Source organism: Pelodiscus sinensis, chromosome 6 (genome assembly GCF_049634645.1).
Source record: "Pelodiscus sinensis isolate JC-2024 chromosome 6, ASM4963464v1, whole genome shotgun sequence".
Classification (NCBI taxonomy): Eukaryota; Metazoa; Chordata; order Testudines; family Trionychidae; genus Pelodiscus; species Pelodiscus sinensis.
In genome coordinates, this window is record NC_134716.1 from 79095554 (window position 1) to 79672269 (window position 576716).

Below are 576716 nucleotides of genomic sequence, written 5' to 3' on the forward strand. Positions count from 1 at the left end.
TGGGCCAGACCCACTTCCTCAGATCAAATAGTGGAAGAAAATTGGCATAACCATATATACAAAAGGATACAATAATAAAAAAAAAAGACTAACACGGCTACATTTCTATCACTCATTTCAGTTGGATATTTAAGAAATCCAGTGTCAAGGTAGGCCACAATTCTGAAGTATTTGCCACTTCAGGGTTATGGCTACAGATTTGGGGTTTTAGAGTCTTTGATTGCTGGTAGAGTTTTAAAGTCTGTGTGATGCTATTGTGTGTAATAACAGATGGTATGTATTTAAAAGCAACTTGTCCCTGTGTTTAAATTATTTTTGTATATTGTGTCATAAGAAAAGGGTTACTTTTACTGAGCATCCCCATTGCCCATTAAAATTAATGGGGGGGATGTCTGTTTGAAAAAAGAGACCAGGAAATGTCTAGTTTTTCAACCCTTTAACCTAGTACAGTTTGTAACAGTTGTCACAGAAGTTTGGATATGTATGTTGATAGTAACAATGGGTTTGAAGACTTGAAAAGGCAAAGAAATTCATGCACATGGTTACACTTGGTCCAGTTTAAACCAACAGAAATCAAAACAATCAGAGTTAGTACTAAAACCCTTTATCTTCATTTCGCCTGGCTTATGGCTAAATACTGCAGCCTTATAGACTACCCTTATGACAGACAGTCCTTCCCTATACTGGGGCTGCATCAGCTGTAATGCTTCAGCACAATGTAGTGATTAAAGGAAAACCTTTCACCTTTCACTTTGAATTCCCTTGCTTATGTTGGTTTAAAGCCCTACTCCCCTACATCTCCCTCCCTCCCCCGTCTTGGGATCCTTGCCTGTAGATCAAACACTTCCATTGACATATGGGTAGAATATTTGCCAAGAGAAACCTGGTTCTCACGATGGGAATTTACTGTTCCTTTCAATTTGTTTCAGATTCATTAGTTCACAAGACGCCAGCAACGCTCACCTCCCTTTTCTGCAGCACCTTCAGCGGCTGAGGATGAATTAAACTATTTTCCTCTTGCCCCTTAAGGTCTTGCTAAGCTTTTTATTCACGTGTGCAATAGGAGAATCACGTTCCACTAGGAAGAACGAGGACAAGAGGGAAGTAGTTGAATGGTATTCATTTTCTTTACTGGTCTGTTCGCAGCCACTCACCGCGGGCTATTCAAATATTAATCATGACACGAAATTGGATAAGGGATGGGATATTATCGAGGTCAGACACCTCTTTATAGCCTAGGCCTTTTCTCACCTGCCTATTTTGGTCAGATATTAAACTGCTGTCTAGCTTTGCTATCCTTTTCTTGCCTGTCCCTAGGAAGTAGCGCTGGGTCGTGGGGAATCATGTCTGTCTTTTCACCCTCTCTCAGTCCTGCCAATTGAAGATTAAATAATTGCTCTTGGCTGTCAAAGCATCCAAAAGGAAGGAACACGGGAGAACTCCTGCTTTTCTTTCACTCCCAGCCAGATCTGCCCTTCCCAACTGTCCAAGAGCGAGCCAGAGGGGAGTTTGAAGAATTACCAGCCTGAAGCCTTTGGCTACGTTTACAGCAAGGGGACACACAAAGGGGATGGGGGGGACTACAGTGATCAGGCAGGGTCACCCACTGCAGCGCTCTTTCGGCTTCCCCGCCCATCGCTAGCTGGGACTGGTGCGCAGCTGGGAACTGGCTTTTTCACTCTTCTCTTTGGTTTCTCTAATCTTTCAAATCAGCGTGTGGCTTGCTCAAAGCCCGGCCAGTCCCCTGCATTCAAACTCCCTTGCTGTCAGGGCCTGATCCTCTGCAGCGCACCATTGAGCGTGGGCTCAGGAACTCTGCAAAGCGGGCTGCAGTCCGAGCTCACTCGGTCAGCCCCAAAGGCCGGCGTCATCCAGCTGCAACCAGCCTCCCGCTGGGTCCGCGCACTCTGCTGGGACGTCTCGCGAGGAGGGGGGCACAGGGGGCGGGGCTCTCAGCGAACTGCGGCGCCGATTGGAAGAGCGAGAGCTTCATTCAGGGGAAACCACGATGCGAGGCGCCGCCCCCTCTCCCTGGCCGCGGGAGTTCACTGGCCGGGGCGGGCCTCCAGTGCCACCTCGCTGGGGGAAAGAGGTGGCGGGAGGCGAAGGGGCTTCCGCAGCTGGCTCGGTCCCTGCACATAGCGCTAGATCCCCTGCCTGAATGGGGAGCAGGGCTCCTAAGGCCCAGTCCGCCCCTTTCCCCCGCACCCACAATGCAGGAGCAGGGGGGACTCGGACTCCAGGGTCCCTCCTCCCGGGAGAGCGGCCAGAGAAGCCCTTCTAACCCCGCTCCATTCCCGGGAGACCCTACTGTAAACACAGGCTCCTTGGGGTCCTCCCCCGTCACAGCGGGGGGCGCTAAATGGGCTCAGCGGGGAGAGGCGCTGGATTCAGCCCTTACACCAAGGGGCCCGACGGGCTCGGGGAGAGCCGGTCCGGAGGTTTCCGGAGTAGCGATGTTTGCCAGGCAACTCGACCAGTCAGAGACAAGGGTCTTTCTCTCCTTTCCCCTTTGTCCTAAGGCAGCAGGGCCAGGCGACGCGCCTGCGTCCTCCCCTCCCCAGCCACAGAGACGCGTCCCCCTTGCTCGGCTGGCCCGGCTGCTAAAGCAGAGCGGCCCCACAGAGTCGGAGCTGGGCTCTCCGAGCTGAAGTTTCCCTCTGAACACAAGGAAGCAGCAGAGATCTTAAAACTGAGCTCTTCAAGGACACGTCAGAGGGGAAGAGGAATGAGGTTGCTCTAGCGGGCTTTTGCTATTCATTTAATTAAGACACAATAGGACTGTGGGAGAGTCCCTAACACAAGGGAATGGGGGCTCTGACTTGCTGCAAGGGGAAGGAGGAATTGCAATTCAGTACAAATCATATGCACAAGACACACACCCAGAGCCTAATTTGTCCAAGGAACAGTGTAAACGCAATAATAGCTCCAAGTTTTCATCCTCGTACCAACAGGACTCACATTGCGATAGTAAATACTGATGTCAAGCCGCTTCAGAATCTAGGAATATGAGTCAAAATACAGGACTATGGCTGATTTTAAAAGTAAAATTCACTAGCAAGAGGGTTTCGTGCGCTTTAACAACGCCATCAGCGTTAATTCTATTATTTTAACTGCTAATAATAGAATATCTAGATTGTGACAGAGCATTCTATACATAGTATGGCCCCTGATTTTAAAAGCCCCAGATAGTATAAAGAGTTTTTGTTTTCTGACTGGCTGCTGCTCTCTTTTCAGCAAGGGAGAAACTGGTTATAGAGAAATAGTGAAACTGACTACCCAGAGACAGCTATTGAATGTACAAAGTAAAAAATATATATATATATCTATCAAGTGTCTCAACATTCAGCTTAGAAATTGTAAGTATTATTTAAAACTACACTAGATAGCACATTTTAAAACCCAAATGAAATTTTGGAACCGACGTGCTCCTTTAAATTTAACGCATACACTCTGGGACAAAGGGGCTCAGAAGAGTAATATAGGTAAGTACCATAGGTTACTCCTGTTTCTTGTTTGCACAGTATACTTCAATCATTCGGTGAAGGTTGGGGGGTGGGGGAGGAAGTGATCCACAATTTCGTCAGTCCAAGACGAAAAGAAAACAGAAGAAGGAAACTGATTTACTCTAGAGACCCTCAGGGTTTCTGAGACTGCCGAGCAGTAATGGGAAAGGTGAGGAGTTAGTCTGGATAGAAAAACAAACCTCCTCTACAACCTTTTGGTATTTTAATCCTGCTTTTATTTAGCAAACTCTTCCCCCCCCCCAACCCCCTTTTGGGGCTTAGTTTTCTGCAACCGAATCAAAAGTCAGCTGAAGAAGGCAACATTGCCCTCTCTATAAAACCCTTCATTAAACATTCTCTATGAATTGGAGGTTGGATGTTTTATATCTTAACTTCTGATTCATTCTGAGCATCAATTATTTTGTTCTTCCTTCTTGCTGTAAATACTCTAAGAAGGTTATAAGTGGTGCTAATGAAAGCTACAGTTAGGCTACTAAATGTTTCCAATTAAAAATCACTTTTCAGATGTTCACATAATCTTTGAGATCACTATTTTCAGATGTTCACATTCATTTGAGAAAAATTCTGTTAGCAATTTTTCAATTATGGGACGGTCAATTTTTTTTCTTAAGACTTTAATCACAAATTTATAAAATGTATTAAAATGATAGCCATTTGAACAGTAAGCCATCTATAAATGGTCCTTTCTGAACAAGATTTATTCCAGAATATTTGAAATTGGCTTTGATTGAACAAAGTTATGACTATGTGAAAATACCAAACTGAGCATGTGTAGGGAAAATATAACTCTGTTTAACAGCACATTAGTAACATGAAATATAATCAACTAAAGGAAAAATATTAAAAGTAGTTTACTATACTATATGTTATCCCTTGCAATTTCTATGGTTTTCCAACCACATTTTTCCATTTACATTTTTTCCCCTTCTATATTGTGTGTGAAAGACACACAAATCAGGGAAAAGTGACAGTACAAATGATGATGTAGAAAGCACTGTCAAATGCACAACCCATAATGAAAACTCTACTGAGGTCAACAGACATCTTTCCTTAGACTGAGGCCAAGTCTACACTGACAAGTTACTGTGCAGTAAATCATGGAGTCCACACTGGCTCTTTAGTTAGTGCACGCTAGGTAAACTACCTCAGTGAGAAGCATAGAGCTTTCTGAGCTCTGGATAGTGCACTCGGTGCCAGTATGGACACTGTATTGTTGTACTGCTTCCTGAATAGCCTCTGGCAACCCTCAAGCCAGTTCTTGCCTCTCTGATCATCTCTTTCAACTCTACTGCCCTGCTCAGGTGACTAACCAGGTTACCAAGATTAGCCCCTGCATTCTTTTTGAAATTTGAAAGTCCCTTTCCTGTTTGCTTGGTGACGTGTGGTGTGTTCTCTGCACATCTCTCCAGCTGGCCATGCCTGCTCCATGCATCAGGAGATCTTGGGCTTGGGACTATGCCAAGGTGCTAGAAGTCATCTGCATTTGGGGAGAGGAAGCAGTCCAGTCCCGACAGCACTCCTAGTGTGGGAATTACAATTAGAGATGTAAGCGACTAGTTGACTAGTCGACTATCCAATAAATATAAGTTTATTGGATAGTCGACTAGTCCTTTGACTAGTTGCTTCTCCTCTCCCTCCTCCCGCTGCTGCCTCTATCAGTAGCAGCGGGGAAGGATGAGCAGGAGCCAGTGCAGGGGAGAGCCACCTTTTGTCAACAAAACTATACCTGCGTCCACACTACTGCCAAGTTCTGTCGACGTAACATCGACAGAACTCGGCAGTTTTGTCGACAGTGGTAAACCTCATTCTACGAGGAATAATGCCTTTTATTGACAGAGTTCTGTTAACAGAAGGCATTATTGCATCTACACTGTCCTTTGCATCTACACTCTCATGTCGAGAAAGTGGCTTGCTTTGTCGACAGAACTGGATGTAGTTTAGACGCTCTTTGTCGACAGAAGCTTTGTCAACAGTATCTGTTGATAACGCCTCTGTCGACAAAAGCCTGTAGTCTAGACATTACCCTATAGGTTTGGCTTCTGAAGCAAAACTCTTGCTTACCCTACACACAAGCCCTAATATTCCCCCTGATAAAGCAAACAGAATTTAGCCCATAAATTAAAGCAGACTGCTTAGCTACAACCTGAAGGGATATTTTCCTTGAAAAGTTTCTAGGTAATACTCTCAGTAATTCATGTATTACTTGAGCAGATAAACATGCATTTTTAGGGTTAAACTCAAACACTGCTGAAGTATTATACTTCAGACCTTAATTAGAAGTAGCTACTGCTTAGAAGACCTGAAAGAAAAACAATAAGAAACTGCTTATCTCTTTGTTATATGCATCATTTTCTGGCTGCATAATTAGTGCAGAGTCATTGGCACTATGGAAATGAGTTAGACTTGCACAGTTAGGTATATATTGCTCGTGGGGGGTCAGAATTTCACAAAGACACAAATTCCAAATGTAAATACACCAACACTGACATTACACATTTATCTCATATTCATACATCCTATAGTTGCAATAATGTAGGGATACTACTACTACTACTTAGGTCTAGCATCGCACCTTTCATCAGTAGTTCTCAAAGCACTTTACAAAGAAGGGTAGTATCATTATCCTCATTTTACAGATGTGGAAAACAAAGGCTCAGAAAGGTGAATTGACTCGCCCATGCACAACCAAGAGGTGGAGTCAGGAATACAACTTGGACCCATCAATACAAAACCAGTATTTGCATCCTTATGTATATGCCCACCTTGTATATTATGTTTGCATTACGATGTCATCTTTCATTACATGATCATATATTGCTTTCTCCACAGGACCATGCCTCAGTGTGCAGGCTGGATAGCAAATGAGGCATTGTTGTGAAGCGAGTAAGGATGCAGGCTTGTTGATACTCAGAGGCAAGATAATACACCCTGCTCATGCAAAGTAGCAGGCCCACTCATTAGACCAGAACAGGGCTGTGAGCGTGCATACTTCCCACTATCTGTGGTTAGCCATATATCCACAGGGGCACACCAAGGGAGCAGTCCCTGTATATGCTCCTTGCATGCACAGTCCCTTTGGGAACTAAAGTTCAATTCAGAGAGTGTATCAGGAATTACCAAATTCAGTTCAAGCAAATCAGGGTTGCCTGTCAGGCCATTCAACTAGGCCTCCTGGAACTATGGCCCACAATCCAGAGGGCAGCCCTCCCCCACCATGGTACCTTCTACAAACTCCTTTTCAGTGTCAGCTGTGGCAAGGTCATTCCTTAGTAAAAGGAGAAATGAGCCAATTGGGTTCTCCTCCCAGTTATAGTACTGGTTTAGTAGTATAGTATTGACCTTGCCAGAGTTACTTTTGATTTATTCAATGCAGGAGCAAGAGAAATCAGTTCTCCACAATCAGAGTCACTGAAAACAGTATAAGCTTTCAAGACACTAAAACTTTGTAAGAACACGAAGAATACAAAATGGATGTGACAGTACGGTGAGTTGAGGACACTCGCTGTCTGATTTAATTTGTTTTCCAGTTTTGTGTTTTAGTTACTAAGTCTTCCTCATTGACAGTGTCTACTAAACTCTGGCTCAGAACAAAGTTTTTACAGCCAAATAAGAAACTCTTGAAAATCTTCAGGCTTAATAATAGTAGTGCTTATTATTGCCATGAGAAAAGGCATGGTTTGTGTTAATGTTCATGTTTCTTGCATGGAAAAATTATTCTTCACCTGTCTATTTTTACTTTGCATTTATTTGTTGGAGCAAAGAGTACTAACTTATAATTAGCTATGAATGGCTTCTTTCATCTGGTAGAAAGAACAAACCACAACTGATGGTTCACTTTTTACTGCTGTATTACATTTAGTAATGCAGACTCCAAATTATCTGAACAAAGATAGTAGGTTTCCAGGATAGAGTTTATCAGAAGGAAGTCTGGGACACTCAGCATTTACACAGCAATTGACTATGGCTCAGAGCCCTTCAAAAGTGATAACTTCCTCAATTGCATGCTGGGGCAGAGTAGAGGTTGGTTTGTTTTTTGGTACTGAGTTCTGTGCCAGTTTTCCTGCTTGGAAGACTAAAGACCAGATTATGATACAATTCATCATGAGAAAAAAAGTCTTTACTCTGTGAGTATTCTCACTGAAATCCATGGGACTCACAGAGTAAGGTCCTACTCAGCATGAGCAAGACTATCAGCTTCTGGCCCTGAATTATAAAGTTACATGCTCTCCCAGATCAGAGTTTTTAAAGAATAGTCACATTGTAGTTTATAGGGGGGAAACCCTTAGAGAAGTTGAATAGGTCACTGCTCAGTTTCTTCTCCATTCTGATCTGAATGAGAACAGAACACAGCACCCAAACAAGGAAGGGAGAGAACCTTGTCAGTATCAAGCAGCCTCAGCCACAGTCAAGTGCTGTGTTAATCCACACTGTCTCAGACTTCCTCTGATAAACTCCATCCTGGACACACTTTATTTTTGTTTTGATAAGTCAGCGTCTGCATCATAAGATTTGATGCAGAAATAATACTGACTGATCAATTGTGGTTTTGTTCACTTGCTTTTATCACATGAAATAGCCTTTCATGGCTTTTTTGTACGATATGAAGGTACTATAACTGTGGAAGGAATAAACTGTCCAGCGCTGGTTCTACACTGATGGGACCAGCTCTTGAAATGAACTAAAAGAGATTTTCTCAGTACTCTTTTTCCTTGAGCCTCTAGCAGTCTCTTACTGTTTGCCAAAGTCACAACAAATGTGCCAGATTCCCATTGACTTCAGTGAGCTTTGGATCAGCCCCGTGAATTGTTCACTACTGTGGCCAACCCCAGACATTAAAAATCATGAGCACAGTCCACCAAAATCATAAAACAGGCTTTCAAATGAGCTTTAAAAATTAATAAATGTGCATTTTTCCCTTTTGCCTCCTGGCGTTCATGCCTTTCAGGTGCACTCATGTCACATTTTCAATCTGTTCTCTGCAACAATGAAGACTAGCAAGTTTTTGCTTGTTTGTTTTAAATTAAAGCTGAGATCCTCATACCAAACCATGATTCTGGTTGATAGGCTTTAAAGAAAACCAACCGGAAATCACAAGGCATGCAGTAAAATCAGAATAGTTGGCAGCACTGCAACTCATTGGGCAGGGGAATCAAGAGTGACCTGAGCATGAGAAGAGGGTGTTTGGCTGGGAAGGCTTTTGTGCTCACACAGCCTTCTGGTGTCACTGGAGCATCACACAGGGGGCAGAAGCAGTACCTGATCAATTCCAGCTTCTGGGAATAAAGCCTCTCTTAAGTGCTTCCGTTCCCACTCATGATCGCGCCGTTTTGGAGCCCTCCCAAGCTATGAGTAGATCAGGCGCATAAAGGACTCCCCTTTTGTCCCCCATATATATAAAGCAGGGAAGCTCTGCTGACCCAAGCAGAAGGGAATAGATAGTTCCAAGGGCTACAACCCCATGTCAGTCTCAGGGAGAGAGGCTTTTCCCTCACCATATATGGAGACAGGGCTGCTCAAAGGGGGGAATGTGCCTCAACACATATACACAGGACACTGTTCATCTCCACGAATGGAGGATCAGTAAAGCAGAGCTACTACTGGGGGACTGGAGGTACAGAATTCAGCTGGCAGATACGAGTCACAGGAAGGAGGGAACAGCCAGCCAGGGGTACAAGAGGAGAGCGGGGGACAGGACTCTGGCTATACACACACGATATGTTTGAGGCAGCAAGGCAGAGGTGCAATGAGCTAGTTGAGGTCAAGAAGAGCACGGAGAATACAAAATGGAGGTGGCAGCACAGGAAAGTTGAGCTGTGATGTCAGAAATTAAACTGTCAAAGTGATATCCGATTTGTAACTGACAAAGAACAATAAAAGACAGAAAATGTTTTGTTTACTTACCCTCCCCACCACCTTACTAAAATGGGAGGTGTATCAGGCATTTGTAAAAAGAGGGTTTGCTGCTGACCAGTGACTGTGATGTGGTATGGGTACCTTGCTGGTTGCTAGGCTTGGGTTGTGAGTGACCTCCACTGGCTGCTGGCTGCAGCACGGCCCAGCAGGGCAGAGGATGAGTCATTATGCAAGGGGGCTTCAAACCTGTCTGACGAGTTATCTCCAAGGGAGCGGAACAATGGGAAGAAGGGGAGTGGAGCCCTGGCTGGGGGCAGGGCTGGAAGTGAGTGAGTTAGTTTCTGTCTGGGAGCATGGAGGAGACAGCCTAGGGAAAGGGGCTGGGATTTAGGGGTCCAGTCTCCCCCATCTCAAGGGGGGCTGAGGCAGTTTTTGAGTGAGCCCTTCCTGGCACCGGGGCCGCCGCTGCCGTGTGTGATGTGGTTCTCTACCCCTTCCCCTTTTCCGTCAGCGTTTGAGTTCTGAACTGCGGAGCCATCACACTTTGCCCTTGCCACCACTTATGCTTGAAATTCCTCATCCAGCAATTTACTTTCTTCTCTTTAGTCAGATCCCTCATTAGCCCATTTCTTTGTTAAGTTTTCCTATAGTTACCCATCATGAGCAATCCAAACAGAATTAAATGAAAGCACCATAACTAATGATATCCATCGTCTGTGTCTGAACAGCATGGTCTGATTTAGGCTGATTTCCACAGCAGTTTGCTTCTCTGTTCCATGACCACTGCTGGCATTCAGTAAACTAGTAATAATATATTAGTCTAGAACCTGGGCCATAAAACTTTACTTGCTTATTATCAGATAAAAGAGTCCCCTGAAAAAGAAAATTGAACTTCAGATACATCAAACTCAAGTACAAACTTCTTCTCTCTAGGTGGAGCTTGGATTTATCTGTCACATATTGTATGGTTATTGCACTGTAGTTGTGTGGTGTTAATGATTACTGCCTTGTTATTTAGGTAGATTAACAAGAAAAGGTCGACACACATTCTATATCTTAGTTTCCTTATTCAGCTTTGGTTTAGCTTTTCAAATCTTAGGATCGAATTGTGAATTCTTGACATCATTACTTTGTTGAAACTAACCTGTCTCCTACATTTATATGAGGTTTGGCCATTGCTTTTAGAAAAAAAAAGCAGAATATGCAGACAAATTTCACTTTGTTTTAGGAAGAACTCAAATCTTCCTTATTTGGTGTTTTAGTACCAGAATCCACCAAACATCATAGCAAGGAAAGATGGCAATTTAATAGCACGCTCAGTTTAGGTCCTGCCATCAGCTCTTACCCACTTGCTCTATTTGGAATTTATCCCGAGTGAAGATTACAGGGTTTTGGTCTAGAAGGTTCCTATATTCTCATGATAAGAGACTACCAAAATGATTAAAAATATTTTACCATGGTCTACATAATCACTGAGATTTAGGTTTTCACAGAGCCCAGTTTCAACACTGAGATCAAACTGCTGAGTTGCACTTGATTTCAGGATCAAACTAGGCTAAACTCAGAGTTTTATATTTTCAGGTGAGAGACACATGAATCAGCCAGTAGGTTCACTTGAGATTTGTTCAATACTTAGGCTCAAAGCAGTGAGTCTGACTTGAATTTAAGGTTTGTAAAAAAACAAAAACACGCACACTCTCAGCAAAGCACAAAAATGGGAGGGAGCAGGGAAAAGGATAAGTGAAGTCTGTCTTGTTCTTAATACAAATGATAGGATCCACTCCTAAATTTTGACAGGCAATGACAGAGAACTCTCAAAATTTAGCAGACAATATTCTAAGTAGTTTAGTGCAACTATATTAGATGCAAATGGGACAGAGATTAGGAAAGATTTAGAAGGATTTTTTTAAAGTGTGTGTGAATGCACTCATATTATACAATATATAATGCAGCTAGGAGCATATATAACCAGCCTAGATAACTACTTGCACTTATTATTTGTACCTTCAAGTTCCATTCCCTATTTTCCCTTCATCCAACATTCTTTGTTTATTACTTTCTTCTGTGGCAACATCCTGCAAATATTTATATAATATGAATAATTTTATGCATACGAATAGTCCCCATTGAATTGAAAGGGATTACTCTTTGCAAGACCAGAGGCCTAAGATCATAAACTCCTCAGGGCAGGAGCCATGCATATGTGAAGTACCTACCACGTTGTAAAATAAATAAATAAATATTCATATTAATAACTTTCCACAAGGAAATCCCATTTTGAAACAAGGGCTAATACATCAGGTATAAGCAATCAAAAAACGGTATGAACAAATTAGTTTTCCTCAGAAGTTTTCATCTCAACATTTATTAAAAAATGAACAGAAAAATCAGATTTTTCTTATAATTTGTGTTTCTGAAGGGGTGGAAGGAAGTTAAAAGACTCTAAGCAAATTCTGTTTCTGAAATACTTAATGTAAGTTCCCACTGATCTTCTTCCACTCTTATTTCCCCTTGGATCCATTCAGAACTTCAGACTGTGACTTTTCACTAGCCTTCTGGATTCATTTGTTTTCATTTACTAAAATCCTCCCCTCCCTGCTTGTCTGCAATTTTCAGCATAATGCAGAATGCCTGCCACTCACCTTTCTGTGCAACATGATCAATTCCATACTCAGAAACACCAATTACTTGCTCTCAGTATGCACAAGGATGCTTTTCTTGTATGCCACCCATCTGTGTAAGATAAAATGATGGCTGGATTAAAGGTGAAGATTGCCCCATCCCTTCCACACACATTGTAGGTGTCAAAGCTCCATCAGGACGAATAAATGTGTGAATTCAGGGTCAAATTTGGCCTATAAATGTGCTAGCATAAATATAAATGGCTCAAAAGAAAGTTTCAGTGGCGTATATTAGGGGAAAATGTGTTCCCTAACACCTGAGACTACGCACTGTCATGATACTTGTCACTGTGACTGGAGAAATCTTTTCATTGGGTTTGCATCTTCTTGAAAAATTTACCTAGGCTGCTGAAAACACAGCAGGGCTTACCGTATTTTCCGGCGTATAAGATGACTTTTGATGCTAAAAAACATTCCCCAAAAATCGGGGGTCATCTTATACGCCGGGTATACAGGCGGCGGGGCAGCCCAGGCACACCTTGGATGCCCCGCCGCCGGCTTCCCCCGAGGCTTTGCAAAGCCGCGGAGGGGCTCCGGCGCCGGGGCAGCCCAGGCGCGCCTGGGATGCCCCACCACCGGCTTCCCCTGAGGCTTTGCAAAGCTGCGGAGGGGCTACGGCGGCGGGGCAGCCCAGGCATGCCGGGGCTGTCCCGCTGCCGGGGCGTCCTCAGAGGCTTTGCTCCCGGTGTCCCTGGTCTGCTGGAGATGGTCCCCAGCAGACTAGAGGCACCAGGAGCAAAGCCGAAGCGGCGGCGGGGTGCCGCGGTTCCGAGGCTTTGCTCTGGCAAAGCCTCAGAGGCGCGGGACCCCGCCGCTGCTGCGGCTTTGCTCCCAGTGCCTCTGGTCTGCTGGGGACCGTCTCCAGCAGACCAGGGACACCGGGAGCAAAGCCGGGGAGGCGGAGGGGCGCTGGGGTATAAGACGAAAACCTATCTTTTAACTAAAAAATTAGGGGGTCGTCTTATACGCCCAGTAGCCTTTTACGCCGGAAAATACGGTAACTTGAAATAAGCTATGCAAATTGAGCTACCTCAATTGTGCAGCTTATTTCGAAATACTGTAGCTTATTTTGAAATTCGGAGCATCTACACGGCACTTGTGTAGAAACAGAGCACTCTTCCCTTATTGCTCATAAAATGAGGGTTATAGGAGTCAGGGCAAGAAGTCCTCCAGCTTGACAGTATTTGGAAATTATTTTGAAATAACTCTAATTATTTCAAAATAACGTTGCTGTGTAGATGTGCTCATATTGTCTAATGTACATACGTAATTCTTAAAAACATGGAGTATCTATCTTCTTTCCTGGCCTTCTCCTTTCCTTGTACAAACACTTTTTTTAAAAAAATTGTATTGTAGAACCCCCAGAAAAGCCTAATTTTTCATTTCTGTTTCATTTCTCACACATCAGTGCGTATAGTATCCCAGGGCTCTCCTGGAGAACAGGATCTAATTGCATGGCAATATCTTTTTTCCACAGGATCCCTCTTCAGAGTTGAAGTGCTAGTGAGTAACTGGTTGTGTGTTTTGACTTTCTGCCTCACCAGTTCTATTTCTGGAATCATAATCCATGTAATGGTACGGCACCTTGGGGAAAACGTGTCAGAGTCAGGAGTGATTGAACTGCAAGTGCTGGTGGCTCCATTACTAATACCCTCTTTAATTGCTTGGTGTTATTGGGAAATCCCTGGCCATCACAAAAAGAAAAAAAAGAAAAAAGAAACTCCACTGATGTGAGAAGAAGAAAAAAACCCAGTGAGTACAAGTATGAAACAAAACAGAGGAGGGAGTTATTTGGGGTAACTGGAGAAAGGAGAATTTATTCATTGCCCTGGGGCAATTTTTTTCTGACACTTCCTCTGAGATGGGACTGGAACTGATTCTATGACAAAGAAAGCAGTTGAGCACGGCAAGTTCTCATTTTAAAGAGCAGGGGACTTGGGGGGGGGGGGGGGAGGGGAGTCCATGGGGAAATCTGAAAGCATACATTATGTTTTAAATTTTGTTTTCCTCCTGCATTGGAACAAGAAAAAAAACCTGAGAACATTTAAATTTTTCATGTGGCAGGAGGTGGGGGGGGAGGGGGAGGAAGACCTCAGAATACCCAACAACCTAATGAACCAGGCAGAGCAGGAGCTAGACTGTAGGCCTCCCACATCCCAGGTGAGTGCTCTGACTATCAGTAGATATAGTCATTATCTCTCTGGCCCAACTTTTTAAAATTATTTATACAAAGTAGAACAAGCTCCTACGGGGAGACTGAGATTCAAGTCCCTGCACCAAAAATCAGGCAAAGCATAAACTTGAACACAGGTTCCACTCTTCCGAGACAAGTGTCCAAACCACTGTGCACAGAAAATCTAACCAAAACCAATATGTACTTTATCACAAAAAAGTAATGCTGAAGAATTCCCAACAAGCTCTATTTAACAGACTTCAGGGAGCCGTGACAAACTTAGCTCAGAACGTCCTGACTTCCAAGGATTTAAGCCAGTTCCTTAATGCTGACTGTATATTTTTATTTGAGTCTATATCTCTATCTATATACAGAATATCGGTTACTTTTATTATGTTATATGGAATGAATAAATAAATATTTCAAAAACACCATAAGCCCAATTTTCAAATAACAAGGTCTTATCAGGGTATCAAAATCTCACACAGGAGTATTCACTAAAGTGTCCTTTTAGGGCCTGATGCAAAACTTCCATTGTCTGCAATAGGCTTAAAGCACCTAATAGAAGATTTAAAATTGTAGAATACTAGGACTGGAAGGGACCTCAAGAGGTCATTGAGTCCAGTTCCCCTGTCCTCATGTCAGGACCAAATACCATCCCTGACAGATTTGCCCCAGATCCCTAAATAGCCCTCTCAAAGACTGAACTCAGAACCCTGGGTTTAGCAGGCCAATGCTCAAACCACTAAGCTAATATAATTGAAGACCCACATGTGGAAACCAGGCCAGATGGATGTGTCTGTTTATTTATACAATTGAATGCATTCAAATCATAAAATGTTATTTTCAGAAATACAGACCTTTGAAAGGCAGGCACTTAAACCTTCCTAGAAGACTGAAGTTGGCACCTCACACAATAAATTAATTATTTTAATATAGCAGATATAGTGAGGGGAGTGTGCTCCCATGCACACCTGCTATTACCTACTAGGGAAATGAATGGCAGACTCTAGGCCTCATTACTCTGTGTATTATTATAGAAAAAAATACATTAGCTTCTGTTGGCAGAGCTTAGCTCTTAGCTCTCAACTCTCAATTTGAGAGTGGAAAACTGAGCCCTGTGTTAACACAGAGAAACTTTGACGAATGGCAAGATAAGCCAGCATTAATTTAAGGGAGCTAGCTGCTCCTTTCACTTGAGTGTGGAAAACTCCCATGGGAAGCTGGAGACCACCTGGGTTTCCATCCTATCTACTCAAGGAATCAATGTGTATACAGCTGCCTGTCAGAAAAGGGGAGAGATGTCTTCAACTGCTGTGTTTGTAATTTGGTTTGAAATCGCACAGAACTTTGTTACTTGTCTGAGCTGATCACTAGGACGGCAACCAAAGTCTGTTTTAAACTTTAAAAAAAGAGAGAACAACAAAAGTTCTTACCAGTGCTCCTGGTAAATACACACAAATGCAAAGTGGTTTTGTGTGGTGGGGGTCTGTACTTCAAGTGCAGGTTCAATCATTTTAAAATGTAATCACCACTGAAGTCAGATGTAGAAAAATACACATTGGGGGAGATTTCCAAAGCACCCTAGAGCGTTAAGACACATGTACAAATAACTGCAATGGAAGAAGTGTGACTAAGATCCCTTCATGGACTGACATGATGTTCAGCCATTGCCCATGTGTAAGAACTGGGTCTGGTAAACGTATGGCAGGAATTCAGAAGATATGGGCTTAAATCAGCCAGGACTGATTCTTATTTGCACTAAGGTCCCTTTATATTACCTGAGTGGAATAGAGAAACTTTAGTGAAAATAAGCATCAGGCCCACCAGGCATCAGACCTGTCCACTCTCAGAACTCTTGGGCCCAGTTCCACAAAGATAGTTCAGATCCTAACCACAGACTTAAGCATCTAGGTCTCAGTTTTAAGCTCCACTATGATCTGCAAAGCTCCTGCTCAGCTGCCACCAAATCCTGTAGGCACTTAAACTCACTCCATGCCCAAGTTGTTTCAGGGGTGTCTTAGCTTCTGCCTCTGAGCATGCACCCAGCTGCTTCCCCCAAGGCATCTAGCCATGTATCTCCTGTATAACAGACTGGGACACTGCTTCCCACAGCTCCCATTGATGGGGAACCATGATCTGTGGCCAATGGCAGCTGCAAGCAGCTGTACCTGCGGACGGACAGGTAAATAAAGTGATGGCAGCCTGCAAGGAGGTAACCCTAATGAACTACCTCCAGCTTACTGCCTACCCCAATATAAGGCCAGCTAGTTAGCTAAGTAATTGCTCAGTTTCATAGTATTTTGTATTTTATACTAACAAAAGTAACCAAGAATTAAAATATATCTAATCAAACTAATTGACTCCAGTGTAAAGAAAGCAAAGGCTCTCAGTTTTTCTTTTATTGTCTCTCAGAGATATAAGGGTTGATTTTAAATAGTATTATGATCTTAATTTATCATTTTGTTATAAGAAAATATCCTTTTGGGCACGTCTACACAGCAGAGCTAAAGCTGAAATAAATTATGCAACTTGAGCTATGTCAATTGTGCAGCTGAAGTAGAAATAGCTCATTTTGGCTTTTGGCAATGTTTATACAGCAGGAAGTCCGAGGTAGAGCACTCTTCTTCCAACTTCCCTTACTCCTCATAAAATGAGGGTTACAGGAGTCGGATTAAGAAGTCCTCCAGCTCGACATTATTTTGACATTATGTAGAAATAACTGCTTGCTGTGTATATGCAGACTATTGTTATTTTGGAATAACAGTTATTCTGAAATAACTCTACTGTGTAGACATAGTCTTTTAGGTCGAGGGCTGGAGAAGAGAAATGTTAAGATATCTTGGAACGTAGTCACATCATAGAAATTGTATTAGGATAGTACAGGCAGTCCCCGGGTTACGTACAAGATAGGGACTGTAGGTTTGTTCTTAAGTTGAATCTGTATGTAAGTCAGAACTGGCGTCCAGATTCAGCCGCTGCTGAAACTGACCGCCAGTTCTGACTTACATACAGATTCAACTTAAGAACCCCAAGCTTCCCCAAGTCAGCTGCTGCTGAAACTGATCAACGTTGATTCCAGGAAGCCTGGGGCAGAGCAACTCTGCCTCGGGCTTCCTGTAGTCAGCGCTGGTCAGTTTCAGCAGCAGCTGACTTGGGGACGCCTGGGGCAGAGCAGCTGGGGTGCTGCTGGGTTGCTCCAGTAGCACCGCTCCTCGGCGCTACTGGACCAACCCAGCAGCACCCCAGCTGCTCTGCCCCAGGCGTCCTGATTCAGCCACTGCTGAAACTGACCAGCAGCGGCTGAATCAGGACCTGGAGCAGAGCAGCTGGGGTGCTGCCGGGTTGGTCCAGTAGTGCCCAGAGCGGCGGTGCAGGACCAATCGGCAGCGCCCCAGCTGCTCTGCTCCAGGGTCAAAAACAAAAGCCTGGTCTGCTGGGGGGGGGGGGGGCACACTAGCCGCGCCCCTCCCCCCCCCCAGCAGACCAGGGACACGGGGAGCAGAGCCGCAGTGGGAGCGGGGTGCCGCGCCTCTGAGGCTTTGCTCTGGCAAAGTCTCAGAGGCGCGGGACCCCCCCACGGCTGCGGCTTCAGTCCCGGTGCCTGTGGTCTGCTGGGGATGGTCCCCAGCAGACCACAGGCACCGGGACTGAAGTGGCAGCAGCGGCGGTTCCCGCACTTCTGAGGCTTTGCTCTGGCAAAGCCTCAGAAGCGCGGGAACCCGCCCGCTGCTGCCGCTTCAGTCCGGGTGCCTGTGGTCTGCTGGGGACGGTCCTGCCAGAGCAAAGCCTCAGAAGCGCAGGGAACCGCCGCTGCTGCCGCTTCAGTCCCGGTGCCTGAGGTCTGCTGGGGACCGTCCCCAGCAGACCACAGGCACCCGGACTGAAGCGGCAGCAGCGGTGGGTTCCCGCGCTTCTGAGGCTTTGCTCTGGCAAAGCCTCAGAAGCGCGGGAACCCGCCCGGTGCCCCTGGTCTGCTGGAGACGGTCTCCAGCAGACCAGGGGCACCAGAGCAGCTTATGAACGGGGCTTTCTCGCCCCGGAGCTCGCAGGTAGCAATCCGCTACCTCGACCTCCGGGGCGAGAAAGCCCCGTTCGTAAGTGCGGATCCGACGTAAGTAGGATCCGCGTAAGTTGGGGACTGCCTGTAATATGTTACTCATTTCTCACTAATAATCTAAATCACTTACAACTTTCCGGACGAGCTCCAGTTTAAAAAGAAGACTACTATAACAAAAAAAGTCTTTACTCTTCGAGTGCTGAATGATTCCTGATTGTATCTTTGGAAAGCAAAACAGACATGCCTGCTAAATCCCAGGAAAAATGCATTGTCAGTGCTGTATTTTTGTATGTGAATGTGTGTGCTTGATGACTTAGGGTGCGTCTACTCAACAGGGCTTAACTTGAAATAAAGTATGCAAATTGAGGTACCTCAGTTGCGTAGCTTATTTCGAAATAGCTTATTTCAAAATTGGGAACGTCTACACAGTACTTATTTCAAAATAGAGCACTCTTCCTCCAACTTCCTTACTTCTCTTACAATGAGGGTTACAGGAGTCAGAGTAAGAAGTCCTCCAGCTTGACAGTATATTGACATTATTTCAAAATAACTGCCTGCTGTGTAGACGCAGAGTAAATTATTTTGAAATAACACTAGTCATTTTGAAATAATGTTGCTTTGTAGACGAACCCTTAGAGAATATGGAGACTTTCCTCTTTTGATAGTGGGACATATCCAGCTCACATCATCTGTAACTATGTCCCTGACTGTTCACTTGCCAATGCAAAATAAACTACTGACTTAAGCCAGATCACAAAAAGCTCCAGCATAAATGGCACTAAATGAACCCTTCTAGGGAACTGCATTCAGATACATTAGTGATGGGACTTTAACAGGGTTCAAAAAAGAACTAGAAAAATTCATGGAAGATAGATCCATCAATGCTTATTAGCTAGGATGGGTAGAAATGGTGTCCCTAGACTCTGCTTGCCAGAGGCTGGGAATGAGTGACAGGGAGGGATCACTTGATGATTACCTGTTCTGTTCATTTCCTCTGGGGCACTTGGAATAGACACATTTGGAAGACAGGAGACTGGGCTAGATGGACCTTTGGTCTGACCCAGTATGGCCATTCTTATGTTGTTCCTCTGGCAGTACTTTCTGTTATTAAACTGACTTGGGGAAGGGAGTGAAAAATGTCAGACTAACATATCTAGACACTGTTATTTTAGAAAGAAAGAAAGAAAGAAAGAAAGAAAGAAAGAAAGAAAGAAAGAAAGAAAGAAAGAAAGAAAGAAAGAAAGAAAGAAAGAAAGAAAGAAAGAAAGAAAGAAAGAAAGAAAGAAAGAAAGAAAGAAAGAAAGAAAGAAAGAAAGAAAGAAAGAAAGAAAGAAAGAAAGAAAAGTCTTTTTATAAGGCTATACAGGGAAAAACATAAGCTTAGCAACTATAAACTTTGTTATCTGTATGTGTTCATTGGAAACAGTGTTCTAACTACACTAGCCAATTGCTATTCAGTAATGCTTTTTTGGACACTGAGTTACAATGAAATTGTGTAATCATTTCACTTATAAATTATAAACTAGCTACTTCCATTGGAAGATTTTTATTTTATTTTATTTTCTCACATGAAAATGTGTACAGCTTCTAATTAACAATCACCTCAACTCACCAAGTATTCTATCTTTTCAATAAAACAAAGGATAGTTTTATTAGCCTGTGTTTCTCAACTCACATTTGTCTGTCTTCCACAGTAAACAAATTTGAGAACGTAATTGTTGGCCAATGTTTCTGGAGTACATTTTTTCAGATTTTGAAAGGAACGGTAGCATTTGTCAGACAGCTTTGCTTGTATGTTCTGCATGATAAAAAAAACTTTAACAAGATAATAATGTCTCTGGATAATAGGGCAGCTTTAAAAATAGCATGATCATGACAGCATAATTCTCTGATTCCTTCTCTGTTGAGAAGAAAAAGTTTGTTTAAGTGCCAGCCTCAGCCTTTTAGTGTTGCTCACAATTTCTAAAAAATCCAACTGATGTGCAAGTAAAATAGTTATATAAATGACATTAACTGCACCCAGGATTGTACTGTAACTGTTGGATTGCTTGTCCTTATTGTGTATTCTGGCACAATTCACCTCATATTATATGTATAGACATTTTGTTATTTTTAAACACTTTGCAGTCTCACTTTAGAATGTTTTTATGTAACAACCAACTAAAAAACAATGTGAAATTTCTTGTTAATAGAGACGAAGAAAGAGGTCAAAATTAAGGCAACTATTTTAAGAATGAGCACACCTGTGAGGCAAATGTTGTTCTTTCCCCACCTTCAACCTTCCCTTGTGCATGTAGAGACTTCCACAGGCAGAATGGGGACAATACAGAAAGCTGACACTTGCCACTGCTTCCCTCAGAGAAAAGCTCAACATATCTCATCATGACAGAGACTGTAATAAACTAAAGCCAACATTTGGAAGTCCAGACAATTTGGCAATAGAGTAAATAAGATTTGATGGCTGGAAGTAGGAGCTAGGCAAATTCAGAGTAGAAGTAAAACCTACATTTTCACGAGTGAGAGTAATTAACCACTGGAACATCTTGACCAAAGGTTGTGTTTGATTCTCCATCACTGAGAATTTTTAAGTAAAGGTAGGATGTTTATCTACTTGCTCTAGTTCAAACAGAAGTGACTTCAGGAAATTCTATGATGGCTTATGTTATACATGAGGACAGACTAAATTATCACAATTTGGCCTTGTACATTACATAAATCTGCTTGTTTTTATTTTCAGTTACAATTGTAATGAAAGATAAACTTCCTAAGTTGAAAACAATTAAAGAACAACAATGGGTTTAAGTTTTTTTAGTTACAGACTAACACAGCTACCTCTCTGAGACTTCCTAAGTTGACACATTATTTTTTTCCTTTTTCCAGGTGCGTGCTGTTACCATCTCTGCTATTTTCAGTTCCATTTACTTTATTGTCATGGTAACTATGCAAATATAACCGAAGTTAATAGAGTAGGTGGATAGCAAAAGGTTTAGGATGGGATTTTCAAAAGCACACTGCAATGGCTTAACTCTGCTCCCATAAAGTCAATGGGAATTTTCTCATTGATTTTCCTGAGCACAATTAAGCTAATGCTTTAGAAAGTCAACCTTTTATGTTGATACATTTTATAGATTGCTCCAGATTTTCTAACTGAAAGAATTTCAGAGTCACTCGTGGAATACTGATGCAAATGCACACCAAAAATGCACATTGTAACTGGAACTCAGATGCGTTTTACATATTTGAAGTGTAAATCAGGTGAGAATCTAAGGGTATATATACACTGGGAAAAAAACAAACAACTGAAAGCCTCAGAGTCCTAGTCAACTGATTCAGGCTTGTGCTATGGGGCTAAAAATAGCACTGTAGGGGCATGTCTACATTAAGAAATAATTTCAAAATAAGTGAAATAAAAATAATCACTCCTGAAATAGTGTGTTCACACTACAAGGCCACATCAAAATATCTTAGGATTATTTGAAATAGCGCATCCACAGGCCCACCAAAGTTACACTGGCAGCAGCTACAGACAAAATACAGAGGTACCATTGCTAGTATAATCACAGCCTAAACTTAAGATTGAGTTCCATTCTCTTGCTCCCTCCAAATTTTACACTATTGTATAGGGATGCGACTGGTTAACCCATAAGCATCAACTTTACCAGGTGATGGTTTCTGTATTCTGGTATTAGCTGCTTTATTAAAATAATCAAATAGCACTAATTTAAATTTTACAGAATGTTTAAAGGGTTATGATGTCCTGAGTTTTAGTCTTACTTCATAGGTACTTATCTGAATAGCTCACTCATCCTGATGACTGCATAATCGCTTCCATCAGGGTGGAAGACCTCCTTACAGAAACTTTCACAGACCCTGTTGTATGTATCCATGATATTGCTTATCTCCCATTTCAGACGGCTTGCATTATGTTTTGTGATTGCCTCTACCTGTGTGACAAGGAGAAAATCTGTGAAATGCTCAACCAGCTTTCCTTCAGACTTGGTTGCTGGCTTTACCACAAATAGGCTGACTTGGCAGTAGATCAAAGACCCCCTTTACACTAAAAAAATTACTAGATTAAGGTGCCCACTGCTCATTTAATTCAGATATTGCTGGTCTGTAGCATAGTTTGGTAAGAAAGTTAAAACATGGCTTGCTCCCATCTATATAGCATAACTAAAGTCATGTGTTAAGTCTATGAGGGTATTAGTCTGGGTATAATTTATATAGGGAGTGTAGATTGGACCAAAAGGTGTTCAGAACTGGGAAAGTGGTTCCTTATCAGGCAAATATTTACATGTTTACATTTCCAACAGTAAGCACAGATGGTAATGTGACAAATTCACTTTGCTAAAGACTTTATTATTGTGCTTTGTGGCAGCCTCCCTTGGAATTAAACTAAATAAATATATATATCTAGGAAGCCATTGTCTTCTTTGGCTTGGAATCACCTGTTCCAGTACAATATTTTTTTCTGCCATGCTTGCAATATTCTCCCTATGCCTATATGCCAAGTGCTCCCTCTCTTCATTCAAATCTTTCCTGAAACTCCACTTCTTTCACAAGTGTTCATAATTTTAACCCATGGACTGAAAGCAGCCTATGTCCTACCAAGTTCAGGGGTTTCCAATCTATTGTGTCTGAGTTTTATGTTCCTTTCAGACTGCCAGCCCCTTGATGCGAGATTATGCAGCACCTGTCTGCATACATAAATAAACAAACAAAAGCATTCTGCATAAGAAATCAGCTACAGAATTAGGTCCAGGCATTATCAGTGTTAGAAGCAAGACCCTGAGCCACACATTAGTTTAATAATAGAAATGTTGTGGCCAAAAATGTCAATACAATGGAGAAACATGGGGACATTATCAGACACAAATTATATAATGGGGGACACAAGCTTCTCATTTATACTCTTCTCAATTGATGCCCTCGGTGTAATTCTTGGCCTATAATTCACTTACCTGATCATCATTTTATTTTATTCAAAAATAAATAGTTTGCCATTCTAATTAAAGAAGCAAACCTATCATCCTGCAGCAACAACAGTACATCTTAGGGAAGCAGCCCTGTCCCACATGGTTTGAATGGGATCCAGGAAGGAGATCAGAACAAGATTATGTCCTCACAGTTTGCAAGGCCAGGAAAATAAGACCACAAGGAAAATAAACCTGCCTTCAGAATTTGCTGATCATCATTTGTTCCTCCATCCTTTGTAGCTTAACACCAAGTTTGTCACCTCCTGTGGTCTCTGGGGCAAATCCAGGGTACAGGGAGGCCAATGGCAAGAACACCCTATTGATGCCAGTGGGACCAGGATACGATCTTTTAGATGTCAGAGATGGAAAAAACAATAAATGATGGAGTAGATACAGAGTGAAAAGTGCACAAGAGTCAGAGCCAGGGAGGAACACCACAATTAAATGGTTTTGCTGCAAGTCATTATTATAAACAACTTATTTATATAGTACCTTTCATCCATACCAATCCTAACCAGAGAACATACAGAGGGATCGCTTCACCTCCAGTGAAAACCAGCCATCTATCATCTGCAAGCAATCCACCTGATACCTGCGGACTTCATTAAAATTTATGAAGAGAGTGAAGAATTACTTATACAGATGAAGATATCATTTCTTTCTCCCACCTCCACTTTGCAAAAAGTGCTATAGAAACTTTCTTGAAAAGAAGTGTTCAAGAACTTTCATTTACATCGCAACAGCACACTTAGGCTGTGTCTAGACTGCAGGGTTTTTTTTGAAAAAAGTAGCCTTTTTTCGAAAAAACTTCACCTGCATCTAGACTACAGCCGCGTTCTTTTGAAATTAAATTGAAAGAATGTGGCTTTTCTTTCGACGGCGGTACTCCTCATTTCATGAGGAAGAACGCCTTTTTTCGAAAGTGCTCTTTCGAAAAAAGGCATTCTTGAATGCAAACAGGGGTTTTTCGAAAGAGAGCATCCAGACTGCCGGGGTGCTCTCTTTCGAAAAAGCAAGCTGCTTTTTCGAAAGTACTGCTTGCAGTCTAGACGCTCTTTTTCGAAAGAGGCTTTTTCGAAAGTATCTTTCAAAAAAGCCTCTTTCGAAAGAGGCTTGCAGTCTAGACATAGCCTTACTGTTGATTCATAAATGAAATAGCAAAAGCATCACTTAAGCCCTGATCCTACAAACCCTTGAGTATTTGCATAACTTTATTCTTGTTAGCAGTCCCAGTGAAATCAGTGGACATACAAATTGCCACCCAAACCATTTAACTCTCACTGTAGAACAAAAGTCAATTAATTTTAAAAACATCACCATTTAAAATTAGTTATCTTTTACTTTGCCTTCAGTTTTTGCGCTCTCTCTCTCCACAACTATGAGAGCAAAAGTACAACATCAGGTATAGCAAAGGGCCAAAGAAAACAACATATGATCTGATGGGGGCTGGACTTGATGACCTTCTGAGGTCTCTTCCAGTTCTATGGTTCTGATTCTATGATAACAAGCTGCAGACTTAGGAGTGAAATATCAGCTAAAATCACCTCTGCCTGTGGAAAATGGTGCTCATATTCAATACCAGCTCCCTATATTCATAGCTTTATGTAACTGAACAATTCCCTCCTCATTTCCCTCACCTCTGGTAGGCCATACTCACCGGCTATGTCTAGATTGCACCCCTTTTCCGTAAAAGGGATGCAAATTAGACACAGCGCAATTGCAAATGAAGCGGGGATTTAAATCTTCTCCGCTTCATTTGCATAAACATGGCTGCCGCTTTTTTCCGGCTCGGGGCTTTGCCAGCAAAAAGCGCCAGTCTAGACGGGGATCTTTTGGAAAATAAAGCCTTTTCCGAAAGATCCCTTATTCCTCTTAAAATCAGGAATAAGGGATCTTTCGGAAAAGGCTTTATTTTCCGAAAGATCCTCGTCTAGACTGGCGCTTTTTGCCGATAAAGCCCCGAGCCAGAAAAAAGTGGCAGCCATGTTTATGCAAATGAAGAGGGGAAGATTTAAATCCCTGCTTTATTTGCAATTGTGCTGTGTCTAATTTGCATCCCTTTTACGGAAAAGGGGTGCAATCTAGACACAGCCTCCATGGCTGGCACTATGAGTGACACCACAAAAAAAATAGGATGTAAATTCCATTAAACCAGTTAACTGCTTAAATGTTATGGTTAACTGCTTAAACAGGGGCAGGTGGCAAGCTGCCCCGGCCAGGCCAGAGCACCCCCTACCCACTGCATGCTTCTCCAACAAGGAATGTAAGGCTACGTCTACATTGGCCCCTTTTCCGGAAGGGGCATGGTAATTTTTGAAATCGCAATAGGGAAATGCGCGGGGGATTTAAATATCCCCCGCGGCATTTAAATAAAAATGTCCGCTGCTTTTTTCCGGCTTTTAGAAAAGCCGGAAAAGAGCGTCTACACTGGCCCCGATCCTCCGGAAAAAAAGCCCTTTTCCGGAGGATCTTATTCCTACTTTGAATAAGTTAAGCCTAATAGTTTAACTGTTTATACAGTTATCTGATAAGTATGAGCTTGTTGCTTACTGTAACAGTTAGATGCTGGCTCTTGGCCTCACCCCCTGGTATGCAACAGGAGCTGGCTTAAAAACAGGCTCGTAGCACACACTGGCTCCCGGAGAGCTGGCTGTCACCCTGCACTGTGGGCTCTCCAGTATGAAGCTTATAATGAAGAGCCTGAAGTGAAGCTGCATCCCTGGGAGTAGAGCTGGCAGCCAGTCCTGCTCCTGGGGAGCCGGCTCCACAGTATAAGGTTTATACTGCAGAGCCCGCAGCATGTAACTGTGTAGCCACTAAAATTTACAATGGTTACCCAATTAACCACTTTTTATCCTCCCTAGCTCCAACCAGGCTCTTCTGCGTCCCGCAGAGAGAGAACTTTTATCCCAACCCACTGGGGGGAGTTCTGGGAGAGGTGTATGTGAGTGGCAGAGGCCGCTTGATGGAGAGAGTGCTATTGGGTTCCACTTCTCTTCCTCCTCCTGGCAGGTCCCCAAGCAGGAAATCGGTCTCCGCTGCATTACAGCACTTGACCGAGTATGCATGATGATGTGTGTGACACTGCTATGTGTTTTTATGAACCCAGCCTCCTTAGTGGTGGCTTGTCATGGGAAGGTGTCCCACCACGGAGTCCGGGGTAAGGTAGACCTCTCTTGTGAGAAGGATCGAGGAGTTCTTGTGTGAGACCATCATGAAGCTGAGTGTTTCCGACTGGCATTCCATATGCACCCACATGCACAGACTATTGTGCAACTCTTCGGGCAAGTAGGCCAAGCGAGGACTGTGTAGCCCCTTGCAGCCTACCCCCATGCGTGTATAGGGAAAGCTATAGAACTCACCTGTAGTGCCTTCACTGGGATCATCCGAAGCCAGGGAGACATCCTGGGGGAAGGGGAGACTGGCTCCAGGGTGAGGAGCAGCTCCTGGCTAGCGGGCATGGTGGCCTGTTCCTCCTCTTCCTCCACAACTCCACCCTCATGGAGGCTGAATCTGTGCATGTCCTGGCAGGACTTGACAATGAGTAAGGGGAGGTGACCAGCTGCCCTTCCAGGATGGCATTGAGCTGCTTGTAATAGCAGCAGGTGTAAGAAGCCGCCCAAAAGCATCCACTTTGCTCACAAGTGCAGCTGTGAGAGGCCTCTGGAGGCCAAATATTTTGAAATAGCAGTGTCCACACTCATGGACTATTTTGAAATAACAATTTCAAAATAAGTGTTATTCCTCATGGAAAGGAGTTAATTATTCAAAATAACCAGCCCGTTATTTCGAATTAACGGGCTTGGTAGTGTGGACACTCTGCCTGTTATTTCAAAATAAGGAGAGTTATTTTGAAATAACTCCCTACTGTAGACCAGGGCTAGATGAGCATATTATGGCTGAAGCCTGGCTCGGAGACTCACCACTCTTGTCTGGTGTCACAATCTCAGCTGCAGGCTGAGCGGGAATGCCTACACTGCTATTTTTAGCATAGTGTGAATCTGAGTCAATTGACCCAGGCTTTGAGACTCACTTTGAAGAGTTTTATTTTGCAGTATAGATCTATCCAGTGTGGCTATTTGCACTAGCAGATTATTGGTACATAGAACTGTAATAACTGTGCACACATATTTTGGTCTATAATTCTAGTCATTGGTCTGTTTGAAAGCCTGGACAAGTGTCTCCATCTTTTATTATTTCAAATTCAATGGCACACATCGTGAGGGTGTTTCTGCAGCTACTTTCCTTCCTGCCCAAATTATTCCATGCATCTTCCTCGCTTTTTAATGAGAAATCCTTTATTGTTTCAGAGCTTGTTGCAGTATTTGAATTTTCCTTTGAATTTTCACAAAGGCTTTATGTGGGTTTGTGATCACTGTTGAAGTGGCAATTTGGTGAAGGTGAAGCTTTTCTGTAGCTATCAGTAGAAAAACAGAATGTATTTGTATTTCCTACTGACTTTTTAAGTTTTATTTTTAATAGGTTTGCTTGTATCCTAGGGCTAGGTGTTAATATGGTTGAAATCTGAGAGGGATGCTAAATGGAAGTAAAATATGTTTTGCCAGTAATAAATAGAGATCAGAACTATGTTTGGATTAGAAAGAGATTTAGATTTTGGGTGCAAAGTAAGTATCAGGGCTAGTATTCAGGTTTGGATCTTCATTCACCAGCACCACATTCTTACAAGATTTTTGCCTTAAATGGAGCAGTCTTGTAAGATCATTTGAACATTTTCACCATTTCTGGCTGAAATCTCATAAGTATAAATGTTTTTCTGAAATTTGAGCTGTCTGAGATGACCCCAAGAAAATAGGCTCAGTCTGTTTTGGATCTCAGCTAGAACCCCAGACTATCATTTATTAGTCAGGCTTGGGATTCACAAACCAGAAGTAGAAGATGCTAGGATCTGAACTCCATTTTATTTGGACAACTGCCATTTTGTCAGTGGTTTTATCTTCTGCCCATCTCTTGTCTTTTGTTCTTATCAAATTTGATTCTAGCATTCCAGTCTTAGTGATTGAAGGAAAGAATGTTACTTTTCTTAGGATGGTAGCACACTTTGTTGACATCAATACATAATGATTCCTAATGAGCCCAGAAGAGCATTGCATTTTCCATTCCACATATCTTACCTCTAAAATAACTGACAGAGTCGTCAAGGAAGCTGTATTGCAGCATCAAAATATTTTGTTTTATTTGTCTGGTTTGCATTTAGTTTGTGGAAAACTTTACATTGTCAGGTCAATGGGAATTCTTTTTACAGCTGCCTCCTCCTGTTTATCTTTATCTGTCAGTAAAGTAAACTGTCCTGTGGTTGTTTGGAAACCGTTGTATTTTATACTGTCCTCTCATGGGTTACACTCAGTTTATATTGCTACTTAGAGAGCTCAAATTCCACGAGTAGGTAATATTACTGTTGACTTCAATGGGAAAACATATTGAGCCAAATTCAGAGTTTGTGGTAGGTGGGATGGGTAAAACTCCTTTCACTTGTTTGGATTATCTTAAACCTGCCTAAAAGGTACAAGTTAAACTAGGGTGGAGGCAATTTAATTTACCCCTTCTTGCACTTGCCTGCTCTTTGCTTTTCTTGCTACACTGGTGGTCCTTCAGTCACTGGTGGTCCATTGACTCTTACATTCAGTTGGATTCAGCTGACCGAAAGCAGAGGCAATGTGTAAGGGAGAAGAGAACTGTGTGGGGGTAAATAAGAGGGAACCTACACAGATCTCAAGGCCGAGTTCCACATCCTTTGCTCACTGAGGGTGGTGCTTGTTCAGGTGTGTAATCCCAGAGAATGTGCATAGTTTCATATCTTCTACTCACGCAAAACTCCCTCTAACAATGGGCCATAGAGGTGAGCCTAAGATGATACTACTCAGTGTGAGAAGGGCTAGAGTCAGACCCTCACACAAGGAAGTCTAGGGACATGTTTATATGACAGGGTACAGCAGAGGCACTGCAGCTGTGTTGCTCTATCCCTGTAGTATAGATGCACACTACAGTGATGCAAGGATTTCCTCTATCGCCGTAGTAACTTTTACCTCCCCAAACAATAGTAGGTCAACAAAAGAATGCTTCTGTCAACCTAGCCACATCTACACTGGGGGTTGGCTTGGCTTAACTGCACTTCCTGAGACTTGTAATTATCTAAATTTCAGTTTACTTGAGAACCAGGCCTTCATGCATCTAAATCTAAGGTAGTCCAAAGTGAATCTTGAAAGTGTAATTCACCTCTGAATCTGACAGACTAAACGGAGAAGTTTTTCCTCAGGAGGAACTGTTGGATCTTGACCAGAGTCTATCCAATTAGAGAGCTTCCTCGTCGTGTGTATAAATCTCCATGGTGACAGCTACAGAATGGAAACCATATAAATTGTCACAGTTCCACTTAATGTGCCATTTGGAGTTTGCTTTTTTAAAATGTGTATGTAACCATCTTCAGGTGTATTTCAGCCTGGGACCTCTGGAGCTTAATGTTGGAGCTTCTACAGCGTGATCTATAAAACCAGCTGGTGCTCAGCTTAGACTGTAGAGTTCACTCATTCTTTTCTCTCACTGTAACTGGTCTAAGTGCCACTCAATGGGACAGTGAACCACACACACTAGGATGTGGGTTACACATACACACTGTAAAATTTGGTCTTGTCTTTTGAATGAGTATGAAATTGTCTAACAGTTCTTTCTTAAAATAGAGATACCCAGAAATGGGGTTTTATATAAATATTATCTTGATGGTAATTTGATACATTTATCAGTCCAAAAATGTTTCTCCAACTGTTAGTGCAACAGGGACAACTGGGTATGTGAACACTGAAGCTGTATTTTCTTCAAACAATACATCCTCCTCAATAAGTGCCAAAAATATCCTCCAATCAGAACTCATCTGGCAATTTTGTTTAAGATTCGTTAGGAAAAAGAGACATCAGCTGATTCTTCTGTATATATTGGCTTTATAATGCTGAAAGTATGGGAAGGGGAGTCTTCTTTTCAGTGGTAAGTAGAATAAACACAGAGGGCCAGATTGTGATGCTGCAATTAAAACCTTGTTCTTATAAGCTCACTGAGGGTATGCCTAGACTGCATCCCTCCGTCTGCAGAGGGATGCAGATTAGGCAGATCGACATTTTTTGACAGATCCTGTAAACCTCCTTGCAGAAGGCATAAGAGATCTGTCGAGAAAGGCTTTCTTTCTGGACAGATCCCCCTCTAGACTGCCACTTTTTGCCGACAAAGTGTTGAGTTAGCAAAATGTAGTGGCCATTTTTATGCAAATTAGGCACGGGATATTTAAACCCCTGCTTCATTTGCAATGTCGACCTGCCTAATCTGCCTCCCTCTGCCGACAGAGGGAAGCAGTCTAGACATACCCTGAGTGAAACTATTCATAAAATAAGGTACTATCTGGTGTGAGAAAAGGTCTGAGCTCTAGGAAGAACAGAGGTACAGTTAGCACATGACAAAGTCCATGCTATTTCTTATGTATTTTTGTTTCTTGATTTTGTGCTCCAAAACACGATATACAATAGGTTCAAACTTGTATCTCCAATGAAGTTTATAATTTATTACCTTTCATTGAAACACATCATTTGCTACACTACAGGCTTATGTAGTTAAAAGTAAACAAAAACAGCATCTAGCAATGTAGCTATGAGGCAACCAGCTTTACCTCTCACAAGGGCCAGATTTTTACCTTCTGCCCCCACCTACAGCTGACCTTTGTGTTGCTCACAGTTGTAGAGCGGGAAGGCGTCCCTAAAACAACAGGGTCCATAGCAATGTGTTTCCTGTGCAGAATTGGAAATCCGGCCCTGCCTCGCATGTGCAATGGGAAATAGCACTTCTGAAGAGCTGTAGTCCTCCTCCTTTTATCTGTCTGTGTGCTCCCAGTATGTGTTATATGACATTCCTTGTCTAACTTTAGATTGTCAACCTTTGCAGGCAGAGAGATAATTGTTTAATATTTTCCTGCAAGCACTATGCACCCTATGGAATAAAATTAATGTCATTTTTTCTTGGCTATACATACAATTTAAAGAAGGGGTAGACATCTTTAAAAAGAAAAACAAACTGATTCAGAGTAGAGCATTCAAATCTGAATTATTTTCTGGTAGAACTAAGTGCAGGTGCTAAAACATCTGTTCTCCCTTTGGGCTTGAAGAATCCACTGTTGGCTAGTACTTAGAAACTCTCTCCTCTTCCACAATACATTTTTCACACAAGGTTAAACACTTAATTGTTAGAATCCCTCCAGCACCTTTACTTCAAGATGGAGAATCTTTTTTCTCAAATTACGAAGTTATTATGAAATATTTATGAAATAATTATGAAATGATTTGCCAGACTTCCTGTAGTGACAAAGCAATGATAATGCCATGGTTAAAATGTTTTAATATTATTTCATGGTCTTTCACTTTTGTCTAATGAATTAAAATATTGTCCTCTTTTCATAGGAGTACCTCCTGTATTTGTAATATATAATTACCACTATCATTACACCCACCAATGTCAGCATTGCAATATATGGACAGAAAAGCCCAAGTGGAGTCTGAACTATATGAGGCCCACTGAATATTGAAATCAATGTAACTTACTCATATCCTGTGGGGAAAAACTAGGTCCCCAGGATTCCAGCAATGAATGGTCTTTGATTTCCCCCTACCCCTGCACTGATATAATCTGTGATTGTGACTCCATGTAGAACTACTGCCATAAAGACATATTCCAGAAACCTCTTACACCAGAGCACTGTGGAAGCAACACTGTAAGTGTCAGCTTCTGGCACCAGAAAAGCAACTACTCCTCTTGTTCCTCAAAAAAAGTTCCCTAAAATACATGAAGCTCACCCTGGGAGAATAATTCTCCTTACATGTATCAAAGAAGAGATTTGTTTAACAAAAAGGTATTTGATTTAAAGTCAGCTCTCTGGAGTGTTTTGGCATCTGAGCTCAGAACAGTATCACAGTCATGATGCACACGCGGCCTACACTATGTACATGTACATGAAAGTAAGAAGTTTTTGGAAGACAGACACGTTTTGCCAAATCCTGAAGCTATAACTCACTTTCTTACTCACTGGCTGCAATGATGACTTTACTAAGGCAATGTTTTCAGGTTTTGGCCTTGCTCCTGCACTTTTGGGAATAGAGTTTATATCACAAGATTTCTCAAAATCCTGACAAAGTCTTTACAGTCTCAAGCTGAGGCCTTCTAGTCCAAAATCAGCAGATATAGACAGCCACCATCTGAGCATGACTAAGCTACTTTTACGCTGGATTAGCTCAAGCAATATTTAATTTTTCATTACACAACATGCTCATATTTTAGTATGCTAGTGTGAGATGCAGACAGAAAATTATCCATTGTGGCACCTCTCTCCTCCAATTGCTAGGTTTGGTGGTATGCTAATGGACACAGCTAACTATGCTCATGTACTGAGCAATCTTACGAACAATCTCCTGAGCCAAAGCCTATTATACGTCTGTGATGAAATAAAACCATAAGAATGACAGCCTCAAAATACAGTCATTGCATTCCAAAGCACTTTACTAATAAAGTAATAATAATCTGCTCAGGTCATCAGTGAAATGCAGCTTGTCCTGAGGTAGAACATAACTGTTTAACAGCATGTAACAACACATACGTGTGAAATAGGAAGTTAAGATGAAAGCTAATCAAGCTATGGAGGAAATTCAGGTAGAGAGAACACAAATTAGAATCTAGCAAAACCTCCTGAACTTGGGAACAAGTATAATAAAATCTATAGTGTCTACTTTTAAAAGAAACAAGCTTAAGTCTGTGCATAATTTGTTACTCAATGTTTGCAAAAGCAGCTAGCACAATAGGAAAACTGGCTAGATAAGCACTTAACTAGTACTCTACATGTACAAGTTTAGAGACTGAGCTCACACAATGCATATCACACTCTCATCTTTAAATAGTTGGTTCTAAATGACCAAAAGCAGTCAGAAGCAAAGATCTGAAGACACCTGAAACACAGTACAGGCAGTGCCCGGGTTACATGGATCCGACTTACATCGGATCCCTACTTACAAACGGGGTGAGGCAACCCCACACTAGCTGCTTCCCCCCAGCAGACCAGGGAGATGCGAAGCTAGCACCCCCCCCCCCCCGAGCAGACCAGGGAGACGCGGAGCGGCTTTTCTCAGCAGACACCTCAGCTTGAGAATAAAGGACTGAGGGAAGTGAGGTGTGGGAGAATAAAACTGAGTTCTGGAGAAATGTTTGGCTAGAGTTTCCCCTACAATATGTACCAGTTCCGACTTACATACAAATTCAACTTAAGAACAAACCTATAGTCCCTATCTTGTACGTAACCCGGGGACTGCCTGTACCTCCAGAAGCACAGTGTCCTCTTAACACCATCATGGAGTAGTGGTTTGGTACAGACTCAGCAGACAGTGATTCTGGGAGATGGAACTTTAGCAGCAATATCTCTACACCTGTTTGTCAATGGAAATTTCCTATTTGCTCTTCCAGCGCTCCTCCTTTTGTGTGTTTGAGAAGATTACACAAAAGTATGGCTTTTGGAAACAATCAATCAATGGATAAAATGCACTCACAAAGCAACAGACTTTGAAGAGGGCTATAAGCTGACACAGCAAACATCAATCTGTACCAGTTAGGTTGCCTCTGTGGACCTGACAACACTAACTTCAGTGGAGGCTGGATTGGGCCTCAACATTTCCGTCCTGAGCTTTGAAAAACCAAAGAAGAGACTGCTACCAGAGAACCCTTCATGGGGGTCTTACCCTAAACCCAGTGCATGCTGGGACAGGGTTTTGGAGGGCTGTATGGCTATTCACGCAAGGCAGACATGTTTGATGAAATTCTCAGTTATGTGCTTGACTGAGTGCTTTGACTTTGGGAGCTCAGTAATTGTGCACAGAGCACATCTTATGCAGGTTTCTTAAGTGAACAACTTCATATGTACAAATATCACTGTAAAAACTGCTGTCAAAATTGGTTTATGCGAAGTTTGGAACGAATGCAGTATAGTCAAAACATTCACTACATCTGCCATAATCATCTCCGAGCTCCCTCTGCACACTGCACCTGGAGCCTGTTGTCTCTCTGCTTAGCAGTGGACACTCCCAATTTCAAATCTATATGCTCCTAAGAACTTTTAAAAATTCTTGGGTGAAATCCCAGCCCCCTTGAAGCCAATGAAAATTTTGTGATTGACTTCAATAGGGTCAGCATTATACCCATAGTTTCTCTAGTATCAGGCAATACAGTAATTAAGTTGTACAATACAAACCAATTCATTATAAACAAACAGGCAAAGAAATGCAGCCAGATAATTTAAAAATGTACTGCTAGCAATATTATTTCTTGAGATTTTATATGAGTACGTTTGGATCGTTCAAAGTGCTTTTATTTTAATGGTTGAATAGCAATTTTCAACTCTAGTTGTAATTGGTGAAGTACTGGGTGTGGAATAATTTGTATTTGGCAGCTAGCTCTTGGTGGGAGAAGGGTAAGTTTGCTATGATTAAATCACACGTAATAAAAGAATAGAAACCTCCAGCCAGCCTAAATGAGATATGAACTGTCAATTGCTCAAGTCCTTTCCCTGGAGCAGGGACTCAAACTCATAACATCAGACAGCTGATGGAGGGAGAGATCTCAGATGTGCCTTACTAACTTTAAGTTGGCATGTCTTTTTGTGCATCCAAAATTTGTTTGTAAATTAGGAAAGGGGAAAAAAAGTATTGTGAAATCCACAGTAAAAATGTAGCTTTGTTTTCCTGGCCTCTGCTCCTTGTTTTACTTCCATTTCTTTTAACTGTGTATGCTGTGTGCTGAAAGTCAAACATCCTACACCTTCATTCAGTTTTGAAGTTTCTAGGGGCTGCCACACAGCATGGTTTGGTGTTGGTGGCATCATTTTTGGACTCCACAGTGAGGCCCAAGTCTTTCCCCATCCCAAGTAAATTGGCTTTGTAACAGGAAAATTCATGAGTTCCAAGATGGAACTTTTCCTTTAAAGTTGAATTTCACATGTATATTCTGCCCCAACATACATATCCCATGGGTCATTTCCTCCTCAATCCACATGCAGCGGTGCTAAAGAAAGCCTATCTACTTTGTGGCTGGGAATACAGTCTGTTTACACTGTGTCTGACAACAATTAATATTAGATGCATTAGGGGAAGGTACATAACCCCCATATTATGGATTGAGCTGGTTCTCTAAGTCACATTAGATCTTCCTGTCACCTTCGAATCTTTCTCCTTATTGACCTCAGGCAGCCCTTCTATTCACCTGCAAGTCTGGAATTTAGTCATATGCTCCCATTACAACTCATGGGCTGGGAGATGAACTAGTTACAGGCAACCATGAACCTATGGCACCCTCAAAGGACTAGCTCACCTGGTGAAAGCCCAAAACAGATACTTACGGAATAACCAGTTATTCTTACATGGAATATACACTAATACAGGAGGATTTATGGAGAGTTTCATTCTATCTGGATAAATGACAAATAAGACTCTAGGTCTGTTTTGATTCTGACCCCTTCTTTGGAAACTGCAGGTGAGGTTAGTGGGGATTGGTGTTTTAGTGGGGGAGCTGCTCTCTGATAGCAAATGCAACATGGGAGTTCCTATATCAGTTCCACATGCTGCAGTTATTAAAGCAAAACTTGAAAATATGCTTGCTTGCTACCCTGCACGTTAAATCAAAAGCAAAGTCACCCTTTAAAAAAACAACAGCTAATAGTGGGCTTACTGCAGCTTATTACTGAGGAGTTACTATAAATCATAATCATTTCGGGCAGCTCTCTCCTCGCCTGATTGCTGCCCTAAGTCCAGTTAGACTAAACAAAACACGCATATGATTTGTTAGTAGGAGAAGTGCCACATCTTCCCAAAGTCTAGCTAAGAAGACGAGAGAGCACCCCTCTAAAAGAGCTGAAAGGAGGAAAGAGGGTATTTTGCTTCTTTCACACTCTTGTGGCACAAGTCTGATTGCCCTAACGCAGCCTAGATTTGTTTATCATATATGTTTAGGTTAAATGTCTCCATTACTCTTGAGAATCCTGTCTTATTTTTCTACATATTTATTTGTACAACTTGGAGACAGCTGATTTCATTTCCCATTTCTTTTTTGCTGGCTGTGGTGTGGGAAATGCTGTGTCATAAAACTGAAAGGCATAGACTCAAGAAGCAAGGATTGTCCAAGCCTTTTCCCCACCTCACACTTAGATGCTGAACTGTCTGGACAGCCAAGGGCTGGGTTTCGGGTGTTCCTTTCCTACAGATGTTCTGCACTTAATGGTAGAAATGAAGTCAAACAAACAAAGTCTTTGGGCATGTTCACTGAGTTATAAGTGCCCTAACACACATTGTAATTTGGGATGTTTTTCTTTTTTCTGAGCCTATGGTATATATTGGAAACAACAGCATATATGATTCTGTGCCACTCTAGTGTGTTACCATCCTTTTGCTGATTACAATGTCACATAGTCCATGTCTCCTGTCTCTTACATTAGGTCACTGCATCTTACACACTGCTCCCTAGTGTGTAAATGAGGTGGAAAATGCCTTGTCATTAGAGCTGGGGACTGGTGTCCAGAGTCCTGGACTCTCTTCTCTGTTCTGTGGTGCTCTTGAATAAGACATTGGATTGCCTCAGGTTACCCTGTGCGATACTTACTTCTCAGAGGTGTTGTGAAGATTAATATAACCAATATTTATAAAGAGTTTTTAAATCCTCATCTGGAAGGTGCTGTCGATGTGTCAATTTTTATTTCAATTTGAAACTTGGGTGCCTAAAATCAGGCCCCTAAATACCTGATTAGGCTTCTATCTTTAGATTCCCCAGTATTACAGTGTTTCTCAACCTTTTTTTTTTATATAAAGTACCTCTTTTTAAAAAAATCACAAGTAACCCCAGTTTTCAGAGACACATTTTTTTTTTACCATTGCAACACATTTGTTTAAACAACTTAATCGTAGCTGGGCAAGGGATGAAATTTTTGGGTGTAAAAAGTACAAAAATAATAAAGTGCTGTAAAACTTAAAACAAAAATTCAGTTTTCTCCAAATTTCAGTTGTGTTGACGTACCCCCCCAGACTTCTCTAGAGTACCCGTAAGAATACTCATTCCACTGATTGAGAAACACTGTAGTATAACACTTGTGCTTGGCTTCTGTAGAAACTGTTGAAAAGAGGGTGGAGTGAACTTGTCTGCTAACAGTTCCCCGCAGTTCCCCACAGACAACATCTAATATTTTGTAAGGCTTCGATTTTCCAATATAAACTTATAGCAGCTAATAGAAATACAAAATAAACTCCATTCAGACACCTCTCCCACAGAAATTAACCTCCCAACCAATAGGCCAAATCCTGTTTGGCTTACTCTACATGTAGTTCTGGGGGTTACAGTGAGGATTATATACATCTGAGAGGTGAGCAAAGACAAGCCATATTAGATTTCACAGGGATATATACAGCTGAACTACTAGATACTACATTTGATGTGTCCAACACACCTCAATGGTGGACATTCAGGGTGTGTCTAGACTACAGGGTTTTTTTGAAAAAAGTGGCCTTTTTTCGAAAAAAGTTCCCCTACGTCTAACTGCCACCGTGTTCTTTCAAAATTAAATTGAAAGAACGCGGTAGTTTTGTTGACCACGGTAAACCTCATTTTACAAGGAATAATGCCTTTTTTCGAAAGTGCTCTTACGAAAAAAAGGCGTTCTTGAATGCAAACAGGGCTTTTTCAAAAGAGAGCATCCAGACTGCTCGCTTTTTTTTAAAGAAGTGGTTGCAGTCTAGACGCTCTGTTTCAAAAGAGGCTTTTTAGAAAGATTCTGTCAAAAAAGCCTCTTTCGAAAGGTTTGTAGTCTAAACGTAACCTCAGGCACAAAACAAATCATAGTGTTTGCTGCAAAAGAGGCTGAGTTAGCAGAACTCTAATCAATGCATTCCCATGATTGCCGAAACACCTTCCAGTAACCATAGAGGAAAGGGAGCGTGGTCTTTTCCCAGCATAGTTAGGGAGAAAGAAATGCTGTGGTGAAGCCACTCTCTGAAAATCAGGCCTTTTACCTGTGACTCCAAATGTCAATTTAAAAATGGAGATCTTTGAAACCACAAATCTTGGCCTAAGGCTTCTCTGGACCATTGTGAATCAGCTTTCTGCTGATTCATGGTCCATGAAGCTGGACTCTTCTGTCTTATTATTAACCATTTTGATAAAATCTGCCTGCTTTATGGTTGGATTTATAAGTCTGGCTATTAGAGAGTCAAAACTGATCAGTGTCTGATGACAAGCAGCAGTAGGTTTCTGCATAGTCTCCAGATCCTTAATCGTGGCCAGAAAAATATCATTATATGTCTTGCCTGTTGCGGTCCTCATCTTTTGAGAACATGAGCAGTTCGTTACATATATATTGCATAATAAACACAATCAGCACTACACTATCCATGTGTGATACAGGAGAACAGTCTTTCAGTCATTCCACATATAGGCCTTGGCTGTTAACAAGCTTTATGTTAAAGCAAAACATCAAACATACATTTTAATCTGGAGAAATGAAATCCATTCTCTCAATGCTTCCTCATAAAAGTGTCTGTCCTGATTAATTTTTCTCTCACTTAAGTGGCTTTTCCTGGACAATGAAATAAGTGTTTTTCTATTTGATGCATAGTACAGGTATGTATATCCCACTTAATTAGCACAAGTTGTTTGTTTTTTCTTTACTTGTTGCCTGTGGCATTATGAGCAAACAGCCTTCATAGCTTTGTTAACAAATCATGGACAAGGTGTCCTGGGCAGCCTTATCTTGCGAATGACTATGTTGGGTACCTGTACCATTCATGAAGACCTGCAGAACAGAGGGCAGGAAATTCACTTTATATTAATAGAAAGGGCCTGATATTTTTCCTGAGTACAACATGCGATGAGTATTCTTGAAGGAGGGCACAATCTCATTAGTTTCTTTAAGCTAGATGGTGACTGGTCTTGGGTATGGCTACCCTGTGGGGGGGTTTTCAGAAGAGGTATGCAAATAGCGTTCACATTTGCATACCTTCTTCGGGGTTTTTTTTTGGAAGAGGCTATTCCACCATTTGGCCACATATACACGGGACCAAATGTCAGAAAAAACCCCTCTTTTGAAAGCCCCCTTCTTCCTCATAAAATGAGGTTTACAGAGGCTTTCAAAAGAGGGTTTTTTTCCCAACATTTGGCCCCATGTAAATGGGGTCAAATGGTGGAAGAGCCTCTTCCAGGAAAAAAAATAGAAGAAGGTATGCAAATGCAAGCGCTATTTGCATACCTCTTCTGAAAAATACCCCCATGATGTAGCCAGACCCCTTGTGTGATTATATCAGGATTAGGCACACAAAGCCTTTTCCTCTTTCACATCCCTCTGTTCAGAGGTTTTGTGCTCTCCTAATAGAAACAACTGTAATGACCTACAAACTGAGACCACTACCCATTGCAAAAGAGGGTTGGAGGAGGCAGTGCACAGCTGGCCAGGCATGGAGGGGAGTGCATACTTCACTCCGAAGAGGTGGCATAGCAACCGCACTCCCAAAGAGCTCTGGGAGGCATTATTCTTCTTGAGGCACATGGCCACACACAGCTCCACACCTTATTGGTACAATCTGGCCCTTTGTCTCATGTTCTACTCAAGCCAGTTCTCCACACAGCATTGGCAAGAAGAGGTATGAGATGACCTAATAGTGCAGGTCTTTTCCATCTCCAATTTTTATGATGCATATGACACCAGTTTTCCCTTGCTCCTTTAAAACACTAACAATATCCAAAAATTCTGAGAAAATCTTAGTCAAAGCTGTGGTTTTTCTCTGTTACAAGCAGTGGGAGTTATACTGAAATTAATTAATTTAGATAGATATTTCAGTTGCTCTCTGGTTTAGGCTGTCCATACTGTCTGTATGCCCAAGGGTACATCTACACTGCATGCTTATTTCAAAATCAGCTATTCTGGAATAGTTATTTTGAAATAGCACGTCTACACTGCAGGGAAGCCTCAAAATTAATCTGAGGTAGGCTTCCCTAATGTAGAGGTGCTCTCTCGACTTAGAGCCCCAGGAGGCACTGGGGAGGAATAACTTAGAATGGCCCTGGTGGGGGCTATTTCAAAATAGCAGCAGTGGAGCATCAACACATGCCTTATTTCAAAATAGCTTTTTCAGAATAGGCATTATTCCTTGCAGAATGAGATTTACAGATTTTGGAATAAGCTGTCCATTATTTAGAAATTATTTCAAAATAATGGAATAGCTGTATAGACACATTGTTATTTTGAAGTAACGCTAGTTATCTCAAAATAATGGTGCAGTGTAAATGCACTCTAATACAGTAAGGGAAATATAAATGCCTTCAGATCTCAGTGTGTACCATGCCTGAAAGCACAAATGTCTCTGGAAAACTGGCTTCAGTAGAGAGAAATCCCTCACCTTCTTGCATGGTCCTGAAATAATGCATCAACTGAAATAAACACAACTGTTTGTGTCCATCTTCCCCTTTTCAGCTTGGAAGTCCAACTCTCAGTGAAAATAAAATTGATCTTTAAAGCTACACTTCAATCACCTTATTAAATGAAAGAGGACTTTATACTGGCTCAGAAGGGAAAATGGAAAGTTAAGGGCTATAGGAGAAAATGAGGGTGAATGCTTTGATCAAATCCAGGGTTCGTTTTTCAACAGATGTAATCATAACCATGTGCTGAAAATGGGAAACAGGATTTTCAGCTGTTTTTTAATTAACTAGAATAAAAATGATGACTTGACTTCACTTTTTACCCAGCGGCACTTTCCATAGTTCTTAATTTACATGCTTTAATACTATGGTAAAAGAGCACTATAGAAATGGTCATTACATAAAAACAAAACAAAGTAAAAATACTCAAGTGCTACAAATACTGCTGGAGTTGACCTGCAATGCCTGGATTAAATTCTTCTTTTGGAAACTCATATACAATTCTGAGCGAAGCAGACATGAGATTTGCATGCATACGTGAAGATAGACTTTGGCCCTTTGTAATATTATGGTGACACAAATGTCTATATGACAAAACTTTAGAGACAGTGGAGTTTTAATATGAAATGTTAAAACAATCAATTTAATCTTTAATTTATTCCCTAAAAGTACATCTACACTGCATGGCTATTTCGGGATACCCGGGGTATCCTGAAATAGCTACCCCGTGTCTTAACAAGCTGCCCATTATTTCAAAATATGTTTTGAAATAACGGGCATGCTATTTCATCATTCCTGTAATCTTCGTTCCACAAGGGTTAAGGGATGTCTCAAAATAGTGCATTATTTCGAAATTTAATGCTGTGTAGATGTGCCAAATTTCAAAATAATCTCTTTTGAAATAGAATCGAAATAAAATACTCAATTTGCATAGCACAATTTTAGGGTGCTGTGTAGACACCCTAACTGACTCAGAGGACTCTTTGGCAAAGGTCCTCAAATTGTAACCAATGTTCCTTCTAATTTTTTCCATCGATGGGTGGAATAAATGTTATGTGCACAGAGGCATGTGCAGATGTGCACCATCAATGGAATAAAATGTCACCAACTGTGGGTGCTCAGCTAATCAGTTGGGCAGCACCTGAATCTCTGGGTGGCTGCCTACACACTCAACTTAAAGGAATGATTAAAGGTCTAGAGAACATGACCATGAAGGAAGGCTGAAAGAATTGGGTTTGTTTAGTTTAGAAAAGAGAAGACTGAGGGGGGAGATGATAGCCATTTTCAGGTATCTAAAGGGGTGTCATAAGGAGGAGGGAGAAAACTTGTTCAACTTGGCCTCTGAGGATAGAACAAGAAGCAATGGGCTTAAGCTGCAGCAAGGGAGGTTTAGGTTGGACATTAGGAAAAAGTTCCTAACTCTCAGGGTAGTTAAACACTGGAATAAATTGCCCAGGGAGGTTGTGGAATCCCCATCTCTGGAGATATTTAAGAGTAGGTTAGATAACTGTCTATCAGGGATGGTCTAGACAGTATTTGGTCCTGCCGTGGGGACAGGAGACTGGACTTGATGACCTTTCGAGGTCCCTTCCAGTCCTAGTATTCTATGATTCTATGAACTCACAGAGAGCACTGGCTGTAACTCTCACCTATAGAAGGCTTGATCCCACAGAGATTTACACATCTGCTTAACTTTACACACTGTGAGCAAATCCCATTGACTTGGGACTGCTCACAGTGCACTAAGTGAAGCATATAAATAGATCTTTGCAGCACCATGATGTAAATAATCCTTATTAATTCAGGTTCCATGTAGTCAGTGAGACCACTTTCAGAAGGAAGGGCATTGAAGCACCAAGCTATGACTCAGTTAGGTTAAACCACCAGTAGTGGGAGAAAAATGGATTTACATATTCTAAATTCCTGATTGTTTTAAAGCCTTTTGGAAGATGTGTATGAATTTTATTCTGTGATCAAGTTAATAAAATCATCTTAAATATGATAAGTTATTCTAATGTATATTTTAATGAAAGCAACACAGAAATTATTTATAATATCAAATGCAATTCCACAGCAAAAATAGAACAGAAATAATGGAAAAAAATGGAAATGTATCTGTCCTTTACTGTCTCAGTTTACATCTACACTACAGGGTTTTTGCGCAAAAATGACCATTTTTGCACAAAAACCCATGAAGCATTCACACCTCAAGTGCATTTTTGCGCAAGTAAATTTACAGTAAATCAAAAGAACAGAGGGGGTTTTGCAGTGTAGGTATGCCTCTTTCTATGAGGAATAACTCCTTTTTGCACAAGTGTTCTTGCGCAAAAAGGTCTGGGTGGACAGGCAACATGTTTTTTTTGTACAAAAAGAGCCAATCGAAAAAAGCACAGGTGCTTTGGTGGCTATTCTGTGAAAAGCAATCAGAGCTTTCTTTCGAAAGACTGTCCATGCAGTCTGGACGCTCTCTTGCACAAAAGTGCATCGCTTTTGAGATGCACTTTTGCACAAGAAGTTTTTGCAGAAGATCTCTTCCGCAAAAAGCTTCTTGCACAAGAAGTCTACAGTGTAGATGTAGCCTCAGAAAGGGGATAACAGGTTGTCCTTCATCTTTTTTCCTGTGTATTAGTAAACTACTAGCCCAGATATTACCATACCCATACTGTTCAGGCAACTTGCAGAGTACAAGGCAGTCATGATAGAATCTGGGGAAACTGATGTGACCTGGGGGACAACCCTATTTGGAAATGCCAAGCTCAGGGCAGGCTGCAAAAGGGAGATCAGCTACTCCCACGACTGGTTGGTAACATTGAAGTTAAACCTCCCAGCCAGTCACAAACTGCACTTCTGATCCCCCACACTGGTTATCAAGAAGCAAGAAATAATCGCAACAGCCACATTTACTGCATTCCAATCAGCATCTAGGTCTAGAATAGTGAGAAGTTATTTAAAAAAACTCTGCTCACTATACAAAATATTCTTCTGACTCCAAAGGGCCAACCACTTTACCAGGTCAATATAAGTTTGGATCTTACCCAAAATACCATGCTGCTTGCCAATCCTTTAGTGTCTAAAACTAAAAGGTTATAATAAAAAGGAAAGCATGAAAAGAGAGATGCTAACTGGTAAAGCAGTCACATACATACAAAGACTTCAAAGTTCTTCAAGTTCCTAGCAGTACTGGTGAGTTTGCTGGATTGAAAGTCCCTCTGAAACACATCCACAGCTTGGATGGATCAGTCAGTCCTTTTTTCAGAACTTTCTTTGTAGAAAGTTTACTCAAGAGATAAGAAGCAGGAATAAAGACAGGATGGAGAAGATGCAGCAGCCTTTTATATTCCTTTTGCCATGTGGCTTCTACTGCCTTTGTCCCAATGCACGGGCTGCCTGGCACATAGCCTGGAAGCCTTAGAGTTCTGCCAATAGACATGCATCTACATGCCTTCTCTCACTGGGTCAATTGAATAGCCGATGGTCCTTGATGGGCCATCAAGTAGGCTAGGCAGAGTATTACCAAACTGTCTGTGCGTGCACCCAGAAGCATCACACAAGTTCTGTAATACAGACATACATACATATCCATAACCTAAATGCAAAGGTGATATAAACATATAAATAAGATTATGATATTTGGCAGATCTAACAATTTAGCAGACATCTTACATGACATATATGGCATGACTTATTGCTATTCTATAATACTGATATTCATAATGTCCTAAAGCAGGGCGACTCAACTTTGGAAGCCCTGGGGGCCACAGTGATACTCACAGCACATGCCAAGGGCCGCAACTTAAGTGTGGCTGCATATACATGCAAATACATATGCAAATATATGCAAATTACTTCTTTCCCACTGACGGACATGAGTACAAAGATTAAGGCAAGACTACACATTTAAGTCAGTTCTCCTGATATTAATAAAATGCAATATTTACCTGATTTTCACCCATATGCCAGCACTTTTCATGAGCAATGACAGTCCAGGAATTTAACTACTAAAACGCTTATCAAGAGAAAACCATTATATTGACTCACCGTTGTGAAGCGTGTTCCCAGTGGAGGCCATGTGCAAAGGATCCCACTCACGGGCCATGTACTGAGCCCTACATAAACCCAGACCGCATCATGGGCCGCAAACAAGACATGGGCCGCATGCGGCCCACAGACTGCATATTGAGTAGCCCTAACCTAAAGTGTCCTCCACATTCCATACAGCATCACAAACATGGTTACAAACATAACACACACCTGGAAAAAGCATGCTTTCTTTTTCTATAGGCATACATTGGGTAGAAAGCCCCATATGCTGCACCTAGAATTAAGGAAAGTAAACAATCTTTCTGAACTCCTGTACAGTATTATTTCATTTTTTTTTGGTGTGTGTGTATGGTTTCTCTCAAATAAATGAGTTTCCAGGTGTTGGTCTTGAATGGGAGAGCGGTCATTTGGGAAATAAAGAAGAGGGAGAGAGTTCCAGATGTTGGCAAGCATTGCATGGAAAAAGGCTTGATGAAGACCGTGATGGAAAGATGCCAGACAGCTATTTAGGAGAAAGGTTTGGTAGAAGCATAGGCAGTGGGAAGGGAAGATGAGAGAATGAAAGCAGAAATGCAGTTGTTGGTGAGTAGTGCAGATCAACAGACTTGAGAACAAAAAGGCTGAACGGGAAGGATGTAGAAGGTGACTAGAAGTGGAGGGAGGATTCTAACTGAAAAGATGGTCCTAGGTTTATGTAATGTTTATTTTATTGAGGACAGTCATTTCCTGGCCTTTCGTTTTTAAACTCAGTTTTGCTCAGAGAAACACATATAAACTGTCAGGCTCTTTGAGTGTGCACGTGTGTTTTTTAACCATTTTTTTCCCTACCACTTTCATTTTATTTGTCCTCATTTTTCCCCTAGAGTAAGTCTGGCAACCCCTTTAAAAGGCAATTTTGCTAAAAATTTGCAGCAATATCAGAATTACTCTGTGTCAAGACTTTTGAATTTTAGATCATGGGACTTTCCCCCACCCCAACAGACTAATAGGCTGCTAGGAAGGAAGTAATACACAACTGTCTTCGTCAACTAGCATTTCAAAGAGAGTCATGGATGTATTTGGTAATTTATATGTTATAAGGTACAAAGCAAGAAATAATATGTTGGATATCTAGTGTATACATTGGTTTGTATATATTAGAATAAGTGATAGCTTTTGAGAACAATAATGGGAAGGGCCAAAACATTATCTCAAAATCAAGGTAAGCTTTCTTTCTCAAAGGCATATTTCATGCAGCAATCACTGAAGAAAACAGTAACTATTTAGTTTATTACACTTCTTTCTCTCTCTCTAAAAAATGCTGTAAATCTTTCAGACCTTAAAGATTTGTTGAACAAATCCAGACTTCAAATGATGAATTGTTATGCATAAAAATATAATCTGAGTAATTATTTTAAAGCATAAAACATTGGAGAAATCCAAAAATTAATGAAAGACAGGATGTTCCCCCCCCGTAAAAGTGTTACACATTTTACCCTTCCTTAATGTATATTTATAAAATACTGTTTAAACTGAAGAAAACACTTAACTGGGGAATGAAGGATGGTGTTTAAGATTTAATCTGAGTTTCTTAATTTAGGTGGTCTTCTTGGAAATGTTCTGTTTTTTTTTTAAATTAGTTTTTAAAATAGTCATTTAATCATAGTCTGGTCCTATTTTTTTTGCGTAATCCCATACTGCTGTAGAATTTAAACTTTCAATTAAAAATGAATACCTATGCAACTCTCTATCTCTGATTAAACTGGAACACCATTTGTTGAGCTTAAACTACGAGACACTGGATGTACTGGGCCAGATTTACTCTTGTATATATAGTAGTGGTGGAAGAGGTATGAAGATAAATTGGACCTCGTAGCCTTTAAGGCCAGAAGGGCCAATCATGATCACCTAGTTTTGATCTCCTGCATATTGGAGGCTACAGAATCTTACCCACCTACTTCTGTAACAGACCGATAACCTTTGGCTGAGTTACTGAAGTGCTCAAATAATGCTTTAAAGACTTTAAGCTCCAGAAAATGCTCCTTTTACTCCAGTTTAAACTAGCAAGTGACCTGGCTCCATTCTTCAGAGGAAGGTGGAAAACCTCCAGAGTCTCTGCCAATCTGATCCAGGGAAAAATTCCTTCCCAATTGCAAATATGATGGTTAGTTAGACCCTGAATATTTTGGCAACTCATCAGCTGTCTGTTGCTTAGGCTAAACAAGCCAAGCTCTTTGAGTCTCAACTCATAAGGAGAAACAAAAAACAGGATTATGTAGCACTTTAAAGATTAACAAGATGGTTTATTAGGTGATGAGCTTTCGTGGGCCAGACCCACTTCCTCAGATCAAATAGTGGAAGAAAATTGTCACAACCATATGTACCAAAGGATACAATTAAAAAAATGAACACATATGAAAAGGACAAATCAAACTTCGGAACAGAAGGGAGATGCGGGGGGGGGGGGGGAGGTAAATGTCTGTGAGCTAATGATATTAGAGGTGATAATTGGGGAAGCTATCTTTGTAATGGGTAAGATAATTAGTCTTTATTCAAACTTACGTGTAAAGTGTCGAATTTAAGCATGAATGACAGTTCAGAGGATTCTCTTTCAAGTGTAGTCTTAAAAGGCCTTTTTACACCTAAGTTTGAATAAAGACTCTAATTATCTTACCCATTACAAAGATAGCTTCCCCAATTATCACCTCTAATATCATTAGCTCACAGACATTTACCTCCCCCCCATCCCTCTTCTGTTCTGAACTTTGATTTGTCCTTTTCATATGTGTTAATTTTTTTAAATTGTATCCTTTGGTATATATGGTTGTGACAATTTTCTTCCACTATTTGATCTGAGGAAGTGGGTCTGGCCCACGAAAGCTCATCACCTAATAAACCATCTTGTTAGTCTTTGAAGTGCTACATAATCCTGTTTTTTGTTTCAGTTGCACCAGACTAACATGGCTACATTTCTATCACTCATAAGGTAGGTTTTCCTCAGATCCTTCTAGTAGCCCTTCCCTGAACCTGTTCCAGTCTGAATTAATCTTTCTTAAACATGGGAGATCAGAATTGCACATGCTATTACCTATGAGGGCTCACCGGTGCCTTCTATAACAGTCTCTACTGGAAATACCTCGCCTGTTACATCCTAGGAATGAATTAGCCTTTTTCATCCATGGAGGAACCTGCACAAAAGAGGGACTGCTTTGTTCCCAGGAAGCAGTATCCCCAGTGCCCTTGTACAGAGGTTTCACCAGTGAAGGACAGCTTTATATTCTGGCATTACATTTGGTAGACTTTCTAATTCTAAGTTTCATAGAAACCTTACCAGTGGTGGCTGGCCAGGAAAGTCACTATTTAATTCACATCCCTCAAGGAGAGAGCGTCTTTCATGCATCTTCATATGGGCCCTCTGTGGAGACAGATACATAAAAAGTGGACTATGGGCAGGGCATCATTAGTGAATAGACCTAGAGTCTCAGAAACCAGCAGAAAGATGCAGCTATTCCATCCTGAAAAACAATAGGGCTACGTCTACACTGGCCCCTTTTCCGGAAGGGGCATGTTAATTTCAGCTATCGTAGTAGGGAAATCCGCGGGGGATTTAAATATCCCCCGTGGCATTTAAATAAAAATGTCCGCCGCTTTTTTCCGGCTTTAAGAAAAGCCGGAAAAGAGCGTCTACACTGGCCCCGATCCTCCGGAAAAAGCGTCCTACTTCAAAGTAGGAATAAGAGCCTCCGGAAAAGGGCGCTTTTTCCGGAGGATCGGGGCCAGTCTAGACGCTCTTTTCCGGCTTTTCTAAAAGCCGGAAAAAAGCGGCGGACATTTTTATTTAAATGCCGCAGGGGATATTTAAATCCCCTGTGGATTTCCCTACTACGATAGCTGAAATTAACATGCCCCTTCCGGAAAAGGGGCCAGTGTAGACGAGCCCTAGGTGTTCATACAGCAAAAGACCTGTTCATTGTTGCATGTTTTTCTGTCCAAATTTCAGCGTGATTTGTAAAACTTTTAAAAAAGTAGACATTGTCTAGGGATTTATACATTTGTCAGTTGACACAGTTGCTATTTAGACACTTTATTAATAAAAACTAACAGCTTCTTGAGAGTGGAATTTGAAGGGCATTCAGCTTAGTTTAGCTACTTTTTTTCCCCTTCAGGCAGAATTAATTCAAGCTTTCATATTCCAGGTTAAGTCATGGAACATTTTAATGTTAAAGTTGAGTCTATATACAAACGTTTGCTAAAGGCATTGTCAGATCAGCAGTGAAAGATTTTAAATCAGGCAATGTCTATGAATTGATGCATGAATGAGCCTTTTGTGGTTCTGTCACTTCTCAGGCACAAAACCTTTGCAGCAAGCAGAATATGTTAACCATTTATGTTTTTACTTTGTGATTTATAACATTGTTCTAAAGCCTTTTGTGAGTTTCAGATGTTGTGGCTATGTTTTTTTCAAAAATGGGTGCCTTAAGTCAGACTCTTAAATCCTCATTTAGGCTCCTAAATCAGGCCCCAATGCTGCAAACACTTACACAGATGGTTAACTGTAAGCACATGAGCAGTTACTCATGTGCTTATAGTTGAGCACCCGCATGAGTATTTTCAGGATCAGGCCTTCAGTTTTTAAAAAATGCTTACCCCACAACAGTTCCCACTGAAAGCTGATGTAGTGCATAGGCCTCAAAGCAAAGCAGTGGGTCCTTAACTTTAATCATGTGAGTAGCTCTACTGATTTCAATGAGACTATGCACATTCTTAAATACTGTGATGGATCAGAACTTTTGGGGACAAATGATCAGGTCACTATTAACTTGAATAGGAACTAGAGCTGGCCCTGCCTTTGCCAGGCCCAGATCCTGCAAAAAACTGCAGCTCATACTTAACTTTACACAAATGTGTTGGCCCATAAGCCAGGTCTTAAATCTGTAATGCAAATGAACTTGGCTCTCTCAGACAGAAAAAGATTAATCGTTTAACTATGCCAACTAACCCTTACATTTACGGCTCCCCAACCTGAAAAATAAAAGCAAGCAAACCAAAAAAATCTGGAAAAGGTGTATTTACTCTTTTTAGAAATCATCCAGAGAAAAATCAGCAAAGCATTACACAAATGATTATTTTTAAAACAATAGGTCAATGTCTCACCAGAAAGAACAAATATTTTGACAATATTCAATGTTATAAAAATGAACAATATCAATTTACAACCATTTTACTCCCAAAGCCAAAAATACATCTCAGAGTGCATACTGAAGTTATGTTCCTGCTACAAAGGTGGACTTTGAGAGCTTTATGGAACAGCCAGAAATTAAACTTTTACAGGTGTTTTCCGTCACAAGGCACAATTTCTAAACTCATTCTTTTAAAATAAACACCTCAATACTGTGGGGGAATAGTCCAATTCCTGGACTGTGCTTTGTGCATCTTGGGAAAGGGGGTAATGGTGGAGTGGGAAGGCAAAGTACAAGGTGGCTTTAAGCCACCACCTGATCCCCAGAGTAACCAAAGATTGCTGGGAGTGTAAAGATCTCCTGGCCTGGCACTCTTTCCCCAGAAACACCCCCGACACAAGAGATGGTGGCACAGGAGCCTCGGGCTTCAAGGCCTCACCAGAGTGACACACATCAATCTAAAGATCAGTTCCAAGGACTGAATGTCTGGAGTGAAAGATTTTGACAACTGATGTGATTATACAGATGAGCTAGAATATCTCTCTATATACAATGGTTTCAGCTCAATGTGTAATTAAACTGAATGGTTTAACACCCAGTGTTGAACAGGAATGTTGTTCTAGTGGTTTCCTCAGCAAAAACAGAATAAAAAGCCTAGTTAGATGTCATCAAAGAGGTCCTCCGGCTCAGCTGTATTTTTCTGAGTTTCTAGTGATGACATCTCTGACGGGCGCTTGCCTGAGGTCATTGATGGGGCAGGATCAAGTCTGGAAATGTAAAGAAAAGAAATTCATTTGAGAAATTTAGCTACATAATTAAAAAATCAGATGCAAACACATGAAGGGAAGTTAATCCTTTAATAGTTATTCTAAGACTTTTTGTTAAGACACTGCTTAGGAAGAATATGTCCTTTGAATGTATCCTTTGTAAGACATACTAGTTACTTGCTGAAATGTCAAAACAGGGAGATGAAATATAATCTTATAATTATTTAATCTCTAATTGCTTTTCTATTTAATTTGTCATGTCTTTAAAGACATTGAAAATTACAAACCTTGCCTCCCCCCAACCTGCAGAGCCAACATGAAGAATTCGATAGAGTCAAGAAAGGACAAAAATGTAGAGGCAGTGCAGTATTCATCTCATTTCCATGATAGCAGGAATGGCTAGCCATAGATCTCTCTCACAGAATGATTTAGAATTAATTGCTGCCTTCTCATTCTCCTGATGTTTGAATTGTGCCTGTGTCCAAAATGTTGGCATTTCGGCATAACTTCCAAGTCGCTGGCTTCTACTTGTGTGCATTCCATATTTCAAGTTTTATGTCAGTATATATACTCTTACATTATTCTAGTCTACATAGTTTCTTATACTGCCTTCATCATCATAGTACGTGAGCAGCTTTGCAGTTCATTCTCTGTCAACCTCTCCCAGGCTATGTCTACACTACAGATAAGATGGAAGCAGCTGCAGTCAATCTTCTGGGGTTCAAATTAACTGGGCTAGTGAAGACACACTAATTTGAACTGAGAGGGTGCCCCCATTAATGCCAGTAGTCCTGCTTCTATGAGGAGTAAGGGAAGTCGAAGGGAGAGTGTATTCCCTTTGACTTCCTGCAGTGCAGATGGCACCAAAATCTGAGTTAAAATACTTCGACTTAAGCTATGCAATTAACGTAGCTGAAGTTGTGTATCTTAATTCGAACTTATCCCCTAGTGTAGCCCAGGGGCTAGAGAAACAACTGTGTGTACAGAATGGTGTTTTGTTTGAACTATTGTTTTCTTTGGTTATTTTTAAATGTACACACTGCTATACATGTATGGTAGAGGAGACAAGCTCAAAGAATTTCACTTTGCATTTGCAATGGAAGGTGGTTAGGTTTGTGAAGGTCTTTACTTGTTGTGGGAGTTTATTTCTGGCCTGAGACTAGTTCCCTGTGGAAATTCTTCCACACAGATGAATTTTATCCTTAAAGTAGAAAGTTTCATTGTACATAAGGAGCAGAATTACTGACCACAGCCTTCATTCCAGGATTTCAGGAAAATGTTTAGATAACCTCGGCCTACATTATTGAGTGCCTTGAAGATAAGGACCAAAATCTTCAACTGCACTTGATAGTCCACAGGAAATCAGCATAGAGATGGAGGACAGCCTTGATGTGCTTGTGCTAACTGATGTTGCTGAGGAGACATGCTGCAGAGATCTGTATGTGGAGTTTCCTAAATGCTGTTGGCTTCATGCCCCAATATATTTTATTGCTGTAGTAAAGCCAGGAGGTGACAAATGTGTAAGTAACTGAGGCCAAATCATCATCTGCCAAGATTGTGAGAAAGTCTTCTAGCCAACTAAAGATGGCATAAAGCATTAAATGCTGTTATGTGGAAGCTTAATGTCAGCAAATACTCCAATCACTCCTAAATTACAGCCTAATTTGACCAATTGTGGGTAGCCAAAGGAGATTAAACCATGGCTCTAAGCTCTTCAAAATACAACTTAAACCAGATATTCTTCATCCATGAGCTGACCTCATCCAGGCATTAGGGCATTTTGATGGTAGAAGTCTGGTTGTATGTAGTGAAGGATAAGCAGAGCTGTGTGTCAACAGAAGTCTACTAACTGTAGAATAAGGGCACCAAAATCTGGCCCTTAGCTCATAATCTCTGGCCAGCAGGATCAATATCAATTTATTATGTCAGATTTATTCAGATACCAAATGTTCAATAGCAGTCATCCAATGAGTCCTTATTTTTCTTTATGTACATTGAAATATTCAAGTTTTGTTGTTGAAAATTCACTGTCCCTTCAACACTGGGTTAGTTTATACTGTTATAGCACTAAGTCTAGAATAGGCTTGCATACATATCGCATATGAATCCCTACCATCAACTATCTACACCTACTTTAAAAATTAATTTAAAAACTACAAGCTTGAAAATAGGCCTTCAATGTTAACAAATGCAACAGTCATTTTATGCTCCATATGTAAACTAATCGTTTTAGACATTAAACAAACTCGGACTTATAAATCCCTTCTAGAAATCTACAGTCTACAGCAAAGAAAAGTGGTAGGAATTAGATAAAACAAGAGATTGTAGGATGAAGAGCCTAGTTACTGATTAACTTTAACTTAATGGTGTGACTGACGCCTCTATGTTTTGTAACCGTTAAACTGATGAAATCATAATACCAGGTCTGTGAAGCTAAATTTGTAAACTGAAAGCATTAGACATACAGAGGAAATATACTTCTTATAAGTGTGTTGCATATGCACAACAGAAATTTTGGCTTTAAAACTCTGATATTCATATATGCAGTCAGATGATGCTGTGCAGATGAGGACTGGCCATGCCGCAATACACAATCTAAGGTGTATACTTAAAAAATCTGAGCAATAATATGGATTGGTTTCTTCTAAATTCAAGCATGGAGAGATTCTAACAAACAGTAGCTCATCCAATGCACTAAATGCCCCAGTAATAACCATGGGGGTGAAATGAGACAATCATTACACTCTCGAATAAACTGACACAGAACACGAATAAAAGACAAAAACACCTTATCGTCTTCAGGTGAACATTTTTTCACAAAGTGATCATTCTATATCTGACCTTGTCCTACAAGGAAACCTGCACAAGACCTTCAAAAGGCAAGCCTGGGAGCCTAAATTCAGAACTTTGCTAGACACTGAAAATCAAAGACTTAGAGACACTAGATTTATGGATTATTATAACAATCTAAAACCCACTGTCTTCTCCTCCACCATTGTTCTCCCTATGATTGGGTAGACATTAACTAGCCACTTCACCTCTAATGATCACTTGAAATATATGTAACTACTGATGCTAAACATCTGTTTCATATTGTATTTAGCTGTGACACTCTGCGTATGTTTCTCGCAACTGAAGAAGAGCTCTGTGTAGCTGGAAGGCTTGTCTCTCTCATGAACAAAAGTTGGTCCAGTGAAAGACAGAACCTTATCCACCTTGACTCTCTAATATTCTGGGACCAACACAACTAGGATAACATTGCAAAGAGTAACTAAGTCAAATTTCAGTATATAGGTGTGGATTTATTTAGGGATTAGGCACTATATTTACAACCTTAGATAATGTGGGACCTTTCTGTCCACATGAAGTCCTGCTGAAGTCATTGGGGTCCTGAACTAGGCACAGTAGTCCTCAAGTGGGGTGCAGACTGCAGGTTTCATAGAGACTGGGCACCTGTTGGAGGTCTTTTTGAAGACTTGTCTTTTGAGAAGCTTAAACGCCATTAACAAAGCTAGAAAACTGCTGACTCAGTAAGATGATTTCATATTTCCTGACATTAAATTCAAACAGGAGGCCAGATTTACAGCAGGCATAAATCAGCAGAACTCTGAACAACACTGAAGCTCTATTGATTTACACGAGCTGAAGTCTGGGCCCACAATTAGGAAAAAAGTAGTTTGAATTACTGGATTTTTTTTCACACAGCTGAGGATGAACCACAAGAAAGAGAAGACACAGATGCTCTACAGCACTTGACACAGTGGTATAGCACTGCACAGAAGTATGGTACAATTACATTGTATAATCTATTGAAAAGAGCATTTCCTTCTAAATAATGGGATTCAATAAATACCATTTATTGCAAGTGACTTAACTATTCCTTTGTTCACACAGACCCCCGGAGGAGATCCCTGCAACACAATTCCTACAGGAACACTCAGCCAGTTTTGTAAGCTCTCTGAAGAAAGCTGAAACAGAAAAACATTTTTTGTGTGATTGCTGCAAATGCCATTATGAAGATGAACTTCCAGTGGCAAGGGATTAAATATTTTTACTTGCATGGGAATAGAATCAGACCAAAGGCTGCCAAACTGGTACAACAGCCAATCTTAACATATCATTTGCATATGCTGGGAACATGCAAAGTACTTGCACTTAGCCATGTTGGTTTATCCACCCACCAGGCTATGTTGATACTTCTCCTGATGGTTTTGCTCTGGCTGCCAACATGGGTTTTGAACCAATAAATACTGTATATGTTAATATTTTTAAATGTTTTCCCTAGAAAATGTAATCAGTTTTGGGGATATATGTGTGTTCTTGAATCCTTATGTTATGTTTTCAACTTTTACTTAGGTTATTGTCTTCACTACTTAATGTCAAGAGGTGCATTTGCTGGGAGATTTTTTTCCCTTTCCTCAACATGTGGGGTTGTCTCTCAGACTGGGGCTGAAATCTTCAATTTCAAAGGTTTGGGCATGCCTTTTCTTTTGTGTGTGTATTGATGCATAACACTTTTGCATAACATTTTGTTTTTATAGCCTATTAACAACATAAGAAAATAATAATATTAGAGGAATATCTGATTTAATATATACTTTATTTGGAGTCATTATAAAAAGTAGGTGGCAGTAGTAGCCCACAAACAGAAAATCAGTATTCATTTTAATATTAAAGTTTAAACAAAGGTATGACATCTCAAACAGTAAAAAAAAAAAAAAAAAAAAAAAAAAAAAATAGCCACATTGCATCTAACAGAAGTTTGGAGCAGAATTTGTGTTACAGAGGCAACATTTAAGAGGCAAACTAATTCACTGATTTATCAACAGTCCGATATCTTATTGGTATTAATGGGTGCTTCATAGATGGTCCCACATGGAAAAAATTGTCATTAATAAGGAAGGAAGATTAGGAAGGGAGCTTAGAGTAAAAGCATAGGTAAAAGCTTCCCAGCCCTTATGATTATATCTAAGATCCTCAGCGTATAATGATAGTCTTCCCTTAGTGTAAGCTCTTAGTGAAAGAAAACAGAGGCATCATATTAACTGCCTGGGGTTATTTCAAAAAGAGAGAAATTCAAAAGTGACAAGGAAACAAAGGCAATGTGATGAGGGGAGGGGAAAACCTCTTAAATAAATAAATGCATCAAGAGTGCTATTCATAGCAGTTTTTTTCACAGCTGAATTTAAAAAGTATAAAGTAGATAAAATGGAGTTTCCATCTGATTTAATATGATCAGCTGTTCTCCTGGGTATGGGTTCCAAGGGTTATAAGGCGTAAGTCAAGTGGTGTGTTTTTAAGAAAAACCTCTCAAGAACATGGTTTAGGTTTTGGAGCACTAATGATTTCAGCACACTTCCAAGCAGTCATTTTCCAGATTTTGTCTGTTCTGGTATTTGTTCCTGGAAGGAGAGTGAAAGCTAAGCAATAAATTTCCAATTGACCATATAAAGTGAAAACCTCTCCTAGAGTCCTGAGAAGCTTACTGGCTGAAACCAACAGCCCCAGAAATTACCGTTGATGAGCTTCCCCCTCAACATGTGTCAGAAAAAAAACTGAACATTAATTCTGTGGAGTTCTGTAGACTTGGATGTAATTTCATCAGTTCAGGGAAAGGATGAAGGAACAAAGTTGGAAAAAAGCCCCTTTGTGGAAATTGTAGAATGATTAATGCATTAGTTAAGGCATATGACATTTAAGTTTTAAATAAGATGTTGAAAGCCAAATAATTGATCTCTGATTAACTTTTATCATGAAAAAGATGTAAAAAAAGTGTACTTGGGTATAGAAAACATACCAAGCTGTTTTATTTAAACATGGATAATCTCTAATTCAATGCAACTTTAAAATGACATTTTAAATGCTTGATATAGCTTTCTTTTCATTCTCTCCAGTGTAAATCAGGAGTACCGCCATTGAGACACATTAGTCTAAAACTAATGTGAGAGGAGAATAGTCCCTATATCTAGCTACCTTAGTATCTGTAACACATCCATGATTGTAACATTGAGGGGACAGTCACTCTTAGTAGTGACAAATCACTGGCAAATTTAATTTAAACTGCGGAGGGATGGGGGTACACCCATTATAAGCAGGTTTTTCAGTGGACAATTCAAATAGTGTTGTGGGTTCACTGAACACCAGCATTCAGATTGTGTCCAGGTTGAATACAGCTACCCAGGTAAGAGGTTCTACTCCCCAGGACCTAGCCAGCAGAGCTGTGATAGCACGGGAAAGGGGAGAAGAGTATGCTATGCTCAAGAAAGGGCTATAGCAAAATACTCGCACCCCAAGGAATTATCTATCCATCTACCTCTTGGAGCACTTCCTGGAAAGAGCGCATCTGCACATCACCCCATACTTAGTGCACTAAGATAATACTCCATGTACTCCCAGCTAGGGTTAGCAGAACAGATTATGATGAACTTGTTGAGATACATGGTTAATGAACAATATATTCAAGGCAGAAACCACAAATCTAATGTTCAAGGAGGGACTCAATGTCTCTTAATCAACCTCAGCCTTTGGCTACAAGCCAGATTGCATCTGCATTCATCATAACCACTATGGAAAGCATGACAGACATGGACAAGTTTCCCAACAAATAAAACCTAAGTCAAGCCCTTGCATGAGCCACTGTTAGTTGCATGGAATGGGGAACTATCAGTGCAGGAGCTACCTTTCAATTATGCACATAGAATGAACTTTCTATAACTATCCTTGTAAAAAGGGGCAGGATGATTTGAAAATTACTTCAAAATAATAAAAACTGACCTGCTGGTTGCTGCTGCAACTAACTGGTGTATCCATTACACTAAAAGGACACAGAAATACCTTAGTTTGGGTCAAGATTGGCTCATATAACATTAATAAGAAGCTATTTCATACTTTACTCTAAAAACATTATAAATGTGTTAAGAACTCTAGGCGGAAGCATTATTAATTGCAGCTTAGACAACTTCACCTAGATGAACGCTGGTGCTTAATAAAAAGACTGGATCTTGCTTAATGGCAAGATTCCCAAGGACTTCATTGGTCCTTACTCAACATAAACTACAAATTAATAAATATCACAGGGGGGAAAGAAATATGTTCATGGATCTGACCAAACACACTTATAGATTACTTACTGATAAAGGCTTGCTTTAAAAATTAAGCACTAGCTATAACAAATAAAAAGTGGACCTTTTATAAAACGAGTGAATTATAAATTAATCAGACTAAACTTTAAAAGCCATTTTATTTGATTGGCCCCTACTTGATTTCTTATCAGATCTGCGTTGATAAACTAATAATAAAGGCCAAATTCTAGTCTAAAATTCCGCCATGATGTAGAGAAGGAGCAGTACAGCCTGGGCAGACATGGCACCTGGAAACCCTGAGACAGGGCAGACACAATCCCCTGGAGCAACTGTGCAGCTTCTGTGCTGCTGCCCAACAATTTGCTGTGCTTGGCAGAATGTATGACCCTGCCTCACTGGGCACTGAGAGGTGGTGCCAGAGAGACTATGAATAGATACAGTACTGGTGGCTAGATTTCCACCTGGCCAATTCAAAAATCAGCCATGGAGACACTAAAAGGAAGCACAGTTTGGAGTGCTATTGAATTGTGCAGCAGTGGGAAGCCACCTAAGCTATGCTACTGAATATCTGGATTTGGTGCTGATGCAGCCTTTACTGTAGACATTTAATGCCTTATTATCACAGCTCATCTACTTACTGGCACAGATAACGTTAGATTGAAATTAACTATTTAAGAGAGAGATCATGGAGTCATTGTGGATGGTTCTCTGAAAACATCTACTCAATGTGCAGTAGCAGTCAAAAAAGCAAACAGAATGTTAAGAATCATTAAAAAAAGGATAGGGAATAAGACAGAGAATATCTTATTGCCTCTATATATACCATGGTATGCCCACATCTGGAATACTGTGTACAGATGTGGTCGCCTCATCTCAAAAAAGATATACAGGCAGTCCCCGAGTTACGCGGATCCGACTTATGCTTTTCTCACCCCGGAGGACGGGAGTAGCGGTACGCCCAGATGCGCCGCAGTCCGCTGCCCCCGTCCTCCGGGGCGAGAAAAGCTGCTCCCCATCTCCCTGGTCTGCAGGGAGATGGGGAGCAAAGCCTTGGAGCACGGCCGCAGCGGGACAGCCCGGGCGCGCTTGAGCGGTCCCCCTGCGGGCGTGCTCCAAGGCTTTGCTCCCCGTCTCCCAAACAGCAGACCAGGGAGATGGGGAGCAAAGCCTCAGAGCACGCCCGCAGTGGGACAGCCCAAGCGCGCCTGGGCTGTCCCGCTGCGGGCGTGCTCCAAGACTTTGCTCCCCATCTCCCTGCAGACCGGGGAGACGGGGAGCAAAGCCGCGGAGCACGACCGCAGCGGGACAGCCCAAGCACGCCTCGGCTGTCCCGCTGCGGGCACGCTCCAAGGCTTTGCTCCCCGTCTCCCTGGTCTGCTGGTCGGGAGACGGGGAGCAAAGCCTTGGAGCACGCCCACAGGTGGACAGCTCAAGCACGCCCGGGCGTGCTCCGCGGCTTTGCTCCCCGTCTCCCTTGTCTGCAGGGAGACGGGGAGCAAAGGCTTGGAGCACGCCAGCAGTGGGACAGCCACGGCGCGCCTGGACTGTCCCGCTGCCTGCGTGCTCTGCGGCTTTGCTCCGTGTCTCCCAGGTCAGCAGACCAGGGAGACGGAGCAAAGCCGTGGAGGACTTGGGCGGTCCCGTCACCCCCGTCTCCCTGGTCTGCTGGGGGGGGTGCAGCTAGTGCCCCCCCCAGCAGACCAGGCTTTTCTTGCCTACCCCTGGGGTAGAGCATCTGGGGGCTGCCGGGTTGCTCCAGTAGCGCCGAGGAGCCGCACTACTGGAGCAACCCAGCAGCACCCCAGCTGCTCTGCCCCAGGCATCCCCAAGTCAGCCGCTGCTGAAACTGACCAGCGGCTGACTACAGGAAGCCCGAGGCAGAGTTGTTCTGCCCCAGGCTTCCTGGAATCAGCCGCTGATCAGTTTCAGCAGCAGCTGACTTGGAGACGCCTGGGTTTCTTAAGTTGAATCTGTATGTAAGTCAGAACTGGCGTCCAGATTCAGCCGCGGTTGAAACTGATCAGTTTCAGCAGCGGCTGATGCCAGTTCCGACTTACATACAGATTCAACTTAAGAACAAACCTACATTCCCTATCTTGTACGTAACCCGGGGACTGCCTGTATTGGCATTGGAAAAAGTTCAGAAAAGGGCAACAAAATGATTAGGGGTTTGGAACAGGTCCCATATGAAGACAGAATCATTAATGATTTAGATAATGACAGAGAGAGTAAAGTGATAACATTTGCAAATGATACTGAGCTGGGAGAGATTGTAAGTGGTTTGGTGGATAAGATTATAGTGAAAAATGACCTGGACAAACTAGAGAAATGGTCTGAGGTAAAAAGTATGACATTCAATAAGGATAAATGCAAAGTACTCCACTTAAGAAAGGCACAATCAGTTTTATGCATACAAAATGGGAAATGACTATCTAGGAAGGAGTACTGCAGAAAGAGATTCAAGGGTCATAGTGGAGCACAAGCTAAATATGAGTCAACAGTGTGACACTATTGCAAAAAAAAGCAAAAAAAGAATTGATCCTTCAGATTCTTTAATTCCTTGGCGATCAGCAACTATAGTTACTTACCGCCCAACATGGACTGACTTTTTTTTTTGCAAGCTTCAGCATGGTGTTCTAAAAGACGTTTTGTCTGGACAAGCACGTTAAGGAAGAAGGCAGCAGCACACATCTATGCAACTGGGACTTTATTAGGAGACTGCAGATGTCAATCAAAGTAGAATAATCAGAGTGCACATGTGAACCAGATGCTGCCTATGTAAAATAATCCAGGGTGTTATACAGATGAATCATTGAAAACGTAATTACACATCAGTCTTAGGTTATTAGTATCAAGGCCACTTATTTGAAACCCATCTGGTTTCATCCACTCTGCAGTACTAAGAAACAGGAAGAGAGGAACTGACATTTTTCAAGTACAAGCTCCTCATTTCATGCCTTCACTTTCTTTCTCTGAAGGACAAATAAGTAACAATTGTATGTTCACAATCCTCCTTCTCAGAGGTAGTCCCCGTCTGCTGTCTTTCATTAGTTAAGATTGTGTCAATGTTTATATTATGAACCCTGTTTTTGCAGAAATCTATATCGTTACAGAAAAAGAAGTATTCCAAGCTAAACATGACACTCAAGGTCTTGACCCTGGGATGAACTTTGATGCAGAAAAAAACCACAAAGCTCAGGTCAGATATATATTAACACAGGTACCTAACAGAATTACTATTTCAGAAGCTTTTTTTTTTCTTAAAGTACTACTATAAATAAGAATGGGTATTGAAAAAATAAATTTGGAACAGCTTTTTGTACAGCATGATTAGGCTGGGAAAATACAGAATGGGATTTGTAAAAAGCAGTTCTTGGTTGACCTCTCTATTGTCAATGAATCAACCTATTTAGGAGAGCAAAGTTAAGCCAGTGCTTATGCATTTCAGAAAAAAAAAAAATCACACCTAGAGTTAGATTTCAGTGGTGGTTCTTGCGCATCAGCATTGAGGACTCAGCCCCAGATCTTCAAAAGGTATTCAGGAACCTAACTTCCATTGAAACCCATGTCAGTTGGACCCCCCCTAAATACCGTAGAGGATTTGAGCCTCTGCCCAGTGAGGGGCTTAGAGTTCCCATCTCCTAGTTATTTTCCTGGCAGCTAATGGTGCTTAGCAGCTCCTTCAGTGCTCCTTCAGTTTTGAAAACCCCTACGGTTTTTTCAAAAAAAAGGTTTTACTACTATTAACTATTTGAGGCTTAAACATTTAAATAAACAAGCAGTTACAACTTACATATTTCCTGCCTACTGGTTAAATACTATAGATCTTAGAAGTTGCATTTGGGCCTCATCCAATGTGCTTTGAAGTCAGTGGGAGACTTTTTCATTGACTTCATTAGGCTTTCGATGCTAAGTACATGAGACCCTCTCAAAGCTCAGGAGGTTGTTGGTGGAGTCATAGATGCTGGAAATAGGGCTGGTGGGGGTGCAGCAAAAAAACCTCCAGATTTGAAGTGGTTTCCATCATACAGAGGGTTTACGGTTTTTCAGTGGCTTTCAGCAACCTCACTAATAAAAATTGTTCTAGAATCAATGAGAGAAGTGTATTTTTTATCTATGCTTACAGAACACACTTTGTTTTTTGAAATGACTGCAAATATTGACAAGAGAGTGCTGTGAAACTGCTCAAAAAGCAACTGTCATATACATCAGGGAGATTTTTATCTTTTTAATTGACTGTTAAAAATCAATCAATCAAACCAACTTTTTCTTGCACTGTTAAGGCTGTGACATAAACCAGAAGCAAGGAAATTCAGAGTTAAACCCAGGACACTGTATTTAACTCACCCTATCTGGTGAAATTTAAGGGTGATATTTTAGTGTTTATTTGAGTGTACTTGCTTCTGCTTTACTATGTTAGAAACAATAACTATATGCATATGAACATACCAAACCAGTCAACATAAAAAGTAATAAAATACACTGATGTGTACCAAGGAGGGAGAATATAATCTCCACAACTTCGAAGGTTGTAGTCTTTGTCTGGTTCAGTGAGAAAAAGGGTAATAACTCCTTTAAGGATCTGCCCTTCCCAGGGCCAGCTGGAAAAGGTGGAAGGCATCACCTGGTTTGGAGGTAGGCCAGTGAGGTTCAGATAAGCCATTGGTCCTGTTCTCTGTGGATGGTATATAAACTCTGAACCCTCCTTTCATGCCCGGTTTAGAAATCAAAAAATAATTGGGTATCAATAAGTAAAACTTCAAATCGCAAAATTGAGACACAAGGTCCAAATTTAGTGTAAAACCCCAAATTGGGAAATCTTGAGATTATTTAATAAGCGACAAGAGCTTTAATACTAATTTACAATCTAGATCTGCACTTCACACTGTAAGAAAAATTCTAATTTTAATAGTATATACTGGTAATTGTAATAAGATATTCAGGTAAAAACAGTAACAGTTCTTCTGAAATCTGGTGGGAACTGATGAAAGCAATTAAGGAGGGGGCTTGGAACTGTCAAGTGTCAAGCTTATTGTAATTCTTTTGAGTTTACATTTTTTCACACACACTGAAGAGAGAGAGTTCAGGCCATTTTCTGAAGAGAATGCTTCTGAGTATGACCAAGAGAAATTTAATTGTGCAATCCAGAAACACCATATAATGCACCAATAAAATTATACTCCAGTCCTTCAGGAAAAAAAAAAACATACTGTGAATATCTTTGATGGGAAATATATGAGACTGGTTAATTATACTGATCCAAAAGATATTTTTACAGCAAGAGCATGAAAATTAATTCTTCAGTCTGATGAACCCCACTTTAAAAAAAAAAATTGTTTGTTTTTCTAAGCTGAAGGAATGTTCCATTTTCAAAGAAACAATGAAATAAAAACATTAAAAAAGAGTCATTGGGTTCTGCCTAAATACTGTCATTTATGTACAGAATAGATTTTAGCTCAAGGAAACTTTACAGCTGAATTGCCACGTTAGAACTGAGCAGTACTATAAAGCACACAAGATGTCTCAAGATCCTTTGGAACATGAGCCAAATGACCAACTAGCAGCCCAACAATTACCAAAGCCAGAAATTCATCAGTTATATGCTGATACGACATTGAGAGTATATCAAATATGAACAAACCTGTATTTATGATTTACTATTTTGCTGCAACATTGAATAGAAATTTTAAAATATTTTAATTATTTTTTTATTTGTACAGATTACACCAAGTCAATCTTTGTTTTCTTTATTCAATTAATGCATTTATTTTTAAAGTACGGTGAAGTATATGGTCATGAAAAGTGCCAAACTGTAAGGATGGGAGACCTAGTCTAATTCCTTTATTTATCATCAACAGAACAGGTACAACATGGGCAGCAGTTGTGACACTGGTCACCTGTCAAAGTACCTGATCCAAAGCCCACCGAAGTCAGTGGTAGTTTTTCTACTGATTAAGTATTATGGAGATGATCCAATGTATGCTACATAGGGACCAAACCTGTTTGATCTCTGTTCAGTCTACAGTCTCTCAACAGAGGCTGCCCACAAGGATGCTAATTAATACAGTGTTTTCTGAGATGTAGATAACTATCTAGCAGGATCTAAAATGATATAACTTATTTCACATATGCCACCAAACAGATATCAGACAGCAAATACTTTCTGGCACTGATGAGCTGGGCTGGATTTGAAAGGGTGGCCTAGAGGCGAAAGGCTCCATATCCCAATACCTTTATTTTTCTCTTCTACCTGTTGAATTGCGATAGGAAAGGGGAAACTGCATGAACTTTGAAGAAAGCAGCAATAAACAGAATAGAACTAGGACACCAAAGTACTTTCCAAAGTCCTGAATGTTCAAGAAATATAAGATTTTACTTGTATTGGATCTGATACACACCAGGCCATTTATTCCCAAACTATGGTCCATAGATCACTTGCAAGTGGTCTGTCATAGGCAGGCCAATGACGTACATGCTCCTTGTTCTTTCCTAAAACTTCTAGGCTACATTGAAGGAAACTAGAATACATTAAATACTTTCCTAATATTTTTCCAGGTAGAGTTGTTCTTACCACAGGGATATTTGCTACAGTTGCAGACAAAGAAGAGAAGGGGTCAATCAGTCTAGTAAAAATAGTACACTCTATGGAGAAGTTTGCAAATCTTTGCAACAAGTTCTTTTTGCTCTTTAGAGAGTGCAGAATGGTCTTGTTATTAAGGTAGAGAACTGGGACTCAGTAAAGCCGGGTTCTTTCCCCAGTTCTGCCACAGAATTCCCATGTGGCCTTAGGCAAGTCACCTTAATGTTCCCGTGCCTCGTTTCCACATTGGTAAAACAACCATGATACCAGTTCATTATTTAATTGGACGACAGCCCTATGAACACAGTAGTGTTTAGGAAAATGTAGATTTATAGTGATGGGGCTATATAAGTACCTAGACAGCTACAGAGATGGCATAGATATGATAACAGTATTAGTAATGGCAGCAGGAAATAATATCTCAAGCATTTAAAGAGTGTTAATGTGCCTTCTAAACTGTTTATGTCACAACTGTTTGACTGGGACAAAGAAGACGTGTACAAATTATAAATAAATTAGCACAGTAGATCAAGCACAAATGCGACTTTCATAAAACTCACATTAATGGCTTTGGCTGGTGAAGCTGGCAGTATTTCTTTTCTTTTTTTAAACTTTCCCTGTTAGCCAAAATGGTGACAAAAAGAGTAAAGTGCTGATCTGCAGCCTCAGAGACAAGATGTTTAAGGGAATGAATTGAAATGAGGTTGCCAGACAGACTGAAGACACTAAATGCACTAAATAAATAAATAAATAAAAATCTGAGGGGTGCAGTCAGATCTTGATGCACGTGGATGTGATGCCTAAACCTACAGCAAAGGATGTTACTTATGGACTCTTTGTAATACAGACATTTCTTACTGTTTTAGAAGAAGTTATATTAGTAACCCCTTTTCCTACCATTAGTCAGTAAATTCAGTAGAAAGCAGAAGGAAATGGGTGAGCTGGGAGCCTGCAAAACACAGAGTAAAACTATTTAGTTTGGTCAGTAAAGTATGTTCTGATATTAAGGTGGGTAGAATACTTGTACTTCCAGACTAAATATGGTATTAAAATATTATCTTGCTTCTTTCAGGAAATGCAGGCCATTAGTCCAATGTTATGATTATTGAGTAGAAACAACCTGAAAAGACTTAGGATATGTCTATACTATGAGATAAGAACTGAAGTTGCGAATCTGCATTTGACATGTTAATTGCATACCTCAAGTTGAAGTACTTCAGCTCGACTTTTGGTGCTGTCCACACTACAAGAAGTTGAAGGGAGAACATTTTCCCTTTGACTTCCCATATTCCTCATGGAAGCAGGACTACCAGCATCAACTGGCATGCCCCCCTCTGTTCGAATCAGCGTGTCTTCATTAGAATTTGAACCCTGGAAGATTGACAGTGGAAGTTTCGATCTTCTCTATGGTGTGGACATACCTCTTAGAGTATGTCTAGACTACAGGCTTTTGTCGACAGAAGTTTTGTCGACAGATACTGTCGACAAAGCTTCTGTCAACAAAGAGCATCTAGACTATATTCAGTTCGGTCGACAAAGCAAGCTGCTTTGTCGACATGGCAGGGTAGACGCAAAGGACAGTTTAGATGCAATAACGCCTTCTGTCGACAGAACTCTGTCGACAAAAGGGGTTATTCCTCGTAAAATGAGGTTTACCAGCATCGACAAAACTGCTGAGTTCTGTCGACGTTATGTCGACAGAACTCAGCGGTAGTGTAGATGCAGGTTTAGTTTTGTCGACAAAAGTCCACTTTTGTCGACAAAACCCTGTAGTCTAGACACACCCTTAGAGTCTGGATTGGGTGTTTATCAGAATCTCTCAAGCCCCCCAAAACTGGCAGAAAATCTAGCATGAGGAGATCTTCCTGTGAGATTTCCAGCCTTTAGAAGGAAGTGGCACTTTGATCTAAAACTGCATTTTGGAGTTTGATCTAAAGATGAACGGAGAAGAAGGGGAGTTCTCCACCTCTAATACTTATATGCCTATTTATTAAGGGTACAGCTACACAGCAATTAAACACCTGTGCCTCGCCAAGGGCACCAGAGTCAGGCTCGAGAAGCTCAGGCTGCAGGGCTATGGAACTCAATGTCAACATTCCTGCTCAGGCTGGAGTATGAGCTCTAGGACTCCATGAGGTAGGCTTTGACCTGAGTCTGAATGTCTACAAAGCAATTTTTAGCTCTGCAAGCACGAGTCAGCTGACCCAGGTCATTCACAGCTATGCTGTGGGCCTTTTATTCCAGTGCAGATGTACCCTAAGTGTCAACCACCAGATTTAAGCCTAAGGAAGAGTGATAGAACTTGGTTTATGGCGAAAGGAAGCAAGTTGCAAGCGACTGTTCCTGGGAATTACTCTTTAGAGAAAATATATAATTAAGTGGTTTGTTATGTGTCTTGTTGCTATTACAGGGCATGCATGTGTGTTTTTAATTATTGGTTAAAAAGAAGAAAACTGTAGTGAAAATGTCTCTGGTGAACAGCTGAGATCAATATATGGCTAAGGGCATGAATTAAAATCAGTAAAAGGATTAATGAAGTTTAAGAATCTTTAAATCAAGGACACAGGTGGCTCAAACTCACTGGAAAATACTGTCCTGCTTCACTGGTGCGAGTTCACTGATCTCGCCAAGCCTGAAATTTAACTTCTCCTTGACTCTCTATTGGCCACAGAGCAATGTAGAGTCTAATCTGATCCTGTGTTGCATGGTTGTGCTAATAGATGGGAAAAGACCAGTAGGACAAGATTTCAAGCTAGTATTTGAAATACATGGATGGAGGAGAGTGTGATGCCTCAGACTTTATCCCACAGCCTCAAGGATATTCATGGTGTGCCAGCTAGGGGACTGACCCATGTGGCAGATTCTTGTCCTAATGGATCATTAAAATAGACCTCACAATGTTTTCCCTAAAAGCACAGTGCCAACCCCCACTCCACGGAAAGAGACCTTCACTAAAAATAATCAAAATGTATGGAACTCCACCCCAGAGGACCATCTGAGGCAAAGAAGACACAAACAAATTTACATTTATGGAGTAGGTGGCAAATTGAGGGTTGACAACAGACATGGACAGATGTGACACTAAGGTGTGATATAAAGATGTTATTGAAATGTGCTTGGGACAGCCATATTGCACATGTGTTTGAGCCATGATTTACATGGCTTATCCCAATTAAACAGCAATAATACCTTAACCACTATGTCTCATTATGTATTTTGTTTTTTGTTTCTACCCCCGACCTCCAGCAATACAAATGAGACTCTGTTGACTTACACTGCCCAAAAATGGTAAGTACGTCAGGGCTAGAAGATGGCTGGCATTGATTCAGGGTGGATCCAAGCCAGTAAAGGCCAGTGACAGACAAGATACAGAATAGACAACCTTTGGTATCAGAAACCATAAGCATACACCAACAGAACCTTCAAGATGTGTTGCCACCCACCTCCTCCAACTGTGGACTCCCCTTTTCATAGAAATGTAGGTCTGGAAGGTACTTCAAGAGGTCATTTAGTCCAGCTTCCTGTTCTGAGATAGGAGCATTTATACCTACACTATCCCTGGTAATGTTCATCTAACCTATTTTTTAAAAACCTCCAATGATAGGGACTCTGCAACTTCCTTTGAAAGCCTATTCCAGGACTTAGGGTTCTACTTATAGTTAGAAAATTTTCCCTAATTCCCAACTTAAAGCTTCCTTGCTGCAGATTAGGCAAATTATTTCTTGCCCTACCTATAGTGGACATGGAGAACTATCGATCATTGTCCTCTTTATAACAGGCCTTAACTCGTCCTTGGTTTACTAAAGTTTGAGAACTGTTGTGTTTTCTTTTTTCAGTTATGCCCAGGTTTATTAATCTATTCTCACAGGTCAGATTTTCCAAAACTTTAGTAAATTTCACCAGAGCCACAGAAGGGATTGTTGCTGAGTTAATACGTCATGCTTTCTTTCTATTTTGTTTTGTCTAGTTGATCAAGTGTCAAGAGTGTCTCCTTGAAGATGCTGAAATGAATTAAACAAAAATAGTAAAACACAGAATTCCCAAAACGCATCTGTTGAAAAGATGGAGGAGTGTTCAGCATTCTGGGGAGTAAAATAACATAGATAAAAGTGTATAAAAGAATATACATTTAACAAAAATGAAAATGACAAGTGCTGTGTTAGGTCAAATTCTGTCCCCTGCCATGCAAACTCAGAGTAAAGTAGCCTTAAACTGATGATAAGAAAATAGAACGTTTCCACACTTTTTTTGCCTGGTTTCTAAGTAACTATACAGTTGTTCTCTGGTTGCTCTTGAAGTCCCTGGGCTGTAGTAGTGACTGCCTTCTGATATATACCAGCTGCACTTGTAGTCCAGTCAGGGTATACTTGTGGTACGTGGACCCGCTGTGCATGTCTCCTGTGCATTGCTTTAGTGAGAACTAGAGAGACAGCTGTGAAGCATGAAAGGTATACTCTAAAGCCCAACAATCGCTACTCTCCAAAATTGTCATCTATTGAAAATGTTGCAGAAGGATGAGTTCTCGCCAACCACTTCTGGAAAAATCAACTCTCAAATTACTTAGATGTGTAACCAGTAGGGAGCTGCCTAGATACAGATTTTACAAATATGTCAGCCAAATCAGAGATGCATAATATTCATTGCTTGGGACAGTAGCACACATATATCATACACATCATATTAATAAATATCCCCTCTTTTATTCCATGACCCAATACGTATGTCCTAGTGGGCTCTAATTTTGAAGTCTGCACACAAAAAAGCAAGAGCAACTAGACCCCTAACGTGAATACACAGTAATGGCAGTAATTGTACATGAAACTAAGCTATCATTTACACCTGTGTTTTTGAAAATATCCTCCCTTTTGCAAAATCAGGTCCATTGTGTCGAAACAGATACAACAATCAGCAGATAGATGATGTATCTGTGTGCAATAGGGAGTATGTGACATGTGGAAGATGGATGCTAGTATGTTTTCCAAATGCAAAAAATATAAGTGACAAATACCAAACCACAACTTTTAGGTAGATTCTCATGAGAGCAAGCCATTCTGTCTATAGCTTTGCAGATAGCCTTATTACTCTGCTATTTCCATTTCTGTCATACAGTTTAACCCATTAGAGCAGTATGAGGCATGTACATTTGATATGCTCTGGAGAGCTAATAATAAACTAGCAATTGACAGGTGGAGAATGTAAAGTTTTTCTGAAACATTTTCAGATTCAGAGCTAATGGTTTCAATACATCAATCCCACAATGTTAAAGGCTTCTGAAAACATCTTTTGGAGAAAGTACATAAATGAACAAGTTTGACTATTAAAAAAAACTAGTAGGATTGAAGGATCAAATGTCTCTCTCACTTTCTCTCCAAAGCTAATATTTAAACAAGGACTTTGATTCATACAGTAATGGTTTAACAGTTAAATCGCACTTTTTGAGCAATTAACAGTATCTCAATAATGTAAATGTTAAAATACTACTGAATATTTTTATTATAAAAATTCATTGAAGTATTATCTCAGGACTTAAATAGCTAGTTTTACAAAAGCCAAAGTACAGTATCTCAAGTTAGCTGTAAATATTACCCAGACTTAGCTTTACCACCATCTGATCTCATCCAACCTGAACTATAAACTATTTCTTGGTTTACTAGCCCTATGTAATATGACTTTAGCATGGTTGTGAGAGATATCCCATGTAAAAGAGCATATTGAAGGCATGCCTATTTCCTTAAGACTACAAACAGCCTCTCCTTGTACTGATGCCATTGTGAGAAAAGGAAGACCTTTGAGTAAAAGATTACCACTTTGATTGCTTTAAGAAAAAAAAAACACATTTTGGACCTCTCTACATGCCTATATTGAGTTAGGTATATATTATTCAAGATTAAGACTGAGGTAGATATTTTGCTCCTACATACTGAATATATACATTCCATAGCACAGGAAACCCTTAGTTTGAGTTAAGTCCTTAGTTTGAGTTAACGTTTGACTGCCATGTGTAGCTGCGGGCAGTTAGTTCGGACTAAGGGGATTTAAAAATGGCGCCCGGATGGGAAGATGCAAATAAAGCCCGGGATATTTAAATACGGGGCTTCATTTGCAACTTCGAATGCCTACATTAGCCTCCCTAGTTCGAAGTAGGGGGCTAGTGTAGACATACCCTCAGAAATGTAATCTCCACCTTCATGGTATCTGGAATTCAAAATCCTGAGCCCCTCCCCCCCCCTTTTTTTTAAACAGCCATGCTCTCCTCACATCCAAACACCATCACATGATTCACCAACATTAATTTATCAGCAAATAACAGAAAATGATTGATATTATGCAGATATCTACAAATTTTCCAGCCATCCTTCCTTCCTGCTTTTGATCCATACTCCTCTCTTCCTACTTCTCTTTATTCTGTCTTTCCCTTTCCACTTCTGTTACTTTCTTTTTCCTTTGCTATAGCCCCTTACTGTTGATGCAGAAACAGCTGAGCTAGGATTTCACGTTTTTCCTACTTAGTAACCTGCCAAAGCTTGTGAAAGCCCAGCATGAAGAAGCAGTTCAGTGGTCTAAAGTTCCTATTGCCTAATCAGTCCTTTCACCCTGGCCAGGAGGCAGCCGTGTCTCTGCTGTGGTTTTGTAAACAACATGAATTATATGGGTACAGTGTAATATCAATTACAGACGCAACTTTCAGTGCTGTGAATCAAATCCCAAAGAATACAAAGGATCAAAGGAGGATTGCATGTTGAAAATTCAATTGCTGTATTTTTGCTGGAACACAGTTTATTCCTCCTAAAATCTTTCCCATTAACACAATACTTATACAGTCTGAAGTCATTTAAACAAAACCCCACTTTGCAAATCAACATTTTAAAGGAAATCAGCCAAGTAATTAGACAAAGCATTTTCTCAGAGCATTCAAAAAGTTTTGTAAATATACTGTAACTTTTGACTCTGGAGCCTGAAGCTAAAACACTTTATAGACCAACAATATACTATATCGTTGGTTCTTGGTATTAAAGACTTTTGCAAGCGATTTTAGACTTAAATGAATGAAACAACTATGGAATCTGTTAGGAATTATAAAAGCATTGCAAATAATTTACTCATATGTAAATCTTACCCTTTAATTTCTTGTGTATTTGGCCATTGCCATTTAAAAATAAATAACATTTTTAAATAAACAAACCCCACCAACCAGGAAGATATAGGATTTAATTTAACCTGCAGAGTGAAATTTGAATTTAATAAGCCAGTTTAAGAATTGTATATAGCTTTCAGCCCCTCCATTTTGATTCTTATATTTTTCACTCAATGTCTTGTTGATTGAAAATCTGAATGTGCATTGTAAATATCACTGGAAGTAGATGAAGTACAAACTTGCCACGCTGTTGGAGCTAAGACTTAAACAGATGAATTTGCTGAGCTCTCTATTTTATTGAGCTACTTTCCTAGTTTTCACACAAACACAAAGGTTCAAAATTAAGACTAGAAATGAAAGCTTATTGGGTTTGCATTCCAATGAGGTTAACTCTCCAGGTCAGATTAAGGCAACTGGGGGTCCTATATGTACCATGAGATACATGAGTGTGAGTGTACACACACACCTGCATGCACACACGACCTGTGGCTCTGTGCATAAGCCATCTTCCCATCTTACAATGGTGGTAACAGAGGGTTCCTTTTTTGGAGGGGCAGGAGCAGTGGGGTCCCCCCCCACACACACATACACAGAGTCAGAGTGGATTTGCTTAGGTGGAAAGGCAGCTGCACTCTTCTCTTGTCATACACTGTTCTGCAGGACGGGAGTTGATGGGTCTCCCGGAGCAGTTGGTCTTAGGGATAACACCATATTTAAAGCATTCCCTTTTTCTGAGCTATTATTTCAGGCTCAGATGTGGGTCCCCATTTCAAGCTTTTCTCTGCAACCAGGAGGACAAGAAACTTACATTTTGTTTTTGTAAGTGAAAGCTGCATCTCTAATATAATTACCTAGCACCAGGAATTGGGATTTTGGGCATGTGCTGGGAGGGTGGGTGCTGCCCTCCACTCACAACAGAGTGGGGGAATTAAAGAGGCTAAGTGCCTATTCCCCCAAAACACAGCAGCTGGCAAGAAGGTGAGGCAGAGTGCCCCTCCCCCATACACACACAACCACATACACTTGCAGGGATAAGAAGTGTTCCTCACTGGCCCACAGAACAACCAGGGAGAATAGGAGAGACTGAACTAACCCTGACTCTGACCTCTATTATCAGAACATGCTGGGAGACTCCCCTTTTCAAAAAAGGGGGTTTTATATTGAAAAATAGATACATATACTAATAGCAGAGCTTCCTACAATCAGAGAACAGTGAGAAGAATCTTCAGGTCTACTGTAGGCTTTGCTGTATACATCTAATTTGCCTGCCTTGCTGGTGATGGGCAATATAGTAAACTGATAGATAAAAAAAGTCACAGAGGTCTCCTATAAGTCCTAAGGATGTTAAGAGGCAGTTAACTGACTAATCATTTAGTTGATATAACTTGTATCAACTACATTAGTCAATAAGGGAAGGCACTGTGTACTGGCTCCCACTGGTCCAGGAGCTATCCTTGCTGCTGCTCTACAGTTTAAATGTGGTAAGAGCTGGGTGCGTAGGCAGCCCAGCTCCTACTACATTTAAACTGCAGAGCCCGGCAGGGGTAGCTCCCGGGCCGGTGCAAGCCAAAACAGAGTGGGACCGCTGCAGCTCTGTATTTAAATGTAGTAAGAGCCACCCGACTCTTACTACATTTAAAATGCAGAGCTGCAGAGGTCCCGCCCCAGCACAAGATGGGACTGCTCAGTCCCTTCTCATGCCGGGTCCAGCAGCCCCTATTCACGGTGGCCAGGGCTGGCTGCAGACTGGGGCTGCTGCTAGAGCACCCTCTACATGCAGTGAGATTTCTTTTTTCTAATACCAACCCATCACTTCCTAGCTATGTCCTTTTTATTATGCTAAACCTTCTCCCTTCTTGGCGTTTATGCTGTTCAAATATTTCTAGACTATTATCAGGTTTCTCTTTTGTTGTCATTTAGCCAGGTTCTACATATTTAACTCTCTTAATCATTCCTTGTAAATCAGTCACTCCAACCTGTTAATCATTTTTGGTGCTCCTCTGTGAACTCATCAAAGTCCTGCTAATGAGATTCCATATGATGCCAAAGCCTCGGCTTATTCAGCCTACAGATGAATCAGTGTTTTTGCTATCACATCACATTCAAACTCATTTTTAATTTGCTGTGAGCTGCTGCCTCTAAGTCTCTTTTGGCATTACTGCTTTCCAATGTTTCTTCCACTCATGGAATATCCTATGAGGGAAGACTGAGAGAATTGGGTTTGTTTAGTTTGGGAAAGAGAAGACTAGAGGCAAGTACCTTTCAAGTACCTAAAAGGATGTTATAAGGAGGAGGGAGAAAAAATATTCTCCTTAACGTCTCACAATAGGACAAGAAGCAATGGGTTTAGATTGCAGCAAGAGAGGTTTAGGTTAGACATAAGGAAAAACTACCTGTCAGGTGATTAAGCACTGGAATAAACTGTCCTGGGAGGTTGTGGAATCTCTATCACTGAAAATATTTAAGAGCAGGTTTGATAAACATTTATCAAAGATCATATATATGGTGCTTGGTCCTGCTGTGAGTGCAGGGGACTGGACTTGATGATCTCTCAAGGTTCCTTCCAGTTCTATGATTCTATGATCTGAAGCTCAGATTACAGTATTTCCTCCCAATATATTTCAATGTAATTAATGTTTCTACAATGCTTCCAAGATAGAAAATACTATATAAATATTTAATATTATTCTTTGTAATATGAAGGATGTTCCACTAACCTAATCACATGAGTCTAACCTATAAAGACCTTGACTACGGAAGTTGATTGCCTACATACATTTTGAACTGGACAATTTGATAGGAAATGTTTATTTGTAGAGTATCTGTACACAAGGACTGGAGTATGCATTGCATTTATTTTGCAAACAAAATAAAAATGGAAATGATTCCATCATTGACTATATATGTATTTACCAAGAAGAGAAAGTTTTGATGGTTGTGCAGTAATTGAGAAAGAGCACAAAGAAATGTACGACACTTTTACTATATAAGTGTGTGCAAATGTGTGTGCCAAAAATCTAATTATCTGACTTCCAATGACTGGTAAAGGGTATTTTTCAATATTTAGTGAAATAACATCTTGTACACGCGTGTGTGGTATTAATAACTAGTCCAGTAAATGACATGGCAAAGTCTCAGCAACCAAAACCTTCCTTTCAACCCCCACCATTTTACTGATGTTCATTTAAATGCATTTGTTATTTAAATGCATGTTCTTCTAAGTGATTTATTCCACAAAGACACTCAAGGTAACTAATTACCTTGAATCTGAAAAGTACATAAGGAAATTTCAGACTCAATACTCTATTCTGAAAGGTTCAAAGTGGTATCAGCTTTCATTAAAGGGAGCTGCTGTCACTCCCTACCTAACAGGATCAGGTCTTCATGTCTGAGAACCAAGAACATGCATGCCTGAAAGACATGGAGAAATAGACAAGGCAACAGTTGAAGGTAGGATAAAAGAGGCCCCATAATCGATGTGTGTTTTATGGACAGATATGGAAAGAGGAGAGCAAACTTGTGAATTCATCCTATGAGTTTTTGAAAGCCCTCAACACACATTGAGAAAAACAGCCCCAAATAAATAGTAAATTAAAATTAAAACCAGTATGAGTCAGGTTCATAGGGCTCAGTCTCTTTGGCTCTGCTCTGGCAAGGTGCTTAAGAGTATCTGTAAGGGAGCAGAGAAAGGAGGGTCTGGCATGCCAGAGGTTAAAAGAAAACCTCAGGACCCAGCTAGCTCCACCCTGCAGACAATGCCAGACCTGGAGGTGGGAAGGGAGGGAAGAGGGTGTGGAGAAAAGGAAGGAGCGTGGCTCAGTATGGGACTGACTAGCGAGGAGGCAGGAGCTTGGTCCAGCAGCCTGAGGGATGAACCAGGGCCTGCCTGCTCAGCAGCCATAGGAGCAAGTAAGCCCCACCCCTCTGGGAAAAAGGGGAGGAACCTATTGGGAAACCCTAACCAAGGGGAATCTAGACTCTTGCGGGCACACCTCAAATTAAAGGACTAAAACAGGGAGTGGCTCAGAGTTCTTGGGCCAGGAACACAGGGGGACAAAGGGCCAGCTCTCCTCTTTTCTGCCTGCCTACTCAAGTTACCTTGCCACTAGCCTACTCAGCCTTCAGAGACGCAGCCATAGCGTCCTTTAAGCACACAAAGCAATCACTGAAATCAATGGTATTATTCAGATTATTAAAGATAAGTATGTATTTTGCTGGGTCAGGACTGGAGCATTCAGCTCCTTGCATAATAGGCATTCTGGCTAAGTCTTTTGGACTTTGCCAGCTTTCAACAAGCAATTTTGTTTTTACTTTTGTTAATTTTTCTGCAAGCCTTTCTTCCAAATCAGGCATATGGGCAATGGGTCATCTCTTTCCACCTATATTTCCTTCAACAAACCAAACAAGGCTGGACAATTCAGAGAAAATCTAGCTCTCCAGTCATGTTTTAAGTTTTCAGTTCTTATTGCAACACTTTAGAGCAGTAGCATGGTATAGAATATTCTTGCACATTGCCTCTTTTTTTTATGGTACAGGGTCCATCTCAAGCTTCCAAGCCCAGGGAACAAACGGTAATATTTATTGTTTTTCTAGAGCTTGTGAAAGCAAGTCTTGTAAAATCTTGAAAATCCATGTATCTGTCCCTTTTGCAGAATGTTGCAATATGTAGCATCACTCTCATTGTGTCTAGATACTGAATAATGTGCACATTGCAATTTATAAATTTCCATTTTTTTCTATGGCTAGCGGTCAATATGTCTACATCATGTTTTCAAAACTGAATTGCAACACATTCAGGTGAACTCAGCCAGCAGACTGCTTATTTTGGACATTATTTAGGCAGACTATCATGCAGCCAATGCATGTGTCATGTTGCCATAGGATCAAAAAGAGGTGTGTTTGCATACCTTATAAAAATGCAAAACAAGGCTCGAAAGTCATATAAAATGTCTAGACTCTATATAAATAGCAACCAAAGCCACTGTGGCTGCTAGTTACTGAATTATTGTGAGGAGAAAGTGTTGTTGTATTTTGATAATTAATATAATTTATAAAGCACTGTCTATTTACATGACACAGTGTTAAGACATATTCTTAGCCCTCAAGGACTCTCAGTTTAAAGCCCAAACATGCAATTATATACATGTAGGAAGGACCTTGAATCCCACTGATTTCAGTGGAACTATGCAGGGATCAGTTGGATTGTACCCTATTTCTGGACCTTGGAGAGAGATGTCAAAAGGCAACAGTTTGGAGTAAGATAAAAAAGGCACCCCAACAGAAGTGTGTTTTACAAATAGCTCTGGAAAGAGGAGAGCAAACTTGTGGCTTCATCCTATGAGTTTATGAAAGCCCTTAAATCACATTGAGTGTAATGGAAGCTGTGAGTGTTGTACACCTTGCTGGATCAGACCTCTTGGTAAACAGGAAGGTCTGTTCCTGGCACAACGTGAGGTAAGAAGGAAAGAAAGAAAGTGAGAACAGGACGAGACTGATAGAGCAGTAAGGGGAGAGGAATGGACATGAGAAGGGTCCAATGCTCTCTTGTTTCCAGTCCAGCCCTTTGCTTCTTTTTCTTTCTGTCCCTCTTCTCCAACAGCCTTATAGTTTGGATCATCTGTGTTTTGCTCTGACAAATTTTCCTCATTCCTCTGACCAGTTCAGTGATTTCTCTTACTGCTCTCCCTTTCTTCTTCTTCTCATAAAAGAAAACAATTACATCTTTTTTTTTAAATTGTATCCTTTGGTATATATGGTTGTGACTATTTTCTTTCACTATTTGATCTGAGGAAGTGGGTCTGGCCCACGAAAGCTCATCATCTAATAAACCATCTTGTTAGTCTTTAAAGTGCTACATAGTCCTGTATTTTGTTTCAGCTACACCAGACTAACACGGCTACATTTCTATCATCTTTATTCTTCAGGAGCCTTGCCTTCTCATCTCCCAGGGTGTGTCTAGACAACAGGATTTTGTCGACAAAAGTGGACTTTTGTTGACAAAACTAAACCTGCACCTACACTACCGCTGAGTTCTGTCGACATAACGTCGACAGAACTCAGCAGTTTTGTTGACGCTGGTAAACCTCATTTTACGAGGAATAATGCCTTTTGTCGACATAGTTCTGTCGACAGAAGGCGTTATTGCATCTAAACTGTTCTTTGCGTCTACACTGCCATGTCGACAAAGTGGCTTGCTTTGTCGACAGAACTGAATGTAGTCTCGACGCTCTTTGTCGACAGAAGCTTTGTCGACAGTATCTGTCAACAAAACTTCTGTCGACAAAAGCCTGTAGTCTAGACGTACCCCCAGTGTGCACACAAGTGAATGCACTCCACTGTGCGTATACAGCACCTGTATCTGCAGCTTTTCTAACTATCTTTAACATAAATCACTTCAATAATTGACAAAAACTAGGTCACTGAGAGAAAACACCCTCCCTTTATTGACATAACTGTTGTGTGTTAATGTAGAGTCTAACATGGCATTAAATTCAGGCATTTTGTCAAATAATGACTTCAGCATTTGTTTATAGGCAGAACATAGATACTAGAATCTGGCTTTGAAAATAGCTACATTCTTCTGGGTAGCCAAACAAAAACATAGACTGTTCTCAGCAAAACCATAATTCATAGCCAAATATAATGACACTTAGGATAAGCCATCATCACAGTTTATCTGTACTGGATTTCTATAAACTAGACACTACAGAAGATGGTTATAACCAGGGCACATTTTCTAATAAACTCTCAGCCACTGCAACAAAGCAGTAATATATGCAAGAGAAACAAACATTTGAATTGATTTTATTTTGTGAAACCAGAGTATGATCTGAAGAAGCCGCTTGCTTTTATTTCCACCTCAAATCATGGAGAATGAAATGCACAAAACTGACAAATTTTTAGAGACAAGGTCAGAGTAATTCCAAATGAACAGGCAAATAAATCACCTATGTGTTTTCAATGTGCCATCACCTTTAATTGATAACTAAGATGGAGATGTAATAATAATTAGCTGGTGAGCAGATCTCTTTTTTTGTGCTCTCCTTGTGAAGGAGGAAAGACTAAAAAGATTCCAAAGGCAGTTGCATCACTAGATGCCAAAATACCCAGCTGACATATAGAAAAAAAAATAAAGTTCACTGAGCTTTGCCTGTTGCAAGAAACAGAAGTAGAGGCAGCATTATCGTTAAGTCTGCAAAGGAATAAATGCTTTGCTCCTCAACAGCAATGCTTGCAAATGATTCTTTGTTCATTTAAAAAGAAGAGGCTACATAGGATACAAGAGCAAGCTGTCAAAAGCCAGTTTTTGATGGGACAAATGCCAGTGATCAGCTAATGACAGGCATTGCAAAAGTTTGGAAGCCCCTGAAAAACAGTTAGCCACTGTTTGGCTTCTGTAGATTACATCATCTTGTGGTGTAGTAGTAAAAGCAGTTGAAATCTGCCAAAAAGAGAACTGTCATTTGTTAGTACTTGCCAAGAGACCTTGGCTGGGTCTAGACTGGCAGCTGCTTTTGCGGAAAAACTTTCCAGCTGTCTACACCGGCCACTTGAATTTCCGCAAGAACACTGATGATCTCATAAGAAATCAGTGCTTCTTGCGGAAATACTATGCTGCTCCCATTCGGGCAAAAGTCCTTTTGCGCAAAAGGTTTTGCGCAAAAGGGCCAGTGTAGACAGCTCAGATTTGTTTTGTGCCAAAAACCCCTGATCGCGAAAATGGCGATCGGGGCTTTTTTGCGCAAAAGCACGTCTAGATTGGCACGGACGCTTTTCCGCAAAAAGTGCTTTTGTGGAAAAGCGTCTGTGCCAATCTAGATGCTCTTTTCACAAATGCTTTGAACGGAAAACTTTTCCGTTAAAAGCATTTGCGGAAAATCATGCCAGTCTAGATGTAGCCCTTATGTATATATACGCAGAAAAGGTATATATTGTCTAATACTATTATACCAAGGAACCACATACTATGCTGTACATTTATCGTATGTTACCATGAAGTATCAGCACATTTAGAACATGTAGCTTACTGTTTTTGACTAATTCTGCTATTTTTTTCCATATCTATTAATAGCTCTCTTATAAAAAGATATATTAATAGGGTAAGGTACAATTTAAAAAATGTGGGGCTTGACTGAGAAAGGGGTCTCAACTTGAATTTCTTTAAGAGCTTCTAAAATGACACCCGGGTATCAAATAGTTGGAATCTGAATGACATACTCACACCCATACATTCTCATAAGGCTGTAAATTACAGGCACAAAAAAAAGAAAGAGATGGGTTTTAAAAATCAGGCTCTGAAAGGTCAATTTTCCTAAGTTTAATGTAGGATATCTGAAGTCACAAAACCTGCATTTGTGAGCACAGATATTTCAATAAGCATAACAGGCAAAGGAGGCCATTTATATGCGTAAAAGCAAGCAACTGCACACACTTACTTAGAATATAATCTGTAGGCCCTATGAAATATTGATTTTAAACACTAATGAGATTTTCAAAAGCACCTAAGAGACTAAGAAACACATATCCCACTGACCAACACTGAAACTTCTGCTCCTAAATCTCCTAGATTTTTTTTTTAATTTCTGCCCAAGTGCTCTGTTGTGAAAAAGGAAAAAAAAAACCCATCAGTTTTTAATGCTACCTGCTCATAGTCAGAATAGCTGAAATTCATCCACAGACTTTAGGATGTTAAAGTCAAATTAAATTACAATTCTTGTCACTGATATAACTTAAAAAAAGAAGTTGAAAGTCAGAGAAACTAGCCCATCTTGATATTTAAAGAGAAAGCAAAACAAAAAACCAAAATGATGCCTGCTCCTGTCAATAATGCTAAGGATGAAAGTGGTAACTGAATTCATCTTTAGCTTTTAAAGAGACCCTGCTCAGACTATTTATACATCTTTAGGAGATGGCAAAATGAAGATGCAGCAGATATCCTGAAGACAAAAGACTGGTACTACTTCAGTGAGCAGCAGCCTAACGGGGGATTAAGGGAAGATAAGAGAGAGAACACACAAGTTTTCATCTAAGAAGTCTCCAAACCCTTCAAGACAGACAGTGTGGTGGGAACACGTTCACCTCATCAAAAGATCTGTGGGATCATCTGTGTTTCTAACTCTTGTTTTTTTTCTAGCCGTTACTCATGTGAGCAATTCTATTGATTTGTTTTTAAAAGGGCCAAGATTAGCTATTTACTCACTTCAACACCAACTTTATAAAAAAAACCAACAACTAGGAGCCAGGTAGTTTTTATTTTAGGTATACTAGTGCAATCCTTAGGAGATAAGTACAGTCAACTGAAAATAATAGACCAAATATTCTGGTGATGTTATTAAGGTAATGAGGACAGAGATCTGGCTTTTTTCTTACTTTTGTGAACTTGGTACTCATGAATGTGAAGGACTAATAGATATATAATAGATATGACCATAGCAACTTCTCATACACATCTACTAATCAATTCCTACTTCCCCCACACATAATAGATCAGTGCCATCCACTGCAAATGGCAATGTTAGAGCTAGCTCCTCACTTGAAATGACCATGCTAAAGGCTATAAAGCTGCAAGATGGGGTTTTGTAATGTGGCTGAATGATCACAAGGAATCTGACATCAGATGCATTTTCAATTGGGACTGAAACAAGAATCTGAACTCAGATTACAGCTGTGAGAGTCTAGCAGAGAAATCCACTAGTTCACTTAACCCAGCTGATACTTTTGAGTTTACCAGAAGCATAATGAAGCATATACAACAGTAAAATTACTTTATTTGCATTGCACTGCAATTCATTATAAATGATCAATTTCTCCCCCACCATCATTTTAAATAACAATTTGCTCCTGGTCAAAAGTTGTATGCCAAATTTTGGCAGAGAATGACATTTTTATAGCCAACTTATATATACTAGCATACCCTTAACTATTCCAATGGTAGCAGGTGTCACCATAACAAATGATGTAAAGTTCAGGTTAAACATCACAGAACATGCTGAAATACTTTATAAATTGCCACAGCTCACTAACATTTTATATGAAAGAAAAAATAAAGATCCCCGACAAACTCCCCTCCCTTAGATTTAATTTTTTTCCCCACAAGGCAAAGTAAGGAAAACACAGACACAAATTCTTTGTAATTAACGGGACTGTGATTTTATAGCCAGACAAGAGCCAAAAAGTGAAAAGTTAACAAATCATTATACAACCTACAATGCACTCTATGAGAACTGAAAAAATCTGCAAAATAGCTTAGGATACATGAACATGAGGTCAACTATTTTCAGTAGATAATTGCATTTATAAGCATCTTTACCTCATGGATAAGGCATGAAACATAAGACAGGGACATTCTGACAGTTTCAAAATAACTATGTTTGTCTTCAATGTTGTTTTAACAAATATAGAAAGTAAAACCACTAATCATATTTATAGTCTAAGCAACCTTGAATAAAACCCCTCAGCTTGCCATTTATTCTCTCTTTTCCTATGACTTCCACTTTTTTGCAAGTCATCATAGTTTCCAAAACAGCAATGCTGTTTATAGCATATGGACTGGGGGAAAAATAAGATGTTTTCTACCACTAAAATTGGGTGTTGTTTCTTTTTCAAATCTACAAGGGCCCTGATTCAGCAAAGCATTTCAGAAACTCCTTAATGTTAAAATTGTGAGTAGTCTCATGGAAGTCTCAGAGATTAGGTGCTTTGCTGAATCAGGACTCAAAACTTGAAGGGGAAAGAGGAGAGAATAATAATTTATGCACACAGAATCATAGGGTTAGACAAGACCTCAGGAGGCCATTGAGTCCAACTCCAGCCCAATGCAGGACCAACCCTAACTAAATCATCCCAAAAACTTAAAAAACAACAAATAGTCTAGTAACACTTTAAAGACTAACAAAACATGGAAGTGGTATCAAGAGCTTTCATGGGCGCAACCCACTTCTTCAAACGACTGGAGTATTAGAAGTCCAGATCCAAGAATAAATAAGGGGGGGAAGGGAAGCAGGAAAAAAAATAAAGAAAAAAGGAGGGGAAAAAAGAGACAGACAGTGAGTAGATTGTAACTACTTGAACAACAGGATAATAAGAACAATTAGGATAATAAGAACAATTAGCACCTCCATTGTTTGTTTGTTTGGTTGGTTAAATCATTAGGATGTGGAAGGTAGTGTGTGAGCTAGCCGATATCCCTGTTAATGCCATATGCATAAGAATTAAACTTATAAATGAAGTTACATTTCAATCCTTCCCTGTGTATTTGGCTTATGGAATTGGACTGAAACAACATGGTAACTTGGAGATCCATTAGTGAGTGTCCAGGAAGATTACAGTGTTCTCCAACAGGTTTCTGTGTATTGCTTTTTCGGATTTCTGATTTGTGTCCATTAATTCTTTCCTGTAGACTGTCCAGTTTGGCCAATATACTTGGCAGTGGGACATTGTTGGCATTTGATGGCATAGATCACATTAGTGGATGTACAGTTAAAAGAGCCTCTGATTTGGTGGCTAATGAGGATTGGCCTTTCCCCCAAGGTCTCCAAGGATCATTTTCCAGGATAGGTTGTAGATTGTTGATAATAGGTTGGAGGGGGTTAAGTTGTGGACTGGGTGATCACAAGTGGAATTCTGTTGTTTTCTCTTTTGGGCTTGTCTTGAAGTAGTTCATGTCTGAGTACACTTTTGGCTCTGTCAATCTGTTTTTTCACTTCTCCAGGTGGGTATTTCAGTTTTAAAAATGCTCTATATAATCTTATAGATGTTTAATCATAGAATCATAGAGCTGGAAGAGACCTCAGGAGGTCATCAAGTCCAGCCCCCACCCCAAGGCAGGACCAATCCCAACTAAATTAACCCAGCCAGGGCTTTGTCAAACCGAGACTTAAAAACCTCTTAAAATGTTTGTCTCTGTCTGTGAGATTGGAGCAAATCTGGTTGTATCTCAGGGCTTGGCTGTATACAATAGATTGAGAAATGTGTCTGGGATGGAAGCTGGAGGAATGAAGCTAAGTGTAGCAGTCGGTGGGTTTCCAGTATAGGGTGGTGAAAATTTTTCCATTATTTAATTGTACTGTAGTGTCCAGGAAGTGGATTTCTTATGTGGGCTGGTCCAGGCTGAGGGCTGGAAGTTGTTGAAATCCCTATGAAATTCTTCAAGGGTCTCTTTCCCGTCGGTCCATATGATGAAGCTGTCATCAATGTACCGTAAGGATACTAGGGGGCTAGAGCTGAGGAAACATTCAAGGTCAGCCATAAAGATGTTGGCATATTGTGGTGCCATGCGCGTGCCCATGGCTGTGCTGCTGAATTGAAGATGCAAATTGTCTCCGAATCGGAAGTAGTTGTGGATGAGGACAAAGTCACAAAGTTCTGTAACCTGGTGTACAGTGCTGTCATCGGGGATGGTGTTCCTGATAGCCTGTAATCCACCTTCATGTGGAATGTTGGTGTAAAGAGCTTCTATGTCCATGGTGGTCAGGATGGTATTTTCAGGAAGATTACTGATGTTTTTTATGGTTTCCTCAGGAAGTCGGTGGTGTCTCAAAGGTAGCTAGGAGTGCTGGTAACATAGGGTCTGAGGAGAGAGTCCGTATAGCCAGATACTCCTTTTTGTGCTAATGCTTGAGATGATGGGGCGTCTGGGATTCCTAGGTGTGTGTATCTTGGGTAGTAGATAGAAAACTCTTGGTCAGGGATTAGGGAGGGTGTAATTAGTGTAAAATTGCTCCTGAGAAGCATCAGGGAGCTTCATGAGCAGTTGTTTCAGGGTTTTTTTGGTATTCTTTAGTGGGATCACGTGACAAAGGCTTGTAGAATCTGGTGTTGGTGAGTTGTCTGGTCACCTCCTGTTCATAATCTGTTCTGTTCACGATGACTACAGCGCCCTCTTTGTCAGCCTCTATGATTATGATATTAGAATTGTTTTTGAGGCTGGGTATAACATTGCGTTCTTCATGACCGAGGTTATGCTATATGACGTTTGCTGACAATGTCAGCTCAAACACGTTTGCGGAAGCAGTCGATGTAGAAGTCAAGACTCTCGTTACGACTGTTAGTAGTGGTCAACATAGAAGTCTTCCTCTTGTGGAATGGATGGGGTTGGGGGTGTGCAGCAGCAAGGTCAGTGTGTTGTACATTGGTGTGTTAGAAATATTCCTTTAGGCAAAGGAGGCAAAAATAGGCTTCCAGATCTCCACAGAACTGAACCATATTTGTAAGGGTGGTGGAGCAGAAGGAGAGTCCTCAAGATACGACAGATTCCTCTAATGGGGTAAGAGAGTGGTTGGATAGGTTGACAATGTTGCTAGGTGAGTTGAAAGTATTGGGAATGAGCGATCCTGAGGAATGTAGGAGTACTTTTCCTTCTGAAGGGAGATGAAATGGTCCTTGTAGGTGGTTTGTTGAATTTTAATAAAGTCTGGAAAAGTGGAAGTATGTGTGGTTTTTTATGATGGTTTCTAATGTTGAGATCTCCTCCTTGATTTTCTTCTGTTTGTTGTATAGAATGCTGATAAGGTGGTTCCTGAGTTTCTTTGCAAGAGTGTAACAATCTCTGGTTGTAGTCTGTGGGATATGTAGATTGCAGTGGGTTTTTCACCCTCAGTCCCTTAGGTATGATATTCATCTGTTTGCACTTGGAAAGGAAGATCATCCCAGCCAGGGCTTTGTCAAGCCAGAACTTAAAAACATCTACGGATGGATCTTCCATCACCTCCCTAGATAACCCAGTCCAGGGCTTCACCACCCTCTTAGTGAAATAGCTTTTCCTAATATCCAACGTAGATCATTCCGACTGCAACTTGAGACCATAGCTCTTCATTCTGTCATCCATCATTATTGAGAACAGCCTCTCTCCATCCTCTTTGGAATCCCAGTCTTTCTGGTAGTTAAAGGCTGCTATCAAATCCCCCCTCACTCTTCTGGTCTGTAGACTAAATAAGAATAGTCTCAATTTAGTAGAATAGTTTTCCAATTAAGTTTCTTAGGAGGACAACTGCACTTAGAACATTTTATCTAATTTCCACACTAGAAAAGTCTTCCCAATATCAATCTAGTGTAATGAACTGAGTTTGGTTTTATTAATGTCAAGTCATGAACAAAAGTTTCACATTGCATTTCAGTACAATCAGAAGTTCAGCGGCATTGTTCTCAATCAGCATGATCCAGCACCATTTGGCATACTCTTACTGAGTTCAATAAGAGCTCCGATCAGACAAAGCAGTTTCATATATAGACTCTGTGAGGTAATCAGCTCAATAGTAAGATCCTAAAATGCCCAGCTTTCTAACATGTGCAGTGACAAACCGACTTAGATGAAAACTAAAACTCTGTTGTTATGGCAGGTTATTCTGTCCTAAAAACATATTGGGAAGGGACCTTTTTAAATTTTATTTTTATAAACATAACTGGTCAGTGATTGAAATGATGTACCTCTAATAAACTATTCAAGCGTTCATAATGATCACAGTATCGCAGAACTCCTATGTATCCCAAAGACTTGCATTGTGTGAGATCTATTCATGATTACTGACCACATTTGTCATATATTTTACAGTAACTCAGTAATAAACACACAAAAGGCCAACACCTGGCAATATGCCCAATGGCCAACACAGCTGCACGTAACTGGATACCAAAGTGAGATAAGGCTAGTGCAAGAGAATTTCTGCTGCTATAGTGCAGAGTGCCAGTCATTGTGGTGGCTAAATACAGTTAAAAAAAAACACATAATGGAGTGTATCTTTCTATAGAAACTATGTACTCACATCTACAAATTTTCACTTTGCAGTTGCCATGGATGGCCGCTTACAATTCACTTCCATTTGCATAAACTGTCCCCCTTTTTCCTTAAACCATATGTATTAGTCATGATGCACATTCCATCAGTTACTGGGGTTATTTACTAGCACACACATGCCTCCAACGACGTGGACACTCACATCATGCACCACCTTGTGTTAAGATGTATGGTTGCTTACACCTGTAATTATCACACACTTCCCATCTGTGCCTTCATATTTTGCCCTGTGATCAAACAGCATCTCTCACTGAGTTTTAGCCAGTGTCGCCCACTGAGGATATAAAGTGTCTTTGAGAGTTTGGGATTAAGACCTACAATTTTGATCCATGATTCAGCTGACTGCCAAAAAACTAATAAAGCTACATTAGGTCCATTACAATTAAAATAGCCAATACCACCTTGAGGGAACAAGTTGCCAGCACCTCTTAAACTAGTAATTGTGAGGCACCTAGCCATCTCTTGATATGGACATTATGATAGAACTGTACCATCTGCTAGACAACTCTTCAGTTCATTTCCTGCTTCACGTTAAAGACTTAGAGCCTCCTCCAACAAAGCTCTTAAGCACGAGCTTAACTTTAAGCACACAAACAGTTCTATTGAAAAAAATGTTTCAATTAAGCTTAAGATTGAGACATGTGCTTCAGTATTTTGTTAGATTTGGGTTTATATTGCAGAAAATTTCTATTCACGCCATGCTATATAAACATTAATATACGAGCAAGTTAATGTATTTGGTTTAAAAACATTTATGAGAGTCAACCTTCAAAGAAGCTTTAAACCAGAGTACAATGATTTCCTTCTTTTAAAAGAAACTACCTTTACCTATCAAATCACAAATGAAGAGTGGAAATCTACCGTAAAGAATGAGTGGTAATTTTTCTGCCAATCATAGCTGCTGTAAAGAAACCAAGAATCCCTCTTCAGTTTCTATAAATTAGATGATACTTTTTTGAAATAACACTATACTGAGATGAGATATTTTTAGCTTGTCCTTCAGTCATATTTTTCCCCATGCACAGTAACTCATGACATCAGAATGTGTCACACCACAAGAACATCAATGACATACATATCTTACATCAACTGTGTTTGGCAGATTAACATTAGATTTGTATTACTGTCTTCACTGATGCATCTATAAGAAGAAACTGAAACTTTATTCTGTTACTTGTTTTAAAAACTATTCCAAATAAACATTTTGAAGGGCAAACAGAATAACTTGATGACATATTCTGTATTTTAGAGACTGTGGACCTCAAGTCAATGAGGTTATCCAATGTAAATTCAGAATAAGAGGAAATCAGACCTAATCTGTATGAAAATATTGTATTGTTTCACTGTAATAGCTATTAGGGAGAAACCGACCTTTCTGTTTTATACTCTGATTTCTGAAAATGGGCAGTACCTGGAAGTTTCAAAGACATATAAAAAGCCTGCAAAAAGCAGTAACCAATTATGTAATATTGTGTTCCTGGGGGAAAATGAATTCCTTACCCTCCTCAAGAGATCTGCTTATCCCTCAAAGCATGAGATTTAATTATCCATATAATTACCTTGCATAGTTAAAAACATTGCATTCTTCTATTTTCGCAGAGTGTTTATTTAATTTTCAGTGTAAATTTATTAGGCCTGATTTGTAAAGCAAAAAATATGTATGACATTTGTGATTTTATATTGCACAGGCCTACTTTCTTTGCAACAATGGATGTAATTAAAAACAGTATTTATGTCACCAAGGTATTTATAAAAGTATTTGCAATATTTTTACATGGATAATAGAAAATAATTATAAGAGTAAAGCAAAGTGACAGGTTATTTTTTAAATCACCCTGAACTTTAACTTCTTCTGGCAATTATCATTTAAATTATTATTTATTGAACAATGAATAATGGGGTTTTCCCTCCCCCTCACAAGACTCAACTAAAACAGAATAAGGAAATATGGAGAAGAAAATCACTTAATCACCCATTAAATTATTTTAATAATTAAAGCTCTAGTTTCTAATTTGGGAATATATGAGAAATTAAATTGATAATACATTGGCTCTTAAGCAACATTTGACTTTTATGTCTTAAAATGGAATGTTGTATTGAAATCAGTGGAAGTTCCACATACTGAAATTATGCAGAATCAGACTATAGCATCTTCAGTGTATCAGGATACTTTAAGATGCTTTATTTAGAAAAGAAAGGGAGATACCTAGTGAAATTAATAATAATTTAATAATTTTTTTTTAATCCAGCAGGATTAAAAAACATAAGGAAGTATTTCTTCACACAATGCACAGTGAACCTGTGGAACTGATTGCCAGACTATGTTGAATAGGCCAAAAGTATAACTGGGCTACAAAAGGAATTAGCTAAATTGATGGAGAAGAGATCCATGAATAGATATTGGCCAAGCTTGTTAAGACACAACCCCATGCTCTGGGTGCTCCTAGCCTCTGACTGAAAGAAAACTGGACAACAGGAGATGTATTACTCAGAATTGCCCTATTCTGATCATTCAGTCTGAACCACCTGACACTGACCACTGTCATGATACAGGGACAGATGGACCTTTGGATTGACCTAGTATGGCCATTGTTACATACTCATATAGTGAAGTAATCTCAGTTAGGGATATATAATATATATATGCTATGTTCCTATCATTACATACCAAGACCTCATCTATTATGAAGTGATTCCAATGATGTTTTCTTCCCAAGGATTATCCACAAATCCTTCCTTGTTATAAGTGCTACTTTCAATCCAGCACTTACACAACTATGCCTGTTTTATTTTGTTTGGATTTACAGCTGATGTTTTAAAAGACTGTGATATCTACAGCCAGAGCAACACAGATGCCACTAAAGGGAAGTGAAAGAGTACTGCTGCGCAGTACTATAACATTTTTATTTTCAATTGTAAGTGCCAAATCATGGTGAAGCCCAACTGCATGCTCTGTTGATAGACTAAAACCATTCCCAGTCCCTCTCCAAAATCCACAGCTCTCCAGTGTGGCAAGTGAACCAGTAGCAAATGATCATATAACAGTGAACAAAATATTCCCAGAGATAGGATAATGAAAGAAAAAAAATTACTCCACTTTTACTTAACATACATGTGTTGTATCACCAGATAGTACATGCCAGATGCGTTGGCATCAACACAGACTCTGCATACATTCCTCAGCAGGCCAAAATGAGAGTTGTTCCTCAGGGTCAGCAAGCAATAATGAGAGACGAGATCCTGTTATTTTCTGTGTGTTTGCAGACAAAACAAAAACTAGTGAAAACTAGGAATACAGGATAGTATTTGCAGAATGTTTTTACAGACATAGTATAGGCCTGATATCTAGCAGTAGTTATATAGGCTTTGTTTTATAGCTTTGTTTTATATAGTTATATAGACTTTGTTTCATAAGCTTTGTTTTATAGCCAGGGTTAGGTATTAAAATATATTTTGTATTCGGTATTATACGTTAGTAAGAAATTGTTTAATTTTTTTTAAACTTTGTAAGTCTGTAAGAAATCCTGCCTGTTCCTTTGTAAGAGAAATTGCTTTTTCTGAAATGAACTATTCTTTGTGTAAATGAGGAATGTGTGAATGTGTAAAGACAAGAGACAGAAGAGGCCAGCGCCAGATGTTCAGAATGGTTAACAAGGAGGTGTGAACTCAGGAGTCAGTCAAATTCAGCATGGCCAAAGAGGGGCAGAATTGACTACTCTAAAGCAAAGGCATCCACCTGTGAATGAGGTCTGTAAATGAGATGAACCAGCTGCAGTCACTCCCAGGATACTCATCAAAGTACCGATGGAGCATGACAATGAAAACAGCTTCAAGGTAAAACAATTAGATGACTCTTGCATGACACTGCAAAACCCACAGTCTAAAGTTGGGACTTAACAACCATAAAAGTGGGGTGTAGCCATAGGGCTTTGGGTTAGTCCTGTGAAGACAACTTCAGAACATTAGACCACAGCGGACAGAATCCAGCTCCTTCCTCTTGCCATAACCTAATTGGTCACTAGGCTGACACAAGCACCAATAAAACTGGTAACTATGACACCAACTGCAGGACGTGTGTGTGTGAATGCATATGCTGATTTCTATGCTGTATTTGAAATAAACATTAGGAACACAAATGATTAGATGCACCTGCCTGAGCTATAAATGGGTAAAAGTGCATTGTCATGGCGATGGCACTGGATGTTGCTTTCAATGACTGCAGCAAAACCCAGTAGTCTGGAATAAGAGAAAGGCCATTAGCTCTTTTTCACCACACAGTTCAGAATGCAGAGATACTTAACTTAGCGAGGGGAGACAGAGACTAGGCATCTACCAGTCACTCTCTCGTAGTGCATTCATACTATGACTTGTATTTTGCTCTTTTACAAATGTATAAGACTAACGGGCACATGATTGGCTGACAATAGCTCCCTAAATTTCTTTCAAATCACTTAATCAAACATCAACTTCATTTCGCATTCTTCTGCCACTGTAAGAAACTTTAGTAAATATGCATCTGGGAGCTTGAACAAAACTAGGTTTAATGATGACCAGCTGACAATTTGTTTGGGGATTCACTGATTGCAAAGTCACGATCCGCATAATATCTGTTAATTCTTCACTATAGCATTCAAATGTGGTACCACTTTGTGGCACAGTTCCACTCTGAGAACAAGAGTGATAACAGAGTTGTGCCAGTTCTCAGAATGGGAAATTCAGCACACAACTGCAATGAGCTATAAGAGAAGTTGTGCCATAGCGTGTTCCTTGTTGAAAAATTATTTCAATACATGACTTAACTGCCATAATACAGAAGATGTTTCAGCCTTCTACCCTTCACTCCACAGTCTCACATTAATCAGGTTTGAAAGAAAGTTTCCAATCGTCATTTTATTATCTCATTTGATGAAAAAAATCTCCAGTTCTCACTAAAACTAGATCATATTAATTCATGCAAAAAACTCTGGGTGAACATTCTGTTCAGTCAGTCTCAAGGGTGATTTCAAGTTGGGTAAAATAATATAGCTTTAAATAACTGTGTGAAACAACTTGCAACTTCCAGTTCAATAAGACATATGCACATGTATGAAGTTGATAAGCAGCCTAATTAACAGAATATAAATAAATAAATAACCAACAGTGTGGCCAATAGTTGCAACAGATCTTTCCCAAACAACTTCACACATGAAACTTCCCTACTTCACACTTTTTTCCATTGACTGTACTTGGATCAAAGTTAAGCATCATGGATTCAAAAAAATGAGTGGATTAAATTTACAGCCCTTCTCATAACCTCATAGTTAATTATTTGATAATAATGAACTGAATCTTTCATGCTTACCCACATCTGTGCTAATATATATGATTGTGAAAAAGGGGATATTATTGAACAAGGAGAGATTGATTAATACGAGCTTATGTTGTGGCAGAGTCTTCATTCATTGCATAAATTTAATTTGCCATGGATTCTGAATTACACTAGCTCAGCTGCATACACCACACCAATGAAAACTCTTTGCAGAATTGCCATTAATTTTGTTGGTGATTTACACTGACAGTGAAAGGCTCTTATGGTTTTTTATACTTTTATTAAATAAGTCTAACATTTATTTTTCATGGGTACAATTCAAATTGTTTTTATATTTCTTCAATGGCATCAAATTTTTATTGTATTAGGCAATGGCATCTTACACGGACAATTTTTATAGTGGGGAAATGGAAACCATGTATTGGTTTGTTATTATTACTTCAAGCCAGGGGGTGCTGCTGTAGCACCAGCACCCCTATTTCCAGAATTTCTAGGTTAAGCCCCCTGCTCTGACATTTCTTCCAGTTTCCCCTTCGTAGTATTAATTCTTTAATTCATCACTGTGGTCAAATACTTCAGCTGCATCATTCAGTTCATTCAAACATTCTCAGTCACATAGGGAAGTCTAGGTAAGAGTTTTGAACTGGTACCCATCATTGTAAAATCTGAGAATTTTCCACATTAACCAGATTGGTATGGTGATATCCCTAATAGACTGCAGATAGTTTAGTTCTTCTGCCATTAGCTCTTCATAAAGTAGGAATGACTTTGCTTGCTTGCATTTTTATGGTGCTCAGGGAATTGGGAGTAATCAAGAGTCTTCCCAGTTATCATGCAAAAGTTTAAGTAAATGAGAAGTATCCAAACATGTAACTTAACTAAATACTCTCACTATATCACTTATAATTCCTAGTCTATGAATCATTATAATCCATGGAGCAGGAGTGGGCAATAAATGGTCCATGGGCCAGCATGGCTCACCAGGGTTAGCTCCTGGAAGGCTGCCAGGTGCTATATTTAATTGTGTGTCCGCAGGTATGGCCATTTGCAGCTCCCGTTGGGCATGGTTTGCTGTTCCTACTTAATAGGAGTTGTGGGAAATGGTGTCTCAGTCCACGAACCGCTTATTGCCCATCCCTGCCATAGAGAATAAGTAAGTGAACAATGCTTCTCTTTACTTATTAGTTTGTAAGAAAACTAAGCAAACAGATCACATAGGAAAAACTATAAGGAAATATAAAGAAAAGGGAACAATTACCCATTAGACAATTACGAAAAAGGACCTTTCTGTTGAAAGATTTTTTTTACTTTGTTTTACACAGTTTATCATTTAAAATAACAAATGGAATGTGATTTTTTGTTGGAAATCGAAATCAAAACCAAGATGCACTGTGATGTTTTATTCAATATCATCCGTGGGGGGCAGGGGAAAAGGGGGAGACTTAAGGACACTGAGACCATACATTTAAGATACTCTTCTTACAGCACAAAACCATTCTTTACCTAATCTCACAAACGTACCTGTCACATGCCTTTCATTTCATGAGCTGCCCATTTTACATGAAAAGTTACCTAAATTAAACACAAATTTAGTAACCCTGTACTTATATCACTGAAAATTATTAATGAGAGCAATGCAGATTCATGAAGCAGAAGTTATGGAGAGTTACAATACAAATAAAAAACAAAAAACCCAACAACTCACAGCATAAATGCAAGAATAGCATTTTTGTGCCCAAAATTTTGAGACTGTCACACATTGCATCTAATATTTAGCCTTGGCAGGCTAAAAAATACTCAAACAGCTGTGCAGCATCAGCCTGAATAATTTCTTAAGGCAATGCAGCTAATGTACTATTTTGGGCCATTCCTTATAATGTTGAATGCTTCCCCATTCCTTCATATTCAGATTTTTTTATGATAACATGTAGACGTATATATTAGTATTCAGGATTAAAGACTGGCCTTTAACCGTTTCCACAACCTATTCTACCCCCAAGTTGGACTCACGGAGGCACTTCCCCTTCAAATTAAATATGGAATTATCCACAAATTTCACACAGTCCCCTCAAATCTAGTGTTTATGTATGAACAGCTTTGTTGGGAATAAGACAGCATCTTAAGAGGCCATGTGAAATCAGATATCAACTCAGACTTTTCAGTGGATTCACATGCAATATTAATAATAATCTGTAGGGCAATGATCAAAGAGATACAGTAGTACAGGAGAAAGAGAAAGAGAACAAAGAGCAATATCTGCTCTATTAACGAACTCCCAATGCATAAAGTTAATTTATCAAATATGTACCATTATGAAGATATTTTGTCTTTTTATCTGCTTGTATATTGCCATGAATATTTCTGGACCTCTATTAAAATAAATAAGTAAACAAACAAACAAATAAAACAACATGGTGAAAGTATGAAAAACACCAGTCTTGCTAGTACTTCTTATCTAATCTCCCAATCAGTCTCCAATACTTCAAATTATCTTTAAGAAGATAAATAACCTAATGTGCCAGAGGTTACATCACTTAGCATGAACTGATGTATTTCTGTTGACTTCACTGATGCTACAGTGATTAACACTAGCTAAGAACCAGGCCAAATCAGTATGTATGTACTAAATAAAGTCAGATGTCTTCTATTTCCATTCAGAAAAAAACGTTTTGTGTTATCAAAATGGCATTGATAAAATGATGGGACGTTAACTGCTACACAGATGATTGACTACTGCACAATGCCACTTACATGCCTTCTTTCAGAGCATCTCGTATCATGTTACATGACAGTTTTCTTTGACAGGATAACAAGCCTTGTGGATAAGGGGGAAGCTGTAGTTATGGTGTATCTAGACTTTAGCAGGGCATTTGATACAGTCTCACATGACCGCCTCATTAAAAATTAGGGAAAAATAACCTAAATGGAACTACTATAAGGTGCAAGGCTATCCCTACCAATACGCAAACTATGTAGCTGCATGGAGCCCCAGGGAATTTGAGGGTACCACTCCCTATGGTGAAGTGCAGCATTGTGGGGACAGGGAACTTGCAGGGCTACAGCTGATCCTCCTGTTTCATTCAGTGAGTAGGGAATAGGAGGATAGTGGGAGGCAGTGAGAGGGGAGCAAGAAGGGAAGATGGGAATAAGAGGGCAATGGGGAGGTTGCGAGGTGACAGAGGAATGGAGACGCTGAGGTGTGACAGAGAAACAGGAGGACAATGTGGGGAGGAGATGGCTCTGCACAGAGGGTTTGCTGCTGATTTTGGCACTCTGCACTGCAAGAGGTGGATTTTGGAGTTCCATGGCTTTCCACCTATCTCCTCTCCTGCAGCTGCTGGACTAGCTGGCAGGGGGAGAGCCAAGCATGAAAGCAATTTATAGTGTTGCCACTGATCAGCATTGAGCATGAATATATTGTTAACAATAGAACATTTTCATCAGGTCAGAGCTATTTTTTTTATTACGAATTATTTTCTCTTTACATTTTTTCAATTTACTCAGGGTTCAAAATGCACTAATTTTCCTTTTTCTCAATCTCTCTCTCTCTCTCTCTCTCTCTCTCTCTCTCTCTTTTTTTTGCCCAGAGTCTTGGGTGACATTTTAAATGAAAATCATGTGAGATTGTCATTTGAACACTTTGTTTGACAAAAATACTTGCTAACAATCCTGAGCTCAATTTCAATTTTTAGCCAAAAATAAAAAATTAAGGAGACAGTTATTCGTGACAAGTTTTATTTGGGGGAGGAAGTTAGAGTTTTCATCAGAGAAACAAAACATGTTAACATGCTTTCCTATAACCTTAGAGCACTCATAACAACTTTACAGTTGCTTATCTCCTTACTAGTGCATAGAGTGATCATATGCCGCACTAAGATCCTCTTGATTTTCAGTGAGTTAGTATAGTTTTTACAAGCACAGAGGTTGAGCAACCAATGGTTTATATTTTCACAATTTTTTGTCCAACTTTCATTAAGTAAATACATGACTACTATTAGTTAACTGGATAATGCCATTGATCTATTTACAGTATAAGGTTGACTGAGTTGTAACACACTAATGCCCACTATACAAAAACAATTAATACTCTAGCAGTACCTTAAAGACTAACAAAACATGTAGATGGTATCATGCTTTTGTGAGTACAAAAGATGAAGTGGGCTGTGCCCAAAAAAGCTCATGATACTGTCTACATGGTTAGTTAGTCTTTAAGGTGCTGCTAGACTATTTGTTGTTAAGTTTTTCCAGTTACAGATTAACTTGGCTACCCCTCTGAAACCTACTACTATACAAGAGCAGCTAATGACAAATTGCAAGAACCTAGAAAGCCTCCTGAAGAACAGTGACAGTTTTGATTTAAATGGGCTGGAACTTCATGAGGAATTGATTACATTGTCATCAGTGTTGCCATGTGCAAAGATGGTGATGAACGTTGTACAGGTTATTAATGCCAGCAAACTTGTTGGAATATTCTCATAAGTGAATTGCCACTCATCTTGTACTGACAATTTCACTATGGTAGCATCAGGAGAACTGAGTTTCTCAAAACTAAAGCTCATTAAAACCTATCTCCACTCTACAATGTGTCAAGAATGCTTGACTGGTCTTGCTATTCTTGCACTCCCAACAAGACATGACTTCATCTTTGTCATATGATGACATTATTATTGATTTTGCAGCCAAAAAGCCAGAAATATTGCTTTTAAATAAATATAGTAACTTCCAATAAAATGTTATGTTGATATTTAAAATATTATATTATTTGCATCAATCTGTCAGTACATCAGAATTTTTCTATAGCCTTTTTTCTTTATTGCAGCCTCAGTCTATCAGCATTATAGTATGCTTAATTTGTTCAAACTGTTTTTAATAAAGTGCATGTAGCAAGTTTACCAATACTGTAAGCTTATGTTTGTTTTGCTAAGTGTAAGTCGGGCATAGGGGCACCGGTTTAATAGTTCTGTGTAGGGCACCAAAAATCCTATGGATGGCCCTGATAAGGTAGGTGCATAACTAATTGGACAGCCATTCCCAGCTAATAGATATCAATGATTCAGAGTCATGCAGGGGATAACGAGGGGAGCTCTGCAGGGACCCGTTTTCAGTCTGATTCTGTTCAATACCTTCATCAATTATTTAAATAATGGCATAGAGAGTACACTGAAAGTTTGCAGATGATATAAGGTTGGAAGGGGTTGCAAGGGCTTTGGAAGACAGGATTAAAATTCAAAATGGTCTGGACAAACTGGAGAAATGGTTTGAGGTAAATAGGATGAAATTCAATAAAAACAAATGCAAAGTGCTCCACTTAGAAAGGAATAATCAGTCGCACACATACAAAATCAGTCGCACACATACAAAATCAGTCGCACACATACAAAATGGGAAATGACTACCTAGGAAGGAGTACTGCAGAAAGGGATCTATAGGTCATAGTGAACCACAAGCTAAATATGAGTAAAAAAGGTGACACTGTTGCGAAAAAAGCAAATAAAATTCTGGAATGTGTTAACAGGATTGTTGTAAGCAAGGCATGAGAAGAAATTCTTCAACTCTACTCAGTACTAACTAGGCTTCAACTGGAGTAGTGTGTTCAATCCTGGGCACCACATTTCAGGAAAAATGTGGACAAACTGGATAAAGTCCTGAGAAGAGCAACAAAAATGATTAAAGGTCTAGAACTGGGGTGGGCAAGAGAGCCTGTGCAAGCTGGATCTGGCCCACCAAGCAGGTTGATATGGCCCATGGATGCCCTGCCATTCCCCCGCCCCCAGGACAATCAGGGCCTGAGGGCAGAGGAAGTGTGCGAAGTCTCCTCCCACCCTGCCCTGCCATGAAGTCTTTGCCCCTATCTTCCCTAAAGAGAACCACCAGCTGTTCTCAACAGAGGGAGGTTCACTCTAAGTGCTGAGTGCCCCTTGCAGGGTGGGTGCAGGGAGTGATAGACTTCACGCGCTCCCCCTCCTCTAGGCTCAGATTGACTGGGGGGAACACGTAAAGTCTCCCACCACTGTCAGTGGTGCGGGTGCCTAGAAGGAACTACCAGCTGTTCAGAACAGCTGGCGGTTCTCTCTAGGGAGGATGGAAGCAAAGACTTCATGTACTCCCTCACCCTCAGGTCCATCAGGGTCTGTGGGCGGGGGAGCATGGAAGTATCCCCTTTCTTCTGAGGTCCTGCCATTCTGGGGCCACTTCAAAAATGTATCAAGTGGCCCCTCTTTTAAAATTATTGCCCACCCCAGTCTAGAACACATGACCTATGAGGGAAGACTGAAAAAAACCATTGTTTAATCTGGAAAAGAGGAAACTGAGATGGAATACGATAACAGCCCCTGGAGCAGGGGATCTGACTCAGTAGTATTTTCATCACTGTCAAGTGACAGTCTCATGGGATCTCTGTGACAACCTGTAACAGGGAGGTAAGATAAGGAAAAAAGCTAATGTGACACCAATATTTAAAAAGAGTTCTAGAGGTGATCCTGGCAATTACAGACTAGCAAGTGTAATGTCAGTACCTGGCAAATTAGTTCAAACTATAGTAAAGAATCAAATTGTAAAACAAATAGATTAACATAATTTGTTGGATAAAAATCAACATGGTTTCTGTAAAGGGAAATCATGCCTTACTAGAGTTCTAGTAGGTAAATCTAGTAGGGAAATCTAGTAGGTATAGTGTACTTAGATTTTCAGAAAGCCTTTCACAAGGTCCCTCACCAAAAGCTCTTAAGTAAAATAAGTTACCATGGGATAAGAATGAAGGTCCTCTCATGCACTGAAAGCTGGTTGAAACAAAGGGTAGGAATAAATGGCCAGTTTTCAGAATGGAGAGAGGTAACTCGTGGTGGTCCCCGAGGGTCTATACTGGGACCAATCCTATTTAAGCTATTTAATAATGATCTGGAGAAAGGGGTAAACAGAGAGGTGATAAATTTGCAGATGATACTAAGCTGCTTAAGACAGTTAAGACCGAAGCATACTGTGAAGAGCTTCAAAAATATCTCACAAAATTAAGTGATTGGGCAACAAAATGACAAATGAAATTTAATGCTGATAAATGAAAATAATGTACACTGGAAAAAATAATCCCAACTCTACATACAGTATGATGGGGATGAATTTAGCTACAACTACTCAAGACAGAGATTTTGGAGTCATTGTACATAGTTCTCTGAAAACATCCACTCAGCAGCAGCAGTCAAAAAAAGCAAACAGAATGTTAGGAATAATTTAAAAAGGGATGGAAAATAAGACACAGAATATCTTATTGCCTCTATATAAAACCATGGTACGCCCACATCTTGAATACTGCATACAGATGTGGTCGCCTCATCTCAAAAAAAGATATATTGGCATTGGAAAAGTTTCAGAAAAGGACAACAAAAATGATTAGGGGTTGGAACGGGTGCCATATGAAGAGAGAGTAAAAAGACTTGGACTTTTCAGCTTAGAAGAGAGGAGACTAATGGGGGATATCATAGAGCTCTATAAAATCATGACTGGTGTGGAAAAAGTGAATAAGAAAAATTTATTTACTTTTCCCATAACATACGAACTAAGGGTCACCAAATGAAATTAATAGGTATCAGGTTTAAAACAAAAGGAAGTTTTCCTTCACACACACAGCACACATTTGGCCTGTGAAACTCCTTGCCAGAGGAGGTTGTGAAGACCAGAATTTTAACAGGATTTAAGAAAGAAATAGATAAATTAATGGAAGTTAGGTCCATCAATGGCTACTAGCCAGGAGACGGAGGAATGGAGTCCCTGGGTTAGATGGACCTTTGGTCTGACCCAGTATGGTTGTTCTTATTGGCTAGTCATTAGGAAAAACTTCTCAATTGTCAGGGTAGTGAAGCATTGGAATAAAGAGCCTAAGGAGGCTGTGGAATTTCCATAACTGGAGATTTTTAAGAGCAGGTTAGACTAACACCTGCTGGAGACTGTCTAAATCAGTAGTGGGCAATAAGCATCCTAGATGCAGTTCACCAGGGTTTATTGCTGACAGGCCGTCAGACACTTTGTTTACCTGTGTTCCTCAAATATGGTTGTTTGCATCTCTGATTACACACAGTTCACTGTTTCCAGCCAGTGGGAGCTGTAGGCAGTGGTGACAGCTGTAGGCAGCAACGGTGAACGGCTGTAACTGCAAATTTGCAGGTAAACAAAGAGTCTGCTGATTTGCCAGCAGCAAATCCTGGTAAACCGTGTCCGGCCAGAGGGCTGCTCATTGCCTACTCCTGGTCTAGATGGTGCTTGGTACTTCCATGAGTGCAGGGGACTGAACTTGATGATCTCTCGAGGTTCCTCCCACTTCTACCTTTCTATGACTTTTCATATGCTATATGTACATAAGTAGCTCTCATTAATAATAACAATTTTAGTGTTAATGGTTTATTACTCAAAGCTTTTCTTAGGGTAATGCAGAACTATTTTCAATTAAATAATTAATAAATGAAAAGCCAGTTAATTCTGCTAAGAGAAAGAATCTCTTCAGATTCTCCAACCAGTATGACCACAATCCAACACCATGAGAAAATTTACAGATCAGAATAGGCAATAAAGGCTCCAATGATCCCACATGCACTCATATAGCTCAGTGGGACTGTTCATGTATATAATGTTGTACATAGTTTGGAGAGCCAGGGCCATAAAAAAACCACTTCCTACCATGAAGAATGGAACTGAATAGATAACTTCTAATTCACTGAAGTAAAACATATGTTTTCGTGTCCTCTCAAGCAAATAATAAAAGGTACTGGTCTAAGATTAAACAGGTTTTACACATACAAGCAGCTCTGCAATTAGTGTCTCAATCCTTCTCAGCTGGTTAGAAAATTAAACTTACTACTTTTTGATTGTTTGGTGGCCTATATGAAATGAGTTGATTGCCTCAGTCCCAGACCAGTTGGGCAGATGATCACAAAATAAAACTCACCATCATAACTACACTGCCCAGCACACTTCTCGACAGCCTCAACAGGCAGGAATCTTAAGACTGAATATATCTATACACAGAGGGACAGAGTAGATAAGATTGCAGTGCTACTGCTCACGCTCTTCCTGTTCTATGAAAACAAAAAATCTCAGTCTCTAGGCCTGTCCAGATGGACCCTTCTCTCATTTTCTGGGACAATGACTGCCTCCAAGTTCCTGGACAAAGTAAAAGTGGTTTTCAACAGAAATGATCAGGGGACTATGCATCAGATTAATTATTGCCCTGCATCTGCTGAAGTCCTCAATAGCAACGACAAGTGAATGCAAAGAGATCAATTCTGATTTGGCAGTGTTTTACCCCAATTTGTACTAGTGTAAATGACTGTAAAAACATAAGGCAGCAGTGAATTAGGACTTAGGGGTGTGTCTAGCCTACAGGGTTTTTCCGAAAAAAAGTGGCCTTTTTCCAAAAAATTTCCCCTGCATCTAGACTGCTGCCACGTTCTTTCGACCATGGAAATCCTCATTTTACAAAGAATAACGCTTTTTTCAAAAGTGCTCTTTTGAAAAAAGGCGCTATGTAATGCAAACTGTGCTTTTTCAAAAGAGAGCATTCAGACTGCCTGTGTGCTCTCTTTCGAAAAAGTGGCTCACTTTTTTGAAAGTACTGACTGTAGTCTAGATGCTCTCTTTCAAAAGAGGCATGTAGTCTAGACGTACCCTAGATGTTTTAACAAAATCCATAAGCAATGGGAACATCTTTGGAAATGTTTTCATCTTATCCCAGTGCATAGTTTTAGCCTGGTCTCTGTTGCCTCACTTCACTGGAACTTATTTCATTTTTGTTAAAATCTGTTCTACATATTTAGAAGAAGTTTGCTAATGACCTTTATTTTAAATGTGGATTCATGTAGTAGGCTAGCAATAGTTCAGATTTTAGTTCACATACCCTGGTGTATACAATGAATATTAATAGAGTGCATCTCTTAAGAAATAGAGGATTGGAACTTAAGTTAATACCTGTCCATGTTCTGAAGATTTACACCACGAAAGGCTTAGTGATACTTCCATATGTGCATTTAATCTCTTTTTGTTCATCGGTTCCTATCCATTTCCTCCCCATCAATCCTGCTAGCAGGGGTCCAAGTGTTATTGGAAAAAGTGATTAAATATAGCAAAATGAAATGTCAGAAATATGAACAAATGCTCCTTTTTACTGCATTAATTTTGTAAGTTTCTCAATTAAATTTACGCTGATATACATTTTATCTTCAGCCACAAATCTTTAACCAGGTTTTAGGTAATATAAATCTTATTTTCAGACACAAAGACTTCACCTGCTCTGACTTCAATCTTATTTCCTTGGCACAGAAACAAAACAGAACAAAAAGTATTAGATTTGACTGCAGCTCTCCTTCTGATGCTGCTATGGAATAAGAAGACAAGTTTTTCCCTAGGTGGGCCTACATCTGCATTTCGAACGTGACTCAGAGGATGAACTCAGATATGATTTAAGACAACAGTAACTTATACCCTTGGGGAAAACTTATCTAGACTCACTGATAGTACCATGGAGAACGAAACACTTAGAATAAACAAACTGCTTGTCCGTGCATGTCTGTTAAGAGATGTCTTGTCTCATGCTACTATCTTTGTATCATGATATCCTCAACTAGCTAAACTGACAAATTATTGTACTTTTGTTTTAAACTTTGCATTTGCTGAAAATTATCAAGTAGAGTAATTCACTTTCAAGGTGTGATAATATGCTGAAAATTACTAAAATGGTACTGTAGAACTGAGATGAGAGAGAATTTTTTAGGATATTGGTTTCATATGAGTAAAACTGTCCTAATCAGAGGGCTCCTTTTTATGTGTGATTACTAGTTAAGAGAAATAAAGGAAGCTCTAATGAGATGAGATTGTCCGGTCTCTTGTAAGCCTGTTTTTCCCCCCAGTGGTGACCCACAACATGACTCAGAGATATTTCATGACAACGTCTGGGGAGCTGAAGGCCCCTCATTCTTATTCTTCTCATTGGGTGTTTGATCCGGTTGCTAGTCTTAGATGGTTTTCGATATGGAAGAGGAACATGGAAAACAACGATCCAGATGTTCTACAGGGATAAAGCGAGCAAGCGTTTGTACTGAAGCTACAGGAGAAGGCATATCATAGGCAGTTCTCTATAGATACATTGGCTGGAATGACTGAGACCTAAGAACGGCTGACAGGAATCATATCTAGACAATTCTAGTATGGCGATAGTCTAGAACAGCGGTTCCCAAACTTTTCCAGATAGGCACCCATTTTGACAATTCAGAAAGACTTGGTGACCCAAGGCAATTCAAAAACGGGGGGAGGAGGGAGGGCAGAGCCACCTGGGGAGACACTTGGCGACTTTTGAACTGTAATTGCAACCCATATTTGGGTCCCGACCCATAGGTTGGGAAACCCTGGTCTAAAACTTCACCCTGTGTAAACATTATATTATTCACCAGGAGTTAAGAGCTGGATCCTGATGCTAGTCTCTACAGAAGCATGTTAGGTGTTGGGAATAATCATTCATCTCAGTACTCTAATCATTCTAACAATAAAATTGCTTGTGGCAAGCAATGTTTCCCATTTTAATGAATCAATAGCAGTGTGCCAGGAAAACAGAGAGAGGGCAGAATGGATTGTAAAATGCCTCTACCTGTGAGCCGATCTCAAAAGAATGAAGCCCAAAGGAATTATGAGAAGGGCCATAAAAACATACATTTAATCAAAGAACACTATGTTTTTCTACGTAAAGGTTTGTTTTTAAATCTCCTAGACTATCATTCCTGCTCCAAATGGAGACTGTAAAAAAATAAGACTAGAGAAACTAAAAACTTTTACCAAATAGACCACTACTACTCATAGGACTTGCTCTGCAATAATTATTTTTCAGATTTTGGTAAGACATAGGTGAGGGTTTAAGTTGCTCCTACCAACAGATATCTACTTCTCTGCTGCCCCTCAATTCTATCCTTTACAAAATCCACACTCAACATCTGTAAGTGATGCATTTCTAAATACAGCATGTATCCAAAATTTAGTTACTGATTTACAAAGGCCTCTTTCCAGAAAAGTATCAAGAAAATAAGGAACTAAATATTAAAATGTTAGTTCTATAATGTTACTATAAAGAGACAATACTTTGAGTCCAAGTTCCTAAAATAAGCATCAATCAAACATGCAATCTTAAGTTGTAAGGCATTAAGAAATAAACATTTTTTTTGTCAGTGATACAGTTTTCAGCACACACCATTCTAGCTTCCATTTGATACATTGTAAATGTAGACGGAAACTACCACAAACATTATATAAGGTAACAAAACCTAGAAAAAGCCATCTAAGTGTATCAATAAGATAGGACTATAACTAAATATAAACTACATATTAAACTTTTTATGAATTAAATTCAGTTTTGTATTACTATAATTATTGGTTTTTAATACTCTTATTAATTGTATCATTAGTAATTAAACTACATTGTGCCCTAATTTTACAGCATGCTACTAAATTAAAAACAGCCCACTGTGCAGACATGAAATGAAACTACGGATTTGCCAAAGCGTTTTAACTCGTAGAAGTAAATCCAGCTGTACTTTTCAAAATCCAGTTAAGACTTTGGAGACTATAACCATCCAAGCTTTTCTGCCACTTAGAAACTTTGACTAAAGCAAAATAAAATTTGTTGTTGTACAAGGTAAAATGATATAATTTTCCATCCAGTGCCTACAGGATGCTTAGGTCAATACTAATAGCTGGAATGGAAAAGAAAATGGTTTGGGAGAAATTCAAGAATTGCTATCCTTTGTCTCACCAACAGATACAAACTATTCACCTGAAAGAAAGAAGCAAACAAAAAAGTGTCAAGATTTCTACAAACCATGTGAGCATGTCTAAAGAGCAGAAGGAAAGAAAAGGTAATGTACATGCCGGAAGAAAGGAAATTGTGTGTTATCAACAGACTGTTAATTGCTCCCAAAGAGCAAATTATGATCTTTTTCCTTTATTTACTCAGCGTTTCAGCTATACAAGGAAACACTGTGTTGGCTATGTTAAAATCTGTGGCTTTTGTTTCAGTTATGACCATCAAGAACTTATGGGCTTTCAAGTTGATTAATTTTATAGCTTACTACTGTAGAAACAAGGAGGATAGAAGACAGGTCCCTGAGGCAGCTCACATGCTTAGTGAAAATGAACAAAGTTACAAAGCACCACCCACAGCTCAGTGAGATTTAATTGGCAAGTTACTTGGCTGACCCCCCATGCAAGAATGAAATTTGGCTTGATGGCAACTCCACTGTACTTTGAAATCTGACTTCCAATTTATAATTATTTTTAACTTTTAGTGATAAGACAAAAATATTGTCTTTTTAAAAACAGAAGGCCCTGTATTTCCTCCTATAAAGATTAAGGAAGTGGTCACCAAATTGGGATCTACTGGTAGATTTTGGAGCCTCTGACAGGTGATCCTGACTGGTTTGGCCAAGAGGCTATCAAGCGCAGCACTTCAGTTGTCCCCCGCTCACCACCACCACCACTGCTGCTGTACACCTCCTGCTCTTTGGCTTGGAGCGGCCTACTCCCACCCTGGGGAGCCTCCTGCTTATGGTACAGATCAGGGAAGGGAGAGGAGGGAGCACTGATGTCAGGGTGCCCCTCTCTCATCCTATATTCTGTCTCCACAGAATGGAGGTGGGGGGCACAACAGGGTTTGGGATGGAGGGAGCTTGCTGGCTGCTTTTGGGAGTGGTACAGGGCTAGGGCAGGGGTGAGCTTGCCTTAGCCCTACTGCACCACCACTGGTAAGCAGTGTCCAACTGGAACCAGCACTGAACCCCTGCTCCAGTCTTGAACCCCCTCCTGTGCCCCCTGCCCCAGCCCTGTGCCCTCTGAACCCAAACTTCCTCCCAAAGGCTGCACCCTGAACCCATCCTGCATCCGACTCCCTGCCCCAGGCTCAGCTCAGGGCCTCTCTCACATTCCAAATCCCTTAGCCCAGGACCAGAGCCTGAGTCCCAACCCTCCGCCCCTGCCTGGTGAAAGAGAGGGAAGATGGGGAAGGGAGGGAGGACGGACGAAGTAAACAGGGCAGGGCCTCAGAGAAGGGACATAAAGGAGACAGGTCAAAGGTATTTGGGTTTGAGGTAAATCTTACATTGCACTTCAATTCAAGAAGTCATCTTGTGCTTTAAAAAGTTGGAGACCAGTTGGCTAGGGCCTTTATAGCACAGAGAGCATGGCCACGTCTACACTGGCCCCTTTTTCGGAAGGGGCATGCTAATTTTGAAAGTGGGAATAGGGAAATCCGCGGGGGATATTTAAATATCCCCCGCGGATTTAAATAAACATGTCCGCTGCTTTTTTTCCGGCTTGGGGAAAAGCCGGAAAAAAAGCGTCTAGACTGGCCCGATCCTCCGGAATAAAGCCCTATGAAGTACTTTGAAGTAGGAATAAGAGATCCTCCGGAATAGGGCTTTATTCCAGAGGATCGGGCCAGTCTAGACGCTTTTTTTCCGGCTTTTCCCCAAGCCGGAAAAAAAGCGGCAGACATGTTTATTTAAATCCGCGGGGGATATTTAAATATCCCCCGCGGATTTCCCTATTCCCACTTTCAAAATTAGCATGCCCCTTCCAAAAAAGGGGCCAGTGTAGATGTAGCCCATATGTTTCAGTGCCAGGTGTGCGCATCAGGATGCACAGTTTCTGGACTTGGCAGAATGACTTGACTAGAACTTTGCTTCCAGTGTTCCTTCTGCAGTCAGCAGCTGACTAGGAACACTTCAAGCAGGTTTCCGTTACAAAGAGGGCAGATAGGAGGCCTAAGGTGAATTTAATTTCTGTTCTCCTCTCCAATGGATACAAGAGGGAGAGAAGATGGAAAACTGCACATCTACCTTCTCCCTTTGCCTGCTCAGTACTGGCCTTCCATCATGAGGATTTCCACGTGCACAGACAGAGTGTCCTCCACTGTCCTGATGGACTGGGGAGAAGAAGGAAGAAGGGAATGAAACCTGCTACAAAGATTCCCCTATTCCACAAAGGGAGGTTTCCCACAAGAAGAGATGCCTTTGAATGAAGAACAGGGAGCATGGTGAGGGTCAAAGGTTCTTTAATGTTTTTGGCACCAAAAATAATACTTGAAATGGCGAAGTCCTTCTTGATAAAAAGTTTTATCCCTCCTTTGCAGATAGAAAAGATGTTCAAAATGCCAAGCAAATAGCGCTCCATTATTAACATTCACAAAGTCTTCATTTATGTGTTTTATGCTGTATTCCTAAGCCTTGTCTAGCTTGAGAAAATTTCCTGTTTCTAACAATGAGTGCCAGGAAAGAGCACAGCTGATTTGCACTGAAAAAACAAGAGCATTTCCTAACAGACAAGACTTTCTATTTACTTTTTTCTCTTTTATTATAAGGACGACAAATATGAGTGACATTTGGGAGCAATAGGATGATGTTTGTATCAAGATAATTTTTTCTCCAGATATTGCATGTGTAATGCAGACTCAAATGGCATAATTTAGGCTTTGGGGGTCTTTTTTCTGTATCTTTAGGGACTGATACTAACAGGTTTACATGCCTGCAGCAAATGTGCTAATTGTAGTACCCATGTTGCAACTATCCCATGCAGCATGAACCACTAAAAGATACGTGATCATATTAATTCAGTCTCTTTTAAAAAGTAGACAAGCCTTGAAATTACTGCTAGAGGAACAAACATCTGTATTTGATTATGATGATGATAAAATACTTAATTCATGTATTTTAAGATTTTTTTTGTTAAAATCAGGAGAAAGAGAAAAGAGTGGATTGACAAGAGGATGGATGAGTGAATTCTGTTGTGCCTAATTAGGTTTAAGAACTAATAACAGCATTTGTATAGCATATATTTACAACTAATTTTCTTTTGTGAGTTAAAATGATCTACCCGCATATATAGACACCCTTTGAAAACAAAGGATCCTCTGCAAAGTTCCTCAAATGTTCACATGGGAGCTTCATCTTCTATTTTTTTAAAATAAACATTTAAGGAAATCAGCAATAAACAGTTCTGTGAAGAATTCTATTGACCTAACTTAACTTTGCTCATCTACTTCATTATCTGATTTTGGGGAACTCAGTGAAGAGTTTTACCTGGAGGCAGATGGTGGTCATAGTGTTATCATCTGCTGCTGCAAAGAGCAGGCTCGTTAGCCATTCTAAAAACATTTTGAATTTTAACCCTTGTCAGTTTGTAATCCATCGTTTTTACATTATGTATTTCACAAAATCACGAAGTTGAACCACCCCGAACTTTAGAAAAATGTGTATCTAAGCCAAGGGATGCCCAGTATTTACACCCATTGAGATATTGGGGTTATACAATATAGTTTCAAGAAATTGCTGAGTAAGTTTTTTTTTAAATGGATTTACACCTTTTAGGAAAAATAGTCACCTAAAAATATAAAGACAGATAAATGTAGTCCCGCATGCAAATACGCTATCAACTGAAGAGATGGTTAATTTAGCCTTTGGGGTGAGAAGCACATGACTTTGTAACTGATTAGCTTTTTAAATGTTGCTCTCTCTTAGCTAAAAGAGTTTAAATGAGGTCAGAGAACTATGAGGAGGAGAAAAGTTGATACACTCCTTTGATTGCAGGGGGTTGAAGGCTGAGAGCCTCTATACTAATTTAGGGTTCAATCCTGCAAGGTGCTGAATATTGTGGCCCTGAACCAACAAAGTACTTCTGCATGCGTTTAATTTTAAGTACAGTACAGAAATAGTTCCATTGATTTCAAAAGGACAGACGTGACAAGGTATTTAGGTGCCTAAAGATCCAGAAAGATGTCTAATGGAAGTTAGCTATTTAGGCACATTTACAAATTCCACTAGGCACCTACCTCCATCTTTAGGCTCCTACACACCTTTACAAACCTTCCCCAAAGTGCTTGAAGTTAAGCACATGCTTAAGCAGTGTAGTACATCAGGGCCAGAGTTCTTAGCACCTCAGAGGACTGAACCCTAAACAGGGAAAGATGAACAACTGCCAGGGCAGCTTTTGCAGAACAGCTCCATAATAGGTTCACCAGTTTCTGTTATTTTACAGCCAACCCCTTGCCGCCCTAAGGGATGGCTGGTGAGATGAAAGGAGAGCAATTAAGTGCTATAAAAGCCTGACCCATCAGTAAGGGAGGGAGGCCTTCTGGCTGTAGCTGTAATGGGAAGCAACTCCTAGAGCCAGACGCATCCACTTTGTGTTTCAAACCTGTTCTGACAAAGGCCACCTCATTATACTATATCCTTTCTTATAGTTATTTTAGTTTATGTGTTTAATAAACTGGTAATTTTAGTTACCACAGTTAGCTCTGCTGAGGATTTTCCCCACTCCCAAAGCAGCTGTAAAATCATGCACGTAATTCACAGTTTCCTAGGGTTCAGATAAGTGCTGTTCCACACAAAACCCTTCACAATGATTTAGGTGGTTTTAAGATCATTTCTCCAACTTTGTTATATTAAGTGTCATGTTAAGTAGTCATACAAATATTATCCTGAAGCATTAACTTCCCCTGGCTGAAGCTACAAGCACGGAGTGTCAGGCAATGGAAATATTAAATGATACAGATAATATATTTAGTAGAATGCCAAATAAAGGATCAACCATAAAAGAAGCACTGCAGTGCACAAAATGTTGCCAAGAATTAATGAAACAGCTCCTGTGATGTTTTTTGTCTGTTTCTATGCTTAGGTTATTTTGGGGGTGGGTGGAGACAATTACTACACTTATATATGCTTACTTTTCAGGTAATATATGCATTAAATGGAAAACTGGACCAATTTCATCCTGTATTGAAATGAAGCAAATTACAAGAGGGTTGAATTTGTCTCACGTAGTTCAGAATTAAGGTACTCAAATAGAAGTCTCAAATTCATTGTCTTTAAATGATACCCTTCTTCTAAGCCAACCCATACAAAAGATCTCCATCTCTCACCAATGAAAAAGTTAAACTCAGCATAGGACCTGACCTCTGACTCAGTAAGAAAGGGAAACATTTTCAAAGGGGTTGGAACACAAAGTAGGGTCTGGAATAAAGAGGCCTGCTAAGCCGTCTACTCTCAGACAGCAGAAAAACTTGCAAAACCAAAGAGAAAACATGGAACATACCTGTAAATGCTGGTCAAGATTTTCAGAAATACATATACAGAAGTAGGGGCTTACCATCATATCTAGACACCCAGAGAAATCTGAGCACCCACTAGCTCTCACTAACTTCAAAGGTACTCTTGAAAATCAATTCTCTTATTTAAGTGCCTATTATGAGTATATGGGAGGAAGGTTTCAAAAGCTCAAACAGCAGGTCGGCATCTATCTCCTAGTGAATGTAAGTCAATTGGAATTAGGGCCCTAATAGGTATTTGTGCCCTTAAAAATTTCCTTCCATCCGAGCTAAACCTTGGGCAGCCCTTTTAAAATATTTGTGACTATGAATAATTATGTATTCACATTTTCACAGAGGTGCACTGATGAACTTCAACTGCTACATTAAAAAGTGTGATCAGCTCTAAACAGGATGAAATACTTGTTAAAAGACAGATGGTAATCTCTATGTAGCTAATGTACTATCTCTCTGCTTGTGCCTAGCCTCACATGTAATATCTAGGCACTGCCTCTGGCACACTGTTACATTCAAAACATGATGATAAGTTCCTTCTCCTATTAATTGGGCAATTTTGCAGCACATTACCTCTGGTCAATTAAGCAGGTGAATGGCCTCAGTGCTAACTTACTGAATTCATTAAGGTCCTGCTCCAACTCATGTTAATGACAATGAGAAAGCTCCTATTGATTTCAGTGGGAGTCATCTCAGGCTCTGATGGAGCAGAAAGCCGAAGAGGAAATTTTTGAGCTCAGTACTTTTTCACAGCAGTACAAAGTATTCATTTGTTTGTACTGAGCCCTCCTAAAGCACCTATCATAGGGTTTGTCTAAACTACACCCCTCTACCGACAGAGAGATGTAGATTAGGCACATCGCTATTGCAAATGAAACGGCGATTTAAATATCTCACACTTCATTTCAATAGAAATGGCCGCCGCTTTTTGCTGCCGTGACACTTTGCTGGAAAAAAGTGGCAGTCTAGATGGGGATTGGTCGACAAGAAAAGCCTTTACTGACCGATCCCTTATGCCTCGTGCAACGAGGTTTACAGAATCAGTCAGAAAAGGCTTTCCTTTTCGACTGATCCCCATCTAGATTGCTGCTTTTTGCTGGCAAAGTGCCGCGTCGGCAAAAAGTGGCGGCCATTTCTATTCAAATGAAGAGTGGGATATTTAAATCCCCGCTTTATTTGCAGTAGCGATGTGCCTAATCTACATCGCTCTGTCATCAGAGAGGTGTAGTTTAGACACACCCATAGTTTGTAATTAACTGATCCTGTAAACTAAAGCAGTGCTTGTGAGCCTCATGACTGTGCAATGTCCCATTCAAGCCGAGGGAACTTCACATGAGTGTGAAGGTCTTCACCAGTGAGCCAGCTCATAGGACCCTGTCCTATTCACTGTTCCTGAATCACGCCATTGGCTGTTTATTATTAAATAATACTTTACTGAGGCAATTCACACCAGCAGAGAAATTGGCCCATGTTTTAATAGCATAAGAACTTCTTGGATAAAAGGTCCATTCTCCCCCCATCCCCCAAAATGGCAAATGTTTCCTATAGAACCTGAGGATTGTTAGAATAGTATACTCCAGAGATTCTGTGAAGTTCTGCTGAGAAATGACACAAAAGAGCTAATGTTTTCATTTTCTATTGTGGCTAGATTCTGGCAATTTCTCAGTGAGTCATAGGTATTTCAAGGCTTTTTGTTTTCCTTTTGCTATCATTCTATTTGAATGGACTTTATAGGTTTTGAACATTAAATTAGATTGCTAGCCAGGGTTATTCTGATTGGGTTAAACCTGCTTCTTTTATGAAATACATCTTCATAAAAGCCCTAATGGTCCACATGACAGCAGAGCCTAAAATGATTAACTATATTTCCACTTGTTCATTTATATTAGAGACAAAAATGTATTTATTATTTCCAATGAACAGTTTTCAGATTGTATAAAGTTAGGAAACTCTGCCAAAATAGGAAGAAGATATGTTAGAGATTTCTTTTCAAAAAGCATAAATATTCTTTTAGAACTGATAGCTTTCTGGAACCAATCCTGATGTCCTTAACTCAAAAATCTGCCACTGAAATCAATGCCTAACAAGTGTAAGATCAGAATCTGGTAATGGTTTGACCACATGGACAATATTCTACTCATTTAATCTGATCCAGTATGGTTATGTTATGTGCCCATCAAAGCCATTAAAATTAACAATGCATCCTGATAAAACAGAGAATTAGGTCCCGTAAATTTATACTTTTGTATACACTCTATTTTTATATATATTAAGCTTCAATATTTAGAACTGATATCTGTTCCAGAGTTTTGATATACTCTGACATTGTGGATATCGTCTTCTGCTTATTAAACTAAAAGCGTTTTCATAATTTACTGTATTAACAATGAGCTAAGCTACTTTCCAGTTTTTCCTTACTTGAACTTCACCAAAAATAAAATAAATCAGCATCTATGAAAAAAATGAAATTAGTTTCCCAATTAATTACATGGAAATCAGGGCAAATAGCGTGTATCAGAAGTGCTGAAAGCAGACATATGTTTCTGAACTAATCTTTTTACAAGACAATAGTATACTGATGCAGTATGATTTTTTAAAAAAGAAGCCCGAGCAAAGCTTTCTGGGAACTCTGCTTATTACAGAAGTTGTGCATGTAGTGTGATGTATGTGCAAACATATTTGCACGTGCAAAATAAGTGCCCACATTTGAACATTTTTTATTACCTACACGACTCTGGAAGTCAACACAGTGGTTCTACACATGAAAGTAAAATATTTATTTCAAGTATAATAGAGAGCTGTATCTGTCTATTAAATCACATTACAGCAACTATCTATTTGTTATGGATTTTTTTACTTGAGCCAGTTTGATTTCTTGCTTATTGGCCCATCTTTTTTAACTTTCTAGCTTTTCTGTCTCCCTATTCATTCTTTCCTTTTAGGCTGGCATTTCTATGTAGTTTAGGTTGGCATTTGCGTGTAATTTTTCCACTCTAGATGAGAATATGGAGTGATTTAAAACGCAATCCAGAACAAACTAGTTTTAAATCCTACTCACTGGTTCAACTAGACTCAGTGACATGAGCACAGTCACTTACATGATAATTTTTCAGCCTAAGAAGCAAAAATCCATAATTTAAAACCTCAAATGGTTTTCCATTTGATAGTTTAATAAAACATATAGAACCTCAGACTCATCTGGAATCTATAGGAAGTTTAAAGAGAACTAATTCTGTTTTCATTATTTTCTGAATGCAAAAAAAGAATGATAGGTTGCAAACAGCCAGTCTTCGGTGTTGATTAATAGCTCCAGGGACCAGATGTCATGCATACAATATTTATACGTTGTCCTTTAGTTTTAGAGGCAGGTATATAAAATACCTGAAACAATATAGTAATTGTCAGACTGGCCTTTGGTGATTTATGTAAAAGACGACTCTATTGATGGAAATGGTAATATAAATAAAAACCACATGATAGTTTTCATTGATCTAACCCACTGAAAATATATAACTCATCAGGGCATTTGAGAAAATCTGGATGCCTTGTTTCAACAGCAATCCATGTCTGTCAGCAATTTGAATTTTAAATTCATGTACTCAAGAAATAGCAGTGGAAGTACTTAGAAGCCTAGAATATGTGGATGAAAAGATAAGAAATCTTTATAAAAATCACCTCACCCAAGACTGGCTATTACAGTGTATTTATTCTGAATTAAGGGAGATATATCACTGAAAAGAGAAAATGCACAAATATTCCAATCATGATATTTTATCTCCTCTGGTTTAGAAATATATTAAACCTGCACTCAGGATTAAAAACATTTGTTAGAATTGCTTTAAATCACCTGATTTTTTTTCATTTTGCACAGTATTTTATTGGGGATTCAGAACATCGTTTATTTAAGGATAAAGCTATAGATCTCCTTGGCAGAAGCCATAATAATTTTGCTGTGGACAGTTGCCACACAGAATTAATAAATCATTTTTGCAGTGTATAGATCATAAAGTTTATTCTGGATTAGGTGCAAGGTTGCATTAACCAAAACATGAAATAACTCAGGTGAGAGGGTCACAGCGTACTGCAGGCAGATAAACTCTATGGGCTACACATGTCCATTAGACACTGACATTGCATTGCCTCGGTGAGAGTTCCAGGAAACAGTGTCCCTTGGATGCACAATGGCCTCTGGAGTTCTTATCTATATAGTAATCATGTGCTTACTGCACAACCACTTATGATGGAGCAGCCTGCAGTCCCTTCCATAGCAGCTCTGCTTACTGGTGCAGTAGTGCCTCTTGAGGTAACCATTTGCCTTACACTGTCTTGTGCTGTAGTTGTGCACACCACTCTACTAGCAAAACATCCATGATGATCTGTACTGATGGTTCTAGTTGAAGGAAGGGAACCCCCCAAGAATAAGTTGTGGGTGGATGCCTGCCATTTGATGGAGTCCAGTACCTGCTTGGGAACTACTGGTTTGTGCAGTGGATGTCACAATGGAATATAGACTGACGCCAGCCAATGCTACAAGGCATGGAAGTGTAAGTGTGCATCGTGGACCATATACATGGTGCCTGCCATATGGTCTATGAGCTGGAGGCAAGTATCACAGTCGTAGTGAGGTTCACGAGAAGGGCAGCAACTAGATTGCGTAGTGTATCAAATCTTTGGCGCAGCAGATATACTCTGGCTGATATGGAGTTGAGTTATGCCCCTATGAACTCCAAGTGTTAGACCGGGTTGAAATTTGACTTCTGCTCATTTATGAGAAGCCCTAAGAGGTTGAAAAGTTGTTTGGTCTTAGCTATCATGTCTTCTGTTTCCATTCTGGAGCGGCCTTTTATTAGACAGTTGCCTAGGTATGGGAAGATCACGACCATTGCGGCTGCATGATTCTCAAAACCACGTGGTTGGGAGATGTGGTGCCATGGGTGGGAGAGGGAGAATTGATGGCAGAAAGGGGCGGGACTTGAGAGGCCCATAACCGACAAGTTCTGGGACAGACTGTGCAATTGCTTTGGCCGGAAATTTGCTATGGGTTTGCAGTTTGAGATCTGAGCTAGTTCTTTTTGAACCCTATTATAGTCTTGGCCTTCACAACATCCTCTGGCAAAGAGTTCCACAGGTTGACTATGTATTGTGTGAAGAAATACTTCTTTTTATTTGTTTCAAAACAGATGCCTATTAATTTCATTTGGACCCTATAGTTCTTGTCTTATGAGAAGGAATACATAGCATGACCTTATCTACTTTCTCTACACCAATTACAATTTTATAGATCTCAGTCATATCCTCCCTTCATCATCTCTTCTTCCAAGATGAAAAGTCCCTGTGTTATTAATCTCTCCTCATCTGGCAGCCATTCCATACCCGTAATAATTTTTGTTGCTCTTTTCTGAACCTTTTCCATTTCTAATATATATATTTTTTGAGATGGGTGACCAGAGCTGCATGCAGCATTCAAGATGTGAGCATACCATAAATTTACACAGAAGCAAGATGCTATTTCAGTTTTATTATCTATCATAGAATAATATAGGGAATAAGTGACGTATAAATCTTATAAGTAGGAAGATACTTTCCTAGGTAGATTATGAGTTACGTGTTGTAAAACTCTCTAGATGGTGCAGTGCTTAACAGATATCTTCTTTTCAATATATATTGTGTGATTTTTCTCTCTTCATTTGCAGTTGCCTGATATTGGATATCTCTCTTGCTTTGATTAATAATATTATTTCACTACAACCTACAACTCACTTCTCTAGAAATGAGAACTTGTTTAACAAGTAGGACCAATTCCGTAGCCACATGATATGGGCACTCTGATCTAGATTTCAAAAACACAGCAACCACAGAAATCCTACTATATCTTTTAGTTTTCACTGACACCACTCATAAAATTCAACTTTTCAGCTACTGTGGTCTTTATTACCATTTATGTGTCAGCCTGGTTACTGGCAATAGAACTTATTATGAAGAACATGAAGAAAAGTGGGAATAAAAGCATAAATTTTACACTGAAAAAATACATCTCTCTTTCTCTCTCTCTCTCTCTCTCTCTATATATATATATAAATAAAATGAGAGATAATATAGAATACCTAGCTCTGACATCACACTTTTCTTCAGTAGCTCTCAAAGCGCTTTACAAAGAAGATCAATTATCAGCAGCCCATGTTACACATGGGGAAGCTGAGGCATAGAGATGGGAGGTGGCTTGTCCATGGTCACCCAGCAGGCCACTCTGGTCCCCTGACTCTCAGTTTAATCATCTATCCACTAGAGAATGCTGCAACAGCATATATTCAGCTACATTTAGGTAGGTGATGAAAATCTGGGTACCCATTACAGGTACTCCAGCAGGCAGGCACAGGCTCACTCAAAACTAAGGGGCCAGCCCCTCGACCGAGGGGAATGAAAATCTGGATAGAAGTCTCAATCAAACTTTCTCAATAAAACTTTAATTTGTCAATTATGTCTTACTCCAGGCATTTCCTGACTCTCTGTCCAGATTCCCTCTCTAATTTACTAAAATGCATTTTGGGTGGTGTACAAAGGAAGGACTTTGCAAGAAGATCTTTATTTTCTCTTTTAACTAGGATATAAATTTTCAGCCATGCCTGCAGATTTATGAGATGGATAGTGAAGTAAGTATTTTAATATCAAACGGTAAAGCTTAAAATAAAAGGCTTGATTATAATTCCACATACTGCAGTGTATGTGAGAGAAAAATCAGGCTTTAGCTTGTATTTAAAGGATAGTGTATTTTTTTATTTTTTTACTACTCACCTTGAACATTTATGCCTTTTCTTTCTGAAGTGATTTATCAAACTGTAATGTCAGGTTGTCATGGTGATTCAACATACTACATAGATAATCTGTCAGTTCTAGCACAGAGCTCTAGCTCATGTTTTTAATTCCTAAAGCTAACTCAAACCACTAATGGCATAGTTATAAGGTGGGCCAAGAAAAATCTGTAGACGTGGTTTTTCTGATGTTCCCTCTTTTGTATTTCAGAGCATTTGTTAGTGGACTTCACCCCTTCTTGCACTTCTCATTTCTGTGTTAAAACACATGGCTTAATATAGCAAGGTAATTCGTTACCAAATACATTAGACACTAATATCAGAGATTTTTCCCTCTCTCCCATTTTCTGCATTTACAGTAACCTATGGAGTCACATTTTTCTTGAGCACACAGTAAAGACTACTAAAGCGTACAGTGTACTTTTGTAGGATTATACAATGAAAAAACAATATCTGAAGATGTCAGATGATGGTGAGTCAATTTACATGCAGGTGCACTTTTATGTAGATAATAATGTTGACCCATTCAACCTGACATAATTCAAAAGACAAATGACATTCATCTTACTCAGCCCCACAATAGGAAAATTCAGAAGATAAGTAGCACTTGTCAGCGTGACTCAATAAAGGCCTGTTTTTAAAAATTAAGACCCTAACTACTTTTGATATGACTGAACCTTCTGGTAGATGCTATCTCATCAAGATGTGACAGTGACTATGACATTGCCAGTATGGGAGTCCTACCTAAAACTGGATAAGTTCTACATGGTTTTAATAATGGTAAAAGCTTAGGCTGTGTCCAGACTCAGGGGTTTTTTCGGGAAAAGTAGCCTTTTTCCGAAAAAACTTCCCCTGCGTCCAGACTCAAGCCGCGTTCTTTCGAAATTAAATCGAAAGAACGCGGCTTTTCTTTCGATGGCGGTAAACCTCATTTCACGAGGAAGAACGCCTTCTTTCGAAAGTTCCTCTTTCGAAAGAAGGCGTTCTTCAATGTAAATAGGGCTTCTTCGAAAGAGAGCATCCAGACTCACTGGATGCTTTCTTTCGAAAAAGCAAGCCGCTTTTTCGAAATTTCAACGTGCAGTCTAGACGCTCTCTTTCGAAAGAGGCTTGCAGTCTAGACATAGCCTTAATGTTTTAAAAATTAAATATTGCATAATGCAATTTTTTTCTATTATTGGGTTTAAATAAAAAAATTAGGAAGCTGGATTAGACTGAGAAAAGGTTTGCCTTAAGTCCTAAATCCATATGAAATCAGGCAAAATGTAGGGTTATATTTTATCAGTTACAAAAGTTTGACAGACTGTTGCTGATGTACTCATATACGTCAATCAGCCATTCGGACCCCTCAGATTCCTTTTACAGTAGGAGACTGTGACGGGGCAGCCAGGCCCCGCGCTGAAGCTAAAAGGTCTCACCTGGCCCCAGGGGCGGGGCAGACACTGTCCCTACAGCCTTGCTTGGCCTGCACCCAATTGAGGCCGGGGATAAAAGGCAGGGGAAGCAGACCGGCAGGGGAGGTAGCTGAGGGGGCAGTAGTGCAGGGAAAAGATCCTGAGCTGGCGCAGCTGTCCCCAGAGCCCGACCGGCCGTCATCACCAACGCTGGAGCAAGGCCAGTGGATACAGACGCTTGAGAGCCGCAAGCTTAATGACAGACCCCAGGACATCGCCACAGACGGGGAAGAGGTGGGAAGTAGCCCAGGGCGGAGGGAGGAGCTCCGGGCGGGCGGTGTGTTCTGGCAGACTTCCCCGCCGACCGGGCAGTGTTTACTGACATTGCCAATAGGGCCCTGGTCTGGGACTCGGTGGAGCGGGAGGGCCCGGGTCCCACCTCCCCAAAAACCCCCGTAAGCCAGCCTGCAGGAGTGTGAACAAGGCTCGGCTTTGTAGACTAGGCCAGACGGCCATATTTACCCTGATAAAGGGGCGCTGAACTATACAGAGTGGCCAGAGGGCGGTATTTCCCCTGGAAGAGGGACCCTAGACTGGGAGGGTCATGCTAAAGTGCTTATGTATTCCCCGAGCCAAGTTAGATTCGCGCCAGGACCGGGGCCTGCCCCTTCACAGAGATACTGGCATTTAGTTGATAAGCTATGAAGGCTAAACATGTTAAGTGAGAACTTTGGAATTGGGGTGGGGGTTCTGATATGAAGGGAGAAAAAAGATGATTTTGAAATGGTTTAAAGTGTAATTTAAGAACCAAATGATTCTCACAGAAACTGGGGAAGGACATCATCAGAATATCTTTGAAATGGATGGGGAGTCACTAACAATTCTTCCTTTTATGAAAGAATATTTTTGATCCCGGTGATTGTAATGAAACACACTTAATATCTTTGCATGGAAACACTGTCTCAATAAGTACTTGGAAGTCCTTTCTTTGGATCATTTTTTAAGAAAAATTCACAAAATTGCTTTAATTCTTTCTTCGGACAGCTTTTTTCCCCCCAAACAATCCTTTAAGACATTTTCCCATCAGATTTCCAGAGAAATGCAAGCTTGGATATGTCAGTTGCTTTATATAAACAAAAGATCCTTTATCCTAATGCAGAATTCTCCTTTTCAAGTGTGTATAAATGGCATATAAAATATGGAGGAAATATATATATTGTCTTGAACAATTGTATTTTTTTAAGGAAAACAATTCAATTAGAGGAATCACCTATTTCTACTGTCAGAATTGTGTCAGTCGTATGAAACAAGAGTAATGATGGCTGCATGTGTGTTTTGGTAAGTTTATTATTACTGTGGCTCTAAAAGATATTGGGTGAAATCCTGGTCCCACTGAAGTGAATGGCAAAACTCTCATTGGGTTTGAGGTTTTTCCAGTGTCTTTTGAACCTATATATTTATTTTGAACAACAGCCTATTCATGCTCTGCTCAGCTTTTATTTTAATATGTAATAGCTATGGCTTATCTTCTTTCCTACCCTTTGAAAACTTAGATTGAAAATATATATATTTGTTTTAAGTTTGCCTCAAGTTTTTAGCATTTTCATTTCACTTAGGACACCAGATCATCCTGAGGTTTTTAAAAATCTAAAAAAACTAATACATGTACTTCATTCAAATTTTATTTTATTTATTTTTGCTTTCTAATTTACTGATTTTATGTTGATGCCTGAATGATATGTAGGTATGAATATTTTTGTGAATATGATTGTTGAACAAAATAAAGAAGGATTTCTTTGTTGTTAAATAAAGAGATTTCTCTACCAATATTTCATGTTCACAAGAACTATGTACAAATAAATCTGTTATTTTGCAGGTTTTAATAAGCCATTGTTTGCCCTCAAGGAAGGGAGATTAAAATTATGAATATTATTGTAATAAGTTATAAGAATGAACATAATAGCATCATTTCTCTGTGTTTTGTCATATTTTATATTTTTCTTTAGAGAGAGATGCAACAAATGGAATACATACTGATCTATGGATGGTAGACCATAGCAAGGAAGAAACTGAATACCATCAGCATGAATCTCGATACCAGTTGACAGAAACAGATGAGTCTTCCCAAAGGACCATGAAAGTGCATTTGTTCACATTGTATGGATTAGTCATGCTACAAAAGTTTATGAATATTTATCCATATGAACCAGATCTGGGGATTTTCTGAATATTATTGATGACAATAAAATTATATGTTTAATTTATTGTATTCTGGCTCCATATATGAGAATAATACAAAGGCAAAACCACAATCCAGTCCTTCATACCACCCTTGTTACCATCTGCTATCTATACAGTTTCTGTTCTTTTTCTATGACGCTTTTTCTGTAAGGAATGACTTCTCAGTCTGAAAGTCCCCCTTTGCTTCTCCTTCATGTCCCTTTAAAATAACCACTTATTTTATGAGATTCAGACACAAGAAAGAGAAGAAAAAGAATCATTTAAAAAAATTCCCTAAACTAAAGTTGTCGTCTTCATCTCCCAGTAGATCTGGCTGGTCATTGTATGTTTGTGTTCTAAACTGTAAGCTCTCTGAAATAGGAACTGCCTTAATATTTGTATTTCTTATGGTTTTAAGCACACCATTGGTATTTAAGGACAAAAATAATAAATAATGATTTTAGGTTAATCACTTTTCCAACACATTGCACATCTATTTCTACAAGCTGTTGGCCTCCTAACAGAGTTTTATTTTGATATTTGTAAGTAGTTAAGTAAAAAAGTGCCATTAGAGAGATGGAGGAATTTACAGGGGAAAGTGAAGCATTAGATACACTTCATTAATTTAAAGTATCAGAGGGGTAGCCGTGTTAGTCTGAATCTGCAAAAGCAGCGAGGAGTCCTGTGGCACCTACAAGATACCTTGTAGGTGCCACAGGACTCCTCGCCGCTTTCATTAATTTAAAGTTATCTACAATTTGATCAAAGATTACTAAATGAAAAAATGACATTGAAATGTAATAGCTCTCTGATGTTCAGTGTGTCACGTCATATTTAACAAATATGACATGAAAAGCTTTCATATAAATAGTGATGAAATCCATAGCAATATTATAACGGAATCTACTCGATAGTGTACATTAGAGATAAGGACTCAACACAGTACTAGAAGCCATGAAAGAATCAATATCTAAAGATACATTATACAGTCTCAATTCTGTTTTGCGCTGTAGATAGTCACTTTACACTACTGTAAAGAGGGCATGAAATGCTAATAATTTAGAATGGCAGCATTTTACTCCCTAGGGTTGCCAGGTGTCCGTTATTGCACCGGACAGTCCGGTATTTGCGTGCTCTGTCCGGTAAAAAAAAATCAGAAAATACCGGACATGTGCAATGTCTAGTATTTTCTGATTTTCCCAGCTGCGCACCGGATGGAAGCCTGACAGGGGCAGGAGGAGCGGCTGGGAGTCCCGGCTGGGAGGCGGGGCCGCAATTGCGGCCGGGAGCCCTCAGTTGGTTGAGTGTGAGGAGGAGGGGAAGCCTCCTCCTCGCTCGTGAGTCGTTGGGAGCCTGTGCAGGACAGGCAGCAAGTGCCCAGAGCAGTCCCGCTCCCTGCCGGCCAATTTGCCCCCCCCCCTTCTTCCCAGCTGGTTCTCCCCCACTTCTCCTTCTGATCTTCCCTGGCCAGCCCCCCTGCATCCCTCCCCCAGCTCTGCTTCCCACCGGCCCGTTCTTCTTCCTTGTCTCACCTGGCCAGTGCCACTGTACCTCTCCCTGCCCTCCCCCCCACTGCTGCACCTTCCCCAACAGCTCTGCTTCCTGCTCCCCCTTCCTCCCAGCCAGTGCCGCTGCACCGGCCCACCCCCCACCAGCTCTGCTTCCCGCCCCCCCTTACTCCCGGCCAGCCCTACCCCCTTCCGGCTGGTTTCCCCTTCCCCCGATATTCCACGGCCAACCCTGTTCCACCCGCCCTCCCCCCCACGAGCTGCCCTGCTTCCCATTGCCCCCCCCATTTCCCCCAGCCAGCCCTGTTGCTGCCCCCCGCGTTAGCTGTTTTCAGACCCCCCCCCCTTCTCGGCCAGCACCACTCCCTTCCTGGCCGGCCCCCTGCCTCGCCCCCCGCAATGAAGCGTGTTCTTTTTTTTTTTTTTTTCCTTTTTTTAAATGATTACCTAGTAACCGCTAGCAGTGATCCAGGTTTTCGGAGGTTGTGTATGTGTGTCTGTGTGTGTTTTTTTGCTCAGCAGCTTTTCCCCTCCCCCCTTTTTTTTTCCTTCAACAAAATTTTTCCCCAGTGTTTTTTTTCTTGGGGGGTGGGGAGTGTTCGGTATTTTTCTTTCAGCCATCTGGCATCCCTACACACATTACACAAATGTAAATGACTACATAAGGTGCAGGGCAATACGTGTGTACATCTAAATCCCTCTGTACACACATGTACATATGCAACGTAGCTGGTACTATTGTTCTCTATTTTTTTTTTCAAACCAGAAGATCCCATGCTGCAAGATGCCAGTAACATAACACCTACTTACATGGGGCTCCCACCAGCAGAAGCCAATCAAAACCTACTCTCTGCCCAGAGGCCTTTTAGCCAGGAAGCGCAGACCAGAAAATGAGCCGATCTAGCTGGGGAGAGGGACAGACAAAGGCACCTGGCATGTCTAATGATTTATCACACCTGCCAGGCTGTCCCTACTGGGAAGCTTCCTACCAAGATTCTTGGCAGAAACCTAAAGCTCACTATCTCTGGTGGAACCCTCCACGGGGAGGATATAAGATAAATTTTCACGTGTGTTATCCAAGGGAGTTACTCTTCCTTGGGCACAGCTATTCCCTAGGATGCAGAGAGATGCACACAGTAACATTACAGAGGAATCACTGAGTAATTTCGTAATATATGCAGACAATCTTATAGTAATACTGCTTAGTATACATCTTCCCACTCTGTTTTATGATAAAATTATTACACTTCTATTGCATCTTACTGAAGTGACAGACATTAAATAAATAAATAAAAAGATAAAATAATCTTACCCAGGGTAAACATTGAATGCTTGAGAATGATTACAACTATAACACCCTGATTTTTAAGTCCATTAATGTGTCTTCCTTCCCACTCCCAACATACTATCTATATCTTTATTGACATGGGTTCCTCAATGAGCTCTCACCTTAGACTCTGATCAGCTATTATTTATTCTTTAATGAAAAACAATAAAAAACGACTTGCTTTGATAACAGAAAAGGAATCTCAGCAGATAATTGGGCCAGTCGTGTTTCACTTGCATAGTATTACACTATAATGCAAGTCACTCCTAACTGAGTCTCCTTTATCACACCCATTTAAATGACTAACCCTTTTTTAATGTCCTGGATGTCTAGATACTGCATCTTTAGATGACCAATATTTTCCTTTACTAGCCAGGATTTTTCCCATGTGAAATATGTTGGTTCTGATACACTTGGTGCCAGTAAAAACTAGACATTTCCCAGATGGAGTGATTAAAGCCTCGTTGTTCAAGAATAGTGCATCATTTTCCAACGTGAATTTAGTTGTTAGGGGACTTACAACATTGTTTGCATAGGAGTTTTTGATGGTTATTGAAAACCACAGAAATAAATACATCATCAATGCAGATATGACTGAAAAGGTAAATACTTTGGTGCAATAGCCTTAGTACAGCATCATAGGAACTGACCAGGTGAAAAAGCCAAACAGAAACATTTTTAGCTATCTGTAAGCTAACCATTTTTAAAAATTCTACAGTTCAAAGTATTTTTCCTGCAACACTTTCCATGAGATAAGAGGTTTGTTCCAAAACACTCTCAGAAGTCTATATAAAATTGGTAATTTTTAGGTTAGAATGACAGTAAAATAATTGGACTTCACTAAAGCTGGATTAAACTTTACACATAGACTGATCAATCAAAACCTATTTTTAAAGCAGTTTGAACATCTCCATCTCATTAATATATCAAAGCTTTAGTATCAAATTCCTGCATTCTGCCTATCTTCAGTATCAGGGCTGAGCCACTGGAGCATGGTAGTATAGGCTTTCTGTCAACCTACGCTAATCTCCTGCCAAAGTACATAATGAAAATCATAGGCACCTACATTGCCTGTTTCATCCTATTAAGAGCAATGTGAAAAGAATTCTGCTTGAGTAGCTGTTTTAGAAAATGTAGGTTTAATTGACGGCTGTTGTCAAGAGCATTTTATAGAAACCTTTATTTAAAAAAAGCACACACTTCCTACTATATACAAGTGTTAGGATGTACAGAAGATTATTAATATGGGCTTGTTTGTTTTTAATAAGAATTCATTCATACACACTCTTTGTCCCCAAATAAGACTGAAAATATTGCCATTTTTTCTCTATACTGTAGCACAGGTTAGTTCAATTGTACAAGGTATTTCCTCTTTCTTACTTTAATTTATCCTTAAGGGCAGTCCTTCCACCTGCCACATTAAAATAAACCTGCAGGGATGACCGTGTCCTGAAGAAATTAACACATAGTGCTATGATTTAAATCTCACACACACACACATGCTCCGCTCCCTGCTTACTGGAGAGCTAGAATACAAATACACACTTTATAGCAATATGTAAATCCTGTTGCAAAGACAAGGAAATTACACAAATTTCCTAAAGCAGAGGGCAGAAGGAAATACTGTAAAGAATTTTTCTTACTACTATACAACAGCTACCAACCCCCAGTGAAATCCACCACGAATTAACCTTTTCGGATACATAGCTTACCAGATCTGTTATAATTATAATCCCAATATCTATACTATACACATTCCATCAAAAAAAGTTATAAACACAACTTTGTCCATCTTACTCACATTGCATTACCAGCCATCTGAAGGGCCACAGAATTGGGTATGATGTGCAGCAAAAACACAGCACATAGAGCCTTTGCTCAGGAATCAATATAGCCTGAAAGGTGAGGGAGATGTTGCATATTCTCTCCAAAATATGTCCCCGGCCCTTCAACTTCCCTTGCTTGTGGATCCCTGAGACTAGGGCAACAGAGGACAAATGGTGCTGTAGAGAAGTCCATCATCTTTACACCTTTTGTGTAAGGGATCCTGGCCATACAGTGCCCCATTGCTCATGGATTCCAGAGTGACAATCCCCTCTTAATTGTCTATAAAGTGATGCAGCAGTCTGTCATTGGCGAGGTAAGAGACTACAGCTAAGTGGAAAGCCAATGTGCCAAAATGGGCCAAGTCCTCTGAGTTATCCCATAACTCTATTTCTGCTCAACTCACTGCAGTTATGTGCAAGGCCACTTTAGATTTTGTACAAGTATGAGGGCTGGGATGACACCAGGCAGCTAAAACATGATCTGCTATTTTTTCTTATGACCCTGCTTCTTCTTTGTTCACCTATAAGTGAAACAACATGTGGATGAGTACACCTGCCATTTTTCATTAGCTTGCATTCAACTGCAAAGAAATGCACAAGCCAGGTTCAGAAGACGCATGCTATTTAACCACATTCCCATTGGGTCATAAAAGGGTTATGCTAAAACTTTTAATGTTTGGCTTTCAAAACAGCATTCACACTATGGAATTAGAAATGTCTGGTTCCTGGCAAAAGTTGCTGGATAGTTAGTATTTTTTCAATTCTGCTTTCCTTAAAATTAGCAGGAAACATTTTATTAAGTGACCAATATAGACGAAACTCAGAAGGGTCAGAGGAGAGGCAATACATGGGTGGGGGAGATGTGTGGTCATGTCCTCTCCCCCCCCCATTTGCTGCTTGGCTAGTACTGAGCATGCCCAATAGCAGTACTGAAGCTGGCAGCCCTCCCTCCACTATCAGCAGGTACAGGTCATCTCTGGTTCTATGGGTTAAGTTTTGAACAAACAGTTGGGTTGAGTCTTATGTTATATGAATCTCCTTGACCACCTCTGGAAATTTTCTAACCTGCTGATGTTCAACTCTAAATCAATTAATTTTCAACAGCTTTCTAAAAACTCCATTTTATAGGTTTAATTGGTAGGTATCATTTTATCACTCTGATTTACAGATGTTACAGTGAGAACCTTGTGTGAGAAACCAGTAACTGTAGCTCTTTGTCACTATATACAGAACTGTACAAGTTCTTTTTCTAATTGTATTAAATAAATACATTTAAAGTATTAAAAACTGACATATTAACATGTACTTTCAAAAGAAAATAATATTTTTTTAAAGAGTGACTGTGATATAAACTTTATATTCTCATTGGGTCACAATAGGTTATGGTATCGTTTAGACAAGAATCTAATTTCACGTGGCCACACTTTTATTGGAAAGTATTGCTTCATATGAGAGACAGTAATACTGATGTCTGCATGCCCTCTGAGAAAGTTGAATTCCAAGATAAATCTGTGCTTTTGCTACTATAATCACTGGTGCTGGCAAACCACATTTTAAATAAACCTTGTGTTAGAACTTTAAAAATGTGAGCCACAAGCTATAAATTAAATAAATGAAGAGAGACAGTCCCAAGAGGATTCCTAAAACACCACAGGCTCTCAGTGTTTTAAAGGAGCAATGTAATATCAGAAAGGCTGTCTAGCCACTGAGAATATTTTAAGCAACCTTTTAAACAAACGTAGAACACAAAATGATACTTGCATAGTCAAGATTTAAAACTCTTTTGAAAGATACATGAAAATATGGTGTGAAAGGCCAGTTTTTAATTACCATGAAAAAAAACCCCATATGCCTGACATCACAAACAATTACTTGCATGACTAGCTTTAATCAGGAAAGTACTGCCAATGAATCAGAAATGGGCTCCATGTTTGCAAATCAGGCTTCTTATAAAATCAAAGGCCTGAAAGGGTCCTGGAGAAGTCACGTAGTCCCATCCCCTGCACTCATGGCAGAACCAATCACCATCTAAACCCCTGACACTTGTTTGGATAGCCAGCTTTTTAACAATTTCCAACGATGGAGATTCCACCGCCTTCCTAGGCAATTTATTCCATGGTTTAACTACCTGACACTTAGGAAATTTTTCCTAATGTGCAACCTAACCCCACCTTTCTACACTTTAAATCTATTGCTTCTTGTTCTATCATCAGAGGTTAAGGAGAATAATTTTTCTCCCTCCTTCTTATAACAACCTTTTACGTACTTGAAAATTGTTATGTCCCTTCTCTGAGTCATCTCTTTTCCAAACTAAACAAACCCAAACTTTCCTCATAGATCATATTTTCTAGACCTTTTATCATTTTTGTTGCTCTTCAAACTTTTTCCAATTTTTCCACATCTTTCCTGAAATGTGGCACCCAGAATCGGACACAATACTCCAGTTGAGGCCTAATCAACAGGGAAGAGCTGAAGAATTGCTTCTATTTTTTAAAATTTACAACACTTTTGTTAAAGGATCCCAGAAAGATGTTTACTTTTTTGCAATAGTGTTACACTATTGGCTTATATTTAGCTTGTGGCACACTATGACCCCTAGATCTCTTTCTGTATTACTCCTTCCTAGACAGTCACTTCCCATTTTGTGTGTGTGAAACTGATTGTTCCTTTCTATGTGGAGTACTTTGCATCCTTACTTCATCCTGTTTTCCTCAGATCATTTCTCCAGTTTGTTCAGATCATTTTAAATTATAATCCTATCCTCCAAAGCAGCAGTTTTAAAACTTTTGATTGCAATGTGTAAGGATAAGTTACTAGCTGGCCCCACAAGACATTTTGTTTATCTGTTCATTCCCAGGCGCAGCCACTCATAGCTCCCAGTGGCTGTGGTATGCCTTTCCTGGTCAATGGGAACTGCAGGAAGTGGTGTGGGTTGGGCTACCACTTCCTGCAGCTCCCATTGGCCATGAATGGTAAACCACAACCACTGAGATCTGCAAATGGCCATGCTTGCAGATGCTCAGGAAAACAAAGCATCTCGCTGCCAGCTAGCAGCTTACCAAGCCACAACCCAAATTTTGAAAACCCCTGCTCCAAAGCACTTGCAACTCCTCCCAGCTTGGTATCATTCACAGACTTTGTAAGTGTACTCTCTCTGACATTATCTAAATCATCGAAGAAAATATTTAACAGAACTAGACCTAGAGCTAATCTCTGTAGAACCCCGCATTTTATTTTTATGACAACATTCCTTGACATTTTCTTTTGGATCAGATTGTTACAGTACAGATTATATAAAATATCATATTCCACTTTATGATGCTTTCAAAAACACAGTTAACATTTAATCAAGAAACAGGATTCCTGTACTTGACTGACTCATTCTGTGATAAAGTAAGTAAGTTTCTTTGGATTAGATTCAGAAAAAGGACTCAGGCACTGTAACACTGACTGTTGGAAGACCTATTTTTAAGGAGCCCAGAAAAGAGTGGGAATACACTGCAATTAACAAAGCCTGAGTTAGGTGCCTAGGCTGTGAAGATAAGTGTGGTGATCTGGTGATTTCTTGTTTATAATTGTTGGTAGGGTTCCACTCTGTTGAATCTGGCACAAAGAGTGTTCTAGAGAAATTCTGAAGGATGGTTGGCAGTTCTTGAAATTGTGGTGGAAATCTATGATAGCTAACCATGGAAGTCTTACTAGAGGAATATCAGGACTCAGAGAATCCATCCTCAAACCATTCTCCACACAAAGAACCGGTTTTGTCCAGGACACAATTGATTTCCTCCAGAAATTCTGCAAGGTTAACCTCCCTCACAGCACCATGCTTTCCACCATGGATGTCACCTCGTTTTACATCAACATCTGACATGATGGCATTACTACTTGCAATATAAGGTATTATCAAACATTTATAACCCATATTTAATGGAGATCACACGCTGAAGGAAATCTTTCCTGAATCTCCTCTTTGGGCCCCCAACAATCCCCCAATCTTGCCATGCTCTTCATCAGAAGCAAGTACCCCACAGGTCAGACCCACCAACGCAAGATGGCAACAGGCACTACAAGAATAACAAGCAAAACCTGTAGATGTATCTCCATTGCTACACCGAACAATGCCCCCATCAAAACATCTTTCAAAATCCAATATTCAAGCTAACGCTCAAGCAATGTAGCTTCACAGGGTGCCCTGTGAGCAATTGCTTGGTTTGCCACATCCTAATGCCAGTCCTGAGAGTAGGAACAGACTCAGGGTATGACTACACAATCTTTTTCAGGATAACTTATACCACTCGGAAGGAGAAGAGGGATACATGAAAAAGTCATCCCTTCAAGCAACATAGCTATTGCCACTTGTAGGAGACAGTTTAATTATATGAAAGGGAGAGCTTTCTTCTATTGGTATAGATTGACTATACACGGTATCTTACAGCAGTGTAGCTGCTTAGGTACAGCTATGCCGTAGTAACCTCTCTAGTGTAGACATGGACTGAATGTGGAGAAAAATTGTTGCTATCACTTCACTTGCCTCCCAGAATGACTAGGCTCACAAGTGAAAAAACAGGTTCAAATATCACAATGAAATGTAAGTACAATACTTATTTAAGTTAAAGAACTAATGCAGCACATTATATTGAATATTTATGTGAATCTTGTGCCACAAAATTCATCTCAACTGTTGCAGATTCCATTTCCATACCCAGCACTATTTTCTTGCAGTTTAATGACGTTTATAACACACTTTCAGTTTTCCTTAATAGCGTAACTTAATTGCTTGGCTAAACTGTACATTAACCATCTACACTTTTCGTTAGTCTCTAAGGGTGTATCTAAACTACATGGCTCCATCGATGGAGCCATGTAGATTAGGCTGATCGGCAGAGGGAAATGAAGCCGCGATTTAAATAATCACGGATTCATTTAAATTTAAATGGCTGCTGCGCTGAGCCGACAAACTCGCTGAGCAGACAAACAGCTGATTTGTCTGCTCAGCGAGCTAGTCTGGACACTCCTGCACCGATCTGAAAGTCCTTTATCGACCTCCCCATTATGCCTCGTAGGATGAGGTTTACCGGGGAGGTTGATAAATGGCTTTCATGTCGACAGGGGAGCGTCCAGACTGCCCTGATCTGCCGACAAACAGCTGATCGGCAGAGCGGGGCAGCCATTTAAATTTAAATGAAGCTGCGATTATTTAAATCGTGGCTTCATTTCCCTTTGCCGAACAAATAAATCTACATGGCTCCGTCGACGGAGCCATGTAGTCTAGATGTACCCTAGGGGTATGTCTACACTTGCACCTTAGTTCCAACTACGGATGCAAATGCAGGCATTCGAAATAGTCAGTGAAGTGGGGATTTAAATATCCCGTGCTTCATTAGAATGCTCTAACCCATGCACTAGTTTGAATCACAGCGGATTTGAACCAGGAAGTGCGCGCTGGGACGTGTCAGTTCAAACCAAACCTCATTTTTTGAGAAGTAACATTAGTTTGAACCAAGGGATTTGGTTCGAACTAATATGTCCCAGTGCACACTTCCTGGTTCTAATCAGCTGTGATTTGAACTAGCACACCGGTGAGATCATGCTAATGAAGCACAGGATATTTAAATCCCCACCTCATTGACTATTTCGAATGCCTGCATTTTCATCCCTAGTTTGAACTAGGGTGCAAGTGTAGACATACCCCAAGGCAGGGCTACTCAACATGCGACCCGTTTGTTTGCAGCCCGCGATGCAGTTTGGGTTTACACAGGGCTCAACTCGCGGTTTGCAGGGGTCAATTCCTCTAGTAATGTAAATTGTTTGGTGACTGGAGAAATTTCCTTATATTTAATAAAATTTCAAAATTTTCTTAGGAGTTTCCATGAAGACCAAATAAGACATTCTTATCAAACATATTAAAATTCACTTAAATTTATTATTGTGCAACCAAATATTTCTTTACAAAAAGAATTAAGATAAAGTCTTAGTATAGGTTCATAAAAACTGAGATGAAAAATACCATGCTATGTTTCCAAAGTTTTAATTCAGAAAATATTTTTAAATTTCTGCATCCATTTAACACAATATCGAAGGCCTATTTCATTGCTCAGTCTGAAGTCACTGTAATAAAAAGGTTTTGATATGAATAAAGAAGATCCAAAATCAACTCTTTTTATCTGTTTTTATTTGCTTCTTAATATGTAAAGAAAGAAAAATGATGGATTGAGCAGAGGAGCTGGAATGAAAAATCCCCCTGCCTTTCTGATTAATAATATATGTAGAATCACAAATATCCTTTTATCTTTTCACTTACTCAGTTACTCAACATGTGTTTTTTATTTTTATTTGGGATCTTTCCTGGACCAAATGGCCTATATTAGGAATATTAAAAGGCAATACAAAGTACGTACTGTGGCATGAATCTACTCATTAATAGACTGAAGAACACAAAACATGCATTGATACAATCATCAAAACTTGCAAATGGAAGAGATCACTAAATATGTTTTAGTTTACTAGGAACGCTGAGGGGCTGGGATGGATGGGAAAACAAGTTAAAACATTTACCTATGTAACACAGTTCCAAAATCTTTCTGGTTTGTGAAATTAGGAGTAACTCACACATTTGAGGATGACATCACAGTCTCTATGCCAAACATTTGCTCTCCTACTGTTATGTTATCCTCCCCAAACCTGAACATCTTCCATGTTTATAATGGTATATCTCCAAAAGATGATGAAACCTGGAGGCAGTTATTTTTTAAACCATGTTTTATGGACGAAATAAAACATTCTTATGGCAGAGTCTGAAATAAAGATTTGATGCCAAGAATCATGAGCTCAAAATGAAGCCTCAAAAGGTGCTTATCACCATTCATGATCAAAGCAGTTGGGAGTACAAATTACAAATGGATGCAGAAAGTTAACAACAATGGATAAAAGATCAAACATAATGAATTATATTGAGAAACCGGATGATATCAAATGTAGGCTTTCACATTTACAATTGACACACACAGAAGAGAAATACAATTAATACCCAAGCAAACTCTCTGAACTTTCAGTCAGCAACCTTATGAAGACGCAAAATGAAGTTCAAAGAAATCAGAACTAATCAGCAGTGATAGCAAGACAAAATTTCTCAACTGACTGGAAATTATATTATCACAATTTTGTTATTGTATCTCATTAAATATAAAGGCAACGTAGAAACATACTTACCGGGCTACATGATTTTAAAACAACAACTGCTCATTTTCCGTTCCAATGCATAATCTAGCACAAAAGGCGATCACCAAGGGTTTGTGATACTCACTTTGGGTTAAAAATAAAGCACATGGAAATATTATCATCATGTATAGCTATCATGCTAATGGCAGGCATGTCACACATAAAAAAAAAAAGTAGAGTTTGATTTTTCCAAGACAATGGGAGGTGCCTGGAATGGGATTGTTTTTCATAAAATCATATAGAAAGGAGACAGAATCACCAGGCAGGTAAAAGGGGCTAGCTTGAGGTGTACCCTCCCCCGATCTGGGACTATCCCAGCCCCGAGCCTCCCACTCCCAGGCGCTGAAGCTCAACCACCACCACCCTGATTCGTATGGGAACATTGCTGGCTGTTCCCCATCATCAGGGTATGCGGGGGGAGGGAAAGTGCACCATTTGCTGCATTCCTCACTCTGGGTGGGGAGCACAAGGAGTAGATGGACCCAGACTTGCCCTAGCCGGGGAACATGCACTCCTTTCCTGGCTATGCCCACTGGACCTGCAGCAGACATGGAGAGGGGCTCTGAACCCTGTCCAAACCGACTGCAGTGAACGAGGACTGGGGCTGTACTCTCTCCTCAGAATAGCCTAAGTACTGAAGATTATTAGTATACTAGAAGATTTACTTGATGTTGCTGGGGTACTTAATTTAAATTTTGTTTTTCTTCATTTAAATCAGCACTCTGGGGTGGGGCTGGGGATGGGGGGATCAGTATGCAGGCTGCCCCAGGGAGAGAGGACAACCCCGGCCTTCTCTCACCACAGCCACTTGTGGCCAGGTGAGAAGCACCTCTCCATGGTTGCTGAAGCTGCAGCGGGCAGACAGACAAACTTTCTGAAATATAGAGGTCATATCTGTCATTATTCTGTCCCCCTGCAATCCCAATGGGGTTATAGCTGTCCCGGTCCCCATCTTTGGCCACATGCTCCCCCCTGTAGTCATTCTGCAGTATACTTCTCCCTCTTACCAGCCCCTCCCTTTCCATTTTATGAAAAACAATCAAATTCCAGGCACATCCTATTGTCCTAGCACAATCCTTTACCATGTTTTAAGTTAGGATAAAAGGAAGCTGCATACCTACTGTGGTGGTTCTAACCAAGCCAAGTCTTATCTACAGACAGCCCCCAAACTGAAACAAATACTTAGCAGAAGCCACACATCATACCTCAGATACACTAACCCAGGAACCTACCCCTGCAACAAACCCCATTGCCAACTCTGTCTACACATAAATACAAGCTGGACAGTCTCAGGAATAAAGGATAAATGGACCCAAATCAGAAATCGTAATGCACATAAACCTGTATGGAAACATTTTAACTTGCCTGGCCAGTCAATCATGGATTTAGAAGTAGCCATTCTTCTTCCAAGGAATTTCACCAGCCAATTACAAAGAAAAAGTGCAGAATTGACATTCATCTACAAATTTCACACTGTTTTCCTAGTTTGAACAAAGACATTAACTGGATGTTGCATTATAAAGCCAGCCTTACCTGGCTTTATAACACCTCAGTTTTACATCAAAAGCTAAGTATGGGACATCTCCCACTTAATTGGTCTCATTAGCACTGGTCTTATAATTGACAGGTACCTTTTTTCTGTTATAAAATTCTGGGTTTCTGTTATTCCTCTTCAGCTCATCTGATGAAGTGGACTTTGCCCACAAAAGTTCATGATACTATAAATATTTTTATTAGTCTTAAAGTGCCAGTAGACTACTCATTTTTAAAGTCACAAACTAACTTAGCTATCCCACTGAGGATACGTCTACACTTGCTTCCTAGTTCAAGCTAGGGATGCAAATGTAGCCAACCGAAATTGATAATGAAGTGGGGATTTAAATATCCCGTGCTTCATTAGCATAATCTCGCCCACGCGTTATTCCGCTCAACAGCTGATTTGAACCAGGAAGTGCACTCCGGGATGCGTTAGTTCGAATCAAACCCCTTGATTCGAACTAAAGTTACTCCTCGACATGCAGGTACTGGGTGTCCAATATTCCTGAGCTACATACAACTGTGATTGTAAGAAACAATAAAGAACTGACAGGCAGGTGCTGGTAAGGTATGAACTGGAACATTACTCATCACACAATAGCCAAGCAAACTACTCGCACAGATTCATGGAAATCAAAGACCAGATGTGTAGCACAATATGAACATTCCAAATTCTTCCCTGTCAGACATTTGTATTTATTAAACAAAGAAAATACAAATAAACAACATACCAATCATCACAAACCTTCTCCACAGGCTTGGCTTTCCTAGTGTTCTTCCCCTCAGGACTATTCAGCCCAAAACCTAGATATTCTCTTCCTCAGACCACTACTTTTCAAGACTGCATAATGCTTCATGAAAGTGGCATTGGCCGACCATGTGGCTGCACGGCGTATATCTTGAAGCAGGACCCCCGTAAGGAAAGCTGTGCTGGCAGAGGCTTGTTGCGGATAAAGTAACACATCATAATACAGGTTATGATGAGTTTGGCAACACATTGGGAGAAAAGCTGTTCACCCTTAGTGCAGTCTGTTATAGAGAACAATAAACAGTTTGTTTTCCTCCTGTCTTTGGTCCTTTCTATGTAAAAGGTGAGCGCACGCCAAATATCCAACATATATAACCTGGCCTCCCGTGGCAAAACACGGGGAACTGGGTAGAATGAAGAGAGCATAACTGTCTCATTGAGGTGGAATGCTGAACATACTTTCGGAATAAAGGCTGGGTGAGGCCTAAGTATCACCTGTTCTTTGGTTAAAAGAGTGTAAGGTGGTGTTGACATCAGTGTCGCTAGCTCACTTACTCTGCAGGCTGAAGTTATAGCCAGGAGAAAAACCACTTTAAATGTCAGTAACTTAAGAAATGTGGTGACCAAGGGCTCAAAGGGAGGTTGGGTAAGGGTATCGAGGACTAAGTCTAAGTTCCACACTGGTGGTGGAGGTCTACGCAACAGGTTCAAGTTCATAAGACCCTTGATGAATCTTTTCATTGCTGGGTGCACAAAAACCGACGTGCCCTCTACTGAGTGATGGAAAGCGTACCTTGAAGGATGGAATAGAAAGGCCATCACGGCTAAGGTGCAGAATGTAGTCGTCTATTCAGTGCATACGTGACATCTCGGGGATGACCCCGTTAGAAGAACATCATGATGCGAACCTGCGAAACTTGAACAGATAGGTCCTGCAAGTAGTGTCTCTCATGCTATGTAGGAGGACGTCTTTACCTGGTCTGAGCATGCATGCTCCGATTGGTTGAACCAGTCAGGAACCAGGTGGCGAGGTATAGGGTGTGTGGCTACGGATGAAGGAGACGTCCCTGATCCTGCACTAACAAGTCCAGCAGGTTGGGCAAGACATATTGCGTCCTCAGGGACATCCTGTGTAGGAATGGGAACCACAATTGCCTTGCCCAGGTGGGGGCTATAACAATCACTGTGGCTTCGTCCATCTTGATTTTTGTCAAGACCCTAGATATGAGGATGATGTGAGGGAAAGCGTAAAGAAGCGGGTCTCCCCAGTGCAGGAGGAAGGCGTCCTCCAGAGACCCCTGCCCTATACCCGCTCTGGAGCAGTAGCGGTTGCACTTCACATTTTGGTGCGTGGCAAAGAGATCTATGCAGGGAAAGCCCCAACAGCAGAATAGATGATGTAGTACATCTGTGCAGATCTCCCATTCATTGTTAGGTGCAAAATGCCTGCTCAGAGAGTCTGCCATGAGGTTGTTGGTGTCAGATAAGAACGATGATATTTGTAGTGGGGTGGAGTGGCCACTCACTGACCCAGATGCAGAGGAACCCCTTCGGGAGCCATTTTGGGCACAGCATAGCCCCTCCCCATCACCTGACCAAAAGTCAGGGGTCGGGGCTCAGACTATAAGTAGCCAGGCTGAGAGCTCAGTCTGGGCCCAGCCTCTGGAGAAACCAGAGACCTACATAGAGCTCCCTGACTGGGAGGCCGAGACCTGGCTCTGGCCTCCAACTCCCTCTAATAGGTCCTTGGAGTCCTTTTTTTGCTCAGCAACTTTGGTCTCTCCCCGCCCCCTTTTTTTTCCCCTTCAACAGAATATTTTCCCAGTTTTTTTTTTTTTTTTTTTTTTACTTGATGGCCCACCCTGAACCAGGGTCAGGGCCCTCCTAATTAATGGTTTATGGCCCCTGCCTGAGACAGGTCCCGGGCGTACTTAACTTGTGGTTGTTTGTTTGTTGCCCCGTCCATTAAACTGCTAAACTGCGTATTTGTTGCCCCACCCTGACTGAGGGCCAGGGCCTCCTGAGCTGACTCTGTTTTCTGCCTGCCCTGCCCAGGGCCGGGGCTTTGTAACTGTTAAAACTGAGGTGGACTATTTGCCTCTCGCCCCGACCTGAAGAAAGGCTGGGTCGTGGAACTATTTACTTGGGGATTATTTTAAGTGGCTGTGCAGTGAAGCGGAGTTGCTGCCCTCTGACCCGGAGGCAGTGGAACCCCTCCGGGAGGCCTACCTGGCTTACACTAATAAGGTGATATCGTTTCGAATACACCAATTCCAGAGCTGGACTGCTTCTGTACAAAGGGACAGAGAATGTGTTCCACCCTGGCGATTGACATAATACACAGTGGCGATGTTGTCGGTAAGAATACCTATAGTCTTGCCCTGGATATGTTTCTGGAAATGTCTGCAGGTATTGAAAAGGCATTCTTTATATCCAATCACCTGCCTTATGGAGTGGCTAGAACTACTTCAACCATTCCTAGTAGGATCAATGCCAGCAAGGCAGGATGTTTCAGGCAAACAACCAGTTACAATGTCACACCAACTTTGACTACCATATCTACATACCATCAAAATTATCAACCTGTGTGCTCAGAACTTCAAAAGAGAAGAACAGCAGAATTTGGCTTTGGTCAATATGGCCGTTGAAAATTATATTTTTCTCTAATTAAACATGATTCTAAAATTAAACAAACTTGTTGGCATCATTCTGCAGCTCTCTACAGCAAGGCTGTATATTTTCTGGGGGATTTAAATGTAACAGGAAATGTCTTTGTAATATATTTGTTTCCATATCTGTTTAGACAGTTAAGAAAGATCACTATGAGTTATAAACTATTTTTGGTTATTACAATTATATTAATTTTAATTTTGCATTGCTTCAGAATCACTACTAGTTACCTCAATTTCTTGCTATCAATAGAGAAGACCTGTGAACCTTGCCTGTTTATTATATGAGACAGAGCTGAAAGTGAGAAGCACCAGTGATGACTCTTGCAAAAATCTGCCAATTACATGGTAAAAATAGGCAGGAAATGCCTACATCATGCCAAGACATTTTCCTAATAGGAGCCTATGGGGGGAGAGGGGAGAGAGAACGAATCCACACACGTAAACAAACAATGGCTTTAAAAATATTTGAAAAATGTTGAATCATTTGAAAAAATGCTGTAGTTACTGCTGGTTCTTGTCTCATCTAGTGCATCCATCCCTCCTAAACATATGATACTATAAATACAGATTAACGCTACTGATTCCTGTGGTATCAGTCTGCCACCTTAATTCGTCATGCCCCCCGCCTTAATTCAATGCTTATTGCTAATACTTTTTTTTGCTCTGATGGAAATATGGTAATTCATAGATTAAGTAGTAGGCTTATACTGTTTGCTTAACCAAGTGAATGCCTTTCTTTCTTGCTCTCTGCAAGTCTGACTCTGAATATTAAAATGAATGAATAAGTCCTGGAGATTGATTCTCAACCGCCTTATTCCTTGTCTCATTTCCCCTTGTGCGATGTGGGTATAAAAAAAATACCAAATCAGACTGGCAGTAATTTTACACACATTTTTCATAGGTGCAAATGTCTGCACAAAGTGCAAGACAACAGAAATCAGGCATTTGTGGTCTTACAATGCTGTGCAAAAATGCAAGTAGGAAATGGAAACTATCACTCAGAGTGAGAGACAGACACAGAGAGATGTTATGTCATTAGTTATGACTTACTTTTCCTTTGCTGGAAGCTGGGTCTCATATGTAGCTAGCTTAGGTTCCACCCCAGTAGGTTTTTGTATTCTTTGTCTCCGTTTTCTACTTGGTGCAACATCAGTAACATCTGGACTGCTGAGAAAGGAATCCTTCCTTGAGCTAACTGTCAAAGTGAAAAGAAAAAAGAGCCAAGGTTGAGAAAATGCCCCAGAAAGCAATGTGATAAAATAATTTTCCAGTTCTACATTTTTCTGTGACTCTTCCATTGCTGGCGGCATGTGCTTAGTTCCAGTGTTAATGGGAGCCATACAATAACTTACACGGCAGATTATACAAATGCCAGTTACTTACCAAGATGTTAGCAAAGGACTGGAGGTACGTCTACACTGCAGGTATTTGTTGGCAGAGTATGCTAATGAAGCGCTCATTAGCATTTGTTGTGCTGTCATTTGCGTATCTCTGCCGATGCTTTTTGCACAAGAGGTTTTTGCGCAAAAACAAGCAGTGTAGACAGGTCTGTTTTGTGCAAAAACCCCACTTTTGTTCAAAAATACCCCTTTTGCCTCAAAAAAGGAGGTATACAGGATCTTCATTAGCTCTTCATTAGCATACTCTCTGCCAACAAATACCTGCAGTGTAGCCGTAGCCTAGGAGACAAGTTTCATGCATTCTAACCCTAGCTTTACCATTTTCTTGCTGTGTGGCATCAGGCAAGATATTTAACTTACCTGTGTCTCAGTAACCCCATCCATAAAATGGGATAATACACATCTAGCTCACAGGGGGATGCTGAAGATTAGTTAGCTCCTAGGCTAAACTTTTGAGAGCAGCTCCTTTCCTGACCATGGTCAAGAAGGAACTGACTGGAATTTTCAGACACCAGCACTTCTACTCCACAGAGTATGATGTGCAATGACCAGTACTGAGTATGGGTTACATGCCATCCATCTCCAAAGGTGAAGAATTAGGGAGCTGCAAATACTACAGCAAGGCACTATGAGAAACATGCATAATAGTGTCTTTTAAAGAAACAGGTATTTGTCATGTGGTTCAGTTTTTAGATACGAGAGGAGCCAGTAAAAACACCTCAGATGAACTCTTGTTAACTTTATTGTACACAGAAAAGTAAAGGAAAGCAGTGCAAAGTTACACAGATCTATTTCAATACATGGGATAGTTAGCACAGACAGTATAACACTACCTTTCCCTAGGACAATACACAAGCTACTCACTTATAAGAATATGAATATACATATACTTATTCCTCTCTCACTCTCACACAGTTCCAATTCTGTTACCCTTACGATTGTCAGACGGGAGGTCATGGCCTCTTTCTTTCCCCATGCGCAGAGGCATCCACAATGCATCGGGCAGTAGGAACTGGTTCACCTTCTTGTTGCAATGAGTAAGGTAGTGGGGACACCTTACTCAATCCCTCCCACTGATTAGATCTTCTACCCCTATATTTATAGCAAAGCGAGACTTGGTTGATCTACTAATCAACTACATTTTGTGTAAAATATCTATTATGCCAATACCTAAGATACATTTTGCAATGCCAAAATATTGCAAAAGCGCTTCATTAATAGTTTTTCTGGCTGTCTCTAGAATTTTTCTCTTATCAAAAAATGGGATGTATTAGTACCTGGTTGTTTCTGCTCTCTTTGGCCTAGTCTCACTGTCCTGTACAAGTTCTGCATAATTGGGCAAGCACTCCTGACTTTCCCCACCCTTTCTGGCCTGGCCTGCATGCGTGCATACGTGTGTGCCCAGGCTCAAGTCAGACCTAAGGTGGCTTGTTAGACATCCATACTTTGGTGAAGGCCGGAACAAGGCCTAGCACTGCAGACTTTGTTCTGGTCAAGGGAGGGCTGTCCAGGCTCCCCTACAGTATTACAACCTCAACAGCACAATCATACACATACCACCAATTCCTCACCCATGTATCATTGCAGAGAGGAGCCATCAGTAGCTCAATGGTACTGCTGGGATTTTCATGAAGACTCATCACTCTAAAGTGTAGATATAGCCTTTATGCAGCAACCTAACCCCACTCTCTCCCAGAGTCAGAGTTTGAGACCCATCCTTGACTGACAACATCAGGGGAGGCAAGGAAGGCCCCTTAAATGTGCTAGTGCAGGCAAAGAAAACCGACAGCTAGGGAGAGTTGGGATACACAGCCCCAAGACAGTATCTCTTGCTGATAGCTTCAAAACAGACCTACTTGTCAATTCATTGATGCAAAGAATTGCATCCTATTCAAGCCACCAAGAGAGTAAGAGTGAATGTCAATCTTCTGTCTGCTCAACTTAACACAGAGGCTCCTGAAAAAGCTCCTTTTCATTCCCCCAGAATGGCCTCTCTCAAGATGCAGGAACTCCATTGGCTGCAGTTTGAGACAGTCATGTAAAATTGCTAAAGAACAGAAAGCTACCGAATTCATTTGCAGCTTTTTTTCATATGATGCACTGTTTTCTAATACTGAAGCATAAACCAGGGCATCAGATTTGGCCTAGAATTTATATTAGAAAACACCTAAAATTCCAAAAGGAGTCAAAGTTTAAGGCCCAACAAACTATAACATTATAGAATCTGACCTCCACAAACAGGCTATAGACTGTCAGCTAGTTATTGAACCAAAAAAATTGGATTTGACCTATGCATAACTTGTTTGGTGAAAGCATATTCTCCAGAATAGGATTCAGTCTTGATTTGAAGACACCAAGAGTGGAGCTCTACCACTTACCCTGTTAGATGGTCCCAATGATTAATCACTGTTACAAATGTGTACTTCGTTTCTAATTTGAATTTATCTGGCTTCAGCTGCCAGCCATTGGTTCTTCTTATGCCTTTCCCATCTAGGATAAAGAGCCCTTTCATATATAGGATTTTCTCCCCATAAAAGTGTTCATGAAAAGTAATCAAATTGCCTGAGTCCTTTTTTTGACAAGCTAAAGAGTTTGAGCTCTTTAGGTCTCTCACTGACTGGAACATATTTTCTCCAGCATTCCAATAATTTTTGTGCCTCTGCCTTTTCTGAGTTTTTACCCATTTTTAACATCCTTTTAAAATGTGGACACCAGAACCAGATGCAGTATTCCATTATCAGTCTCATCAATACCCTACACAGAGTAAAATTGCTTCTCTATTCCTTATGTATGTCAGGGCTGCATTAGCCCTGCCCTCCGAATCACACTGAGCTCATTTCAACATTTTTGGGAAAAAATTGGAACAAAATAAAATATTTTATTTTGTTTTGGCTGTATTTAATATTTGTCCATTCATTCTAGGTCAACTACAAAAGATAATTCCTCCCTCAACTCCAGCAGCTGATTGTTTAAAGTATTCAAAGATTCACCTCACGGGTTTTATTATATATACGCACCTCACATGCCCACATTTTTCTGTAAGTCTTCATCAGTCTGCAGCACACTTTTATTTAACATGCATATTTTTAAATCTAAAGACTTGAATCCTCTTTCATTTTTAAGATAATGCTATCCAGAACGGCATACCTTTCAACTGAAATGCAACAAATAACAAGGTGGTGACGGAGAAGAGTGATGTTAAGGTAACTTCCCCCGGCTGTACCCTTCTGTTCATTTTCCGAATTCATTTGTGTATGGATGAAAGATGCGATTGAGAATGAGCACTGGAGATTTTTTACATGAAACGATACAATTAATTTAACATTTTTATGCCTCTCAAAAGTGCTATCCTTTCTTTACAAAAACAACACACAAATGAAGAAAACCTGAATATGGTTTTCACTCCCTTTGCTAATTTAATCTTGCAACTGAAATAAGTACAATTTTTTGTCATTATTTCTCTCAAAACTGTGGTTCTGATTCAGCAGAGCACTTAAGTACGTACTTACAATCAATAAATGAATAGTCTTATTTATTACCAAAAGGATTATTTACATGATTAAAATTAAACGCTGAATGCTGAAGTGTCTTTTATGAATTAGGAACTATAAGCTGAAAACAATGGACATTTTATTTAATTAAAAGAGAGTCACAGGCCCCTGTCTGGGCATGAATCTGGCATACAAACACATTTCAAAGTCCAGTATTGACAATGAACACTGTATTTAAACACATTTGACTTAAAAAAATCTATGCTCCGCCATGCCTCCATGCTTTAATTTGAGTAGTTTTGTATAAACTAGGCACACAATGCCTTTAATATGTACTAGACTTTGAAAACGTGCTAACTAGGATATGTTTGCTAACACATGACATCACACCTTAAATCTTCGTTATGATAAGGCTATAGAAGTTAATCCTAATAGTAAAATGGCAATAAAGCAACAGCAGCATCGCTACTATTTACTGATAGTGTATACAGAAAAATATATTCAACACCATAGTAATCCCATCAGTTACTCCCAATCTCCTTTATTTACCAATTTGTACAAATTAATAAAACAGCACACCAGTGAGGCCTGCATATATAGTAAATTGGAATCAGGACAAGCATATTACCGTATCATTTACATTCCATCCTCTGCTATTCCCCTATCACACTGTTTACAATCACACTTTTAGTCATATCCATTATTGCATCATGATGGGTACCATAGCTTTGTGTATGGATTCTGCAATAAACTTTGGACACCGTGCACCTCTGTGTTTATTACATCTGTGTAATGCATAACAGTGAACAGTAAACATGAATCCATGCTAAATGTTGCTGAATATTTACAAGCAAATCCTGCTTAACCTTACACAACAGTCTTGCTGAATCTTATGTGAGTAAAATGAACAGAAAATGGCACCCATTGCATTCGATTACAAGTACTACAGTCTACTGTCAATCTGAAATTAAGTGCAGATGCAATAATCTGTTAGCAATCGGCTCAGACATTTAATCTGATCTCATTAAAAGAAAATTTGATTTGAATGACATGTTAAAGCCAAGAGGAGGAAATTTTCACCTAATCAATTAATCTGAACATCATACAAAGAGCAGAAATTCTTCTGAGAAGATTCAATTTCATGACACAAGGAAAAATGTTTCCAATACAGATGGCATAGAAATATCTCATAATAAGCAAAAATATGCTTCCTTATATCTGATATTACACTGTTATGTTTTAAGCCAGAATTTGAACAGCTTCAGGTTCAAACCACTAACTGAAAAGCTGGAGTATGTTTTGAAGCTCAAAGAATCAACAACCACACGTCTTCATCGTGCATGCTACAGCTGCTCAGAAATTAATTACATTTAGGTATATGAAATCATGTTTTTTTGGCTATGGGCCAAGCAAAGTGCAAGCAGATTCATATCTGTTTGTCCTTGAGAAAAGTTTGTGGCACAGCTGGACTTGGTCTAGTTTTCTGCAGATTTCTCAAACTCAGAAGTTTCCCTCTAGTATTCAGTGCAATGCAATTAATCGGTTGTTTGAGCATTTTAGTCTTAAACATTTTTTTATTGCATTTTGCTAAGAGATATATTTTTAAGTATACAAAGGATTAATATTAATGAAGGAAATTGCCCAGTTCACCCAGAAGAACAGCTTGTAGAAGCTTCCAAAAGAAAGAAAAAAAGGGGGTGGGAAGAAAAGAAACAAGAAAAAAAAATGGCATTCCCGATATGCAAGTTGTAACTGACATGTCAGTTGCTGCAAGTGACACAATGGATTAGAGACCAGAAAAATATAGATCAAGCGTTATAAAATCTTATCAAATATTAACCCTTGCACTCTTATTTTATCCCTTTGTCAGAGAGCTATTATTGTGCTGTTTTTGTAGTCAAGGCTGACAGTTCACAGATAAAAAAGGACACTGTAGAACAGAATTTAAGGTGAAATCCTGCAGAACTCTCTCTGGTTTGAGAGACAAAATGAAAGGAAACCACTGCCATTCTATTGTGTGAGTGGGCTAGGAAGCACAAAGGCTGCACAGCAAGGATTTGGCAAGTTCTCTGTGACATGGATTCAAATACCACAAGAGAGTGGGGCATGATGTGTGGGCCAGAGAAAGGCAAAGGCCTAATCAATAGTTCTATGAACTACATGGGTGCAATGGTCACAAAATCTAAGAGCAGAAGGCTCAATAAAAAATCAGTCAGCTGGAATGAATACATGTGATATTGCAAGGAAGTACAAGATGGTCAGTAACGTCAAGATAAAAAAAAGTTGAAAACATGTAGCATATTTAAATTAACAAACATTAATTAGATGATTTACCCAGCAATCATGAATGACAGCCCATCTGGTTCTGTTATCAATACAGTATAGGCAGTGGTTAAAGCACACTGAAAAGGGCAGAGAGCTCTCACCTTTATTGTGGAAGGAGTGGAAGCTAGCAGGGAGAGTTAGCAGGGAGAGTTCTCCCTATGTGTTTTGTAAGTGAAAAGGAGCTGAATTCCTCCTTACATTAATGCCTGACTATAGTATACTACTATTTAAATAGCTATAGGACAGATACTGGTTTGTAGTCTCCGTTCAGTCCCTAATGGACTACTATAGTTGATAATCACTGACACCTTTGTTGACATTCTCAGTGGGGAGGCTATTCAATGAAAGCATATGGAAATCTCTGTCTCACTGTTATAGGTAGTTCCTTTGAATTAGGACTATGGGGGTTTTAGCAAGGCAATTTAGGAAAGTCTACTATAGCTGTTCTGCAAATATAAGCACTTCAGCCAGCAATGCCATCAGTCTAATACTTCTCATGACCAATAAATCCATTAAAATCATTCAGTGGTCTCAAAATAAAACATATATTTATGGCTCATGGAAATTCCCCAGTGAAAGTAGCAGAAAGAAATTACTATTTTAATTTTAGGAAAATAGTAAGAACCACACTCTATTCCTCTTGCACATGCTCTGACATTTTAGTCTTTGTATAAACATGGATGTACATTATTGTAATCCCTGGGGTCTAAACGAGGTTTGAAACCACTGTGTTATAAATTCTGTGTCAGTTCATTATTAACATTTATTTTTGTAAGTAATATCTCCATAGAAATAGTTTACTAAGACACACGTTAAAATAGCTGTAGCAAAAAGTTTAGATTCCATCTGTACAAAACTATAAATTGTACCCAGTTTGGTAAGGAAGTTTACATTTACACAGTAGTAGACTATATAACCATGGTATCATTACTAATGTGTGCTGAGACACAATTAGTAACCTCTTAAGCTTGCATAGGCAAAGTCTTTTTCTGAGTTCACCTTTCTTAAACAACTCCTTTTAGAGATGTACAAACATTTTATTATAATTAAAACAGCCCAGCAGGCCACTGCCTTCAACTGAAGGGGAGGGAAATAACCTCAGGGTAAGATAGAAATTTTGTTAAAATGTGTTCATATAATTTTTCCTCCGTGTTTATTTATATAGCTATCATTCAGGTGTACATCTGCCTCCATTGGGTGCTTAAAATTATCTGGCATTCTTGCCAGATAAACTGAGCTATGTGACTTTGTCCTCACCCACAGCTGTTTCCAATTGGGGATAACTGATACCTTCAACTCAGCAGCACTGCATGGCCCCACAATATTCCAACATTTTTATGGCTGACCTAGAACGTTTCCCCAGCTCCTGTCCCCTAATACCTTTCTTCTACTTACACCACATTGATGACATCATCATATGGACCCACGGGAAGGAGTCCCTTGAAGAATTCCACAGAGATTTCAACAATTTTCATCCCACTATCAATCTCAGCCTTGACCAGTCCACACAAGAGATCCACTTCTTTGACACTACAGTACAAACAAATGATGGTCACAACCGTACACCAGACCCCTTTTGTTCACTATTCTTACCTACATGACTCTAGCTTCCATCCAGGACATATTACACGATCCCCTGTCTATGGCCAAGCCCTAAGGTATAACCAGATTTGCTCCAATCCCACAGAGACAAACGCCGACGAGATTTTATCAAATCCTTGAAACTTAAATACCTACCTGGGGAAATGAGGCAACAGATTGACAGAGACAGATAAATGCTCAGAAGTAAACTACTAGACAGGCCTAACAAGGAAAATAACAGAACACCGCTGGTCATCACCTACAGCCCCCAGCTTAAACCTCTCCAGCACACCATTGACAATCTACAATCTATCCTGGAAAATGATCCCTCACTCTTAGGGTATGTCTACACTACCACCCTAGTTCGAACTAGGGTGGTAATGTAGGCAACCGGAGCTGCAAATGAAGCCCTGTCAGCGGACGGTTAGGGCAGTGTGTGTGTGTATGCTTCCAAGAAAAGGTTTAACATCCGTGTCTTTACTGCTAGGACCGGGGTCCCATCGCAGAGGGTGGCCAGCAGGCCAACAGACGCCCCGTTATATAGGAAGAGCTTATTACACCTTAGATTTTAGCTGCTAGAACACAAAGTTCCTTCGCAGCGGGCAGCCTAGGAAAGGCTGAAAAGGTGCCCCAACGAATCTTGTCACCTGGGAGTGACACAGATCCAAACGCCCAAGCTCTCCCTATGTCTGTCCCTTTACGACCGGCTGAAGTTCTTTTAAATTGTGCTTGGTTCTATTACAGCAACTGAAGGAGTCAGGTTAAAGCTTAAACAGTTACAGGTTTATTAAAGAAGCTTATAAATCATATGGTTACAATGGCTATTGTTCTATTTCTTAAATGCTAGCAAAGATAGATAGATAGATAGATAGATAGATAGATAGATAGATAGATAGATAGATAGATAGATAGATAGATAGATAGATAGATAGATAGATAGATAGATAGATAGATAGATAGATAGATAGATAGATAGATAGATAGATAGATAGATAGATATAGGTCTTAAAAATGATCACAGGAAAAAGGTAAAGATAGAAAATAGAAATAATGGTACCAAGTGACAGCTTAATCTTTAAAGAGCTCTAACACTATGTATATATATACTTAAGCAAAGGACTACATCCAGGTACAATTTTTACCCCTTTCTGTGCCTCTTGACTCCAGCGTGTCAAGCCAGGGCCGGTCTCTCAATTCCTAGGAAAGACGAATACGAGGTGGGCGTCCCCTCTGGAACCTCGGGAGATCAAACACCTAACCCGACCAGCAGATAGATGGTAGATTGACACTCAGAGAAAATGCGCTGCTGGACCCATCTTTATACCCCTGGGGGCCCGTATCCTCTTTCTTATCTAAGATGAAGGAATTGTCCTGGTCCGTTTTGTGGCACCAGTTCTTACAAGCAAGTTTCAAGTTAATTTACGCTTGCAAGAGAGATAACTAAATTGTGAGTACTAGACATTTTTTACTGGGCGAGAGATTCCTCCCCCCGCGGATGGATGTGTGTTCGTATCAATATGGGTTTCAGTCAAGGGCACTCCTTGGCAGCCTCTTGGTCAGCAATTGGCGTATCTCTGTTTACAGCCATTCACGGTCACACAGCCTGGGCCTTCTGCTCTGTGTGCCCTGGATGCTCCAGGCAAGCAAAAATGGATGTTACAAGGGGGGGTTCCTGTCTGGCTACAAGCCCGGGATTTGAATTTCCCGGGCTTCATTTGCATCTCGCCGGGCGCCGCCATTTTTAAATGTCCGCTAGTGCGGACTCCGTGCTGCGTGTAGCCACGCGACACGGAGTCCGCACTAGCGGACATTTAAAAATGGCGGCGCCCAGCTATATGCAAATGAAGCCCGGGAAATTCAAATCCCGGGCTTCATTTGCAACTCCGGTTGCCTACATTACCACCCTAGTTCGAACTAGGGTGGTAGTGTAGACATACCCTTACAGACTTTAAGAGACAGGCCAATCCTAACCCTCAATGTGAAGCAAATACTGGTTGGATCTCCCTGGTTCAGAACATTAGGGACCTGACTGGTCCTGGATGAGGGATTTTTCTAGGAGAGCTCATTTCTGGCTCCATTGCTGGCCCCCTTTACCCTGACCCTCCCCCAGGATTCCTGACTGCCCCCACACCTGCAGCCTAGTTCAGGGCTACTCAACATGTGGCCCATTTACTTGCTGCCCACGGGATGGTTTGGGTTTACACGGGACTCAATACACTGCCCACAGCTGGGATTCTTTGAACATGGCCTCCACTGGGAACATGCTCCACAATGGCGAGGTGTCTCTCAGGCACAGTGAGCACTGAAAGATGCAAGCAGATGGGATGGCTGCAACAGACACGTACAGGGGGTCGGCATTTCTAGCCCCCAGGGAGGAAGTGCCAGGAGCACCAGGGCATTGTGGGAACTGCTTTATATTCATGCCTGTCAGTGTGAAAGAAGCTATTTGCATATATATTTGCATGTAAATGCAACCACACTTAAGTTGTGGCCCTCTACATGTGCTTTGAGTATCATTGTGGCCCCCAGGGCTTCCAAAGTTGAGTAGCCTGGCCTAATTGATGCAAACACTGGCTCTCATTCTCCTATCCCACCGTGTCAGAACAATATGATCCTGGAGCATCCGTGGCCTTTCCAGACCACAGATGTTGCTGGACAAGAGAGTTACAGTTTATAGAGCTGCAATGTATACTTACCAGCAGCCACACACTGTACCTCAGACACATTCAGCCAGGAACCAGCCCCTGCGACAAACCTCACTGCCAACTCTGTCTACACATCTACACAAGCAACACCATCACAGGTCCTAACCACATAAGCCACAATATCAAGGGTTCATACAACTGCACATCCCCTAATGTGATATATGCCATCAAATGCCAGCTATGCTCCTCTGCCATGTATATTTGCCAAACCTGACAGTCTCTACAAGAAAGGATAAATGGACACAAATCAGGCATGAGGAATGGTAAAAAACACAAACCTGCGTGGACAGTCAATAATGGCTTTAAAATTATCCATTCTTCTACAAAGGAATTTCTCTGCCCAATTAAAGAGAGACTGCTGAATTGGAATTCATTATAAATTTGACATTGACTTTTTAGTGCAATCACCACTAAAAAGCCTTGGGTAACAATGTCCCGTCTTTGCCATTCGTATTTTCACATCAAAAGCTATGAATGGGACACATCTAGCCCACTTAATTAGCTTCATTAATACAGGCCCCACGATTGACAAGTAATTGCTTTTTCTCTGTTATATATTTCTTGGTTTCTGTTATTTCCACTCCAACTCATCGGATAAGCTTTCATGGGTAAAACCCACTTTATGATCCTATATATTTTTGTTGGTCTAAAGGTGCTACTGGTCTACTCATTTTGGGTGAATGGAAAAGAGGTCTTTTCAGATATCAGTGGAGCTTCAGGAAGAAAATAAATGTCTTAAGAAATAGTAGCAAAGACTCTTGAAACCTTGCTTACATATTTATATATAAACACAAACTGCCCAAGCAGTTCAACACTTGAATCATGGTACCCATGATTTGAAATCCCTGCACTGTTACAGGATCTCCTAGATACCCCTCTTAAAAACAATGCACTGATAATGGGACATTTTCAGTGTCAACACTGCATGCTTCATTCTTTGAAATATTCACTTTCTATAATCCATAAGGATCATTGCTGAGATTTTTTATTTTACTAATGCCATAATCCCAACAAAACACACCTATTTTTAACATCTCCATAAACTGTGATTTAGAAGTGTCTTAAAAGTAACCTTAACATTCCTTCTTGTATGGCACACAAAGAAATGTCACAAAGTCCCTAGAAGTTAGTGCCTGCTTTACAATACAACAATGGAAGCTTTATATTGCATTCAAAATCCTTCATGACATGGATCACAAGTAGAGGATCCATTATGAAGACGGTGAAAGCTTAAACAAAAAAGTAATTTTTGTTATTTGAAACCTATTAGCCATTAAAGCTGCTTTCCCTGGTTTATTATTTATAGCTGCTTGACAGAACGGTTGGTAATATTGGTGGTTCTAATATTCTTGTTTTGTTTCTTGACTAGCCAGCCAAAAGCAGTTCAATGAACAGTCAGACTGTTCAGCAGCAACATGCTCTGGATTTTCAATGGTCTATTGAAAGTCAGATTTATTACCTGCAACCTTTTCCATGTTATTTGTGAATAATTTCAATAATTTGCAATAATGCCAGTCTGGCAGCGTTAGTTCAGTTCATTGTGCTGTCATCCCAGCACATCAGCATATCCATACGCAGTAATGTGAGGCTTAGATGAGCTCATTGCTTTGGGTGTGACTACTGGCTGCATCTTTATCTGAAATCTGTTGCTATCTTATCTGGATTCTCCATACCTACCAGGCTGAAGGTAAGAGGGTTTATTAGCGGTCTCCTTAGGAGAAATTAAAGGGATTAATATGTATGACAAATAATCAAAAGAAAATTAGAGCTATTCGAAAATGAGAATGACAATCATGTCAATAAAGGAAATGAACCTTAAAAAAAGCTTTGGGAAATTTTCTAGGTTGTGATCATTCAATTTCGTTTCATTTTGGGGAGACTTAGTTTAAGTTTCTGCAGGTAATATAAAAACCGGCAAATATTTATGTTTAGAACTCATGCTTATTGTCACCATGCAATTTTTACCCTTTGAATTCTTCTGCTAACTGCAGTTTATCTTTCCCAGCCCACCCCATTGACCCTCCCCCTGACACTGTGAGTGTTGGATTTCCAAAGATCACCTCAGGGTTACCCCATATGTCAGGTAGTATTTCTCATTATGTCTAACCTCCAGCTGTGTGGAGTCTGACTTCTGAAAAAAAGTTCTAAAGAAGGCCTAGCACACTGGTAACATATTAATTATTTACAGATTGAAGACCACTAATAGGTTAGTGTGTAAGATGATCATCACTATTGCTGCTTTGAAACCACATTTCTGGATTAATATAAAAGAAAAATTCCTAGGATAAATTATTATCCTCAGGTATTATTAAACTAGAGATGGAGTATTAATTCTAACCCAGAATAATGCATTTAGAAAACCGGAAGTAGGGGGTGAGTAACTCCTCCTGTATCAGCTTCTTCACCTAAAGTCATTGTAACCCTGACAGTAAGATACTGTCACAGAAACAGAAAAGATTTGTAAACAGTAAAGCTTTTGATGGCTTTAATGGAATAAGTTTGAATCTCCTGATACTCTAGGGCTGTGTCTACACTGGCATGAATTTCCGGAAATGCTTAAAACAGAATAGTTTTCGTTATAAGTATTTCCGGAAAAAGAGCGTCTACATTGGCAGGCTGCTTTTCCGGAAAAGCCCTTTTTCCGGAAAAGCATCTGTGGCCAATGTAGACGCACTTTTCCGGAAAAGAGCCCCGATCGTCATTTTCGCGATCGGGGCTTTTTTCCGGAAAAGACTACTGGGCTGTGTTCCAGAGTAAGGACTTATGCCTGAGCGGGAGCAGAATAGTTTTTCCGGAATAGTGGTTGATTTTGTACAGTACAGCATCGTTGCTTTTCCGGAAAGTCAAGGGCCAGTGTAGACAGCTAGCAGCTTATTCCGGAAAATCGGCTGATTTTCCGGAATAAGTGGCCCAGTGTAGACACAGCCTAGTAGTTTTATTTTGTAACCTAGTTCATTATTAATTTTAGGACAGCCCTGGAAAGCTGCTAATTAATTTTTTTGGTATATTATATTTCTCACCAGGCTGTGGGTAGGTCACAAAGCTTGAGTAAGCAAGTGTCAATTCAGGAATTGTTTCTTATCCCCACTTCTAGAAGTTGGAAGCATGGTGCTGAGCACCCTTGTAGCTAGTGCATAAATGCTCTTACCATGACAATCTAGTAGCAGCCATGGCCTATGAAAGTCAGTGGATTTACACTCACATAAAATCAACGTGAGATGAGCATCACAGAGTTTCCACCAGATGGATCCATGTTGTCCACAGATTCACTCATGGAGCCCTGGCCTGCCCACCCACTGAACTCCTCTCTGAAATCCCATGAAATTAGCCACCACAGAGCTTGACTCCATGGTGTGCAGGTTATTGAGAAGTCTACCTGTGTGGTCTCTCAGGATTCTGGAGTGGACGCAAAGTATGGGGGGGGGGGGGGGAGGGAGAGGCAGAGAGAGGATGGGGAATGCAATACAGATTGGACTTCACTAGTCCAGCATCCTCAGGACCTGACTGGTCCCAAATAAGGGGATTTGCCGGACCAAGGAAGGTCCCTCTCCTCCTGGTCTGTGCTGCCACTGGGATAAGACTCCAGCCTATCCCTGCTGCTACCCCTGGGGCTCTCTAGATGCTGCAGAGTGCCACGGCTGGAGCTCTGCAGCCAGGGCAGAGCTCCGCAGCCACCTGGTTCCACGTCTGGAACAGGAGCTAAGGAGCCACCTGACTCCATAGCCAGGGCTGGAGCTGCACAGCCAGGGCTGAGGCAGAGGCCCAGGGCCAGAGCTCCATAGCTAGGGACAGAGCTCCCTAGCCACTGCTGGGGCTGTAGCTCCATGGCCACTGTTGGGGCCAGAACTCCACACTGTGCCACCTGTTTCCCCTCACTCCCCCCCCCCCACACACACATTGTGTTGCCAGTGCCCCCTAATGTGCTTCTGATCCACTGCCAGGCCTCCCTTTTCCTGGGGTCCGTGGTCCATGCCAGACCAGGGATATTGTTGGACCATGGAGTCCCGGTTACGGGAGGTACAACCTGTACTTTGTTAAACATAAACTACTAAAAAATAAACAAGTGGCATTTTTCATTAAGTCAAAGTTCAATTGTGAATTTTTGAGAGCACAACCATAACATTTTGTTCAGAGTTATTAAAACCTCCATTTCCGAGTTTCTAAGGCTAAGATTCTTTTGTAAGACCACTGCACTTTGGGACAGCTGGAGATTGGATATTTTTTAAAGTTTTAATGTAATCTGTAAAAACAGAATGCATTTAGGTTAAAAAAAAGTCATAGAAACCTGTCCAGGAACACCACATATGCAGATGAGAACAAGCATATGTTACGCTTGGTTGGGATCTGGCAAAAACATGGATTTTGTCAGACAGTTCTGATGTCAGAGCACAGGTTGAAGTAAATTTGGCAAGCATATGGAGTCATGATCAAGACATTTTAAAATGGATAAAGTACTGAGCCACACTTATAACAACATGAGCCACACTTATAACAACAATGTGTACTATGTATAAGCAACCCTCACAATTTTTAAATTACATAAATACCAGGTCTTCACTATGTCATCTTCTGGACTTTTAAGTATTTTGAGCCAGTGTCCTTTTCGAGTGCTACAATGATACTTATATTGGAGGTACAGTACAACTACAGTAAAACTATGAATGGTTTTGTCATGCTGACAAAAATATAAAGTGATGTGATTGAAAGCTATTTTAATCATTTATCATTTTTAATGTGTATCCCCATTTATTTCTAACACAGGGCAAAGGATTTTTTTCTAAATCAAGTTTCAAAAAGTGATTTATAATAAAAGGTAATAAAAGCAAAAAAAAAAAAAAATTGAGAAAGCTACAAAGGAATGAGAAGAGAATAGAAGGGGTCTTTCAGCCTATGTAGTAGTTATATGTGTCTAACAGCGAAAGGAAGATAATGACAATAAATATTTAATCATGATGCCCTGTGCTGTATTTTAAGAGTCAAATGCAGCATAGTAGAATGGACAGTGTATTGAACTAGAAGTCAAAAGACATGGATTTATTTCTGGCTCTACCAATGACTTACTGTGTGACCTTGAGGCAACTATTTCCCTTTTTTGTGCCTCACTTTTCTCATTTGTAAAATAGAGCTAACAATATTTATCTTCGTAAAGTGCCTTGAGATTTAAGGAGAGACATTATGTTAAAGTAACTGGGAGACCCCCCCACTAGCTGAATCAAGAGCTAGGTATTCTTATTGTAGGCAATGTTATCATAATTACATGGTGAGGTCAATTTGTGGAAAATCAGTGAAAGGGCATAAATCATGATAGTAACTTATGACAATGAATGTTGATGGAAAGCATATGAAAAGAAACAGACTCAATTCATACAAAGAAAACAGAAGCTTATTGATAGCACCCACAGTGTTAAGGTTGTGATTTAAAAACAAGATGAAAGCAGAAATTAACGGACCAAAATTGGCAGATCAGAAATTAGCCTAACTGGCCTACAAAGTGAGAGTATAGCCTATTCAGCTACCAACTCTCCCTTTTTGGATCTTTAAAAGGGCTACACTGAGGGTAAAATAGGCCTACCAAACTTCAGGGGGATTCCGTTGGGAAAAAGCTGACAGGCCTTTTCTTTCCCCTGAAGCTCAGCAATGAAGGACAAAATCTCCAGCATTGTTATGATAACCAGGCCTCAGTGCACAGTGAAGATGAGTGACCATCACCACTAGACCAGCGAAGATCCCAGAGTGATGCATGCAAGATCTAGCTCTGTTCTCTCTTGCCTTGTGTGTTCCTTTGCATCTCTCATCTTCTTCCTTCTTTTCTCCCCACCCACTTTTTGACCTAATCCTGAAACCAGCTTCATCATGCTACCCTAGCAGGATGAGATAAAATGGCCCAATCAACTCTGCTCAGCCTTAGGACTGTTGAGAGGGACCTTCCCATGCCTGTCAAATGAAGTATCAGACTGGTTAAATCAGCCAGGATCTAGAGCAACAACTGTTGTCAAACCAGAGCATGACTGACCATTTTATATGCTGAACATGTACAAAAGAAGCTGAATTTCACTAATTTTTTACTATCCTTCCTTTTCTCCCTGTGTCTGTCCATATAATTAAAAGCAGGAAAAGTAACCACCAAACTCACAGGGTCAGTTCAAAGTTGAACAGCCAAATTGGCCCTTTGTTTCACAGTATAAAGGATAGTTTGACTGATATTCTCTCTGATAAAAAGTTTTCATTAGGTTTGCATTGCATAACTACTCACTTTTCAATTGTTTTTATTTTTTCTTTTTCTCTCGTGTATCCGAATCAATTCATGTCCAAACTTTGGCATGAATTTCCTATTGTGTTTGCTGTGAGACAAAGCAAGCAATCTTGAAACTTGTAACTCTGAACCACATTTCATGGCTTAGTGTTGCACTATAATAGAATCACTGACTCTCTGACCCCACTTATTCCATCAAAATTAACACAACAGCACTGCTAAACCAACTGTATACTTAAATACATTATAAAAATTGCTATCAGCTACCTACTCTTTTCTGATGAGCAGTGATTTCCAAAAGGCTTTTTATACTGTGAATTTAAAGACCGCATTTAAAATGTCATTATGGAATATCTGAAAAATATATTGCTGCCATTAAGTCTTAATAATGGATTCAAGAGTGATGTACACTGAAGATGCACATGTCTTGATCAGACATATGACATTAACATTAATGTTTTTATGGGAGAAGTACTGGCACAATTTCAATCAACATTACAAGAGAAATTTTATAGGGAAAAAAATTACAGGTAACTGTATTCAGCCTAAAAGTGTTTTTTCCCCTGAGAATGTAGGTATTTAAAGGAAATTTACATATGTACAGAGGTCAACAATCCTGGATCAAGATGAAAAATCAGGGTTATAGAAGAAGAGAAAACAGTGCAGATGCCAAAAGAAGTGAACAGATCAGATTAGGAACACTTCACCTGCATCATGGAATTACCTCTGAAATGTATTGTCACTGACAGTGGAAAGATCGACAGGAGTACAAAAGGATTACATCCTGACTGCACATTAGTCATATAATAACTGAGCAGTGCTGTTAGGGAGAAGGGGGAGGCCAAAGTCAGAGCAGGTATAAAGAACTTCCACATATACAACTCTGGGATTATACTAGATTTGGAGCAGCCTATCCAAATGGTAAAAACTCAATGCTCAATAGAACAAAGTAGGATAATCTCTGCTCCAGCCTGTATGCATGTTCCAAGAATCCCTCCTCCACCCAATGTCCTGAGAATCACCAAGGCCAGAAACAATATGTAAAATCTTGAACAAAATAGGAATAGCAATATTTGAGTCCCCAAAATCAATTAAGGCCCACATGACATATCACAAAACAAAAAGATGAGCTACTTATCAAATTAGGCACACCATCTTCTTTGGTTAAAGAAACTCTCACTGGCATAACGGACTGTACCCTGACCATCCTCCTGCAAAACTGTCACAAAATTGGGACATTTTCACAGTAACATTTTCATGGAAATTCAACAAACACATGACAAGAACTAAAAACTCTTCATATATTTTCAGTTTAGACATTTTATTACAATAGTGCTGCTGAGTTCCCATGTGTCTTTAGAACAGAAAATATGTTACTATTAAGGCTCTATATGAAGGCTTTGACACTTGCATACTCCTCCATAGCAACATGGCTCTACTGGTAGCTCTCTCTCTCTGGCATCCCTCAAATTGATAGACAGATTTCCCCTTGAATGCCTATAAATGATGAAGCAAAATGCAGGACAATGTAGCACTTTAAAGACTAACAAGATGGTTTATTAGATGATGAGCTTTCGTGGGCCAGACCCACTTCCTCAGATCAAATAGTGGAAGAAAGTAGTCACAACCATATATACCAAGGATACAATTAAAAAAATGAACAAATATGAAAAGGACAAATCACATTGCAGAACAGAAGGGGGATGCGGGGGGGTGGGAAGGGGGAGGAAGGAAGGTAAGTGTCTGTGAATTGCTGATATTAAAGGTAGGGAGAGTGGGATGTTTGTGAGTTAATGGTATTACAGGTGATAATTGGGGAAACTGTCTTGGTAATGGGTGAGAAAGTTCAAATTCTTGTTAAGTCCTTGTTGGCAAGTGTCGAATTTTAACATGAATGACAGTTCAGAGGATTCCCTTTCAAGTGCAGATGTAAAAGGTCTTTGTAGCAGAATGCAGGTGGCTAAGTCATTTAGAGAGTGTCCTTTCTGGTTAAAGTGGCAAGAAACTGTTTTCTCTTTGTGATCTTGTCTGATATCTGTTTTGTGGGCATTAATCCTTTGGCGAAGTGTCTGAGATGTTTGTCCAATGTACATAGCAGACGGACACTTTCGGCACATGATAGCATAGATTATATTTCTGGATGCTCAGGAATATGTGTTCTTGATCTTATAACTCACTTGGTTAGGTCCAATAATGGTATCAGCAGAATGAATATGTGGACAAAGCTGGCAACGGGGTTTGTTGCAAGGGAAGGTACCAGGGTTGGTATTAGTGTGGTATGTCCTGTGGTGGTTGGTAAGAATCATCTTGAGGTTAGGTGGTTGTCTATAGGAGACTATGGGTCTGTCTCCCAGAGCCTCTTTGAGTATGGTATCCTGTTCCAATATAGGCTGTAGTTTATTGATAATGTGTTGGACAGGTTTAAGAGCAGTGGAGGAGAGCAGAAATCGTGCTGTGGAAGCAACCGAGCCTCCTTTCTACACAAAGTGGCTCAGCGGGAATGGGGAGAGATGATCTCAGCCCTCAGATTAGTTTCTATTTTACAGAGGTTAATTTACTCTAAATAGCTGTGAAATCCAAAGGGAAAACAACGATTTGGTGCAGTGTCCATCTCAGAACAGCCCTGCTGAAGCTGTGTATTCAATACATAGTGATTTAAGAGCTTCTTTTTAACTAATGACTCCAATAACTGTTGCTACATTTGTAAGAAAAGAGGAATAAACTATTTATAATTTGTTTAAGAGTAAGAATAAATCAGAGGATTAGAACCAGCAAAAATAATTAAACACAATACACTACAATGATAGGAAGGGAGGAGTTTCCATGATATAAAGCAAATATTAATTTTAGTGAAAGAGTATTATAAAAACTTAATATTCCTAGTGAAAGGATGTAGTAGGCTCATTCAGTGACATGGCCTACCAGAGAACAAAGACAGTAAGCATCCCACTTACTGAAGACCAAGAAGGAAAATGTATATGTTACAAACTACACTGAAAAATATGATAAAGTTCATGAAAAGGAAAATTGGAATAGACTGCCAAAACTTACTGAGCCATATTATGGTTTTGATCACAGTACATGCACTTAGAAACCACTGATTTCATTGGGTGTTGATTTAAAGCCAGAACATGATCCTGTGTAAACTATGTGCCCAGAAAAAATATTGTACTCTTTGATTTTAGCCTTTCCCAAGAAAGGAGAAACCTGTATGACAACTGCATGGCTTAGTGAGTTGTCACCCTCCTGCCCCTTCTTGGACTGAAAGTTGTGGGGATCAAGTCCCACATGGTATTTCAGCTAACACCCAGATCTGATATCACCAAAAGGCACTACCAAGGTCTTGTAACATTAGAACTTTTTTCCTTTAGACAACGTTAAACCAATATTCTATCTATCTTTGATGACTGTTCAAGATCCCATAGCTATCACCTGACCATATTCTAATAACCCTATCATGTTGAGCAGTACCTTATTTCATGAGCTGACCCCATTGATTTACTCATGGAATAAGGTACTATTCGATATCAGTATGGGTATCAGAATCAGGTCCAAACTGAGAAGGGATAGCTCTGGATGTCATATTCACTATATAGTCATATAAATGCACTGTCCACTGAATTAAAAAAAAAAAAAAGCACTACAGTGTCCCAAGGCTGAGTGTGAGCCATTGCTGTGTGAAAAAGCATTTAAGGGCCAGATATTAAGATGCTATAAGTCAGAGTAGTCCCTCTGAAGTTAGTTGAGCTGATTTACACCAGTTAAGGATCTGGCCCATTGTGTCAGAATACCCCAACAATAAAATGCACAATACAAAAATGTCTAAGAACAGGTTGGATAAACAGCTGACTGGGATGAACTGGGTATATTTTGTCCTAATCTCAGCATACAGGACTGGATGAGATGAACTTCTGAGATCCCTTCCAACCCTACATTTCTTTGATTCTATAAACACTAATTTTGTTTTATAGATTAACAAAGATATTTAAATTGTATTCCTATTTCCTAAACAAGTAACTGAACAATATAATTACTGTCTAGATCATGAAAAAATGTTTTTCCCCCCCTCTAGAAAACATCATAAACGTTAAGGACATGTATACTAGTGTGATCATAGTTGATTTCTTTTTTTTTTTCTTCAACAGCCTATGAAGTCATAGATAGGAAGAAAACATTTCTTTGAATACTATCTCAAACATTCCATCTGAATTTGTTAATCTGTAGTAATAAATTCTACCCATCCCTGAATCTTGTCTATGTAAAGTAAGGAAGATTATGGTGAATCCAAATGGCCAGTAAACATACATTTACAGTTACTCCATTTCAGGCTATAAATCTTTTTGGGGCTTGAAAAACATCAAACTGAGTTGTTTGACCAAAGGTTAAAGATCAGTCTTAAGAGGAGATTCCCTACTGCTACTAAGGGCTTCCAGTTCTTGTAGCTGGTATCTGTTTTTCTGCAAGCCAACATGGTTGCACGTGAAGAGAGTAATTTTAGAATCTCTTATTTCAGTCATACAAGAAAAGAAAATACAGCATATCCCAATGATTTACTTTCTCAATGACTCTTTACTATTAAAACACCTGTTATTTTCTCCTGAACTATTTTGACTAATAACAGAACTGTGTTGATCTTGTTACCCAAGGATATCAAAAGATAATAAAACAAACTCTAACAGGCACCATGTTCAGAGTCTCTTGATATAAATCAGCAGCTAAAGTAAGTAGTCTAGCATGCTGCTTTCCCTCAAATTATGATTTTAAAATTGTTCAGGTTAATATTTAAAATAGGGTTTGATTTACAAATGAATTTTTTTACACTTTTTAATAACAATAATGGTATGAAATCAGCCTAAGCAGTAAAGACAAGCATATACAAGTCTACTCTATCACACAAGAGTGCTGGTAAGAGGCTGCTTTTTATATTTCCTGGCCCTGGTTACATGACATGGGTCAGGGATTACAAAAGGCTATGCCCAATCATATGGCATGAGTCAGTATTCATTGACTGCAGTGGATACTGTTAACAAGCTAGATTTATTTTTTTATATAACTTCACATTTTAGCAGGAGAAAACCACGTGGGGATGTAGGGAGAGAAATACTTCCTAGTCACATTAAAACACTATGTACATATTTTGTCATTATATACAGTATTATGCTTTGTTTAAACAAAGTGGAACAAGAACATGTGATTTTTTTTCTCCTCTCTCATTCTTTCAACTCCTTGTTTATAATCCACTTCTTCCACAAAACTCTGACAGTAATCTTGCAAACAATAATTGTGTTTCTCTTAGTATCTCATGCATCATATTTGCCTATATTATGTTATAAACATCTTAGGAGAAGGGGCCTTACATGCCTATTGCCTTGATTGTCTATGACAGCAAAGCTACAACCCAATGGAGTACAGAATGGGTGGGCATGCATGAGGCGTGAGTGGCAGAGGAGGTGAACAGGGAACCAACTACAGCTCTCTAATTCAAAGATACCTAGCTGTGTTGGAAGAGACTCCATCAGGGCACCCCTTGAACCCACTGGAATATTCTTCTTCAAGGACCTTGTGTCAGTGGAGGATTGAACATAGCAGAGTTGCATTCTGCTAAGCCCTCTTCTTTTCTATTCCACTCACTCCACTCGCCTTTCCACAGCTTCTACCCTTTGACGACAACCTCAAGGGCCACTGGACTTCCGGGATCTCTTTACTCACCTTCTCAATAGTCAGCAGCAGGGGAGAACAGAACAAATGCCATACTGAGTCAGATCAATGTTCCATTTAGCCCAGTATCCTGTCTTCCAACAATGGCCAATGTCAGACACCCCAGAGAGAATGAACAGATGAACAAATAATCTTCAAGTGATTCACCCCCTCTCCTATTCCCTACTTCTGGAAAACATAGGCTAGAGATACTCAGAGCATGGAGTTGACTCTCTGACCATCTTTGCTAACAGCCACTGATGGACCTATCCTCCGTGAAATTATCTAGTCCTTTTTAAAGCCATGTTATATTTCAAGCTTGGCATCCTTCCAGTAAAGGTAACTGGTTTTCCCTTTCCTGAAGATATAATGGGAGATATGACTGCTCCTTTTCCACAAAAGGACGTATGAATTATTTATCAATTGTGCTGATGAATCATGATCAATATGTATTGACATCTCAAAGCTGAGCAGAAAGTCCTTAGCTATTTTAAACAACTGTATTACACTTCTGTGATTAGGTTCATGGTTTTCTTTGACCTAGACGATCACACAAATTTTCCACTTATACCTTGAACCTTATTGACACTTATGAAGACCACGGACATCAATCTTATGGTCTACATACTCTAAGGTATCAGAGGGGTAGCCGTGTTAGTCTGAATCTGCAAAAGCGGCGAGGAGTCCTGTGGCACCTTATAGACTAACTGAAGTGTAGGAGCATAAGCTTTCGTGGGCAAAGACCCACTTCATCAGATGCATGTAGTGGAAATTTCCAGAGGCAGGTATAAATATGCAGGCCAGAATCAGGCTGGAGATGACGAGGTGGATCCAATCAAGGAGGATGAGGCCCACTTCTAGTAGCTGATCTGGAGGTGTGAATTCCAAGAGACCAGAAGCTGCTTTTGTAGTTAGCAAGCCATTCACAGTCTTTGTTTAATCCAGAGTTGATTGTGTCAAACTTGAAGATGAACTGTAATTCAGCAGTTTCTCTTTGAAGTCTGGTCCTGAAGTTTTTTTGCTGCAGGATGGCTACCTTTAGATCTGCAATTGTGTGTCAAGGAAGATTGAAGTGTTCCCCTACAGGTTTTTGTATGCTGCCATTCCTAATATCAGATTTGTGTCCATTGATTCTTTTACGTAGGGACTGTCCAGTTTGGCCAATGTATGTATCAGTGGGGCATTGTTGAAACATGATGGCATATATTACGTTAGTAGATATGCAGGAGAATGTACCAGTGACAGTATGGCTGATCTGGTTAGGTCCTGTGATGGTGTTGCTGGTGTATATATGTGGGCAGAGTTGGCACCGGGTTTGTTGCAAGGATTGGTTCCTGAGTTTGAGTTATTATGGTGTGGTGTATAGTTGCTGGTGAGAATATGCTTCAGGTTGGCGGGTTGTCTGTGGGCAAGGACTGGCCTATCTCCCAAGGCCTGTGAAAGCGAGGGATCATTGTCCAGGATGGGTTGAAGATCACTAATGATGCATTGGAGAGGTTTTAGCTGAGGACTGTAGGTGATGGCCAGTGGTGTTCTGTTGGTTTCTTTCTTGGGCTTGTCCCGTAGCAGAAGGCTTCTGGGTACACGTCTGGCTCTGTCAATCTGCCTCCTCACTTCCTCGTGTGGGTATCGTAGTTTACAGAATGCTTGTGGAAGATCTTGTAGGTGTAGGTCTCTGTCTGAGGGGTTAGAGCATATGCGGTTGTACCTCAGTGCTTGGCTGTAAACAATGGATCATGTGGTGTGTCCGGGATGGAAACTGGAGGCATGCAGGTAAGCATAGAGGTCAGTAGGCTTTCGGTATAGGGTGGTATTGATGTGACCGTCACTTATTTGCACCGTGGTGTCCAGGAAATGGATCTCCCATGTAGACTGGTCCATGCTGAGGTTGATGGTGGGGTGGAAGCTGTTGAAATCATGGTGAAATTCTTCCAGTCACGTTCCCATGGGTCCAGATGATGAAGATGTCATCTATGTAGCGTAGGTAGAGAAGGGGCGTAAGTGAAGGGGTGTAAGTGGATGAGAGCTGAGGAAGCGTTGTTCCAGATCAGCCATAAAAATGTTGGCGTATTGTGGGGCCATGCGGGTGCCCATAGCAGTGCCACTGGTCTGGAGGTATATGTTGTCACCAAATCTGAAATAGTTGTGTGTGAAGATACATTCACAGAGTTCAGCCACCAGCTGTGCTGTGGCATCATCAGGGATACTGTTCCTGACAGCTTGTACTCCATCTGCATGTGGTATGTTTGTGTAGAGAGCCTCTACATCCATGGTGGCTAGGATGGTGTTTTCTGGAAGATCACCTATGCATTGTAGTTTTCTCAGGAAATCCGTAGTGTCACGGAAATAACTGGGAGTGCTGGTGGTATAGGGTCTGAGTAGAGAGTCCACATAGCCAGACTCTATGGAATGCTTGAAAAACTCTTTCTGTCCTTGAGAAATCTCACTGATAATCCTCCAATATTTATCATGCGTCATAGGATGACAGAATCTTTTCTTGACTGCACAAATTTACTTTCACCTTTTGGTCTGACGACACAAATATGTCGTTGATTTGCAATAGCTGGACTGACTGTCTGGTTAATGATTAGCTATGTTGTGAGGTCTTTCATGATAAGCATTTCTTCCATGAAAATTGGATTTCTGAGGCAAGCAACTAAAATCAGTCTCCAGCTTATCCACTTTCAAATCATCTTTATCTCAGTCCACAGAGGAGAAGTAAATGTATCTCCTTCATCATCATTAAACATCTTCACCACCATCTGAGTCCCTGGAATAAATTACATACTGCTTTGGGTGTCAAAAGTCCTAAGTGTTTCTTGCACATGTAAACTTTAAGGGCATAAAGAGTTCTCAAATTCCTCTGTTGATGAACAAGGGGAAAGTACTGCCAAAGAGATTCATTTGCATAGACTATCCATCCACAGTTCCTACAGTGACATTTAAGGAGTCATAACTATACATGAACTCAGATTGTACAGGGTAATAGAAAGGGGAGATTGGAGAGGGAAAAAGCTTTTGATTTATGACAAAGAGTTCATTTTCCAAACAGCTAGGACTCTACTTAAGGATGTTAAGTGCTCTTGGCTCTTCCCTCCAAGAGACAATGTAGAATGAGGACTTTGTTTCAAGACTTGTCACAAAAGACAACAGAGCTGAGTTGACTTCAGTGAGGTACTGCCTACCCAGCACCTTAATAAAAATGAATTATTGAGTTTAGGTGGAGTTTAGGTGCCTCTAGGTAGGACTAGACAAGCAGCTTTCTTGGGATGAGACACAGACCTGCAAAGATACACTTGAACTAATGTTACTCACTGATTCAAACTGTTCATGGAGTTTCATGGATCAGCATGGTCTGGCCAACAGACTATTTTCACTAGTGTGTGGGAAGGGAGTTAGAAGGACTCCTGTCAAAGTTACTGGACATAGTGCGGGATATTTTACTTTTCCTCCGTTAAGTTTATGACTGTGTTCCTTTTACACTAATGATTTTCTTTTTTACGTGCCACATCAGAGAGCTTGGCTATCAAACAATGCATTTGACATAAGTAGCACCACAGATCCAACATACCCATTCATCCCATGTAGTAGTAGTACCAATAACAAAGGCGTCAAAAGGTGAACCCTCACCTGGAGTGCCCTCCTGTGAAGGGCCATGTCATGCTTGTGTGTCTGCCTCAGTTTCCCTTCCAATGGTTCCCAGAAATAGCTTCCACAGTCTTTGACTTTAAATAGCTTTTGTGGGGTTACTTTACTATAAAAGAAACCCCTGTATGTATATACTATACAAAGGAAGTCCCCAGCAGTCCATCAATGAATAGTCCATGAGTCTCTGACCATTCTTAGTATTTCTGCAGCTCCAACTTTTCTCATCAGGTCTCATCCAAACCTTGAGCTTTCTCTGGCCTTCTGGTTTCATTTGTAAGGCTCAGAGAACCAGCAAGCATCTCTCTCTGTTGCTCTTCAGAGCCTTGAGCCCTCTCCAGCCCTGGCTCTCTGGAACAAGAAGGTATATCCCTCTACTGGATTCATGACAATTCCTCCATCTTTCCAAGGAGGCGGTGTAGGGCTTTCTGCAGGTCTCTCTCCCAAACAACTCTCTGTTGTTCATTCTGTTTCCCTGTAGAGCTCAGGTGCCCTGTTTTAAGCCTAATAGGGGATGTAAGCTCACCAGTCACAAGTGCACTGGCCTCTTCCCTCTTAAAGGGCCCCAAGCACCCTGTGGCAGTAACCACACTTACTGAGAATCTGAAATGAATACCTGGCCTAACATAAAGCCTAATTCAGTAAATTGAAGTCAATAACTCAGGTTATCAGTCCCAAGGTCCTTTTCTTCTGCTTATGGGCACGTCTATGATAGCTCCTTTTTACCATAGCTAAGTTTCCAACAGTTGTTCAGAATGAGCCAATTGCCACCTTGTTTTCTGAGTAGCTAAAATTTTTCTTTGAAGTTCCACTATCTATCTTGTTGACTTCTCTAGATGTTGGGGGATCAGCTCTTCAGCTGGTATAAATCAGTATCACATCACTGTCCAAATTATACCAGCTGAGCATCTGGCCTCAATAATCCTGCCAGGTTCTTAGCTTTCATAATACTGTTGAGTGCTGTAACAATATGATTATAATTAAACATTTAATTATGTAATTTTTGGGGTGGAGGGCTAATTTAGATTAATAAGTATGTTTTATTCAAGACAGTGGTAGAAGGCAGAGACTGAAGAGGCATCATATAGATTTAAGGAGCTTTTTGCTGCATATGACCATGAATAGAAATTCGAAGGATTTAGTAAATAGCTTCAAGGGGGAGGTGGGGCAACATTTTAAATCTTCTATAAAATGGGTCATTTCTGCTGAACTACCATGCAAATAAAGCAGTGTTGTTTTGCAAGGAGTTAAAGTAAGCACACCTTGTTACACATTATAAAATTAGTTAGCACTGGGAATTGTGACTCAGATTTGCTGTTGTAAAATGAAGGAACTGGGGCTTGCAGGCAGCCTACAATTAATCATATTTAATGTAATCAGTGAGTAAGTGGCAGATTTTAGCCAAGAAACAAGTAATGAATAGAGTGCTTTTAATACTAATTTGGACCATAGAGCAATGTTTAAATAAGTGTTATGATGCAGGCTGATGCACAACAAGCAATATAAAGTACACTTTATAGTTCAGAGATAAGCAGGTGATTTTACCAAATGAGAACCATAAACTGCTGAGCTTTGTTTAACAAATAAAAAATAAACAGTTATACATTGTTACTATGTTATGGCAATGAAAGCAGAGTCAAGTAATAATTACAAACGTGAGACTTATAAAATAGTATGCTTTACTTTTTCGAACACACTGGCAAGTACAATGATTGATATTCCTAGTTTGCATTATACTCCTAATTTGCTTCAAATAGACTGAAGCCATATGCCAAGTATTAAATTGTCTTATCGACATTTTTAGGCTCAAGAACTAATACAATATGAATCTCCTAAATAAAATGGTAAGAAGTGTTTTCTGTTTCTTTGCGCCCTGTGGAAAAGCACCTTCGTTGAGAAAACGAACAGGCTATCTATGAGTATTTGATGGTGCAATAAAATTGTTTTCCTCTACTTTCGAACAGTAGAATTTGAATGAGGTAAATGAGACTCTCATTAGTAGAGCTCTATATTATGAGCTGCTTGTAGGATTCCTCCCTTTCCTCTCCCTGATAATAGTGCAAATTGGAATTGTTGATATTATGTACATACTCCTTCAAATGGCAACTAGTTGCTTCATTTACATTTTTTTTAGGCAGTAATGTATGCTGATTAGTGATGCACAAAACCCAATCTCAGTTCTCATGAAGGTGTTCCAGGTCTTTCCCTTTCTGTTGGCAGTGAGACATTTCTTTTAAGACACCTTTTGGGAAATGACTTGGTGTTTTTATTATATGATTCCTAAAAAAAAAGAAAAACTTCAAAGGTATTTCTTATCAGATTTATGAAATTCTCCTTTAAGTCACAGAGCAACACTTTTACATATTGAAATAAATGGGAGTGGTAAAGTTTCAAGTGAATTGTCTAGTTAATGATACACATTTTACAAAAAACTATGTAAAATAACTGAAGATTATATATATATATATATATATATATATATATATATATATATATATATATATATATATATATATATATATATATATATAAAATGTAATATTTGATTAGCTGTATTGGGAATTCAACTGTTTTTAATTGTCAATTTTTATTTATTCATATTTTGAATCTAAGCACGTCTTGCTTTGGTTTTTATGCTTAAAAGCCTTAATCAGTTAAGCTTCTTTCTTGATATGTGAAAGCCATTAGACACATAAAGATACAACATTTTAATGTATCCCATTTTATGAAATTATGCCGTGTAGTTTTGAATGCAGTTGACAGACACTTTCTTTCCAGAAATGGTTTGTCCTGCATTCTTTGCAAACCCAGAACTCCCATGCAATTTTTTTTTAAATGGTTACCATATTTAAACAGCTAAATAAGTGACTAGATTTTCAGAAGTTTGGCTATCCAGCAGCTCACTTAGTGCCTAACTCTCTACATATCTGTTTGTTTTTTTTAAAAAACATTGTCCCAAAGATGTGCTAGTGGGAGTTATGAGCAATACAGAACTAACATCAATGATTTTAGCATGCTGGTTAATCCCAGGTGAGCTAAATCAATCTAATAACTGCCATCTGCAAAACTAGAAAAAATATCATTTTATAATTATGAATTGGGTTAGGAAAGTGCAGAAAGATTAATCCACCTGCCTGCAATCATAGGTTGCCTTACACCCATCATTCTTCAGGTACTGCTAAATTCTCAATTTCTGAAGCAGCAGAAGCTGTAGTTAGCAATGTTCAGGATGTACAGACCTATATTATCATTGTCATACACCTGTAAAGCAGAGACTTAATTTATGCTTAGTGAAAGATATCCAATGTCTACAATATTTATTATCAAACATCAGAGAATGTTTTGTGATAAATCCAAACTACCTTTCTCCAGTATCACATACATTGGATTCTTCTTCTCTGTGAAGTTGATTATGCTCTTTTTTTGACTTTGTGTCTCTTTTTCCTTTTAACAGTAAGTTACAGTGCTAATATGAATAAAATTGCAGCTGACAACTTCAGTTTTGAAAAGTGCTTGCTTTTTGTAAGGTTGCACATAAGTAGATGTCTTTCAAAAGATTTGTTATACAGAAATATAATGTGTGATTGTCTTGCACAAGGGGTTTTGAAGAAACAGTTTCTCTCTGGAGCACTTCTGTATATTAGTCAGAAATACACACACTAAATATATTTCATATTTATCTTTAGAAACAAATATGAAATAGCTAGAAAACCGTATAATAGAAATTAGAACATGAATTTTAAATGAATTTTCAGAGCAGTAATTTTTGTTTGTTGCTGCTGCTGTCTTACTTTAAAACCCTTTTTCCATGCTCACTATATTTCACAAAGCTTTGACACCCAACTTCAAGTGTGCATATTTCATGTTATGCAAATCTGGGGAAAGTGCCCTATGGAGATCTTTTCATCATGAAGACGAAGAGAGCTTTCTAAGCTTTTCCAGCATGAAGCTCACTGTACCTGTTTTTCAAAGATAGAAGTAGTCGGGTAGTGGCACTTACCAGTGCATTCTGGCATCATGCCAAGTCATTCCTGTGGATTTTTCTTCATTGCTGAGGACTGATGATAATTAAAGCTTCTTTAAAAAAAAATAATTTATCTACTTCTGTACTTCGTTGTCAACATCTTTCATATTGATATATATGCTGCTTCTTTGAACTAATAATCCATAGGACAAAAAGGGAACTTGTTTTATGAGAGAACCTATCATCATAGATGTGAACTCAAATTCAAAAATAGTAAAATGAGCTATACAGTAAAAAGTTGAAGCACCCTAATAGATTTTAGTCTAATCCAAACCAAAGTGAAGATAAGGCAGACTTTCCATTAATTTTTTAATACAGATTGAATCTCTCTAGTGCAGCACCCTTCGTACTTGACCGGTGCTGAACCAGAGAATTTGATGAACCATGGGAGATCAACATTGTCTAGCAGCATTGTCAACACTTCCACTGCTTACTGGGCTCTTAAAAAACATTTAGAGGTAAATTAGAGCTAAACAGGAACACAGAACACTGTGACCCATGACTGGTGGCAAAAAACAAATTTTATGGGAGTGCAGGAAACCTAGCCACACCCATAATAAGAGGACATCCAGCTAACTAAAATCATGCTGGACCAAGGATTTTGCCGGACCAGAGAGTGCCGGACTAGAGAGATTCAATCTGTATTATTCTTTTAAGAGTTATGTGCCTTTTGAGTTCATATACATTTGAAAAGTTTTATCTATGTCACCGACTGTGCATTACAAAACCAACATTCTTCTTTATTATGTTTCTATTATTCTCACTTTTAAAAGGTTTCTGTAGCAAATGAACTATATGAATAGTGCTAGTTCAGTTATCGAGTTAAACAGGTATTTTGGAGCTATCTGAATAAATCACCCTTTTCCAGGTTTCCTAGTAATTCACTGCATTGTGGAAGATCATAAGATAATCTGAAAATTCAAAAATTCCCATTAATTCTTTGCTGCTCAAAAATTTACAATTATGCTTTGCAATTATTGCAGTATGGTAGAAAAAGGTAACAAATCCCTTTGCTTTCTTTGCCATTTCTGTAATCAAACACTCAGTTGCCAAAATCTATGCACAAAGAGGCATACACATTCTACCCTAGTACAATCTGAACTAAAAATTAGGACTATGCTACATTTTCTCCCCTCAGCTTCTTTCAGCTAGCAAGCAGTGAGATACCTATTCCTCTTTTCTATTTTAAGCACTGATCAAAACTCATTAGAAAAAAAATCTCTAAATCGTTTTTTATAGCCTTACCTCAGCAGGAATGCTTGACATTTACACAGTGTTTCACATATCCAAAACACTGTATGGATATTAACTAATAAACCCTCACAATATCCCTGTCAGGTAGATGCATAAGTATTATTTCTTTTTACAAATCAGGAAACACGTGGAAAAGTTGAGTGACTTGTCCAAGGCCAGTACTGTATAGTAAGAGTATTGGAACTCAGGAGTTCCTGACTTCTAACTCCATACTGTTCTCTCAGGCCACATTACCTGATTCTTTTTAAAAATCTATTAACCTCAATGTACAATCATTTCAAAAATGACAAAAGGGCTTGACTGAAGATAACCTTAGAGATCAGTTCAAGAGGGTGTTCTATGCATAAAAGATGTTGTATAAAGAAGCACAAAGGTAACTGATAAGCAGGAAAACTGGTATCAAGAATCAGAGGGAGTATGGGTATTTTTGTCTGGAAGAATGACTGGCTTGAACGTGTTTTTCTTTGTGAGGATAAATCAAGGTAAAAGCAAGTGGAAAACATGGATTTTCACAGTTCTCTATGGGTACATCTACACAGCAACATTATTTTGAAATAATTACTATTATTTCAAAATAACAGTCCACGTCTACACAGCAGGCAGTTACTTCAAAATAACGCTGAAATACTGTCAAGCTAGAGGACTTCTTATACTGATTCCTGTAACCCTCATTGTATGAGGAGTCAGGGAAGTTGGAGGAAGGGTGCTCTATTTCAAAATAAGTGCTGTGTAGAAGCTCCCAATTTTGAAATAAGTTTTTTTGAAATAAGCTACACAATTTGTGTAGCTCAATTTGTGAGGCTTATTTCAAGTTAAGCTCTGCTTTATTGATCGAGACTCTGTGAAAAAGGCTATACCACCAGGGCCATAATAGAGCACATGCAAAGAATTAAACCTGAAATCTAAAGAGACACTATATCAAGGATTCATTTTAAAAAGAAAATTGTTGTTTTTAACATTGCAATCAGTTGCAGGCATTATGTTCTTCTACCAAATTATAGCTGAGTATGCTGATATTTTAAAGATCCCAGAAAACAGGATTCTCTAGTCCATGGACTTTAGTCTGGCTTTGTTAATTGCACCTAATGCACAACCTTCTTCAAAGACTGAAAACAAAGGCTTTACCCAGTTGTACAGGATTATAGATCCTTCTCAACCACTCTAACTCAAGAATGGATTCTTTCCATTGATTAAAGGATACCTTTGCAAGTGCTAATTCTATTTAAAAAAGGATTCCTTGCTTGGAACATGAATCCTGTTCAAGAGTTTAGGACTGTTCCGACTCAAGGTTTTGTTTCAGAACCATGTCTACTGTAAAACAACCCACTTGAATCAGCACTAGCACTGTATATTTTTAGTTTTGTGAAGTATGACTTACAGCGAGGTCTTTCTGGTTTCATTTTTCCAGGTCACTATCAAATAGAGTCAGCTTGCGTTTAGAAGAGTATTAGTACTATTGTACACATCTGAAATACTAAAGGAAAAGGAATGCTACTCATACAATTTTTTCTTCTTCACTCCAACAAAAAAGCTATATTGCTTCTTTATTTGAACTACTTTTTTGTTTTAATATTGTCTTAAAATAGACAAAATAAAATATATTCATGGAAGTGCATCAAGGTTGGACCTCAGAATTTGATGAGTTCATGGTCTTTTTCCAAATACCACTATAAGTAGATATACAAATACAGGTACCAAAGTAGAATCTTGGCAAGTAGTGAATTAGTAACACACCCATTGCCATGATTTGCATACCAAAAAGCAATGGCTTCTCCCTAATTTTCTAAAATGTATCAGGGCAGTGCTATAATGAGATGCTGGGCCATCACTACAACATACTAAGATTTATAAAATACACTGCAGAACATTTGCTAGTATGCTATGAACCAATGCAGTCACAACTAAACAAAAATGGTCTAGTACATCAAATGACAAGATTTTGTCACAAATGAGGAGCTTTGGAACAGAGCAGGACAAGAACCACTTGACATTCAAATCAAGAGAAGAAAGTGGGGATGGCTAGACAACACTCTCAGAAAACCATCACATCGCCGAGCATAGTCCATCAAGCTCTCACACGGAACCCACAAGGAAAACACAAAAGTGGAAGACTGTGTACAACCTGGAGACGATCTTCTGAGACTGAAGGACAACAACAGGGGTACTCTTGGAGTAAGCTAGAAGTTTTGTCTCAAGACACAATGAAGTGGAGAAGACTTGGGCTATGTCTAGATTACATTTTTTTCCCCCCCAAAAAGTGGCCTTTTTTAAAAAAAACTTCACTTGCATCAAGACTGTCGCCACATTCTTTTGAAATTTAATTGAAAAAACGCAGCAGGTTTTTCGACAGCGGTAAACCTCATTTTACAAGGAAAAGGCCACAAACAGGGCTTTTTTGAAAGAGAGCGTCCAAATTGCCTGGGTGCTCTCTTTCGAAAAAGCAGTCTGCTTTTTTGAAAAAGTTGTGGCTGTTGAGACGATCTCTTTCAAAAGAAGCTTTTTCGAAAGATTCTTTTGAAAAAGCTTCTTTTGAAAGAAATGTATACTCTAGACGTACCTTTGTAGATGGCCTATGCTCCACTAGGAGTACAAGGGTTTAAGAAGAAAACGTATGTTGTGATTAACTACTTTGCTTATTTGCTTACTCATAAAATTTAGTAATGTGAAAGGTTCTTTCAGTAATCACAGAAAATTATTGACATTCTAGTAGTTTTATTCAATAAACTGTAACAACTCATTCAGAGATTAGGACTTGCAAGTGTACCACAATGTTAATATCAACATAATAAGGAATGTTCAATAGAAGAGGCAGGTGTATGCAGAGCAGGCTGTTTTCAAATGTTAATATAGCTATGTTCTCTTAACCCTTCCCCTTAATGAACATTGAAACAATAGGACTGTGAAAGGAAAATATACAGTTTGTAAAAGCAGCAGTATGTCTGCATTTTGAATCACAGACCTGGTATTTTATGCAAATGGGAAGCAGTTTTACAAATGCAAATCCAACGTGCCTGCAAAATGTCTGGTTACATTAGAAAGTAGATTTTCACTACAACTTAAGGAAAATGCATCTCAAATCATAAAAGAAAAAATTGATTCAATTCATTTTTAAAAAGAAAATAAAAAAGAAGAGGACAAATCAATTTCAATCATACTGGAGAGGGGGAAGGGAGATCACTTCAGCTTGAAGTGAATTAAAATGCCCAAATTCCAAACTCCTTAAACAGGCTTTAAGAGAGAAGCCCTGACAGACGGCATTTTAACCGCAGCAGCACAGTTGGGTGCTGTTATAACAGACATTTCTTTAATAACTTGGATCAAAGCTTAATAACCAGCAGCATCTAGCCATTGGTGGTTTGGACTACACAAGAAAACTAATTAAATGGAAAGGGCCATAACCTCCTGAAGGCACAACATATAATCCTCACAATGAGAACCTGAGTGAGAAGGCTGAAAACATTTGCACTTTACAGCACTGGAAAATGGCAAGATGCTCACTATTATTTATTTTGGACATTAGCCTGTGTTTATTGGAACACTTCTAAAGACATGCTCATAAGCTAATGCTATAGAAATTTACAGGTGTATTTGGGGCTTTGTCTTCTAAAGGGTCTATCACTCCTGAATTTTCACACTTGCTCTTTGGTCACCCTAATACAGATATATTTCAGTATAGTACAAGATAAGATGGTTTGATACAATAATGAATAGGGATGTTTTACTGGAGATATCAGGAACAAGTTACAAGGGAAAGTAAGAAATACCATGAAACCTATAAGGTGCTACATAAGTCATTTATCTCAGTTTTTTGTCTTAGTCTATACATGTTAGGATACCTTGCCTTAATCTTTTGTGTAGCTAAACCACTCACCTCCTCTTCAGGGTACGTTCAGTCCCTACGTATACCCCGGCATACATTTCTAAACAGTCTTAAAGGCCTGAAGTAGGTCACTTGGAAAAGAAGCCAATACTGTAGAGACAGTACACTTTTTTTCTTGTGGGAAGGGAAAACCATGTATGGAGGAAACTTGTCTCTAGAACCAGGAAGCATTATCTGTTCAGAGTTTAGTGTCACAGAGTTAACATTGCGATGAAAAACTTTTAAAATGCATTACTCTGAAACAGTTTTAAGTTTGTAACCTGAACATCACATTCGTGTTCCTTTCTCTGTGTAGTGACAGAAAGCAATTCTGAACATATCTGACTCAGAGGCAATGGCGTGAGCATGCTTCATGACTCAAAAGGTTATGCACATGCTAGTCTCCCTACAACACAAGGCATTAAATTCAGTTTCCCATGATAGGCAGATAAAGGAAATGGTGCCCTGATATCTGTCATACAAATTCTATCTAGCAAAATAGTTATTACTGGATCTAGAAAAAAGTTGATATCTGAAGACCTTTCCCTTCTCTGTGCCATTTTACCAAATGAAGTATTTTTCAAGACATTATCTATGCCACTGATGAAATAGTGATTCAAAAAAAAAAAAAAAAAAAAAAAAGATTTATCAACTAAAGAGTTACTTTACATGCCAGCTTTTCAACAGAAATGTATTTCTGTGGTTAGTGTCTGCACTTCACATTGTTTCTTCACTTTAAATGTAGACTATTGGCTATTTTCTAAATCTATTACCTACGTCAATTGTATTAGATGGTTTTCAACAAATCGATACACCCATACTACAGAGGGGAAGACTAATCACATTATTAGTGAGGTGACTGAAAACCTTAGTGCACATAGAACACAACAACCATGTGCACTATGTTATCTGCTGATATCTTTCTTTGATTAGCTTATCCTATAGTAGAGATAAATGGCTGGGGTGACAGAAACCATACAAACCCAACAATCTTGAAGGGAAATCATTAAGTATATGGTAGCTGTCAATGTAAGGCAGTTTATCTGCCCCAACAGCATTGCCTCTAAAAAGAGTTGCGCACAGAGTATTTGGTACACCAAACTGAGAATTCATTTGTGCAACGCTTTATACAGTGTACTGTGAAATGGATAATTCTTGTGTACTATGTACTCACACTTCTCCAGTCTTAGGCAGATTAATCCAATTAATTTTCACATTTAACAACCTGAGGCTAAGAGCATCCCCCTGTAAGTTTCAATGAATTCTGCTGCATGTTATAAAAATAGTTTAGCTCCTGTTGTGAAATCCAATAATCGAGCAAAAAACTCTCCTGAATGCAGTTAAAACCTTTTTTTTTTTTTTTTAAACAGACTATGAAATATCAGCAATTAATTGCATTTTAAATTCCAGAAATCCTCATGTGTACATAATGATTCCTGGAATTTAAAATGTAGTTTTTGACTATTCACATCATAAAAATGTTCAGTTACTGTTAGATGTCTATTAGTTATGCAAAATACGTAATCTGTCATTTTATAAACAAGACATCTCCTTCATTTTTTTTCCACATGCCTTTTAAATCTTCCTTTCTTTAATTTGAAATGCCTGCATTATACTCTGGTTCATCAGAGGTCTTTTTTTTTTTTAATGTTTGTAAATTGGCATATCACAAAGCAATGTGTCAGATAGTGTTTTGTCTCCATTATAGTTTATTCATGTAAAGTAATTGGCCAATTTGCAATACTCTAATAAACACAACATATTCTGTCTTACCTGATTCTAATGTAGAGGGCTGATTTAAATTTTCACTTTCCTCATCAGTGCTGCCACCATAATCTCGCTCTCTTTCAATAGCAGTTTGGACTGTAGCCATGCTATCCCTAGAAAAACAGTAAGGTAATTTTCCATCTGCTATTTTTGCAACATAGCTGCTATATCTACAGTGCTTTACCGAGGTCAATGCAAGGTCCCTATCCTGAAGAGTTCACAACTTACATAAACAACTAGATAGATAATGGAAGTGGGGCCAGAACTAAAAGGAAGTGGGGCCAGAATGGATTAAAACAATGCCCTTGATTTAATGCATATCTCTTGGCAGTTCTGTGATTTTATTTTTGTTTGGATTTTTTTTCCTAAGTAAATGTTATTTGCTTCTTAAGTAAATATTTCCAATCATCTCACTAATAACACTTTTCTAAGGAGGAAGGAAATGAGGTTTTAAGAGATACTTAAAGTGAGATTTTAAGAGGCAGGTTGAAGTGGGTATGATAATCTATTGTATACTGACACAAAACACTATCCCTTTTCACCTCTGCCCTCCTAAGAAATAATTGTACATATTTTAGGAAACCTGTATGTTCATTTTTAATTAAACACCTTGAAGCTAGGCCATTTTTTTGGCTGTCTCACAACTCACAAACTTAGCTCAGAAATGAGGGAAATGTCCCCTTGCATATTTATTGTATGTTATTTATACCACTTGAAATCCTTGAGAAGGAAAATACACTATATAAAAGTGATTTATTAATTATGATTACATTGAAACAACAATTAGGCTACTATCTATTAAAGCTTAGGAAATATAAATTAAACCTACATATGTGTCAGACACAACACCAAATATTTTAGGCAAATTAACAAATACCTTATATGTGCTGTATCCTCTGCAGGTTCCTGAGCTTCTTTTAACAACTTTTGCAAATTTCTTATCTTTGCTTTCTTTTCATTGAGCACAAGAATAAACCTTTTATAAAGATCTGCTTCCAGTTCTTCTTTAGCTTCCACACATTTTTCCAGCCTAAAATGTAATAAGTTAGAAGCTTCATATTTTACTAACTTTTTTTAAAAAAAAACCTCTATGGGCTTTCTCTACACTACAAGGTTTTTGCCACAGAGGATATGCTAATGACAGACTCATTAGCGTGAGTCACAATGTCATTAGCATATTTTCTGAGGAGGCTTTTTACGCAAGGGGTTTTTGTGCAACAAGAAGCATTGTAGCCGCTTCTGTTTTGCGCAAAAAAACCCTTTTGCTCAAGATCCTTGTAGGGTAGACATAGGCTATGTGTTTGTTAAGACAATGTTCTGTAATGGTTAAGATGAGAGATACATAGTAAATGCCATTATGGATCATATCAACTTTCAACCTAGTTTATCATTTTGTTCCCAAAATTGGCCAATACAAGCTGCTTCAGAAGAACACAAAAGACCACCTACAGGCAGTAGTTATGCACTAATCTGCCCACACAGAAAATCTCTCCCTAATCCCTATTTATTAGAGATTAGTTTATGTTCATACTTTATAGACAGCTACCTACTAATATCAGAGTTATTTAGGTTCAGGTGGTGAATTCCACAGAGTGTATATAATTTAGAAAGATACATTAATTGAGATTATAAATAGATATGGCCAAGCTTCTTGGGCTCAAGAGTTGAGCCTACTCACTCTGCTTTGCACTTTTAATGTATACTTATAGAAAAGAAAAAAAGCACGCCCCTCCAAATATGTTTAAACTATTTTAAAATTCTAGCTGATGTTCTCAGGACTACCACTAATTGAAAATTTATTAGGATCTATATGTTATATCAACATTTGCCCACTCATTGTCCCTTTGCTCCTCTGAAGACTTTGATGCTTTGTACTGCAGGACACTGAAATTGATTCTTGGCAATCAGCAGAACTACTGAAGCAGGATTTGTGGCAATTTCAGTTCCCTATGGGCATTCAAACAACTACAATGCTAGCAAACACTATGTTGTGTTTGTTTTATTTGGGTTGTACAGCTAGAGAGCTGAGATTTTAAGATACCAACAGCCCTTGTTTTGAAGAGTGAATATCTTTTTTTCACGTCTAATGTAAATTACTTTTAAAGAGATACTTAATGCTATATGTGAAAATCAAAAAATTCTGCTGAATGAGGTCTTTGGAATAGGTCATCCTCAAATATTTATAATAGGTAAATATAAATTAATTTTGGTTTTTTAAGAAATTAATTGAACTTAAATTTCAATCAAGAAGATAAAAATAACAATAAATAGTATATAAAAAATGTATGTGTCCAGTAAATAAGAGATGGAGCCATAATATGGATAACAAAGTCCTACGTATTGAATAAAGTAGAGGTTCTGTGAAAAATGTGATAATCTAACAAGCAACTTAATATTGGTATTTCCTAGCATTTTAGTTCTTGACTTTGCAACCTTAATTGTTTTTAACACTGATTTGTGTGTAATATAAAAATAAACTCACTTGCTAATAATGTTCTTACTGTTCATTTCAGACTTCAGAATATAGTACAGCAAATGATGATAAAATACAACAAACTTATGGACAATATCAGAACAATGTCAGAGATGATCCAGGTGTATTTAAGCCTGCTTGATGGGAGACAACTAGATGGGACTCTTCAGGTGTCTTCCAGGCCTATATTTCTATTATTCTATCTTCCATTGGATTTAATATATAAGAAGTTGTGATGAAAAGCCTGATTCCGGAAAAGGTACCATTTTTCACAGTTAGAATATTCCCAAGCATTATTCTAAAATGTGTGGGTTTTTAATTCAACAGCTATTGAAAAATTAAATTATAAAAACAAAAAAGGGGTCAATATTGTAGTAGCATTACATTTTTCAATGTGTATTTAAAACATATTATTTATGTCATTAATTTACAGGAAATATATATATAAAATGAAAAGGCAATAGAAAGGGATCTTATGAAATATTAACTTAGTCTGCTGTGATATGCATTTGGGATACATTTGATAGTTGATAAATAATTCATCTAATTTAAATGCAAATGGCTGAACACCATTACCATATAGATCAATTCAATAATTCTTTAAAGAAGATCATATGTACTAATCAACTACCAGAAGACTTTCCATCTATACATGGGAACTTTAGCTGTTTAATGGAAAGATATACACTAAAGCACAGTATGAAGAGTCAAAAGCATTAGCAGTGATGTCTTTATTCAGTTCATGAGGTGGAGGGGGATTGCCTAAACCCACTTCCTGATTAAATATTCAGCATAAAAGCAAGATGGTTTTAAAATACCAAGTTAAATTAATCTTTAGTGAAATTTCATTGACTGCAACAGATTGAAATTAACTGTTATTTCCAGTTATATATTTAAACCTTATATGCAAGTGGAAAATATGACTTTTTTCAAATCCTTCAGTGAGGAAAAAGACAATTCCTCCCCCTGCAATGTGAATGGTAACCAAATTAGAGGGGAAACAAAACAACACTAGTCAACAACAACTAGGCTACGTCTACACTGGCCCCTTTTCCGGAAAAGGGGCATGTTAATTTCACCTATCGAAGTAGGAATAAGAGCCTCCGGAAAAGGGCGCTTTTTCCGGAGGATCGGGGCCAGTCTAGACGCTCTTTTCCGGCTTTTTTAAAAGCCGGAAAAAAGCGGCGGACATTTTTATTTAAATGCCGCGGGGGATATTTAAATCCCCCGCGGATTTCCCTACTACAATAGGTGAAATTAACATGCCCCTTCCGGAAAAGGGGCCAGTGTAGACGAGCCCCTAATGTTGTTTGGTACCACAGCAATTGAGTTCATTTTGAGTTATTCAAGTGACTAATAGCAGTTTCCTGATTCAGTCAAGGAGGGCTTCATGCAATTCAGTTTCAATGAAGGACACTTGACTCTAGAAATCACTTTCCGAGTTGGTATGACAAAAGCACATGGCCACCAATCTTGCAAAACATTTGCCTAGTGCAAATCCTTACACCTATGTAGAGCCACATGGCCTTGAAGAACTAAATGATTGCCTTTCTCCTAGAACTGGAAGGGACTTTAAAAGGTCATTGAGTCCTGTCTGCTGCCTTTACAGCAGGACGAAGTACCATCCCTGATAGATTTTTGCCCCAAATGGCCTCCTCAAGGATTGAACTCACAATGCTGCATTTAACAGACCAATGCTCAAACCACTGAGCTACCCTTTGCCCCCTCTATACTAGATAATAGATAATCCCACAGAAGTACAGGATTCAAGTCTTAACCTTCGAAGCGTGCTGCAAGACCTATATGTTCTCTCCGGACTAGGGAGAATGGACATGGGATGAAAAGTATTCTGGATTATACATTTATTGTGACATAGAAGGACCCTGGGAAAGGCAAATTGGTACTATGATACTAGTTAATTTTCTATGCATTTTTAGGTTTTAAATCTCATAGGACAAAAGGGTAGCAACTTGTCTGGCTGTTTTTTGGGGTTTTTTTAGAAGTCCAAATAAATATAAAAATGGTTACATTCTTTGGTAGATCTATGACCTATTAAATTATTGTATTTAGGAATTTTTTATTTTATTAATGTAACATTTGCAAATTATAGCAATGTTAAAAAGATATACACGGAACAAGTAAATACATGTAAACAGATATCTTTCAAAGCCGTTATGTGTTACTGTTTAGGAACATAAGTCATAAATCACATAGTAAGCTGCAAAGTGGGATAATTTTTTATATATATCTCTGCATATGCTCAAAAAGGCATTTTTTATTTAAAATTCACTCTAGTATGCATTACCTATATTATGTGAGAATTAAGCAAAGTTGGCTAGGATTACATTTCAGTATTGCACCAGCTAAAAACATAAAACTTCACTGAAATTTGTCATACACTGGTGCCTGCATGCAATTTGCTTCATAGAAGTCACATCTCCATAGGCCATGTACATAAGCTACTCATCTCAAACAAAGCTCTCAAATGTAATGAAAAAGTAAAATCACAAATGAGTAAACTTAATGGACATATACATTTCTGTTAGTCTTATTTGCACATACTTTCCAAGTTCTATGATTGCAGCCATCTTACAATTTAGAGAAGCATGACGCTTTTTAGAATCAAGTTGGGATGATAGTCTGAGGTGCTACTTGCCACCTTGAAATAAGAAGCCGCCTCTACGCCTGTGAAGCCTACAAGCTGTTAGAACCCAAAACACTATCAACAGAAAATAAATGAGTGCATTTCATTTTGCAGAGATCTTAAATAGTTTCCATCATAAGAACATAAGAATGGCAGTACTGGGTCAGACCAAAGGTCCATCTAGCCCAGTAGCCTGTCTGCCGACAGTGGCCAGCACCAGGTGCCCCAGAGAGGGTGGACCGAAGACAATGATCAAGCGATTTGTCTCCTGACATCCATCTCCAGCCTCTGACAAACAGAGGCCAGGGACACCATTTCTATCCCCTGCCTAATAGCCTTTTATGGACCTAACCTCCATGAAATTATCTAGATTCTCTTTAAACTTTGTTATAGTCCTAGCCTTCACAGCCTCCTCTGGCAAGGAGTTCCACAGGTTGACTACGTGCTGTGTGAAGAAGAACTTTCTTGTATTAGTTTTAAACCTGCTACCCATTAACTTCATTTGGTGTCCTCTAGTTCTTCTATTATGGGAACTAATAAATAACTTTTCTTTATTCCATCAGTATAACCTACACTTTGTTGCATAGGTAAACTGTGCACACATATATAAAGAATATCCTATTGATATATTTTTCAACCTACTGTCCTTGCACGTCATTCCAATCACTTAAAAGCCTTTCATTTTCCTTTTGCAAGTGCTCCTTTTTGGCATGTAGTTCTGCTATGCAGTCTAGGCAGTGGCAAATCAGCTCTTTAATGATTTCAGTTGGACTTGAGACTTTTTGTAACTTCAGTGATCCAAGTCTAAACTGGGACAAAAGGAAAAACTTAGTTACTTTGTTGGAACTAAAAAAGTCAAAAAACCTAGTTTCAATCAAAATTCAGACACGATCTTAATAGGCAGCAGCATACTGTACAATTCAATCCTTGAATACTTTCCTGTTGAAAATTATAATGTAATGGGAAGAAAATGAAGCCTGTTGAGTAAATATATGGAAAGGGTAATAAAGCACTATTTGCTTATGTACCTAACATATCTACATTTTTATTCAGTCTTTGGTACATATAGGATATACATCACCGCATTATCTGCATACTGATGATATTCACTTCCGTCAGTATAAAAAGAGAATATGCTACACTAACAAGCTTCTCCCTATTAACTGCGGGAAGAAGCAACAAGACGTTCAGGTGCCAAGCAAAAAGCAGTTTTATTGTAGTTCAGACCTATTAGAAAAGGTTATAAATGCTGTCAGGAATTTATAACATTGTTCTTCTTATGCTACCTGATGAAATACCTAAAAAGTAATTTGCCACCTACTGCAGTAACCAGAACAGCCATATAATATAAATATGAACAAGTCAAATGACATTATATAAATTAATAATAAGACTTTTGGGTTTAAAATAGCACCGCAGATTTCTTTGGTACCTTACAGATGTATCAGAAAAGAGCAAGTCCATCTCATGAACTTTCCCTTTCGAGATCCTATCCAACAAACCCTTAATAATGCAAGCAGTCCTTTAATCATACAGATAGTCCAAATTACTTCCAATGGAATGACTCGCGTAAGTAAAGATTTATAGGACTGGGCATTTTAGCAGCTGTTGAAGATGCTATGGAAAAATGTAGAAATCGAGTTGCAGAATGGCTGAAAATCAGAACAATTGTTACTAATTTCTATGTTCCAATATAGAACAAGATGAGAAAATACAAGATTCTTTGATGCACAAATTATTTAGTTTTACATTAAAGTAAGCTATTTTATTTTATATTTGGACTCTTCTTTGGGACCTCTTCTGAGAGTACAAGAAGAGGAAGTGATAGATAAGGCCATACAAGTGGACACAACAAATGCCACTGCAGCACATAAAATTGTGGAGCAAGATTTAAAAAACTTTCTGTGGTGAATTTTCAATCTTTTGTTCCACATAACCCTCTGGAGGCCCTGCTCCAACTACTGAGGTCAAGATTTTTTCAATATGACTATTTTTGGCAAAGAGGAAGAAAAATAAATATGGGGGCATATACCTTGATCAAATTTTACACAGATCCACATAGCCTTGCTGGTAGACTTTTTCTTTCAGTTTGGGCCATGCAGAGTTGACAGTCTACACCACAGATTCTTGTATGGGAAGGGTGAAATGGCACCTCCTACATTTCATCTTGCCAAGGGGTTGGTAATGGGAACTATGGGCTCTTTCTGCTATGTTGAGGGAGAAATGGATCAGTTCTGCCAAAATTTCCATATCCTCACTAAAATGGTAATTTGAGTCATCTTACTCTTAGGGCCAGAGCATAAAGAGTCTGCTGTTGTAACCCTAAAAATGGCTCAGAAATGTAAAGGAATCGTTTGAAACAACCAACAACAGCACTGTTAACTCTTCAGTCTAGGTTCAATTTTTAACTTAATTAGTAAATTCAGTTGAGCAACTTAACTTTAAACAAGCAATAAAGCAATCATAAAATGAATGTCTTCAGTAAATAATCATTAGAAAATAAATTGAAAAATAAAGATTTAGTGCAGCACTGAGCAGATGAACCTGATGTAAATAAATTGAGTCCAGTGGCACCTTAAAGACTAACAAATTTATTTGGGCACAAGCTTTAAGATGCATCTGACAAAGTGGTTTTTAACCATGAAAGCTTGTGCCCAAATGAATGTTAGTCTTTAAAGGTGCCACAGGACTCACTTTTTTTTTTAAGATACAGACTTACACGGTTACTCCTCTGACCCCTGTTCTAAATGTAGATGTATAATTCACAATACACAGTTTCCTTTATGTTGTACAAAACTGCTATTTAAGGTTAAATGGAACAGATGACAAGATGAGTTTTATATTTAGAAGGTAGATTACATTATCAGTAACCCACCAAGTGCAGTTGTATTCCCTGGATATCACACTTTCCCGATAGCATTAACAAAGAAGGACTTGTATCAAGGAAACTCTTTTTCATCACTTGCAAGCCACACCAAGCCAAATGGATAAAGAATTCATGCCACACTGATACTAGACAAAGAGGTAAAAATACAGTAGCACAGTTAAATGGAAATGAAACCTTTCTGCCATCTTAACTTTGATTAGTGAGAAAAGTTCTAGTAGGTTTAAAGCCTTTTGCCATGTAAATTACTTGGAATATAATGTATTCAGATGAAATATATTAAAAATATTTTTCAGAATAAAGAAATGTGGTGCACCTTACAATTTACTTTCCATTGTCATGTGTTATGTAATAAATTCTCATTACAAGAAAGACTAACAGGAACTGAAATTTATTTCTACATAAAGTTAATGCCACAGGAACATCAGTAATGAATATTTTATTTGTAAGATTTCAAGATGGCAAATATGCTGCGATTACACTGGTGTAGCACTGCTGTCACCCACATTTTCCAGGAACTATGTAATCCCACCTTTACTAGTGCAGTGAGGTGGAACTGAGATACAGGTAGGTGCCTCCTTTGCTAGGTATTTTATTTCCGGGGGTGGGGTCACAATGCAGAAAACAGTGAAGACACAGCATTCAACCTGATTAGCTAATCTGCTAGAATAGGGTGCTAGACATATCTCTTGAACTGCATATTGCAGCTCCTTGAAGACAAAGTACATTAGCAAGAGCACTAGTTGTCTTGACTCTTTTAAAGTATTCTTTTGAATGCTAGCAGAGATTCTTCCCCATTCTTTGAATCAGGGTGTGAGAAGTGAAAAAAACTCCCTACCTCCTCTAAACCAGTACAGTACAGGATAGGACCTAGCTGCATCATTTTAAGGGGCAGGTCAATACTACTGTCTTTTAGAGCAAATATACCCCGCACACGAGAATAACCCGCACCCAAATATACCCCACGGTTTTTGCAGTTTGAGTAAAAAAACCTTGTATATACCACGCACAAGTATAACCCTCAGGGTATACAAGACTTGTTTTCAAACTGTGTGGGGGAGAGGGGGCTTCTACAGGTGTGTGTATGAGGGGGGGAATTAGCCACCCTCTGGACGGGGGAGCACTCACCCCGCCTGGTTTCCGTGCAGCTGCACAACCTCCAGGCAGCGGAATGAGAGCGCTCCCCCGCCCCTTCCCCTGCTGCACAGCTGCCAGCCTCTGGGCGGGGGAGTGCTCATCTCCCGGTTCCTGCACAGCCGAAGGAAAGGGCAGGGGGAGTGCTCCTTCTCAGGAACCGGGAGATAAGCGCTCCCCCGCTCAGAGGCTGGCGGCTGTGCAGTGGGGGAAGGGGCGGGGGAGCGCTCACCACCAGCTGAGTAAAAACATTTTTGTATACCCCGCACCCGAGTATACCTCGCAGAGGGGTACAGGGTTTGTAAAAATGAATATAACCCATTGGTTATATTTGCTAAAATATGGTAAAGCCAGAAAGTCGGCTTAAGTAAATAATGTAACTGGAGTCCATGTACCTAAATCTGAGTTTCAGCGCCGTCCCCGCAGTGGGAGGTCAACGGGAGAAACGAGGCCATTGTCAATGGGGGGGGGGCACCATTAGCAATTGATTTAGCAGGTCTTTTACTAGACCCTCTAAATTGAATTGAAAAGATGGACAGCTGTGAAGACAAGCTCTTATATTAACTGGCCATCATGATAAAAGCAATAGATATTCTGTATCTTATATAAATCAATCTTAAAACAGAATAAACTATAACAAATAAAAATACATCGTAAAAACTAGATACCAACAACCAATAAAACATAGGGCCTTTCCTGGAGCGTTTGCAATCTAAATAGAGAAATACAGAAAAAGGGAAAAGGAAACAAAGGCACACAGGCTGTCTAGACTGCATCCCCTTTCCGTAAAATAAGGACATAAGGAATAAAGGATTTTTTGGAAAAGGGTTTATTTTCCGAAAGATCAGCGTCTAGACTGGCGCTTTTTTCCGGCAAAGCTCCGAGCTGGAAAAAAGCGCCAGCCATGTTTATGCAAATGAAGCAGGGGGGATTTAAATCGGAAAAGGGATTTCTTTTTTTTATAATGGAGATTGCCTATCTCCTAGAACTGGAAGGGAACTTGCAAGGTTGTTGAGTCCAGTCCGTTGCCTTCACAGCAGGACCAAGTACCACCCCTGATGAATTTTTGCCCCAAATCCCTAAATGGCCTCCGCAAGGATTGAACTCACAACCCTGGGCCAATGTTCAAACCACTGAGCTATCCCTCCCCCTCTAGTCTAGATGCAGTCTAGACACAGCCACACTGATTAAGGGATTTGTCAAAGATGCAAAACTGGGAATAGAACACAGGAAAGTTGGAGGTTTTGTGTTTGACTTCAATGGAGCCAGGTTTTCACTCAAGACATCTTCACTTCCAGTCCAGTGCCCGAGTCCTGTTGCTTTCTTGCTGAATCCCAAAAAGAAATAGAAAGAAATGAATTCTATTTTGGGACCTTGCAAAACTAACAAATGATTAAAAAACAGGAATGCAAATATACTGAAAATTTCCAGAAGCATCCTTTTACAAAGAAAAAGGAGGCATCAGTATCTCTGCATTTAACTACAGCGAGACCACACTGGAGTACATAGTTTCACCTTTTGTTCTTCGTAGCCAGAAAGACTGAGAAGCTGGAGAGAGTTCTGGGAAGATTAACAGAAGTGATTAAAGGGCAAGAAAGTGCATTCAAATGTGGAAGATGGGTGAAGGTCTCATTATAAATCAAGTCCTGAAGTTCCTGATTAGTGTGTGATTGAAAGCTCAAATTTAACCCTGTATTAATTGCATATAACATTGTAGCCAGACACAAAAACCCCATCTTGTTTTTCCACGAGCCCCATCTTGTTTCTCCCCCACACCCCCAGAGAGCAAGAGAAAGGCAGTCAGCCTTTAATGCCCTGGGAACACAGGTTTGCTGCCTGTCCCTGACTCTACCATAAACAGAAACCAGACAGTAAATGGGCTAGCTGACGACCCGGGGCCTCCCGTCGCCCTGATGGCTAGTACCAGTAATTGACACGCCTGCACTGTCCCAGAGAGGAATCTTCGCCCATCACATACCAGAGGTGCCCATTGTCTGCATTTTCCCAGGTGTGAATTATGCTTTGCACCCTTCGTGGGAAACTTGGCATTCAAAGCCATTTTTCCTAATTGGCCACTTGAAACCAGGAAGAAGCCTACATGACCCAAGGGGTATAAAAGAGGTTCAGCAGCCCACCCCATTTGAGCTCCAATCATCTATACCTGCTGGCAGGTATTGATTGTCTCCCGAGGTCTGTGGGACGCCCAACCTCGCCCTACTTCTTCCCGAGGGATTGAGAGAAAGACGCTGGCCACGCCAAGTCTGGAACGCAGGGGTAAGAATATATACCTGCTATGTGTCTATTTTGCATGCATTTAATAAGAGCTCAGAGAACCAAAGGGTTTCATGGTACCTGTAAGTGACTTATTAGTGTAATTTCTGTCCTGTCCTTTGTAGTGTCTGTGTTATCTGTAACACAGTAGTAGCATTTAACAACTAAGTTTACCCTGTAACAATAAATAGTAACTGTTTAAGCTTTAACCTAACTCCTTCAGTTGCTGTAACAGAACCAAGCACAATTTAAAAGAACTTCAGCCGGTCATAAGGGACTCACTGCCCTGACCGTCGGCTGACAAACATATTTATGACTTTGATCACTTTACCCATAAGAGTATTAGGTTTTGTTTTTCCATGTTGAATCTCATTTTGCATCCTAGACCAGTATCTTCTAGTCTACTAAAAATTTAGAGTGATGCTGTTGTGTCTTTCAAACTTCCCCCACAACCCAAATCTCTTTTCTGATTTTTTTAATAACGGAAGTTTTGCTATTAGCAATCTGGAAGGGTGTGATAAGGATACGGTCTCTCCTTACAAGTAAAGCAGATAATTTATAAATATCATTTCATCAAGCTCTCTTTTAAGTAAATTCTTCCTATGTTATTTCATAGTCAAGGGACTAAATTTATTTCAGGCAACAACTCACATGTCAGTTAAATATGATGCAATGTATCCTTGAATGACAAATTTGCAAAAATTGTACTTAATACAAAAAACTGTAGAATCCTAGGATTCTCTGTGATGGGATTAATTCTTATGTAAAATTTTAAAAGATGCCTAATTAATATATTAGGATGAAATTTGCCATTGTTGGAAATGAACCTTTAACAAATAAGGTGGCTACAGCAATCCATGTATGCATTATCTTTAGCCCCAACCAGATTCTATCAAAGGCAGCAGGAACGGACATCTGTTAATTCCCATTGCTGTGGCTGCCATCATTAGGCACCTCTGCTTCAGTGCTTGGACTATTAATTACTTAGATCATTATAAACAAAATACTGCACCTCTCTATCTGGTATTGACTAGAAATTTATTGGAGGTGCTACAACCAGTACACAACGCAGACGCATATCTCTTGAGTAGAAGGGTCTGTGCTCGACAGCCTGCACTAGTTCCCCATGCACTGCTACACCCAAAACAAGAGGCAGAATCTTCTCAACAGAAAGCCCAAGAATGGGGAAAAGCCCTTCAAAGGAGAAACCATACCCTTGTCATCTTCAGAACTCATTGTAAGAAAGATGACCTTATCAGGGCACTCTTCATACAACTCGAATAGAATACCTGATTTTACTTTTGAATATGCTAAGGCTGATTAACCAAGAATAGTCTCAGAGGAGTAGCTGTATTAGTTTGTAACTTTAAAAACACAACAACATGAGCTTTCCTGGGCAATTTGCCCATGAAAGATCATGATATTGTATATGTATATATTTGTTAGTCTCTAAGGGAACATCTACACAGCAACATTATTTTGAAATAACAGCCCGCATCTACATAGCAGGCAGATATTTTGAAATAATGTCGAAATACCATCAAGCTGGAGGATTTCTTTCTCTGACTCCTGTAACCCTCGTTGTATGAGGAGTAAGGGAAGTCAGAGGAAGAGTGCTCTATTTCAAAATAAGTGCTGTGTAGACACTCCCAATTTCTAAATAAGGTATTTTGAAATAAGCTATGTAATTGATGTAACTCAATTGTGTAGATTATTTTGAGTTAAGCCCTGCTGTTTAGACATACCCTAAGGTGATACAGAACTACTTGTTTTTTTAACCAAGAATAGGTCAGAGCAGTAAGAGACCTGCTTACAACCAGAGTAAACATAACACACACTGCCACACAAGCTCTCACGAGGCTATTCTCTTCTGATTTTATTTCATGGAAGCCAGTGGCATTAAAACACCAGAGAATTTGGCCAAATATGATTTCCAATGTTTGTACAGAACTTAAATGCTGTAGAGACAAGCACTCACAAATTTTGACAACTGAACAGACAAATGGACAAGAATATTAGAGAGATTATTGTTCTTGATGAAGAATTATGTTAATATATATTTTTCAAGTGCTGCTGTAGATGAATTGGTACCAAAATGTATATGGTGAGTAAGGCAGTATCCTTTACCAGACAAACTTCTGTTGGGGTGTGTCTAAACTACATCCCTTTTCTTGAAAAAGGGATGTAAATTAGACACTTCAAAATTGCAAATGAAGCCAGGATTTAAATTTCCTGCTCTTCATTTGCATAATGAAGTCCATGGTTTTTTTCGAAACGGGGTTTTTCAAAAGAAAAATGGCCATTTAGACAGGGATCGATCGAAAATAAACCCCTTTTTCGAAAGATCCTGTATTTTAGACATAGCCTTGGTGAAAAAGACAAGTTTTACTGCTCGGCAGAGTTCTTTATTCAGGTCTGAAGAATAACTTTACGGAGATCAGGAACTTGTCTCACTCATTACTATATTTATTAGCTCAATCACTTGTGCCAAGATATTTTCTATACATTATCTCCCATTAGGAAGAGTTAAATGTAGGATCCTTTAGTTGGGTCTGAATTTTTGGCTATGATTTTCTTCACATTGCTCAAGCATCTGACAATCTTTTTTAGCAGTATTTGTTACCAAAAATCTGTTTAGAAAGCTAAAATTTCCCATGAGCACAATATCATTTGATCTTTGATACTTGGTTCAGAAACATAGTTTGTGCTCAGTACTGGTGGTCTGCAACAGCTGCATACTGTAGTTTCTCTTGTGTATATTGTTGTAATCTTAAAACTTGACCCACATTAATTTGTTGTTGATGCTGTCTCCATTTTGAAAACACATCTGGATGCACAGGTGCTGGAAATAAGGTTGTGGGGGCTTGAAGTGGTTTCCTTTATAAGCAGGGTTTATAGTTTGGGTCAATGTCTCTCAGGATCCCTATAGAACTATAGAAATTGTTCTAGCACTCTTGCTGCTTGCTTTTGTAAATCATTCTCGCATAGATTTCTCCACCTCTCTTATAAGATTTTATTAATCAATATTAATATTCCAGTCATGAGTATGATTCATGCTCAAGTTTCAATTACATGAGTGTAGCTGTATTTCTCTGTGATGCAGAATTGCCACAAGCTCACCTTGCCTGTTTCCTCTCTTCTTTCTTGCATCTGGAAATGAGTGCTTTCTTTTATCACATCCCTTTTCTTATAGTTTCTCTTGAGTTTGAGCTTGCTGAGATCCCTACTTTCTTCTTTATGTCTTAAAAAGCCTAGTATTTCTAAACAGCTAACAATTACCTGTGTTAGCATCATTCATAATTTTAGCATACTGAGGGACAAATGTTGCCTATCTCCATATAACATCTGAATAAATATCCTTTTCCCAAGGAAATATCAGAGGAGATGTGAACGATGCAATATACTCCAACCTACCCACGTCACATGCAGCAACTGTACTACTTTTCCACTATCTGTTATTGCATCTCATGGTCTGTAACTGCAGGTGTGGCCCCTACACTTGTGTGTGCACCGGTCATGCAGAGGGCTCACATGTGACTTTGGGATGACTTTATTAGATTGACATATGGCAAATGTATGCTCTTACATGACAATCTCACCTTTAAGCTCTAATAACTTTGTTCTATTTGAATGACTCTTTATCTCAAACAGGTATAATGTATCATTCAGAAATCCATACAGATTTTAAATTTGTGATGTCAAAAAGACTAAGATCCCAGAGCTCTCGATTTTGATACTTATAATATTTCAATCATTACAACTTACATCACATAACAACATAATTGCCCTGGGCTACTCCACTTCTCTGCCTCAGAACAATCATTCTATGAAATGAGGGTAATTATGACTAATGAAGCTGATAATACATTAATTAAATTAATATTGATCTAGGAGATGAATGATGAGGATTATTGCCTGTGTTTGTGCTGTTTAAACCACACAAACTCCTGTGTAAATACTAAATCATTGTAATAGGTTATCTGACATTCATTCTTACATGGAAATAATCATATGCCAAAAAGTAGAGCTGCAGTAAAACAGAGCATGTGTTCATGTCTGATTTCTCAGCCAAGAAGTTGGTTTTGGGGGAAACCTAACTACAAAACAAACCAAAAAAAAAGACTTCTTATGGGAAAGAGCACTTTACATCATTCTCAGATTTCCCTCCGTCACCAGCACATACTCAGTGACGCTAACTGGAAGGTTCATTTTGGCAGGATGAGGAGGCATTGTAGTTTTTAAAGTTAGAGATTAACACAGCTACCCCTCTGTGACTTTTATACAACTGATAGAAGATAAAACCATAACTTGCTCATCCTGCTTATTATCATTGTTTAATAAAATCTAACAATGTACTCTATATTCCATATACAGCAGACTTCCGATAATCCAGAACCTATGGGACCTAGGTGGTGCCGGATTATCAGATATGACGGACTATCAGGAGGTACTATAAACTGGTTATATATATATACTATATACATTATATACTGTATATAAAGTTTTCTTAATCCTTTTTATTGTACATACTGCATACAGTATACTGTAATGTTTTAGTTTTTTTAAGACTTTTTTTACCCTTTTTGCTCAGTTCAGCTGCTGCCGCTGTTACCTTGTGACTCATTTTTTCCGAAGCTCACTCACTAGGCTCTTGCCATTTTGATGCCAGACTATCAGGAGTACCGGACTATTGGAGTTTTACTGTAGTGCAAATATAGACAGTCACTCCCTAATATAGGAAAATTAGACTTTAATCAAGTAAAGATTTTCACATTAAAGATTCAAAGGGATTAAAAGGCCTTAAAAGCTGAAAATGTTAATAAAAAGGTATCTCCTCTGTTTAAGAACATGAACCTATGAATGAATGATGCTGACGTTTAGCTCCTTATAAAGAAAGTATTGTTCTTGCAAATTTGGGTCTGGAAAGCATTATACCATTTTATTTCCTAAATCCATCAGCTAGTGGTCTTGATTTTTTAAAGCCATGCCATCGCTATCTCCAGGGAAATTATTCAACAGTAACCATGACATATGTAGGTGGGGTAAAGAACCAGTAATAGCCAAAAACTAAGCTGCTTACATCACTCAATATAAAAACCATGACTGAGAGTACATTTTCTAAGAGACAATTTATGTTTTTCTCTCTTTTTTTTTTTTTTTTGGAGGGGGGGAAAGGGACATTTGTTAGATGTCCTTGGTAGAGAAGCACTGTATTATCTTCCGGTTTGATGGAAAGTACTTTCCCAATTGATAAAAGCATACTGCACATTTATCCTGCAGAATTTCAACCATTCTGCTGACACAAATTACTACCCTATTTAAGATTTGCTAGAAGTTACAGCAGCTTTCAGCATAAATTGCACCACATTTGTTGCACATCAATTTAGTTGGTGAAGTCCCATCTGGTTTCATTATACTGTATTGCATTATTATACCCTCAAACACTGCTCTTCTGTTGAGCTTGGGAAAGTGTTTGTGATACCCTGAGCTTTATTCTCATCTTAGAGGTGAAGAATCAAGTATCATTTCCTTTATTAAAGAAAAAACAAACACCAGTATGACTTGGAGGATTTCCAGTCAATACCTTCCTTTACTTGAAAAATTTGTCCAGATACAGTGGATACCCTTAAAAACTGTATTTCAGTTTTAGACATCAAATTGGTTTTAGCAATATTCCCTGTTTTAATAATAAGGAATAGTGCTGGAATTGATAATATTTCTCAAACTGAAATGAACTATTTAAGTGTGACCATTAGTATGTAGAAAGCATAAGTACCATGCATGACTTGACATAGGAAAGCTTACCTTTGAATGGGCATTTAAAATATTTTTTTAAATGTGAACTCAATACTGGAAGCAGCTACACATTTGGACTTTGTTATAAATCTGGTCACAGATCCTGCCAGCTGCCCTTCATGGGAAAATTCTGTGCCTGCATGGAATCCCATTGACATAAAGGAGGTTCCCATGTGTGCATAGGGGCCTGCAACTTGAAAAACTGAGTCTTGTCTTTTGAGGGGCTCATGAAAGGGTCTGAAGCAGTGGCAAGCAATCTGTGGCAGGGGGTCCACTTGCGCCCCACTCATGCAACCCACCTACTATTCCTAGTTCCCCAATCCTGGCCTGAAGTGACATCCCTGAAGGCTGAAGCTCAAGATAAGTAGGAAACATGCAAAAGAAATGCAGGTTTCTTCATCATTGCTCTGGCGCAGTGTTTCTCAAAGTGATCCATGGACCCACTCTAAGCAAGCTGCTAAATGGCCGCTCCCATTTGTTTACTTACTGGCTCCACAACCTTGGAGCCTTGCGGCTCCCAATGCTCCAGTTTACTGTTTGCAGCCAAGGGATGCCACAGGAAGCGGCAGCCCAGACCACACCATTTCCCGTGGCTCCGCTTGGCTGTAAACAGTGAACCGCAGCCCATAGTATTCATGAAGCTCCGTGGCTGTGGAGCTGGTAAATAAACAAATGGGAATGGCCAGTTAGCAGTTTTCTCAGAGGGGATCCACAGACCACTTTAAGAAACACCGCTCTGGAGGTATCACTTCTAGTTCTTTGCCCTGGCTGGCATTCTGAAACAGATGCCAATTAGCTTCACAAGACTAAGACCACAATTCATCTTGCACAGACCACAAAAATGCTATCACATGGTAGTAACTGTTAGACACTAACTGCCTGGGCTCAATTTATTCATTTAAATTCATTAACTTTACCTATACCACACACTAAGCAAACTACTTACTTAGATCTTACTGTATTACACTCTAATCACCAGAGCTCTGCAGGGGAGAGCTCCCTCCTGGAATCACGTACCCCAATAACCTCTGTAGTAATGTGGGATCAGGAAAGAGAAACTCTCAGCAAAGGGCTAGCCAACGTGACTCAAGGAGATGCAGCTAGTTGGAGAAGCAGCTTCACCTCCATTGGGGATGCTGATGTGGTTCAGAGCATTCCTTTCTTCAGTTTCAATTGGAGACATTCTTTCCCCCTAGGTTGCCTGGCTGGTCACTGCAATGTCCTTATGTCTACTAACAAGTCACTTTTCTTCTGCCCTCCATGCCTTTCTTCTTCCCTCTGCTTTCCTCTCCTATCCCATTTCCCTCCGTCCTCTTAGGGTATGTCTAAACTACACCCCTCTGTCAACAGAGGGATGTAGATTACGCACATCGCTACTGCATATGAAGCGGGGATTTAAAAATCCCATGCTTCATTTGAATAAAAATGGCTGCTGCTTTTTGCCGATGCAGCACTTTGCCAACAAGAAAGCGGCAGTCTAGACAGGGATCGGTAGACAAGGAAAGCCCTTTCCAAACAATCCCTTATGCCTCGTGCAACGACGTTTACAGGATCCGTCAGAAAAGGCTTTCCTTGTTGTCCAATCCCCATCTAGACTGCCGCTTTTTGCTGGCAAAGTGCCGCGACAGCAAAAAGCAGCGGCCATTTCTATTCAAATGAAGTGTGGGCTATTTTAATCCCCGCTTCATTTGCAATTGCGATGTGCCTAATCTACATCCCTCTGTCAGCAGAGGGATGTAGTTTAGACACACTCCTAATATCCCCTTTACCGTCTTTTGTCTTTCATTTTAGGGAAATAGATGCAAGTAGTAGGGGTTTAAGAGGGTGCTGCTGCATTCCCTGCCTCCCAGCCCCATGCCCAGAGACCCGGTTACCATCCTGCACGCCAGCGGCTCTAGGCCTGGAGTCCCAGCTGCTGGTCTCACATATCTGGGCCTTGCTCCTGGCATCAGTTGGGGGTAAAGGGCGGAGTTAGAGGAGGACAGTAAAATAAGCAAAAATCCACAGGGAAAAATCATGCAACTAAAGTGACATTTACAAATCATAGAATCATAGAATAATAGGACTGGAAGGGACCTCAAGAGGTCATCGAGTCCAGCCCCCCGCCCTCAAGGCAGGACCAAGCTCCGTCTACACCATCCCTGACAGATGTCTATCTAACCTGTTCTTAAATATCTCCAGAGAGGGAGATTCCACCACCTCCCTTGGCAATTTATTCCAATATTTGACCACCCTGACAGTTAGGAATTTTGGTATCATCTGCAAACTTAATAAGCGTACTCTCTATCCCAATATCTACATCATTGATGAAGATATTGAACAGTACGGGTCCCAAAACAGACCCTTGCGGAACTCCACTTGTTATCCCTTTCCAGCAGGATTTAGCACCATTAACAACTCTCTGACTACGGTTATCCAGCCAATTATGCACCCACCTTATCGTGGCCCTATCTAAGTTATATTTGCCTAGTTTATCAATAAGAATATCATGCGAGACCGTATCAAATGCCTTACTAAAGTCTAGGTGTATGACATCCACCGCTTCTCCCTTATCCACAAGGCTCGTTATCCTATCAAAGAAAGCTATCAGATTAGTTTGGCATGACTTGTTCTTCACAAACCCATGCTGGCTATTCCCTATCACTTTATTACCTTCCAAGTGTTTGCATATGATTTCCTTAATTACCTGCTCCATTATCTTCCCTGGGACAGACGTTAAACTGACCGGTCTGTAGTTTCCTGGGTTGTTCTTATTCCCCTTTTTATAGATGGGCACAATATTTGCCCTTATCCAGTCTTCTGGAATCTCCTGTCTGTCATGATTTTTCAAAAATCATAGCTAAAGGCTCAGATACCTCCTCTATCAGCTCCTTGAGTATCCTGGGATGCATTTCATCAGGACCTGGTGACTTGCTGACATCTAACTTTCCTAAGTGATTTTTAACTTGTTCTTTGTGTATCCTATCTTCAAAACTTACCCTCTCTCTGCTTGTATTCACTACGTTAGGCACACCTCCAGACTTCTCGGTGAAGACCGAAACAAAGAAGTCATTGAGCATCTCTGCCATTTCCAAGTTTCCTGTTACTGCTTCTCCCTCCTCACTAAGCAGTGGGCCTACCCAGTCCTTGGTCTTCCTCTTGCTTTTAATGTATTTATAAAAGGTCTTCTTGTTTCCCTTTATGCCTGTAGCTAGTTTGATCTCATTTTGTGCCTTTGCCTTTCTAATCTTGCCCCTGCATTCCCATGTTGCTTGCCTATATTCATCCTTTGTTAGTTGTCCTAGTTTCCATTTTTTATATGACTCCTTTTTTATTCTGAGATCATGCAAGATCTCCTTGTTAAGCCAAGCTGGTCTTTTGCCATATTTTCTATCTGTCCTACACAGCGGAATTGTTTGCTTTTGGGCCCTTAACAACGTTCCTTTGAAATACTTCCAACTCTCCTCAGTTGTTTTTCCCTTCAGTCTTGCTTCCCATGGGACCTTACCTACAAGTTCTCTGAGCTTATCAAAATCTGCCTTCCTTTGAAATCCATTACCTCAATTGTGCTGGTCTCCCTTCTACCTTTCCTTAAGATCATGAACTCTATTATTTCATGATCACTGTCCCCTATACTGTCTTCCACTTTCAAGTTCTCAACTAGTTCCTCCCTATTTGTTAAAACCAAATCCAGAACAGCTTCTCCTCTGGTAGCTTTTTAAACCTTCTGAAACAGAAAGTTGTCTCCAATGCAGTCCAGAAACTTATTGGATAGCCTGTGCCCCGCTGTGTTAGTTTCCCAACATATGTCTGGATAGTTGAAGTCCCCCATCACCACCAAATCTTGGGCTTTGGATAGTTTTGTTAATTGTTTAAAAAAGGCCTCATCCACCTCTTCCACCTGGCTAGGTGGCCTGTAGTAGACTCCTAGCGTGATATCACCCTCGTTTTTTACCCCTTTTAGCTTAACCCAGAGACTCTCTACACAGCTCTCTCCTACGTTCATCTCCACTTCAGTCCAAGCGTGTACATTTTTAATATACAAGGCAACCCCTCCTCCCTTTTTTCCCTGTCTGTCCTTCCTGAGCAAGCCGTACCCTTCCATACCAACATTCCAATCATGCGTCCCATCCCACCAGGTTTCTGTAATACCAATGATATCATAGTTGTATTTATTGGTTAGCAATTCCAGTTCTTCCTGCTTATTACCCATACTTCTTGCATTTGTATATAGGCATCTAAGATACTGATTTGATCTTGCATCCCTGTTGTGCCCTGACCCTCCTTTCTCCTTGCCATTATAGGCCATAGTCCCCCCCATTTCCAACCCATCTCCCAGTCCCGCACATGCAGCACTTACCTGTGGGCTTTGCTCACCTGTCCCCGTCGAACCTAGTTTAAAGCCCTCCTCACAAGGGTAGCCAGTCTGTGTCCAAACAAGGCCTTCCCGCTCCTGGAAAGGTGAACTCCATCTCCGCCAAGCAGTCCTTCCTGGAAGAGCACCCCGTGATCAAGGAAACCGAATCCCTCCTGGCAACACCATCTTCGCAGCCAGGCATTCACCTCCAGGATGCACCTCTCTCTGCCCGGGCCCCTACCTTTGACAGGAAGGATTGAAGAGAATACCACCTGCGCTCCAAACTCCTTCACCTGTACTCCCAAAGCCCTGTAGTCACGCTTGATCCGCTCAGTGTCACACCTGGCAGTATCATTTGTGCCCACGTGGATGAGTAGCATGGGGTAGTAGTCAGAGGGCCGGATAATCCTCGACAATGCCTCCGTAACATCTCGGATACGGGCCCCTGGCAGACAGCATACCTCTCGAGATGAACTGTCAGGGCGACAGATGGGTGCCTCCGTTCCCCTCACTGCTTGCTCTTCATGTTATCTCACTGTCTTCCACCTTTTCTTTGATTGGTCTCCTTGATCAGCAATGGGCAACCTAGGCTAATGAGTGGTCTGCAGGGGTGGTCTTTCTTCATCTCACTGGGCCACAAGATTGTAACCAAGACAGTCTCCCAAGATAGGCTAGGTGCTCTTGTGTACCTAGAATTTGCAGGATGTGCCAACTGAACCATAGCAGTGCTCTGAATGTGAGGGAGTGCATGGCTCTCACAGCCAATGCTGTGTAGAGTCAGCACGCACCTCCCTTCATGTGCCCTTGTTTTAAGAGTGTCACTTTAGCAATACTAGTAGGAAAAAAAGCTACCTGGATAGAAACCAGCAATATCATGGGCAACAGTAAATGAATAGCTTGTGAACCACATGCAGAACCCCGCTGGGCTCCATGTGACCTTTAGGCCATAGGTTGCCCATCACTGACTTGGACTATGAGATCTTAGAGAAGGGACCACTTTGGTGCTTAGCACAACGTGGCCCTGTTCTAAATTGAGTTGTTTAGCTGTATTTGTTTACTTGTTTGGCTAGTGAATAATAATTACAGTATTACCTGAAATACATCATTGATGTATAGAACAAAATTGAGCAACCAAATGAGGTAATACAACTAGTTCCATGTGTCAGCTAAAATGCTTGTCTGTCAGTGAATTATTTGTAGTTGAATCCAAATGCTGCTGAAGTGACTACATTTTGACTACTGTATGATAGTTTGGTCAAGCTCTAGCCAGGCCATGATTCATTATATTAAAATGGTCTATAATCATTTTGCTAGAATTATACTAAAACTGTGTTTAAGAGAACATATTTTTTTCATCTACAGCAAAATAAACTGGTTTCCTATGAGAGATTACATGATTATAATATAATCTTGAAATATATCTCTAACTTGGCATCCTTGTACTGCAAAGAAAGACTATAGCCTAACTTATGGCTTTACTTTGAAACTAGATCTATCTCTAATTTGAAATCCACTGAGCATAGCTATGAAATAATTATGGTAAATCAGAGTTTGCTTTTTGTAAATATACAAAATATATTTCTACTTCTCAAACCATTTTTATTCTCATCATCAATCTAGTAAACTGCAAAATATATTTCCACTACTTCTCAAACCACTTTTTAGCCTCATCATCAATTTGAATATTTTCCAGTTAAAATCATTATGTACCCAAATGTTCTAACAAAAGCAAGATTCTGTATTTTTAACATTAACATTAAACATTTATTAAAATCTGCAGTATTTTCCAGTGAACATTATACAGAATATTCTGCTAACTAAACCATTAAGAATTTGACAACTGCTTGGCTGATGATGAGTTGAGACCACTGCTTAATATGCTGACCAATATTGTCACATCATTTCCTGGTATTCCATCTATCTGTATCCATCTGCTGTCTCTTGTCTCATACTTAGATTGTACATTGCTTGGGACAGGGACTGTCTTTTTGTTCTGAACTTAGCACAACAGAGTCCTGGTTGTAAGTAGGCAGGTAGACAGGCAGAAAGAAGTTAATTGCAGCAAAAGGGATAAAAGACAAAGCTAAAAGAATAGGAAGAAATGACTTTTCAAATGGTTAAAGGTTAACACTTCCATTAATACCTTTCTTAAACAAAAGAACTTAGAGTAAAATGTTCAAAAGTCATATAAGTGAGTTAGCAGTTTAAGCAAAATGCAGGACAATGTAGCACTTTAAAGACTAACAAGATGGTTTATTAGATGAGCTTTCGTGGGCCAGACCCACTTCCTCAGATCAAATAGTGGAAGAAAGTAGTCACAACCATATATACCAAAGGATACAATTAAAAAAATGAACAAATATGAAAAGGACAAATCACATTGCAGAACAGGAGGGGAATGCGGGGGGGGGGGGGGGGGGGGGAGGGGAGGAAGGAAGGTAAGTGTCTGTGAATTGATGATATTAGAGATAGGGAGAGTGGGATGTTTAACTCTATTTTCAAAAGTCCCCTAACTTCAATAAACTAAGCAACTTTGAAAATGGGACTCAGGCACATCTGAAAATTTTATCCTCATCATTTATTTTTCTACCCTTCTGGTATACATTAAATATTGAGTTTTGGTTTCTAGCATTAGTGTCATAGAAATGCACTTAAAATATTGGTTTAGTTAGAAGATGAAAAGCAATACTAGTTTCACTCCTCTCCTACTTTTGCTTCTAGTCAAAGTAAGATTTTTTTTTTATGAAAGTTCAATTATGTTAGTTGACATTAACTGAATGATAAATACAAAATAAATAAGGAACTTCAAAATACTGTATATGGTTATGATTCCACAAATACTAAATTGTATCAACATAAACCCTAAGTTCATAGCCATGAGAATAATAGTGTGTGTGTGTGTGTGTGTGTGTGTGTGTGTGTGTGTGTGTGTGTGTGTGTGTGTGTGTGTGTGTGTGTGTGTTTCATGCAGTTGCCAGAATTTGAGTGGAAGTTACGACCCCATCACTGCAAATGTGGCTGATTTATATTTTATTCATGCACCCAATATATTTATACTTTTCCTCTCTATTCCTTCATGAAGCCACCACCACAGCTGCTGCTTTTGAAGTATCATCAAAATGGCCAAAGTGTCTCTGGAATAACTTTAAAAGGCTGCTGAAGTAGCTTAGCCCCAGAGCATATTTCTCTCATTGGCTGAACAACTGTATGAATTCTCATTGGCTGAACAACCGTATGAATACTCAGGTATGTTTCAACATCATTTCATAAAACCCGTAAATTCTGCATATTTTAAAATGCCCCTGGATTAATTAACTAACTTTAAAATCTACTAGATTTTTTTCCTACTTAACTCTCTATAGTAGTTGACTCACTGTAAACACTACATACAGGATTCAGCCATAATCTTCAGGTCTGGATTTCATACTCCTGAAATATAAAAGTGTTCAGATCTTAGGTTTTGATTTGCCTTGTCAGAAGTAGATACCAAGGAACTTGGATTTGGGTTCAGAATTTGAACTCGTAGTTTATTTTAGCCTGAACAATTCAAGCGAAAGATTTTCCTAAAATCAGTAAAAGATATCTCTGTGATCGAGAATACTAACCTGCACGCATGAGCACACACACAAATATATACAAAGGGAAAAAAAGTTTGAAACCCTTTTGCTGACCTCTAGAAGATTTCAGCAATGGTTATTAATTGTTGCAGATCCAGATAAATGTGCTTTTAGCCTAGATCCCCAAAATAAAAGCAAGGCCTACCAGAGTGCTGGTGATATTACTGTCAGTATAAGTTACAAGTTAGCAAAGTATGAATGATTAATACTTTCAGCTTTTAAAAAAAACACCATCATATTATGGGCTAGCTGCTACATAATGGGAGCATTTTAAAACTACCTCTCAATTGATCATATTCATACAAGTGAAACCCAGACAGAGATTTTTTAACCTTAATAAAACATAACTGAAATGTCTACAGTAATAAATGTCAGATATGAAGAGAACTTGTCTTGGGAGCTACTTCCCTTCAAGTGTTGACCTTTAAGTTTGGGAAGTAATGGAAACTATAAAGTGCTTCTTGGAATTAACATGCCAAGAATGTGCAGTAATTTAAGCCCGACTCCCCTTGAACACGCAGTACTCTGAGGGTTAAAGTCTCGATGATTGTGCTTTAGATTTTCTAGCTTGGAAAGTAAGTGTATACCCACGTGAATAAGCATGAGATAATGCCTAGACTGAGGCAAAATATAAAAGTGTTCCCAAACTAAGCACTACAAACAATTTTCCAGTATGAGTAATAACACTGGATTCGTTTAGAACAACCATAGACTGTTTTCTCTTTGTTTACAACATCCTTTTAGAGCCTCAACACTACTTTGCTAAAACCTCTTTAAGATCTAAATAACTTACCAATAATAAAACTTCACAAGATGTACATTTATATATAAACAAGTTATTTTAGCCCACTTTAGTAAATTAGAAACATGCAATGACAGGTTTTCCCCTGCTTTTGAGCTAAACTCACCTCCCTGAGCTGCACTAACAGCAGTAACAATTATTTTATTCTCCTTACCTTCATGGTACCCCTTTTTGCATCCTATAAATGGAACTAAGCCATAACAAATTCCTTTGGCAAGTGAACTCATGCTAACTATGTGGGAAGAAGCAGAAATTGAACCGACAGAACGGAAAACACTAGCTGATGCATTCTTGAACCTACTTCATTGAACGGTGAACTTTAATATACCTTCAATATATGTTCATTTACTTACGTGTATGTAGTTCATTTACTTACAATGTGTATCTGCCTCATTTATTTATTACTGCAGAGAACTTTGCTTTAAATTGGTATTTTAGAGATGAAAATAATAATAAAACCCTAGACAGATAAAACTGTACTTTTATTCTTCTCTACCCATCTTTTTCTCCTGTTTAATCTGAATTTGAATGCGGAATTGAATGCGGAAATGAATATCACCACAGTTATTTCCAAGATACTTGAATATGTCATAATCAACAGACTATTATGTACAAGGTAACAAGAGGTAGCTGGGGAGAGGTGTGTATATATAGCAATGCCTTCTACTGGATAGTATGTATGATCTGCTCAATACAATCATGTAACTCACTGGTGGCTACTCACCAGGTTATTAGCCCAAAAGCTACTAGACATCATAGTGATTCTGATTTTAGCTCATTCAGGCAAAAGACTGCCTTACATTTTATTCCTTCTAAAAATGAACACATGTTTCTGACATGGTGTTTAGATAACCAACCAAACTCTATTCCATTACATTGGGGAAGGTAGTACAAGGAGATCCAGCAATCATTGAAGATCTTGCAGACCCAGCTACAGATTGCCTTCTGTTAGCCTGCAGCCAGGAGGAAGTGGGGAACATATTCTTCAGCCAGAGAGGAAGTTTTACTATGCAATGATGTTTTACTCCTGGGCTATGTCTACACTCACGGCTTCTTGCGCGAGTAGTATGCAAATAAGGCTAAGCGATATTCCACGCTTAGCCTCATTTGCATATTACTCGCACAAGAAGCTGCGAGTGTAGATATAGCCCTGGGGTGTGTCTAAACCAATCCTGTAAACCTCATTGCACGAGGCATAAGGGATCGGTTGGAAAAGGCTTTCCTTGTTGACCGATACCCATCTAGACTGCCGCTAAAAGCGTTGGCCATTTTTATTCAAATGAATTACGGGCTATTTAAATCTCCGCTTCATTTGCAATAGCGACATGCCTAATCTGCATCCCTCTGTCAGCAGAGGGCTGTAGATTGGACACACCTCTGTACGTTGCAGGAACTAGTCCACTCTAACATGTTAGGGTACAGTTATTCATGCTTGTCTATAAAGGCCAATATGTTAAGAATTTTGGTATTTTTATCACTTAGCTAGCTATAGAGGCATAAAAACATACAATCACAGTCTATCCGTATATAGTCTGAGGATTTGTTCTTAAGCTAAGGTCTTTGGCTAAGCAGCCAGGGCAGCCATAAGCTAGGAAATGTATGGTGAAATCCTTATACATCCCAAACAGTCTAATTGAAATCAGGCAATTTTGGGCTGTCAGAAAGGCTATCCAATCAGCTGCTTCCACATAAAGGGAAGAGCCTAAAAGGATTAAAGAAGACTTAGGTTGATAGCTTTCTGTCTGGCAAGGACCCACTTATCAATAGATGTGGTTGTGAAATCCTCACTTCTTTATTGTTTTGTCATTATGATCCTCCCTTCTCTATTGTTTATCTATATGGTCTCTAGTCCTTTGATTGTTTCTGCCTGTTAATTAATTTTGCACGGTGGTGGGATATAACGAGTTAGAAAATCATCTTACAATATGTTAAGATTGGTTACTTAAATTTTAGTAGAATGATTGGTTAAGATATAACTGAGAATATTACTGTGCACATTGAAGGCCAACAGGAAGTAAGTTGGAAAAAAGACAAAAAAGGGAAAACGGAAACTGGATTCATGCTTGTTGGCCAATAAACACTGAATATCCAGACTTTGGGTATTGCTGCTTTCTCTTCATATGAGAAGGGCCAGAAATGTGGGAGGGTGAAGGGATAAGCCTTCTAACATAACAGTGAGTTACATCAAATATCAAATAATCATCAAATAATAATCAAATAATAAATCTGATGATCAAATAATCATCAAATAATCATGTAAATAAATCCTTCCAGGTCCCTTCAGGTACATCTATACAGTACAATTATTTTTTTCCAAAATAGCTTATTTCGAAATAGCATGTCTACACCACAGGGACGCCTCAAAATTAGTCCAAGGCTTGCTTCCTTAATGTGGATGTGCTACTTCGAATTAGAGCTCCAGGAGATATTGGGGAATAATTACTTTGAATGGCCCTGAGGAGGAGCTATTTCGAAATAACAGCAGTGGAGCATCCACACTACTGCTTTTCCAAAATAGCTATTTCGGAATAAACATTATTCCTTGTGGAATAAGGTTTACAGATTTTGAAATAAGCCGTCCGTTATTTTGAAATTATCTCAAAATAATGCAATTGCTGTGTAGACATTCACATTATTATTTTAAAACAATGTCGATTATTTCTAATAACTGTGCTGTGTAGATGCATCCTTCCTGTCCATTTCTATGGTGTCTTCCTTAAAAAAAAAAAAAAAAAAAAAAATGTTCTAGCTCACTAAAAGTTAGAGGACTGATGCTAGAACGACTAGATAACATTTATGACCTGTGATATCCAGGAGGTTAAATTACATGACTCCAGTGGATTTTGGGCCTTTTAAAAAAAAAAAAAAAAAATCTATGAATTCATTAGCTATTCATTCACCTCAGAAATTATCCTTCCAAGTCAGAACTGAGGCACATTGGAAAGGTGGCATATTGCTAGTGTCTTTACCACACTATTCTACGAATGAGCAGAGAATTTCAGTTTCCAATGACTATCAAGGGGATCTAAATTTAGAGGGTTTGGGATCTGAATTTTTATATTATCTATATAAAAGAATCTGCTTAGAATTTTCATGTCTAGAAGCTATTGTTAAAAATCAAAATTTTACATCCACCAGGGTAAGAAAAATTTAGAAAATAATTCTATTAATTAAAGAGGGTCTAAAATTATTTCCACTTATTTAAATACATCCACTTAATAGAGAATTCTGCAAAATTTTCCAATTCATTCTAAATGTCTGTAGGTACTTTGCTAAATTGGGGAATTAGAGATGAGGACCAAACTTTCAAAAACAGGAATCAAGATCTCTGGGAGATGTGGGGTTCACTTTTGAAAATCTGACAGGTGCCTAAATATAGAATTATTAGTCTATGTTTAGGCCCCTGTGTTTGAAAATCGTTACCTAAAAAGAATTCAGTCCGAATACTTAAGAACTATTAATATTTTAACATGTAAGCAATTCATGTAAAATAAACATTTTAAAGAAGGTATCCAACTGTGAAGACTTTATTTTACAAAGTTTTAAATTCTTAAACCATTTGTATTATACTTTGAGATTATTCTCTACCAGTGTTAAGTGTGTTATTTGGAACTCTGCCTTTTAAGTGATTGCATGCACTACACAGTAAATGAGATACCACACACCATAATGTAACATTTAGGAAACTTTCCATTTTCACATGTCATATTGAGTCTGGACAGCACATGCCATCTCTTTTGATCCAAAATACATAAGTATATATAAAATTGTACCAGGGCGCACAGTCTTCAAAACATTCTAGACTCCTCCTTTAACAGTAAAACAAATGGACTTTTGAATAAAATGTGTCCAATTACTTAACTAGTTATTCCCAAAAAAACCTTCCTTATCAGTCTCTACAGCTACGGTCTCTGGAGCACCTGCTTTTGACCTTAGGATAGCTGACCGCTTACATGGTGCTTGGGTCTCTTGTATCGTTATCCTAAATCATTTTTAAAAGCTAAAAACATGCTGCACAGTTTACAAATATTTTTCCATTCACGCAAATGTGTGCAAGTAACAAGAAAGATGTTTTGCCATTATGAATGAAAGGGGAGATGTCCAACACAATCATGGAGGACAAGAGAGGAAGTTCCTGAAAAATCTCAAGATGAAATTCAAACTATGATAAAAGAGCCATCTCAAGTTAAGCTTGTGGGTCTAAAATTCTGATAAGAGAGAGTCTGAGGAATTTTGTGGATGAATGTTATCTTTCAGGTTGTCAAATGTGCATAATAGGGTGAAACTCACCATTTTCCTTATTAAAATGTGCATGTTTGCCTGCAGTTTGCAAATATCTAAACTCAAAAGTGAAGCTCAGGGAATGCAAATTCCAGTGAGTCAAACTCAATGATATTGATGGGCAAGTACTCTGCACAGAATATGTGTATGCCTCTAACCACCATCTCTTTCCATTATATTAAAATAGCACAAGGAATAAATTCAGTATTTGACATATATCTATAATGTACCTTCTGTTTCCACCGACAGTTTCCGCCCGCCCTTTTGGCTATATACATGGGTTTCTGAACATTCAAATTTAAATGCAGAGTTCCTTTACATCTTGAAAGATCATATTGTACCAAATTATATAAACTTTATTTAGAAAAAGTGAATTGATTTAATCAGAAAAACTGGAGGAAAAAAAACCCCAAAGTACAGTAACAATATGCATCTTATTGAAAAGGAAGTTTCTACTAAGGCATTCAAAAGTGGATTGGATTTATTTAATTGAAAACACTTTCCCTGCTGTTTTATATGATCCCATCTGCAAAAGAAATATGGTTAGCAGATAAGGAATTTTAGACTAAAACCTGGTTGCTAGCAACACAAACAAAACATTTTTTCCATGTAACTTTATTTTCAGAAGTGGCTATAAGACTATTTAATGAATCATGATTTTGGAAGGTCTCAGCAAGACAATCAAGAGAGGTGGGATTTTTTTTTCTTCTCATTAGAAGTCTATAAAAGTATGAATGATTCTTTACAGAGATTGTGTTTTAATGTACATTACTGGCCTGTTTGCTGACACTAGAGTTTGAATTCACTAAAATCTGTGTCTAGACTAGCCTTGCAAAAATTTTACTCTCATGCCTAGAAAATGCAATTTTTATTTTTGAGCAATGTTTTCCATTATAATCAAGGCAAAGAGAAGGTTAACAGGTTTTGTTAACAGGTTTTGTGTTGGCGCTGTTTCACGGTACTTAAAAGACAGAAACCATTATAAAAATATGTATTTTTTTGTGAATGAAAGCACAATCAGATTGACTTATTGAAGTCCCAACCCATCTTACTACGGTTCGAAGATTACAAAAAAATAGGTGGTTATACTACTCTAGAAGTTAATTAGATCATTTTCAGCATAACATCATAAATCAATAATACGCTCTCAAGTGGAGTACTGGGTTCAATCCTGGTCACCCTATTTCAAAAGAAATAGCAGAAGTAGAAGGAACTCAGGAAAGTTCAGCAAAATTATTAAGAGACATCAAAAGATGTCCATAGGACAAGAGACTGTAAAATGTAGGATTATAGTTTAGGTCCAAAAGAGACATAAATGGAGGTGCAGATTGAACCTGGTCCAGGACTCTCTGGTCCAGCAACATCCAAAGTCTGACACAGATGCTACAGAACCAGAGAGCCCCTGAATCACAGTGTCCCAGAAGCTGAGACTCTGGTGGCCAGGGGCAGATCAGTTGCTTGGCTGCCAGCCTGAGCTAGAAGCAGAGCCTGGAACCTGGCAGCTGGGGTTGGTAGTGGAGCTGGGTCAGGGGCCAAGGGATAGGCATCCCAGTGGCTGGGATGAAGGAGCCCAGAGGTGGAGCCTTTCACTGGCTGGGGCCGGCAGTGAAGCTGGGACGGCAGCCAGAGCTGACAGTGGAGTGCACCCAGGGGTGAGGAGTCTGTCCAGGGCAGTTTCCCTGGTATAGGACTGAAGAATGAAATTGCCCTTTTAATGAATTATATCTACCAATATAATGTATGTAACCTCATGACCTGTAGACCAATTTTTTTATTAATGGAAATTTATATGTGAAATAGTGTTAATCACTTTGAGTTAACACTTAGTTACTAACCTGGTAAGAAAACCTTTGAAGAATCTGCCATTGTAACTTTTATATATATTACACACACACACACACCACACACACCCACACCCACACCCACACACAGAGAGAGACTAAAACCCCATTTTAAACTGTTAATACATTTTGTATTCCATATTGTGACTGAAATCTAATTTTAAACTTTGTATTGCCTTAGCTCTGTCGGTTAAGTGTATGTCTATATGAATGTGGGTCTGTGCACAATGGGATCAGTCCCAGATGCCAGCCTCTCTCAGGGTATGTCTAGATTAAATGCCTCTGCCGACAGAGGCATGTAAAATAGGCTAAGCTGATCGTCGGCACGATGCGCAAGTCAAGACGCGGATTGGTTGACAGTGGAAGCCTTTGTTGACCGCTCCTGTAAAGCTCGTTCCACGAGGCATATCGGAGCGGTCGACAAAGGCTTCCCCTGGAGACCGATCCACGTCTTGACTGTGCCGACAATCAGCTGAGCTGGCACAGCGTGGCGGCCATTTTTATTTTAATGAAGCCAGGGATATTTAAATCCCGGCTTCATTGACTATGTTGGGTAGCCTATTTTACATGCCTCTGTCAGCAGAGGCATGTAATCTAGACATACTCTCAGTGACCAGCTACCAGCACCACCTTGAGGGAAGAAGAACAACGTGGACGAGCCCTGCGAAAGAACCTACCCAAGAAAGAGAGACACAAAAGCCCCATCAAGAAAAGAATAACCAAACTGCATCTGCCAGTAACTGATGACTCATGGTCATGCAGTGTCCTGGGACAGTGGGACAGAACAGGCTCTACAGACTAAGATACATGAAAAGATGGGTGCAAAACAATACGATTTGGTCTGTTGATCCTATGATTATCCTCCAGAAGCATCAGTGCACATGACATGACCCAGCTCCCTTCCTCACATCTAGACCAGCTGGCCAGTGAAACAGCATGAGCAACTGAGCCTGGTAATCATATCCCATCCGTAAAACTGTGTGTGAGTGTTTGTATATGTTGTAGATAATTTTAGTAGTCAGGGACAGTAAATTAATTCTGACTTTACAATGAACGCAGCATATTGCCCTTATCCCCCAATACGATTCTGATAGTTCTATTTCTCCAATGGAGCTGAGCCAGCTAGCAGTGGAGCACAACAACTAGGAGCACGGAGTCCAGCTGGTGGCTGTGGTCATTAGCAGACCCCAGCTGGGGGGGCAGGGAGCGTGGCAATATGGAGTCCAGCCAGGCAAAACAGATTCCAGCAGCCAGAGGCATGGAGTCTGGCTGAGGGGCCGGGAGCCCGGCAGATGGGGCTGGTGGCCCAAAGCCAACAGTGGAGCCTGGCTGGGTCTGCTGAAGGACCCCGGGAGAGCCTGGAGTCAGTCAGTTAAGTGGCCAGAATGGACCTCCCCTGATCTGGTGAACTCCCTCATTCAAGACCAGTCAAGTCCCAAAGGTACCAGACCAGGGCAGTCCAACCTGTATACCAAATAATGTATGGTAAAGGAAAAATAAATGGAGAGTTCCTACTTTGCCTCTTGTAATACAAAGGTATCCTATTAAACTGAAAAACAATGCATTTAAAACTGATAAAAAGTAATACCGTTTTACAGAGTGCTTTAACCACCCATAGAACTTTGTGCCACAAAATATCTTTAAATAAAAGGTTTGGCAGAACTAAAGAGAAGATTAAACTTTTACGTGATAACTACAGCAGCTACAGCAACAGTAGATTGAGAAAAGACATAAAACTGTTCAAATCTCAGTGAAATAGGAGTCATCTTTCAATTATTAACTTGTATCAGGTCATAACAAAGCTCTTGGACAACTTGTTTAAATATATGTAAAATACAATAAATATTTATTTATTTATTTATTTAAGGCAGGTGTGGTACAGCAGTGGGGATTTGAGTACTAGAATTAATACCAAAGTGAAATAGTCTGAATTGTTGAACAGGGAGTGTTAGGACACTGAATCAGCCCACACAAAAGGCACTTAAAATGCTGCATCAATGCATCTATGCCACTCTAGCACTTAAAAATGCTCCTACAATGACAGGAGAGAACTCCTCAGTTGGCATAATTAATAAACCTCACTGAGAGGCAGTAGCCATATCAAAAAAACAAACGAAACACAACAACATTCCGATCAACACTGTGCTGTCTACACAGGAGATTAAGGTCAGTATAAGTACACTACTCAGGGGTATATATTAAACTGACATAGGTCTGAAGTGTAGACCCGACCAAATAATAATTAAGGATAAACCATTTAACACGGTAAATTAACATGGTTTTCAACAGCTGCCCAACCCAAGAGAGCAAAAATTCACAACTGAAAGCAAAATGAACCCATATAATTCATATGCAATTTGAACTTCACATCAGACACAGTCTCCATTCATGATCCCAAATCCCGAGAATATGCTTCAAAACACTGCAGGAGATAAAGATAATGAATCTTACAGAAAAATACCCAAGACAGAGAAAGTCAATGTTGTGCTCTCTATTTGCATTGGTGTAGCGAGGAGGTGCAGGACCACGCTGGGGGTGTGTGTGCCAATTTAGTCCCTCTTTGCTCCCCCTATCATCTCTCAGCTCGCTTGCTCCTCCTCCGCCCACCACTGCCGGCTGGAGCCTTCTCCCTGCCCCCCAGCCTGAACCTCCTCCATCTCCGCCAGCGGGTTAGTGCGTGCAGGGACCTGGCCCCAAACTGGAGGGGGAATGGGAAGACGCGGTACAAGCTCCCTCCCCTCCTCCTAGGGTCGGGCTCAGCTTTGTGCCAGGTCTGGGGCCCCACCATGCTGGGGGGGGGGGGGGGGGGGGACAGGGGCAAATTTTGCATTTGCTCTGGGCGCACAACACCCTCGCTATGCCACTGTCTATTTGCCAATTAGGGAATATTATGTTATAGTGTTCAGTGTGGTAGGGTTCAGAACTAGATAATTTCATCAAAGACAGGTCCATCACTGGGCAGGATGGTGCCCCTAGCCTCAGTTTGCCAGAAGCTGGGAATTGATCACTTTTGTCAAAATCCTCCAGAGAAAAAATAGACAATATTTCATTTCAAATGCAGAAGAAACCCTAGTTACTATGTAAACAAATACAGTTTCCCAAACTGTCTCAAACCCCACTGGGGTTTGCTTGTTGTGCAAGAGGTCAGAAAAGTTATTGTTTGCTTATTGTGACTTAAAAGTCTTGACCAGAGAGCAAAGGGTTGTTTATAACAATGAGATCACAACTCTCCCTCCACCCTTTTTCTTTGTAACAGTTCAAAAGACTAGTTATAAAGTCTGTTTTAACTTCAATTGGTTCTTTCAAAAAATAGAAAAAGCAATGACTAAGCAATGAAATCCAAGCAGCAACAAAATCGGTCTGATTTTTTTCTTTGAAGGATTAGAAGCAGCACATTTAGCTAGTCAAAGTTTAAGAAGAGGAAGAAATTAGTGAAATAATTAAATTTAGTAATCCAAACTTACGGAAAGAAAACATTTTCTGATAAACATTAGAGGCCTGGTTAGGCAAGGTAGTGCAGGAATATAGCAAGGCAGAAAAACATCCTTCAGAAATCAGCTCCATCTCATATCATAACTATCTCTATCATGCATAGATAGCACTGTGGAGAGAACTAGGCTCCAGGTAACTGCTACATCCCATCCTTAAAGAGGTGCACTAGAGGAAATAGCCTGAAAACTAGGTGGAGCCTCAGTAACAACATGACACACCTAGGACAGGGCTCTAGCCATCATAAAATTGCGACCCTTGAACCAGAGAGAAAGCAACCACAACACAATGCAGTTTCTCTATTAACCTGAGCCCAGTATTTGTGTAAGGCCCTGATGTGGCAAGTTGTGGGTGGGCCCTTGTGCCTTTGTGGAGCCCAAATGACTTCAGTAGCTTTTCATACAGATGCAGGGATTGAACCAGATGGCACACCTGGCAGCATTGATTTAAGTGAAAAGAGATGAATAGCTGAGTAAGAAAAACATAACATAGGAAGCTGGGTTAGGGATTTGGAGAAGGAAATTTAGGAGAAGATATATACTTGGGGAAAGAAAACTGACTGCTGTCATATCCATCCCAACTTCTTTAAAATTAATAGGCTATGTACATGTGAGATATAGAAAACCACATAACAGATAAGAAAAAAAATATTATTAGCTGACTTCAAGTAATAGTTTTAGACTACAATCTATAGCAGGATCACGCTGGTACTCACAGCATATGCAGAGGGCCACAACTTAAGTGTGATTGCATATACATGCAAATATATATGCAAATAGTGTCGCTCACACGGATGGGCATGAATACAAAGATTAAGGCAAGAATACAACACGCAGGCCCCATTTAAGTCAGTTCTGCTGATACTAATAAAATGCAACATTTATCCGATTTCCACCCATATGACAGCACTTTTAATGAGCAATGACAGGCCAGAAATTTAACTACGAAAACACATTTCAACAGAAGACCATTATACTGACTACTTTTTTGTTTTGGCTCCCACTCATGGGCCACGTGTTGAGCCCCATGTAAATTCAAACTGCATCACGGGCCACAAACAAACAGGCCGTGGGCAGCATGTGGCCCATGGGCCGCATGCTGAGTAGCTCTGATCTATAGGCAAAATTCATTAACAGAAATACCAATTTCTTACGTCTAAGCGTCCTATTCTGTAGTTATTCTATTCTGTAACTCTTACACAAAACTGGAAATCAAGATAATATGGTATTGCCTAAATCTTACCATAGGCTTCTGTTTTCTTATTTGATTAACAACAACATGAAAAAAATCCTATTGATTTCTGTGGGCTTTGAATCAGGCCCATAATACATTATCAAAGAGAAAGTTTTCCAATTCCACAAGTTCTGAAGTATTGGTTTTAAATCTTGTAATTAATAAGCATTACTTACATGTCTCAACTGATAACATATATTTGCAGATAAAGCCTATTTGGTTTCCCTAAAATGAGTTTCCTAAAATCTGAAGATTACAATCAGCTAGTCAAATTTTGGGGAAAAATTTGCTTGGAGAAGGTGGTTTGTGAAAAGAGGTGGTACTGCCCCTCACCACTGGTAGGTAGTTGAGCTGGGAGAGTGGAGTGGGCTGGGGCCAGGTTGCTCCACTTCCTCCCACCACCAGTAAGTGTGAGGACAGTGACCCTTGATGCCTGTGCCAGGCCTCCTTTAATCCCTCAGGCCATGTCACTTAGTGTAGAGGTCTGGGGAGAAGAAGAGGAATGGGGGTCAAGATGAGGGAGGAGTACAAGAGGGGCAGAGCAGAGGTGAAGGCTTGGGCAAAGGGGTAGAGTGGGGGTGGGGTGAAAAAAGGCAGGTCCTCCCCAGGCTAGGGCTGATGTGGAGAGATAACATGTGGGGGGGCAGCCATATGTCTAGGGTTCCCCTTGTGTCTCTTCCCAGCAGTCACCACTGCAAAAACCTGTTCGGGATAGTTCACCCTGACTCATCATCATGGGAAGATAGACTGACTGGTCTAGAATCCAGACCTATATTTCTATTATATTTTTCTACAGATTTATTTAAGACATTTTGTCACCATTGTTTCAAAAAGGTCCCTACATACTGACTTATGCGGTATTTGTTATAAACATGTAAATAACTTTTGTCACTTACAGAGTACCTGGTTGTTAAACAAACACAACCTCCCCACTATCCACGCCCCACAAAAGACTCATTCAAATTGTGTACAGTATCAATCACTGCCACAGAACACACTGTAAAGAATTCCACCTATGATAACTTCAACTAGTTTATGGTTCTCATAGAGTCATTCCTGTTTCAGAAAGCTTGTATGTTTACAGCGCCTTACAATAATACACCAGCCACAGAATAGTTTCTGATGTCAAGGGTTCCATTATATTTTTTGGGTGCAAGTTCAATGACAACAGCTGTTCTAAATTTAATAAAGGTGATGCTCAAGGGACAGACGTTTCCTTGATTTATTTATGGGAGCTTATAGAAAATGTTCAATATGTACCAAAATATACATTGTTCAGAAACATTCATGCCTAACAGTGAAACTCCCAAGGTTTGATTCATAATGACTATTTCATGAGGACTTACAGGAAATAGAAGTGTTTGTTTTAACTGCATATAGCAAAAGGTTAGAACAGAAAGATTTATGTTCCCCCAACTACAGTGAATGTTTTGGATTGGATGGTCATGGTTACCATGTTCATAGCATAAACACAGGAATATTATTTCTACAACTTTACTTAGATTTTCAGGTACCATAAGAAGATCTATAATCAAGTATACAGGGTCTGGGGTATTTTTAATTTTCATATAATGTGTCAACATTTATGTATATCCCATGTCACAGTTTAGTTAGAAACATTTTTGTTTGTTTTGTTTTTTTATTATAGTTTTCCACTAAGAAGACAGAAGAACAAACAATAAGGATACAAGGATTAGTTTTTAAGTGGTTTCTAGCTGGACCTCTAAATTGAAGCAATGAAAATACTCAGGATAGGTATACTTTTATTAATTTTTATGTCTATGTCCATCTATTTTAATTGTTATAAAGTGTTCTCAGAAAACAGCTAAGTAATTAAATCATAAGTAATAACTATTTACTTTATTTACTATGCATTGTATTTTCTCATCTAAAACATACATTAAATTCTTCTTAATTAATGTCTGTACATTGTTTTAAGATATGTTGATGAAATACAGAAGTACAAAACATTCACAACATAAGTAAAATCTATGCACATGAACAAAGAGAATACACAATATTATTTTAAAATATCTTAGGGTGTGTCCAGCGGATCCAGTGGATGTAGTATACTTAGATTCCCAGAAAGCCTTTGACAAGGTCCCTCATCAAAGGTTCTTAAGTAAAGTAAGTTGTCATGGGATAAGAGGGAAGGTCCTTTCATGGCTTGATAACTGATTAAAAGACAGGAAACAAAGGGTAGGAATTAATGGTAAGTTTTCTGAGTGGAGACAGGTAGCTAGTGGGGTCCCCAAAAGATCTGTCCTGAGACCCATCCTATTCAATTTGTTTATAAATGATCTTGAGAAAGGGGTAAACTATGAAGTGGCGAAATTTGCAGATGATACCAATCTGCTCAAGATAGTTAAGATCAAAGCAGACTGTAAAGAGCTTCAAAAAAATCTCACCAAACTCAGTGATTGGGCAACAAAATGGTAAATGAAATTTAATGCTGATAAATGTGAAGTAATGTACAATGGAAAAAATAATCCCAACTATATATACATGTAAGCAGGGGCTGAACTGCTGCTTGTTATCAGCCTGCTAAAAGGAGAGAGCTGCCCTGGGGTGGGTGTGCCCACTACAATTGTTCAGCTCTGCAAGATAATTAACTGTTAACTGTTGATATGTAAATCCAATTCAGCCAGAGCTGATACAACTACTCAAAAGAAAGATTTTGGAGTCATTGTGGATAGTTCTCTGAAAACATCCACTCAGTGTGCAGCCGCAGTCAGAAAAACAAATAGGATGTTAGGAGTAATTGAAAAAGGGATAGAGAATAAGACAGAAAAAATATCTTATTGCCTCTATATAAAACCATGGTGCGCCCACATCTTGAATACTGCATACAGATGTGGTCGCCTCATCTCAAAAAAGATATATTGGCACTGGAAAAGATTCAGAAAAGGGCAACAAAAATGATTTGGGGTTTGGAACGGGTCCCATATGAAGAGAGATTAAAAAGAATGACTTTTCAACTTAAAAAAGAGGAGACTAAAGGGCGATATGATAGAGGTCTTTAAAATCATGACTGGTATGGAAAAAGTGAACAAGGAAAAGTTATTTACTTAATCCCACAATAAAAGAACCAGGTGTCACCAAATGAAATTAATAGGCAGCCAGTTTAAAACAAACAAAGGAAGTTTTTCTTCACTCAGCACAAAGTCAACCCGTGGAACTTCTTGCCAGAGGACACAAGGAAGGCTAGAACTTTAATAGAGTTCAAAAAAGAGCTAGATTGATTCATGGAGGTTAGGTCCATCAACAGCTATTAGCCAAGATAGGTAGGAATGGTGTCCCTAGCCTCTGTTTCTCTGGAGGGGATTACGTGAGGATTATCTGTTGTGTTCCTCCCTCTGAGGAATCTGGTCACTATTGGCAGACAGGATACCGGCTAGATGGACCTTTGGTCTGACCCAGTATGGCCGTTCTTATGTCTGTAAGGCGTGTATGTATGCGTGTAGGAGAGCTACTCTAAAGCTTTTTGATTTGCATCAACTAATTCACAGTATGCAGTTCACACCAACAGCATGCATCTTTTCCATTTTCAATTTGTATTGTCTGAACACACAGCAGTGGTTTGCTGTGAATTGACAGTGTATCATTTATAAGGGGTCGTCTATGGTCCTTTGCTCTGTTGCTAAATAACGTGCATCCTAAGATTGCAAAAGCGGCGAGGAGTCCTGTGGCACCGTATAGACTAACCAAAGTATTGGAGCATAAGCTATAAAAGCATAAGTTTATGCTCCAACAGTTTGGTTAGTCTATAAGGTGCCACAGGACTCCTCGCTGCTTTTGCAGATTTCAGACTAATACGGCTATCCCTCTGATACTTGACATCCTGAGATTGATAATCCATGGCAGAAACAATCAGGTTGAAGGTTTTTTTTTAAATCCCATATTTCTGATTTGTGTGTCAGACTTCTTTTCTGGAATTGCTTGGACCATTTTCAAATTGCTACTTGTGAACATGGACCCAGAAATGTACTGTACCACCATGGTGGCAAGGGAAAATACATACATGTTGCTTGGACTGATTAAGAGCAGTCTAAGCTGGACATTTTTGGCATTGGATTTTTGTCACTGCACTATGCAGGAGAAGATGTGGGTACAGGAGAACATCCTACAGCATCAGTACCTCCTTCTGAAGAAGCTAGACCGTTCGTAGCAGTAGCAGAAGGGCACACAGAAAAGGCAGGATCATGCCAAACTGAACAAGAGGACTGGTTCCTGGATTACCTACATGGCATTTAGGGAACATCTAGACTATGCTAGACTTTTGAAAGAGGATATGTAAATTCAATGTAAATTTGCATATCTTCTTTTGTGCTCACTTTCGAAAGTGAAAGTAATCTATACGCGGTTTTGTCGGCGAACCATTCTGTTTGTCAACAAGCCACTTCTCCTTCAAAAATGAGGTTTACATGGATTGTCAACAAATTGGGGGGTTCACCGACAAAACCGCATCTAGATTACTTTCACTTTCGAAAGTGCCACTTTCAAAAGTGAGCTCGAAAGAAGATACTCAAATTCCCGCAGAATTTTCATATCCTCTTTCAAAAGTGTACTGTAGTCTAGACATAGCCTTAGTGCTATTTCTGTGCCTAGGAAACAAGTGGATCGGTGGGAGAAGAACATTCTGAAGACCTGTGGTGCAAGAAGTAGAGGACGGGGAGGACTACTTTTTTTTAGGTCTGTGCAGAACTGACCCTGGACTTTCACCAATAGCATACCAACATGCAGTGTACCACACCTGGGAAGAAACATGTCTCCCTTGCCATCCGGAAGCTGCTTACCTCAGAACATTATCAGTCTGTAGCACTCCGGTTCAGTTGGGGGAAATCAATAGCTGGGGCCATTTTCATATAAGCCTTTTATGACACTGTTAAGGTGCTGTCTAACAGAGTCATAAAGCTGGACAATGCTCAGGAATCTGATGGCAGCTTTGGTTGCATGGGGTTAATAAAGATTTAACTAGAAATGAAAGAAAGTGATGGAAACCGTAGGTTACCCCATAAAGTTCAATGCATTGCAGAGCTGGCTAGCTTCAAAGCACCAGGATCCAAACATTCATGAAATTACCACAGTTTTTAAGGGATTTCATTAGTGAATGGATATAAAGTGTTATATTCAGAGTTATATTCAAAACAGCCTTTAGTTTCTGTTTACATATAAGGTGAACCCCTTTTTCACTTCTAAGTGGTTTTGAATGTGATCCCTGTCCTAGAGTTTTCCAATAATAGTCCTAAGAGGTCAAAAGGCTACACAACCGAGTCCCATTACCCACTAGCTAAAGAGGAAGGAGAGACCACTGCTTCTTGCCTGAATGGGTCATCACCAAGATATGTTACCACTGGTGACCAATTTTTATTCCAAATCTATAAACATACTTTCAATATAAATACTTCCAATTCCTTAAATACTATCTTAATTATTATGAATCTTAACAAGTTATAAGTTACCTATGGATACTTTTCATATTACTGATTATAGATAAAGATCCTGTAGGATATGTTTCAGGTGTGAGGTGAGAGAGTTGTTTGCAAGGAATAGGAGACCCTTAGTGAAGGAGTCTTAATGTAGCACTCTATCACTGATCCAACTTATTAGAGATGTATTCTGTCTAACATAATACAGAAGTCACTCTTCATATTCTAAACTGCCATCTACTTTTAACAAAAAGAACTATAGATTTTCCCATCAAGGCAAAATACAATTGCTAAAACCATTCCATGAAGCATAATTTTAAACAAATTTAAATTATGTATTAGTAATAAACATTTATCATCATACTGTAAGTTTTAATTTTAAATCTGCTTATTGATGACCAGGAAACTACTAGCTAAACTATTCAAGATATTTGTTTCCTGTGCTTATTTGGTACACCCCTAAGTAATATGCTTATGGACAATGGCCTCTGTCTATCATTAGAGGTTGCACCAGCCAATGCAGTGACTCAGGGCATTAGCTAGTACCAGTGAGTCACTTGATTTGTACTGGAACTTTTATGGTGTGTCTGATATTTTGTTCAAGTTTTTCTACCACTCCCTGTGTGTCACTCCTGCCTGACATAGCAAAACACTGCTGCTCCATCAGAAGGGCCCACAGCCACTCCTCAGAAGCACCCTCCTGCAAATAAAATAGGACAAAGCACTGTCTTAACTCATTTAAATTCAGGTGCTTTACCTGCCAATAGGTGTCCTTATTGTAGATTTACAACGTTCCCCTCTCCAATCCCTTTGCTCTTTAAGGGCTTGTATTCACTGCAAAGTTAACTCGAGTTTTAAGTCAAATGCAGACCCTAACAAGTTCCATCTACATATAAAACATCTAACAAGTGCTTTTACTGCAAGTTGGCTGGTCTATTGTGGTAAATACTGATGGTCCTGTTAGTAAAACAAATCAACTGCAGTGCAGATATAAGCTAGCTTTGTGCAAGTGCCACTGAACCTCCAATGCCTTCCCACAATTCCCTGGCGTGCCCACAAAGACCTGACAAGTTCTTCCAAAATTCACTAGAAAAATAATTCAGAGTGGCTTCTCTTACTGCTGTGCAAAGAACGATAAGTCAGTCCCCAAAAGCTTTAGCAATGTGTGCAAGGCCAGTACAGACACAGAAGCTCAAGTGTTGTTTTGCAGCATGGCAAGTCAAGCTTGAGCTAAGTTAACTCAAGAGAATTATGTCCAGTGTAGATAACTTTGTTAACTCTGCAAAGACAACATATCCTTAATCTGAAAGGAGAGAGCTCTTATTGAAGCATATTCTCTATATCAGTGAAGTTCTTTATGCTATTTATACTGGTATTTCTTCATGTAAAATCTACTGTATTTAAGAATGTGCTTTTTCACTAATGATATAAATACACAATTTATGGATGGAAAAATTAAGAGAGTTGTGGTTTAAAGTGGATCTTTTACTTTTTGAGAAATAGTTACATAGTATATTGTGACTATGTGGATGCTTAGAGACAGACCATAGTATTCTCTCTCTGTTCCTTAAGTCTGAGAGCCACGAAAGAAAATTTCTTTATATGGAATCATGATTCCCTTGGTCACAAGTTAAATGAAACCTCTTTTGATGATGTAATAGCTTTTAATTAAGACTTCTCTCTCCAGAAACAAGAACAACAAATAGCCTGATTGTGATAAACATAATTAAAAAGAACAAAAATTAATGCAAACAAAATGTAGACCACAATCAAAATATTTAAAAAAAATCATAACAATAATCAGAAAACCCTAAACAGCCAGATTTCATGGTGCAATGCCTGCAAGCAATGCCTGGGTTCTCATTTCTCAGCCTAGGGGCAAAAAGCAACTGCTGCCAGATAAGACCATCACCCCAATATACAAGTGTCCAACTTCTCCTAACACAACTGACATATTAGGTAATAAAGTGCTCTAGAATCATAGAATAATAGGACTGGAAGGGACCTCGAGAGGTCGAGTCCAGCCCTCCGCCCTCAAGGCAGGACCAAGCTCCGTCTACACCATCCCTGACAGATGTCTATCTAACCTGTTCTTAAATATCTCCAGAGAGGGAGATTCCACCACCTCCCTTGGCAATTTATTCCAATATTTGACCACCCTGACAGTTAGGAATTTTTTCCTAATGTCCAATCTAAACCTCCCCTGCTGCACTTTAAGCCCATTACTCCTTGTCCTGTCCTCAGTAACCAAGAGGAACAAATTTTCTCCTTCCTCCTTGTGACACCCTTTTAGATATTTGAAAACCTCTATCATGTCCCCCCTTAATCTTCTTTTTTCCAAACTAAACAAGCACAGTTCATGAAGCCTGGCTTCATAGGTCATGTTCTCTAAACCTTTAATCATTCTTGTCGCTCTTCTCTGTACCCTTTCCAATTTCTCCACATCTTTCTTGAAATGTGGCGCCCAGAACTGGACACAGTACTCCAGCTGAGGCCTAACTAGTGCAGAGTAGAGCGGCAGAATGACTTCACGAGTTTTGCTTACAACACACCTGTTGATACAACCTAGAATCATATTTGCTTTTTTTTGCAACAGCATCACACTGTTGACTCATATTCAACTTGTGGTCCACTATGACTCCTAGATCCCTTTCCGCCATGCTCCTTCCTAGACAGTCGCTTCCCATCTTGTATGTATGGAACTGATTGTTCCTTCCTAAGTGGAGCACTTTGCATTTCTCTTTATTACACCTCATCCTGTTTACCTCTTACCATTTCTCTAACTTGCTAAGGTCATTTTGAATGATGTCCCTATCCTCCAAAGAAGTTGCAACCCCACCCAGTTTGGAATCATCTGCAAACTTAATAAGCGTACTCTCTATACCAATATCTACATCATTGATGAAGATATTGAACAGTATGGGTCCCAAAACAGACCTTTGCGGAACTCCACTTGTTATCCCTTTCCAGCAGGATTTAGCACCATTAACAACTCTCTGACTACGGTTATCCAGCCAATTATGCACCCACCTTATCGTGGCCCTATCTAAGTTATATTTGCCTAGTTTATCAATAAGAATATCATGCGAGACCGTATCAAATGCCTTACTAAAGTCTAGGTATATGACATCCACCGCTTCTCCCTTATCCACAAGGCTCGTTATCCTATCAAAGAAAGCTATCAGATTAGTTTGGCATGACTTGTTCTTCACAAACCCATGCTATTCCCTATCACTTTATTACCTTCCAAGTGTTTACATATGATTTCCTTAATTACCTGCTCCATTATCTTCCCTGGGACAGACGTTAAACTGACCGGTCTGTAGTTTCCTGGGTTGTTCTTATTCCCCTTTTTATAGATGGGCACAATATTTGCCCTTTTCCAGTCTTCTGGAATCTCGCTGTCTGCCATGATATTTCAAAGATCATAGCTAAAGGCTCAGATACCTCCTCTATCAGCTCCTTGAGTATCCTGGGATGCATTTCATCAGGACCCGGTGACTTGCTGACATCTAACTTTCCTAAGTGATTTTTAACTTGTTCTTTGTGTATCCTATCTTCAAAACTTACCCTCTCTCTGCTTGTATTTACTACGTTAGGCACACCTCCAGACTTCTCGGTGAAGACTGAAACAAAGAAGTCATTGAGCATCTCTGCCATTTCCAAGTTTCCTGTTACTGCTTCTCCCTCCTCACTAAGCAGTGGGCCTACCCTAGAAATGGCCATGAGAGTTTCTCCCCACCTGACTGACTTATTTCATTCAATTGGACTATGTATAAAGAAATAAACAATGAAAATGGATGTAACTGCCACAGAGATCATCACAGTTTGTGTCCAAGTTTTGGTCCTCAGAGCCAAACTAAGCAGAGACTGGGAGGTTTGTGTTGCTCTGTAGCTAGTCTCTAAGGCCATTCTAGACATGGCATCTACCCTTCTAGACATGTATCTGCCCCTTTTAGTCAGAAAAAGAGATTGGTTGATGCAGCACCATGAATGGGAGAACAGGAGGAACTGAAGAAAAACTTCCTTTCCCAAAAAAACTGGAAAAAATATATATAAAACCATAAATAGATGAGTAAAGACAAATTATAATAATTTTATTTTAGCAAATTAAGTTTAAAAAAGACTAAGAAAAAGAAATAATAATATCTAATAGAATGAAAATATGTTTTGTGGCCTTATGACTGAACTATCACCAGAAGTACGAAAAGAAGTCCTTCATAATTCAAGAGACAGCAATGATGCAAGCTTTTTCCATTGTTACTGTCCAGTCAGGGAGTGACCTAGAGGAACCACCCTGTCTTGGATTAAGCAAAAGCTTCCATGCCAGCTAAATCACAGGGTTCTTTTTAGCAGTAACTATCAATGGCAGATGCAACATGTTTAAGGTAGATACAAGTTTAGTACAAACTGAGTTCACAAACTTGTGGTAAAATGAAAAGCCATCATTTTTTTCTAGCAGGGACTCTAAAACGGCAATTGCATAAGTAAATAATCAGGGTGGCAATTATACTAGTTTTCAGTTTCATATTATAATCCAATAAGCATTGTACTACTTTACCACTGAAAGACAAAATTCAGAAATATTAGAGAAGAGAGCCATTTTATACATATTTAAGGATGCTGTAATTAGTGTAAAACAATCATCATACTTTGCAGAAGATAATCCTCTTAAATGAACCAACTACTCATGAGAGAGATTTTAAGAACGATCTTTTTTTCCAATTGTGTTTACTGTCTGGTTTCCATAGCAATTCACAGCCTGTTTGTTAAATATTACCGGCTGAATACGTTCATAAAAGACACATTTTTCCTCAGCTTTATATTGTACATCCACTAATTGTTCCAAGCCAAAATGAAATACAAGAGGTTGAATGCGTCAAAAACTAATATGATCCAAAATGAACTCTAGCCAATCCCCAGCACAGAAATGTCAAAACTACAGCTGTTGTGGCTTAATGCAAGGCTGTAAAGCCGATTTCAGCCCAGCATCTCTCTGCGTTTCCCTAGAGCAGAAAGACCTAATATGTCAGTGTTGCTCCTTAATATGTATATACTACATCTTTTCCTTACCCAACAAAATGCAAAATAGTCCTCTTGAGAACAAGCATCTCACACACTTCTCCAAAGACTTTGAAGAACTGTTCACTAATTAATTTATTATATAGTAAATAACATTCTAGAAAATTGACATTCTTTGTAAACAAATTGAGCAGCATATGGAAAAATGTGTATTAGTTTGTCTATTTGTCATCTATCTTAAATTAACATAATTTTTTGCCATTGTTCAAAAAATAATATTACATAGTTTTAAAAGAATAGTCGAAGTGCAAATGAATAATGACCATAATAATGGCCATTGTTTATATTGCAACTGGTTTTAAAGTAACTTGTAAATGTAATTTTCTATAAAGAAAGTTGAATCACACAAGTAGACTGAGAATGACTGAAGCAACAAGCTTTGTAAATGCGATTTTTTAAATGTCTGATAATCTTTCAGTATTGCTCTGCTTATGTAATACAAACATGTGATGCACAATGTTAGTATTGATTCCAAGAATCTTGAAAAGATTTCTGGTTTTGACATTTTAATTTGTCCTCCCAGATTCAGTGCAAACACAACATTATTTGAGTCTCCCTCACAATGTTTACCATCCTGTAGGAATTTGGTGCACCGCCCCTGCAGAACTAGAAACCTAGTATGACAAAGATTTTAAGGCTACATTTAAATGAGTCTCAACATGGCTTCTTTCAGTGCACTCAAAGATTTGCTAAGTTGCTGAAATGTATTTCTCCTTACAAGGTATGTTAACTTGTTCAAAAGGTCTAAATTGTCAAGACAAAGTATTTTTCTCTTCCACTTATGAGCTTTTAACTTAAATAAAACTCTATTTGAGCATTTATCTGAAAATTCCATTTTTACATTTTCTCTCAACTTCAGAAAATTAGACTTACTTTCTTAATACAACAGAACATGCCACTCATATATCTAAAATTTTAAACTTGGAGGAAGTAAACTGTGAGTCTATCTTTGCAAAACAGCATATAGAATACCCCAGCACGCATATCACACACAGTAAAGAGCATGGACCTCAAATGTACTTACTATAATCATTATACAAACCACCGCTAACCATACAACTCTTAATAAAACTACACACAGTCCTTAGAAAATGTACTCTTCTGTATCCGCTCATTCAAATATAAAGGAAGAGTTCAGCATTAGATGCGGCTAGTTGTGGAAAGCCAAGAATGACGGTTCAAAAAAGTTAGATATATTCTAATTGCCAATTCTTCATTATTATGACTTAAAATACTGGTGGAGAAAACGTACATGGTTTCAGAGATTTAAGTCTTCAAAAGTATTACCAAAAAAAAGTTAAGAACAAGCTCACACACTACCTGAAATATACTTTGGAGACATGAAATTTTGCCATTTGATAAAGTGATTAGGTACTGGATGCTTTTTGAAGGCTTTATTTTCAAACTGTAGATGGGAGTAGCAACCTTGCAAAATTCAACTGCTTGCCTGGTTTTTGGGAAGATATGGGAATGACATACCCCTCCCAAAACCAGGACAAAGCACAGATGACTTCAAAACTGAACAAACGAGCCATACTCTAGGATCCTTAGGCTATTAGATCAGAACCAGTTTAGGGACCTGTCTGCATCTCTTATGACTATGCTCAAAACAAGACAGTGATTTCTCCTCTCGTAGAACCTCTTCACTACTTCCCCCTCCTGTTCCTGTCCGTATCCAAGAAGTCACATTTGTGGGACACTACATTTCTAGTTGGCAGGATAAGCAACTTCTCTGGTGCAGGACAATCACTTTAACAGGTTCTCTTGGAAGTCAATTCACACTCTCCCTGCTATGGGGTGAGGTAAGTACACACCATCACAACTAGATCACCACTTGTACCATGCCAGCTACAAGAATAAGCCACCTAGTGACGGTTCATTCTGAAACAAAATAAAACTCGGTGGTTTTGAATAATGTAGAATCCTTGCGTTGTTCACATAGCTGCAAACAAGTGAATGCTTACCAACCCCATTCTCATTCTGATTTGCCATGTCTTGTCTCAAATTAGATCACAAACTATTCTAGAGGGGAACTGTTTCTTCCTAGGTGTTTCAACAGTGCTCAACCCAATGGAGTTTTTATTGGAATACTTGGGAGATGCCACAATATAAACACCAACAATGCTGTTGAACTAAATCAGTACTTAGATGAACACTCTCCAGGGAACATAGGATGCTACAGGAAAGCATTCTTTGCTCATTCAATACTAAATCAGTGCAAGGGGAGACTATACAGAAGTTGCTGTCTTTCAGATGAGACATAAAACTGAGGTTTTGAACACTTGACAAGGTCCTGACCTCTTATAGTTAAGGATTCCATAACACTTTATAAAAAAAAAGAGTACAGATATTAGTCCCAGCACCCATGTCAAATTTCAATTTCCATGATTCCATTTTATCTATTGTTTGATTTTCCCCAGAAAAATTGTTTTAATTTTCTGACCAAAAAAAAGCTCAAGAATTTGTCCTGTTAAATATTTGACATATTTCACCCAGTTACTGGCAACACTTGTAAAGTGGATTATGTGATCTCTGTGTATAGTTTTGTTTATTTGAATCCTTCTGCAAACATTTTGGGAGCTTAGGCATAAAAAAATCATATAGGAATGATTAAGCTGCTGCAAATAAAAAAAAAGTAAGTATGGGGTTATTAGGATTCCTATTACATTTGACTGCACAAATGGTTGCAAATTGCTAATTTGCCCTTTACAATCCTCTTTGCCTCTTTTTAAAATGTTCAATTTTAGGTATTTTGCATAATGCATAAATAGGATTGTTTAGACACATTTATTGCACCAAGTTTTAAATATTGCTCAGCTATTTAAGTGATCAAATAATGTAATCTGCTTTCATATAAAGTAAATGACTGACCAGTTTTCTCATGATAACCCACTGCCCTCTCCAACATTCACAAAGTACACTTATGCACCTCTTAACCTTGTATGTCAACGCAAGTGATTCTGCATTACTTCACTTTGTAGCTGATAAACAAACCTTGCAAGGACATATGAATGTAGAATCAAGTCATTTCTCAAAGCATTGAAATGTGTGGTTTCAAGTGTATTGCATTTCACATGTCTTCCATTACTTCATCTCCTTACAAAGCAAAAACTTTTATAGCTTGTCCTTCATGGAAAAATAATAGTCACTTTGCAAATGTTGCATGTAAGAAACTACACATTTACAGTATTTACAGTAGTGCAGGCTGAAATCCTGCAAAAACGATGGCTAAAAACATAGCCAGCTATTTGTATGATACCTAGCTCTACAGTAAGGCTCAATAGCAAAATGGGATACAGAAAAACTACTAAACCAGTTAAATACCATCTGTATGACTAGTACAATGGAAATGCAGTAGATCTAATTTACCTGGATTTCAGTAAAATGTTTGATACAGCTCCACAAGGGAAATTATTAGTTAAATTGGAAAAGCTGGGAATTAAGGTAAGAATCAAAAGATGTGTAAGGAACTGGTTAAGAGAAGACAGCAACAGGTCATGCAGAAAGGTGAAATGTCAGGCTGGAGGGAAGATATACATGGACCTTGTCAAGGACTGGTCTTGGGGTAAGTCTCATTTAACATTTCCATTAATGATGTTGGCACAAAAAGTGGAAGTGCACTAATAAAATCCATAGACCATGCAAAATTAGGGAGCATTGCCAATATGGAGGAAAACTGGAATATCTTAGAGAATTTTAATGACCTTGAAAATGGAGTAATAGAAATGAGATGAAATTTAATAGTGAAAAATGCAAGGTCATGTAGGGTAAATAACAAGAATGACTATTCTAAGATTGGGATGTAGCAGTTGGAAAAGAGGGGGCAAATACCGGCCTGCAGGCTGTATCCAGTATGCCAGGTTTAGTCCCTAGAAGTCCGCTGCTGCCTGTGCAGGTACAACTGATCGCAGATCCCCTTGGCTATGGATCACTGTTCATGGCCAATGATAGCTGCAGGAAGTTGTGTCCCGGTCCACCCCATTGCTCACATTTGCCAGGAACAGCAATCTATGTCCAATGGGAGATGCAATCGCCGGTACCTATGGAGGTGCAGGTGAATATAGCTTTTCTGCTCAGGATCTAACCTGTTACCGTATTTGTCATCAGAAAGGATTTTTACTCCAGCTCAGATTGGCAGAGACTCTAGGCAGATTTCACCTTTCTCTGCAGTGCTGTTCTTAAATCAAGCTTTGTGGACTTCAGGGACTTGGCCACATGCTATGGGCCTATTACAGGAGAGGGCAGGTGATGTTGTGTGACCCACAATGAGCAGGCCTTCCTCATTGTGAGGTACTAAAAACTTGAGAGTGAGGATGCTATGTATTATTGGTCTCTGAATAGCTCCTGATAAATCAGGAACAGGGAATAAAATGCATGTCTGTGAGTGAAAAAGAGCTAGGAACAAAGGAGAACTTTTGCACAAAATTCACAGATGATCATTAGATCACCTAGTCTAACCCTCCATATGTCACAGGATGAATTTTAATGGCCATGTACCCTCTACTGAGCCCAATCACTTGTGGTTTTAACCTACATTGCACCAATCCCACAGACCGAGACAAACACCTACAGGAACTATATAGAGCATTCTTAAAACTGAATACTCACCTGGAAAAGTAGAAAAACAGATTGATAAAGCCAAAAAAAGTAACCAAACTACTTCAAGACAGGCCCAAAAGAGAAAACAACGGAATTCTACTTGTCGTCATCACCTATAGTCCATAACTTAAACTTCATCCAGCAGATATCAACAATCTATAACCTATCCTGGAAAATGACTCCTCGCTCTCAGAGGCCTTGGGGGAAAAAAACAATTCTCGCTCACAGACAATCCCCTAACCTGAAACACATTCTTTCCAATAACCACGCAGCACACCTCCATCATAATCATCCAGGAACCCACCCCTGCAGTCAGCCCCAGTGCCAACTCTGCACACACATCTATACCAGTGATTGCACCACTGGACCCAACCACATCAGCCACCAAATCAGAGGCTCATTTAACTGCACATCCACTAATGTGATCTATGCCATCAAATGCCAGCAATGCCCTACTGCAATGTATATTGGCCAAACTGGACAGTCTCTACGGGAAAGAATTAATTGACACAAATCAGATATCCAAAAAGGCAATACACAAAAACCTGTTGGAGAACACTTTAATCTTTCTGGACACTTATTAATGGATCTCCAGTCCCTGTTTTGTTTCAGACCAATTCCACAAGCCACATACACAGAGAAGGGCTGGAACTTAACTTCATTCACAAGTTTAATTCTTATGCAAATAGTATGAATTGGGATATCAGATGGCATGCACATTATCAACCAACCAAACAATGAAGTTACTAATGGTTCTTGATATCTTTGTAGAATCTGGTGTTGGTCATCTTCCTTTCCAAGTGCAAACTAATCATTCTTATCAGCCTCCTGTAACTATTTAGTCTAAGTTTTTCTGTTACAGACAAGTCAGCTATTCCTCTGAAGCTTATCTACTCACTTTCTCCCCCACACACTTTCTCTTATTTATTCTTGGATCTGGATATCCAACACTCCTGTCATCTGAAGAACTGGGTTGTGCCCATGAAAGCTCATGAAACCACCTATGTTTTGTTAGTCTTTCAGGTGCTACTAGTCTTGGTCATTTTTTAAGATCTTCTAGAAAGACATTCAGTCTTATCTTGAAGACCTCAAGAGATGGAGAAGATGCCACTTCTTTGGCAGTTTGTTCTAGTGATTAATCACCCTCATTGTTAAAAAATTGTGCCTAACTTTTAATTTTATTTACGTATCTTAAGCTTCCATTAGTTTTTGTTATGCCTTTCTTCACTACACTGAAGAGCCTTTTAGTACCAATAGTACCTATAATCAAGTTATCTTTCTTTTTTTTAAAACCCCTACACTAAACAGACCAAGTTCTAACTCTCTCACTGCATTTTCTCCAGCACAAAAAATAGTTTTTGTGGCTCTTTTCTGCATCCTCTCCAATTTTTCAACCTCCTTTTTAAAACGTGGTCACCAGAATAGTATGCAATATACCACTATTTCTCTCACCAATGCTATATATAGAGGGAAAATCACCCCAATCTCCTACTCACTAGTAACTACCCTTTTTATACTAACAAGAATCACATTAGCCATTTTAGATACTGCATCACAATAAGGATTACCGTATTTTCCGGTGTATAAGGCTACTGGGCGTATAAAACGACCCCCTAATTTTTTAGTTGAAAGATAGGTTTTCGTCTTATACCCCAGCGTCCCTCCGCTTCCCCGGCTTTGCTCCCGGTGTCCCTGGTCTGCTGGAGACGGTCCCCAGCAGACCAGAGGCACCGGGAGCAAAGCGCAGCAGCGGCGGGGTCCCGCGCTTCTGAGGCTTTGCCAGAGCAAAGCCTCAGAAGCGCGGCACCCCGCTACCGCTTCGGCTTTGCTCCCGGTGCCTCTCGTCTGCTGGGGACCGTCTCCAGCAGACCAGGGACACCGGGAGCAAAGCCTCTGAGGACGCCCCGGCAGCGGGACAGCCCCGGAGCGCCTGGGCTGCCCCGCCGCCGGAGCCCCTCCATGGCTTTGCAAAGCCTCGGGGGAAGCCGGCGGCGGTGCATCCCAGGCACGCCTGGGCTGCCCCGCCGCCTGTATACCCGGCGTATAAGATGACCCCCGATTTTTGGGGGATGTTTTTTAGCATCAAAAGTCGTCTTATATGCCGGAAAATACGGTAGGTGAAGTTGTCTGTTCACTATGATCATTAAATCTTTTTCTGAATCACTGCTTTCCAAGATACCGTCACCCATTCTACTTTCTTTCCTAGATTTGTGACCTTGCATTTGGCTGTACAGTAATGCCTTTTGTTTGAATGAACCCAGTTTTCCAAGTGATCTTGTTGCTTTCTCTATCTTGTCCTCATCATTAGTTACTTTTCCATCAGTCTTTCTCTTTATATGCAAATGCTGTCAGCAATTATTTTATGTTTATTTCTAGTGCACTGATAAAGTTGTCAAACCAGAACCCCCATTAGAAACACCCCAATTGAGTGATTATGTCTAGGACCTGCCAATTTCACAGCTGCAAAAAACATCTAACAGAACATGAAATAAACCTTCCCCTCACACCCAAAATCTGATTTCCTCCTGTGCTACTTGTATATTCCCTGAATGACCACTCTTGGGGGGAGATCAGATCCACCTCCATGAACTTCCTATGGCAGTGCTGCCAGAGCTCAACTCTGAAGGCAACACAAGAAGTGAGGGGTGGCAATCCCGCTATCACCTACAATAGGCTTGTGAGCCGCCCCCAGCTCCATTTTCCATCACAACATTCATGGTTACAACACTGTGAAATAGCAGATGTAAATAGCTGAATACATGAAATTGACTAGTTTTCTAATTCTTTGTCTATGAAATTGACCAGAATGGAACATGAATTTGACAGGACCCTAACTATGTCCCATGGACAAATAATACATTGAGGTCTGCCAGTTAGCCAGTCCTTAATCCATTTAATATATCCTTTATTGATTTTGTGTAGTGCTGATTTTTTTAAACAAGTCAAACATCTTGCAATAGTCCAGGAATACTACACAGTATGTCTGCCTTTAATAGCTAGACTTGAAATCTATTTTAAAGATTAAGATCAGATTTGTTTGAGGAGATCTATTTTCCTCCATGTTGATAGACAATATTCCCATTCTTTAATTCTTTAAAAGTTAAATCCTATAACAGCTTTCCTATTATTTTGCCTGTGACTGATTCCAGACTAACTGACCTACAATTGCCAGGGTTAGCCCTTTGCCCTTTTTTAATATTGGCATATCATTAGCACTCTTCCAACCTTCTGCAATTTTTCTGGTATTCCAAGTTTTGTTAAATATTAATATCATCTAGCCAGAGATATCCTTAGCCAAATCATAAGAACCTCAGGAACAAGTTTTCTAAGTCTGATGATTTAAAAATCTTTATATCTAGTAGCTGCTGTCTACAGTCCCTTAGTAACTAAGGAGTAACTCACAAACATCCCACTCTCCCTACCTTTAATATCAGCAATTCACAGACACTTACCTTCCTTCCTCCCCCTTCCCACCCCCCCGCATCCCTTAGTAACTAAGGAGTAACTCACAAACATCCCACTCTCCCTACCTTTAATATCAGCAATTCACAGACACTTACCTTCCTTCCTCCCCCTTCCCACCCCCCCGCATCCCCCTTCTGTTCTGCAATGTGATTTGTCCTTTTCATATTTGTTCATTTTTTTTAAATTGTATCCTTTGGAATATATGGTTGTGACTACTTTCTTCCACTATTTGATCTGAGGAAGTGGGTCTGGCCCACGAAAGCTCATCATCTAATAAACCATCTTGTTAGTCTTTAAAGTGCTACATTGTCCTGCATTTTGCTTCAACTACCCCAGACTAACACGGCTACATTTCTATCACTAACTAAGGAGTAGAGAGAGTTACTCACGTTTGCAATAACGTCTGTTCTTCGAGATGTGTGTCCCTGTGGGTGCTCCACTCAAGGATACCGAAAACATCTGCATAGTTTATTATATCAACCGACAAGGCAGCACATGCTCACGTACTCTCTGTGCAGAGGCCATATGATTATGGAACTGGGCCATTCATCATAGGATCACCCTTACTACATCATACCTTCCAGGCAAGGATAACATACCCTCAGCAGGCAATTCCTTCCTCAGCACAAATGGGAGTTGCACAACATTACCCACAATCTTTTTCCAATGCTAGGGGTTCCCCAGTACAGATCTCTTCACCACTCACCGCAACAGAAAATGCCTTCATTATTGCTCATGAGCGCGTATAGGCGCAGCTTCCTTAGGGGACGCCTTCCTGCTCGACTGGGGTCGTCATCAATTGTTCTACGCCTTTCCCCGTTTCCCACTCATCCTGAAGGTACTAGAAAAAATAGCAGTGGATGGAAGCAACGATGATTGTGATAGCTCCCTTTTGGCCCCGACAGACGTGTCTAACGCAGGTGTCGCAGATGTCGGTGGCCCAGCCATGTACAACTTACTATCTCATCAACACGGTAAGATAATTCACCCACACATCAATTGCATGTACCTCACTGCATGGCTCCTAGTTGGCTCCAAGCTCCGGAAATGAACTGTTCTCAGGCTGCCAAGCATGTGCTTTTAAACAGCAGACGTCACACTACTAGGAAAACTTATCTCCATAAATGGTTCCGGTTCCAGTCTTGGTGTTCAGCGAGAGCTCTCAACCCTCTTTCCTTGCCTATGCAACAAGTACTTGATTACATCCTGCACCTGAAGACGACGGGTTTGGCGACTTCTTCCCTCAGGGTCCACCTCATGGCAATTTCAGCCTTCCGTCTTCCCATCGACGATCATTCGGTATTTGCACACCCACTAACCAAGAGGTTTTTGAAAGGGCTCAAGAATCTGTATCCAGCCCATAGGATTCCACGAGAGCCGTGGGACCTAGCTATGGTCTTAGACACCTTGACTCGCTGCCCACCCGCCCCCAGTGACATGTGACCTCCGCATTCTTACGATAAAGGCTTGCCATAACTTTGGCATGGCGAGTGAGCGAATTAGCGGCTCCCTCTGCCGATCCGCTGTGCACAGGCGGTAGTGCTTCGTGTTCATCCCCCCCTTTTTACCAAAAGCAAATTCCATTTTTCATATAAACAAACCCATAAGTTTGCCCATATTCTACCCAACGCCTCATTCCAACGTGGAAGAATCATGTTTGCATACGCTGGACATCAGAAGGGCGCTGACCTTTTACCTTGACAGAACAGGTGAGTTCAGGAAGTCTTGGCGCCTTTTCTTAACTACAGCTGAGCGTTCAAAAGGCCAACACCTCCCCACACAGCGCATTTCCAACTTGATTGTCACTTGCAAACACATTGTTACGCCTTGCCGCAACAACCTCACGCCCACTCCACTAGAGGCATGGCTACATCCACAGCTTACCTTAAGGGTGTATCATTACAGGACATATGCCGTGCAGCAACCTGGTCATCTACTCTTACCTTTGCCAGGCATTATGCCCTTGAGCGATTCTGCAGTGCCCCAGGCAGTTCTGTCTACAGCACAGAAACCATAAGTCCAAAGCACACATATAGCACTGGACCACTGCTACTTGCTCACCTTGAGTGGAGCATCCACAGGGACCACTCGATGAAGAAGAGAGTTACTCACCTTGTGCAGTAACATCTGTTCTTCGAGATGTGTGTCCCCATGGGGTCCTCCCTGCTTCGGAGCTATTCTTTTTGTCTTTTCAGATGCTTCCAGTTGGGAGGAAACTGACGGGACCGGACCGCACTCAGAACAAAGGCACTAATGACACGAAACGGCGGGCACACATGCGCAGTCCGGCTGGGCTACTGCTGATGAAGATTCTCCAGATTGCGGCACTGGGATGAGCCCGACACCCTGAGTGGAGCACCCACGGGGACCACTCAATGAAGAATGTTAAAATACTGCATCATCCTCATATTACCTAAGTATATCATCCTGCTTCTTTTCAAATACAGAACAGAATATATATTTTTGGCATCATCATTAACAATTTTACCATTTCCAAATAATGAACCTATACTATTCTTAGGGTTTCCCTTGTTCCTAATATACTTAAACAACTCCTTATTGTCTTGAGTTCTGCAAACTATGGGTTTTTCTTTGAAGTCTCTATCTTCCCTTATCAATCTTTTCCACTCCATCTGTTTCCCCTTTTCTCCCCATTTTAAACAACCCCATTTAAATTTTTCTCACAAAAATATCTTAACCTTTTTGAGTTTCTGCAGATTTTCCAAATCTATTTCAGGAAAAGAGTGTCTCTCAGAAAGTGTGCGATTAATTTGGGAAATCTCAGAGTTGTATATTGAGGAGAAATATAACACCCTCCTCTAGTATAAAACTTGATCATGAGGGGTACAATGAAACTTCTTCGGACACAATATAATCATGTAGTTTTAAGATGCAATGTGCGTCTGGTCTATATATTTTTAGGGTCTTTTTGAGTCGTGACTTCAGAGATATCTAAAACAAAGAATATCTACTAGAAAAATAGGGGAATAAAAAACTGTTGGTGACAACAAACATAAGAATGGTGAAAATTATACATAGTTTAAGGGAAATATTACAAGGTTTTTCTGATTTCATTCAGCTTGAAATTACACTTTTGTTTTAATGATGGAATTTTATACTTTGTCATTAAATCCATAAAGTTGTTGTAACATTAGCAAGGACGGGAAGAGATGACCTGTTCTCAATTACTCCAGTTGAAATTAAGAATACCTCCAAAGACTTCCAGTTTTATACCAGATGAATTTCTCTCCTCTTTTTATTACTACTTGAGTGGATGTCATGTTTATAGAATGTACTGGAAACTAGCTTCCATGACACTGCTTAATTTCATGTGGCTAGTTCAACAGGAGATAGAAATTCATTCAGCTTAAGTCATTGTGAAGGATGGAGGTGTTGAATCCTTATGGTGGACATGCAGCGCTATACTGAAACACAGACTCATCTTAAATCCTGATCCTTTCAATTTCAACAACAAAATAGTTTAACAACATTTTGAACCTTAGATTCACAGTAAATATCTCAATTCCAATACCATATCAGAATTCAGAAAATTCATCAGAAAAGGATTGAGGTAGAATTGCATTTGATGGCATACAGCTAACACCAAAAACCCTATTAATTTTTTTTTAATAAAAATGCAATACTTCCTAATTGAACTCCAACATTATTATGTCTTCAAGTAAACAGCTAGGGGATCCAGGTTAGTCCATACTACCATTTCAACTTTGGTAACTCACAGTTCACGGATACTCACTTAGTTCAGAGCTGACAAATTTAACATCTGCAAATATATAGACAAATGTCAAAAGAACAAAACCACCAAGTAGTAGGATTCAGATTTTCAAAGCAGACTATGGGATTCAATTACACCATTTGCAATGAAATTAAAGGGAGTTGTGTGGCTGAACCATTAGTGGTCAGCATTAAAAATCTCAAAGTAGGAGATTATTATAAACAGATCCATTGAACTAGAAATGGGATTTATACCCTTCTAATGTCAAAAGAGATTTAACTCTTAACTGCAAATTCAAACAGATCTGCCTGTAAATAACAACACCATTGTACAACAATGTGGTAAATGCCTCAGTATTTCAGACAATGAATACTGCCATTGCTGGCAATTACCTCTATGCATGAAGTAGAATGAAATTAGATTATTCTGACAAATAAGTGAAAACGTCCTAAAACAGCAACACACACTTAAGGGAATTTGTTTTCTAGCAAATGTTCTAAAATTATTTTCCTTATTATTTTTCCGTGGGTGTCAAATTGATAATGAAAGGAAATTTTAAACACATAATGTGCAACCAACTATTCGCAAAATACAAGTGCTAAAAAAAACCCAGATCTTTTCTCTCAAGCAAACCTCCTTGATCCATGACAATCACTGCTGGTTTACTTCACTGCAAATAGCACTTCTTCAGAACTACGACTGACAAAATAATGTTTATTATAGAAGATCAGTTTAAAGACCTGATTTGATAGGTATAAAGAGGTCATACATCTTGAGCAGCACATGAGAAGAAAATGGAAACTGCAGTATAGGGGTATAAACCTGACCTTGTCTCATTTACATTAGCTAAAACATCCTTCAAAACTATTTAAACATGTCAGGATCCTAAAACACAAAGTGGATATTAAAGGAAAGAATGGCTGCAACATAAAACGGATGTATACAATTGCTGGCAACATTATGATAGAAAATTAAATAATAATTTTAAAACCTTTTAAAGATGTTTTAACATATCTATACAGACATAATCAAATGCAATGGAAAAGCATGGATTTAACAAATACGTAGTATGCAATATCAATAGATAAATATTCCTGATGGTTACAAGATAAATATTTCCCTAACAACCCCTGGAAAGGAGAGAAACATGAGAAGCCTACTCTACCTGGAGTCAGTTCGTAATGCTGCCATGAAAGACGAAGTATCTCCGATAGCTGTATCTTGTGCCTTCGTAGATAAATGTCAGCTTTTCCATGCAGGAAGTGTTAATTAGCTCAGTTAAACAATTTAGTACAGGGACGGGGAGAAATAGCATATTTTCGTTTTTGTGAAATGACTCTTTTTACCATTTTAAACTAATCTATCTCTTGGCATTGCTTAAACTGAACAGATCTTCTAAAATGCCCAAAACACAGAGGCGTCAGAGAGGTAGCCAAGTTAGTCTGCACTGGAAAAACTTAAAAAAACAACTAATAGTCTAGTAGCACCTTAAAAACTAACAAAACATGTAGATAGTATCATGAGCTTTCGTGGATACAACCCACAGAGGATTGGCATAAGGCAGTGGTCACCAACCAGTAGATTGGAATCTACTGGTAGGTCTTGGAGCCTCTGAGAGGTGATCCTGACTGGTTTGGCCAAGAGGCTATCTAGTGCCCACATTTCAGCTGCCTCTCCCTGCACTGCTGCACAGCTCCTGCCCTCTGCTTGCAGCTGTCTCCTCAGGAGTCTCCTGCTTGCTGGGCAGGGGAGGGAAAGGAGGGTGCTGATGTCAGGGTGCCCCCCTTCCCACTATGTATCACATCTCCACAGAGTAGACGGGACACAACAGGGCTTGGGATGGAGGGAGTTTGCTGGCTGCTTTTGGGAGTAGTTCAGGGCCAGGGCAGGGATGAGCCTGCCTTAGCCCCACTGCACAACCACCTAGGAGCCACCTGAGGTCAGCAGGGCTCAGCCAGAGCCCACATCCCGAAACCCTACCCCAGTAATGAACCCCCTCCAGCACCCAAAGCCCCTGCCTTAGCTCTGAGCACCTCTGCATCCCAACACCTTCCCAGAGCTTGTGCCCTAGAATCTCTCCTGCCCTGCAACTGTCTGCCCCAAGCTCAGTTCAGAGCCCCTCTCATACTCCAGATCCCTTAATCCAAGACCAGAGTCTGCACCCCAACCAACAGCCCCAACCTTGTGAAAGTGGGAGAGAGAAGGAGGATGGAGAGAGCAGGAGTGGGGCCTCAGAAAAGGGGCACAAAGGAGGCGGGGCAAGGGTTTTTGGGTGTGAGGTAGATCTTTGACTGCACTTAAATTCAAAAAGTGATCTCATGCTTAAAAAGGTTGGAGACCACTGGCATAAGGGAATTCCCTAAACTGGTCATCTTATAAAGGGCACAACAAGCTTGCTTCCAAAGCATGCCTCATATAGACTTTGTCAAAAGATATCCAATTGGCACTGGAGATGACACATCTCCAAGATTTACTATGCAGGGCGAGTCCAACTTTATGCAATTGCTCAAGAATCTAATAATATCCATTTAGAATTTTGTTCTGAAAGAAGTACATAAAGCATAAAACTGCATATTGTACGTATTGTGCTAAACAGTATCTTATCCGTCAGAGTAAATGAGGATTGTAAGCTCCTTTACCATTTTTCTTTTATAGTATAATCAGTAGGCTAAATCAAGGAAGTCAAATGTTTTTATGCTGTTACTCACAAAATTTTTTTTTACTAACATACTTATTAAGGTGCACATCTGAGGAGTATTATTCCCCATTTCCTTCATAACTTAGAGTCAAAGCTTATTGCAGAAAGGACATTGATCTATAAGCAGTTAGTATTCATGATGAAGATGAGTGAGGTAGCAAAATTTGCAGTGATACTAAACTGGTCAAGATAGTTAACTCTAAATCAAACTGTGAAGAGCTAAAATAAGAATCTCACATAACTGGAAGATTGGGAAACAAAACGACAAATGAAATTCAATGCTGATTAATGTAAAGGAATACATATTGGAAAACATAATCCCAACTATACATATAATATGATGGAGACTAAATTAGCTATTACCACTCAAGAGAGAGATCTTGGAGTCATTGTGGATAGTTCTCTGAAAACATCCACTCAATGTGTAGCAGAAGTCAAAAAAGCAAACAAAATGTTAGGAATAATTAAGAAAGGGATAGCGAATAAGAGAGAATATCTTAATACCTCTATATAAATCCATGGTACACCTATGTGCAGTTGTGGCTGCCTCATCTAAAAAAAAAAATAATCTTGGAATTGGAAGAGATTCCGAAAAGGGCAACAAAAATGATTAAGAGTATGGAATAGCTGCCATACGAGGAGAGATTAATAAGACGGAGACTTTTCAACTTGCAAAATAGATGACAAAGAAGGGATATGATAGAGGTCTATAAAATCATGACTGGTGGGGAAAAAGTGAATAAAGAAGAGTTATTTACTCCTTCCCATAATACAAGAACTAGGGATCACCAAATGAAGTTAATAGGTAGCAGGTTTAAAACAAAAAGTACTTCACACAATGCACAGTCAACCTGTGGCACTCCTTGCCAGAAGATGCTGTGAAAGTCAAGAAATTAACAGAGTTCAAAAAAGAGCTAGAGTATAGATCCATCAATGGCTATTAGCCAGGGTGGGCAGGAACAGTATCACTTATGTTCTAAAGTTGTCCATTCAATAATACCTTTTATTATAGTTTATTTTAATAGTTTTTACTATAAGCCCTTCGTAGGGCAAGCACATTTGAGTCTTGAGATATTAGCAAATTTAAATAGGGAATTATTCCAGATTATCAAGAAAAGAGAGTTGGTGAGGTTAGGCGTGGTGATGAATTTGATTTTCTGAAGATCACTCCAAGAGGATGCAAATATTGTATTTTTCCTTCAGGTGCAGGTACTTGTTTTAAAAATGAAAATGTAGAGAGAGAAACAAAGGGATTAACTAATTTTTCTTCCATCTCATGCCATTGATGCCTGTGAAAGTTGAAGAAGGAAGTTTAAGTGTAACTAAGCTAAACTTACACATTAATCATGGTTCTACATTCATTTTAATAGCTTCTACCTTTCCAATACAGTTATTGGTGATGAATGCCATTTCTCCGTGTCTTATGTCCCTTTTCAGAGTATGACGTATGTGTTTGCAGAAAATAGCTCCGATAAATCTTGATTCCTGGATAGGTTATATTGTTGCATGAAAGAAAGATAGAATCAGTCTCCTGAGATGAATTTGGGTCTACGAGAAATATCCAGTCACCTGAGACTTGTTCTGGATTCCAAAATCATGATACCTCAACACAGGCAATTCACTGCAGATAGTGGTAGTAAAATTGAAGAGAGGATTTCTAACTATGAGTAAAATATCATCCATGGATAGACTAATCTTGTATTCCTTATCCTGCATGGTCATTTCCTCCAAAAAGGCTGTTTGTTCTGATGTATGCTGCTACAGGCTCCATGGTTATGTCAAATAGTAGGAGTAACAGAGAGCACTTCCAACACATTCTTCCATTTAATGTCATTTGTAAGAACAAAGGCAAGGAGTAATTTGTAATTAGTATTAATCCAGATCAGAAATTTAGATCCAAATCCTAATTTTCTCAGTGTCACTTGTTAACAGACTGAAGGCCTTTTCAGCATCTCATGGTAAGATAGCAGGTAAAGCATCAGTTGTTCCTGCATAGCAGATTAAGTGGAATAACTTTTGAGTACTGCCCACCTCTGTTTAACTCTATTAAGCATGACCTGAATCTGGGTGGACACACATTCATTTTATTTTATTTTGAGGCAATGACTGAAAAGTTCTTTATTCTGAGAGTTATGATGTTTTTCCCCAAACTTAGCAACTTTATTTGCCAATGTGTTAAGAAATCTATTCCTTTCTTTCCAGATGAGAAATGTATGCATTCTCTCCTTAATGTAGCCTTTAAAGCAGAGGTGGGCAATCTGTGGCCTGCAAGCTGCACGTGGCTTATCAGCGTAAATTGCTAGAGAATTGCTCCATACCTGTAATTCACAGTACAGGTATGGAGCAATTCTCTAGAGCCAGACAAATGTCTTTATTTTATAAACATCTGGTTTGTTCTACTTCCACAAAAATCCTACTTATTAAATAGAAAAGATATTTAGGGAGGATGTGAAAAGAATGGGATTCTAACATTGCTCAAATGCAGCCAGACCCAATTAGTTTTTGGCCAAGAGATTTTTTGCTTCTTCATTTGTGATTGCCTGTCACAGGCTGATGGCAACATAATATCTAGGAACTGACCTGTCTGTCTATCCAAGTTCTGTGACCAATACTGAGAGGGGATCCATGTTCTAAAGGGCTTTTCACCCCTCTGGACCACTCTTTAGAAATTATAGGGTCTCTGTTTTCCAGACAGGTCATACATCAGGGATCCTTGCAAAACCAAGATTTATTGAACACAAATGCAATTAAAAGAAACAAGTTGCTTAACATACCTAAATTTACTCTTTGCATCTTTTAACTGATGGTGTTAGTTTAAAGAGATTTTCTTAAGGTGGTGCAACTTTGTATGGATACTTTTAGAACTGGCTTAAACATGGTTTACATCAATTGAGGTACGCAAAATAAACTAATATATGCCGGGTTTTGAGTGATAAAGACATCCATGCATCATTATGTAGCATTTTGACTAAATTATGTTCTAATCCTACTTCAATTTCTGAGCAAAAATAAGCCCTCAGCTGTGTTCCTAGCCCCCAAACAAGCCCCCAAAAGAAGCATGTGTTTACTTCAATCCATACCCAAAGCACAGATCAAGATTGAGAACAATGTAGACAAAGGAAAAGGATGACAATAGCACAACACACAACAATTTTCTGGGTCTGAGCTGCCCCTTTCCTCTTCTTCCCTGCAGAACTGACAAAACCCAGATACGCAAAACTCCAGAGAAGACAAAAGGTGCCATGTCCACGTACCCATGAATACTGCCCTTCAAACCTGCCATTTTTATCATCATGCTTTCTCTGCACAGAATATGCACTCGCTGAGCACGGTTATCCAGTTGTATTTGCCTAGTACATTGATAAGACTATCATGTGGGACCGTATAAAATGTCTTACTAAAGTCTAGGTAGACCATGTCTACCGCTTCTGCCTTATCCACAAGATTTGTTATCCTATCAAAGAAAGCTATCAGATTGGTTTGACGTGATTTGTTCTTTACAAATCCATGCTGGCTGTTACCAATCACCTTATTTTCTTCCAAATATTTGCAGATGAATTCCTTAATCACTTGCTCCATTATCTTTCCTGGCACAGAAGTTAAACCAACTGGTCTATAGTTTCCTGGGTTGTTCTTATTTCCCATTTAATAGATGGGCACTATAGCAGTGAAGAATAGAGAACATATAAAAGATATATCTACTACAAGTTGAACCTCTTTAATCCCGCACCCCTGGGACCAGACCAGTTCTGAACAAAATAATTTTCCAGGCGAGGGGAGGTCAATATTTTCTAGCAGCATTACCAACACTTCCACTGCTTAGTAGGCTGTTAGAGGACATTTAGGGGTAAATTAGAGGTAAATAACAGCACAGAACACAGAGCTAGGACTGGTGGCTCTAAATAAACTTTATGGGACCATGGGAAACTTGGCCACAACCCATGAAAAGTGGACATCCAGCTAACTAAAGTCATTCCAGACAATGAATGTTTCTGGACAAGAGTTATGGTCTAGAGAGGTTCAACCTGTAGACTGATTATATCTAAAATATGTATTTGAATATTTTAAATTTCACAAAATTTGGGTACAGACAAATGCAAATAAATAAAAGGAAGTCAAAACAACATCAACTCTGACCAACGTTAGTGGGAACAGAAGAGATTTATCACACAGCTTGCTAGCTTTATGGGATTTTTTTTTTTTAGCTATTTCACCACTGATTACTTAATAGTTTAAACTAGTTGCTATTAAGTCACTTGTGCATTTCAGAGAGGAGCCAGCCAAAACTTGAGAGATCAGGATCCTTCACTTTCCAGACCACTAACCTTCTCTTCCTGAGCAATCAACAATGCCAAGTTAAGAAATGTTTCACAATAGGACAGACTCTCAATATCCAAAGGCACTCATGAGTCACAAATTGGATATCACCTATGGTTGTGAAAATCTATGCAATCATGGAATTTATTTACTGTAGCTTAACTAATATCACCAAAATAGAGCTTTTAACTAGAGCTTGCCTTTATCTTTTATAATATAAACTTGACAAGATTTGCATTTCACTATTACCTTTCTTTAGAAAGTATGTGGCAGAAAGGTTTAAGTTTCAGCTGAAACCTTTCCTGATTCAGGCAGGCAACTTCATTTCTGCTATAAATCTTTTGGGTGTGTATTTCAATGCCTCAAAAATGTATCGACCACTGAAGTACAAGAAAAGGAACACTTTAAAAAGATAAAAATTCTCTACTTCATAATACATTATCTTTTACAAAAAATACTGACCACTGAAGAGCAGTTAGTTCAGGGGAAAGTCATTGACCAGTTTTTATTACATTTAAAATGCATAGTCTCAGTGGTCCCGGGCCGATGCAAGCCAGAACCTTGAGCTACCGCTGCTGTGGCTCTGCATTTTAAATGTAGTAAGAGCTGGGCAGTCTGTGCAACCAGCTCCTTCTACATTTAAACTGCAGAGCCATAGCAGGGGTAACTCCTGGACTGGTGCAAGCCAGGATAGAGCACCTTCCCTTATTGACTAATCATGTAGTCAATACAAATTGTATCAACTACACAATTAGTCAATTACTCTGTGGACCATCCTTTTGTAATAAGTGTGCTTAACCTTGAACTAACCATTAAGTTTGAATAGCTTTTGTGACACCACCTAAAAGTTGCTTGGCTTACCCTTGAAGAGGAGATAAATGCAAGGCATAAGATGAAACTCCTTTCTAAGATAAGTAGCATGCATCCAACATTTACTTTGATTTTTGCAACAATATTTTCTTTAGGAAGGATCTCTCAGCAGTAAAAGAGGAACATGTGTCTTTTATTCAGAGGGCAAGACTTTGTTCTGTCCCCAAATGAAGCCAAATCCTGTTCCCCTTACTCAAACCACTAGTCCCACTGGAGTTGATAGGACAATTCACCTGATTTAGGCAAACATTTTGACCAATTATGAACCATTTTCTCCCTTGCACTCCTCACCAGCTAGAACAGGAAGTGTTGTGGGGACTGGGGATGCTGCTTCACCATCTGCCTGGAAGTAGTAATACCAACCCACATATATGGCTCCCATCTTTAGCACTCCTGCTATAAAAACTGTTCCAGCACCACTGCTCACCACCCTCCATAGACCATAGAAAACTTAGTGAACTGTGCTTTAGACTTGGACTACAATACTTTACAAATCAAAAACTAAATTGTGGAACTGGAATAATAGATATTAATTAAGTGGAAAACTCAATTCCAAACATTATCTATATGAGTGCTGCCTCTATAAAGACTTGTATTGCAAGTCAAGAAGAATATAATTATTCACAGTGTATTTTACTAAAAAATGCAGGCAGAAGGATCCATTAATTCAGTACAGTTTTGTCAGCTGCTAACTGAAACTAGCAATATATAATTTTTCTTCCTGAGACCAAGCTATATTTCATGAACATTGAAATCTCCTCGAAATCAGAGACTTAAATAAAATTTGATTCTTTTTAGAATTATTTCATGTACAAAGAGTTTGTATTGCTCTGTCTCACAAAAATAAAGAAATAGATACATGTGCTGAAGCGAACTAGCTCTTCACCAGCCTTTTTCCCTTATTACATGCCCTGAAAACAGTTTGACACAGAAGTGACACTGTTTGCTGCCAGCCAGACCACTTATGAATTACGTTTATCCTTCAGTTACAATGAAATCTGTATGAATTTAAGCACTTTACAAATATTAGTAAAATGTTTACCACATGGAAATGAATTTCCTTCCAATCTTGCACTCCTAATTAAATTAAAGTTTTAGTTCGCTGGAAAATGCCTGCATATAGTGAACATCACATGTGAAGGAGTGTAACCTGAAATCTAGATTTTAACAAATGTAGCTCGCTATTGTTAAATTAAAAACATTATCTTTCCTGACCAAATGCTCAGCACAGTATGAATACCACTTCTATTCATGTGTGTCACAGTTTTGTTATCTTACAAAAAGAAATATGATGGATGCAATAGTGACTGCTATATTTTATGGAATATTTTTTCAGGGTAAAAAGATGCTGGAAGTTCCAAACACTAAATTGCCTAGCAGAACAATGCCTGTCACTGTTTAGAGACCACCACAGAGAAAACCACAGAGAATGGGAAACTGCTTTTAACAAACTTAGAAAGAACTTGGTCATATTAAGGACTTCATTGTGGATTGAAGCCACAGACTGTGCTAAAGGGGAGCACAGAGAGGCCATTCTACATTTGGGGTATATGCTTCAAGGGCAATTCCACAATACTGAGAGAAAATATTTTTTTAAAAAATCATTAAAGCTGCCTTGCCTCTGCTTTTAAAGAAGCTGACAACTGCACCCAATATCACACTATGGCTGATATCTGTATAAAAGCGTCCTTGCAGCTTCTCCTCCCTTATATGCATGTATAGAACCAGCCACCATCTGCCTATATACTTTCTGAAAAGTACATGTTTTGCTAAATTCATACACTGGAGAACTGACATTAATATTTGGAAACACCTGAGTGATAAAAGGTTTGAAAATATCACATTTTGGACAAGTTCTGGGATACATATTAAACTAATGAAAAAAACAGCTTTTGTGAGAATAACAAGCAATCGTTAATAATTTTGTCAAATTCTACATTTACAGGACAGCCAAGAAAAGAACATCCAATCAATGTAACAAAGTAAGACTGTGAAATCCTCAGGCCTATCCCTGAAAGGAAGAAAAATGTATAAAGGTGTATGTGCTTAGATCCCTGCATAGATGCTTAGCAAACTATCCTGCTCAGCTATGCCACTGTGACAAATTGGCTCATAGGAGCCCTCCTGAGTCTGCCACTTGGCATGATGATCATGCCACTGAGCCTGCCAAACTGCCCCACAACTCTTTCCTTCAGGGCCAGAAGCTCTGGCCTCCCTCAACCAAATCTCACAATTAGGGTGATTACCTTCCCCACTCCCCAGAGCAACACACATCCTGAACCAGCTCAGATCTGGGAGGGCCCAGATACAGAACTATTGATGGCACCCAGAAACACAACCTCCAAAAGGGACTAAAACCCCAAATACATCCATCTTAATCTCTATAAACGTTTTACACAGAAACAACGCATGAGGTTAGCTCTCTTTATCAATGAAATAGGGATATGCACAGTGGTTATTTCCCGCACATAACAATTACTGAGTACACATCAATTGTGAATCAATTTTATGGATGCTGCTTTTGAATCACTGAGATATTTTTCTATGAAGTTTCAATAAAACTTTATATTCAGAGCAATGCAAAACCCGGGTATCACATCAAATTCTCCTACACAGCTCATTCAAAAGTAATACAATTTTTCAGTGAGGACTATGGGCCCTTTTAACTTTTGGGGCTGACCAAAATATACAGGAAGTTAAAGTTAGCATTAGGAAGGACTGGATCTAAAATAGACCTACCAGTACCTATGAAACCAATTAGGGTTAGGAAAATATATGCATAATTCTAAGTCTAATATCCTACCAATTTTGCATACCGATCTTTCTAGCCTTTCCATAATAGTGGTCTTGATTAAAGTCCATTGTTCATGAAGGGAAATGCAGGCATTTCCAGATGACATAAATGTGCTGCAATGGCTAAATGTTTTATGAACACAAGCAGGTCTGGCAATATACCAGAAACAAGCCATTGTGTTATATAAATACTGTCTGGGAAATCTGAGATAGATTTACATTCATATGCCTGTAGATATCCCCAAGTATGGCCCATTCTCACACCAACATTTAAACTACAAAAATGGATCGGCACTAAGTGTCGGAGAATAGTAACAGATTCTCCTAAAAGAGGAGGACAAATTATTCAAGACATCATTTGAACTTTTCCAAGAAAAATCTTCATGGCTCGAGAGAAAATAAGCCTGAATACTGATGCCTGTTTGTGATCAAGCATTTTAAAATTAGTTTATAACAAGGCAACGTGTTGCCTGCTTTATGTTTTCTGGATGCTGTTTTAGCTTTCCATCACAAAAAATGTGGGAAGTTGTTCTAAAACAAATTTCTCCTAAAGTGAATTTTGCAGCTTGCTCCCCCTCCAGTCAAAAGATCTGATTTATCATGTAGGTATATTGGCCAGTAACTGCAATAACACAAAGAAATCTAGTATTTTTGTGGTAAAGGTAGTTTGCTATCTGCTGTGATTTTCTTCCATAACCAAAACTTTTGCTCAGTGAGTGGAAAGTCTTTATTTTAACCTGTGATGAGTCCTACACAATCTAGTACTTTCCTACTCTTCTTTGAAGCAAATGGAAGTGCCAAGACCTTTGTGAGAAAAAACAGACATAAGAATTTAGTAGAAAAAAATCCAAATTAGTGTTGTCAGTACTAAACATGTTTGTAATATAGGTCACAGGACACCAACATAGTCTAAAATCTGATTTCGTGAGTAAGGAGCTTGTGGAAGTCACTATCAAGCATTCACCTAACCTGGCATTTTCTTATAGTTAAATCCATGGATCTCCCATTTCTCATATATCTTGCATGTATTTTAGAACACTTTACCAAGACAGGCACACTCAAAACAACATCTTAGCACCATAGACCTGACAGGTCTCACTTGCTCTTATAAATCTCCAATGATGGAGATTCCACAATCTTCCTAGGCAATTTATTTCAGTTCTTAACTGCTGTGACAGTTAGAAACCTCCCTTGCTGCAATTTAAGCCAATTGCTTCTTGTCCTGTCATCAGAGGTTAAGGAGATATTTGAAAACTGTTACCAAGTCTTTTCTCACTCTTCTCTTTTCAAACTAAACAAACCCAATTCTTTAAATCTTCCCTCATGTTTTCTAGACCTTAATTCATTTTTGTTGCTCTTTTCTGGAATACCAAGATATTCAAAGAATGCCTTCAGAGAAACATCATTTGGTGGGAATAATTTAGCATAAATTAAGGACAACTCTAGCTGGAATGCATTTGCACTGTTTATCACACACAGCTGGTAAGTACTGTTTAGCTGAATGTGTATGTTTCACATCTATCCAGCTAAATCAGAATTCCAGATGCAAAAATCTACGATTTAGGAACATTATCTGAATTTGTGACATTTCCTAGAGGACTTTTTGGTCCACACACCAAAGAATGGATTATATCAAGACAACTATAAACCCCAGAGATGCAAAGCAATTGTTTGGGGTTGTCTAAAGAGTGTAACTAAAAGTAAATGATTAAACTGATCAAACAAAACAACTGTGAGAACTGTTCAACTGTGGAATAACATCCCCATTGCTGAAAGCACCTGAAACGGAACTGGACAAAGTAATCAAGAATATACTTATATAACCCATTTTTGAACAGTCAGGAATGTGACTTAATTGATACCAATTTAGGTATGTGTGTTACATTTAATGCAAATAAAAGGCATGTAACCTTCCCTTCTTCAAGAGAGAGGTCCACTGTAGATGCTCCAGTCTTGGTGTCTAGAGAGCAGTTTCCTTCATGGCAGTAGGGGCTTTGGAGTGTGCTGAAAGGCGGAAGAGAGTACAGCTCTGCCTAACTAAGTATCAGCTCCTGGACCATATGCAAGGGCACAATGGTTAGCAAACATATGTTGGGATGTCCTTATGGTGGCTTTCCAATTCTCTGACTACATCTACACTACATGCTTTGCCAGAACAGGCAATGCAAATGAAGCATAGATTAGCATTTTCTCATGCTTCATTTGCATACTCTCTTCTGATCCGTTTTTGCGCAAAAACAAGCAGTGTGGACATTTCTGCGCAAAAACCCCTTGGGCAAAAACAGGTCAGACGAGAATATGCAAATGAAGCACCAGAAAATGCAAATCCACATTCCATTTGCATTGCCTCTTCCGGCAAATCTTGCAGTGCAGATGTAGCCTAAGAGTGGGATGTTGTGGAGGTATGCTGTTGAGATAGCCCATTCTATGAAATCCATCTCTATCAGGGAGCAGAGGGGTTGCGATCCCCTAAGTTTGTAATCCATTTGGAGCATCTTTGTTTAGTAATTGGAGCCCCTTTAGAGTGGTCTGCTATGGCTACAAAAAGACGTAGAGTCTATATATAAAGCACCTGTCTGATATCTAAAGTATGCATATGGCTTTGGGGAGTAGAAGAGGTTCATTAATGTGAAATGATGAAGGAATCTTCGGTAAAAATTTGGGGAGGTTGTGCAGAGTAACTTTATTTTTAAAAGATATCGTGTATAGAGGGGCAGCCATGAATGCTACAATGTCCCCTGCACAACGGGTCGAAGTGATGGCCATAAGAAAGGACACCTTCATGGAAAGATGTAGCAAGAAGCATGAGGCGAGTGGTTCAAAAGGTGATATCATAAGAGTGTCTACAACAAGATTTAGGTCCCATAGAGTAAAAGGTGGTTTTACGTCAGGGCAAATAATTTGGAGGTCCTTTAGAAATTGCTTCGTAATGGGACGGGCAAAAATGGAAACATTCCTTCTCTACCAGCTGGGAGAGACTCTCTGCTCTGTCCTTAGCAGGGAGCTTCTGCTGTAGCTGATGGAGAAGTGCCCCTCCCTCAGCCAGGCAGCTCAGTGTGCATGGCCCTGAGACCCTGGCTGGGCAGAGCTCATTAAGCAGTTGTGGAACTGTACTGCTGTGAAGCTTAGAGGGAACTTTGTTTGAGACCCTCGACCAAGTCTTCAAATTTGCTAATTAAGTGGTGAGGAATGATCCAGATTGTTGTCACAGAATCATAGGACTGGAAGGGACCTCAAGAGGTCATCGAGTCCAGCCCCCCGCACTCAAGGCAGGACCAAGCTCTGTCTAATAGAAATATCAGCATAAGAGTCTTCAGCATAAGAGTCTTTGCCATGTTGGTTTGATTGGTCATATGGTCTCTGCTGGGTGTATGGAGGACTGGGGACATTGGTAGGACTGATACTGATATTGCCTCCTTCTGGTTGCCAGTGAGCGGATTTTGAGGGAGCAGAGTGTGACACATCAATACTTTATCGCATGTAAGACCTTGCTGGTCTTTCCTGAGAACAATTTTTCCCCATCAAAGGGAAGATCCTCCACTGAGGTTTGTATTTCTCTCTGGAATATAATTGATGTAAACCAAGAGACTGTCCACATGACTACCACAGATACAGTGAATTGTGCTATGTCGTCAGCCATATCGTGCTGCCTCTAAGGCTGTGTGGGCGATAGTTTAGCCCTCTGAGACTATGGCCTTTAATGTGGTCTTTTGGTATCAGGTATATCCTCCATCAGGTATATCCTCCATGAAGTTCCTATGGCCATATTTGGGCAGCAGCGCAGAATAATTAGAAATCCTGAACTGTAAGGTGGAGGAGGCATAAACTTTTCACCCAAAGAGATCTAACCCCTTACTATCTCTATCAATAGGAGTTGATCAGAGCGTTGTTGCCTGCCGCTCTTATGTGCCACTTCCACCACTAAGGAGTTTGGAGTAGGGTGTGTGAATAAGAATTCAGAACCCTTAAATATGTATCAGAGGGGTAGCCATGTTAGTCTGAATCTGCAAAAGTGATGATGAGGCATATGGCACCTTATAGACTAACAGATTTATTGGAGCATAAGCTTTCATGGGCAAAGACTCACTTCATTAGATGATATGTAATACTTTCTATTCGTTATCTTACAACTAGAAGGCATGGAAGCTGGGGTGTGCCATACTGTCTTGGTGATAGCAGGATAGCAGGATTGATAGTAAATGCTATCTTGGAAGAGGATGAGGCTTGCAGAATGTCTGTAAGTCCATGTTGTGTTTCAGACATCTCCTCTAGGGCTATTTTAAGTTTTGCTGTGACCCTTTTGATAAGGTCCTAGAAATGGGAGAAGTTGTCTGCTGCTGTTAGGAGTGGAGACATTATGACCTCATGCAGTGAGGAGGAGGAATTGTTTGGTGGCGATGCATCGTGGGCTAGTTTCTCCATGACCTGTGCCTTCAATTTCCCTATGTCCTCCTGCTGCCAGGTAGGCACCTGTAAGGGTGATGCAGTACACTCTATGGGCTCGTCTAGACTACTGGGAAGATTTGAAAGAGAATATGAATTGTCTGCCTACCCCTGTTTACCATGAATTTCAGGCTATATTTGCAAATAAGTGATGCAATATGGTAGGGTGCCTTTACAAATGAAGAGGGTTGTATCAGAGTTGTGTGTGTGTGTGTGTGTGTGTGTGTGTGTGTTATGTATAAAAAGTTAGGTTGATATCCTGGCCATCCAGTAAACTCAGTGGGAGTTCTGCCATTTATTTTGATGGAAGCTATATTTTACTTTCTGAAATGACTGTCAGACTATTATTTTTAAACTTGCTTCCATATATAACGTTGCCATTATTCACTCTCACGCTCTCTCTCCTCTTATTTAAACTTTCCCACTCTTAAGATACCATTTTCTACCAGATATTTCACTCATAATTTCTAGGCCTGATTCACAACATTACTCAAGTTTAACACTGAAGTCAATGGAGCACCACCAATATAAAAAAAGAGCAACACAGCAATGAATGCCTTTATGTTTCAATGACAAATCTTTCAAACGGGTGTTAAGGTAACACAGTTGCTACTCTTTATGTGAGTCTGGGAAAGGGAGAGATGAAAACAATTCACTTCTCTAATTGCTAAGTAGGAAAACCTTTTAAAAGAATCAGATGTCTATGGGTAATTAAAAAAGTAAACATTCAAAAATATTTTCTTATGATGCAAGATTATCCAAAGATTCAGACTGGGCCATAGAATATTTTTATTTTTATTTCAAATGTTAGTTTAATATTTTTATCTGGCTTAAATATTTTCAGTTCTGAGCAGTAGAATAATATTTATATTTTCAAAAGGCCATATTAGCTCATGGATTTTTCCCCCCCAAATATAGGTTGAAAGACTTCAGTAAAAGTCTACGAACTATTTAAGGGTTAGATTCTAAAATCTTGTCTAGACTATAGTTTTTGGTACTGTTATAAACAGAGTCAACTGAACACTAATTCAATCAGCTACGCTAAGATTATAAATGTTAAACTAGATATCCACAATCCTGACCATGATTCTGGCTCGCCTACAGAAGGACACCTAGGAATATCAAGGCAAATTAGTTAAAGCTTTGGCATTAAAAAAAACAAATTAATCTTCCTGCCCTCCCCCCATGTGGATCTTTTCATTCAAGGATAAAGCAGCTAAGAATTGCCTATGCAGCCCCACAGTTCAAACCGTAGGACATTAAGTTGATTTTCCAATGTCTTCTAAATTGTATAACCATTTGATGCACAGAAAGTGGGTGTAAAATGCTCCCATTTCCTCAACTACAGTCTTGCCATCCTCAAATTTTGAAAAAAAAAAAAATCAAAAAGACTATTTTAAGGGGAGTGTTTAAAACTATAAATTCTTAAAAATAATATATTTAGGGTTATTTTAAATTTGTGCTATAGTTACATTTTCTAACTTTGCCCTGCAACATTGAGTGTAGAATTTTTTTTTTTTTTTTCACAAATGGAAGCAGGCTCCTGGAATTGGGCTTAAAAAAATTAATCATACATAGTATTTTATTCCCAATTTGATGGTAAGCACCCTTCTAAAAACACACGGGCATGAGAACCAAAGCAGTTCTTAATATGTGTTACACTGCAGCATAAAGAGTGGCTAAAGAAATCCAAATTTCAAGCACCAGTCCTTGCCACAGAGCGTGCAGGCATATGTTTCAGAGCCAGATGATGAATACCCGTACAGCAAATCAAATTTAAGGGACCTGATTTTTCCACTGCCTCACCACTTGTGCCATCATGTAAATGGAAAAGTCAGGTCCCTTAAATTTGATTATACTTTAAAACAATTTACTTTTTTCAAATTTTCAAACTTTAGTAAACTTAAATTCCAAAGAAACTCCTTTTCTGACTGCTCTGCCCAGGAACACTGTATGAGCATTTTCAAGCTCATAAAGCATAAAAAATAGTTACTCTCTCCTGCAGCTCAATTCTCCTTTTGTGCATTTTAGAGAGTCCCACTTGGACACATTCGCAAACTATGTTGCTGGTGAAAACCCAAAGTACTTTCCAAAGCTTATGAGCTCTGAGTCAAAGACGGCTGACCAGATGTATTATCAGGAAGTTCTGTTGATGCTGGTACGTCCGAGCTTTTAAAATGTATATTTGCTGTTTGAGAGTTTTTTCAAGCCAGCAAATTTCTAAATCTTAGATAGTGAAGCTATTTTTTTCCTTGTACCCCCATACTCTCTCTTTTTAAGAACTAGAAACTTAAACACAGAGGCTACGTCTACACTGAAATGAATTTCCGAAAATGCTTTTAACGGAAAAGTTTGCAAAACACTTTTTGCGGAAAAGCGTCCGTGGCCAATCTAGATGCAGTTTTCAGCAAAAAAGCCCCGATCACCTTTTTCACTATCGGGGCTTTTTTGCGGAAAACAGTACTATGCTGTCTACACTGGCCCTTTTGCGCAAAAGCCTTTCGGAAAAAGACTTTTGCCCAAACAGGAGCAGCATAGTTTTTCCGGAAAAGCACTGATGATTTTACATGAGATCGTCAGTGCTTTTCCGGAAATTCAAGCGGCCAGTGTAGACAGCTGGTAAGTTTTTCTGGAAAAGCAGATGATTTTCCGGAAAAACTTGCCAGTCTAGACACAGCCAGAGATTGTAGAAACTGGTTTTTTTAAACAGTACTATAGTGAAGAAGTTAAAACAATTTTTATACTAATATAAAATTAAGGATCTATGGTTAAACCTCTCAAGTCAGAAAACATTCAAATATATATTAATTACATCCATGTCCTTAAGCATGCATGTTGTGCATATATGAGATACAACTTTTACATGAAAGTATATATTAAAAGCATTAATATTGCAAAGTCAAACACTCACCATAGTGGTCCAGAGCAGAATTTTCAGGGGAAGTCCTGCTAAGCCCCAGCAGCCTCAGAATGGTTGATTGCCTTCAGCCCTGATTAAGTCAACCTAAGTTACACAATTCCAGATACATGAATAATGCCACTTAACCTAAGCTACACCAACTAAGCTGACTTATTGAGTGTCTACATCAGACTGGGTCAATGGGAGAAACTTTCCCATCCATTTACTGGAAAGAGTAGTGTTAGGTAAGAACTATTTGTGGTTTATTTAGCAGGTTTTCACTGGATCAACTGCAACAGCATCAATCTCTTGATAGTGGAGATAAGCCCTCACTCTCTGGAGACAGGGCATACATTTAGACAAGGCTATTCTGTATAAGAACTGCGTCGAGTTGGTGTATGCTCAGTGCAGATGGAATCTTCAAAGAATGAAATAGCAAGACTACCAAGTCTACCAAAAATGTATGAATTGAGATTTTTTTTCACGAAGATTTATAATATGGCAAAAACTGGGTAATGTCTTTCATCAGAAAAAGAAAAGGTACATTGTTACTGCCGATTTCAAGCCCCTACTCCAACACAAAGTCACCAAAACTTTTAGATAGTCATACCATTATTAAAATTGGGAAAAACAAACAACTTAATTTTACCATAATCTCATTCTTGGAAATGAATGAAACTTTTCTGCAGAAACATTAGAAATACATAAATAAAATTAGCCTAGAGCAGACTCCCATGATTGAAAATTCTAGCCTGAATTATAAAAGTTAAGTAAAGTAATAATCAACTGAAAACTAGGCCTTATAAAATGGGAATAACTACGCAACCTTTACTACACACATCACTATCTGTGCCACCTATAACAATCATATAATATTTATTAACTTTCATAATATTGTATTAAAACAATTTTTACAAAGTTTGGGCCTGCTCTCAGTGATATCACAGTTTTTCTTATGACATAAATGGAAGTAGAACTGAACCTACAAACACAAGTTAACATTTTTTAATATTGTGTGCTACTGTGCAAGTGACAGGCAGAGTAACTATGAGTGATATTTTCTGATATATACAGGCCACCTAAAGCTGCCAATCTTATGCAGACTTATGCACCTGTTTAGTTTTACATTGTGAATAATTCTGTTGACTTCAATGCATGAAGTCAATACAGAAGAGGCACATACATAAGTTTTTGCAAGACAGCGGACTTCATGATTATAAACTATTTGAAACAGAGACTTTTTTTTCCATTGTATGAGAGGGGGAGGAGAGGAGTACACATAGTACTTAGCATAGTGTGGCACTAATCCCCAGATGGGGCTTCTCATTACTACTCCAATGCAAATAGTAAACAAAACAATGAGAATCAACTGCAAAGCTGTTTCATTCCCTTTATAGCAACTAATGAAGACTGTTTCCTGATATAGTATAGGTATAAGTTCTAACATTTGTCTGAGCATTTAATTTACAGTTATTTAGAATTTCTAACAACCACAGGAGTGAAGTTCTAATATAGCCTTCCAAGGGAAGCAGTAAGGGACAATATACCTAACTGGTTTCAAGACTGAACTTGATAAATTTAAGGAAGGGGGGAGATAGTATGATGAGACTGCCTACAATGGCATGTTATCCATCAGTTACTGACAACAGCACAAGCCTCCAACGGCCAGAGACAAGACACTAAGGGTGTGTCTAAACTCCACACCTCTGTCAGCTAAGGGATGTAAATGAAGCACTTTGAAAGCACAAATGAAGCGGGGATTTAAATATCCCACGCTTCAGTCGCATAATCACATCATGGTGCTGTTTCGAACAAGTGCCATTTTCTAAACTGAAAGTGCAGTTTAGACGCAGTTTTTCCGACTATGGGGCGATTTTTTGAAAGATCGCCCCGTTATCAGAAAAACTGCGACCAAACCATGCTGTCAGTTTAGAAATGGGACTTGTTCGAAACAGCGCCATGATGCAATTATGCAAATGACGCACAGGATATTTAAATCTCCACTTCATTTGCGCTTTCGAAGTGCTTCATTTACATTCCTTTGCCAACAGAGGGGTGTAGTTTAGACATAGCCTAGAAGGGAAGGGCTTAGGAGTGTTCTGTGCTGTATAGACACAGAACAAAACAACAATCCTCATCCTAAAGTGTTTATGATCTAAATATAAGAGAAAAATAACAGAGGATTAGAGTCGAAGGAAACAACTTTTAAAGATAGTGTCACAAAGCTACTTACCATCAGAGACCTGTTACTATATTCTAATGAACAGTTCAACCCCTAGTTTGAGTAAGATGTGGAACGACTTCATTTACAGAAACTTTCTGCAGAAAACCACAAGGAGCTACATAGAAAACATGGCAAGACTGTCTACCCCAGAGTAATTTTATTCAGTGATACAAAAAGCTAGAAAATGTAGGAGAAAGAAAGAGCCTGAAGCATGGGCCTGGTGCTTGAACCAAAGTAAGCAAGAGTTATACTATGAGTAATAGACAGGCTGTGTCAAAGGCAATTGTTTGCCTGCAAGTCAGTGTCTCTCAGCACTAGAACTGCTAGCACTGATAAAAGCACATGAAGTATATAAATACTGTACATTCCATCAGGACAGTACAGGGACACGCAGCTGAGTACGTGATAAAATAGTTTGAAACAACAATAGTGAAAACATAACAATGGGCAGTGAATGCGTTGGAGGAAAGTACAAGGAGAGGTACCAAACATGTCATTAATGCGTAAGATGATACATGAAGTGTGCATCTTAGATCGTTCATTTCTATCTATAAATATGGGGGTACCTCTACTTAGTTCTTTGGCCAGCCTAGGGAGTGATAGTGAAATCCATACTATCGATTGAGCTGTGTCCATTGTTCCAGAAGTTTGTTTTCCCCACCAGGAGGTGATGTTCCCTGTCCTTAGGACAGTTGCCACTTTTTCAGACTTTTCTCAGTACTCTAGACATAGCCGGAAATTCCACAACCCCCCTCATAGAATCATAGAACTGCAAGAGACCTCAGAAGGTCATCAAGTCCAGCCCCCTGCTCGAGGCAGGACCAATTCCAACTAAATCAACCCAGCCAGGGCTTTGTCAAGCCGAGACTTAAACACCTCTAGGGATGGAGACTCCACTACTTCCCTAGGTAACCCATTCCAGTGCTTCACCACCGTCCTAGTGAAGTAGTTTTTCCTAATATCCAACCTGGACCTCTCCCATCACAACTTGAGACCATTGCTCCTTGTTCTGCAATCTGTCACTACTGAGAACAGCCTCTCTCCATCCTCTTTGGAACCTCCCTTCAGGAAGTTGAAGGCTGCTATCAAATCCCCCTCACTCTTCGTTTCTGCAGACTAAACAGACCCAAGTCCCTCAGCCTCTCCTCATAAGTCATATGCTCCAGCCCCCTAATCATTTTGGTTGCCCTCCGCTGGACCCTCTCCAATGCGTCCACATCCTTTTTGTAGTGGGGGCCCCAGAACTGGACACAATACTCCAGATGCGGCCTCACCAAAGCCGAATAAAGGGGAATAATGACATCTCTGGATGTGCTGGCAATGCTCCTCTTAATGCAACCTAATATGCCATTAGCCTTCTTGGCTACAAGGGCACACTGTTGACTCATATCCAGCTTCTCATCCACTGTAACCCCCAGGTCCTTTTCTGCAGAACTACTACTTAGCTGGTTGGTCCCCAGCCTGTAACAATCCTTGGGATTCTTCCGTCCCAAGTGCAGGACTCTACACTTGTCCTTGTTGAACCTCATCAGATTTCTAGTGGTCCAATCCTCCAATTTGTCTAAGTCACTCTGGACCTTATCTCTGCCCTTAAGCGTATCTACCTCTTCCCCCCAGCTTAGTGTCATCTGCAAACTTGCTGAGGGTGCAATCCATCCCCTCATCCAGGTCATTAATAAAGATATTGAACAAAACCGGTCCTAGAACCGAACCTTGGGGCAATCTGCTAGAAGCCAACCGCCATCCTGACATCAAACCGTTGATCACTACCCAGTGGGCCCAGCCTTCTAGCCATCTTTCTATCCATCTTACCGTCCATTTATCCAATTCACATTCCCTTAACTTGCTGGCAAGAATATTGTGGGAGACCGTATCAAAAGCCTTGCTAAAGGGTGGAAGAGAATTCATTAATGCAGCCTTTTTTTTCTTCTTCTTCTTCTTCTTTTTCTGTACAGCCTCCTCACTTTTCAAAATCTTATTTTATTGGTATTTAAAATTTCCTTCTTTAAAAGAAAAGCAAAATATATTACATGACAACAGTTAAAAAAAGAAAATGCCTCCCTCTGCAACATAATACATTTTGTGTTGTTTGTGTGCCTTAAAATACAGCAAAAAAGGGAAACTTAAAACTTCATAACCAACTAAAAATAAAGCTTTTGTGATTCAGGTCTGGAAAAACAATTTGCCTGTAAATTCATATCATATGGGAATACGTTAACCTTCATAAAGTAAGTGTTGGGGAACACAGGAGAAGAACCCTGTACTGCAAAGTCTTGCAGCATACAAGCAACATCAATGTTTGTCGTAGGCACAGTACTGTACAGTAGTTAAATATTCCTAAAATAGCTGTCTTAGAAAAATTCATCCAATACATGCTATTACACTCATAAGTATGTAGTTAAGAGTAATATACTACAAATAACCTTTACACTGATTTACCAGTTAATCATCTTGTCTTTGTGCAAGGTATCTTCTTTTCCCTGTCCATTTTTAATTGAATAATTAGTTAAATTGCCTGGGAAACTATCTGAACTCGGAGTGACCTTTCTTACCCAAACAATGCATCTTCAGCCATTAGAGCTCAGCACCTATTCAAACCTTGGACCAGCCCAACATTTAGGAAACATTCAGAACCATACCAATTCTGATTAATTCACTCAACACATTATGATATGTACATGAAATATAACTTATGTCAAGGAAGATATAATGAAATTACAATGATCTCAGATTCTCATATTTTAGAACGACTGTAGAAATGTTGCCATAGAAATCAAGAGAAACAAATAATAGCAGTTCTTTCATCAGCCCAATTAGTAATGGAGTTTTGTACCTAGTGGTGGAACTTCTTAGGCTAACATATTGCCCATTTACCAATTTTCCTAACAAGCAAGAATAAGTTTAATACCAGCCACATTAATGTGAAAAAATTGCTAGTCCTCCAATACTATTTATGAAAAGGCTATTTAATCAATTAACTTGCCAGTTTCAAAAAGAAAATGTTGCAGGAATTCCATTATTTATAATATATGGAGTTACTAGCTAAAATACTTGGAAAGATTTACTTGCAAGTGGTCACCTACTTAGATCAAGCGCTAAATCACTGACTCTGTGATGATGTTTGTTTAGGTGGCAGCAGTTTAACTGGCCAAATCTCAATGGCTGCTTACTGAGCTCTGTGTGTGTGGCCCATTTTGTATTGCAGCTGGCTTGATACACAAGTCCCACTGTATACCAAATCTATTGTTATTTTAATGTGACTTTTAACAGTCTCCTTTGCCCTTACCACCCTAAAAACAACTCCTAAGGGCAGGCAGTGTGTTCAATACCCTGTGACAAGGCCACTTGTCATAAAGAAAATAAATTGTATAATTTAAATCAACTGGCACAATTATCAGGCTAAAATGCAGCTAAGACAAATATTTCAAATATTTTGATACAAATACATCTTCTTTGATCGCTCTTTCAAAAGGCTAACAGCAAAGAATACAGTAATAGTTCTGTATGACAGTTCTTTTTACAGTTTTTCCATATGGCTAATAACTTCTATTCCTTTTTTAAAAAACTGCTTTCAATCATAATGCTATTATGAAATTGTAATATGTCTATATTGAAGTATTTTCTAAGAGTCAGAAATAAAATTTTGCAACAACTGGAAACCTTTCCCCTGAATAAAAACAATAGAGACTATAAGTGGCACAGTCCTTGTTAGGGAAACCTTCCTACCTTATAATGAAGAGGCTGGGCCAAGGTGAACCATTGCCCCAATCCTCCACATTGTGTGCAGTAGGAGACTGACATACCTCTGAAGTGGATGTCACATTGCATTTACTATTTATATCTTGGAGCAAAACACTTTCCTGCACTTCTCCTGGGTTGATTTGGCTTCCTCACAGTCTTCAAGGTAGAGGTAGGCAAGATACGGCCTGTCGCATCCAGCCTGCAAAGCCTTTCAATCCATCACATCCCTTTGGGTCCCCCAGATACAGAGCAACCCCAGACTGCTCAAAGCGGCTGGCTGCTTCATGTGCTGGAACAAGGCGAGGGAAGCTTTGCGTGCTGTCCCCACTCCCAGCACAATCTTGCAGATCTCATTGAACAGAAAATGGCCAATGATAGCTGAGAGACTGTGCTGGTGGTGGGGGGAGGAGGCAACACAGGATGCCGCCTCCTCCACCCATTTGGTGCAGAGAGCCACATGGAACAGCCATTCATTTTGAGTGGTCTGGTGCTTCTCCTGGGCTACTGGTGAAGAGCTGCCTAAGTATGTGCCTCCCGGCCAAAGCCTGCCTCTGGCACCCCATCCCTCCCACATTCAAACTCCCTGCCCCAGGTCACCACCTTCTCCTGCTCTAGGTCACTACCCAAACTCTCTGCACTTTCCTCCCTGCCCTAGGTCACAACTCTCTGCACTCCTCCCCCAGGTCAGAATCCTCTCTTGCACCCATACCTCCTCTCAGACTCTGTATCCCAATCCCCTACCCTAGGTCATAACCCCCACCTTCAGCCAAACTCTCTCTCAAACCCTCTCCTGTACCCCAATCCCTTACCCCAAGCACCCATCCTGCGCGCCAGAGTCTGCATTCGCTCCATAGAAAAGTCAGTACCTTGACCACTTACCAAAATCTTAGGGTATGTCTAGACTATATGGCTCTGTCAATGGAGCCGTGTAGTCTAGACATACCCTTAGAGTGCCTCCCCATCAAAAATTACTCCTTCAAGGGATGGTTGTACCTAAACGATGTAGTTGGTGAACCTTAGTAATTTGGTATAAAAAGATAAAATACAGGTTGAAAGTGTAACATTTTTAATGATTTTCTGACAAAAATAGTTTTAAAAATTAATCTCCGTCTAGAAATGAATTAGTTAAATTTTACTCCCATAAACAAACCAAGGATGGGCTGGGATTATTCTTCCCTATCAGTTAAAGAACACAAACCAAGCTGATGTAAAACAGCTTGTTTTTAACTTCCCCTTGGCCAGATGATGTTTACAATTCTGACTTTTTTTTTTGGTAGAAGTGGAGACTCATCTGTCAGATTTATCCCTGTTAAACATTCCATCTAGTCACCAAAAGGCAGCAAAAGCCCTGAACAAACAACCTATGGCATCTAAAAGGGAAGGGCAATTGTATTTTCATGCATTGACTTGCAAAACCTATACTCTGCTTTCTTCTACTTTCCAGACTTCTACGTGGGGCTTCAGGGAGTGGATATTAATTTCCTATAAAAGTTTAGGATTATCAGTGCACTGCTCTCCGGAGGACTTTGTGTCAAATATATTCTGTATAATCAACCAGAGAATCATAGACTTTTGAGATAGAAAACACCTATTAGGTCAGCTAATGCAGTGATTCTTAGCCAGGAGCCTGGGGCACACACAGGTTTTAAGTGGGCCACCAAGCAGGGTCAATATTAGATTTGCAAGGGCCCAGGTTAGAAAGCTGAAGACCCACTAGCACAGGGCTGATTGGGTCTTGAGGCAATTACCCAGCTGGCTACCCTCTAATGCCAGTCTTGGCTTTTATATGCAGAAAAACAGTTGTGGTGACACAGATGGGCTGTGAAGTTTTTATAGCATTTAGAAGGGAAGGGGTGGGGGGCTCAGCAACAAAAAGGTTGAGAACCCCTGAGCTGGCATACCCCAGTGCCAATTCAAGATTATTCCCTACAGTTTTGTCCAATTGTTTTGTCCAATCCAGTTTTAAATGACTCAGGGAATGTTACCACCATTTCCCTCGGCAAAATTCACACTTACTCAAACAAAAGTCACTGTTAGAAAACATTTCCTAATAATGAGCCTAAATTTTCTTTAAGTTCATCCCATTATTTCTGCATGTATTTTATGGATCATTCTACATCAGCCATACTTTGTCATAAGATACATTTTAGTTAATTATATTAACTAGGGTTCCCTTAGCAAAGTTCAAAATGGTAAATATTGCCTTTAAAATATTCCAGAACACACTCTTAGGATTCTGAATTTTCCTTGTGGCTGTATAAGCCACATGCTTTCTAGTTTAGTTTTTATTAAATCACTGCTCTTAACTACCACTCCAAATAGTAAATAAGAAAGCATTCTTTCTGCTTTAGTGGCATTATGCAACTCTCAAAGTCGTCAATAACAAAACTCACATAGATGTCACGGGGACCAGGACAGGGTACGAAATGTACAAACTTTAATTCTTGAAAACAAATGATAGCATTTTATGGTTTTTAAACCTTTTTTTTAAACATATGAATACTCTCATACGGAAACCACCCCAACTAGAAATTAGTGGTATTGGTAATAAAGCTGACATTCAATTTACACTAAAAGCAGTCAGAATATGTTCAACAATTTTCAAAAATACACATGCATCATTTTAACTCTTAAAGCCACTCTTCAGTTCTTTTGCCACTGAAATCTGTGCTTGCCCTGTTCCTTACTTTGGGGTCAGAGGTGAAAAAGACCTGCAATGAATGGCTCATATTACTTATGTTAAGACAGTTCATCAAGGTCTCATTCTGCATGCAAAGAGACATCGCAGGTACATCATGTTAGTTAAATTCATAAATGTTTACAGAACTGGAGCTTAGGAGCTTGTTGATTTTTGGGACAGTCTTTTTTTCTATGGTGGTACAACATCTAGAACAGTGGGGTCCATGACTAGGGCTCTTAGGTGCTACAATAATACAAATAAACAACAATACATGCAAAAACAGGTCAATAAGATATGTCAAAAAGTCACTTTAATTCTATACAAAGGTGTCCACGGGGGTAGTTGTACGGACATAGCTATCGCAGTACCATTTTACCTCTAAAGTTCTGGTGGCCAATTTCCTTGTGAGGGCAAGCCCATAGGTCAATAAAGCAAAATAACAGCAATTAAAAAGCAATCAGAGTACTATAATTTACTGTTAATTCAAAAATGTCATTCTATTTCTGAAGAAAGTCAATGGAGACACTTAATCTGAAATATACACAAAAATTTAAAAGCACAGATTTTTTTTTCTAAACAGGGAGAGAAGGAACGTTTAACTAAAAGAGGAATAATGAGAATTCTAAAAAATCCTTCTTGCAAAAGCACTCCATTCTAATGACTCCCATCCATGACTCTATTGCTTACTACATAAACAAAGTCATTTTTCCTTGGATTCAAGCAAGATACAGCATGTAAGAATCGAAGCAGAAACAATAAAGCACGGTGTAAAAATATTATTAGTGTCTTAATTAACTGCTGTTTTAGTCAAGTTGGCACTCTTCCTCTTTGTACCCACAGTTGCTTTCACTTGGGCTATACCAATGTTAAAAAGGCATATTCAAGCTCTGAGCAAGTTTTCATGAAAGTGGTAAAAGCACCTGGGCCCCATCTGTAACTATTTCCAGCAAGGGTGCACCTTCAATGTAGATAGAACAGATACTAATTTTCCTAGTGCAGGCAAGGTGGTAGTCGTTTAAGCATGACCAAAACTTGTCTTTTTGGGAACCCTTTTTATAGCTCTTAAAGACTGTATTCTGTCTGGTAACTCACATTCTACATAAGACATACAAGTGAGATGACTAACATAGTTGTTAATTTGTGGTAAAGTAATATTCTATAGGTAATAAAGGGGGAAAAAACATTTCTTGCCTGTATTTTGAAGCTGTTGGATTTAGCTGAAATTTGCCTTTCACCATTTTCAATTTAACGAAAATTCTCTGAGTAATCTTGCCCCTATTTAATGCTTTAGGATGGGGCTTTCAAAACACTCAGAATTGGCTTAATTCTAGTTCCCTAGAAGTCAATGGGAGTTAGGCCAAGAAAATTCCACCATAATTTATAGCGAAAAAAAGATGCAAGTACCAACTCCTTTTTTCAAGTTTGCGTAACAAAGCAATCATTACCACACTTCTCTAGGAAAATAAAGCAAATAATTTGACATTCAAGCACCAAAGAAAAAACATCTTAATGTTTAGGCATGTTCCCATAATGATTTTGCAACTCATCAAATCGTAAAGCTGTACTGAATTAATAAAAGTAATCCTATAATTGTTTTTAGTAATTTAGTGGATTTTTCTTAAAGGGTGATGATTGATTACATAATGGGGAGTGGGGACTTTAAAAGTAGTGGATTTATACAAAGCATACAATGTAGCATTGTAATTACTAGAACTCATTGCTTCCTTTAATTGAACCTATATTTTAAAATAAGAATAGCCATGCCAAAACTCTTCTCTTTTGGTGAAAGGCGTACATTTAATGAAAGACCTATGGAAGACTTATTACATATTTCTCATAAATTGCTAAACAACTAATCTCCCCAAAAGTGAAAACAATGAAAGATTTCAATATATATATTAGAATCTTAAAGTTACAAACACCTTGGGATGGAGATTGTTCGTAGATCTGAAATGTTTGTAATTCTGAACAAAATTTGATTGCTGTTCTTTCAAAAATCTGCAACTAAACACTGACTTAATACAGCTTTGAAACTATACTACCCAGAAAAATGCTGATTTCCCCCTTTACTTCTTAGTAGTTTACATTTAACATAGCGCTATACTTTATTTGCCTTCTCCCTGCCCCAACTGCATATGTCTGGTTGCAAATAAAGCATACGGCTGATGGGTCACTTCCTAACTCTGGTGTTCGTAACTTGGGATTCTTCCGTCCCAAGGGCAGGACTCTACGCTTGTCCTTGTTGAACCTCATCAGATTTCTTTTGGACCAATCCTCTAATCTATCTAGGTCACTCTGGACTCTATCCCTGACCTCCAGTATATCTATCACTCCCCTTAGCTTAGTGTCATCTGCAAACTTGCTGAGCGTGCAATCCATCCCCTCATCCAGGTCATTAATAAAGATGTTGAACAAAACCGGTCCTAGAACTGATCCTTGGGGCACTCCGCTAGAAACCAACCGCCAATCTGACATCAAGCCGTTGATCACTACCCATTGGGCCCGACAGTCTAGCCAGCTTTCTATCCATTTTACAATCCATTTATCCAATCCATACTCCCTTAACTTGCTGGCAAGAATATTTTAGAGACCTTATCAAAAGCTTTGCTAAAGTCAAGGTATATCATATCCACTGACTTTCCCATATTCACAGAGCCAGTAACCTCATCATAGAAGCTAATTAGATTGGTCAGGCATGACTTGCCCTTTGTGAATCCATGTTGACTATTCCTGATCACTTTCCCCTCTTCCAAGTGCTTCAAAATGGATTCCTTGAGGATCCCCTCCATGATTTTTCCGGGGACTGGTACGGCTGACTGGTTTGTAGTTCCCTGGAATGTCCTTCTCTTTTTTAAAGATGAGCACTACATTTCCCTTTTTCCAATCATCCGGGATCTCTCCCAATCTCCATGAGTTTTCAAAGAGAATGGCCAAAGGCTCTGCAAAGACATTTGCCAACTCCCTCAGTACCCTTGGATACATTAAATCTGGACCCATGGATTTCTGTATGTTTCGCTTTTCTAAATAGTTCCTAACCTGTTCTTTCTCCACCAAGGGCTGTCCACCTCCTTCCCAAACTGCGTTGCCTAGTGCATTAGTCTGGGAGCTGACCTTGTCTGAAAAGACAAAGGCAAAGAAAGCATTGAGCTTTTCCCTACATCATTTGTCACTGGGTTACCTCCCTCATCCGTAAGGGACCCACACTCTCTCTGATCACCATCTTATTGCTAACATGCCTGTAGAAACCTTTCTTGTTACCCTTCACATCCCTTGCTAGCTGCAATTCCAATTGCACTTTCGCCTTCCTGATAACTCCCCTGCATTCTCAAGCAATATATTCATACTTCTCCCTAGTCATCTGCCCAAGTTTCCACTTCTTGTAAGCTTCCTTTTTGTGTTTAAGCTCACCAAGGATTTCCCCGGTAGGCCAATATGGTCGCCTACCATATTTGCTTTTCTTACTGTGCATCAGGATTTTTTTTTCCTGTGCCTTTAATAGGGCTTCTTTAAAGTTCTGCCAACTCTCCTGGACTCCTTTCCCCTTCACATAAGCATCCCAGGGAATCCTGCCCATCAGTTCTCTGAGGGAGTCAAAGTCTGCTCTTCTGAAGTCCAGGGTGTGTATTTTGCTACTCTCCTTTCTTCCTTTGGTCAGGATCCTGAAATCTACCATCTCATGATCACTGCTCCCCAGGTTGTCACCCACCTCTACTTCCCCTACTAGTTCCTCCCTGTTTGTGAAAAGCAGGTCAAGCTGCGCATGGCCCCCGATCGGTTCCTTCAGCACTTGTACCAAGAAGTTATTCGCAACATTCTCCAAAAACTTCATGAATTGTCTATGTTTTCTTCTGGCCAAATTACATATCAGACATAGACCATGGGACGGGTACCATAGAAAAAGGAATGTAACTCCCAACTCTAAAGCGTGTATATTATTTTAGTACAATACCAGACTATAACACCAATTTGAACCTATCCTATCCTTATGGAAAACATAAATACTAAACTTTTTAGAAGAAGTTATTAGAGGAACACAGACAAAGGAAACAGCAATCAAATTGACAAAATAGGGCTTTGATACTACAGCTGTTGCACACTCAAAACTTAAACAGCAGCCAATGGGATGTCCAATAAAGGAGAGGCCACCACATTGGTCTCAATTATTTTTCAAAAGGAATTTTACAAGGCCCTGGAAATATTTCTTGTTTGTAGGTTTTGTAAAAGCTATTTTTTCAATGTTTTGGGCCATACTGACAATATTTATTTAATTCAAGATTTTTCTTCCAACTTATCAAAGACCATTTTTAAAGAGAATTTTATTAAATTGAGGAATGCTCTCAACAAGAGATCCCTTTTCATAAGTATTTAATTAGATACATTTTTAACCACACTTGTACAGAAATACTTACAGAAACATCTTTCAGATTCTTTTCATATGAGAAATCACAGCATTCCACATTTTCTCCATCTTTACAAACATCGAAATTGTACATGTTGGCTGGGCCAGCTCCCAAAACCAGGGCTTTCCTCAGTTCTTCAACATACTTCTCTCGTTCCATTTCCATGTCATCAGCCTCCTTAGAAATCTCAGCTTCAGACACTAGGGAGGGAGGAGGAAATTGGTGAAGTCTAAAAAATATACACTTTAAAATAGGAAACATACATTAAAGGAAGGATATTATTTTAAAAACAGTTTAAAATGTAAATCTAAATTATTTATAATTAAAACTAACATCTGTATATGTGTCTTACTACCAATTTATCCCAGCCCTTGTGCTTAGCTAGAGCAATGATAGATTAACTTTTCAACAGCAAAAGAGAGCTCTGAATAACATCAGAATCCTATACCTTACAATTTTCCTTTGGAGGAAGGTTCTTCCAGTATCTTATGAGTTAGTGGCTTATTTTTTACTTAGTTTACTACACTTATTTTTGACCCTCACATATTCCTTATCACCTTCTCCAAGTTTAAACTTTGCAGCAATCACCAATCTAATGTTTCTCAATTCAAAATAAAGGGGTCAAATCCAAAACCAGCTGCATCAAATGGCAGATTTTCCATTGACTTAAATGTGTTTTGGATCAGGCCTTTTACGAAAAATACTTTTCACTCTTTCTGAAACACTTAGGGCCGACAAAGATTCAATGAAGGAGGAATACTCCTCACAGGACCTTAGCCAGCACCACCTGTCCTGTTCAGTCTAGACATGAGTTTCCATGTAGGGATGTTAAATTTTGATTAATAACTAATTGAGTAGTCGATGGAATTTTCATTGACTAGTCAATTAGTTAATAAGAGGGAGGATGGGACTATGCTGTGCCTCTGCCTGTTAAAAGTAGTAAGAACTCACCAGGGTTCTTGTTACATTTCAAAAGTCAGAAGCACTTCAATTCCCCGCTGTGCCTGTGCCTTTGAAATGTTGCAAGAGTCCCACCGGTCCCGACATTTCAAAGGCAGAGGCACAGTGGGGAACTGCAGCACTTCCGCTTTTGAAATGTAGCAAGAGCCCCATGGGCTCCCCACTCTTCCTGGGTTCCCCACTGTGCTTCTGCCTCCCCTGCCCACAACCCCTCCCCTCCCCCCCGAGACAGTGCTGGGAGGAACCAACTTTTAAGACAGCTCCATCCAGCACCGGCTCCTGCTCTCCCACCTTGCTGCCTCTGATTCCGACGCAGCAAGGGGAGGGGGGGGAACAACTAGTGGAGTATTGACTCGACTACCCAATAAGCCTATGCAGAGAAGGAATATATGCAGATTTCTGCTCCAATTATCATGAAGTTATTAGGGATGTTCAGAAGTTTTCTTGAAACAAAAATCTATGTATGTGTCTGTTTAACAACAATATAGCTTTCCTTAAAATTATTTCTGTCATAAAATATGCATCTGTTTCTCTGAGTTTTCCATTTCTCACTTGTCAGTATCTATCTTCAGCATCATTAATAGTGGGAGTCAAGCCTCTTTGCAGCTCATATGAAAATAATTCAGATTTAATTATTCTCTTCAAAAACTGTTTTACAGACTAATTCAAATTGTAATAGTCTGATTTGAGTTCTATTAATCTAGTTTTTGTTGAAGTTCAAGATCTATAGTAGAGCAAGATTTTATTGTAGTCCATGACTACTCAACACACGGCCCATTTGCTTGCAGCCTGCGGTACGGTTTGGGCTTATGCGGTGTTCAACACACAACCCACAGGTGGGATCTTTTGAACATGGCCTCCACTGAGATTACACTGCACAATGGCGAGACGTCTCCCAGGAAGGGTTAACACTGAAGGACACAAGCAGACAGGCTGGCTGGAACAGATGGGTATAGTGTGTTGGCGTTTCTAGCCTCCAGGGAGAAGGTGCATGGAGTGCGGGGACATTGCGGGAAGTGCATTGTATTCATGCCTGTCAGTGTGAAATAAGCCATTTGCATATATATTTGCATTTATATACAACCACACTTAAGTTGCAGCCCTCGTCATGTGCTGCGAGTATCACTGTGGCCCCCAGAGCTTCCAAAGTTGAGTAGCCCTACTGTAGTCTATTGGATAAGGACCCAAACAGAAGAGAATACTTTTTTTAAAAAAAATTTCCACCTGGGTCAAATCAAGCCTTATTCTATAGTCTATCAATGTTCTAGGCTCTTTATTGGTTTCACAAATGTTTCATTTTCCAGTTATAACCAATCTTCTGGAGAACATGATAGTCATTTTTCTCCATTTAGGATTTGACATCTAATGTTTCCCTGAACGACTACCCAACATTTGAGACAGTTGGGGCAAGAGAGGGAAAGAAAAGACATTAACTTGTGTCAAACTGAAATAAGTTCTTAATACTGACGTGAACCCTCAACTGAAAAATATTTCATGTAGTACTTTAGTTAGCTATAATTCCTTCTACAAATCTCATTTTGATGACTGTTTCACATGAAAGGGATACACTTGCATACATACACTGAACATGTAGATGAAAACAGAAGAGTTTTCCAAGCGGGGAAACAATGTTTAAATTGCCTCATTCTTCTTCTATTTATATTATTGACACCAAAGGTAATCTGGTATTGCAATGGATGTGCTACTCGTCAAATAATCAGTTATCCAAATACAGGCAGTCCCCGGGTTACGTACAAGATAGGGACTGTAGGTTTGTTCTTAAGTTGAATCTGTATGTAAGTCGGAACTGGCGTCCAGATTCAGCCGCTGCTGAAACTGATCAGTTTCAACAGTGGCTGAATCTGGACGCCAGTTCTGACTTACATACAGATTCAACTTAAGAACCCCAGGCATCCCCAAGTCAGCTGCTGCTGAAACTGATCAGCGGCTGATTCCAGGAAGCCCGGGGCAGGGGCTTCCTGTAGTCAGCCACTGGTCATTTTCAGCAGCTGCTGACTAGGGGACACCTGGGGCAGAGCAGCTGGGGTGCTGCTGGGTTGGTCCAGTGGCACCCAGAGCGGCGCTACGGGACCAACCGGCAGCGCCCCAGCTGCTGTACCACAGGCGTCCGGAGCAAAGCCGCGGAGCACGGGGGCAGCGGGACAGCCCAGACGCGCCATGGCTATCCTGCTGCCCTCGGGCTCCGCGGCTTTGCTCTGCTCTGCTCCCCGTCCCCCAGGTCTGCAGACCAGGGGGAGGGGGAGCAGAGTAGAGCAGAGCGGCGGAACGCGCGGCCAGCTGACAGCCCAGAAGCGTCTGGGCTGTCAGCTGGCCGCGTGCTCCGCTCTGCTTCCCTCCCCCCCCATGGTTTGCAGACCAGGGGGAGGGGAAGCAGAGCGGAGCAGAGCAGAGCGGCAGAACGCGCGGCCAGCTGACAGCCCAGACGCATCTGGGCTGTCAGCTGGCCGCGTGCTCCGCTCTGCTCCCCCCCCCCTGCAGATCAGGGGGAGGGGGAGCAGAGCGGAGCACAGCAGAGCGGCGGAACGCGCGGCCAGCTGACAGCCCAGACGCTTCTGGGCTGTCAGCTGGCCGCGCGTTCCGCCGCCGCTTTGCTTCCTCTCCCTGGTCTGCTCGAGACCAGGGAGAGGAAGTGCCCCGTTCGTAACTGCGGATCCGACATAAGTCGGATCCGCGTAACTCGGGGACTGCCTGTATGTAATAGTGAAGTGCGTGGGCAATTGTTTGTTACACCTAGTGGCAGACTTCTCCCACAATTATTTTTAAGCAGTTCTGCATGTTTTTTAAATTAGCATTGATAAAAAACCATGAGATCACGTCCTTCACAGCTAGTTTTAGTATGATCATTTTTTTAAGTGTGCACGCGCGCACACACACACACACACACACACACACACACACACACACACACACACACGTACGTAAAGATGGTAACTATACTCATGTTTGGAAAATATGTAGATGCAACTACAAGCCTACTGGATGTGGTTCACCTAATGGCACTTAGACCACTTACAGAGAGAAACAATGAGTGTGCTCTACAGCCTTAACTGAGAGCCAGCGGACTTTTGCCTTAAGCTGTAAAGACTCATGCACTAAGCTCCAGAGGTCCCAAGTTTGGTTCTGCCTGTCAGTCTTACATAGACACAATACATTTTTTTTTAAATTGTCACACAATGGACCAGGTTTTCAAACAGAAAGACGTAATCTATTTGCATAGCTAGGCATGCACTAATTGGGGATTTGCACACAAAAAAGTTAGGCACCTTTTTGTCAGATGTGCAAATCAGTCATTTTTGCATGCATGTACATTTGTTCATAAATATTTGCATGAATAAAGAATTCCTGACTGAAAATCTGGTCCAAACTATTTGCAAATCTTCAAAGAAGTACAGGTTAAACTTCTCTATTCCAGCATCCTCGGGACCTGATCAGTGCCCATACAGAGAATTTGCCGGACCACGGGAAGTTAATATTGTTTAGGAGCATTACCAACACCTCCTCTGCTTATTGGGCTCTTAGAAGACATTTGGGGTAAATTAGAGCTAAATAATAGCACAGAACACAGAAACAGGACTGGTGGATGTAAACAAATTTTATGGAGAGTGGGAAACTTGGCCACACTCATAAGTGGACATTCAGCTAACTGAAATCATGCCCAGCTATAGATATTGCTGGACCAGAGTGCCAGATCAGAGAAATGCAACCTGCATTAGGAAAACTAAAGATGATCAATAATAATGTGTTTCTTTCTTTGGAATTGTAATAGATTAACCCTACAAAAGCCACTATTTGTTTAAATGGAGTAAAGTTGTAAATTCCACCTGGAGACTGGAAAAAGACATTAAAACAAATCAAAGTAAGTAGTTCAGAGACAGCAGAGAAAGAGGGACTGCCGAGGTTCTGCTTTGCTCAGTGTGACATGTGAACTAAACGTAACTGAGAAAAAACACGAAATTTTAAACTTTTAGCAAGGTCAAAGGATAAACAGAAGGACCTTTCACAACCAAGCATATAAAAAAGAACCTCACTGGGATGTTCATGTGGGCATGGGGAATAGTTGACCTCAAGGTAGTCTCCATAAGGTATAATATGATCACCATTTTAGAAAAGGATCTAATTTAAGTCTATCACAGTATGTTATGCTCATCAAATCTGCCATAAAAGCCAAAATTTAAGGTGTAATCTGAAGGACACAAAAAAGTAGAGAAGGGACTGGAAACCAGGACTGAGAATACATCAGTGTTAGAGCTGCATTGAGTGAGTCATATAAGTAGTGGGGAGCACATCGCCTAACTCTTTTTACCAGCTGAAGTCTCCTTCACAAGGAAAAAGCTATCAATTCTGCAGTCAGATTGACCTCACAGGTATACAGCTGCTCAAACATCACCATCAAGCTAGCCAGGCTCACATTAAATATCCTTTAGTATCAGGGGTTTTCTAAAAGATTTTAAATATGTTATGCCCCACTGCGATCTGACAGCAAGGGGCTGCAGAGACACTGGCTTCTCTTTGGTTCATAAAATAAAATAGTTGCTAAATAAACAAACAGTCTGAAGTAATACAAATAAGGTAGCCAAACAATGCTTGTGTAGGCATTGAAAGAGCTCTGTATAGGTCTTTTAGCATCATATTGCTCACTTGAGCACGAAAGCACCTCGCCCCTCTCTTATACTGGAAACAAGACTCAAAACTGAGGATCCTTAAGCGATAGAATCTAAGAATTCCATACAGAGATCCTGTACACCATGTTCACTTACAACAAAGGACAATGACACACTAGCATTTTATAAGCATTTAAGTGCTAGTGGAAACACAATCAGCTAGTACAGTGATGAGGCATATTATAGGTATGTCTATGAATAAGCAAAGCAATACTGTGAAGCATTTCTTGCAAAAGAATTGGGAGTAAAATAAAATAAAAGTTCAACATTTTAATTCTGCTTTGGTGAATTGGAAAAGAAAGACAAGCTCAGATTTTCTAGATATGAAGGAAAGCAAAGAGGAAGGAAAACAGAATGAAACAGGATAGAACTCAATATCCCTGTGGATTTTAACTCACAGTAAAAGAAATTTGATTAAATCAGTAATTGCTGTGATGGATATTGTGTTCTGTTGACTATTGAAGCACAATTAATAACCAATAAGACACAATAAAGCTGGAAATGTTTTTCATTTAACCTCTTAGCCGAGCTAAATTAAAATAAAATGTTCTGCTATAAAAAAAAGTGACAAGACCTGTATATGTAGCTCAGCATACAAGATCTTATAGGAACAAATTTTTTATTTGTTTTACTTGATCTATTTTTTTACAGCAACAACAAAACTAATCTTTTTTGTTTGTTTACAACCTATTGATAGAGACCTTAATGTACAGAAAAATCCAAATCAGGGAGCCATGTAATAAATTTAAAAAAAGAGAGAGAGAGAGAGAGAGAGAGACACACACCTTTGTGTGCCAGGGTATATTTTAGAAAGAGAAAGAGAAAGAGAAGAGAGGCTTTCAAAAAGAAGGGGGACAAAATCCTTCTCCCAATTCAGGGTCAGGTAGCAGTCACAATATGATAGGCACCATACAAAGTACATTATGGTACTAAATTGTGTCAAGGAAACTAATGAGGACACAGAGAAGTCACCAAAAAAACAGCCAAAGCATGTTTACACTTGAAGCTCCCTCTCTTGACTGATTGTGTCCACATCTTTAGCTCCTCATTGACAATGGAAGCAATGCATTGTGGGTATATAGCTCAGTGCCTAGTGACACCACCTGTGGCTAGGGGTTGTGGAACCTGGGAACAGAGCATGGGACTTCTTGGGACTATGCAAAATATCTCAGCAGGCTTTGTTCAGGGTCTTCTGGAGTCCTTTCACATCTTCCCGCCTCCCCCCCTCCCCCCCATCTGCCTTTCTCTGCTGTGTACTCTGGAATCTTCAGCAAGAAAGAATGGATCCCATGCTCCTTTTGCATGCTCTGTTAACTGTCATTAGGATCTCATGAATGGCTGCGAAGATCATCTTGAAGTTACTGACAGATGACAAAGACTCAGAGGAGCTTGACATTGTGCATGATATGGAGAGCACAACCTGTGACTGCATTTGGCACTCAGAGCAGCTGTACATGTAGACCATCACTTTGGGGCTAAGGAAACCAGCACTGAGTGGTGGGATACATTGTCATGCAGGTTTGGGATGAAGACCAGTGGCTATAGAATTGTAGGATGTATAAAGCCACCTTCTTAGAGCTGTTTTATTGAGCTGGCCCTCGAACTGTGGCACAAGGACACTAGAATGCGAGTTGCCCTTTGGTAGAGAAGTGCATGGCAACTGATGCATGGAAACTGGTGACTCCCGATTGCTACTGGTCAGTTGCAAATCAGTTTGGAGTGTGTAAGTGTGCAGGGCAATACATTGTATTCTGTTATGGAGGGCTGTGGCAACTCTGGGAAATGTGCATTACATAGTGGCTGGCTTTATGGACATGGGATTTCCTAACTCTGAGTGGGAGGGGCAATAAATGGTATAAATATTCTGATTTTAGCGCCAGCCCACCTTGCCACTGAGTACATCAATAGGAAGGCATATTTCTTGATGATCTGCAGGTGCTTGTGGATCACCATTGACATTTCACAGCTATAAACGTGGGGTGGTCTGGAAAGGTGCACGATGCACCCATCTTCAGCAACAATGGCCTGTACAGAAAGCTGCAGAGACTTTATTTCCAGACCACAAGATTACAAGTGGGGATGTGAAAATGCCCCTTGTGATTCCTGAGGACTCAGCTTATCCTTTACAGCCCTGGCTCATGAAACAGTACACGGGGCACTTGGACAGCAATAAGGAGCATTTTAACAAGCTGAGCAGGTGCCACACAGTGGTCAAATGTGCTTTTGGAAAAACTGAAGGTGAGATGGAGGTGTCTCTAACAGGCTAGACCTCACTGAGGACAATATTACCATAGTTATAGCAGTTTGCTGTACTTTACATAATTTCTGTGAAAGTAAGGGGGAATTGGTTGCTCAGGGATAGAGCGCTGAGGCACAGTGCTTGGATACAGAGTTTGAGCAGCCAGACACTACAGCAGGGATGGGGAATCTTTTTGGGGTTGAGGGCCACTGAACCAAACAAAAGTCAGTTAGGGGCCGCACAAGTGAAAAGTGATAAATAAAGAAATAAAACCCTCACTGGGGTGACCCCCAACTGAGAAGAAGAAAGACACTCCTCACATTCACCTCGCACACCAGAGCCTGGGGAGGTGGGGGAAGTCTAATAGATTGTGTGCTCCAGTCCCATGGTTGAGCAGTGGGGGGACTGGCATGCCAGGGAAGGCTCCCCAATGCTGGGGAATGGGGCTGAGCCTTGGGGGCCGGATCCAAGCAAGCTGGAGGCTGAGGTTCCCCATACCTGCACTAGAGCTTTCAGAGAAACTCGGAAGGCTACTGCCAACAGAGAGGCTTTGAAAATGAGGGGCATTAAAATAAACTTCTTTTACGGTTGCTTCCATGTGCTCCCACCCGCAACCATCCAAGGCAACACATACTTGGCAACATGTCTTTAATTTCTGCAGCTGGGATCACAGTGACTGTTCTGTAACATTGTAAAACAGTAAACAGAAGTGCAGAATCATTCTGAAAGGTCCCTTTATTAATCAGTAAGCACTGAACTGAAATATAATAAAGCACCCCGCAAGCTGGTAAGGGAGGTACTGGGAAAGGGTTCCAACTCACTGATACGTGTAGACCTAGGCATCATAATCACATTTGGGAGAGAGGGTGGAGTGCATGGGAAAATTTGGACTCTGAGGAAAGAAAAAGAAAGCAAAGGCACAGAGAAAGCATTGCTGGATACAGAATTCTGAACCTGCTGCACGGGAGGCCAACCCACGTTGACTCATTGTGCTGCTTTACCAAGCAATTTAGGATCTCGGTGTGTTCCTCCATGACCAGGATCATGCATTCTGTGGCCTGTCTGGCAAAGGCCTGGTTGTCCTTGAGGTTCCTCAGCTCCTTTTCCTGTGCTGTTCCTGACATCTCCACTCACTCAATGACTTATTTAGCACTCTGTGAACCAAATCTTCCCTATTTTTCTGAGCTGCCTGCCCCCACCCCGCACTGCTGCCTCCGATAAAGAGGAAGCAGGAGGGGAAAGCAGGTCAGGCAGGAACCCCACTTTTAAGCCAGCTCCCTGTGAATACCAGTTCCCATGGAGCTGCCTGACTCTTCCCCCCACGCAGCTGCCTCTGACACACCTGTGTGTGTAAACGTGTGACTCCCTACACATAAATGTGTAACTACTGAAAATCCTTGATACATCCCTCATGTGTAAACATGTAACCGCCAACGTTTTCAGCAGTTACACATTTACAAAAAGCATTTTAACATCCCTAGTTGCATTGTGCGACTGACCAAACACACTTTTCCTCTACAAAACTAGACAAGACCAAAGGCAAAAGCCTACAGTGACTAACTTTGCACATGGGGGAAGTGAATGGATCTACTCATACATTACATTAAGCACAGGTGTAAGTTTCTGTAGGATCAGGGATATGCAGCAAGACAGACTCAAACCCCATAAAGCTTATAATCAAATAAAAATGACAAACAAAGGATGGGGACGGTAGAGGAAAGGGATAACTTACAATCCAAAAAATGTTTTTGTTTAGTTTTAGATTGTACCAAACAGCTCCCAGCTTAGCCAGTATTAGCTGGCTGCTTGGAACTGGGTTTTGATGAGGAATTTAAAAGAGGAGACTGTAGCAACCTCACGTCTGCTCAAGATAGACAAGGGACCATATGGAAGGTCTGGAAATGTTTGTGGGTAAAGAGAAACAGAGGCCAATTGCCTGTCATCATTGGCAGAGTATGCAGGGATAGTTATGCCACAAGAGACAAGTGGGATAAACAGAGAGGAACAAAAAAACAAAACCAAAAAAAAGCAGGTAAAGAAATGTTAATATTCACCTTCAAAGTGGTTATTTAAAATAGGATTTGAAGACTGAGGAAACATGTTATCACCAAGCAGAGCAGTCATCACCAAGATCATAAAATCATTATTTGTGGACTATAATAGAGGGATCAAGGTGATACTCTTTTGTAAATGGTCATGTATGTTAAACACGCTAGGTCTGCATACCAGAGATGTAAAAGCAATAGGAAATCTTGGGTTTCTTTCAGAGAAATGTAAGTTATACATGGAAAGCCTCAATAGATCAGTGGTACTTGACTGTTTGCACCCCCCTCCACTCCCCACCTTTCCCCACCCTTTTGTGTCTGTAATCACTTATCCCCAGCCCCCACCCCCTCACCTAAATACATATACCACTGTTCAGCTTTGCAGGCAGAGAATAGAGCAGCAGCTGCTAGCAGACATCCATTTCTGAAGCTGCACCATGCCAGGCATCAGCTCAGAAGTAAGGATGGCAATGTGAAATATTTATCAGTATCACTTTTCACAGCAAATTTAATGCCCCATTGCCACTCTTACTTCTGTGCTCCTGCTGCCAACCTAGCACTAGCAGCTGAAGACTCTCAACTGCCTCCCAGTAAGAGACTGGCTTGCCAACCCTCCTATTTTTTTTATGAGTCTCCCAGAATCAGGCTTACTCTCCTGGAGGCTACTGCAGCCCATCTGGGAGATTTTAAAATGCTATGTCTGATGGCACAGCAGGGCTATGGCAGGGTCGCTCCCTGCCTACTTTGGCTCCGTGACACTCCCAGAAGCAACCTGCACATCCAGCAAACCTCACCCTGGGGGTCAGTGGAGGTCACCACATACTGTCCCTCCTCCAGCCCTGATGCTGCAGTTACCATTGGCTAGGAGCTGCAGCCAATAAGAGCTGCAGGGGCAGTGCCTGCCAGCAGAGGCACACATGGAGCTTGCCTGCCCCCTCCCCCCTTCTGTCCCCACAGGAGCCACATGATGTCCTGGCTTCTTCCAGGGGTGGCCTGGATCCAGGGCAGGCAGGGACCCTGCATTATTCCATCTGCACGGCTGACCAGGAGCCACCGGAGGCAAGTGCTGCTCAGACGGACCCTGCATCCCTCACCTCCTCCTGCAGCCAAATACCTTGCCCCAAACCTCAGCCCCCGTCCATAGCCCATACCCTGCACCAAACTCCCTCGTAGCGCCTGCATGGCCCTCCTGCACCAGGCTCAACCCAGAGCCCTTTCCCACACACCAAACCCCTCAGCCCTAGCTCAGAGCCTACATCTCAGCCCCCTACTCCATCCTAGCGAAAGCGAGTGAGGGTGAGGGAAAGCAAATGAAGGAATGGGGGGGGGGGGGGAAGACAGCAAGCAGGGTTGGGACCTGGGAGAAGATGCAGGAAAGGGACACATCCTTGTAGCAGAGGAATGGCAAGGATAAGAGAGTCGGCAATCCTAGTGAGGGATTGTGGGGGTGAGGGATGTAAAGTCTGGGCAACAGGGCTCCAGCTGTCAGCCCCAGGGGTGTGTGGCTCTGGCTCTCCCTTCTATCCCATCACCACCCCTCCTGGGCTTGCTAGCTTTTATGTATGAGCCCCAGCAACCCAATGCTGACAACCAGAACTCTTGGGTGTTAAAGCACAGTTTGTGGCTTCCTTGGGAGGCCCATCCTATAGTTTGAGAACCACTGCTACAGATCATTTAGCCCACCCTCATCCATATTGGGCTACATAGTACACTTTGTAGGGCTTTTGTCAAGATTTTCTATGGTTTTACATTTCTTAAACAGTGAGGCTTCCACCACTTTTCATCATCACACTAGATTCATAAGAACTATAAAAGACCAATCCTTCAGCAACTCTTACTTGTTTCCTGACATGGCTTGCCAAGCATAATATCCCACAACATAAGAAACTGAAGGGATATCCCACTGTTTTTTTTTAAATTCTCACCACTGCTTTTTCCCTTCAAGCAAATAGCTCCAAAAAAGCTGAAATTTGAAACTTCAAAGTTGAGATGTGGAGAGTATTTAATGTGCTTCATTCAGTTTGAAAAATGGTCTTAAAACAGTTATGAATTTGTGGAAATGCTGGACTAAGCACATACAGTAGAAAAATCTAATTATGCTATTAGCTGTGCACTTAAAGCAAGATGTAGTCCACATGCAGTTAATTTGTGCTGCTATTAAGGGAATTTTCAAGCTCAGCTGCTGAAGCAGAAGAACACTCATCTTGAGATTTTTAACAATCTGGAAAAGAAAGAAAGAATGCTGATGCTTGTTTCTGCTGCCAACAGCTTATGTCTGGAATAAGGATAATATAGCCACATTCATAGCTACACAAGTCAACTCATTCTAGAGCGAAGGGATGATAAGCATAACTAGTATAAGCAAAGGATGAACAAATTTCTCTTACTGTCCACTTGTTTTCTTAAAACTAATTGCAAAAAGCTAGTATCAGTGCAAACAGGTTGTAGAACTAGGTTGCTGCTGGCACAAAAGTAGTTTCCACCTAGTCCCACCCAATTGACAAAACAGCAGAAGGAGCTCAATCCAGCTCCCTTGACTCAGTGGAAACACTAAAAGGGTATGGCTACACTGGGGAGAAGGCAAGTATCAACACTACCAAGCCTATTATTTTGAAATAATGGACTTCTTATTTCAAAATAACTCTTGCTTATGAAGATGAATAAGCTTATTTTGAAGTAGTCATCTCGAGAGTTATTATTTTGAAATAACATATTTTCAAATAACCTGGTAGTGTAGACATAGCCAAAAAAGATTAAATCAGCCGTAGGAGAGGAGATCAAAGCCCACTCTCCTTGAGGGGTTTTTTTGGTTCTGGATCTACCCCATCCCTTCCCCAAAACCCCACCCCTTCCTTGAGGCCCCGTCCTCTCTGTTCTCCTTCTCTCCATCACTCCCTTATACACTCTCAGGATATGGCTAAACTGCTGCTTTTTTTTTTAATCCTTCTGTTGGAAGAAATTTTTCCGACATTTAGCCCAGCTAGACTGGGCCAAATGTCAGAAAACCCCCTTCTTTTGAAAGTGCCCTCATTCCTTGTGGAACGAGGAATACAGGGGCTGCCAAAAGAGCATGTTTGCCAGAAAAACTCCTGCAGTCTAGCCATACCCTCACTGGGTTGAGACAGGAGGTGCGGGCTCTGGGGTGTGAATGAGGGATTCAGGTGTGGGAAAGGGGAGAGGTGCAAGCTCTGGCAGGGAATTTGGTTGCAGGAGAATGTGGAGAAGGGGATGCTGGCTCAGGGAGGGGGCTCCAGGCTGGGGACTGTTGGGCTCAGGTGGAGAGTTGGGGTACTGAGCAAGCCACAGGCTTATGGATGAGAGGGAGCAGGAGTTTGGGTTGGGGTGTGGGAGGGACTCAGGGCAAGGAGGTTGGGAGTACGATGGGCTCAGGACACAGATTTGCAGTGTGTGAATGGTGAAAGAGTGTTGTGGCAAAAACTGAGGATGTGGGGGTACAGGAGTTTGGGGATGTGAGAGGCTTGGGACAGGGGGTTCTAGTGTATGATAGGCTCAGATTTGGAGTCAGGGTGGAGGGTTTTATGATGCTGTGGCCAGATGAGGACTTGGCCCCAATTGGGGGCTTGTTGGCCAGGCTTCATTTTTAAATAAAATACTATGTCAAACACAAAAGGTTTCAGCATTGTCTTTATTTATGACCGGGGGGGGGGGGGGAGGGGGGAGACCTGTTTTGAGTCAGGGGTCACTGACCCACAGAAAAGTCAGTTGGGGCCAAACAAGTGAGATACAAAACACAACCCCTTCAAACCCCTCAAACCTCACTAATGGGGTCACAACTGTGCTGGTGGGAGCAGGGGACATGGTGCTGGGACAGGGAACAGGGTGCCAAATGGGTGCTGGGGCAGGGGACAGGGCGCTTGTAGGTGCTGGGGCAGGGTACTTGTGGGGGTGTAGGTGGGGGGCGGAGGGGACAGGGACCGGTACCTGGGGATCCTGCAGATGCATGCCAAGGCCCAGGAAATGTGCAGGCTGCTCCCCCGTCCCCCAAACAGCAGCACGGTACCTGAAATGCTGGTCTGTTGCACACCTGATGCCTTCCTGCATGGAGGGAGGGGGAGCCCTGGACCGTGCCAGCCCCGACCGCTCAGACAGCACGCACCTTGCTCCTCTGCGTCCCACGGCAGCCTGTGCAGCCAGACCCCTACTCCCTCCCCACATGCAGGAATGCAGCAGGGAAACAAAGTCCCCAGCGCATGACGAACCGGCTTTTTAGGTACCGCATCAGCTGTTGGAGGAGGGCAGAGAGCAGCCCACGCACTCCTGAGACCTGGCACGCAGCTGCAGAACTCCCCTGACCCGCAGAAAGCTTGTTCTACCTCTGTGGTCCCTGGAGGTAGCATCAGCGTGGCATGCACCTTGGGAGTGGGGAGCGGCAAGGGGGGGAGGGAGAACGCTCAAAGCCTCGCAATCGACTGGTCGTGCCTCCAGGATCGACCAGTCAATCATGATCAACGGGTTGGTGACCACACCTCTAGGAAGTACCTCTATGATGTCAGATGCAGAAAGTTAAATTAAAAACAAATGGCTAGAAATGTTCTCCTATATTCTTTTTCTGTTGTAGGGATATTAAGTTTTACTTAAACAACAGTAGGCAAACACAAATAAAAAGTGTGACTTCAGTTTGGCATTATCCCTTAACATAAAACATAAGACTTCAGGCAAAAATATTGGAACAATCACCAAATGCCTAATTAACAACAACAAAACAAAGCAACAAGACATTGACATTTTTAAAATATATCGTGGCCACCCATGCAGGAAAGTTTTTGCACATAATCAGTGTGCATAGCCAGGCCACGATGTTAGCAAACATTTCCTTTTCGATCTGTGCAACAACTGCTAATTATGTTTAAAATATACAATTTCAACAGGAGATTTAATTAAATGCAGATAAACAATCTGGTTTCATATGTCTGGAGTATAATCATTTAGTTTGAAAAGAAAATAGATACAGCAAAGAGTCAGAAAATAATATTAAAGAGAAGAGTTAATAAGTATACTTAATTACTTTCTCATCATGGAAGAGCCAAATGGGCACACAATGGAATTAAAAAGGCCAAATAAGAACAAACAGATCTAAGGAAGATCTAAATGGAACGCACATAAAAACTGTCCAAAACTCACTGCCACCGTATTACACTGCCACCGTTCATTTCCTTCTCCTTCCTTCACTTACACATATACTGTGGCTACTCCAATTCAACTAAATTTAATAACTAATAGCTTTAATAAATCATCTAAGAGGACTTACACAGATAGTCATGATCTTAATAATTTACAAATGAAATCAGTTTGTCACATTTGTTCAAACAGATTGAGAAGTTGCAGTGGACCAGAATTATATCACAGAAAATTATATTACTGGAGAAAATGTAAACTATTATACATACACACATTTGTGAAATTAATTAGTATTTGTTTTGACAGGTGAGTCTTTGCATAAATTTCAAAGACTGATTTGCACAAGTTCCATAATCATCCTTCCTTCTTGCCTAGATGGGCAATCTGGAAGCTAACTTCCCATGTAAAAAGGAGTCACAGAAAAGGTAAAAAACACTGCTCAAAAGCCAATGGGAAAAGGGTGTATACTTTTTTAAAAAATCTTTTCATCTTTTGTTTTCAATATTACCTGTCCCAGCCCATGCTGACTGAGCATCGCTAAGCGTTATCATAAAGCCAGTTCCTAGGTCTTTTTCCCAAGTGACTTGCAGAAAATATATTGTGCCTGGCTCAGAAACTGGATAAATTCTGCTCACTTTCTTCTCCATTCTTTAGTCCACCTGTTTTGGAAACAAAAGAAAGTAATCTTGTATTTACTCCCTCTCACAACAGATGAATTCTCATTTAGTGCAGCTTAAAGACCTTGTGCCACCAGAATAGCCCACACGAGATTCCAGACAAGCATTTGCTTTGGATTTGAGTCTGCGCTACCAAGGAAGACTTGCACATGGAGAATAGCATTCTGGAATTAGTAAAATGGTGGCAGTGTACCAAAGGACAAGCAAAGTAAAAAAGAGACAAGATTAAAAAGTGTCTCCATTCATAGGCCTCAGATTCCATTTTTCCTTGATCCAGGTTATTCCCAGTAAAATGAAATCACAAAACTCTAGACCAACCCCAAGTTCAGGTTGGCACTTCACTACGAGGGGTTCTTTGGATCCAGACGTCTTCCCTTAGGCCCTTCAGGTCTACCAGCAGCAGGTCCCCTATTCCCAGAGGTGGGAAAATACCAGTCCATGTGATCTGATGGATCCTTGATGGTTCCCAACCAATATATTTACTTGAGGCACATGTGATCACAGTCCCCATTACACGTGGATCACTGTTCTGAATTAATGGGAACTGTAGAAAGCAGTGTCCCAGTCTACAGCCAATGGAAGCAAAGGAGGCAGGGGCCTGAGGCTAGCAGGCATGGAGTCAGGTAAGCATCTCACATTGCCCTCATGACCAAACCCTGCACCCTCATCTCCCTCACACACCCACCATCCTGCCAAGACCCTGCACTCTCACCCCATCCCTGCACCTTACCAAGCCCCCCCCCCCTCCCCGGCCCATCAGCCTGCTCCTGCTCCCTACCTCCCAAGCCAGACCTTCTACCCCTATCCCTCCTGCACTCATTTTGTCATCATAGGTGGATGGGCTGGTGGTTTGCAGAAAGGTCTGCGTTGATCAGGGCTGTAGGACAAAAAGTTCGAGAACCATTATGCTAGAGAAATCTGCCAAAGACAGCCAAGAATTCTTGTTCACTTATACTTTAAGACCAAAGTTTTGTAACCATAGATGCTGAACATTACTCAATGCCTTATTTTCAGATGAACTCAGAATCCATAAATCCCACTGAAGTCAATAGGAGCTACAGTTACTCAGTACTAGGGTTTCCAGGTATCCAGTATTGAACTGGACAGTTCGGTATTTTTGTCTCCTGTCCAGTAAAAAAATTCAGAAAATACTGGACACCTAAAATGTCCGGTACTTTCTGATTTTTTCCCGGACAGGAGGTGAAAATTATGGGCTGTCCCGCTCAATATGGAGGCAGCCTGTCAACCCTAGTGCTTACTGGGTTCTGCAGGGGAGCTGTCCAGCACCATGCAGGGAGGTAAGATGGCAGGCGGCCTCCGGCAGCCTGTTAGGGCCAAAAAGCCTCACCACACTTTTTTTGACTAAGGAGCCATGGTTTTTTTTGTTGTTGTTGGGGCTTTTTTTTTGCTTAACAACTCTTGGAGTCTTTTTTTGGGGGGGAGGGGGTATTTTTTCTGAAACCATCTGGCAACCCTGCTAGTGATCAGGCCAAATATTATGGTGCCTATCTTTAGGCATGTAGTTTAGAAAACATTGGCTTGCTTACATGTTGAAATTACTAGGTGCTTTTCACCATAATCAATCTTAAGCAGCTAGCCAATAAAGATTTTTTTTTTATTTTAGCTTTCAGGGCCTTTCATATTTAAAACCTAAGAAATTTCCACAGAGAAAACTTGTTTAAAATAATTGAAGTTGAGAGGATGTTAAGATTTACTACAACCAATGTACAACCAAAACATTTAAATATTTCTACCATAAAAAGAAAAAGAACTCTTATCAAGGGTCAAAAAGTCTGGAGACGCACAGTTAAGAAATATAGGCAATTCTCCACTGCCATATTACAACAGAACATTCAGTATCAACCCAAATGTTGATCACCAATAGGATCACCAATGAGCCAGTGTTCTTTGGGATGGAATGTCGCCATTTAAAAGATGCTATCAAATTCCACTGCCAAACAGAAGTTATAGTTGATACCAGCAACAGCAAAGGAAATTTCAAAATGAAACTGGAGTCTGAAGCTGCAGATGCAAGGGACTGACGTATGATATTGTGGTGGATTTTGCAGCTCAAAATCAAAACAACTGAACCGTAGTCTATACTTTACTTGAGACCTTTTAAAATGTGCATTTGTTTATATATTGTTGCAATACAGGTCTTTATTATTTGACTGTTGCCTAGTAGATTAAGTACATAATTTAGTCTTGCTGAACATACTTTCATAAAGCTGATGAAAGTTTCCTGCTGAAGAGACCAGACTCAGACCTTACTGATTTTGTGATTATATAGAATAGTGATAGAAATGTAGCCGTGTTAGTCTGGTGTAGCTGAAACAAAAAACAGGACTATGTAGCACTTTAAAGACTAATAAGATGGTTTATTAGGTGATGAGCTTTCGTGGGCCAGACCCACTTCCTCAGATCAAATAGTGGAAGAAAATTGTCACAACCATATATACCAAAGGATACAATTAAAAAAATGAACACATATGAAAAACTGTACGCCTAAGTTTGAATAAAGACTCTAATTATCTTACCCATTACAAAGATAGCTTCCCCAATTATCACCTCTAATATCATTAATTCACAGACATTTACCTCCCCCCCATCCTCCTTCTGTTCTGAAATTTGATTTGTCCTTTTCATGGCCCACGAAAGCTCATCACCTAATAAACCATCTTGTTAGTCTTTAAAGTGCTACATAGTCCTGTTTTTTGTGATTATATAGACATTAATTAACAATGCAAAAGCCATAGAGTCATGTGACAACAATCAGTAACACTACCTCTAGGCTATCCCACAACACAAATTATGCCTGCAGGTAATGGGAGTAGACTGCTACATCAGGCATTTTGTATGTGCTAAATTGCCCTATCAAGCCTTCAGTTTTAGGTGATACACAAAGGTAGTATGGTTGATTTCAGCTTAGACCCCAAGGGGACTGTATTCTACATTAGAAACCCAACAAAAAACATGAGATAGTCTTTGATCATAGGTACAGACCTAAGTTTGAGATGAGATTTAATCACTGCTGTGACTCTGCAGGATGGCCTGACAGGAAGTAGGAGGTAGTTTTAACTCCAGTTGCCTGCACTGTATCTGACCTTTGTTCAAATATGTGTCTTAAAGATATTAGAGATGCCATTCCCTTGTCCTAACAAGTATTCATAGAAAAATGCAATGCAGGAATCTTAGATTCACTTCTGGTGCATAAAAAAGTATTACAATCTAGAAAACAACCCTTTAGCCAGTAACCTACTTTTCCACACCTGCTAAAACTCAATGGTTGATCTTCAGAGTTCTTAACTCATTACTTTCAATACCAAATAAGTACTAACAGCTAATCATACTATGTTACATACACAGATACTTAGCTAAATTAATTAAATATAAAATTTTGGTATTTATATTTTCTCTACACAGAAATAAGATAAGGCACTATGAAAATGCTTTGTGCAGCACCTGCTATGAATCCATTGTTGAATTTTGGTCAAAAGTCTATAATTGTTTATAATTTCTGACACTTTTGATAATCAGGCAAGTTGCAAACACCAACCACACAATAAACTGAGTTTATTTGTCCTTAGTAAGATACAGAGGTATTTCTCTGCTTTAGAAACCAGAATAAAGACAGAAATCCAAAAACAGACTGTATAAATAGCCTAGAACTGTGACTAGGTTGAGAGGAAATAAGCAATTTATATACACTAGATGCCATAAATTCTCTTCTTCTTCAACAAACAGTGATGAGATCATTACTGTCTTCAGCTATAAACTACCACTATTTGTATTGAGATAAATGGCTGCATTGTGAAAGGTATACAAAAGCCAGAGGTTCAATTCACAATGAAAGAATACTTAAAGAAGAGAGGTTACTTAAAAATGATAGTACATAGCACAGCTGAATTAATCAATCTGGAATAGATTCTTTTATATTTCATTCCAGATTTTAAAAGATCAATATTTCACTCCTGAAAGTGAAAACCTATAATACACTCTACTATGCTCACAGACCAAGCAATAGGGTATAAAAGGCTGAAGAAAGTCACTTGAAATTACTGGTTTATTGGGGAAATTCTTGTTTTAAATATTTGTGATCCAACATCTGCCAAATAAGGAGCCATAAAAACCATGTGACAGGAAATACAAGTCAATGTGTGGGGTGTATATGAACAAATGAGACTCTTCCTCCTGTCTGCCCCTCTTCCCTCCCCTCCCCACGCTTTTGTTTTTTTTTTGTTTGTCCTAGAGCAATCCAGAAACGTGCAAATCTTACCCAGTGACAGGAAGCATTCTTGATAAAAGAGAGATTTTAAAAAGGCACTGTAGCTGTGAGAGGACTTTTAAATTTAGGAGCTCTTTAGTTTCTCTGATTATGAAAGAACAATTAAACGGTGATTATTAAAACCTAGAGAGTAGTTGTACAACATATAGAGGTATGCATTAAAAAGTTATCTTTTGTTTGCATTTTTTATTGTTGCCACATAAGCAAACATGCAGGTCAGTGAAAAGTATCAACACTGCATTCCTTCCTTTCAATTTGGAGTTTCTTAGGCTATGTCTATGCAACATCTTATGTCAGCACAATTTATGTGAACAAACCATCCCCAAGTGACATAAATTACACTGACATACAGGCTAGTGTGGACAGTGCTATGCTGGCAGGAGAGCTTTTCCTGCAATATAGTTTCTGCCTCTTGCAGAGGTGATTTTATTATGATGGGAGAGCTTGCTGCTGTCATCATAGAATGTCTTCACCAGGCATGCTGTATATGTAGATATGCCTTTATAAGAGAAGCATAGCTAGAGACTGGCTAGGTCCACACCACAGATTTCTGCTGTCATAGCTATGTTGGTCAGCAGCATGAAGAGGAGTAACCCCATGCTAATATAATAATGTCTACAGAAATCTCTGTGCTCTAATCAGTACAGGTTGTTTAGTTAAGAAGAGATGGCTGTACTATACCAGCATAGCTGTGTCCTCACAATGATCATTTGCCAGGATAGTATATTGGTATTTCTTTACCAGTGAAACACTTCTAGTATAGACATACCTGGGGCTTTTTATATGAAAAGATAGTTAAAACTCTGATCTTAAGTTCTTTGGCCCTCTGGAAAACATAGCTGAATAACTGTATGGGCACTTTAATATGATTAATTACAAAACAAAAACCTTAAAACAATATAATGTTACTAAGAAAATCCTTGTAATAAATAGTAGTGATGAATTACCTAATCTGTGTAGTGGTCAGGTCAGTAAAATGTAGTTGGTACTGACTGGAGAAAAGGAGTGTGGGTTGAAAATGTGCCCTCAAATAAACCTCTGTCCTGCCCTAGAAGCTCAGCCATCATTTACTTTTCCTTTTATATCCCCCCCCCTTTCTTCCAGTGTGCCACAGAAATCAGCACAATAGAAATAAAATATGGAACACAATAGAAATAAAATCAACTCTCATTAATTTAAATGACCTAGGTTAAACTCACTGACTGCCCTACCAGCTGAGGTTGAGCATTGTACTCAGCAGTTATTCCAAGTTTTCAAAATTCAAGCTGATGGGCAGACTGTATGCCTTTCTTCCAGGGGCATGCCCCAGAATAGACCTTAAAAAGATGTCCCTTCAGAATCCTCCTTGACATTACTAGTTTCTAGAGGCTAGGAAGTAGCATTAGGGGATGGATTACTTGGTAACCGCCTGTTCTGTTCATTTCCTCTGAAGTACCTGACATATTGTCAGAAGACAGAATACTAGGCTAGATGGACCTTTGGTCTGACCCAGTAGAGCCATTCTTATGTTCTTACACCAGATTGTTACTTACAGTATCATTTACATCATTGTTTAATTTGGCCTAGAGATTTCCATATGCTGGTAAAAGTTACCAGCTGGTAAAAAAAGTTACATATGCTGGTAAAAAAATCTTAATTTCATCCATTTTTATCTGTTTGATTCAGTATAAGCAAAAGGGGTCAGATTTGTCACCAGTACAATTCCACTGATTGTACCCATTCATGGCTCTGACTAACTTACGGTACACATACTGCATATTTAAATTCAAGATTGTTACTTGGGGAATATGGGGAAATAAAGTTTCTTGATAGCTTAAATGGCTGCTTCTTGGAGCAGTTGGCTCTGGAACCCACAAGGGGAGACGCAATTCTTGATTTAGTCCTAAATGAAGCATAGGATTTGGTCCAAGAGGTAAATATAACTGGACCACTTGGAAATAGTGACCATAATGTAATAAAATTTAATATCTCTGTGGGGGGAAAAACACCTCATCAGCCCAATACTATGGCATTTAATTTCAGAAAGGGGATCAACACAAAAATGAGGAGGTTAATTTAACAGAAATTAAAAGATAGAATGTCAAAAGTTAAATCACTGCAAGCTGCATAGAGACTTTTCAAAGATATCACAATGGAGGCCCAACTTAAATATTTACTCCAAATTAAAAAACACAGTAAGAGGGGGAAAAAGTGTCACCGTTGCTTAAGAACCAAGTAAAAGAAGCAGTGAGAGATAAAAAGGCATTGTTTAAAAAGTGGAAGTTAAATCCCAGTGAGGAAAGTCAAAAGGAGAATAAACTCAGTCAAATTAAGTGTAAAAATATAGTAAGGAAAGCCAAAATGGAGATTGAAGAACAGTTAGCCAAAAACTGAAAAAAAATTAGCAAAATATTTCAAGTAGATCAGAAGCAAGAAGCCTTCTAAACAACCAGTGGGGCCACTGGACAATTGGGATGCAAAAGGAGCACTCAAAGATGAGTCATTGTGGAGAAATTAAATGAATTCTTTGCTTCGGCATTCAGGGCTCAGGATGTTAGGTAGATTCCCAAATCTGAGCCATTCTTTTTAGCTGACAAATCTGAAGAACTGTTCCAGATTGAGGAGTCATTAGAAGAGGTTCTGGAACAAATTGATAAACTAAACAGTAACAAGTCACTGGGACCAAATGGCATTCACCCAAGAGTTCCAAAGGAACTCAAATGGGAAATTGCAGAACTATTAACTGTAGTTTGTATCCTATCCTTTAAATCGGCTTCCAAACCTAATGACTGGAAGATAGCTAATGTGACACCCATATTTAAAAAGGGCACTAGAGGTTATCCTGGCAATTATAGACCCGTAAGTCTATCATCAGTACAGGGCAAATTAGTTTAAACTATAGTAAAGAATACAGGCAGTCCCCGGGTTACGTGGATCCGACTTACATCGGATCCCTACATACGAACAGGGCTTTTCTCGCCGTGGAGGACGCCGGCAGTGGGACCGCCCAGATGCGCCACGGTCCCGCTGCCCGTGTCCTCCGCGGCGAGAAAAGCTGCTCCGCGTCTCCCTGGTCTGCTGGGAGGGGGGGAGAGGTGAGCAGCTAGTGCATCCCCCCCTCCCAGCAGACCAGGCTTTTCTCACCGCGGAGGACGTGGGCGGTCCTGCCACCCGTATCCTCTGCGGCGAGAAAAGCCGCTCCGTGTCTCCCTGGTCTGCTGGGGGGGGCAGCAGACCAGGGAGACGCGGAGCAAAGACGCGGAGGACGCGGGCGGCGGGACTGCGGCGCGTCTCGGTGGTCCCGCTGCCCGCGTCTGCCTGGTCTGCTGGGGGGGGGGGACGCATCAAGGGGGGGGACACAGCTGGGGGGGAGCACCCGCGTCCTGTGCGGCGAGAAAAGTGCTCCACGTCTCACTGGTCTGCTGGGGGGGGGCGCACCTAGTGCGCCCGCCCCCAGCAGACCAGGCTTTTCTCGCCAATGCCTGGGGTAGAGCAGCTGGGGCGCTGTCGGGTTGGTCCAGTAGCGCTGAGGTGTGGCGCGCTGCGGGGACCTACCCGGCAGTGCCCCAGCTGCTCTGTCCCAGGCGTCCAGATTCAGCCGCTGTTGAAACTGATCAGCGGCTGATTCCAGGAAGCCCGGGGCAGCTCTGCCTCGGGCTTCCTGTAGTCAGCCGCTGGTCAGTTTCAACAGTGGCTGAATCTGGACGCCAGTTCCGATTTACATACAAATTCAACTTAAGAACAAACCTACACTCCCTATCTTGTATGTAACCCGGGGACTGGCTGTAGAATTGTCAGACACATAATTTGTTGGGGAAAAGACAACAAGATTTCTGTAAAGGGAAATTATGCCTTACTAAACTACTCAAGTTCTTTGAGGGGGTCAACAAGGATGTGATCAGAGGAAACCAGTGGTTATAATGTACTTAGATTTCCAAAAAGCCTTTTTGACAAGGTTCCTCACCAAAGGCTCTTAAGTAAAGTTAGTTGTCATGGGATAAGAGGGAAGGCCCTCCCATGAATTGATAACTGGGTAAAGGACAGGAAACAAAGGGTAGTAAATGGTAAATTTTCAGATTGGAGAGAGGTAACTAGTGGTGTCCCCCATGGATCTGTACTGGGACCAATCCTATTTAAGCTATTCAATAATGATCTGGAGAAAGGGGTAAACAGTGAGGTGGCAAAATTTAAAGATTATACTATACTGCTTAAGTTAGTAAAGACCAAAGCAGACTGTGAAGAGCTTCAAAAGGATCTCACAAAACTAGGTGATTGGGCAACAAAATGGCAAATGACATTTAATGTTGATAAATGCAAAGTAATGCACATTGGAAAAAAATAATTCCAACTACATATACAAAATGATGAGGACTAATTTAGCTCAAGAGAGATCTTGGAGTCATTGTGGATAGTTCTCTGACAATATCCACTCGCTGCAGCAGTCAAAAAAGCAAACAGAATGTTAGGAATCATTCAAAAAGGGATAGAGAATAAGACAGATAACTTCTTATTGCCTCTATATAAATCCATGGTACACCCACATCTTGGATACTGCATACAGATGTGGTCGCCTCATCTCCAAAAAGATATATTGGCATTGGAAAAGGTTCAGAAAAGGGCAACAAAAGTGATTAAGGGTTTGAATGGGTGTCATAGGAAGAGAGATTAAAAAGACTGGGACTTTTTGGCTTAGAAAAGAAAAGATTAAGTAGGGATATGATAGAGGTCTACAAAATCATGAGTGGTGTGGAAAAAGTGAACAAAAAAAAGTTATTTACTTTTCCCATAACATAAGAACTGGGGATCACCAACTGAAATTAATAAGTAACAGGTTTAAAACAAACAAAAGGAAGTATTTCTTCACATAGTGCACGGTTGGCCTGTGGAACTCCTTGCCAGAGAAGGTTGTGAAGATCGGGACTTTAACAGGGTTCAAGAAAGAACTTGATAAATTCATAGAGGTTAGGTCCATCAATACTTATTAGCCAATATAGGTAGGAATGGTATCCTTAGCTGCTGTTTTTCAGGAGCTGGAAATGGATGACAAGAGAGGGATCACTTGATGATTACCTGTTTCTGTTCACTCCCTCTGGGGCATCTGGCATTGGCCACTGTTGGAAGACAGGATACTGGGCTAGACAGACCTTTGATATGACTCAGTATGGACTTTGTACTTATGGTTGAGCATGACTCTCAAGGAGGACATCTGTGTATGCAAGAGGAGTGCTGGGACTAGAAACTATTCTGTTGTCCCATGCTGCTTGTGACGGCGCATTGGGGTTTTCCCATCTTCTGCACCCCCCTAATGGCACAGACAGACTCCACCAGCCAGTAGAATACAGAGTGTTTATTGCTTCTCCAGGATACAGCACAGCACAGATTTAATCTGGTTACAGGACAGGCCTAGGATGCCTCAGTCCCCCTTGAGATGGCGGAGACTGAGCCCCTAAATTCCAGCCCCTTTCCTTAGGCTGTCTCCTCCATGCTCCCAGACAGAAACTAACTCACTCACTTCCAGTCCTGCCCCCAGCCAGGGCTCCACTCCCCTTCTTCCCATTGTTCCGCTCCCTCCGAGATAACTCGTCAGACAGGTTTGAAGCCCCCTTGCATGACGACTCATCCCCTGCCCTGCTGGGCCGTGCTGCAGACTGCAGCCAGGTTACTCACAACCCAAGCCTTGCAAGTAGCAAGGTACCCACACTACGTCACACTGCCTCACTAAATGATACTGATGGTGCTGGGGATCTGGGAGAATAGATTGAATGTACTAATAATGTCAGGTGAATGCAGCACTGACCATACGTCTATCTTGGTTTGTTCAGTTGGTGCCGGGTTGTGCCTCGGTGCACTTTTGTGTGGTGCTGTTCCAATAGGTGCTGGTGACAACATTAGTGTTGGTGCCCTCAGCGCCAGCATATCGGCATAGGGAGTCTTTGGCACCATCTTCAGTGCCAGTTTCAGTGCCATCTTCAGTGCCATGTAGGCAACAGCACCATCAGTGATGATGCCGAGGACTTGTGCCTTGGTTCAGAATGCGCACATTCGTGTGATGTGCTATTTTTTGCCGGCACAGTGCCAGGCTTATCAGCACTGCTAGCTCTAGAGAAGCTTGGTGTTGGAGGCAAGGATCTGGCCAGGCATGTCCTGGCCTTTCCCTATATCCTGTCTGAAGACAAGGAGGAATGCTTCTTCTCCAAAGCTGAAGTTTCTTCCCTTTCTTGGGTCTTCACTGAAGAAGGAGAGTCCTCTCAGACTAGTTGAAGAGTCCTTTCATAGAAGAATGTCTTCAGCCAGTTTGCTCGATCGCATCTTGCCTGTTCTATAAGACTGGAACAATGCAGGCACTTCTGGAAAAGATAGCTTTCTTCCAGGCATTTATACAGACGTCACTGCGAAAGGCAGGTATGGCATCTCTGCAAAAGTCACACTTTGTAAATCCTGAGGAACCAGGCATAATTGAACTTGGGGAAAATGGCAGAAACAAACTTTTTGGTTTTACTTTAAAAAAGAAAAAGAAAAAACAAGGCAGAAGGGTACAAAAAACTTTGAAAAAGGTGAAAATTGAAGAAATTTTCAAATTGTTTTGTTCTTTTAGGCCAAATGGGGGTGACTGTAAGGAGCTCAGTCTGTAACTGAGGTTTGTAGAGAAGGAACTGAGGCACCGCACTGCATATGTAATCAACAGACACTAACGGCATGAGGAGACCCTGCCACACATGCACGGCATGGCAGGGCACTGCTAGAAAAGATCTCCAATCACTGGCAGGAGGCCGCACCAGCACCTAAAGTGGAGCACCCATGGGGACAGCATTCGAAGAATAGTTGTTACAATAAATTGCATTCAAAAATAACTGATAAGGTTTACAATTAACCTTGCATATTTTTAGCCATGAGATTTCCACAAAGATCACAGTGGAAAAAAAAAACCCAGTGGGCAGACAAAAGTCACTGATGGATGAAAGAATAGTGAGTTTTGGTATTTATGTTATACAGTGATCAAAAGACTCTGTTACCACAGTAAGAACTAAGAGACACTTGCAAAACAGTGAGGCAGCTACCACAATGTTTATCTACCCTCTGCCAAAATATTACCACCAAAAAAAAAAAAACCCCCAAAAAAACAAACAACAGAAAAGTGTTCAATTTGGAAGACTGGTAGTTTTGGAGAGGAGGGAAAGTCTAGTGGTCAGTTCATTAACCACACTGGGATTTAGGAGATCCAGAAACAACTTCTGATTCTGCCACAAATTACATTGGATGACTCTGAGCAAATCACTTAGGCCTGATCTATACTAGGCCAGGCAGGTCAGCTTAGGATATGCAACTCCAGCTATGCAAAATGCATAGCAGGAGCTGGCTTATCTTAAGCCAAACCATGGCAGCATCCACACACAACAGGAGGCCAATGGGAGCGCAGGAGTAGTAGTACTGGATACGAGTGGGGGCTGCCCTCAGCATTTAATTTAGGAATCTATACTAGACCCACTAAATCAAATGTTAGAAGATCAACCTCCGGAGCGTCAATCTTCAAGTGTAGACATGCGCTTACTGGTATTTGCCTGAGTTCTCTATCTGTAATAAAATCCTTTTCCTTGACCATTCTTGATTATGGCTGAGGCCTCTAGGCCAGTGGTGGGCAACCTGAGGCCCGAGGACTACATGTGACCCATTGGGGTTCCACGCGTCACCCATGAAACATTTTGTTTACCATTGCCCATGCCAGATTCTGCTGGGTTTCGTCCATATAGTTTTTTTCCTATCGGTATGACGTGAATCTGATGAAGTGGGTCTTGCCCCCGAAAGCTTATGCTCCAATAAATCTGTTCATCTATAAGGTGCCACAGGACTTCTCATTGTTTATGCAGATTCAGATTAACACGGCTACCCCTCAGATATCTTGGTTATGACAATTTTGCAGCCCACTGAGATGAGAGAAGGCCACTCATGTGGCCCATTCACTAGCCTAGCTTGCCCACTGTTGGTATAAGCAGACTGGGATACTTGGGTGGGCCCCAATTTAGAGTGGGCGGGCAGGGCAGGAGCCAGTAAGGCCACCTCTCCCCCTCCCCAGCCCCTTGGCAGGCAACAGACACTCTGGCCAGTAACCCTGCAAAAATGCAGGGGTGCGGATGGAGAGGAGAGTGTGTGAAGAAAAGTGCATCCTCACTTCCTTGATATGCCCAGCACTCCGGCTATGGAGGGGGATCAGAGCGGGCGGGGGGAGGGGGGGAAGGGAGCGGGTTGCTCAGCTGCAGCAGAGAAGGTGGGGTGTGGTTGCTAGGGCTTGCCCTGCTCCACTGGCCCAGCTCTCCTGCTGGGTAGTAGGATCAGGGCATGAGGGTTTGCCCATCTCTAGCAGGGGAGAAAGGGTCAGGCTGTGAGGGCTTGCTTTGCCCATTCAGCACTCCTGCCCAGGAGAAGGGTCAGGACACAGGGGCTTGCCACACTCTGCTGCTCCAGGTAGGGAGTGGGGTTGGGCACCTGTCAGCCTCCATGACCAATCCCACTCCCCAGCAAGAGCACTGAATGGGAAGAGCAGGACAAGTCCCCAACCCAGCTCCACAGCTAGAGACTGAACGAGCATAGTGTAGCAAGCCTCATGCCTCAGCCCCCAGGGCCCAAGCCCCTCTTCCCAGCTGGAGCACTGCAGCTAAGCAGGCCCCCGCGCTGCAACCCTGCTCCCCGGTGAGGGCAAGAGTGCTGGATGAGCTGAGCAAGGCAAGCACTAAGGCAGGAGCAGAGCTGGGATGGTGGTTGGCATGAATGATAAGTAGGTGGGCAATGGCCCACTCAAGCCCACCTGAAGCTATACCACTGCTTCAGTGGGGCTGAGTGGCTGCAACAGCTTAGAAGCTCTGTGACTTCCATGGAACTAGTCACATGAGCAAATTTAAGCAAACCCTTCTGTAAGAACAATGCCTTTCCTATTCATTTATCAAATATTTTAACAACATGTGTCACCTGTACTTACATGTGCAAATAAGGACTTTTGGGAAAATGATTTAAACATTTTTAAGAGGCAGTGCAGTGAGAACGGGACTATCCAAACCAGTTTCACTTTTCAGTTCTTCATATGTACAGAAACATCAGGGCCAGTTCGAGCCCTTTTGGCGCCCTGGGTCCGGGGACGCTGCGCCGCCCCCGAGTGCAGGGCACATGCATGGGCCCACCCCCCCAGAGTGCGCGGGCCCGCCCCCCCGGGGCGCATGGTGCATGCGTGCGCCAGCCATGGCTGCTGGCGTGCAGCCCGGAGCCCGCCCCTGGGGCGCTCGGCGCTTGCGCGGGCCAGTCACAGCCGCTGGCACGCAGCCTGGGGCTCGCCCCCGGGGCGTACAGCACATGCGCTGCCCAGCTCGGCCTGGCCAGCGCTGCTGGCATGCACGCCAGGCCATTCAGGGACCCACAGCCATGGGAGGAAGGGCGCTGCTGTCTGGCGCAGTAGGGCCGGCTCTGCGGGAGCCGGGCGCGCAGCTCCTGATGGCAGCTGTAAGGGACGCAGCGCGCCCCTTACAGCTGCCATCAGGCGCCCCTCATCGGATGGCACCCTGGGCAGCTGCCTGGCTCGCCCATGCCTCTGTCCAGCCTTGAGAAACATAATAATGCTGTTTCAAACACTTAATATTCCTGACACACAGGTCAACTCAATAGTGAGATTCTGTACCTTCACAGCTTGATATTACAATTCCTGAGAATCTTCAAGGGCTATTACTTGATGAACATATACTGTTTTACAGTGGACCGGCTGAAAGTTAAGGAAATCAGCCCTTTGCTGTGCAGTATAATAAACATGTAAGAGGCAATTACAGCCACAATGAAGTACCATGGAATGCCTTTAAAGATTCAGTAACATTGGCTCTGCAGTCTCTCTGAATTCACTATCTTGGTAAGATGAGAACAGTCAGTCTTCTTTTTCTTCCTCCTCCCTCCCCTCCCATTACTATAAAGAAAAGCTTCAGAAGAACTGATTGATTAGGGATAGAAGAAAGCCAGTGTTTTGTTCCTACGGGCACAGTAGGTTGCACTACATCTCAGCACCTGACCATGTAATAACCAAGGAGCTAAGACAAGCCTGCAGGTGGGAACCACTGAGTCCCACCCCAAATCTGTAAATCAGTAGCTTTAATTCAGGCAAGAACAGCTGAGAATTGAACTGTTTATCTTTAGCACTTAGTGCCTTTGGTGTTTGGCTTCTATGATCTATATTAGGCAATGTTTCTGTCTAAGGAAAAATCAACCATTGGCTGGTCTTTATTTGATTGGGGTCTACTTTCTGAACAAACACTGTACACAGTTGCTTCTGAATAAACAAGACACTTTTTAAATTAGTTTACAAAGAATTGTGTATGATGTTTTGGATAGCAGTAAGGCAGGGAGCAGAAGCCAGCTCTCTTAAGTCTGTTCCAGCTATTCATAACAGTGTCACTGATAACATTGTGAACTTTGAGCTTTTAATTTATACAGAGCCATGGCTACTCCCACCACCCCAACTTGCTTTTGCTCAGGTCTTTCAAACTGCAGCAGCGATGAATGGAAGACTACCTGCATATTAGAAAGAGCTACTGTACATGTCTAATGGAACAATTAATTTAAGTGCTTTCTTGTGAAGACAAATGGGCCAGTATCAGAAATGATTTCAGAATAAAAGATTAACACATATAACTATTGAAATCAGTTTGATCACTGGTGTCACAGTTAAATTTGACCATGATAAAAAAAAAAAAAAAAAAAGGAGAGAGCTTGGCTCTCAGATGGGAAGGTGATACTGAGCGGTTTACGAAGAGAGGAAAAGAAGCCACAATAAAGGAATATATTGCGCATTTGTAAATACACTCTTTGGCATTTAAACCAGGAGAGAAAAGCATGCAGGTTGCTTTCAGGTAGGCTACGTCTAGACTGGCATGATTTTGCGGAAATACTTTTAACAAAAGTTTTTCCATTAAAAGTGTTTCCGCAAAAGAGCGTCTAGATTGGCAAGGATGCTTTTAGGCAAAAAGTGCTTTTGCGCAAAAGCATCCGTGCCAATATAGACGTGCTTTTGCACAAGAAAGCTCCGATGGCCATTTTAGACATCGGGCTTTCTTGCACAAAAAATTAAGGTCTACATTGGCCCTCTTGCGCAAGTATTCTTGCGCAAGAGGGCTTATCCCTGAGCGGGAGCGTGAAAGTATTTGCACAAGAAGCACTGATTTTGTATATTACAAAGTCAGTGCTCTTGCGCAAATTCAAGTGGCCAGTGTAGACAGCTGGCAAGCTTTTGCGCAAACGCAGTCACTTTTGTGCAAAACCTTGCCTGCCTAGACACACCCTAACTGTTGTATCATAAGTGGTCTTCTGACAGAAAGAAGAGTTATGATTTTGCAGCACAAGTATTTCTACGGCTTTTAATCAAAGCATTTTTTCCCCCAGGTTAAACTAAAGGTGATGACTAGAATTAAGGTTTTACATGGAGAAATGGAACAAAGGTATAACAAAAAAAACTACATTATCTCAATTGATTTACAAAACTTCCCCTAGTCATTAGCAAATATTTTAAGCTATTATCTGCCTACAGCAAGAGGAAATTCTTACTTCATGTAAAAGTGGCTGGGCCCATAAGTGTCAATAAAAGCAGAGCATTCTTTAAACATCATCTCTTACAAAACAAGCCCGCCAGATATTGGCTCTGTCTGAAACTCCTATCCGCTCTAGTTACAGAGAATTCAAACATTCTTTTCACAGCCAAAGAAAAGAGATTTTAAATGCCAGTATTATTCATTCTTCAGATGAAAAGAGTTAGGGAGGACTTAATTGATAGATTTCAAATTATACTGAGCACATTCAAAACTGAACAGTCATTTTTATACTGTTCCATATTAAAAGAGCAAATAATTTTAAATGCCCCTGCAAATAAAAGTAGTAAGAGTTAAATGGTACAGAGAGAGAAGAAAAGCTGTCTGGATGATTTAATAACCTAACTGAAGATTTGATTGCTACCATGTAAGGCAAGATAGTCTTTATCAATCGAATGACTTTAATGATGTTCTGTGCAAGCCCAAGTTTGCCCACCTGGATGCAACTGCAGGATTAAAGCCTTTGACAGCTGTGGATCAGGGATTTGTTACAGAGGCCTGGTTCATTGCAAGTGGGGGGGCCTCTCCACTACAATCAGCCTTCAGGTTGCGCCTCCCCTTTCCTCCACACTCCTTTCAGGGATATGGGGCTGGAATGAGGAGGATTCCTTGCCCTTCCACCCCCAACTCCCACCCCCAGTACTCCTAGTGGAGAGCAGGATTGGGACACAGGGGCTCCCCATGCCCCAGCAGAAGTGCTAGGTGAAGTTGGTCAGGGTGCAGGGAGCCCATTTTTCTGGGGCCCCAGGCACAGGCCCCATTGGTCCAGTGGCTATCCACCACTGGCCTTAGACAATACCAGCTGTTGTCAGAGGGGTCAAAAACACACAGTTTTGCACAACTGTCCAAATAAAGTATTTGGGCTGTTTTGTCTTTCCCTGAAATATGAAGCATGAGCTAAAACCAGAATATCAGATTACAAATCTGATATAGGAAATTTTGCATATCTATTCTAAACAGCAATTTCCCCTAAATAAGGAGTCAGTAATCCTGATGGAGATTGTATTGTCTCTGCAGTTGTTTGTTTCCCCTGCCCCTCTGTTTAGAGTAGTGAGACATGCATGTGTGGGAGGTATAGGATTGATCATGGGTTTAAAAGCCAGATAAGGTTTATTACAAAACAGAAAACTTCTTGAAACTATGGAGTACTTATAGGATAATCTTTGTACAAGTGTTTCTGTAATGTTGGCCCTCACTCTGTAAAACAAGGGAGAGTTAATTAGGGATGTGAACTACTGGTCGATCATCTAATAAGCAAATGCTTATTGGATAGTCAACACACTAGTCGACTAGTTACTCCTTCCCCTCCCCTGCCTCAACAGAAAGAGGCAGGAGGGGGGAGAAGGCGGGGGTGCTTCAAAGTGGCAGTGCCGTGTGGATCCCAGGGCCAGACCCCGGGCTCCATGTGATGCTGCCATTTTGAAATGCTGCGTACAACCTGGGGCCAGGTGAGAGTCCCCAGCTTGCCTGGGCTGCATGTAGTGTTTCAAAGCAGTAGTGCCGCATGGATCCCAGGGTCAGTGACTCCAGCTGACCTCGGGCTCCATGCGGCACTGCCACTTTGAAATGCCACATGAAGCCTAACGTTGAGCTCCCCTCATAGTTTCAAAGCCTGCATGGAGCCTGGGATCAGCTGTGGACTCAGAGTTCCCATCTGACCCCAGGCTCCATGCGACTCTGATGCTTTTAAATGCTGTGGGAACAACAGGGCCAGTGGGGGACTGCTTGAATCCCCATGTTGGCCCTATACTCCCTGCAGAGCTTTTGCCTCAAAGGCAGAGGTGCCTATCGACTAACTGAATAGTCGATGCAAATTGCATCGACTATTTGATTAGCCAATTAATCAAAATTTTACATCCCTAGAGTCAATATCAGTTGCAGCCCAAAATGGGCCCATTTAAAACAAAAATTGCCAGAGCTGTTGATGCCCCAAATGAGCTCCTCAGCCCTGATCTGCACTACAAACATATGTCAGTGTAACTGTGTCACCCAGGTGTGTGGAAAATCTACCCCCTAACATGCTACGGACATGAAAGAGCTTCTCCCAATGACACAGTAGCATCTCGGGGAGGTGGAGTACATTACTGACAGAAGAATCTTGCCTGTCAGCATTTGTAGTCTCTTCCCTAAATGCTACAGCGGCATAGCTGCACCACTGTGCAGTGTAGACAAGCCATCAGGTGTGGGCGGGGGAAGATTGCAGAAGCTAACTCAGCTATGGAATATGAATCTCTTAAGCTGCAACAGGGAAAGTGGAGCAGGACCTATCTCCCCCACCCCGCACAGCCAGCAAAGATCAAGCCACACTATTTTTTGTATTAATGCAGGGGCTTAAGGAAGGATCAGTGTTTTCCAAACATGAGATAGATAGCATACAACCATTTTGTTTCCCATTCTCATTCTGAGAAAGACTGTTGATACTGTGAAAAACTAAAGCAACTTTCTCTCCTCAGAAACAGAAGGCTGCAGTCATCAGGGAAGATAAAACAAGGGGAAGCAGTGAAAATCACAGCCAACACTCCTGCCAATGGGAACTTTACCACCCAGGCTTTGATCATCCCTGTAGCCTGGAGGCAAGGTCACCCTGCTGCTTTTCTCTTAGCTTTGAAGCACCAGGTCCATCCCACTCAGATACTAGTAGAGAGACAGGTGGGAGTCAAACAATTGGCTGAATCTGCCCAATTTCCTCTTAGGACTTGTCTAATGTGTACATAAAGAAGTTATACAAACATAAGACGGTGTGAATTTAAAGAACTATATAGAGACTTCATTAACTCTTCTTGTGGACACTTCTTCCAGTATATGTATGTGAGATTTCTTTTATTTATTTACTTTAGTTGTTTTGGAAGCAGCTTAAGCTAAAGAAAAAAAAAGCCTTTCTTATTGCAAAAAAGGGTCCACATGGTGAAATTACATCAATATAACTACAGTAGTTTAATTCTGAGAGCATTAAGCCACGTCTCCACCTGCCAGAGGATGGATGATCTGGTGACAGATCCTCTTGGGCAGTGTTTCTCAACCTTTTTTTTTTTTTAAATAAAGTACCCCGTTTTCAAAAAAAAAAAATTATAAGTACCCCCAGTACCTACAGTTTTCAGACATACACAAAAATTTTCTACCATTGCACCACATTTGTTTAAACAACTTAATCATAGCCGGGCGGGTGATGACATTTTTGGGTGTAAAAAGTACAAAAACAATAAAGTGCTGTAAAACTTAAAACAAAAATTCAGTTTTCTCCAAATTTCAGTTGTGTTGACATACCCCCCCAGACTTCTCTCAAGTACCTGTAAGAATACTTATACCACTGGTTGAGAAACACTGTTCTAGTGCTTGATTTTGTGGGTTTAATAACTAACGAACACTGAAGGTGCCCCCATCGGCACTGGTACTCCTCTTTGTTGCGAGAAGTAAGGGAAGTCAACAGGAGCGTTTCTCCTGTCGACTTCCTGCTCTAGGGCCATCCCAGAAAAATCAATGTTGACTCCAGCTACACAATTTATGTACCTTGCATCAATTTTCTCCGCTAGTGTAGACCTGGCCTTCCCCAAAAAAACCTTCCATATACACAAGCACTTTTTCCCCACACTCCCAGAAAGATAAGTCCTTTAAAGTATCCTTTCCAGATTGCATTCTTCAGCAGGAAAGCCAGATCTGCCAGGAAGGCACTACAGGAACAAAAGCACAATAGTAGATCAGAGCCCAGCCAGCTGGTCCCCAGCATCAGCTAAATGGTCATGGTTCTTCCCTGATGACTGAGTAACAGGGAATATGAATACAAGGCATTTTAAGAGCAGCTATATCCTAAATTAGCCCAAACTTATGTATAAGTATAAGAACATGTCCAGCAGTGAAAGTAATAAACTTTTACAGGTACTCTTCTGTTGCAACCTAGATCCCTGTCAGCTCTTAAGTTCCCTGTTGGCTATGTTCTGGCAACCGTGTAGCCCTCCTGTATTCCCGCCTTTAGAATCTGACGTTTAGAGTCCGACAAATGTTCTAATAGAGAGACTAGTTTGGAATAGTTGTCGAAATCATGATTCAGAGCTGAAGTGGCGGAAGAATGCACTTTCCTGCCTAAAATGTCAAGACGCTTAGCCTCCTTGTCATTCAAGGTGTTTTTGGCCTGTGTCATTTTCGCCCTCTGTTGTGCAGCGTCCATAACGAGGGAGTTGGGCTGGAGGTAGGTAAACTAGAACTCCATACCCTTCTGGCTTATGGAATATTTCTTATCCGACCGTTTGTTGGTTGGTAACGACATAGCTAGAGTCTGCCAGATGTCATTGGCAACCTCCAAGATGGCCTCAAAGTGAAACGCCAGCTTTGATTTCTGGGAAGGTTGCAAATTCATCAGCAAACGGTGTTGTTTCTGTTGCACAACCGTCATTAGAATCTCCTGGGATTGAGCAACTCTCTTGAAGAGCTCCTGAAACTGCTTATGATCTTCCATGGGAGACAAATCACCGGGAACTATTGCGTCGTTTGGCAATGAAGAAGAGTGATTGGCAGGAGAATCAGGGCTCTGTTGGTCTTGGCGTCGAGTGTTGTTGCCCTGCTGTTCCTCATGGGTGGATTGAGGCAGTGTCCTCCGCAGGAGCTGGTGGAGCTGCGGAAGGGGGGGATTCTAACAGTGCACAACGTGGAGACACTGGTCGACTGGAATGCATCTCGACTGGGAGAACACCTTCTTAGTGTTTCGTATCGACGTGAATATCCTGAGGGTCTTGAAGACCTTCGTGAAAGAGATCTCATGCAGTAGCGGGAGGGAGATCAAGAATAGTACGCTCGATAATACCGTTGTGACAGTGAGTGACGAGGTGACCTGTAGTAATGCTCTCTGGTCAAGGTATAATGAGAAGCGCGGTTATGGCTTCCAGAGTAGGAAGAGGTCGGTGACAAAGGTCCAGGAGAAAACACAGAACAGTCTGGGGTGAGAGATGGTGTTCAGACTTGTCCTGACTTGCGCTGTGCCTTGGTCAGCATGGAGCGGTTGAGAGGGGAAGATGGTGCCGTCTGCAATGGGCTGGCTGGAAATGAAGCAATCTCCATAGACTGGCTGTAGTTCAGCTAAAGCACCAGTGCTGCTGGAGTAGCGAGTTGCAGGACCAGAGGAGGCAATGCTGGTGCGGAGAGCTGTGGAGTGACGGTGCCTGCCTGTGGCACCGATGCTGGTGCAGGTGCCTCCGGCACCGAGGAGAGTGGAGGTGAAGTCACTGGCACTGCTGCTGTGGGTGCTGGCACAGCTGCACTTGTCCATGCATGCGCCGGGTAAACCGGTGCCAAGGAGGCCATTGCCGGCTTCAAAACGGCTGTTGGAGCCATTGCCGGTGCAGACTCAGCCCGCGGCCTTTGCCAGGTGCCATTATCAGGTCTTTGGTGCGGGCAAAACTTGGGGCTGAAGAGCTGCGGCCCTTGCCCGTCTTCTCAATGGGATGCCTCGGCAGGATGCCAGAGGTGCCCAGTCTGTCTCCCACACACCCTCTCGGCTTAAAGATCCTGTGAGGAGGCTCCTGTGGGGGAGTGGAGGGGGCTCCTGAGCCGGTGGACGAGCCTCATGCATCCCTGCGACAGCAGAGCACGGCTCAGTCATTCAGGGGTTTGAAGGGCTTTACTGAACAAAAGCACCCTCAGCCTCAACTCCTGGTCACGCGGTTAATTTAGTGCAGTGAGTGCACTTCAGTGGGACATGTCTGTCTCCAAGGCATTTAATGCACCGTGAGTGCCCATCCGATGCCAGCATGGCATCCTGGCACTGGGTGCATTTCTTAAAGCCAGGTGATCCTGGCATAATCTTCTATCCTGTTTTACTTTGGCTACTGACAACTTAAAACTTAAAACTAGGACGAGAAAAAATATTTTTTTAATTGACTAGAACTGTAACTATTAATATAATAATTAATATAATTTTCTTAACAGGAAAAATAAATGGGAGCTCTATCTTAAAGATCTATTAAGCTGTATACAGTATAGATTGAGAAAGTCAAGGTCTAAAACCAAAAATTCTGACAATCCCCGTATGGCACTGCAACAGTCCTCATCTTCCCATGCCCAAAGTGGTGTAATAAAAATTAAAAAGCTGATCAGACTTTGGAAAATTAAAAAGGACTAATTATATTTAAATAGTATGCCAGGTTTGCTTCTCTATTTATCTGCTTTCCCAAATGCACCTTTAAACTGGATGAAATGTTATTGTCAGACCTGTTCACCTGGAGTATGTGTAGACTTGGTAACTTTTTTTTTATATTTTCATTATATATAACATTCCTTTTCCATACTGCCATATATATATATATATATATATACCAAGCCTATACACATAATGAGGTCTGACAATAACAGTTCATCCACTTAGAGGTTGCTTTATTGCTTCCACCACAGTGAGTCACTTTCCTACACCACTCGAGCATTAATTCTACTGGCATCATTGCAGCACACTGCACTTCAGCATAAAGACCAGACAGATCTGTGCCCAGACACTTGCAGCATCTGCTCCCCTACCACCTCTGTTGCTCTCATTAGAGTAAGATCACATAGGGTCACCTAAAGGGAGACGGAAGTTTTCAATGCTAGCCCTTACGTCGCAAACAATTCAACGAGTAATCCACTGTACACTTTGTGTTCTGTGTTGTAACTGAAATCAATATATTTGGAAATGTAGAAAAACCATCCAAAAGTATTTATTAGACATTTAAATTGCTATTCTATTATTAACTGTGTGATTAAAACAAATTAATTGCAATTAATTTTTGTAATCAAATTAATTTGTTTTAAGTTAATTGCTTGTATTAACTGATACACTGACAGCCCTCAGAATAAACTAAGCCCAAATTTTAGATTTTTTTAATCTTACTAAAAGGAATTTACTTTGAAAAGCATACCTGCATTATTCTATCTCTCAGCTTAATGCTAGCTTTTATTATAGTTTTTTTCATTTAACCTATTGTGACTTTGAAGAGACTGTGTCTGATTTTTTCGAAGAAAAAGTATTTTACTTACTGTTTTAAACACTAATTTTGCTTTATACAGCCTACACAGAATTTTTGTATGGAATTTTACTTTAGCTATGATATATTCAAGTGCTCTGCAAAATGGCAACAAGCATGACAAAATAATTTAAGAGAAAATGAAATTAAGAATATTTATACTCGCAAAAGTTTGTCTAGCTTATCACCTAAAACATTACAGAAACCATGTTAATCTTGCTGATTAAAGGGAAATCATGCCTTACTCAACTACAGGCAGTCCCCGGCAGTTACGAACGGGGCTGCCCTGGAGTACACAGACTGCGGGACCTCGCGGTCCTGCTGCCCGGGTACTCTGGGGCTTTCTCTGCGTCTCCCTGGTCTGCAGACCAGGAAGACGCAGAGCAAAGCCGCGGAGGGGCTTGGGCAGCGGGGCAGCCCAGGCGCACCTGGGCTGCCCCATTGCCCGAGCCGCCCCCCCCACCCGCGGCTTTGCAAAGCCGCGGGGAAGCCGGCAGAGGGGCAGCCCAGGCGCGCCGGGGGGGGCTCGGGCAGCGAGGCAGCCCAGGCGCGCCTGGGCTACTCCGCTGCCGGCTTCCCCGAGGCTTTGCAAAGCCGCGGGGGGGGGCTCGGGTAGCGGGGCACCCCAGGCGCGCCTGGGCTGCTCCGCTGCCGGCTTCCCCGAGGCTTTGCAAAGCCGTGGGGGAAGCCGGCAGCGGGACAGCCCAGACGGCCCGTGGCTGTCCCGCTGCCGGCGTCCTCAGAGGCTTTGCTCCCCGTCTCCCTAGTCTGCTGGTTTCCAGCAGACCAGGGAGATGGGGAGCAAAGCCGCGGAGGACCCAGGCGGCGGGACCGCGGTGCGTCTCGGTCCGCCGCCCGTGTCTTCCTGGTCTGCTGGGGTGGGGGGGGCGCACTTAGTACGCCCCCCCCCACAGCAGACTAGGCTTTTCTCCGGACGCCTGTGGCAGAGCAGCTGGGGTGCTGCCGGTTGGTCCCGCAGCGCCGCTCTGGGCGCTACTGGACCAACCCAGCAGCACCCCAGCTGCTCTGGTCCTGATTCAGCCGCTGCTGGTTTGTTTCAGCAGGGGCTGAATCAGGACGCCTGGGGCAGAGCAGATGGGGTGCTGCTGGGTTGGTCCAGTAGTGCCAAGGAGTGGCGCTACTGGAGCAACCCAGCAGCACCCCAGCTGCTCTGCCCCAGGCGTCCTGATTTAGCCGCTGCTGAAACTGACCAGTGCTGACTACAGGAAGCCCGAGGCAGAGTTGCTCTGCCCCAGGCTTCCTGGAATCAGCTGCTGATCAGTTTCAGCAGCAGCTGACTTGGGGACGCTTGGGGTTCTTAAGTTGATTCTGTATAGAAGTCAGAACTGGCAGTCAGTTTCAGCAGCCGCTGAATCTGGACGCCAGTTCCGACTTACATACAGATTCAACTTAAGAACAAACCTACAGTCCCTATCTTGTACGTAACCCGGGGACTGCCTGTACTAGAGTTCTTACAGGGGGGGTTCTCAAACAAGTGGACAAAGGGGATACAGTAGATATAGTGTACTTAGATTTCCAGAAAGCCTTTGACAAGGTTCCTCACCAAGGGCTCTTAAGAAAAGTAAGTTATTATGGGATAAGAGGGAATGTTCTCTCATGGACTGATAGCTAGTTAAAAGACAGGAAACAAACGGTAGGAATAAATTATCAGTTTTCAGAATGGAGAGAGGTAACTAGTGGGGTCCCCCAAGGGACCGTACTGGGACCAATCCTACTTAACCTATTTATCAACGATCTGGTGAAAGAGATAAACTGTGAGGTGACAAAATTTGCAGATGATACTAAAATACTCAAGATAGTTAAAACCAAAGCAGACTGTGAAGAGTTTCAGAAAGAGCTCATAAAACTAAATGATTAGAAAACAAAATGGCAAATGAAATATAAAGTTGATAAATGAAAAGTAATGCACATTGGAAAAAATAATTCCAACCATTTATACAATATGATGGGGATGAAATTAGCTACAACTACTCAAGAGAGAAATCTTGGAGTCATTGTGGATAGTTCTCTGAATATATGCACACAATGTGCAGTGGCAGTGAAAAAAGCAAACAGAATGTTAGGAATCATTAAAAAAGGGATAGAGAATAAGACAGAGAACACCTTATTGCCTCTATACAAATCCATGGTATGCCCATACCTTCAATACTACATACAGATGTGGTTGTGTCATCTCCAAAAAGATATACTGGCATCGGAAAAGGTTCAGAAAAGGGCAACAAAAGTGATTATGGGTCTGGAACAGGTCCCAATAAAGAGAGATTAAAAAGACTTTTCATGAAAGAGGTCTATAAAATCATGACTGGAGCGGAAAAAGTGAATAAGGAAAGGTTACTTACTTGTTCCCATAACATAAGAACTAGGGGTCACTAAATGAAATTAATAGGTAGCAGGTTTAAAGGAAACAAAAGGAAATTTTTCTTCACATAGCGCATAGTCAGCCTGTGGAACTCCTTGCCAGAGGTTGTGAAAACCAGGACTTTAATAGGGTTCAAGAACTAAATTAATGGAGATTAGATCCATCAATACTTATTAGCCAGGATGGGTAGGAATGGTGTCCCTAGCCCAGTGGTCCCCAACCTTTTGAGGTTGTCAGGCACCAGGGGGCGTGGCCGTTCGCCCGCCGGGCGCCAGGGGGCGGGGACACTTGAGCGCCCGGGGGCGGCCCCCCCCATAGCCGCGCGACTGGGGGCGGCCCCCCTCCATAGCCGCATACCCGGGGGCGGCCCCCCCCATAGCCACGTGCCCGGGGCCGGTGCCCCCTCCAAGGGCTGCGCGCCCAGGGCTGGCGCCCCCCCAAGCGCCGCGCGCCCGGCGCCCCCCCGCCAAGCGCCACGCGCCCACGGCCGGCACTCACCGTGCGCCACGTGCCCGGGGCCAGGCCAGCCCCGAGCACCTGGCGGGCGCATGCAAATGCCCCCGCGGGCGCCATGACGCCTGCGGGCACCGTGTTGGGGACCACGGCCCTAGCCTCTATCAGAGGCTGGGAACGGGTGACAGGAGATGGATTACTTGAGAATTCCCTGTTCTGTTCATTCCCTGTTGAGCATTGGCCATTGTTGGTAGACAGGAAACTGGGCTTGATGGAGTTTTGGTCTGATCTAGAATGGCCATTCTTATGTAAGGTTTGGCTCCAGTAGATGCCCCAGTTCTACAATGAACACTGATTTCAGTGACACTATGTACTACAAGGGCCTGCCCTTCTGGTACACAGTGCAGCAACGGGGCCTTATACCAGATTATCTTTCACTTCAATGGGTACTGGATAAAGCCCCTATAGTATCGACTATAACAGCTGAAGGGAACGCTCTTTTCCTTTGCCATACTCCTCATACTTTAGATCTGGTCAATTTGATACCTACTTATCTGTGTGCAAAGGCAGGGAGGGACAATAAAGTGGGAAAGAGGGTCTTCAGAAAAAATAAGGCATTTTTATAATTTTTATAAATTTTCAGTCTTTGTTTAAAGTCTGCATGCAACTCACGTTTTTCAGTAAGTGTCAGCTTACGGTTTTGTTTTTCTGGCATTTGCAAAACTTTTTTTTATCATCATATTCAGAAACTTAATCTGAGAAAAACAATCTCCTCAGACACTGGATACTAAGCATGGGTATTATTTAAGGAAGTTGGCTCTTCAATATTAGTTTTTCTTCCCAAGCATTAAGGAATGTTGGATTACACAGCAGTGCAAAGAAAGTTGCAGTCCAATAATTGTATCAAAGACACAGCAGGGGCATATCAAAGGAAAATAGCTATTTTGCTTGAAGAAAGAGGGTAGGTAGGTACTAGTCATTAAGAAAATATAGCACAAGATTTCTCCAATTTTCTATCAGCTATGAGTTATAATACAATTTATCCTTTACAATCTCTAAACAAGACATTTATAGTGAGCATTGGCATCTAGTTGTGAAAGTGTTTTAGAGACAAGGTCACTCTTTTAATGTATATTATTCACCAGTTAAAGATGATAGCGCAGAAGAAGAGGAGAAAATTGGGAGGGATTACTGTCAGTTTGCATGCCTATGAGCTATATGCAAGGTAGCAGAGTTCAAAATAGTGAGAAAAGCCATCATAGGCAGCATTGTGGGATATCAGGGGAGGCCTGTCCAGGTGATATAACAAACAGCCCCATCTACACTGACCCTTTGTTGCTTTACTTTGCCACAAAAAGTGTTATGCCTCTCGGCAAGTTGATTCATTTTGCCAACACAAGTAGCATTGCAGTGTGTACATGTCCACAGTTTTGTCAGCAAAAGCTGCCTGTTGCCAACAAAACTATATGGTTTTGCTATGGCCTGACAAGCCAATAAAGCTGACAACAGGCTGGCTGCATGCCTATGTATCTAAAAGGTACAGTTTCAACAGGCCAGGTGCTATGCCCAGCCTACCCCCTCCCATACAAGCAAAACCTTCTGATTATACCCATTTTAGATAAGACTTTATATGCAGTGTAGGGCCAGCTTTTGATCAGGTACAAATGGAGTCAGACTCTGGGTTGCCCTGCAAGTTATGAGCCTGCAAGCAGTTCAACTACATCATCACCATGTACAGACAGTGACCCAACCTGTACCTGGTACTGTGAAATGATTTTGATTATTGCATGATTATAAACCATACACAGTAGATAAGAAGGTAAACAACTGATTGATGCAGTCAACTGCATTTATTGAGGCAGGATTGGTTTCTAAAATAATTGCACAATCAACCATACACATTTCTGCTATATCTACCCATAGGACTTATCTACATAGCAACACTAGGAGAGTTAATACAAAATAACTAAAGCTGTGAAATTAAAACATAAATAAAAGCATAAACCCTGCCTAAATGTTCTTTCAGAAGTAAGAGTATGTCTACACTGCATTCCCTCTTTCAAGAGAGGGATGCAAAATGCAGAGGAACGAAATTGCAAATGAAGCACGGATTTGAATTTCCCACAGGCTTGTGGATGTGAGGTTGCAGGAATTTTGGTTGGGGTATGTGAGGTGCTCAGGGCAGGGTGATGCAGTGTATGATAGGCTCAGATCTAGAGTTTGGGGGATGGGGAGGTGTTCAGGAGTGTTATGATGCTGCAGCCAGATGGGGGCTTGGCCCCAATTGGGAGTTTGTTGGCCAGGCTTCATTTTTAAATTAAATACTATATCAAACACAAAAAGTTTCGGCATTTATGAGAAGGGCAGGGAACCTGTTTTGAGTCAGGGGTCACTGTCCCACAGAAAAGTCAGTTGGGGGCCACATAAGTGAGATGCAAAAAAATAACTCCTCCAAAACCCCCCTAAGCCTCACTAATGTGGCCCCAACTGTGCTGGTGGGAGCAGGCAACATGGTACTGGGGGAAGGGCGCTAGTAGGTGCTGGGGCAGGGGGCAGGGTGCCAGGGGAGGACAGAGGAACAGGGGACAGGGTTCTGCAGCAGGGGACAGGGTGTTGCTGGGGGCAGAGCCCCCGCACCCGCCTCCTCCCCGCAGAGGAGGGAAGCCCCGGCGCGCGCCTCCTCTGGAGACTCTCCCCAACCCCCTCCCACGCTACAGACCTGGGGGAGGGGAGTAGTCAGCACACTTCCGGAACCCCTGGAAGTGGCGTGCAGCTTCAGGACTTCTGTCCACCCCACAGGAAGCCAACACTACCTCCACTGTCGCTGGAGGTAGGTAGTGGGGCTTCTTGGGGGTGGGAGGAAATGGAGGGCGCCCCCTAAATGCCTCGTGATTGACCAGTCAATCGCGATCGACGGGTTGGTGACCACAGCCTTATAAAATGAGGTTTAAGGGTAATTTTGAAAGAAGGGTTTTCTTTTGAAATAACCGCGTCTAGACAGCATTTCTTTTTTTGAAATACAGTATTTAGAGGGGGTCACAAGACAGTCCGGTTTCTTGGGTTTTTGGGACAGTCCGGTAAAAAAAATGAGAAAATACCAGACATGTGCAATGTCCGATATTTTCTAGTTTTCCAGCTGGGCGCCCTACGGAAGACTGGTGAGGGGACTGGCTGGGAGGTGGGGCGTGATAAGCACGGAAAGCCTCTGGTTGCATGTGATACCTTGGGGAGGAGAGGAAGCCCTGTACGTGCTCCTGAGCGTGGGTCAAGCGCGTAGTTGTAGCTGGCCAGAGCCACTCCTAAACTAACATGTACAAAGTTCTTCCGCAATTGACCGTGGTGGAGTCGCAGCTGAACTCACTCGCGCTTCGCCAGGACAGTACATGGGATGGGCAGCGCCCTGGGATCTGCACGTGCCCGGGTCAGGCCCGCTCCCTGCCGGCTGATTCGCGCTCCCCCTGGCCTCTTCTCGGCCGGCCAGTTCTCCCCCCGATCTTCCCCGGCCACCCCCGCTACCCCCGCAAGCCCTGCTTCCGACGGCCAGTTCTCCCCTCCTCCTCCCCACGTTCCCTAGCCAGCCCGGCTGCACCCAATCCCCTGTCCCTCCCCCCGCCAGCACTGCTTCCCGCCAGCTGGTTTCCGCACCCGATCTCCTTCGGCCAGCCCCACTGCCCCCAACTGCCCCTTTACTCATGGAGAAATGAGGATTGGGGTTCACACAAATTCATTTAGAATTTTAGGGGGTTGCGGTATTACAAAGTTTGAGAACCCCTGGGCTAGAGGGAGATGAGACAAATGCTTATAGATAAATCTATACAATAAAACCAAAGTGTGATTGTAGCGTGGAGAGGTATACACATGCTACCTTTAATCTAGCAAATTACTTCAGCACAAGCTAGCAATCCAAATTCATACCAAGAGTCCCTGGCAAGCTTGTACTGGAAATACTAGGCTGTGCAAATCCCTTTGCTGCCACCTTTTCAATATTCATTACCAATGCTATCTAGATTTAAGGCAGCACAGTAAGCCTTTCTGTTTACAGAGATACCCTGAGAATTTGTGGGAGAAAGAAGAGTTGAGGGGAGAGTAAGAAAGCAAGACAAGCGAAAAACAAAATAAAAATGTAATATTATGATCAAACAACAGTGAAGGATGTGTTTGTTTTTTTAAATTCTTTGACTGAAGTTTATTTACTCAGACTGCAGTAGATTTAAATGGTCCTAGCTAGACTTTAAATAGCATGAACTAGACTTTAATACCTAATTGAACTGAACAGGTGATCTACTTAACCCTTGAGACTTTTCCTGCTATTAGACTTTTTAATGGAAAGACTCTTTTCCATTACATTATATTAACCTAGCATAAATCTTATGTGCAAAAGACTCTTTGCACAACAAATAGTTATTAGGAATGAGTATTTTAAAAAAAGGGAAAAAAGCTTGGATTGAGTGAAAGATAAAACTGAAGAAAATCAATGTAGTCTATTGTTCTAGTGCTCTACTTAATGATACTCTTGAAGGAAGGGAAAACGTCGATACTGATTTTGTTTTGCATTTGAGTTACAAATCAGTAAGAAACTAACCTGGCTATGGCTATCACTCAATATTCTTCAGCTGTGTTTCTGATCTTAAGGTAATTGTTAACTGCCTTGTTTAGCAGAGAGGTCAAGTATACATCAGTTATTCAAAGACTGACGTCTATCCTGAAAGTGCAAAACAATTAAGTACTAATCCTTTGATTATTAACTGATTTAAGAGTCCAGTTTGGTAAGTCAATGTGTTACAAGGACATTCTGAAAACGCTCAACAGCAACATAAAGATATCTGAAAAAGGCAAGACTGAGTCATTTAAGATGTGTTAAACCAAAACAAGATGGTTAGTACTTTGGTCTGGGATTTAAACATTTGGCTCCTGAACACTTTCCCAGTTACCTAAGGAGAGGGAAAGGTTGGAGAGTTCTTGGGAAATTATTAACAAGAAAAAAAGCATTTTAATTAAAAAATAGCAGTTCTACACCTACTCCCCAGTTCACAGCCATGCGCTGCAGGCTGGAAAAAAAATAGATTATCCTATGTAATTTGAGACTTGAACATAAGAGGTTATTTTAGGCCCTGATCCTGCAAATCTTATGCATGTGCTTAAGCTTATACACAGTGAATAGCCCTATTGTTTTCAACTGAACTTCTCATACAGAATGCAGCTAAACATCTGCAGAACTGAAGCCTTGCATGGCAAACTCTTTCGGGCAGGGAACATAACTATCTGTAGATCTGTAAAAAGTCTATGCAGCACAGCTCTGAACCTGATCAGGTCTTGTGGACATTTTATCAAGAAATAAAATAATTCAAAGTAGTGATCAGCCATGGAATGTTTTAAACTAAACCAATCTGAAATCTGAACCACATATATGCTACTACCTACATTGCTTTATTCTCAGAAATCTTCAGTTGAACAGTATTAGGACCCATTCTTGAGCAACTAGGGCCATTCTCTTCAATGGGAACATTCATGGTAATGACCATGTAATGCCCCATCTAGGCTAGGATTTAAGGTGTGATATTATTGGGTTAGTTAACTAACATACTAACATCACACCTTAAATCATAGCCTAGACAAGGCCTCAGTGTTTTCAAAGCTGGGTCCTTAATTTTCAGCATATCCTTCACTTAAATGTTAAATATACCATAAACAGAAAAAAAAAAATCAGTCTACGCAATCAATTCCTGTTTATTTTGCAGTTACTACCCTACAATGAAGTTTCAAATATTAATATGATATAGGTTTCTAGTGTTATGCATCACCAACTGCATTTTAAGCATATTCACACACAGCTAAAATCAAATTTTATTTGGTTTCCTTCGAGCAGACAAAATCATGATAAAGTTCCAATTAAAAATAATGGATGTTGTAATCCATGGTGAGATCACAGACCAGTATTGCCAGCTGTCAAGACTGTATCACTAGTTCCATGGTATTTAAAGAAGCAGCTCCAGGACTTCTCTGATTATATAGCAGCTCAATTTGCAATAATCACCACCACCACCCCCCCCACACACACACACACCCCCACACCCACACACAAAAAAAGGAAGTTTCTCACCATCATGTTTGCAGACGAAAGGGCTTGAAGATATGACCCAAGTGTAACATAAAGGGTCAAATATCAATGATGATTTGAATCAAATGGAATCAAATGATTCAATCAAATGATTTTGGAGGTCTGAGTCATGCATGCTCTTGTATATACTAAGGATTTCAGTATCACCAACCCCAAGTGTTACAAGATTTAATAAACACATTTCCTAAATTAAAAATATATATTTTTACATTTTTTTTTCATAAACAGGTATTTCCTTGACTAAAAGATAAGGGAAAACAAGATATCTTGTTCTCTCTAAGGTGCATTCAAGAAGCTGCCTAAACTGAAGCTCATAACTTGAGAATTCCCTTTGCCATCTATCCTAGAGGTCTTCAGTGGAAAGAGGTGGAGGGAAGGAGGAGAGAAAAAAAACAGCCATTGATATCAGGGGGGAAAGGGCCAGGGACAAGTTTTGTTCTCTGATGTGCATGAATGGCTTTCATTGAAATTAATGCTTCATCCTAAACAGTCCCCATTGCATCCAAAGGCATTTAAAGTTATATTCCTTGAATTATTTTTATTCCAAGATTAAATTTAATGTTGTGAAATTTAATATAAAGCCACATGCTACATTTTGCTTCTAGCCACTTTTTAAGCTGTTCTAGTTTGTTCAAAACAAAAACCTTAGGAAAGATTTGTAGAAAAACTTCCCTAAACTGAACACAGCTGACTGCATATAGAAAGGCCTGTATTCCCTCTTTCCTGTCCAGCTACTGTGTTGAAAACAGTGGCCTGTAAGATCCTTTTGTAGACTTATAAACAAACAATCCCTTTCATAAACATTTGCCTTATTTGTAAAAACAAATGTGGCTTATAAAATAGACAATCTCACTTTGCTCTTGCATTAATTTTTAATTCTGATACAAATGATTTGGCTAAACTCTTGTCCTGATGCAGACAAGTTCTCATTCCCTTTGTGATTGTTGAATGAACCAATTACAGCTAAAGCTGTGGAGGTTTTGGGGGGAGGGGAGTCAATCTCTGATCTATCCATCTGGTCTGTTTGAGGATACCCATTTACAAAATGCTAGACTGAAAACTCATCTACAAGTCTGTGTAGCAGATGTAGGATTGTTTGTATTATTCCAATGAGATAATTCCCAAAACTTTCAATCCCTCAGTACCTTTTATTAAACAATCTTTTGTTAAGGTTACTAAGATGTGTCTGAAGGGAGTAACTGTGGTGGTCTCTACTTATTCATTTGATAAAAATATGTTATTGTGTAAGTCAGAAGTTCTCTCTTCATATTGAGTTAATGTTCACCAGAACCTACTGTGTTATATTAGCAAATTACAGTAACTTTTTAATAATTCTCTTTTGAATGTCACATCAGTTTGCTGTCAAATAATCCAGTAAGTGTATCACAACAAAAGGCAAAAAGGAAATAATAATAGCTTTAATATTTAATTCTAGTAATCTTTGCACTCACAGAGTCTTTCTTCCAAGGAAACCAAAGTACTCCACAAACCTACTCTCTCACTGGCAGAGTGTACGTATGTGGCAGCGAGAGGGGAAGATAAGCACAAAGAGACTAAATGACTTATTTAAGGTCACACAAGTCAGTGTTAGAGTCAGAAACAGAACTTTTAGGGTAAAATGTTCTACCTTTTAGGATAATATTAACCTTTTTCCTACAAGGCAAAAACAAATTGCCGTGAGAAATAACAGAATATTTGGAGTTTTCAAAAAATGTCTTTCTGCTAAGTTGCTTTATTTTCTTTCTTCTAGAATGCTGCTATGTGGGATGGTCTAATACTGGCTTCAAAGAGCATGTTGAAGCTGTTTAAATACATAGCTTGTGATACCATTATTGTCTGTTTTAGAAATAAACTCTCACACATAGTGTAGTGGGACACAGTTCAGGGCATAATTAATACTTATTAATGTACATTATTTTATTCCTTTACCTTTTCCCGGTAACTAAAACCACCATGATCCATTCTTTGCCAAATGTGCCACTGAGGAAGTCAATTGAACTTCCATGTTTACAGAGATATTCATACTAACTCAAGATAGAATTTGGGCATAAACTTGGCTGATGTTACCTACCTTTCCAGAAGGATGTACCTGAATCTGGCTAAAGCTTGTTCCCTTTGCTCATGCAGAACTTTCATTGGCCAATAGCAAGTTCTGGCATCTGTTTCCCACATGCCAGGAAAATTCCACAAGGAATTTAAACTGAAATGCCTTTACTAGTTTGACAGATTAGGCTTATAAAATCCAATACCCAAAAATACAGATTGTTTTAGTTAATGTCTTTCCTAGAATTTGTCAGACAGAAGAGACATAAATACAATCATGAAGAGTTGGTCATATTAAAATGACACAGAAAGCAAATGTTTGATACGAGTCAGCATCCAGACAGAGTGAGGGTCACATCATGGATACAGAGATATAGTGCAATAGAGGATACAATTGAATAAAATAATGTGTAGTGGCCAAGGTTGTTCATTTAAGATGTAAGTCATCACTCTTGTACAATCCTCTGTTAAACGACGTCCATCAATCTCGGTGCTTTGTTTAAATTATGGAGTCTGAAGCCATATGACAACTTCAGGGCAGATTTGTCAAGGTGTTTAAACATCTAAAGATAGCACAGGTACCTGTGACATTTGTAGAATCTCACTGGGTACCTATCTTTATCTTTAGTCACCCTTTGAGACTTTATGCTTGGTACCAACAAATTACAATAAGAGTGCACAGGAAGCATGTATACTGTATAACATATCTCTTTGGAAATTGTACAAACTGATGAATTGCATATCCAACCCAAGGAGCATTATTGGTTACAACCTATGTGCAAATGCACTAGAAAGTATAGGCATATGTGAATAGCATTTTCTATTTGGAAAAGGCTTAAGTAGAGGTGTAAGGAATATGACACCTGTTGCTCCAAACAGCAACGTTCATATAGCCACTACACATCATCGTAACAATGTCTGATAGTTCTGTGCCCCTACAGATGCTTACCTATAGTATTATGCCCATGAGTCAAGAATGCAATATACATTACTGCATTGCTGTTACAATGCATAGTTACTGTCTGCATCTCTCTCTGATGGTAGACCAATGTACTTGTCATATGTTATTGCACATTTTTGTTCTTCTAACTGCCTCGAGTTCAAAATTTGTTGACAGAGGTAGAAAACACCAAGTTTTGTTTTTGCAGTAAAACCTATAATAATGTTCTTCACTGTTGTGACCTCACTATTAAATTCTCACAAAGGAATGGTGTCATGTGTACCCACTTGCCTACCATGGACAGTCACTAGCACATCCATCCATGATAGTCTCATCAAATCCCCTATCTGAGAAAGTTACACCAGGTATTTATGTCACTCAGAATACCATGCTACCAATAGCGGGTGCTGATTTGTGTCATGGGCCACATGATCTGTCATTTGACAAAATAGGCCACTTCACCTTGAATGGTCTCTTCAAACATGTTAACTACTTACACTAAACAATCTGTTCCACATTGTACAGGCAGTCCCCAACTTACACGGATCCGACTTATGTCGGATCCGCACTTACGAACGGGGCTTCTCTCGCCCTGGAGCTCACAGGCGGCGAGTTGCCACCCATGTCCTCCGGGGCGAGAAAAGCTTCTCCTGGTCTCCCTGGTCTGCTGGGGGGGTCGAGCAAAGCCGCTGGACCCCCCCAGCAGACCAGGGACACCCGAGCAAAGCCGCCCAGGCAGCAGGACTCCCGCCGCCTGGGCAGCTTTGCTCCTGTCCCCCTGATCTGCTGGGAGGGGTCCAGCAAAGCCGCTAGACCCCCCCAGCAGACCAGGGACACCCGAGCAAAGCCGCCGCCTGGGCGGCTTTGCTCCCGGGCAAATGAGCAAAGCCGCCCAGGCTTTGCTCTGGTGTTCCTGGTCTACTGCGGTGGTCCAGCGGCTTTGCTGGACTCCCCCCCCCCCCCAGCAGACCAGGGGGACAGGAGCAAAGCTGCGAATCATGCCCGCAGCGGGACAGCCCGGGTGCGCTCAGGCTGTCCCGCTGCGGGCGTGCTCCGCGGCTTTGCTCCTGTCCCCCTGGTCTGCTGGGGGGGGGGGGGGTGCAGCTAGTGCCCCCCCCCCAGCAGACCAGGCTTTTCTTGCCTACCCCTGGGGTAGAGCAGCTGGGGGCTGCCGGGTTGGTCCCGCAGCGCCGCTCCAGACCAACCCGGCAGCACCCCAGCTGCTCTGCCCCAGGCGTCCTGATTCAGCCGCTGCTGGTCAGTTTCAGCAGCGGCTGAATCAGGACGCCTGGGGCTGAGCAGCTGGGGTGCTGCTGGGTTGCTCCAGTAGTGCCGAGGAGCCACGCTACTGGTGCAACCCAGCAGCACCCCAGCTGCTCTGCCCCAGGCGTCCCCAAGTCAGCCGCTGCTGAAACTGACCAGCGGCTGACTACAGGAAGCCCGAGGCAGAGTTGCTCTGCCCCAGACTTGCTGGAATCAGCTGCTGATCAGTTTCAGCAGCAGCTGACTTGGGGACGCCTGGGTTTCTTAAATTGAATCTGTATGTAAGTCAGAACTGGCATCCAGATTCAGCCCCGGTTGAAACTGATCAGTTTCAGCAGCGGCTGACGCCAGTTCCGACTTACATACAAATTCAACTTAAGAACAAACCTACAGTCCCTATCTTGTCCATAACCCGGGGACTGCCTGTATTTAGCTGTGTCACCCTAATTTCCAAGACTTGAAGAGGAGCTGCGTAATCTTGAAAACCTGTCTCTTTCACTAACAGAAGTTGGTCCAATACAATATGATAAACCTTGTCATTTTACAAAATAAGCAGTTTCAGTCACCAAAAAAAAATAAATAAAATAAAATAAAATAAAATAAAATAAAATAAAATAAAATAAACCAATGTTACACACATGGCACCTGGTCATTAATCTGAGTGACAGTCTGGAGTAAGCAGTACTAATCAAGTGTATAGTCACACTGCTAGGCTTATAGTCCTCATGAGTCTTCCTGTAGCATGTTTTTCCTGGCTCAGAATAAATGTTGTGTCCTATACTCTATTCAATGATTTATAATTATAATTTGAAATTGCAGCAAATTACATGAAAAAATGCTTTTTATGCATTTCATGACTTATTTTAAGGCAATAAAGACTAGTAATGGATACGGTCTAAAAAAAAGGACCAATTTACATAAATCACACCCTTATTCTCAGCTTTATAGACATGCTCATGTAAAACTTGCATCAACTGAGTTTCACACCATCTCTCAGGATGCACTACTTTCCCCAATATGCAAATGATTGTTCTGCCCTTTTATATATATGCAATTGTTTTCTAGAGTATATGCACAAGTATGTGTCATGTCAAAAGCCCATGTATTTTTCACTTGAGTCTCATTTTAATTACTATTAATCTGAAACAACTCTTCTCCGTCTCAAGATCCTGTTAATTCTTTATATTCCAAGAGCCAAAAAGCTACTTGGTTACCCAGTAAGTATTAGCTGCTAGGACCACAGCTGCCTGCAGTACCCTGGCTGCAGCACATGGTGGGGGGGGGGGCTGTTTGGTAGGCAGCCCAGATCTCAAACACATGACTAACCAATTAAACTATTACAATTCTATTGTTTTACCAGTTAACTTTAATTGATATTTATACCCTATGTACAACTTAACACATTACTTAGGATTCTGTGTGTATTTTACAGCAACCTAAAGCCTTATTCTCTATAGACACTTTACAGCAAATTCTTATATGCTCTATCGCTTAAACAATTCAAATGGAGCACTGAACAACCCCTTCCCTTTCAGCTGGTTTTGACAATACAGCTAACAGAAAAGTTTCTGTTGCTTATTTATTATGAAATAGAAGACAAACACTACTTATTAAAACTGATTTATGTCACACTTAAAAAAAAAAGGAAACTAGTTTCTTTTATGCCTGCATTTGGATCAAAGACTGCAATCTCAACAGATGTCTCCACCATAACCCTAGATACAATCACTATTTGGATAGGAAAAGTTTGACGAAAACTGCTGAAGGATGTGGTGTTGGTAGTTCATAAGTGGCACTTTTCAAACTGGCATTGAATCTATATTATAGCATCAACCTAAGGGGCACTGTGCTGTTCAAGATACCAGTTTTCAAATTAGATATTGAAATCCTCAGCAACTAGGATAATTAATGATCTCGTAGCACTATTTTCTACAAGAGCAGAAAGGTAAAGTCCAATATGCTTGTCAAATTCCAGTTTAGGTAATTACAACCTACATTTCCTCTGCAATTTTCAATTACAACTGAAGACAGTATTTTACTTTGCCTATACAGGCAGTCCCCGGGTTACGTGGATCCTACTTATGTCAGATCCCTACTTACGAACGGGGTGACTCATCCTGCACTAGCTGCGCCCCCCCCCCCCCCACCAGCAGACCGCCGAGACACGCCGCGGCGGTCCCACCGCCCGCATCCTCCACAGCGAGAAAAGCCGCTCCACGGCTCCCTGGACTGCTGGGGGGGTGGGGGGGGCCAGCAGACCAGGGAGACGCGGAGCAAAGACACGGAGGACACGGGCGGCAGGACCGCGGCGCGTCTCAGCGGTCCCACCGCTCGCGTCTCCCTGGTCTGCTGGGGGGGGGGGGGGCCGCTGCTAGTGTGCCCCCCCCAGCAGACCAGGCTTTTCTCACCGCGGAGGACGCGGGCAGCAGGACCGCCGAGACGTGCTGCGGTCCCGCCAGCCCCATCCTCCGCAGCAAAAAAAGCCTGGTCTTCTGGGGGGAGGTTGGACGCAGCTAGTGCGCTCTCCCCCCGCCCCCCCAGCAGACCAGGCTTTTCTTGCCGCTGGTCAGTTTCAGCAGCAGATGAATCAGGACACCTGGGGTAGAGCAGCTGCCGGGTTGGTCCCACAGCGCCAAGGTGCGGTACTACTGGACCAACCCAGCAGCACTGCCCCAGGCGTCCCCAAGTCAGCGGCTGCTGAAACTGACCAGCAGCTGACTACAGGAAGCCCAAGGCAGAGCTGCTCTGCCCCGGGCTTCCTAGAATCAGCCGCTGATCAGTTTCAGCAGCAGCTGACTTGGGGACACCTGGGGTAGAGCAGCTGGGGTGCTGCCGGGTTGGTCAGTGCTACCAGACCAACCCAGCAGCACTCCAGCTGCTCTGCCCCAGGTGTGTCCGATTCAGCCGCTGCTGGTCAGTTTCAACAGCGGTTGAATCTGGACGCCTGGGACAGAGCAGCTGGGGAGCTGCCGGGTTGGTCCCCGCAGCGCTGCACCTCGGCGCTGCGGGGACCAACCTGGCAGCACCCCAGCTGCTCTACCCCAGGTGTCCCCAAGTCAGCTGCTACTGAAACTGATCAGCAGCTGATTCCAGGAAGTCCGGGGCAAAGCAGCTCTACCTCGGGCTTCCTGTAGTCAGCCGCTGGTCAGTTTCAGCAGCGGCTGAATCGGAGACACCTGGGGTACAATATGTACCAGTTCCGACTTACATTCAAATTCAACTTAAGAACAAACCTACAGTCCCTATCTTGTCCGTAGCCCGGGGACTGCCTGTAGAACCTAAGTTACATACCACACAGTTACTTAAAAGTGAAATTGTGTGTTTATGGAGGATGAAAAGTTTCCAAAGCACTTCAATGCATTGCAACACTGGTTATAGTGAATTGCCACTAAAAGCTAAGTTGTTCTCTGGAAAAAAAAATTACACTTGTAAGGGCAACATAGATGTTTAAATGTAAAAGCTGCTCAATGTGTTTGTTTCACTGGCCCAAAAATATTTGATATAAACAGAAGACTGACCAGATTTGCTACAGAAGTAAGTTTTTATAAGTGTATCCTTTATTGTAGTGTTATTTCCTGACTTCATCATGCAACATTCATAGGAAATCAACTGATATCCCTTTGTCTCTTCCAGGCAAGGTGGAATTATTCTCCCTCTTTTTCCAGTGATAGAAGTAGTATCCATCACAAAATTCTGCAATGCATATAGACTTCTGTCCTCTTTACAATGGCCCCACCAATAAGTCCAACACTTGACGTATGAACCTTAAAAAGAGAGTCCCCAAATCAAATCTATTGCTCTTGAACTGGTACCTTTAAAGTTAAACACCATCAAACTTGGAAATGGGAAAATGACATTCAGCTATTCAGTAACCTTTCAGAAAACAGATCAGTGGTGACAGTCCTTAGCAGGGATGTTAAATTTAGATTAATTAACTAAACTGAACAATTGATGGGATTTCCACTGACTATTCAATTAGTCTATAAGGGTGCCTTTGCACTGAAGCAAGAGCCCTATCAGGCTCTTGCTACAGTTCAAAAGCAGAAGCCCCATGCTCTCTGCGGGGCTTCTGCTTTTGAAATTTCAAAAGTAGAATAGCAGCAGAAGTGCGGCAAGCAGAGACTGCTTCAGTCCCCGCTCGTGGCATTTCCTGTTGTGCCGCTATCTCCCCTGCCCACCACAGAGACGGTGCTAGGGGGAACCAGCTTTTAAGCCGGCTCTCCCTAGCACCAGCTCCTGCTCCTCTCCCTCTTGCTGCCTCTATCTGATAGAGGCAGCGAGGGGGGAGGAGGGGGAGAAGCGACTAGTCGCATGACTAGTCAACTATCCGCTAAGCTTCTGATTATTGGATAGTTGACTAATCTCTTACATCTCTAGTCCTTAGCACAAAAATAATAGTCACACTCTTCCACTGAAATTTTACATTCTCACATATAGTGTTGTCTTACTGAAATTTCTCAGAAGATCAAAGCTAACTGCTCACAAAATAACAAGGCTACATCTATTTCACCACAGTGATCCCACAAATTAAATCCTATCTACTGCAAAGACTATGGAGGTAGAGATATAGACCTCCTTCAAAATCAGCTGTCAGATGAAAGCATCACTATGGATTTCATAGCTCTAACAGGCCCCCTGATGCATGTAATGACTTCAGTGAGCCAATAACCTAAATCACCACACTGGACAATTAAAAAACTACAAAGGTTTCAATTAATTTGTGCCTTTTAGTAGCTAAGTATGAGAAAAGGGGTTATAGCTCTGACACATAAGTATTACCTTTATTCAAGCATTTCCAACTTAGCCACACCAAGTCTGTCACATAAATTTAAAGCTCCCACCAAGGTAGCATTTCCATAAAGGAAAGGAGGATAATGAAGTGAATTAGCACACAGGAGCTGCAATAAAATCTAAGCTGAGGAGACTGATAGATGAATCTGCTTCTTTTTAAGTCTACTCTGTTGTCTTATATGCTTCCAGGAGTAAACAGTGAGGATCATTCTGAATTTACCTGCAAAACCAAACCAATTGTTAAGATGTTCTTTTTTTGAAATGGGGTGCTTCATTTAAAACAATGTTTTTTTTATTTGATTCATCATACTTCACTAAATAAGATATTACCGCATCACTGCAGTTCCACATTTCTAATAGATGCTTAGAATGAAATGATTAAACTTTACGCACTTTACACAACAAGGAGTAACCAAACACTGGAAAATGTTTTAAGTATCATGGCATGGTGCCAAAATGGGATAAACTAACTCTTTAAAGATTACCTTGACTGCTATAGGATAACAAGCCGTTCTATCATGAGTTACAGAACAAGTCAAGGGAAAAATCAGATGTGCCCTTTAAAACAGAAATGCTCACAAAAATGTATTAGAGCTACCACTGTCATTTCAACTAGACAGGTGGGGTTTTAATCACAATATCCAATTACAGTTTTTATATTTCATATCCATAGTTTGGTCACTTAGAAGGGAAGTGACAAGATGAGCAATGATAGGCCCTTACATGTAAGACAAAAATATATTTATTAAGTGAATGGGAGGTGGTGAGATATTTCTACAGATGACAAATATTCCATAAAAAGGGTAGTTTACAGAAGTTAAATGAAATGGAATACTGTTTGCCAGTAAAGACCTGCATCTATCTGTACAGATGAATCTGATACCATCTAAATGTTTTGTTAGTCTTTAAAGTGCTACCAGACTATTTGTTGTTTACATTTTTCCTCTTACAGACTAACACAGCTACCCCTCTGAAGCATATGAATCTTTGTTTGCCAACTTTAAAAACAACATGCCCAGAAATCAACAGCAAGAATTCTTCATTTACAGGTACTCAGTGACAATCAAAAGGGGAGATTCATTTTTCATCCAGCACTTTTTATCCTAAGAGGGCAAAAGGAGGCCAAGTTTCATTCATATATACAAAGCGTACTCATAGGGTCAATGTAAAAGTAGGCATATGACCCAATGAAGTAAGCAAGACTACCAACCAACTAGCTATGCCCTGTTGGGGGGGAGGGGGGGAGTGCAGGGTGGAGAGCTAACACAGAATTTAGAAACCTAATACAGCAGCTTCTAAAAATTGCATTGCCTTTATAGTCGTAGTTTCAGTCTATGTAGACATTATTTATGTTGACAGTTCTCCCATTGCTGTAGTAGTAAAGCCACCTTCCAGACTGGCAAAGTAATTATTTCATCAACCTCGCACTGTGTACACCACGGATCAGGTTGGCCTGGCAACGTTATTGAAGGATGTGGATATTTCACAGCACTGAAGGATGCCCATGCAAGTTCCCAGTATAGACAAGTCCAGAAGGGCTTGAAAAATTACACAGGCGCCTGCTAGAGGTCAGTGTACGGAGGAAGGGGAGGCGGGGAAGGGAAGCAGAGAGACCCAGCCGCTGCCCCGCGACCCAAGCACTGCTTCTGGGATTGCCCCCATGCTACTGCTCCTATACCCGCGGAGACGGGGCGAGAAGGGCGAGGCCTCGGACGTTCCCCTCCGTTTCTGCTCCCACCAACGGAAATTTCCCCGCCCCTATCTCTGGTGGAGGGGAAGGAGGCCACCGCCCCACCCGACAGCCCTTGGCAGGCTCCTGCCCCTTTCCCGCCTCAGTTACACGACCCCGCCCGCCCCAGCAAGGCGGCAGCGCGGACGCAGGGAGTCTGCTGCCAGGGCACAGGCAAGAGGAGGCCCGCGCCTTGTGGGAGCGCCCGACAGCCCCCCTGTACCTCGCTCCCACTGTGCGATCCCGTTTCCGCCTTCCCGCGGTGGGGGCGGGGGAGTGTGAGTTGCTGCAGCCAATCAAAGCCGCCAGCTGCCGCGCGCCGGTACAGTTATGCACCCCCCCAGCCCTCTGGCCGCCGCCCCCAATCAGCACTCGCAGAGGCTCCGCTGACGCCTGTCAGTCACGAGCCGGCACTTCCCCGACCAACCAGAAGAAAATTAGGTAACGCCTCTTCCGGTTCTGCCCCCCTCGTTCCCGGAAGTGTGATGTGTCTAGAAGCGGGGAGCTATGGTAAGCGCGAAGGTGCCGGTTGTGCGGCGCTGAGCCCCTTCCCCTTCCCCCTCCTTTTCCCTGATCTGTGAGGGGCTCCGACCCCAGGAGCTCGCGGCTGGTTTGTGGCGCTTGCTCAGAGGCCCCCGCGCTCCTGGCCCCCCTGTTCCAGTAACCACGCTGGAGACTCAGTCTCGTGGTTGCCCTCCCCCCCCCCCCCATTATGCTTCATTTCGGTCACCAATGCCTGGCTTGCTGAGTGACGCCATCGCGCCTGTGACGTCATTCAGCGACCCAAATAGGTGAAGGGCGGGAGAACTCTCGCGAGCACGTGATGTGTAGCTGAGTATTCGGTTATACTCGCTAGTCTGCAGCAGGTAGATCTTGCCGCCCTTTCTTTTTTAAAGGGATAAATGTGCTTAAACGATATTTTCTGTTAGATTCTTGATAACACACGAGTAGTTGCTTTTTCTTGAAAATAATGTGGGTTTTAAGAGAACAATGCATAATATATATTCCTTAAAAGGCGGTTTAATGGTAATTTCGAAAGAAGGGTTTCCTTTTGAAATAATCACATCTAGACACCTTATTTTAAAAAAAAGCTATTTCAAAAAAGCAGCCTGATGCGATTATGCAAATGAAGCATGGGAAATTCAAATCCATGCTTCATTTGCAATTTTGCTCAGCTGCATTTGCATTCCTCTCTGGACAGAGGAATGCAGTGTAAACATACCCTAAGAGCCCAGTAAGCAGTGGAAGTGTTGGTAATGCTGCTACACAATATTTACCTCCTGTGGCTCTGCAAATTCTCTGGTTTGGCTCTAGTTAGGTTGCGGGCTGCCAGAATAGAGAGGTTCAGTCTATAGTTGCTTGTGTAAGCATTCTTTGCAAGATCTTTATGATGGCTGTGCCTTGTAGGCACAGGGTGTGTCAGACCAAAGCAGTTGTTGCCTGACTTGTTGAATGGTCTCTGAAAATACACTGACACTTTGGAGGATGAGCATAAGTGAAGTTTTCCCTTTTCAGCAGCAGCCTGGGAGAGCTATAGCTCTTTTGTACCTTTCTGACTTTTCTAATGTTGCTTTAATGGATTTGAGAATGTAGGATAATAGAAGGGGAAAAAATTGAAAACTCTGCCCTAAAATATAACTAACCATGTTGATCAAAGGGTCATTTAATTTATTAAATTTGGCTCTTAAGTGCAAAATGAGAGAGAAAACTGGAATCTAGAGATGATTATTTTTTCTGTAAAAGCAGAAGTCCAAGTAAGAACATGTTCTGCATAGAGCAAAGAAGGGATGCAACTGACTAGTCAACTAGTTGCTCCCTACCTCCCCCTGCTGCCTTTTTCAGAAAGAGGCAGCAAGGGTGGGAAGCAGGAGCCAGTGCTGAGGGGAACCAGTGAAGTACCATCTCCTGGGTGCAGCCTGCCTCTGCTGCCTCTCTCTGAGGCAGCAGGGGGTTAAGGGATGCTGCTGTGAAGTGCTGGACTCCTTCCTCCCCCCCCCCCCCCCCGACAGGGGCTGTTGCCGCCAAGCAACCCCTGTTCATGGCGGCCAGGGCTAGCAGCGGGCAGGGTCTGCTCAAGCAGCATCCCCCGTCCACAGCCAGCTGGTGCCAGAGCAGTCTCTGTCCTCAGTGGCCTGAGGTGGGCCATATTTAACATTAGTGTGACAAGCATTGTCTCCCAAATGTTGGGAGTATTTCACTGTTGCAGTAAAAGATTTCCAAATCGTGAAGGTCCTGGAGCTTTTGCCCTGTGCAGCCTTTCCCTACTGCTTATGTGTGTAGAGAGCTGTATATGATATATACATTAAGGGTTCAGGAGTGTATTTACTTGCCGAAGCCCCCTAGCTCCTATTGTCTTTTAAGTTGCAGAGCCAAAGTTAGGTTTGGTCCTTCACCCAGTGCGAGCTGGGATTGAGCTGGGCTGCCTATCGCCTAATTGAGTAGTAAGTAAAAATTATATTTGCTCTTCGATTAAATACCTGCCTCTCATCATTCCGAGTCACAATCACTTAAATTGTACAATTCTATCAAATTTTGCTGCAAAACTGTACAGCTAGAAACTAAGCTGTCAGTAACAGCCAGTAATTAAGTTTTTAACTTTTCTGATTGTGAGAGGCAAAAACATTCCAGATATGATTTGAGGGTAAACTTAATTGTTGTCTTACTGAAACTGCAGATAGCTTAAAACAGCAGTTGTGTGAATTATGAACTCTCCTATCCATCTCAATATGATAATATGACTTTACAGTCAAATAATTGCCTTTTAAATGCCAATCTTAATTATTTAATGTTTTAACTGAAGCAGCCAGTTAATGTGATTGATCGTGGTTATTGACTGCAGTGGTGAATGTAGGCATGGATAGTCTGTTGACTTAGGTTGCTGTTGTGGGAATCTTGGGCCTCAAACTAAGGATGTGAAAGATTAACTGGTAACCGTCACTCTTAACAGGAAAGGCTTCAGTTAACTGGTAATTGGTGGGGGCTGGAGTATTTTACCCACCTGGTACTTCTATGTTGCAACCATATATTGTTAATAATAAAAACCTTGTGAACTGGAAACCTCTACATTTGGATATAGTGTAATCAGTGAGATATCAGAATAACATCAGGCTTCAGTTTCCCAGCTATGGCAGACTGATCCTTGGTGCTTTTGGGATCAGGGTAATGCAAATACTTTGAGCCACCTTTGTGTTCCCCTGATCCCCAGGGCTGCTAGTTGCCCTTCTGGCCCTCAGCCTGTTTTAGAGGATCCTCGAGCCTGCTTTAAATTACACATGGTGCTTACACAGGGCTAGTCCAAGAATTATCAAAGTACAGCGCAGTCTGGCCAGATCCCCAGCTGTGTATAGGTGTTCCCTTATTGGAGGGAACTCCCTAACCAGCTGTTGAATCTGTTTTGTGATAGGGATATAAGTGAGTAGTCAAGTTGGGTAGTTGACTACTCGCTTCCCTCCGCCCTTGCTGTCTCACCTTGCTGCCTCTGTATAAGAGGCAGCAAGGCTGGGGGAAATGGGGGCTGTGGGGAGCTAGTTCCCCCCAGAACTGTCTCTGCAGTGTCGCCTGCCCCTGCCTCTATCAGAGGCAGGGTGGTGGAGGGGGCAATAGGGGAGGCTACCACGAAGTAGCCTCTGCCCACAGTGGCCCCGGCTGCTCTGGCAGCAGCTCCTGTCCATGGCCAGTCTGGACTACCGCAAACGGGCTGCTGGACCCCGTGCAAGCTGAGACCAAGCAGTCCTAGCTTGCACCAGTTTGGGACTACTGTGCCTCTGCACTTTAAATGTAGTAAGAGCTGCTGGACTCTTACTACATTTAAAATGCAGAGGTGCAGCAGTCCCAGAGCCAGCGCGAGCTGGGACTGCTCAGTTCCAGCTTGCACTGGGTCTGGGAGCCACCCACGTTGCAGCTCTGCAAAGTGGCTCCCCTTCTTGATTAAACGTGTACAGGCAGTCCCCGGGTTACGTACAAGATAGGGACTGTAGGTTTGTTCTTAAGTTGAATCTGTATGTAAGTCGGAACTGGCATCCAGATTCAGCCGCTGAATCTGGACACCAGTTCTGACTTACATACAGATTCAACTTAAGAACCCCAGGCGTCCCCAAGTCAGCTGCTGCTGAAACTGATCAGCAGCTGATTCCAGGAAGCCCGGGGCGGAGCAATTCTGCCTCGGGCTTCCTGTAGTCAGCCGCTGGTCAGTTTCAGCAGCGGCTAATTTGGGGACGCCTGGGGCAGAGCAGCTCAGGTGCTGCTGGGTTGGTCCAGTAGTGCGGCTGCTCCTTGGCGCTACTGGAGCAACCCAGCAGCACCCCAGCTGCTCTGCCCCAGGTGTCCTGATTCAGCCACTGCTGAAACTGATCAGCAGCGGCTGAATCAGGACTCCTGGGGCAGAGTAGCTGGGGTGCTGCCAGGTTGGTCCAGTAGCGCCAAGGAGCGGTGCTGTGGGACCAACCGGCAGCGCCCCACCTGCTCTACCACAGGCCCCGGGCTTTGCTCCACATCTCCCTGGTCTGCTGAGGGGGGCACTAGCTGCGTCCACCCCAGCAGACCAGGGAGACGCTGAGCAAAGCGGCGGAGGACCCGGGGCCGGACCCGCGGCCGCTTCCAGATCAGCTGGAAGCGCCGTGGGTCCGGCCGGGTCCTGCGCGGCTTTGCTCAGCGTCTCCCTGGTCTGCAGACCAGAGAGACGCTGAGCAAAGCGGCGCAGGACCCGGGGCCAGACCCGCGGCGCTTCCAGATCAGCTGGAAGCGCCGGGGTCCGGCTCCGGGTCCTGCGCGGCTTTGTTCAGCGTCTCCCTGGTCTGCAGACCAGAGAGACGCTGAGCAAAGCGGCGCAGGACCCGGGCCGGACCCGCGTCGCTTCCAGCTGATCTGGAAGCGGCCGCGGGTCCGGCCCCGGGTCCTGCGCCGCTTTGGTCCCCGTCTCCCTGGTCTGCTGGCTCCCGCAGCAGACCAGGGAGACGGGGAGCAGCTTTTCTCGCCCCGGAGGAGGCGGGCGGCTCCAGTCCTCCGGGGCGAGAAGATCCCCGTTTGTATCTGCGGATCCGACATAAGTCGGATCCGCGTAACTCGGGGACTGCCTGTAGTTGATACAAATTATATTGACCACACGATAAGCAAATAACTGCTCTAACATCCTTATTTTGTGATGATGGTGCCATGCAAATCAGATGGGGATACAGGCAGGATCAAGTCCAAGGAATTGTGTACACCTTGTTTTCATAGAAATACTGAACTTACTCATTTTCAATATTCAGTAAATCTCACATTTTAAACATTTACATTGAGCTGCTGCAAAATGTCTACTTTACCACAGAATTCTTCACCACAAGTTTGGTTTAAAAATCAAGGAGTTTTACACAAGGTATGTGAGACTTTGATTGTGAGTCTTGGTGCATTCTGTAGACTTAGAGACTAACAAGTATATATACTACATACACTATATATAGTATAATGAGCTTTCATGGGTAAAACCCACTTGTATTCTAGGGCAACTTAATTCTGTCACATTCATGAAATTTCTGTAACACATTTTGAGAGGAGAAACTTCAAGCTATATGACTTGCAAAATTGTGTAGCTCAAAATACAAAAAATCTACCCTATATTATTGAGGGACATGGATCCAAGAATCTGTCCCTTTTTAAACAACAGTAATACAAAGAAATAACAACTTGAATCACCCGATTGAGCTGCAAGAGAAAGCGAAGACAAGATTATTCATCATGGAGTAATACTTCTTTCTTTTCCCAAGAAGAATTTCTTTCTGCTCATATTCCAACATAACAGTTTCATTTTATGAGATTCCCCAGACAGATACAGTTATGGAATTTCACATCAAGATTTGTGTGTATCGGAAGAGCTATATGGCAAAAACTGAATAGCACCTGCTCTAATGACTGTATCCAATCAATGCTATTAGTCCATTATTACTCAGAACATCATATTCAATTCCAACCTCTTCAAGTCATGGGAATAATTCACATTTTCGGAGAACAAATTATGGAAACATTAGAATAAATTGTATTTGCTATACAGTAATGCAGAGTAGTACCAAAGATGTATCTTTTTTATTATGATGATGATGTCTAGTATCAGAATATTAGATTGATTGAATGTAGACGTGAAAAAAAGTGCTTTTTAACAACTTAGTGAGGTGTTAAGCTTTATTTACTGATTTTTTTAACTATTTACAAATGTTATATCATATCTACTAACTCTTGGTACTAGAAGAAAGATACATGGAAGTGTCCAGTATTGACGTGTGAGTAAATAAACATGATGGTAAAGATTTGAATTGAAGCATAGTATTCCTGATTTTAAGAATCTCATTAATCACCTATATTTTTAGTCCAATCTGAAGTATTTTACAACCAAATACAAGTTTTTATATTGATTCTTATTGATTTAAAATAATAGAGTTATGATTGCAATAGAGATTTCCTCTTAGTTGGCCAGTAAGCATATGAGTTGTCCCCATGCTTGCTATCTATATTAGAGAATTTGTGCATCTGTTGGTCTGTCCATCAGTCCATCTGCAAGTCCATTTGTTCAAGAACTCTTCCTAAACAGTAAGAGCTAGGGTGACCAAATTAGGTATGAAGCTTTCTCTTATGCTCACTTAAAGCAAAGTCCAGGTCTGGTTTTGACAGGAAAATGGGATATACCTAGGATGGGATTGTTTTCCATAATATGAAAAGGGAGGGGGCTAATAGGAGGGATAGTTGTACTGCAAAATGACCACTGGGGGGGCTCCTTGCACATACTGGCTCCACAGAACCACCTGCCACCCTTCTCCCCTATCCTGCTGCCTCTGATAGATGCCTTTCTCTTATCAGAGGCATCCAGGGGGAGGAGGCAGCAAGTACCAGCTCCTGCCTGCCTTCCTCCTGCAGTTACACGTTTTCACAAACACCTGATATTTAACATCCCTATAATATATGTTGGGTCCATAATCCTGCTAGGAACTCTGTTGCACAGCTGTAACATGACCTCTAACAATACATTAGTATGTGAAAGTGGACCTGGCTCATGAAGTTGAAATCAGTTAAATTGAATTTCCCTTATATTATTAATATTTGAGTAATTTAGTGCCCACAAATGTGTGTATGTACATATAAAATTTGCTATTTATCTTTGTGAAATAGCTGCTATATATGAAAGGAGAAAGAAGCTCCTTCAACATTTCAGAATAAATTAGAGAAATGTAGAATTCTGTGCACATTTATTCATTATTTCTAGCAGTGATTTTAATAGTTTTTTTTATTCTCGTCATGGGAATAGTTTCTGTATATTCATTTCCTATTAGAGTTTTAGGAGTAACACATTTCAAAATTAGTGTTATTTTTAAATCTAACTACTTTTATTTTCCCTGCCCAAAGGACAGCTCTGAATAATGTCTATTCTTTTTAGCCATTTAACAAAAGTACTGTTTGTTAAAAAATTATGTGGGTTGATTTCACCTTTGTATATGTTTGGGACTTTGAATTGTACTTCTGAGTCATACACATTTTAATGTGGATTTTTAGGATCATGTGGGTACATTTTAACAGCTGTTGTTGTTTGATTAGCTATCTAACATGAACCAGGAAAAAAATCCAGTATAAGGTGTAATTCCTCAACCAGAAATTGGGATTTATCTGTTTTGTTCAAATGATCACTATCATCCTTTCCCTCTATTTTTTCTAACGGTAAAATATAATGTAAAAACTGATATACAAGCGATCCAACATGTACAAGTTTCCCTGTATACCCGTTGTCATTTAAATCCAAGTTTTAACTTTTAATGTCTTTTTATTACAAAAATGCTGTCTTATGAGATTTCTATGCAACAGTCCATTCTGTAGTTATGTCTTGTTAACAAATCATTGGTAATTTGGAAAATCATAATTTTTTTGACAAATTTGCTTGATGGCACTGTAATGGCCTCTCTTTGACACAAGACCTACCTGGGAGACTGACCCCTTAACTCATAGGGTAAAAGCCTGACTCCATTAAAGTCAATTACACACAACTTCCATTAACACCAGTGGGGCCAGATTTCACTTCTACTTCTGAAGAGTGGACATTGCACTTTTTGTTGAAATAATATATTTATTGTACCCACTAGGGTGCTGCTTACGATGGTAAAGCATTCACAACAAGTAAAGCAAAAGAATTTGTCTTATCATTAAGGCCTTGGTCTTCTGTATTAACCTAGTGTGAATATAAATTCTGCAATAAGATCCTTGGATTCTAAGCATTTTCTATTGCATTTTCCATTAACTTCCTAAAAATTAGATTTTCATTAAATATTAAATTGTGTAACTCCATCTATAAAGTTCCCCCTGTGTTATGTATTTTGCTAGTCTAAAAACCTGAACTTAGTATCTCCATCATAGTTTTCAGCTTTTTATATGCCACAGAATTTTGTATTGATAATGCATAACTACATTATAAAAGTAAGGAAAATTAGACTTTTGTATCTGGTGAGATCTAGGAGACAATTGTTTCAGCTTCACCAGAGGTACAATAATAAGCAAATTAGAGAAGATAGTGTTATCTGTTGGGAACCATATCCTCTGAGTTGATGTACACCCTTCCTTAGGCTATGTCTACATTGGCAGTTGAAAGACAAAACTGGTTGCTCAAAGGTGGTAAAATACTCCTCTTGAAAGACAAAAAAGTATTGCCTACAAGAAGTGCTAGTATTAATGCCACTTTGTCTGCAGAGGTGCTCTCCTGGCCACAAAGCTAGCACCACTGTTTGGGAGTGGAAATATTCGGCGAAAGAGCCAACAAATAGCTGCAAAATGTTGATTCAGTACTCATGAAAATGTGGGACTAATGTACTTGATGATAGTCAGATTGGCAAATGCTGTGCATACTTTTTGACCCGTTGGAATTCACTTTTTCAATTTTGTGTGAAAGTTTTCACTAGAAACCAAAGCCTCTTGATTTAAATATATTAAATTATTAAATGGATGGGAAGAACAATTCTTCCCCATTGGCTGTTTTCCCACAACTTTCTTCCTCCAGTCACAAGCCCTGTATTTCTAAAAATGGTGATAGGACGGTTTGTAACACATTTTCTGTGTTGTAGTAAGTCTGCTTTTTCTAGTTCAGATGAGGCAGATGATGCTTTGGGCCTTTGATATGCCCCAGTATCCCTCAGGGCTAGTTGTGGTGTTTAGATAAAGACAGCAATATGAACGCAGCGGCATTTAGACGGGCAGCGCCGCAGAGCCTGACGTCAGCTGGGAAGTTCACAGCTGACCCCAGGCTCCATGCGGCTCTGCTGTTTCACTAAGCCCGGGATCAGCTGGAAATAACCAATACTTAACATCCTTATTCTACTCCCCCACCCCTGGGGTTCAGAGATGGCCTGCACTTAGCCAGCCAGCTCCTTTCAGGAGCAGTATGGGGCCAAGCAGAGGCAACCTAATTATGCATTATGACGGACTGGCAGAAGCTCCAGGATCTACCATTCAGTTATGAATGATGGATTGGTAACTGTTGTCATAGAGCATCAACTTAACCACTCTGCTGATATAGCTCTCTCATTCATCCTGTTCCTTGTATCTGTTCCCTAAATATGATTAATACATAGCTGAGGATGCACCTAGCTTGGTCTATAAAACTGTGGAGAATCACAAGTAACCTCACGTGATTCTGTTCACAGGAGTGCAAACTCTCAGCCTTGGCTTTCAGATTTTTTGCTTTCTGCTGAACCCAGGTCCTGGTGCTCTTGCAAATTCTGGATTAGCCTTGGTGTACATTTGTGGTAGCTTTATGAGTAACAGTCTGTTGTAAGACTAAAAGTTTATCATGATTGTGAGGAAATGTTGAATTGCAAAAATGTTAAGTGTCAGAATTTAATAAAAAAAATTATCAGGAAAGATTTCTTCTACTCTACATTTTTAAGATGTTTATCCTCATTTTCAGTCTGGACTTCCAATTCATGTTTTAGCCCTCATTGTGAGTGTTACAGTTTTTCCTTTTGTACACATAGATCCTTTCAAATACCTGAAATATTATTGGTAGATAGGCATCAACAAACTATTATAGATTATTGATTACATTTTGAATCATTTCATTACAATAAAATGCCCCTTCCTTGCTCTCTAGCTAAGTCACTACTATGCGTTATGAACAGTTTTGTTCGTTACTTCTGAAGGGTTTGATTCTTGATCTTTCTTACTTAGCCTGGTGGAGATGAGACTTGAGCTGCAGTAGAGAATGTGTCTGTATACGCCTGGGTGAATTTTGCACACACACAGTTCACATCCCCCATAGTTTTTTCTTTCCTGCAGAAGAATATATTCTGTTGAGAATGAACTATGTTTACAACTTTTGCCCATCAGGGATTGCTCTGGCATCCCAGAGGGCCACTAGCTTGGGGCAGGAGCAGCCAGCCATGCAGAAAGAGGGGAAGAAGCTGTCACCTTTACAGCACCTTGCCTGTGTGACCAGGGGAGGAAGCATGGGATATGGGGGAGGGGCAGACAGAATAGGGCACGAGGAGTTGCTGGGAGTCACTTAGACTGGTATTCGGATGGACTAGTGGGCGGAAGATGGGGACTGAATGGAAGTAGGGATGCAAGGATACATGGGGACAGAGCATATGTACCGGACTCAATTGGGAGAGGCTGCAGTCAGCAAGAGTCTATATTGGGAGGCTTCCTAACTCCTTAACAATCCCTCCACTGCCAAAGAAATTGTTCCATATTTCTGCCATCCATACCCAGCAACCCTCCAGGTTCACTCCTCGGCTCCTGCCCAGTAATTAATTCATTCTCCCTCAACTCCTCCTTTACCCCCAAATTCCCCAAGCCTTTGCACTGATGAGCAGGGCAGGAAATACATTTCTGTATTGTAATTTAAGTGAATTATTTACTCAGTTCTGTTGTTGATATGCCTAGCAAGGAATCTATTTTCAAAAATCATTTCCTGAAACTTTGTTTATATTCTTGATAATTATTTTGAAAAAAAAAATCCAAAGTACGGTAAAACTCCCAATTGTCCGGCATCCAGTGGTCCAGCACTCCCGATTGTCAGTTTCAGCAGTGGCAGACTTGGGGAAGCAGCTGAAACTGACGAGTTGCGGACAAGCAGCGGAGCAGAGCAGTTTGTCAGTTTCAGCAGTGACAGCAGCAGACTTGGGGAAGCTGTGGGGTGGAGCAAAGCAGCTGGGGTGCTGCCGGGTGCTGAGCAGGGGAGTGTTGGGTGGCGCTGCTGGACCAACCCGGCAGCAGCCCAGCTGCTCTGCTCCTCAGTTTCAGCAGCGGCGCACTTGAGGAAGTGGCTGAAACTGACAAACGACGGACAAGCCACAGAGCAAAGCAGCTGGGGTGCTGCCGGGTGCTGAGCAGGGGAGTGTTGGGTGGCGCTGCTGGATCAACCCGGCAGCAGCCCAGCTGCTCTGCTCCACCGCTCCTCAGTTTCAGCAGCGGCGCACTTGAGGAAGTGGCTGAAACTGACAAACGACGGACAAGCCACAGAGCAGAGCAGCTGGGGTGCTGCCGGGTTGGTCCTGTAGTGCCGCCCCTCACCACCCTGTTCAGCGATAACTACCGCAGTCTGGGGCGTGAGGAGCCCACTCCCCTTCTGGAAACTCTCGGCGGCGACGCAGGGCCTCCCCCACCTTCCTGCAAAACAGCGGAGGGTTCGCTCCTCGCTGTGCCATTCCTGCCCACCCCCTGGATGCAGTGAGGGTCCTAGCAGAACCGTCACAGCCCCCCGTTAGAGTACCTCCTGATACTTTGGCATATCCGATAATCCGGCACCACCTAGGTCCCAAAGGTGCCGGATTATCGGAAGCCTACTGTAATTGAAAGCCATGTTGTGTAATTTTATTATTTTGATAAATAGGAGATGCAAAATGTTGCAGAATTTTAAGTTATTATGAACAGTTTTTGACACAGAATTACCCAGGGTGCTTGTGGAAGTGGAAATAAAGTGCCCTGACAGTTAAATAGTTACCCATCTGATCATTTAAATAGTAGCCTTCATGAGATCTTAATGAATCCCATTTCGTTCACTGCTAGAAGATGGATTCCGCAACATGAAGGTATACTATACGTGTTGGGTACTTACAGATACAGTATTAACTAGTCTTTTATAATGAAGTGTTGTTAGTGCAACAGGAGTAAAAACAAGTATTCGGACAGCAATTTTTCAGGAACCGGGAATCCCAGAAAGCAAGGAAAAACTTAATTCCTCTACTTGTTTTGCCCTTTCGTGGGCTGAGAATAAATAAGAACTGAGAGCAGAGGAATTAGCAGTAAGTTGTCTGAAGATAATTGTGAGTAGCGTAACTATTGAATTAATCCACATACTAGTGGAGCAGTATTAGGAAGCAATAAAACTAGAGTCTCAAATAGCTGAAATATTTCCACATTGTAATAAGTTAAATAATTTTAATCTAATCTATGAATCACATCAAGAGGTTAGCAAATGCCTTTTTAGAAAATGTAACTTCCTATGAGCCCATTAAAAGAAAAAAATACAATATAGAGGTTGCTAGTGACTTATTAATTCAAACATAGTGGCTTGGCACTTACAGTAAATTACCATCAGTATAGAAAATGTCCTGGCTTATGGAAATATAGTTAGCTCGCCCTCCATATCATCTGCAGTTTCATATTTCTTATGCCAGCAATGGTACAATAATCAGTCTGATTTGCGAATAGATAATGTCCAGACAATATACTGAAAAATTAAGTGCACAAAATGAATTTGCAGTATTTTATCAATGTAAGACAGACTAACAAGATTAGTAATTTTATATTTCTTTTTTTTTAAATCTATAGTAAATGTTTAATATTTGTCACAGACAACAGATTCCAAAGAATCATTCCAAGTTGTTGTGCCCTATAGGCAGTTAATAAAAAAGTGGACCAACTGTCAGATATTTACATCCCGGTATTTTAATTATTAAAATACTATGCCTTATTTCTGCAATATTTACTATACAACTAGCAGCTTAAGAAATGTTATGAACGCTGTTGAGTTTGAGAGAAAAAGATGATTTATAATGGCTTGTAATGAAAAAGTGTCATTGTTTTTCTAACTTTCTTTTTTAGTCTGCAATCTTCAACTTTCAGAGTCTACTGACAGTAATCTTGCTGCTCATATGTACCTGTGCTTATATCCGATCCTTGGCTCCCAGCTTACTGGACAAAAATAAAACTGGGTATGTTTGTATCTAACTGCTTTTTTAAAAAACGATAGGTTGCTTATTCTGTAACTAGCCATGTATATGGTTTGTATTTTCACACAAGTGGTTTAAGATAAATTGGGATTTTGATCATCTTTACTTACTTCAGAACATGTCAATAGTGATGTAGTTTGCTCTTCCTTACAGAATTTCTCATTTTAAAATTAAAACTGCTGCTGACATAAAGGACATCTCATAAAATGAAGAGGATGAGATGGCATTTACAAGATTTTTTTTATATATATATATACAGCCACTCCCCGAGTTACGACCACCACCACTTACAACCCTCCGTTTTATAACTCTCTGCCTGAACTTGTACTTATTAATTTCAACTCCCAGAAAATAGATATAGAACACGTCGTACTTGGTCATGTACCAATTTTTCTACTTTGAGTTATTTCATAGATGTGTATGTACTATATCTGTATGGCTTTTAAGATGGAGATGGAAAGAAAGAGGTGAGGATTATATTTCTATTGAGTCTTTTAGAATACAAATGTGAAGGAAAATTCCAGAGATTATCAATAGTCAGGGCCGGAGTAAGGGGTGGGCGAGCCGGGCAGCTGCCTGGGGCGCCAACCGATGAGGGGCGCCTGATGGAAGCTGTAAGAAGCGCGTGGCGTCCCTTATAGCTGCCATCAGGCGCTACACACCTGGCTCCCGCAGTGCCGGTCCCTCCCATCTCCACGGTGCCGGCCAGCAGCACCCTTCCACCCACGGACGTGGGGCCCTGCACGGCCAGGCGTGGCCTGCCCCGGGCTGCGTGCCAGCAGTGGGGGCCGGGCCAGACTGAGCAGCGCATGTGCCGTGCGCCCTGGGGGCAGGCCTGTCCTCCCTAGGAGAGCGGGCCTGCGCATGCACCATGCACCTGGGTTCGGGGCACTAAAATGGCTCGGACCGGGCCTGTTAATAGTCTATACATATAATTAAACATTTAACTAGGAATTTTCAAATAATTTTCAATATCAAAACAAAGATTCTATCACTATAGCAGTTTCTCATCATGCTGTTTAAATTTTTTCTAAATTAAGGAATTTGGTGTTCCTACATGCAACTGGATTTTGCTATTGTTGTCCCGCTATGGCGTTATCCACTTTACTTCGTAAAGTTTGGTTCTGTCTGGAAAATGACAGTTTGAAAAGGGCACTAAGCAAATTCAACAAGTTTTCTCTGTGTACCCTATATCAAATCAATATTTATATTAGTATTTATTAATACTGCTGGGCTGACTTTTGGGGGAAAGTGAGCTGGGTTCTGTTCCTGGTTGCTTCTCAATGCAATGGAAGATGAGGTACCAATTGTTGGGCCAAATTCTGCCCTCATTTATACAATCAATTTTGTTTGTGCCAGCAAAAGAAGAGCCTGACATTCAGATCCATTTTTGAGTTTGCAGGGCTTTTATTTAAAATAATCATCTTTTTGCTTGAAAATACCTCCGATTTGATCAGGAAGCCATTGAGAACAATAATTATCTATTATCCTGCTGTTTCTACATACATTTTTCAGAACATGCTGATTTTTTATAATTCTTTACTATACTTAAAGGATTGTATTTGTAAAATCCTTAAGAATGATTTACTCTGTAATGAAGTGTTGGGGCTAGAATAGTTATTACATTTTTTTTTAAATGTGTACTTAAATGTCTATATAAGATGACACCTGAGCCTTTTCCATTTGGAAAACTAGTATGAAAACATTTATCTGTCCTTACACAAGAAAATCATATCATTATCATTGACATATCAGGCATTTTTCTTGACATTAATAAAGATGGGAAGATATGAAGATCTACTGAAATTTTATTTTTTATATCAATTTTTGTTAATGGTGGATAAGACAGTAGTCAATGAGGTGTACACAGTAAGACTGTATATTTATTTTACTGATTAAAATTCTAGTGCTATTTTGGCACATAATACTTCCTTTCATCTGGACCTATCATGTTTACTCTTGAAGCATATGTCTCTCAGTACAATAGAACTGTCTTTATACACCAGAAATGTTTTCAAAGGGTACTATCATGGTGGACAACTTAAGCTCTTGATCTGTAGGTTTGTTTTTACATAGGAAGTGCCATTTTATTTTTGTTGAATACTTTGTATTAGAAAATGAAATTTCATTGCTTCTAAGCCAACACATAGTTTCCTGAAGGTAAGATTACCTACAAAGAGGTCACATATTATATAACCCCTGTCCCTTTGTGCTAGGATATTCCATGCTTAATTGGAAATATCTAGACATATTGAGTAAAATTAATTCTAGTGATATTAGTAGTAAAGTAATAAATAAAGTAAATAAGTAAATTGTACCTAGCTGTCACAGCAGAATGAACCTTTGAAAATCTTTTCTTACTTAAAAGTATCTTGAGTGCTCCCGTCTTGCTATATCCTTCCTATATAGTGGTCTTTCTGATATTTTGAGATGACGTGAAGAAAAAAAACTACATTTATCACCAGCTTCAGGAGATTGAAGTCTTTAAAAATGATGCAACTTGTTTTCTTCTGTAAACTGTCTAATACCAAACCAACTAGCATTTCAACTGACTACAGTATGTTCTTCCTATCAAATCATGAGTTTCAAGGTGCCAAAGCTTTTACGTTGTGTGTTGCCCATAGTCTGTCACTCTTCCGAACGTGCCTCTGGCCATATTGTTAAATCACCGTTTGGTAAAGAAAAAGCCTGAAAAAGGTTTAAGTTAAAGGAACCCTGTCAAGGTAAAATTTGGCTTATTTCTAGATTTTTCAAGTAAGTTTTTGGAAACTTTGGAATAGTAATGCTTCCATGAGCAATTAAGTTCCAATGAAAACTGATTTGTTTAAATGTAAACCGTACTCTCTTGTATTTGCAACACAGAAATTGTAGCATTGTTGCCTCAGAAAAATACTTTATTTACTTTTATTGCCTGAGCTGAGGTGAAAATGAAGAGTAAAAGAACATAAATAGTGAAAAAGATAGATATAAAGTAAGTTCAGAGATTGGCATCTGTGAAATACTGTGCAAGTTTTATCCAAGAGGTTGCCAGAGCACCACTTCTGCCCTGGTACTTTCTTGGCAATGACTGCCATTTGTGTTTTGTTTTTGGAGGGCAAGAAAAGAATGAGTTCAAATGTTTAATTTGATCAGAAGTGCAAAGGTTGAATAGTAAATCATGAACCAAAAGTCATTTAAATTATTTTTAAATTATATTAAATGTAGGACTTTAACAACTTTTTATGTATCTATACAGATTATTGGGCATATTCTGGAAGTGTGCCAGGATTGGTAAGTGTTTTTTTTTTCCTCTTTGGCAATGAAACTAGCCACAGGGCCTCCTGTGAACAGGCGCTGTATCAGAGGCAATAGCACGGGGTAGCAGGCGGCTCCACTGCATTCTCTTCGTTTAAAACTCAGACCATCCGGCTGGAACTGAGCCAGCCTGCCAGTATGAGTTTAAATGCAGAGCACGTATAGGGAGGGAGAATTGTTGCAATTAACCAGGACCAATAACGATCTGATGGGTTAAATGGTTATCTCACTAGCCACTAACATCCCTAGTTACAGCATGCCCTGGGGATGGTTTCAGTTAGAGCCTGCCCGGCATTCACCCCACCGTCAATTTTCCGGGCTGAGCACCAGTAAGTTTTGGTCCCATCCCCTGACTGAACCAAATTTGTCAAAGTGGAGTTGTGACCTGGCTTACAGGATTGTAGTGCCACTCGCTCAAATTTGGGCTACCCAAACTCCTGGCATCATGACAACTGGGCCAAATCTGAGTGGCTCTGGAAGACAAGAGGTAGAAGGGGAGTGAGCCAAGCCAGACTTGGGGGGGACAAGATCAGCCACATGATCCTTTGACACATTTTGATGACCCAGTTTGCGGTCCCAACTGGGGATGTGAACAGGTAATCATCAGTTAACTGGCACCAGCTTGTCACAGACTGTGCTACAGCAGTCCCTTTCCTGGATCCCACTTAATAGGTTAACTGTTGACTGATTAAATGGGACTTTTACATCCCTAATCTTGAGGGATAATGAGAGGGAGCACGGCCAAAGACTGCTGAGCCACATCTCAATTGATATAGAGCAGGTTGGGAGCTGCTTTAATCTAAATTGTGCTGGGATAGAGCTAGGCAGAGGTTTTAGAAACTGTAAATGGCTTTATCATGCTCTCCTCTTTATTTTGCCAGTGGACCTTGAATTCAACAGCCAATCTGCCTCTCTCTTTCACTTTTAATTTTCTCCTCCTTCATCCTTTCTTGTACTTTTTCTCAAATATCCTGAAATAGCTGCATTCACATTCTTGCAGTACTTTCAACAGTAACTATTGAATATAATCTTCTATTTTTCCACACAGAATTATAATTAATATACATTATATATCAATATATTATAGTAAGCTAGATATAATGTCTGCCTGCTCTCTTAGGGATAGCTGGTCAGTAATTCGCTTTAATTCTTTCCACCAGGCGAACGGAAGAGTCCATACGTAGCTGTGTGCTGTATAGTGATGGCCTTCAGCATTCTGTTTGCACAGTAGCAATTGAAGAATGTCAAGAATCTCTTGCTATCAAGCTAATGGCTTGACAGACTTTGGACAGCAAAAAGATAAACATTCTAAACCCTTCTCTTTCTTTGTTGCGTGTATAGGAGAGGCCATACTTTTGGCAACTGTTTCCTTTTTTTCCTGTTAGTGGACCATGGTGTACAGTTTAACAAAATGCCATTTAGGAACTGAAGACCTGTATTTTGATTTCATAATGTTAATTTAGTAGTACTGACACTGATATTATAAATTCTGCAAAGGTCATTCATATGCATTTTACATTGGATTTCAAAGTGGTTATTTTTAAGCCATCCAATTGAAAACAAACTTAATAAATACATCAGTTTGAGAAGTCTTTTTCTGTGTGTTTACAAAGACATTCTTAGAACAGGAAGACCAAATCTGATTGATTAAAAAAAAACCCTACATGATTATTGGTTACCGAAATTCATTTAGTTCGCTATTAATTCATTTAATGAATTCCTGTATTGGCCACGAAATACACATTTACGTATACTACTATTACTACTAATATCTCTGGTTTAAATTGTCCTAATTTTTTAAAAATCTTTTACAGATATTACAATAATCATCAATGCAGGTCTTATGAAATTTAAAAAAAAACCTATTTCTACTGTTAAGAGTCATCCTCATTGAAAGTCATGTAGTTTTGTATCTAACTGATTAGAATACACAAATTTGGGTGTTGCGAGCTCAAACTAGTATGTATACAAACCGTACATGTACATTTTAGAAGATGACGTGTTCAAGTATTTTCAGTACTGTGCCACAAAGGAATTCTAACGGCAATACTGATGAGTATTTATTAATGAACTGTTTAGTACAATAACCTTTTCTAAAGTGAAGATTTTATGCAATCTGGCCATTCAATTTAGCTCTTTTAGCAGCCTTGCAAGTACCAATGTTCTAAACGGTAAAAGCTACTGTAGTGAAATTAACTGCTGCATATTAATGCTTGCATTTTGAGTTTATTACATATTTCTGCAAGCTTTACTCTTTAAAAGACTGTCTAGTAACTTACAGTGGTAACGTTCTTGAAAGGCATATTTATATTGAGTAACCCAAACATTTTTGCTGCATCTGAGAGTTGTTACCATCTCTATTGTCATTTTGAAAAGCTAAGCTGTGTAATTAGAATGAGCAAGGTGGAAATAAAACAAACTAGAAGATATACAAAAATCACTGAGTTCTTGTTAGAAAAATGCCCATCAGTTACTACATCTGCCTAAGTTACATTGAATTCAGGTTGCTCTACAACTCAGAGGAAGTGACTATTTGACATCCTTGAACTGTTATACAAGCTGGCCATAGATATTGCTAAGATGATGCCATCATGTAGTTCAGAACTCTATTCATTTTTCTGTTTCCAAAATACAGATATATAAAAGATTGAGCAGTGAAGAATGGGTCACAGTTTAGCTGCCATTGGCTCTAACATGCTTAGCAATTAGTCTCATATGCAGCAACCCAATATCAGAAGATTACAGAGGTGAACTTTGTGACCCATTTCTCATGCATGTACTCATATGCCCAGACCTGTGCTTCTGTGTTTTGTCTGGTCCTAACATCTGGTCCTATCTTTGATTTTGAATATTGCACCAAAAAGTTTCAAAGTTAGTGATTACAGGTTTTCTTTTCCAGAAGATTTTTAGAAACAAAGATAAACAAACCTGTCTATTGTGTCTGTCACATGTAAATTATGTATCCCAAACAATGAAAAAATTATTTGATAAAGCAACTATCGCATGTCATCTTCTGAAAAGAGATTTACTTTTTCTTGTATTTACAGAAATCCAAATTTTTTTTTAAAAAAAAAGAGATGTTTGATGAAACAATGCTATTCATGTATAACCCCAACTATGGAAACTACCCATTTACATATAATAGTTCTTAGTATGGCTTGGAATAGAACGGAATACTTTTAATTATATAGTGAAGCAAGACACCAAGCAACTTTTCATGCTTGAGTACCCAGAAACATAGCAAAATAATATTTCAAACAGCTCACTGGAAAAGTGTCTTTATTTTTCCTTTTCAAAACAGTTAATGTTATTGGTCAACAAATGAAGGAATAAAACAACGTCCTTGGACTATTCATTGTATTGTGTTATTTTAAAATGTTTGGTAGTTACTTAGATTTGTATACATGAAGTGGCAACCTTGTTATGCAAAATACCTGTGTATATGTCTATATCCATCTGTACCCAAACTTCAGATACATCTGTGAATTCTTTATATTTTCTTCTGTTTTATATGAAGCACAACTGAAATCAGTTATTTATGGGACATTTCTCCTCCGCTAGCTTCCTGTTGGCAGTGCAGTTCTGCTTTTGCAACAAAACCAGAGAAATAGAATTAATGTCTAGCCAGTTACTGAAAATGTACATATTAATAATCAGAATGGTATCTACATAGCAGGATCTGTTGTGCTATGCAATTGACAATGCCACGGTCACAGAAAAATGGGAGTCACTGAGCTCTGTACCCCCATCTGCAGCCAAATGGGACTCTCATCCAGCAAGTAGAACAGAAGGTTTATTTGTTCACAAGGATATAGCATAGCACTGACTTGTTGTTAGCACAGGATCAGCCAGTACACTCCATCTTGGGGAGCAGGGTGCCCCGAGTCAGGGCCCTGGGCCTCCTCCCTGCATCCTAAGCCAGCTGAGACTCCCTCATATGCTCAGCAACTAGTCCCAGCCCTGTAGGCAGCTCCGCCTCCTCTCCTTTGTTCCCATTCCTGGGCAAGTAGTATGATCTGGTTGCACCCCTGAGACTCAGGTTACAAGAGAGCCTGAACCATTGTTTATGTGATGGGCGGGGCAGTCTGGGATAGCCTCCCCTCAGTGAGAGTCACACCCAAAACTCCCATCCCCAGCCAGGCACAAGTGCAGTGCCCTGGGAAACTGAGGCACGCACACAACTAGAACAGTACAAGACAGAAATCACATGCAACATAAAGCAAACAGTAAATACAATCCCCATTTTGTCACAGCCACCTATTTTTAAGGTTGCCTATATTTTCCACATTGTAAGACCTTGTTTCCAATTGCTTTTATCTTTGCTAGACTTTAATCATTGAGGTTGAAATTTACTGTAGCAGGTTGCATTTCTGGGGAAAATTTTAGCCAAAACAGTTCAGCTCTCTCAGAGAACAAGAGTAGCAGAAAACATCATTTTGCATGGGGGTTAAATAGCCATATTGTTGAGAATCTTCAGTGCTGTCTGTTGTGCTCACATTAAAGCCCCATCCTTTCTCCCACTAGGAAAAGCACGAGGAAGGATCAACTGAAAGGGAAAGAATAGATTTGGGCATGGAAGTGGGGGAAGGGAGACACAAAATTGGCAAGACAGGCACACCGCAACTGAGAGCTAGAAAAGGGAAGGACAGGGAATTAGAAGAAAAATGAGCAGGTGGCAGGAAACAGATCTGACAAGGTGGATTTGGGGGGCAAAACAAGCACCAGTTGGGCAAAGACACTGATCCACTGATTAAGAGAAAAATCTGAAAAGCTGGAGTGTATGGTGAGCAATGGACCAAAGAGACTGGAACTGATGAGGTTGTGGTAGCAGAGTGAAATTTGATAAGGAGCCAAGAGTAAGGCAGGGCAAATTGGGACTGTCTGGGCAGGGAAGGGGGAGAGTGCACAAGGAACTGAGGAAGGGAATTGAGTCGGAATTTGTATGAGGAGCCTAGAGAATCCAACAAAGTGGAGTGAGTGAGCGTGTGAATGTGCGAAGGAGAGACAAACTTGAATGAGGAGACTTGGATAGGGTTGGTAGGAGACAGGGATGAGACACCTGAAGAGTGGAGACTGGAACAGGAGGGGATGGCGCAGAAGGGATCAGACTTGAGATGAGTAGACTGCTCCATGACCACTGGAACATACTTCCCTCCAGGGCCTGGAATGGAACCCAAGATTGCCAAGTCTCCCTATTCCACTGCTCTCAGTAAAATATTTGAAACCCACTAGGGAAGTATGTCTCATTTCCCCTCCCTCCTCACCCAGTGCCACATGGAGAATAATTGTCTACTGCTGTCAGTTGCTCTCTCGGCTCAAGTGGCAGAAAGCTGCGAGGAGAATATAAAGGTTTCAGAGGCTATTTAATATGATTTTGACTTTTTTCAGTTTGCATTTTTAAAAGATAGCAAATAACACAAATTGCAGTTTAAAAACAAGTAGGATATTTAAAAAGTAGGACATGCCAGAATTAAGGTGGTCTGTGAACATTACGATGGACCTCTTGTGCATGGGTATTGTGCTACAGTCTTAAATTACATGATCACATATTTGGGTTTTTTCCCCCTGTAAGACCTCTGCTTCATTCAGTGCATAGGATTTGACCTGCTCTTTTTACAAATACTTTTGATGGAAGAGGCTGATTTTGCTCAAGCAATAACAAAATTGTTTACAAGCAACATGAGCATTTCTGAAAAAGCCCCATATTAATGGGCCTGGAACATGAACCCTAAAGAGACTGAGGGTCTCTATCAGTAGGTCAGATGACACACTGGAAATTGACTACGTGTCAATTGACTATGTGTATGCCCTGCCAATACATTCAGCTTTAAACTGGACTACCTACTTTCATGGTGGTAAAAGTGTTTTCTTTAAGCTCATGTCATTTTTGGTCAAGCTCTCTGAGTCTGTTATGAGAGCATTTATGTCAATATATGTAAAATGGGGACGTGACTACTGGGAAAAGGATTAAAGCCACCAAGTAAGTTTCACATAGGCCACCCAAATACTCCTTCATAGTAACTACTGTTCATTACTGAGCTAAATTGAATTAGTAGTACCTCTTAAGGGTGAAAGGCTATCCCATTGCCAATCATCAGTATATTTTTTTCTTTTAGACAAAATCTTTATTTGATGATAAAGGCTCTCATTCCTGAGCCTTTTCTTTGATTCTCTGTCCAACTATGGAATGTGGATATGAATATTTTCTCCTTATTTTGGAACACCAAAGGGGAGAAATAGTGTAAGTTAGGATGCACCAGAGATTCAAGAAACTGTTTTGCTACAGATTTCAACATTTGGAGTTAGCGTAAAATTCCTTCATTACACTGATAAGTTTCATCGGAGTCCCATACAGCCTAACAATTTTCCACGTTGTATCCTTATTTACACGATCAAATGCTTTTCGAAAGTCTATGAAATTAATACCAAGGTTTTCTTTATATTCATTCATGTTTTCAATAACCCTTCTTAAGGTGAAAATTGCATCTGTGCATGAATGACCTTGACTAAAACCATATTGTTTCTCACAAAGAAATGAGGTAGTTTTTAATTACATGAATTCTGATAAGGTCATTTGTGATGAAATACACATTAATACATATTTAAATTGGGATTTAAAAAGAGCAATATTGTAGTAAGGAAATTTATTTCCTTCATGGTAAATCTTAATCTGTAGTTTGAGCTTGGCTAAGGATACAAAGCCAAACAGATTCTGCTGACAATCTGGGCTGATCTACACTGAAGGTTACATTGTCTTAAACTCATCTCTCAATATCATGGATTATTCACTCCCCTGAGAGAAATGGCTAAGACAATGTAACCCACACGTAGATCAGCCCAAATTGTCAGCATGCCTACAGGGATAGGTCCTGCATAAAACACAGATGGAGGTGGATGACAGATACATGTGTTCCAGCGTATCCAATAGTCCAGTGGTTCAGGCACTCTTAAGATTTGGGAGACCTGAGTTTGGAGACTGTTCTCCATCTGGAGCAGGGGCTTGAGGTCAGGTCTCCCACGTCCAAGCAAGCATCCTAGCCCCTGGGTGGATATTCTGAGGTGAGTCTCTGCTTTTTCCACAATGAAAGGCTCATCTGGTTTCAGTACCAAACTCCATGAGCAGGTTCATGGCTTCTAAGAATCTCTTTCTTAGATGCCTACCTCTCCCCATGCAATGACTGGTGAGCCTTGACACTTAATTTAGGGATGAGAATTCCATTAGCCACAGTGCCCCTGGTGGTTGGCACTACAACCTTTGTGAATCTTGTCAGATTCCTAAGCTCCAATGACTGTCATTAGGAAAAGTCAATGAGATGTGGTAACATAAGTATCTTAGGTGCTTAACAATTTTATGCTATGAATAATGCAGTTGCAGAGTTAGTTTCTCTCATACGATGTGGGGCTTTTTTTAATAGCAGCATTGTATAGGAAGAAGTAGGTTGTGCCCATGAAAGCTCATGATACCATCTTCATTTTTTGTAAGTCTCTAAGGTGCTGCAGGACTATTCATTGCCTAGGACGAGAGTTTGAAATGAAGGGTCAAGTAGGCAGAGAAATATAGGTCAATTCTTCCAGACTCGCAATTCATACTGCAAAGGATATGGTTCCTCACCACCTGTCACAAACCTACACACAGTGGAAAAGAGGATACAAATGCTACATGAGCAGATGGATCAAGGTAGGAAATGTGATTTTGTGTCAGACACTAGACAAAGACTCAGATCTGGGTTCAAATCACTAGCTCTGCCATAGACCCCCTTCTGTGATTCTAGGCATTTTGTTCATGGCAAAACGGAGGCACAGACAGATAAGTAATTCAACCAGTGTCAGAGAGGAATTGGAAAGGAGATTGAAATCCAGCTTTGCTCTTTTGCAAGCCCACCACTGTTCTCCACAAAATTTACATAGGTGAATATGTCACAAATTTGGAAGCAAGACTAAATCATTGTAATGCAGTTTCCATATTTCAGTTTAAACTCATAGGGCAATACACTTGTGTATCATGCAAAGATTTAATCTCATATATAAAATCCTGACAGATGACGTAGTTTTTTGGATAAGCAAAAGACTTTGTGTCCTTCCCCAAATCCAAAGCATATGAATATTGACTTTTATGCAAAGCTACATTTCAAATTCAAAGTATTGATTTATGAAGGTTGCGAAAGAGGAAATTGCAATAGGCATGAATAGGGCATGAGTAAAGCATGAATAAGAATTTTGTCAGACTAGGGTCAAGGTAATGATTCAGTCTGACAATATTTTGGAGAGACTGATAAGCAAATATGCAGACAAAGTAAATGTAGGAAGAAAATGTGAAGTTTAGGACCAAGAATGATACAAAAAATCTGGCCTTAGAACAAATTTAATTTTGCAAATGCACTTTCTACATTATGAACTAAAACAAGTGTGAGCAAATGGAGTTGTTGTAGCCAAGAAGTGTAATTACAGTATAATTGAAATGATTATTCTATTGTTAGTGCTGAAAAGTATTTATTTTTCCTAATAGATCTAAAACTGAGTGAATCCAGGGAGACTGAAGTTCTGTGAAATATAGTACTGTACTTCATTCTAATTACTATTGTAGAGCACATTAGAGTCAGACATGGTCTCTTAAATTATGAAAATGGAGATCTTTCATCTTCAGAAATGAAGTTTGAAATTAATTTAGGACTGAGTAGCAAAACTTGCCAAAAGACTTGATTTGTCCATTAGGCTGGCTTTTCAAGCAGAAGGCTACTAACTGAGAAATCTTCTGTGGACATTACATACTCAGTGTCAATCTGCTGCTACTTCAAGATGTTGTCCTGGCTCAAAGTGTCCTGGCCTGATTGTTTCCGCTGCACAGAAGCAACTTGCAGTACTCCCTGTAAAACAGTGGTCACCAACCAATAGATCGAAATCTAATGATAGATCTTGGAGCCTCTGACAGGCGATCCTGACTGGTTTGACCAAGAGGCTATCAAGCACAGCACGTCAGCTGCCACTCCCACCTGATGCTGCACATCTCCTGCCCTTTGCCTTGGAGCTGCCTTTCCCCTTTCCCCCTCCAGCCTCCTGCTTGCTGTGCAGTGCAGGGAAAGGAGAGATGTGGGTGCTGATGTCAGGGTGCCCCCTCCCACCCTGTAGTCTATCACCACAGAACGGATGGGGGACACAACAGGGCTTGAGATGGAGGGAGTTTGCTGGCTGCTTTTGAGAGTGGTGCAGGGCTGGGGCAGGAGTGAGCCTGCCTTAACCCCACTGCACCACCACCCAGGAGCTACCTGTGATAAGCAGTGCCCACAAAGAGCCAGTTCCAGACTCCTGCCCCAGTAATGTAACCCCCCGTACACCCCAAACGCTTGTTCTAGCCCTGAGCCCCCTGGATCCAAACTCCCTTACAGAGCCTGTACCCTGATCCCCCTCCTGCACCCCAGCTCCCTTCTCCAGTCCCTGCTCAGAGCCCCTCTCACACTTCAAATCCCTTAGCCCAAGACCAGGACCTGTGCCCCAAACCTCTTCCCCTGCCTGGTGGAAGGGAGGGAGGATGGAGTGAACAGAGGTGGGGTCTTGGAGAAGAGGCAGTATGGAGATGGAACAAAGGTATTTGGATTTGAGGTAGATCCTGGATTGCATTTAAATTCAAAAAGTGATTTTGTGTTTAAAAAGTTTGGAGACCACTGCTATAAAACAAATTACCAAAAAAAACCTGGAAACTCCATTAGTGTTATGCTTCTGTTGGAGTTTCTGTTCAGAATCTTTTTTTCTAACATTTCAAAACTCAGTTGTTAAAAATGTGCTGTAGGCTAAATTCTGATGACTATTTTCCCCTAATCTCCTTTGCAATTAAAATCCTATTTAAAATTTGGCAAGGACTTCTATGGTTATTTTTTCAGTGTGATGATCAGTGTTTCCCCCCACAGCTTCCATTAACAATAAAAATAAGGCTACCCTACTTGAGTGCACTTCAGTGCCTGAGCAGTATGGAATTCTGACAACCAGGCTCTGTTCCGCTCATGTTAATGAGAGCTTGCCACTGTAGGATGTGACCCTAAATAGGCATGAAATGACATGAAAGAAAATGGTCACTTTCTTTTAATTTGTGCTTTAACTTTTTTGGAAGTAGAAAGGTAATGGATATTCCTTATAATATTTTAAAATATTATGGTTGTGAAAAAACACACGAAAGCCAGCAACCTAACCTATACCTGCAGTACCGTCCTTTGTGTTACCGGTCAAAACATTTCAAGTTAAGGAAGGTGTTTCATCCTTAGATCTTATTGTCCTGGTTTTTGTCTAGTTAAGGGGAAAATTTGCATTTTAATTGAATATGGTCAGTTATTCAGTTCATGGACTTTGTGATAGAGTGCAGGGAACTAACAGATGAGCCAGCACTCTGGTCACTTAGGCACCAATTAATAACCCTCAGGATGGACCTGACATGGCCTGATGAGTGGATTAGAATGGGCTGGGGGATGAATGCCAAGCAAATTGGCACATTAACACACAGGCTACATCTACACTGGCATGATTTTCCAAAAATGCTTTTAACGGAAAAGTTTTCCATTAAAAGCATTTTCGGAAAAGCACGTCTAGATTGGCAGGATGCTTTTCTGCAAAAGCACTTTTTGCGGAAAAGCGTCCATGGCCAATCTAGGCGTGGTTTTCCGCAAAAAAAAAAAAAGCCCCGATCGCCATTTTCGCGATCGGGGCTTTTTTGCGGAAAACAGTACTGTGTTGTTTACACTGGCCCTCTTGCGCAAATGATTTGCGCAAGAGGGCTTTTGTCCAAACTGGAGCAGCACAATATTTCCGCAAGAACACTGACGATCTTACATGAGATCGTCAGTGTTCTTGCAGAAATTCAAACGGCCAGTGTAGACAGCTGATTTTGCAGGAAAATCTTGCCAGTCTAGACACAGCCACAAAGTATAAGGCAGCCCAGGAACTGAGGGAAAACTGAAAACTCTAAATAATTATGGTATATGACTCAGGAAGGTGGTGAGAGGAGCAAATGTAAATACATTGCACTGTGGTATTTAACAGGTGAAAGTTTCTGACGTGGTGTCATCAGGGCAGAAGAAAGGAGCAGGACTTCACCCTCTCAAAAACCTACACACACTGGCTGTGTCTACACTGGCATCCCTTCCGGAAAAGGGATGCTAATGTAGCACTTTGGAATAGGCAATCCGCGGGGGATTTAAATATCCCCCGCGGTATTTGCATTAACATGGCTGCCGCTTTTTTCCGGCTTGGAGATAAGCCGGAGAAAAGCGCCAGTTTAGAAGTGATTCTCCGGAAAATAAAGCCTTTTCCGGAGGATCTCTTACTCCTACTTGAAAGGACTTCTACTTGAAAGTAGGAATAAGAGATCCTCCGGAAAAGGCTTTATTTTCCGGAGAATCACGTCTAGACTGGCGCTTTTCTCCGGCTTATCTCCAAGCCGGAAAAAAGCGGCAGCCATGTTAATGCAAATACCACGGGGGATATTTAAATCCCCCGCGGATTTGCCTATTCCAAAGTGCTACATTAGCATCCCTTTTCCAGAAGGGATGCCAGTGTAGACACAGCCACTATGTTTTACGCTGGTCTGATGATGTGTGACAATTCAGTATTATTTGTAATGAGTGTGCTTTATGAAATGAGAAAAAGCACTTTCTGTTGTGCTTTTGTAGAAATTTAGATACTGATCATAGACACGGTAGGAACACCTAGACAACAGAACTGACATTAAAAACATAGCCTGTTACAGTTGACTGTTCTGAGAATAATTTCCGAGTCAATTTTATAATAGGTTCTTAAATTTGGCTAACATAAGAATGTAATCTTCAAGAAGCAATATATTGCTTTAATCGCCTCTTAACATTCCAATAGACTGCTGCATTCTATGTTGTTTGTCATTTAGACATGGGCAAACTGGTTCAGATAAAATATGAATTAAATTGAATGATCACCCATCTCTCAGAGGCTTAAAAAAATTACCATCCATGAATTACCAGTAGTTTTTTTATGAAAGCTATTAAGTTTAATTTGATAGACTTTTCCCTGAAATGGATTAAATGTTTTTATATCACAACTCTGTCAACTTTGGGGCAAGAAACCATGAAAGATAATATTTAATGGAGTCCCTTATTCAATGCAAAACTCTGTGGGTGCATCTTACATATTATCTGACAGAGCTGTGTAGATAATGAATATTTTATCATAAGAGAATAAGTAAAATCTCTGCAAAGTGCATGGAAACTTTTCCAAGACACCATAAGAGGCCCAACTTCAATGTTATACACCAAATTAAAAAAACACTGTAAGAGAACCAAAGAAGTGCCACCGTGGCTTTGTAGCCTTGTAATTTTGTAGGTAATAACTAAGTTATTTATAATGAATGTATGCAATAGCATAAGGTTTGGATTAAACTTAAACACAAGGGCTGTGTCTACATTGGCATCCATTTCCGGAAAAGGGATGCTAATGAGACACTTCGGAATTGCAAATCCGCGGGGGATTAAAACATTCCCCGCGGCATTTGCATTTACATGGCTGCCGCTTTTTTCCGGCTCGGGGTTTTTGCCCGAGAAAAGCGCCAGTGTAGACGCGATTCTCCAGAAAATAAGCCCTTTTCCGCAAGATCCCTTATTCCTACTTGAAAGTAGGAATAAGGGATCTTGCGGAAAAGGGCTTATTTTCCGCAAGATCCCATCTAGACTGGCGCTTTTCTCTGGCAAAGCCCCGAGCCAGAAAAAAGCGGCAGCCATGTTTATACAAATGAAGCGGGGGATATTTAAGTCCCCTGCTTCATTTGCAATTCCGACTTGTCTAATCTGCATCCCTTTTCTGGAAAAGGGGTGCACTGTAGACACAGCCAAGATGTAGGCCTCAGACAGGCCAGGCAGCTTTGTTAACTTAGCTCCAGCTCTGTTTGATGTTAGCATGTTCTTATGTTAAAGGGAAGTGATGGAATATTGTAGTACATAGTGATGTTACTATTAGGTAAGGCCTTGTAATAAATAGATAGAAAGAAGTTTAATGTTGAAAGACTCTGTAACTTTGTTAAAGTAACTAGAAATACCTTTTGATCTGTGCTGCAATTGTGTAAATATATTGTTTGTATGAATGAGAAAGAATGTTTTAGGAGAGAGAAGTGTGAAGGCCACTGAATACCCAAATTGTCAGAGGAGACTGAGAAGCACCAAATAATTATCAACTAAACTAAGGCACACTGAAGACGCAAACTGGACTAAGGGAGACTAATGAACCCTGAAGTTAGTGGCAAGAACCCCTTGATAGAGAATCAATAACAACTTTGGCCAGAAGTCAACACCCCCAAAGGGTCGTCAGCACACTGATATCAGATGACTGCAAGAACCACCTCCAGATTAACATTTGTTGCAGAAAGACTGATTGTGATGCTGAATGACTGACTAAGGCCTGACAAGGCAAAATGCACAGACTTGCATGGAAAGAAAATCCTGTAAAGGATGGGGTGCCTTGTATTCTTTGGATTCTGTCCTGCTACAACCGTGGAACATGAGTGAGGACTGACAAGAACCTGGCTCCTTCCTCACACGCAACCTATCTAGCTAATAGGTTAGAGCAACAGACTGGAAACTATACATCAGCAGGATGTGTGTGTTGTGTAAGTGTAAATGCATATGCTACTTTGTTATATTATCAATAAATATGGTGTGTTGCCTTATCCCCCTGAAAAAGGTCCCATGTACTTCTTTCAAGCATAACAGCTTAACAACCAAGTAAAAGAAGCAGTGACAGATAAAAAGACCGGGAAATTGCAGAACTATTAACTGTGGTTTGTAACCTAATCTTTAAATCAGCTTCCGTACCTAATGACTGGAAGATAGCTAACAGGATGCCAATATTCAAAAAGGGCTCTAGAGGTTATCCTGGCAATTATAGACTGGTAAATCTAACATCAGTACTGAGGAAATTAGTTGAAACTACAGTAAAGAATAAAATTGTTAGACACATAGATGAACATCATTTGTTGGTAGAAACAAATGATGTTCTACCAAAGTCAACATCGTTTCTGTAAAGGGAAATCAGGCCTTACTAATCTGCTAGAGTTCTTTGAGGGGGGGGTCAACAAACATGTGGAGAATGGAGATCCATTGGATATAGTATACTTAGTTTTCCAGAAAGCCTTTGACAAGGTCCCTCATCAAAGGCTCTTAAGTAAAGTAAATTATCATGGGATAAGAGAGAAGGTCCTTTCATGGATTGATAACTGGTTAAAGGACAGGAAACAAAGGAATAAATGGTAAGTTTTTAGAGTGGAGAGAGAGGTAACTAGTGGGGTTACCCAAGGGTCTGTCCTAGGACAAATCCTATTCAAGTTATTTATTAATGATCTAGAAAAAGGGGTAAACAGTGAGGTGGCAAAATTTGCAGCTGATACCAAACTGCTCAGGATAATTAAGACCAAAGCAGACCATGAAGACCTTCAAAAACTAAGTGATTGGGCAACAAAATGGCAAATGAAATTTAATGTTGATAAATGTAAAGTAATGCATATTGGAAAAAATAATCCCAACTATACGTACAATATGACAGGGACTAATTTTGCTACAACTACCCAAGAGAGAGATCTTGGAGTCATTGTGGATAGTTCTCTGAAAACATCCACTCAGTGTGCAGTGGCAGTCAAAAAAGCAAACAAAATGTTAGGAATCGTTAAAAAAGGGATAGAGAATAAGACAGAGAACATGTTATTGACTCTACAGAAATCCATGGTACGACCACATCTTGAATACTGCATACAGATGTGGTTGCTTCATCTCAAAAAAGATATATTGTCATTGGAAAAGGTTCTGAAAAGGGCAACAAAAATGATTAGGGGTTTGGAATGGGTCTCATATGAAGAGATTAAAAAGACTTGGACTTTTCAGCTTAGAAAAGAGGAGACTAAAGGGGGATAAGATAGAGGTCTATAAAATCATGAGTGGTGTGGAAAAAGTGAATAAGGAAAAGATATTTATTTGTTCCCACAATATAAGAACTAGTGGTCACCAGATGAAATTAATACGTAGCAGGTTTAAAACAAAAGGAAGTGTTTCTTCACTCAGCGCATAGTTAACCTCTGGAACGCCTTGTCAGAGGATGCAGTGAAGACTATGACTTTAACAGGGTTCAAAAAAAAAAGCTAGATAGATTCCTGGAGGTTAGGACCATCTATGGCTATTAGCCAGAATGGGTAGAAATGGTGTCCTTAGCCTCTGTTTCTCTGGACATAGGTGCCAGGAAGGGATCAGGTGAGGATTACCTGTTGTGTTCCCTCTCTCTGGGGCATGTGGTCTTGGCCACTGATGGCAGACAGGATACTGGGCTGGATGTACCATTGGTCTGACCCATTATGTCCGTTCTATGTTCTTATTTTGCTGTCAATTACAAAACCTGGATTTTTTTGTTTTAGGTCAAACCAAAGTTTTTCCAAGTTTTCACCAAATCAAAATATTTTAAATATGTTTAATTAGAACCACCACCACCCCTAAAAAAAGTCATTTAGAAAGTGTCTCAAACAATTTTTCCATTAAAAAAATAAATGGGAAAAACTGAAATCCATTAAATGTTTGGATGTCACAGAATTTTCTATATTCAAAACAATTTTGTCCAAAGTTTTTTGCCTATCTCTAATTTGATACTTGCATGGGGAGTTTTAGAGGCCAGAGGAAGTAGTTCTACCAAGTGACTAGCAAGGGAACTTCCTCTCCCACATGTCCAGTTGGGTCAGTTGGAGCTCTGCAATTCTTTCAGATAAAAGTCACTACGTAGTCCTTATACCTATAGACACTGCAGCAAATTCCACCATACCTGGGTAGCTCATAGTTTGGGACTTAATTTAGATCCAGAACAGATCCGTTAGCTTCTAGCTTGATCTAGCAACTAATTCAAAATTGGAACTTTGTGCACCTGATTTTTCCATTATTCACTTACACCACTGCACAATAAGTGATAAATAAGCTTGCCAATGGGGGGCGAGAGGGGTGTAATTGTCCCTAAGCCCAGAGATTCAAAGGGGGTTGGAGCTTGCGGCTGCCATCACTGCTAATGGCTACATTGCGACTGGAGAATCACTCCCCATTGCTCCAAAAGCTGGAGGGGATTTGCACTGCAGGCTGACTACCCTGAACCCCACCCCTTCTACCTGAGACCCACTCCTTCCAGGGGGCGTGGAGCCAATCCCCACACACACCTTGCCCCAGCTCTCAATGCTGTTCACCCCGCTGTTGGTAAATATTATCAAATCAGCATAGTATTGATTGTATTACTGCAACACGCGAAATGCCTATATTTGCTGATTAGCATACATAGTTACTATAGTATATTATGCTTTCCTAAAAGAATACTTGAAGAGTTAAACAGAGTTAATATGATTTTAATGGCCAAATATCCTATTGCATATTTTAAAAAAATACAAAACCAAAAAACAGAGCCCTTCTCTTTCTAAAAAATAAAGGATTTTTTAAACACAAAAATCACAGCTTGACTTTCCCACATATAAAGACATTAACAATCTTCCAGTGGTGCATCAGGCTGAAGAAATGTCCAGTAAAATGATAAATGTGTTTGTAGACCACAAACATCACCCACAGTGGAGTTATAAGGAAATAGTCATTTAAAGGCATTGGCAAGATGCTCTTCTAAATAAGTAGTACTACCAGCATATTTTAAATATGTATCACTGCCCTTAATAAGTCAGGCTAGACGGGTATTAACAAATCAGATTCTCCAAATATTTTACTTCCTCTCAAGATCAGATGCTGTTTGTACTCCCCAGCACGCTTTTAATTAGTAAAGTGGACCAAGGGAATATTCTGATCTCAGCTCTGCAGGAAGTCTCATCCATTTACTCAGAGCAGTGGGATTTTTGGGAGCAGGAAAACATACACTATATAATCAATGTACCATTTTTGGTGTACAGCTATGCAAGACAGTCTTTGCAATGCAAGAGCTTCCAATCCTAGCAAAGGTTTACAAATACTGAACACTGTCCTTCTGCCTCCTGCTGTGCTTCACCCATTTCCATGAAACTCTCTCTCTCACAGAACTCAAATAAATTTGTGGCGGACAGGTCTTTTAGCCAAGATGGTCAGGGATGCAACATCGTGTTCCCGATGTCCCTAAACTGCTGATTGCGAGAAAGCTGGAACTGAAAGATCACTCAAAATTATCCTATTCTGGTCATTCCTTCTGAAGCATCTGGGACTGGCTACTGATGAAAGACAAGATACTGAGCTAGAGGGACCATGTTCATTATTATTTTCATTTTTGTACTGCTTTTCTCCTCCATTTCATTCTCATGACTTGTCTATTTTAAGACACTTCTAAATGGTGGAGTAACATGCTGTATGGATGTGTGATTTCTAAAGCAATCTGTGCATTCATTGCTTTGTAAATACCCTGTTGGTGTGCTCTAATGTAGCACTGTTTGAAACAGTAATACATTAAAGCATATCAGGGACTCTTTAGTGCTCACCAGCATGATCTGAATGCGGAAATGAATGTGTATCATTTTAGTGTTGTAGAAATCACACCTTCATAGAGCAGGTTATCCCATAGGTATAAACTATCCCATGGTTCTTATTGAATGTTGTACTCAGTTCTGTGGCTAGAAGCTGCTTAAGGACAAACGTGCTTGAGACTCTCCTCACAAGCCTAACAACATAGTTTGGGGACTTCTTCAGCCTTTTTTTTCCATTACGGAAGTGCAGTTTAGTGAGAGCTCAAGCTGAAAGCTACTAAGGAGAAATGCATTGTGAAGCCAGCAAGCCACCTGGCAGCTAACCTCTATCCTCAAGGGCTAGGATAGTTATTACATCACATGCAGCAATTTCTCAATTACATATAGTGCTACATGCTGCCAATACCTGAGCTGACCATCTGCCCAGCCTTGTAGGGAGCAGTATGCACTAGCACAGTGTTTCTCAACCTTTTTTAAATAAAGAACTCCCTTTAAAAAAATGTATAAGTACCCCCAGTCTAACCCAATGCCCCTCACCTCCCCCAGAGCCAGGCAGCCCCAGATTCTTTTTTTTTATTTATTTTTTTTTATTAACACCCTGGGTTTCATTGGAACTACGCATTTCTCCCTCCAGGTGCTGGGGCACGTGTGCAGAGAGGCCATGAACTGTCCAGGTGCACGGCTCCAAAAGGCAGTTGAATGTTCCCTTGAAGGCGGGTGCCACTGCCCACTCCCTGAATCCTAGATATTTTTTGTGTTTTAAAAAAGCCATCCAGACAGCAATTTAACTTGGGAAAACAAGGACATGTCTGAGAAAAACCGGATGTATGGTAACCTACCTTTGAAGTGCCGGCTCCTGCTGCCCTGCCCTGCCTTGCCTCAGCAGCTTGTCTGCAGGGAGCAAGTGGCCTGCCAGTGCTGGGCTCCCCGCATGGGGCTGTGCGCTTCCACCCCAGCCTGGCACCTCCCTAGCATGGCACCTGGGGGCAGCTGCTCCCCCAACTTCCCCTCGCTATGCCACTAGCCAAATCCACTCCCCAACTTGAAACTGCCCTGGGTCTCACCAGAGCCGCCACTGCCACAGCCACATGCTTTTCCCACCAGGTGCTGGGGCGCATGCGCAGAGTGGTGTTAATGTCCAGGCGCACAGCTCTGAACTTGACAGGCCCGCCCCGATCCCCTTTGCAGGGCAAAATCCCGGATATTTTTTGCCAATATTACTTGTGTTGGCGTACCCCCAGATTTCTCTCATGTACCCCTAAAGGCATGCGTACCACTGTTTGAGAAACACTGCACTAGCAGAAGATGGCAAGAAAGCATAGCGTTAAATGAGGATGATGAAATGAAAGTTTAGGTCCTTAGGTTTTTTCTTCCCTCTCCTACTTTCTTTTCTGTGTCTCCTTACTTGTTTGGTTCCAAGACTGCCACACTTATACAACTGCTTCATGCCCACTGAAAATAAGGCTTGTCTTATAGGACTGATTAATGAAATCACCTTTTTAAATGAATTCTGTCTATCAATGTGACAATGTAACCTCATGAATTATGGCCCAATTTTTATGAATAGGATTTGAATTAATTTGTTAGTAAATTGTTAAAAATTGCCTTTGAAGAATCTGTTGTTGTAACTTTTTTGTAACTGAAACACCATTTTAAACTGCTATTACATTGTAACTCAAACCCCTATCTCAAACTTTGTACTGCCTTAACTCTGTTTAAAGTTAGAGTGAGTCTGTAATCTCATTTAAAAGTGGGAATGTGGGTATGCCTGTGAAGGGATCAATCCCTGAAGCCACCCTGTCTGGGTTACCAGCTGCCAGCACCACCTTGATGGCCAAAGAACAATGCAGGTGAACCGTGCAAAAGAACACTCCCAAAAAAAGATGATAAAAGCCCACTCAAGAAAATAAGATCAAAGTTCCATCTGCCCTTAATTGATGACTGATAGTTATACAGTGCCCTGGGGCAGTGGGTCATGACAGGATCTATGGACTAAAACATACAGAAAGATGGTTGCAAAACTATAGGATTGGGTCTCTCGGTTCTACAGTCATTCTCCAGGAGCATCGATGCACCCTGACAGGAACTGGCTCCCCTGATCACATCTAGACCATCTAGCCAGCGGAATAGCATGAGTAACTAAGGGTATGTCTACACTAGCCCCCTAGTTCGAACTAGGGTAGCTAATATAGGCATTCAAACTTGCAAATGAAGCCCGGGATTTAAATATCCCGGGCTTCATTTGCATGTTCCCGGGCGGGCGCCATTTTTAAATCCCATTAGTTCGAACTGACTGCCCGTGGCTACACGTAGCAGTCAGAAGTTAATCTGAACTAAGTCCTTAGTTCGGATTAACTGTTACTCCTCCTGCAATGAGGTGTAACAGTTAATCCGAACTAAAGACTTAGTTCGGATTAACTTCTGACTGTCACGTGTAGCCGCGGACAGTCAGTTCGAACTAAGGGGATTTAAAAATGGTGCCTGCCCAGGAACATGCAAATGGAGCCCAGGATATTTAAATCCTGGGCTTCATTTGCAAGTTCGAATGCCAACATTAGCCACCCTAGTTCGAACTAGGAGGCTAGTGTAGACATACCCTAAGGTTGGTAACTATATCTTATCCACCACACATATACACAGTACTACAGATAACTTTAGTAGCTAGGGAATTAATTCTGCCCTCATGATAAATGTGGCACATTGACTTACCCTCCCACTCCACCCCCAATAAGATTCTGCTAGTTCTATTTCTACAAGTGTAACATTTTCCATGTTTATTCCCCTTCATATGATGGAGTGATGACCTGGCTGGTTTGCAAATCTTGCAACTTGGTAGAATGATTAAATACATGCCCCCAGAAATCTTAGCAGAAAAGACTGTTCCTTGACCTCAATCTACTCACCTCACATTTGGGATGTATATTTGAAAAAGGAAAACAGATCACACACCATAAAAGTGCTGCCTATGACAAGTTTGTAATATTTATTAAGTATGCCATGGTGAGGCTCTTCTTGGATTGTATACCAACAGACCTCATCTCCTCCTGTCATAATAATGTACAGTGTAGTATATGCCTAGTGTTCCAATGCTGTGACCTATGTACTAGGAATAGAAGAATGGTATTCCCTGATTCCATTATCGAGTAATTCACTATTCTTGGAGGATCATTCATCAACTCCTTGCTGAGCTAGCAGCCTGTGTCTTAACAAGCCCAACAGCAGCACCTGCCCTTTATTAGTCTCTAGGTTCAGACTCCAGATGGAGCAGCAGGAATACAAAGAGCCTTTTAAGCTTAGTTTTAACCCTATCAACTAGTAACTTCTGAATGTATAGCATATAGTACATGTCCACTGCTGTCCTTGTCTCACAAAAATTGACCTTGTTGTTTGTTTGATTAAGCTAAAGACTTCCCTAACGTTTAGCTTCTCTTCTCTCTCTCTCTCTCTCTCTCTCTCTCTCGTGTCAGTATCCCTGCAGAAACAAAAAAAAACACACAGGCCCGCAGGCTGAGTTTGAGACCCTTGCTCAAAACCACCACGTGAAGTAGGAGAGATTATCCCACTTTTACACATGGGAAAGGCGAGGAACAGAATGATTAAAGACCAGATTTTCAAAAGAATGCGGATACCTACAAATGCAGATATAATCCTAGGCTCTTACCTCCAATTCTCCCACTAGGGCCCAAGTAATTGGTTTTTTCACTCGACATAAGCATTTAAATGATTGATTATTGTTGGAAGAGAGCAACACAATTATTTGATTTTCAATCTTTTAGGAATTTATTGAATCAAAACAGGTTAACTAAATTGATCATTTATACCAAAGGTGGGGAACTTCAGGCCCAGGGGGCAGATGTGGCCCTCAGCTCACCTGGATCTGGACCCCGAGGCTCAGTTCCCCCCAGACATTGGGGAGCTTGTGCTGGTGTTCCAGTTCCCCTGCTGCTCCCCCCATGGAGCTGGAACACACAAAATCTATTAGGCTGGGAGCCCCAGTCTAGTGTGCAAGGGAAATGTGTGGAGTGTCTTTCTCCTTCTCAGTCAGAGGCCATGTCAGTGAGGGTCTTTTATGGGGGATGGCTTCTCACTTGTGTGTGGTCCACAACTTATTTTTCTGTGGCTCAGCAGCCCCTGGCTCAAAAAAGGTTCCCCACCCCTGATTTATACCTTTTGATTGAGGGCAATGTTGTGTATATCCTTTTGAGGACATGACCCTGAATGCAGTATCTTTGGGACTATTGAATTTATACATCACTTGCATTGGTCTCTGGTAGACGGAATCAGCAGAATTATTGCTTTAATAAGAATATTCTTTCCACACAATCTCTGAAAGGCATGGGTGGGGGGGATAACTATTTTCATTGTCAGTAGCCTTAAGGATTGATTTTCTTGCAAAAATTTATGAACTTAAAAATTGCCTCTCACAAATGCATCCTATGTTACCACAGAATACACATAAGTGCAATAAAAGAATACCAAACTGTATACCGTTTTCCAAAGGTGCTAACTAATCTTAACTGTTCTTGTGATTTACAGTTTTAATGGCGGTTTATTGCTTTGTGCATGACGGAGACAGTTCATAGCTCCACACAGGAACTTATATATGCATTGAATCTATAATAACATGGAACTTGCACTAGGAAAAAACACAATTTTATCTGCCAAGAACCTTGCCTGGGACATTTTGTATGCAAATGTAAGACACATAATTAGAACTAGATTCCCGAATTCTCTGGAGTTTTTATTTTTGTTTTTGTTTGCATTTTAAGATTTTCTAACTATCTGATGGAGAGTGTATGCGGTATGTTCTCTTCTTGGAGACTAGAGTTAGCAGCAACTTTTGATATCTGAAGTTTTATCACTGGTTATAATTCATCATTCTGTACAAGACCCAAGTAATTTTGCTTTGAATCACATCTGTTTGGCCAGATCTTATGCTGCTGTAAATTGCTCCACTGAAGTCCAAGATAGGCAGATTTACACCCTTGTTTTATTTGATCTGTGCAAATGGTTTCACTGCTAAACACCCCCTCCCATTATTTCTAATTTTTGAGGGGGAGGAGGAGACCCATTTCTTCACCCTCACTTCCATTTTCTTGTCTGGCATTTCTTTGTTCTGAGATGTTAGACTATAGCACATGTGCATTCACAGAACTTTGTCCCCTTCATAAAGGGTAATCATGTATCATAGGCTGGCTTAGATCCAGCTGTCCATGGTGTTTTTACTCAACTTGCAAACCTACCAAAAGTTTTTGACCACAGTTTTCCTCTTATTTTAATCTCAAACACCAAAGAGCATTTCAGCCTAATATGGAAACAATGATCCTGTCCGTAAGAACAATGAGGACAGGGCCAAAATTTAGCAAGTTTTCTCATGTCAAGAGCTGGATGCAGGAGCCTAAAAGCACAACTGCCAGGATATGGTGTCATTTCTTCCATATAATTTAGAAAAGGCGTTAAAACAAAAAGGGACACATGATGTTTAGATGGACTATATCTAGGCTATTATTTTGCTTGAATGTATTACTGATGCTTTGCCCCACCTCCCAGGGTGGCTGGGCCACATATAGTTGATGAGCCTACCACAGGCTTGGCCTACATACCTGGATCTTTTACTCAAATGGTAGAAGATTGTGCTTTTTGATCCCTGCTGCTACCAACCCTCCAGGAGCAGAGCGTAGCATGTGGTAGCCTGAATTTGAATGGGTGGGATGAAACTCAGAGGGTATGTCTACACTACCCCGCTAGTTCGAACTAGCGGGGTAATGTAGGCATACCGCACTTGCAAATGAAGCCCGGGATTTGAATTTCCCGGGCTTCATTTGCATAAGTGGGGCGCCGCCATTTTTAAATCCCCGCTCGTTCGAACCCTGTGCCGCGCGGCTACACGCGGCACGAACTAGGTAGTTCGAACTAGGCTTCCTAGTTCGAACTACCGTTACTCGTGGAATGAGGAGTAATGGTAGTTCGAACTAGGAAGCCTAGTTCGAACTACCTAGTTCGTGTCGCATGTAACCGCGTGGCACAGGGTTCGAACGAGCGGGGATTTAAAAATGGCGGCGCCCTGCTTAGACAAATGAAGCCCGGGAAATTCAAATCCTGGGCTTCATTTGCAAGTGCGGTATGCCTACATTACCCTCCTAGTTCGAACTAGGAGGGTAGTGTAGACATACCCAGAAGGATTTAGGCAGCCAAAGTGACCGTGTGATCTAGACCCATGCATCTTAACTCTCTGACACCTGGTAATCCCTTCTCCCTGGGTGGGTCATGAATACAAGGCTCTAAACTGCAACTTCTGGATCTTAAGATAGGGCCCTCTGTTGCTCAAGCTGAGAGAGGAGACTTAGACCTATGTTCACTTGAGCAAGACAACAAGGCCAAGGTTTTTAAACATAGGTGGTTAAACTTAGGCACCTATATCCATAGACAAAAAAATAAGTGGCCTCATTTTGTGATGATCTGAAGCTACATGACTCCCATGAAAGAAGTCACTAATATAAAACAATGCTGTGTTACCAGTGCTAATTGCTTGCAGCAAAGACATTGGTCTCAGTTTCCAAGGATGTACTTTTGTTTGTCTGACTCCTTTTTTTCCTATATCGTGGGCCCCTTTCTACGAACAGCCTTCAAGAAGGATTCCATGAAAACTGTGAGGCCATTAGGGAAATAAATGGCATAATTACAAACACAGTAAATGAAAGCAGTTCCTTCCTCCAGTCCTTTACATTCCTAATGACTCAGATGAGTGAAGTGCCAGGATTCATTAAATTCAACAGTAATGAATTCTTTAGAGGTTAACTAGTTCTGTGTTTGCACAGGCTGCAACATAAGAAACCTCCACCAGCTAATAAGGGGACATTATTCCCCTCCCCATTACAGCTGGTAGAAAGTCTCGTATTGACTTCTAAGCAGGCGTGAAATGGGAGATGAAAGAGGAAAATCTTTCCTGTTGAAGAATGAAACTTTTGTTTATACTTAGGGATGGGAAAAATCCCAACAAGAAAGTGGCTGCCAAGACTCTCAAATATCTTTGCTACTTGGTGAAGCAAGTGAAAGGAGAAATATTTGGCTGCCCATTTCTTCTGCCATGAAGGCAGGGGACTGGACTCGATGGCCACTCAAGGTCCCTTCCAATTCTAGTATTCTATGATTCCTGATCAGATGCTGCTTGCAGAGGAAAGCAAGACACAACATGATGACAGACAGTTCACCAGCTATGCCAAGGATTAAAAGATCAGTTTCTCCTGAGTTTATGGACCTTATCTCTCTACTTCCCATCTCACAGAGGAAAGAGTCTAAAGCAGGGGTTCTTAACCTTTTTACCTTCACATCTCCCCTGAAAGTGAACTTCATGTTCACACCCCCCGGGAGCCATTTTGTGCACAGCCTAGCTTTGCCCCCTCACCTGACAGGAAGCTAAGGGGCATAGCTAGGACTATAAGAACTCTGCCAGGGAGTTCAGGTGGGGCCCAGCCTCTGAGAGAGACAGAGGCCTGCCCAGAGCTCCTGGCTGATGAGGCTGAGACCTGGTCCGGACCTCCCACAGCCGCCTTCCCTCAAGCCAGCGAAGGTTTCCCTGCCTAGGCTGCCAAGGCCTGGCTAAGCCAGCCAGCAGGGCTACCCTCTGACCTAGAGGAACCCAAGGCTCTACTGGTGCCTGGCGATTCGGAGGATTGGCCTGAGCTGAAGGCCTGGCTTGAACCCTGAGGCCTGCCTGAATCCTGGGATCTGGCGAACCAGCTGGATGCTGGATGCAGCCATCTGAGCTAATTCCCAAGTCTGACGGCTGGTGGCACTGTGGGGTGAGTGAACTCCATTACAATGCCTAAATGAATAATATGAGCTTTTTGCTTTTTGAACCTTTTCCTAACAAATTTATATAATATTTGAAGATGAAAGTCGGCAATGCTCGCGTACTGTTATTGTAGTGTGTTGTCACATAGGCCTGATTGATTCGCACTGCTATTGTAGTGTGCTGATCTCTAGAAGTTAATAAGAAATTAATGTTTATAATTTTAATTCATAATATTAATTATGAAGAAATCTAAACTTTAGAATTTTATCCAGTGAGAAGGCAATTGTGATAAATTTTCTGGGAGGCACCTCACACCTCTCCTGGGGAGGCTCACCTCACTGGTTAAGAACCGCTGATCTAAAGAATCCCTCCCCCATTTCCTTCTCCCATTATAAAAGACCAGGAGGTGAGATGCAAACCAAAATTCCTAATTCCCATCTAAATTTAATTGATGTTACTCCTAGGACTGAGGAGACAGCCACAAGGCCCATACCCCTTGTCCTCCAGTGTCTTTAAGGAATGCCTTTCCTTTTTCCCTGACACTTCACAGGGTAGCAAGTTCACTGCCTGTACCTCCAAGTGTATTATTAGGAGCAGAAATGCAGACCAGCCATTCATCCATATTTACTTGAAAGTATCTTGGCTTGTTCCCTCCCTGTCCTGCAACAGCAAGAATAGAAGCTATCTTATCTTCATTGCCTCAACTTATACTCATATAGTGTGAAACCCCTCTCTGCTAGACTGAGGATATCAGTATTAAACAATAATTAATATTAGTTCCCTCTATAAATACTTTATGTTGGTTAAGTTAAATGAATTGAGATCTTTGATTAAAAAATTAGAAAACATGCCTTATGATAATAGGCTCAATCATTCTCATTTCTCTGTAAATCCCACCCATTTATCAACACCCTTCCCGAATTATGGGTACCAGAATTGGACATGGTACTTGAGCAATAATTGTGTCACCGCCAAATAAAGATGTAATACAACCACTATTCCTGCTTGGTATTCCCCTATTTATATACCCCAGGATCTCATTCAGCTGATTACGCATCATGACCTTCCAAATCTTATTCAGAGTCACTACTTTCTATGATAAAGTCCCCCATTCTGTAAGTATGGCCTATATCAGTGGTTCTCAAACTTTTTGGCTCACAGTCCACACTGCTCAATGGAAAACTTTCCTTGGACCACCGTCAACCACCCATGATGACAAAATCATGGTCTGTCCAGAAAATAGGGTGCAGGAGCAGACTGGGGTGAGGGTCTGACTGGGAGGTAGGATGCAGGAGCAAGAGGTCTGGGAAGGAGTGGCTGGAGCAAGGTGGGGGTGTATGGTCTGAGCATGAGGATCTCCATGTCTTGCACCACCCCCCATTGCTCTCATTGGCCATGCTCCAATCTTGCATAGAGCTGGCATGCCTGTGAAGGCTCCCCACTGCAAGGGAGAGCAATTCTTGAGCCTGTGGGCCACCTGTAAGGCAGTTGCAGAGCCCTAGTGGTTCACAAACCACGCTTTTAGGAACAATGGATGTAGGGAAGTGGTTCTCAATGTAAACATTTAGCCATATTAAAATGCATAGTGTTTACTTGAACCCAATGTACTGAGTGATCTCAATCACTCTGTTTGCCTCCTCCCTAATTTTGCTGGGGAGTGTTTCCCTCCCACCCTCCCCCAAGTCATTGATACTAATGTTAAACAGAATAGGACCAAAACCAGTCCTTCCAGGCAGGTTCACCAATGGGAGGCCCCCGCAAAGGCAGCAGCTGCTCCTGGCCATGGTGATTTAAAAGGGATCAGAGCTCCCAGCCCCTGACACTGCTACAGTAGCAATGTCAGGACCTGGGACCTTTAAATTGCTGCTGGAGCCCTTAGGTGATGCTAGCGCCAAGGCGCTTGCCCTCCTGGGGTTCCAGAGCCACTCCCCCAACTTTCCCAGAGCCCAGCAAAGTCTGTAAGCTGGCCTGCTTGCAGGACTCCACTGGAAACCCAGTCACTGATGATTCCCCATATATGATCACATTTTGAGCTCAATTACCCAGTTTTTAATCCATTTAGTGTGTCCCATGTTCATTTCAAATCCATTTTCATGTTCTTAAAAAAATCATAATATCATGCAGTACCAAGTTCCCTTCTGAATCGTCTTTGCTCTTTGCAATATCTTTGGTAACTCTGGCTTTTCATATAAAACCCAAATGGGCTTCATGTTTTTGTAATTTGTCTCGAGACTTTCTGAAAAATTTTGCTTCCATTTTATATGTTTGTGCTTTAAACATCCCTTGAGAATTGCAGGAAGTTTCTGTCATTTATAAACTTTCATCACTTCCAGTGGAATAACAGAATCCCATTTAACATTGTCAATCACCAGCACATCTTCAGGGAAAAAAAAGTCAAGACAATCTTTTCAACTGTCTCACATTAAAACACATGTAAATATCACTACAATACATAGCTATATACATGTGAGCCGTGGGAAAGTTTTAGCCAATGTAGAAACAATGCTCCCTCCAACAGAACCAGACCCAAGCATTGGTTTAAAATTCCATGTCATCATAAAGAAGCTGACAGTTTGAATAATGCCTAGTCAAATGTTTATACTTTAATTTTGTCAGAGACTGATGATATGTGTGCTTAATCATTGTTGTGCCTTTAACTGCAAGTTGACAGCACATACCATTATATTTCATTTTATTTCTTCATTTTGATTTACTTTAAAACACACCCACCTGAAAATCTGGGCACTGGTACAAAAACAGAGCATACAATAGGTCTGAGGTACACTGGGCCTAAACCATCAAGAGATTTATAGGTTAAAACCAATATCTCTATTTGCTTCTAGAAATAGAAACCAATATTGATCATGGAACATATCTGTAAATTTGCACTTGTGGAAACTTCCTAGCAGAGAAGGTCAGGAATATGCCAGTTTCTCAAAGCTGAAATGAAGATATGCAAAAGCACTGGAGCCTTGTTCGAATTAGAATTGAAGTCATGGCCCTGCTGAAGACAATGGTAGAATTCCTCCTTCAACAAGGTCAGAATTTCACCTCAAATGTCAAAGGTTGAGTCTGATTTCACATTAGTTTTATACTGGTGTAACTCCTCACAGTAGCATACCTGACAATAGAATCAGACCCTGCGAGCTTAGAGCCTTAATGAAAATAAAGAGGGCTCATTGTCAGTTCTAGCTTTTGGGTGTAATAATTAAAGTTGAAGAGAGCTCAAGCCAAGAGAAGTACTCCACCAAAGCTACACTACTCTACACACTAGGGTGGAAAAATACCCATTGCTGACAAATGGTGTCAGTAACAGGTGTGTTGAGCACTTTAACTTCAAGCATTGATGAGAAATAATTGCTTTCAGCACCACTTGACACACCATAATTAAAGTCTCCTAAGCTCCATTTATGCTTTATGGAATGTTAGGAAACATCCCCACGCGAGCTACTTTGGGTTCAGCTGAACTGGTACTAATAGTGGTAGCCCTAATGTAGATGAGGTTCCTGTGGCCAAAGCCACTCCTACCGCCATGCCAATTAAACCTGCTACTTGACAGATAAGTGACACTTTTTAAATGTCAGAAGTTGCTACAGATTGAATCTCTCTAGTCCAGCATTCTCTGGTCTGACAGCATTCGTGGTCCAGCATGATCTTAGTTAGCTGGATGTCCACTTATCATGGAGGTGCCAAGTTTCCCTCTGTCCTATAAAGTTTGTTTACAGCCACCAATCCTGGCCGCCATGTTCTGTGCTGCTATTTAGCTCTAATTTATCCCTAAATGTGTTCTAAGAGCCCATTAAACAGTGGAAGTGATGGTAATGCAGCTAAACAATATTGACCTCCTACAGTTCGGCAAATTCTCTCGTTTGGCATCGATCAGGTCCCAAGTGTGCCAGACTAGAGAGGTTCAACCTATAGAATTGTGTGAATTAAGCTTTTCATCGTGTTACCCCCCAGTAAATGACAGCATCAGAGAGAATTCTTTTTAAAAATTCCCTAGTATAGATGTAACTCAATGGCAGTGTGTGGTACAGACACAGCTAGAGTAGTTTTGTAATTTTTAGCTTAAGTTGTAACTACTCATGATTTTGGCTCTGGAGGTCCCTGGTTCATTTTGTCCCTGCTATGGTGGGTATCCCACAGAGCCAAAGTATATGCTAGTACTGTAGGCTAGTAGTGGGATTTGCAAGAGCACCTATGAGTTACAGATTTGCATTTCAGTCTGTGTAACCCAGATGCCTATTGGGTGTTCGCTGTCCCATGTAGTGGCACTTAGATCCCCTAAAGAGAGGAAGAATGAGTGTGCTTTATGACCTTAGCTGAGAGCCAGCTGGTTTTTAGCTCAAGCAGTAGATGCTCATGCACAAAGCTCCAGAAGTCCCAGATTTGGTTTTGCTTGTCAGCATTATATCTGCACATATTCTTTTCATAGATTTATACATTTTAAGAGTAGAAGAGAGAACTTAGCATGATGTTCAATAGAGGCTACATAATTTCACTCAGTTCTGTATTGAACCCAACTGTATTACTTCAGTTTCTCTTGGACTGTCTCCTCTGCCATTCAGGACCCTCACTGTCCTCTCCACTCTGTGCATAAGGATATTTGTCAAATTTAATTGCTCCAAGGCCTTATATAAACCTTGGGTATCCAAAGCAGATTTCCAGGTGTAGATCAATTTCAGTTGTACTAGACACTTTTAAGACCATAAACAGCAGAAATAGTTTGAGCTGACAGTTATCAGGGAGGCTGGCCATGGACTGACAGGATACAGATGCTGATTAAAGCTATAAGGGAATTGGAATGTTTGTTCCATGAAAAATTGTGCATTTCCAAAATAGTTTTGTCTTTAATTGGAAAACGTGAGAAATATAAAATTTTCCGTGGGATGGAATTTTTTTTGTTTAAAAAAAAAAAAAAAAAGGGGAGTGCGAGCTGCCTGGCAAGTCAGAGAACCAGGCAGCCTGCCCACCTGTCTACCAGTAGGACACCCTAGGGAATCCTACCACCAGGCTGTTGAAACTTTTGACGAAATTGACACATTCCTGCAGAATGTGTCAATTCCACTGACTCAGCATTTTCCAAACAGAAAACTGTTCGACTGGAAAATTTATGATCAGCTCTAGTTATGATGAAGCAGCTAAGCTAAGCACAACTGTTGCCTTCTGGTGAGTTTTGAAAAGGGAACACGCCCCAGGTTACATTTCTCTATAACTTGTGCCTGATTCACATTTACATAAAGCCATCTACTCCCTGCTTGGGGAGTACAACTGGGCTCAGTGTGGGTGGGAATGGAGTTTATTTCCACTTTATGGTCCCTTTACACTTCACCTTACAGAGTAGGCAAAAAAAGTCAGAAATTACATATTTATCTGCTCCCTTTGAAGTCAATGGCAAAACTCCAACTGACTTCAGTGAAGAATTAGGCACTTGGCCTTAGATTCACAGAGGATCTTAGGTGTGCCAACACCAAGCATTGCAAGGCCCCAGTTTTAGACACCTACAAAGCCATTTGAACAAGAGTGAGATCGACAAAGTCTGAATTAGGTCCTTAGACTCCCGCTATGATGAATGGGAAAAGGTGTGTGCCTTAGAACGTCATCCACTAAAGCTCTCCTGCCTAATGCACTACCAAATGGGAGATGCTGAGGAAAGCAGTGTGTCCTAAGACCCACCTATCTCACAGATATAGGAAGCTAAATACAGGCAGCAGGCATACACCCATCTTTGCTTGTGATGCACAACTAGGAACCCCCTCTTGAAGTCAGATGGCTCAGGCACCTAAGTCTTTTCTTGTGAGAGTGTTAAGCACCCACCCCATGCCATGCAAAATGACAGGAGGAGGAGACCATGCTCACTTTATAACTTTTAGCACGTCCATTAGAGTGCTTGCCTGGAAAGTGGAAAACCCAAGTTCAGTTTCCCTCTCTCCCCTATTCAAAGCCTCTCCTCTCCCCAACATTAGGCAAGAGCTCTTCTACCATAGATGGAAATGAGAAAGTGGACAGTGCCACTACCACCATCACCACCTCCTCCTAGATTTTGAATCAGACTCAATCTGGTAGGCATGCTAGATGAAGCACTGGAATGGGTTACTCAGGGAGGTGGTAGAATCTCCATCCCTAGAAGTTTTTAAGTCCCAGCTTGAAAAAAAAAAAACTCTGGCTGGGATGATTTAATTGGGATTGGTCCTGCTTTTAGCAGGAGGTTGGACTCAATGACCTCCTGAGGTCTCTTCCAACCCTATGATCCATCTCTGCAAGGAAAAGTAAATGACCACCTATCTTCTCTTGGTGGACCTCACTGGGACTTAGGCGGGAGACAGGTATGGAAACCCAGAGTAAGACAGTATGCATGTCCAGATGCAGAAAATAAGGTACTTAGGCAACTTTTACAATGGAATTTTAGGCACTGAGTGAGTTTAGGATTTAGGTGGCTATAGGTAGCAGACAAGTTGTTGTTTGATGGAACATAGTGGTGCCTAAAACTAGGAGGCTTTAAGTACTTTTTTGGACCCAGGCTGTAGTGACTAAAATTTTACTGTGAATTCACAATATACAAAGTAGAAAATGCTTCTAAAATTAAAACCAGTTTTTTCAACCCAGTCATCAACAGAGAATGTTCAAAGATTATGTTTCAACTTTCAAACATTAGCAGGGCTCTGTCAAAAAACAGCTAAATATACAGGGATTAGGTATGATAAAACACAAATATTTCCTACTTTCTCATAACTCAAAATCATTGAAGGAATTTTGCCCAAAAACATTCCAAAAAGAGCTTTCCCTTGGAAAAAGACTGACCAAGGACAGGAAATCTCAACCACAGTGGTTAACATTTAGCATTATGAACATGTTAAAAAGGATTTTAATGGAAAGTATTTGCAATCTTAACTGGTGTAGTCACCACCAGCTTGACCACTGTAATTAATCCTTTGTCTCTTTTTTATTTGATTAAAAACCATGGAAAGAATATATAGTGACCAACAGGTGTTACAAGAGAGGATCCAAGTGTTGAGTGTGAAGAAAATGTGACATCTGGTACTGAAGCCTAGAACACTATTGAGTTTTTTCCCCCTAAGATGTGTGGGTTTTTTAACTATATTTGGCAATATAAGTACTGATATTTTAAAAATTATTTCACCACTATACTTGTAATAGCCTGAGAAGATCCCTTTTCTAGCCCTGTACAGAATTTGAGAGCAAGGAAGGAAGATCCCACACTCAACTTAAAGTTGTCTTAACAATAGGCTCAGCATACTTGACCACCACTGTGGAGTTGATCGGGAATAGACCCCTGTACACCTTATTGGCCTGACAAAATTGCTAGTTACATTATAAGTACTTACTGTTATTTATAAAACTGGGCTGGTGGATTCAGTCATACAACAGCTATTGATTTCAGGGGAAGCTGTACCTTCACTCCCCTTGTAGGTTTTGAATATTTGAATCGCAGTGGATTTTTTGGAACCCAGTCTGGCAAAGCACCAAGTATGTACCATTTCCATCGATCCAAACACCAGCTAAAGAAACCAATTCAGGCCATTTACATATAAGGAGCTCACACAAATCTGTTATGCCATTACATTTTTTTCACAGATTCAAATATCTGAAGTCAACCAATAGGGACCTTTGGAGAAATTATGGACTGATCTTTGATCCCTGTCAAAGTTCATAGAACTAGATCATTTTCCCCCTAAGGAACATAATGGAGAAAAAAAATCAAAATAACTGCCAGATACTACATCCTCAGGTGATATAAATCAGCATCGGTCCATTGTGGAGCAATGCACTGAGGACTGTCCCTTCTGATTAGTAGAGTTTGCACAAAAGACTCTTCCTTAAAAAAATGAATCCCAATTCCTACCCAAATTGAAATGGGAAACTGGTAGAAAATTCCAACTACTGAATTGGTTGAAATCAATAGAGCTCCTGAACTGAAAGCTGCAATTCAGAATAAGGTTTAAATAAGTACAGCTATACTGGGTCAGACCAAAAGTCCAGTTAGCCCAGTATTCGGTCTTACAAAAGGAATGAGCAGAACAGTGATCAATAGCCATGGAGTGATCCATCCCCTGTCACCCATTCCCAGCCCTGACCAACAAAGTCTAGGGACACCATTTCTGCCTGTGACGTAGTGGGGATTTTGTCCACCCTTCTGGTCCACTGCATTCACTCTGGTTTTGCATTATTTGCTTTGTTGTGCTGTATGCGATTCCTACTGTCCTGGGTTGCTCTGCAGACACGGTCACACTCTCACACACTGTGTGTGTGTGTGTGTGTTTCCCTAGGCACTGCAGGGAACATACTGGGGAAGTATGTTCAGTCTTTCACATTCTGAGGACCAGGTGACAGCAAATAACACCTTGGGCCTGAAAACAGGACAAAGGGGGAGGTGTGGCAGCCTGGGGGGCTGGGTGACCAGTTGTTGTGAGTGTCCCTTAGTTTTTTGACTGGCTGGGGGTAAAGGGGACTAGCTGGCTTGAGGCTCTGGGCCCCCCTATCCCCAAGATGGATTGTACTGGCTGCTCCTGGTTCCTGTAACAAGAAGTCTGAGCTATGCTGTGTCCCTGTGAACCAATAAACCTTCTGCTCTACTTGCTGGCTGAGAGTCACATCTAGCTGCAGATGGGGGTTCAGGGTCGGAGACTCCCTGACACTCCGTGACACTGCCCCTCCTGGCTAATAGTCATTGATGGACCTATCCTCCAGGAACTCTTTTTTGAACCTTGTTATAGTCCTGACCTTCACAACGTCATCTGGCAAGGAGCTTCACAGGTTGACTGTGCATTGTGCAAATAAGTACTTTTTCTTTTCTTTTTTTTAAACCTGCTACCTATTAATTGCACTTGGTGACCCATAGTTCATGTATTATGGGAAGGAGTAAATAACTCCTTTATTCACTTTCTTCACATTAGTCATGATTTTATAGACCTCTATCTTATTCCACCTTAGTTGTCTCTTTTCCTAGCTGAAAGGTCCCAGTATTATTAAATTCTCCTCATATGGCAGCTATTCCATACCCCTACAATTTTTGTTATCCTTTTCTGAACTTTTTCCAGCGCCAATGTATCTTTTTTGTGATGAGTCCACATCTGCATACAGTATTCAAGATGTGGGTGTATCTGGACTTACAGAGGCAATAAGATATTTTCTGTTTTATTATGAAACCCTTTCTTAATGCTACCCAAAATTTCATTTGCTTTTATGATTGCTGCTGCACATTGAGTGGATGTTTTCAGAGAACTATTCACAATGACTCTCTTAAGTGGTAACTGCTAATTTAGGGCCCCTCATTTTATAAGTATAATTGGGTTTATGTTTTCCAAGATGTTACTTTACATTTCACCTGCCATTTTGTTGCCTACTCATCTGGTTTTGTGAGATTCTTTTGAAGCTCTTCACAGTCTACTTTGGACTTAATTATCTTGAGCAGTTTAGTACCATCTGCAAATTTTACCCCTTTTTCCAGATAATTTATGAATGTATTGAACAGGATTAGTTCCAGTACACTATCCCTCTGGGACACCACTAGTTACCTCTCTCCAGTCTGAAAACTGACCATTTATTCCTATCATTTGTTTCCAAACTTTTAACCAGCTACCAATTCATGAGAGGACCTTCCCTCTTATCCCATGACAGTATACATTACTTAAGAATCTTTGGTGAAGGACCTTGTCAAAGGCTTTCTGGAAATCTAAGTACAATCTGTTCACTGTATCCCCCTTGTCCCCATGCTTGTTGAGCCCCTCAAGGAATTCTAGGAGATTGGTTAGGCATGATCTTCCTTTACAAAAACATATTGATTATAATTTGGTGGGGAACAAATATATCTGACAGTTGTCATCTTTACTATAGTTTAAATCTATTTGCCCAGTACTGAAGCTAGACTTACTGGCCTGTAATTGCCAGAATCACCTCTAGAGTCCTTTTAAAAAAAATTGTCGTCATGTTAGCTGATTTAAAGGATCGGTTACAAACCACATTTAGTACTTCTGCAATTTCATTTGGTCTTGGTGATATATTACTGTTTAGCTTATCAATTTGCTCCAAAACCTTTTCTAATAACCCCTCAGTTTTGAACAGTTCCTCAGATTTATCGCCTAAACAACGTGACAAAGTTTGTGAATCTCTTACGTCCACAGCTGTGAAGACCAATGAAAAGAATTCATTTAGTTTCTCTGCAATGACCTTATATTTGAGAGCTCCTTCAGCATCTTGATCATCCAGTGGTTTCACTACTTGTTTTGCAGGCTTCTTGTTTCTGATTTACTTTTAAAAAATTGCTATTACCTTTTGAGTTTTTGACCTGCTGTTCTTCACATTCTTTTTTGGCCTTCCTAATTATATTTTTACACTTCATTTGCCAGGATTTATGCTCTTTTCTATTTTCTCACTAGTAATTTAAACAATACTCTTATTTCTCACTGCTTCTTTTACTTGGGTGGTAAGCATTGGGGGCACTTTTTTAGTTCTTACTATTTGTTTTTTAATTTGGGGTATACATTTAAATTGAGCCTCTATTATTGTGTCTTTGAAAAGTTTCCATGCAGCTGTCAGGGATTTTACTTTTGGCACTGTACCTTTTATTGTCTGTTTTACCTCACTTTTGAGCAGTTCTCCTTTCTGAAATTAAAATGCCACAGTGTTGGGTTGCTGTGGTGGTTTTTCCACCACAGGGATGTTAAATTTAATTATACTATGGTTACTATTTCTAAGTGGTCTAGCTATATTCACCTCTTGGACCAGATCCTGCACTCCACATATGTCTAAATCAAGAATTGCCTCTCCTCTTGTGGGTTCCAGAACCAACTGCTCCAAGCAGTCTTCAAGGTGTGAAGAAACTTTACTTCCGCATCTTGTCCTCAGGTGACAAGAACCAGGGCTGGATTAAGACCTTTAGAGGCCCTAAGCACTGAAAAGATTATGGTGCCCCCCCCCCCCATATGTAATTCAAAATAAAAACAATACTATACTGTAAAATCTCTTCTTTTGTGTGTGTGTGTGTGTGTGTGTGTGCGCGCGCTTGCCCCTGCTTTGCTGGTGCCCTAAGCACATGCTTAGTCTGCCTATTGGGTAATCCAGCCCTGTCAGTGTGGGAATAGTTGAAATTCTCCTTTAGTACTAAGTATTTTTTTATTTATAGTCTCTCTAATCTTCCTTAGAATTTCACAGTCACCACCATCCTGATCAAGTGCCTGATAATATATCCCTACTTCTATATTCTTGGTGTTAGAGCATGGAATTATTATCCATAAAAGATTCTATAGAACAGTTTGGTTCATTTAAGATTTTTACTTCATTTGATTCTACTCTCTCACACATATATTGCTACTCTCCTACCAGCACGACCTGTTCCCTCCTGTATATTTTGAAACCTAGTATTCCTGTGCCCCTTTAATTATCCTCATTCCACCAAGTTTCTGTGGTGTCTATTATATCAATAACCTTATTTAATGAGGGACACTAGTTCACCCATCTTATATAGACTTCTAGCATTTGTATACAAGCAAACACTTGTCACTATTTAGCTGTAATGACTGACATGATGTGATTGAACAAGACTTTTTCATTTGCCTGTTTCTCATCAGAGCTTACTCATATTTTATCAGTTTTAATCTTCTTCTCCTCTTTTACTATGTCATAGTGAATCTCTATTAGTAGAGCCTCCCTTAAGGGATGTCTTTCTGATCCATGTGCTCCTCTGCACCTGTAAACTTTCTCCCATCCCTTACTTTAAAAACTGCTCTATGGCCTTTTTATTTTTACATGATGCAATAGTTGTAAGTTAAGTACAGAAAGCAACTGAGGTCTAAATGCACCTCAGGTCTGACTCCAGTCTCAAGCATGCTGATTGTACAGAAGCAAAACTCCAGTGAGTCACTCCTGACTTAGAAGAAAGCATAAGAGGTATCAGTTTACCATATCACCCTTCCTGAAAAAGATTTATTAGTTTGGTATGAAGTCTGATGTTTACAATAAGACTAAGAACCAAAAACAGGACAAATGTTGAAGTCATTTGAGACATGGAGCATAAAGGATCAAATAAACATCTGCAACATAAGCCTGACTGTTGCAAACGTTTCATATTTAGGATAATTTAAGCTTTCAAGGTCCCTGTTCTAAAAATGATGATATGCGCACACACGAGGCCATCATTATTCACAGAATCACTATTTGCAGTTCTACAAATGCTCAAGTGTCTCCTGTCTCCTGTCCTGGTCTGGGTTGGGAGTGAGGGATAGTTGGGAGTAAGGGATAGCAGGGGCTGGAAGTCACAGGGAACTCACTCTCTCACTCTCTGTAATTGTTTAGTGAAATTCGTGTGTTTTAAATTCATGATTGAATGAAGAGGCAGGTGTCTGATGTCTGATTTGTGCTAGTTTATCTTTTGTCATAGAGTCTGTCCAATCTGGACAATATATATGGCAGTGGGGCATTGCTGGCATATCACATTAGAGGTTGTGCAGTTGTTTGAGCTCCTGATGTTGTGACTTCTGTGGTTAGGTCCTGTGATGGTGTCGCTTGTATAGGTATGTGGACAGACAAAGCTATATATGGGACACAGCCAGTCCACTAAATTAGCCTCATTAATATGGATCCTACAATTAACAGGTACTGCTGCTGTTTTATATATCTTGGTTTCTGCAATTTTCACTCCAGTTCATCTGATGAAGTGGGTTTTACCGAACAAAGCTCATGATTCTATGTGTTTTGGTTAGCCTCTAAGATGCCATAAAGTTACAGCCTAACACAGCTACAACTCTGAGATTACTTATCTTCATGGTTATATCTTTGATGAGCCAGTTATGGCATGGGAAACTCTTTATTATGAACAGAAACTACATATGAGGTAACAAAGCTTCCTGCCACACTGCAGCTGTGGCCTTTGACTGCTTTGTCCTTGATATCTTCCTTTCTTCTCCCTGGTTGGAAGCATCACAGGAAATAAGAAACTGCATCTAGAATGCACAAGAAGTGTGGTATTCCCACACTTCCTGAGGGACTTGTTTTAAAGCACGTTATCCCTGTCTAGTTTCCTGACTAAACTAAAAATCACTGCTAACTATAGTATAACAAATATAATAACTGACTTAATCCTGTAGGTTGCTTTAGCACAACTTTAAAGCGTCTCAATCAGTCTTAACATTTCAGTAATCCCCACTCTGCTGAATTGCAAACCTTCTTTAGGCAAGTTCTTGTTTGCAACAGATGATTCAGTATGGAACTCATTTTCAACTTGTATGTCTGTGCTTAAGAACTTGGCTGAGACAAGTTATGAGATAGGATTCCTTTGTAAGATTTTTGCCTTTATCCATGATCACTGAAGAAGGTAACTTTTTGATCACTGTAGTTGGGGCTGGCAAATGTCCATCTTGCTAAATTCTCACTAATGTTTAACCAGGGAAGAGCTCTTGCTCTCTTATTGTACTTTTGTCTGAATCATACTTTTCCAGTCTTTTCTTCACTATTATTGGTTCCTTAGTAGGCACGTAAATAACCATTTAAAAGTTAACTGGTTAAATGATGTGTTTAACCAGTTTTCAGTGGTGAGCTGGGGTCCCATGGGAAGGCGGGGGGGAAATGGTGTTGGGCTGCTTTGGCTGGCTGGCCCCACCTTACCATGGTGGGAGGGGCTGCTTCAGTTAACCTTTTGTACCCCTACCTCTTAGTTATCCTTTGTTTGTTCCAGATCTGGTAATTGAGTATTTATACTTCTGTTGTAGAAGTAACTTTCCACTTAACTCTACAGCTGGGTCATGCTAAATAGGGATCATCTCTTACATCCATTGTTTTTTTAAGAGTATTTATTTACCATACATACTATACATTCAGCTATTCCATTGACATGATATCTGGAACTAGATATCTATGATGAAAGGTATACATTTTAGTAGGGTCCTGAAATTTCCTTAAACAACAATGGTCCCTTAGGGTATGTCTACACTACCACCCTAGTTCAAACTAGGGTGGTAATGTAGGCAACCGGAGTTGCAAATGAAACCCGGGATTTGAATTTCCCGGGCTTCATTTGCATCTTGCCGGGCGTCGCCATTTTTAAATGTCCGCTAGTGCGGACTCCGTGCCGTGCAGCTACACGCGGCATGGACTAGGTAGTTCGGACTAGGCTTCCTAGTCCGAACTACCGTTACTCCTTGTGAAATGAGGAGTAACGGTAGTTCAGAATAGGAAGCCTAGTCCGTGCCGCGTGTAGCCGCGCTAGCGGACATTTAAAAATGGCGGCGCCCGGCGAGATGCAAATGAAGCCCAGGAAATTCAAATCCTGGGCTTCATTTGCAACTCCAGTTGCCTACATTACCACCCTAGTTCGAACTAGGGTGGTAGTGTAGACATACCCTTTGAGATTATTAAATACATTTAAATAATATCATGAGCTTTTGTAGGCACAACTCACGTCTTCAGGTGACAAATTCCCTGTTCTCGAACTGCAGGCCCTGGTCACTTACTACTACTCATGGAGCTTTAAGGCACAACTATTACTAATACGATATCTTCAAGTACGATACCAGCTTCCCAGAAGTAGTTAATTATAAACCAGATAATTTGTCATCCCAGACTGAACATATTTCCAACTTTCTCACATGGAATTGCCAGTTCTTTAAGTATCAATGGTTCTTTCTTCAGGGATTCATGGAACACACGGGCTGGAAGGTACCTCAAGATGTCACCTATTGCACTCCCTGCATGGAGGCAGTACCAAATGTACTCATACCATGAGTGTGCAACCTGTTTTTGCGACAAGGAGTCCTGAAGTACCTTATAGACTAACAGATGTATTGGGGCATAAGCTTTCATGGGCAAAGACCCACTTCGTCAGATGCATGTAGTGGAAATTTCCAGAGGCAGCTATAAATATGCAGGCAAGAATCAGGCTAGTGATAACTCTGGTGATCTCTAGCCTGATTCTTGCCTGCATATTTATACCGGCCTCTGGAAATTTCCACTACATGCATCTGACGAAGTGGGTCTTTGCCCATGAAAGCTTATGCCCCAATACATCTGTTAGTCTATAAGGTGCTACAGGACTCCTTGTCACTTTTGCAGATCCAGACTAACACAGCTTCCTCTCTGATACTTGACAACCTGTTTTTAAAACTTCTAATGACAGGGATTCCACTATCTTCCATAGAAATCTATTTTATCCTTCTTAGTGAAAACATTCCAAAAATAATTTTTGCAGATTATTACTTGTCCTTCTTTCAGTGTTTTGAGAAGTTGATCACTATACTCTTCATATAGTCATAGTACTGGAAGAAACCTCAAAAGGCCATCTAGTCCAGTCTCCAGCACTCATGATGGTAGGACTAAGTATTATTTAGATCATTCCTGACAGGCATTTGTCTAATCTGCTCTTAAAAACCCTGATGTCCAACCTAAACCTCCCTTACTGCTATTTAAGCTCATTGCTTCTCCTCTTATTCTCAGAGTTAAGAATAATTTCTCTTCCTCCTCTTTGTAAGACTCTTTTATTGGACTACTTGAAAACTTATGCCTTCTTTTTCTTTTCTCCAGACTAAACCATGACTCCCTCCCCCAAACCTCCCTCAAGTCATGTTTTCTAGACCTTTAACCATTTTTATTGCTCCTCTGTACTTTCAGGAAAGACAGACAAATTAGGGAATGATGGTGTCCAGCACTGGACACAGTACTCCAACTGAGGCCTCACTGGACCAGAGTAGAGTAGAACTAGTATTTCTACATACAATACTTCTTAGTACAACACAGAATATTATTAGTCTTTTTGCAACCATACCACATGTGAGCCACAATACTCTCCCCATCGCTTGTACTACTGCCTAAACAGTTTATTCCCTGTTTTGCATTTGAGTTTATCTTCCTAGGCATTGTACTGTGCATGTGTCTATTGCATTTCATAATGCTGATTTCATACATTCAGCAATTGATCAAGGCAATTTTGAATTCTAATTCTGTCCTCTGAAGTGCTTGCAACTGCTCCCAGTTCTTTGTACTTTGACAGTCTACACCTGCTCACCACTTTTTTTAAATGTCAAATTTATGGTGTCCAGAATACAGTTTGTCTAGATCTTGTTGATCACTCCCAGATGCCTTTTATGGACCTGTTCCAATGTTTTCCTTCCCTTACCAAGATCAATGTTCCCTGCAAGAACACTCCTGGAAAAAAAAAAACACTTTGAAAGCTAATTTTTTCCTAGTGGGAACACGAAGATAGAGAGTGCTGATTTTTCTCTCTTGTATTACTGATTTCAGCATTTCATCTTTCAATATGTGAGAAACAGCTAGACATATGGGATGAATTGAAGACATCATCATGTTCACAGGTATAGTTTGTTTGTTCCAGATCACATTGTGTATAGACAGATGGTGCATGTGCTCTTGAGGGTCACATCATACTTCTGTATTCTGAAAAATCATCACTTTGTCCTTCCTGGTGATTCTGCAAATCCCTATTTAGGAGCAGTGCTTTGGAATCTGTTTCTGCTTTAAAGTTTCAGCCATTGAGGAAAAAAAAATAGGTCATAAGCATCCAGGTGTCTTTTTCAATTTATAACTGTTATCTGTGGCTGTCATAGCTCTAAAGGCATATAAGGCTGGATACCATTCAGTTCATGGTGCTCTCAGTGATAGTCCCACCCCTCCCTTGAGGCATCTGTATAGTGTGCATCATGTGTCAGTAGGTCAAAATATTGTAGCACTAGAGCAAAATTTAACAATATGCTTCAAACCATTGACCTCTTTCATACTCTGGCATCCGTGTCCATTCAGTGTACTTATGGAGATATTTTAGGGGAATTGTGTGAGTGGTACAGTCATGTTGTGTGAGGTTAGTAAATTCATATCTGCCTAGCAGCCTTTTAATTCCCTTTTTATCTTCAGGTCTTAGTATATTCAGTATTCTCTGAATCCCTGGTTCATTGGGAAAGATTCCTTTGGCAATCAAGTCTCTGATAGCTATATTATTTCCATTGTTTGAAATTTACATTAGCTCTTGAAGTTTCCAAAACTCTTCTCAGGCTATGTCTAGACTGCATCCCTCTGTCAGAGGGATGCAAATCAAGCACGTTGAAATTGCTAATGAAACAGGGATTTAAATATCCTGTGCTTCATTAGCATAAACATGGCTGCTGCTTTTTTCCAAAACAGAGCTTTTTCGAAAAAAATGGCAGTCTAGATACAGATCTGTTGAAAAATAAACCCTTTTTTGACACATCCTGAAAACCTCATTTTTTGAGGTTTACAGGATCTGTCGAAAAAGGGTTTAGTTTTAAATCCCTGCTTCATTAGCAATTTTGATGTGCCTAATCTACATCTCTCTGTCAACAGAGAGGTGTAGTCTAGACACAGACTCAGTCATTCCTGATGTTCAGTGATAGTGTTGCCTAAGTTGTCAATGTATACTTTTCACACTTTCTAGACCCTCTATCATCTGGCTCATTGCACAGGGAAATACTTCTGGAGTCAAACATTCTACAAGACAGTATTATAAAGCAGTATCTGCTAAATGGCATGTTGAAAGTACAAATCTTGGAGCCTTTAGTGCCCAAGAGGATCTGCCAAAATCTAGTTCCGGCATCTAGTTTGCTGAAAAAATGTGGCTCATGCTGTCTCAGATGACAGTTCACCGCTTGTGGGCAAATGGAAGTGTTATTTTTGGTTATTACTAAGGTTTGAATCCAATCTTTGTCCTTCTATTGTCCAGGTATTGCCATTGAGGTCATATTTTACAGCTCTTCTTCTAGCTTGTTTAAGGCTTATGAAACTTTTTGTGTACCACAGGTTCTGCATCTCTTGTCTGTTATTAGGAAGCACCTGTGAATATATCTTCATAGGATTCTGTTAGTATTTGGGTCAATGTTGTTTGTCTCTCTATGGCATACATCTTAACAAGGCCAACCACCTCACAGCCACGTAGTCCCAACACTGGTTGCTTTCTTCTGACTATTTCAAACTCTTGTTCTATCATTTTCCCTTTGTACTTAAGTCTCAGTGCATATTATCCCAAATATGTAATTGTTCATGCATTATAGTTACATCTGCATGGCATGCATCTTCTGGTTGTATGCTGAGTACACACACAGAGACCCTCCTCTACTCCCACCCAGCTCAGGTGTAAATAGTGTAGCAGAGGCATTGCTTAGGCAAGTAAAGTTTTTACCTGTGGTCTCTTACCTTTCAGTGTCATTTGCTGCCACTTGCAGCTACTAACCCCAGTTCAGACAACACTAGCTCTTCACTGCAGTGCGTAACTACAAGTACCTTAACAGGTCACCACCACTTCTGTGTAGCACAGACACTTAACTTGTCCTCCTTTAAATGCTCCTTACATTTCAGTTTGCTACTGTATTTACCTGTGGCCCAATGTCTAAAATGTACACAAATGGCACTTTTGTAACATACACAACAGTTTGCCAATCATGCATTTTCAGGCTCCTTCATTATCATGCTTAAAATAGCTCTTCATTGGAAGAGTCCTTTTTGTGCTTATAATATGAACTTTCTTCCTGTTTTCTGGGCAGAGTTCCTCATAATAGGTAAGTTTGTTATAGGTCAGCTTCTCCTTAATTGCCTGAATGCTGAACATTTTGTGTACTCATATTGGTTGCCTCATGGCTGATGGCGTTTCCTGTGTTCCATTTTTGACAGAGGCACATTTCAGACTCAGGAGTAGCAAAAGGTATGGTGACCTGGGAGAACTTTAATCATGATTGCAGGGGCTACTAGGCACCTGAAAACTATATATTTGCAAATAACTTCAAAATTAGCCATCAGGAACACTATATCTAATTCTTACATAAAGAGGGAAAATTAAATATTAGACTCACTCAACTCTAATATATGGTTATAAGATTGCGACAAGTCACTTAAATACTGGTTAGGTTTAAAATGTTAGTGTATATGTTTTAACTTGAATACAACAAAAATAGATTTTTTTTTCAGTTTACCAACCTTGGAATGGATCATTTAACTATTTGGAAACATATAACTAGGGCAAGGCTCCTCCAGGTGCAGTAAGACTATAAGCAGCAGGTGAACACCCCCATCTTTGGCCCTGCCCCTTCTACTCAAATGCTCCCTATTGCCAGAGGAGCCTTGTTTGGCTGACCTGAGCTCCAGGCTGCTGGCTGGAGCTGAGCCTCAGTCAGCTTCAGGGCATAGGGGAAACAAAAGTAGGGCCACCATCTGAGTTAAGAGAGAATTAGCCTCTTGTAGACTTTGCTACCTGCTGATGCTGACTCAGGGTGTTACCCTACTATACCCTACTAGCTGACTTTAAACCACGAGTCGACATGACACTTAAGTCACTTGCACAGTATTGCCAACCCCAAAGGATCAAAAATGGGGCTCACCAAAAGTCATGAGATCTAAAAATAGAGCTGGTGTTTGCCTTCTGCTGCTTTAGCTATTAGGGTGTATTGGTCACATTTCAAAGCTTTCACCAGAGCCATGAGAGCTAGAAACTTCATTTTCACTTAAGAATGAAAGCTGAAGTAATACTTCTGCTTGACTCCAGGAGCTGGGGTTTTAAGTGAACTGTCATAGAGGCTCATCTCAGTCAGGAGTAGGAACACTGCTTTCAACTTCTATTTTAAAGGTTTTCCCGAAAGCTCTTGCACACAACACTACAGTGACTGACATGCAGTTGTTTCAGGACAATATTTAAAACCAAGCACCAAGAAAATTCCCTATTTCAAAGTTCAAAGGAAAAAAAAACTTAAGGTACCTCAGAGCCATTGCAGGCAGAAAGATCAAAGAAAATTGAAGGGTCCACTCATCTAGTCCCCAATCAGGTAAAACTTCTATTGCCTTCACTCATTCATACTTAGATATTAAATCTTCTTATCCAGGTATACACATCTTACATGGAGAAATAAGGGGTTTGGAACCCATATGAAGAGAGATTAAAAAGACAGGGACTTTTCAGCTTAGAAAAGAGGAGACTAAGGAAGGAAATGATAGAGGTCTATAAAATAATGACTGGTATGGAAAAAAGTGAATAAGGAAAAGTTACTTATTCCCACAATAGAAGATCTAGGGGTCACCAGATGAAATTAATAGGCAGCAGGTTTAACACAAAGTTTTTCTTCACTCAGTGCACAGTCAACCTGTGGAACTCCTTGCCAGAAGATGTGGTGAAGGCTAGGACTTTAACAGGGTTCAAAACAGAGCTAGATAGATTCCTGGAGGTTAGGTCTACCAATGACTATAAGCAAGGATGGGTAGGAATGGTGTCCCTAGCTTCTGTTTCTCTGGAGGTGGGTGATAGGGGAGAGATCACGTGAGGATTACCTATTGTGATCCCTCCCTCTGGGGCATCTGGTATTGGCCACTGTTAGAATACTGGGCTAGATGGACCTTTGGTCTGACCCAGTATGGCCGTTCTTACATTATGTAGAGCCCCACAAATCTGCAGATATCCACGGCTCATTTTTGTGTATACAAGTGCAAGTCACATACAGATTTTGTATCCTCACTGGGCTCTACATACACAGTGACTCAGGGACTACGTTTTCTGAATAGTGCTAAGCATAGATGATGCCTAATGAATACTACAAATAAGGACAATAATTGTTAACTTTATGGACTCTGTGAATGTAATTTCTGTTTTGTTCTGGAATAGGCCTGGATACAGCTGAAACCGTAAGAACATTTGGCTAAGTCCACACTCATAACTGAGGGACAAATTTGTCATTCAGAGGTGCTAATCCCCCTCTGAAAGAGAAGTTGTGCCACAAACAGTGCTGCTGTGAACAGTGCTTTGCATGCAGGAGCACCCTCCTATCAATGAAGGAAGAGCCACTCATGGGGGATTTTGTTGGCAGAAGACCTGACAAACAGTGGCTATGCTGCTGGACTTAGTGGCAGGGCTGTGGTGACAAGGCCCCGTTGCTAAGCTGCATAGTGTCAACATAGTTTCATGCTATGTTGCATTTAAGAGCTCCACATAGGAGCATACCACCTGTGTTTTATGCCTCTCTAGACTTTGTTTAATGGGCACATAAGCATTACCTTTCTAGTGTGCACTCTCTACCTTAGTAACCGTTTCCAAGATCTTACTGTCAGCCATTAATGACAGAGGGTCTTAGCAAGTCTGTTTTCTGACTACAGAATATTAAGTCTGATAGACCCCTCTATTGTTTCTCCTTCATTCGGATCTTAAACATACCTTTCAAAAGTGATCCTCAAACACACATTTTTATTTCTGCAAAGTTTTCCTACCTCTCTTCTCTCCCTCCACGCCCACTTGTATGTCAAGCATTGTAGACAGTTAGGGCTTTTCTGCCTGCTAATGGCAAGAGCAGAATCATTTGTCATCTTTCAGTCTGTTTGCCCCTAGGGCTTTCATACACAGTTCACTTTACTGTTTGAAACCTTTCCAGACACTTTCAGCATTTTCCTATGATTGTCAGTGTGTGTTGTGAGAGTGTCAGGGGAGGAGGGGTGAAGTTAGCCTGTGCAGCTGCACTCTGTAGCAGTCATTGCAATATTATCTTTCACAGGATTTTCTACCATGTTGTGCCCCACTGCTGGTACCTTATATCATCTTAGTCATGAGCACACCATGACAAGATAATTCCTGTTCATAGCAAAAGGGTTTATATACAGAGCAAAGTAACAAAGCTTTCTATTATTTTCTTCAGGCCGTGACTTCCATGTTCTGGGCTGCTTTGTTTTTGAGGTACTGGGACTTGTGTCATAGGAAACTAAAGACTGACTCTAGAATGTATAGGAAGTGAGGACTTCTATGGCATAGTTAACTTAGGCTTAGAAAATGGACCGTGTTTATAGACACTTTCTGCACATACCTCACCTCCCTTATTCATCCACCTCTAAGTATAAATTCAAGCCCCACAGTGAAATTTGAGCATAAAAACAAGCTTATGGGAAACAGACAAAAATGCTATTCCTGGACCATGGGTGGTGAGTGAATCACAGGCTCTGGAAAGCTAGTTGCAGCCCCCTCTAGCTTCATCTCCCCCACCCCATAGAAGGCTATAGGCAGGGCGAGGGGCAACTGTCAACACCTCTACCCAACCCCAAACTGCCTGAGTACCTCTAGCCCCACTCCCTGTCCTGGAGTACTGGGTGGCATGTGCCCCAGTCATCCCAAGTCCAAGCCACCATAACCCCAACTGGCTTCCAGGAAAAGAAGCCACATGCTTGGGCTGGGGCTACACAGGGCTGTTTGAAGGAAGCACAGCTGTCTCCTGCCTATGCTTCCATAACACACACAAAACATGCTCCAGATATTTTAGTCTTTCAAATGAAGAGAGATCCTTACGCATCATTTCTATCTTTTTGGCACTTGTCCTTTAGAATAAAGAAGCCTTTGTATTTGTACTCTTTTCGAACATTGAAAGTTGCTTCTATAAACCATTGATATTGTGGAGACATGCTGTATCTATAAACTGGTTGAGTACTCCTAAGGGCTACATTAAAAAACAAAAATCAAGTGCAGACATGTTTATAGTCTGCTCCCTATTTTGCTTAGAAAAATCTTAAGAATATTTTTCTAAGAATACAAAACCGCCCTCATCTTGTAAGAGAAAAATCTGAAAGCACAATCAGGCAAATATTATCTGCATAATAATTTCAAATTCATATGAGCTTATTCTTTATGCCCTAACCTTGATTCAGTCAATATTTTTCCTTCTTAATATAGTCTTAGAAGACCTAGGTGTGCAGCGGTTCTCTGTTCAGATGGCTATGAATGCTAAGCATGACAGGACATGAGTAAGGGTATGTCTACACTACAGCGCTAGTTCGAACTAACTTAGTTCGAATTAGTTAATGCGAACTAACGCATTTAGAATTAGTTAATGCGAACTAACGCATTTAGAACTAAAAACTAGTTCGAATTAGCGTTTTGCTAATTCAAACTAGCATGTCCACATTAAGTGGACCCTGAACCGGGGTTAAGGATGGCCGGAAGCAGTGCCGGCAGGGCATCAGATGAGGACTTAGAGCATGGAGCTGCTGTCTCAGGCTAGCCGAGGGCTGTGCTTAAAGGGACACCACCCCTACCCCAGACAGACAGTTCTCAGGGGTGCCCCGCTTGCAAAGCAGTCCTGGCTTGGATTGCCCGGAGTACCCACACTGGGCACATCACAGCACTCAGCCATCAGACCGGCTGCACTTGCCGCAGGCTGCCGTCTGGGGAGAGGGGGCAATTGGGGGGCTGCAGGAGAGCTTCCACCCCCAGAAGCCCGCAGAGCCAGCCCAGTCCTCCCCATTGGGGGCGTGTACCCCATTCCTCCCTCACCTCCTTCCACTTACCTTTCCCTAGCCCCCCTTCCTGATGTACAAACTAAAGACGACGTGTGGTCAAAAATAGAATCTCTCTTTATTGAACAAAACTGGGGGAGACTGGGAAAAGGAGGTGGGAGAGGGGAAGAGAAAGGCTGGGAGAGGGGAGGGCAACTACAGTGATAAGAGGTTTGGAACAGGTCCCATATGAAGAGAGGCTAAAGAGACTGGGACTTTTCAGTTTAGAAAAGAGGAGACGGAGGGGGGATAGGATAGAGGCCTATAAAAGCATGTGTGGGGTGGAGAGGGTTCATCAAGAAAAGTTCTTCATTAGTTCCCATAATAGAAGGACTAGAGTATCAGAGGGGTAGCCGTGTTAGTCTGAATCTGCAAAAGCGACGAGGCACCTTATAGACTAACTGAAGTGTAGGAGCATAAGCTTTCGTGGGCAAAGACCCACTTCATCAGATGCATGTAGTGGAAATTTCCAGAGGCAGGAATAAATATGCAGGCCAGGATCAGGCTGGAGATGACCAGGTGGATCCAATCAAGGAGGATGAGGCCCACTTCTAGCAGCTGATCTGGAGGTGTGAATTCCAAGAGAACAGAAGCTGCTTTTGTAGTTAGCAAGCCATTCACAGTCTTTGTTTAATCCAGAGTTGATTGTGTCAAACTTAAAGATGAACTGTAGCTCAGCAGTTTCTCCTTGAAGTCTGGTCCTGAAGTTTTTTTGCTGCATGATGGCTACTTTTAGATCTGCAATTGTGTGTTTTGTATGTATACAAAAACCTGTAAGGGAACACTTCAATCTTCCTGGACACACCTGGTCATCTCCAGCCTGATCCTGGCCTGCATATTTATTCCTGCCTCTGGAAATTTCCACTACATGCATCTGACGAAGTGGGTCTTTGCCCACGAAAGCTTATGCTCCTACACTTCAGTTAGTCTATAAGGTGCCACAGGACTCCTCGTCGCTTTTGCAGAAGGACTAGAGGACACCAAAGGAAAGGAATGGGTAGCAGGCTTCAAACTAGTAACAGAAAGTTGTTCTTCACAAAGCAAAGAGTCAGCCTGTGGAACTCCTTGCTGCAGGAGGCTGTGAAGGCTACAACTGGAACAGAGTTTAAAGAGAAGTGAGATAAAGTGATGGAGGTTGGGTCCATGGAGTGGTATTAGCCGGGGGTAGGAGTGGTGTCCCTGCCCAAAGTTTGTGGAAGGCTGGAGAGGGATGGTACGAGACAAATGGCTTGGTCACTGTCGTCGGTCCATCCCCTCCAGGGTCCCTAGTGTTGGCCACTGTCGGTAGACAGGCTCGTGGGCTAGATGGACCTTTGGTCTGACCCAGTATGGCCATTGTAAGCTCAGGGCTCAGGGTCGGGGGTCTCAGTGGACCACCTTGATTTTCATGCACACCTGCTCCTGGGTGGCCAGGCTGACAGCTTTCCTGCCCTAGACGGCCACTTTCCTGTGCCTAGTGCGGCGGTCGTGGACGAGGTCCACGATGTCCGCACTAGACCAGGTGGGCGTCCGCCTCTTGCGGTCCCGGGAAAGCTCGCGGGAGCCGCCAGCTTGGTCCCGGGAAGAGGGGGAGGGCTCGGGAGCGTCGGGTGGCTGGCTCTAGCTGTGCCAGGTGCAGGGTCTGCTAGCTGGGTGCTGGCAGGCTTGCACCTGGCACGGGCATTGTAGCCAGCCCGTACCCCTTTAAGAGGTTTGGGGCTGGGAGGGGGGCAGTAGAGTTTCCCTGGTGTTGGCCAGAGTGGCCACCAGGGAAAGCTGGGGAGGGCTAGCCTCCCACTAGTTCAAATTAAGGGGCTACACACCCCTTAATTCGAACTAGGCTTAGTCCTCATAGAATGAGGTTTATCTAGTTTGAACTAAGCGCTCCGCTAGTTCGAATTAAGTTCGAACTAGCGGAGCGCTAGTGTAGCGCCTATCAAAGTTAATTCGAACTAACGTCTGTTAGTTCGAATTAACTTTGTAGTGTAGACATACCCTAATATACTCCAATTGGCAGGTCTGTATTAAAACCACAGTATAACTCCCAATGTAAATGGAGAGAAACATGAGGAAGTATTCTGTTTCCCCAGCAGTAACACGGCTTTGTTACTCATCTAAGCATTGTTAGTAATTTTCTTACCATGGGCCATTTGTAGTTATCTGTCACATTTGTTATTTGTCCTGCATGGTTTTTCAGTCTGTTCTTAACTGGTTATTTCAGGTTTTTCTAAGTAATGATGTACCTGCTAAGTTTGTAGGTATTCTTGGAAGCCCCTATGCCATTGAAGGTGGCTTTATTTAGGTGAAATATCTGAATTTGCTTTCTAAAGCTATATCTAGACTGTTGAGAAGTCAGAAAAAGATACACAAATCGCAGTCTGCAATTTGCATATTTTTTTTCCTCTTCCCCGCCCCCCCCTCCAAAAGAGGCTTTTCTGAAATTTGACCTGTCTACACAGGGCCAAATTTCGGAAAAAAGTCTTCTTTCTGAACATCCCGTATTTATCAAATAAGATATCAAATGCACAGCTACAATCTGAAGATCAGCAGCCTAGGAAGTAGGACTGCTAAAAAGGATCTGGGGGTTAATGGATCACAAATTGAATATGAAGTATCAGAGGGGTAGCTGTGTTAGTCTGGATCTGCAAAAGTGACGAGTCCTGTGGTACTTTATAGACTAACAGATGTATTGGAGCATAAGCTTTCATGGGCAAAGACCCACTCATGCATCTGATGCTTCAATACATCTGTTAATCTATAAGGTGCCACAGGACTCCTTGTCAAAATTTAATATGAGGTGCAGAAAAAAACAAAACAAACACACCTGTCATTTGGGTATATTAATAGGAGCATTGTGAGATGGAAACAGGAAGTTGACCTGCTCTATTCAGGACTGATGAGGCCTCAGCTGGAGTATTGTGTCCAGTTGGGGACAACACACTTGAGGAACAACGTGGAGAAAACTGGAGTCCAGAAGAGAGCAACAAAATGCTAGAAGGTTTGAAAATTCAGTGCGATGAAAGGTTAAAAACAGGACATCGGTGTTTTCTCTAGACTACCAATGTGGGAAACTTGATTAACCATTTCAGGTATGTTAAAGTTAGAGACTCTGGTGATCAGGGGCAGACTGGCAATCAAAATAGGCCCAGGAAATGGGTTGAGAACAGCCCACTTTTTTACAAAGATTTTTTTTTTAATTTACTCTTTGACCCCCATTAGCCACACCTTTGACTCCTGTTAACCACGCTCCTGACCCCCATTAGCCATACCCCCCTGTCCAATTAGCCAGGCCTCTGCAGATAACATTCTCAGGGCAAGATGGACAATGACCAGAAGTAAAAGGTGTCATGTGACCCCTCTAAGAGCTTTTTCCATGATCCTCCTACCAATAGGGATTAGTTTGGCCCCCACCAAACCCTCCTCATGCAACTATCCTGCAATTGCATTAACCCAATATGTGTGACATTAACTGGGGGCGGAGAGTCTGGGAGAAGTGTTCCCTCTAAGAGTTTCCTCCCATGAGCAGAATGAATTTTGTGTTGTGCACCAGTACTGAGTTCATGGTGCTTGTTTGGATGTGCCACTTTGGCACCCAAGTTATTAAACCTCTACCTTTTCTCTCTGCTGCCATGTCTCCTCCCCTTACTCCATCAGCTCCCCTGATGCCTGCTGCCTCTAAACCCCTCACCCTCCTCTGCTGTCCTGACTCCTGCCCTTCTCTCTGCCTTCAGCTGTCCTGAGACCTGCCCCCCTCCACCAGCTCTTCTCTTCCCCCTTGTGCCCACTCCTCCAGTAACCTCACTCTGATCATGTGAGCTACCCTTCCTCATCCCCTCTCCTAACATCTCCCTCTACACCCCTGCCCTGCCTCTCTCCTCTGGTGCTGGTCCCTCCCCTGCAGGTGTCTGCCCTTCTGCTTCACCCTCAGAATCCCCTGGCACCTGCACCCTCCTGGTGCCTCCCCCTTCCCTCACTGCCCCTGTCCCCTTTGCCCTCTTTTTCCTTGATGTCCATCCGCTCACCACTATCTGTCCCTGTTCCCCTCATGCCTCAATGCTCTCACACATGGCTTGCTCCATCCCCGCCTTCCTCGTGTCCCGTCCCCCCGCTTTCAAGCCTTCTCCCAGCACCTCCCCTTCCCCCTCTAGGTCCCAATTCCCTTATCCTCTCCTCTCCCAGCACAATCCTGTCCCCCCTCCCACTGACACCTCCCTTCCTGACCTTTTCCTCATTGTCTCCGCTTGGCCCCCTGGCATTGTCTCTCCTCCACCCTGTCCCTTGGTGCCTTCTCCTTTCTTCTCCTGACCTGCCCCCCTCCCCTCAGCACAAGCCCCTTCCTCTCCCATCCTTCCCCCTATCTTTTCCCCTTTCACTCCCCCACCTTCTGCCTTCCAGTTTGCGGCTGGAGTCTGTGATCAGGCCCCAGAAGTTCCTGCAGCCCTGGCTCCAGCTGCTTCCGGGGCTCCAGACCACTTGCTGGGCCTGGAGCTGGGCCATGCGGTGCAACTCTGGGCCGGGCGGTTTTAAAGTCCCGGCCGTGACATCACACCACGCGGGGGTATCTCCCCTCTCAGCTGCTGCGTGGCATTTGAGCATGCGCTCCCTCGGCCGCACCATGCCCCATACGTGGCCTGCGCTGGGGAATTTAAAGTGCGGGGCTGCGGTGCCCCATCACAATCCCCCTCCTCCTCCAGCAGTCGCCAGCTGGCCCTTTGGCCAGCTCTTCGGAGGACGGCCTACTGGGAAATTCCTGGTATCTCGCTGGGCCAGTCCGCCCCTGCTGGTGATCAATGTTTTCCATGTCCACTGAAAGTAATACAAGTAGCAATAGGCCTAACCTGCAGCAAGGGAAATATAGCTTGTGTATTAGGAAAGTCTTTCTAACTGTAAGGGTTCTTAACCTCTATAATAAACTCTAGTGGGAAGATGTGGAATTCCCCATCAGTCAATGTTGTTAAAAATCTTCATGCATCTCAGAGATGGTCTAGATTTACTTGGTCCTCCCTCAATCAAGGAGAGCTGGACTTGATTCTGAGGGCCCTTCCAGTACTAGATTTCTATTTCTAGTGATTTTTTTTTTAACAGAAGTAATGTCAGAGAAGTGACAGGAGGGCAAACGTGAAGCATTAATCAATTATTTCCAAACCAAAAAGACAATACACCATGCTGCTTCTCCATGAAGCACAACACTCCGCTTGCATCCCTGGAAGATGAGGATGATTAAGGTGGCTTTAAGACGCCCTTTTTGCCTTCTTGATTGAATGGTCCAATAGACCACATTGGCCCCTGCTATAGATTGTCTAACAAAGTAGTCTTCCTAGGCTGCCTTATGAGTGGCAGAACTGTCCTAAATCTTTGGCACTCCCCTTCCACCTTCAGTCCTGCTCTCACAACACCTTATATACCAGCACTTGCAAGGGGATCGTCACAAAGCATCTTGTGGTCCTCTGGCTCTTTTCCTATTGAGCTGATGAATGTTTAAAAATGGACAATAAGAGAAAAGTGTTAATGATTCGAAACTTTATTTGGGCATAAGTTTTCATGGGCTGGAACCTGGAAAGCTTATGCTCAAATAAATTTGTTAGTCTTGGAGATTCCATAGATTCTAATTGTTTTTGCTCTAACAGACTAACACAGATACCCCACTGAAACTTATCTTCATGGCAGTGCACCAAAAACCCAGTTTATGTTCGTTGAACAAGTAGAACTTTCAAGAGGGCCATCTCAGGGTCTCGTGTGCCATGAATTTAACTGGTCTGTAACAAAATTTTTCTTTACATGCAGGTTTAGATTAACATTAATTGATTCTGATGAATTGCTGAGGTCCATTGTCTAAGGACCAGATACATATGTACCATGTCTTAGAACAATGCGTGTAAAGGTAAAATATTGACAGACTTGGTGGCCAGCCAGAAAAAAAAAAATTAGCCTACCTTTTCAGGCCCACATCAGTAGCCATTAATTACTTGTTTCTCCCTGTTTGGTCAGTGGATATTCAAACAAGATGAGAAGGTCCAACTGTGCTTGCGTAGTCAGAAGTACAAGTTGTAACTTAAGAAAGGTGAAATCCTAGCCCAGCTGACATCAGTGGCAATACTCACATGCATAATATTTTTGTCAAAGCCTTCGTTTTCACTCCACCCAGGTTTAAGAGTTCGGATAGATTAGAAACAGCTCTTTAAAGTATTTGTTATTACATGAGCTACTCCAATTAACTGTGCTTGCTTAGAACTTACATGGTATTGTTTTTCTTACTGAATCAGTGTTTCAATTATTTCATTATTCAATAGCAGATCAAGACTTGTGTGTCACTAAGATTTAGGAATACAAATATTCATTAGTTTCCAGAGAAAATTAGTTCCATTATTGAAGACCAAAGAACAAACAAAGGGATAGGATCATGGGTGAAGCAAAGCCATTTAAAAACTGGAACAAAAAGCATGTTAACAATATTGGTCTGACCCTGCTACCATAACTGAAATAATCATGCAAAACACTATGCTTGCATTGTATTTACTGGACTAGATTAAACATTTATGGGACTGCTGCTCCACTGGTTTAGTTAAGGAACTAAAGTGTGTTGTTAGGGCATGGGAGATGTATACAAATCTACAACACAAATGTTATGGGATCTGCAAGTTGACACTAGCAGGGAATTTAGCTCTCTTTTTTTACAGGTCCAACTGGTCACTGAAATTGGAAATAACTCTTTGTGCCTCTTCAACCCTAAGTTGCTTATTAGGTTTTAAAAACTAGAGTATCTTCTAGATCTGCTAAGCATGTGTGCATATCTATATAACAGAATGTTCATATTAGCTTAATATCTGCATCTGGAACAATTACAGCACCATACCTTGTCTTTTTAAGATTATGGCAGTACAAAGGCTCTGTATCTCTCTCACTGAGCATAACAGCAGGATTTCTCTGTAGCTTGCCTGCATTTCATAATACAGTACTATTCTGAATAGCAGTGAGATGGAACAGCATGCTAGGTATAAGAGGATGTATGTACTTCTTTCTTTTATTTACTCTGGATAAAGATACAGGCAGCAGAGGGTCTGGGAAAGGTTTGAATTAAGAACAACAGTGAACCAGAGTCAGAGCAGCTTTATGGATAATACTGTGATAATCTCCTTATACTAACAACATTTCTTGTTCAGGGTTAGAAGAAAGTGACTCTTCACCCTTGTCTCGTGACAAGGTCTTGACACATAAGATCCATTCATCTTTAACACTTGACAGCCTACACAAATTAAGTAATTCAATACTGGAAATAGGATGCAGAAGACTCACCAGCCAGCGTGTCCCCTGACTTGATGGCTTGGCATTATATAAGAAGGCTCTCCTCTCCAGGCATTCCTATTGGAAGCTGCTGCAGCCATTCACCAGTTTGCTTCTTCTGTAACTCTCACCCTTGGGCCACATCATGTTCAGTCTGAACCTTCAAGGTGAACAGAGACTCCCATAAATTGTTGCCCAATTACCTTAGATCAAATCTTCACTCCCAATTCTGGGCCTAAGGGGAAGCCAGGCCCTCCTTTTAATCTGGGTTCCATCCTCAAAGACCCTGTAGCAAACATCTAAGGTCTGCTTCCCCATGTTTCTTACTGCCTCTCTCTAGGCTCTTTTCCTCATCCCTTCTCCACAGACACTTCACACCTTTCCAGGCACTGCAGAGTTCTTTCTAGCTCTTGTACCAAGCAATACCTCCCAGACCTTCCACTCAGCTCCTGGCTGTCTTTCCCTGTGTCTGTATCTCTTTCCTCTAGAAACTCATCCACAGGTTGCCTTAGTGAGGTCTTGTCCTTTAATCAAGGCTCACCAAAATTCAAACCACATCTTCAGATTTTTAGTCTCTTCTGGTCCTTTACTAGTATTCCTCTTTCAGGAGAAAATCCCCAGCCCACTTCTCCTCCTGGGCTTTCTGTCCCCCACCCTAAAGTAATTCTTTTGTTAGTACTGCACTCCACACAGCTGAGATACTTAATTCAGCCACCAGACTCGTCTCAAGCTGGCCTGAATCCTAAATTGGGCCTGGCTAATGCTCCAGGTACAATTAGGTGCACTAATTGCTATCTGGCTCCAGTTCACTCTCTCTCTTCCAGTTTGGGGTCTATGACACAACATATATGAGCACACCAAACATCAGGCTCCTTCAGTGCACAACTGACCTTGCCTAGCTAGTAAAAAGCTCCTTGATGGAGCAGTACTGGATGTATTGAAGGGAAATTTAGTCTCCATACTTTAATTCAGTATAACCCATATCATGAAATATTCTAATTATGTACTTTAAAATTGCAATATAGCAATGATGGACCCATATTTATTCTCTCTCCTTTCTTTAGGAAATATTAATAGAAAACATTTATACTTATTAAAGAAAATAAACCCCAGACTCAGCAGTATTTGCAAACCTATCCTATAAAACAATTTGTGTCTCCTTTCCCTTTCCTAGTTGTTAATACACAAAGGACCAAGAAGCCTGGATGAGAGTCCTATACATTTTAGTTGTAAAAAGCCAAGCATATCTGCTAAACAGATTTACTGTGAAAGCTATATAAGCATTAAGAGCATGTTTCACATAGGAAATGGAGTCTCTCCTGGAATACATTGAGGGGTGACTCGCACACCTCAGATGAAGAAAAGTGTTTGTTATAACAAATGGATCTCTCTCCATAGAGATCCATCTGTAATTTATTCAAACAAACACAAATGAAATTGCATTAGCCTCCCCCATTTTTGGCAATCAAATCATGTGAACCGATCTGGCAGATGAAGAGCCATATCTGGTTCTAATTTCCCAGTCCAATACAAGATGTTGTTTTGAAGTTACATTGTCCTGCAAGAACAAGTACAGAACAATAATGCAGGCATTTCAGCTTCTATGTTTCAGCACTTCACGATGGTTATTACCAACTATTGAGGCAGATTTCATATCTGTAAGATTGCCAAAGATCATCATAGTGCAGTAGGGTTACATTATGACTGTAAACCACAGCCCTTTGTGGGATTAGGTCAGCTCTGGGAGAGTGTGTGTCTGACACAGGCACAATATATTTTGGAGTATGGACAAGGAAGATTCTGCTACACTTTTTGAAATGGTGAAGCATATATACTCTGCTCAGGGCAAGGCAGCTGTACTGAGTATGGGCAAGCTCAGGGCTCTCTCTTTTCTTCCTACCCCTTGAGGAGGATGTACTGCTGACAGTTCTAGCCTCCAGCTGTGCTTATGCTCTCAGGACCTGGTCCCTGTACTCACCAGTGCTGAATACCCTCATTTCCATAGAAGTGAATGGGAGTCCCACACTCAGCACTGCAGAATCAGCTCTATTATTGTAAGGACAACTGTTGTGACTGGCCTTGGGACAGATGTGCAAAGGAAAGGGAAGACTTCTTGTGCCATCACAGCTCCATATGCACTAGCACTGGGCTAATCCTAACCTACCACTTTACTCTCCTATGTATATTCTTAATTCAGTTTCTACAAAAGTTGAAGATAAGCCTACTGAATAAACTATACCTTATGGATGACAATGCAATGTTAACACATGCATGCATGACTATTAATATATTGCTCAGAGCAATCAGGTCTATAGCATCTTTTGCCCTGTAGGGTCCCATTTCTATGCTTGAGTGGGAAGAGAGCAAGGTGGATGTTTTCCAGAGACTGAGGGTTCATCCACGTCAATTGCATAGCTTATTTCAAAATAGCTTATTTCGAAATTGGGAGTGTCTACACAGCACTTATTTTGAAACAGAGCACTCTTCCTCTGACTTCCCTTACTCCTCATACAAGGAGGGTTACAGAAGTCAGAGTAAGAAGTCCTCCAGCTTGACAGTATTTCAACATTATTTCAAAATAATTACCTGCTGTGTAGACATGGACTAAGTTATTTCGAAATAACACTAGTTATTTTGAAATACTGTTGCTGTGTAGACATATCCTCAGTGTCTCTTGTGCTCCAACAACATGTCTGATAGTCTTATACAACAGTGAAATCTTTGGGAGGGTTCCCCCAAAATGTGAGTGGCCTGTGACAGTGAGCTTTGGAGGCCCTAAAGCCAGTTCTGAATGCCTGAAGATTAATAACCCATTAAGAAATAGATTAAGAAAAACTGTTGTGATAAGATTTATACTTACTTTCAATATTTATATTATAGTAGCCCCTACAAGCTTGAATCCACTGTGATAGGTCCTATAAAAACAGAGACAGTCCCTGCCCTGAAGATTTGAAAGGATGAATTTACATTTTAAAGTTATTCTTTCAACAAAAGCCCAGAGAATATGTTTTAACTGAAAGCCAGGATGATTAGCATAACTATTTTAAGAATCTTCTAAATGGGGGACCCATAGCATGAGTATTCATAAAGCCAAAAGGCTAGCTCTATATTCAGTTCTTGACAAGATGAAAAAGTTCCATTAACTGAGACATCAACATCCCAGGTGATTGAAAAAATGGAGTGTTTATTAATCATAGATTCCAAAGCCAGAATAGACTACTTTGATCACCTAATATGGTAACTATTCCAGAATAACTTATTTCAAAATAAGTGTGCAGTGTAGACGCACCTTTAGTCAGTAGCACTCTCAGCTGACATTCAAACCAGCACTGTTTGTGTCCTTTCTGGGCTGCTATCAGATTCTGTGCTATGGAGGCAGTGTGATCTAGCGGGCAGTGCATTAAAGTAGCTATTAGAAGTTCTGCCACTGTTTTGCCCAAGCTTACATAGTGCATCATTTCACTGCTCCTGTTTCCCAATCTGTCCTTTGCCAATTTAGATGGTGTATAAATTATGCCGTGGGTTCCTGGTAAGGAGACATAAATGTGTTAAGCAAAGAACTGCACAAATATTCTGTCTGCAAAAGCAGAATGTCAGTAATTGTCCTTCCATTTCTATGTGCAGCTTTGAGAATACTTAGAAACATTTTGCTAAAAATATGATAATTGACTGTTCTGTAGCACTAGTCTCGGTTATCTGTAAAAGAGAAGAATACTGTCCTTTAACTTTCTGTGATTGTGATGGAAAGAAAGTGCAGGGGACTGAAGAGGGAGAAGTTCATTTATAATCTCCAAAAAGAAAGATAAAAGGGAAAATATCTTGCTGAACAGTTAAGGAGCAGTTTAAAAAAAGATGATTAAGGAAAGAAGACAAAGCACCAAAGCACCCCTCAAAGTTCCCTCTGAAGGGATTATCCTTATTTATTTCAGTAGCAGCTCTGATGGGCACTGTGTATGCTATCAGATCCCAACAAGGGCAGTCAGGGCCAAGGGTCAGAGCAGGGACAAAAAAATGAGGCTGGGGGAGCAAAAACGTTCATAGTCAGATCCAGGCCGGCATCAATACCAACAGTCAGTCTAAGATAAGTTTCAGGGTTCAAGTTAGGAGGCAAAGTCCTAAACAAGTCAACATCAAGCCAGAAACTCAAGAGCAATAATAACCATTACAGAAAATCTACAGTTTTTGGAACAGCTATTGAAATGTCCCCTTGGGCATATATAAGTTAGGAAGCCAATCAAAGCACCAAAACGGAAACCAAAAACTTTTCCGTTAAAAGTATTTGCGCAAAATCATGCCAGTCTAGACGCAGCCATAATGTGAGGCAGTCATGTGCTGAGGAATTTAACATCTAAACAGATTAGGAGGGGAAACAAAGAGATGAAGTGTCTTTCCTGAGATCACAGCCAGTCAGCTGTAGAGCTTGGAATACAATGTGAGTTTCTTCAATCTCAAAACAATATAGAACAATAAAGCAACTGCATGGGCTCATTTTTTCATTATCATTTTACATTCCTCTTATCCTTCTCCTGTAGTCTGTGTATTCATTTATGTATTTGTATCACTTGCTTTTTTGCTATTTTGTGTGATGCCTGAAAAGATAATGCATATCACAGCTGATACCACACAAGCCCAAATGTGCCAGCAGTGGTTTGTTTAGCTGGTTTATTGGAATGGCCCTCAGAGATTACATTCATTCATTCATTCCTGTTACATCTCTTCTTTTACAGCTTGGTTTTGGTTTCAAACCCCTCTAGGTTTCATGTAGCCCTTTCTTGCTTTTTGCTCCTATGACTGAACTATGTTTATTTGTTTCTGTCTCATCTCTGATGTTTGTGTTTGGCCACCATGCCAGTGGGAAGATTTTCTTGCAGAGCTGTACTCAGTCATCATGGGTGTCAGCATCAATAGGATCAAGAAGGTGGACACACAAATTATTTCCTAGCCTATGTATTGTATGTCACTCTTCTACATTGTTGCTTTAATTTTTACCACTTCTGGTTTTCTCTCTGCTTCTCTCATTTCTTTTCTAGTCAACACTACACAGTGAATATTTCTTGCTATATGAGCTCATGCATTCCTGCACTCTATCTATGTACTTATGTAGCTCCTGTCACCATAGTGTCTGAGCGCCTCACAATCATTAACATATTAATCCTGGAAACAGATCTATGAAGTAGCATGCTATTATTATCCTCATTTATGCTCAGCAAGGTTAAATGACCCCTCCAAGGTCAGACAGGAAGTTTGTTGCAAAGCAAAGAACCGAACCCCTGGCCAGTGTCTTAAACACTAGATTATCCTGCCTCCCAGCTTCCTTCTTGTACAAAACAGAGAAACTTTTTGTTAATTGGGAGTTTTACCTCTGAATATATTTAGGCATTAGGGGTCTGTGAATTTTATGCTAATTAAGTAAAAATAAGCATAGAAATATTTTTAAAAAAAGGGAGACAAGTTACTTCTGTAGGTCAGGCATAGGAACAGGAGCCACAAGGGATGGGTTTTAGTCTCTCTCTCTCTCTCTCTCTTCTTAGACACAGATAGGCTGTAACCTTAGGAAAATCACTTAACCTGGCTTTAGCTCAGTTTTTTCTCCATCTGTAAAATGCCCCTTCAGCAAGGCACTTTCAGGAGAGTCAGTGCTAATTTTGAAGTATTGTTAATCCATTCCTGATTGGTCTGCATAGGCTGCTTTATCCGTTGTAGCGTTCCAGTCTACTCCCTGCAATGTGCTGAGGACAGAGGGAGTGGCAGGGCCACACATCTGCTTTCTGACTCCACCACTCCAACCTATTCTCTGTTGCCCCCCGGAGTGTGTTTGGAGCAATTTTTGTGCTTCCCCAAGTGCAGGGACTGCAATTGCAAGTACAGGGACTGAGTTTTCACTTTGGTTGTACACAATGTAAGAGAAGGCTTCTACCTTCTCCCACTCATGTGATAGGCAGCCATAATCCAGGCCAAAATGAGTAATTTACAGAAAAGCTTTTAAACTAATTCAGCATATAACAGGATCTTTGGGACAACCATATTGTTTGAAAAAGCAGCCAAACCTGTAATCTTTGAGAGACTCTTGTTTAAATAATTTGCCCTCTCCACCTTGATAGTTTGATTCAGTCCAGATGTGTTTACTGTATCACTGGTGTATATTTCCTTTCTGCCTCAAGCCTACTCCAGAAACCAGTCCAGACAAGATTCTTGGATTCCCTCCCCACTTCTTTCTGTCTGAGATCATTATGTAAATCTGTTTTCTCCCAATCCATTTGCTCACATTACCCCTCCAGACAGGAAAACCACAACAGGTATGGCAATTCAACTCTGATAAGCACTCAAAGTTTAGTTACTTTGTCAAAGCTAACCCAGATATACAAGTATTCAAAGTTTTTTAGTCTGCATAATTGGGCTGGAACATAACAACAGCAGTCTTTCAGATTCTGACGTTGCTAAATGAACCTCTAAAACAGTTTTTTTGTGACAGTTCGCCTCTGATCTTATTCAGAATCAGGAAATGCAGAGGTGTACGGAAATGCAAAATCATTTAAATAAACAAGTGAGCCAAGCTTTAGAACTGCAGAAAAAAATTGGTTTGGATGTTGGCCAAAGATTTGGGGATGATTCGTGTTTCATCCAAGTCAGCGTACTTAACTGCATATTTTTTTTCCCTTTGTTTTCTGTGCACTGGATCCTTCCGTTCTTAAAGACTCTATTGTCTGCTCCACATAGGGCCGGACCGAGCCATTCTGGTGCCCTGGGCAGACAGGTTAATTGCGCCCCAGGTTAGGGGAGGGCGCATGCATGGCCCCACCCCCGCACTAGCACGTGGGAGAGGGCGCGCGGAGCTGGCGGCGGCAGGATGCACGTGCCCAGCCTGGCCCAGCCCAGCTACCACCGTTGGCATGCAGCCTGGGGCTGCCCGGGGTGAGCCGAGCCTGGCTGTGCAGGGCCCTGCGGCCGTGGGAGGAAGGGCGCTGCTGGCTGGCACTGCGTGGGTTAACGCGGCTCCCACCCCAGGCGGCCGCTGTAGGGTGGCCGCTGAGAGTTGCTGCAGCCCGTGATCCAGGAGCCAGGCGTGCAGTGCCTGATGGCAGCTGTAAGGGGTGCTGTGTGCCCCTTACAGCTGCCATCAGGCGGCCCCCATAGGTTGGCGCCCCAGGCAGCTGCCTGGCTAGCCCATGCCTTAATCTGTCCCTGGCTCCACAAGCAACCACTTTGAATCCAGTACAGTGCAGATTGTCACAGAGAAGATGCACTCGAAGTGTGCTCTCTCATGTGGCCTCTACTTTTGTTATTCCTTCTTTGTTTTCTTAATATAAAAGATAAAGGTCATTCTGGCAGAAAGTGAGTGTTTGCTCTTTAAATAATGAAAAACATAGCACCTATTGACTTCTAGGAGATGGGGCGGGGTACTCAGACCTTTCTGGCACTGCACCAATGCACTCTTTGAACTGGACAATAGGGGATATTTACAAACAGATGTCATTTGTCCTTTTACACTGGGACTTGAACACAGTTTCTCTGGGACACGTCCATTCTTTACAAGCAGAGGCAGAGCAGAATTTAGAGAGCTGTCACATCTGAGTGCTCACTGCATGCTGCTGGCAGGCCACCAGCTCAGGGGCATGAATCTAAAAAGTGTTGTGTCTCAGAACGCAAAGCCCAATTACAGTCTAATTCAGGAGAATCTCAGAGTTATGAATGCCTCAGGTCAGGAGGTTATTTGTAACTCTGAAATGTTGGTAACTGAACAAAATGCGATAGTGGTTCTTCCAAAAGTTTGCAACTGAAACATTGACTCAATGCATAGCTTTGAAACTTTATTATGCAGAAGGAAAATGCTGCTTTCCCCTTCATTATTTGAAGTTATTTACATTTAACACAGTATTGTACTGTATTTGCCTTTTTTTGGTTTCTGCTCAGAGGTGGATTAGGGTTTGTGGGGCCCTGAGCCAGCGCAAGTGGAGGCCCATCCCACATCTTCCTCCAGCACTCCTTTCAGGGAGTGAGGTTGCAATGTGGGGGCTTGCTCTGTCTTGCCCACCCAGTGTTCCTGCTGGGAAGAGGAGTTGGAGTATGGTGGCTTGCTCAGTTCTGCCTGCTGGGGCAAGCTCCCATGCCCCAACCTTCCCTTTCCCCCTCTCGCAGGAGCACTAGCTGAACAGAAAAGATTAGGGTGCAGGGGCACCTATATTTCCAGGTGCCCCCAAATTGGCCAGGGCCTCTGAGCAAGGGCCTTATTGGCCCAGTGTGTAGTCTGCCACGGCCTCATCTGCTCCTTGATTACATACGTCTGGTTACTGTACTTCTCTCTTTTATTAAATAAAATTGTTGCTGATGAGAAGGTCTGAGCTTTTGTTTGCTGCATATCCAACATTACTGATAGCCTTGTGTGTAAAGCATGGTGTAATTGTGAGAGCTGATGAAAATATCCATCTCATTCACCTATATTTAATATGTTGCATGTCAGCCTAAGTCAGACTTGAAAATACTTTTGATTAGTTGTGATACTGTGTGTAACAGAATAAGAAAGAATATGATGATGAGAAGATGAGACTTTGTACCTCAGATAGCCATGGTATAGTCTGTGAGAGTACGTTTACATAGCAGGGCTAAAATGAAAATAAACTAAGCAATTTGAGCTACATTAACTGAGTAGCTTAAGTCAAAATAGATTATTTAGAATTTGGGCACATATACCCAGCATTTATTTTGAAATAGAGCACTCTTCCTCCAACTTCCCTTACTCCTTGTTTACAGAAGTCAGAGTAAGAAGCCCATATTTTCAAATTTATTTCGAAATAACAGGCTTTCTGTGTAGACATGCAATACGTTATTTCAGAATAACATCCATTATCTGAAATAACACTGCTGTGTAGACGTACCCTAAGTGACCTTCAGAGATATGGATAATATTGGATTAACATATCTGCCTTTAGACAGCAACACTGAAATATATGAATGAATGGGAAAGTTTTATTACTAAATACATTCTGGATGCCTTCCAAGTTTAGTCATGTAAAAGTGACATCTGGGCTATATTAATGATCCCAAGCAGACATGTAATTAAAAAGCTACTAAATCTTCAGTTGTAATCTGTCACTGTTAACAACATCAGCCCAAGGAATAAGGAGTGGAGAAAATCCTCATAATAGGCTCCAACCTCTAAGTTACACTTTGATATTTCAAAAGCATTAGCCTCATTTAGGAAAGAAAGAGAAGTGAAATGGCAAATAAATAAGCTTCTTGGCACTTTAAATGAATAAGGCACTTTAAATGAATAAGGCTAGCTCTACACAGCAGAGTTCTATCACCAAAAGTTAGGTACATGCTATGCTCCTTGTGTCAACAAAGTACATCCACACTAGCTGCTCTTGAATCAACAGAGAGCAATGCCCTATGGGTAGCTATCTTACTGTGCAACTGGATGCAGGGTGCTTTGGGAAGGGTATGCAATGTCTCGTGGCAGGTACAGTGTTACATTATGTGGGGGTGATGGTTCTCTCCCCATGCTTTATGAATATTGGCATACGAATATAAATATGCATAACTCAGAGATGCTTTGGACAAAATACTTCATGTAACCTATCAATTTTAATGTCTGCTAGATCTGTATATCCTATTATGGTGCTTGTACATTCTTTTATGTACAGTTAGAAATATGAAGTGTGAGACAGTATATAGTTTTAAATGTGCTAATAAGAGCCATTATTGGTGCTCTGGATGCCTTAACAACTGGGCAATCAACTTAATGACCTGTAAACAGCCTTGTTTGTCCTGTAAGTCCAAACGTGATTGGTCTATGTGACCATACCACCTGCTACTAGGATTCCATTTTCTTGACCCAGGTAGTTTTCCATGCTAGGGGGATTGTAGAATAAAAGATTCCTGCCACAGGGAGAAGACTATTTAAGCAAGGGGAAATTATCAGCTCTTTATCTTTAGCTAGCATGACACACTGCAAAGAGGATTGGGGACCCAGGTTGAGATAAAAGACTCTGACCTGAAGATTCTGCATATTTATACAAGTCCACACATCTGTATAGACAAGTGACATCATAGGACCTAACCACATAAACCAACATATCAGAGGTTCATACAACTGCACATCCACCAATGTGATCTATGCCATCAAGTGCCAGCAATGCCGCTCTGCCATGTATATTGGCCAAACTGGACAGTCTCTATGACAAAGGATTATTGGACATCAATCAGATATTCAAAATGGTAACACACAAAAACCTGTTGGGGAACATTTTAACTTGACTGGGCACTCAGTAATGGATCTAAAAGTGAATATACTATTACATAGACCTTGCCAGGAAACTGGAAAAGAAATATAGGGGACTAGTTGGAAAATTAGGGATTTATAGGGTTTTTTTTCCCAAAGACATATTGGTTGTGGTTGGTTACTGAGGAAGGGAAGAGCTGAAGTAAGTGAAATAGCACTCAGAAGCTGACAGCATGACAGGGTAGCCCCTGAAGGAAAACTGGAAAATGAATACAGAGAAATGGAACAGAATTGTGGGTGTGTATTGCACAGATTACGACAGAATGAAGGGGGTGGTGAAGAAGAGGCTGTTTAAATACCATGGTACTACACCAAGACAAGGCAAAAGGATAGAAAATTTGAATCATATCCAGTGTACTTGAAATGTACTTGGTGCACTTGAGAGGGTGGGGCATGAGTAACTTTTTGACGTCTTTCCCCATCCCAGGAGAGCTGGGAATAGCTTAGGAGCAAGTTCAGACAGTGTCAGGGCCACTGCTCTGACTTATGACAGCTCACAGGTCTCCTTATTCTCATTCATTGGACCCAACTGCTCCAGCCATCCCATCCCATCACAGCACAGAGGGACTGGAGTGGAGACCAGTGTTTTAAAATGCAAGCTGTTATATTGATGCTCAGTCACAAGAAGCACTATAAAGGGTATAGCTCAAAGTCGTCCTTTTGAGATCAGCAGTGATTTTTCTCCCACACTGTGCTGGGTTGGCCCTTAGAATTTTTTGTCTCCCAGTTTCACATATAGACAATTGTGGGATTTGTGTTTTTTAATCCATGCATCTATTCACTTAATTGCTCTCTTGTAAATTGAGAGAGAGAGAGCTTTTATATGATCAGCTTTTGTGGTCAGATGCAAGGTATACAATTTTGAGCTACACAAAAATATCATCTTCAGGTCTGGGAAGGAAATTAGAATGTTTGAGCTATATACAAATTGGGGCAGACATTTAAGCATAAAATTGTTAGAACTAACCCTCAGCTGCCCACTGAATTTAAAGTGACCCCCTACAATGTATTACTCCTTGTGTTTACCAATCTGTCCCCACTTGTACTCAGGTCAGGCACTCTGATTTCCTTCTCCAGAAGCAAAGAAGAGCTCTGTGTGGAAACAAAGGATTCTTGTTTCATGCAAATAGCTCATTGCTCCATAAATGGAGGCATGGAATGGGAAGGGTTAATACGTTGCAAACACTCAATAGCATGCTGCATGAAGGAAAACTACTAAAACCTTGGCACTGTCTAGTGAGTTTCTCAATGTTATCTTCAATTGGAAATACACATTTTTCTCACATTATATGATAGTATTTTCTGGCTTGCACTCATATCCTTTGGATTTTATGTGAACTAACAACATAAAATCTGTTTCTCATTTGATTGCTGCTTATATGGATTATTAATGTATATGGGATACAACCAAAGCACCAGACATAAATGTTCCTTAACTTTGGAATTGTTTGAAATCCAAACCCTGATTCTGATCAAATGGTCCCTATCATTGTAATAAGCCAAATGAAACCCATACATCTGAACACCTCCGTACTTTCAGGGAGTTGAAATTTGGATCAATACCCCAATTTCACAGTATGAGTCTATTTGCACTTATCAAAAGGAAGGAGCTAGCTGTTAAAGAGCTATTGTTTCTGCTGAGCGTCCCAAAGTTTTGAAAGACATTTGAACTTCTCTCCTCACAAGTAGTGCCCTGACTCCACCCACTCCAGGAGCGAACTTGTTGGGTTAGTCACTCATCAAATGTTGTTACTGAGTTGCTTTTTCAAGCAGGTACTGCACTGATTGTCATTCATAATTTTCCTCTGGCTCTCTCATTGAGTGATGTGTACCTTTTATAATGTGATGGTGCAGCCCAACTGCAATTGCTTTCTTTAAAAAAAAATATTAAAGAACAGAAGGGTTTTTCTGACATTGGTAAATCTCTTTCTACGAGGAAGAAGTCTTTTTCCAAAAGAGCTCTTTTGGAAAAAGAGGTGTGTGTGGATGGGGAAGAGGGAGTTCTTTCGAAAGAAGAGGAAAGAGGAAAAAGCACAGGTGCCTTGGTGACAACTCCATCCATAGTAATCACAGCTTAAATGCAAGATAGTGTCCATTCATCACTTTTTCAGTGCACATTTGCTGCATAGATGCTCTCTTTCGGAAGAAGTTTTTTCAGAAGATCTCTTCTGGAAAAGCTTCTTCCAAGCCTGTAGTCTAGACGTAGCCTCAGAAAGGAACAATCAGTTGTACTCACACAAAATGGAAAATGACTATATAGGAAGGAGTACAGGCAGACCCCGAGTTACGCGGACCCGACTTATGTCGGATCCGCAGTTATGAACGGGGCTTTTCTTGCCCCAGAGGACGGGAGTGGTGGGACGCCCAGATGCGCCGCAGTCCGCCGCCCCCGTCCTCCAGGGCGAGAAAAGCTGCTCCCGTCTCCCTGGTCTGCAGGGAGATGGGGAGCAAAGCCTTGGAGCACGTCCGCAGTGGGACAGCCCGGGCGCGCTTGAGCTGTCCCCCTGCAAGCATGCTCCGTGGCTTTGCTCCCCGTCTCCCGACCAGCAGACCAGGGAGACGGGGAGCAAAGCCGCGGAGCACGCCCGGGCTGTCCCGCTGCAGGCGTGCTCCAAGGCTTTGCTCCCCGTCTCCCTGCAGACCTGGTCAGTTTCAGCAGCGGCTGACTTGGGGACGCCTGGGTCAGAGCAGCTGGGGTGCTGCTGGGTTGCTCCAGTAGCGCGGCTCCTCGGCTCTACTGGAGCAACCCAGCAGCACCCCAGCTGCTCTGACCCAGGCGTCCTGATTCAGCCGCTGCCGAAACTGACCAGCAGTGGCTGAATCAGGATGCTTGGGGCAGAGCAGCTGGGGTGCGGCCTGGTTGGTCCAGAGCGGCGCCGCGGGACCAACCCGGCAGCCCCCAGCTGCTCTACCCCAGGGGTAGGCAAGAAAAGCCTGGTCTGCCGGGGGGGGGGCACTAGCTGCACCCCCCCACCCCAGCAGACCAGGGAGACGGGGGTGGCGGGACCGCCCAAGTCCTCCACGGCTTTGCTCCGTCTTCCTGGTCTGCTGACCTGGGAGACGCGGAGCAAAGCCGCAGAGCACGTGGGCAGCGGGACAGTCCAGGCGCGCCGCGGCTGTCCCACTGCTGGCGTGCTCTGAGGCTTTGCTCCCCATCTCCCTGGTCTGCTGGTCAGACCAGGGAGACGGGGAGCAAAGCGACGGAGCATGCCCGCAGCGGGACAGCCCAAGCGCGCCTGGACTGTCCCGCTGCCCACGTGCTCTGCGGCTTTGCTCCGCGTCTCCCAGGTCAGCAGACCAGGGAGACGGAGCAAAGCCATGGAGGACTTGGGCGGTCCCGCCACCCCCGTCTCCCTGGTCTGCTGGGGGGGGGGGGGGGGTGCAGCTAGTGCCCCCCCCCCCGGCAGACCAGGCTTTTCTTGCCTACCCCTGGGGTAGAGCAGCTGGGGGCTGCCGGGTTGGTCCCGCAGCGCCACTCTGGACCAACCAGGTCGCACCCCAGCTGCTCTGCCCCAGGCATCCTGATTCAGCCACTGCTGGTCAGTTTCAGCAGCGGCTGAATCAGGACGCCTGGGTCAGAGCAGCTGGGGTGCTGCTGGGTTGCTCCAGTAGAGCCGAGGAGCCGCGCTACTGGAGCAACCCAGCAGCACCCCAGCTGCTCTGCCCCAGGCGTCCCCAAGTCAGCCGCTGCTGAAACTGACCAGCGGCTGATTACAGGAAGCCCGAGGCAGAGTTGCTCTGGCCCAGGCTTCCTGGAATCAGCCGCTGATCAGTTTCAGCAGCAGCTGACTTGGGGACGCCTGGGTTTCTTAAGTTGAATCTGTATGTAAGTCAGAACTGGCGTCCAGATTCAGCCGCAGTTGAAACCGATCAGTTTCAGCAGCGGCTGACGCCAGTTCCGACTTACATACAGATTCAACTTAAGAACAAACCTACAGTCCCTACCTTGTACGTAACCCGGGGACTGCCTGTACTGCAGAAAGAGATCTAGGAGTCATAGTGGACCACAAGCTAAATATTCTTCTGCTCTACTCTTCATTGATTAGGCCTCAACCAGAGTATTGTGTCCATTTCTGGGCACCACATTTCAGAAAAGATGTGGACAAATTGAAAAAAAAAAAGGCTGTAGAAGAGCAACAAAAATTATTAGAGGACTGGAAAACATGACGTATGAGGGAAGATTGGAAGAATTGGCTTTGTTTGGTCTGGAAAAGAGAAGACTAAAAGGAAACATAACAGTTTTCAAGTATCTAAAAGATTGTTACAAGAAAGAAAGAGAAATTATTCTCTTACCCACTGATAATAGGACAAGAAGCAATGAGTTTAAACTGAAGCAAGGGAGGTTAAGGTTGGGCATTAGGAAAAACTTCATAATTGTCAAAGTGGTGCAACACTGGAATAAATTGCCTAGGGAAGTTGGATAATCTCCATCATTAGAGATTTTTAAGAGCATGTTAGACAAACACCTGTCAGAGATGGTCTAGATTATACTTGATCCTACTATGAGTGCAGAGGATTAGACTTGATAACCCATTGAGGTTCCTTCCAGTTCTATTATGTTATGTAAGTCCAAGCTACATATACATACCTTGCTGCTCTGGCAATTGCTAGAACACAGAACACAGTGAACTCTGCTAGAGGGTTTACAAATTATTTAGATCATGGGTGGGCAATAATTAGCCTACAGGCCATGTATGTTTCAACAGGGTTAGCCGCTGGCAGGCCATCAGACACTTTGTTAACCTGAACATCCTCAAATATGGCCACTTGTAGCTCCCACTGGCTGTCGATTGCAATTCCTGTCCAAAGGGAACTACAGGAAGCAGTGTGTCAGCCTGTACCACTATTCATCCTATATTCTGCAGGTTGCTTATCTGCATTGATCCACACCCAAAAATCATTTTTGCCTCAGAAAAGGAGAATGGACGTGAATCTGATAAATAAAATTGCTTTCATTCCTAATATTTTTCTAAAATTGTAACTTTGTATTATCACTAATACAAGTAATCAGAGCATAGTTATGAGAAAGATGAACATTAATTGGAATCACATCTCAAACATTCTCAGTAATTTTACTTTTTCAAAAATTCCATAATATATTTTAGTTTCCAATAAAGAAATGTCTCATCTCATCTTATCTTATATGTCATTTTTCAAAAGGTGTGGAAGAGTCTGTCCTTTTTGACCATGAAAATATTTAAAAAAACATAAATATTTTCAATATTCAGGAGGGATGCGATAATTTGAACAAATAAAGAGAATCACATTATTATACTGATAATATGCTTTAATAGGAATTGATTTCCTTTTTGTTTGTTTTTTATTTGTTCTCCCCTTATGACCACGCATTCTCTTCATGTACATATATACTATTTTTATAAAAAATAGTATAATGACATCCACTATCTGTTTTAAATAACAATAGTATATGAAAGCATCCACATAGGTAGAGGACCATTGTTCAAGTCTTCTTAATTAAATCATCATGCTGGTGGCAACTTGGGGAAACTTTAGTAGAACAGAGATAACTGAATCAGGAGCATACTAGAGGGTGAAACTGACCCTCCCTCAAAGGTGGGGTGTGACAGAAGCCTTTCTCTATTAAGAGAGACCCACATAGTAGCCAGGCAGAACTGTAGTTCCTGTGCACAGAAAAACTTCTACTCAGCTAAGGATACTATATGTGGCATCTGTGCCAGAAGAGAAATATAGGGCCATCTTTTTTCCTCATTTCCCCCCACTCCCAAACTCAACTGAGCATATATGCACACAGGAGCTGCTCAGATGCATGAAGAATTATAAGCTACAGATGCTCTGAGAAGCTTCTGCACCTAGCAGGACATGAGAAATGTTCTGAATTTTGGAGGTCCCCATGTGGGGGAAGTGGGTCCTCATTGCCTTCGATAGAGGATGCACCCTAAATCCCACCTGGTACTGTCCTCAATCTGTCCTTACCGCTCTGTACATAACTGAGAAACATTCCTGAAAGCAATAAGTGGCTCCCTGCTATTCTGATGATTTGCTCTTCAGCACTGCAGCATAACAGCTGACCTATTGCCCCCAAGGCTAAGCATGGTTCAAAGCAAATTCTAGAGACCACCAGCAATTTCCTCTCCTTTCGCTTTTTGATCATAGTCTCTTGTTGCACATTTCTTCTTGCCTCCCTGCACTGACTATGAAGAATCAAATGGGAAAGCACATCAAATCCCCCATTGGTGAAAATCAACTGACTTTGGCTAATCCATTTAATTTTCAACAGTCTTCCTATTGATGACAGCATGAGAGCTGACATTTGCCAATAGACATTCTAAACTAAGCAAAAATCCCCACATAGGAGAATTATTGTACAATTTAGAACTAAGCAATCTGGGAGTCTTGTTTTGTTGATTTTTTGCAACCAAGAAAGAAAAAAATTGTTACAAGGTCCCACTTTCATATATAAAACTTAAAAAACTAATATATTTTAAAGACTTTTATGGAAAAAAGCTCTCTGCACACAGATTTCCTGCTCACTCTGTTTGCATTAAGTCTCTGTGGAGGCATTTCTGAAGCGCTGTTAGCACCACCACCTGCAGCTAATTGTGCTGGAATGAAAAACAATTTTCTGGGCTTGAAAAAAATAAATAACCTTTTGTCTAGGAATGGGGCCAATGTATTCCTAATCAATATAATATTGTTTAAAATAACACAATGCAAATGTTCTATCCTCTGCCCACTTTTTAAATAAAAATGCTTTGCAATGATCATACAATTATGTTCATTAATATTGCAAACTTCAAAATCAATTTATATGTGTGCCAGAAATATGTTTCTTCAGGCATGTTCCTGAAAAGTTGCACTCATGTAAGTAAGCCTCACTCACACAACAGGGCTAAATCCTTCCTGAGCTTCAAGCTGTGGATTTCAGAGGAGTAGGAGGGTACCCCCACACAACCTTGAGTCAAGCCCTATATTTAGCCCCTCATATTAGTAAGGCTTTACACCATTGTACCCTTTGATTTTCAGTACATTATCTTTGGCTTTTTTAAGGGAGTAAACTTTATCATGAGCTAGATTTTGTCACCCTTACTGAAATTGCATTTATATCTGATCACAGTGAAATCCCATTTAGTACAGTATTGTATTAACCTGAGACACCGTAAAAACTTTTAAGTAATTTTCTGGAAGTTGGTTTGTTGTATACATTTGTTATTGGTTGAAGGAGGGAGTCGAAGGAGGGAGTCGATGTTTCTTACTGTAATTTCAAAATGTGTAATGGAGCATCTATAACAAAGGATAGAGGCTCCTTTTTATTGATGGAGTGTATGAAATGAAAAAAAATAAAAATAATCAGTGTTGCAAAAGGTGGCTGAATTGGACCCATCAGCAGTATAATGAAAGTCAATAAGCAAACCCATGTGTTGTAATCAATGGGAGTACTCACAGAGTTAAGATAGCACTCCTAATAAACAAGGGTAGCAAAATCAGCCCCATAATAAGAGTATGTCTAGCTCTAAGCAGTGACATTAAGGTGAATTACTACAGCAAAAGAAATCCTGATAATACAAGTGGCACAATGATATAAATATATCGGCTAAATTCTGCCTTCAGATGCATATTTCTCTCCCATTGACTTAAACTAGAGGCTCATGTACATATGTGAGGACAGAATTGGGCCTCATGACTTTAATCCACTGTGATTTGAGAGGTTTTATTCTGTTCATTCTTGGATTTCATGAACAATTACAAAACAATTTGTTGTACATTTGCTGATCTTTATAGACTACTAAAAATTATTGTGTCTCCAAAGCTACTGCCACTTGAAATATGAAAACCAGAAGGATTTAAAGTCAGAAGGATTAAAGTCAGAAACTTGTACTGTAGCTCTCATTAACATTACTGCACAAATAGATGGAACATGTTTTGTTTTTTGAATTTATTTGCATGATTTGCTGTGGGTGTGCTGCTCAGTGTACACCAAAAACTGACACAACACTTAGGGCAATAAATAGGGAAAATTGCAGAATAAATTGAAGAAAAATCTTTGTAGGGTTTCACTGCTGCTCTAGATGGGCTAGACAATGAGGGTAAGTAAAGAGTGGTGCATAGGCTTCACCATCCCAGGAGTAGCCCTGTGAGATACTTCTCTAGTCACAAGTCCTCCTGTACTTACTCCTTGTTCAGGAATCAACCAGCCTCAAATTATGACTTTTCCAGACTGATTCAGATGTATTAGCCATCAGTAAGGAATCAACCCAAGGTTCTACTGATTCCTCACCTTTCTCTTCTTCATTCCCTACCCACCTGACCAAAAGGGGTGTAAGTGGGTGTCCAGTGCTCCTTTTTTCTCTGCTCCTGGACTGAAGGTCTCATAGCTCCCATGGGTTTCAGTGAGTTTCTCAGCCTCATACTACACGGCCTTCTGCAGGTACTGAGGCCCAGCTCCTTGAAGATGGTTAGGCTTTCAGTGGTAAGTAGATGCATACATAACCCTTGCAACTTTTAGCTTAGCAGCTTCATGTTGACTGGGAAAAAAAGCTGCATGTCTTTTGTGCCCACCTCCACCACCAATTTGAGACACAATGCCAAATGAAATAGAATGAGCTTTTCATATGGAAAGACATGATTACCTTAAGTTTCCACAGCTACTACAATTCTGAGGTCCTGAATTTGCAAAAGCATTCAGAGACTCTTGGGAAGTATTGATAGCATCCTCGTCTCCTCCTCCCCTCCGGGCCGCATCTCTATGGGTATTGTAAATGTTAAGTGTGTTACATTCTCACTCCAGAAGGAATATCAGGCTACTACTGTCCAATGTGATCAATTAGCAGTCAGAAAGAACAGAAGAAAAACAAGGAGCCAGGGAAGACAAATATCTAGGGATGTGATTTGGGTGGGCCATACCTTCATTACTGTCAGAGAGACTACAAACTCCATAGTCAAACCTTAAAAAAAGAGACAAGAGGACGTGTCTTCAGATTAATAGAGAATAAAAATTCTAGCTGTGACATCTAATAACCATAAGAAAGCTTTAAACCAGATTAATATCAGGAGGAGACCCAGCCTTAAGTCCAAACAATTAACTGCATAAAAACAGGAAGCAATAAAAGTTTAGAAGAGCTAGCATATAAGGGAGTGTTATAACTTTTATCAGCCTGCATATGAAGGGAGAGTTAAGGCCAAATACTTTTAGAATTATAGCCTTACTAACCAATATGATCTGTGGCCTATTCCATGGTTTTATAAGTATTTTTAGTTTACAAAACCCTTTGTTAATTTCCCATGTGAAGGCAGAAAAAGGGAATAAGGGAATTTGTGTGCAGCCATCTTGGTCTTGTTAACAAGAAAGCAAGAGTCAGGCTAAGTCTGTGGCCTGACAACGCGAGATCTGTAATTAGACACTGCCTTTGCCTCTCATCTCCATACGGAGATAAGGATAGAATGCTGACTCTGGCAGAGACCTTGGGATAAAGAGCATCTGGGTGGAACTAAATAACTGTTAACTATTGGTGTTTGTAATGGGAAGGAGACTAATTGTTATTGTTATTATATCTAATAGACAGTATATAAACTGCTTCATAATTGCTTGTATTCGAAGATCTGCCTTGGAGGAGGGGGGCTCCCCCCCTGTCCGAACCAGTTTTCCCTTGCTGCAGCTCGTAATAAAACTGCCTCTGGATACTTGTTGCTTAAACACAACGCAGAGTGAAGGCTTGTTTTCTTCCACAATTTGGTGGTGCCGCCCTGGGTACGGGAAGAAAATTGTATTGCGTCCGGACATAAGGCACCTAGGTTTATGCAGTGCTGGGAACTCCTGTGGTTCTGGGGGGAAACGTGTTGTTTGCCGCCCGAAATATGGACGAGGTCCATAAAGAGAGATGCATCTAAAAGTGGAAAAATTTCTGTGTGAAAAGCATGCTGACTGTGAATGTAATGAGTGAAGTGTGAATGCCGCTGCCCAGGTCTCTGAGAAGTAAGCTGATTCCAACTGCACCAGGGCTCTCCCACAAGAGAGTTCTGAACGCAAGGGGGGGGGGGGGTCAGTCGAACCTCGAGATGTGAGGGAGTGACGACTCCCCTTATTTCATGAGCTGCTGATAAGGTCTGACACTCTAGACCCAGAAGACCCCTTCTTTGGAGTGTGTAGATTTAGTTTACCAATTGTGTCTCATAAATAAGCCTGTAACATTGTACATATGATTCTTTTCAGGAAAATAAAAGCTTTTTGCTTGCTGGAACAGAAATTGGCCAACACCTTGTGTTAAGGAAAAGCATTATAGCTTCACACATTAAGCCTGATCTGTAGTACAAGAGGGAAACTGAGGCATGCCACTGTTTGGGAGGGCTAGCAACTCAGAGGTAATTCAAGGGAGTGGAAGGTCACAAGTGCTGATGAAGCACCCTTGTTCTCGGAAAGTTGCAGCTCACTCGCCCATGGAAGTGGTAAGGAACTAGCTGTAACCGGTTCCCCTAGCAGATCTTAGGCAGTAGTTTAAGTTATAATGGACCACCCCGACGGGGGTAGAAATGTTTTCTTGTCTTTCAGATCATCAGAAAGCGCTGGTGCCAGCTAAAGAAAAACAACAAACAACAACAACAACAAAAAAACATGGTTCTGTGTCATGACATAATAAGTTTGTCTTGTGTGTCTTAATTGTAATATGTACTGCAAATATTGTTGTGTGTAGGATATTGTTTTAATGAAAGGATAATTTGAGTAAAGCAGAAGCATTAATTTAAACCAGGGGTCTCCAAACTACGGCCCGCGGGCCGGATGCGGCCCGCGAGGCCCTCTCATCCGGCCCGTGGAAACTGTGACGGGGAAGAAACTCCCCGCACTAACAGCCCCTCCCCTGGAGAAGCGCCGAGCGGCGCAGCGCCGCGGAGCTGGGGCGGGGAAGAAACTCCCCACACTGACAGCCCCTCCCCCGGAGAAGCGCCGAGCGGCGCAGCGCAGCGGAGCCCAGGGGAAAGCCCACGGGGAGGGGAGCGAGGGCGCACAGCCGCAGGCGCGGCAGGCGAGGAAGGCGGCAGGACCCAAGAGGAGAAGGGGCAGGGACGCCAGGGTGAGCGGCACGCCCCGTGCATGCCGGCTCAAAAGGGGGAGGGGCCGGAAGGACAGGGGCGGCCGGCACTCACTTTCTTTTGGGCAGGCAGCCAGGAGAGGGAAGCCGGAGGAGCCAGCGGGACGGAGGAGGGACTCTGGACCCGCGCAGCCCTTGCCCTGGGCAGCGAGACTCCCCGGCCGGAGGTGCGGGGGATCGGAGCCGCCAACGGACGGCCACACGCCCTGCGGACCGACGGCCGAGCCCGGGCTCTGCGCGTCCCTCACAGCAAGAGGGGTTGGGACTTGGCGTGGACAATTGCTCCCTATTGGCCAGTGCGTTCTTATCCTATTGGCTAGCTCTCTCATGAGGTCACTAGTGGGCTGGGCTCTATTTTGGCATCCAGGAAACAATTTCACCATTCACACTAATACAGGTGTTCATGTGTAGTGTATCAATGTGTTATTAAATAATAACTGAATAAAATAATATTAAATAAATAATTAAAAACAACATCCATGTTTTGATTGTTTTTTATTTGGACCTCAAGTGTGTAGTCGGCCCCCGAACTGCTGTTTGTTAGTTAATGCGGCCCTCGGGCTGAAAAGTTTGGAGACCCCTGATTTAAACCAACAAAATTAATAATTGGGCCCAATCAATTGGCAAATCTAAACTTAGTCAATTGGCAACTTTAAAATTTAGTGAAAGGATAATAGTTTGGTAATTGTTTAGGCTAAGAGAATTTTAACAATGTCTCCACAGGTGAACAAAAAAGGAACTGGAAGGAAGCAAGGAGTGCATCACATGAACAGAAGGACTGGGAGTGGGGTACCAGCCATCTTCCCCACCGGACTGGTTTTGCTTTAATGGCTACACAAATGAAATATTTAGCTTCTATAAATTTGCACACCAACCATAAAAGTGGTTTGGCCAGAGATAATAAGAAATCTATAAAGAACAATACGGGCAAGTGAGACATCAGCATATTTAAGTAAAGATGCCCACAATAATGAGAAAACTAGTAACCTCACCATTGCAATAACAGCTACTTGCCCTGCTACTCATTGGTGCCTGATGTCTTAAAAGGCCTCAAGAATTATGGAATTGCATGGGTTATCAATTAAACATCTGTGAACCATGCTTGGTCCTATAACAGAAACAGTGACTCTAGTCAACGTAACCTCCTTCAAGTCACATACATAGAACAAATACACGCTAATGGCAATGGGGAATACACGGCCTTGGGCTGCCCCTCATTCACACATAATTATTTTGTTTATTGTAACAACATGAACACTACGAGGACAACTGTCACTGGTCCTTACCTTGGTGATGTTCCATACTGGTATAGACCTGCTGTGTGCTTGACTGGCTAATCAAATTGGCAAGTACCTGATTAGGCAACGACGGGGCTTAGCAGATACCATCACAGATTGGTTTGGGCCTGGAAACTCTGTCAGCAACACTTATGTCATAGCCCAGAAATTGTATGAGAATCCAGGCTGGTAGATGCAGTAATATCGAGTGCCCATGGAGGCCTAGACACCAGCCAAGCTAATCAATTGATCCTAAATAGTTTGAAGGATCTGTCCAGCTCTGTGTCCACTTCACTAGACCTAACCAGATATTTGGATCAGAGACTAACTGGATTGTTAATTAATGGAACTAAATTAAAGAAATTAGAAGGCCAGTATTGAAGAATAGGATAGCTTTGACCACCCAGCCCTTATGGTGGTGAGTCCCCATCTCCCCCGTGCCTACCCATGGGAGTGGGGAAGTAGAGAATCCATGAGGACCCAAAGGCCCACCTGGACAGGCCATAGTATAACCATTTGTTTTTGGCCCCTCTGGGGATTCCTCACTCAGATCAGATCTGAATGGTAACCTCCCTGCCTGTACCAAAGCAGGAGCATACAGATAGAGTCAAGGGCATTGCTTATTCTGAAGGTGTGGGAGCCTCCCTATACCCAGGGATTGTTGCACCCACTTTGAAAAGGAAATGTTATGTACCTGCCCATTTAACATCATGACGAATCTGCCTAGGTTTGATGTGGTTGTCGCAGAGAAACAAAAACATTGAGCTGGTCCAAATGAACGGTACCTACTGGTGTTTGATTATCCAGACAGATCACTCCATCCTGCCCCTCTACATATCCGTCTGTGTGCATAACAGCCCCTCGCCGAACGATCCTGACCGTGGACGGAATGCGGCTCTATCACACTTCGGCAGCGATGAGTAACCTAACATGAGATCCTGAGTGGCATGGCGGAAGTAAGTACCTAGAGGAGGGTTTACTGGCCCTGCAGGCGAAGATCAAGGAGTTGGTGGCCAATGCCCAAAGATATATCGGGGCTGGCCGTCTGAGGTACACACAGATAGGGAAACACCATGGACCATGCCAAACACCTACCTCTGCAGCACTCAACCAGGCAGTAGAGGTCAAACCTATAATCATGGGCAGCGCCAGTAAGGCGATGAAATATCTTGGGGATGGATTTCAATAGTGTTTGCCAAATTATGTGGGAAGTTTTGATTTTAACATTTATAATAATGCTGGTGCTGTACCAGTACTTCCAAAATAAATTAAAACCCTTTAAATTGCTGTATTTAACCTGGTGGGTTAAGGAGAACCACAAAGTCAAGAGAAAGGAACTATAGGAGTAAACTGAGGCAGTCCATGGTATCTTGCTGAGAACTGACAAACTCAAATCATTAGGTCAGCCTGAGAAGCATACTGTGACCCTGGTTCCCCTGGCAACTACATTCCAAAGGACCTCACTTTGATAAGGCCGGTACCAAACAACCGCACGGGATTGTTTTTACAGTTTGCTTTATTCCTAGGAAATAACCTTGATTCCAAAGGAGCTAGCTAGCTTTTAGCTTGGAGAATAGAAACTCTTATGTCCATCAGCGAAAGACTGCTCTAGAAAGACCTTTACCAAGTTTTGCTAACCACCACACCTCTGTGATGTGCCAAGAACTGACTGTTGGCCAATGCTTCTCACTGCAAAAAGATCCCTCCATCTCGAAATGATCCTACCCCGACTGCTGATAAGCCTCTCTCTTCTGGTCCTGCTTTCCCACCTGCTGGACACCAGAAGAACCAAAATATTACAGGGTGATGTGCTGGTAACCTCTCCCCTGCATGATGCTGAACCATGACTGTTTCAAGAAAGAAAAAAAAGAGGAAAAGTCCGCTCCTCTGACACCGCCAAAGCTCAAAGATTTCTGACTACAACAGGACATTAAGAACTGACCTTGGTGAAAGAAGGGAAGTATTGTATATTGCCAAGGAGAAACTTGTGGGAGTGGTTTGGGTTTCTCCCTTTGATTTGGACTCTGTGCTTATGGACAGGTACCATCAGCATGTACCTGCCCTCCCTAATTTGGTTACTAATTATGATATGTGGTGTTATGTTACTAAAATTATAGAACAGTCCCATCATAGAATTATATTGGGGATATTAATGATTATATTGCTTTTGCGTATTAAAGGTTTCATATTTGATTGTTGTGTAAAAGATGTAGTAATAGAAATAGCTTTTATGTTTGTACTAATTATGTAATGTTTGAAGGCTTGTTTCCTTCCACACCCACTATGAATCTTTCTGAAAAAGATTTCATAGCATTTCTTATCCTTTCTTTAATTCTACTGGGACAGTAGATAGACTATTAAAAGAATATTTTCCTGCCTTCATTATTTGGCTACACATTTAAAATGGAGAACACATGCAAATTAATATTTCTCTACAGAGCAGTTTCCAAACACCAACCTTTGTAAAGACTTTTGACAAATGCACTGGTACTAACATTTAGAGGGACAGTTGTTGACATCCTTACTCACATTGAGTAGTCCTCCACTCTGAGTTGGACTGTATATTTGAAAAGGACTATTAGTGTAATTTATTATGTTTATATAGTGCATTGCACAATAGAACCTCACCTAGGCATTATTACAATATAAATGCTGAATGATAATGCAGCAAGACACTACACCGCATGAGTTAGAGTATCACAATTTTACTCAGATTATAAGGGTTCAGGAGGGGAGAGAGAGAAGTGGTAGAAGTTAAATTGTACCAACAAAGCAGAATACATCAACAATATTCTAGTTCTACATTGCTTTGCTTGTACAACTTTAAATTAATTGTTCTGCGCAATATAGAGCCATTTATACCATTGCAAAGTGAGTGGCTGGTAGCGTTACCAACTCTGCAGGATTGCCCTGGATTTCCAGGAATCAAAGATTAATCTTTAATTAAAGCATATATCATGTAATGATACCTCCAGGAAGACATACGTCCAAAATTGTCAAACCTAGACTGTAAAGTGGGTTTAAAACATCACCACTCTGATCTGATCACATTTTACATCCACTTTTTACAGGTGAAAATGATTATACATGTTTCAGGATATTAAAGAATGTATCTCTATATTTTAAGATGTCAATCCAGAATTGTTTTGTTCACTATACACTTATTTGGATTCCAGTAGTATTTCGGCTACTTCTCTTCCTGAAACAATTGAGCTAGATCCTATAGGAAAAATAATTCTGATGAAACATCTTCCTACCAGAAATCTTGCTCTTAAAACACATTATCATTTGTGTGATTACAGGAACTAAGCCAGTAGAACAGAGCTATTTTATTGTGTAAGGATGATAAACAAACCACTGCACATTCAAATGATATATAGGGTTAACACAAAAGTTTAAAGTGCTTTGTGAAATATTACAACTATCTTGAAATTTGAGTAATAAAAAATTAACTTGCCTCTAACAAAAACCAATGAAAATAAAAGGGAAGTTCAAAATAAGCTAGCCAGAGGCATTTTGTTGTATGAGGAGTATTGTCTCCTTTGAAAACAGAAAATCTACTTTCAAATGTCCTCTGGGCTAAGGATTTGTTTCTGATGTCAACAGAAGGAAAGAAAGTTTCCTTCTCATTCTTTGAAGACACATAGTTTATCACTGTCTTATCTGAAACGCAGTCATTATACTTTTTAAGTCAATCTACAGCTTCATGGGAGGTGCTCAGCAGAATTCTTGCCCTAGCATAAAGACATCCATCCTAGGAAAGTACCTTTAAAAGATGGAATTTATGATCCCTTGGAGACAATTTCTGGAAATGACTGCAGTAGGGCCATCCCAGTGTTTGCCTAATTGAAGATGAATTCAGATTGCACAGTGAATATTTGCAGTTTCCTGTGAGAGTTTGATCAGAAAAAAATTTGAAACACAGCACACTAATTCTCAGAAATGTGCTCCTTTAAAAAAACAAACAAAAAAAACCCAAAACAAAAGCCATTCACTTTGCTATGGGTTCACAGTATCTGAATCACATTTGAAAGCCAAATAAAGAATATTAATTGACCCATCAAATAGCTCCTTCTAGTTTACTCCAGCTAATAATGTGAATTGTTCTTTTTTTGACTGAATGAGTTAGACTTCATAAGGCTGTTGAAAGTGGCTTTGACTTGAACTGTCAAAACTCTGTGTGTGCACAAGCACTATTACCATGAGGATGAAGCTGAGAAGTCCTTTTTCTCTTCTTGTTCTCTGTTTGATCTGATGAGAGAATGGCAACAGTAGCAAGCTAGCTATATCATTAATGTTGAAAGAATAGGTACTCAACTACTATGATAAACTGCTTGTTCTTAATCCCTAAACCAGGATTAATGGGTTCCCTATAATTTAAAGAAAGGGTGCATCCCCATGCACCAGGCCCTTCACTACAATATCTTAGGGCAGTGGTCTCCAACCTTTTTACACTGAAGATCACTTTTTAAATCTCAGAACAGGCGAAGATCTACTGCTCCACCCCTCCCCTTCCTTGAAGCCCCTCCCCTTCCTTGAAGCCCCGCCCTCTCTATTCTCCTCCTGTCCTTCACTTGCTATCCCCAGCCCTTACTTACACACACTGATAAACAGTTTATTTTAAAATTATGCAATATATAAAATTAAAATCACGTGTTTATAGTTATGAAATACATGGTCTATTTTTTATTCATGCTATTTAAAGCTAAAATGAAGCATTTATAATTATACATTTTGTGGGGGCAGAGTACTGCGGCTGGGGGAAGGGGAGAGGGAACAGGGTGCTGGGAGGGCAGAGGACAGGGTTCTGCAGCAGGGGACAGGGTGCCAGTGGGGACAGAGTTCAGGGAGTGGGGATAGGAGTGGGGACAGAGTTATGTAGCTGGGGACAGGGAAGTGAGGACAGAGTTTGGGGAGTGGGGACAGGAATAAGTCTACACAGCACTTATTTCAAAATAGCTATGTCGAATTTCGTGTTATTCCTCATGGAATGAGGTTTACCAAATTCAAAATAAGCACTCTGCTATTTTGAATTAATTTCAAAAGAGCAATTTGGCTGTGTAGATGCTAGTAAAGTTATTTCGAAATAACAGCTGTTATTTCAAAATAACTTTGCTGTGTAGACATACCCTAAGGGAAAAGGCATGTCCCCAGGACAAAGTACACTCCTGTGCAGGCTGAACAATTCCCTGGAGCAAGCTGAATGATCAAACTGATAGGCTCACTTTCCAGGCTACCAGTATTATCTTTGTTGCTAATCTTTTGCTAAGTGAAAATCTTTTTTGTGCTTTTTTAACTCCTCTGCAGCTGTTGACAATGTTGGGTGTTTCCAGGAAAGATGAGAATACAAGATACATCATCATTTGACAGACTTGTCAGGCTTCTTCTAGTCACAAGGGATCAAGTCTCACCTTAAAATGTTTTTGGTAGTAATAGCACAATTACATGTCATCTTTTTCTCTTTAAATCAAAGAATCTGAGTTGTAGCTTAATGGATAGAATCAGGGGATATACAGTAAGTAACTTCAGAAAGACAAGTACTTACAACAATGCTTAAATATATGGTGAAATAATAGGCTGAATATATCTACTTTCATGGACACTGATTGAAACAGTAGATTTCAGTTCAGGAAACAACTTCTTGGATAGCATCTATGAATACTGTAGCTGATTCTCCTTTTTCATACACTGATGGGTCTCCATTGACTTCCATGGAATTATTTCTGATATGCACAATATCAGAGAAGAATCAGATATTTTTCACTGTAGTTAGACTATTAATCTGTCTCTCTGAATGGCTTCTGTGTATCAGTAACAGTTGTCCACTACAATAAATCTTTGAAAGGAAAACAAAACTGCATTGTTTAACTATAAACTGTCACCATAGAAGTAAATAAGCATGATTTATATTTTGCCTTAAACCCATCTGGTTTCTTATGCAGGAAAAACCTGGATTATATCTATTGTTCAGATGAAATGTAATGATACAAATGGTTATAGAGGAGATTGTTTATACAAGTCCCTTTTCACCATTGTTGTCTTCCCCTCTTCCTTTCTTAATATTTACTTTAAATGCTAGTCTAAATGGGTCAGACTTACTCATGATCAGACCATGGCTGAATGTTGCCTCCCTGTCAGCTCTGACTATTGTTCATCAAAATAAGTTGCTTTTCTCCCATTTTACTTTCCACATTAGTGCTCACAAACTTGCCAAAACATACTTTGTAACAATGATTAGAAAAGGCATTATGGTGTTAGGATGCTGAGGCTGTTACGGGGAACATTTTGACCAAAGTTCAGCTAGCATCTGGTAAAGTGTATTAAACACAAAAAGACATTGACATTGCAAAGTCCAACACTCAAAAGGTAGGAAATACCAGAATTAAGGATGCCTGTTGTAGCCTGGGAAGGAGTTTTAGTAAAATTTTGTTGAGTTGGGCTCGCTGATCTGACCAAAAGTCTAGTTTCGTCCTCTATCCCAGGTTACAGTTCAGTGGAACCATAAGATTCCCTCTCTTGAGGGCTGGCAGTGATGGACAGCAACCACACTTTAACTCAGGAAATGAAATAGAAAACAACATTATTGTTAAAGAAACTACTATAAAGCAACAAAAACAGCAGCAAGAACACAAATCACTTGACTTCCTTCCCAAGATGTCATTAACACAATCAAATTAAACTTATCTAAGTATATAAAGAGTAATAATAATACTTTCTACACACAAGGACCCCAAGGTTGGATGGAGAAAGGTGACTTCCCTTCCCCTGGAAGAGCTGGGAGCAAGTGATAGTAAGATTCCTAAAAGCAAACGTAAGCAAATTTAAGGAAGCAAGAAAGCCATTATAGAAATAGATAGATAGAAGTATTTAGTTTCTGACCTAAAAGGATAAAACACTCCGGTGTGGACTGCTTCAGCCTAAATACCACTTTTGGCGCCAAAATGTTCCGGATGCACAACCCCTTTTCCATAGTTGGGCCTAGCACCCTAAGATTTCTGAGGGTACCATCTCTGATTGGAAGAAATATTCAGGGACTTTATGAATATTTATTAAGAATGACTGATGTTTTCTTGGATAACCTCCCATATCCACTTGAAAAGCATGGGAGGCTGCGGTTTTAGATCTTGTCATCTGGATCAATTGAGCAAGAGATTCGTAATGGAAGTTATCAATACGTTAGCCGATTTTTCTCTGCAAATTCCATGCAGAATTAAAAAATAGACTATTGCGCCAACCATAAACTCTTGCTTCACTCCTTTATGGAAAATTACAAAGAAAACCAAGTTTTAACTAACTACCTACTGCTATAAGCCATCTCGCAGAAAATTAATTCTGAAGGCATCTTGCATTAGCCTATTGAAATCTATATAAAGAAAAAACAAAAATAAAATAAAACAGCTATCAATTAACTAAAATAAAGCAAATATCATTTTAGAAGGCCAAAATAAAGCAGATATTGGTTAGTAGGCTACACTGCAGAGCCTTAATTCCCCCCTCTCCCCACCTTGTGAGTATACATTGTGATACAATCTTTCATTATATGATCACGTATTATCTTTTCCTACAGAATCTCATTCAATGGACAGGATGGATGGTGCTCCCTTAAAAAGCCACAGTTCAGCATTTTGTTTTCTTCTTGGTTCAATATGTGGCCCAATGAAATATTCACCACACACAATTTCAATCTTAATCTGAAGCAGATTATTACTTTCCTTGGGCTTTTCTGTGGTGCCTATCAAAAATAATAAATTTATTTTCACAACCCCTCTGTTAGATGAGAGGGTATTATCCCTATTTTACAGACAGAGAACTGAGGCACAGAGATATTCCAGTCAAATATATCTAATAATGATTGGTGTTCAGTTGAAGAGCCTTAGGATTTTTCAAAGTTTCTACTATTTTATAGCATCAGAGCACAGCTCCCACTGCCCTGCACTCCCACAAATCTGCTTCAGGTTCTCAAGTCAGCCATCCAGAAAACTAGGAACACACCATTAGTGACCACCTGTGAAAAGTTTGGTATAAGTGACATGCCTGTTATCACACAGGAACTCTGTGGCAGCACTCTTTCACTCCCCTACTTCCCACGCCTATGCTTGTAATGGACTGAGTTAAAACTTCACTGAAACCAATGGTATGAATTCACAGTTTAAGTAACATAACTGTAAGGCTAAGTTAATCACATGGCCTCACCTAACATAAAAGGATAATGTGATTCCACCAAGGCAAGGGAACCCACAGACAACCGGAAGGGGCAGCTGAAAGCATGGTATAGGACCATGGACATAACTTATGAAGAGTTTGAGTCAGGACTACCAGCTGAAAAGACTGCTTTTGGTGGAAGCTCAGGGTGGAAGCTCTCCTGCAGGGCCGCCTGGATCCTGACAGCCCCCCGATTAATCTCCCCCCCGGATGGTAGCCTGTGGCAAGTGCAGCCGGGCTGATGGCCGAGTGCTGTGATGTGCCGAGTGTGGGCACTCAGGGCACTCCAAGTCAGGACTGCTTTGCTGTCCCTCGTTGAGGTAGACAAGCAAGCGGGGAACCCTAAGAACTGTCTGTCCGGGGTGGGGGTCGGGTCCCTTTAAGCACAGCCTAAGACAGCAGCTCCACGCTCTAAGTCCTAACCTGATGCCCTGACGGCACTTCTTCCGGCCAGCCTTAACTTTGGTTCAGGGTCCACTCAATGTGGACATGCAAAACGCTAATTTGAACTAGTTTTAGGTCTAGATGCACTAGTTCAAATCAGCTTTGTTCGAATTAACTAATTTGAATTAAGTTAGTTCGAATTAGTGCTGTAGTGTAGACATACCCTAACAGAGCTGACTAAAAGCCCTTTGGGCAATAGCATGCTTGACTGGTTCTCCTTCATCTCTCAGTCCTGGGGATTGTGATGCCTTCTGAGTGAGGAAAATGATTATAGGCAACAAACCTCTGAGAAGACTCCTTAAATTTTACAAATAGACTAAACTGAAAATTTAGTGAAGCCTGTCTTAAATGTTAAAACATGGGGCTAATTAAAGCCCTTTTTACTAATGGAGACAATGCCTTTAACTAAAAAGCCAACAAATTTTACAGGGAATCTTGGGAATACATTAATGTATGGTTCTTCTCTTGGAAAAACGACATCTTATTCAACAAATCTGCCTTCTGTGTGTATTCAGAGTCATATCTGATTACATTAATGCCAAAACATAATTGTTACTATTTTAATTCCTTTTACTTCTGCAGGAGACAATACAGCTAAGAAAAACTGAGTAGATTTCCACAACTCTTTTTTTGCACTATCAACAGATTACATGTTCACCAAGGACTAGTTCCAAACCTCACTGGAGTCAACTGGAGTCTCTCACTGTGCCATGTTTCAGCTTTAAGCACTAATCAGTTAACCCACTGAAGACAAGAGGGCATATTTCAAAGACAAGAGCTATATTGATGAAACTGAGGGCCTGACTTGTCTGCAAGACTTCAACTGTTATTGAGTGATGATAAATGCGAAGGAAAAATATCCAGCTGGCCTCTGAAATCCAGGCTGTGTTTGCAAGGATCACAAACAGAAAAATAAACTTTACATGCAAATTGAGCACACTTAATATGCAAATCACCGAAAGCTAATAAATGGGAAAGCTTTTATACACAATAAGCTTTCAGAGCAAAATTGAAAAGATTGCACTGAAGATAATAGAATTTTTATAGTTGACTTTAAGTGGAATTGGGATTGGACCCCTGAAGTGTCTAGAGCTACTCTTCCCACCTTGCTCAGTCCCTCAGCTCAACATTTATGTTAGTTTCACTGAACTATTTTGTATCAGCAGGGTTTGGCTATACAATTGTATAATCAAATACAAATATATGTGACAGTCTCTATGGTAAAAAAAACTCTGGATCAGGTGATCTTCCATATAATGAGTTAAGGAAATCAAGGCAGGTGTTGGGTAGCCCCTTCATTCCAGAGATTAGAAAAGGTGCAGTGAAACTTACAAAGACTACATCTTCCAGCAAACTCCTCATAGAATCATAGGGTCGGAAGAGACCTCTGGAGGTCACCGAGTCCAACCCCTTGCCCAAAGCAGAAACAACCCTAACTCATCTTTCGATTACCTTAGTTTTGTGTCCAGCAATGCATAACAGAGCTTGAAGTCCAGGTGTAATTGAAGTTAATGGGAGGTTTGCCATTGACTTTATAGTGAACAGGCTTGGACTAAAGTTTGTAGTGGTTTTTGGGATCTAACTCTGCAGGCTGGTTTAAACCACCTCTTCTGGGGGAAGGGGGAGGAAGTATGTTCTCTTTCTCAGAGAACAGATGCTGTCTGTAGAGAAGCACTGATGTGACGTGAGCTCACCAGTTGGAGTTACTAAGGGTATGTCTACACTACCCCCCTAGTTCGAACTAGGGGGGTAATGTATGCATACCGAACTTGCTAATGAAGCCCGGGATTTGAATTTCCCGGGCTTCATTAGCATAAAGCCGGCGCCGCCATTTTTAAAAGCCGGCTAGTGCGAACCCCGTGCCATGCGGCTACACGCGGCACGGACTAGATAGTTCGGATTAGGCTTCCTAATCCACGAGGCGTACAGATAGTTCGGATTAGAAGCCTAATCCGAACTATCTAGTCTGTGCCGCGTGTAGCCGCGCGGCACGGGGTTCGCACTAGCCGGCTTTTAAAAATGGCAGCGCCGGCTTTATGCTAATGAAGCCCGGGAAATTCAAATCCCGGGCTTCATTAGCAAGTTCGGTATGCATACATTACCCCGCTAGTTCGAACTAGGGAGGTAGTGTAGACATACCCTAACATATTACAGCAAAGGATGCTGCTGCCTGTTGGACTAGATTAAGCTTTTCATAGTGGTCCTGGTGAATCGCAGGTACCAGAGAGTGATTCCTGGTGAATCACAGGTATCAGACAGTGGTTTAGCCTGGTGGTAATGAAATCATGGATAAGTGTGGCTAACCCTATATTAGAGAAGAAGGGGCACAAGTCTCCACAAACCACAATAGAAACAAAGTATTTTTCTGCTACTTGAGTGTCAAGAAGCCAGTAAAATAGGATCCTAATAGTGTATCTCATCCTGTCTTTGGTTAACCTTTAAGTGCATGAGGAACCTCCCACTTGTACATCATATTGTTTCCCACTAACTGATCAATAAAGGCAGAGGTGAATGAATCATCATGGTACTTCATGAGCCCCAGAGAGCCCATATACATTTTTGGACTGAATTAGAAGTCTGAGACTTCGTCAGCAAGTCCTTGAAATGACTAGTATCCAGCTTTCTCAGAGATCTTTTATCCAGCCATTATCCACCAAGGCCACTATTCTCCATCGGAGTGCTGCAGCTAGGAAACCCCAGGATAAGTCCTTCAAAGCACAGGCTGTGGAATATTTTCCATGTCAATTATCTGGCTATGGGATGCCTTACCAAAGCACATCTGACTGATGTAAATTTATTCGGATCTAAATGCAATATCCACAATTCCATAAGAACTTCCCCCTAACCCATCACCCTTCCTAAAGGAATTCTGAAGAGATGAAAGAGAAAAAACATCTGACGCATGGAAAGAGGAGAGCTCGAGCCTCCAGTGGCAGCAGAATGTTAATTTTATTTCTTGTCTGGTGCACCATGGTACATTTAGTAATGCTGTAGATGCCATAATCTATTGCTTTCATATTAAACTGACATATGTGGTCAGTGAAACAAGGTGATCTACCAAGGCAATGAGGGCAAAAAAAGCATTTAAGTACCACTCCATAAGTGGCAATGCACCATACATGACAATAGTGAATTACCAGATCATTGTGAATTAATCTTGCAACAGAGAATTCTGGAATCTCCATGGTTTCCAAGTTTCTAGGGGAAGATCAACAGTCCATGCAACTTCCAGGCAATGTGGTAGAAAAGCCCTGACCTATGCCTGTGGGAGATGAGACTGGTATAGGTAAAAGTGAGGCTGTAATGTCCTCTGCATTGTGATTATATTGAAGATAGAGTTCTCTCTGTGATACTGTAATTCATAGTAGAAGAAAGTGCAGATGTAATATTAAGATTTTTTTCAGCAGTTTTACAGAGAGCAGAAGTACTGGAAATCATTGGCTATGTCTACACTGGTGGGTTCTTGTGCAAGAATGGCCATTCTTGTACAAGACCCTGCAGAGCATCCACACTGCCCCCCTGCTCTTGCACAAGAAGATTTACAGTACAGCTTTGGAAGACAGGGCTTCTTGTGCAAGAGCTACGCTTTTTTTCTAACAAGTGTAAGCCCTCTTGCGCAAGAGCTCTTGCGCAAGAGGGCAGTGTGGACGCACGGCAGGGTTTCTTGCGCAAGAAAGCCCTATGGCTAAAATGGCCATCAGAGCTTTCTTGCGCAAGAGAGCGTCCACACCGCCATGGATGCTCTTGTGCAAAAGCACATAGCAGCATGGATGTGTTCTTGCGCAAGAGTTCTTGCACAATAACCCTTACGCAAGATTTTTTTCGCAAAAACCTGGCAGTGTAGACATAGCCATAGTGTCCATAAACAATTTAGTTCTCACACATAATCTTGTGCTGGAAAATAATTCTTGTGAATTTTCACCTCTTTTAGCCTACATAATAAAACTTTGTTTAAGTAAAGAAATAGACATAGACTCCAACACGCCATCTGCTTTTGGATAATTTCACAGGAAAAGCTATGAACCATTTTAGGCACCTCATTTACACCTGTACTAGCCCAACTGATTCAGTTGATTTTCATAAGTATAAGTGAGAGAATATATTCTCATGTTTATTTTGATAAAAATGCTTCTCTAATTTCCCTTCTGTAACCTTCCTACTTTGTTTTATATTTCTAAGGACATTTATTGTTATAAGAGGATCTTGGGGCAAGGTGGGCCAATGTAGTCACCTTGTAATGTCCTAACCATTCCTGACATCAGCTTATGATTTTTGATGGATAAGAAGCAGACACAGAAACATAGCAAGTGCCAAACGAGTGAAAGAGATACTGAAATGCATGATACAGAAGTAGACATAGTTCTTCATACATTTTCAGGAGCTCTTTGAATAACCTTAAGGTTGTAAAACAAATATGGAAATTCAAAGTTAAAAAGAACCTCTCTGGCCTCCCTGACACTGTCCTTTGACATTATCCTATCTTGTGTCTGTTAATCTGCTGAGTCTGAAAGGAATTTGTAATATTACATACCAATTTCAGTTCTCAGTTACACCCTTGCAACTCCAGTGACATCATGTGTATGGGGCTGCATGGGTGTAACTGAGAGAACTTGATTCAGTCTATGCTACACCCAGTGGTAGAATGCAGCTGCCACAACAAAAAGGCCCGATTTCAATCTGTCTGACTTTTCATTATTAGGGTTCATGGGAATCCTTAAGCCACCATTGACTCCGTGCTACCAAGCCATGGTATAATTCCTACACCACATACATGGTGATTAATAAGGACAGGAAGCAGGATTTAAATGCTTTATTTTTTAACCAAAAAGTACAATTCAAATGCAATATATTCCTATTTCTTTTGTGAAGTATTTTACAATACATGCTGATATGGATATATTTTCAAGGGGGCTGAGAAGCAGTTTGTTTGAATCAGTCACATACTTATTTCAGGAAGCCTACTTTCTTATTCCTACTTGAAGGTAGGAATAAGAAATCCTCCGGAAAAGGCTTTATTTTCCAGAGAATAACGTCTAGACTGGTGCTTTTCTCCGGCTTTTCCCCAAGCCGGAAAAAAGCGGCAGCCATGTTAATGCAAATGCCGCGGGGGATATTTAAATCCCCTGCGGATTTGCCTATTCCAAAGTCTACATTAGCATCCCTTTTCCGGAAAGGGGGCACCAATGTAGACACAGCCAGGGTGTCTTAATGCTATGTTGCAGTGGTTTGATGGTCTGATACCAGTAGCCAGCCTAAAAGCATAAGCTCCCATCCTTGCTTCCATCAGCCCAGTTATTTCTTGAAGGATGCCTTCAACAATTTCCTTTAGTTCTGAGACCCTCAAACCCATCCCCTGAGTTCTTAATTACCAGACACTCAGACCCCCCTGGTTTATCACCCCCACAGGCATGAAACAATTCGTTTTGGCATACACTCCTCACAGTTTGCACAATAGAGACCTGCTTGAGGCAAAAATAGCAACATTTATGTAAAAGAAATATCAGACAGAAAAAAATCATAAACAGACTGCAGAGAGAAACTGATGAGCCAGAATTAATATGCAAATTTGATACCCTGAACCAAAGTCTACATAAACACATGAAGTGATTCTCTCATTACAATAGTTAATGTCCCATTCAGGAACTCTCACCTTCTCATTACTACTGGAGATGAGCCAAATCCATTCTGATTTATTTAGCACCGTTGTCACATCCCAACTCTGTATGCTCCCCTTCTTTCTTTCTTTCTTTCTTTCTTTCTTTCTTTCTTTCTTTCTTTTGGAAGTGAGTTGTGCTTATGCACTAATACCTAATAAATGTGTTAGTCTTTAAAGTGCCACCAGATTACTTGTGTTTTTACATATTGCATGTAGCATTTTAGCAGCAAAAGGTAGTTTTTGGTGGCAGAGCAATGGAAATGTACACACTGCAATACCACTTTTGACAACAAAACACTGTAGTTTTGCCAGCAAAATAAAATCACATCAGCGAGAGACACAGGACTTTTTGCATAAAAGTGTTGTCAACTAAATGCAAGTGTAGGTGCTGCTGTTCATTATGTTGGCATAACTGGCCTCCCCTAGTATCCCATAATGTCTGCTGTGACTCCACTACTCACTGTTTTGAACTTAGCTGCCCTGCAGGTACGTGCCCCTCCCCTTTCAATGATCTGGAGAAGCTTTGACATTCCTCAGCTTGGAGAGCTCACTCAGAGCAGCTGAGATGCTGCTCCTGGTAGTTAAGGAGGCTGTGGGAGAACTTGGAGGGAATCATACATAGGCAGAATCATACATAGGCAGACAGAACAAGCTGCTGCTCCTGAGGAAGGTGGGGAGAGACTGCTATGCTGTTTAGAGCTGGGGAATGACATGGGAGACTGTTCCCCTTTCCCCAGGATTGGTTATTCTGTCTGAATGTAACGAGAAAACATGCTGGCACACTCTCCCCCAATGAACACTTATTTCTCTCATATATACTCTCCACACTGTAACACCCTGACACCCCAATATTTACCTCTGTCATGGTAATTAAGATGTGCTTTGTACAAAGTATGTCTTGTGAGATATCATTCTAAAAGCCTTGATCTGCTAAACATTAATATCTTGGGGTATGTCTACACTACCACCATAGTTCGAACTAGGGTGGTAATGTAGGCATACCGCACTTGCAAATGAAGCCCGGGATTTGAATTTCCCGGGCTTCATTTGCATAAGCCGGCCGGCGCCATTTTTAAATGCCGGCTTGTTCGAACCCCGTGCCGCGCGGCTACACGCGGCATGGGCTAGATAGTTCGAACTAGCAAGCCATTCCGCACTATCTGTATGCCTCGTGGAACGAGGAACGAGGCGTACAGATAGTGCGGAATGGCTTGCTAGTTCGAACTATCTAGCCCGTGCCGTGTGTAGCCGCGTGGCACGGGGTTCGAACAAGCCGGCATTTAAAAATGGCGCCTGCCGGCTCATGCAAATGAAGCCCGGGAAATTCAAATCCCGGGCTTCATTTGCAAGTGCGGTATGCCTACATTACCCCGCTAGTTCGAACTAGCGGGGTAGTGTAGACATACCCTTGTTCAGTAGTATGGGTTATTGTTATATATGAAGCAATGAAGTTTGGCTATGCATAATTGGCTGGATAACCGTAGTCAGAGAGTTGTTGTTAACGGTGCTAAATCCTGCTGGAAAGGGATAACAAGTGGAGTTCCGCAAGGGTCTGTTTTGGGACCCGTACTGTTCAATATCTTCATCAATCATGTAGATATTGGGATAGAGAGTACGCTTATTAAGTTTGCAGATGATACCAAACTGGGTGGGATTGCAACTTCTTTGGAGGATAGAGACATAATTCAAAATGACCTTAGCAAGTTAGAGAAATGGTCAGAGGTAAACAGGATGAAGTTTAATAAAGAGAAATGCAAAGTGCTCCACTTAGGAAGGAACAATCAGTTCCATACATACAAGATGGGAAGCGACTGTCTAGGAAGGAGCATGGCGGAAAGGGATCTAGGGGTCATAGTGGACCACAAGTTGAATATGAGTCAACAGTGTGATGCTGTTGCAAAAAAAGCAAATATGATTCTAGGTTGTATCAACAGGTGTGTTGTAAGCAAAACTCGTGAAGTCATTCTGCCTCTCTACTCTGCACTAGTTAGGCCTCAGCTGGAGTACTGTGTCCAGTTCTAGGCGCCACATTTCAAGAAAGATGTGGAGAAATTGGAAACGGTACAGAGAAGAGCGACAAGAATGATTAAAGGTCTAGAGAACATGACCTATGAAGCCAGGCTTCATGAACTGGGCTTGTTTAGTTTGGAAAAAAGAAGATTAAGGGGGGACATGATAGCAGTTTTCAAATATCTAAAAGGGTGTCACAAGGAGGAAGGAGAAAATTTGTTCCTCTTGGTTTCTGAGGACAGGACAAGGAGTAATGGGCTTAAAGTGCAGCAAGGGAGGTTTAGATTGGACATTAGGAAAAAATTCCTAACTGTCAGGGTGGTCAAATATTGGAATAAATTGCCAAGGGAGGTGGTGGAATCGCCCTCTCTGGAGATATTTAAGAACAGATTAGATAGACATCTGTCAGGGATGGTGTAGATGGAGCTTGGTTCTGCCTTGAGGGCGGGGGACTGGACTTGATGACCTCTCGAGGTCCCTTCCAGTCCTATGATTCTATGATTCTATGATCTGTTACTGAATTATGTTGCAAGGTTAAAAATACCCACCCTACAACAACACACCTGCAAACAAACATTTGAAAAACAAAGACTGAACTGTGGTCCTAGGCCAGAAGGATTTTTAGACAGTGTACAAAAACCTGGGAAAGCCAAAGCTATGTGTGCCATAAGAATGTGCCAGTCTGTTTATCACTCCAGGTGAGAATCTGCTAATTTATATCTTACCAATACAGTGTGTTAAGCTCAGTTTGCATTTTTTATTTATTTACTAAACTAATCTGCTTTGTTTTGTTTATTCTCTCTTATAACCACTTCAAGTTAATCTTTGCAACTAATAAAATTATCTCTTGTTTATAACATTATCCAGTTTGTACCATTCATATCTGAGGGAAAGAGGGGAAGAATATGTGCATACTTCTCTCCTCATTGAGGGAGAGGGAGAATTATTCTGAGCTTGCACTATGAAGCTCTTTCTATATAATGCAAGATAGTATCATTTTAGGTTTGTGCCCCAAAAGGGGTGTGCTTGTGAATACTGGCTGAATCCTGTCACACACAGCTGACTTCAGTGTGTCTGCAGCTGCATGTGGCCCTATCTGTGTCTATGTGTGTGTGCTGCAAGAGGCCAGAGAGCATAACTGAGCAAAACAGGCAGAGGGAATCAAGGCTGGTGGAGCAGGAGAGGCTCAGTGAAACCCCAATATATTAGGTGGCATCCTAGACAGGGGATCTGTCACCCCCCCCCCCCCCACTCACACACAATCTCTCACACACTCTGTTTCTCCATTCTCGGCAACACACACTTCCTGTCACACACTCTCCTTCCCAACTCACCCACTCACTTCAGTTGAAAAGCAGCTGGCAATCTAGTAAAATGCTGATGGTAGGATGGGATTGAGAAATCTGCATTATGTGATGCTTTATCTACCTCCTGGAGGTATTGCAAACCTTTCCCAATGCACTGTTCAGCTAATTGCACTGTGTGATAGCTATCCATATTGCATTGCTCCGTGTGGCGATCCAAGAGCCACTGGTGTGAATATGCTCTGCCGTTACAAGACGTATAGTGTGAACATGCAACAATTTCATTAAAGCAGTGTAACTTTTGTCAACAAAACTCTAAAGTTTTGAAAAAGCGTACTACAAGTTACCTATAGCTTCTGAGCAGCTCCCTAGCATTCCCTCAGTCCTGGAGGGGAGCCAATGCTTCAAAGACAGCCATCCACTTAGATCTGGCCCTCAGTTTCTGGAAAACTTTCACTTCCCTTTCAAGAGGGCTTGTAGGTGTTTTTACTTTTTCTGAGACCCTGGTAATTTACAGGTATAGAAAGAAGGTGAGTTTTCCTGATGGGGCTTTTTCTTTCAGTTTTAAGTTGTTTCAATGTTTTCCTATTAACTTTAATGGTCCACCATTTTCTCTTCCTGGCTAGATATGGTTTAGAGCCCATTTCATGTAAACAGCTGGCCTGGGATATGTCCTCCCTCCCTGATTGCCTTACCACACTGTTCTGAGGTGAGGCTGTAGTTGTATTGTAGTTACCACATACAACTTTATACAAATATATGCACATGTGCATAACCACAACATATACACATATTTCCTAATGACTAGGTTCAGGACATTATGAACTTAAAAGACCTACTTAACACACTTTTATACTCTAACCTTGTCTACAAGAAGTTGATTCAATTGCCAATTCTTTTGGTTCTTACCAGCTGTTTTCTCTTTGAGGGTCTCTGGGCTTTGATTATAACACTACCCTCTAGACCTTAATGTTGTCTGGTTTATTATAGTGTTTGATCCTTCTTTCCTGAACCTACATATACCTTTGGGTGCACAAGGAATGTGTGCTCAAATCTGCAAGAAAAAGTAAACGTTTTCATTTTTTTTTGAATATATGGTATATATATGTGGGAGAGTAGGGATATGGTCCAAAGTGACCTAGATGAATTGGAGGATTGGGTCAAAAGAAATCTGTTGAGGTTCACCAAGGACAAGTGCAGAGTCCTGCACTTGGGATGGAAGAATACCAAGCACTGTCACATGCTGAGGACCGGCTGGCTAAGAAGCAGTTCAGCGGAAAAGTACCTGGAGATTTCAGAGGATGAGAAGATGGATATAAGTCAATGGTGTGCCCATCATCCAAGAAGGCTAATGGCATATTAAGATGCATTACGAGGAACATTACCTACAAATCTAGAGAAGTGATTATTCCCCTTTATTCAGCAAAAGTGAGGCCACATCTGGAGTACAGAAAGGATGTGGACGCATTGGAGAAAGTTCAGCAGAGGGCAACAAAAATTATTAGAGGACTTGAGCACATGACTTATGAGGAGAGGCTGAGGGATTTGGGCTTGTTTAATCTATAGGGGTATGTCTACACTACAGCGCTTAGTTCGAATTAGTTAATTCGAACTAAGCTAATTCGAACTAACGCATCCAGACTAAAAAACTAGTTCGAATTAGCGTTTTGCTAATTCGAACTGGCATGTCCACATTAAGTGGACCCTGAACCAGGTTTAAGAATGGCCGGAAGCAGTGCCAGCAGGGCATCAGATGAGGACTTAGAGCGTAGAGCTGCTGCCTCAGGCTAGCCGAGGGCTGTGCTTAAAGGGACCCGACCCCCACCCCGGACAGACAGTTCTCAGGGGTGTCCCGCTTGCAAAGCAGTCCTGGCTTGGATTGCCCGGAGTACCCACACTGGGCACATCACAGCACTCGGCCATCAGACCGGCTGCACTTGCCGCAGGCTGCCATCTGGGGAGAGGAGGCAATTGGGGGGCTGCAGGAGAGCTTCCACCCCCACAAGCCCGCAGAACCAGCCCAGTCCTCCCCATCGGGGCTCGTACCCCATTCCTCCTTCACCTCCTTCCACTTACCCTTCCCTAGCCCCCCTTCCTGATGTACAAAATAAAGAAAACGTGTGGTCAAAAATAGAATCTCTCTTTATTGAACAAAACTCGGGGAAACTGGGAAAAGGAGGTGGGAGAGGGGGAGAGAGAGGGTGGGAGAGGGGAGGGCAACTAAAATGATCAGAGGTTTGGAACAGGTCCCATATGAAGAGAGGCTAAAGAGACTGGGACTTTTCAGTTTAGAAAAGAGGAGACTAAGGGGGGATAGGATAGAGGTCTATAAAAGCATGAGTGGGGTGGAGAGGGTGCATCAAGAAAAATTCTTCATTAGTTCCCATAATAGAAGGACTAGAGGACACCAAAGGAAAGGAATGGGTAGCAGGCTTCAAACTAGTAACAGAAAGTTGTTCTTCACAAAGCAAAGAGTCAACCTGTGGAACTCCTTGCTGAAGGAGGCTGTGAAGGCTAGAACTAGAACAGAGTTTAAAGAGAAGTGAGATAAAGTGATGGAGGTTGGGTCCATGGAGTGGTATTAGCCAGGGTGTAGGAGTGGTGTCCCTGCCCAAAGTTTGTGGAAGGCTGGAGAGGGATGGCATGAGACAAATGGCTTGGTCACTGTCTTCGGTCCATCCCGTCCAGGGTCCCTAGGGTTGGCTGCTGTCGGCAGACAGGCTACTGGGCTAGATGGACCTTTGGTTTGACCCAGTACGGCCATTGTAAGCTCAGGGCTCAGGGTCGGGGGGTCTCAGTGGACCACCTTGATTTTCATGCATACCTGCTCCTGAGTGGCCAGGCTGGCAGCTCTCCTGCCCTAGACGGCCGCTTTCCTGTGCCTAGTGCGGAGGTCGTGGACAAGGTCCACGATGTCCGCACTAGACCAGGCGGGTGCCCGCCTCTTGCGGTCCTGGGCAAGCTCCCGGGAGCCGCCAGCCTGGTCCCAGGAAGAGGGGGAGGGCCTGGGGGCAGCGGGTGGCTGGTTCGAGCCGTGCCAGGTTCAGGGTCTGCTAGCTGGGTGCTGGCAGGCTTGCACCTGGCACAGGCACCGTAACCAGCCCATGTCCCTTTAAGGGGTCCAGGGCCGGGAGGGGGGCAATAGAGTTTCCCTGGTGTTGGCCAGAGTGGCCACCAGGGAAAGCTGGGGAGGGCTAGCCTCCCACTAGTTCGAATTAAGGGGCTACACACCCCTTAATTCGAACTAGTATGTTCGAACTAGGCTTAGTCCTCGTACAATGAGGTTTACCTAGTTCGAACTAAGCGCTCCGCTAGTTTGAATTAAGTTCGAACTAGCGGAGCGCTAGTGTAGCGCCTATCAAAGTTAATTTGAACTAACGTCCGTTAGTTCGAATTAACTTTGTAGTGTAGACATACCCTAGAAGAGAAGAATGAGGGGGGTATTTGATCACAGCCTTTAACTACCTGAAGGGAGGTTCCAAAGAGGATGGAGAGAGGCTGTTCTCAGTAGTGACAGATGGCAGAATGCTGTAGTGCGGGAGTGGGTGATCTAGGTTGGATATTAGGAAAATCTATTTTACCAGGAGGGTGGTGAAGTACTGGAATGAGTTACCTAGGGAAGTGGTAGAATCTCCATCCCTAGAGGTTTTCTAGTCCTGGCTTCAGAAAATTCATAGGAACTACAATATACATTAACACCTGTGAAATCTGAATGGTCTATTGAGCTAATTCTGGGCACAGGAACACCTTCGTATCTCTCTGCTATCTTTACTCCTCATTTTCAACTCCCATTAACATTAATGGGAATTACACATGCACTTTGAAGACTTAAAACATCTGTGTGGTTAAAAATGTTTCAAAAATTTTCAGCGACAAAAATTGTGTACAAAGATAAACAGATTCAATATTTAGTCCAATTTTTTTGTTAAAAAGAGCTAACCTGTTACATCATATATTAGTTTCTTTTTATATGTACGTCTGTCTTTTTGTCTGTCTTTCTAAGGTGCCTATCACAGTGCCCTGTAACCACTAATACTAGACTCACATTTTTTTAATTGGCAGCATTTGTGTTTTAGAAATACTGAGTTATATGGGTTTTACCATGTATTTTAAAATGAGTGAACATTTTAATGTCTGTAAGAATCTGTTCTGTTTTATGTTCATCAGTCTTCAATTCCATTGAAGTGTATATAAATTATAAACTGCTATCTGTGTCCATACAAGAGCCACTAGTGTGATAAAAGTCTTATCACAGCATTAAACATAGCAATATGACTTAAACTCTTTGATAATCAAATGCTACAGGTATTTTTGTTTTTTTTCCCTAGAAAATGTTGGTGAAATGTTAGGGAAATTAGAGATATTGTAAATACAAATCTTCAGCATGTTCTGAAATGCAATTTAGTCTGGGTAATTTAATGTGGTACAAATGGAATGAGAAAGATTTGAATGTGGTATGTTAGATTCTTGTGCCGACTCATTGCCTTTTGTTTCCTGCTTAGTAAGCTATAACTACCACATTTTTAAATATCTTCAGCTGCCTACTTTCTGAATAGGCCTCCCCTGACCAGTGGAGTTGATCATAACCTTCAGAAAATCAAAATCTTAAACAGTGTTTAGTAATAGTTAGACAGGTGAATACTATGACAAATTCACTTCAGAAATGCTCACAATACCTTTGCGCTCACTTTCTGGAAAGTTTTGTGAAGCTGAGTGTGAATAATGACGTGAATGAATCACAGGAGGCACAATCCAAAATCACATTTGTGAGCATTCAGAGAGAACAAAATTTTAGGCTCATGTCAGAATCACTTGCACCCACTTTCAGTCAGTGAACACCAGTGACACCAAGTGATTTTTCTAACTAATCACCCGACAATTTGGGCACAATATGAGATTAATCCATTGAGTAAATTATGTCTTTCAAGCTAGAATCCACAGAGGGATTTCGATGATCCAATGGTGACTGTTGCAATATCTAACTTTTGGCCCTAGAAATCACTGAAACAGCAGTTCTGCAAAGCCAGAATCAAGCACCTAGACTCCTTGTATAATGAATGTGGAGTGGTGTCAACAAATGCAAACCACAAAAACCAGCTTGCTAGGTGAGCAGCCACCTAAACTAGCTAAAAAGGGATGCTTCCTAAGTCCTGCACTCTCAGGCTGTGTCTAGACTGGCCAGTTTTTCCGGAAAATCAGCCGCTTTTCTGGAAAAACATGCCAGCTGTCTACACTGGCCGCTTGAATTTCCGCAAAACCACTGACTTCCTTCTGTAAGAAATCAGTGCTTTTTGCGGAAATACTATGCTGCTCCCGTTCAGGCAAAAGTCCCTTTTGCGCAAAACTTTTGCACAAAAGGGCCAGTGCAGACAGCTGAGATTTGTTTTGCGCAAAAAAAAGCCCCGATCGCGAAAATGGCGATCGAGGCTTTTTTGCGCAAAAGCGCGTCTAGATTGGCCACGGACGCTTTTCTGCAAAAAGTGCTTTTGCGGAAAAGCATTTGTGTCAATCTAGACGCTCTTTTCCGAAAATTCTTTTAACGGAAAACTTTTCTGTTAAAAGCATTTCCGGAAAATCATGCCAGTCTAGACGTTGCCTCATAGTTCTATGTCTGTCAGGTGCTTCCCTGTACACTCACTTCACTGCTTGTGGCCCACAGCTTAAGCCACTTCCTTTGAGAGTCAATTAGGCACTTCCTTCTTTCAGCACAGTTCTGCCCTCATAACTTTTAGCCCAGCAATTAGAACACTTTCATAGATGTGAGAGACCTGAGTTCAATGCCCTCTTTGCCTGATAGGGAAAAAGGGGATTTTGAGAGGGGCCTTTCACACTTCTCAGGAGGCTGCTGTAAGCACTAACCTGTGAGATATTCTGAAAGAGACAAGGGGCTCCCAACATCTCTTTTGCTGAAGCTGATAGCCACTGTATATAAAGAATCATTGGGAGCAGGGGAAATGGAGCCTAAGTCTTTCACCTCCTCAGCTGGGTGCTCTAGAGTCATGTTGCCTTTCTTTGGGCCAATGGCACATATTTATCCAAAATAAACCCATTTCAATGGGAGGGACTGAGAGATATCCAACATCAGACTATCCTATTGCCCTACTGAAAGATTGGGAGGGAGGGAAGGTTTCTGTTTAAATCCTTTCTTTTTCATCAGGCAGATATACCAGGTAAGTACTCTAACAACTGAGTTAAAAGCTGTATTGTCAGCTCAGCTGTTATTTACCAGGTTTTTGAATGAGGATTAATCCATATGAATACTGTAAGCACACTTATGGGCTGGGTGAGGTAGGTAGAGGTACCTAACATTCCCTGCATTGTAGGTTGGTTTAGGTAGGAGGGAGATATCTGGATGCCAAGAGGGAGTAGGGAGTGCACATGCCCAGACACCTTACCTAGGGAACATTGAATCTGAAACATAGCTCCAAATGAATCTATAGGGGTAGGCAGCAGCCAAGCAGAGTTTTGTGGCTCTCACTGGTGCCTAAATCTGGGGTTTAAGCATCTAAGTCCTTTTGAGGATGTGAGTGTTGCTCTTCACACAACAAATAATATAAAGAAACCATGAAGTCTATTGTGTTTTAATTAACCATGTTTACTAAATAAACAAAAGCCTCACTACTTTTGTTTTGACTGGCAGCTTCTAAAACATAGAGAACAAGGGCATCAGAAGGAGAGCACTTCTAAAACCTGTATTCCTGCCTATGCTGTTCAGATAGCTCTCAAGCAGGCCTGCCTCTGCAGAGAAGGACCTGAGCCTCAATCATCAGAGAGACAGGATAGTTAGGCTATGTCTACACTGGCAGCTTCTTGCACAAGGACTCTTTTGTGGAAGAGTTCTTGTGCGAAAACTCTTCCAGAAGAGAGCATCTACGCTGGCATGTGCTTTTGCGCAAGAGATGTGCTTTTGCACAAGAGCATCCATGCCAGTGTAGACACTCTCTTGCGCAAGAAAGCTCTGATGGCCATTTTAACCATAGGGCTTTCTTGCGCAAGAAATTGATGTTGCCTGTCGACACTGGCCTCTTGTGCAAGAACAGTTGCGCAAAAGGGCTTATTCCTGAGTGGGAGCATCATAGTTCTTGCACAAGAAGCCCTGATTTCATACAGTAGAATATCAGTTTACTTGTGCAAGAACACACGACCAGTGTAGACAGGCAGCAAGTTTTTGCGCAAGAGCGTCCGCTTTGGCGCAAGATCGTGCCAGTATAGACGCAGCCTCAGACTCAGATGTCTAACAAACCCACTCAACAAGAGGGTGGAAGAGAGTATAAAAAGGAAAGTTTGGGTGTTTAGAAGGGCGGTGGTACTTGCAGATGTCAGTCAGGATAAGGCAGTAGGATAATTATCACTTTATTTGCATTTCATTAAGATCACCTGAGAAGGCTTATGGTTAGGGACATTGTTCCTATTAGAGTCAACTGAAGGCTTTAAATACCTCCAACCCAGAGGAGGTGTCTTTACTTCAGTATAAGCCTGAAAAGAATATTTAACTAAACTACATCTAGCTTTTCCACAATTGCCTCCATAACCTCAGCAATTATGTGTTTCCCATAGGTTCATCCTCTTTTTTTAAAAGATAAACTTCTAATGTTATGAATCTATCCACTTTTATTTCTGCTGGCAATTTTTTTAAACTAACCTTTTATTAATTATGTGGGGTTTGTGTAAATGCAAAGAGGGAAGAATGGATTAACAAACAGGATAACACTTCATAGAAAAGCTTCACTCAGAAATGATATTCTGTCTGAAAGAAACAGCATGGTATTGTGCTATATGAACACAAAGCAGTAGAACAAATCTGTGCCTCTGCTAGAGATCAGTATAGGTACACAAACCATGAATGAGAAGAAAAGGTAGACAGAACATTCATTTAATTTACATTTTGTCCTCCAGTCTTCAAGAATAAGAGTTTTTTTTAACTCACTTTGATAGCCCCTCTGCTGATTTAACACTCAAAAAGATATGATTCATCTTTGCTGCTGGCCATGAACTTTGTAGGAAAAAGGTTTCCAAACTCTGGCTCTGAGAAGGATTGGTTCAGACCAAAAGACTTTTTCATTGTCAATTAAAACTTTAAAGTTAGAGCTTCCATCAACACACTGTGCAATACCAACAAAACTAATTAGTTTGCAATCGCTAAATAAAACCAGGGTCCTCACATTGGGACAAGAGAAAAGGGTATGCTTCATCAGGGCCCTGAGGCCCTGGAGGCCCAGCCCAAACTGAAAATTTTGATATATGTATGGGACAGGGCACATGTTACAAGTTTGTACTAGACCTGAAAAATTTATGCTTGGGCCTTGAGTAAAACCTATAAACTGAACATCATTATTTTGAGTTCAAGGACACTTCCACTCGTAAGTTTAGTTCTTGTACCTTTACTGCCTTTGCTACAGCCACTCTTCTAAAGCTCTCATCTCAAAGGAGACATTTTCAGTTGCTTTTTTTGGTTACCAATGCAAGGGCATGTTTAATTAATCTGTGTCAGGGTCTGTTTGGGCCAGCATTGCAAACACAGCTACTTAAATAATACCTGTAGAAATGACACAGACCCAATACATGCAACCCACATTAACATTCACAAAATGGGTAATAGCACACTGAAGTTAGTGTTTAATCATCCATCCATGTTTTGCATGGGTAAAGCATCTATCTATCTATCTATCTATCTACTGACATCTCCCACTTATGAAGGATTGTGGAGAGGGCTAAAACATCAATCACATGTGTAATCACACTGTTTCTTTTCTTAGTAAATTTCAGCTATCATCAACTGTGCCTCTTCATGGCTGTAGTTAGTTAGCTAATTTCTTGGATGTGCTCCAGCAGAGACCAAAAGGTCAAGCTGTAGGACAGTAAGGTAGATGCTACAAGGATCAGGTCATAGAAGGTGTTCCCTGTGTCAGAGTCAATATGGAAGACAATAAATCCTAGGCATTAAAAGTCAGGACTATGTGTAAGTGTGCCAGGCTTGAATGATCTGTCTACCCATTTCTCTGAGTCTTTTCTTTAAAACTACCACTTTTTCCTGGACAGTCACAGGTTGAATATTAAGATGTGAGGTGCTACTCAAACCAGAGAAAAGAGTCACAGGGTAAGCTATGAAGAGGATGTGGGGAGGATAGCACTGAACTAAGGGGTCTATCCTAACCTTTAATATAAAGGTGACCATAGCTTTCTATCTTGTAGAAACAATGCATGTCTTTGAACAAGCAGCTAAGAATACTCAATATGTGGAGGTGCATTCCTGCATATAACAGTTCAAGCTCTACATCTTACACATTTTAGCCCTCAGCTCCACAAATGACACAGTTCTACCAGATTACACTGTGAGAACTGTGCTAACAAATTTAGAAATATAGCCTATGATAGTAAAACTCTCCCGGTGACGGCATTGTTTTTGAATTATAATAAATTTAGGCAGATACCATCATAAAGCTACAATTCAGCATGTTTTACCACATTATTACTACAATACCTGGAATCTGAATCTAGTGTTCCTCTAGTTATGACAGATTTACTGTAGTTTTCACTTAATAAAGTAAATTTGTATGATAACATCTGTATAGTTGCTAGGATTTTACTGCATTAACCGTAATTTAACCATAGTTGTATGATTAAAAAATGGATTTGAACCAGTGTTTTATTAGGTTCCGTTGCTTGAATGTGCTCTCCTTAGCAAAAGTAGTCAGAGCTATGTCTATTCCAGCGCCTGGAACGGTAACATGAACAGGAAATACTACATTGAGTTACAACCACCTAGGGCAAAGAGCCAGCTGCTTGTCTGTTCTCCCTTTCTCTGGAGTCCAGTCCACTGAAAGGTGAATCTGCTTATCTTACATATGGTCCAGACAGCCACAGTGATGCGTAGTAGTCAGCCTTTGCTCCCAAGAAACAGATAAAGGTTAAGAGTCTGGATCTACCTTGGCTAATTTTCAGGTTTCTTAGAGTTGCATCATCCTAAAGAAACTCAGCAGCAGAATATGAAGTATTAAAAGCTGTGTATAAAGGCCCCCATCTGCCAAAACCAAAAATATACAGCTTTGGAACAGACATTTTAGATCATCTAAACCAGATGTTTCTTTTTGCTCTTCAGGACTATTTACCATTCCACCTGCATCTTATGCGGAGGGAGATATTCATTTATATGAATATCTTTTCAATGGCTTCAGGAGTGTATTCTGTCTTTCCAGTACATGTATTATGATGTGCAGCTATATTACCATATGTAACGGGTGGTTCAGTTATGCTACATTTCACTACCAATTTCATATGCAGGCATTAGGTGACAGCTACTGTTTATCTAGTAAGGGAAAAGTAGAAATGCATGTGTGCAATTAGAATGAGCTGTTCTTCTGTTACTCCCTATGTCTTGCATGTCAGAGGAAAGCAAAAGCACTCTCTCAGGATGTTTCCAGCGCCAAGTGGAATCCCATTAGGAATTGCTATATAACTTTAGTTCTTTGTGGTCACACAAACACATTGACATCCTTTTCCTGCCCTTCAGCAGGGGATGTTTATGCTGGGGCTTTCTTAGTGGATCTAGGCAATTGATGCAAGCCAACCAGTGGAGAGGGCATGTCTTGCTCTGCAGCAGACTTTGTGTGTGATTATATTGGCCAGGTCACAGGCTCAGTGCCTCAGTTTCCCTACCTGAAAGAAGGCCATAATAAGCCTTTGGATGGGGAAGGTTTAATTCACACAGAGACAAGAAATTGACTTGTAACTCAGACCTTGAACCTTTCCTCCTCGATAGTTTGCTGTGAGGAGTAACAGTTTCAGTCCTGATGCATACATTGCAGAGTCTATTAGGTCTATTAGATCTGTGCAGTCGTGGTTCCCATTCCTTCCCACACTATACTATGCAGGACTGGTGCAAAGACCTTTTTTGCCACGTGCAGGAGTAGCAGGGTCATACTTTAGAAGGATCACTGACATGGTAACCCCAAACCACCCATATACAGTACCTTCTGCCACCAGAGTCTAGTAGCCTTGATTGTAATTTGTAAAAGCGAGGGACACCTTAACTTAAAGCGAATGTTGCCCTTTGTTTAGACACATATAATTTGATTTATAACAGAATAACAGTTTTCATTGTGTATCAGTTCATTCTTACACAACAGACTGAAATATTCATTAATTATAATTATGTTGTGGACTTTCCTTTCCGGATTGCCAACCTGTGCAATGTGAGAGGAGGTACACAAAAACTATGGGGATGAGCAGAATAGAACATCCCTAACAAAGATAAAACACAAATGTCAAATTGACGGTGGGCTCTTTCAATCAAAGAAGAAAGCTGCTATGTTTTTATTAAGATTGCAAAGGGGGAAAAAAAATTAAAATATGTGTGGAATAAATGGGCCAGATAAACTAGCTTAGTTTACAAGTGGAAAATGCTACCAACCCAAAAAAACTGTTAATGATTCCCAAGCATGTATTTTTATATCAGTTGAAAATCTTGTAGTGTTAATTATGCCTTTTTTCTGCCTTCGGACATGTGTGCAAAGATAGTGGGAGAGACATATGTGTAGCTGAGAGCAAAGTTTAAGGCCAAATTCATCCCCTGTGAAACCAATACTACACAATACTAAAAATATGCTTGCAATTTGGGATTAATTTAACCCAGTGTGATTGGTGGATTTAGAACACCGATTGGCAACCTGAGGGCTACATACTGCCCATCAGGGTTCTATGTATGGCCATGATACTGGATTTTTTTACGATTGCTTATGTGCAGGGTTGACAGATTCTGCAAGTTTCCATCCATGCCAGTTTTTTCCTCCCAGTATTATTAAAGTGACACTAAAGTGCATGTAAAGCAAGGGCACATGAAGTGAAGTGGGTGCTAATTGCACACAGCATTGACTGTGAGAGATTGGTGCTCCCACTGTATCCAATCCGAGTGCTGCTAGGGTTCAGTCAGCCCATCCTGCAAATTTTAAGTCCACAAATGCCATTAGCAAAATGCCTAATCCTGGTTATGACAGTCTTGTGGCATACTGAGATGAAGAAAGGCCACTCACTAGCCTAGGTTGTCTATTGTTGATCTAGTGCCTCCTAGATATAAAAGGAAAAACTATGCAGCACTTTAAAGCCTAACAAGACGGTTTAATAGGTGATGAGCTTTCATGGTCCAGACCCATTTCCTCAGATCATATTCTGGAAGAGAATTGGCATGATCATATATACCAAAGGAATTTAATGAAAAAAGTGAACACATTATATATTGTCATGCCAATTCTCTTCCAGAATATGATCTGAGGAAGTGGGTCTGGCCCACGAAAGCTCATCACCTGTTAAGGTATCTTGTTAGACTTTAAAGTGCTACATAGTTTTTCCTTTTGTTTTATCAAGATCAGACTAACACGGCTACCTCTCTATTACTATCCTAGATATAAGTGAGCACAACTCAATGGAGTTGTCTATGCAAATTTAACACTGAGTCAAATTTCTCCTCCTGGTATCTTCACTAAGTGAGGGAACTCGCACTACAGTTGAGTTGGACAGCAACTGTTCACTGGTATAGGCCAACATTTTAAACTGTGGATATCACAGTTCAGGGCAGCTGCACCTCCGGTTTCCCTCAGTGACCCAGCAAGGGTTCCAATTCTCCAGCTTCCAATTCCTCAGCCACTGCCTTTCTTGGATGGAAACCCAAATCTGACTCTCTTCTAACTGGGGTATTTCCAGACAGCAGAGTTCCCTGCCTCCACGAGGGTGTTCTCAATCACAGCTGCTGGCTTTCTTTTCAGAGACTGATCACAGAACTATTGTAGACTATTATAAGAACCACTCAGATCTGTTTCTGCAAGCCTATTTTTTCTTAAGGTAAAACCATTATGTTAAAAAGCACAAAGAACCTATGTGATGCTAATAAGCTTACCAGAGATCATAGAAACCTAATATGGGCTCCAGCAGGAGCAGTCTATCAACATACCACCCAAAGGGATTCCTTTTGGTTTCAAGATGATCACAGTTTCAGCTCAGAACAAGCACCCAGTCTTATGCGGCCTCAGTAGCCCCAGTTCTTCCAAACATTCCCTAAGGATTGGAGCCCTCAGTGGATATAGGAGTCCTCTCTGTTTTCTAGACCATATGGTTTATCCAAAAATCTGTTGGTCCCTGAAAAATCAAGTCTGAACTACTATATCTGAATCTCTCCCAAGGGGTGACTTCAAAAGGTTGGTACCCAGAGGAATTATGTTAACATCCCCCTTCCTACTAAAGAAATTACATACAGTTTCACAGCGATAATTACACAGTTTCATTTTTAACAGAATGTACTTCTGAGGTATTAAACCTGCCTCAATAAGGTTTAACTTAATTCAGTAAAGTTAATCTTAATTTCATAAGGTTTGTCCAGGATATGACAGGATATGGTCAGTATGATAGGCAGTACTCTCAGCACACCAGAGCCTAACTATTGCCAAGTTCTTTGTAAGCATCATAGCAAAGAGACTTTTAAGGAGTTTTTGGAAGGAAGACAGTGAATTAATTAATTTGGAGGCTGTGTACAGTGAGCTCCATCCAATCCTGAGGGACGGAATATGAGAAAGCAGGTAAGTGTTTGTTTGAAAAAGTTGATAAAGGCTTAATGGAAGCTGACACAGGCCACTCACAGATGGGAACAAGCTTTTCAATACTGAATGAGAAAGAAGTAGGATGGAGATAGGTAGGGTGACCAAACAGTAAGTATGAAAGGTCAAGGCAGGGGTGGAGGGTAGTGGGTACCTATTTAAGACAAAGCCCTGAACATGATCCCTATGAAATGGGGACATTTGGTCACCCTAGAGATAGGTCATGAAAGGCCTTGCAAATGAAAACCAGTAGCTTGTGTTTTGTATGGACATGTCTACACTAACTAGGAAATTATTTTAAAATAAATAATAACTTCCAAAGTAACTATTTTGAAATAAGCTTATTTCCCCAGGAAAGCAGGAATACAGTTTTCAAAATAACAAGCCTGTTATTTTGAAATAACAAGCTTGGTAGTGTGGATGCTCCACTTATTATTTTGAAATAAGGGGGGTTATTTCAAAATAACTCCCTAGTGTAGATCAGGGTACTGATAGAGACGGAGGAACCAGGGAAGGAATGCAAAGAGAGGGGGGCACAATGGTCAAAGCAAGGAAAATGATGTCTGCAGCTGGAGAAGATCTAGGATGGAACTAGGATAAAGGAACTGAAAACAGTGATAGTAAACAGTGCATTCAATGAACTTAGAGGTGAAAGAAGAAATGGAGAGAGAGTGGTAAATGGAGAAGTAAATGGGGTCAATGAGCAGTCTAAGTATGGATTTTGGTGCTTAGATTCTGGCACTCATGTTTGAAAATTGTTGGCTCTAGCGTCTTTAATTTAGATTTTCTTACAAAATGAACCTTTATTTTGGGTGCCTAAATAAATCATAAACTAAAGGTAATTATCATTCCAGTTTCTGCTCAGCGCCACATAATGCCATCAGACATACAGGACATCTACACAGTGATGCTATTTCGATATAGCATCCGGTATCCCAAAAGACCATTCTGCGTCTCTTAACAGCTCTCCTGTTATTTTGAAATACATTTGAAATAACGGGCTACTTATTCCAACTTCCTATAACCTTTATTGCATGAGGATTAAAGAAAACACTGGAATAAGGATTTATTTTGAAATTAGTGCTATGTAGACAGTGCCAAATTTTAAAATAAGCTATTTCAAAATAACCTATGCAATTTGCATAGTTCAAATTGCATAGCTGATTTCAAGGTACACTCTATTGTGTAGACGTACCCATGCTGTTTGGAGAGACTGCTGTCAGTAGCAGCTTACAATTAGGGCATGTCTACACTGAAATAACAAAGTGAGCATCCACTCTACCAAGCCTGTTATTTTGAAATAATGAGCTTGTTATTTTGAAACAACAACTCCTGCTTGTGAAGAGGAAAAAGCTTATTTCAAAATAGTTATTTTGGGAGTTATTATATCGAAATAACCTGGTAGTGTAGACATAGCCTTAGACTCCTACTGAAAGGTCTATAGTAAGGTTCCCCCTAAAAATTACCATGACTGCAGTTATCAACATTTCCCTTAGAAACACTCAGGCTGCGTCTAGACTGGCAAGTTTTTCCGCAAAAGCAGCTGCTTTTGCGGAAAAACTTGCCAGCTGTCTACACTGGCTGCTTGAATTTGCACAAGAACACTGACGATCTAATGTAAGATTGTCAGTGTTCTTGCGCAAATACTATGCTACTCCCGCTCTGGAAAAAGCTCTCTTGTGCAAATGCTTTTGCGCAAGAGGGCCAGTGTAGACAGCTAAAAACTGTTTTGCGGTAAAAAGCCCCGATGGCGAAAATGGCGATTGGGGCTTTCTTGCGCAAAACTGCTTCTAGATTAGCACGGACACTTTTCCGCAAAAAGTGCTTTTGCGCAAAAGCATCCGTGCCAATCTAGATGCTTTTTTCCGCAAATGCTTTTAACGGAAAAACTTTTCCGTTAAAAGCATTTGCAGAAAATCATGCCAGTCTAGACGTAGCCTGATTGTTTTCACTGTGTGCTGAAACAACTTATTTGTTCTTGTTGCTTTAAGCCAAATTTGGTCATTCACTCATATTGTTTGTGACCTACAAAATAAAACAAACATGGGTTACATGTGTTTAGGCCCCAAACCAGATTAAGGGTGGTTAGAGAGCTGCCCATCTGCTCTGGGTGAAATCCTTCATGCCTGCTTTCAACAGACTAAAGGGGCATAAAGGAGCTCTAAAAGCTTCCTTTCTGCTGGCACTTAAGAAGACAGCAGTAAGGCTGCCTTTCACAGATCCCCTCACAAACCCTAGTGTAGGAGGCATACCACAGGGTGAGCCTGTGGCAGGAGAGAGGTGTTGAAGCAGGGTGGCAGCCTGCAGTACTGCAGAGAGCAGATAGAGGCTATGTCTAGACTGCACCCATGTTGCGCAAAAAATATGCAAATGCGGCAACACGTGGAATATCACTGTGCCTCATTTGCATAATGAGGCTCTTGCACAAGAGCCGTTCCTCCATATTTTTTTCAGGCTTCCTACAGATGTCTAAATTACACTCAAGGCCACTTCAGCACAATAACAGAGCAGCAGCAGAAGAGTTAAAAAAATGGTTGAAGGGCACATTAGTTCCCTTCTCCTATGAGTTCTGTGCTGCATCTCTCAGGGCTTGTCTTCACAGCAGAACTAACTAGGGCTCTGTTTCCCTTGCAGAGTTCGTCAGTATCTCCTTTTTTGAGGGTCTCCCATATGTTTCCAAAATTACAAAAATTGGCAGAGGAACCAAAGGAGATGTGTAGAACCTAAAACTACTGTTAATTCATTATTTTGAAAATTAACTAGTTTAAAGTTGATGCTGTCCCTTTAATTAAAAAATCGAGCAACGTAGCATTCATTACAACTATTATATCTCTGATTGTTTACCACATGGGAAAAATGATGCTCATCTGTTTGTTCTAGAGGGGCTCAAATCAAAGCCTTTTCTCCAAACACCCCCAAATGTTGGTGGATTTCAAATTCACATCTACATTTTGCAGTGCAAAATGCCCCTCTGGAATTTGCATGAAAAACCCATTCATGCCAAGTGAGTAAAGGAGGGACTCCCTAACAGTGAAGTAATCCTGACATTAATGGGAAGCAACCCTAAAAATAGTAATGAATCATAGACAGCCAAGCTGTCATTGCTTTCAGAATGAATTTTCTTTTAATATGTGCTCTCCCCTGAAAAAGAAAACAGCCCATAGGAAAAATCTGAGTATTTGCTTAGTAGTGAAAAATTCTGGCTTAAAATGTAGCTGACTCAAGGGGCAAAAACATAGATCTCCATTACCATACAATTGGTTATATTTTAAAAATTGAATTATTCTTTCAAGATGTTGATGTTAACTTCCATTCAGCGATGTTATTTTTTTAAATTTTGCAGTCAAAGCCAGCAGAGACAGTGATAAAATTAACAATCCAATAAATAAAGTAACTGGAAATTTAAAAATATATTTTGAGAAAGTTTGGCTGTGTCTACACAGCAGCGTTATTCTGGAATAACTGACATTATTCTGAAATAACATAATCTTCATCTACACTGCAAGCAGTTATTTCAACATAATGTCAAAATAATGTCGAGCTGGAGGACTTACTCCGACTCCTGTAACCGCCATTTTATGAGGAGTAAGGGAAGTCAGAGGAAGAGTGTTTTTTCTCGAACTTCCTGCTGCGTAGACAGCTCCAAAAGTCAATATAAGCTCATTTGACTTAAGCTACACAATTGACATAGCTCAAGTTGTGAAGCTTATTTTGACTTTTGCCCTGCTGTGTAGAGGTGCCCTTAGTGTTTTTCAGAACTCAGAGCAGAAAGCAGAGCCTGGGCATTTTAACTGATGTATTTTTAAACTGATATAAAAGAGGTGTCTAGGAACAGTTTCAGAAGTCTGAAAAGCAGTCCACTCTTCTCCAGATGTTCAGTCTGAATATGCAATGTTCCTTCAGGCTTCCTCTCTCAAGATCTTTTCTTAGCATTTAAAACAATCAGTCCCTTGTTGCTGTCCTGAAGATTCTTTCTGGATATAGGACCTGAACTCATAATCCTATTTTTGAGGCTGTCTCTTGATCTTTCTGAAGACTCTCTTTGACCCAGATTCATGTCCAAGCTATGCATAAGTGCCTTATAAACTTTCACAAACCACACATTTTGAAGGTTCTTAATGATGATGGATGTTCTGAGATGGGTCCTAGTACAAGTTGTGCTCTATGTACATCATACTTGCTCCTCTGCTGGGATTACTCATGTACATGGCACACACAGTTCCCCGAGGGTTGCGTGGGCATTCCTTAGAATGGCTGATAGACAACACTATTTAAGGAAGCACTGTTCAGTGGATAGGGCAATGAGATTTGGGTTCTCTTCTTAGATTTTGTCACTGTTTCAGACAGTGAGCAAGGACAATTTGTGCCTGAAATACCCCATCTATAAAATGAGGATTAATATGTTGTACCCACTGTCATACAGAATAAAAGAAATTGGAGAGCCATTAGTGCAACATAGTTTTTGCACTCATTTTGGGAACAGTAACAACAGTGACCTGAAAATTTTAAGGCAGCCAATTGTTACTACATGGCAATTTATGCTCCATCAAATTTTAATTGTGTTGCTTGCTGTTAAGAATAACTGACTCCAATTAATCCTTGAAGTATCTTCACTGAGATTGAAAACTGCTTGTTTCCTGGCACTTAAGAATTGTAATCAGCTACAGGATTCCCTCTGCACTTCCAGAACTAGAAGCACAAAATAAATGCACCAAAAGGATATGTTCAAGAAGGTGCAAAAAAGCTATTACAGAGTTCAAACACCGATTGCTGTCTTGGAACAAACTAGTGTGAAACCTGACTCTAATGAGGACAATGGCAAAACTCCCATTGACTTGCAGTGGGGCAAATATTCCATTCGATCACTTTTGTACTCCTTCCTCCCACCTTTTTTGGAATGTTTCAAAGTAAAATGGCTTGACCTTGTAGTAATAAGAAGCTCAGGACTATACATACTCACCATGAGTTCACCCCACCCAATGTTAGAACTGCCTCTCACCACTAGCCAGAGCAAGAGAGAAAGTAGTAATTGTTAAATTTTCTAGATAGAATGTTCTATCATTCTGAGAAACACCTCAATCCTCATATTTTAAAATGCCCAAATTTCATTAAATCATGAAACCCTAACATGACTAAAGAGATAATCACAATCTGTGTTTCTGAATACTGGTAAAATAAACAATAGATGTTTATTAGGTTTATAATAGGTTTATTAACAATAGATGTTTAACAAGTCAAGCTTTTCAAAGAGTCTTCTGTGTTCTCTTCAGGAGGGCTTCAGTTTGAGCTGCCACTGTGCCTTAAAGAGAAACTACAAGAATCAAACACAATATAAATGTGTATTTCCAGCTTATGATCCATTTGAGAATCCAGATGGTTTTACATTATGCTCAGTGACTGTTTTTTTTTTTTTTTGCTAGAGCTTCCTATATGAAACTTAACATTGCTCAATTGAAAGAAAATTGAATTCTATTAAAATGGTCAGGTTTTTTTAAAATATAGTGATCAACCTAATAAATCAACATTTACCTATAGTTATAACACAATGTTGTCTGAAATAGTTCCATGTATGGAGAAAAATAAGTTATCTGAGGTTTCACTATGAAATGGCAATTGTTGACAAACATGGAATCTTGAGTAGAGTATTCCAGTGATTTATGTCATTGTGATGTTGAATGGAACATTTAAAATTGGGTCAGAATGGGTTTGTTGAGCTATCCTCAAAAATAACTTTAGAGAGGAAATGGAAAATAAACCCTCTCTCCAAAACAAGCTGAGATTTCATTACAGAATTAGTCTGTTCACATAATCTAATTCCTTGAGGTCATTTCTGGTATGATTAGCTGTTGTGATAATTAAAATCAAGATGGTAGTGATGCTTATTGGTCTGAGGTACAACCCAGGGGCAAAATACTCAGGCTAAGGAATTCTGCAAAAGTGCAGGAAGCTGCAGTCGTAATGATTTCAGGTTCAGTGACTGTTAACATAATCTTTCACTCTCAAATCCGCTAGATGGTGACTTTAAGGTATAGTCATATCCAAAACTTTGGATGCTTATCTGCACCTTTGAGGCCTCTTTCTGGTCATTCCAAAATAGTCCCATTCAAATTCTTTCCTTTGCTAGCCTCTCACTATATTCAGCCTTACTGTGAATGATCTGATGGAATAACAATCTGTTTTATTTATTGGTACCCAAAGGAATCCTCTCATTTCTTGGGGGTGGGTTTACAGAGGCAGGATCCTTGGTGGCTATTCTCTTTTGCAGCCTATGCTTCTGCTGGTAAAGATCAATCCTGGGGATGAGGTAAGGGCTGCACTGTCTCTGCTGAGCCCCTTTGATATTTCTTTTAAATTGTGCTCTGTTCTTGGACTTTCACTTTAGTTCTAAAATTGAAGTTTGCATAATGTACCTTAGAAGCTACAAATCATGCAAGTTTAGGTCTCTGCCTGGAAGATGACTTCAGCAGGACTACTCACAAGCTTAGTTTAATCATATACACATGGGGTTAGCTGGATCTGAGGTAAAGTGCTCGGAGGACTGAGCCCTGAGAATCATCGCAGGGCATAAATCATTGGGAAAACCACAGAAGGCAGAGAAACTGAAAGAGCAACATGAGGATTCAAAAGAAAGGCTGCCATGCTTTGGCCCTGACGTCCAAGATAAATAGGATTGTGGGAGATGACAGGATCTAGGCTCAGAGAGTGACAAGCAGCACATTCTGGGCCTCATTCTAAACAGGAAAAAGGTATGTACATTTTCAAAAGTGCCCACTGACTTTGGATGCCCGACTTCAGACACCTAAGTGTCTCCCTTTGAATACCTCAAAAGTGACAAGCTCATAGTGGACACATGGTAGACATTTAGATTCTGAATTATTTGCAGTGTTCCTTTTAATTTGATTAAAACAGAACTAACCTTTATTTCAAACTTTTGTTTAATCCATTTAGCCCATCCCCAGTTAATAACTTTGTCATATTATTTATAGGTTCATATTTTACAATGCATCATTTTCACAATATGTCTGATATCAATAAAATAAAAAGTGTATGAAGAATAGAATGGCAAAGGATGGGAGTAAACTATATCCAGTAAGTAAAGACCAGTGGAGGTAGCTGTGATCAGTAAGGAAAAGCATTTTATTTTCAAGTTAGTTTCAAAGGTTAATCTGAACAATGGAAAATGTAAAATAGGGATTTTTTTCTAAATATGAGAGGTGTGTCTTTTTTCATGTTGACGTTACCACTGGCACCAGTCCGGAGGGAGAGTGAAAACTCTAGCACCTTGTTCTAATAAATCTTTGTCCAGTTTCTCATGGATGTACATGTTGTAATTTAGAAGAATTTGGCAGGATGGAAGTCTAAGTGCAATATCTTCCAAAGATTATTGCTTTAGAGAAAATATAACTGAATTAATTTGGGTCCAATGAAAATAGGAAATTCATTCATTGACCAAAACAGCTACAGTGTTAGCTTAACACCTATTCTTCTTGTGTAGAAAGAGTGAAAAGGTTGTTTTGTTTCTTTGGGTTGTTTTAAATGTATAAAATAAAACATACAAATAAACTGCACTCTCTGCTAGTATGTGAAAGTAATGTCTGAAATGGCTTGGATTCTAGTATAACTGAATTACTGGCATGGTGATATGTTTCTAGCTTTTGTGAGTTAAAATTCAAGTTGTGCTGTTTGTCTGTCAAACCATATGATGCCTGCTTTATGACAGCTTTTATCTATACATCTGCAGCACTATATTGTAGTTTTATAGCATTGTTTCCCCAAAGCCTGTCATGTGCATTTCCCCCTTGTTATTGCCAGTGTTGCTATATATGGGGAGAACTTTGCCAATGGGAGGACATTCATGGAGCCAAAAACATAATAAATATTCTTGATTATTAATGTTGTGCCGTTGTAAAGAAAAGATGAGAAGCTTGAACTCCAGCCTCAGGTTTTACCGCACATCTCTAACTTTCCCTCCCCCATCTTCTAGTGTAAGTGAACACCACAGAACAACATGCCTGAGGGGCACAGAACTTCAAAACTAGAGGGTTGGAGTCAGATTTTTTTAACTGGTGCATTCCTGGATTTTAAACACAAGCTATGTGTGTGAAACGAACTTTGCTCCAGTTCATTTTACACTCCAGTTTGACTTACTGGTAAGTATGTTGCATGACCCTTTGCTAGTCCATTGATAATGTCTGGCTTTCCTCTGTGGCTTTATAACACCATAGCTACAGATAGAATTAGGATCAGTGTTGTTATGCCTCCCACCCAGTCTACCACATCCTTGCTATTCAGTCCCATGGTCTGTCTTCGACACTTTCAGAGAATATGGGTGAATTCTGGGTAGCGTAGCCTTTAAGGTCTATTTTGAGACAATTGCATGCAGACCCCTTTTGACCTAAAATTGATGTGAGATGTCGCCACAGTTCAAAGATACCTTCTATTTCAAAAGAAATGAAAATGAGTATAAGATGAACCTTTTGAAATATGTCACAATAAAAGCCAACAAAACACACTGGAATGAAATAGCTATGATATTGCTGTGAAAGGTATGTCATTATGACATACTGTAGCTTGCCAATTGTTAGCTTGCTTATAGACCACAGGACATCCCCATTCCTAGAGGTATTAGAACTCCCAGAGATACCAGGACATCTTTTCTTTTATAGAGTAAATGAGGTAAAAACCTCATTAGGTATGAAAGTAGATCACCCAAGCAGGAACTCCCATTGAGCTTGCTTTGAAAGGGTGAAACATGAAGTTCTCAGTCCTCTAGCTAGTACAAAAAGGGAGCAGACTCATGGTTTTGACATGCTGTTCTTTGTTCCCTCTCTGTTGGGGAAAGATAGTGTCACTTTAGAGCTTAGGTTGGAGCAAACCCATATACCTTCTGAACCTAAAGACTAAGGCTTACATCTAGACTACATCCCTCTGTCAGCAGAGGGATGTAAATGAAGCACTTCGAAAGTGCAAATGAAGCAGGGATTAAATATCCCGTGCTTCATTTGCATAACCACGTAATGGCGCTCTTTTGAAAAAATGCTATTTCAAAATTGAAACCGCAGTCTAGACGCGGTTCTTTTGAAAACGGGGAGCTTTTTCGAAAGATCCTGTAAACCTCATTTTTTGAGGTTTACTGGATCTTTTGAAAAAGGCTTTTATTTTCGAAATAACTGTGTCTAGACTGCGGTTTCAATTTCGAAATAGCGCTTTTTCGAAAGAGCGCCATTACGTGGTTATGCAAATGAAGCACGGGATATTTAATCCCAGCTTCATTTGCACTTTCGAAGTGCTTCATTTACATGCCTCTGCCAACAGAAAGATGTAGTCTAGATGTAGCCTAAAGGTGAAATACTGGTTCCGTTGAGTCAATGCAAATTCACATTTGACTTCAGTAAAAGCCAGAATTTGAGGAGTGCAGGGATTGTTTTTTGGCACCATCTCCTCCCAATTTACACCTTTACAAAACAAAGTTACAACATGTATTTAAAAACATCTAATGCTAAAAGATTACACTGAAATGTAAAGCAAAGTAAAAACTTAGGGCCTTAGTATAACTCCAGCAAACAGGGAGTCAAGCACTACTCTCAGGAGCACATGTATAGCTACACTTACTTTGGGTTTGCATGTGTGAGACCAAATGACTGCTTTTCGGCTAAACTTTAGCACTTAGCCCATTATTTCCATTTGAAAAATGACTGTATCTATCCTGTATGAAAGGGATTCCTGTGGAAACATTCATTGTTTTAAAATATTTATCAGATCTATTGCTGGACACTGACTCATTCTGTCTGGTATTATTGCAACCACTAAAGCATTGTTCACAGCCAGGCTTTTCTAATTCAGGAGGGCTTTTTTACCTAGAAGTGTTACTGCTGGTGCCTAAAAATCACATTTGACTTGTAGCTCTTGATTTGCATTTACAGTTAAGCCACTTTGCTCCCCTCTGGAAGCATAAAGTGACTTTTAAATAAAGCTATGCCTGCTCTTAAAATACATGCACTGCACACCTCTTTAGCATGGGTATACATAGCAGCGTAGGCAGAGAGGCACTGCTTAGGTGAGTAGAGCACAGACACAAAGACCTTAGAATATGTACTGTACACTGATGTCTACATGCCCAAGCAATGCTTTCCCTTCCTACACTATTTTTAGCTAGGTAGTGACCCTCTAGAGCAGGGCTACTCAACTTTGGAAGCCCTGGAGGCCACAGTGATATTCATAGCACATGCTGAGGGTTGCAACTTAAGTGTGGTTGCATATACATGCAAATATATGCAAATAGCTGCTTGCACACTGACAGACATGAATGCAAAGATTAAGGCAAGACTACACAACACGCAGGCCCCATTTAAGTCTGTTCTTCTGATATTAATAAAATGTAACATATACCCAATTTCCACCCATATGACAGCACTTTAAATGAGCAATGACAGTCCAGGAATTTAACAACTAAAACACATATCAACAGAAGATCATTATATTAACTACTTTTTAGTTTTGGCTTCCACCCACAGCTCCGCATAAACCCAAACCGCACCGTGGACTGCAAACAAACGGGCCGCGGGCTGCACATTGAGTAGCCCTGCTCTAGAGCTTTTCCCACCCACAGTGAGCTGCCAGAGTCTTTGCATCCCACAATGAAAGACTCTCCCCTGCCACAGCATCTCTTAGGCTATATCTAGACTGCAAAGAAAAATTGGGAAAAGATGCGCAAATTGCAAACCCCATCTACACGGGGCCAAATTTCAGAAAAATCTCCTCTTTTGACACATCCCTTCTTCCTCATACAATGAGGATTACAGGGATGGCAAAAGAACACATCTGCTTTTTTTTGAAATTCTTTGAACACGGCTCAGCTTTTCCATAATACCTCCGGAATTCCAGAAAACCTCTGCTGTCTAGACATAGCCTTAGCCTCATATAGCTAAGCACTGCAGAGAGGACACAGTCAGCTTTTCACTCTCACATGCTACTACACATACCCTACACCGCACCTTCAGGCTGTGTCTAGACTGGCCAGTTTTTCCACAAAATCAGCTGCTTTTCCGAAAAAACTTGCCAGCTGTCTACACTGGCTTCTTGAATTTCCGCAAAAGCACTGACGATCTCATGTAAGATTGTCAGTGTTCTTGCGGAAATACTATGCTGCTCCCGTTCGGGCAAAAGTACTTTTGTGCAAAACTTTTGCACAAAAGGGTCAGTGTAGACAGCTCAGGTTTGTTTTCCGCAAAAAAGCCCCAATCGTGAAAATGGCGATCGGGACTTTTTTGCTGAAAAGCGCGTCTAGATTGGCACGGATGCTTTTCTGCAAAAAGTGCTTTTGCGGAAAAGCGTCTGTGCCAATCTAGATGCTCTGTTCCGAAAATGCTTTTAACGGAAAACTTTTCCGTTAAAATCATTTCTGGAAAATCGTGCCAGTCTAGACATAGCCTCAGTGTAAACAAAGCCTCAGTATAAATGACGTTTCTAAGGGGCATTGGTGTAAACAAGAATCAGGGCCATAGAATCCTAGACTGGCTTCATGGCTTTGTTCTTCATTTTCCATAGGTTGAAATCACAGGCAGTTGCATATAAATCTATGTTCTGTTCAGTGTTGCATAATTTTTATTTATGAGCAAAAATGTTATCTCCAGGTCATCTGTACAGAAATAAAACATAAGATACTTCTCAAGATCAGACTGAATCATTGTGATGATTAGTCTGATGGGTCAGATTATTGAGAGACAGTTATTACCAGGGCTCTCACTGACATCTGCCAGGGCTTATGTCCTCCCCCTCCCTGGCTTACCTTCAAATAGCAGTTCTTCCTGTGTCTAAGAAATCATGCATTTTAAGATTAGAACGCTTAAAAATTGCCTCCAGCACAGGCTTATGCTCCTAAATCAGCTCAGGTTTGAACAGTCAAACTATATCATAGACCAACTGTTGAATTAACAACCTGGGTCTCCATCTTGCATGGTGCTCACTGAGCATCTTGGGGAGATGTTCAGCTCTTTGCAAGATGGGACCAATAATAAGGATTACAGTCAAGAAGAGACATGTTCAATCGATGGATTTGCTCTTGTTTCTCTTGGTGGGAGGTAGTCTGAGGGCACATTTTCACTTGCCACGCCAAAGAATGACGTTCTGGTGTTTGATTTAACAGATCCAGTCGTGAGGAATAAGGGAAGCCAATGGGAGCATTTGCTTCCATTGCCCTCCCGCAGTAAGTATTTTCCGTATTCCTTAAACTGACCTTCCAGGTCTAGTGTAGAACTGGCCTGAGTAAATAAAGTGAAACTCCTAATCCACCCCACCTGAGAAAATTAGACATTTCCTTTCTGGCTTCTACATTTCACTTGGTTTCTAGCCTCCAAGGTTTTTAAGTAGCTGCCCACAGCTTTTGCCAGTCATTACAGTGAGACAGGTGCCAACCAAGCAGGGAATTTCCAGTTCAGAGAAATCCAGGAATACTCTGTTGAACAAAGAGGCACAAGAGATGTGATCAATAAGCATGGTCCAGCTCAACTGCCCCAGAATAAGGCTCTCAGATGAAGAACTCCCCCTATGGAATATCTTTATGTGATCTCATAGTAGATTAAATGGAGGCCAATCGTCCCCACGTTTAGGTTTTTCCACCTAGAAATGATGAATGTGCGGTGCTGCATCTTTAACAATGACTTTAAAAAACCAATTGTGTATAGGGCAATTGATTTTAAACAGGTGCTACCAAAAACAAGCAAACCCCAAAATTTTAAATTCTAATAAAAATCACTTCCCATTTCTGATTATCAGGTTTCACTTCTCTGGTACAGTGGTGGTGGTAAAGTCCTATTTGGGGTCCAATGTCCTGTATTCCAAGATAGACAAGACCTGAATTTCTAAAGTAAAAAAAGCAACAGGATAATAATAACAAAAATTCAGGCCTTTTTGTAGAAATCAGTGTTAGAAGGAGCACCGCTTTCCCTTACCCTCTTACATGTATCCACATGTCCAATGTGGCAGGGCAAGTTGCTTGTGCCTGAGTCCTGAGTTTGGCACAGCTGTCATTTTGAAGTCAGCACTGGCAGCTGTATAAAGCTAGGTCCAGATGAGTACGTTTCCCATACAGGTTGAACCTCTCTAGTCCAGCACCCTTGGAACCTGACCAGTGCCGAATCAGAGAATTTGCTGGACCATGGGAGGTCAGTATTGCCTAGCAGCATTACCAACACTTCAACTGCTTCCTGGGCTCTTAGAAAGTATTTGGGTGTAAATTAGAGTTAAATTACACCAGAGAACACTGAGAACCAAGACTGGTGGCTGTAAACAAACTTTATGGACTGAGGGAAACTTGGCCACATCCATGATAAGTGGACATCCATGTAATTAAATTCATGCTGGACCACTGATGTTGCTGGACCAGAATGTTCAGGACTAAAGACATTCAACCTGTACTTCCTAAGTTGTGCAAACTTCTTTGACCGGGTTATTTTATTTTATTTTATTTTATTTTATTTTATTTTATTTTATCGAAATCAAATGAAACTTAGTTTTGCTTCAAACATGTTGTCAGGTTTAAAAGGAACAGCTTCTCTGTCTCAATCACATGATAAGCTCTAGCTCATTGACACATTGCAGACAAATAATAAATATAACATTTTTGTTTGAAAGTCATTTAGAAATGTAAAATATCAAACTCATTCAAATCAATCTTTTCTCCCCGTGCTACTAAATTTTGAGTTCTTCAAAATAATAGAGTAGAAATGATGTTCAACTCTGACAAACAAGAATACTTCATAAGTATTTCTTGGCTATCTGAGAAACCTAACTTAAGGAGAATCAACTTCCAAAAGGCAATATAGAACAGAGGCTGATTAGTATACAACTACTTTTAGCTTGCAATCAAGCTAAACTAACCATATAAATATAAAGGACCAAGACTTCTACCCAGCACCAGCCTTGAAGTTTCAGCATCACACACTGTACTTGACCTTAGCTAGGACTGCAAATGCTTCATTTGAATTTTATGAGCACTTAAAACACTAACAGCATATAACTAACAAAAAAAAGTAAACAAATACTCTGGGAATCTCATTGAAAATATTTTTTTTGTCATGTTCCTTGTTCTATTTATTCTCTGTGTAGTTCAAACCGTACTTTTTCCTACAGCTTGCCTAAACATTTGTCCTGGTCTGTATTTATAACTTCATAAATATAGAGAAAAAGTTCAACTATAAAGTTTTTCTTATGGAGATGAATTTTAAAAACTCAGAGGATATTTGAACCACTATCAATAGGTAAAATGAGTTTATAAAGAGCTATTGTAAATTGGTTTTGCTCCATTATCAGGTCATAGACCTTTGCAGACACATTTGACTGCTTTATTGACATTGTATTATTATTAAATTACTGGATTTAATAGACTTCACATTGATTTTATGGAATTATATGAATACCGTGTCTCACAAAATCCTACTTGAAAAATTACTGAAATTAACTTGGATAGGACAACTGTCATAACCACAGCATAAAGTTGTTTCTCTTTTCAGTGAGAGGATAATAGCAAAATGCCTTAATCCTTGTTACACACTGACCTCATGGCACACTGAATATAAGGCAACATATGTATATAAAGGGACTAGTGAAACAAATGATGAGGGAACAGGAAACCATCTCTCATCATGGAATAGGCAAAGAAAAGAAAGCTGATGCTTTTTATGTACCAAAATATTTCTATGGTCAAAGAAATAAATTTTGTTGAAAGCTGTAGTAATGGTCATACAGGATTGAGTTTCCAAAAATGGGTTTTAATTTTGTTCTGCTCACTGGAAGCCAGTGAAAGGTGGTGGGTAGCTAGTGCCGCAGAAAATCAGGCTCAAAACATTGAAAGCTGGGCACACAAAATTGGAAGTGTGCCAAACCAGAGGCCACTTTTGGAAATTTTTGCCATGCTGTCTATATGCCCCCACTATGCTTTCCATGACATTTGCCCTTCTGTCTAACCTCAGGCTTTGAGTGGATTTCCTTTGGAGGTTGAACCACTGGAGACCTGTGGTTATGGATGCCACATTAATAGATACCCCTGACTGTGAAAATGACATTGAAGACAGACTCAAAACACGGTTCAGGAAGCCACAGGGAAGTTCTTGAGGTCTTATGCTCTAAGACTTCCAAGGTTATTAAAGCAGGGGATACACAATGTCCTTAATGGTTTTAAATGGAAAGCTATTTGATCTCCCTCTCTTAAAGGCAGAGAGAGAGAGAGAGGTGATAGGACAAGAGGAATAAGAGAAGTAAAGGTAAGAAAGGAAAAGAAAAGCTGGAGGAAGACCTGAATTCAACCTTCTACTTAGATTTCAACCTTCTGCTAACATCACAGGCGTTAAGTCGGCAGATTTGTGTCCCATATCTTTTGTACTTGCAACTGAACCTGAAGTTCAATTGCCTCAAAATCCTAAGGCCCGAGATTATTATTATGTTATACTGTGTTGTAGAACCTGTCTTGACTCAATTTATCATGGATTTTTAAAAAGTGGTTAAATCCTTGCTAGCAATTTAGCAATTTGCCTCTAAGGAACTGAGAGACTTAGATGGGATCAGCTTTCTCGAGAGACTGAGTTCATTCACAGGAGGGGAAAGACAAACAAACAATAGTCTCAGGAAATTTCCATCTTCCAATTTTTCCAGCTCTGTGCTGCTTCAGTGATTCACAATAGGTGGATTCAGCAGTTGGATTTATTTCTTCATGCTTTTGCTGCCTTATTGCTTATCTGTCCTTGCTGCTGCAGGAGGTGTGTGCACACCTTTCATCAGAAATCTGATTGCCAGCCAGATCATCCTACTGCAGCCCAGAAAACCTGGTGGGCTGCAGCAAGATTTCAATTCTAAAATTAAACAAGGAAAGCAAACATGTTAAATAGTAGCTTTGCCTCTGTGAGCCTAAATGAGTCCTTATGTAAGATACATATTTTTATATAGTGATTTCCACCTTGAAAGTATCAGGGATCCTGAAGGCAGGAGGTATAGTCATTTGTCATAAGACCCAAAGGGTTAGAGCCAAATGAGGGAACTCGGGAATTTCTTGCTCACAATCCTGTGCTCAGATCATTGTCCATCTTTCTCATCTCTTCCCTCTTTCTTTTAAAATTTCCTTTTAAAAAAGCCTTCTTAAAATGGTTCATTTCCTCAAGGAATGGGACTAATTTGGAAGGAGTTATTTCCCACTTAGTGCCAACCTGGCTCACCCAGGGTGTATCTACACTGAACTGTAACTCAAAATAAGATACACAATTTGAGCTACACAAATTGCGTATCTTATTTTGATGCTATTTCAAAATAGCATATTTTGTCATTTGGCACAGTCTACACAGTGCCAAATTTCAAAATAAAGAGCTATTCCGAAATGTCCCTTACTCCTCGTAGAATGAGGTTTACAGGGACATTGGAATAGCAAGCCTGAAATAATGGGCTTACTGTGAAGATGCGGGATAGCTATTATAGGGTACTCCAGTATCCAGAAATAGCATTGCAGTGTAGACGTACCCCTCAGAAATCTAAGGAACCATGGTGATTTGATAGCCCAGGCAGAGGACTACTGCACTATCAAGATCTCAAGGATGCATTTTGTCCCTATGACAGGATGCTCTGCTAACTGCGGGATGGCCCTCCTTCTGGTCATTCTGGTGATTGAACTTCACAAAGTCCCTTTCCTGCAATTGCATCTCTCTGGCTCATTCCATAATCCTTCTCTTGCTTCACAAGTTGCTGCCCTCCAGGCAGGTCATTATATGCATGTGCACATGTGTGTGCACGAGCGCACTCCTCTCTCTCTCTCTCTCTCTCTTTCTCTCTCTCTCTCCCCCCCCCCCCCCCCCAACTCCCCACTTCCAGGGTATCAAAGTCTTTCTTCAGCAGTCTTAGGCAGTCTTCCCACCTGATTAATTAGTCCTTTTATCAATCTTTTGGGGCTAGTGGGGGAGGGGTGAATACCCTGCCACCATCCCACAGAGCTTTCAGGATGTACCCTTGCAACACTATATTTCAAAAGATGTCCTGTGTGCTATCCTTGGAACTCTGTCAGCTCCTGGGGTACTGCCGGGGAGGAGCTGGACCATGACACAGCATCTTCACTTCCTGCGGTGTGGTCTGCAGTACTTGTCTCTGTGCCTACACTACCCTGGTACTCTTTACCCTTGGAATGCCATTTATCAAACCTCTTTCAAATCATGGCTAGAAACCTGCTTCTCTGCCTTTCCTACTCCCTCTCTTCCTCCCCCCAAAAAACCCTACACAAACACAACACACACAATATATAGACCCTTAAGATGAATGAATGCCTCAAATGACTTGCTGCTAATCTTACATTTGTTACAGTAGGAAGGAGGAGTGAAGGACACAGACATGTCATATCCTTTCTTCTCTATCAAGTCCATCATTCTGTATTGTGAGCTTTTGGGGACAGGAATCTGTTTTCAATGTGTTTTCTGCAAAACACTCAGCACACTCGGAGTGATACCTCACTTGACCATAGACTGCTAGCAAAGCCATTCTCAATGGATTATTGATTGCAAGAATGCCAGAGTATTATCCTTTCAAAGCCTCAATGACTGAATGCGAATTCAGATATATTGGCAAGCAGCCCCATTGCTGCAACCATTACCTCACTGCATCAGTAATTGCAACAGCTATGGAAATTCTTGCTTCCATATTCAGCCACTGAGACTGTGTCCAATCTTTCTTGGAAAGATGAAGAGTTGTTTGAGAAGCCTTCTGAGTAAGAGAGGAAGGCAAAAATGAAAGCAATACAGGCGATACAGCAGCTTATTGAACAACCTGGAATAAAATGAATCAGTCTTTCTTCCATTTGCCACATAGGGCCTTTGTTGTAGTACTAGCTGTCAAAGTCAGTAGAGTGTGTGGAGAAAGGTGGGGAAATCATAGCTTGCTACTGAGTTCTATTGCTCCATTTTGACAATGTCTCTGGTAGGTGTTTGCATTTTTAATGAGCAATCATTTGTCAAATTCATCTGATGACTGATGTGCTCCTTCTGTCAAAGTTTTTCATCTTTTCTGTTAATTTATAACTATGAGGAATTCCTTTGAGATTATAGCAACTTTCTTTTACTCAGTATTGTGATAAGCCTGGTGCCCTCCAATGCTTATATGACCTTTACAGTGAAGACCACAAAATAGAGCATGGCTCAACATGGCAGTTTTATGAGATTTCTGCAGTGCATCAACATTAAGAGAATAATGTTTTGACTGTGTGCTGTAGACCTCTGGGTTCTTCAAAAGGCAACTTGTTTTAAGCATTTAAGACAGCAAAAAATTGTTTTGTCTGTCTACATGCATCATACTGTGTAGGGAATGGGAACCCATTGGCCAACATGGTTTCAAACGGCAGAGCTACCTTTTCATTAGGTGTTTGGTGATTAAGAAAATAACTTTTAAATCCAGATTTTTTTAAGTGAGTCCTGAGATCTGTGTGTGCTTTTTACACATGGATTTCCAGGCTTATATTTGCATGTGTTTTTAACTCAGTTGCATGGGGGAAACAGGGATCTTATTTAAATATCCCTGTGTGTATGCACAGATCCCTGATTTGTTCCCACAGTTGTGGGAAATGCATGCACAAGAGTAGACATGGTAATCTGTGCCAACTTTACTTAATGACAATCTTGCTTTACATAAAGAAATGATTCTATAATTAAGTCTGGGAGTAAACTCTGGCAGGAGACCAGACCTAATAATTCCACTTGGCAAGAACATCCCTGCCAACAAGGAAATGCCTTGGTTGGTTTTCCAGGGTAAACGATTATCTGTTGATAAAGGAGCTACCACATTGTGGAGTTACTGACCAAGGGGGAGGGAAGAGACATAAATGGGTTGCTTTCTATGCTGTGAATTTGTTCTCTACAGAAAAATTCAGTTTACTTTGCATTTGATGGATTTATTCATTTGCTTTATTGCCCACAAGGGAGAGCAAACAATGCACTTTCTCTTTATACTTCAGCTATTGAAATCCAGCCATAGCAAAGAACAACACTGTACTGGAACAGTTCTGGACCAATATTTTGCATCCAATTTCATCAAGGGCTATGTTTAATTTTTTAAAAATTACCTACATCTTGAAAGAAAAAAATTATGAACTATATTTAATGATTGTTTTTGTACTGAATAGTAAGGTGTGCTTTTCCACTAGTCCAGTGGCAAGGATAATTTCAAAACACTGTAAGAAGACAGACATACAGATGTATTTTGTGGAATGTAACTACATGGTGGTACATCTCAAGCACCTACAGTCTTCTGTAATGATTTAGTCAAATGGAAGTTGAAGAAATTTCATCTATTATTTGGACTGTATTAAGAAATAAATCTCCAAATGCATAACAAAGGCAATTGCCTCAAAAGAGAATTTTATAGATTTGTAATCATTACAATACTATCAATGAAGTTTGCAAAACGTTTGGCCTTGGTCCACCCTGATCCACCCTGGGGAGTTATTTTGAAATAATTCCCCTTATTTTGAAATAACAAGAAGAGTGTCCACACTACCAAGTCCATTATTTCAAAATAAGGGGCTTATTATTTCAAAATAATAACTCCCGCTTGCCATGAGGAATAGCACTATTTCAAAATAGCTATTTTGGGAGTTATTTTGAAATAACTTATTTCAAAATAATTTCTGAGTGTAGACATGCCCTCAGTGACCAGCTAGCAATCTTTCTGGGTATGTCTACACTACAGCGCTAATTCGAACTAACGCATCTAGAACTAAAAACTAGTTCGAATTAGCGTTTTGCTAATTCGAACTAGTATGTCCACATTAAGTGGACCCTGAACCGGGGTTAAGGATGGCCGGAAGCAGTGCCGGCAGGGCATCAGATGAGGACTTAGAGCGTAGAGCTGCTGCCTCAGGCTAGCCGAGGGCTGTGCTTAAAGGGACCCGACCCCGATCCCGGACAGACAGTTCTCAGGGGTGCCCCGCTTGCAAAGCATTCCTGGCTTGGAATGCCCTGAGTGCCCACACTGGGCACATCACAGCACTCGGCCATCAGACTGGCTGCACTTGCCGCAGGCTGCCATCTGAGGAGAGCGGGTAATTGGGGGGCTGCAGGAGAGCTTCCACCCCCAGAATCCCGCAGATCCAGCCCAGTCCTCCCCATCGGGGGCTCGTACCCCATTCCTCCCTCACCTCCTTCCACTTACCCTTCCCTAGCACCCCTTCCTGATGTACAAACTAAAGAAAACGTGTGATCAAAAATAGAATCTCTCTTTGGGTATGTCTACACTACCCCACTAGTTTGAACTAGCGGGGGTAATGTAGTCATCCGCAATTGCAAATGAAGCCCGGGATTTGAATTTCCCGGGCTTCATTTGCATGAAGCTGGCCGGCGCCATTGTTAAATGCCGGCTAGTTCGAACCCTGTGCCGCGCGGCTACACGTGGCACGGAGTAGCTAGTTCGGATTAGGCTTCCTAATCTGAACTAGCTGTACTCCTCATTCCTCGAGGAGTACAGCTAGTTCGGATTAGAGGCCTAATCCGAACTAGCTACTCCGTGCCGAGTGTAGCCGCGCGGCACAGGGTTCGAACTAGCTGGCATTAAAAAATGGCGCCGGCCGGCTTCATTCAAATGAAGCCCGGGAAATTCAAATCCCGGGCTTCATTTGCAATTGCGGATAACTACATTACTGTAGGGATAACATATTAATGTATTGAAAATGATTCCTCCAAATGGAAGTGACTCCCCATAATTTGTTCCCCACAACTTAGTGTTTAGATTTATTATTAATTCTTCTTCTTATTATTATTATTATTTGTTAAGATTGTTAAATGTTTAGATTTATGATTATTATTGTCCCTTTAGAATATAATGTATTAGGTCATGTAACTTAGAACTGTTAAGAATATAATCCTATGTAACCAGAAACAGCCCCCCCCCCCCCCCCCCCCCCTGCGCTCCAGGGCATACTCAAGCTTGTGCAAGGGGCTGCTTGAAATTGACATTGCAGAGATACATTGTAACAATGCATTGTCAAGCCACTAACTCTGCTATGGGAGCCAAGCCCTGTAATTGACTTAAGGGCATTGTTACTTAATTGAGGCCTGTTCTCTTTAAAACATTGTAACTTTATTCAGCACTCAGAGAATGTTTTAAGCAATACCATCCAGAAACTTTCTGTAACTACAACTTTTATTATTATACAAAATACTGTATGAATGTATGAGAGAGTGCTTGGATGATGAGTGAATGGTTCTGAGAGGTGCCAGCCTGAGAATACAGCAACAAAGGGCTGAAGAAGGCGTCAGGTGCCAGTGCAACCAAAAGGTGTCAAGTGGAGAAACTGGAGGTCCACCCGATGAGATCACTGATGAGCACCTGGCAGCCACCCTGGAGACATCAGCATGATACAGCAATTTCCATAGACTGGCATAGGAAGAAATTCCTATAAGAACTGGACTAAAAATCTATGGAATCAGAGTCCAAGGTTCTGCTGCCAGCCTACCAGGAGCTTCAGATGCGCATCTGATCAGGACTTTGCTCCCCACTACCATCACTTGTGTACAGAGTACCTGGCCAGTATTCTGTCACAAGCAACTTCCAGGCTGGTAACTATACACAGAACTTGAATGAATGGATGTATGAATGAATGGTTATATATATATATATATACACAAGTGTATAAGGGTTAAGTAGTGATAGGAATAAGTAGTTAAACAACGTTGTTTGCTTCTATCTTTTCTTTATTTTTTTATTATCTTTACAATAAATGTGGCTTTTTGCCTTATCCCCCTCATAAGATCCTGCTTGCTTTTATTTGGTACAACATTTTGGTGGAGAATGCGAAAGGGGGAATATTGGTAAAGAGCCTCAGGTATTGTGAACATTAGTGTGCACACAGCTGACTCTAAAAAGATCAGTTCTATTTTTTTTTCTTTTTCTTTCTTTTTATTTTGGTTAACCAAAGCCTGCTGACCTCCAGAGGGTAGAGGCTTCACAAAAGAGCTCATAGTAAATAGAAGCTATGGTTATTCATTGAAATAATCTAGGCTGTGTAAGAAGCTACGATTATTCATTGGAATAATCTAGGCTGTGTAACTAGAAGCTACAATTATTGAAATAATTTAGGCTGTAAATAGAAGCTATGGTTATTCATTGAAATAATCTAGGCTGTGTAAGAAGCTACGATTATTCATTGGAATAATCTAGGCTGTGTAACTAGAAGCTACAATTATTGAAATAATTTAGGCTGTAAATAGAAGCTACGACTATTATTGGAATAATCTAGGCTGTGTAAGAAGCTACGATTATTCATTGGAATAATCTAGGCTGTGTAACTAGAAGCTACAATTATTACAATAATTTAGGCTGTAAAAAGAAGCTACGATTATTAATTGATAGTCTAGGCTGTGTCACTCGCTGCAAGGGTTCAGGGGTGATAAAGGAAACTACACAAGTATTAAAGATGTTTTAAAAAAAAGTCCAGGAAAAGCAGTCTCAGAGGGAGGAATAGAGTTTGAAGGAGCTCTAACCTCACCTTTCATAAAGAAATAACACCATTTAAACAAATCCTTCAAACAAATCCTTCAGAGATATGGGTACAAGTCCTTGGACAAGCCCTTGAAGATGTTTGTAATATTTTGAACCTAGAGGATAGATTGGCACAGTATATCCTCATGTACAAACCTTCTAATGCTGCCAAAGGATATGCAGCAGCAATTTGGCTATTATGGGAGGCATGTAATAACAGTTACCTCCACTTGGTTACCTGCAAAGAAGAAAAAAAAAATCTCTCTCTGCAGGAAAAGCTAAACCCAAAAGAAAAAGGAAAAAGAAAACACAAATTCAGTTTGGCTCCTATGAAACCTGTAATGAGGTGTTCCTCAAATTAACTAATTATAAAAATTCAAATAGGAAACTGCAAAATGTAAAAGCCTCTGCTGCAAAAGCAAAAAGGTGGAAATGTCTGTCCCTCAGTACCCAGACACAGTTAGATTCCCTTAAGGATGGGTACTGAGAGTTAAAGTAGCACTCTCAAAGTTTTCAGGGATATGCTTAAGGAAAAGAACCAGGAGGTGTGGGGTTTAGTGAACAAGGCCACCCTCCTTGCTAAACTGGTAATGGGACAAAGCCTGTGTCCATGGAAAAGGGCCATTCAGCAAGAAAAAAACAGGATCAGGCCCAGACAAGCAGGCAGGCAAAAGATAGATTGAAGGCTTTGTGGTAGAACTAAGAAAAAGCAGTAAGTACAGGTACTGTAAATCTAAATTCTTAAAATAATACTTACAAGAAGTAATATCTGAAGCAAGGCCAGTTTTCATTTTAAGAAATAAAGTGTTTTAAGAAAGAAAGAAAAAAAAAAACCCCCACAGAAAAGTTAACTCTACAGAGTCTGGAGGAAATTGAGCAGTTGTGAAAATGCTAAAATGTTATAGGAAAAAAATTCTTGGTTTCTTTGCAGCCATTCTGAAGGAAAAAGGGGCCCTTTTCCAAAAGAGTGTCTGTAAATAATCCAGGCAAATTTCACTAAAAAACTTCAAGAGGGTACTATTGGAAACTTAACTACCCCCAAATGAATAAAAGTAAATGTAATCTTTGTACAGGTATGTAAAAATAGTGTTAAACATATTCAGAGAATATATGCATGTATCTGTGTGTAAATATAGTGTAAATAGTAGGTAAGGTTTTTAAGATCCAGAACTCCTGTTTTGTAGGTTAGTAAACTGTTTTGTATGCTTAAAACAAATTGGTTTGTTTTGTTTTCAGTAAAGCCATTTCATACCAAGTTGTTTAATAAAAGTATAGGAAAACTCAGTAAGCATAAAAGAAATAGTTACACCCAATGCAAAAATTAATATGGCTAAATAACATTATAAACAAAGAATGCACATTTTCCTGTAACATGCAATGTATATTGTAGAAGGAGGTAAAAACTGCAAACAAATCAAAATCCTGTGAAGGCTCCAGGAGCCACAACAGGTTGTAATTTCCTTGTCAGGTTGCTGTGTGAGAGAGCAGGACTTAAAGTAAAAACTCAAAACTGTAAATCTCTGGCAAAAGTTATTGTGTCCCTTTTTAAGACAAAGCTACAAACAGCTTTTAATCTAAAAGCAAGCCAGAAAGTGTCTGTGGTGCAAATGCCCTAGCTGGCAGCACAAAAAAAAAAAAAAAAAAAAAAAAAAAAAATGTTTGCAGGTAAATAAATAGTTTGATTAGCAAACTACCTGAGACCAGAACAAAAAGGGGTCTGCATATGGAAAAATTTCAAGATGGTTTTAAACACACTGGTCTCAAAGCTAAGTTGTCTAAATAAAAGGCATGCTATCACAGGATACTTAAACACCTATTGGTAAGATCCACAGGGCTACTTGTTATTTGATGCTACTGTTCATAAGTAACCCTGTAATATGTACATGATTTTCTTTAAAAAAAAAAAAAAGAAAAACCTTTACAATGTTAAAATAATCATTGGAAACACATCTCACACTTAAAACCCTCCCAGCATTATAGTAATAATGCTTCTTGGCTACTCTCTATTCATAAACCTAACACAGCAGAAACTTACTAACTTAGTCTGCTGTATAAGAGAAAAACTAAAGTACACCTCCTAAATTTAATAATTACACAGTGGGGTAATTCATCCACAAGAAGGGGTAAAAACCATTAAAACCTGTTTTGCCTACAAAACAAAAATATTTAACTATAGGAGTAAGTGTAAGCAGAGAGGAATAAAAACATATTTGTAAAAGAGAAAGTATGTAAATAATAATGCCACCCCCAAAGGGGTAGAAGTATGTTCTTGTTTTGTCTTTCAGAAAATCAGGACAAGCTGGTACCAGCTAATACCCTACAACACCATGGATGTATTGTTGCAACAAAGATTGTTTTATGTTTTGTGTTTGTCTCATGTCTGTCTGTCTGTCTAACTAACTAGTATACTGTGTTAAAAATAATCTGCCCTAGGCAGGAAAGGTTCAATAAGCATTAAACATTTTAACTGCATTTAGAGAAACCCAGTGTGGATGGCTGTGGAGAAATCTCAAAGGGACTAATAGTTGTTTCAGAAGAGGCAGAATCAGCCAGGGAATTGGAGCAGTCTGGCAACCAAGTGACTGGGTATGACCAGCTTGCTGGGAAATCAGTGTGTTTGGGACAGGAGTGTTCCCAGGGGAGGCACACCCAGTCAGGCCTTTTGTGTTTGAAAGAGGGAGCTTTGCATTTAAAACAACAGGGCAATGGGGCAAGACCTATGTGGCCAAGGAAGGCTGCAGATTTTTCAACCTAAAAACCCAAAATTGTCAGCGTACACTTGGGATGAATTTGTTCCTGCTACTTATGCTAACTTTCATAACCACTGTACTGCAGTTACTAAGAATGTAACAATGTTCAATGTGCAGGATTTTGTACCAAAACCCTGGAAATGGTTAAAAAAATGTACCCAAGAGCACATTGTATGTTCAAAAGCCTTGTAACACTGGTATTTTACTGTTAGTACTTGTAATTAGTGTTGAAGCTTCTCACCTGAGAAAGGGGAATTCCAAAATTGGTGTGTGATGTGAAAAGGGAAACTGAGGCACACCACCAATTTTGTTTTCAGGGCTAAATGCAAGGATGCCTACACTATATGGGATGAGAGCACATAAATTCATGCACTGTTAATTGGGTTTCAAACTGTTGCCCAAGCTGCCCTGGATAAAATCACTATTTTTTCTCTCGCTCTGGGCAAAGTCACCTAACCTGGATAAAGAGAATATTTGTTACATTACAATCACAAACACATGTTGCCTCACAATACCTTCTCTTAAACAGATTAAATACAAAGTGACACTACGAGTATACCAGATATCGTAGTGTCAAAAGGGGGAGTATGTAGGGATAACATATTAATGTATTGAAAATGATTCCTCCAAATGGAAGTGACTCCCCATAATTTGTTCCCCACAACTTAGTGTTTAGATTTATTATTAATTCTTCTTCTTATTATTATTATTATTTGTTAAGATTGTTAAATGTTTAGATTTATGATTATTATTGTCCCTTTAGAATATAATGTATTAGGTCATGTAACTTAGAACTGTTAAGAATATAATCCTATGTAACCAGAAACAGCCCCCCCCCCCCCCCCCCCCCCTGCGCTCCAGGGCATACTCAAGCTTGTGCAAGGGGCTGCTTGAAATTGACATTGCAGAGATACATTGTAACAATGCATTGTCAAGCCACTAACTCTGCTATGGGAGCCAAGCCCTGTAATTGACTTAAGGGCATTGTTACTTAATTGAGGCCTGTTCTCTTTAAAACATTGTAACTTTATTCAGCACTCAGAGAATGTTTTAAGCAATACCATCCAGAAACTTTCTGTAACTACAACTTTTATTATTATACAAAATACTGTATGAATGTATGAGAGAGTGCTTGGATGATGAGTGAATGGTTCTGAGAGGTGCCAGCCTGAGAATACAGCAACAAAGGGCTGAAGAAGGCGTCAGGTGCCAGTGCAACCAAAAGGTGTCAAGTGGAGAAACTGGAGGTCCACCCGATGAGATCACTGATGAGCACCTGGCAGCCACCCTGGAGACATCAGCATGATACAGCAATTTCCATAGACTGGCATAGGAAGAAATTCCTATAAGAACTGGACTAAAAATCTATGGAATCAGAGTCCAAGGTTCTGCTGCCAGCCTACCAGGAGCTTCAGATGCGCATCTGATCAGGACTTTGCTCCCCACTACCATCACTTGTGTACAGAGTACCTGGCCAGTATTCTGTCACAAGCAACTTCCAGGCTGGTAACTATACACAGAACTTGAATGAATGGATGTATGAATGAATGGTTATATATATATATATATACACAAGTGTATAAGGGTTAAGTAGTGATAGGAATAAGTAGTTAAACAACGTTGTTTGCTTCTATCTTTTCTTTATTTTTTTATTATCTTTACAATAAATGTGGCTTTTTGCCTTATCCCCCTCATAAGATCCTGCTTGCTTTTATTTGGTACAACATTACCCCCGCTAGTTCGAACTAGCAGGGTAATGTAGAGATACCCTTTATTGAACAAAACTTGGGGAGACTGGGAAAAGGAGGTGGGAGAGGGGAAGAGAGAGGGTGGGAGAGAGGAGGGCAACTAAAATGATCAGAGGTTTGGAACAGGTCCCATATGAAGAGAGGCTAAAGAGACTGGGACTTTTCAGTTTAGAAAAGAGGAGACTGAGGGGGGATAGGATAGAGGTCTATAAAAGCATGAGTGGTGTGGAGAGGGTGCATCAAGAAAAGTTCTTCATTAGTTCCCATAATAGAAGGACTAGAGGACACCAAAGGAAAGGAATAGGTAGCAGGCTTCAAACTAGTAAGAGAAAGTTGTTCTTCACAAAGCAAATAGTTAACCTGTGGAACTCCTTGCTGCAGGAGACTGTGAAGGCTACAACTAGAACAGAGTTTAATGAGAAGTGAGATAAAGTCATGGAGGTTGGGTCCATGGAGTGGTATTAGCCATGGGATAGGAGTGGTATCCCTACCCAAAGTTTGTGGCAGGCTGGAGAGGGATGGCATGAGACAAATGGCTTGGTAACTGTCTTCAGTCCATCCCCTCCAGGGTCCTTTGGGTCGGCCGCTGTCGGCAGACAGGCTACTGGGCTAGATGGACCTTTGGTCTGACCCAGTACGGCCATTGTAAGCTCAGGGCTCAGGGTCGGGGGTCTCAGTGGACCACCTTGATTTTCATGCACACCTGCTCCTGGGTGGCCAGGTTGGCAGCTCTCCTGCCCTAGACAGCCACTTTCCTGTGCCTAGTGCGGAGGTCGTGGACAAAGTCCACGATGTCCGCACTAGACCAGGCGGGTGCCCGCCTCTTGCAGTCCTGGGCAAGGTCCCGGGAGCCGCCAGCCTGGTCCCGGGAAGAGGGGGAGGGCTGGGGGGCATCGGGTGGCTGGCTCAAGCTGTGCCAGGTGCAGGGTCTGCTAGCTGGGTGCTGGCAGGCTTGCACCTGGCACGGGCATCGTAGCCAGCCCGTGCCCCTTTAAGGGGTCCAGGGCCGGGAGGGGGGCAATAGAGTTTCCCTGGTGTTGGCCAGAGTGGCCACCAGGGAAAGCTGGGGAGGGCTAGCCTCCCATTAGTTCGAATTAAGGGGCTACACACCCCTTAATTCGAACTAGTAAGTTCGAACTAGGCTTAGTCCTCGTAAAATGAGGTTTACCTAGTTCGAACTAAGCGCTCCGCTAGTTCGAATTAAGTTCGAACTAGCGGAGCGCTAGTGTAGCGCCTATGAAAGTTAATTCGAACTAACGTCCGTTAGTTCGAATTAACTTTGTAGTGTAGACATACCCTATGAGATTAAGTGATTTGCACACAGTCATACAGCATGTTAGCAGTTAAGGTGGAATTAGCTTCCTAAGTGCCCATAGTTTGAATAGCTATAACTTTTTAAATTTCAATCAAATAAATGTATGTGTAATGTTGCTTTTAATCAGCAAGAAGAAGGGAGGGTGGACGTGAAGTGTGTTGCCCCTAGCACCCAGCAGGCTGTACGGCCTTTCGAAAACCGTAAACCCACCTCAGTTTGTGTTGCATGCCTCTTCGCCCTCTCCAGAGTGGATCAGGTTCACAAGAGGCCAAATAGCTCTCTGGTTCTCAGGCTTATTCCATTTTCAGTGAAAAGTGTGAGAGTTAATAAACCAACACTTTACACATTAGAACATGAATTGGTCTCTACTGGGAACCAAAGATACAAAACAAAGTGTGCCTTGAAGCAGTGAAAATGTGCAATCAAATGGAAGGCTCCTGCAGAATGCCAAGCAATTAACAGACTTTAAATATTTCCTGTAAATGATTCCTTTATTCTTTTTCTACTCCAAAATGGTCCAGGTTCATCCAATCTCCATCTTATTTCCCCCAGCAGTGGCCTTAAGTCTCCCAAACCATATGATTCCTATTATAAGACTGGCACTCGGCTTATGATCCATCAACGCCTCACCTTCACGAGGTGCTGATGGATCAGTACAACATGCTAACACCTCTTAGACATTCCAGCAGGAAAACCAATGGTGTAAAAATAGACAGCATACCACCAACTGTGTTAACAAATTCTAATTATAATGGGGCCAGCTGTTAGAAGCTGCAGGCCATAATACTTTTGTATGATTACAACTAAGTAAAATGACATTAAACATTTGCTCTACCTCTACTTAGTGGTTGTACTCACGTACTGAAACATTGTCACTTCCCACGGTAGCCAGCACATGCTGTATCAATAAAGAGAAATATTGAATCCATTCCCAAAGCTGAATATTTGCTCTAAACTTTTAAGATTCTCAATAGGGAAGCAGCCCTTTCCAGAACAGGGTTCTGTTTGCAATCTTTGTCATGTGAAGGATGAATCATTCAGTCAAACACAGATGCATGGAACCCACAGTTAAGAATATAATTCAGAGGTGTGGTGTCTTTTGTATAGGAGAAGATCATGACAAAGGATGAATCTAGTTTGCCTTCAGACTTTAATGTCAGACATTAAAGACACACCATTGCCTCATGGAAAGCTTTAGGGAAAAAAGCCATTTAAAAGTACTTCTCCTTATGGAAAGTTTTTGTGTTCACAGTAGCCATATGCCAGAACAAACTACTGGGGCCCCTTGAGCCATTAATGTCATTAAGCTGTTTTAAAGCACATTTGCCAGACATTTGAAAGAAGGCTGCATACATATACTATATTTTGCTACATATTATAAATGTATAGAATAAGAATGAGCTTGAGTCATTAAAATGGTTTGCTGGGTTTTTTTTCTTTTTTTTTTTAAGTTACCAGATCCATTGGTAAAACCGTGTGCCTATATTTGCACAATAGTTACAACAATGAAGCATGCAATCAAGTGACTGCACTCACATAAGGAGAGCTGGATGCCTAACAAGCAATTTCCATGTGTAAACACTTCAGATGTGTGCATGAGTTCAGAAATTACAATTACACAATTGCACATGGACCTTGTCCTCAGAAATGTGTCTCTCTATATTGGATGTCAGCAAAGAGCCAGCATAAGGCTGAGCCTTTCCCTTAATTCCAGCTAACAACCTTTCACATAAAGTGATCACAAATGCTCTGTTTCTCTTCCCACATTTTATGACTATTTGAGATGATCTGTGTTAAGAGCTCATCTGCTCCAGCTGTTAAGTCCCACCAGGAGAATGAGTCTGAGTCTGTAACATCACCATTGGTTGCTGTGGCAATGATAAGAAGCTTAAAGAACTGAGACTCCTGTACAGTGCAGGTGTGGAGTATGAAATGTAGATAAGCAAGATAAACATGGATGAGTGCAGAGAAACATTAGCCTCCTTCAATGAGAATGCTATTGTGCCGCAAACAAGACACCCAGGGATAGTATCAGAAATCAAGACAAAGATGGGGTTCATAGTTCAATGACTCCCTAGACTGCTGAGAATCACACCTGAGCCCACATTTCCTTAAAAATATCTCTTCTCCACTCATACACTAGCACCTTTTTATCTCATATTTTGGAGAGTAATAGGTGAGCACACAAGGAACAGATTTGTTTCTCTCTAGTGCAAAAAACTTTTCCAGTCATATTTTAAATACAGGCTCCTTTTTTTCCAGAAAGGAGAATATGAGTTTCCAAATGTGTATCCATGAAAGGATGCAAAAACAGAAGTGAATTAAAACAGTATAGGCAGTCTGGATAATAGCAAAGTTATACTAATTGTGTTGCATTTGTTTGTGCTGTTTAACTCATTTCTGTGGAAGCAAAAAATAAGAAAACATGTTTAATCAACTTCAATGAGGTTGAAATGCCATCTTGAAAATATATGGTGAAAGTATTGCTTTCAGCATACACATGCCTTCAGAATGTACCTCTAAACTCAACTAGAGTGTACCATAAAGTTCACAGCACCAATTTCTTTGGAGAATGTGTGTGTGTGTGCGCGCACGCGCGTGGACTCATGTGTGCGCATGCACGTAAGGGTTTGTTTTACTATTTCCAGGTCAAGAATTCCTATGACAATTACATGGTCAAGAGTTTTAGTGGTAGTGATGAATAATTACAGTGAACTAAAAGCACATTCTATAACACCACCAGGATGAGGCAATTTTATGAGAGAAATTCCAATAATCTTGGAATCTTTATTAGGTCAATGATTTCTATTGTCCTGCCAAAAAGTCAATGAGAAGCATATCTGTGTGCTAGCAGTAAAACAATCCATATGGCTTCTAAAAAATATGACTCAAGAGGATGTTATCAGCACCTAGTTATTTTTTCTCATCTTGGGAAAACAGTAGAGGAAAATATTGTCTTTAGTATATATTGTATTATATTTAGGATTATATTGTATTATTAGTTACAGCTTTGGGGTATTTCTACACTACAAAGTTAATTCGAACTAACGGATGTTAATTCGAATTAACTTTGATAGGCACTACACTAGCGCTCCGCTAGTTCGAACTTAATTCGAACTAGCGGAGCGCTTAGTTCGAACTAGGTAAACCTCATTCTACGTGGACTAAGCCTAGTTCGAACTTACTAGTTCGAATTAAGGGGTGTGTAGCCCCTTAATTCAAAATAGTGGGAGGATAGCCCTCCCCAGCTTTCCCTGGTGGCCACTCTGGCCAATACCAGGGAAACTCTATTGCCCCCCTCCCAGACCCGGACCCCTTAAAAGGGCACGGGCTGGCTACGGTGCCCGTGCCAGGTGCAAGCCTGCCAGCACCCAGCCAGCAGACCCTGCACCTGGCACGGATTGAGCCAGCCACCCGATGCCCCCTAGCCCTCCCCCTCTTCCTGGGACCAGGCTGGCGGCTCCCGGGACCTTGCCCGGGACCGCAAGAGGCGGGCACTCGCCTGGTCTAGTGCGGACATCGTGGACCTCGTCCACGACCTCCGCACTAGGCACAGGAAAGGGGCTGTCTAGGGCAGGAGAGCTGCCAGCCTGGCCACCCAGAACAGGTGTGCATGAAAATCAAGGTGGTCCACTGAGACCCCTGACCCTGAGCCCTGAGCTTACAATGGCCGTACTGGGTCAGACCAAAGGTCCATCTAGCCCAGTAGCCTGTCTGTCGACAGCGGCCAACCCAAGGGACCCTGGAGGGGATGGACCGAAAACAGTTACCAAGCCATTTGTCTCATGCCATCCCTCTCCAGCCTTCCACAAACTTTGGGCAGGGACACCACTCCTACCCCTTGGCTAATACCACTCCATGGACCCAACCTCCATGATTTTATCTCACTTCTCTTTAAACTCTGTTCTAGTTGTAGCCTTCACAGCCTCCTGCAGCAAGGAGTTCCACAAGTTGACTCTTTGCTTTGTGAAGAACAACTTTCTGTTACTAGTTTGAAGCCTGCTCCCATTCCTTTCCTTTGGTGTCCTCTAGTCCTTCTATAATGGGAACTAATGAAGAACTTTTCTTGATGAACCCTCTCCACACCACTCATGCTTTTATAGACCTCTATCCTATCCCCCCTCCGTCTCCTCTTTTCTAAGCTGAAAAGTCCCAGTCTCTTTAGCCTATCTTCATACGAGCTTGAGCTTCTCCCAGACTCCCCCAGTTTTGTTCAATAAAGAGAGATTCTATTTTTTAACACAATTGTCCTTTATTTTGTACATCAGGAAGGGGGGCTAGGGAGGGGTAAGTGGAAGGAGGTGAGGGAGGAATGGGGTATGAGCCCCCGATGGGGAGGACTGGGCTGGCTCTGCGGGATTCTGGGGGTGGAAGCTCTCCTGCAGCCCCCCAATTGCCCCCTCTCCCCAGATGGCAGCCTGCGGCAAGTGCAGCCAGTCTGATGGCCGAGTGCTGTGATGTGCCCAGTGTGGGTACTCCAGGCAATCCAAGCCAGGACTGCTTTGCAAGCGGGGCACCCCTGAGAACTGTCTGTCCGGGGTGGGGGTCGGGTCCCTTTAAGCACAGCCCTCGGCTAGCCTGAGACAGCAGCTCCACGCTCTAAGTCCTCATCTGATGCCCTGCCGGCACTGCTTCCAGCCATCCTTAACCCCGGTTCAGGGTCCACTTGATGTGGACATGCTAGTTCGAATTAGCAAAATGCTAATTCGAACTAGTTGTTTAGTCTGGATGTGTTAGTTCGAATTAGCTTAGTTCAAATTAGCGCTGTAGTGTAGACCTACCCTCTCCTCCTCCTTTGTGGGAACCACAGAAAATTTGTCGAATAAGGAGCAAAAGTGTTTAAACGCATTCCATAGTGAAAGGGAGGTTAATTGATATGAAGTCTTCAGTGTGCTTAACAGAGGTTGGCAGGTAGTCATCATACTCAATATCCAGAGCTTCATTACCATTATACATTTTTAAGGAAAATACAAACAGGAAACACTTTATTGCCGTAGTGTCTTATTGAAAGTGTCTTATTCCCCCATTCCGGGGGAAGTGTTGCAAGTCGAGGGCGTCGTAACTCAAGCCCTCATTTACTGTAGGCACCATGCACCATCGTAAATGCAGACCGAGGATGTAAGTCAGAAATTTCCGACCCCTTCCTCACTTACAAAAATGGTTGTAAGTGTGGGGGGTTGGAACTTAGGCAGTCGCATGTTGCGGGGCCTCCTGTCTTATCCTGGATCTTAAAGAAAGGGTTGTTTTTTTAAATAAATTTCGTTGAATGGAAAATAGCAGAGACATGCAAATGGACCATGTACTGTGCTGTAATTTCTTGTACACTAAGGACAACATGTTAATCTTTTCCAGGTTATGTCAGATAATTGTTTGAAATTTGCAAAATTTTATTTAGTCCTCATTTTCATTTGTCCCTTTATTGGGAATGTATTGGAACTGTAAGGGCTGAGTAATGGCTATCTACTCACATACCCAGAATCTTGAGTGTGAAACAGAACTGTCTAAAACCAGCTGACCATTCTTCAAACCCAGCTGCACTTATGCTACAGGGTGAAATGTAGCTGACAACACTGAAATGTACAACAAGGTTCCTGGAGAAGATTGTTCCTGTATCCCATTATTAGAATGCCGTAGGAAGGGGAGGAGCCTCCTATAGATCAGAAACAAACTGGATTAGTATCCATATTTGTGGGTATTTATGTAAGCTCATCCAAACCACTGAAACCTTTGAATTTTGTCCATCACTAACATTAAAATGATTGGCCCCTTTTATTTTTCTTCTCTCATATAGATGAGAAGAACTGGCCAAGTCACTGGGATAAAAACCCATAGAAAACCATCAGAGCCTATTACCAGAGATTGGATGTCTGAGAAATGATTGCTGGAAAGCAAATAGGAAGAAAAGTAGTGTCTGGTTATGTTATACTTTAGCTTAAATACTGTTCATCAACACAAATCATAAAAACCACAGCAAGATACTGTAAATGAATAAAACTCATCAATATGCTGAAGTGCACTGCACAGTGTCTTGGCAGCACTATGTGCTGCTGTGCTAAGTCTTTCCATGGTGCATTTGGAAGCACTTACTCCTTAAGAGCATTAAGTTAATTGGTATTTTTAAAGTCTTACCGTTTTGTGCTTTCTGCATGCAAATATGTGAACAATATATGATAGCAGCACACATTTGTTTTGCCTAGATAACAAAAAGCTTGTATAATTTTAATTCAATTGCAATTTATAATTTGCTTGCTATGTGCTACTCAATCTTTTATTTTAACTCCCATCCATCCCTTTCTCCTAACCCCTCCTATGTGTATCTTAATATTCTCTGTTTGTCTCATTTAGTCTTTCTTTATTTCATGGAGGACATAATCTTCTTCTGGCCCCTTCCTCTCCATGCCATCAGCACTGAGTAGAGAGGAATTGGACCAGGGATTCTGTCCCATTCATTCTCTACTTCCCAGCCACTTCCTGTCTACAGGAGAAATGGGGAGCAGCAGTCAAGCTTTCCCATATATTGAATTGATATTAAGAGCTATGCAGAGAAAAGATGTGTGCACTAATAAGTTTTATTGGTCCTACAAAACGCAGGAACTATGTTAGATATTCTTGAGACCCAACTATCAGTGCCCTGACTACTATTCACAGGTGTGCAGACACCAAGTACTCTAATAACCTCACATGTGCAAACTAGTGATGCTGCCCAGAGGAGTAAAAGGACATTTTAAAACTCCTTTGCTCTCCTGTGCGTCTATATAGAACAATTCACAACTTTGTTTATGAAGATCCATGTGTTCTAGAACCTTGGTGGATTCTTCCCAAAAGAAGATCCAAGCAGAAAGAAATACTTCACCGAACAGCATGCCAGCCACAACATTGCACTCACAGGCACACTCAAAAGTGGCTTTAATTAATGGATGTATGTTGAACCAAGAAAATTGCAGGACCCCTCAGAAATGTTGACCCACTACTTCTGGGGTTTCCTGTCTCACAATGACACATTGTCCTCTAATTACAAAACCAAATTACATCATCAAAATCTACAACAGCATAACTTCAGATACTCTTACTTCATTCCTCTTCCTCTGTGGTATCTAAATATTTTGTGAGAGAAGTTGCAAAGAATTATGGTATGTAAGACACAAGACAATCTTTCCAATTAATATCTTTATCCTTTTGACAACAGCAATTCCATATGCTTTTGTAAGGAAGACACATTTAGCTAAGTAGTTTAATTATTAGTATTAAATATAGTTAATACTTATATTAAGCAGTAGCTTCAAAGTATTTCCTATCTGGTACACACAAGGTGGGGTCATATCTAGAACAGCCTGTGATTTGCTATTTTCTATCAAATGTCTCTCTCCACTTATTGCTCAATGACAGCTTAGTTCCTTGATGACCCTTTATCAACACTTGCACAATCATTCCTGCATCTCAAGAGAAACCTGCAGATGGATTTTAGGGTCTTTCAATTAACTGGGTTTCATATGGGTCATGGGCCCTTAGTAAAAATATCAAGACTCTCCAGTACATAGTAGTCTGCAACTCATATTTTCATTTTAGTTCATCTACTGCTGTATTCTTATCAACTAATCACAATTTGTTATGTCTTAAAATAATAATAAAAAAGAATGAATGTAATATTCTCAGCTGGAGATTTTTGTCTGGATTTCTTTCCTATACTGTGTGTGGAAACATATTGGTGGTGTCCAGGAGAGATGGGTTAGAGCTCTTCTCCAAAGTAATTTCTTTTTCTCAAATCCCTTTGGAAGCATTATTTTTTCATTATGCTTTTTCATTGTGCACTTCCTTACAAAAAAAGATGCGATCTGGAGAACTTAGAGAAGGGTGTACATGACTATGTGAAATTCGGTGCCAGCTTACAAGACCTCTTCCATCAACCTATGACTTTGGTTGTTATCTTTACTACTGATAAGCTTTTGCAAACTTCTGTGGGAAACCAAAAAAGTATTATGAAAGCTGATTCTAGCAAGCTAGAAATTGATCCAAAAAGTGAAACAAGAACCCTAGACAAGCCAACAGAGCAACTTGTAGTTTTTTTCAAAAAAATAAATACACTATATAGCCAAGTAATATTGCTGTTATTCAAAAGCTTCAGAGGGGTAGCCGAGTTAGTCTGTAACATGAAAAACTTAAAAAACAACAAATAGTCTAGTAGCACTTTAAAGACTAATAAAACATGTAGATGGTATTATGAGCTTTCCTGGGCACAACCCTCCTCATCAGATGAAGTTATTGATATTGTTGCACTTATTATTAATAAAATATTGCTAATATTGCTATTTATATTCCATAACATCTTAGGCAAACAAAGCAAGATAGTGCAATAAAGCTTACTTTATACAGGGCTCATTAGGTTATTTAGCTCTTCTGCTATGACTACATTTGATAGCCTTTCAAATAAGATGTTCCTTTTCTACCCTTGAACATCATGAGTGGGTACATTTGTGTTCCATGATTTGTTCTAGTCTATATAGGTTTTTATATAACAGTCATATCTGAGGGTATGTCTACACTACCCTCCTAGTTCGAACTAGGAGGGTAATGTATGCATACCGCACTTGCTAATGAAGCCCGGGATTTGAATTTCCCGGGCTTCATTAGCATAAGCGGGGAGCCGCCATTTTTAAATCCCCGCTGCTTCGAACCCCGTGTAGCGCGGCTACACGGGGCTCGAACTAGGTAGTTCGGACTAGGGTGCCTATTCCGAACTACCGGTACACCTCGTTTCACGAGGAGTACCGGTAGTTCGGAATAGGACCCTAGTCCGAACTACCTAGTTCGAGCCCCGTGTAGCCGCGCTACACGGGGTTCGAAGCAGCGGGGATTTAAAAATGGCGGCTCCCCGCTTATGCTAATGAAGCCCGGGAAATTCAAATCCCGGGCTTCATTAGCAAGTGCGGTATGCATACATTACCCCGCTAGTTCGAACTAGCGGGGTAGTGTAGACATACCCTGAGCCCTTTCAAGTAGTATATTAAGCAATGTGATTAACATTTGGCATGCATTTGTTTTCCCATCCCCTTCCCATACTATCTTCCTGTTGCAATAATGTACACAGCACACTTATTTATACAATACTGTAGCTGCATTTAAAGAACTGCTGTTATAGATAGCTTGGTAATATTATGGATGAAAAGAAAGACCATAGTGAGAAGGAAAAATTAATGGGTGTAAAGAAATTATGTACGTTGCCTTCTCTTACCCCTCTCCAACTTTTGACAATAGCTTTTATGCCATTTGCAGGACCTGATCCTGATCCAGATCCAAATAAATAATCTTTATTCATTCATGGTCCCATTAATTCGAAGGTCTACACCCAGGAGTTAGGGTTTGCAAGACTGGGCTAATATCTGACATCTACAACTTGTTTCAGTGCTATTTTTATTCCTTTTGTAGATTTGGAATTTATGTGATGAACTTTGAAGAGTCAATTGACTATTTATATTTCCTTCACAATGTTTATAGTTCCAGTTATTAATCTATTTTTCCTGAAAAAGATTGCTAGTTTGGAGTGCTATTTTGGTCCCTTGCTTTTTCCCTTGAGCAAAACAAAAATGTTACACAACTAATATTTTCCATGTTTGAGGAATTTTATCAGTGATATTTGTGACAGAACAAAGTTTCTAACTTTATCCATGCTAAATTGTTCAGGAAGGGTTATTCAAACATGGTTCATCCATACTATTCCAGAAGTGTTAGTGCTGGCCCAGGAGTAGCATGTTGTGTTGTCTACTGGGCATGGTACACAAATAGACAGTATAACACCATATACTGTTACTTGCAGTTTACTGTATTCTTCTATTATATTCCATATAACTTACTGTATTACTATGATATGGAACATGTAGTTGGTCTTCTCCCTCAGATTCTCTCCAGGTAGGAGAGTTGTATGTGTAGTGGAAAGTTTTATCCTTCCTGGACATGTTTGTGTTTGCAGTTAAAGCTTGCCTTTGTGTTAGATGATCCCTTACACCAAAAATTACAACAATATACAGGCTACTCCCAAACCCCAAGGACTTGTCACTTATGACAGATCAGTTATACTTTAGATCTTATATCACAGACAACACTTATAGCCAATCCAATAATAAGCTAATTAAAGACTTATTAACTAATAAAAAGAAATTAGTTATGTACAAGGTGAAACTAAGTAAGTTTATATACAAAAATGAATTATAGCCTTAGGTTCACAAAGATAGATGGAGCTTTTATATTAAGTCCCATAATATGTCCTTCATGTCAATGCAGCCCAAATACTGGGGATCTTTTGTTTATACTTAGTAAGGCTATGTCTACACTAGGAAAGTATTTCAAAATTACTAAATTCGACTTAATAACTCCCGATTTAACAAATTCAAACTAGTGTGTCCACACTACAGAGAAGCCTCGAAATTAGTCCAAAGCAGGCTTTGTTAATGTGGGTGCACTCTCTCGGATTTGGAGCCCCAAGAAGCACTGGGGAGTAATTAGTTTGAAATAGCAGCATCAGAGCATCCATACTACCATTATTTGAAATAACTATTTTGGAATTAGCATTACTCCTGATAAAAAGCAGGAGTATAGATTTCCAATTCCACAGCCCTTTATTTTAAAATACCAGGCTTGGTAGTGTGAATGTTCCACTTATAAATTCAATTCGGGGAAGAGGGGGGTATTTCAAAATGAAGTCCTAGTGTAGACCAGGGCTAATTCGTGCCTCTCAGAGTCCAGAATCCTTCTTGCTGAGGATTTTTCTTACAATTCAGAGTTCAGACTGATAGAATGAGTTTTCCTGCACATCTCCTCTTCATGGGGGATGGGGAGGGATGAATGCAATTAGCAAGTCTTCATTCTTTGATGTTTCACAATGACACATTTGGTTTCAATGAGCCTTCTTGTAGAACCTAACACCTTCTGTAGGAATCCAGCATTTTATATTAGTTAATGTTTTTTTCCTGTTTGAGTTAGAGATTTACAATGCAAACACAATATATAATCTTATAACATGCGAAATAGATTTTAAGTGAAATTACTACCTGCAGCATCCTATAGTTGTTTCATAAAGTCTAAACACTAAACACATTTTAGCAAGCCTAATGTCTATTTCAAAAATACTCACATACAAGTGAGTCAGGCTGGCTTCCAGTTATGCATCTGTCAGTGTTTAGTTTCAGCTTAAGATCATTGGCATGAGCTGGCACCAGTATGACAAGTTACATTGGCTTCAATGGAGCTATGACAATTTGCATGAACCGAGGAACTGGCCCCATCTCACCAAATTAAGTATCAATCACCCATCCTGATTATTTTCTCTTGAGAAAAATGTTAAGATTTTAAGAGCTTATACTTCTACAGTGTGGGGGTATTTTTAAAACACTGTTAGAAATAATGATAATTTCCAAACATATCTCTCCTTTCCTGGGAAATTTCAATTACTCGTTTTAGGCTACAGCGTACAGGCTTATTTATCAACCATATTATGTAGCAACAGGCTTTCTGGCTGCACACAAGTTCATTTTAGTACTTTATTCTATTTATGACACACACCAGTAAATTCATTTTCCTTTCAAAGATTGCCTGGTTATCATAAATGCCCTTGAAATTGAGCAGGATTATTTGCCAACTAGTTAAATAAATCTGTCTTACATCAGGAAAAGCTTTTTTATATTTACTATGCATGATACAGAATCAGTGAAAAGATCATTGAGAGACTATAGTCCATGTAGTAAGCCCTGAAGAAAGATAATACAGAAATGCCATTTCATTCTGGCTGAGTTTCAAGTAGAATGTCAATATTTCCCATTTTCAATTAAAATGTATTTCAGGATATGAATTATTAAATGAAGTTTGATGTTTGGCTATTCTATGTTTTCAGATGTTCTCTTTCCTGGTTTAAAGGATTATATGTTTTTAATGATAATCTCTTCCAGTCCATAATGCTTTAGAAGTTTACTAAGCTATCAGGACATCAATTGGTGTTTCCAAAAAAGAGGATACCAATTAGTTGGCTTAGTTCCAGCTAAAAACAGGGGTTGCACTAAGGTTAAATCCTGCCTCAGGAGAAACACCTTTGAACCCTGACTGTCTTTATTTTTAACTGTTAGGGATCAGTAAAGAATGTGGTCTAACTCTATTACTTCACTCACCGCTATTTTGTAATTAAGTGAAGATTATTCATTACATTTAAAACTGTGATTAAAATGGAGACCAAAACCAAAACACATGGAAGATGAAGAATTATATGAATCAGCTTTAGGAAGAGTCTCATCTCTCCTTAAATTACCAAAAGTAAAACCATGATATTCTGACTCATACTGGGTAGTACATGCTCAATGAAATGTCTCTCACTAGAGTCAATGAGACTCCTTATCAATTACTGTCCTACTCAGTCTGAATAAGAGTATCAGAGTCTGGCCCTAAATATCTGGGAATACATTCTATCATTGGGAGCTATTGGACTGTGGAATAGTCTCACACACAAAGGAACAGAAACCTCATCACTTTGGGCATTTGAAACTGAAATGAATAAAGCAATAGAAAACAGGGATCATTCTTGCTCTGGTAAAAAGAGAGAATGAGTCTCTAACTCCTATTACTATACTATTCTTTCTGTAACCCATCAGATTAAAAAAATTCTGTATGCATGGGCTCTCTCTAAGGCTGTGGTTACCAACCGGTCGATCGAGATTGACTGGTCGATCGCGAGGCCTCGACCAGTCGATCGCTAGGCGTTCAGACACCTCCACCCCCCATATTCCCTCCACCCTCTGAGAAGCCCCACAACCAACCTCTAGAGTAGTGCCGGCTTCCGGTGGGGTGGACAGAAGTCCTGTCTGCAGCTTCACGCCACATCTGGGAGTTCAGGAAGTGCACTGGCTGCTCCCCTCCCAAAGCTCTGAGGCGTGCTGGAGGAGGGGGCGTCGGCTCCAGAGGAGGAGTGCAGCGGCTTCCCTGTGCCACCGGAGGGGTGAGTTGAGTGCAGGGGTTTCCCTGCACCGCGGGAGCGAGGGTCAGCCCCAGGGTTTGACTCTGGGGCAGGTGCCAGTGGGGGTTTGGCCAGCTGCGGGAGGAGGGGTTTGGCCCCACCATGGGAGAGGGGGTTTGGCCCCGGGTCAGGCACCCGTGGAGGTTTGGCTGCACCATGGGAGGGGGGTTTGTTCCCGGGCAGGCACCTGCAGGGGTTTGGCACCGCTGTGAGAGAGGGGTTTGGCCCCGGGGCAGGTACCCGTGAGGGTTTGGCCCCACCGCAGGAGGGGGTTTGGCCCTGGGGCAAGCGCCTGCAGAGGTTTGAATCAGGTGCCTACAGAGGTTTGGCTGCGCCATGGGAGACACGCGCCAGCTTCCCTGGGGTGGGGTGGGGTGGGGTGGGGTGGGGTGGGGGAGAACCTGGGAGGAGGTAGTAGCAGGGGACTATCTGCCCCCTGTTCCCTCTCCCCACTCACCTGTTCCCACTCCCCACTCCCCTCTTCCCACTCCCCTGTTCCCTCTCTCCAGCCCCCTCTCCCCACTCCCAAGCCTCAGAAACTTGTCCCCACTGGCACCTTGTCCCCTCTCCCATCCCCAGCTGCAGAAACCTGTTCCCACGTGGCACGGAGTAGGTAGTTTGAATTAGGATCTCTAATTCGAACTACCGGTACTCCAGGAGATCCTAATTTGAACTACCTACTCCATGCCGCGTGTAGCCGCGGGCACAGAGTTCGGACTAAGGGGGATTTAAGAATGGCGGCGCCTGGGAAGATGCAAATAAAGCCCGGAATATTTAAATCCCGGGCTTCATTTGCAACTCGGTCGCCCTCATTTGCCTACCTAGCACGAACTACCGAGCTAGTGTAGACATACCCCCAAATCCCTCATTTCCACCCCGGAGCCTACACATCCTGTCTCAACCCAGCGAGAGTACGACTAGACTGCAGGAGTTTTTCAGGATTCCAGAGATATCCCAGAAAAACTCTTCTGCATCGAGGGATGTGTTTGTTCTTCCACTTCTTTTAGTGGAACAGCAAACATGATCTTTTGGTCACCCCTATATTCCTCTTTCCACAAGGAATAAGGGGGCTTCCGAAAGAAGGGGTTTTTCTGGCATTTGGTCAAGTCTAGACAGGCCAAATGTTGGAAAAACTTCTTCCTACAGAAGAAATGGGGGGGGGGGGGAAGCAGCAGTATAAGGATTGGGGATAGCAAGTGATGGAGAGGAGGAGAATAGAGAAGGCGGGGCTTCAAGGAAGGGGCAGGGCTTCAAGGAAGAGGCGGGACGGTAGATCTTGGCTTGTTCTGTCATTTCAAAAGTGATCTTGGGTGTAAAAAGCCTGAAGACCACTGCTCTAAGGCTACGTCTAGACTGCAGGCTTCTTTCAGAAGAAATCTTCCGAAAAAACTTCTTGTGAAAGAGAGCATCCACACTGCCAAAGCCCATTGAAAAAAGCGAGCTGCTTTTTCAAAAGATAGCGTCCTCACTGAACGGAAAAAAATACACTTTATACATGCTTAGTCTATTGAATACAATAATTACAAACTAATATTTACTTGTCAAAAAAGAACACAGAAAAGGGAGGAAACAAACTGCATTCCAGGGCACTGTGGAATACAAACAAAAAAGTTTATGCCAACAACTTCAGCAAAGGTCTATGTGAGTTACACACCATTTAGAACGGGAATACATAAAAGTGACCAACTCGTCAGACTGTTCTGAATTTACACAAAAAACTATTGAAGCTGGAATGGTCCTATATATCCAAATATCTGAGAGATTTGCTGTGTGGAGTATGGGATACATAGTCAGCTGTATGGTCTGTGTTCTCACGAGCAGAGTTAAAAAAGAGCCATTAGGAAAGATCGAGGTCAATTGAAAGATTTAATTAAAACACTACTATTCATATCAGTGAGTCCAAGCCTGCAGGCTCTTTCTTGAGTCATGGCTTGGGCAGAGTGAAGGAACTTGTAAACAAAGCTAAGCTTTTACTTGAAAAATTGGCTTTTTGTTTAATTGATTTCTCATTCAATACTGTCATGTGGATTTTTTTCCACAAAATATTTGAGAAATGGAAATTGATATTTTCAGTTCTATAGAAGGACTTCTTGCTTCTGCCATGCTACACAGGCATGTCATACTAACTGGCAACTCAGAATCTTCTATGAATCAAGGCATCTTTCATACTACATACACATATCAATGCCACACATTTCCACCACACAGGGTGAACAAATGCGAGGTTCGGTGTCAGTTTTGAATCTTTCCTTTGTGTATCTGTAAGGAATTTTTTTAGCTAACAGTGTAGAGGTATTTAAGAAGGTCAGGAATACTGTTGTAGTAGCTCCTCACAGTTATTACGTAACAAAATGCATGTACAGATCTGCAAAAATGTCAATGCAGTGTATGATGCAGTCTCAGACCTCAGAGTTCATAGAGAGACCAGTCATGCAATAAAAACAGGCCTAGTTCAGGTGCAGTTTTTTATCTGCAATTCATTGACAGCCGGAAAATGGAGAACAGGACTAATCAACCAACACAATGAATGTGTAATGCAAGAGATCTTGGGTCATCAACATGCTGTCTGATCCCTGATTAAGGGCTACTAGTCCAAAGAAAGAGCATTGTACACAAAACTTTACAGTCTAGGAACAAAAGACTATGAGGTAACTGATATGTTACAACAAAGAATAAGTTTCTAATCTTGATCTCTTTGAAATCCATGGAAAAACTGTTCTTGACTTCAGTGGAACCAAAATTTGTTCTTTGGTGTGATACAGAGGCACACTGGTTATTCACTACTTTTTCTCAGCAACCCTTATTAGGCCTGACAAACTCATTCCATCAAACACACTGATATAAGAGTGTTTCATCTGTAAAGAGCATGGAAGCTATTGACACACTGGTCCCTAATGTAGTGCTAAGGTACACATTTTATAATATGAGGAATTACTGATACTGACTGATATGAGGCTTTAAAATCTCTAGCCAAAGGGAGAAAACAGTTCAGGGTTTTTTTTTTCCAAACAAGACTGAGGATAATTATCTCCCCCTTTCTAATGTAAATTGAGTGTGACCATGCTAGAGACAATGGATAGTTCATTTGCAGTAAAGGTAAACAAATTAACATAGAGATGTGAAATCATCATGGATAAACACTGGAGTTTGAATCCCAGATGTTTATCCTGACTCTGTTGACAAAGACAATAAAACGAGGGTGGAGAATACAAGAAAAAGCAAAAAGATATTTGACATTGAGGGGAACACGTGAGGGGACAAAGAGATCAGGGCTTTTTGTGTCTATGAACAGTAGGGCACCACCCATGTGGATTGGTGATGCTGAGAGTAGCAGTAAGTGAGACAACTGCTAAGATAAAGCTTGGAGCCTGCTGAAGTTATATATGATTTCTTAGAAGCATGGATATTTGTAACCATTTTCTCTAGCTCTGTGCAGTATCAATTGAATCCCTGTCCCTCACAAATACATTTATTCATGCTTCATTATAAATTCACCTTAGTTCTGTCATAATAAAGTAAGATGCACATAATCAACTGAGCCAACAGACTGGTGAGTGTTGCATCTCTTTGAAGATAGTGGACCCATGAATTTCTGTAAAGGTGCGTCTACACTGCACTGTTATTTCAGAATAACTAGTGTTATTCCGAAATAACAATATTGGGGACGTCTACACAGCAACTCTGTTATTTTGAAATAATATTGAAGTAACGAGCAGCTTATTCCTACTTCTGTATAAACCTCATTGCACAAGGAATAACTCCTCTTCCAAAAAAGCTATTTCAAAATAGCTGCCGTGTGGACACTCCACTGCTGCTATTTTGAAATAACTCACGGGGACCATTCTAAGTAATTTCTCAGCAGTTCTTCCTGGGGCTCTAAATCAAGATAGTGTGTCCGTCCACATTTGGGGAGCCAGCCTTGGACTAATTTTGAAGCTTCCCTGTAGTGTGAATGCTCTATTTTGAAATAAGCTATTTCAGAATATATCTTCCGGAATAGCTTATTCTGAAATAAGCCTGCAGTGTAGACGTACCCTAAGTGTCTAGTGACAGGAATTGAATGCTTCAGAGAACCACTCTTACAGTGGGTTCAGGCATCCAGGCAGCAAGAGTTACCTGCAAAGTAAGGAAAGGACTGGCAGAGTCTTGAAACATTTGCTGGGCTGGCTAACAAACTGGAGTGTCGGGGAGCTGACATATAGTTTAGCAGAAACAAATCTTTCTCTTGGAGTGTGTGTAGACTAGACATTTTTTTCAAAAAAAAATTCCTTTTTTCGAAAATCTTCACCCATGTCTAGACTGCCACCGCGTTCTTCTGAAAGTAAATCGAAAGAACATGGTAGTTTTGTTGACAGTGGTAAACATAGTTTTATGAGGAAGAATGCCTTTTTCAACAGAGATCTGTCAAAAAAAGGTGTGTTTGGATGCGGGGGTGGGAGGGTTCGAAAAAACAGACCTCCAGGGAAAAGCCCTGGTGGACACTCCAGGAAAAATCTCTATTGCTCCTGTCTGTAGCCATGTCTTAAAGGCACAGGCACCCTGGGCAGCCATTGTGGCAGGAAGGCAGCCAGAGGAAGCCACTGACCACACGGCTCTCCCTGCCAAGAATGCAGTGCACAAGCCCAAGACCCCCGAAGCTCACAAGAACCTTCCAGGGAGCCATCCCACGACCCATCCAGGGGGCCAAAGAGGCAGTCTCCAGCCTGGTCAGGGCCTGAGGTCTTGACATTATTGGAACTTTGGGGAGAGGAGGAAACCCTGCAGGCTCTGCATTCCCAGTTGCATGGCCGAGGGGCTGGCAAAAAAAGGCCATCACCCCCGAACATTGGACCAAGTGTGGGCCAAGGTTAAAGAACTGAGGCAGGGCTATGCCAGGGCCCGTGAGCACAGCTCTACCTCCCGGGAAGCACCTCAGCATTGCACTTATTTCCAGGAGCTGGACAGATTCCTGCATGGTGAGGAACCCCTCTCTGCACCAGTTCTTGTCCACACCGGGTTGCAGACACCTATCCAGCACTGCCAGAAGGTGGCTGAGGACAACCCAGAGCAGCAGCTGCAGGATGATGATGAGGAGGAGGACCCCAACAGGAGTGTTGTCACCCTCACCCTGGAGCCGGTCCCCCAGACTCAGGAGGCCTCACAGGTATCCTCGGACCCTGGTGAGGAAATATCAGGAGAGTGTGGTTAGGTTGCCATACACACAGAACAGGGGAGGTGGGAGCACAGGGGATGCGGGCTAATCTGCACGTCATGCTCTTCCTGGACAGCTTGCACCTCTCTGTGCATGTGCAAGCATATTCAGTCCCAGGGCACACATGGGCAGCTGCTCACAGCTCGGGGAGGGTCCCACACATGTCTGACCCCAGGGAGGGCTGTCCTCCCCTCACCAGGAACTGCGGGAAGCAGGCCGGTCACAACAGTGCACGCATGACACCACACAGACCACTGCAAGTGTCAGACATAGCACTCGGCCATGTATGCAAATGCGACACAACAATTGCTCCCACAGACAGGTCCGGACTGAGGGGTGGGCGAGCCGGGCAGCTGCCCAGGGCACCAACCTATGGGGGGCACCTGATGGCAGCTGTAAGGGACGCACGGCGCCCCTTGTAGCTGCCATCAGGTGCCGCGTGCCCAGCTCCCGCAGTGCCGGCTCCCCCGATCCCCGCGGCGCCAGCCAGCAGCGCCCTTCCCCCCACGGCCATGGGGCCCTGCATGGCCAGGCACTGCATGCCAGCAGTGGTATACAGGCCAGGCTGGGCAGTTCATGCACTGTGTGCCCCGAGGGTGGACCCCGGGCTGCGCGCCAGTGGCTGGACTGGGCAGCACATTCACTGTGCACACCGGGGGCGGGCCCGCGCATGCGCCGTGAACCCCAGGGGCATGCCTGGGATTCCTGGGGGGGCGGGCCCGCACCCCAGGGGTGGGCCCATGCATGTGCCGTGTGCCCAGGGGTGGTGCCGTGTGCCCGGGGGCAACGCCGCATGCCTGGGCCCGGGGTGCCAAAATGGGTCGGGCCGGCCCTGCCCGCAGACAGTGCTGCCATGGGCAGGCGGTGGGTGGATGGGGGCCCTGGGAGACCCAAGCTGCTCCAGGCCCCAGTCCTACATCTGGTGACCCACTGTGGCTGGACATTTGGGCTGTATGGCCGTGGTGGGGTTATTGCGGGGGAAGTAGGGGACGTTGCCTTAGCCACCTTGGGGCCCCTCTGAGGTCAGGGCTGCTGTCCAGGCCAGACATGGGCTTGCAGTGAGAACATTGGTGTCCCTTGTTCCAAGGACTTACTCACTGATTGCATGCAGGGACAGTGCATGCATGCATGACCGACCACTTCTTCCTCTTATCCTCCACAGCCAGACCTGCCGGAGCAGACCAGCATGCAACACCTGTCCCACCACCCACCCAGGCCCATGGAAACCGCAGGTACTGGTGGATCTACAAATGACCTCATGTTGAGGCCCTGGAAAGTATGTAAGAGACCATGGCAGAGAGGACACAGGAAGAGGCTCAGTGGATCAATCATTTGCTGGAGGAGCTCCTCCAGCAGTGGACAGCAATCTGTGGCACTGTCCAGGAGGCCATGGGTGTCCCAGGTCCTCCCCATTGCCACTCCTCCCACTCAACCTGCTCTGGCCTCCCCTGCCCCCCTTCCTCTCCCTCACCCACTGACCCCCCTCAACCCAATACCTCCCTCACCCCCTGCCATCACAGACCCAGCTGAAGCCCCCCCTCCTCCGCAGCCCCCTACTGTCTCAGACCACACTTGATCGCGAGCACATCTAGGGCCACGGACCCGAGGCAGCAGACTTTTGCGAACCAGGCGACACCCTAAGCCCTAAACCTCCCTCCACCCTGCAGGTTTACAGCCCCTTTCCTCCCCAGTTAAAAAGACTTTATTATATTTACAAGAAAATTTATTTTTGATAACATTTTGAACACAGCTTTATTTTGTTAGTAAATACTATTCTTTGCACACCGTTTGATGGTTTTTCAATACATAATGTTTTTGTCAGAAAACCTAGTGTGTGTGTGTGTTCGCTGTCCAGAAACTGGTTCAGGGATGGGTTGTGGGAGGAAAGGTATTGCGGGGGGGCCAGGCCACAGGCCCCATTGGGGAGGCCCTGGGGAGAGTCACTGGGCTCCAGCTGAGACTCTCTCATGCAGGGCCTCCTGGATGCAGACCCCCACCTGATGTGCTTGGAGGAAGGCAGCTGTCTGGCGCTGCTTGAACCGCCTCCCCTAGACATCAGCCTGTGTTCCCCACCCTGGGAGGAAGGCCTCCCCTTTGCTCTCCACCACGTTGTGGAGCACGCAACATGCAGCCACCACATCAGGGATATTGCGTTCCCCCATGTCGAGGTGAGTGAGCAAGCACCTAAACCTCCCCTTCAGCCGGCCAAAGGTGCATTTTACCTGCAAGCGCGCCCGGGTCAGGTGCATGTTAAATTGTTCCCTGCCAGGAGCCCTCCCCCACTCCCACTCCATCCCCCACTCCCTCTGCCCTTTCCAGGGCCAGCTCTAGGTTTTTTACTGCCCCGAGCAATTTTTGGCTGACCCGCCTTGTCCCACTGCTGCAGGACAGGCACTGAGGAGGAAAGCGCCCCTTTCACCTTGCAGCTCTTTGACTCCCACTATGCCCTCCGGCCAAACTCAGCATATGTCCTATCTCCCCTCCACACACATCCTCGTCCACACACATCCCGCCCCCGCCCTCCCACTCACCGAACCCAGTATCCACCTTCTCTCCCCTCCCAGGCAAACCTGACCCCTCAGTGACCAGACCCAGTCTGCTCTCCCTTCTGTCCCCCACCTAATCCATCCTGCGCCCTCTCTTCCCTCCCAGCCAAACCCGAACCTCCCCCTCCGAACGGACCCAGTCCGCTCCCCTCTCCCACCTACCCCAACTGATTGAACTCCATCTCCTTTCCCTCTCCACGCCAAACCCTCGTGTCCCTTCCCCACAGCATGTGCGGACATGTCGGAGTGCCCTGGGGAAGGGGTGAAAGTTGTACACGTCCCCCTGGGGATGAGCGCAGACACAGCCAGGAAACATAACAGGCAAGGCCGGGGACACCTCTCTCCCTCCCCCTGCCCCAAATCTCTGAGCTCGGGCAGGTGAGACCCCCTTCAGCAGCTCCTCAGTGCCAGACCAAGGCTGCAAAGTAGCTCTCCCCTCCCCCCAGCTTAGTGCCTCTGCTTGAATCATCCTGGCCCAAGCAGGGCCTTCCTTCTGCCTGGCTCCACTAAGGCTGCAGCTCTCCCCTCCCTCCACGACCAGCACTAAAGTAGAAAAAAGGGAGAGAGAGTCGCCCCCCATTTGCCAATGTATGCTACCCTCCCCCCTCCCACACACACACACTCCTGCAAACTCCTTAGCCAAGGGCGCCCGCTCCAGCCGGAGGGGTCACTAGTGAGTTCAAGCAGGTGGAGAGATGACTACAGGCACCAGGCTCACAGTGTGGTCCCTGGCTGCAGTGACCCGGGCTGCCACTTGCCCGGCCCTGGATCTGCCCTACAGAGCCTGGAGAGAGCGGCTCGTCTACCAGGGCCGTAGCGCTCCGGCGCCGCTGCTGTTCTCAAAGCCCATGGTGCGCCCCCCTGCACGTTGGGCCGCACTGGTGCCAGTCAGAGGAGCGTGAACTATCCCCGGGCACCGGAGTCTGCTTCATGGATGGGGGACTCCCTCGGGCATTTCCCGCTCTGCGGCCACTGGAAAGGTGACCGGAGTGGCACATGGCCAGCGCTCCTGTTGGTGCTGCCCCACACTGCCCCACCACGACGCCCTCACGTGCTAACTAGGGGGGGCACTTTTCTCCCTGGTGCCGAGGGAAGGCAGCGTGATGTCATGGCTCCTCTGCCAATCAAAAACCAAACTGCTGTTGTGTCCCGCAAAGCAGGGCACTCAAAGCTAGCACTGCAGAAGCTGTCCATGACTCTGCAAAGAGCATTCTGTAGGACCCAGAAGTAAAGGCTATCCACATGCCCTGGCAGAAGTGGTTCCGGGTGCCCTTTTTTCGACAGAGCGTCCAGGCAGTCTGGATGCTCTTTTTCAAAAAAGTGGATCACTTTTTCAATCCGCTTAGTGCACTCTAGATGCTCTTTTTCGAAAGAGGCTTTTTTGAAAGTATCTTTTGAAAAAGCCATGTATTCTAGAGGTAGCCTTGGAGAAGCAGACAGGTAACAAGGTGACTTACAATTCTGGACACCCTAAGAAAACCTCTCACTTAGTCTGCAAAATAATTGTTTCACACTGCAGCTAACACCACATACTTGTAATTCACCCTCCTTTTCTCCCTTTAGAGGGCAGGGTCTCCGGTAACAAAGACAGAGTATCCCCACAATAAAAGAAGTGTTCACAGACCTTGTTTCTAGAGAGAGCCTGCAAGGAGTTATGACCTCAATAAATATGACCTGAATAAAAACGTCTCTCTGATAGACTGGAATCAACACGGATACAACAACACTGCATACAAAAATGAGACAATCAGTTTCAGTTAATGAAGCACACAGGAGTCAAGAGCAGCAGCTACTGAGAAATGAATGGATTCACTTGAAGAGATCATATAGGGCTTTAAATAAAGAAAAGACTTCCAGACAGTTAGACACATCCTCAGCTATTCACAAAGAGCAAGTTTGTTTCTGAGCAAAGGCAGACTACAGTAACTTGAGCAGTGGATCTGCAAAGAAATGGCAGGATTTTACAAGTTTTCATTGTCAAAGAACTACTAAACCCTTCATTTTTGTAATTAATTTTAGTCAGCTTATTGCATGACCCCACCTAGACAGATGCCTAATACTTGTGGAATGGAGTTACCAGATTCCTTCTGTTCCCTTTGTTGCAGGAACTTAAAAAAACAGGATATACTGTGAAGAGAAACTGACAACTGGTCCTCATGGAAATGAGTAAAGGCCACTAAGATTTGTGGAGCTGAGGGAATGCAGAAGGCTGCTGAGACTTCATGAGGGCCAAATGTCTGGTTGTCACTCAGGAATGATGACATCCAAGGATGACTTTTAGGGGTTGATTTCTCCTGGGGAGGCTTGCTTTCCTCCTCCCTTAGGGTATGTCTACACTACAAAGTTAGTTCGAACTAACGGACGTTAGTTCGAACTAACTTTAATAGGCGCTACACTAGCGCTCCGCTAGTTCGAATTTAATTCGAACTAGCGGAGCGCTTAGTTCAAACTAGGAAAACCTCATTTTACGAGGATTAAGCTTAGTTCGAACTAGCTAGTTCGAATTAAGAGGTGTGTAGCCCCTTAATTCGAACTAGGGGGAGGCTAGCCCTCCCCAGGTTTCCCTGGTGGCCACTCTGGCCAACACCAGGGAAACTCGTCTGCCCCCCTCCCGGCACCGGACCCCTTAAAGGAGCACGGGCTGGCTACGGTGCCCGTGCCAGGTGCAAGCCTGCCAGCACCCTGCCAGCAGACCCTGCACCTGGCACGGATCGAGCCAGCCACCCGATGCCCCCCAGCCTTACCCCTCTTCCCGGGACCAGGCTGGCGGCTCCCGGGAGCTTGCCCGGGACCGCAAGAGGTGGGTGCCCGCCTGGGCTAGTGCGGACATCGTGGACCTCGTCCACGACCTCCGCACTAGGCACAGGAAAGTGGCCGTCTAGGGCAGGAGAGCTGCCAGCCTGGCCACCCAGGAGCAGGTGTGCATGAAAATCAAGGTGGTCCACTGAAACCCCCGACTCTGAGCCCTGAGCTTACAATGGCCGTCCTGGGTCAGACCAAAGGTCCATCTATCCAGTAGCCTGTCTGCCGACAGCGGCCAACCCTAGGGACCCTGGAGGGGATGGACTGAAGACAGTGACCAAGCCATTTGTCTCATGCCATCCCTCTCCAGCCTTCCACAAACCTTGGGAAGGGACACCACTCCTACCCCCTGGCTAATAGCACTCCATGGACCCAACCTCCATGACTTGATCTCACTTCCCTTTAAACTCTGTTATAGTTCTAGCCTTCACAGACTCCTGCATCAAGGAGTTCCACAGGTTGATTATTTGCTTTGTGAAAAATAACTTTCTGTTACTAGTTTGAAGCCTGCTACCCATTCCTTTCCTTTGGTGTCCTCTAGTCCTTCTTTATGGGAACAATAAAGAACTTTTCTGTATGCACCCTCTCCACCCAACTCCTGCTTTTAGAGACCTCTATCATGTCCCCCCTCCATCTCCTCTTTTCTAAGCTGAAAAGTCCCAGTCTCTTTAGCCTCTCTTCATATGGGACCTGTTCCCAACCCCTGATCATTTTAGTTGCCCTTCCCTCTCCCCCCCTCTCTCTTCCCATCTCCCACCTCCTTTTCCCAGTCTCCCCCAGTTTTGTCAATCAAGACAAGATTCCATTTTTGAACACAATTGTCCTTTATTTTGTACATCAAGAAGAGGGGCTAGGGAAGGGTAAGTGAAAGGAGGTGAGGGAAGAATGGGGTATGCGCCCCCGATGGGGAGGACTGGGCTGGCTCTGTGGGCTTCTGGGAGTGGAAGCTCTCCTGCAGCCTCCCAATTGCCCCCTCTCCCCAGATGGCAGCCTGAGGCAAGTGCAGCCGGGCTGATGGCCGAGTGCTGTGATGTGCCCAGTGTGGGTACTCCAGGCACTCCAAGCCAGAACTGCTTTGCAAGCAGGACACCCCTGAGAACTGTCTGTCCGGGGTGAGGGTCAGGACCCTTTAAGCACTGCCCTCGGCTAGCCTGAGACAGCATCTCCACGCTCTAAGTCCTCCTCTGATGCCCTGCTGGTACTGCTTCCGGCCATCCTTAAGCCTGGTTCAGGGTCCACTTAATGTGGACATGCTAGTTCGAATTAGCAAAACGCTAATTCGAAGTAGTTTTTTAGTCTGGATCCATTAGTTCGAATTAGCTTAGTTCGAATTAACTAATTCGAACTAAGTTAGTTCGAATTAACGTTGTAGTGTAGACATACCCTTACTTCCCTACCCAAAAGCTGGGTACAGTTTTCTGAGGCTAAAGCTGCATCTTCCCACCAAAACTCCTCAGGAGGGATTGCTTTTTCTATCCATCTTAGGAGTCTGCTAGCTGATAAAGACTTTGCATGTGATCTGAAATGTCTTTCAGATCCCAGACTCCCACTGAAAGCAATCTGCATTGAGTTGGAAGGGCAGGATCTAGCCCCACCAAAGTATTGCTTCCTATCACTGCCCCTCTACTGCTGCTGCTGCTATTTAGAATAATAAATAACAGCGAGGAGATTAAAGTTCTTGATGAATCAACTGAATTTCCTATTCATTTTCTCCACACCATTCATACCGCTCTATCATACCATGCCCGTTAGGCATCTTTTTTCTAAAATTAGCAGTTCCAGCCTTTTTAATCTCTCCGCAAATGAAAATAGTTCCAACCCCCTAATAATTTTTGTGGCCCTTCTCTGTAGCTTTTCCAATTCTAGTATGTCTTTTTTGAGATGGAGAGACCAGATCTGCATGCTGTAGTCCAGGTATAGCCAAAACATGGATTTGTATAGTGGAATTGTTATGTCTGTTGTCTTATTAGCTTACCCTTTCCTAATGAGTTTGCTAAAATTCTGTTTGGTTTTTTGATTGCCACTCCACATTTCAACATCTGTTTCTTGAATGGAATCAGTTAATTTAAGCCCATCATTTTGAATTATAGTTGAAACTCTGTTTTCCAGTGTACTTTACTTTGCACATATGAAATTCAATCTTGATCTGACATTTTGTGTCCCAGTCACTCAGTTTACTGAGATCTCTTTGTAACTCCTCACTCAGCTTTGGACATAACAATCTTGAATAATTTTGTATCATCTGCAAAATTTGCCACCTCCCTGTTCAGCACCTTTTCCAGATCATTTATGAATATGTTGAACATATTCTCCTACATTTCCATTCCTTTGTGCTCCCCTGGCCCTGGCATAGCAGGATGGAAAAGTCAGAGTGCATGGGTGACTGTGGTAGGGTCTGTGTCTTGCTCCAGAGATTTCAAGATAGTGCTTCATTTTTTGGAGATTAACATCTGATGGATTCAGAACAGCGGCTAGGATGCTCTAAACATCATTAGGACCGTGCCAGTGCAGATCAGGACAGAATACAGGGAGATACATCCAGCTCTCTAATGGGGTCCCTCCCAACACTCCTAGACAGAGCAGATCTCAGCATAGGAGACCAGTATGGCCTAATTGTCCTGCTGTTATTTTGTAAAGTCTGAATGCGGAAATATGTGAATTGTTTGGGAACAGTTTTCCAAAAAACTGCCGGACTTTCCAACAAACATCATAAATGCCTTCATGTGGTAAACAAACACCACACCATAATGATGAAAAATGAACTAATTCAAATTCAAGACGCAAAGATCCTGTCTCATTTCATTCGAGCATTTCCCAGTAATTGCATTTCTCCCGAACAAAACTCATGGCTTTTTTTTTTTTTTTGCAAGAGTACAGGAGAATCCAGTGTAATGCAGAACACCCATTATATATGGCACAGATCTCTTCATGATTTTTCTCCTCTTAGAATCAGTGTTTCTTCAAATATGGCATATTTCATGATCAGTATGTTCTGTGATGCAGCATATAATTCAGAATGCAGTTGTGTCATAGTTCAAGCAAGGAGGAAGAGAATGGAACCTTAGCATAGTGGTGTTTATTGGCCAGTTGTCTTGCTTTGCCCTCATTTCCTCGCTATAATTCCTCGCAAGTATACATTGGCTCGGTATCAAAAGGAATGCAGTCTTTAAAAATCATATGGTCTGGAGCGAAGATATTATTCAATATGTGCTGACAGTGCAATAATTTCTCTCTTGTGATAACTGAAAACATTTGTAACTAAAGCATGGTCCAGAAAAGCCAAGCAATATTCTATTGTGTAAACAAATTATCTTCCCTTTTCCTTTGGAAAAGTCAAGTTTTGGAACTGAGACTGTCAGCCTGCAAACATTTGCACATATTAAAGAAAGGGAAGAAAACAAACAAAATAATGAAAATATTTGTTTTTGCCAATGTCAGTCAGCCAAGAAAGCGACTGGAAGGAATCACAGACAGTACATGCTGTACCAAGCTCTCTCTGGCTGTTGGATCCTTACTACAGAAGTAACCCATCTGACCTAATGCTCACTCTTGTCTTAAAACATCAACTGGGCAGATTAAATGGGCACCGCTGTCCCTTTATAAAACAGCACTGAGGCAGGCAGAAGTAATGCTTACTGCATTCTAGAAAGAGGAGTATAGGGGAGAAACAAATCTCCCCGTCCCCTGACTTGTCTTTTATTTTCAACCAGCCAATAAGCCTGTCATAAGACGGGATTTTCAGGTCTCTCCTCCATGTCGGTCTTCTCTCCTGAGCCTCTGGTCTCTCGCTCCGTGTCTCTCTCTCTCTCTCTCCTCCTCCTCCTGCCTCCCCCTCGCTCTCTCTCAGCTCTCCTCCACCTCCTGCCTCTCTCTCTGTCTCTTTCTTTCTCTTCTCCTCCCCCTCCTGCCTCTCCCTCGGGGGACCGCGGAGCCCAAACGACCATTTGGGCTCCGCACTCCGTGTGCTGCATGGGGAGCGCAGAGCCCAAATGGTCGCTTGCGCCACTTGCTCCCACGCTGCAGCCTGGCTGAGCGGCGCAGAAGTCAGCCGAGTGCCACGGCAGGAGGCGAACGGGTGCGGGGTGGTGATGACCACAGCCAAGGGGCAGGGCCTGGAGCCGCTGTCACACCGCACATCACCTCCCCGCCCCCTCTTCACCTCCTGCCATGGTGCTCGGCTGATTTCTGCACTGCTCAGCTGGGCCGCTGCGGGAGAGCAAGCAGCCATTTGGGCTCCCCTATGGCAGCCCGGCTGAGCGGCGCAAAAGTCAGCCGAGCGCCACGGCGGGAGGCGAAGGGGGACAGGGCAGTGACATACATGGCCAGGACCCACCCCCTGTACATGTATGTCACCACCCCGCCACCCTTCCCCTCCTGCCTTGGCGCTTGGCTGACTTCTCCGCCGCTCAGCCGGGCCACCGCAGGGGAGCAAGCGGCACAAGAGGCCGTTTGGGCCCCGCAGTCCCCATGCAGCATGGGTTGCCCAGAAGGAACAGCCAGCATTTCAGCAACAGCACTGCCCAGAGGAAACAGCCAACATTTCAGGCAACAGTGCCACCCAGAGGGAACAGCCAGCATTTCAGCGTTACAGACTCTCAGACATTGGGCTACTATATAAATATGTTTTTGCCTGATGCTATTTATTTTTGCACCAGGAGGTTATATACCAGGTTACTCCCTGATGTAACTGCTGTGATATGAGGCACTCCAAGCAGAGGACAATCTCTAGATTTTGATGGAGAACAAGAGGCTGCCAGTTTGTTTTCATGCACGTTCCTTCCATCACCATTGACTCTACAATTCTCAGGTGTAAGCCTTTGCCTTGGGAGCCAGGAGCCAGGGCAAAGATACAGCTCATGAACAGAAGTCCCTGTGCTTCTACAGATGCCCCCAGTTGATGGAACCTTTTGCACACAAACGGAAGAAAAATGTGAAACATGGAAATTCCAAACTTGTGGTTTCTCCATGCCGTATGTGGGAGTAATCATTCTAGAAGTATGAGCTACCCCCCTAGCAAATGTTAGTCTCCTTCTCTAAAGGAACTGTGGTAAATGTTTTATTTTACTGTGGGTTTCCAGCTATGCTGTCCTCTGTGCAGCAGTACAGAAGTAAGATTGCTGGAACACTCCTTTTGTTATGTACTTTGTCCTAAGATGATACCATGGAAGCTCAGGGTTGAACACAATAACCTCAAGAGAAACACATTTTGCTGGTTTTCCTTTACATGAGAACGTTCTTCCAGCTACACTGGGAAGATCAGTAAAAGCCATAGATAATTCAGTAAGAGGCCAGAAAGGAAGAGAAGAAAATCTCTACGGGAACAAAAGAACTAATAAACAAGAGTAAGGAACAAAAAGAAGATTTGTGTGCTACAAATACTAAATATATAGTCATATAAACTCACAGGAAAGAAAATGAAATCTGACAGCTTACAATGCTAGATTGATTAAGAAAAACTTGGAACATGACCAAGGTCTAAGAATGGCATGGGAAATCATTTCAAAGAGAAAAGAACCTCACACTTTGTGATGGGGGAATAAAGCAATATAATAACAGACTAAGAAGATATTGGAGAGCTGCCATGAATTCTATACAGCAAGGAAGCACAAACATATGACAATGTGTGTGGCTATCATAGATACCTGCTCAGTTCATATTGTGTTGTGAGTGATAAGTGCAACCTGGGAAGTATTGGATTCTAAGTATGCTGGCAATACTTTCCTACTCCAGTATTGTTATTACCATTGCTCTGTTCGAACAGCTTCCTAAGTCTCACTGAGATGCCCACAAGTAGTGAGCTGATTGTTAATCACAATAAAATAATTATATAAATATATAAAACAAACTCTAAGCTATTTCTTCCTGTGGTTTCCCTAGAATGTCCTGTTTTCTCTGTGTTTGCCATGTGGATTTTAAGCTCTTGTGAAAAGGACTGCCTTTATCTTTCTGCCTTTAATAGAGAAAGAGGTCATCATTTCCATTATCATCATCATGCATTATTATTTTAGTACTAACTGTGCACGGTGCAGTATAAACAACAGTAATAATGGTTATTCATATATAGACATAGTTAGTATGTGCAATATTTTTCTATTGGTGCCCATTCTGTGACTTTATTTCAGATACACAAATATTCTGAAGGAGAAATCTTGGCCACTGAAACCAACAGGAGTTTGACTATTCACCCTGAATCTACATCACACTCACAGTGGCCATTTAAAAATAATAAATTAATATGATCTCTATTTAGATGTACAATGAAAGGAAGATTGAATGCTAAAAGGACCCAGGAATAACTAGAACACACATGAGAACTCCCCACCACTCGTCATTCCACTGAGAATTTACACATATTGTTGAAAGTATCTTCAATTCACAAGAGAAAAAAAGATAGTAAACTTCATGAATGCATCATGTTGTTTCCAAAAATAAATAACATTCTGGATTGAAAACTAGCTTTTTGACTCTCGTATTCATTCTTCATTAGATCACAGAATAGTGAAAAGCTACAGCATGTGTTGTGGCATGGCTTTGCTCTTACATACAACACAGAAAACAGAACCAGATATTAAAAACAATATATATGTGCCACAGCTCAAAGTGATTTATTTTTTCTGAAAGCTTATTGCAAGTTAAAATAGATGTTAAACTCAGATAGCACCATCTCATCTAATATTCTTACATCAGTCCTGAGATTAGTCGAGTATTTCATTGTAAAGTAGGAAGAAACATCATGTTCATTTGATATCACTAATCTGAGAAAAGTAGTAAACCAGCATGAAGAAACAAAAGCTGTTTGCAATGATGGAATGGCACCATTATAGATACATAAACACGTGGGTGGATGGATGGATAGATGGATGGATTGGTAGATGAACCTTAAAGTCAAGGTCAAAGAAATCACATAGGAAGTTACAACGGGCCTGTACATTTTTGGAAGATATTGACCATTAGTAAGAAGCCTGAACCACAAAGGCATGTATACCTGATAGTGCGTAAAAAAAAGAACACTTATTCAATGTATTTTTCTGGGAATTATATATATGGGTAAATTTGCTTTGGCCTAGCATTCATTCTTCTTATGTTTGTTTTCTAATCTATTTCTATTTCAATTTATTTTAGTATTTTTATACATATTCTTTCAAACTTAACGTTTCTGTAGTGATGACACCACTAGTCAGTCTTAGGGGTTTATTCAGCAAAGAAATATTTTTAAAACAGTATTTTTCATGTATATGTCGCTTTATGAAATTCTGTTTGGCATTTGCATACATGGGTTCTGAAACAAGGGATTCTGGTGGTGTTGCCATGCCCCATGGCTTGAAGCAGTAATAACAACCCAAATAAATTGTTTTCCACCATCAAGACCACTACTATAAAAATTGTTCCTGCTTGGGATATCACAAATTTTACCAAGTTACACTGAAATCCACCTTATGTATATATTTGTGATATTACAGAATGATGAATTCTGGATCTTATTCATAGACAGAAGAAAGAGCTGTGTAAATTCCACAAAGGGGAAACTGAATTTAAAGAGGTTAACTGAATGTTATTTCTCTCCTGAAATCTATGCAGTCAAGTTAGTGAAGTTCAGTACAAAAATCTGTGATTAAATCAATTTTCTTTTCTGATGAGCAATTCATTTCAATGCATTGCTCTCCTCTAACTATGAAGCTGATCTGCTGAGTATATTCAGTCACTTAATAGGGTTATTTGTGCTTTGATTTTTAAAAAGATACATGATGAGGGGGATATGAGTTTTGTATTCATTGTGTCCTGTTTTAAACAGAATTACCAAGCCAAGTGTTTCCTATTTGCAGTTTAATGGAGCACAGGATTTTGCTGCATTACATCTTTACAGAAGACAATGATATGCTTTGTTTTGTTTACTTAGAAAATGTAATTTATTGGGTGTTTGGAAAGCAAACTTGAATCTTGTGTATTTCGCTAGAGGAAAGGAAACACATGTCAAAATCTGGTATCTGTTATGAGTTCTGAATAAGTACATATAACTTAATAATACAAAATGCAAATTGATAGGTTTTCTTTAAGTTTTACAGGAATCAGCTGGGCTATCTCTTGCCATGATCCTAGGTTTCCTCAACCTAGAAGGAAAAAGGCAGAATGAACAGCTGGAAAAGGGTTGTGGATCTACTCAGCCTTTGGTCTCCTTTTTTATTCAGACAAATTTTAAATGTTAAATAAATACTGAAGGAATCACCTGTCATCGCAAATTATGTTTCTGAATGTTTACTGTTCATGCCAGCTTCCCTGGAGTCCTTTGTGTTTAGAAAAAGCTTTAACAAGCAATCACATAAAACTCTGACCATTTTTCTCCAAGAAATTATACATACTGACGTGTTACCTAGAAATATGTTTCCAATGTTGCTGAAAAAAGTATTAGAAAGGGTCCTCAGCATTGTTTTGCATTAGTGTCTATACCATGGGGAAATGGTAGTTGTAATTTCATTACAGAACTGAAAAAGAGCTTCTGAGAATGTGGTAAATGCTGGGCTACCAACTGGTGCATTTTCATTTCCAAAAGTCACACTACAAATCTTCACATTTAGTTCAGGCGAGTTTGTGGGGGGCCTAATTCACCTTAGTAAGCACTTCCTCAGCCAAACAAGCCCTTTGCTTTCAGAGGTGCTACTTACATGCCTACATTGCTTCCATCCATCAAAGGGAGGGTTCCAACATAATTTTCTTTTTGTTGATATGTTATGGGTTATGTGTTTTATGCATTAACTAGCTGCTTTATCAGGAAACAAATAGAAAGAATTATTAAACAGCCACTGTTTATTGTAGGTACAAAAACTGGTATTACTTTATTGGCCTGATACTTCATACTCTTGCTATTGGGTGTAGTGCTTACTGACATGAGTAGTCCCATTGAACTCAGTTCTATACAATACATAGCACTCTGGCTCTGATCCAGCAAAATATTCAAACTCCTGCTTTCTTTTAAGCATGCAAGCTGTCCCATTGACTTCTATGGGACTATCATACTTACATTTAAAAAACAAATAGCACTGTAACACCTTGGAGACTAACAAATATATATCATGAGCTTTCATGGGCAAAACACTCATCTGAAGAAGTGGGTTTTGCCTACAAAAACTCATGATACTATTTATATATATTTATATTTGTTAGTCTTGGAGGTGCTACAGTACTACTCATTTTTTAAAGTTACAGACTAGTATGGCTACACCTCTGAGATGTTTAAATTAAGTATGTTGTTACCCTAAGATTATAGATGCTAATTAGATTACCTACAAATTTGTCTAATTCAACAAAAAGTATAACCAAGTTGTGGTCCATCTTAAAGGAATTGCCAGAGTATTATTAGGGGTCGTGTCTCTGACCTGCAGCGGGCTCCCCAGCCTTCCTATCAAGAACAGACTCACAAACAAATAAAAGAATTATTTATTTAAAATAAGTAACTACAATGTTATTTAATAAAGCAGGAAAGAATAGAACAGGCAAAGCAGAATTCATAGTTGAAAGAATAAAAACAAAGGGACAAGACCAGACATATCACACATACAGAAAATAGAGTGCTTTCAGTGCTTCAAACCTATAGAGATCCCGTACACACAAAGGTCTTTAATCTTACTATTATAATGTGATCCCACAATTAATACAATGCAATGTGTATAGCCGCTATATACACATCACTATATTCATGGATTAAAACATGAATTTAATATTAACATTTAATATTAATCACTAGACATTTAACATTTAAAATGTGACACTTAACATTAACACTTAACTTCTCATTCTCAATAGCATTGGCCAAGTGGTTACCAGATGGGTGGGGGAAAGTGTCACTCAGAACATAGACATCCAGGTTTATTTACAGACAAAAGCCATATGTTCTTTATATAATGGGTAGAGAAGAAGAGCAGCCTCATCCTTCTTCCTTCACAATAGCCCTGTGATTAGTCTTTTAAATTCTCCTGCTGCTCTGCATAGATATTGAGAGTGTAGGTTGTCCAAGCAGTGTCTGACACAAGTATGGCTGCTGCTGCTTCTCTGTTGCTGCCTTTCTGGTTCATGTGGAAGTTAAGGTCATTGCAGGCAGCAAGCACTGGCTGGGTTGCTAGACCAGTGGTTGCTTCGCAGCTTCAGAGTTCTCTTGCTGCTTTTCCTACTTCTGTAGCTTCATCTTCCATGCATTTGTTTCACAGATTCTGTTCTTCTTGTGATCCTGTACTCACTACAAATTCAGAATGTCAGTTGCTCTCTCAGTCCTGGTCTACACTAAGGAGTTATTTCAAAATAACTCCTCCCCACCCACACACCCCCATTTCAAAATAATAAGCAGAGCATCCACACTGCCAAGTTATTTCAAAATAACGGGCTAGTTATTTCAAAATCTCTACTTCTGATTTCCTTGGGAAATAAGTTTATTTTGAAATGGATATTTCAGGAGTTATTATTTTGAATTTAGTTATTTTGAAATAATTTCCTAGTGTAGACATGCCCTCAGAACCAGCCAATCATCCCTATTCTTTTAGGTAGAAAAGCCCTTTCTAGATATACCTATATGTGACCTATCTTCCACCTTCTTACATTACATCATCTTCAAACTCCTCCCATTCTAATTTACCTACACATGACTCATTGGTCACTTTCTTACGACATCATCCAAAGAAATTTCCCACTACTTCATTCTGTATGTTTCAGAGATGGAATCTTCCACTACATTCATCTTATATCCACGCTTATGGTCAGTCTTGACTGATTTTATGAAAACTAAAGTGTCTTGATACCATCACCACTCTTTTTATGTCCAATTAAGAAAATATAATGTTACGGTATTTAAAGCCCTTGTGGGTTTTTTCTGCCACCTTCGGTCAAGGTGCTGCAAGGTGTGTGAAAACATTCAAGGCAAAAATCTCTCACTACAATGTTCTTGCATGCTTTGTTGGGTCAGGATCTATGTACAGCAAAAAGGGCTTCCAAGATCAGGCCTGTTCTATGAAGGAAGAATTATGCCAAATGTAGTTAGCACTGTAAAAGGTTTTTTTCTGCAAAGTTTTGCAAGTATTGTAAAAATCCTGTTAACCACACAGCAATGTGCTATATTTGTGTTATCTCAGAACAAACACTTTTCTTACTTACTGGAACTTTAACAGCTAATAAAAATAGAACTTTTGAACTCCCAGGAACCCTTTGAATGTTGGAGCATATGAAATGTCTTGACTGCAGCTGAGGTGAGTTTAAAGATCTGCCTAAGATGTAGTTCTTGGGCAGCGCAGGCAGAAAACCAGATCAGCTATTACATCCATCATACAAGACATAGAAAGTCTCATAACAGTCTTGTGTTATTCTGTGACTGAAAAAAAACTTTAAAAAACAACTAATAGTTCTTTAGCAGCTTAGAGACTAAGGGTACATCTACACTGCAAGACTATTTTGGAATACCAGAGGTATCCCAAAATGACTACTCTGTGTCTTTTGAATGCATCCGCTATTGAGAAATATAGAGGACCTGCTATTTTGGCATCTCTGTAAACCTCATTCCATGAAGCATAAGAGATGTCTCGAAATAGTGTTATTTCGAAATTTAGCGCTGTATAGACACACCAAGTTTTGAAATAGCCAATTTTAAAATAGATTACAAATAAGATACGCAATTTGTGTAGTGCAAATTGCATATCTTATTGTGAGCTAAGGTGTGAGCTAACCCTAACAAAAATGTAGATGGTATCATGAGCTTTCGTGGGCACAAACTGATTCCCCTTAACATTTTTTGTTCATCTCTAAGGTGCTGCAGAACTATTAGTTGTTTTTTAAGGCATAGGAAACAATTACTGGAAATGTGGTTGATTGAAGTCATTTTGGGATCACTTAACACATGCTAACTTCAGATAAAGCCAATATTTAGCACTAGGGTTAAAGATCTGATCCTATTAGAGTGAATGGCAAAGCTTTCAATAGAGACAAGATTTCACTTCAGGATCCAACCTCCAGACTATTATTCATGGAAAGTCCCACTGATTTTCAATAGGACTATTTACTTACAGGAAAAGATAGGGCTCTACAAGATAGTGCTCTACAGTTGGTTCTAAACCAAGTTAATAATCATGTACCAGATTTTTAAAGTCTCAGAGGGGTAGCCATATTAGTCTGTAACTCTAAAAACAAGTAGTCGTGTGGCACCTTAGAGACTAAAAAAAATATATGCATAGTATCATGAGCTTTCATGGGCAAAACCCACTTCTTCAGATGAGCTTGAGTGGAGCTCAGAATAATTTAAGCACCGTAAGATATGCAATATATATGGTGTGAGAGAGAGATACACACATGGATCTTAAATCTTTGCTTCAAAAAGTTAAACTTCAAAGAATACATCCTTAAGAATATAACACTGAGTTGAGGACTGACTGAACATATCAGAGAGAAGAAAAAATATAAAATGTGGCTGAAACAACCCAGCACTTCTCTCCACTAACAGCCAATTAGCTAAGGTTTTGGAAACAGTTGTTTCCTTTAAATCGCAAAGAACATGTATAATATTGATACGTTTATATTACACTGGCTAACATTCTAGACAAATCTTTCTCAGAGGACAGGATCGGAGCAGAGCAGAGTTCTTTCTCACAATGTTTATAAATGGCTGGCAAAGCTAAATTGCCAGAATGAATTATAACTATCTCCTGATACAGTCCTAGCTGGATTAGCTACATCTGTAGTTATCTCTGTGGGAGAAAAACCTGTGATTTTTATGGAAAAGAAAACTTCTGACTTAAGTTGCTGGCATGCATAGCCCAAACAATTTCAAAACATTTCAGCTGTTTTAACCAGTTTAAGGGGATGGATAAGAGCCTGATCCTTAAAGCAATTACTCAAGTGAGTAATCCACACTCACACAAGCAAGTCTTTTCATGTCAATGGAACTATTCATGTTAGTAAGGCTTGCTGACATGCATAACAGTTTGCAGGGCTGGGATCTCATTTTGTTTGATTGCATGGTTCCGGCTTTCAAAACGGACACTTTTTCATATTTTGGAAATCTGAACCATTTTGGAAATTGAATACTTGTCTGCTAGTGACATTTTAATCTTTCTAGTGCTGGTATTGAAGTTCAAAGCAGATAAGGCTCTATTAGGGGACTGCAAACCCACTGTAATGTAACACTTATCCAATTTGCAAGGATGTTAGCTTCAAAGTTATTTCTAATAGCACCCAAACATCACAGACCAACTTAGCCAGGGGTAAATTGTAACTATAATTAAAATGTGACATATAAACATTGCAGGTCAGAGACTGGATAATATAAAATATAATATAATATAATATAATATAATATAATATAATATAATATAATATAATATAATATAATATAATATAATATAATATAAATGGAAATAGGGAGAGGATAGATGCTGGGGTGGTGTTTAAGCTCAATTGGGAGCACTTTACTTTTAAGCAGTGAAGCCCTGAATGAGTTATGTAAATTGTCTAACATAAGCAACCTTCATATTATATCCTGTATCCTGTATCAGATACGTATATTATAGGAAAACATTTCTGAGTGTTTTGAAATGTTTTCTTGATCCTGTTTATCAAATCTTTATTCCAGTAAAGACAGGCTTCCTTAGCACCAAGAGTCCAGTTCCAAAAATGGGGAGAAACATTGTAACTAACTGTTTTTTAAAAAAAATATGACCTATAAATAAGCTTTGAATATTATTTATGTAGGTGAAGATAGTGTGGGATTATAGTTGCATCCTCACCAGATGCTTCTGGGTAACAAAAGTATTTTCATACAGAGAAAAAAAACAGACTTTGAAATGAAATGGAACAGTGGAACAAAGTGTTGATGCTCTGTCTTTCAAAATTGCACAGTTGCCAATAAAAATTCTCCGTTGTAATCTAACTATTGTAATCTACAAAGTCCAGTTTTTACTCCAACCTAAGATAATCTAGAAAGAATAGCTTTGTATTATTCAAGAAATCTGGGTTGTGTACATGATCAGGTATGACTGAGCATGCCAAGTTATTTGAGGGCCCCTGTGGGAGGCCTTACCATCCTCCAACTTCCTAACTAAAGAAGGAACAATGGAAATGGGTCCTCCAGATCTGCCTGGAGAGGGTTCATGGAAGCAACCATTCAAAGCATATTAGGCTCAGATACAAGATGCTACAGGGCACTTCAGTTTCTGTCTGGGAGCGTAGGAGTAAGGTAGGATGCTTGTTGCTGGCCATAGGAACTTGAGAGAGAACTGGAAGTTGAGTTCTGGCTGCATTTCACGCAACCAACATGGAGTACACATGAGAGGTGAGTGCACCTTCTCATGCCATGTCACTTAGAGTATGTTTATACTGTGATAAAAGATCTACAGCACAACCATAGCTTGCCTAGGTCTTCTGACTTGCATTCAGGTTATGGAACTATAAATTTGCAAAATGAGGCAAGTATTCTGTCATTCAAGAGCTTGTAATCACCTGAATGGGCATATTTTATTTGTGTGAATGAATCTTTCTTGTATGTGATGTTAGACATATGCAATGTAAACCTGTTTATTAATCTAGTTCTTCTAGTGAAAATGATTAATGGTACTTAAGGAACTTAATGGCCCACTGCTCAAAACAATGATCTGTAAATAGTCTTGGTTTTCTTGTAAGTTTAAACTGTGGTTGGCCCTACAAAAGACATATGACCATGACACTTGGTCCTAGGATCCGTCTTGAATTTGATATTTTTCCAGCAGGGTGTGGGCAATGGGAAAAAGGAATCTCACCCTGGAGAAATTTTATTTAAGAAATAGGAAGCAAACAGTGATTGTCTTCAGCTGATGTCACAGACTGCTGCCCACCTCAAAAGGACATACAAAAGGACCTAGAAGGAAAAAAAATCTCTACTGAGGAGAGAAGATGTTAGACCTAGGTCAGAAAAAAATTAGTTCTGTCCTGAAAAACTTTATCTGAAATAAGGACTAGGATGAAAAATTATGATTTGTAATAACTTCTCTTAATGTATTAGGTTTAACTGACATGAACCCCCTCCCCCCGCACTGTAACATCCATCTTTGCTTGATTGAAAGCATGCAGGGCACACAGAGCAATAAAACAGCATGGTCTTCAAAAGCCTTGGAGCGGGAGGCTCAGATATTCTGATTCACCCAGTGACCCTGGAAAACTGTAAGCAGAGATAAGAGGGTGGTCAAACTAATCACTGACCAAGAGGCTGCCGAGGAGTGCCCTTGACTGAAACCCATATTGCTACGATCACACACTCGTCTGGGGGGGAGGGAGGAATCTCCCGACCAGCAAAAAATGTCCAGTACTCCTAATTTAGCTATCTCTCTCTCTTACAAGTGTAAATTATTTGAAACTCCCTTGTAAGAACTGGTGCCACAAAACGGACCAGTACAATTTGGCATCTTAGATAAGAAAGAGGATACGGGCCACTAGGGGACGTCCATGGGGACGCCCACCTCGTATTCGTCTTTCCGAGGAATTGAGGGACCGACCCTGGCCTGACCCGCTGGAGTCGAGAGGCACAGAAGGGGGTAAAAATTGTACCTGTATGTGTCCTTTGTTTAAGTATATACATAGTGTTAGAGCTCTTTAAAGATTAAGCTGTCACTTAGTACCATTATTTTCTATCCTCCTTTTTTTCCTTGTAACCATTTTAAGATCTGTATTTGCTAGCAGTTAAGAAGTAGAACAATAGCCATTGTAACCACATGCTTTATAAGCCTTTTTAATAAACCTGTAACTGTTTAAGCTTTAACCTGACTCCTTCAGTTGTTGTAACAGAACCAAGCACAATTTAAAAGAACTTCAGCCGGTCATAAGGGACAGGTATAGGAAGAGCTTGGGCGTTTTGGATCGTGTCACTCCCAGGGGACAGATCCGTTGGGGCATCTCTCAGTCTTCCCTAGACTGCCCGCTGCGAAGGGATCCTGTATCCTAGCAGCTGAAATCTGAGATGTAATAAGCTCTTCCTATAAATTCTGGGGCATCTGTCAGCCTGTTGGCTGTCCTCCGCGATGGGACTCCGGTCCTAGCAGTAAAGGCACAGACATTAAGCCTTTTTCTTGGGGTGCCCTCCAGCCTCCTAGGCTGCCTGCTGCGATGGGACCTTGTGTCTCAGCAGTTAAAGACTAGGGTGTCACACACACACACACACACACACACACACACACACACACACACACACACTGCCCTGACCGTCAGCTGACAAACTGGCACTTGTTGTTTTATTTTAGCTTAGTAACTTACTTTTCTCTGTCTGTCATCACTTGCAATCACTTAAATCCTACTTTTTATACTTAATAAAATATTTTTTGTTCATTATCAAACCCAGTGTAAATAATTCTTATTGGGGGAGGAGATAACAACAGCAGTTCATTTCTCTCTTTCATTTATGAAGGGAGCAAACATATGAGCTTTCTCTATAAAACCTTTATACAGAGTAAAATGGATTAATCTAGGGTTTTGGTTCCTTTCGGGGGCTGTGTTCCTGGGTGCTCTCAAGTCCCTGTAACTGAGCCCTCCCAGAGCTGTTTGCAGTGTCTGTGTTACTCTGCTGGGAGGCTGTTACCCCAGTTCTGTGCCTTTACTAGGGGAGACTAGAGCTTCTGACTCAGCAGCGCAGGGTTATGGGGTGCCAAAGGGCTGGTAGGCAGTCTCAGCTGTAACATGAAGTGACAGTCTCAAGGAGATCTCTGTGATACAACCCATAATAATAACCTTTGCCTGTAGTTACTCTACCAACATCACAGAGAGCTTAGTGCACTAGTTGTGTGTGTGTGTGTGAGAGAGAGAGAGAGAGAGAGAGAGAGAGAGAGAGAGAGAGAGAGAGAGAGAGAGAGAGAGAGAGTCTGTCATGCTCAAAGACCACAGTCCTAGAGTTTCAACTCAAGTGCCAGGCTGCTAGGAGAACAGAGACGTTCATTCTCCCTTCTGCAACTCATCTCTGTCTGGGAATATGGATGAGCAGGAAGTGGGTGGATGTGGCTTTGTGCCAAACAGGGAGATGTAGCCAAATGACATAGTCTATTCTAGGGAGCTGTTGGACTTAAGCAGGATAAAGGACAGTACTTTATGACAGCTTTGTCTTGGTGTAATTTAAATAAGAACTGGTCAAAGAGCAGTAGTCTAATACAGTCTTTAATTAACAATACTTTCATTCATAGAATGATTTATTAATCACATATGTTTACTGATATTTGACCAGCTCCATTCACAAACTACCAAAGAGCCAAATTATGGTACCCTTCCTCACGTTGGCCCATAATGCAAAGTAAGCCAGATAAAAGCATAAGTATTTGCCCAGATTCTGTAATTTTCCAACCTGATCACTGCCATACTTGTTTCCTGTTACTATATGTTGCCCAATTATTTTCTCTCTAAGACGTAGGCTACGTCTACACTGGCCCCTTTTCCGGAAGGGGCATGTAAATTTCAGCAGTCGTCGTAGGGAAATCCGCGGGGGATTTAAATATCCCCCGCGGCATTTAAATAAAAATGTCCGCCGCTTTTTTACTTCAAAGTAAGAATAAGAGCCTCCGGAAAAGGGCACTTTTTCCGGAGGATCGGGGCCAGTCTAGACGCTCTTTTCCGGCTTTTTTAAAAGCCGGAAAAAAGCGGCGGACATTTTTATTTAAATGCCGCGGGGGATATTTAAATCCCCCGCGGATTTCCCTACGACGACTGCTGAAATTTACATGCCCCTTCCGGAAAAGGGGCCAGTGTAGACGTAGCCACAGTGTTTAAGCAACATGATCTTACCCGCTCCCACAAAAAAATCCACAATTATAATATGTAGGATTGCACATGAATAACTGATGCGTGGTCATTTTTTACACCTAAAAGCTGTCATTTGTAAGATTCTTCCTAAATGTCAAGTATCAGAGGGGTAGCCGATACAAATAAGTGACGGTCATATCAATACCACCCTATACCGAAAACCTACCGACCGCTATACTTACCTGCATGCCTCCAGTTTCCATCCCGGACACACCACACGATCCATTGTTTACAGCCAAGCACTGAGGTACAACCGCATATGCTCCAACCCCTCAGACAGAGACCTACACCTACAAGATCTTCAACAAGCATTCTGTAAACTGCGATACCCACATGAGGAAGTGAGGAGACAGATTGACAGAGCCAGACGTGTACCCAGAAGCCTCCTGCTATGGGACAAGCCCAAGAAAGAAACCAACAGAACACCACTGGCCATCACCTAAAGTCCCCAGCTAAAACCTCTCCAACGCATCATTAGTGATCTTCAACCCATCCTGGACAATGATCCCTCGCTTTCACAGGCCTTGGGAGGTAGGCCGGTCCTTGCCCACAGACAACCCGCCAACCTGAAGCATATTCTCACCAGCAACTACACACCGCACCATAATAACTCGAACTCAGGAACCAATCCTTGCAACAAACCTCGGTGCCAACTCTACCCACATATATACACCAGCAACACCATCACAGGACCTAACCAGATCAGCCATACTGTCACTGGTACATTCTCCTGCACATCCACTAACGTAATATATGCCATCATGTGCCAACAATGCCCCACTGCTATATACATCGGCCAAACAGGACAGTCCCTACATAAAAGAATCAATGGACACAAATCTGATATTAGGAATGGCAACATACAAAAACCTGTAGGGGAACACTTCAATCTTCCAGGACACACAATTGCAGATCTAAAAGTAGCCATCCTGCAGCAAAAAAATTCGGGACCAGACTTCAAAGAGAAACTGCTGAGCTACAGTTCATCTTTAAGTTTGACACAATCAGCTCTGGATTAAACAAAGACTGTGAATGGCTTGCTAACTACAAAAGCAGCTTCTGCTCTCTTGGAATTCACACCTCCAGATCAGCTGCTAGAAGTGGGCCTCATCCTCCTTGATTGGATCCACCTGGTCATCTCCAGCCTGATCCTGGCCTGCATATTTATTCCTGCCTCTGGAAATTTCCACTACATGCATCTGACGAAGTAGGTCTTTGCCCACGAAAGCTTATGCTCCTACACTTCAGTTAGTCTATAAGGTGCCACAGGACTCCTCGTCGCTTTTCCTAAATGTATTGAGACTGAATCCAGAGTGAAACATTTAGCATTAAGCACTCCTGATTGATTGAATAGGTTCAGGCCAATCTCCCTGCTAGTGCCATCACTTTTCACAGCAGAGAGTTCAGATTCTATCTGTTATATCAGGTTCATATGAAGGTTTTTAAATTTTGCAAGGTGGAGGTACAGGATGGTTTTGCAAGGTTACATCCTGCTGGTACAGGATGAGGAACTACATCTGAAAGAAGAGCCTGGTAACATGATAGTAACTACATCCATTCTTCTTTGAGCTATGCAGTAAGCAACTCAGAAAGCCGTTGGCTTCTCTTACAAACAACCAGCTGCAAAGACGGCTGTAACTGTGTCTCTTCCAGCAGCAGGATTAGCAGAAAAATATACTTTTCAATGTTCAAGAGCTATTCATGGGGATTTTTAAAAACTCATTCTGTAGTTACAATTAATAATTGTGCCCTGAACCAATCACAAATGCAAAATACGCTGTAGGACACAATACGGCACATTCAGCTGCACAGACCAAATAACTTAGTTGGGTTACTCCATTTCCAGCTTTTGTGCATCCTTGAGATTTCTATTGGAATGATCATGGCACAGGAAATCAGGAACGCCCCAAGTCTAATCTGGGGTTGACCACTAATTTGCTACAGGGCTATGAGAATTGCAGTGCCACACCTCCACACTTGCACAAAGCCAGACACTTCCTAACTATAGCTGATCTTCCCAATAAGTCTTACCATTCTATGACAGATTTCAGGCCAGATTCTCTCTTGGTGTAAATCGATGAAATGCTATTCATGTCAATTCATAGAATCATAGAGCTGGAAGAGATATTAGGGGGTCATCAAGTCCAGCCCGCTGCCCAAGGCAGGACCAATCCCAACTAAATGAACCCAGCCAGGGCTTTGTCAAGCTGAGACTTAAAAACCTCTAGGGATGGAGATTGCACCACCTCCCTAGGTAACCCATTCCAGTACTTCACCACTCTCCTAGTGAAATAGTTTTTCCTAATATCCAACCTAGACCTCCCCTACTGTAACTTGAGACCATTCCTCCTTGTTCTGCCATCCGTCACTACTGTGAACAGCCTTTCTCTATCTTCTTTGGAACATCCCTTCAGGAAATTGAAGGATGCCATCAAATCCCCCCTCATTCTTCCCTTCTGCAGACTAAACAAACCCAATTCCCTCGGCCTCTCTTAATAGGTCATGCGCTCCAGCCCCCTTATCATTTTGGTCGCCCTCCGCTGGACCCTCTCCAATGCGTCCACATCCTTTCTATAATGGGGGACCCAGAACTGGACACAATACTCCAGATGTGGCCTCACCAGAGCCAAATAAAGGGGAATAATCGCATCTCTGGATCTGCTGGCAATGTTTCTCCTAATGCACCCTAATATGCCATTAGCCCTCTTGGCTACAAGGGCACACTGTTGACTCATATCCAGCTTCTCATCCACTGTAATCCCCAGGTCTTTTCTGCAGAACTGCTACTTAGCCAGTCAGTCCCCAGCCTGTAACAATGCTTGGGATTCTTCCATCCCAAGTGCAGGACTCTACACTTGTCCTTGTTGAACCTCATCAGATTTCTTTTGGCCCAATCCTCTAATCTGTCCAGGTCACTTTGGACCCTCCCCCTGCCCTCCAGTGTATCTACCTCTTCCTCTTGCTTAGTGTCATCTCCGAACTTGCTGAGGGTGCAATTCATCCCCTTGTCCAGGTCATTAATAAAGATGTTTAACAAAACCGGTCCTAGAACAGATCCTTAGGGCACTCTGCTAGAAATGGACTACCACCTGACATTGAGCCATTGATAACGACCCGTTGGGCCTGACAGTCTAGCCAGTTTTCTATCCATCTTACAGTCCATTTATCCAATCCATATTCCCTTAACTTGCTGAGAAGATTACTGTGAGAGACCATATCAGAAGCTTTTCTAAAGTCAAGGTATATCACATCCACTGATTTTCCCATATCCACAGAGCCAGTTACCTCATCATAGAAGCTAATCAGATTGGTCAGGCATGACTTGCCCTTTGTGAATCCCTGACGACTATTCCTGATCACTTTCCCCTCTTCCAAATGCTTCAAAATTGTGCTGCATCCGTTTGTACCAACAAAGAATTTGGCCCCATGCCTAGCCCTCTGCAGATATTCAAGAACAAATAAAGCATATATTCTGATGCTGATGTTTGTGCTTTGCTTTTGTTGCCCAAATAAATAACTACCAACCATGGTGGTTCACATACCCTCTTGGGGCAGGGGAAAATATCATTTGCATCACAATAAATCCTTGGAGATAAGAAATTCATGCTAGAGATGGAGCAGATTTCCTTTTTAAAAAAAAGACTGTATGAAATCCATTAGAAACTGGTTGCCTGCAAATAAACAACTGTAACATCTTTTTCAATTACTTCCTGGATTAGGAACAGAGATACAGTGCTTCAAAAAAACTTCAAAAATACCATAATTGGGGGCCAACAGTATGACACTTGGACCTATATATAGGGCACATGCAAGAAGGAAATGTGGCATTTCATTGTCAAACCTATCACAAGGAAGAGAACTTTGTCTCTTTTTAGGCTACGTCTAGACTGCAAGCCTCTTTCAAAAGAAGCTTTTTTGAAAGATACTTTCGAAAAAGCCTCTTTTGAAAAAGAGCATCTAGACTACAACCAGTACTTTAAAAAAAGCAAGCCGCTTTTTTGAAAGAGAGCACCCAGGCAGTCTGGATGCTCTCTTTCGAAAATGCAGAGTTTGCATTCGACTTTCGAAAAAAAGGTGTTATTCCTCATAAAATGAGATTTTCCGTAGTCGAAAAAACTGCCACATTCTTTCAATTTACTTTCAAAAGAACACGGCAGTAGTCTAGATGCAGAGGAAGTTTTTTCGAAAAAAAAAAGCCCTTTTTTTTCGAAAAAACCCTATAGTCTAGACATACCCCTGCTTTCAGTTCATCATTACTGCTGTTGATCTGGCTGTGAATAAATGAAGGAGACTTTGAGGTTGCTGCATTGAGCAAAACAGTCAAAGCTTTTCTTTGATAAGACATGACTAGAACCATTTGCTGTTAACACTCCATTAATTGACATTGCTGTTGTGTCTCTAGAGAGCTAAGTCTTTTCTTGACGCATTCCATTAATGCTAATGATTTTACAAATGCATAGTTAGAAGAGGATACACATAATGATGGTTATAATTTGCCTTTATATATTGCTTTTAATCAAGAAAGAACTGAACAAGCTTTACAAACTTTACAAAACATTTCAAGTGTGTGTGTGTATGTGCAATCACTTTCCCCACTACTGCTTTGCAATCACAAAGGAAAAGGCAACAGCTGTGTAACAACAGAGCAACATTGCACAACATGGTAATGACCAGAAGTTTAGAATGCCTTATCCATTCAAAACCATAGGGAGAATTTTAGGTAGGTTGGCACGTATGTTACCCAGATGAAATTCTTGGCTTGATCACTGGAGCTAACACTCCTCTTGTTAAGGTCCTGGGGGCAGAGTGGGAAAAGTATCATGGGATTTTAAATTATGGCAAATTGCCTGGACTCTGCTTGCCTTGTTGCTGATGGACAACACCTTCAACAGCAGTGTGTGTGTGTGTGTGTGTGTGTGTGTGTGTGCGTGCGTGCGCGCCAATACTACGTCATATACTGGTCCAAGAAAGAGCCAGAGGAAAGAGCACCACCTGCAGAAGAAGCAATACATCTTAAAACATTTGGATTTTCTTTGCCTGCTTCCCAGTCAAACCAAGGTCTGAACCTGCTTAGCTTGTGAGATCACAAGAGAAACTGAACTTCAGTGTCATATATGGGAGTAAACTTAGATTATAGAAAATATTAAAGAAGAAACAAATGTCTGACATCAGCAGTGATGTATAGAGTCAGAAGTCTGAGGTGAAGACTGGGCCATTCGTATAGGGGTGTGGGGTCTGGAGAAAATCAGCTGTATGGCCCCATCTTAATATTTTTATATAGACAAGGTGCCCTGATCCAACCTCCATCAACCTGCAAACTTCCCCATCCCCTGGATTTAGGAACCAGTAGTGGTTCTCTTTAGTGGTGCAATTAATTCCTGCACTCCTAAGAAAGGGAACCACCACTATCCCCACCCCCAGATTTCTAGAGCAGGGATCTCCAGACTGCAGTATGCAGTACAACCCCCATCCAGTGAATCTCCCCCTAATACTGCTCTCTGCATAGGAATTCACCCCTTTCCAAATAAAGACTGATGATATTCTCATCAAATTCAAATTGCCATCCAGCATGGCCCACAAAATGCCTTCCAGCAGGCACCTATTCCAAAACTTTTGTCTAATGGGATTGTGATGTGATTGACTTATTCTTAATTATGTTAACTGATGGTGGGGTGAGTTCACACCATCTCTCTCAATGGAATCTGTCTGTGTTTCATCCAGACATTTAGTACCTCACTCTCTGTGGTACAGAAGAAAACAGGGTTTTTCTGAGGTAGGGAAGCCTGTAATTCAGGAGCTCCCTTGTTTAAATGACCCCAGATTTGAATCACCAGTGACTCTGCATCTCCAGGAGGCGGGTTTCCAAGCAATTCCGAGTAACCATTCAGATGTTAGAGCATTTAGAAAGCTCATCAAATGGTGTGTGGGCGGGGGGCGGGGGGGGGGGGTAAGTGGAAAATCTCTGCTGTGTTTCTGTAATTTGCCAATGCTGGAGGAGGTGGTGAAGTTGTGGGCACCTAGATTCTGGTACTGCAGGGTGGGGAATGACAATGCTGGAGCCTGCTGCTGGAGAGCTGAGAAAAGACAGGAGGATCCTGAGGGAGGGTTGTGATGAGGGCTGGCCTCCCTCATGGCAAGGACCATCCCCTACACCTGGTGCAGAGTGAGGGGAGAAAGGGCAGTGATAGGGGGAAATGTGAGGCACTTGGGGACACCAGTGATGGGCAACAGAGACTAGCAGGCACTCAACTGTGCAGCAGGGATGTGCTGGTAGAGGGTCCCACTCCTGGAAAAGGGAAGGTGGGAGCCCAGAAGGGCAGGTTTAGGGTTAATATCAGCCTGCTCTGTGCAGGCTACTGGAGTGGCACTAGCACATGGGATAGTTGAGAGAACTAGGACCCTGGGGCAGCAAACAGGTGATTGAGCAGCCCAAACAGCTGCAGAGAAGAAAAAGAAGTAAATGCCCAACCCAAGGTGGTGCGGGTGCAACCACTGCTACTCCCTTTAGTTCCCTTCCACGTGTCCTTGAAGTTGCAGGCCCCTCACAGTGCATGGCCTGGGGGTGACTCTGATCTGTCCTATGGGTGATGATTTCATAATCATAGACATGAAATAAATAATATAATCTCTGAAACTGTCCCATCTTCTAATAACTGTATTGAGTAATTCGACAGTCTTAGGTTTATAAGCAAAGAGAACATCTAAACATAGTATCCAGCCTACAGAGCCCTGTTTTAGCTTCTGAATTATCTTACTCATAGCAGATATGTGGAGTCTCTTCAGCTAGATGTGCTGTGATCAAGGCAGGCAGAGCCTTACTTCATGACAGTATTTGCATACTGAAGGATAGAAACATAGTAAACTTTACTTGAGATTCATCATTCTAGCAAAAACTTGGAACATTTCCCATTTGCATGGCTCCCATTAGGCAGCAGAATGGTTGTTTCTGATGGTGTCTGCAATATTTCCTAAATCCCAAATGCATATTAACCTATGTGGCTGTATGTACTCTGTCCCTAAATCTTGCTTGTTAGTTAGAATCAGCTCTTGTTATACTGTGCTGGATTCATCCCCTTCCTGTACTGTCAGAACTTTCTTGCGCCATGGAAGCTCCTGGTTCTACAAAGGAATTTATCGCAGGAGAAGGCAGGTGTTGTTTCCATCATTACATTACCCTTGAGTTTCTGCTATGGAAGGTCAGCTGTAAATTCAATCGGGAACGCTGCACAAGCTCTGCCAGCAGAGGTGACTGGGAGTTGTACTGAAATCAGGACATCCCTGGCTGCCCGGTCCGAAACTTTTGGGTAGCACTTGCCATGGGTGAGACCCAGAGGAAAGTGAGGTTGAGGCTGCCTTGCCCCATCCCATTGCTTCTCCAGGAGACTTGCTTCTTCTGGAGACCCTAAGCTGCAGTATACATCTGTGAAATCAACTTAGGCCATTGCTTGGAGTTCATCATAAAATCAAAGGACACTTGTAAAGGGAGGGATCTGCCCTGCTGGTAGAGACTTATCCTCTCAAATTTAACGTGAATAAAGCTTGGTAAGCAATTAAAGCCAGGAAGCCTCAAACAAAAACAAAACTTTAAGTGAAGCAAATTCTCAGTGTAGAGGCACTGAAAAGCAGTATGCTGAGTCCCCCACGCCAAGGGGACTGTACTCTGGAGTGTTAGGCTATCATCTTTCTTTGGGGCCTGTGATCCACATCCATCAAAGTAAAGTGCTCCCCTAGTGGAAACTAGCTGGTGATCTCATACTGTCCAGCACACCTCTTCCTGCTACTCCAGATGGGGATCACATGGAGACTAAAGCTAGAGTGCTGAAAATCAATAACTCTCTGGCTGCAATGAAATGGGCTTCCATTATTCCTTACTAATGAAAAAGCAAGCAGGCATTCATCAGCCTAGGTCACTGTTATTGCCCATTATTATTGTCATAACTACATTTTACCATTTTTGTTACATAATTGTAACATCCTTGTGACATAATTGAGTAAATAGCAACTTTTAAATCCTTTTTATTTATTTTTTTTTCAAAATGAATAAGAAACTTATTTTTTCCTTTGGGAACAAAAGAGGCAGTTTTATTTTGTCCTTTTTGTATTGGTCTTTGTTTTATAGGGAGCAATTTCCTGATTTTTCTAATTACCCATAATTAGCCTTTGAGCAGTCTAAAATCATGCAATTAATTGCCTTCCTATAAAAACAGCAGAAGTAGCTTCTTTTCACAAGATTTTGATTCTCTTTTAGGACCCAGTTCAACTGCCATCCAAATAAATAGGGACTCCTTTCATATCCACTCTCAGTTGTTCTTAGTGGAACTGGACTCTGCAAACACTGGAGTACTGGCACGAATACAGAATAGGAGAATAATAGCATCTAATTTAAATACTACATAGTATATTAATGATGATCACTACATTGACTCTTGGCTTCTCTTGTTAAATGTCACACATGAAGTATTACTGTGTCCAATATGGTGGCTAAAAGAATAATAGGGTTTTAAAAAAAACATTCTCAGGAAAAAAATAAAAGGCAGAAATTTCAACACATACTTGTTCTTAAGATATTTACATGTGTTGTTTTTAAGTCTTGACCATTGTGTGAAATGGTCTCACAATGTTCTCAGCAACTAACTTTTACATACTTGCTTTGCAGCTGGAAATACTCTTCTGCAAAGCCAAGAAATTTTCCTAATCATATGATGAAACCTTCTCCACAATGGAAATCACAGTGTAGTTAGCTTCACAATAGTCCATAATGATATTTGATGTCAAGAGAGTAATTTCAAATTTCCTCTTGGTGAGCTTGAACTTTCTTGAACATATGTGAGTATAACAAGCTGCTCAATCTAGTATTTAATATCAAAGACATTAGCATGCAGAAATAATCTCTGTGATCTTTTCTTTTCACAAGATGGGGGAGAGTATATTCATTTTTTAATCTGTCATTAAATGTTCAAAAGCCTAATTGCTGGTAATAACATTGCAAAACATTTTATTCTAACTGGCGACTTTGCTTAAAGTGTTCTGACTTAAAGGAAACAAAATGCAGGACAATGTAGCACTTTAAAGACTAACAAGATGGTTTATTAGATGATGAGCTTTCGTGGGCCAGACCCACTTCCTCAGATCAAATAGTGGAAGAAAATAGTCACAACCATATATACCAAAGGATACAATTAAAAAAATGAACACATATGAAAAGGACAAATCACATTTCAGAACAGGACGGGGATGCGGGGGGAGAGGGGGAAGGAAGGAAGGAAGGTAAGTGTCTGTGAATTGATGATATTAGAGGTGGGGAGAGTGGGATGTCTGTGAGTTAATGGTATTAGAGGTGATAATTGGGGAAGCTATCTTGGTAATGGGTAAGATAGTTCGAGTGTTTGTTCATTCCTTTTTGGAGAGTGTCGAATTTTAACATGAATGACAGTTCAGAGGATTCCCTTTCAAGTGCAGATGTAAAAGGTCTTTGTAGCAGAATGCAGGTGGTTAAGTCATTGAGAGAGTGTCCTTTCTGGTTAAAATGGCAAGAAACTGTTTTTTTCTTTCTGATCTTGTCTGATATCTGTTTTGTGGGCATTAATCCTTTGGCAAAGTGTCTGAGATGTTTGTTCAATGTACATAGCAGACGGACACTTTCGGCACATGATAGCATAGATTATATTTCTGGATGCGCAGGAATATGTGTTTTTGATCTTATAACTCACTTGGTTAGGTCCAATAATGGTATCAGCAGAATGAATATGTGGACAAAGCTGGCAACGGGGTTTGTTGCAAGGGAAGGTACCAGGGTTGGTATTAGTGTGGTATGTCCTGTGGTTGTGGGTAAGAATCATCTTGAGGTTAGGTGATTGTCAATAGGAGACTATGGGTCTGTCTCCCAGAGCCTCTTGGAGTATGGTATCCTGTTCCAGTATAGGCTGTAGTTTATTGATAATGTGTTGGACAGGTTTAAGTTGGACACCACAGTACAAATCAACAATGGAAAATTAGACACCACTCTCTACAGAAAACCCACCGACTCATACAGTTACCTACATGCTTCCAGCTCCCATCCAGAACACACCACACGATCCATCGTCTATAGCCAAGCCCTTCGATACAACCGCATCTGCTCTAATCCCACTGACAGAGAGCAGAAGCTTCAGGATCTCTACCAAGCATTTATAAACCTCAACTACCCACCCGGAGAAATAAAAAAGCAAATTGAAAGAGCCAGACGAATACCTAGAAACCATCTACTTCAAGACAGACCCAAGAAAACCAACAATAGAACACCACTTGTCATCACCTACAACTCCCAACTTAAACCTGTCCAACACATTATCAATAAACTACAGCCTATACTGGAACAGGACACCATACTCCAAGAGGCTCTGGGAGACAGACCCATAGTCTCCTATTGACAACCACCTAACCTCAAGATGATTCTTACCAACAACCACAGGACATACCAAACTAATACCAACCCTGGTACCTTCCCTTGCAACAAACCCCGTTGCCAGCTTTGTCCACATATTCATTCTGCTGATACCATTATTGGACCTAACCAAGTGAGTTATAAGATCAAGAACACATATTCCTGCGCATCCAGAAATATAATCTATGCTATCATGTGCCGAAAGTGTCCGTCTGCTATGTACATTGGACAAACATCTCAGACACTTTGCCAAAGGATTAATGCCCACAAAACAGATATCAGACAAGATCAGAAAGAAAAAACAGTTTCTTGCCATTTTAACCAGAAAGGACACTCTCTCAATGACTTAACCACCTGCATTCTGCTACAAAGACCTTTTACATCTGCACTTGAAAGGGAATCCTCTGAACTGTCATTCATGTTAAAATTCGACACTCTCCAAAAAGGAATGAACAAACACTCGAACTATCTTACCCATTACCAAGATAGCTTCCCCAATTATCACCTCTAATACCATTAACTCACAAACATCCCACTCTCCCCACCTCTAATATCAATTCACAGACACTTACCTTCCTTCCCCTCCCCCCCATCCCCGTCCTGTTCTGAAATGTGATTTGTCCTTTTCATATGTGTTCATTTTTTTAATTGTATCCTTTGGTATATATGGTTGTGACTATTTTCTTCCACTATTTGATCTGAGGAAGTGGGTCTGGCCCACGAAAGCTCATCATCTAATAAACCATCTTGTTAGTCTTTAAAGTGCTACATTGTCCTGCATTTTGCTTCAGCTATCCCAGACTAACACGGCTACATTTCTATGACTTAAAGGATTTCATTCTGACCTCATTGCTACCCCTGGACTGTCACTGAAATCAGTGTAAAGATCAGAATCTAGCTTGGAGTGTTGTTCTAGCCCTCTTTGTATGTCATGTTGTTTTATGCAGAGTCAAATATCTCTGTATGTTCCATTTTAAGCACAGGGTAGCTACATACCCTTTTAGGCAGTACTCACCTACTACAGAGTGCTCAGGTGTGCCAGAGCAGAGTTCTGCATAAGAGCTTCATCCTTACAACCTGTGGTGCTTCAATAAAGTTTTCAAATGAGTACCAGTAACAATAAGTCGAAGGTGGGCTAAAGTTTTTGCACTAGGGGTAGACCAATGCAAATTAAGAGGTAGCTTTTCAAGTGTCAAGCTTCTGAAAAAATGGTGACCCATCTCAGCTAGCTCTCTACTCCCTCTATTTCCTGCTAAGATTCTTTCTCACCCAGTCCCACCGAGGTGCTTCTCCCTAGCTTTTGCACAAGAGGTGCTCCTTCTGTTTGCATCCCCTATTCATATATGGCACAAGTCCTGTTACTTGCCTTTTTGCTATTGTTTCTCCTCGATAATCCCATTTTCTCATGATATTCCCTGTTTCTCTACCTAAATATTCCAGGGCTCAACTCCAGATGCCTCCATGTTTTTGACTCCACACTCCTTCCTTCTCTACTCTTTCCTCAACATACAGGCAGTAGGGCAAGTCAAGGTCAGATCCCCTTTGAATATACATTTACAAGCACACTCTCGGCAAGTGCTTTTCTTCAGATTGCTCATTTGGCTTCTTCATTTCCTAAAAGTTTCAGACGTAACTATTCACATTTCTGTTTCAGAACCATATTATAAAATTGAGGATTTAATATTTCTGAATGCACCTCCTAAGGTAGGACTTTAGATTTTTGTCTTTTGATAGGACTTGTGTTCTTGAGACACCCAGATGCTTTGAAAACTCATGAATTCCAAGGCTAGAAGGAACCTTTGTGATTGCCTATATAACAGGCCATAGAACTTCCCCAAAATAATTATTAGAGAAGATAATTTTAAAAAATCCAGTCTTGATTTTAAAAGCATTGTCAGTGATAGAGAAACCACCATGACACCAGACAATTATTCCAATGGTTGATTATCTTCACTGCCAGTCTAAATTTGTCTAGCTTCAGTTTTCAACCACTGGATTATGTTATACCTTTCTCTGCTAGACTGAAAAGCCATGATTAAATATTTGTACCTCAAGAACATACATATACACTGTGATTATATCACCCCGTAATCTTCTCTTTGGTAAGCTCTTTGTTTTCTAATCATTCTCATGGATTTTCTCTGAATTCCCTCTAATTTATCAACATCTCTTTCGAATTATGGGGACTAGAACTGGACACAGTATTCTAAAAGTGGTCACAACAGTAAATAAACTCTCTACTACTACTAGAGAGTCCCCAGTTTATACATCTCAAGATTGCATTAGTTCTTTTGGCCACAGCATCACATAGGTTTGGGTTACACTAGAGGATAAATTTGAATTAAGATACACGACTTTAACTAAGTTAATTGCGTAGTTAAGTTAAAGAATTTTAACTCAAATTTTGATGCCATCCACACTGCCTGAAGTTGAATAGAGTATACTCTCTCTTTGACTTTCCTTACTCCTTATAGAAGCAGGACTACCCACAATGACGGGAGCACCCTGTCAGTTCGAATTAGAGTGTCTTCACTAGACTCACTAATCGAACCCAGGAATATTAACTGCGGCTGCTTCAATCTTCCCTGTAATGTAGATATGGCCATAATTCATATTCAGCTGATAATCCACCATGACCCCCAAATCTCTTTCAGAGTCACTGCTTCTCAACAATAGTGTATACTGTAGCTTGTAGTCTTTGTTCCTAGATGTAGACTGCCTAATTTTTATTAAAATGCAGTGTTTGCTTATGCCCAGAGTACCAGGAAATCCAGATCACACTGAATCACTAACTTGTACTATTCATTATTTATTACTCCCTCAATTTGTGTGCAAACTTTTTCAGTGATAATGTTATGTTTTTCTTCCTGGCCTTTGATTTAAAACATTAAATAGCACAGAGCCATGATCTAATCCCTGAAGGACTCCACTGGAAACACACCTGCTCAATAACAGTTCCCCATTTAAACTTATATTTTGATACCTATCAGTTAACCAAGTTTTAATCCATTTAATTTGCGCCATATTTACTTTTTATCATTCTAATTTTTTTAATGAAAGTCCCATCCTAAAATCTTTGAAAAAGAGACACAGAAAATGTTCTAATGTAAAAATTGGTTCTGTCAGGGTTAGTCCCTAAAAAACTGAGGGCTTGCCTACATGAAAACACTCAGGAAACTTTGTCTTAATTAACTAGACATGAATTTTAAAGTGAATTAATTTAAAAAGCATCAAAACCTTTGGGGGGACAGCCTCACAATTAAGGTGGCCTTGATTTAGTTTTATTTAGTTAATTCAAATTAATTTTCCTGAGTGACCCCATTAAGACAAGCCTTCAAATTATCAAATATTTCAGGCAACCCTTTAATGACTAACAATTTCATCTGAAAATGGTAAATAGTTTTGGTGAAAATTTCTGAAAGAAATGAAAAATGTTCACTGAAATTTCACACTATTTTTTCATGACAAATCACATTTTAAAAGTCTAATCTTTTTTGCTTGGAATGAACTGAAAATGTTCCTTTTTTAATAAAGGCCACTTTTCACCAAACAAAGGTTTTTTTCAACCAACTCTATTGGGACACGTCTACACAGCAGGACCAAACTCGAAATAAGCTACGCAACTTGAGCTACACTAATTGCGTAGCTTAAGTCGAAATAGTTTGTTTCAACTTTTGCGCTGTCTACACAGCAGTTATTTCAAAATTGAGCACTCTTCCCCCAACTTCCTTTACTCCTCATACAATGAAGGTTACAGGAGTTGGAGTAAGAAGCCCATTATTTTGAATTAATTTTGAAATAACGGGCTTGCTGTGTAAACGCGCTATGTTCTTTCAGAATAACTGACATTATTCCAAAATAATGCTGCTGTGTAGACATAACCTTAAAGACAATATCCTGCCATTTAGCTTTATGCAACAGTTTCACTGATTTCTATAAGGCTGTGTCTACACTGGCATGAATTTCCGGAAATGCTTAAAACAGAATACCATTCCGTTTTCAGTTTTTCCAGAAAAGGAGCGTCTACATTGGCAGGCTGCTTTTCCAGAAAAGCCCTTTTTCCGGAAAAGCGTCTGTGGCCAATGTAGATGCGCTTTTCCGGAAAAGAGCCCCGATCGCCATTTTCGCGATCGGGGCTTTTTTCCGGAAAAGACTACTGGGCTGTCTACACTGGCCCTTTTCCGGAACAGTGTTCCGGAATAAGGACTTATGCCCGAGCGGGAGCAGAATAGTTTTTCCGGAATAGCAGCTGATTTTGTACAGTAGAGCATCGTTGCTTTTCCGGAAATTCAAGGGCCAGTGTAGACAGCGCGCAGCTTATTCCGGAAAAGCGGCTGATTTTCCGGAATAAGTGGCCCAGTGTAGACACAGCCCCCATGATCTGCTTTCATATGATGACAAGGCAAGAGTGACAAATCAATTTAAGAGCTCATCTGGAAACACTTTAAAGAGCCTACTTTTTAAGGGGCAGACACACAGCATTTTCTGAAAGTCAGGCTTCTTTAAAGTATCTGAAAACTTGAGGAACCCAAAATCACTAGTCACTTTTGAAAATAATGGCCAAGAAGAATTTTAATTGGCCTTCTTAATCAGGATGATGTAGTATCCCAGGACCTTATTCTCCCAGCAGAGCATACATTTATACATTTAACTTCCATTAAAATCGAAGTTCTAAACATGAAAAGGATCTGCCATGAAACAAATGAGACACTCATATCCTACAATGGGAGAATGATACTTCTGGCAAGCAAAAAGTATTTAGTTCCTAAAACATTTCTCTGTTATGGCCCAGCAGACAATGGAAGAGCTAACAGATGGGAAGGGAAACTTGATTAAATGATTGCAATAAGAAAACATTTGAGTGGATTCTGAACATTCATATACATAGATTTACTAGGATTGTGACTGATCTGGATTGTTTGTATGTGCAAGATACACACTGAGTTATGGTTTTGTAATTTCTTCTAATAGTTGAAAACTTTTCCCATCATAGCCTAGGAGTAATATTAGAAAAGAAATAATGGCACAAATTTTAGATGTGAAGTCAATGGGATTATAACCACTGACACTAAAGCTGAATTTGGCATGCTGTATTTCAGTATCAGGCTAGAGGACTGCATTACTTTGACTCACCTAATCTCTACAGTGCAAATTTTAGCTCTGGTGTCTTATTGAATTGAGAATACAAACTGAAGCAGTGCTTATTTTTAACATTATACAAGATGTCACTCACCAGAAAAGAGAAATGAAACAGACAGAGGGACTATTATCATTGGACTTTCTTTATCTTTCTCCACTGGACTGAAAAATGTCTGTTTCAGAAGCAGGAAAAAGAGATTAAACAAATGACTGTTCTCTGAGACAGCTGGATTCCTTCTTTGTGAAGTGAGATACAGTAAAGTTCCACACTCTGGGCCAAATTCTACTCTGAAGCCCTGAGTCACACTTCCTTGGACTTTGTACATGGGTATTCACACCCATACATAGTTAGGTGTGAAATGCTACCTATTTGCTCCATGAAGTCATGCTAGTGCACATTTAACAATCATTTTGCCCTCACTTTGTACTGTTATAAATGACTGCACAAAGTACAAGGCACTGAAGAATTTAGCCTGATAATCACTTCAGAGAAAATAAGAAATAACTCTGTTGATATAGCATGATTACCATAGTAACTAAGATCAAAATTTAGTGCTGATTGTGGTTGATCAAACACAGAACTAGATGAGCAGTGTGTACCTGCCACAATTGGTTATATTTGCCTTTAAAAGGTATACATAGTTCTTTCTTTTATTCTGTATTGATACTTGTAAAAAAATTAATACAAATTTTCTGAGGAAATGATGAAGAAAAAGCAGTAAAAGAAAATCCAGAAATGTGTAAGATTCAGATTTTAAAACATCAGTGAGGTGGAAGAAACATGGGATATCACAAGTTTAAATTCTTAACAGCTAAATCTGTACTAGCAAAATGAAAATTAACAAAAGAAAATGAAATCAACACTACCCCCCCCCCAAAAAACAAGCTCCTTAATATACTCCCATTAGCAGACTAATTCAGTAAGTGGAAGAAAGCAGTGAAACTGAAACTAGAATAGACATCAAAACACTGGCAAATAAGAATTCTGTGATAAATCCTCTTTTGAGCAAAAAAGAAAAGCTTCATATTGTCCTATATCGAGATAATTTTGCATGGGAAAACTGATTTGCATAGTTGTAATTATGGTCCCATAAATCAATTCACAACTTAGGAGAAAGGTTTCTATGATCTAGTACATATAAACTCAGATTGAAGCATATCTGCTTTCTTTCAGTATGGCTGAGTTTCTCTGGAAACGACAAGACACATATAAACACACCCAGGCATACATATGCTTCGTCACTGTCATTCCAAGAAGATCCTGGAATAAGTTCATTGTTCACTTAGGCTGCATCTAGACTGGCAAGTTTTTCCACAAAAGTGGCTGCTTTTGCGGAAAAACTTGCCAGCTGTCTATACTAGCCACTTGAATTTGCGCAAGAACACTGACGATCTAGTGCAAGATTGTCAGTGTTCTTGCACAAATACTATGATGCTCCCACTCAGGGATAAGCCCTCTTGTGCAAATGCTTTTGCACAAGAGGGCCAGTGTAGACAGGTAAAAACTGTTTTGCGCAAAAAAGCCCCGATGGCGAAAATGGCGATCGGGGCTTTCTTGCGCAACACCGCGTCTAGATTGGCACGTACACTTTTCTGCAAAAAGTGCTTTTGCGCAAAAGCATCCGTGCCAATCTAGACGCTCTTTTCCGCAAATGCTTTTAACAGAAAAACTGTTCCGTTAAAAGCATTTGCGGAAAATCATGCCAGTGTAGATGCAACCTTAGAGTATGTCTACACAGCAAAGTTATTTCCAAATAACAGTCGTTATTTCAAAATAACTTTACTAGCGTTTACACAGCCACACCGCCATTTTGAAATTAAATCGAAATAGCGGAGCACTTATTTCAAATTTGGTAAACCTCATTCCATGAGGAATAATGCCAAATTTGAAATAGCTAAATTGAAATAAGTGCTGTTTAGACACTTATTTCGAAATAGGGGGCCTCCTGCCCTTCCCAGGGTGCCCTGGTGGCCACTCTGGGCACAACCAGGAAAACTCTTCTGCTCCACCCACCCAGCCCCGGAGCCCTTAAAGGGGTAGAGCCAGCAGTCCATGCACCTGGCCCAGCATGAACCAGCAACCCAGTGGCACCCAGCCCTCCACCGCTCCCGCCCTCCTGCAACACCGTGCATGGGCAGCAGCAGGCAGTGAATGGAAGGCGCCCAGAGCCACGCACGGGACGGGACAGTCTGGGGGTGGAGGGACGCATGGAAGGGGTTGGCTTGGGGGGGCTGGGGCCCATTCCGGGCAGAGCTGGGGGAGAGACCCAGCTCCACATGGTGGTGGGGCAGGGCCCCTGGCTCTGAATTGTAATACTGACCCCGGCGGGCCAGCACTTCCGGGTGTAGGGGTGCGGGGCCCCCTTAGGCGCAGGGCCCAATTCGACTGAATCAGTCGAATCGGCCTAAGGCCGGCCCTGCCAGGAGCACTGGGTGCAGGAAGACCTGCAGCCACTCCAGCCCCTGCAGCTGCCCCAGCTATCGCTCCTCCTCCTACTCCTGCTCCCCCTCCTGCTTCTGCCTCCCCCCCACCCGCCTCACCCTCCATGCCCGCACCCCACCCCCTGGGGACGCCAAGGCCACCGCACCCACAGTGATGGGAGACAGGTGGACCAGCAAGATCCCCCAACCCTGAGATTCTTCTCCCCCTTCCTCCCCTTGCCTCCCCCTTCAAGCTCCCTCCTCCCAGGTTTTCCCTTTCCCTCTCCTACCCTCATTCCCCCCTCACCCTACTTATGGTCAGTAAAGAGAGTTTGTTTTTGGCGACACAAATGTTTTTATTTTACATCAGGAAGGGGGGTTATGGAAGGGAAAGGGGAAGGATGTGAGGATAGAATAAGGCACAAGGACCCAGTGGAGCATGCCAGGGAGACTTCAGTCCTCCTCCACATGGTAGCTCTCCCACAGGGCCTCCCGGATACGGACGGTCCCCCGATGGGCCTCCCAACTGGCAGCCATGTGGGACTGTGCATGGAGGCCAGCCAAGTGGTCGGCCTCTGCCATCCAGTCTAACAGGAAAGCTTCTCCCTTCCTCTTGCACAAATTATGTGGCACACAACACGCTGCCACCACGTGTGGAATATTCCTCTCGGAGAGGTCAAGGTGGGTGAGGAGGCATCTAAAACAGGCCTTCAACCAGCTGAACACCCCCTCCACCATGATGCAGGCCCTGCCAAGCTTGGCATTAAAGGTCTGTCGGGAGGGGTTGAGTTGTCCCATGTAGGGCTTCATCAGCCAGCGTTGTAGTGGGTAGGCCGCATCCCCCACCAGGCACACAGACATGTCCACATCCCCGACCCTGATGTGGCGGTTGGGGAAGAAAGTCCCGGCCTGCAGCATTTGGCACATGGAGGAGTTGCGGTAAACCCGCGCATTGTGTGCTTTGCCGGACCAGCACACGTTGATGTCCACAAACTGGCCCCGGTGGTCAGACACAGCTTGCAGGATAACTGAGAAGTTTCCCTTCCGGTTGATGTAGAGTGAGACCTGGTGGTCCGGGGCACGAATGGGGATGTGCATCCCATCAATTGGCCCCCCGCAGTTGGGGAAGCCCAGGGCGCCAGACCACTTGATCACCACGTCCCAGTCGGTGAGGCAGATGGCTCTGAGGAGCAGCACTCTATTGATGGCCTTGACCACCTGCAGAGGGACACACAAAACCACCGAGAGTCACTGGGGTGCCAGGGTGGCTGGAGTGCTCCTTCTCCACCACTGCCCTGTGCCCTCACTACCAGGAGCAATCCCCCCTGCAATTCTGGCCACCGCGGGCAGTCCATAGTGCAGCTGGGATAGACCAAACCCTCCTGGGGAAGGGACTTTCACCACCTCCCCCCTTTTCTCTAGGGCAGCCCATCCCCTCCTTGAACCCTCCCCCTGGCACAGTGGCCAGAGACTGCCATACCTACATGAGCACTGCTCTGACGGTGGATCTCCCCATGCTGAACTGGTTCGCCACGGATCGGTAGCTATCCAGTGTGGAGAGCTTCCAGAGGGCGATGGGCACACACTTGTGGAGGGGAATGGCGGGCCTCATGCGTGTGTTCTGTCGCAGCAGAACAGGGGCGAGCCACTTGCGGAGCTCGAGGAAGGTCTGAGTCCATTGTTGGTCTCCCCAGTGCTCCAGGACAATGTGGTCCCACCATTCGCTTCTGGTGTCCAGACGCCAGATGCAGCATGGCATCCTGGCATCTGGGCACTGCTGCTGCTTCTCCTCATCCCCCAGGAGGGTCCGGAAGAGGACATGGGGGTTGGGCTGCAGCAGATGCTGGCAGGCAGTCTCCAGCAGTTGCAGCCAGGCTTGCAGCAACACGTCCAAAATGAGCACCAGAGTGCCCAGGGGCAGCTCTGGCTTCATGCTGCCGTGTGCTGTGGTGTCCTGAGTCAGGGCAACCAAAACAGTCAGAGAGAAAAATGCTTTGCTGTCCCTCAGCAAGGTAGGCAAGCAAGCAGGGAAAGCTGAGAACCTGCTGTCCAGGGGGCGTCCCTTTAAGCACAAGCCTCAGATAGCCTCAGGCAGCAGCCACACAAAGCAACTCCTGACCTGATGCCCTGCTGGAACTGGTTTCAGCTGCCCTTAAATGCGATTCAGCGTCCAATCAGTGTGGATGTGCTATTTCAAAATAGCAAAATGCTATTTCAAAATGCATTTTGTGTGTAGACGGATTATTTCAAAATAACTTATTTCAAATTAACTATTTCGAAATAAGATATTTCGAAATAATACTGTAGTGTAGACATACCTTTACAGCAGTGTTAATGCAAGGTAGTTCAATTTATTGCAGTTACTACTGATTTATATAACTGTGAGTGAATGGGTAATCGGGGTCCTAGCTTCTCTCTTTGGAAGGTACAAAGACAGGACCCAATGCCCAGCAGTTGTTTTGAAGTTTATGTTGTTATGCCAATATACATCAGCTAAGGAGCTGACTGGCACTAATTACCCTGAGCAAAATCTCTTGGACTTGAACCTCAGAAGCAGCCCTTAAAGATATTTCATGTTTGCTTGGTGCTTAATACACTGTGGGAAATGGTGTCTCAAATTTTACTTCTAGGAGCAATTCCAAGAAATCTCATATTGCTTTTGTTGAACAGCGACTTTGGTTATTTTCAGATTTGAGCTCTCATGCTGTTTCTATTGGAGCCTCAATCTTACAGGTCTAACGGTCTTTCTATCTATATCAGTTTTGAAAGTGTTACATAGGGCATTCATAATTCAAAGATTTTGTTCAGGTTCTTCTACTTTGTATTCTGCCTTGTATTCCAACATGTCCAGTAGCTTCATGAATGCTGTATCTTATGCCAGCTGGAAGTTAAAGTCCTTTTCCCGGTCAGGTCATTTCCCCTGGTCCAAGATCATTCTAGCACAGTGTATTCTGGCCAGACACTGGAGGCAATCATAGCTTACGTTATACATCAGTGGGGGCCTGGAGCATGCATGTGGCCAAAGATCTAACTCAGTTAATTTATAATATGTGTATTTTCTGGAGGTTTTAAAACTACTGATTATATTCGATTTTTTTAAGAAAAAAATATTAATATAAATAGATAATGTTGGTATAAACATAAAGGGCACAATGGCATACAGTCTAAAGGAATTGTGTAGCCTTCCTAGGGTCTGCAGGTTTGGAGGATACTCTCTATTGGAGGTGTTGTATATACACACAATTAGAGAAAGATTATTTGCTAGCGTATATTGATGCATCTTCATGAACTTCAGGAGAGGGACTCAAATGTACACAACTCATTTGGAGATGTAAGTATCACAGAAAATAAAATGACATGGATTTTCAGTTAATGAGTTGTGTAATTCTTAGCATTGGTCTTAGCCACTTATTTTCAATTCTGCATGAAGGTAGGAAAGTATTTATAAGCAGAAATGATTAGCTGTATGATGGATGTGATGAACAGGCTGTAATTTTGTGTTTATTGTGATAATAGCTTTTTAGTTTCCTGTCATTTCCTGGAAACAATACCTTATTGTATGTTCAAGCTGTGGAAAAAAAGGAAAAAAACCCATGACCCACTAAGCAACAGTGTGCACCGGGCTATGTTTAACTAACCAACAGTAATTACTGAAAGAAACCACACAAGAGCACAGTATACAAACATCTGGTTTGATGAGAGCACTATGTCCACTGTATTGTGCAACTCTGTTGAGCAATACTGTTCCCTGAGGTTTGGGCAGTGGCTTCCAGCATAAAGAGAGAAGGAGGAAAGGAAAGGAAATAAGTGGGGGCAGAGGAAGATAGTGAACGGAAACAAAAAGTTTCTTTCTCTGAATGTTCTAGACCAGACATTGCTATATGTATCCATGGGTTATATTATATACTTGCAGGGCAAAGAAGGGTCCCCTAAAAGGGCAATATAACTATCTAACCATTTCTGTGGTTGGTCTACTCTATGAGGGGAGATTGATCTGAGTTTTTGCAACTTCAGCTGTCTTCCCTGTGGTGTGTTGCAAAAAATGCTCTCCCATTGACTGCACTCTCCCTTCTCATTCTGGTGGAGTACCAGTGTCAACATAAGAGCAATGGACAGTTGATTTCTTCGTCTATACTGGACTCAATATATTGACCCCCGCTGGATTGATCACTCTCCATTGATTTGGCAGGTAGTGTAGACATACCCTACAGCTCAACACAGGCAGGAAGAAGTGTGGGACTGCCACAGCTGGCATAACGTAGAGCAGTCCTCTTTTACTTGGGCAGCACTAAATTACTTCAGGGCCAGCAAGCCCCAAAGTCAGCAGAAGATAGAAAAATAATCTTCCTCCCAGTCCGTCAGCAGTGCTGCATGTTCACTATTGTTAAGGATTTAGCTGTGAGTATAAATGTTAAGGTAGCTTAAATGACATAGATTTGGTATTCAATGAAGGAATACATTCAGTGTAGTTTACATGGTAGAAAAAGTAGTGAGAAAGAAAGAAACAAGAGAATCATTCCCTCCCTTAACCAATACTTTTTTCTTGGTTGATCTTCCAGCTACAACCAACATTTAATCCCTTTATAAGTAAGTTTACATTCATTTTGTTTCAGTGCAATTTGAACTGTTTTGTCTCTAATTCTTTGCTTTAGTCTTTTTACCTAGACTCAGTTCCTGAGGCAGAGTTAGTATTTGGCAGCCAGGCATTTGTGTTGGGCTGAGATCCCTGGAAAAGTAGAATATCTGCATGCTATTTGTGACCACATCTTTTCCAGGACTGGTGTACACTGTAAATAAAAGAAGACGCACATCCTTGAGTGGTGATCAAATGTTGATTCTATCACTGGAAATCTCAGAAACTTCCATTGAATCCCTACATTACAGGCTCTGACAAGTGTGTCTGGAAACACCACAAATAACAATTAAATAAAACCACACACCAAAGTTCTTCCTTCACTGATTCCTTAGTGCAATCCTATCTTTGTAGATCTGCCTGTCAGACAAGTGGTTCTCAACTTTTCCATGCCAGGATTTGCTTCTCATCTAGCTGGGATTTGGCTAGGAACTCTCCCACTGACCAAGATGGGAAGGGTAGGATGATCATGACCTCCGTACACACATTTGTGACCTGTGCCCTGCCTTTTGTTAGACAGCTAACTTTTCAGGGCAAAGTTTACATTGTGCTGCATCAAGCACACTGCCAGCACTTACTCAATAATCATAATTTGACTTGCAATAATCTTCCTAAGAGCCCAATCTAACTTCTTTTGAAGACAATAAGAATCTCTCCATTCAAATTAAGGGAAATTGAATTGGGCCCTAATAAAGGAACAATAAAACCAAAAAAAGGGCTTTGATTAGTTAGGACTGAGACTTCAGTGTTGCTCACATTTCAGACAGAAGCATTACAGACAGATCTCATACTTTACTCATTACTGTAGAGCAGAAAATGTTTATGCAAAACCATCAGCATGTGGTACAGAGAGCCCATGTGACACATTTTTTTCACTTGCAAAATGAACAGTTAATGATTCTAAGTATTATAAATATAACTGAAGGATTGTGAGAAATTTTCTCATATTTAGGCAATGCCAAAGGTCACCTTTTGTTGTATCCCATGACAACACTATGAAGAAAACATGCAATTATGTTACTATTTTTTATATGGAAAGAAGCAATTATGCGCTAACAAAGAAAGAATTGTCTCATGTCTTCCCACTGCCTGCAATAATATGACATGCATAGCAGAGAAGTTTCTAATTTCAAATGCAATAATGCATGCTTGGGCTCTCAGTAGATTTTACAAGTGTTGCATTCATATTGTGTACAGTGTTGAAGGCATATTGGTATGCTAACTGTTAATAAACCTCGTACTTCCACTGAGAAAGATTATTTCTAAATGTTGCCATATTCTTGTTATTGTTGTATTACTCTACAAACAAATCATCCCCAAAAGCAAACTTGTGAAATTTGAGACCTAATTTATCAACTATAAAATTTAAATAAATTATTATGTTAGTCAACCAATAAGTAGGAAGTAGAATCCTGACTCTGGGAATTATAAAACAGCAAATGGTCTGGTAGCACTTTATAGACTAACAAAACTAAAAAACATATAGATGGTATCATGAGCTTTCGTGGGCACAGACCACGTCTTCAGATGACCAGAGTTATGAGTTTAGGATGTGCACACCCAAAATAAATAGGAGAGGGGAAGGAGAGGGGGCAGGGGGAAAAAGGAAAGGGGTGGGAGACAGGGAGCTCAAGGGAATCAGTAAGTATGAAGATTAGGTAGTTAAAACAAAGCAGATAAGAATCAAAGTCAATAGATAGTATCCTTCCTGAGTCTCTGAATTATCTAGGTATTATGCACAGGAAAGTCGGCAAGAGACCAATGAATTACGCTAACTGGTTTCCCTTCGTTGAATCCTTTAGATCTTGAATGTTGTATGAGTTATCTACACTGCTGAAGCAATATGAAGATTCCAATATACCAGTGAGGATGAGGAGAAAACTTTAAATTGGAATGGGATTCAGAATAGAATGTGAAAAAATGTGACCCCCCCCCCACTATCTACATTAAGAAATTCACAGCCTTTTAGCTATGTGGGAGCATACACAAATGCCTGGTCAGACCAATGATCTATCTAGTCCAAAAACCTCTCTCTAACTCTATGTCTAGACTGCAGAGCTTTTCCGGGATACCAGAAAAGCTCTGCCACGTCCAAGGAACACGTCTGCTTTTTTGGAACAGTTTCCGAAAAAAACGGACGTGTTCTTTCCGCATCCCTGTATTCCTTTCGGTGAAAGGAATAAGGGATGTTCTGAAAGAGCAGTTTTTTCTGAAATTTGTCCCTGTGTAGATGGGCCAAATTTTGGAAAAGCTTCTTTAGGAAAAAAAGCAGTGTAGACATAGCCTAATAGTGGCTACCTCCAGATTCTGCAGCAGGGAGTTGTGGAGTATCTTCTCAGAGGGAACGTTTCTTCCAAGCCCTACAAAAAAAGTTGGACGTTGACTTATGCCCTGAAACATGAACATTAGTATCTTCAACAAAACTTTTAAATTTGCTTGTTTAATTCTTAATATTGCAACTCTGGATGTTTCCATTAGCCACATGTCTCCAATTGACTGAATTCTGCTAAGCTCTTGCCCTTAGTAATAATGTATGGCAATAGATAATAGCATGTTATGTGGAGAAAAAAGTTTTCATTTAAATGTTACTGCTCTTCATTGTCGGTGGGTGTTCCTTTGTTCTTGTATTTTGAGAATGGTTAAATAGCAAGTTGCTGATTTACTTTCGTTATACCATTTACCAAGTCCACTGATGTGTGTGAAGGGAGCAGTTGCCCCAGAGCCTGGTGATTCAAATCACCACTGAAGCACCGCACCATGCATTCGGTCTGACTGAGGGCTGGGTGCCAACAGCGCCATGGTCCGGGAAGCACTGAAGGCCAGCTGCCCCAGCCCCGCCCCTTCCACCCAGTACCTCACCCTTTCAATGGCACAGAGCCAGCTCCCACACACACCTTGCCTGAGGGCCCACAGAAGCTGTCAAATCCCCTGCCATTCACATACTTCATTTCATGCTACATTATGATTAGCTGTGTAGATTTGTTTTGCAAATGAGAACTGTTCTCAGTTCCATTGTGGATTTGGCCCAATATCTTAAAGAATATAGTAGAGAAATATTTCCAAAACAGCATGAGGGGATTTCAAACCCCAATCAAACTCACTTTATTATTATGATTCCAGTCCTAAAATGTTCAAAAAATTCCCTACTTCTCAGGATTCGAAGTTATAAAGAACCTGACTACACAATTGATCTTGACTTCTGATAAGTCCTGCCCCATGATTGGACTGAGAGGGTTGAGAATGATGGGGTCAATGACACAACGGTTCTTGACCTGTGAAACCCTAAGTAAGCCAAAAAGTGAAAGGAGTTAGTTTCCATTGCAAATTCACAGTACAGTGAACCCTCGTTTATCGCGGTAGATAGGTTCCAAACCCGACCGCGATAGCTGAAAATCCGCAAAGTAGGCTTTGAAAGCCGCGGAGGGGCTCCGGCGGGGGAGCAGCCCAGGCGCGCCTGGGATGCCCCCCCGCCGGCTTCCCCCGAGCCCCTCCGCGGCTTTCAAAGCCTCGGGGGAAGCCGGCGGGGGGGCATCCCAGGCGCGCCTGGGCTGCTCCCCCGCCGGAGCCCCTCCGCGGCTTTCAAAGCCTCGGGGGAAGCCGGCGGGGGGGCATCCCAGGCGCGCCTGGGCTGCTCCCCCGCCGGAGCCCCTCCGCGGCTTTCAAAGCCTCGGGGGAAGCCGGCGGGGGGGCATCCCAGGCGCGCCTGGGCTGCTCCCCCGCCGGAGCCCCTCCGCGGCTTTGAAAGCCTCAGGGGAAGCCGGCGGGGGGGCATCCCAGGCGCGCCTGGGCTGCTCCCCCGCCGGAGCCCCTCCGCGGCTTTCAAAGCCTCGGGGGAAGCCGGCGGGGGAGCAGCCCAGGCGCAGGCGCGCCTGGGATGCCCCCCCACCGGCTTCCCCCGAGGCTTTGAAAAAAGTCCGCGAAGTCGTGAATCCGCGATGGTCGAACCGCGAAGTAGCGAGGGCTCACTGTACAGTATTTATCAGTCGCACCAGCTGTCTAAATGAAGTGCACACCACCCTCAACTGGATGAACAAGGTGCAGCAGACCACGTTTTATGGGACTGACCAAGGGCATACTGAATTGATTGGCTTCACTGGGATTCAGATGCTAAGAACATAATAACATCTCTACTGGGTCAGACCAAAGATCCACTAGCCCAGGATCATGTCTTCTAATAATGGCCAATGCCAGCTGCTTCAGAGGGGATGAGCAGAACAAGTGATCAACCCCTGTTGTCCATTCCCAGCTTCTGGCAAACCGAGGCTAGGGATCAGGCCTTTATTAATTGCTTAGGACAATTTTCATGGTCACTAAAATAATAATTAATATTAAGCCATTTATTATTCTTATAGAATTGTAAATATAGATATAGCTACACAACTGGTAAACTATTTTAGGTCCCTCATAAATCTGCTAATTTCAGATAGTAAATTAATCAAATTCACAGAGAAGGAATGGGGAAAAGAAAAGGTTATTAGCTTCTAAGGAAAAACATTGTTCCTTCCATCTTTGCCCCTACACAATATTTTATTGTATGTATGTCTAGCTGTGTAAGACATACAATAAAATAGAGCACAATTGACTCATACTGTGATGGACCTGTCATGTTGAGAAGGCCTATTGTTAAAAGCCAAGAAATCACTTGTCAATGTCAAATCACCCATCCCCAGTGTGACATTCCAATTGTGAATCCAAACTCAGCTCAGATTCTGACAAAGCTGTATTGCATTCAGATCCCATTACTAAATGTGAACAAATGTATTACTCAAGTATTGCTTTCATGATTAAATAAAAGATGTCTCACCCATGAAAGGGGATTATTATCTCTAGTATAAAAGCATGAACTCCTCATTAAAATATCTACAATCAAGTCCATCTCTTCCAGTGAGAGATTCTATTTATTCTGTGGGATTGTTTTAACTATCAAAGACCACACTTTAAGACTGAATCAGAGTGTGGGAATTATTAGTGAATCAGGTTTACTTTTCCTGAAACTCTTAGCAGCTTCATTTGTATTGTAATTAGAGCTTTTGCTAATTACTTTCATTATTGTATTTTTATAAATCACCATCATCTAGGCTAGTCTAAGTGGTAAATTCATCCATACTTATGCTGTTAATTTATTATGAAACATAATTTTACACATGCTTTATAAAAAATGGAACATTATGGTTAGAGCTAATACATATGGGATACAATTTTATTCACATTTTTAATCAAATGCAATATGCTGAGGGCAAAAATCATGAAATTGAAAACTATCTCAGGTTTTTTACCTGCCCTAATTATTATTCAGCATAGACTTTCTTTATTATTTTCTTGGTCTACCCTGAATATTTCTCCAACCCATGTGAAGAATCAAAAAGCATCCACTAATTGCCATTAGTAAGTCATCAGCTACCACATAGTGATATCAGGGATATCAGCTTTCTTTTGTATTTGGAATAGTGGAGAAGTATGCTAAACATGTTCTCCCATTTGATAAATGTTGGTAAATAGCGGTGACCATTCTAGTACCATACAGTATGTCCAAGGTAGCTCTAAAGGTGCCTTTGCTTTTCTTCAGGTAGTCATACAAGCCATTCATTGAGATAATTGTCTGTTCTTATTTTTGGTATCTTTCCTGTAAGCCTGATTTTTCTCTCACTTATACTGATGTAGCTCAGGAAGTAACTGCATTGAGGATAGATGAGAATAAGGCCTTATAGGCCAAATAAGCCTCTTATTTGCACCAGCTCTTGTAAATGTAAATGTGCTATAGCACCTTATGCCTCCAATTTGCCACATAGCTGACAGCAATATTTTATTGTGTCTAAACTGCTCAGCGATATTAATATATTTTATTTGTAGATGTCATTTCAATATCATGCCACAGTTGTTTTTCCAATATAAGCAAGAACCTCTTCCACCACATGGAACATACTGCAGTGATGAGCATCTTAATAAAAGTAGAGTCAGATGCTTGAAACAAGAACTGTAGGACTGTGTCTACACTGGCACCCTTTTCCGTAAAAAGGATGCTAATGAGACACTTCGGAATTGCAAATTCCATGGGGGATTTAAATATCCCCCGCAGCATTTACATGAACATGGCTGCCGCTTTTTTCCGGCTCGGGGTTTTGCCGGAGAAAAGCGCCAGTCTAGACGGGATCTTGCGGAAAATAAGCCCTTTTCCGCAAGATCCCTTATTCCTACTTTCAAGTGGGAATAAGGGATCTTGCGGAAAAGGGCTTATTTTCCACAAGATCCCGTCTAGACTGGCGCTTTTCTCCGGCAAAACCCCGAGCCGGAAAAAAGCGGCAGCCATGTTCATGCAAATGCCGCGGGGGATATTTAAATCCCCCGCGACATTTGCAATTCCGAAGTGTCTCATTAGCATCCCTTTTACGGAAAAGGGTGCCAGTGTAGACACAGCCTATTTGTCCTGTTGTGACTTTAATTTACACTTTATTTCCATCAGTTCCCTGAATTTTTTACTAGAGTTAGAGGCTCATCATTTGCTTTCCAAATATTTTAAGTTTTTGTTGAATTTACCAATTTATTCTTTTGTTCTCTTCCTGCTACCTATGCAGTAGTTTTTCCAGTCAGTACTATGCATGAAGGATGAAATGCACCAGAGCTGTGGCCCTAAACCACGCTCAGTATTTAAGCCCCAAGTTGGAGGCCATACAGGGGAGCTATGTGCACAGTAGCCACTTTTCCAGGATCTCTGCACATGGTCTGGGTGCGTCAAAAAATGTCTGTGCTGACAAGAGGAGGGACCATCAGATCAATATTTAGGTAGATGTGTTGGCTTCAGTGTAAGTGGGGTGAAGTGGCCACTATTGTAGCCCATAGACTAGAAAGGGAGGTCTATTTTGGAGCCTAACACTGGTTTTAAGTGGAAAGGTGAATTTAAACTCCCCAGTCCATTTACATTGCTATATAAACCAGTCATTCAGGGTTTATACAACCATGTATTTCATTCCTTTTAATCCCAGATTATTCCTAGAGATTTTGACTGTTTGTGACTTAAGTCTTAAAATGTCCCTGATGCTATTTTAAGCATGGATCAATTATGTGTCATGTAAATTTGTATGGTATGCATATTTAGGTTCATATAATTTCATTGATTTATCCACCATCCACCTGTTTATCACAATTGAAGTAATGAGACAATCAAGACATAGCACTACTATATGTCCCACCCTATAAATACTACCTGCTAATTATGCAGCTAACTCTCACTGCCTGCCTCTACTTGTAGCCTACAGTGTAACCCAGACATATAGAATGCAACAATTAATTATTCATATTGGAGAAGTGATGTGTGGAAACGGTTGCTAGTAAAATGCCAGCACCATTTTTAATTTTGTGTAAGCATTTAATTATTTTGACTGGCAGCCTGGAGAACCAAGTATTTTGTTTCTTCATAGAACCACACTGTCATGGAAGGCAGTGCAACAGTTTCTCCCACACAGGCCTAGCACTATAAGCAAATCCTCATGTGGAGGGGCTACCTGTGACATGAGAGTATATTTCAATGTTCATGGGCATTCAATTTTTGTCCTTTCTCCTGAGACTGTCAAAAATGTGGTTGTGCTTTCTCTGTGATATGGACTCCTTTGTGTCTCAGACACAACTTGACTCATTTCACTTAAGCTACAAAACAAGACGACAAATTTACATTACTACTTATGAGAGCTGGATTTCAACCTGTGGACCAGCAGCACTTTTAAGAAAATGGACTTTTTCTGCCATTTTACACAAATCTCTTCCTGAGTAGTGCCAAGAAGGATGAAACATTATTTTATCTATTAAATGTAAATAAATAGCTCGATATAGAAATGTTTCATGTGTGAAGGAATTAAAGCATTAATGAAACAAATGAGTACAGCAGAAAGCAACAAGATTACGATGTGCTGGTATAAAAAAGAGCAATGCGTACAGATGTCAATAGCTATTAAGTCTTAGAATAAAATGTATAGTTCTGTTTTGGAATCATCTTCCAGAGCAGATTCTGACAACCAGCCTTCTAAGCTTTGTGGGCAAGAGATTGTGCAGGTGCTAATCAACACAGCTCCATTGACTTCCAGCTATGTTGATTTACATCAGCTGAAGGTCTAGCTTTGTTTGGCATGAGTGTCCTCTTGCACCTAGCATATTAATAGATACAGTGTCACCTTAAGAAATAAGAGATAAATTCTCATCTAGGAAAGATGAACTGCTACAAGAGGGAAGAAGGCATCCTGATCTGGAATCCTTTAAAAAGTCTTCAAATAAAATTAACTTTCAACACAATAAGGCATATTTCTTTCTGAATGAGGACTGTGGGGTAGGGGATGAAAGTAAAATTATAATTATGTCTCTGTTTCAGGGCAGATTTCTGAAGGAAGCAACCATGGAAACTTGCAAAAATGTGTCTATAGCACAGTATAGTTTACTGGTAGTTCAACTGCTCAAAGAAGGCAGATATATGATCGCTGTGGATTCTATGCTGTGGAAACCTATGTATAAATTCTGCTTAATCTCTTAGATGCCTACAAACTGATTTTCCTATCAATGAAATACAAATTATTATTCATTTCAAATTGTGGGAAGAGTATTTACAGAAGCTTCATCTCATGCAGGATCTTGAAAGGACGGAAAAACCCCTTAAAATAATCTGTCCCGGAATTGTCTATCTTCCAGAGTTCACCAACCGTCAGGTGCTTTGGGCCATATTCTGTCCCACTTACGCTGCTAAAATTTAGAATAATTTAACTGGCATTAACAGCGTAACTTTAGACTTACACAGGTGTAATTGAGAGAGTGCAAGTCATGGCATGATGAGTGGAGGAAAAAAGCAAGCAAGAAAGCATCCCACTCAGCAATCTGGTCCATGTTTTAGGAACAATTACGACTTCAAAGTGCACTTCTTCCAAAGCACCATTCCAGTATACCGCTGTACTCACTGAAAATTCAACTGAAATAGCTAAACAAAAATCACACACCAAACAAGACATGTTCAACCACATTGATTTTTGTTAAATCCTTTTTTTTTTCTTTATCTTTCATCAAAGTGTTGTCTAATTAGAATTCAAGATCTTTGGGGTAGGAGCACTGGGTGAAACCCTGGCACTACCAAAGTCAATTCACAAGTATACTACTGGTGCAGTACAAATAATAATTATGATTACAGGCCGTCCTCGCTATAAGTCCAAGATGTGTTAAAAAAAATTGGACTTATAGTGAAACAACTTAAAGTGGGGATTTTTTTTTCCCACAGCTGACTTCCATTTAAGCAAATTGAGGGGAGTGTTTCACATGACTTGTAGTGGGGAATGGAAGGACTTATAATGTATCAGTTCCTACAAATGTCAATAACTTAAGTGTGGGGCGGATGTATACCGGGATGAATTACAGTAGGGACACCCTCTCTAAATTCTGAAAACTGCAATGTATTTTAAAATTCTAATTGTGTAACAACACATTTCAGTTTTCTATGCAGAAAGGTAACAGCTTTACTTCAGAGGGCTAATAAAATCTTAAGTATTTTCTCTCCCTGTCGCTCAGATTTTATTTTAGTGCTCTCCATATGTTGCTGCCATATTACAAGAAATGGGAAAGTAATATACTTGTATTATAGCATCCCATTAAAGTATCATATTCTTTTTCTATTCCCAATATTGTAAATTATCAGTCTGTTTCCATGTAAATTGAAGCTTTCATTTTGTGATTAGGCTATATCTGCTGTCATTAATATTCCAATCTACTGTTTAAGATGAGTGAAAAGTTACAAAGGTAAAATAAAAGAGAAGAGATTCTTTCCTTTCCACTGTGTTGGAATCAGAATTGCCGGCAAGAATATATTGTGCTCAGTAAAACATAAAGCTTATGCTATATAAGGAGGTGGCAGAGGACACTGAAGGTCAAAAGATACACTCTGCATCTGCAAAATGTTTTCATGAGCTGTTTCTTTCACATGTGAATCCTTAGTGTTCAGAATCATTAGTAAGACAGAAAGCAGGCTTTAAGGGTTGCATACATATCAGAAAATATGGAGAATTCCGAGGAGGTTCTCAGGAATGATGGTTACCGGCAAATAAGATGGCTGAAATAGAAGGTGCAGTTCTTAGTAATTCCATAGTTCCAGGAGTTGACTTTTCATGACTCCGGTACTACATATGCTGCATTGCTAGAACTTACTACACAAAAATGGCCCACTTTCCTTTCAGGTTTAAAAAGAAGTTTTATTATTACCTGTTTGTAACTGGTTGGAATACATAGCAATGACCAATGAGCCAGGAGCAATCAGTGGATAATGCTTTCTGGGTGAGACACTCAAACTGAAGCATATAAAATATCATATGCTAAATGATCCCCACACAACTGTTTTTTACTGGGGAATGATTTAAAATGGGAAGAACGTCACTGGCAATATCCATTCCAAAGAGCTTTCCCATAAAGCTCCTGCTTGTATACATGCAACTGAGACAAAAGAAGTTGTAGACTATTGCAAATAATCTCATGGTTTTATTTTGATTTGCCTTCTGATTTTTGAACTATTTGCCCAATAGGGAGCACTTATCAGAGGCTATCCCCATTCAGCTTCAACAAATTTGATTACAGACCTGATCTAAAGTTCATCCAAGTTCCCCTTGACTTTAAAGGGCTTCGGATCAGACCTATATGAGAGACTCATAGTCATATAAGTGCTTTTGAAGCCCAATTGAAATCCATTGGTGCCCAACAGCTTTCAGACTTGAGACCTAAATGTTGATGAACACATGCAGAGGTATTAGGCTGGCTAAATCAGGTCATTCCATCTGTTAACTGATGTGGAGCTAGTGTCAGGCTGGCTGGAGTGGTTCACAACCATGATTGCCTATCTCAGAGCAGACTGACAAAAAAGGTGCAGACACCCCAAATTGGTTCAGTGGTTAGATTTCACAAAGCCAGTAACAAATGTGACCTGGACTTGGTGATAAACGGTCGCTGACACCAAAAATTGCACCTCATTCAGGTTGCTTCCAGACCCAAGAGACCAGTCACTTACCTCCAAGAGTCAAGTGGTACCCTAGGGTATGTCTACACTACCCCGCTAGTTCGAACTAGCGGGGTAATGTATGCATACCGCACTTGCTAATGAAGCCCGGGATTTGAATTTCCCGGGCTTCATTAGCATAAGCGGGGAGCCGCCATTTTTAAATCCCCGCTGCTTCGAACCCCGTGCAGCGCGGCTACACGGGGCTCGAACAAGGTAGTTCGGACTAGGTTCCTATTCCGAACTACCGTTACTCCTCGTGAAACGAGGTGTACCGGTAGTTCGGAATAGGCACCCTAGTCCGAACTACCTAGTTCGAACCCCGTGTAGCCGCGCTTCACGGGGTTCGAAGCAGCGGGGATTTAAAAATGGCTGCTCCCCGCTTATGCTAATGAAGCCTGGGAAATTCAAATCCCGGGCTTCATTAGCAAGTGCGGTATGCATACATTACCCTCCTAGTTTGAACTAGGAGGGTAGTGTAGACATACCCCTACATATTATGCCCAAGTCAGCGCCTGTAGCCAATACTATAATGAACTAGCTAAAGTTTCAGTAAGTAAGTACAAGGAAGAAGAGAATCACTTGCAGGTTACAGGGGAAAAAAAACCACACACACACACACCAATGAATTACCATCGAAATCCTAAAACTGGCAGAGTTGATCTTTCAATTCAAAATTCAGGCCAGACCCCAGAGGCAGGCCCTGGGGACCTCTGGCTTCAGTTTAGAGTATCTGGCCCTTCTGAATTAGACAGATGAGATGGAAAATTTTCCTGTAACTTTGTTTTATTTCCTTTATTCAGCCTCCAAGCAGCATGAGCTTTCTTGCACATAGCATTTCCCAGGTGCAATAGGCCCATTAACCAATTCTTTGTATTGTGATAATCCTTTTTGGCCCCATCTGATTTTGATGGGCTTTCTGGATGGGTTGGGGAGAGATGATTCCTATGTATGAGTTCACAAGTTCAGAGCAAACATTTTCAAAGGTATAAGGCAAAATGTACAGATTTTCTTAGAGGATGGAATGCAGACATTGCAAGTGAGATTAATGCATGCAGCAATTTACAAATATTTTAGAAAGTCTAAACAAGAAATACATTCTTATAAGACTAATACCTATTTAGCAAAACTAACATACAGGTTGTCAGGTCTCCAGCTGTAAGTTTATCAATTCTTAGCTAAAGCCGGCAGCCAGGGCAAGAGTTAGCTTCTGTCCTGCCAGCATCAAAGCTATGACACTTACTTTTAAAATAATTGCAGACTTTGTGAAAGGGCCAGATTCTGATACCTTTATTCGTGCTGAGGAGAGTAAGTCCACAGATATCCCCATTGATTTTAATGGTAATATTCTGAAGTGTTACTCAATGTGAATAAAGGCACAAGACTCCATCCCTTTTATTTTTTTATTTTTATAGCCATTCCACTGAATAAACCATGCTAGAGTTTCAGGCTGATTTCTAAGAAACAGCTTGTATTTAATTATCTTGGTTATCAGCAGTGAGGAGAAAGAAAACACAGATAGCCTGCCAAAATGTGTCACAGGGTCTTTAATAAGCTAGCCTCTCTCATAAGAAAGTCAGCAGATACTGTGTTAGTTGGAGTACTAAAACTGTTCCAGTAGCTTTATAAGAGATATCAGAATAGCTTTTCAAATGGTTAGAGCACAACATGTAATAAGGTATTGCATCCTACCAGCCTGCAAATCCTGAAATGTACAAAATAATCCTGTTACCTTGAGCATGCTAGAAATTCAGTTCCTTTAATAACTGGGAGATGAAAGTCTGTATTGGTCAGAGAAGAGCCATTTACAAAAGTGGTTATGTGATTGCCTTCCATAATCTGTGCCACATCTAAAGAAACAAAGTCATGAACCACGCTATGTATAACCTCTCCTCTCCCCTTATTTTGCTTTCATAATTGGTGGAGCTGTTTCTTTCTCTAGTGCATACTTGGTATATGACCTTCCCTTGGTACATTACATTGTCTCTGCAGTTCTGTCTCCAGATCAGATCAGCAATAGTACACGAGATATGCTTGCAGTGGAACTGGATATCAAAAGAGAGCTTTAGACTTCAAAATGTTCTAACAGTTTCATATACAAAATAAGACCACAGAAACCACAAGTGTGACAGAAAAGAAAAGAGTGTGTTTACAAGGTCAACTGAGAGAGTAGTTCAGTGGCTCCAAATGTTTCTAGGTTTGAATTGTCCTGGGAGTGGACTAAGAGCTTTTACTGTTAGTGCTTACAACAGATATCAAGTGTCACACTTAATTCTCAAGGCTACCTGGCCAATCACATTTGCTGAAGTTCTTGTTAAACTTCTGAGAGAACAGGCTAGACGAACTTCTGGGACTCCTTCCATACTAATGTTTCCTATATTCCTTAAATGGCCTCTCAAAAACTGGAAACAGCATGCATAGTAGGAAAAGAAACACACAAGCACTTGTTGACAGAGGAGCACTTCAGGTAGTCTGATATGGTGTGAAGAAATGTAATTCAAACAAAATATTTTGAACTGTTACATTATCATGCTAGTTATATTGGAAGCATGTATCCTGATGTAAACCAGAGCAATGAATCTCCCAGGAATTTTAGCATGTTCCAATCCTGATCTTGTATTGTAATTTCTATTTTGCAAAGGGGAAAACATGTAAGAAGCAGAAATGGGGGAGAAAACAAATGCAGTACTCTGAAGCTGAAAAGACTTTAATTGACACGAAAGCAACATAAATATAAATGATACTGTAAACCTAGGGATTCTATTCAGCATAGTTACATATATAATGAATCAAGGCACTACAGCTTATTGGCAAATTCCCTTTTTAGTGACATTGGGCAACCCCAAAGCCATTTATTTGGGAAAAATCTCCATTCTTCAATTGACCATTAGTTCTACTGGCTCTACGTCTTTTGAGTCAGATTGTCCAGGACCATTTTATAAGTGTGCAGAGTTATTTCCATCCTTTGTCCTGAATAAGGGCCAACTACTGCTGTGACACTTGGGAATGCAAGAACAATTCCTTCCATGAATCGCTAAGAAGACGATAGAAAGGGAAGGGCAGAATGAAATTAATAAGTCTGCTCTCTGAGTAAGGTACTATTCAATGTGAGCAAGAGTGGTAGAATGGGGGTGTGATGGGGAAAGGTGTTCTGGGGGGGCCTCAGAACCCTCCGTGATCTGGTACACCTAACGAGGCCAGAAAGAGGTAGCAGGAGGGGTAGGAAGTGGCCCAGGGCAGGGCTTTGTTGAAGCCCGTGGGCTGGCAAGTTGTGGGAAGGATCCCCCGCCAGCCAGGCAGGGACCGTGTTGACCCTGTCCTTAGGGCCCTGGGCTGGGACCTATGAGTGAGGACAGGCCCGGGTCCCCCTACCCTGCAGGGGAACAACAGGCAAAACCCTACCCATACCGGCTGGTATGGAGGCAGGGATATGGGAAATCTCACTCCGCAGGTAGAGTGAGACATATGGCCATACGAGGGACCAGACTGAGGACCCTGGGTGTTAGCCCTGCTGGGGCAAGGGCAAAGGGTAGTCACAATGCCCACTTGGTAAGAGGACCCCGACAGGGTTATTGGTTGCCCAACGCCAGAGGTACCTCACTGACAGGGCTAGAATAAACCAAGAGAAGGGACCCCGGGAGCCTGGGCCGACCACATCTGAGGCCACACCAAGGGACCACCTCCTTACAAGGGGCTTGAATAAGTGCCCTTCAGGAAAATATCAAAGTTGAGGGCTGATTGTTCCCATTCCATTTTTGTGAAGCACTGTAGATCTGCTAAAGCTGCTTTCTGACTGGGTAAGTGATTTTGATTTAACTTCTTACACTTGTCTGAAATGGTGAACATGCTTCCTGTGAAGCCATAATGGTAATATGAAACAGAATGTGATGATTGAGAGGAATTCTGCAAAGGTACGTCTATACAGTACCGTTATTTCGGAATGATGTTGAGATGGAGGACTTCTTACTCTGACTCAAGGTAACCCTCATTTCATGAGGAGTAAGGGAAATCGAAAGAAGAGTGTTCTTCCTTCGACTTCCTGGTGTGTAGACAGCGCCAAAAGCCGAATTAAGCTATTTCAACTTCAGCTGAGCTATTTACATAACTGAAGTCACGTAGCTTAATTCAACTTTAGTCCTGCTGTGTAGACATACCCTAAGTGACAAGATTTCTTTCAGGAAGTGGGCTTAACTTGAAATAAGCTACGCAAATTGAGCTACGTCAATTGCGTAGCTTATTTCAAAATAGCTTATTTCGAAAATGGGAGAATCTACACAGCACTTATTTTGAAATAGAGCACTCTTCCTCCAACTTCCCTTACTCCTCGTACAATGAGGGTTACAGGAGCTGGAGTAAGAAGTCTTCCAGCTTGACAGTATTTCGACATTATTTCAAAATAACTGCCTGCTGTGTAGATGTGGACTAAGTTATTTTGAAATAACACTAGTTATTTTGAAATAATGTTGCTGTGTAGACATATCCAAAAACATCCTATCTTGAGGTTAATACTTCAAGTGATGGTGAATCTTTCACAAAACTTGGTAAACTGTTTAACTAGCCTCACTGCTAAAAATATACACACTATTTCCAGTGTGACTATTTCCAGCCTAATCTTAGTCATTGGTTCTTGTTATACCTTTTCCTGCTGGATTCAAGACTCCTAGACTTTGAGGGCAGAAGGGCACCATCATGATCATGATCATCTAGTCTGACCTCCTCATCATTGAAGGCCACAGTCACCTTCTTTTGTTGTAATAGACCCAAAAACTGTGGCTGACTTACGGACATCTTCAAACTTTGATTTAAAGACTTCAAGAATCCACCATTCACTCTACTGCAAAAAGCCTTCTTATATCAGATTTCTTCTTCATGTGTAATTAACTTGATCATGATTGCCATAATTGCCTTTTTACTTTTTCCTCGATAAGCTAAATTGATCAAACTCCTAAAGTCTCTTATTGTAAGATGTATTTTCCAAATCTCAAATAGTTCTCAAGATTATCCCTTTTATCCCTTTTTTGAATCCTCAGTTTTTCAACATCCTTATTTTCTACTGATGTCATATTTTGGCTTTCATATAAAACAGTTCTTAGAGTATCAACTCTCCACTGCTATTGAGAATGGTTTCTTGCCTTATGAAATTGACAGCAGCTGGTTCCATAAATAAATCTGCCATTTGTTATGTCAATCATGATCTGTTACAGTGGATACTACACACATATTTGAACAAGTTTTTCAGCTTTTATTAGTTTGAGCAATTCTACACATACCTTTAATAGGAAATACCACTAGAAACCATAACGAACTTTTGAAGGCTACACACTATACTTGTTTTATTAAAAGTTTTGTGACATGAAGTGGGCACATGTTTAGTAGGGGTACGTCTAAGCTACGTGGCTCCGTCGACGGAGCCATGTAGATTTGTTGTTTTGGCAAAGTCAAATGAAGCCGCGATTTAAATGATCGTGGCTTCATTTACATTTACATGGCTGCCGCGCTGAGACGACAAACAGCCGATCAGCTGTTTGTCCGCTCAGCGCGCTAGTCTGGACGCTCCCCTGCCGACATCAAAGCCCTTTGTCGGCAACCCCGGTAAACCTCATCCCACGAGGAATAACAGGGCTGCTGACAAAGGGCTTTGATGTTGGCAGGGGAGCGTCCAGACTAGCGCGCTGAGCGGACAAACAGCTGATCAGCTGTTTGTCGGCTCAGCGCGGCAGCCATGTAAATTTAAATGAAGCCGCGATCATTTAAATCGCGGCTTCAGTTGACTTTGCCTATGTGTCTAATCTACATGCCTCTGACGACAGAGGCATGTAGTCTAGACACAGCCTAGGTGACCAAAAAGGAGCATGCAATACTGAGCAATCATTAGTGTGTATATAATAGTATCCATACCAAAAAGTTCTGAATTTCATTGGCTTTCTGAGAACTATTACTGTTTAAATTGCTATGATCTTCTTCAAGTAAGACAGCTTTAATTTGAGTGAAAAAATATGACTACAAAACTAAAGGATGGCTTTGTTTAAGACATACTTTTATTTGTGCATACTGGAGATATATACACAATAAAACTTTAGAAGACAACTTTGAGTTACATCTTGGTCCATCTTGGTCCATCTTTTCGTGGGTCTGGCCCACGAAAGCTCATAATCTAATAAACCATCTTGTTAGTCTTTAAAGTGCTACATAGTCCTGTATTTTGTTTCATCTTGGTCCAGGTGATTCTCCTCCCTTCCCCCTTCCATATACAAAGATGTTATTAGTGTAGTTGATACTGGAAACATACTGAATGATGCTCCTCACAGCATCTTGAAATATTTCTGTGGCTGAAAACATTCCAGAACTTAGACTTGTATACTATCTTAGACCGAAATGTGTTGAAAAAAATTGATGGATAAGATGCAGAAGCTAGATCCAGCTGGTGAGATCCTTTGAGATCAAACTTCAGAAATACAATGGCATCATTCAGTGCAAGAGTTATGCCTCTGGTGAGATATGGCATTCTCTCTGTATTACTGTGTTTAGGAGTTACAGAACCATGCAATTAATCTTGTACCTAGTGCTTTGGATTCTGAAAGCATTACATTTAATAAGACCCATGTAATAGAGCTACATTTCAGCCAAATAATGTCTTGTATTTCTAAGTTGCACCATTCTTCTTCATTTTGGCTTTTCAAGTTATAAGGAATTTTCCTGTGGTGTTCTGCCACTAAAGCCACTGCTTCATTCACCCACATGTGAACCTGGCAATCTCTTAGTTCCATCAGTCTTTAACATACGATGGCAAGCATAGAGAAACATATCTATCCCATTGTTCTATGGTTCATCACAAAGAGTATTCTCTGGTCTGTAAATGAGGCCCTAGATCTTTAGCTTAAACTGTAGAGATTCATGCTTTTAACTCTAGAGGTCCCATTCCACCTTGAACGGTCACTTAGAATATATGCAAACCACTTATACTAAACAATCTGTTCTGTTCTGAGTAGCTCAAATGTTTGTCTCTGTCCTCAACAGAAGCTGGCTCAAGAAAAGATATTATTTTACCCACCTGGTCTTTCAAGTCCCTGGAGTGTCGTTCAATATGGCAGTTGTTACACATTCACATGGTCTGTATTCCACTGAAGTCCCAATTGAATCCCATTTTGAAGTAGTTCATAGGCCATTTGCTGGCTGTCTATGTGGGACTGAATTTCTCCCCATGCCAACAGGAATATTTATGCAATAGTATTTCCATTCGCATATATGTATTTACTTTCACACTGAAATGCTTACCGCTATAAAGCTTCAGAAATCAAATAAGGTAGTAGATGCAATATCATGCAACTTAGACAACCAACCATATAGTAGAGTGTTAACTAGGTTACTCAGAGTATTATAGGCTGTGTCCATGTTGCATTCTTTCCCCACTTACTGTTTAGAGAATGTGTTTTCTCCCTATCTGATAGTTAGGTAGTTTAATAATGCAACACATTTCCAGCCTGCAGTATTATAAGTAAAGTGGGTTTCTTGTGCACAGAATGATACCATTACACAATTGGTAATGAGGAAACATTAAACACCGAACAAACAAAAACATTAAATTTGGAAAAATTGAGGCAATCATGCAAAAAATGAGGATAGGCAGCATTATATTAAAATACTTAACCATTATTTTTTTGCCTAGGTAAGGAGAAACAGAAAGCAATTTTCCTCAGTATCTGTTATTGTCAAACTTACTCCCTCATAAGGAGTCTGTTACCATCTCAGGAACCAGGAGATAAGAGTTTAGAAGACCCGCAAAAGATCATACCAGACCAGTATACACAAAAGGTAAACATTCTAGAAAATGTCACATTTCATACAACACTATGAGGGGGCATAGTGCAACCATAGCTGTGTATGTGACAGAGCAAAAAAGATTAATGCAATATTGATGAGTTGGAAATCTCCTGGAAGATAAGCTGAGGGATAAATTTGTTGGTGATATTAACAATGAGAGACTTCAAAAACAATTGCTGGCAAAGGGGAACTTAACCTGGCCCATTGCAGTAGAATTAGTAATGGCAATGAAAGCAGCAATGAAAAGTTTACAAGATTTGTGATTAGTATGGCAGGGACAATTTAAGTCTTCAGTAAAGAGAAAAGGACTGGTGGATGTTTCCACTGTGGAGAAGCTCATTTCTCATCAGTCTGTAAATTTAAAATGACTGTCATAAATTCCTCAAGAGTGGACATTTAGCCAGAAAACGCATAGATGATCATCAAATAGTATCTCAGGCCCAAATATGCTACTTGAGGGAGCAGAGGAAAAGGAAGGAAGCCATGGGCTTTTTACTGGAAAGGGGAAGAAGACAAAGGAGTAGTAGTATGCAAATGGGGAGAAAGTAGGACCTTTTGAAGTCATGGTAGAATTAAGTCATTCACTACCAAAGGAAATAGATGCTGGAACTTCTGCAACTGTGATCAATAAATCTCCATATGAGCAGTTCGAAGTTGCCTGAGCCCAGTAGTTCTGTGCTTGTGTCTGTAAAATATAAAAGCTGAAAGAAAAAGTAACCATTCCCAGTGATCAAAGGAACAAAGGCAAAATCTGTTAGGCAAAGATTGCTTGCAAAAACCAAAACTAAACTGAGAGGAAATTTTCAAATTAGCCCCTAGCAAAACAGAAGCACTCTAGGAAGTCTTGGATGCTCACCCAGATATTTTTTAAAGAAAGGTTAAGGACTTTGGAAGGTGTAAAATTCAGGATTTGTAATCAGGATAGGATTAAACAAAAATATTTTAAAGCAAAACCAGTTCCTAATGCTCTCGGGGAAAGATTTTGACTGAGTTAATCAAGCTGGAAAATAAGAATATAAAGAGTTAACCAGTTACCCAGTAAGCATGTGCCTTACCAGCATGCTTACAAGTTAACTGATTAACCATTGGCCTGGCCAAACTAGAGCCGCCCCCATCCAGTTACACTGAGTAACCAGAGGAGCATGGTCATATCACCAGTTAAATCCAGGCTGTTTGTTTGGCTTTAGGACTGATTCAGTGCTCACTGAATCAATGGAAACACTATGGAGACTCTTCCCTGCATTGTACTGTGTCCAGTATGGCTGGTTTCAGTCACAAAGACATTCAAAGCAAAACAGCAGCAAGCGGGCAAGAGGTGTAAAATAAAATTTTTCTTTTTTCATCATTTTGTAAAAATGTCTGTGGATAATTTATCACAAATAAATACATTTCCACCCGACACTGAAGAAAACCACTCTCACTGCTTCTGCGACAATGAGCAGTCCCGTGGCGCCTTAGAGACTAACAAATATATTATATCATGAGCTTTTGTGCATAAAACCCATTTCCTCAGTTGAGTTGCTTCTGTGACAGCCATGGATCACATTGCAGCCCAGCCAGCTCAGCCATGCCCACAACTAAAGCGATTTTCAGAAGCATTCCAGGGAGAGAAGAAGCATGCACAAAACTGCTGCATTCCTCCCACCTGTCCTTACATACATACAAGTAGGCAGGAGTTGGCCAAATGGGAGTAAACCCTGGGCAGAGTACTGGTCTAGTTCATCCTTTTCCCCAATGTGCTAGCCAACGCAGCGATGTTGGCCTATCAGAATGTGCTAAGTATGCAGATGGCACAGGGAACCTTCTCCTCACAGTGAGGATGAACCAGAGAGCAGACAGTGACTCGGTCACAAAGTGTCTTGCCATCTGCTCTCTGGCTAGCACAACGGCACACTGTCCATTGCTTGGGGATCATGGCAAAGCTGACTTCGAACCCCAACTGCCAACAGTCACGACATATCCATTAGTTTCCATCACAAGGAACTAAGGGAAATACAAATTATGAAGGCTCATCTATGGAAAGATTCACCACATTAAAGAGGTTTTAAAGAAGCTCACATATCTGCTCCGGCAACCAAATACATGTATGGTTGTTCCCCATGAGTCTTGGGGCACAGTTATGCAAAGACTCAAGCACTTAATTAGTCTCTCTCACCTCTAACTCTCCTCAGAAAAGGCTCTTATCTCTAGTCTGTTCAACAGTTAGGCTCATAGAGCTGACATCAAATCAAGTAATGTATGCAGTTTATTAGACTGATTGAATGATAGCTGTGGATTTTAAAAGTGCAATAGCTCTTCTTCCAAATCCCACATAATAGAACACTGCTATTCAGGAACTGTACATCTGATTTCTTAGGGAGAAAAGCAAAGGAATCTTTCACTCCAATACCATAAATCATTGTCCCAGGACCTTCAGCAAATAACATGATCTGATTGATGGCCATAACACTTACCAAAAGGGGAACTGGAGTTAGGAATAGTCTGGAGCAAACACTGCTACAACCAGAAGCCACTAATTGCACAGTGGTAAATTCTCTGTTTTCATAAATTCAGCACTGCTCTCAGTTGCTCCACAGGTTGCTGAGTAGCAAGGCTGGTGCACATAGCAACTACTTTTCCTGTTTAAATAAACCACAAGTACCCAGAGACTGTTTCAATAAATCACAGACTAGAGCAAATTGGAACTTCATTCAAGGTGCCATTTCACATTCACAGCTAGTGTTCTCATTGCCACCCCCCACCTCCTACCTCCCCACCCCATGCATTTCTCTTTTGATTTTTGTCAATTTCTTTAGTTCATTTCCTCACGCAAAATTCTCTCATGTACCTTTGCCAATAATCCTAGCAGGAGAATTCTTTTCCATCTGCACTGAATTTACACTTGGAAATCTCTGCATTCATGTATGTAAAGGGTATTTACAAGTTACTCTTAGGAATCAGGGAATTTATGTTCTCAATGTTATGTATATTTTTCTGTATGAATTCATATATTCTCCATTAATATTTCTGTTACTTTTCAATCCTATTGCTGTGCATTATTTCTCTATCCTTTTTTAGTAATGGCTTCAATAAACAACCTTTTGTTTTGCTCTCCTGGTTTCTGAAGAAAAAAAATACTGTTTTAGTATTTAAGTATATGGTTTCTTACAAGTGTGTACCCATAATGACATTTGGGTTACAAATATATAACAAACCATCCTATTTACACTGATAATTGTTACAGAATTTGCATAATTGATTATTTTTCTTTGTATGAACCTGCATGTTTAGGGTACAATCAGAATCTGATTTGAACACACAGGAGTTATTGGTTGATGTATCTACCTGTTTAATTTTGCAATCAAATCTTGTTTTATATATACACATGTATGTCCTGTTATATTATTAATCCATTACAATAGTCTGCATGGTGGATTGACACAGTGGTTTATACAAATGTCCTGTTATGTGGAGAAACTAATTTAATTTCCATTCCTGCTTCCTCAGAAGGGAGGAAGTGGCTCTTGCCTTTTGCTGTTCCATAGAGACTGCTCAGGTTCAGCAAAGTGTGTTGCTGATGATGAGCTGCAAATGATGTTTGACCAAGTTGTTGTTGGCTAGAAAAGTGAGGGCATTACACTGAAACATGGTAATGAAAGATGTAAAAGCCAGGTGAGGGAAAATATGTAAACTAGTTCTCAGGCCCTTCCAAGCTCATTCTACAAGTCTCTAGACAACAGAGTAAATGAAGGGTAGAGGATGGGCAGAGAAATGGCAAGTCCAAGGAGACATGGATTTGAATTAGATTCTTAGCATGCAACTAAGGCACTACATTCTCCCTCTTTGATCTTATAGCTACTAGGCATGAATCACTAGGTGCCCATGCAACAGCAACTTCCATTAGTGCACTCTGTAGCCTGCTCACCACTTTCTACCTTCAATGTATAAGTGCATCACTTTACACCCACAATGTGCAAGATGAGTCCCTCTAAGTCAGCTTCCCTTGTACAATCTAGTGTTTAGCATTTGTATAAATCCAAATAAATAAACATCCGTCTGAGGATGGCATTCTTCTGCCTCAGAAACAGAACACAGAGAACACTTCAGAATAAGGGCAAGTGAAAGTGCCGGTGTGAATGAATCACGAAAAGGAAGCACCCCTTCTGTGATACACAATGGCTAAGGACTTTTTAGCTAGGTTGTGCACACCAGGCACATGAATGCTGTCATTAACCCCAGAGGGAATGGTATTCAAAGCCTCAGTGGAGACAGAGGAATCTGCAAGATGAAAGGAAAATGAAGCAGCAGCTGAAGCAACAAGAGCAATTCAGGGGCAAAAGGGGAATCAGGAGCAAGGGTCACTAAAGCAGAAACAATCTATTCTCTAGCTCCTGAATTCTGTCTGCATTGCAGATTTTTTTTTTTTTTTTTTTTTTTTTTTTTTAAGTGAGCAACACCTTAGGGATGAGAAGCAGCAAAAGGAGAAGTTTGTCTCACACACACATTTCTCAGGGCAAGTATCAACAGTTCCAAAGGACCATCCTGCAACCAAACTCCTTCTTAGTTACATGCATGGTAAATTTCCAAATTTATTTTTATAACGTTCAAAATTCAACACATTAGAACACAACACAAGCACAGCATATGTAATGACCAATATTCTTTGGGCAAATTGATCTGAGATAATTTTCTTTGCTAAAACCATGAACACGGTAGCAACTGAGCATTTACCTGAGCAATTGAGCATTTAACGGTGCATTAATTTAAAAGTGAAATGTAAATTTTGCATGAAACGTTTATTTAATTGAATATCTGTGGCCAAGGATAGTGCTTTTAAATACACAAATATCCAACTGAAGAGTATTGTGTAAATAGTATTTTATTGGCTTATTTTCCTAAGAATACTCCAGGGAAAGGTTCATCAATAGTTGTATGTACATGGTAGTCAGTTTTATAGGGTTGCTGACTCCCCTGAAGGGTATAGAGGGATTTCTGTTAACATTTCTAAGTGCAGTTACACAAAGCATTGCCACAGAATACTCAATGCAGGGCCCACTCGACCCTATAGAAGAACTGGGCAGTCACCTAGGATGCCAAGCTTTAAGGAGTGCCAAATTAGGTGGAAGTGAATTTCTTTCTCTCTTTAAAATATATATTAATATGTTATTTCTTATAAACAAAAGTGTCTACTATTGTACTTGTAAAGCAGTGCATTGTTGCTGTGTCAGAAGTTGAGTTACATTATTTATTTCACATTATGGAGCACGGCTGTGTATGTAAATACAGTTAAATTGTGTCACAGCATAGATTCAAAAGAGTGCCACCTGGGTTTGCTGTTGGGGGCAGGGTTCGGCAGTCATATAGTTGGGTCAGTGCTGATCTGTTCAGTGAAGACCGGTCAGCAAACCACAACAGCTGTTCTGCCATGTTACGAGCTGTGATTAAGATGCTGTATCCATGAAGAATTTGTATTCTATTGGACTTTAAAAAATTTTATAAGCGATTTTAGGAAGATTGTAAAAGGAAAATCACAAGTACTTGTAAGACTGTGTATTTATTGTAAATTATTTCTGTTAAAGTAATAATAAAGCCCTGATTTTTTAACACCTGACTGCTAATAACAAATACCACTTAACATATAACATTCTTTTCCATTCTAATTGCAATAATGTTAGATAATAATAGAAATTCTGGCCTTCCATGCTGAAAGAGAGACTTTTTGGACTGGCCACCATGTCAATAGAACATGAAATAGCTTCAAAACTTTGTCTCAGGTAACTTATTGCCCAATAAAGCGCTAAAAGCAAAGTTCTAAATGTTTACACATATTGGCTGTGTATAGACTGGCAAGTTTTTCTGGATAATCAGCCACTTTTCCAGAAAAACTTGCCAGATGTCTAAACTGGCCGCTTGAATTTCCGCAAAGCACTGACTTCCTACTGTAAGAAATCAGTGCTTTTTGCGGAAATACTATACTGCTCCCGTTCGGGCAAAAGTCCCTTTTGCGCAAAACTTTTGCGCAAAAGGACCAGTGTAGACAGCTGAGATTTGTTTTGTGCAAAAAAGCCCTGATCGCGAAAATGGCGATCGGGGCTTTTTTGCGCAAAAGCGCGTCTAGATTGGCATGGACACTTTTCCGCAAAAAGTGCTTTTGCAGAAAAGCGTCCATGCCAATCTAGATGCTCTTTTCCGAAAATGCTTTTAACGGAAAACTTTTCCGCTAAAAGCATTTCCGGAAAATCATGCCAGTCTAGATGTAGCCATTGACATCCCAGTGTAAAAGTGTCACAACTCAAACACAGACTTCAAGAAATAAAGATTTTCATAGCTTCCCAAAAATCAGTTCTTTTGGAAGAAAGATAGTTGCAACTTGAAATGGAACTGTTTGTAGCACTGACCAGAAACACTGTACAACTCACAGTGGTTAAAACTTTAAAGTGTCAGGTATTGGGCAGTTTACCCTTTACAGTATAATTGTGTTAGGATTAATAAAAAGTTGAAAAAAATCAATACAAATGTTTATTTTTATTTTTACATTGTTTATTTCAAATACCAAGTAAATAAAGAAAACATTTCATTCTATATGATGCATCCTGGCAGATGTGATCTGACCATCAATACCATCACTTGAGACTCCTCAGCTTCAACACCCATAAAAACAGCAATGACATTTACTAATGAAAATATTTTGGGTTTTACCCAAAAATATTTGTATTTTTTAATTATAATTGAAAACTAATAATTTCAAGGGTGAGTTGTGCCCACAAAAGCTCATGATACAGGACCACTCATTTTTTAAATACTTTTTCTGATCAAACTTTTTTCTATGATGCACTCTCCATCTTGTTTGTATCTCCCAAAAGCATCTTTATTTCTCTTTCCAGTTTTTCCTTATGCTTGTAATGATGTCTCTTCCAAAACTTATTCAACTGGGGTCTGACCCACAGAATGAAAACTGCCATTTGTTTTGACAGTGCTGTGTATGTGTATAAATATATAGACAGTTAATTGATAAAGTGCCAGTAGATGGTGCTCAAGAATACATCATTCCTTGGTTTTGTAGGCCCACTAATACAGTATTGCCAACCCTAAATATGCAAGAATAAAAAAATCATCAAAAAATCATGAGCTTCATCATAAAATCATGATGTTTAAAAATACAATATACTGAATTTGTTTTCTGAGGCTTTTGGGTGTGATTGGGTCACTTTTCCAAGATTGTCTCTGCAATAATAAGAGCCACTAGGGCTAGAGACTTACTATAAACATAAAGAAAGCCACAATTCTCACATAATAACATGAATCCAGGAGCCAGGGCTTTAAGAAAAATACCAAATATCACAAGACTCAATATATTCAAGAAAGGTGGCAACAGTGAAAGTTACAAACTACAAGTGACTCCCTTTGTGACACTCATTACATATGCTCTCAATGCCATGGACTTCAATAGGCTTTGGATTAGATCAATCCCCCTAACTTTGCCCCCCTCCTAAAATCCCACGTTTGAGGTGTTTCCTTTTAAGGTGTCTCACAAAACTCCTAGGTATTTCAATGTTGCCATTTCATTATTTACTTTTAATCTTGCAATCATTGATACTCCCTGGTTCTTGGAATTACGTGGATACAGGAGAATATTAGCTGTTGCTTTTTGTTTGTTTTTAAGAGAAAACATGCTTCCAGCCCTCGTGGTTGTGGGGAGGGAGACAAGAAAATATGAAAGCTCATCTCAAGGCTCAGAAGCTAGAAGACAAAGAAAAGGAACTTACCCAACATCTTTATTTACAAAAAAAACCCCATGTTCTTTAAAGATAGTCCCCTGGTTTTTAAGGGCCCAATTCATGATTATTGAACATTTGAGCATAGTACTGCTGCATTATGCACAATTTACACTTAACTGAGATAAAGAAAAATTAATATCCAGATTCTCAGGTGGACCTGGATTCAGGAAAACGGTTGTTACAATTCAGGGCAACTGCACCTATATTCCTCCTCTATAGTTCATTAAGGTCTACTACATTCAGTTTTCTGGTTCCTAGCTAGAACCTTTCTTGAGAGGAGACCCTTATCTCTGTCACTTCTGAACAGGGTATTTCCAGGCTGCACAGCTCCCTGCCTACACTGTGGATTACCTAACAACTCAGAGTGTGGGCCTTCCTTTTCTCCTCAGAGGTTATATACAGTGAGGAGTCCTGTGGCACCTTAAGGCATGTCTACACAGCAGCATTATTTTAAAATAACTCATGTTACTTCACATGTGTGAACACATCTACACAGCAAGCCCATTATTTTGAAATAATTTCGAATGACAGGCCTCTTAGGGTACGTCTAGACTACAGGCTTCTGTCGACAGAAGTTTTGTCGACAGATACTGTCGACAAAACTTCTGTCGACAAAGCGCGTCCAGACTACATTGAGTTCTGTCGACAAAGCAAGCTGCTTTTGTCGACATGGTAGTCTGGACGCAAAGGACAGTTTCCATTCAATAACACCTTCTGTCGACAGAAACCCTGTCGACAGAAGGTGTTATTCCTCGTAAAATGAGGTTTACATACGTCGACAAAACTGCTGAGTTCTGCCGACGTTATGTCGACAGAACTCAGTGGTAGTGTGGACGCAGGTATAGTTTTGTCGACAAAAGTCCACTTTTGTTGACAAAACTCTGTAGTCTAGACACACCCTTACTGACTTCTGTAACATTCATTTCAAGAGGAGTAAGGCAAGTTGAAGGAAGAGTGTTCTTCCTTCGACTTCCTGCAGTATAGACACCTCCTAAACCCAAGTTAAGGTACTTCAACTTCAGCTATGCAATTAACATATCTGTAGTTGGGTATCTTAATTCGACTTTAGCCCACAGTGTATACGTACTCTTAGGGTGTGTCTAGACTACAGGGTTTTGTCGACAAAAGTGGACTTTTGTCAACAAAACTATACCTGCGTCCACACTACCGCTGAGTTCTGTCGACATAACGTCGACAGAACTCAGCAGTTTTGTCGACGCTGGTAAACCTCATTTTACGAGGCATAACGCCTTCTGTCGACAGAGTTTCTGTCGACAGAAGGTGTTATTGCATGTAAACTGTCCTTTGCGTCTACACTACCATGTCGACAAAGCAGCTTGCTTTGATGACAGAACTGAATGTAGCATAGACACTCTTTGTCGACAGAAGTTGTGTCGACAGTATCTGTCGACAAAACTTCTGTCGACAAAAGCCTGTAGTCTAGACGTACCCTTAGAGATTAACAGATTTATTGGCGCATACATTTTGTGGATAAAACTAATTCCATCAGATGAATTGGAGTGAAAATTACAGAGGCAGGGACATATATATAACAAAAGAAGGGAGTTACTTATCAAGTGTAGGATCTGTGTTAATATATTTTTACAGATACAGACTAGCATGGCTACCTCTCTCAGACTATATAAACAGTGTAATTTCCCCCAGTTCTAAGGTTCCATACAGGTCATCCTAATCAAGCACATTCATCTTTAAGGTACATTACAGAAAAAAACATATTAAAATAATAAAAGAACCTACACACATGCTGGTAAACTTATTAGAGATCAAACCCAACTCAAAAAAAGGGCTCTAGTAGGAATAATTTCTTCAGACCCCATAAAGAGGTATTTTTGTGGTTACAAATTTATAACCACTCATGCTCAGAACAAGCACACCCATGAATCTGTCTCTCTCCTTTATATAGTTTGGGCCTCCAATCAAGTCCTCATGTAACAGATGATCAGCAGACTAAGGGCTTTTCCACAGGGCAAAGCAATTCTTGTATAACTGGAGCAGGGGTATATTTGTACACACATTCACCTAGAGATTTCCTGGGAAACCTAACTAATTTTAATGGCCCCAAAGTGTCTTCTTCTCAGGCACATCCCTGAAATCAGATAGATAAGGATCTGGATCTAGGTGGCATGGCCAAGATTACAAGACACACTCTGCTTGCAATGTAATAATGAGCAATATGTAAGGTGAGTAGGGACATGTTGCTGAGCATAACACACACGTTTTCCAGCTGCACATAACACCTTGTGCCTTTGGTGTGCCAGCAAACATAGTAGCCAAATCCTGCTCTTAGTGCTTTACAGAAACTCAGCTGACGATATTGCCAAAAGTTTGCACAAAATTAGTGCAGTCCCTGACTACGCTGGGCCTGTTCCTTAAATAGCCCTGTCTGTACACTGCAATTGATGGAAAAGAAGTTCTTACTGATTTGTCCCATGGCTCAATCTCCATTCCTAGATCCTGTCAGGATCTAGAATACCTTTGACAGGGATTCTGGGAAGAATATTTCTTTTCTCATGTGTAAAAGTTTCATTGTCTGAACCAAACCACATAGGTATGAGCACAGTGTTGGTTCTTGGCAAATGATAAATAACAATAATTCATTCACAGGCTCTAACCCCTTTAAATGTGAACTGACCACTTTCAATTTCTACTTCAAAGCCATTCTTACTTTGAATGCTACTTCTATGAGAACTGATGAGCTCATGACAGCAGCAAATTATATTTAAGAAATCCATTTGCAGAGGAAGCAATATACCATAAATCTCAGAAGAATTTATGAGTCCAAAGCAACCCATGGTACATTTTTTAAAATCACTGCCTTACAAAGGCAAAACATTTAATGTTGGGACTTGCCCTGAAACCACTTATTCTCTGGAAAAATGTGAAGTACTGACAGCTAGTAAAATAATTAGAATCATACAGATATGACTGTGCCACAGAGCTGCATCTGTTCCACTGCCATTAGACTACACAGTTAATGCCCAGAAAACAGCTGGATTAAGCCTACTCTCTGCTCACTGTAGACTGTAGAACCAACAACAAAATGCCTCCAGCTAGAACTATTTTCTTGGACATTAGATGTGGGCACAGACGTAGCAGGAACTGCAGGAAATATTTCAAACTTCCAACTTGGTATAGTTGTTGTGTTAGCTATTAAACAACACATAAAAAGTAAAGTGAAACCTTTTATTGGATTAACTCTAAAAGAAAAAGATTAAATGTTAAGCACTTTTCTCAAAATGACACTTTATACCAGGCCTACATCAGGGAAAATCCAGCTACTGTGTATGACATGCCATTTAGATGGGGCTTGAAATTTAATTTACTATATTCTGGCCCAGTTCTGCATTTATCATTAGAATTAGGACATCACAGTCTCGGTCTTAGAGTTTACGATCCAAGAGCAAAAACCAAGAGTGAGAGACAGGGATACATTATAACAGTGTTTCTCAACATTTTTTGATACCAGAGACCAGCTTGCTGCCTTCTTAAACTGTGCGAGGGGGACCTTAGAGACCAGCAACAAGCCAAGGACCATGTGTTGAGAAACATTGCACCATAAAACAAAGTGATCAGGGTGGTGATAGGCATTTCTTGCTAGTTTCATATGCTGTTACTGCTTGTTTGTTTTGATTAGTGATTAAAATCTGTGTATGCTGCTTCTCTAACAGCTGCCCACGGGAGATGGGGCTGGGTCTTCCCAACACTATGTGATTCCAGAGCATTCTGAAGAGTTGTAGGTGGGGACCCGCTAGTATCTGGAGTTCAAGATAGGCAGCAACTGGAGGTGGTATCCTATCAGACTTCTGCTGCTCTGGGTTCAGAATACTCTTGGAGCTTACTTTTACCAATATCCTTGTGAAGAATCTGTAAGGAAGCCCTAAATTCAGGGGTAGCCTGAGGAGGGCTGTGGCAGCTGGCACCCCAGGCGGAATGTGCGATTGGCACCCCCGCCTGCATGGCAGTCAATGGCGTGACATCATAATTGGGCGCCCCAGGCATCCCGTTGAAGGCGGTGCCCTAGTCGACGGCCGAGTCGGCGTATACTCACAGGCCGCCCCTGCCTAACCTTCTTCTGCATTTGGGATCAAAAGCTTTGTCTATATGTGTACCTACATATATGGAAATACATGCTTAGTCTTGAATTCCAGCGCAAAAATTTGGACTCCCTGCTTGACTCCATGCCAGGACTTAATGCCCTGCTTTCTTCATACTTGCAGCACTGGAATTTGGAATAAGTGGTTCTCCCATTGCCTTTTCACTGTCCACAGATTTTTCCAAGTACAGGGTCCTGACCAGGGATCAGCAACACACAAGAACAGTTATTATGATTGAAGAAAATAATGACACAGAAGTTTACAGCAATGAAAATTATTAACAAGCAGACATCGGCTCAAGTGAAAACAAATGACTACTATTATTTCCCTTCTGTAAATCCAGTACAATTATTGCACAGAAAATTATTCTCAATGTAACACTGAAAGCATCATGAGAGTCAAACCATTAGGCATTTCCATGTGCTCTGCTTTCTGGTGAGTAAAACACAACATGCAACAGAAGAACTTCTGCTGTTGATTTTTTCTTTAAAGAGCATCATTGTAGTGTACTTAGTGACTTTGATATTATTGGTATGTCTTTTTGGTATTAGAGTCTCTTTGTACAGTCTTCCAAAACTGCCAATTTCACCCTTCAGGAGAGGAGTTGGCAGCAGTGGGTAACAGTGTTCCTGTAAGGTATGCACCTTTGCGGCCTCTCAGAAGAGATTCCAATGCTGCCCCACTGATTAGCAGAGTGCCCATGGCTAGGTTTGATTTTCTCCTAGTGGTGCCAAATCACACATTCCTCAAAGCACACAAAAACATTTATTTGGCACATGGATGGAACATATTTAAAAGGAAAATTTGTGTTGGTTTGTGTGTTATAAAGATGAGTATCTCCCAAAAGGAGAGAACTTTGTATACAGTTTTAGTCTCTATCTCTAACCTAAACCAGTGGAGGAAAAGCCCAGGGCTGACAGAAACTAGGATAGAACCAGTGTTGATTATAGAGCACTCATAAAAGCCAACTGAGGAAAAGAAATTCATAGAACGTGGCAACAGTGAACCATAGAAAAGATATACGAATAGAAAAGTTTAAATTAACAATAGTTTGACTTAACTAACATCAATTAAATATATTATACATGGAGAAAGGGATTAATGACTGTTGCGGAAACTCCAGATACTGTGTCAATCAGGAATAGAGTAGTTACAGTATCAGCAATCATTTAGGGAGGCTAGATGTTAGATGCTAGAAATGAAGAGATTTTTTTCTAAGACAATACCATAAAAACAAAAATTATTAGCATTATATCTGGACAAATCTTGTATATGCTACAATATGCTGATGAGATTACTAGTTAAATAACGAAGATAATTTAATAGCATGCTGCAGGAAAGGAAGATACCAAAAGAGGATAATGAAAAATCATATTCCCAAATTGCAATAAAGGAGCTGAAGAAGAACAAACAAAATGTATAGATTAGGGGTGCGGAACCTATTTTGGGTTGGGGCCACTGACCCACAGAAAAGTGAGTTGGAGCTGCACACAAATGAGAAACAACCCCCCCTCCCATGCCTCACCAACACGGGCTCCCCAATGCTGGGGGGAGCCCCAAGTCTCAGGGGCTGAATCCAGGCAAGCCAGGGACTGCATCTGGCCCCTGGGCCTTAGGTTCCCCTCCCCTGGTATAGATCAATAAATTAGACCTTAGATGAAGTCAAGATCAAATAGATATTAATTAAAAAACTGGATCAAGTAGCATGTTTTGAGGCAATAAGGTATGAAGCAAATAGGTGAGTGTTAGATTTGTCTTCTGTACATTTCAAAATAGAATTTGGTTTTAGTTAGCAAGCTACACAGTCAATGGATCTGAAGATGATTTAAGAAGTAATGAGTTAGAGGATGAGGAACAAACTATAAATGGACAGGTAAAACTCAAAAGGAACTTAATATTTAAAAATTTTAAAATTTAGGGTGTTCATAGCAATTCACAAACCTACAAGAAAAGACAATATTGGGGTTGAATTCTGATAATACACTAGGAGTAACTCTGATGATGCCAATGAAGTTATATCAGTGAAAATCTGGTGTAAATGCAATTAGATTCCATTGGATCAAAATCAGGACCAAGATATCTGCCCCCATAAAATTTCCAATCCAAGTTGGACTAGCTACAGAGAAGAATGAAAGAGCCATAACATTAAATAAGGCTAATTTGTTAAATCCCGTGGCTTTGATCCTGGAAGCACAAGGAGGAGGCTAACCACCGGACCTAATCCTTTATTTTATTGGAATGCTGCATGCTGGATCAGGTCCTAAAACTGAATAAGATGAATAATTTATCTTTTTCTATCCTCAGAGGCCATATTAAAAACAAATGGAACAGAACTCTAGGAAAATTTTCAAACAATCTTTTTAAGGGGCAAAGATTAGGTACTGTCATCAGCAAGAAACCCTCATTATACTCATAAAAAGACTAAGATGTTTAAAACCTTCAGTGATTTGAGCCATGGCATGAGAGTGAAATGGGGACCATTGCCACCACTTATATCTAAACTTGGATACAGGAAAGTAAGTGTAATTGAGAATATTTCTGAGTAAATTGATGCAGCAGTTCCACAAGTCTCAGACTGTGACTCACTATTCTCAGACATTTGATTGTCTACCAAATAAAGGGCACAGTGAGAATGCCTTGGGCTTGGAAAAATATGATAGTTTCACCGGCTAAAAAAAATGCAGCTTGAATTGTTCTCTTTGCTGTTATTTTTATACAGGTTGAAACTCTTTTAACCGGGATTCTCTGGTCCAGCAACATCCATGGTCCGACACGGATGTTGCAGGGCCAGAGAGTCCTGGTGGATGGGAGCTACCTGGCTGGGAGCCCCGATAGGTCAGTGGGCTGGGAGCCATGGAACCCCAGCGCAGCATGCACGGCTGCCCAGCAGGACCTGGAGCCATGGCAGTGGGGCCAGCAGAAGGTCAGATGCCAGCTAGGAGGCCAGCAGCCAGGTGGAGATGCCAGCAGCAAGAGGTCCAGAAATGCCCCCCCCCCCCCCGGTCCAGCAAAATCCTTCATCTGGGACATGTCAGGTTCCGAGGGTGCCAGACCAAGGAGGTCCAACCTGTAGTGACATCAATTCTGGAGATACAGAGTAGACGTTTAACTTTACAAAACAAAAATGTTCATTACATAGGCTAACTATAGGCTATATAAAGGGCCAGACCCCTGCATCCAGCTTTTTTTTCCCATTAGTGAAATAAAGAGTGGCTAGGTGAGATACAAGCCAGAGGTATTTCCCCCTTCCTCACCTCCCCCTCCCCCCAGCCCAGCCCCCAAATATTCACAATATTTAAGACAGGATATATATATATATATATTCCCAGAACGTATTACTTCTCTGTGAACCCTGCTCCACTGAGACCCTGGGAGGCATCTCAGGGCTGGGCCTGGATAGGAAATGACAGGCTGGGAAATGTCAGTTTTTCTCCAATCACAGGAGGAGACCACCAGAGTCATCGCAGACAGATGATACATCCATGTGGATAATCGTGGCCTCCAGTGTTCCCCTGGAATCAGTAGACTATAACGGCTGGACATGTGAACGGGTGTTGGTGTGTGTTCTCCTATGTATAAATGCTCCTACCAAAGGAGGAATCTGGGTGGGAATGCTACTGGATTATTCTTTTAACCAGGGAGTTATGGTAGATCACACTGTGAATACTGAAACAGCAACATGATGCACTTAGAAGAAAAAAGATTAATATTTTTGGATGTACACCCAGGAATTTCATAGGTAAAGCACAAAGTAATTGTCCAGCTGTACACAGCACTGGTGAGTAGTAAACTGTGTGACTGATTTTGGGTACCAGCCTTTAAGAGAGAGTTGGACAAATTGGAGAGAGTCTAGAGGAGAGCAACAAAAATGATAAAAGGTTTAGAAAACCTGACTTATCTGGAAAGATTAAAAATACTAGGTATGTTTAATCTTGAGAAAAGACAATTGAGGAGAAACCTGGTAACAGTCTTCAAATGTTAGAGGCTGTTATGAAGAGAGGGGCAATCAATATATGTTTGCTTGTTACCTGTTTTCCAAATGATCCAGCTTACACTGAATTAGTAACACATCCTTTTATTTATTTATCTCTGTATTTGGCATTGGTGCTGATACAAAAGATTTTGAGCTGCTCTATTCTCTATCCTGAACAGAGCACTGAAAAACATTGCTTTGCTGCCAGGGAACTGAAAATGGGGGAAGAACTGGTATAAAATTAATTAAATTGGTTAAAAAAAAATGAGGTG

The 576716-nt window shown here is 41.1% G+C and overlaps 2 protein-coding genes and 1 long non-coding RNA gene across 6 annotated transcripts; 2 read left to right on the plus strand and 1 right to left on the minus strand.

Moving 5' to 3' along the window:
- Positions 1-49824: 49824 nt before the first annotated feature.
- XRCC4 (X-ray repair cross complementing 4) lies at positions 49825-323852 on the minus strand. 4 transcript variants are annotated; one of them, XM_006124336.4, is made up of 8 exons: positions 323704-323850; positions 280739-280889; positions 265175-265365; positions 180751-180917; positions 175869-176021; positions 174998-175104; positions 138041-138185; positions 49825-50718 (listed from the first exon to the last, which is right to left on the minus strand). In XM_006124336.4, the coding sequence occupies exons 2-8, from the start codon at positions 280875-280877 to the stop codon at positions 50610-50612; spliced, it is 1011 nt and encodes a 336-aa protein (XP_006124398.2). In that variant the 5' UTR covers positions 280878-280889; positions 323704-323850; the 3' UTR covers positions 49825-50609. The 4 variants fall into 4 exon arrangements, with proteins under 4 accessions (XP_006124398.2, XP_075788311.1, XP_075788312.1 ...); XM_075932196.1 differs by lacking the exon at positions 323704-323850 and adding an exon at positions 281686-281784; XM_025185287.2 differs by lacking the exon at positions 49825-50718 and adding an exon at positions 54641-54686 and having other exon boundaries at positions 323704-323852.
- On the plus strand, positions 249691-252511 carry LOC142829913 (uncharacterized). The gene is made up of 3 exons (XR_012904828.1): positions 249691-249818; positions 251253-251379; positions 252392-252511. It is a non-coding gene; the product is annotated as an uncharacterized LOC142829913 (long non-coding RNA).
- Positions 323853-323856: 4 nt separating the features above from the next.
- On the plus strand, positions 323857-343014 carry TMEM167A (transmembrane protein 167A). Its single transcript, XM_006124338.4, has 4 exons — positions 323857-323990; positions 336534-336643; positions 339897-339931; positions 341116-343014. Exons 1-4 carry the CDS (start codon positions 323988-323990, stop codon positions 341184-341186), a joined length of 219 nt encoding a protein of 72 aa, XP_006124400.1. The 5' UTR covers positions 323857-323987; the 3' UTR covers positions 341187-343014.
- The last annotated feature ends 233702 nt before the right edge of the window (positions 343015-576716 follow it).

What these genes read in the sequence shown, in the direction of transcription:
- XRCC4 (XM_006124336.4), bottom strand. Translation starts at nt 280,877, where the DNA reads ATGGAGAAGAAAGTGAGCAGAATTTATCCAGTTTCTGAGCCAGGCACA. An exon ending in GTCAGCATGGGCTGGGACAG is followed by an intron (nt 265,366 to 280,738) that starts GTAATATTGAAA and finishes CTCCCTCCCTAG; the next exon opens with TGTCTGAAGCTGAGATTTCT. An exon ending in AGAATCTGAAAGATGTTTCT is followed by an intron (nt 180,918 to 265,174) that starts GTAAGTATTTCT and finishes CTTTTGTCCCAG; the next exon opens with TTTAGACTTGGATCACTGAA.
- TMEM167A (XM_006124338.4), top strand. An exon ending in CTGGACAAAAATAAAACTGG is followed by an intron (nt 336,644 to 339,896) that starts GTATGTTTGTAT and finishes GTATCTATACAG; the next exon opens with ATTATTGGGCATATTCTGGA. An exon ending in CTGGAAGTGTGCCAGGATTG is followed by an intron (nt 339,932 to 341,115) that starts GTAAGTGTTTTT and finishes TCTTTCCACCAG; the next exon opens with GCGAACGGAAGAGTCCATAC.